Below are 498,476 nucleotides of genomic sequence, written 5' to 3' on the forward strand. Positions count from 1 at the left end.
AATTAGAAAATCAAATTAAATGCGCTCCTAAAACCCCACGACAACAAACAAAGAGAAGAGAAGAACTCAACGAAAAAGTTGCTTCAAAACCTTTATTAAAATAAACTGAACGATATAAAGAAAATATGGTTTGTATATAAACTTAACGAAACTTTTTTATTCAAAGCTTTTCTTCTTATAACTTTTCCAAGCTTTTTGGGGTTTTTGGGAGGTTGTTTAACTGAGCATGAGCACTTTTACTGTTAAAAAAAAATAGCATCTGTCAAAGAACTGTCATCGAGGGTTGTTTTGCTATTAAATAACAGAACTTCATTCATGAAATGAAGGCAAATAAGTTGACATGAGAGGGAACCCCCAAAACTAAAACTTCGAGAGGGTAGTTTTTTTTCTTCCCCCGATAAAAGCTTATTGGTAAAAAAAAACTTTACGAGAGAGAGCGTAAGCACACTCATATACTAACTGACCGGCAAAGATAATTTGACATTTTGTGTTGCCAAGTTTTTCTCTACAGTTATCTTTGAACTTTAGCTACGGTTGGACGTCTGTGTGTATGGTATTGTAGTTTGGTTAAGTTAAGAAGAAATTTTTTTTTTGAGAGACTGGAATTGTTATAGGTTTTCTTTTTTAAGTTAAAAAACGTCCATAGATAGAAAAGGTTTTTTTCAAATTGAAGATTAATTGAATTTTTGTAAAACTTAACGAAAGTTTTTTTTTATAGAAACGTGATTTTTGTGAAAATTCGATTTACATTGATGTAAATTTTTTTTTTGTTAGAGTGTCTCTTATCTTGTTAAGTGCATTGGAAAATATTGAAAAAAAAAGCAAAAAAAAAAAGAAATATCTAAAAAAGCTTATTGTGTGTATGGTGTTGTTGTTTCGATATTGCAAAACATCCCTCTCTGGAAAATACAACGATAGAAAGTCTGGCATCAATGTAGAATAGCTCCTCAATGAACAAGAAAGAGAGGGTGGACATAAGCAAATGTCAGATGAAAAAAAGGTTGTCGACCTAATATGCAGAATAAGCAGAAGCAGCAGCAGCCAGAGGAGCAGCAATTTAGCAGCAGTTTTTAGTCGATTACCCGACATCAGAGGGTGTGGAGAGTTTTCTAAAGTTTATTTTTGGATTCAGTATATTTTGGAAAATTTATTAATTCCAAATAAATTCAGGTAAGTTTTAACGATAAAAGAGAGTAAAGAAAAAAAGATACAAAGTGTGTGTATATTTTGATAAGGGATTTTGATTTACTTTATTTAAGCATGCTTTATATGGTAGCGATATTATGGGGACGGGAAGTGCAGAAAAATAAAGATATAATATCTTTGTGATAACAGCTGCTATAAACCCAGCACTTTGCGTCGGTTTGGGTTTATTCAATTTAATGTATTCAATTTATTTTCATTCAAGCAGAGCAGAGGTGTACGAGTATATTTATATTTTTTTTGTTCTTGTTTCGTATTTTTATTGAGGCTTAACAAAAAAATATTTATTTATGAAGAATTAAAAACAGGTTCTTTTGTTTGAATTTATATTAATTTATAATAAGAATTGCATATTTTAATGACGTTGGTAAATTACTTTTTTTTATTATATTTTATTTTTTATTTAATTCTTGGCGCGTAACGCCAAGTTCCGTGAAAGAGATTGGTCATAAAGTGATATTATATGTCTCGTGTGTATAAAAAGTCTTGAAAGTTAGATGGGTAAGGTAGGAGGTAGTCTCTAAAGATTATGTACATTTGTTCTCAAGGCCGACATGCTATTTAATTGCAATTCATAGATACAATAATAATAATAATTTAGAGTGACTTTATAATGTATGATGTTAATATTTCTTTTGTTGAGAAGATATTAATTTAATTTTATTAGATGAAGGTAGTTTTTTTGTATTCTTATTCGTTTGCAATTATGATGATGACGGTAGATATTTTTTGTACATTTATGCACATTAAATTGATGATGCAAATTTTTCTGAGAAAAATTGGTATCTTGTTTATCGTGATGAAGGTATAATACTTTTAGGATATTTATTTATGATTGTTTTTTGATTAATATAATGATTAACTATCAGTGTTAAGTCATTCTTTGTTTTGTCTTAGTCATTGGGTATTCGAAGCTTAAATCAAAGTGGTGGATTTTTTACATTTCCTGTTTTTAACACTCTTGAACCAATAATTTAAACCCCAGGTTGACTGTTGAGTCAGAAGTTATAGTTTTCTTAAAAATGCAAAATGGGATTTGGAAATCACTGATAATTATTTTTTTTGGAATTCAGTTTACGGAATGATAAGGCTTAATTTTTAGCTGAGGCGCCTTAAAACCGGAAAAAAAAAGTGGAAAACTGTTAGTAGGAAGGAACAAAAAATTTTGTTTTCATTTTTTTGTTTATACACATTTAAATATTGAAACTTTGATTTTGTTTTTAATGTAAAAACTTAAAAAATCTTAATTAAGGTAATAGCGAACTTCTTGCATAAAATATTCAAAATTTCAATGTGAATGTGTATCAAATACAAAGTTTGTTGGGGGTGGCGGAAGAAGCGTTGGAAGAGGAAATAGTTAAACTAATTTGTATTTGTATACCTAAGAATTCAAGGAATCATTAAATTTTGTAATGCCAGAACTATTTTGACTGTACTTATTTGGCACGTTAAATTTTTGAGGTCTTTAGAAAGTACCTATACTAAAAATAGTGAAACTTGCAAACATTTTTGCAACAATCCACATTTTATGGGTGTTTTTGTTAAAATATGTTTTTGTCAATTTTCGGAAAACATTCTGGGAATGATATTTGCCATTTTTATTTTAAACTTTTGATCTAGTAAAATTTGTATATACCTACATAAAATCTAGAATTCTTTCAATTGTATTATACATACGGTGACCATATTTCTGGAAGCGGAACCCGGGACAGATAAAAAATTCGTTGGATCGTATTGAAAATATTGATTTTTCAAAAAATTAAATTTTTTTAAATGAGTTTTCATAATTTTTCTTTATTTTGATATCAAGATTTCCTAAAGTATTTTATGGGAGCGTTTTTGTTGAAATCATTTAAGTCGTTTACGAAGTCAGAAATCAAGAAAATGGTTTTATAATAATGTCTGTTAATAACTTCTAAAAAAATATATTTTTTTAATCAAAATCGGGAGAGCTGTTTTTTAACATATTAATTTTATTTTAAATGATTTTGAAATTTTATGATCTTTAACACAACTTTTAACATGTTCTTTATTCGAAAACATTTTACCTAGTGTAGCAACTGACAAACAGAAGCTGGAACTTAATAATTGACGAACATTAAAAAAAAAACTAAATCCTACTCTAGATGCTAAACGAAAACTCTCATACAAAACCAGCACAAAATGTTGCTTTTCGTTGCACAGTACGCAGCTTACGTAACGAAATTCTTACCTGTGCTAGAATATATGTGTCACTCCCATTTATTTGTCCAGGCAATTCTTCTTGCAGCGAAAGTTTTTTGACTTTGGAGACTTAAAACAATTTTCGTTTTGCTTCAGCTGCGTACTATGCTTAATGCTTTATCCGAAAAATTAGAAAAATTTTAATTTCCAGCCACTGTTTTCTTGTTTTCCGTACAAAGTATTTAAAATATTGAATACAAAAATCAGAGAATGTCCAAATACGGGACAATCACGGGACAAATAACAAAATACGGGACGCTTATACGTCCCGGGTTTCTTAAATAAAAACCAGGGACAAGCTGGAGAAATACGGGACAGTCCCGGGTAAACCGGGACGGATGGTCACCGTAATTATACAAGGCTTTTCATTTGCAATAATATGATACTGCAAATTTAATGCTCATATGAGAATCTTATTGTGATTATTTTCTAACAACTTCTGGATACGAGTTTTATTTGACTTCCTGGATAGAATATTTAAAGATTTTCGGAATTCTTCTAGCTACGTAATAAATACTATACTTACGAGCTACAGTGATTTATATTTTCAAAAAAAAAAAAAAAAAATATTTCTTGCTTTTTTACCAGTACCGTCTTTCTAGGATATTTACCAGTGATATCTTTATTATTTTACCTATTGTTTAATGCAAACATTATAGAAAATGATAAATTAATTAAGTTAAAATTAAAAATGTCTGGCTGTTTTTTTTTACACTCTATGTGTCTAGTTTTATAATTTTTTTTTTTTTTTTATTTCAAAAAAAGCCAGAGTTAAACAAGATTTTAACCTTCTACACTTATTAAGTTTTTTTTTCAAAAAATCTCTCAATACTTGTTATATGTATGTAGGTATATATTATAACTACGACCATTTCCGACACTCGTAATATTAATTGCCTTATCTTTTGATGTTTTCTGCCAATGTTATTTACTTTATTTAAAAAAATAAAAGACTCTAGTTAAGGTTGTATGTTCAATAATCAGATAGAGATAAATAGAGAGTTGTGTTAAAACGTTAAGCTTTCATTTTCAATCATTGCATTTAATGACTTACCTTTTTTTGAGCACTTGAAAATATAGTTTTGAAACTTCAATAATTTGACAAAAAATGCGTATTAAAATTGTTTGTACTTTTGTAGACAAACTCGAGGGATTTCAAATTCATTTATGAAAAACTAAAATTTTCTCAAAAACGGCTTCTACGTTTTTTAAAAAGATAAATCTGCTTTTTTAGATCATTGTTAACAGCATACTTTCACTAGATTCGTTGCTTTGATTTTCAACCTTTTCTTAAACGACTGAACTGATATTAGTTAACTTTTTATATAAAAATATTCTAAATGGTTTAAAATACTTGAAATATGTATTATAATTCAGGCAAAAATGTTTTTTGGATTAAAAAAAAAGTTATTTTTTTTTGAAAAATCAATTTATTAGAAACAGGTTGTTCAATATTTTTCACAAATTTAAGTTTATGATTTTTATTAACTATAACTTGAAAATGGAGTAGCAAGATTTTTTTTATTTTTTTGTTTGTTGTAGAAAATATTATTTAATAACAAACGTCTCTAACGATTTTGATTTTCTTTTTCTAAAAATCCGTTCCGTTGATATTTTGTAAGTTTAAGAACTTTTTTCAGCCAGTCTATTAAATTATTATCTTTTACTGAAAATTTGTTTTAAAATAATAATACAGTGATAAAAATTGGTATTAACATTTCGTTTTCAATGAGAGTTATGGACACAAAGAGACCACAATCATATCATACATAGAAGAATGTTTTTCCTTATACATTGACAAAATACGAACTAATTTTGAAATTTCAATGAAGGTAGTCTTAAAAATAGAAAAAACGCAATTTCGTCCATTATAATACTAAAGCCCCCTATAATCGGTCTCTTTATTTTAATAATTTCATATATTAAAACAAAACTCTAATATGAGAGAATCTAATAAGTATGCTTAATGTTAATAATTCAACTTCAACTTCTAATTTACTTAATTTCTACATTTTTTAGCAAAATAACTTCCATTTCAAATTAACTAATTTCGTTTAATAGCCACTTAGGTATATTTTTGAACTTAAACAAGCCGTTTATCACTTTCTTTTATTTGTTTTATGTATTTGTATCTGTTTCTGTTTTCATTTCGTTTTTTTTCACCTAATTTGCAGGTCGGTCTCGTGCGAATTTCAAGTGAAATTAAACTATGTAATTTAATGTCTCATTTGTATAATTTCAATGACATTATCTACAAAACAAAAACCTAATTTGTATAATTTGTTTAATTTTTCTCATTCCACGATTCTTGTTTATTTTTCTTCACACTTTAATGTTGAAAGCTGTTTATGTTCTTATCAGCTTTTTTTCTTTTTCTGCTTGTTATTTTTGTTTTATTTTTTCTTATCAACAATAATTGTCGTCAGAGATGATAAAATTAGTGAGACACTGGGTAATTTTTTACACGCCAACAAAATATATTTGTTCATGACGTTTAAACATCTCAAAAAGCCGGCACCATATCTTCAAGGCTATCTACTCTTTTTCCAAATTCAAAAATATTATTGTAAACAATTTTGATTGCTTTTATTTATTCATTAACAACATTGAATTTAAGTTTAACAAGTTCACCTAAACCACATTCTACAACATCGCCACCGGCTAAAGCAGTTGATCCATCAGGTGTTCCTGTAAGTATCAAGTCATTGGGTTCTAATGTCATGTATTTTGAGACATGTTCGATTAGTTCAGGAATTTTGAATATCAAATCCTTAGTATTGCCCTGTTGACGGATTTCTCCATTCACTTTAAGCCAAAGATCCAAATCATGAGGATTTTTAACTGCTGATAAAGGAATCAGTGATGAAACAGGAGTTGATGTGTCAAATCCTTTTCCCAAAGTCCAGGGATGTCCATTTTGACGTGCAACTCCCTAATGAATGTAACTAGTGATTTCCTTTTAAAATATTATTTGAAATAAAAAATCCTTACCAATTCACACTGAGCAGTCAAATCCAAAGCCAAACAATAACCACCAACATAATTGAGGGCATCTTCTTTAGAAACATTTTTACAAGTTTTTTTAATGATGAATCCTAACTCAACTTCATGTGCTACTTTTGTGAATACCTTGGGAATCTTTTTAAAAAAATTAAATTCAAGCTGAGTTATCACTGAAATGAGAATAGATCTTCTTCATACTTACAACAATATTTTCACCTTCTGCCAGATAAGATGAAGTGGGTTTCAAGAACATCAAAGGTACTTTTGGAACAGGTACACCTCGAGCTTTAACTATGTCCCTTTATTAGCAAAATTGATTTTATTAAGAAGATAGTATGAAACAGATTTTAGATGAAAGTATACAATTAATTAAAAATCTTACATATAATTTAGAGCAGCTCCAAGTATTTTTTTGCCATCTTTGGCAAAATTCTTCAAATCAGCTGACGCTGAACTTGCCATAGTGGTTGCAAATGTACGTCTAATCATTTTTGTTTCACACTTATTAATCTAGCTATATCAATTGATAGTCGCTATGAGAATAGAGAATTATGCTGATAAAAGAAAGAAAAAAAAAATAATCTTTGAGCTATTTTTTGAAAATATTATTGAGTGATTTTAAATTAATTTCTATTCCACCAGAGATAATAACTACAGTAAGCGTCATAAAATAATAACATGAAATCAATTGCAATAGAGTAAGAAAATAACTAAAATAAAATTTCCTAAAAAAAAAATAAAATGAAGGACTGGGGTTACTTGCTCTTATGATAAAAGTAACTCTAATGTTAAACCTTTTTACTGAACAAAATTAGAGAAAATTTTAAATTATATATTTTTAAGGAATTTAAACACCGTTTTAAATGATCTTTTACAGAAAACCAAGTGCCATTTGATTGCTTGCATAAAAAGGAATTTTTAGAAAAAAAAATTGAAAATCGTTTGAGCGGTTTAAAAAAAAATGATTTTTTATATATAAAGTTTGAGCGGTTTAAAAAAAAAAATGATTTTTTATATATCAAAATTTTCTAACCTTTTTCAACAAAAAAAAAACAAGTTGGTATATGCCATTTTTAAGAAAATGTTATTCAACACATAAAAATGAAATTTCGAAAAAATTCATCAGCCCCATATCAAAATATTGATTTTTCAAAAAAAAAAAATTTTTTGAAATATTTTTTAAAAATCCAAAAATGTGATTTTTTCAAAAATTTTAAAAATTTGTATACAATAATTATCTAATTTGTAAATTTTAGTAGAAATCTGCTTTTTCGTTTACAAGAAATTCATAAATAAAACAAAAAAAAACATTTTAAGGCAGGTACCTACCGTTAATAACAATACAAAAAATATTTGTTTATATTCAAAGGAAGCTTTTATGTGTTACACTACACAAAAAAAAATCAATTTTAATCAAAATCGTTAGAGCCGTTTCACTTTTCTATTTCCGTTATATGACAGGTACCGTCAGTTTTGATCCTAAAAAAAATTCAATTTCTCCTCTAGGGAACCACCCGAAATTGTTAACTTCTGTTGTTTTTAACTTCGACAACTCCGTCTATGTTTTTTTTTCTAGAAAACTGTCTTAACGATTTTGTTAAGAAAATGAAACATCAGTTTCAAGACACGCTCTATTTTGTGTTTTTTTTTTTTTTTTCGAAAAGCATTATTAACGGTAGGTATCTGCAATAGAACCGTTTTTATTAAATCAGAATTTTTCTCAAACGACTAATTTAACTTTAACGATTTTTCTTAATACAAACAAAAAATACATTTATGAAAACAAAAATTTTTGGATTTAAAAAAAAGTATCAAATTTTTTAAAATTTGTTTATTTTTAAATTTGTTTTCCAAATAATAATTATTATATACACTAATTATTTATAAAAATTAAGTTTTTTAAAAACGACATTTGGCCTTAAGTTTAAGGTTGCTCAAATTTTAAAATATGTTAAATGTATAAAAATTGAAAAAACTAAAGAAATATTATATTCTCCCCTCAGAGAAAAAAAAATCATTTCCTTAATTGAGTTCCAAGAAAAGTATGCTACTTCACTTTTTCAACTTATATTAATTTTTAGAAATAAAATCGAAATCGTTTAAAAAAAATGGTTTACGTATAAAAATATTTTTCTTTAATAAAATGTAACGCCACTTTGCAATAGCTATTTATCAGCATCTAAACCAAATAAATAAATAAATCGTCAACTATCCAAAAACTTACACTTACTAAATTCTCGATCAAAGTTTTCCGATAAAATTTGAATGTGTACAAAATTTTGTATAGGAGGTAACGTTGAATTATAATTTAAAAAAAAAAACCAGATTTCTATAAAAATAATCTGTACCAAATTTAAAGCAAAAATTAACAAACGAACACACAATTTCTTTTTGGCGTCAAAAATCATTTATAAATGTCCATTTCGAAACGAAAAGTGATGAAATTTGGTACACTGAAGAATATAAGAGTGGAGAATACGAAAAAGCTGCCAACTTTCTTATGTTCAAAATGGCGGCCAGAATAACCCACCATCTACGCTATCTGCCAACATGGAAAACCATTATCATTTTAGTTCTTGTTTAGGTTCTGTAATGTATAATAGATGGCGTTGTAAGTAGATTGAGATTTTACTATTTCAAGGCCGAAACGAATAAACAAATTAATAACAACCGCGATAAGTCGATCCGTTTTCTAGATACCGATTGTAAAAAAATTACTCCATATAAAATGTACACAGTTAGTACAAAAATAATCGAATTTGTATAGGAACTTTAAACTTTTTTGATTTTCAAAGACCCGTAATTGATTTTTTTTTTCTAAAAAATTGCTACAACTCAGCACATTGATTTTTTAATGTTTCACATTAAAGTATTAAAATTAAAAATCCATTAATTTTACACACTAATTGATGTTACTAAACATTCTTTTGGCACAACTTTACAAAAAGATATAAATTCTTGTGTTGTAAAACGCTCTGCTTTAATTATTATTATTATTTTCCTCTTTTAAATTACCAGAACATAAGAATCTTTTCATCAAAACTCAAAATATCTTTGCTAAAAGATTTATCATTCTATAGAAGAGCGACCAAAAGATTTACAAAATATTAAAAATAATTATGGTAATTGAAATAATATTTGTTTCTCAAAAGCGAAATGCGAATATTTTACCATATTTCACACCCTTTCTTGTGTATAAAATTTTGCTTTATTATTCTCTTATTTTGTATATACAAAAGGGTTATTCATCTCAAACAAAGTCATTATAATTTTACTCTCTCGTATTTTATGTAGACAAAAATAAGAAAAATAATTTATGTATTTCTCGTAATAATCTTCTTCAAAGTGAAAACGAAAGTTTTTGCCCAGCAACAAAAATCGATTTATTTATTGTTTATCTTAGAACATACAAAAAAAATGAATTACAAATTCAATCGATGATGGTTTTTTATACTTTTTTTGTATGTGTATTTTTCTACTATTCAGTTATATAAGTTTATATCAAGATAAATATACACAAAAAATACAACAACAAAAAAAAGATAAATTCAATTAGGGTCGGTTTTGGCTAAGTTACGAATGGATTGCCTTCTTAGGGCGCTGTCAAGCTTAATGAACAAAATGCTTTTGATATTTTTTTACAAAATTTCAAAATCTTTCAGATAACAAGGTCAGGATATGTTAATTACGGGAGACGGACAGAATCCCGAAAACCCAAAATCCGAAAGCCCAAAATCCCGTTATTAAAATTGAAAAAAATTTGCCAAAATATGTTAATGCTTCAATTTTGAAACTTTTATTAAACAATAAAAAAAAATTAACAAAAAAATGAACAAAAAAAAATCAACATGATAAAAAAAAATGTTTAACAAAACATAAACAAAACAATATCTAGTAGGAAAAGAAATGAAAAATTTGCTCAAATTTTTCATTTTATAAAATTTTTAGGGATTCCGATTTCGGGTTTTATTTTCGAGATTTTGGGTTTTCGAGATTTTGGATTTTTGGGATTCTGGGTTTTGGGGATTTTAGGTTTTGGGGATTTTGAGTTTTCAGAATTTCGGGATTTCGATTTTCGGGATTTTGAACCCAATCCGTTAATTATTTGATTAAAAATAAAAGGCCCTTCTCAAGGCGCTATTTAACCTCAAACCATCCCTGCCATCAACCACCTGATTGAAAAGCAAACAAGTGAACACGTTTCTTTAAACAAATTTTGGCACATCTGTTGTCGTGTGTTAGCGTGGCTAACACCTCAAGATCATCGCACTTGTAAGTTCAGTTCGTTCTGTCCACCTTTGTTTCGCGTGACTGTTCTATGTAGGTATACCGATTGGTAGTGTGGCAGCAAATTTACATAATATTCTTTAGTCTATGCTAATTAGAAGACAAATATTGGCCAACCCAGTTTTTTTATAGCTAACAAAAAAAAAAAGCGTCTAATACCGTCGTCATAATGGAAGCATAGAATTTTAATTACACATTTTTGCCGCTTCTGTCGTACTCTCAGGAACAAAAAGATACAGATACAAAAATAAATGTATGTTAAGATTTTATGCAAACATTGCCCATGGCCCCCAATAAAATTCACAATTTGTGAGTGTTTTTTTTTTTAGTACCCATACCCCCCAAAATTAGAACATTCATTTTATTCAGTTTATGATGCCAAATGATACAGAATAACGAAAAGCAATTATTTCGTTGCTGATACAAGTATCTTATTTTTTTTTTTTTTTTTTGTTAAGATAAATATTTATTGTATATTTGATATCAATAAATGTATATCGAAATGTGATATGAAAGATAAATGAGTGGGAATCAATTTCTTCGAAGGCAGGCAAAACGTGTGCTATTGATGCTTTAAGTGGAAAAGTCAAAGCTTTTAAGAGAGGTAGAAATTTTTGTTTGGTGGTGATTTATGGATGATTGATGTTATTAATTACAATCACAGAGTGAAATAAAGACGTTTTCGATATTTTTTTGATGTTATAATATTTTTTTACGAACAGAGTATCTTTTATCTTACGTAAATTGAATTTCATGAAATCAATGAATTATTTATTAGGTATGTGAATGGTCTTTTTTTGCCAAGCACTATGCTCACTCACTCTTACCAGCTGATTGGAATTTGAATGAAAAATAAATTATAAAATTTCCTCAATATTTAGGCTATATTGTTAAATAAGGAGTCTTAAATAAACAATAATAATATGGATTTTTGTTTTAATTACCAAACACTTACGAAAACCACGAACTGATTTGTGTAAATTCAAGACAAAATAAAAAATCAAAAAAATTGAAAATGCAAAAATAAACAAAAAGAAGAGATAGTATTTTTACGCAACCGGCTCTAGCGACGGCGCACAAGAAAATAAACAAACAAAAAGAAATGTCAAAATGAAGATGAGAAAGAACGTGGTTGTACGTTTCTGGTTTGGTATATTGTTGAGTGCAGGGTTGTAAAAATATCCATGCAAAAAAAAAATTAAAAAATTTATAATATTACAAATTTAAAATTAAACAAAAATTGTATTTCGAGAAAATTTTTTGAATATTGCACGACTGGGGTCGCACGTACTTGCTCTTATGCTTAAAGTAACTCTAATCTTAAAGCTTTTTATTCAAGAAATTTAAAATTTGATATTTTGAAGAAATTTCATAAGTAGTATAAAAAAATTAAATCTGTTTTTATAATTAATTAAACACCGTTTAAATGATCTTTTACAAAAACTCAATAATGCCATTATATTTCTTGTATAAAAAGCAATTTTAGAAAAGAATGTTCGAAAATCGTTGGAGCCGTTTTTTAAAAAAATAATTTTTTATATGTATATAAAAATTTTCTAACATTAAAAAAAAAAATTGTATGCCATTTTGAAGAAATAATTAATTTACACATAAAAACGAAATTTAAAAATTTTTCGTCAACCCGTTTTCAAAAAATTGAATTTTCGAAAAAAAATTTTGAAATATTTTTTAAAACTCCAAAAGTGTGTTTTTTGAAAATTTTCTTAAATTTTAATATTACCTTTACCTAAACGCTCTTGCATAAAAATTTTCGTTGAAAGCGGGTTAGTCTTGTACAAGATATTCATAAATCAAAAAACCGTTCTATGACAGGTACCGTTAATAACGGTACAAAAAATATTTTTTTTATTTCAAAATTGGCTCTTATGTGTAATCACTTTACTCGTTTAGGCTGCAGCTACAGATAGAGAAAGACACACAGACAGACAGACAGAATTGCCGGACCCACTTTTTTGGCATTCTCCATCATCGTAATGTCACGTAAAATTGTTATCTCAAGTTCGATTTTTTTTACGAATCCTAAACTTGCCCTATAGACTATAGTACTTATATCGCAAGTAAAAAAGACACTTAAATGTTCAAGCAATTTATGTTGTAAATTATAAAATATTAATTTAATTTTTTAAGATGTGTATTTGTGTAAGAAAAAATATATTTATGTATTTGTTATATTATAGTTTTAAATATAACAAATACATGAATGTATAATAAAATGATTTAAATCTATAAACGAAGTAGAAGAAAAAATTAAAAAAAAGAACACCTTGTAACCCAAGATCGTAAATTTTAAAATTATAATAACGTCAATCGACTTGCCACTAACTATAATAAAACACCAATACCTTCATTATTTACTTAGTTATTTCAAAATTTACGGAGTAAAAAAATATGTTTAAATAATTTATTATAAATATAAAGAATTTGATCAATTGATTTTATATAATTTATTTTTGTAAAAAGATGCAAAAAATTCAAACAAAAAACTATCTAATATTTATTTTTAGGCAATTGGTTTTTCTGAATTTCGTTATTTTTACACTTTCAAAAAAAGCCGAACTTTCAATATTGACTGCCAATTAAAAACTATTGATGCCATTTATTAGAAATAAGGTGTACTATTTCGATAGAGCAATATTTAAAAATTATGTTTTTACAGGTTTTTTGGGATCTTTTTTGGTTTGTAACAGACATATCACATGGGGCTAGAAGGGGTTAATATTAAAGCATCAAATAAAAAATTCAAAATTTTAAGTAAATTTTCTTAAACTTAAACAAAACATTGAATTTTCAAAGTAACGTGAACAAAATCAGAGTTTTATTGTTGGTTCTTTTGACTTTAGAAATTATTTTTTTTTTGTGTAATAGCATTTATATAGTTAAGTTATCAAAAATAAAATTTTGAAAAAAAATATTTTTGCATTTAAAAAAAAAAAATTGTTTTTTGTTTTTTTTTTTTAAATCAAATTTTCGAAAACTAGGCGTTATTTTTTTTTTTTTTTTTTTAATTTTGGTTTCTTTCAGATGTTGATTGGCAAGTGGCTATAAAATGGCCAATACTTTTATTTAGAGAGAAGAGCATTTTACACAGGAAAGTTGGGGTTTTAATTTATTTTGGGTACAGTTCATACTGCATCAAAATTTAAAAAAAATGTATACCGTTTCTTTAGCAGTGACATTAATTTTGCTTGGTTAGGAACAAATGGTTTCTATTTTTAAATTAATTATTTTTTCGGGAGCTTACGCTACATTTAATTTTTTAACGTGAAAAGAGCTTAGCCTATTTTACCAATATTTTCAAAAGAATTCTTTTTGTACCTTCTTCAAATTAATTCCAATTTTCTAATTAAAGAAAAGTCCCATAGCAATTACTTATTAAATAGCTTTCAACATAATTCCCAATACCCAATCTTTTCAAATTAAAGATATTAAAAACCAAAAAATTGTAAGCTAATTAAAATTCTATTCAAACAAACACAAGAATGTACCTATACTTACAACCTTTGTTTATTTTTGTCTTCACACAGTAATTTTCGTTTTGCATGCAAAGTCCTATTCAGTCTTTAACTGTAGCGATAATTCAAAAAAAAACACGGAAACAGGTCAATTAGTTTGCTGTACAATAATATTCTATAAGCAAACGACACGGGAAAGTTGGTATATGTTTATATGTATTTTGAATGTTAAACAAAACACCCCCACAGGTGTGTAAAAAAGATACACTTAATATTATTTCCCCTGCTGTGCGAGGGAAGACATTGTGTAGAAACCACAAGTGAAGAAGAAAAAAAAAACTGTTGAAAACCAACCATGTACTTATGATGTCACATTAATTTTGAGTTACTGCACCAAAAATATTCTAAGCACATCCGCCAAGGGGTTTCATGGCTCAGGTGGTAGATGGTGGTTGGGTCTTGGGGGTGAACTCAGAAAAAAAAAACTGTTTAAGGTACTCCATTTCCTGAGGGTGGAAGAATGTTGGTCGTCGTTGCATGATGATAAAATTTTGTTTACAAACTTTTCTTTTCTGAATAGGAAAAACAGAGTCATTAATCACAACAACACGAGGCAGCAATGTTTGTTGTTGAATACTCTTTTGATTAAAGTTGATAGATTTTTTTGTTTATTTTAGAGCAAGGACCATTAGGCACTAGGCAGTAGGGACATTAAGACCGTTAATCAATTGTGAAATAAGGACTATCGCAAATGTTTCTTGTGTTGGAGCAAAAAAGCTGGCTCTAGATCAATACTTAAAGTTCAAGGAAAATATTCAATCAAGCCTCGTCCTCTCAAAAGAAAGCGACAAACTTTTTAAATAGTTTTGATTTGTTCATTAAAACCGATCGATATAATCATTATCTAAAAGCACATTGCTCAATTCCATGTTTCCATCTTATCTATACTCTATCATACTACCATCGACCGTCAAAGATGAAAAGAAAAAAAACTTAATTATCTCAAACAAAAAAGAAACAAGCAAAAATGTCATCTTTGTACGAAGGTAGTATACGGAGCTCCTCATCTCTGTCCTCAACCCAATTTAGCATCACAAATTAAGTCTTAATTGTTTGTTGGTTTACTGCTCTTGGACGTGCCTTTCTTTCGTTTTTTTCACATTGAAATTTAAGACTTTCATTGTTTTTTTTTTTCATTTCAAGAAACACACAAAAAAAAATAGAAGGGAAAAGTAAGAGTAATAAAAGTATACATTTTTTTCATACATTTTTTAAGTACCTTCTACCAAATGAACAATTCACTTTTTTTTTTGTATAAAAAACGTGTCCTTGTGCTTTGCGCACTTTCACAATTTACTTCACAAAAATGAAAATAAAATATTCTTTATGCACATAGATAAATACGTCGAAAAACTACCCTCTCATCTCTGGCTGCAGTGCTCTGTGCTGTCGTGACAGCATGTAATTATGGTTTTATTGTCACATAAAAGCCACTTTCTTCGGAATGAAAGTGCTTAGAATGACTTGCGGTAAGTGAGTAAAAAATGAAAAAAAAAAAAAATAAAGTGAATACTCATAGAAAAAAAAGTCACATAACAAATGATTGCACATGTCAATGTTTTTTAAAGGCCTTTTTTGTCTTTTCCCTGATGTGTCCTTGTTGTTGTGTATTTGTAGGTTGGTAGTGAAGTTAGGAGAAGATTTTTGGGGGTTTTTGTTTAATGTTGATGATGTATCGTCTTACAGCAATATGCCTCCTTAAGCTAATGAGTCATCATAATTATGATTAATGAGGTTGAAATGTGAAATGGAGATGTTGGCAAAATGTCACTTATTTGCCAAGTAATTAGTCACAAGATGTTGCCATTTATTAGGCAAAGTTTTAAGAAAAAAAAAAATTAAAAAGCAAACTAACCCACTTGGCTTAATATGTTCTTAAAACTTTAGTTAAAAGTTCATACAAAAAATTTAAGAGCGAACTTTAAGTGGGTATAACTAAAAGAAAGTCAAAATAAGTTGAAAATTATGTAGTAAATCTTATAACTGATAGCTCGTATCGAAAAAGTTGTCACGAAAGTTCGTGTATGAAATAATTTTACCTATTGAATTAGGGTTATTGTGTTTAACGACAAATAGGTACTTAATGCTAATTAAGAGCAAATGCCAACACATCTTTTTCCCGACTCCTCAGAAATTATTTCTCTTGGAAAATGATATGTTGATGGTTATTCCTGGAATGCATAATTTAAAAATTGTGTTAAAACCTTCAAAATGAAATTTACCATTTAAGTTTTGTTTATAAAGATCAAAATATATCTTTTTTGTTTGTTTTAAAAGTAGGACCTTATTTTTTGCAGGCAACGAGAAAAAAATTTTTTTTCAATTTAAGAATACCTACTTTTTCCAATTTTCCCCTTAGATTTATTTTTTTTTTCTGCGAAAAATTTCAATTCAAGAATACCTACTTTTTTCCAATTTTCCCCTTAGATTTATTTTTATTTCTGCGAAAAAGCCGCCAGGGTGCTCCACCTCCATTTTTTTTTTTTTTTTAAGTAAGAGTTCTGTTGCATTCCTAAACTTTTCTCAGTGTTTAATCTATTTGTTAAAAATCAGGGAGCTATAAGGTATCTAGTATTGAAAGTAAAATTTTAGTAGAAAATTAAAGTTATAATTTTTGAACAGCAACAACAACAACTTAAAGGTCCTACCAAGTCTACAACAGAAAATACACGAGACCAATTTAATTCTATTCTCAAAATTAAACTATACTGTTTCATCTTCAAATTCCCCAACATTATACTGCATCAAAAGTAAATGTTAACTCCACAAGATTCAACAAAATAAAACATTCACCTTTAATTCAGTTTCTTCCAGGATAATTTGATAATTTGTTCGTGTTCACCACATAAATTTAATTAAATCTTAACTCAAAAAAAAAAAAAAACCAACAAAAACCCTACGAAATGAAAATTTATGTTTCAAATGAAAACTTTTGGTGAAATTGTGTAAATTTTTCACTGATTAAACCAGGAGAGAGATCCTTTTTGATAACCTCCGCAGCAAATTGAAGTTAACCCTCATTTTTATAATACAAAAATTTCATAAAAATATCTTCCTTTAGCCCATTTGTGTCTCGACTTGTATCGTATACTTTCTGAAATAACATCCCTTAAAATACATAAATAAACTCACACATATTATAATCATCATCAAGGCATCACGTTGTCTGTACATTTAAATTTCACACATCAATAAATTTATCTCATCTCTCCATCCAACCCATTACAAGAATAGCGCAAAGTGGGTATATAAAGTAGAAAAAGAGTCTCTGACATGGATCTATCAATAAAAATCAACCCTCATCTTCTTAGTTTTTTTTTTTTTTCTTATGCGGGCCAAATTTCCATTGAAGTTATACACATCAATGAAGTATAAGAGATGGTAGAAGGAGCAGAATGGCGCCAGACAAATCTCTTATCTATGTCATAAGAGAATATATTTGAATGGGTGGAGAGGAGGCATCCAGTTGCTATTGCCAGACATTTCTAATTCTAATGCTACTTAAACTGTCATTTCATCCCTATGCGCTGGTTTTGATTGGGATGTTTTTGAATGTCTTCAAGATAAATTCCCTGTCTCTTTTGTCTTTCAAAAATTACATAATTGCCGCGTCAACACTCTTCTTCTTTTGTTTTTCTTTTGAGTGTGCGGGTGAAGTGAAAAGCAGCCAAGAAAGAAAAAAAAAGAAAAAAAAAGTGTTGCACATACGCCATAGTGAACGTGCTTGATATAAATTTACTTTAACAGTTTCGACTCATTTTTTGTTTGAAACCACGTAACCGGGTTTCTTTTGATGGACAAACAGTGGATCAATTTTCGTTAAATTGTAACTCTTTCAACTTTTTTTCCTCTAATTAACAAGAAGGCTTGAAAAAAACCTAAAAAAAGATTTATGAAAAGGCTTAGAAAAAGCCATTTTTAAGTCAATAAATGACCTAAAACAACTAGTTTTTGACCAAAATTAGTGTTTTACTACCCCACTGTGCGACTATTTGTCTGTCGGTGGAAATTTAATTCGTAAGTGTGTCCATCGAACAAAAAAACTATTTTGTCGTGCCGAAGCTCCAGTATATTGGTTTGGTTTGGGTTTTAGGTCATTGTACCACAATCGTGTAGTGTTGCGCTCCATGGCGCGCGTTTCTACTGTTTTTTTTTTCGAGGCATTTTCGCACAAAAAGTCGTGGGCTGAAGAAGGTAAAAAACACCGAAAAAAAAACAAACATGTCATTCTACATAGATTAAACACTATTAACTGACCAATGCACGGATGAACTTCCGGTCGGTGAACTCTTTTTTTTTTAATTTTTTTTTGTGTTTCGTCTGTGTGTTTTGCATGTTTTAGCAGCGTGGCGTGTCATTTTAACTCGAAGGCAATTGAACTCAAATTTGCGTTTTGGAAAGTGTGAGCGCAAATAAAAAAAAAAAAAATACTTGTGAACAAAGAAATAGCAAATAGAAAAAATTAAAAAAAGCAAAAGTCGAAATCAAACAGAACATGAAAATCACATTTACGTGCTTTGAAAAATGTCGTTTGGTATTTTTTTTTTTATAGGCCGTCATCGATGCATGTCATGCTGGGTGTCTGACTGGCTTAGAGAAGAACGTGTGTAGGTGGGCCTGTACAATTTATATGAAAGTTGAAATGATTGTTGGTGAAGTGATTAAACAATCAGAGAGCCACCCCGGAATGAATTTGCGCACACAGAAATTAGCTTAAAACCGGAGGAAGGTCTTTTATATCCTCTGTCATATTGATAAATGCTCCCGGGATGGTACATATAATCATTTTGTTGTCCATCAGAGCCAACAAACGCCAACGCAGCGGGATTCATTCAAATGGTCGTGTAGTATGTGAAAATGCGTGATTTCGAGATGAGGTTATCAGTTGCGGTGAAGGCCGTTTGCATTCACAAATCGGTTCCAATGTTAATGTCATCCATGTTGTGTTTGTGTGGATGTGGAATCGCAGATTAACAAATGGCATCATTTATGGAGAACACAGTGCAATGATTTGTTTTGGAAAATTATACGTTAGTTTTGATTTATGGGGATATTTCGTGCCCGAGATATCTACCATGGGCAATGATTATATTTAATTGTGAAATATTAGTTTTCCTTGCCATGAAAAATATACGTAATTTTAATAGGGATTTGTGTAGGTATGACTGCAACTATGCGTAATAATAATGCATATACATGGAAAGTAGATTTTCAGAAATCCTTGTGAGTTAAAGATAACAGATAATAGAGAAATTCTTTAGTAGGACTTCTGAAAACATCTTAAAAACGCCTATCTTTAGAAATTATATTGAAATTATTTTGTTTACTCAAACAATTTTAAATTCCCATAGTAAGCTTTGATAAGTTCAGTTGGAATGTGCTTCCAACAGAATGAAGAAATATTTTTCAAAAGTAGCTCCACTAAGTCAACGTTTACCCTATTCCATGAAGTTGATATACATGGTCTATCATTACTCTATATATAATATTCCGCTATCTATTAAAAAAAAAGGTAAAAATAAAAAACGATAAAAATCGATTAAAAACGGCCAAAAAACCTGTTTTTTAAAAACTTATTTTTCTCCGTATTCAGTCAAAACTCTTTTAACGATTCCAATTTTTTGCACATGTATGCGCATTTATCAGCCCTACATGTCCCATATAACTTGAGATTTTTTGAACGCTCCAAAAAACAAGCTAATAATCAAAAACTACCCAAAAATACCCCTAAAAAAAGTAGGTATTTTTTCAAAAATTCATATTTCGAAACGCAGAGTGTTGGAAAAAAATCCGTATGAGACGCCTAATTTTTTTTTCCTTCATCTTTCACCTGGCACCTTTAGAATTGTCAAAAAAATTTCCCCTGCCCATAATCAACATTTTGTCATACCCACAACACCTGATCAACGTTCAAACAAAACGTTATAGCGGAGTTCCCGAAACTGCGAAAGTGCGAGAGTGTAACGGTATAAAATGGCGTCACTTTTTTGTGGTGGCTACCATGGTTCATCGATTTATCACGTCAAAAAATCTACATCCCTACTTCTCTTTTTTAGGATCTACTTCTTTTTTAATTGAAAACATAAAATTTAGAGAAGAGAATTAGAGAAAGAGATTTAGCTTTGAATCTGGTAGAGGCATTGACAATTAAAGCTGTACTGAAATCTCAAAAGATAAATGGACGCCAATTCGAATTCAAGATATAAATAATATCTTCGAAATAATGAAAAAAATGTGTTTTTTAACAACAAGAATTTGACTTTAAATGGCTGCCATTTTGTATTTACTCACTTAAATACAATGAAATTACATACAACGATAGAAAATATTATAAGGAAGAAAATGTATGTTTATTTTTTGGTCTACGACAATCTGGAGCAAAGATATTAGCTTAGAAGTAAAATATCCCAAAAAATGCATTTTTGTGAATAACTCCGCTAAAAAGAATGATCAGGTGGTGAGAAATTGGGTTTAAGCATTTTAAATATACCCCTATCGATCCATGAAATAAAAACTGACAGTGCCTCTGTGCGCAAGGTAAGGCCCTTTTTCCGACGCTTTGACTGGAGTATTTGACTAATTTAAAAGAATTCCTGATCAAAAATTTGGAAGATTATGCTGAACTAACCATTTCAGATTTTACCCCACAGCAGCGTTGCAACTTGCAGATGAGAAAGTTTTTTTTTAAATGAACATAATAATAAAAAAAGTTAAAAAAAAAATTATTTTAAAATAAAATTTCGTAAATAAATGTTCTGAAAGTTTTTTTTTTAATATAAGTTCAAGTGACCTCAACTCCAAAAATTTATAAAGCGTTTTGGAGTTGAGGTCACTTGAACTTATATTGAATATATTCAATCACTCCATTTAAAATAAAAATAATTTTAATAATTTTGTATTATTTTTGTTATTTTTTTTCTTCGTTTTTTTTTTTATCTACTTCCGAAATTTTGCACCTTCACTTTTTCTTTCAAAGTTGCTTCGAAATTTTGAAACTAAAGTCCGAACCCTGATTTCATAGTACCTATTGCATTTTTGTAATGATGCCTTCGCTTTCTAGACGGTCAATTTCCATGCTCATTTTTTGCTGGAGCGCATAAGGTACCTTTCAGCAGCCCACTCTTCGAGATATATCTAATTTTTCTTTAAATTTATTTATTTTGCCCAAAGTAATATTAATTTGTCTTATTCACTGTGACTTGATTAATCAGTGGAAATTCAGCTTTAAAGAGATTTAGCATCATTTTTATTGGTATTTGCTTTTTTAGCTTCTATAAGGCAAAATTACCTTGCATATAAGTTTACACAAAATCTAGGGACATCCTTTGAAAAACACTTAACCACAATATATTACAATAAACGAGTTAACTTGCACACATGACCTAAAATGGTATATCAAAAACAAAACCATATCTAGGTTCTTACATTTCATTAGCTTAAAAATTGCAATAATTATAATAGTGAACATTAATTAGCACTTTGGTGCTCTCTTTTGAAAGACAACATTATAATAGAATCTATCTGACATCATAACTTGTGGGGAACGTTGCTATAGTGGCGTTCGCTCATAGTTGTATATGATCCAATCCAATCATCATCGTCGTAATCATTATAATATGGAGCATGTTGCAAATTAACCATTAAGTGACAGAGAAAATATAAAGCATACGCACCACAAAATACAAGCATATTGCTGCTTATTGTACCGTTCCGTGTGCCTCTGCAAAATATGTAACGCAACATTACCACAAACTAAGTACAAATTCTCACGTTAACCGAATATGAAATCCAAAGCCACAATCGGGTAACCTTCGAGTTAGTTCTTAGTTTTCACCTGACACTGCAGTGTGTGTGGTGAATATGATGGCGCTGATATTTATTTTTAATAAAGTTTGACTTGGCTTGAATATTGGCTACCTGTCTTTCTTTATTAGAAGTAATATGTTGTACGTGTGCTAGGCACTACTACCACACCTCTTCCTTGATTATTGCCAACATCTTGTGATACTTATCACTTGTGACAGTAATGCACATAGCACATCTTACATCCGGTAATTTTTCTTATTACTGTACTAATTCAAGGAAACATTCACGCATGAAGTGATGGCTGGTATTGTAATTTGATGCAATTTAATTGGAATAAACTCAAAGATTTGTCAAGTGGAAACTAAAAAAAAGTAAGCTCTTCAATACATTTTCAATACAAATAAATTTCAATAAAGTACAGTAGAGAATATTCAGAATTCTGGTTTGATAAGAAAAAAGTTATTAAAAGGTATTTGAAAAAAGTTGAAAGAAAATTATCATCCCAGCTAAAATTACAACTTTAACAAACTAAAATCATGTCATTATGATGTTGTGGTTTCTACGTACATAATAGATATTAGATATAACAGCTTCCGTCTAAATTATGCATTTATAGAAATTTGGATCTGGTGTTGAATCTTTGATACGCAAATGTTCATTTGAAACAGAGTACAATTTATGAAGGTTTAACATACACCGATCCAATTTCAGGTCAAATCGATAAAAGATGGGAAATATTTAAACGGTAACTTCCTTCTTTTTTATAAACTAAGAATCTTCTTTTTATACAAAAAATTATTTTTAAGAGGCTCACTCATTAATCTTAAAAAAGATCTTAAGGAGCTAATTTCTAGAAAATGGTGAATGGCACTCAGATAGACTAAGAACGAATTTCCCAATTCCAGTCTTGAGGAATTTTTTTTTCTCAAACTCGAAAATTTGACTAATTTGAATTAACTGTCATCAAAAAAAAACGTTTTTTACTCGTTCATACCGTATTTGTCCAACATACCTACTCGTGGAATTCATCGTCCCACTCGTACAACTCAAGCAAATTTTCGCAATTCATTTATTTTATTATAAAATTAGTACAAATTTTAATTGTTAAATACAAAATCAAAAGCTGTGACAAACGAATGACAAAAAAACTTAAGCGTTTCCTTAAGTAAAAAAGCCTCATCAGGCGTTCATTTAAGAAAAATTTCGACTCCAGTGATGGCTATGAATAAGGACTCGCTTAAACGAAAGCTTAAAATATTTCTCAACTTGAGCGACGACTATGAATTCCGCTTTCCGCCCTAAATCTTCGTATCGCTTGCTACCTAACTATCTATTAGCTTATTAATAGCTGAAATTCTGAAGATTAAAGAAGTTTAGTTAGGTATAGTTTAATGAAAACTTTATATCCTGTCCTAAAATGCTTTCAAGCAGTCTTCTCAAACTCTATCACAGCCCTCAACCGTTTCTTATGGAGATAGAAAAACAGTTCATTAATCTGTTTTGTGCCGTACCGGAACATAGGGGGATCCAGGGTGATTATAAAGCGGAAGAACGTGTTCAAATTGGAGCTAAAATGCCAATCTTGCTAAATAGGATAGAATTCAGGGATGGAAAATGACAATTTTTAATTGTACTGAAAATTTCATATGTGGTGTACTGAAATGGGTCCAAACCGGTATTGAAATATATTTTTCTGACGAGAAATTAATATAAAATTTAATCAAAATGTTTTATTTGTAAAAACTCTTAAATTTTCCATATACCTTTCATTATTTTCTACGTTAAAGAGGTATTTTTAATTATTTTCGGTTTAGATAAATATACTAAAAAAAAATGCAAAGTTGACAGGTTTTTAGATTTAGTTTTGAACTGAAAATTAGTTTTTAAAACTTAAATATTCGGCAATTACCACAACTCTATAAAAACATAAAGTGTTAATACATTTCCAACAGACAAACGTAGTCTCTTTGAATTTCATGAAATTTTATGTTAAACTTTACTTTACAAATTGTTTTCCTATTATGTACTTTTTTTTCTGCATTTATAACTTGCATCGAATTCGATACAAATGTATCTACATTTCCAAACTCAAAAATGGAGTTAGAAATTCTAAAGCGCTACTCACATTCTTCTTAAAGAAGAATATAAGGACGTATTAAGTACATAAAAGGTTTAAGTGGATGGTTCGATAGATTAAGAAAGAATACCTAGTATTTTCTTCTTTCATTTTCCGGCCCCAAGTATCTCCCACGTATGTCACGTATCTAGTGATCCGGCTGGGTGAATCTAGTGATTCACATATACTTTGTCTTTTTTTGCGGTACCCATTTCCACCTATATCCACCTATACGTACGGTGACCATCCGTCCCGGTTTACCCAGGACTGTCCCGTATTTTTACAGCTTGTCCCGGGTTTTTATTTAAGAAACCCGGGACGTGTAAGTGTCCCGTATTTTGTAGTTTGTCCCGTGATTGTCCCGTATTTGCAAATTCTCTGATTTTTTCATTCAAAATTTTAAAAACTTTGTACGAAAAACAAGATAAGCAGTGGTTGCAAATTTAAAGTTTTTCTAATTTGTTCGTATAAAAGCGTCAAGCCTAGTTTGCTGCCGAAGCAAAACGAAAATTTTTCTGAGTCTCCCAAAGTAAAAAAAAACTCTTTTGGAGCAAGAAAAATTACCTGCACCGTTAAGTATGAGTGACAAACGATTGAAAACTCTCCAATTATTCTTGCACAGGTAAGAATTTCGTTGGTTAAGCTACGTAATGTGCAATGAAAAGTAAAATTTTCTTTTAGGATTTCGTTGAGCTCGTTTTATAATTTTCAATTTGCCTCTAGACTAGGCTTTAGTTTTTAAAATTTGTCACCAATTATATTTAACTCCAGTTTTTATTTGCCAGGTTGAAAAGCTCCATCAGGGAAAGTTTTTTCGAATAAAGAACAGAAGAGTTAAGAACCCACGTTGTCTAGTAATTTCAGCTAAATTTCAAAAATTTTAAGGACATTTTAGAAGTTTATTTAAAGATTATACAATTTCAAATCATTTTAAATAAAATTAAAATGTTAAAAAATAGCTCTCCGATTTTGATTGAAAAAATATTTTTTTAGAAGTGATTAACAGTACTTATTAAGTATAAAAACGCTTCCTTTATTTTGTATATGACTTAAATGATTTCAACGAAAATGCTCCCATAAAATTATTTAAGAAATCTTTATATCAAAATGGAGCAAAAATTATGAAAACGCATTTTAAAAAAATTCAATTTTTATTTATTTTTATGTTTTTAAAGAATCAATATTTTCAAAACCATCCGAAAAATTTTGTATGTGTCCCGGGTTTTGCTTCTGGAAATATGGTCACCGTACCTATACGTCACCTTACCTTCAAGAAGGTAATCCAAGAAGCAAAGATCAGAGGTCTCAAAACGGTTCGGCTCCTCGGTATTGTCCTGTAGTGATTTCAAATTCTTCAATGACTCCAGCTGAACATTGTCTTTCAACCCCAATAACGTTCGCAAATCAAGCTTATTTTGGTGAAATCAGCCGAATCAGCAGGCGAGCTTCCTTTCCTCCTACTGATAGATCTTACTTCATTATGATACCTAAGAACTTAAATAAAGCAATTAACCTTTATTCAAACATAGACTCTTGTGACAGTTATTGTCATCCCCAATATTTCTTTTAAAAAAGTAATTTGTTTTTAATTTGAAAGCTTAATTACTACGTAAGGTCCACTGAGATCTAATTAACCTTGATCTTCAATCTTCTTGAGCTACTAATTTTAGTCCCTTAATTAAATAGTCTTTTCTTCAATCTGTCCACAAAATATCAAAAAAAAAGAAAAAAAAACAGATTGTCAATCAAAAAAAAAAAACCTACCTAACTTTGCTTTAACATGAAGTAATGGTGATATATTTTAACCCCAATCAAAGGTTGACATCATCTTCACATCATCTTCATTTCGTTCCTCTACTCGTATATATTCCAAATTAATTAAAACTCTGCCTCAGACTTATAAATACGACTACATGATATTCGCACTCTTGTGCGTTCGCCCTAGATCTCTCTCAACGACGACGAAGTCAATTGGCAAAATGTTATTAACCACGCATTTAATGTCCATCATATCAATTGCTTCTCGTCACAATATGACACAAGCTCATCACTAGTTGTTGATTTTTTGCTGTCATCATCATGATGATGAGCATGGAAATATCAAACAACAACAAGATGAACAAAATTGATTCTAGAACGCCCACTCTCTTTCACGCATTAAACGCATCATGATGATGATCACGATTTACACGACGACACGACGAGAAAATAATAATAATAACCATCAAGCTCAGTAAAATTAACAATTAACTGAAGTTTTGCTGTAGGCTGGTTCTTCTTAATTTTATAGCCCCTTTTTCTGTCTCATATTTTATATGGTTTTGTGGGGGCCCTCGAGAAAGAAAGTGTGTTTTGTGCCAAAACCCAATAAATCTGGCAATTTCATCTAATTAATTGATTTTATTACACAAAACCACCTACACCCCAAACACCGGTGTGGTGCGATACACCATATGGATCCGAATTCGATTGAATTGAAATAAAGGTGCAGATATTTATTCAACTAACATAGAATACTTTTGGGTTCAAGTTTGTTACCTACTATACCTACATTACACGTGCCTTGAATTTTAGGATACAATTCTCAAATGTTTTAGTATTTGCTTTGGATGATTGTGCCCTAAGAGGAAATTAAAAGGGTGTCCAAAATTCTGTATTAGTATTCCTTTTTCAAATATCAGTTTTTTTCAAAAGCCTAGAAGTATGCATGCAATTTTCAAAGTTTATCTCAATTAAAAATTGAATAAAAAAGAGCATGCCATAATAACAGATCTTAATTAAGATTTCTTTTTATAAAACATTCGTATTTCATAATCGATTTGGCGAAGAAAAACGGAAACAAATTCTTTAAACACCTAAAAATATGCAATTTTCAAAAAGGTACATCAAATTAAACATTAATAATGTGGCATAACTCGAAAATGACTTGCAAATGGACTGAATTGAAGACTTCTTCTTAAGAAACTCATAGAAAATAAAAAATTCTGCGACACGCCTTAAAGTATGCAATTTTCTTTTCAATTTATTATATTCGCTTGTGTTTGTATTAGCATAGCCTTAAAACCGATCCAAATAAAGATCTCCTGTTGTTAAAATATTCGTAATTTATAATTGATTTGTCATAAAAAAATAAAAAAAAATTCCTTAAGCATGTAAAAATATGCAGTTTTTAAATTTAACATACAACAAAAAATTAATTTTCAAAAAAGACTTTTAAATTGACCTGACTGAAGACTTCTTTTTGGAAAAACTTTAATGAATTTTAGTTGATTTGTCATAGAAAACAAAAAAATTTCTTCAACAATCCTAAAAATATGCAATTTCAACGTTATACTCATATTGAAACGAATTAAAAGAAGCATGGCATGAAAATTGCGCCAATATAAGGATCTTCTTTCGTAAGAAAATTCGTAATTTATAAAAGATTTGGCATGGGAAAAAAAAATGTTTCCCAACACACCGAAAAATATGCAATTTTGGAAGTTGTATTCAAATGAAACTTAATAATAAGTAACAAGATGTGAAAATCAATCAAAATGGAGATCTCCTTTTGTTAGAAAATTCGTATCGATTTGGCGTAGAAAAAGATAACAAATTCTTAAAACGCCTAAAAATATGCAATTTTACATCAAATAAAACATTTATAAAGTGGCAAAACTCCAAAAGTGACTTTAAAATGACTTCTTTCTAGAAAAAAACTTATAAAAAACTAAAATTTCTTCGATACGCCTTAAAGTATGCAATTTTCTTATCAACTTAATGTAAATTCACTTGAATTTGCAGTAGAATGATATAAAATAGATCTAAATGATGATCTTATTTGTAAGATAGTACGTATTTAAGAATCGATTTGCTGTTGAAACTGAAAAATAAATATATGCTATTTTTAAAGTTTTACATTACATAAAACTTTAATTACAAGGACCATGACTTGAAAAAGACTTGAAAATTGACCTAACTGAAGACATCTTCTTGGATAAACTCGTAGAAAGTAAAAAATTTCTTCGATACGCCTAAAAGTATGTAATATTTTTTTTCCAATTTATTATATTCGATTGTATTTCCAGTTGACTTGGTGTTCCTGAAATGATACACCTTGTAGCCACTTTGAACTCCCAAAAATTCTAAAAAACCTATAGATTAATTTTCCAAAAATACAACACAAAGACTTACACAAAATTGAACTCGCAAAAAAGGTTTACGGCTTTAGGATTGAAATTAAATCTATGTAATAAACATGTTTACAGCTTACTTAAGAGCCAACAGAGAGTATTGTTTGAACTTGGACTCTGTTGTATAAGTTTTATTGTTGCGTTTTTGGATGATTATCCGCCTTCTGTTCTCGTTTTGGGAATGTAAACTTCGTCCCCAGAAAATATAACAAACTTCACATAATGTGTGTATTAGACCTCCTAAGGCAGCTAGAGGAGACGCCATCATTGAATTGGAATAATACTATGGTGTGGCCCCTCTCTCTCTACTTGCCTTCACACACATTTCCTGGAGGATCCTTGTTCTTTTTCTTCATAAAATATTCAATGAAAAACTCTTGAAGACTCACACAAATTTTTTTTTTTTGTTGTGCTTGAATGAAGTACCATGTAGAGTAGAGACTCTATATAGGAGTCGAATAGAAAGAGAGAGAAAAAAAAGCCCTTAAGTTTAGTATTCAATTTTATTTTTTTTTTTGTCGTTGTTGTTGTTTCAAGAGGATACCTATACTCTTTAAGTGTAGGAGTACCTATATTTTTTTTGTGAGTATGTACTCAAGGATATAGCCAAGTTTTTTTTTTTTGTTCTTAGTGAAAAATAGGGAGGTTATATTATCTTCACCTTTTATTAAAGGTTTCCTTGTTTTATAAATTTTGTATTGTTTGTTTAAATTGAGTTTTGCAAAAGTTGTTAGCTTAACTAAATTAACAAACAATATGGAGCGGTGGAATTGATACTAATTCTATTTTCGGTGAAAGAATAACAAAGGTTTCACGTAATGTTGTTGTGTGGTTTAATGGAAAACTCTCATGAATCATGAATAAAATTCAGTATTTTTATCTTGTCTTGAAATAACTATGGTCTAGTTATTAATAATGTTATATATTTAACCCATTTGTGAAAATTCGTCTATGTTTGTGTTCTCATAACTTTTTAACTACTTATCACAATTTTATAAATTTAGTACCGTTGGAAATGTCTTGCTTGTCTACTGATTATAGGCTATTTCAGACTACTTAATAGTTATTTCATGACTCTTAACACCAGAGTTAAGAGTCATGAAATAACTAGGTTTTCGTTACATAATTAAACCTACACTACACTGTAACTTGATTAACAAAAAGAACACAAAATAAAAGAATATAAAACGTTACATTTTATCAAGTCTTTCTTCATTTTATTTTAAAAAAAACCTTATAAGTTTTTACAAAATTTAAGTCTAAATAACATTTTTAGATTTTTGTTGACTTTTTTGTTTTAAAATAGTCTTCAATTTCCAAAAAAGTTTTACCTTTTGTTTCTGGAATAAACCAATAAACAAAGAATATCGTTAAAACCGCAATACCACCATAAAAAGCAAAAACATTTCCAGTTCCAATCCAATCAATCATCGAAGGGAATATTTTAATTGAAGAAAATGCTATTAAATCTGCAACACCAACAGTAAATCCACAAAATGCACCTCGAACTTTTTGTGGAAAGATTTCGGGCATAATTAAAAACGGAATTGTCCATAGACCTGCTGATGCCACAACAAAAGTGACAATGACTACAGCTGAAAGAGTTGGTATTTGCAGCCATGTAAACCAACTTGATCCGGCTAGAACGAATAAACAAAGGCTTGTGGTAGCAGCTGAAAACATACTAACTTGACGACGACCCCAATTTTCTAATTGCCAAGTTATTACAACAGAAGTTACAATGAATCGAGCTATTCCAACATAAATAGCACATAAGAAAGGATCTATTAGAACTCCAGCTTTTGTTATAATTTGAACTGCATAGACGACGACAACAAAAGTTCCTGAAAACTGTTGACAAACGAAGAAGAATATAGCAATCAGGAGTGGTTTGTAGACTTCAGGAAGACAAAATGATTTGAAAAATAAGGATTTTTCTTTCTTAGCTTTGAGTGGGACTTCGACTCTGAGCAGAGTAAATTCATCTTCTACTTCCTGGTGGGTTTCACCTGGAAAACAATTTATTTTGATCCGAAATTTTACAAGAAACTTGAAGAATTCGTGAAATTACCCTCATCAAGACCCCTAAAATATGATAAAGATGCTTTAGCTTCATCAACTCGTCCCTTTGATAAAAGCCAACTGGGAGTTTCCTTAACCGGGATCAATATAACCAAACAGATAAATTGATAAATCAACATTACGATTCCAACCATTCGCCAATCCTCCTAAAAGTATATATCAAAATTTTTCAAGAAACTATTTGAAGATTTCAAAAAGTTACCCTAACAAAATAACCGACAATATAGACTAATAGAACACCAGCAGCTATTGCCATAGATGTAGCATTTGTTAATCTAGCTCGAAGTTTTGGTAAACACACTTCTGCTCCGTAAACTGCAGCTGGTGAACTACCACTTCCAGCAGCGACTCCCGACAATAATCTGGAAGCCATTAGCTGTAGAAAAACATAACTTGGATCATCGTAGGTCGCTGTTGACATTAAAATCCACGCTAAGACTCCGAATATATTAACCAGGCAGACTGAAACTTTTCTTCCGAATTTATCCACTAAGAAGACACCCGAAAAACAGCCTATTGGACATGCAATAACACTGGCTGAAGCTGCAATTAAAAATGAAAATCATTAGATTTTATTTGTTTTAAAAATAAGTTGTTTTATCTCTTACCATACCAAGAAGCTTGTGATTTGTTTAAATGAACTGGTTCGACTGGATTTGTTAGCTGATCGAGAGTAACAGCTGGAAGGGCTAAGGTAGTTCCATTAATCAACATTCCAAGATTCATCAAGAGAACCATTAGTTCCTGGAAACACAATTTTTTTTTTTGAAGTTTGAATTCTCTTTTAAATTCAATTCAGTTCTTACTTGTCTCAAAACAGCCTTTCGCTGATCACCCAGTGGAATAGGTTTGCTAGATTTCGTTGGTTCAGAAGCATTTTGTGACAAGTCATAAGACCGTGAATTCATTTTTGTTTTGTTGTCCAAGCTTAGGAATATTTTCGTTCAGAAACTGTATGATTAATTAAAATTACTAAAAACGTAAGATTTATAAAATAAACTTTTAATAAAAAAAATTATTAAATTCGCTTGAAAAACCTTCCAAAGAAAGTATAACTTCAAAAATTGGAATATCAGCATTCGATAGTTAAGTTTAGTTCTGCTGAGTTGAGTCTTATTGACGAATTGTATTTTCAAAACTCCAAGGTGTACAACATAATTTGGTTATAAATTGCTTCATTTTGGGAAATTTAGTAATAAGTCCCACAAAGCCAAAGATTCGTTAAGAACTTACCTATATGAAATAGGAACAAATTAAAAATTAGCTTTTTGGTGGATGTGTGTTTTTTGAGTGAAAGAAACCAAAATACCTCCAAATATAATTTTGGTTCAAAATCTCTACATTTCCCTTGCCTCAAAAAAAAAAAAAAAAACATTTATTCAAAATAATTCATTTTGGAACTGATTACAGAATTTAGTACCTCGTCAAAAAAAAAAATACCACACAAAATTATTTCATGAAGTCTCTATTTTCTTGCTTTCTATCTTAAATTTACCGTTATAACCTAAACGAGTGGACCGATTGACTTCAAACCTGGTATGTAGCATTTTTTGGAGACTTCCAGAGGGGTTTTTGGAATTAATTTTTTTGGACCCAAAATTACGGTACCGATTTTAGTAAAGTTGAAATTGCTCAAAAACGGTCTCAACGATTTTGTTTAAAAAATTCAGATGTAAGCCTATCTTTTAATGATAATCTTTTTTGAAAATCATTATTAACGGTACCTGCCATAGAACCGTTTTATTTTTTAAATCCGATATTCTCCGAAAAGGCTCATTCGATTTGAACGAAAATTTTTGTGAAGAAGCAATTATAGAACTCAAATTTAAGCCATAAATAATTTTTCGATTTTAAAAAAAAATTTGAAATTTTTTTTTTTGAAAAATAAAATTTTCGAAAACGGGACATTGTATTTTTTTGAAATTTTGTTTTTAGATGTTGATTAATGATCTCTACAAAAAGGCATACCAATTTTATTTTAAAACTTTTTTTCCAATAAATTATTTATACAAAATTAGTTTTTTAAAAAACGGCTCTAAATATTTTGAAATTTTTTTTTCTAAAAATGCATCTTAATATATCAATCAAAACTGCATACCTACTTGTTTTGGAGGGCAATTTAATTTTAGATTTTATTTATTTAAGCAACCGAGAAGAACTCAATTAAAACTTTATTCGTCATATAAGGAACCATGACTTGAGTTTCTGAAGTAGCTGAGGTCAAAAACGCCACAAAACAACCAAACATGCAAGAAAACTGTTACTACCTTTTCCCTCTTTATATTTGATGGAATGTAAATTTAGAGCCATAAATAACTTGCTTTAAAAAAAAAATGAGATCGTCTAGATATTGTAAAACGGGGAGTCTTGAGACTGAAACTTTCAGAACTTGAACCTAATAATAAAGACATCTGCAGGAGGCACAAACCACAAGGATATTACTAAATTTTAAAAATACCTAGATAGGTATCTACATAATTACATAATAATATATTTTTTTAACTAAACACTGGCTTAGATTCTTGGTGTCTGTGGTATATGAAACATTTTTACCAATATTCACCGGGATACCATTTATCTCAGTTGTTTTGGTAATAGTTGATTATTACTTTTTTTTTTTTTTAAATCTTACACTTGAGATAATTTTCTAGATTGTTTAAATTCTTAATTCTTGTAACTAACTAAACTTTTGCACTATTTAAAGATTAAAAAATAAGCAAAATTCATGAAAGGTGTTATGGAACCTTTCTTATTTAGGTTCACAAAACTCAACCCCTAGACCCCTGTTATATTTAAACAAAAAACAAACGCTCTCACGCTAAATCGGCAATAACTTTTCTTAGAGGTTTAAACATGTTTAAAAATTAAATGCCAATGAAAGCAAACACAAATTGGGTTTTACCAAGAAATATAACTTTTTTTTTTGTTCTTTGGATAAACTTTTTATTTTTTTTTATAAGTACCTACAAATTTTGATGCATTTCGAAGGAAAGGGAATTAAAAAAAAAACTCAAGAAAATGAAAAATAATCAAGCGCAGCTTAAGGTACAGGAAAAAAGTATTAATTCACAAATAATAATGTGATAACTTCGGGGTTAAATAAATGTAGTTATACTTGGAATTTTTAATTAGGTAAAGTATACATAAACTAAGAATCGCACTAAAGAAAAGTGCTGCATTAAAAAGAAAATCAGAAGTTTACACTTTTTAATTCATTCAGTTCTTTTGTTTTCAAAAATTTACTATGAACTATCACATAAAGATTAGGTATCTCAATCTCAATATACTGATAGTTAAATGGAAAGGGATTACTAAACTAACGTTTGTTAGTTGTTAAAACAAAATAAAAAAAAAAGGAATGCAAAAATCCTAGACACATATAAAAACCAACGGTTTTGAAGTCGATTAAAAAAAATTCTTAGTGCACAAACAAACCTTATTGAAAGAACCACGACACCTCACTGAAAATGAAATTGATGATTGATTTTTAATAGATGAATTTTATAAAAAAAAAGAAATCCTATATAGATCATAAAGTATACAAAATCAAGCGTTACCTATTTAAAGTCAATAAATGCCATATTTTTCTATTTGCATAATTATATTTTAGCATTTCAATTTAAAAATTTAGTATCAGTTCAGTGTGGCCTAGACGTGTTTTACCAAAAATATATTTAAAATTAAGCAAAAAAGACAAAAGGAAAACAATAACCTACAGAGCGAAGCTGTGAATGCTCGAGCACAAGTGTTTTAAGTAAATAATTTGGTATGGGTTTAGGTATCTTACAATCAGCAAAGTGTGCCATCTACTCTACAGTATTTTAATTAAAAAAAAGTGTGACTATTAAATCAAATAGAATTAAAAAACTTATGGCCTAATTTACTTATTTCTCTTAGCTATTTATTTTAATTAGCTTTTTATTGAACAACATAGTCGTTTCAAAATCTTATCTAGCTTATTTAAATTAAACACTTTTTTTTATAATATTTTTTTTCTTATCATTGATTTAAACTTTTCGTTTCTCAGTTGCAATGATACCATCTGGTATAACAGCTGTACATTTCCTTGTTTACTTTCTCAAAAAATAATTTGTTTTGCTTAAAATAAATTATAAACATTGTTAATTAAAAAAATATAAAAAGTTTAATTTAACTTTTAAGTTTCTATAATATTTACATCTATACATAAATTTCTTAAATTCTATTTTATTTCTTTGTTCGAAAACAATCTTCAATTTCCAGAAAAGTTTTTCCTTTTGTTTCCGGAATAAACCAATATACAAAAAATATCGTTAAAACCGCAATACAACCATAAAAAGCAAAAACATTTCCCGTTCCCATCCAATCGACCATCGAAGGGAATATTTTAATTGATGAAAATGCTATTAAATCTGCAACACCAACAGTAAATCCACAAAATGCACCTCGAACTTTTTGTGGAAAGATTTCGGGCAAAATTAAAAATGGAATTGTCCATAACCCTGCTGAAGCAACAACAAAACTAACGATGGCTACTGCTGAAAGAGTTGGTATATGCAACCAAGTAAACCAGCTTGATCCAGCTAATACCAATAAACAAAGACCTGTGGTAGCAGCTGAGAAAATACTAACTTGACGACGACCCCAATTTTCCAATTGCCAAGTTATTACAACAGAAGTGACAATAAATCGAGCTATTCCAACATAAATAGCACACAAGAAAGGATCTATTAGAACTCCAGCTTTTGTTATAATTTGAACTGCATAGACAACGACAACGAAAGTTCCTGAAAATTGTTGACAAACGAAGAAAATCACTGCAATCAGGAGTGGTTTGTAGACTTCAGGAAGACAAAACGATTTGAAAAATGATACTTTCTCTTTATCGGCATTTTGTGGAACGGCCACTCTGAGCAATGTGAACTCATTTTCTACTTCCACATGGGTTTCACCTGTAATATATTAAATTCTGATCAGACAAGCTAATAGGGAACTATTAGAATTTAGAACTTACCAACACCAAGTCCTCTGAAGTATGATAAAGATGCCTTAGCTTCATCAATTCGTCCCTTTGATAAAAGCCAACTGGGAGTTTCTTTGACGGGAATCAATAAAATCAAGCAGACAAACTGATAAGCCAACATTACCATTCCTAGTAAACGCCAATCCTCCTAAAAAAATATATCAAAATCTTACAAGAAACTGATTTATGATTCCACAACTCACCCTAATAAAATAGCCAACAATATAAATTAATAGAACTCCAGCAGAAATGGCCATAGATGTAACATTTGTTAATCTAGCTCGAAGCTTAGGTGAACTTATTTCTGCTCCATAAACAGAAGCAGGTGAACTACCACTTCCAGCAGCGATTCCAGATAATAATCGGGATGCCATTAGTTGCAGAAAAACATAACTTGGATCATCGTAGAACGCTGTTGACATTAAAATCCATGAGAAGATTCCTAATATGTTAACCAAGCAAACTGATGCTTTTCTTCCAAACTTATCAACTAAGAAGACTCCTGCAAAACAGCCTATTGGACATGCAACAGTGCTAGCTGAAGCTGGAAAGAAAAAAAATCATTGAGTTTTATTATCTCTTAAAATAAGTTGTTTTAACTCTTACCATACCATGAAGCTTGTGATTTGTCCAAGTGAATGACTTCGGCAGGATTTGTTAGATGATCAAGGGTAACAGATGGTAGCGCCAGTGTAGTGCCATTAATAAGCATTCCAAGATTCATCAAAAGAACCATAAGTTCCTATTTAGATTATATATTTTTGAGTCTAGCTTATAAACGAAGGTTTCATATCGATACTTACTTGTCTCAGAACAGCTTTTCGTTGGTCACCTAGTGGAATGGTTTGGATGGTTTTAGGTGTGTCAGGAACATTTTGAGGCATTTCATAAGTCTCATCAGTCATTTTTTTAATTTTTTCTGGTCACTGTAATGAGGTAGATAAAAAAGAAAAAAAAATCGAATTTATTTATTTTCAATAATTTAGTTTATTTACAAAGTTATAAAAACTATTTTCTTTAAAGTATCACAATTTTTTGTGATCGAGGATCACAATTTTTTGCTTAAAGCGGAGGACCTTCCCATTAAGATAAAGAGCTCATATTTGGTAAGTATATTCTAGAGGTGTCTAGCAATCGAGTTTTCGAAGTACAAAATCAAAAAAATTAATTTCCATTTTTTTGACCCACCCTAATAGCTATGTAATATTTAGCATTAATACTTCATACTCAAATAACCGTCCCGGTTTACCCGGAACTGTCCCGTATTTCTATAGATTGCCCCAGGTTTATTTTTTAGAAACCCGGGACGTATAATTAAGTGTTCCGTTTTTTGTAATTTGTCCCGTGATTGTCCTGTATTTCTACATTCTCTGATAAGGAAAACGAGAAAACAGTGCTTGGAAGATAAAAGTTTTTTCTAATTTTTCGAGTAAAAGCATTACTTTTTAAAAAAATTTCGTCAAGAAAGAAACCAAATAAATTTCCAAACTTTAAAAGTTGAATAAAGTATTACATAATTTCAAAATCATTTAAAATAAAATTTAAATGTTAAAAACAACAGCTTTTACAATTTTGGAAAAAAAAAAACAATTTTTTAGAAGTTATTAGAAGTAGTAGTATTATAAAACCGTTTTCTTGATTTCTGACTTTCTCGTAAACAATTTAAACAATGTCAATGAAAATGCTCTCATAAAATCGTTTAGAAATCAAAATTAGAAAAAAATTATGAAAACTCATCTTATTTTTTTTTTTTTTTGAAAAACCAAAAATGATCTAACTAATTTTGTATTTGTTCCGGGTTTCGCTCCTAGAAATATGGTCACCGCATCTATAGGGCAAGGATATTGTTTCCGGTTGGAACAAAAAATTGAGGTTTTAATCAAACCCAACATTACGATGATCGAGAATTCAGAAAAAGTGGGTCTTGCAATTCCGTCCGTTCGTCTGTACGTCCATCTGTACACATTTCGACAGCCTAAACGGGTGGATGGACTTTCTTCAAATTTGATTTTTATAGAATTTTGAAAGTTGGTTTTTTTGTTTTTGTTTTTTATTATCTCGCTTAAAAAGTGTACCTCCCATACAAATTTTTCAAGTTATAGCACATTATTCAAAAAGGGTTCTAACAATTTTGAATAAATTTTGCAGACGTAATAAGCATTTGCAGTAAAACTGCATTTTTAATTTTTCTCAAAAAAGTGTGTAAAGTTTTAAATTTTTTGAACGAATGGTTTGGCTGGAATTTAAAATTGATCGAACAAGGTCCAAGAAACCCCATGTTATTCCCATAAGAAACTTCAACCGCTTGGCGGCACAGGTTAGAATTAAGTTAGAGACTTTAAACTTGGAAAATATTTTTTTTAGTTTATTTCCATACATATAAGATCCTAGGAGCATAGAAATTCTTATTATTTTAAAATAATGAACACCCTATTGTGCACCTTGCAATTCACATCATGAAAAGCCACATTTTCTATTTACGAAAAAATAGCATAGATTCCGCAGTTTTGGTCAAATTCAATAAAAAAATACGCCAATTTGTGCCTTAATGTATATTCTTTCAGAATATAACCTTACTCTATTTTTTTGTTTGTTTTATTTTGCAAAAAAAAATTGGGTAAAGTTGAAAAAATTTGGAAAAAAATCACTTTTTCAAGATTTGTGGGATAAAAACCTACACTTAATTTGTTTAAACAATAGACTTATATACATCATTCAAAAGGTCTGGAAATCCTCTTTCCAAAAACATATAACATATTGAGAGTTGTTAGAAAAATGACTGAAATATTGATAGATTACATCGTAAGGTCTGTAAAAATATTTTTTTGTAAATAAAAAAAAAAAAATGGAGGCTTCCAAAAATATAACAAAAATATTTGTATGCATTATTCGACCATACGAACAGCCTACACTATGTTATTTCTCGGGTGTATTTTCAGTGTCTCACCGTGTTATTTATGAAATGTTCAATAACCAATTCTGTAAAGTATGTAACTTTCAAAATAGTGTAGGAAAATCGAAATTTATTTTATTAAAATTAAATGAAGAAACTTTCGAAAAAATGAAGCGTATTTATTTTTTGACAACCTTATAAATAGTTCGCTAAAATTGTAGAAAAATAAAAGTAAAACGAAACAGTAAAACATTCTCATCTGAAATTGTTCTGTTGTGTTCCGGGTAGCGGGATCGTATAACACTTATTGTTATTACTGTAAATATCTATTTTATTTTTGTTCTATGACCACGACTATCGAATGAATCTCACATAACAATTTCAGATGAGAATATTTTCTTATTTCATAATTGTATTAATATTAATATCATTTTTATGTTTCAAAGTATCTTAATATGCACTTTGGTCATACCTAATTTCATCAGCAAACAAACAAAATAGTAAAAAAAATATTCATCTGATTTAACTTAATTGAACTTAAAACATGGGTTTGAATGCAACGCACGTTTATTTTTTTTTTTTTGTAAACTATGTATCGTAACTAAATTGAAACAAAAAAAAGTTTATAAGCAACAAAACGCACAATAAACGCGTACAAGAAAGGAAAACTTTAAACAAATATAAACAATATGCGTTCGTTTTCTTTTGACCTATTCGTCGTGATCCTGAATTTACACTAAGAATATTTAGATATATTTTATACTGCAGAATAACTTTGAAATGTGATACTTAAAACCGCAACTGAACTTCACTGGATGAAAAAAATGCTGATTGATTTTTATTAGTTCAATATCATACAATACAATACAAAAATTTAATATAGGGCGCGAAGAGAATAAAAGCAATCAATCATTTTATTTATACATATATACAAACGATCAATGAATGCTTACACTCAAACAAAACAATTGGCAACAAATCATGCATTTTAATATTTATTTTTTGTCTAGACTTTTAATACTTTAAATAAAATATTTAAAATACCAAAAAACAATACAAAAACACTAGAAAAAATATTTTAATTTTGATATAGGGCACATAGAAAAAAATATTTAAATATATTTTGAAATTGAAAAAAAAAAAAACAAAGTCTTTGAATATTTTCTTATAACCATTTTAATTTTAACAAGCGACTTAAGAACCTATTAAATCAACAATAAGCCTTATTTTACAGATTTGTGCAGTTAAAATGATCCATGTAGAACGTTTTTTTGTAAATTTATAATTGAACGACGAATTGTCTCAGTGTTTTTTCCGTTTGTTTGCTTAATTATGTAAAAGAAAATCTAGAAATTATATTGCTTTGTCTCACTAGCATCGTTTGGAGACCATAAACATCACAGTTTAAGCAAATCAATCTAAGCCAGGCATATTCTGCTATTCAATTAACGTGAAAATCTTAAATAACTTTTTCTTTTCTTTGTACTGATATCCGAGTATTTTCTGTTCCTCTTCGGAAATTTAATATTTACCCGTAAAAATATTGCATATCTAGAGGCGAATGACTTACTCCTAAAAGAAGCGTATTCCTCTTTTCTGTCAGTCCCCTTTGTTCAAAGTACCCTGTTATCATGTCCATTAAAGCAGAATTTGATATTTTGGGGCTTCCAGTACACAGTTTGATTTACATAAAAATGTTCTCATGTAATTGGCCTTCTTCAATGAATAAAATATCTTAAGTATTCTTCATTCATCTCCTTCATAAATATTAACGGTAAGTGTGTGAAAGAATCCTTCTTCATCACCATTTCGTTGTAATATGAATTTTCGTGCCATTTTGTCATTTATAATAATGATCATTGGCATCATTTATTGGAATTTTCCTAATTCAGTTAACACACGCTCTCAATTAGTAAATAAATTAACCTTCTAAAGAATCTTAATAGAGTGAAAATCAATACACACCATAAGAGCTCATCATACACATTCCTTTTAAATCAAAAAAAGGCTAATTGAATATCCGCATAAAATGAGATGAGAAGGTTAAGGATATCAAGATGTGTATATTGAGTACAATTCAATTTAACTTCAAAAGAAAACATAATTTTAATTTCAGGTACAGACACTATCTCGTGACCTCGAACTTTTCAGCTTATAAATTGCCTTTGTGCGACAAAACACAAATTGGCAATCGACCAAAAAGATTAACATTTGTCCTTTATAAATTGCATACCTTTAGGCTATTTATTTGTGTTTTGTCTTATTTTCTTGGCTAACCGCTTTTTAATATCTTCCACCGGAATATAAAAAAAAATTAAAAAGACTTGGCTCTCATAAGTCTTTGTTTGACATTTTTCATAAAAATATAAAACCTCTCTACCCAAAGGATTAAACAAAAACAGAGAAAAACCAGGACCACATTTTAATCCACCAAACTCTCTTTTTTATATGAGTAAATCCTTCCAAGAATTTTTACCAAAAACAAAGAGTTTGTTTTAAAATTTATTTGAGGTTAGTTAACTCTCACTAACATGAACTTAATGCAACAAGTTTAACTTAATTAGTATCGTCCTTTCATTGTTGTCGTCCTTTTAGTATACGTATACACATAGAAACTGAAGAATCGATTCTTTTCTTTGTGCTTTTATTATTAAGTTTGTCTTGGGTGTGGTTCGTTTGAAAACATTATTTGGGTCAGCAAAAAAGAAAAAAAAAACAACAACAAAAATTAAATTGGAAAGGAACACATTTATTATGACTTTTGTCAAGTCCTTTTTTTTGGCATAATGCCAAAAAGAGACTTCTGTTAAACACGTTTTAATGCGATTATGGGCGAGTGAACTAGAAGTTATTTTTTGTGTTTGCCAGTTTTGGGTGATTAAATGAATTAGGGAATAAATATTATAATTGTGAATGTAGAATAGGAAAAATGGGCGTAGACTGCTCTTGAAAATTTCTACAAATTTCTGTGTAAAAGGTCAACAGAGAGGCTAGAAATTTTGTATAGGTCATAATGGGCATGTTATTAAAGCAACAGCTGTTGTATTTTGTTGTGAAATGTTGAAGAATTTATATGAATGGAGGACAAAATAAAGGATTATTTTATACTTTAAAAATTTGAGAAATGTCCAGCACTTAAAGTGAACTCTTTCTGCCAAGACTTAAAAAATAATAAAACTGGGTAGGTTCTTCATTTCATTAACTGTCAATAAAGTCCAATAACGTTAATACCTACTAAGAAAGGTGCTTTGAAAAAAAAAAATCATGTGTGCAATTCACACTTGGTAGAAGTGAAACCTTAAAAAATCATTTTTCTTCAAAAAAAAATCGAAAAAATCTACCTTTTTTTATTCCATCACCTTTAAATCCATATCTTTTATATGACAACCTAATAAATTAAAAAAAAATAATAAATTTTAAATCATCGGAAAGCTTATTATTTCACCTTTTATTTGACTTTTCAATCATGTTTCTACCATGCCTACAAAAAAAGTAAGAATTTTTTAAAGTCAACCATCTCGAAATTTAAAACTGAGATTACGGAACTTCCTACACTGGTGGCTGGTCATCGGCAACAGATCTCCACAGGTGTTTTGAGGTATTATTAATTTTCTTTCAATTTAAGATTGTGTAACTTTTAGAGCACCTACCGTTACGTGTGATATATCAAATAAAAGGTTATGTTATCAGCATGCGTATTAAAGTTAAATCAAATTTGTATGTGCACTAGATCACAAGATAAAATGTGTGTAGAAAAAGAACATCTTTGTACCGTTATTTCAGAATTTTGAATATGAAATTAATTGAAATTTTGTGCAATTATAGTTTATTTAATTACCTATCTACAGTGCAAATTTCATTCATCTATCTATTAAAACAAAAATGTTATAACAAGTTGAAGTCGTGTCGCGTTTTCGTTTCATCTTGTTTCAAATCACTACGATACTAAAGAAGTTTTCACTTCAAAAAAGAAGTTTTTGTTATTTTTCTTTTGACATTTACAGAATTTTAAAATCCAGAATTTTGGAATACGGCAAATATGCATTTAATTTTTTTTTATACAATAATTTTAGAGTAATAAAAGGAAGCGTATTACTGTACTTCGAAACTCTGTCAAATGCTGGTGATAAAACATACACTTACAAAGTTATAAGTCCAACCAAAATCAAAATTTTGAGTTCAAAAATTAATTTTTCAAAATAAAACTAACTTGTTTTAACGGGTTTAAGAATTATTCTAAGTGTTAGCCTCGTTTTTTTTTCTTTAAATTCTAAATCATTTTTTTTGGAATCTGCGCCGCCTAAAAGGGGGAAATAACACCCCTCTCATTGTATATTTTTTTTTTGTTTCGAGCCAACCAACACGTTTTAACTTTTTCAAATGTTATAGAAATTAATTAGTGCAGTGCATTTATGATGTTCATGGGCGACGCAGCAGTTTGTACGACATCCAAATTTTTTTGCACTCGTGAAATTCACCTTTTGGCCACCATCTTGGATTTTAGTTTTTACTTAATATCTCGACTTCTGTTCATTTTATGTAAAAGTTGGTTACACAAAAACGTTACCAATTAAATGTTGCGTCTTTTATTCTTTTATGTTAAGAACACTTTTTCGATATTCTGAATATTGAAAAAGTTACGAGCCAAAATATTAAAACAAAAAAAACAGAAAAGAACATTTTGAAGTTTTGAGTACTATAAATCAAAACTATGAACTATACTGGAGGATGACCGTGCTAAACGGACTTGAAATACGAATTCAGCGGGTCGAAATACATATCGGTAGGTAGGTTTGGTCCAAAGTACATGCCACTTATATTTTTTGTCCCGGTGTTTTCGATAGCTCTTACCGTTAGAACGCTTTATGTGAAAAATCGATATTTTTGACATTTAAGCTTGAATAATGATAAAATCGTTTACAATTTGGTTCTCTCGGGTATGTAAGTAAATTTTATGGCAAAAAAGGATAATAATAATAATTTGTAAACAGTTTTTTTATGGGCTATTTATCACAAAAAGATTTATTTATCTCGCACTTACCTACCTATTGTGTTTTTTCATTTTCAAAAATGGTTTAATTGAACACATTATGCATTAGAAACTTTATTTACTTCCACAATATAGTTATTTTTAACTGTTTTTTTTAACTATTTTTCACTATTCTTTCTTCAAAAATAGTTATTTTCACAGTTTGAATGACTTTTATAAAATGATTTCGCAATTCTTACATTCTTACAAAAGAAACTATTTATTTCTCTGAGTGTAATCATTCCAATTAATTGAAAGGTTGGGTTTTTTAAACATTATTATGCTGGTCGCTTCTGATCTGATTCTGTGAACAAAAGAAAGAGTGAAAAGCTTTAAGTTTTACTTATTCACTGCACTAGAATCAATTTACATTGGAAACAACAAAATATAAATATTCAAACTTTATTTCAATTACAAGATTCAAGAAATACCAAACTTATCAATTTTTCTCGTATTTTTCATAAATATGGATCCAATAAAGACTAACAATAAAGTGATTATGGTCATGAGAGTGAAGAAGAGTTTATTAACACTCAATATTGGGTTTAAAACCTTATTTCATTTGACTTAATGTCATGATAGAAAATACTATAATGACAAATATCACTAAAATACGTACATACTTTACAATTTTTGTATGTATCACTCTTAAGTGTTCACCACCTACCTCATGCTCTATTACTCTGCTTATAGAGCATGAGTTAGGTAGTCTAATAAATCTAAAATATTATTCATTCAAAATTCCATTCCTTAAGCATCTTAACTACTTAAAAGCTACTTAACTATCACACTGAAGAAGTTAAAAAAAAAAAATATGATCCTACTGAATTCCTTGAGATAAACTTCCAACCTCCTCAAGTACATTACCTACATTCAAAATTCATTGAAAATGGGTTCTATGAAGAAAACTCAAGCAGACACACATTTTACCGATGTCACGTTCTTATTTCATCATCCAAGAAAACTGTAAGAAAATATATATTTTTCCTTGTGGCATTCCTATTGCAATACAAAAATGCTTTTAAGCCGTATTTCAAAACATAAAATATAACTTAACCTCGTTTTTTATTATCATCTAAAGAACTTCCAAGTTAAACTATATAAAAATAAAATGTACAAATAGGGTCGAGTGTTAAAATACACGTACTTGTTTTTATCACTCAAGGTTATATGTGGGAGCTTCTATAGGATTGTGGGAAAAAGGATATAAAGGTAATGTTTACTTATTTAAACTTGAAAATACATAAATGGGTTTCAAGAAGTTTTTAGCTAGATATAAAAATAGAACATAATACAGATGTCACTAGAATAAAACTATGCTTTTATTATTCGCAGATAGGCTTTTTGTAGCCATCTACTTTTTGAAATAAAATTGGGTTCAGGGAAAAATACGAAATACGTCTTTTATGCATTTTTTTGTGTTTAATATTTTAGAACAAATAAAATAAGAATTTGTTTTAAATCTAATAGGTATATAAAAATCTCATGTCGCAGTGTTTGTTACCAAACTCCTCCGAAACAGCTGGACTGATTTTAATGAAATTTTGTACGCATATCGGTTAGGTCTGAGAATCGGCCAACATCTATTTTTCATACCTCTAAATTGTTAGGGTGGTCCAGCCATATTTTTTATATCTTCTTGGAACGATCTTTTCGAAATATTTTGTGTATGTCGGGAAGTCTGAGAATCGGCCATTCGACCAACATGATTTTTCATATGGTAAAATGGTTAGGGTGGTCCAACCAAAAAAATTTCTGTATTATGAAATTTTGTACGTATAAGGGGTCTAAAAAGTCTCAAAATTGGACAACATTTATTTTATACCACTAAATAGTTAGGGTGGTCCAAACAAAACAAAATTTTATGTATTTTTGGAACGATTTTTATGAAATTTTGTGGGTTCATCGGGTAAGTCTAAGAATCGGCCAACATATATTTTCATACCATAAATGGTTAGCGTGGTCCACTCCAAATTTTTTTTAACGATTTTTTCAAGTCCTGGCCTTATATTGTTTTCAAGGGGTTCAAAAAAGTTAGTTTTCCAAATCATATGAATACTTTAAATTTGAAATAAATACAGAATCTTTAAGTCTACAAATAGTAGGAGATCCCGCCATAGGACGACCTACCCTCATCGTTATACCAGTTGAGAGTTATATTTTCTGAAAGCTAGTGTCTAAGGTAATAAATTGCACATGGGTTGCCTAGCGATATCCTGTCAAGGCATAGGGTTGCCAGGCCTTAAAGTTCATTTTTGCAAATTTTTGAAAATGCGACTCTGCTTATATGGCAAGCCTAAGAGTTATAAAAAAAATATAATGTCATAGGAAATTTAACTTAAAAATTTTAATTTTCAGGATTTTTTAAAATTTGAAGTTTGAGTAGGGTAAACAAAGGTAAATTTAGAAAAAGGGCAAAAATCTATTTTCTGAACAAAACGTGATAGAAATAAAATTGAAATTGGAATCGATAGATATTATAAATTATGAAAGCCACACACACAAATAAAAAATGTAAAAAATCTACAACGCGAGATATAGTCTTTTTAGAGTCATGATACTCCAATTCGATATTTGAGAAATAATTCACCAAAAATCAGAATGAAAGATTTTTTAAATAATTTTTATGTGATAAGTTAAGAGAAATAAAATAACTTGACACGTGCCTGTCAAATTTTCAATTTAACTTACCGTTTTTGCGAGGGGATTTTTTGAAAAGGTGCTTATTTTCGTATTTCAACATATTAAAGGAAAAAATCCCGTCATGGGACGACCTATCCACCTCATTATACCATTTGAAAGCTATATTTTCCTAAGGGTAGTGTCTAAAGAAACAGTTTGCACATGGGTTGCCTAGCGATATCCTGTCAAGGCATAGGGTTGCCAGGCCTTAAAGTTTATTTTTCATTATTTTTGAATACGCCACCCTGCTTATACCCAAAGCCAAAGAGTTGTAAAAAAAATATTATGTCACAGGAAATTTAATTTGAAAATTTTAATTTTCAGGATTTTTTAAAATTTGAAGTTTGAGTAGGGTAAACAAAGGCGAATTTAGAAAAAGGGCAAAAATCTATTATCTAAACAAAACATGATAAAAATAAAATTGAAATTGGAATCGATAGATATTATAAATATATGAAAGCCACACATAAAAATAAAAAATGTAAAAAATCTACAACGCAAGATATAGTCTTTTTAGAGTCATGATACTCCAATTCGATATTTGAGAAATAATTCACCAAAAATCAGAATGAAAGATTTTTTAAATAATTTTTATGTGATAAGTTAGGAAAAATAAAATAACTTGACACGTGTCTGTCAAATTTTTAATTTAACTTACCGTTTTTGCGAGGGGATTTTTTGAAAAGGTGCTTATTTTCATATTTCAACATATTAAAGGAAAAAATCCCGTCATGGGACGACCTATCCACCTCATTATACCAGTTGAAAGCTATATTTTCCTAAAAGTAGTGTCTAAAGAAACAGTTTGCACATGGGTTGCCTGGCGACATCCTGTCAAGGCATAGGGTTGCCACGCTTTAAAGTTCATATTTTGAGTTTTTTTGACAACGCCACCCTGCTTATATGGTAAGTGTTAGAGGTGTAAAAAAAATTTATGTCAGAGAAAATTAAATTTAAAAATTTGAATATTCAGGATTTTTAGAAATTTGACATTTAAGAAGGGGAAACTGAGGTAAATTTAAAGAAAGGTCGAAAAGCTATATCCTTAACAAAGAGTGGTAGAAAAAAGATTGATACTGGAATCGATAGATATTGTTAAATTATATAAGTCACACATACAAACCAAAAATGTAAAAAATCTGCTACTCGAGATATGGACGTTTAAAAGTCAAAACCGTGAAATTTGATGTTTGAGAAATAATTCACCAAAAATCAGCACGAAAGGTATTTGAAATAATGTTTATGTTATTAGAGAGCATAAATAAAATAACTTGACACGTATCTGCCAAATTTTTGATTTGACTTAGTTTTTGGTTCCTGTGTATTTTTGAAGAATAACACCGAAACAGTGAATTGAATTGTAAAAATCTGTAATTCTTCAAAAATACACAGGAACCAAAAACTAAGTCGAATCAAAAATTTGGCAGATACGTGTCAAGTTATTTTATTTATGCTCTCTAATAACATAAACATTATTTCAAATACCTTTCGTGCAGATTTTTGGTGAATTATTTCTCAAATATCGAATTGGAGTATCATGACATTAAAAAGACTATATCTCGAGTTGTAGATTTTTTACATTTTTTTGTTGTATATGTGGCTTTTATATTTTTATAATATCTATCGAATTCAATTTCAATTTTATTTCTATCACGTTTTGTTTAGAAAATAGATTTTTGCATTTTTTCTAAATTCGCCTTTGTTTACCCTACTCAAACTTCAAATTTTAAAAAATCCTGAAAATTAAAATTTTCAAATTAAATTTCCTGTGACATAATATTTTTTTTACAACTCTTTGGCTTTGGGTATAAGCAGGGTGGCGTATTCAAAAATAATGAAAAATAAACTTTAAGGCCTGGCAACCCTATGCCTTGACAGGATATCGCTAGGCAACCCATGTGCAAACTGTTTCTTTAGACACTACCCTTAGGAAAATATAGCTTTCAACTGGTATAATGAGGTGGATAGGTCGTCCCATGACGGGATTTTTTCCTTTACTATGTTGAAATACGCAAATAAGCACCTTTTCAAAAAATCCCCTCGCAAAAACGGTAAGTTAAATTAAAAATTTGACAGACACGTGTCAAGTTATTTTATTTTTCTTAACTTATCACATACAAATTATTTAAAAAATCTTTCATTCTGATTTTTGGTGAATTATTTCTCAAATATCGAATTGGAGTATCATGACTCTAAAAAGACTATATCTCGCGTTGTAGATTTTTTACATTTTTTTATTTGTATGTGTGGCTTTCATATATTTATAATATCTATCGATTCCAATTTCAATTTTATTTTTATCACGTTTTGTTTAGATAATAGATTTTTGCCCTTTTTCTAAATTTACCTTTGTTTACCCTACTCAAACTTCAAATTTTAAAAAATCCTGAAAATTAAAATTTTCAAATTAAATTTCCTATGACATTATATTTTTTTTATAACTCTTAGGCTTGCCATTTAAGCAGGATTGCATTTTCAAAAATTTGCAAAAATGAACTTTAAGGCCTGGCAACCCTATGTCTTGACAGGATATCGCTTGGCAACCCATGTGCAATTTATTTCCTAAGACACTAGCTTTCAGAAAATATAACTCTCAACTGGTATAACGATGAGGGTAGGTCGTCCTATGGCCGGATCTTAGACTAAAACATCAATCTCGATAATACGATCAATAGAACTAAAAAAAAACACATTCTTTGATGTTGTGACCCGATTTTTTTTTTTGGAAAAAATTGACACACTCCATAATTGGAAGTAAATAGCAAAAGAGGCGTAACGAATTCCGCCGGGTCAGCTAGTTTAAATATAAAAGTTCTCTATTATAATTATAAATAATCTTAATTTTTGAATATTAAAAATAATTTCAAATTTTTTTTTCTTTTTTTTACAGAAACACAAATCGAAATGGAATAACAACTGCCTGAGGAATTAAATTCTTAAAACTGAAAACTAATCCATGCTGCATTTATAGTAATTTATTCAAGGGAACAAAAAAAAAAAAAAAAGAATTCCCTGTGTCAAAATGTTTTTACCTGTCAAACCAAACATGTGAGTTGCAATCAAATCGTTTACTCTTTTTTTTTTTTTTGTTTCTTATAAAAGTAAAATAGGTATCCTTTTGGGGAATCAATTTAATAACTGAATTATTTGTAACCAATTTAAAATTTATTGAAGACCAACTTTTATTGGCTTGTAATTGGCTTTTATGTCAAAAAGGTAGATATTTATTACTTTTATGGGTGCAAAGGGATCTTGTATGGTTTTTTAATTGGTTTGAGTTTTCATAAATGTTTTCCCTTGATTTATTTCAATTTAACTTTAAAACTTTGAGTGTATAAAATTCACAGAAAACCGTTCATTTAAATTTTGAATAACACTTTCTCCGTAATGCTTGAAAATTGCAATCAAAACAAAGACTTCTTAATCAATTGTGTTGTTCAGAGATGAGCACAATAAACGTTTTTAGTTCAATTAGATATTTTTGTTAGTTTTTTATTTTACTGTTAAATTTACCTTCACATCAATAAATGATTCTAATAACTTTTTAAGCCACAAAAATTATAAATTGTGACAAAAAAAAAATTTATCAAAGAATTCACTTGATAGTAAAACTGAAGAAGGAGAGATTTTTTGTACAAGATTTTAACGAACCTCTCCTCCATGTGTATCACTGATCACTTGTGGCTGTAATGAGAATTAAGATCGATCATAGCACAACTTATTAATAACAAAGAGTGTACACATTTTTTTTTTTCAGGTTACTATTCTACAGTTACAAGTTATATGCTTACAATTTTGTTTCTCACATTTTTATATTAAGAAAACATCATTACAATTTTTTATGGCTTGCAATCAAGACTTTTAAAATATTCTTAAAATGTAGCAACCTGTCTATCAAAACTAAAACAATTTACGTAAATTGAATAATTCAAATTTTTATTTCCTATTTAATGTTAAGAAAATTAATTAGTTAAATTTTATATTCATAATTATTATAATAGGAATGTTTTGACACGTGCGACTGATGGGAACAAATTAATAATTGTATTTTTTTTTTATTAATGCAACATAAATATACAGGGTGTCCGAAAAGTCAACGTCGAAACGAAAACGGTAGATAGGTTAGGTGCGGTGACAGTTATCAGAAAAATAATTAAAAAAATTGCAGCCATATATTTTGTGAGTTATGGGCATTCGAAAAAAAAAATCGAAAAAATGGTCACCCTGTGACGGTTTTTCATGTGCCGTGACTACAAATCTTAATTTTTCTCATTTTTTTCTTTTATTACGGAACCTTGAATAACTCTGCTACCAAATATTACTTGTTTGCCCAACTAAGTACTAAAAAAATTTTACATGACTCTAATTCAATGAACTGTAGTGTAAAAAAAAATGCACTACGATGTTTCGGCAAGTTAAAAGTTGGTGTGTTCAATTCTCTTTTCAAAATGGTATAACATTGTTGAGAATATTGAATAAATAACCGAGAATTTTTTTCAAAAACGGCTGTAACGATTTCGATAAAAAATTTCGTGTATAATGTTACAGACAAGACCCAACTTTTGAATTAAAAAAAATATTTTTTGGAAGGTTACTAACGGTACCTGCCATAGAACCGTTTTTTTTTTTTTTTTGGTTTCAAAATATCTCTTACAAGACAAATTCGATTTCAACGAAAATGTTTATACAAAATTAATATTTAAGAAAATTTTCAAAAAACACATTTTTGGATTTAAAAAAAATACGAATGGATTTCAAAATTTTTTTTTTGAAAAATCAATTTTTTGAAAACAGGTTTTTGAAATGTTTAGAAATTTTGTTTTTAAGTGTAGATTATTTATTTCTTCAAAATGGCACACCTTTCAACTTTTTTTTGAAAAATATTAAAAAATTTGTATATATAAAAAATTATTTTTTTTTAAAAAAAAAAGCTCTATAACGATTTTCAAAATTTTTTTTCTAAAAATTTCTTTCCATACAAGTAATCAGACGGCGTTTTGTGATCAAAATCTTTAAAACGGTGTTTTATTATTTATAAAAATAGATTTTATGTATGTATTTTTTTACATTATAAGAAATATGCTTTAATAAAATCAAATTATTACTTTCCCTAGTTTTTTTCATAAAAATTGTTAAAATAAGATCTACTTTTACCATAAGAGCAAGTACGTTCGACCTCAGTCGCGCATTTTATTTTAATAGGTAACCTCAGAAATATTGAGAAAATAATCTCAAAAACAATTCTTAGTTTTATTAAGGAAAAATAGTTGGACTTTGATAAAATTTTTTGAAAATTTTTGCTTTTATGTTTTAAGGAAGTTTACAGTCTATTTATTTATTTTTCGAAGTTTTTGATGAGATTCTGAATTTTTGTGCTGCTTTGTAATTTTCTTTTAAATTGATGACGCTGGTATTTTTACAATAGCGAAAGGTAACGAAACCGACGCACGCCGGCAGACAGTTTTACAAATTTTTTTTTAACAATTTAAGCCAAAATTTTATAAAAATTCAACTTTTTTTTGTCTAAGACAACAATAAAAACCAAAACTTTTGTTGATGACATTTTTCTCAAAATTTTTAAATTTAATTAAAAAAGGATCCGTACAAAATTCCGTTCATATTGATTAAAAATACTCTAAGGGAGCCATTGTTATCACTCACTTTAAACTATGTAAAACTCAAACAAACCCAATATTATTGTTAGAAAAAATGTTTTTTTTTAAATGATTTTTAAGCTTTAAAAATTATTTTTTTTTGTTTACCTCAATTATTTCATAAAATGGGGAGAAATATCAATTCCATAATATTTTTTGACGAGAAAAAAAATAATAGTGTTCACATTTTCACTTAAAAAAGAAAATAATACAATTTTTATCAAAATTCACTTGATAACAAAACTTTGTGTCTGTATCACTGATCACTTGGGATAGTAGTGAGAATTTAGATCGATCACATAATTACTCATTACAATAGGTACATAAAATTAAATATATACTACAACTTGTTGTTTTTTTTAACATATTTATCTTAAGAACACATTATGCAAATTATGACATGCAATAGAGACATCGTCTTTGCATCATTAAAATGTTATCTCCAACTAACTATAATATTTTCTGATGGATTGTTTTTATGCAATTAATAACTTAATGCGTAGCAATCTTTTTCCTATAACTAAAGTATGATTAGATAACATAAACTGAATACAAATTCAACTTTAAATTCATATTTAATGTAAAATAAAAACAATAATAATAAAAATTCATAATTAATGGAAATGACTTGCCACACGTGGGAATATAGTGAAAAGTTGTTCAATCAATAAATAATAATAACTATGTTGATCCTTAGCCTTCGACTTCCATTTCACTTGTCATTCATTTTTATATGATCTTTTAAAAGATAATGCATCATGTCTTTAACGGGTTCAATGCATTTTCATTTCCTAGCATCCAAGCTTCTATGAGACTAAACATTTATTGCTAAATATCATTCATTCAGAAAATGACCATAAATGGTTTAATTAAATGGTAAACGGTAGACATAATTTCAGTAACCTTTAAAGTTTATCCATCAGAAAAATGTTCCGCATTCGCCACAGTGACCCATTTAGGTAAAATAAAAGGCTGTAACATTTACAATGTTCAGCCAATTTTAATGATTGACATATTAATCGGTAGGAAAAATTACAAAGTGGTTCTTTTCAAGAACAAGAAAAGTTAATGTTTTGTAAACAAATGATATAAAGTTTAACTTTAATAATACCTAGCTAAATATTAGCCTTCAAATTGAAAATTTTACTAACTATTAACTACATTTCAAAGTTAAGACCTACAAAAAAATGTCTGAGAAAGCGTGATTCTAAACTGTTCAAAACAGTAGAAGTAAAATATTTTTTTAAAACAAAAACTTAAAGACTATAAAAAAAGTGGATACATTTTTTTTAAAGCTTCAAATACGCGTTTTACATTTACATTTTATAAAAAAGCAAACATTTTTTTTTTTTTTTGAATAATTGTTAGTAAAAAAGAACAACTTTCAATTTTTTTAGAGAAATTTTATTAAAGTCAATAAAAATTTAAAGGTTGTTTCTAAATTTTTATATAAAGCCTTTTTAGTCACAAATAAGAAAATCTTTTAACAAGAGAACGTCTTAATATGATTTTTAAGCATTAAAAAAAAATAGGCCCAAATGTTTGCTTTATTTAAATTGACCCTACTAGACGGAGAGACGACCGCAGGTAAGAATGTTATATATTCTCCAACGTTTTCAAAATAAAATCCACAACTGTCACCCTAAAAACATTCATGTTTTGTTTTGGGAATGTGTTTTGGCTTATAAAAAATTAGAAAATAGTAAATTGAACTTTCTTTAAAACTTAAAACGGTATTTTATGCAGAAAACAATGCACCACATATTCATTTCATTAGCCGTGTTTCATTGGTACTCAGTATTTTACTGAGTAAACATTTTATGGTGTAAACAACAACAAATGAATAATTTTATTTATTATTAAAAAATTATTTATTGTTGAAGAATCAAAAATGTATAAGTTTGGAAAAAATTTTTCTCTATAAACCAACAAATAAAAAATGTTTGTTTATCCTTACCAATAATTAAAATTTTGTAAAATTTTATTGAGCTAAGTATACTGAGTTCCCAAAAAAAAAACACGGCTATTGTTTGTTGCCGAGAAACCTGAGGCGAAACCCGATTTTCTTCAAATTGTTGGTGTTTCCTTGAGTTACTTTTTTTTTGCTTTAAAAAAAAAACTTGCCGGATTTTTGAAAAATTCTACCCATAGGTACAGGTACATACATAATAAAGATACTTTTTGCTTAGAATAAAATATTTCTGGAGTCTATATAACTGGCCTTTCCTTGAGATAATCGATACAAATAATAACCCTCTGTTGGCAAACGGGTGCGAATTTGGCTTGACAAAATTTTGAAATTAAAAAGCGTGTTCTCAAAACATTAGCATTATTATGGTGACAGTATATTTTTTTTAAAGAATTTTTAATATAATATTCGAATTCTGCGGAAAATTCAAAGTCAATTTCATATGCATATTCGCTATAAAATATTGAAACCGAAAAAAGTTGTATAGCAGAGTTGTAGAGAATTTCAAGATGAATAATATTTTATCGGAAGGTTTTTTCATAATTTTGATAAAAAGTCCTCAAAACTTTAAAATTGTCATTTTTTTCCGTTTTTTTTACTTATATGGCTTGTAACTTTTTTAATATTCAGAGTATCGAAAAAGTGTTCTTGACATAAAAGACGCGAAATTTGATTGCCTACGTTTTCTGTATATACAACTTTTATGTAGGTTAAATAGAAATCGAGATATTTAACAAAAAATTAAATCCAAGATGGCGGCCGAAAGGTGAATTTCGCGAGTGCGAAAAATCAGGGTAATGATATTCAGCCAATGCTCTATCGAATGAGCAAAAAAAATTTGGGATGGTACAAACTGCTGGGTCAAATTATAAATGCACTGGACTATATAGCGACATGAAAAAGTACAAGCCAAATTCGCACCCTTATGCCTTTCACGCAGGGTGTGCCTACAGAAGGTTAATTATAAAATGTTTTAGATCTTGTTATTAGTTCTTTACTACAGCATAATGCGTACATAAATTAGCACTAGAGATGTGTTTATTCGTTTTCAAGATGAAAATTATAAAAAATTTTTTTTAAACTGTATCGTAGGTATTGTATATTGTAAGAAACGCGACTAGAAAATTTTTTTGAAAATCTTTTCTGCAACATTTGAGGTCATAAGAAGTACAATACCTAATATTAATAATACTAATCCGAAGTCAATATTTATGCTCGTTTTTGAGCTTCACGAAAAAAAGGTGTCAAGAACGCACTATATTCCGCTATTTTTAATTTTTTTCTAGAGACCTCGAAATGTTGTGATATGTCGAAAATTGTATCCTTGAAAAGACAAAAACACTAAAAAAGTCTCAAGTTCCCCGTTAGTGTTTTAAACACGCATAAGAAGAATGTATTAACGCTTTGAAACATGCAAACAAAGAGATCAGCAAAATATCAAAACCATGTGTCACCATTGTGGTACCAGTCGCTTCAAAATATCCTGACGTGTTCAAATCTTTCTATACAAAAGTTCAAGTTTAAAACAATCAGACCTTTTTTTTTCTTCCATCAAGTTGGGCTGGCATAAGCTTGAACTCAAAATATTCTGTATAAACCTTAATCGTCTGCCATCCACTTCAAAAATATTTACATAAATCCTTGTTAAAAACGAAAACAAAAAAAAAATACTGAAAACTTATTCCATATAGGTCACATTTCCATACTAAACGCAAACACAATTTAAACATGTTATATCTCCAAAACATGAAGACCATAAATTTTATCTTTGTATAAAAAAATGAAATGCCAAATATTTAGCATATTGTTTTCACAATTCTTTTTCAAATAAAAACAACATTTTTTTAATCTCTCACCATCGCCACCATCATTTGAACATGTGTTTCTATTTCACAAACATCAAAAGATTGGTGTAGTCCTTGAAATTTTGTTTTAGCCTTACGTGTTGTTTTGTTTATTTTTTTTAATGTCATTTCCAAAAAAGAATGTCCTTTTTGGAATGGCTCATTTTGTTTATAGGTACAAAAAAAAACATAATCTACCCTCTTTATGACAAAGCTGCTTTTTTTATGAAAATTCTTTCGTCCCAAATTGGATGACTTTGTTTCAAACAAAAATCTAATTTTTGTGTGTTTAATTTTAAGGATACTTAAAAACTGCAATTTAAGTTCCTTTTGATGCCAAGGATTTTACAGATTTAAAGAAAAAAAAAAATAAAGTCTCCTCTTTGTCGGGAACATAAAAATTCAAAATTAAAATGTATGTAGTTCACATTTTTTATTTCCTGGAAATATCCTTGCTCGTGAATGGAAAGACAGAAGCGCCTAGGATAAACTTGTTAACATCTCATGACTTCTTCTTTTTAGAATATTTTTACAACTCTTGAATTCCCTTGTGATTCCTGTTTCCGCAATCAAATCGATCCACACAACATGGGAATTTTAGAAAGAAGAAGGGAAAATAACATAAAAAATACAAAAGGCAACTAAAAGTAAACTCGTCCACCTTCCCTCCCCAGGACTCAATCGATATTCTGCGTTTATTTGTCGTGTATTTTTTCGTTTATTCGTTTATTGTCGTTCCTTAGCGTGCCACCCGCTGCTGCTGCCATCACCACCGCCATAGGCACTTTTGGTAGGATGATGTCATATATTAAACCAACGACAAACATAAAATTTATCTACCAACCCTCTGGAATCCTTTGTACGAAAAATCGATAATAAACCTTGAATTTTTGTTAAAGTTCCGGTTAAAGTATTGAATTACCAAAAGAAAAGAACACACATTTACTCAAGTTTTTTACGAACTTGGAAACTATAAAAGCTCACATTAGGACATTTTCAATAAAAGATAAAAAGAATTTCGGGTTGAGGGGTATTAACGGGCATAGGGACCATTTCAACCCCTTAAGCAAATATATATGTACCTATGTATTTTCTATATTTGGTCATTCGGATGATGGGGGTTTGGTGACCATTTTGTCCATTCGCATGGATAAATTTTGTCGGTCTTTTGATCAATTTTGGTATTTTTTTTTTTTTTTGTTTGAAGGATGAGGAAAAAACATCAAACTAACTATGAAGGTCTATATCTGAAAAATGATACCCTTGAGGGTAGATTGGGTTTGATTCGATTTGAATTTTTGTTTTATTTTGTTTTCCTTTATGTTGTACCATCCTTTTCCCTATAGACGACCCGATAACTCTATGAATAGATTGATGTTTATTCTTTTGTTGTCCTTTTTTATTTTTTGTTTAAACTAGAACCACCGAAAGTGGTAGTGGCAACACAGAAGATGTAACCACTACAAGCAACAATTCAACACAAACACCGAGCGATTTAAGCCCACCGGGACCAAATGAGGAAGTACTGCCACAGGCACATCACCAAAATCCTGGACACTGTATTGCATCCTTTTCGGCCATCAATCAAATGCGAAACAATGCACAGGTGAGTACTTTGTTTTTTTTTTTTTCGTCTGATTTGTAGATATGTCGGTGTTACACATCAATGTCATGCAGGCAGATCACGTATTGGTACTTTAGTGATATATGATGTCTATATGGAAAGTGTAAGAGAAAGGATATGAATGCTAATTGAAATGAAATTTCATTTTGATGTTGTCTGAAAGGGTTTACTAAATTTTAGGTGCATTGAGGGAGACTAATAATTTTAATAAGCTTTTCTGTACCTTCAAAGATTACCAATTTGTCAATGAATTTCCATTTGACGTGTTTAACAGTCACCGGTGGGAACATTTCATAATATTTTTGCCCATTTTCCTGGATTTTCTAATCAATATTTTGTAGGTATCTTTCAATTAATTTTTATAAAATAGACTAAACGAGATTATTTTCCTGTGACGAATGAGTAAAATAATAACAAATAGTTTTGAAGTAGAAATAATTTTTACAGAAACTCTATAATTCCCTTTTTTTGTCTTTAAATCTTTTAGTTTTTTTTAAACAAAATGTTCTAAGCTACTATAGAACATTGTTGTCACGGGTGATACATTTATGTATTCCTTTGCAACAAAATTGTCTTGTAAGGCCAATTTAATACAAACCAAAAAGAGATTTAATGCTAATTACTATATAAAGTTTTTTTGTCAAAAGCTCGCAGTCTAACTATGTTCATGGTTGGGATTCTCAAATTAACGATGAGATTACGTTTGGAATAGTGATGGATATAATTTACAAACAACATCAGAGTGTATGGTAAAGAATGGATGAACTTATGTGAAATGGATGAAATCTACGCTTATTACTGTTTTAAAACAAAATAGCAAAAAAAACTATATCCCAGTTCTTAAAACATTAGTTTTTTCTTTCAGTGTATTTTTGATTTCATCATTTAACGTATTCATTTACTACAACCGCGAAATAAATGAATTTCAACAATTTCTTTTTTTCTTTTATGAATTTCATTCAGCAGTTAAAATTTTTCCTGGATATTTCACCTTTTTTAAAAAACTAAATTTGAAAATTGAAACTGTTTTTCAATGCAAAATATCGAACAAGACATGGTATACAAAAATATCGGGGAACGCAAAAATAGCATGAGTTGTGTGAAAAAGAGATAAATACACAAATCTGTTTCTATATTGATCCAATTCCTTTTATTTTGAAATCATGATCCATAATGATCCATAAATAATAAATAAATAATCATCTCATAATAAATCGCAGCTATATTAACAGTAAACTTCTCCTTCCATTGCCTTGCAAACAAAAATAGCGTTCCCAAGTTCCAAATATATCCGCCATTAAGAATAAGTTTGAAAATAATGTTTTTTTTTATTTTGCGAAGCTGCTTCTGCAGAAAAAAATTCCTAAATTTTCAAAGAAGGAACTTAATTTTTAAGATCAAAAATAGTCTACCTCTCAAGGCTTAAAACGTCAATTATACCAATAGCATCTTTAATTTATAGCAAACAAAAAACATCTATAAAATTGAGTAATTTGCATGCGCATTTGATTTTGTCCCAAAAAAAAAAGCAGATAACTTCCAGATATATTCCGCGGTTCCCTCTGACCCGATTCCTAACCGTGGAAATGGAAATTCATTGACTCCTAATCGTGGCACATCTTATTTTTTACGCAAGCATGCACTTCACTTTTCCACATTTACGACAACATTCATTTTTCTGTATTCGTTTTTTCACTGAAGAAAGTTCTCATTCGATATTTGAACACTCAAAAGAGGGAATAGGAGTCTTCAGATCTATCTACATTAGGGCTGTAAAAGTAACGACAAAATGAGTACCCGCATGTATACGTTACTTTTGATACTAGTACCCGCATCAATAATATCGTTACTCGTTACTTTCGTATGTTTCGCATTTTTCGCATATTTCGTATGTTTCGGGTGTTTCGCATGTTTCGTTACTTTCGTTACTTTCGCATGCTTCGTGTTTTTCGTACATTTCGTATATTCCATGTCTTTCATACGTTTGGTATGTTTGGTATTTTAAGTATGTTTCGTACATTGGTATAAGGGTGTAAAAATTTTTTTTTTTGAAAAAAACCAAAAACAATTTCTATAATCTAAGCTACATTTTAAGGTCATAAACATTAAAATTAGTTGCGGCATTCTCATGTAATAAGAGTTTAAAGGTAGCTATATTGAATTTTTTTCGTTTTTTTTTTTAATCAAACGTGGAAACTTTTTTGATTTTTTTCCAAATTTTTAGACAAAACTTGAGTAATTTTTTGTTTATATTCTTTCAGTAATCTTATCACAATTCTTTAGAGACCTTTATTTCAAAAGTGCAACGCGCAGATCTCGAAATATTAACACTTCAATACAACCATGTCGAACAATTTTTCATTTATTTTTTCTATTGAGAGTGATTTTCAAACCTCGTTTTCTCTGCTTTTTTTTGTGTTGAAAATTTTGCACCAATAATAAACTAATTTTTCGAAAAACCAAAAAACTTTTGTACATTCTTAAGCTAAATATCAACTATTAACACAAAGGCCATAAACAGATTGGTTGCGTCGTGGTGATGAAGTGATGATACCGATATCGAACCGATACGAGATGCGATAAATGCTGTTCAATTCAGAATGTTCTACCGAGGGGAACCGCAAACGAATACGTAAAAAGCGTACTCAGTTTTAGGGAAAATTGCGGAACGCAAATTATCCTCATTCCCGAACACGCCCATGTTTCGTTTCCTCCCGGTCCAAACTTAAAAATTGTCATTGCAGCCAACCTAAAATAAAAAACCATTCAATCATTTCATTCAGTAAAATTCATTCCATATTCTCATTCAAAGTTGTCGTCACTCATGTCAGACACCACCTCACCACACACAAGCAAGAAAGTAGTACCTACTTGAAATAAAAAAAAAAAAAAAAAACAAAAACTTAAAACCACGAATAAAACCAAAATTGTAATTATTTGTTTGAATCAAACTAAAGAATAAAATAAATTAAACAAATCAAACAAAGGAAAAGAAAAATTCTTTTTATTAATTACAAAAGGAGAAAACAGAATACAAGTACGGCTACGCCCCAACAGATGCAGTGTACCATTTTGTTTTTGTTTCACATTTCGTATACCTATCCAAATTGGTATTCTAATTGGAATGTATCTACACTACACTCAAACACACTTTCACATATCTCACTCCCACATGTCCATAAAAAACAGGTACGAAAGAGAAAGAAACAGAATTCTTATTTACCCGTTTTGATATACATACACAAAAACAGAACAACAAAATGGTAAAATACATAAATGATGATACCGAACCGATACGAGATGCGAAATAATGCGCACACGACAAATGCAGTGTACCATTTTGTTTTCGTTTCGCATTTCGTATATCCAATCCAAATTGGTATTGGAATTGGAGTATCGTCGTTACTAGTATGTTCCGTATTTTTCGTATGTTTCGCACGTTTCGCACGTTTCGTATGTTTCGCATGTTTCGTTACTTGTTCAGTACTAGTAACGAAACATACGAGTAACGAAATTATTTGGGCAGTAACGTTTCGTTACTCGTTACTGAAGTGAATACCCGCATTTAAGTAACGAATACATACGGTTTCCTACAGCTCTAATCTACATTAGCCAGAAAAATCATATTGCAGAAAGTCGTTAATTCCTTTGGGAAAGATTTTGGCGTCATTTTCACGTCAAAACTCAAAGCATTGACCGATTTAATTGAACGTGTGATCCTTATTTAAAGTCTTAATAAGCTAGTGTCAACATTATACCAAAAAACCTTCAAAAATTCTGGGGTCGAATCGTCGCATACGTTAACGAGTAACTCGTGAACGAAATCTTTCATTTGGCATGATGTCATACGTACAGCAAACGACTTCTTATTCAACTGAACGGAATGTCATTCGTTTGATTTGAAGCTTTTGAACAAATTGTTAACGGGGGTTCAAAAAGTAAAGAAAATATAAGTATATCTTATTTTAATATTATTTAAACTGTTTGAAATCACGAAAACATACATTGGGGCATAAATTAACAATATAAAATTTCTAAAAATAATTCCTCAAATTAGAATTATATGGAAAAAAATTCGATTTTAAAACTAAAACATCGTGATTAGCAAAAAAAATAATAAAACTCTTAAAATCTATACAAAAAAAATAAAAAAAAAATTCTTGCCGATGACGTGGGTTCGGCAAGAATTTTTTTTATTTTTACGCTCCCATATCTTTAGAAGGCAACTTCGCTTCTTGAGTCAGGCGCCTCAGACCGCTCGGCCATCCTCACATAGGGGTCGACTAAGTCAAATTTGTCATACAATTATACTTTAGCCTATGCAGTTGTAGATTCTATCAAAAATTACGTTCTGTTTGCTAACGTATGCTGTCGTCCCAATCGCTGTGCTCTTTCGTACACTTCAGGTTAGGTCAACGGATGCGACGATTTGGCCCCTGGATTTAACAACTCCACGAAAACAAAATAGCTTCTTTGATACAATAAATATTGATTTTTTACTATTTTAGTACGCATACGCCACAGTGACCAACATTTTTTTACAAACAAAACATATCGGCCCTTTTTGGGAAACACCATCGATATGTTTTGTTTGTTTAATAATTTTGGTCACTGTGGCGTATACGTAATACAAAAATAATTTTGATGAATTCTTTTCTCCGTGTATATTATTAAATGATAATATTGAAAAAAAAACTTCCTTCAAATTAATGACTTCATGACGCATTAAAACATAACCTAAGATAAATAAAAACTTTGAAATTCCTCACATTTGCCAAAAAATTAAATTTGAAAAAAAAAAAATTGTAGCTGTAATACAAATAATGTAAAATTTTGTTTTATATATTTTTCAAGCCAACTTAATACCAAGCTTATAGGCATACAAAAAAGAATTTCTTTGGTAATACCAGGCATTAAAATTTGTATTAATTGATCATTAAACTTATTCACTTTGTCTCTATATCCTTCGTCGTAAACCTTCATCAAAGTTATTTTTAATTTTGTTTCTAACTCACAAAAAGCCTTCCGTGACAACTTTGTGTTAATTGATTCTAAGTAGATTGACCTTTTTTTCAGGTTCAGAAAATTCTTCCTTCCAATATAAAAAAAAATATATATTTTCGTGTGTCCTTGAAATTGTCGAAAACATTGTCAAACTCAATCAATAACCCTTAATTGTTCTCGCGTGTGTGCACAAGTATTTATATGAAAAAAAAATTAATATTAATGATTTGGAGTTAATTATGAGTCCCAAAATTGTTAAAGAAATGCCATATGTTGAAATAGCAGACAAATATCCTAACAAAATTCCTCTGGCATGCAAGTTAATTTCAATACAAATCGATTTTTCCTTCTTTTTATTCAAAATAAGCGATATTTTTAATTCTTCTAGCTTATATTTGAGAACAATAGACTTCTAGAGCTTATATGCATCTAAAAGGGAAATAAATTTCCATCTAAAAACTAATACGAGTCATTATCAACTTGTGTGTTTCAACCCAAGTAATATTTACAATGCACTTTGACTTATTCCACATCACAACTGAACCGAGAACAATATGAAAACTTTCTTTTTTTGTTATCATTTCCTACCCGGCAGCATTATAAGCTCAAGCTACATAAAATACTTGCTCCCAAGTCATTTTTGTTTATTATTATTTTTTTTTCTGCACACTTTTTCATAATTAAAATGCAAAATATTCATAACTGGGCAGACACATCCCCACAATGTGCAAGGATTCTAAAAAAAATATGAATGAAAAAGAAATGTTATATTAATACCTTCCGTTGAGTCCTTTGGGTTTAATATGTGCCTGTGTGCATCCGCCACCTACTGCGTTCAGTTGAAAGATAAAAATCTATGGAGTCTGTTGCACGTTTTTCATGCAACAAAAAAAAATGAAAGAGATGTTTGCCACAGGACAACAATGGTTTTCAGATGAACAGATTGTTTTTTATCTTTATTTTTACAATCCTTTTTGGTAAGCCACACAGCCATGAGCTTTATCGTTTTCATTTCGTTTAGTTTCTTTTTTTTATTCTTCCTTCTTTATCACGGAACAAAAGGACGAGACGTGTTATTATCTTCGTCCAATAAACCTCAAAACCAAGCGGTATATTCCTTTTGATATGATTGAAGCCCATCACTCATGAAATCTACTACTTGTGTACACACAATTTCTATGCATAATTGAAGGACATGTGCGGAGATGAAATGCGGATGGATATTTATCGATCTTTTTTATATAGATAGAATCCTTTTTCCAGACACAGACCATACTCTTTTTCTTCTTTTTTATTTAAACATTTCTGATTCATTGCACTCACAAGGCGTTTTGAAAAAAGAGAAATGAGGCAAAATGTTAACGTTAACTGATGTTTTTCAAGAAAGAAAAAAAGTATTGAAAGGGGAAAGTGTTAAAAATGTATTAGTGTTGGGAAGAATTGTTAATTTTACACCCGAGAGAAAAATACCAGACATGGATATTATAGACAAAGCCGGAATTTCCGAGAGCAATTTTTTAATACTGTTGAGAAAAAAACAATGGAAAAATAAAACAAGTATTGAAAAACATAGCTTGGCACTTTAGATGTCATTAACTTTTCAGTTGAAACTTGAGTGAGAGTGACGGATCTTCATTACTTTACATATAGATGAAGTATTCATAGAATGAAATGTATTTCAATCCGATTGAGAGTATGTGTATAATTTCTTTTTTATGTGAGTTCCAATGTATCAAGAAGTGCCAGTGTATCAAGAAGTGAAGAGCTCTTTTGTACAGGAAAAGTTGGAATAAAAAATATAAATAACGAAGCCACTTTAATTGAAAGAGTTCAATTGAGACTGGAGGGAAACTTGAGAGAAAAAATTGCTTACGTTTTTTGCTCCTTTACATATACTGTAGAAAATGTGTTGCATAATTAACAGGATCAAATGATTTCAGAATATTTCTTTTCTTGTTTTCATGTGTAAAGTAAATGGAACTACATTAATTCTGAAATATACCTATACATTGCATTTCTTTTTCGGCTCCGCCTTCGGGCTTCGGTAAGAAAAATACTCCCAAAATATTGGAAACTTTACTTTCCCTACCGGTTCACATAGGAGTATTTGCAGTAAAAACCTGGTCATAAGTCGATTTTCTGAAAATCAAAATTGACACCAAAAAGTTTGGCAAAGTGGGTGCAAAATAAACATGTGTCAATATGCTGCACTCATTTTTTTGTTTTTCGATCGTGTCTTGTTAAAAACTGAGTTCAAAGTTAACTGTTACATCCACCTCATTTTTATTTGAATGCGAAGTATTTTGGTAAGTGTTATTCTATATGCGATATCGAAGTGTTGTGATAGAAATCTAAAAAAATTTAAATGGAGAATTTTTCTTCAATTATTTATTAACGATATTAATAAAGTTTTGAAAATGTTAGATGGTTTTTTCTTTTTTAATTCGGGCTTAGAACTAGTATCTAAAAACTTGATATTTTTGGTAAGTTATTATTTGAACTTTAATGATTTTGTTTTAGTATACCCCGTTATTCTGCGATGAATTGAAACTTATGAGGTAGTTTATATATTCTTTAACACAATGCAACAAAAATTGGGTGCTCTTAGGTGCTCTTTAGAGAATCGAGGGTCAATTAGTTTTTCACTTTCTGATAGAAAATACGCCTTACTTTATGCAACGTTTTTTATTTTTAAATTAAATTTACTAATGTTATTAGTGTGTGGGTGATCTTAATTAAGGTTGGGGAAGAGAGAAAAGAAACTGAGAATTGCGTATTAGGGATGAGGAAAAAAATTTGAGAAAAATAATGTCGACAGGCGGAGTACAGGCCATTAATCAATTTTTTTAGTTTTTGGTAAAAAAATAAAAATAACAAAAACTAGGTTTATATTGTATTTTCTTGTGGGAATACTCATTTTAAACAGAAATAATAACAAAAATCACAAAAAATAATTATGGCCAGATTTTTGATGACAATAGTCCTATGTGCGGTTGTTGGAAATATATATTAGAAAGGTTGCATGGGTTCCCAAACTGATCCGATCTAAGACTTTTTTATTCTCGTATTGATTTTCAGTCCCACGATTTCTGCTTCCCTCTCCACCCTTGAAGTCATTTTATAAAGTTCTATAATAATCCTGTAAGATATTTTTTTAAATCATATGTTAATTTACTCCTAATTCCTCCTGTCAAGGCTGCAAGCAGTACATATCTTATTATCACCAATAACAACAAAATTGGTGTCAGTATGCAGCCCTGTGTGTCTCCACTTTGAACTTCGAATTCATCTGACAATATTCCTTCATGGTTGCTTTTTTAATAGAATTTCTATCTGGGTTACCCCTCTCCATGAAAGCAAGCCGACTTTCTGCCTTCTAGGAGTCAATGAACAGCAGGTGATGATATTTGGTTATATTCAACAAACTGCTCAATTATGATCCTCAAGGTGTTTATGTGATCAATGCAGAATAAGCTCCAGCGCGAAACCTTACTTGTACACTATCCAGAGCAATTTTTTTTTTTCATAAAAACGCAATGAAATTCACTTTGATTTTAACAGAATTTAAACGGTTTCCATATTTTTCATAAGAAATCTTATTTTTCACGAGTATAAATTCCACTGGCCAACAATTTTCAACTAATTAAAATTTTCCAGAAATATTTATATCATATTGTATGGATTTGGGTTCAGTAAGCTCAAAAATCATATTGGTTTCTAGCAGCTCTAGTTTTTGAAATAATTGGGGGAGTGTTCATGATAATTTGTAAGTTTTCCTTGTTTTGGGTGTTTATTAAAATTTTCCAGAAAAATTTATATTAAACATAATGTATTTGTGGTCAGTAAATCTAAAAATCACATTCATTTATTTTTAGGAGCTCTATTTTTGAAATATTTTACTTTTTCACATTTTGGGGGTGATTTCGTACTGTATTTCAACATTTTGCAGAATTTTTTTTATCGAACCTAATGCATTAGGATTCACTCAGTGTAAAAATTACACTGGTTTCTTTCTATTTTTCTCTATTTTTTAGATACATATTTTCATTTTTCACGTTTTGGGGGCAATTTTATACTATTTTTTTTAGTTTTTCTTATCACAAGCGTTTTTAAAGTTTTTCTTGAAAAATTTATTTCGAATGTAATGTAGCTATTTCGATTCAGTACCTAAGTAAAATAAAAATAAAAAAAAAATTTTTTAATAAAAAAAAATTAACAAAAAAAATTTTATGAATTTGTGTTATTTTTCATATATGAATAATTTAAAAACTAGAGCTGATAAAAAAAAATAAAGTTGTTTTCGGAATCATCACCATCTATTTAGTAAAAAATGATAAAAAACGGTCTAGAAAATGTTTGTGTGTTGGACAGTGTTCTTGATTCTAAGTTGCTTATTTTAATTTAAATTCATTAAAGTTATACCTTTAAATTTTAACGTTTTTTTTTTTTATTTTGACTCCAAGAAAATTTATTTCCAATTTTTTTTTATAAAATTTATCAAACATATCCAAAAAATAACTAATTTTTAACTGAAGATATTAAGGAAATAAAATATATAATCAATTAACTTTTAATTGTATTTACACGTAAAAGATATACTATTTCCTTATTGAATTTGTTCACTCGGGCGTATGCGTACTATTTTGAAGAATAATATAATTTATGATTGTGTAGCATATATATTCATGCTTTAGCTTTGAAGGCTTTTAAATATCCGGTCAGCCGGATGGTTTTCAATAAATCGCATAGTCATTTGCGCCCGTTCATATTTTTTAAAAAGATTTACCATCCTTCTCAAATAAGAACGAATTCTATTAGTTCTTAAACACAATGAAGTTCTGAATTTTCTCAAAGTTTCTTCCTTTTTGCCAGAATAATGAAAACCATCATATCAAATTCTAAATGGTTTAAGCACGGGGTGCGCTTGCGGTAGGTTCAAAACCTCTTCTATTACAATTAATGCATTTGTCTAATCCGAAAGTAATTTTTCGACTATAAGAAAACTATATCGATTGCAGTACTTAACAAAAGCAATTCTATCCACGTTTTGAGAATTTTCTATATACGATGTTTAAGCCGTTTAATAAGAATTAGAAGCCATTAGTGTAATTTTTCCAGTTGACCAGTACTTTTACACCCTCTCTAAAGAAATCTCCAAAGAACAATGTTTAAACTTTTAAACTTTGTCAGTAAAGAAAATACTTGAAATTTTTCCAACGTGGTACAAAGTAATTCAGAATTAATGCCGAGTTACTTGAGTAGTTTTACTCTTTTAAATTATTAAAGGTTCAAAATCGCCTACGCTTGACTGAAACTAGTGACATTGTATAAATTTCACCCCCATAATACTACCATTTAGAAGAAGAAATAAAGTATATACACATTTTTGTTGAAATGATTCAAATCCATTCCTTTGGATGAAATTTAATATTCCAGAATACAGAATACATTCTCTCTCACTTAAAGGGCTTCAATGTGACGTTGAACTCAAAATTTACCCTTTTACGGTCCCGGATGAGTGCAAAATCCATCCGCAAAACTATAATACTATTCACACATGCCTAAGTTTCATCCCTTTTTGTGCCACAAATTCCGATAAGTACACTTAACTTTTATTTCATCTTTTTTTTTTTTTTTTATTTTTGCTGCCATCTAACCCACACAGCTTTGTGATGTCACTCTGGAAGTTGGTGGTGAGACCATACACGCTCATAAAGTTGTACTGGCGTCAGTTAGCCCGTATTTTTATGCCATGTTCAATGGTAAGAACAGCTCTAGGGATTTTATATTATATGGAACGAAGTAAGACTAATTTTTTTTTTCTTTCTTTTCTTGCTATGTTGTGTGTGCTGTGCTGTGTTTTTTCTCTAGATGATATGCTGGAACGAAATCAGGGTAACGTGACACTTCATGATGTTGACGTCACCGCACTTAGACAACTAATTGACTACACATACACTGGTGAGATAACAATAACGGAGGACAATGTACAAGTACTGCTTCCAGCTTCGAGCCTTCTACAAATCCAATCGGTCCGCGAGGCATGCTGCAAATTTTTACTCCGTCAGCTTCATCCTTCCAATTGTTTGGGCATACGAAGTTTTGCTGGTAAGTTATCTTCAGAATATTTTATTTTTTTATTTTTCAGAGTTTAAAGTGTGAAAACTTTCAAAGTTGTTTTTTTGTTAAGAAAAAACTCTCAACAGGGTGTTTATAGAAAATTTTTAGCGCTGGCTAAAATTTGAATACAAATTTAAAAAACAATTTATTATCTACTATCTAGAACACTTCTTTACATTTTCTGATAAAATCAAAAAACAATCATACCATTTGTTCATTCTTAAGAATAATCTTAAATTACTTTTACAAGAAAAATATCTTTTTTTGACGAATTTGAACTAAAAAAAGCGTGTTCGTACTATGTACACGCGATTGAAGTTAGACTTCTCACTCACACCAATTCATTCTAATAGAAACTCAAGAAAAGAAACACATATAACTTCCCACATGCAACTAGACACACACAACTTGTCATATGCAACTTGCTATATTCAACTTCCCACATGCAACTTGCCACATGCGACTTGGTACATGCAACTTGCCACATGCAACTTGTCACATGCGACTTGGCACATATAACTAGTCATATTTAACTTCCCACATGCAACTTGCCACATGCAAATTGATACATGCAACATGCCACATGCAACATACCACATGCAACTTGCCACATTTAACTTACCACATGCGACTTGCCACATGTGACTTGCCACATGCATTTCCACATGTTGCATGCTGAATCCAACATGCCTCGTGTTAAGTTCTAAAGTACTGCCAACTCTAAAGGTGAAACGATAGCCAATCAATCTTAGAGATGGCGATTGTGTCATCACTGTTTTAAAATGGCGATATGTTGCTTATTGTAAGCACGATAATCCCTTTGATACTTATGTCAAAAAGTTAATTTTTGCTCCAACACGCCACCGCAAAGAAGTATAACTTCAAAAATTATGTTAAATTTTTAAACAGTAAAGTAAAACTTTACTTAGGCATTTATTTTAACCCTCTGTAGGCACACTGCGAATTTGGTTTATACTTTTTCATGTCGCTAGAACTTTTTTCGGTCTCACTATCTTATAGAGAATCATATATGAAATTGATGTAGAATATTCCGAGGAATTCGAATATTGTATTCACAATTCAAAAAAATGTATTTTCACCCTTATAAAGACACTTTTTTGTGACCACTTTTAATTTTTGTCCTGCCAAATTCGCACCCGTGTGCCGACAGAGGGTTAATACCACCACGGATCGTTTTTCAAGTTAAATGAAACATACCGTTCGAGCATACGAAGAATCTCACACTCCCCTGGTTTGTATGATTTTTCCAATCGTTTTTTGAGCGAACGCCACAAGTCTCGTGAGAGCCTGATTTGATATTATTAAAATTTATTTTTCTGGAAACAGTCACATGAATGGAATATTGATAGAAAGAATCCTTTCTAAAAGGACAGATAGAGTATTTTAATTCTAACTATTAGATTTGGTCTTTCAAAAAAAAAAGTTAAAAAATCTTACGGTCTCAATATTGTCTTTGTAAAAAGAAATCTTTTTTCATGTAATAAGCTCTCTTTTCATAAGAAAAATTTGTATTTATAAGATTTTGAAAAAGGTCGACTTTTGCAAAATCAGCAATCACTACATGATGCAAGCACGGTTGCCACTTCAAAATAAAAATTGTGACCAAGATTGTGAATAAAAATGACCAAACACAACTAAAAATGACCAAAATATTTTTTTGAATTTTTCAGTCCGTGGTGATTTTATGCTTTTTCAGGACAAGTTGTTGCCAAAAAAGAAACTGGGAAAACTTTTTATTAAAACTTAAACTTCTAACATTCCTGTTTCTTAAAATCATTAGATAAAATTGACTGTTTTAAATTAGAAGTTTCTCAGCTTTGTTTCCCATAAAAACATCTTCAATATATTGAAACAAAATTATCTATTCTTCTGGACGAAGAAGTAACATTTTGGATATATTTATTTTTATATCCTTTAACATGAGGACATGAAAATTGAAAGTGCATAGTTATAAAGCCATATCGTGGCTTTCACGTGAACAAGATTCCACCCGGAAAAATTAATTTCACTTTTGCCTTATTCTGAGTTCTGGGCGAAAAGTTGTTCACGTTTGGAAAATTCCACGTATTTTGAATTTTGTTTGCGGTATACGCAAGATAGTCAAGAGCTCGTTTCTCACTTAAATTTTTCTGGCACACAAGAAACTAGTCGAACAAAAAAATTTCGGGTGGAAAAATTTTCAGAGATCCTCAGAAGATCAATAAAAAAAAAAAAACAATTAGAGTAAGATTTGTAGTTACCGGTTAAAAGACCATTTACTGAAGAAAAAAGAAACATATGATATTTTTTTTGCTAGGTTCACATTCAGGAAAGAAAATATAATTATTCTAACTGCATATTTTTTTTTCTACATGTAAATTTAAATTTTTTTTTTGAGAGTCCAAATCAAAGCTTCTTTGTTCGTGGAAAGTACCAACTTTGATAAGCCATATATTTTGAGAGGGGTTAGATGGGAAAAAAGTGTTTTTATTTAAAGAAAGAAAACAATTATATCTTTTAAAAAAAAGTAAGTTTTTTCTGCAGAAACTTGCGCTTTCTCTTGCAACAAGTGTTTGTTTACGAGTATTTTTTACATAATGTGCTCAGCTAGGGAGCTTTTTGATGTTTTTTTTTCCAACCCAACAGCCCGATTGCGTGGTGTTTTGCAGTTAATGAAGTCAAAAATAAATATGCAATCAAATTTAAAGACTGAAAATCAAGACATCTTAGCAAAACACTTGTTTTTTTATTTTTTTCCCGAATTCCCATACATACAAGTTCCTGGATTGAATCATGTATACAAAAGTAGGCGTGGCAGGGGGCGAATAGGGTCGACACTATTTTGTATTTTTGAACTCGCCTAGATAATCAAATTTCTTCAATTTTATTCAAATTGTGCAAGCCGTTTTCTAGATATAAATATGCACACTCAGAAGTGGGCGTGGCAGGGGGCGTGGAAATTTCGCTAAAGTTTGTAAAATGTGTTGTTATTACATTTAAAAACAATTTTTTTTCCAAACTCAACTTATTTTTAAAAATTTGATTTTTTTCCAACATCTCCATACAACCAACGCACTGTGTGGCGGGCTGATACTCTGTTCATTTCTTTCGCGTTGCCGCGCGCCGCCGATGGCAGCCGGACTCGCGGCGTGGTGCAACACCCGGCCGCTGCGCAATCGCGCTCCGCGTCGTATAAGTAAACAATCTTCAGCTTACACGACAGTTCAAATCATTAACTTTCATTTATCTTTTAAAATTTATCGATATAATATTTAATTTACATAATTTATCCATTCAAAAGATTACATTTTTTTATTTTTTTTTTTTTTGTGTATGGATTTGGATTTTCATGGAAAAAAAATTAAACCTTTTTTTTAATCTTGAATCCTAAGTCAACGTTTTAAACGTGTTTCCGTTCTTCGTTAGGACCCTTAATTTATGAAAAATTCGAAGATAGAAATAATTTTTTTTTTATGCTGCGTCATAATTTCTTTTTGTTGTTATTGTTTTTGAGAATATCAACAAATTCAATATCAAAAATCTGGTAGTTCGACCCCTGTTTTTATCAAAAAAAAATTACATGCAAATATAATTTTTTTAAATTACCTTTTCTAGTCTTGAATGCAGTCAAATGAATATTTAGAAAAAAATTTGCAATCATTTTACGAAAAATGATTAGTTATTGCCAAATTCGAAGTCTAAGTTTCAATAAGTCAAAATTGCATTCAAAGAACATTGCAATCTTTTACAACTCTGGCAAATATAAATACAAAATTATAATTTTTAATCACTTAAAGGTTATATCTTTTATATTCTTAGTAAAGAGTTTCTAAATTGGAGGTGATAGCAATTTAAGATTAAGTTTTTAAGATTAAGTTTTAAAAAACTTATTTTAAGCAACTTTATACGAAAAAAAATCAACTCAAAGCAGTTTTGACTATGACATATGTAATTAAAACCTAGATTTAAGCACTTTTAGTTTTTAAGTTCATTTAATACATCTTGCAATGAGGCCAAGTCTGTTATTTAAATTAGAATTGCACAGCAAATTCATAATGAAACACCCTGTTTGATGCGTATTAAAGTCATCAAGTAAGAGCAATTGAATTAAACCGCATTGCCCAACCATGCCCACAAAATAGTGTTTCTCTGTTAACCGAACACAATAAAGCTAACTATACATCATATTTTCTTACTGTTTTTTCAACTCCCCTTTTATACCACATGCGATTGCACTTGTATATGCAACCCCAATAAAGAAAAGCTAGAGCTATTCAAAAGACACAGAGGGGATGAATGATGCCTTGCACAATTTATTGGGGTAGAAGAATTCATTCATCATATCTTTTGCTCGTATATTTTTGTATTTGTATTTGCTATACCCTAGTTAAACTACTAGTTGAAGTGGTTTTCGCCACTTTTCTGTTTATACATTTTTATTTGTTCATGTTTTTTTTTAGCTTTAAATGTCTAAAGAAAGTTTTATGATCCCCCAAAAACTATATAAACCCCATTCACCCCATTTTTGTGTGGTGATGAAGTGATGATGAACAATGTCTCACTGAAAGTCTCTAGAATCTAGATGTATAGTAAATAAAGTGGGTACTGGAGATTTCTCCTAAAAAACAAAACACTTCTTTTTTGTTTAGATTTTTATGGATTTTTGGCATCAGTTGTTGTTCCTATTTCAAAGGATTTGAATAGGTTATAGAACTTGGGGTCGTTGAGGTTCGACGATCTGATTTTATTATTTGAAAGAGAAAAAGTTAACATCATACCGATTTACAATTGAATACACAAATACAAAACTTTCATTCAAAGTTTGGTTTATTTTTGGGGCCAGTAACGACGATTGTGGGGACAATAATTTATTACAGTCTTATAGGATTTGTCTCTGCATCGTTGGCAAAAGATTTTATTTTGCAAAAAGCGATTTCTTTGTGCCAAATGGGATGTTATTTTTTGTTGTTGTTATTGTTCTTTTTTTAAGAACGTAGGTAAACAAATAGTTTTCTAGGTTAATATGTTTCTGTTCCCCATTTTTCCAGGTTTTTTGTATTTTTTTTTTTTTTTCCTGAATTTGATCCTATTAGAGGCAAGTACTTTAAAGGTATACCTCTATGGATTGAACAAACACATTTAGCAAATTACCTACAGAAAATAACCAGGGTACTTTGGGAATTTAGAAAAAAAGTATGCCATCTACTTTGTCAGGGGAATTATATTATACTATGAAATTAGAGTTATGGGTGAGATTAGAGTGTTTTCGTTCTTTTTTTACGTAGGTAATATAAACTGCAAAGCTAAAAAAGTAGAATTTAGAAATGTGAACACAAGGATTAAGTACCTACTCCAGTTTTTATTTTTTTTTCAAAGGTGGGAACTAGTTCAAGAAATAATAAAGGGGCTTTAAATTAAATGAGATTGGGATCTCCGAGAGTCCTTATGTTATTTAGAGTTGATATTTAGGAGCATCTTCATAAGCTATTAAGATGTGCATCTAACGTTTGCTTGGTTATGAGGATTTTTGAACTAATCAAGATGGTGAAAATTCAATGATGTCTTAGAACTCCAGGTACCTAAATAACTTGGATTATTAAGCTTCCAAGTCAAGATAGGGACTACCTTGTGTTTGACAGTACCTTACTGTAAGACAACATTCATTCAGCAATTCAGCTTGGCAATGGCATTTTGAAAATTTCATGAAGTACTAAGATATTTTGAAATCTTAGCCTCTTAAGATGACAAGCTAGCTATTTTAAATTTGGGGGTCGATGTGCTCCTTTTTATTTAAGGGAATATTTTTAAGAAAGAGTGATTAGTTAAAATATGCCGTTTTTGCGCTTTAGTGAGTTTCTTGGAACATTATGTCAATATGACTAAGTTTTGGGTTATTTGGTTCAAATCTGGAAAAAAATAAATTTGTCAATTTTTGAAAGCAAATATTTTAAAAACTAAGACAAAATTCAGAAATCGGCCCGTAGTGATTGAAGCCCGAATTATTACCTTTAAAATGATATACATATTACATGTGTACATTTTTTAATTTTTATTTTTGGTCGGTTTCTTTAAGATGAACATTCACATGAAAATAAGATGAAGTTCACATTTAATTTGGTTTTGGTTGTAAGCAGCCGATATTACATAGCATTGGCAGCCAGCAGCAACTCATCACCGCGGTCAAAAATTATGTTTAATTTTTTTTTTTTACTTGCTCTATAGGGCAAGTATTGGTTTCGTGTAGAAAAAAAAAATCGAGGTTTTAATCAAAACCAACATTACGATTATGGAGAAGATCAAAAAAGTGGTTTTCGTCATGCCGTCCGTCGGTCTGTGCGTCTGTGCGTCTGTACGTCCATCGGTACATCGATCTAGGGCCTAAACGGGTGGATGGATTTGCTTGAAACTTGGTACAGATGATTTTTACATAATTCCCTAGACCAGTTTTTTTTTTTATTTTTTTAATATCTCCATTTTAACGTATACCGAGGTATTGCAAATTTCTCGAAAACGGCTCTAACGATTTCGATCAAATTTGGTGTGGGGAATACTCTTATTGATTCTAACAAAACTGCGTTTTTAGTTTCTCTAAAAAAATGCGGAGAACGGAAATATGGCGTTGCCGTTTTTCAAAAATTGACATATTTTTCAAGTTCATATATTTCATCAAAGCATTAGTTATTTTATTTAAAATTTACAGAGATCATTAAGTATAAAATGTTAAAAAAAAATATTTAAACATTTTTGAAAAAAAAAAATTTTTTAATTTAATTTTTAAACTTTCGATTTTTTTTTTGATTTTTTTTTCCTACAAAATCTTAAATTTCCAATAGATATTTAAGATAAAGATACTGTGAACTACAAGAGCAAGTACGTGCGACCCAGTCGTGCATTTTATTTTTTATTTGACTAAAAACTACTAAGTCATTCAATAATGATAAACAAAGGTCCAAAATATTGCAAAATTTTATACAGAATCAACTAAACGAAATAATTTGTTTCACGGCCAATCGGGAGGTAAGCACTAAGTGGGTTTAACTGTACCAAGTAAATGAAAAATTTTCTTTCCAAATAACTTTTTAGTCATTTGGTACCTATTTGATGTGAAAAATGTGGCCAAATATTTTTTGCCACGTTTTAGACCAACAAAATACCGCACTATTTACCGCAAACATCTAGAAGGCTTGAACACTAAGAATTCAGCTTCAGCTGACTTGAATCGAAATTGTAATTTTGATAATCATTCAGCTATTCAGCGCAGCGAAAACTGAAAAAAAAACTCTTCGTCAAAGGTAAAGCAGCAACTCGTCACCGGCTGGCATCTTCAAGACGTAATCACGAAACATTCAGCTTAGTTTACTTGAAAATTAAAATAAACATTCAGCTATTCAGCGCAGAACTCTTCCGGGCCACGCTATTTATGACAGAACTCCTTTAACGATGGCATTTTATTAAGAGAAGATGGAAGTTTTTGAAGTTATACTTCTTATGGGAGGGTGGGTATGAAAATTTACTTTTTGACAAGAATGTCAAAGGGATTATGACGCGATCACCCTGGGTAGCAGGGCTGTCGTTTCACCTTTAGAGTACGCAGTACTTTAGTATTTAAAAATGCAGTACGCCACAGTACGGCAAACATAAAACACACAACACGTAGCAAGTTACATGTTTCATGTGGCAAGTTGCATGTGGCAAGTTGTATGTGGCAAGTTGCATGTGGCAAGTTGCATGTGGCAAGTTGTATGTGGCAAGTTGCGTGTGGCAAGTTGCCAGGGTTGCAAAAAGCTAACATTTCAGCTCAGCTCACAGCTCAGCTCAAATTTGAGCTAGGTACCATAGCTTAGCTCATTTGAGCTGAGCTGAAAGTGAGCTGAGCTGAAAGTGAGCGCCCCAACTTCCAACGCCTATATCTCGGAATTTTGAAAAAAATGAAAAAAATTTTTTTGATGCCAAAAGGTAGCGGGGACTCTAACCTACATTTGGGTACAACTTCCATCCCTGTAGGTACACGCGTTCTCAAACCAGGAGAACTTAAAGGTAAAAAAAAAGTTAAGCCCGATTCTGAAAAAATAGGCATGATGTGGCGGTTTAACATGCAAAGCGATTTTTTAAAAATCTGACAATGTGCAAAGCGTAGGCCCATGACACAAGCTATCATTTGGCATCACTCCCAAAAATTGCTCTCAAGCGGCTTAGCTTCCAGGAGCGTTCAAAGATTCGGGGATTTTTCGAAAAAAAAATTTACCCCAACTTTCAAACACGATTTTCTCGGAATTTTGAAAAAAATCGAAAAACCGGATTATACCACTTTCGGGTAGCTGAGAATATAAGCTTTCATATGGCACCACTCCCCTGTCTCTAGATCAAAGCCTTCCAACGCCTATATCTCGGAATTTTGAAAAAAATGAAAAAAATTTTTTTGATGCCAAAAGGTAGCGGGGACTCTAACCTACATTTGGGTACAACTTCCATCCCTGTAGGTACACGCGTTCTCAAACCAGGAGAACTTAAAGGTAAAAAAAAAGTTAAGCCCGATTCTGAAAAAAAAGGCATAATGTGGCGGTTTAACATGGAAGGCGATTTTTTAAAAATCTGATAATGTGCAAAGCGTAGGCCCATGACACAAGCTATCATTTGGCACCACTCCCAAAAATTGCTCTCAAGCGGTTTAGCTTCCAGGAGCGTTCAAAGATTCGGGGATTTTTCGAAAAAAAAATTTACCCCAACTTTCAAACGCGATTTTCTCGGAATTTTGAAAAAAGTCGTAAAACCGGATTGTACCTGATTTTTTTTATGATTATAAAAGAAATATTTTACTAAAAAAATAGAAATATATTTACTATTAACCCTAGAAAGATAATCTACGTCTGTAAGACGTATGGTGTGTAAAGAACTGTTTTATCTAATTCAATTCAAATTTCTGGGTTTTTGTTAAATTGATTTCATTTATTATATCACTTCTTTAAAATAATCTAAGTAATGAGTTAAATAAATATGACAAAAAGTGTTAACATAAGACCAAAAATTTTTTAGAATCATACGTCTCTGAGACGTATATTATGATTATCTTTCTAGGGTTAAAAAAACCAAGAGAAAGATCACGAAAAATTATCTGTTTTATTTATAAAAATATCCATGTGTTAAAATAATTCCATTAATAACTAGAACTAAACATCTTGAGCTATGGTGTTTTATAAAAGTTTAAAATATCTTCATATTTCATTATACTTTCCAAATAAAAATCAATGTATCCTCTCACCCATCACAGCTCAGCTCAGCTCACTTTACTTTAGCTCACCCAACAGCTCAGCTCAACCATCAGCTCAGCTGAGTTTCAGCTCAGCTCAAATGAGCTGAGCTATGATACATAGCTCAAAAGTCAGCTAGCTCAAAATTTGAGCTGAGCTGTGAGCTCAGCTCACTTTTGAGCTTTGTAGCAACTCTGCAAGTTCCATATTGCTACTACTAGTGCTGAAGCACACACAATTCTCATAAAATAACCATATCGCACATTTTATGCTCAATTCATTTAGTTTCGTTAAGCGTATACCGTACGTTCTGAACCGCACAACATGTGTAAATTTCACAGAATAAATTGAAAACTACATGGACGCAAGGAGGATGAAAGAATTAATTTATTGTTCACTTGATAAAAATGTAAAAAAACGATGTGTGGATTAATTAATTTAATAATAGAAATTAAAAATATCAAATGAAATTCATTTACATATACTGAATGAGAAGTATAACTTCAGTCGCGTGTACATGTGTACACACACTCTTTTTTTTTGTTGAGCTACGCTGCGCTTATATAATTTTTTAAAATGTGTTATCATTCAACTATTCAGCTTGGGAAAAAAAAACGCAAGCAAGCTATGAGGAATCCCAATCCTTGTGCAGTTTTGAACAATTTTGTATGCAAGAGGGTTAGGTTAGGTTAGAAATGACAAGTTTTTCGTTCAGAATTTGTAGTTTAAGAAGGCTAGTAAGCATCCTGGGTTATTAATTTACAAACGATAAATTTCATTAAGAGTCAAAGACCAAAACTCTTCTTCGATAGTTCACACTTTGCAAGCCCGATCCTTGAAAACTTCAACGAAATGCTAAAAAGTAATCAATTTATAGAACCGTGTCGGTGAAAACATCAAAGGGCTTTTACGATTACTTTTTTAGAAAACAAAAACGAAACCTATCAGTTAAAACCTCCCATAAAGGAAGCGCACACGTGATACTTTTAAAACTTATTGCATTTTCAAGGTGAAACACTCCTCAACATACCGGATTGGGGCTCAGCACGAATGAAGGTAATGCATTTCTTCACAGGTGTATAAGCGAAATTATACACCTTTACCTGGGTATAAGGGGTAGAAGTAAGATTCTATTGAAAAGTAATCTCAGGAACAAATAAACAAACTTGCACATTTCAATACACAATACGCGATCCCTTTCCTTCTGCTAACACAAAACCCTCTATTTCTATACCACATTTTGGTATTCAAAACCTGTACCTACCTCATATCGGATGTATACGGAGTACGGATACAATTCTAAACCACCACCCCCTTATTTATTAGTCAAGTTTAAGAATGCCATCGAGGTTATAGTCCTATGAATAACCAAATCCCCCTTTTATTTTTTTCATTTCAGATGCACATTCGTGCAAGGAGCTACACACTCGTTCGCATAAATTTGCCTTGCAGAATTTCCAACAGGTTGTCGGAACCGAGGAATTCCTTTTGCTACCCTTCGATGAGGTAAGCTTTTTTTCTCTTCTAGGAAAAAAAAAACAAAAAAAAAACGACACTTGACCCACTCTTTGGAATTTATGGCACATTCTGGTATTTCTCTTTTTAGGTCAGGGATTTAATATCAAACAATCAATTGAATATTTGTTCCGAGGAGAAGGTTTTCTTGGCCGTCCTCAATTGGGTTAAGCATGATTTGGCCGAGAGGCAAAAGCACGTAGCTGAATTAATGAGTCATGTTCGATTGCCATTAGTTGGTCGAGACTTTTTAATGACTTGCGTTGAATCGGAAACTTTGATCCGGGAAGATCCTCAATGCAAGGAACTTCTACTGGAAGCAATGAAATATCACTTGTTGCCAGAGCAGAGAAGTTTGATGAGCAGCCAGAGGACAAACGAAAGACGTCCGGATGGCATGAAACCGTATGTTTTCGCGGTGGGTGGTGGAAGTTTGTTTGCCATTCATAGTGAATGTGAGGTGTATAATCCTCGGTTAAATGCTTGGACTCCGATATCTCCAATGTTGTGGAGAAGATCACGTTCCGGAGTGACCTCACTTCATAAGTTACTGTATGTGGTTGGAGGTTATGATGGCGTTACAGACCTTTCTACGGCCGAATTCTACAATCCCCTAACGAACAAGTGGAACAATATCACTCCCATGGGAACAAAACGGTCTTGTCTAGGAATCTGCGCCTTTGACGGGCTTATTTACGTTTGCGGTGGCTACGATGGAGCCTCTTGTCTTAGCAGCATGGAACGTTATGACCCTCTAACAGGGGTCTGGAGCTCTTGTCCAGCTATGAGCACTCGCAGGAGATACTGCCGTCTCGCAGTTTTAGACAACTGCATATACTCCTTGGGAGGTTTTGATTCCACCAATTATCAATCAAGTGTAGAACGATTTGACCCAAGGATCGGTCGTTGGACCCCAGTGCCGAATATGACATCCCGAAGAAGTAGCTGCGGAGTGGCTGCATTTGATGGACATTTGTATTGTGTTGGTGGAAATGATGGAACAATGTGTATGGCAAGTGGCGAAAGATTGAATTTGAGAAGAAATGCTTGGGAACCGATCGCAGCTATGCATTCAAGAAGGTATAAGTTCTTATTACTTCTTTAGAGGTCTTAATTATATTTTCTTTCATTTTTTAGATCTACTCATGAAGTTGTTGACGTTGATGGCTGCCTTTATGCCTTAGGAGGAAACGATGGCTCCTCATCACTGAATTCTGTCGAGAAATACGACATTCGACTGAATAAATGGACAATTGTCAATTCAATGGTTACACGTCGCAGTTCAGTTGGGGCATCTGTACTCGATTGTTTCCATTTGGAACGTGGTCTTGTTCAAACTACCAACTTATGACCCATGTCATCGATAGCTGAAACATTTGCTGCCGCTGCTGCTGCTTCAGTTGCAGCTAATGGAAGTACTTCGTCGACCAGTAGTAATAGTGCGAATAGTAGTAGCAATAGTGGTAATTTTAATTTAAGCACATCAGCGCCAAGTGGTCCTTCTTCGGCCGGAAAACCATCGACAGCTTAATTTAATAATAATTATAATGTAAAAAAAAAACAAGTTGGAAAAAAATGTGTTACGGTGTGGAAAATAGGAAATAGAAAATGTGGGTATATTGAATCAAACAAAAATGGAAGAAGGGTCAGGAAACTCTTTGGGAGGTTTGAAAAGATCCATGCACTATTAGGTATTGTCCTATGGGTCTTAAACTTTATGCCAGAAGTTTGGAAAAAAAATTTCGTCACTTCAAAACATGTCAAATCGTCCCGTAACGTCAAATCGAAAAAGGTTAAAAAAAAATTTGTGTGGATTGAGGTTGATCATAATTTTTCTGGACGAAAACTTAATAGGTTTAAGACGAAAACTGAGTGATTTGACATTTTTGAAACTGAAGGCTGAGAGTGCAAGTTTTTTTTGGAATAAGTAACGTTCTTTCATAATTTGTTGGTTTTCACAGACCCACAGTAACAGTAAGTTTTTATCTTTACCTTGAGATTGTTCATCACACTTTTATATTCGCATAATGCACCGAATTCATTCCTTTAACCTAAAAAAAAAATTAATAAATCACATTCCAAAAATTAAAAATCTAAGTGGATTTTCTAGTCAAGGCGCAGCTTGCTGTTCACTATGTGCTTTAGACCAGTTTATAACAATTAAAAGAACGGAGAAAGGAATTTAAGTATTTTTTTTTCTACTCCTAACGTATGTATTAGGATTGCCGCTTGACATCCTTTTATAAAAATAAAATAATCAAAAATACGATTTTATAGACCTGTTGAACAAATAGTTTATACGAGTGGGGCACTATAGTGAACAGATTGCTTATATTCTGGTATTTGTCGAATATTTTGAGAGTTTCTTGTTCGTTGAAATTGGTCAAAACTAATTATTCATTAACTGGAAACCTTAAATGGATTTGGCGAGCACAGAATATAGAACTCTAGGGAAAAATAAATTTTATGAGTCTTTTAAGCTTTGGCGTTCTTAGCAAAAAAAAATATTCGACAAAAAAAATAAAGTATTATTACACATTTAACATTAAAACAAAATCATAAATAAAAGGAAAAATTTAAGAAGAGAAATCATCGAATTTTTAAAACATTAAAAAAATATTTAGGCATTCTCGAAAAAAAATTATTATAGGAATCACATTAATATCAAATCGAAATCAAAGTGCTCGACTTTGTTTTTAATATTTTTTTTTTTTTTTTTTTGGTTTTATATAGTTTTTTAAATGATTGTTTATCGGTCGCACTATAAGAATCCTATTTAGAATATTAAAAACCTATACTATACCATCACTGCCAAATATGATGCATTTCAATTATAAATACCGCAGTGGTAAGCAAATGACCAAACCACATTTAGGTTAAAGACTTCTTTAAATTTACAACTACATATACTGCAATAAATAATAAATTAATTGCATACAGTTTTTTCCATTTAAGTAATCTTTGAATGGCAGTTATATTTTTGTTGTTGTACAATTTTCAAGTAAATAATAATTATAATAAATAATAATGATTATAATCATCACTGTCGTTTTTTTTTTTTTTATTTTTTGATAATATAAAAAAGGTATTATGAATAAATAAAATATTAATTGCAAATAAAATTATAATAAAACCATTTATTAATAATAGGTAGTTATGAATACAGAAATAAATTGATTTAATTGGATGGAACAAAAAAAAAATTATTTAAAACTTTATTAAAATATAAATTTTTAAGTAAAGAATAAAAAAGAAAATAAATATTATTGAGTTATCAGAACTACGAGTAAGAATACACATAAATATATTAATAACATACATTATATTAAAATAATTTATCTAAATGAATTTTGTTTAAGTGTCTTTTTGTATTAAAAAAAAAAAAAACAAATTAAAAAAAAAAGAAAATAAGTTTGGTGAATCATTTTTGTATTACAAGTTCTTTACATACATTTATGTAACGAATCGAATAAAAAAATTGTGTTACAGTGAAATAAAAATCGTAAAATATAAATAAATTATATAATTGAGTGAAATAAATGAGATGAAAGTCAAAAAAATAAGTTTTTATTCTTATTTATTTAATATTATGGGCCAAAAAGGAATATTCAATTATGTCGAATTGATAAGAATTGTAAGTAGAATAATTGAGTACAAAAACTTTTTTTTAACACCCTGATTAGGCTAGATAAGACTTTTTTCTTTCAATAAACAAGTTAAAGCTTTAAAATTGATGTTCAGTATTAATTTCACATTAAACAAATTGTTTAAGGGTTTCACTTTTTAGAAAAATTATTGGTATATACTTGTTAAACATTATCAATTTACCAGAAAAAAACAAGATTTTACCATATTTTTTTTTTTATTCTCTCGATAAATAAAATACTCAATTTTTTTTATTTGTCTGTACCGTAAATATTGTGATAGACAAATAAAACTGACTTAATTCATTTTTGGATTTTAAAGATTGACTTTGGATCAAGCGTTAAAACAATAAATTGCACGAATGAGTCGCCCTCACTTGTTTGATAAAAGAAGCTTAGAACATTAAAAATATTTACGTAAAAATTCATGAAAGGTTATTTTAATTTAAATCGACAGAATACAAAAAATAAATTACGCATACGCCATAGAGACCAGCAATAGTGTTAGGCTATTAATGAAGAACAGTCGATGAAGCCAATTATGTCTTAGCGCTTATACTCATTGTATCTTGTATGGAAATGACGCCCTGGCCCCGTAAAGCAGTTCTTTAAGCTGTTGTGACGTAAAAGCATCACGTTTGCACCAGAAATATTTTTGATGCAAATTTTTGATGTGTAAGTGAATTCAGCCTACATCTTTTCAAATAGGATTACATATATATCGACAAAGTATAACAGATTTTTTTTGTACTTCAGCATCACATGCTTTGTTGTGATTAATTTATTGCACTAAAGATGTAAAAAATTTAACGACTAATAGAAAAATCAAAGAAAATTAAAAAAAGGCACAAAAGAAAATTGTTCAAAATAGCAGTCGGTTGAAATTGGCGTTGTATCTTGTATTGTTGTTTTCATCTACACAATTCTATCCGCTGTTTGCATAGCAATCACTCCAAAGTCTCTCAAAGGATTATCATTTTTGTTTGCTTTCAATGCTACATGAGATTTTGTTGTAGCCACCGCATGTGCATGTGTTTTGGGTGCAGGAGCAAACCTTCCCATTTCACCTGAAAAACAAACACCATTTAGTACACATGACCTTAAATATTGCTTGCTTTTCATCGAATGAAATGGAATGATTTAGCCCCCGATTTCAAGGATTTTTTCTATAAAAAATAAAACGAACTTGTTTTAACTTTTGTTTAAATTTTATCGCCGCTTTATTTAAAAAAAATGTTTTTCACAAAATTGAAATGCTTGCGCTAAGGGAAAATTTTCATTTTAGAAAAAAAACACACATCTTGTACTTAACTGCGCGAAATAAGAAAAAATGCATGCTTGCTCAGTACAAGAAAGTATACTTTTCCAAAATGAAAGAAATAGTCCCCGCAAGAATAATTTTACATGGTAAAAACTAAAACTAGTGCTCAGAGGATAATGCATTCCACATACAATTCGTGAAAAACTAAACAAATTTTTTTTATACATATTTTTTTAAAAAATGCAACCAAAATAACGGCTTAATAATAATAAAAAATAAAAAAAAAAAGATTAAGGAAAGCATAAAATGTCCTTTTTGGGTTTTGTTGGTTTGTTTTTCTTAAAAGCTAATTTAACATAATTTTCTTTTAGAAATCCATTCTCACGAATTCGGTTTTTTTTAGGTTAAAGCTTTCCAAAATTAAATACAAAAACGAAAAACAAAAATCATTGTTTTAATTTTATTCCAGTTCGATGGCTAAAATTCAAAAAATTGATTAAAAATAAAATTAACAAAATGGGAAGAAGAGAAGAACAAGAAGAATAAAAAAATTACTTTAAACTTTGTTCGATGATTTTAATTTTTAAGAAGAGATGGTTATTTAGTTTTGTTTATTGATTCGCGTTATGGAAAGCTTTAGAAAAGGAGTGGAGTTGTTGTAGAAAATTTATTTACTTTTGTAAACTTTTTCAGTCATGTCATCGAAGCTGGGATCTTGGATGTCGAGCATAAGGCTGTTGGCTGAGAGGTAGACCTTGTTTTGTGATGCGGCAATCTACAAAAAAAAAGAAATAAATAATACTTCTTTATTTTATTGAATTTAATTTAATTTAATCTTACGGTTCTTGCTATGCTTTGAGCTCCACGGATTTTCCTCAATTTCAAATAAGCTGGATTCTGTTTGACAGCAAGACCCAACATCTTAGCGGCCTCGGCTTCTCCCTCAGCTTGAACGATCTTCTGTTGTTTCTCTTGTTTGGCACGTTCAACAAAGAACACAGCTCGCTGAGCTTCTTGTTGGGCGACTTGTTTGGCTTCAACGGCAGCTGTGTATTCCTTGCCGAAACTCAATTCGGTGAGAGAAACGTCATCAAGGATGATATTGAAATCGCGAGCACGTTCAACGAGCTCCTTGCGAATCAAAAGGGAAACCTAGGATTGAAAAAAAAAATAAACAATTTAAATATCATTTCAAAATTAAAATTTTGAGGGAATGAATTTTGGAAGATAAAAAAATGTTTATAGGGAGCCTCAGAACTTTGACTTGAAAAAAAGGAAAAGAAATTTTTTTTCGAAATAAACATAGGGCCTTATTATGACTCGTGAGACGAACGATTTGGCAAACACTCATGTCATTGTATTCCGATTGGAAAACTGCGGCGTTTGCCTGTAAGCAGTGAAAATGAAGAAAACGAAGATATTTTGAAAACCTCGAGTCGATAATTAAAGACCCAGAAACTTAAATGTTTCTAACTATTAGCAAGTCAAAAATGGAGCCATAATTTAATGTTTTCTAACAAACCTATTAGTTTTTGGGAAAATTATTTTATTTGATATTTTTAATGCTTATCCAAGTGAAACATTAGAGAAAAAGATAACAAACTAAAAATATTGGATTAGAATAATACTATCAAGCAATGCGAAAGAAATTCATAGTAACCATTTGGGTAATGTGTGCGTTCCCAGAATTATTATGCAGATATATTTTGATACTTTTATTTTTACATATCTTCTGTACTTATATAAAAATGCGTCTACAAATATAAATTTCAAAAAATTGAAGCGGCACACCTTCATACTGTTGTTTAAAATTTAATTTCTTTTAATTTCGATGACTTTAAGAAGCACCGATGTCTTTATTTTGTTGGACATTTCAAATGCTCAATTGTGTTTTAGTGAATAAAAATGTGAAATTTTAAACAAAACTTTATTTCAGAAGCGATCCCTGAAAATTGACGGAATCAAATACAGGGTTTGTTTTAGTAACTACTACATATATATATAAAGGGTGTCTTTTAAAATTTTCGAAAATTTTGATTTTAAGACGTATACTTACCTATACAGTCGTCGGCATAATTATTTTGACTAATTTACAATTTTCGATCTAATAAAAATAATTTCTAACGGTTAAACTTTATTTAGGTAAAGTTAATGGTTATTTATTAAGTATGTTATGGTGAATCTCATGGTGGTCAAAGTAAGTCATATGAGTGAAATTTGGCTTTCAGACAGCTTTTTTTTTATTAGAAGTGCTATTTTTTGAGCGGCATAAGTATTTTGACCAGCATTCTTTTTCAATTTTGGTAAGGTAAAGTAATACCTTTTGCTTATTTTAAGCATGTATTCAACTGCTGAACATGTTTAGGCTCAGATTCTGAAAAAAAAATTGGACAAATTTCGCAAATAAACATTGAAATTAGGGCATTTATTGTTACAAGTTAAAATTCCCGTTACCTGTTAAACAAATCAATGGAGAACTGATTTGTTTGCGTCAAATTATGTCTTGGCTAATAAAGAAACACAAGATTACGAGTACTGAGTAGAATCAGCCATGAATCTGTACAAAACAAAAAATTAGAGAGAAAAAAGACAAGTTTTTTTTTGTGGAATTCACTTTGAATCCCAGATTGAACCCTTATATCATGGAGCTGGAAATGAAATCCCTAGGGAAGAATTCCTCATCAGAAAGCAAAGATTCCCAGGAGACTTAGAAAACACAATTTTGGGACTTATCCAGCAAGAAAAGCACTAGTTAACCTCTTGAAAGCATGTTGAAAACTATGAAATTCGCAAAAAAGCACGTTGGTAAGCCTAATTTTTTCTGGATCAAGGTTTAATGAACCGATTAAAGTTTTTTTGCACTCCATAAATCACCAGGAGTGAATTTTGTTTGGATGCGGTCTAGAAAACTTTGTTCAAGAAAAAAAAAATCTTACCAACGAGTTTTTTTGCGAATTTCATAGTTTTCAACATGCTTTCAAGAGGTTAACTAGTGCTTTTCTTGCTGGATAAGTCCCAAAATTGTGTTTTCTAAGTCTCCTGGGAATCTTTGCTTTCTGATGAGGAATTCTTCCCTAGGGATTTCATTTCCAGCTCCATGATATAAGGGTTCAATCTGGGATTCAAAGTGAATTCCACAAAAAAAAACTTGTCTTTTTTCTCTCTAATTTTTTGTTTTGTACAGATTCATGGCTGATTCTACTCAGTACTCGTAATCTTGTGTTTCTTTATTAGCCAAGACATAATTTGACGCAAACAAATCAGTTCTCCATTGATTTGTTTAACAGGTAACGGGAATTTTAACTTGTAACAATAAATGCCCTAATTTCAATGTTTATTTGCGAAATTTGTCCAATTTTTTTTTCAGAATCTGAGCCTAAACATGTTCAGCAGTTGAATACATGCTTAAAATAAGCAAAAGGTATTACTTTACCTTACCAAAATTGAAAAAGAATGCTGGTCAAAATACTTATGCCGCTCAAAAAATAGCACTTCTAATAAAAAAAAAGCTGTCTGAAAGCCAAATTTCACTCATATGACTTACTTTGACCACCATGAGATTCACCATAACATACTTAATAAATAACCATTAACTTTACTTAAATAAAGTTTAACCGTTAGAAATTATTTTTATTAGATCGAGAATTGTAAATTAGTCAAAATAATTATGCCGACGACTGTATATAAGAAAGTTATACAAGTTGGGAAAAGAAATGTAAAATATTAATTCTGGCTGTCTTTTTGGCCGCTAGACCTGCCTACTTAGTAGTATAGTGCTGAAGCGATTCTATGTGTTGATTCTGACCAATCTCTAAAGTTCACCTCACAGATTTTCAAAGATACCCCGACGCCATGTAAGTACTAAACAAAATTCCGCGGCAGATTCTCAAACTGTGAAACGATTACGGTCTATTTGATTTTCATTTTAAAAATCACGGAATGACTACCCTGATACGAACTCAAAATTAGTTTTTTTCTTTCACAAAATGAGACCCCAAACAGTCCAAGAATTTCATAAAAAACACTTGCTCCACAATACAAGACTTGTCCTAACTGCTATAGGTACTTCTATTTCATGAAAGGTCATTTATGATTTATCCAAGACCATTAAGACCTTCTCTTTTACGAGAGACTAATCAAAAACCACGAAAAAATCGAAATCCGCTTGTCAAATTGTATGTAGACACTCCTTTTCTCCTCCACAGTCACAACTTGTGAGAGTCACAAAAAGAATTTATTTAAGCTGTTGAGTTGTGACCTGCTCTATAAGAGATCACAGTTTTGAGAATTTTTGTGACTGGGTAAGAATCGGGGTGTGACACCTTTCATAAAAAAGTGAAAAGTTCTGGAGTAATTGAAGGTAATTTTCTCTTCATTTATTCTAAAAGACTTGTCTTTTTTTTTTCTTTTTTTTTTAGGAAATTATTCTTTAAGTAATACGCGTATAAGAAGAAAAACAATTTTTTTGAACTCTTTTGTTAAAAATTCTCATGTTTGCCGTGAAAATTTTTGTTGGACAACTTCAGGTTCGTGTTCTACACCCCAAACTTTTTTAAGTTTTCCTATCCTTAGGGGAAAAAAAATAATAGCCGTGTTTTATTTGTACTCAGTATTTTACTGAGTTAACTTTTTATGTTGTAAACAACAACAATTGATTTCTTATTTTATTTTTGGAAATTTGGAACCGGCGCACAGTGGTTCCCTCATGGAAAAAACCCAAAAAAGTGAAACAATTTTCTCAATTTTTTTGATTTGGTTTTTCGATTAACAATATATTTAAATACAGAATGCAATCAATTTTAATTTTTTGCATAGCCCTGGTCCCGAGTATACTTAGCTCAAACTAGATTCTTTAAGATTTTCGAAATTTCGTTCTTTTTTTCTGCAACTTTTGACGATTTTTTTTTAAAGAATAGAGCTTTTGTTTTTAAAAAAAAGTATGTAATGTTGTTAATGGTATATTTGTCCTTAAGTCTACATTTACCGTTTGTTGAATTTGCTTTTGAATCAGAAAAACCAGAATATTATATAAAGACACCTCAAGAGCGAGTAGTTTTTACTCTTTGTCAGCCTATAAAAAAAAAGCTCCACGATGCTCCACGTTCATTTTAGTATTAATTTAAAGCTTATGATATATACTATTTATGGTGTTAAAACAAATGACCCATTTTGACCCATTCTCCCATAAGAGCTTCTTGAGTGTAGCAATGCGTGTCACTCAAACAGCACTTGAAATCGGTATTATCGTTTCTAATTTAACGGCTTTTTTGATAAAATAAATTTTTTTACATTATAAGAGGTCTATGTAGTCATCACTGATAAGCCAAATAATAAAGAAAAATCAAAAATTTTCCAAAAAAGGAAAAATATCCAAAAACGATATGAATTTTTTTTTCAAAATTTAACTTTTTTTTGAAAAATTGTAATTTTCTTTGATTTATCTAAAATTTAAACGGTGTTTAATAATAAAATGTTCAAATAAACTCAAAAGAATTTGATTTTGCTCATAATCACCCATAGTTATAAAACAGCGGCACATTTTCTAAAAACCCATAAAAAGGCCTTTTTTGATAGCTTTTCTAAAATGATCTCAAATGCAAGAAAACATTTAACAAATTAAACTTAATTTATTTGTAGAGAATTAAGTGAAATTTTCAAATGTATCCTTAAATTCTCTTTAAATAGATCCGTTGTTGAGATATTGATAGTCGAAGTCAAAAGTATGGTTTTTGGTGTGATGACTGATATTGCAATCTAAATCGTAAATCGTAGAAGTTTGAAACAAAAAGAATCTTAAGGCCAAATAGTTCTTTTTTTAGAGAAAAGTAAAAACAAAAAAAAATTGGAAAATTTTGGTATTTGAATAATTCCTTGGATTTAGCTATTTTACCATTAGAAATAAAATATTTAGTTTAAAAATAGAGGAATGTAGCTTTCAATGCTTTTTGTTTTGTCATGATACTATAATTTTTATACTATCTATCGAAAATCACTAAAAAAATCACAATTTTTTTTTTGTTCCCTTAATTTTTTGGGCTAGTTTAGTAAGTATAAATTTAAGGTGCTATAATACTTATGAAACTTTTTAATTTTTTGCTTTCTGAAAAACCTTCTCTGTATTCAGTTTTAATTTGCCTTAAAGTGTAAGAGACATTTACATTTTTAAGAAAAAAAAAGAACAAAAAAAGGAAATAAAAAGAATAAATATATTTATCAATACAACTTTTAAAAAAATGAGTAATTTTAAAGCACGACACACAATTTTTTAACCACGATGAGAACTCGTTTCATTTAATTTATATACCAAATTTCAATCAAATCAGTCCACCCGTTCGGTTTTTATAGGTTTTTTCCACTTACTCCATAGAAGGGAACCACTGTGCGGCGGTCCACAGTCTGAAGATAATTTAAAATAAACAAGAAAAAAAGTTAGTTGAACCTATTTTAATTTAAGCGTTGGGCGTTGGTTCGAGAAAATGTACTAATGAAAAAAAGTGACTATTTAAAACTGCGCGATGCGAAAAAAATTAATTAAAGGGATTACGTTCGAAAAATGTAATAAGCTAATTCTATTTCTATTTCTTTCATTAGAAAATGTGGTTTATTTTCTAAGATAAGTAAATTTTTTAAATATACCATAAACCCCCATGCAATCTTGGATATTGAAAAATATTGAAATCTAGTTAAATTATTTTTTTAATAATATAGGAATTTTGTCTATATATTGGCAGCCTTAACTAAACTAAAACTAAATCTTTAGATTTAATAACAAAGCTATCCACCCAAGATTTACGACCAGAATATTGCTCTTTTAAGTGAAGAACATTTATCTTACGTTTTATATTTTTTTAAAAAGTATATTTTACAATATACCACGTCGCTTCAGAAGCAAAGTGTCTTTTTTTTAAATTTAACGATTTTAAGTTAAGTATATAGAAGAAATCACAAACGAATGAGCTAATGTTCTTTTGCATTTTTTGCATGTAAGGTACCTACCATCCCTGTTAATTAAAATAATTACTATCACAAGAATAGTAATTATTTTTATGCTAAACGACATAACGTCGGTGAAACCAGAAAAGTGTGTAACTCCAAATTTTGTGAAAATTAGATTTGAATGCCATCTGTTAGACAAACCTAATATCTACCGTTCCTTAAACTCAGAATCCCCTTAAAGTTCATAGTTTTTATTTTATTAGCAAATTAGAAAATGAAAACTCATACAAATGCCTTCAAAACGATTTTGTTTTTTTGCTCTTCTACAAAATTTGCTAAAATGGAGTTACACAGTTTTCTGGTTTCACCGACGTTAAGTCCCACTATTTTTTTTTTTTTTTTAAATGATTATACCATTTTAGGGGTAATAACACTTTGTAAGCACGAAATTGAGTGTCATTTTCATCATCGTATAAAACAAAGGAGAAACGTTATTTTCTTTTGGAGTTTGTTAAGTTTGTATAAGTATATCAAAAGGTAACAGAATAGGCTATTTGAAAATTTTTGATGATGTGAAATTTTGTAAATGGCGGCGTAGTTCAGGATGATTGCAAAATCCTGTGCTCCCATCGGGCGACCAACTAAATCCTACAGTTTTTAACCGATTGGGCGGAAATTTTGTGTGAAGCTTAACAATACAAAAATTTTCAAATTAGCATATTCTGTTACCTTTTGTTATACGTAAACAAACTTAACAAACTCCAAAAGAAAATAATGTTTCTCATTTGTTTTATACACTGAAGAAAATGGTGAAACGATTTCGTGTCTACAAAGTTTTATTACCCCTTAATAGAGGACCAAACATTAAATTTTGTTTGTTCTACGACTTTTAGCTCCTCGCATAAACTCTAGACAAAAATAGTTTTTTTGAGAATAAAAAAGTTTCAAATCGATTTTCTGAAAAAACTCTAAATTTTGAGATGGGACACTTTGCTTCTGATGCGACGACATATTTAATGAATTAATTTATTAACATACCTGAGCACGCTGTGTAATCAATTGGGAAGCATTGAACTTGGCCACAACACTCTTCAAAACTTCATTGCAAATTGATGGCAAAACTTTCTCATCATAGTCCAAACCCAATTGACGATGCATAACTGGGAGACGTAATGAATCTGGACGCGAAAGCACACGCAGAGAGATGTTAATCATCTGCAAATCCTTTGATCCCGTGGGTGATGAAATCTTCCTGGGCCTAGAGCGGATGTCATAAATAATTGGATATTGGAACCATGGAATTCTGAAATGCAAGCCCTCGGAGTAAATATCGGATTGAATTCCACCCAAACGACTGAAAATGATTGCACGATGACCACCATCAACTAGAAATTTAATCAAAGAAAACAAGGTTCATATCACGACACAAAAAAAGTCAAGAAAAGTTGTGTTATGCAACAAAGTAGGAACCGGCATGGAGTTATTTATTGATTTTTAAGTTTCCTTGTAACTTTGTAATTCTTAGGAAAGTAATATTTTGAAGAGTTATGTAAAATGTGTGTACTCTTTGAATTTCATCATAAAAAGAAAGAAAAAAAACGTAATTTCAAGATTCTTTCATAAAATTCCATCATGCAGTGAATTTTTGAGGTTATGTCACACTTGGAAGATTTTTCTTTGAAAAATACCTGTGTAAAGCGATTGGGAGACCCCATAAGCAGCAGCTCCAAGAGCTGCAATAACCTTCAAGCCTGTTGTCAGTCCAGGTGGTCCTCCTTTGCCAAATTTTCCAGCTAAATCATTCAATTTGCTCTGTGCCATGTTGGTGGTGAGGTTTTTTGTGTTTTCTTTCACGAATCAACTAAAAATGTTAGAAGTTGTATTATTTTGATAGTTTTAATTTATATTTTTCTTACAGATGGTGAATAAATGCAATTATTTTTTTATGAAATGATAAAATAATTAAATTTTATCGCGAAAGAATTCTTTAAAAAAAATTAAAGAAACGATGAACACCGCACGGGACTTTAACCTTCTTTCTTTTTCTAATTTGAAAGATGGAAAAGTTGCGAATGACATTCAGCGATGTGTGATGGTGTTTATGGAGAAATTGGGCTTTTTACTGATTTCAGCGACATCTAGGTGGTAAACTTAAGCCTATGATTACATCAATCATTTTTAAGATGCGATTAATTTTATATTTTTTTTTTACTTTTGTTCCTGAAAATTTAAATGGGTTCCATTAGCTGCGTTTAATTAGTAATCGGTATATAGTTTCTAATAAACTTAACAACTAACACAACAGCTTCTGCAAATTGAAATCTCGCAGGTATAACTTTTTATAAGGGTTATATACTGCTTGTATTGAGCTTGCTTCAGAATTTAACTGCTTATAGAAGTTCGAACTTGTTTAACAACTTCTTATAAGTTGTTTAAATACTGTTAAAGAAACATAACCAAAGAAAGCTTGTCTTTCGGATAACCTTCGGTTAATGAGCTTATAGAAGCTCTATAGAAATTATCAAGTTTTGTATTTGTTTTTTGGTTTTGAAATTGAATAATTTAGCTCGGACATTTTTTGTTTTTGAGTGAATAAAATCTAACTCGGACATATGCATGCTAATTAAAGTGACGAAGTTTTTGATTTTGTAAATGAATATTCTAAACTGGCCGAGTCGACAGTGGTAAAAAAAATGGTATACCTACTTTAAAAATTATTATTAATAGATTTAGGTACTAAAACTAATGGAATGTTCAGATTAATAAATAAAATTCAGGATATAAAATCAAATCAAAACCGAATGAAACAGAAAATTCTTTTTTTGTTGTTTTTTTATAATTTCGATAAGACTTGTATTAAATAGTTATACAAGCTTTTCCGAAGGTATCTATCAAATCTCAAAGCTTCATTAAAGCTTCTTATAGACCTTATAAAGACTTTGTTATAAATCGTCCGATTTGTACAACGTTCTCCTTTTTCCATAGCCAACAACCTTACTAAACTTCAAAAGAAGCTAAAATGTAGCTTCTGTATAATACCTTAACCGAAGCTGAAATGTTAGTTAGGTGTCTTAACCGACTCTGCTTAAGAGTATCGCTGGATATTGTGAGGCCCCGTGTTGGTATCGACTGGACAAAACATTGACGGACAAAATATGGACGAAAGCCATTTGGAAGTATCGTGGTGGCTGTGGTTGTCCAAAATAAGTTCCCTAGCGGAATCTTTCGCGGAAGCATATGGTACTCACAATCCATTTGATGGAGGCTCTCTGGAAGCAAGAGGTGTAGATAGACCTAGGTTCTCAGCAAAGGCTCCGGACATGCGCCAACATGTTGCAATTTGCTACTCAGATATTCGGCCTTAGCAAGGCATCCGTTGGAGCGGAAAATTTTACGATTCATGCTTTTTGGTGTGCTTCAAAAGGGTAACAACTCTCCAATTCGTATGACATCGGACAATTCCGACGGATACCTCGCTAGGGCCGACTTCAACAGAAATATCTATGTTAGGGCTGTGGTCAAGCCCTGAGTTGATCATGCATGTAAGATTCCCTGAGATAGGCCCTAAACGGCAGAAGCTCAAGTAATGCTTATTTGCAACCTATAAAATGCTCTTTTCAAACAATTGGCAAAATAGCCTTCCCAAGAAGTCGAAGTTGTATTATATTTCTTTTCTGCTCAGAGGCTTTTCAACTTTGACAGGTATGAAGCCTTCATGTTAGTACAAATGCTATACCCAAACAAGAGTATCCGCCCATGTTACTTATTTCAAATCGCAGTGATAGTAATCGCATTACCGTCTTTATAAGCCTGTCATACGAAGAAACCCGTATAAGATGTTCACCAAGTTATTCAACTTAGTGGAAGAATTCTTCCACCTGCCAAGATTATCATACATCCCTATTTTAAATAAATACTCTCAATTAAACAATTCCCAGACTAAGGTTCCTTTTTGTCTTGAGTTTCCTCGATTTTTTGTTACTAGTTGCAAAAAAGTGAAAAAGGAACAAAAGTTTCGGCAGTTTTTCTAGTGGGTGCCCTTCTCCTGAAAATATTTTCATTCAGAATAGAGCTTAGAAATTAGAGATAATCCGCTTTTTAAATATCAATTTAAGTATGTAACGTTTTTAAGAGTGTATATAACAATTAATATTGTATTTGTATAATTTTATATAAAAATATTGCATAAACTTAAGAAATTATAAGAGTAAATAACATAAAGGACTATATTACTACATTCTAAACAACTACATTCCTGCTTAAATATGTTAACAATAAATCTTGTAATAAACTAATTTCTGCTGACAACTAGACATCAGCAATATTACCCTCATTGCGACCATAATTTGTATCTTTGAGATAATAAACAGTTTGTTCATTTAAAAGGGACATAACTGTCGACTTCATATTCAATAATGAAGCCAATTTGTACTTCAATGCGATCGATTGCACATGTTCCACCAATGCACATAAATTCTCTTCCATTTGTCGGTTGGTTGGGTTACCCACGGAATACAGTTGGAATCTAAATAAGAGTCTATTAAGTCAAAATCACAAGGATAGATACAATCTTAAATTTACCCCTTCACAACATTTTCAATTATTGAATCGCTGATATGCATTTGATTCTGGAACTCAGTTAGATAGGCTTTTCGTTCTAGAACCACATATTGGAATAGAATAGCTTCAGCCCAGTTTATCTCGAGAGAATAAGCTCGACTCAGGATCATAGCTTGTGGAACCCTATAAGCAAACAAAAATCCATAAATTCTAAAAAAATTTAATCTCTTTACTTAATCTACCTGAGTTCCGAGTAAACAAGCTCCTTAAGGTCATCTCTTGACTGCACAGCCAAAACTGAAACACATTTTCCAGTCGCCAGTCCTTTGTTCACCAAATCAATTTGCATGGCAACCAACTCTGCCATGGCAACACTCTTTTGAGCTGGCAGCAATTTATTGTCCATCAGGTAGCTCTCCGTTGCGTGGGTAAAGTAATCCAATGCCTGATTCAAAAGTCCACACAAATCCTGGGTGCAATTTAACTTTGGTATGGGTGATGCATGTTGTGATGATATTTTAAGTTGTTCCGGAGAAATCTCCCCCGGTTGAGAGAAACTCGAAACAATTGCAATTGCATCTCGTCCCTCAACCTCCCACATCTCGGCCAATTCTTTGTACATGGAAAAATGCAAACCGGCCAATTTCAAATAGTCCTTATTATCCGGACAATACTCTCTCAGGTAAGTAAGAATTGCCTGTCGCAAACTAACGGCTTTATACTCCTCAAACTGTCCCAACAACGATTCAAATTGGTCGTTCTTAATCAACGAATCAAAACAATAGAACATTTCTCGATATCTAGCCAAACCAATAAGCATTCTCACAATCAATGACCATGATTTGGCAGTTGTTAATATAGTATTTAGAGCTTTTGCTCTATTTAAGACATTTGCAATACCTTCCATTGAACATTCATGCACAAAACATTGATGGGCTTTGATAAGCAACTCAACATAAATAAGATTTTGTTTCTTGTGGGATAGTACTTGAGTTGTTCCTGGAGCAGCATTTGGCAGGCCATAGAGTCGAATGATTTCGGAGAGTTTTTGAAAAACATCAGTTTCCTCGTATTCTTTGCCATCTTGGAATTTTCGATAAGTTTTCAGTGCATCGCAATATTCGAGCAGACTGTTGCCGAGAAGTGTAGTACTGGGACAGAGTTCGAGAAATAAATGGAATTCTTTTTCAAGATTAAAACCCCATAAAACACTGTTTTTCAATTGATTGTTGCTCTTTGATTGTTGATCAACTTCGAAGATGTAAAAACGTGGACGGATTACTGCGGTAGCGATTTCAAAGGAAAGGTGTTCGGCAATCTAAAAAAAAAAACAGAAAATATTGATATTATACGAAAATAATTTTTTTTGTCCTCGAAATAGAAGCTCAAGTGGAAGAGCATCGAAGTTAATGATTAAAATGTGAAAAGGCATCAAATTCAAAAGCATAGAATCTTAACAAAAAACACCAATAGTTTTAAGCTTCGATATGTAATCTTCTCAATATGTTCAGTTTCAAAATAACTTATTACATAATCTATGAGGTTAATGAATGCGAATAAAATTAATAAAGGCCGATTGGTTTCATTCCTCGTTCGGCGATCGAAAAAGTTTAATGAACTACTATTAACTTTTTCAATAGAAGAAAAAGTTCCACATACGCCATAGTGACTGCCTAAAACAATAAAATTCGTTGACGTTTGAACTTTGTGAATGGTAAAATGGAGAAATATGGCACTGATTTTTGGATGGTGAAATAAAGTCAGTTTAGATTTCGGTGTTTTTACCTAACTTATTAATAGTTTAACTCTCAGAAATTCATGTTTCAAATTTAACTTATTTTGAGCGGTGAATTGAGCATTGTTTGAACAACTTTGGTGTCGGAGAAATGAAAGACTGTCGGATTGTCGGACACCTACACAGATTCCATAGCGTTTTTAAGTTTTAACTGACTCCTTCATATTGACTCTATCGGGTCTGATCTACAATACTACTCGAGGAAATAACCGAAAATAACATGCCGAACTTTTTCTTTTTTTTCGGCAATTTTAACCTAGAGAAAAAAAGCATGAAGTTTTTTAACACTAAACGAGTCGACGAGAGTCGACGAAATGGTTTATAGTGAACTGTGGGAATTTTTTACAATCATTTCGATATATGCATGTAGTTTAAATAAACGATGAAAAGAAGAAGGATTAAGTGACTGCCCCAGAGGTAGCTAAAAAAATATTTGAAAGTGCGGATCTGAAACGAACTCTGTGTTCGAGGTTCTAAGTAAGTATGAACTTCAAGAATTCAGGCTCAACCGAGGAAGACAATTTAAAATTTATAAGTCTATTCGATATTTTGTCAAGAGCCTTACTAGGTTTGTTTAGTGGATATAAGGTCGACTAAGGTTTTGATGTTCTTTTAAGATTCGATAGATTAATTATCAAGTACAGTTAAATGCTTTCTTTTGTACTAAATTTAGGAACTTACACTCGACATCGATTAAAATTCAGAAGACAGCGAGGGAAACATATTTATTGCCTCATTGAGCCACAACTAGACAACACATTAAAACACATAAAAGTCATCTTTCAGTCAAGAATTATTAAGAATCCATATAAGTCTATAGACTGTGAAATATTCTATCAAATATCAATACCTTTTGTCTGCCAGTTTTTAAATGGAAGCATAGCAAATAGCCATTCAAGAATACTGAAAATCTAGAGACTTTAACGACTGAAATTAAAAAAAAAACACGCTTAGTATATTTTTTAAATGATAGCTTAGAAAGCCATTAAAAGATTTCCGCGTAATCAGAAAAGACTTTGGGCTCTAGAGACATTCTAAAAACAACTGACCTATTAATACGGGGATGAACAAGCTGACCACTTGGGCAGAGACTTTTCTTTCTTTCATGTCATTAAGTTTCAACATGCTTTGCAGTCGTGAAGAACAGCTTAGCAAGAGAAAAAGCAAGAGTTTACTCTTAATCTAACAGATTCTTTCTTCTTTCCACTACACGAATGTGGAAACTACACTAAGCTCAGTTACATATTCAAAAACATTTCTTACCTCCATCGGTGTCATTTGTGTTGATGTAAAAATATCCGATACCACCAACAACTTATGCAAGCATTCTTCCTTCGTTGCTTTCTTCAACAAGTATGCTTGATCCTTCGTTCGCAACACATCAATGTACTCCTTATCCAAATACATTGCCGCTCGATAAGTCATCACAATCCGTTTGCCCAAATTCACTCCGAATTTCAATTTTGATGCAATACCCTGAATGGCATTGAGAGTTTCTTGTTTCTCTTTCGGAGGAATTTCCTCAAATTCCAATAATTCCATAGTCGAACTACTATCTGACAAATCACCCATTTTATAAGGAGATGAAGCGCCTGAAAGAAAACAAGACTTTTATATCAAAGAGAAGGCAAAAAGGAGTGACTTGAACTTACCACCTGGTTTCAGATTCCCCAAAGTTCGCTTATTAAATTTCGAAAACGAACTCTTTTCGATCTCACTCAACATCTGACGTTCTTCATGCGACAAATTCCTCAAGGTAGTCAAACCCTCGGCCAAAGCCATGCAGAAAACAATAAAATGCAAATCAATCGGTCGATATTCAAACAAAGCTTGCAATCGCAAAGCCTCTACAATATCTCCATCATCCAGAAGCTTATTCAACAACAAAGCTAGCCTGAGTTTCATTTTCTCAGTGAGTTCTGTCTTTAGACTTGTTGTTAGATCTTCAATGCCAGCCAATTCTTTCAACTCAAGAAATGACTTATACAAGACACAGCGTTCCTTTAACATGATCTCCTCAAAATACTCAGAATAGTAGATATCCAATTTATCAACATCTTCTTCGGGGATTTCTAAGTAGCAGAGAACCATATCATACTCAATTTGATCTCGATCAAATGACTCATTTGGAAATAGGTGATTGCTCTTAATCACATCCAGAGCTCGCTTCAACAACATATACTTCTTCGGACAGAACTGATTGATCCGGCCAGCTGAGAAGAGACAAAAAGTCACCAAAATCTCAGGCGGAAGACTATGATCGACAATTTCCTGTTCATATCGATCAAAGTCAAGAATCTCCGAATCTAGAGATTCCACTTCTGATATCCACTTGGCATAAACGATATTGCTGATGGGGAGACTCAACAAAGAGGACAACTTAATTGCCTCATCGTATCGATTAGTCTCGAGAAGAATTCCAAGAACTTCATTATATTCCACATTATCTTCGTCGAGAAGATTCAAAAAATTAATTTCAATCGATGGAATAGCCCGAATAACTGTAAAGGCTTCTTTGAGAAGACAAAAGTCTACAATTCCACTGATGTCACTAATTCCTGAGTGGCAAATAAGTGTAAGGAATTTTTCCTGATAGAATCTCGAACTGAAATTTTCTTTCAAATGAAGCATCAAAAGCCGTGTTATTTGGAACATTATTTGATCTTTTTTAGGATTCTCACAAAGTGGAAGTTCCAGGTCATCATTACTCCATGCTAGAAGGAACAATCGAAGTTCATTAACGACGTCATCGGTGAAGTTATGTTGATTTGTTTCATGGAGGAATGTTGTGAAATGAGAAAATGGAGACTCCTGTAAAAGAGAGAACACATTAGTTGGGGGAGGATCTAGCTTATAGAACTACCTTATAGAAGATATCAAAGCTTTGATAAAGCATCTGGACATAACCATCACAGACGCAATGCTCAATCAAGGCCCAAACAGTTCGATTTATCCCATAGGAAAGAGTATTTATATTTGATATGGTTTTATCCCAAAAATCAGTCGAAATTGTCAACCAAATCAACCAATTCCAATCGAGATTCTGTGACGACACAGTTGCCGAGAGGAGAGCAAGAATCGGCAAGTTATAGCTTACAGAATTTTTCATCAAATTCACCGATGTCGAATAGGAATGACTATCTAGGATAATCTCGAGAAATTTATTCAAATCCGAGAATATTCTCTCCTCAGGAATTGAATTCGAACTCACGAGGATTATAGCAAAAATATCTAAAGAATCATTTTCATGAAGAAAACGAATCTGATTGGATGCCTTGAAAAGAGCATTGGGATCATTTTGTGAACTCATTGAAGATGTCATTGTTTCAGCTGATGTTGTCGATGGCTGAAAAAGAGAAAATCGATTAGGAGGTGATTCCTGGAATTAAGGTAGACTTACTAAATTTTCATATTTAACCGTTCTCGACTTCTGTCTGGAAACACTTGGTCGTCTTTTAGGTTTCTCTGTTCCGGGTTCAAATGAAAGTGCCCGAATTATATGCTCACCGATTTCTTTACATCGAAATAGTCTTGCAATTTTCTTCACCTGCTCCAAAGGAATATCAAAAAACTGAATAAGGACTAAAACTTTCCACCAGTCATTCGCCCGACAGTACTTCTCAATAATGACTTCCGGCCATTTCTTATACTGATTACACTCTGCAATCCTCATCAAAGCCTGATATTCACTCAAAGGAAACACATCCAATTCCTGAGCTAAACGTTGTTCACAATTCACAATGAGATCTCCAAATCCAAAAAACTGATTTCCATTCTCTTCCTGTCCATCAGACATTCGGGTCAGTTTTATGAAACTCCTCAAATTTTGTGTGTCAAATCCAAGCATTTCACTAAATGCCACACAATGTGCCACCAAATCAGTATTTGTCGAACTTTGCAAAGCCAATTCAGCTACAGTTTCGGTGGAAGTAAATAGTTGGGCTTTTGTGATCTGGGAATAGCTTTTCAGGTGCTCAATAAAGAAAAAATACGCCGCATAACTGCTTCTTTGTTGTTTCAGATAATGAAGAAAATTAAGTTGATATTTCCGTGAGAATTTCTCACAAAGAAGAGGATTTGAAAATGATGCAACCTCTTCAACTCCCGAGTCATTACAAATCTCTTGGAAATCAAGATTTTTAAAACGTTTCAAAAAATCATAAGGCGATGGAAGTGTTGGCGAGGTGGTCTCCAATCGTTTGGCCAAAGTTTGAAGATATGTCATCTGATTTGAATGAAGGAATGCATTGAGAGATGATACGCTATTTGCGTCATTCATAAGGAATTCAACCAACGACAAAGATGAATCATCAAATTCAAGGTTTTTACTATCTAAATAAGCTCGGACAGAGTAGGTAATTTGTTGAAATCCAGCTCTAGATTTAATATCGTGATATTTCAATGAGAGAATCATATCAAGAAACTCTTTATCTTTCGCAGTTGATTCTCTTATCTCTTCCAATTCTCTAGTAGAAACAAATTCTCTCAGAAGAACTGGATAAAGACTTGGATTGGACATAATAAATTGACCAATAGCAAGTTTATCAATGATTTCTTTATTAGTTTTAAAGCTTTCCGAGGAGCAAATTCTTCTCAGAGCCAAAGGAACATCAAATTTTTCATCAGTAAAGATGAATCCTTTCCGAGCAAAGTGATTCCTTAATGTGTCCGGTGGGTTTTTTAGTTTGTTGAGTGCGAATTCATACATTTCAACTTCAACAGGCCACTTGGAAAAGCAGTCATCTTCTTCGGAATGTGTTTCAGTGGCAAAACACCATTGAATTAATTCCAAGAAATGTTGGCCCTCAACAAAACAATCCCATAAATCTTGTTTTTTAATTCGACTCAAGATATTCGCGTTCCTAGTTACAATATACAATTTGGCCATAAGTTTTCTTTGAGTCGATTCAGATAGATGAAGAAAATTCTCCAAACTCATTCGTTTTGGACTCTCTTTGTTAGCTTGCTCTAGCAAGTCAGGGCAGTTCTTTATTTGAATTGCAATGCAATGATAAAAATAAAGTTCTCTCATATCTTCTTCAAAATTTACAGGATCCTTTTTCTTTAAATGTTCAACAATTGCTTCCTTGACTTCTTCATTTGTACATTCGAAGCCGAATTCAAGGAAGACACATTTGACATTGCGTTGGACATGTTTTAGAACATTCTCTGCTTTGCAGACAAGTTTCTCACCGAGTAATCTTGCCACATAAGAATCGACAACATCGTGAAAATATTGTTTACATTCTTGGAGTGGGATTTGTTTTTTCGAAGCTAAATAATCAATACAAAGTTGAATATGCTCACCTTTGGTAGCGACTTCTTTGATTAAGGTTACTTCGGGAATGTGTGACCATGATTTGTAGATTTTTTCGCGAGTGTACGAAGCCATTTGGGAAAAGTTGATCAAATCGATTCCAAAATCAAACAAACAAAGACAACTTTTCTTTCCTTCGGGAATTGATAACAAAATGTTCTTTTATTAGCTAATACAATTGGATTTCATCACGTCGTCATCCAGACGCGTTAATAAATGACTGACTATTGCTAGCAGAGCACTTTTCTATCAGTGCTGCATTTATGTTTTGTTTTGTTGTATTGAAGTAATAATTGATTAAGGATGATCATTAATTAAGAGCTAATGAGTGGAGATAAGGTTTTTTCTTACAATTTAATCTATAATGGGTTCGTTTTATGATGGTGATTGGAAGTGATAAAGCAAACAAAAGACAAAAAAAAAATAGTAGACACAACTTGAGATCGAAAGTGGAAAAGTATTTTTTTTGTATGGATTTTTTTTTTGTTTTGAAAAAGGGTGAAATGTCAAAATTTTGACAGATTTGATGGGGAAATGTCAAAAACATAAGGGAGACAGTGGAGGGTTGGAAAAGTGAACAGTTTTGAATTTATTAAAAGGTACGTTCGCACTTGTAGTTTTCTATAAAAAAAATGTTCACGAATGTGTTTTCTATGGCATTCGATGATTATTCTACTTTTACATAGAGAAATTTTTATGGATTAAAGGCTTGGCCACACCGGAGGGTACGCGGTAGAGGTACAGGTAACGGTACGGGTATTTGTATGGAAAAAATTCCAAACTGACACATCAATTTTTGGGTGTGGAATTTTTTTAATACAAATATCGTTGCCACTACCCGTACCGCTACCGCGTACCCTCCGGTGTGGCCAAGCCTTAAAAGTCTTAAAAAAGGTTCAGAAGAACCTAATCATACAATTTGCGAGTCAAAATCGTCAGGTTTAAGAACTTGCTATATCAACTTTAGATATAAGGCCTGAAGCGAAACGAAACTTTCCATACGAAATTTCGTTAACGAAATCTTGAAGCCTAGTACGCAGATCGGGAAAAATTTTATTTCTCATACAAATTTTTTCTCGGAACAAATTTTGTCTTGAATATTTTTCCAAGCAGTACGCAGTTCACGCGCAAAATTTAAATATTTGGAGCCGCTGTAAAGAAAAAGTCTCCACTTAATTTTGCGCGGACAAATAATGTTCGAAGCATTATTTTGCCGGCAAAAATTGTGACAAGGAAAAAAAATAAAACAAAATTGAAAAAAATTCAAACAAAATTAAGGTGGACTCTTTAATAAAATACTTGGAAAGTGAAGACGAAGCAAATACAACTCAGAATCAAATCAAAAACAAAAACAAAAATTAATTTAATTTGAAAGAAGAAAAAACTTAGGGTAAACTCTTAGAGGGTATAATATATGGAGTGCTTGTTCCTATACCTAATACATTGTAACGCCATATGCATGGATAGGGGTCGCGGCCTTCGTTTTTCAGTGCGAGTCCGGTTCCGCAGCTGTAAATAAACACGCTTGTTGATGACAGCCATCAAATGAAAATAAAATGGAGGCATGCACTCATCGAAAAACTGAAAGAAACTAGAGCCCTCTGTAAAAGTTTCACGGAACTAACAGCACAAACACTCCATATATTATATCCTCTAAGGGTAAACTGCCCTATTGTTGCCACTCTTTATGTGATTGGCACCTTGAGTTAAAAAACCATTTACAGCTACTATTTTTTTTTTTTTTTTTTAATTCACTATTCCCACCTTTTTTGGCATATTCTTAGCAAACGAGATATTGATAATTACAAAAAAAAAGTATTAATAATAGTTTTATGCTATACGGAAAAAACTGCGAACTAAAGTTGGTGCGACATTCGCTTAAGGTGCCAATGATTGGGCAGTTTACCCTAGGTAATTTCTCCAACTTCAAAATTTTGCGCAGGATTAAAAAATGTTTTGTAGAGATTAAAATTGTAGAGATAAAATTTGTCTTTTCCCGATCTGCGTATACTAGGCTTGAACGAAAAATTTCGTTTAGCTTTACGTTTTTCAGTACGCAGCTCTAGCTAAAAATTAGAGAGTTTTCATTCATTTTGTCACTTATTTTTAATTATTGTTCTTGTGAATTTTTCTTGATTCCAAGAGAAATGTTGACGTTTTTTTCAGCTTAAATTCTGTTTTTTTCTTGATTTTAAATTAATTTGGATTATTTTTATTTTGACTTTTTTTCGTTAGTGTTTTCGTTGTCGACTTTGAAGACTTGAACATTTTTCGTGACATGGCGACATGGTGACATGGTGACTTAGTGACATGGCGACATAGCGATATAGCGACATGGCGAAAAAGCGACATGGCGACATAGCGAAATGGTGAAATAACAACATGGCGAAATAGCGACAAAGTGACATGGCGACAAAGCGACATGGCGACAAAGCGACATGGCGACAAAGCCACATCGCGACATGGTGACATTGCGACATAGCGATATAGCGACATGGCGACATAGCGACATGGCGACATAGCGACATGGCGACATAGCGACATGGTGACAAAGCGACATGGCGACATAGCGACATAGCAACATGGTGACATAGTGACATGGTGACATAGCGACATGGGGACATGGCGATATAGCGATATAGCGACATGGTGACCTAGTGACATGGCAACAAAGCGTCATGGCGACATAGCGACATCGCTACATGGTGACATGGCGACATAGCAACATATCGATAAAGCGAGATAGCGACATGGCGACAAAGCGACATGGCGACATAGCGACATGGCAACATAGCGACATTCAGCTCTATTTCCGGAAGTGAACTTCTCCCCCTATTGACTTTTCGAAGGTTAATATGAAAATCGACTGAATATTAGGTACCCTCTCTCATTCCATATGGCAGAACGGAAAAGAAACAGTTCGTTCCGACTTCAAAGTTGATCGAATTTTCTTAGCTACCAGTTAAAGCTCTTCGTTGTTTACTGACATAAGCTCACTGACCTAGAGTAGTCTTATACCCATTCCAATGCAAAGACAAACAATCTTCCCATCCACTCATTAAACACTTCGGTGATATTGACTCTTCGATACTACTCCACACAAGAAGCACCTTAAACACAAAGCAAACTTCTTTTTTTATACAAAGTGGTTCAATGATTAACCAACCATATATGCGAAAATGCCAAACCAAAAAGCAAAAATAATCTCCCGAGTTCGCGTATTTGTCAAAATAATGCTAAGATGATTTGTAAATATTAACACACTGATGGAACTGGTGCGGCAAGTTTGTTGCAAGTTGATGTGTTGTGATGGTGTTCCCTCTTTCTTAGTCATCGTTTGGTGTGCATTTGAAATTAAATCGTTGGTTATTTGTTTTTGTTTTTATATTTTATTTGGGCGTACGCCAAGGTTGTATGATTCCAGCAGCTCGCATCTCTTCTGCATCTCTGTGAAGTATATGGAACCGGCTTTGGAATCACCATGGATCATGTGTTTCCGGGTCCTGGATGGTGGTGTGTTTATGCCTTCTTTTATGGTGACTCAGGGTTTAGTTATTTAAAACTAACAAAACAAAAATAAATAAACAATAAGAAATGTTGACCGAGTTTTTGGGAGAAGATATATTTGTTTTCTTCCTCAAAGAGGGCAAAGTATCGAGGGTTCCACTTTGTTGTGTGTGCCATAAGGCGCCATAAATTTGAAATTGATCTGCCTTAATGTGTTTCGTGTTGAATAAAGTTTTTTGTTTATATTTTATCAATTTAAAAATTTGAGTAGTAAGATAGATGATAAAAATATATTTGCAATTTGAATAACACCACAGAGGTGAAAGGACTTTTGTGGAGAATTTTTTATTGCAGTTCGAAGACTATGGGAAATAAAGTCATCAATCACTTTGAACTATAAAACCAAGTTTTAATTGGTTAGATGAATCATTAAATCAATAAATGAAAGCATTTGCATGTTAATGTTAACTTAAGTATTTTTCAATTATCTGTGTACAGAGGTATCTTGTGGTTTATCAAGTTGAGATTGACTTGCTTTAATGTTCCTACAAAAAAATCTTAAGGACTTTGTGTGAAAAGCCAAACTTCTGTCTGTACTATAAGTTAGGCGCGTCCCGAGTAAAAATGGAATTCCACCGCACCACAGCAGCACCATGATCAAAAATTCTATTCTCGTACTTATACAAATGTTTAAGTCGTCTTCAAAGTTATTTTTACTTAAGCAACAAATTGTTAGTTTGTACTAACATAACTTGGTGGTGGACTTCTAATTGAAAGTGCTCTGGATACTCGGGTCCAATCTTCTCTCGTCGGTAGATTTTTTCTCAATAATGCAAAATTGTGTATCATGGTGCAGAGAATTTTTCATACAAAATGAAATGGTGCGGACGTGATGCAGTCGTGGTGTAGCGGTGGTGCGCAGAAATTTTCCGCCAAACGGCAGTGGTGCAGCTGTGCTGCGGCGGCCAAGATTTTTTTTTATTTTTTTCTTTAAAAATTCAATTTCTATTTTTACTGGGGTAGTGTTAGATCAGGGCGTGGCGCAGCAATTTACCTACATCCAGTGCCGGTTTAAGCACTACCGGCGCCCCTGGGCAAGATTGCAAGTCTCGCCTCTAAAAAAAATTTATCTAAAAACAATTTTTTAAAATCACGAAAAAAAGCAATAGCAGATTATGTCTTACCTCTTTTATTAAAAATGTGCAGTGTATTAACTTAAAAAGGTTAACTTAAAAAAAAATTAATTATTCATGTCATTTAGGCTCAATTGACAAGACTACCTTTATCTCTGACTTTTTTGTTTAAACACATTTAAAGATTAGGTACAGTTGGTTATATTTGAACAATATTTTTTCAAAAACTTTTTCAACTAGGTACATTAATGTCGTTTTCGATTGGAATCACTCAATGATTCACTCATTCTGAAATCCAATAAAAAACTTTGAATCGCTTCCACCCAATTCTAAAATTTAATATCTGTATTGGTGAAAAATCAAATATTTTGTTTTTGTTTTTTCACTAGGAGAATAAAAAACTTGCAGCACGCTTCTTAATGATTCCAGGCGCTTCCGGACTGCCAATCGAAAACAACATACCTTTATAAGTATAAGGTCTCTGGGTCGCTCCGAATTCGTTGTCAAGCGTTTTTTGTAGCTCCTTTTTCAACCAGAGTTATTTGCTCTGTGTTCGATATTCGCTGATGAAACTAAAGCTCTGAGGTGTTCGATGTAAAATGAAAACCCGAGAAACTCTGATTTTTTTCACAGTTATTTGAAATGACTTAGAGTGCCCTGGAGGGGGGAACAACGAATAGACCTATTTTTTTATTCTCAGTAGTTTTTATGAGAAATGGAGAAGCTGTCAATTTTTGGCATTTCTGGATTTTGGGTTTTCGGGATTTTGGGATTGTGGGTTTTCGGGATTTTGTGTTTTTGGGTTTTCGGAATTTAGCGTTTTCTGGATTTTGGGCTTTCTGGATTTTTAATTTCGGGACTCTGTCCGTCTCCCTTTTCTTTCCTTATTCATTATTATAGGGGCACCTTTGCAAAAATTAAATTGGTAGCAGGAATATTAGGATTGCTTTAGTCTTTCAAAAGAAATTGGGGCGCCTTGTTCTTCAAAGATGAACGAAGATTTTGGACACCATTGTCCTTCCGGAAGCCAAATAAATTAACCCAAAATTGGGGGGCGCCTTCATTCTTCAAAAAGTTTAGGACAAACAATACGAGCGCCGTTGAAAATGTAAAATAGAAACAAATTGGGGCGCCTTTGTGAATGTAAAAAAAAATAAAACATCGATTGGAAAGACTTCGTTATTTATATAACTTTTGTAAAAGTTCGGGGCGCCTAGGCGCCCCTCAATTCTTGCGCCCCTGGGCGACAGCCTAGGCTGCCCCCCCCCCCCTAAAACCGGCTCTGCCTACATCTTCACAGAACTGCTGATGCGAATTAGATGAGAAAAATATAAAGCTTGGTTAAAAACTGTTGTGTTATTTTTATAAGGACGTGGCCCATATTAAACGCCACACATTTCATTCAAAGAAACCATTTCTAACCTCATTCCCACAATGTCAAAAATCAATACGAGGATCTTTTCAATATGTTACCTACATTATTACGCTGAAGAAATCAACGATCATCTACTAACCCCTCATTAAGCTCTTTGAACGTACCATAGGTATCACTCGATACAATGGATAATTGTGGCATACAAAGAGCAACTGAATGACTCTTCAAATCGATGCACAATTGGCGATGCTAAACAAAAAAAACCTATTTCTATTAATTCCAAGGCTCCAGGAAGACATCCCTATCCCCCCATATCTTTCCTCACAGAGGAACCTATATGAACACATTTATTATGATTCCAATCATCAATTTTGGATTTCGTTGCTTTATTGGTTTGGCTTTCACTATAGTTGCTCCGTTAGACATGCTATGAATGCCTAATTGATAAATCGTCCATCGCTTGTGCTACCCACACGCTTTGTGAGTAATCTTAAAGCAGCAAAAATAACACGCAAAGACTTTTTGACGACTTTGAGCAAACCTCTTTGCTATGTTTATATAGAAGATATAAGAGACCTAGAGATAATTCTTAAGGTAAACACATATATGCGGTCCTTTGGACACACACATCCGTATGTGGTTATAAATTAAACATTTTGATGTGTCATCAGATATCCGATTGTCTCACCTGTTCTTCGATATACCATTTATAGTAAAAAATTACCTGCGTAAAAACCCTTTTGGCCAAAATAGAGAAAAGGATGCTGGTTGTTTGCTTAATATTATATTGCCTAATGCTTTACTCTTTTTAGTAACACGAATAGACGGACGATAATTGCTGATAAATCGAGTGGATAGTGGTGAAGTTTCACAAGTAAAAAAGACATCGTTTACAGGTTGTAAATTATTTTGAAACAAAGTAGTCAAGAACGAGTCTTTCGTAAGCTAATTAGTGCTGAAAACAAGAATCTAAGATAGTATACCATACCTACATAAAATAAGAAGACGAACTCTTTGATTAGAAAAACGTATGAAATTTTTTCTGATAAAATTGAGATTTGTGAGATAGGTACAAAAATTGCAGCAGAGTGCTTAAACACTCTTCATGAACTCTGCCCAAGAAACAAATTTTATATGTCCAACTGGTTCGCGTGTGTAAAACGATCATGAACATGAAAAAGCCCTTTTAACTTCATGGAAACACGTGCAAGTTTTGCAAGCAAATTTCAATACACTTAAATTTCAATTTTTACTTAACATTCACAATTTTGCTACTTGTAATAAACTTGCATGCTAATTTTAAAGCCAGGAGAAGAGTAATAAGACAAGCAAGGAATTTAATAGCTCTTAGCGTTCTAGCGTTGGAAAACTCAAACTTGCAAGCAAGTAAGAATGCAGATGCTACGTCACATAAATCTACAAATATAAGGTTCTTGCTGCGCAGGTTTCGGACTAGAAAAAAGATTTCTTCCATACTGTTTACGTTAGACTTTCACGACCCGATTTTTGGCAAGTGGCGATTGTTTATCTGTGACAAAAATCGGCTCGTGTGAATTTGACAGGCTACAGATAATTAGTCAGCTATTGAAAGCTAAAAGACTTAACAGTTTGACTGTCAACTATCAAATATCACCTTAGCCGATTCGACATCTGGTAAATTGGTAAATGTGTCAAAATTTTGTATGAGTTTGACAGTTCGTTTACCATCTATACCTTTTTAGCAGGTTTACCAAAAGTTAACATCGTTGTAATAGGTATCGTATATAGGACCTGAAAAATCCATTTAAAAAATTCGCGTTATGTGATAGCCTTATTTTATTGGATTCCTTTTTAAAACTATGCAACAAAAACAATAACAACAAGAATTGGATTGGGATATTATTTAAAGCATTTCATCAATACACACAAGAAAGCATGTGTAGGATGACAGTACTAGATTATAGTACCTAAGTAGGTATTACTTAACAAGTATAGTATTACATAACTTTAACTACCTTAAACGTAAGTTCGTTCAAGAAGAACACGATTTTTTCTTAAAATATGCCCATTTAATTGCACACTACCAAACCATATTTCAAACTAAGAAACTTTAATGAAACCGCTCAATCTTTTACAAGCCCTTTAACACCACAATAAAATTCAATCTTGAAAATGCATTTAAGATTAAACGCTGATTGATATCTCTCATAAAACTTAATCAAAAAACCGTATATTTATGCATTAGGTTTATCAATTAAAAAGCCAAATTATCTCCAAGATCGAAATGTTAAGCTCATTAAGAAGTCAACGATCGCCACACATATACCCGACCATTGGGTCACCCAATGATATAAGTCGGAGAGTTCTATGCAAGGTATTGCTTCTATAAAAGTGTCACTTTGGGAATTAAAATTGTTGCCCTATGTTATGCTACTATGTTGCAGTTTGAAAAGGGTACCACACGACATAGGTTAGGTATAACTTTTAAGCTTTGAATTGAGTAAATTAAAATTAAGTATCAACGCAGATTAAAAGTTTCAAAATCTCTAAAGTCTAAACCGAAATTCAATTTAAATTGCGGCACAATGCGCCTCGCGCCACTTGAGGTGGAGATAATTGCTTTTGACGTTAAGCTGTACACATAATGCCCTTTTGTCTATAAAACCTTTTGTCAGTAAATATAACAAGCTAAGGGCTTTCCCCATCTCGCATAAGCAATATACAAAAATAAACGAACCCGAAACCGAAAGTTACAATAAGGGAAATGAAAATTTCACACTTTGTCGTGGATAAATCTTTCATATCCCAAAAGATCTTTTTATGGTTTTTCTTTTATCAAGAAAAAAAAATTCGCATTCAACTTTAACAAAAACGAAGAAATAAAAAACAAATATAAGCAAACAAACACCTTACTCCAATTTCACTTTGTCTTGAAACGTGCATAAAGATTTCCTTGCTCCTGGTGCTTGTCCTTTGTACTTTAGACCAAACAAAAATGAAGAACACGATCGATGTAAATCTATACCTGCGGATAAGGCTGTTATTTTTTTGTGTGATTGTTGAATGTTGAAGAACAAATGTGCGGACAAAGGGCTGTAAAAACTTGAGCATTGCTTTAAATTAACTGCTAGCCATATCTTGACTCTATGAGTTTTGAGTTATTAAATCTTGTTCACTACAGAGTGCTCCCTCAAACTCCTGTAAATGAAACTAAAAATACACAAGAAAAAAAAGAACCCACGAAATAGAGAAGCCTCCCATTGAATCGGGGCAAAAAGATACCTTAATAAGAGCTAATTTCATTCAAAGCTCGCTGATGATGGTAATGCAATTCCGACGAATATACTTTCTTTTCGTGCAATCGTGCAAGCAATTTCTTCGACTGTTATGCGCGCGCTATTAGAGATGACAATGGGATGTATCACAGAGCATCAATTCATTTTCGTTTCTATTTTTTTTTTTTGGGAGAGATGCATAATTTGCCAAGATATCCAGGAATTAGAGCTCTCTTGATGTTGAGTTGTGATTTGTTGTAAATTAAATAGGTACACATTGTTAAGAGGCGCACGTCCGATCCGTTTGTGAAAAGAACTGCGGATAGTAACTATTCGTATCCGCTTCTTGCATGATGTATTCTATTTTAATTAAGTTTGTTGCAATCACAATTTTAAACACATAAATGTAGAGTTTTTAATAACAAGGAGACATTTTGGTTAGGTCAGTATTGAAAACTTTCCCAAACGATCGCGACTTTTCTTTTTAAGCCTCTCCAACGCCAATAGCGTTTTTGAAAAAAAAAAAAAATTATACCTGAACGTTGAAGTTCCGGTGTCGATCCTTTTTTGCTGTCGGTCGTCGTTGGTCGTTGGTTTTCGAGAGCTTTTATATGAAAAACATTTTCGAGCGAAATGGGAGATCTCATTTGCCACTAATATATGACAATTGAACGCAGAACTATCGTGCCTGCGAAAATACGTTAATTTTGGAAAAGTTTAAAGATCGTAAGAGCTATAATCTTACGAATACAAGAAAAAAACGACTCAAAAGACTTTGACATGTGACTTTGGTGAGTTATTTTGAATGCTCTGTAAAATAATAGTTTTTCCCTTATATAAAAAATGTATCTACGTCACTAATCACTCGTCACTAAGATGAATTCTTATGGAATTCCTGATAGTAATTAGATAAACTATATTGTTTGACAGTATAGTATTCCTAAAAATGACATTTCTGTAGAAATTTAGAACGTCATCTGGTAGTTATATTTTGTAAAATTTTAATGCTTTAGGTACCTATATCAATTCAATAAACTTCCATTCTTATAAATTAATTTAACAGATGCTTAAACCTTTAACAGTTTACCCATGCTTAATCAATTGGAAAACCATATGAGGAAACCCTTATTCACAGTGCTCAAGAAATTCAATATTTTTTCCATAAGTCTATTAATTATGACCTTGCAAGTAACTACCTTCCGTTAATACGAATCAACCACCTAGAAAGTCCTTGCTAATAAAGGTTTTATTACTCTGCATTTCAGCTGAAAGTAAAAAAAAAATAAAACATGCATTCACAATTTCAATTACGAATTGCACCGCGCACTGAAAACACTTTCGCACAGACAAAGCATTCAATATCAACATTCTTCGATCACCTTATATTCCTTCCTCAATTAAATTTTCAAATCATAAATCATTCCAACGACCATGGCGACAGGATACAGTGGGGCAAAAATGGTTTTTGAGTGTTTTTTTTTTTTCAACACTAACAAATGAATACTTATAGGATCTGTCTCACAGATTATTGACATATGTCAAAACCTAATTTCTTCTTCCAAACAACTGTAGATTTGTTTGTATGTGGCCATGTTCAGGACTAATTCAGAAACTATCCCACTTTTATCAAGTTTCAATACTTACAGTTGCAGTTTGTTTCTTCTCAGTTTGACACTTTTTATCACATAAATATGACAGTTGATGTTTGTTAATTCTCTGTGAAATAATAGACGTGTTCCATTTCCATAGCCAAAAACGTTGTTGAATGTAGTCATAAGTTCCTTAAAGGCTCAATAGAACTCACATATTCTAAACTTAAAAAAATTGTTCGAATTTATTTTTTTTATTGAATTCAGCCCCACTGTTGTCTGACAAAGCGATGGTGGCGATGCCAGTGTGGTCCCCAGTAGGAACCGCATTTTAATGCCATTTGCGTAGTATATGCCTGCATTATTTGATCGCTATTTAATTTCAATAAAAATCCATTCAAGTGAACTGCCTGCGATGTGTAATTGGGAAGGTCTCTGTGGTGTTTCTATCTCTCTCTCCCTCTCTTTCTCGTTCACACAAAATGCCATTTTCGAGGTAGGTCCAACCGAACCGGACGAAAACCAAGAAAAGTGTAGGTACCTACATGTAGTATTTGCAAATAATATCGCCTGCCATGTGTGTGGGCGACAATGGGTGCGTTCCGTGCAATATGTTCCATTTTAAAAGCATTTTTTTGTTCTGTAATTTTTATATACAAGCTTACTCAATATTATACCGATATAGAAAGGAGTATGTGTATTTGTTTTTAACAGTTAATATTGAGAGTGCAAAAGAAAAAGTTGAAGGACGTAAAAGGCCGTTCGGATTGAATTTCACTTCACTGCTCTGGTGTTTACGTTAAAACGGTGTTGGGTCGGTGTCCTTCTTAATTCTTTTGCAGCAAAGTGTATGTACGCAGTAGGTAAGGTAACTGTATCTGACAAAACAATGTTAAATGTTTACTTGTTATATTCTTGTTTTTACTTTTTTGTTGTTGTTGTGTTATTTTTGAAGTTTCATTGTGTGCCAGTCAATAAATTTATTCCTTTGCTGCCATATGTTGCATAAATTCCTGCAGTCCACTTTTATACGCCAGGAACAAGATCACTGGGTGTAACAAAATTTTACAAAATATGTTTAAAGTTAGTATTAAATTAAATGCGCATATGATATGAGGTAGCATGATAGGGCTCTTTTGAGATAGGATACAGTTTTGGTTTTAGTGAAGTGGAAGCAATTTGTTGGAATTTGAAAAGAATTTCTTTAAAAATTGCAGTAGGAGTGGATAATGGAAGAATTAAAATTTTGGGGAACTTGCTGAAATAACTAGCATTCATAAAAGAAATAAAAGTGACAGTTCCATCTGTCAACTCCACAATATAAAGCATTTTATCATCTCACCCTTCCAAATCATTTGGAAATTTCTATATGTCGCTTTCTCACTAGCACTTGATGGTGAGAAAGAGATAGCCAGAAGAAGCTGCCACATAGCTGTCAAAATTAGTTGGCGGGCTGAGGCCAACGATATTCAAAATTATGTAATATCTGACATGTCAAAATTAAATGCACCATGTCCGCTCGGCTTTTTGACCTTTGCACCATGTTCTAAAATGCCGCACCACCGCCGCACCATGATCAAAAATTATATTTTCGTATTTTAACAAATATTTAAGTCTTCTTGGAAGTTATTTTGACTTAAAGAACAAACTGCCAGTTCGTACAAACATGACTCGGTGGTTAAAGGCGTTGGATTGCTAGTTGAAAGTGATCTGCAGACTGGGGTTCGAATCTACCTCTCGTCAGTAGTTTTTTTTTTTTTTTAATTTTTAATCCAAAATTATTTATCATGGTGCAGCAAATTTTTCATACAAAATGAAATGGTCCGGTTGTGGTGGGGCAGTGGTTCAATTTCGTAGGTTTACATCATAGTAATTCGATTATTTAGGTAATGTACATAAGTAAATGTCATTTTGACATGTGTCAAAAAAGTAGATTTTCACTCTGCTACAAACGCCGAAAAGAAGTAGGTATAACTTCAATAATTTCTTTAATTTCCAAATGTGAGAGAGTACGGCTATTGGACCCCTATAAATCCGAAAGTTTTTTTTTTTCTAATTATCCCAATTAAATGCACATTCCCAAATTTGGCATTTAGAAGTTTGGAATGTTATTGTGAACACTCTCATTCTATTACATCCAAATTCGATTCGCCCTACATCCCTTTTTTAGATGCTCATTTATATGAAAATTGCTTGTGCAAGCCTTAAAATAGATAGAAAAAGATGCCTTTTTTCTATGGAAATCTAACTTTGTCGTAATACCTTGCTCCTCTGAATATTAATTTCGACTTGCTGTCACTATCACTAATAGTAAAACTACCACAAAGTGCAATAAAAACACAAAACATCAGTTTGACACATCATGTGTGTGCAAAATGTGCATATTCATAGAACACAAAACAAAAGTTGACTCACCACACAAGACAAAACACAACAAACTGCATATGACTATGAGTCTGAGAAATATTTTTGGAGTCGCCTTTTGGAGACCCATCAAGCTTTAATTGAGTAACCATGTGTGCACACCCCGCGTATTTCCTACGTGCGCCCAGTTCTTATAAAATTTTGATCATAATGTATATAGTACCTAGGAATAAACTTCTTCATGTTTTTTTTGTTTGTTTTGGACTCTAGCGTTGTTGTTGTTACTGTCACCCGTTTGTATAAGGAATATTGTGACATAAATTTCAATTATAGATTTTACCCAGATTTTGCTGGTGTTGCGGCGCAGTGAGGGGCATGGCACTCTCTCATAATAACAAGCAATTTTATTTCTATTTACTACATACAGATGGAGTACTTAATGGTATTTTCTGAGGATAGGTTTTTTGTGTAATTAATTGGATGACACGCGGCAGAGACATGGACTTTAATAATTTTTCTGTTTTGTTTTTTGTGTAGTTGGTTAAATTTAGTGTTTCGCGGAAATGTGAAGTCATTAATTGGCTGCGCGGGTCAGCTATAATGAAAAATTGTAGCAATATGCGCTTTGTAGATATTAACTATGACACTATGAGTATGAAATGACTTTTTTATGACTAATCTTTGTGATTTATGGGAAATATACCCATCTGTTAACTTGTAAAGAGAAATTGACAAAGGAATGCTTTTTAGTGTTTCAAAAACCAATTAAAAAAAATATTTGCTGGGGCTAAGAAATTTACATATTAAGCGCATCGTAAACCACTGGATAGTCAGAGAAAAGTTTTTATGTTTCGATAACTTAATTTATTTTCAAAAAGTTAGTTTTTAATTGTATTTTAAGGCAATTTAAAAGTATGAACGCTTAATGTCGAAGCAATCAAGTATTAGTCTGTGACTTACAGACAAATTTCCTCCCCTGGCCTACAGAAGAAGTCATTTTTGAATTTGAAATTCTTCTTTTTGGTTTTACTTTTTACCAAAACAATTATTATTTTACTATAGAAGAGAGCAGAGAACAAACTAATCCCAAGTATTTCAATTTTGTTATTACATTGACAACGGCAACACATTTTATAACAATCTTAAAAGTTAAAACTAAACGGTCACCATGGTGTATACGTACTTTTTTTAAAACAAATATTTGTTGGCTAAGAATTGCTTTTTTTTACTGAAGCAGTTAACTTTTGTATTATGTAGTGATCTATGGAATAAAAGTGTGCACTTTGCTGGTTTAAGAATATCTGATTTTTGAAGTTATACTTCTTATGGGAGGGTGGGTATGAAAATTTACTTTTTGACAAGAATGTCAAAGGGATTATGACGCGATCACCCTGGGTAGCAGGGCTGTCGTTTCACCTTTATAGTAGGCAGTACTTTAGTATTTAAAAATGCAGTACGCCGCAGTACGGCAAACATAAACCACACAACACGTTGCAAGTACATGTTTCATGTGGCAAGTTGCATGTGGCAAGTTGTGTGTGGCAAGTTGCGTGTGGCAAGCTGCATGTGGCAAGTTGCGTGTGGGAAGTTGCATATGGTAATTTCCATGTGGCAAGTTGCCAGGGTTGCAAAAAGCTCACATTTCAGCTCAGCTCAAATTTGAGCTAGGTACCATAGCTCAGCTCATTTGAGCTGAGCTGAAAGTGAGCTGAGCTGAAAGTGAGCTGAGCTGAAAGTGAGCGCCCCCAACTTCCAACGCCTATATCTCGGAATTTTGAAGAAAATGAAAAAAAATTTTTTGATGCCAAAAGGTAGCGGGGCTCTAACCTACATTTGGGTACAACTCCCATCCCTATAGGTCCACGCGTTCTCAAACCGGGAGAACTTAAAAGTAAAATAAAAAATAGGCACGATTCTGAAAAAATAGGCATGATGTGGCGGTTTAACATGCAAGGCGATTTTTTAAAAAATCTGACACTGTGCAAAGCGTAGGCCCATGACACAAGCTATCATTTGGCATCACTCCCAAAAATTGCTCTCAAGCGGTTTAGCTTCCAGGAGCGTTCAAAGATTGGGGGATTTTTCGAAAAAAATTTTACCCTTACTTTCAAACGCGATTTTCTCGGAATTTTGAAAAAAATCGAAAAACCGGATTATACCACTATCGGGTAGCTGAGAATATAAGCTTTCATATGGCACCACTCCCCTGTCTCTAGATCAAAGCGTTCCAACGCCTATATCGCGGAATTTTGAAGAAAATGAAAATAAAATTTTTGATGCCATAAGATAGCGGGGACTCTAACCTACATTTGGGTACAACTCCCATCCCTGTAGGTCCACGCGTTCTCAAACCGGGAGAACTTAAAAGTAAAAAAAAATAGGCATGATTCTGAAAAAATAGGCATGATGTGGTGGTTTAACATGGAAGGCGATTTTTTAAAAATCTGATAATGTGCAAAGCGTAGGCCCATGACACATGATTGGGGGATTTTTCGAAAAAAAATTTACCCCAACTTTCAAACGCGGTTTTCTCGGAATTTTGAAAAAAGTCGAAAAAACGGATTGTACCGGAATTTTTTTTTATGATAAAAAAAGAAATATTTTACTTAAAAAATAGAAATATATTTACTATTAAAAAACCAAGAAAAAAGATCACGAAAAATTATCTGTTTTATTTATAAAAATATCCATGTGTTAAAATAATTCCATTAATAACTAGAACCAAACATCTTAAGCTATGGTGTTTTATTGAAAACTACATGGACGCAAGGAGGATGAAAGAATAAATTTGTTGTTCACTTGATAAAAATGTAAAAAAAACTAAGTGTGGATTAATTATTTAATGATAGAAATTAAAAATATCAAATTCAATTCATTTACATATACTGAATGAGAAGTATAACTTCAGTCGCGTGTACATGTGTACACACACTCTTTTTTTTTTTTTTAAAGTAAACTATTACAGTAGTATTGTATTTTTTGTTTTGTTTTAATGAAAAAAAAACTCCAAATTAAATTACATAATTGAAAAAGAAAATCAAATATTGTGAATACCGCACTAAATCCGTTTTTAAGAGTGGTCTCAAAAAGTTTTAATTGAGTTGGGTTTAAAAATAAAACTAAAAACTTTTTCACGTACTTTCATACATTTTCATACTGGTTTAAAGACTGATTAAACTTTCGTCCGACAGAATGTTTGTAATCTGCGGGGACTCTTAGTTCAATACTACATATTTTATTTTTACTCCAACCATTTCTTGTTAGTTTAAAAGAAATACAAATTTGAAGCAAAAGTTCCTATTTTTATGTTTTACTAGGACAACGCAGTTTTTAAGTCACTATATAACAACAAAGCTCAGTTGCTTTAATTTTTTATAGAAACCCTTAGTTACAACACTTTTTGTAACAATTTTCAAAATTTAATCTTAAACGGTCACTGTGGTGTATGCGTAACTTTTTTTTAGTTTTTGTTGTAGAATATTTTTTCTATTGCTAAGCTTGAAACTTACCTAGTTGACTTTTGTGAACTATTTTTTGAGAATAAAATATTGTAAAGCGTTCAGTTGAAATATATCATGAAGTTTTCGTTGTGGAGTATTACTAATTGACAAAAGGTTAATCACAATAATAAAATTTCGTTAAACTAAAAATAACCTTAGTTTTTATGCAAATCATTATATAGATGGTTCATGTCCTTAAGGTTGCTTAACTTTTTAAATCTCCTCGATTTTTTTTCTTGCGGAGTACGAACAGAAACACTAGATATTAATTGATTGTCGAGCTATTGTTGTATTAACATCTTTGAAGAACGGTCTTGACATTGGAATATAAAATTAATATGCCTACAAAAGAAAGAAAAGTATTTTTAAAAAAGTACCAATCTTGACAAAAATTAGTTTAATTAAAAAATAAAATAAAAGATTCGTCTTCTATTCTTTGCGCTCTTACATTAAATGTTTATTTAAAACAAAAGTTAGTTTTCTGAAGGACTTGTTCTTTTAATCGGATTCAATAATGATAAATTGTAAACAAAAAGTCAAGCTAGCCGTCAAAAAAGACATTTACTGTCTCATTTGCATTTATATTAATATTTAAATTATTTATTGTCACGACATACCATTCAAGGTGGACTGAACTTGTTTGTTTTGAAACATTTAATCTACTTATAATACCTTTTATATCTTATTGTAAAACTTAAGTTAAAATTTTCTTTAATGGAGTTGCTTAAGCTCAATAAAAAAGAAGATAATAAAAATGAACCAAACTATCAATAAATGTATAAAAGTAATAATTATTGATTTTATAGATTCATATAAAATAGACACCCGCCCTTTGATCATCACTCAACTATATTTTAATACCACTTATAAAGCTGTTGATGTTTGAAGAAACAACTTAATTTCTAATGGAAATTATCAAATAAAAAAATATCAAAAGAAATGTTTATAACATCTGGTTAGTAAATTAAAAGTGCAAACTAAATTTCCAAAAATAAAAATATAGACACATTGCATATGTTACATGGTAGATGGTACCATGAATTGATTGAGCTAAGTAAAGATACTAAAAATAAAAATACCTACATCACGTGAAACTAAAAATCATAATCCTAGAATAGAATTTATTTTAAAATTTAATTTTGCAAAAGATGCTAATGGAAATAAGGAAATTTTTATTATTGCTTCAATGTTTAGCTCATAAACGTAGATGATGCTATTTATTTTTGTGCATGCATCACATTTTATGTCCCAGTCATAAAAATTGAAAGAATTTGTTTAATTTTAAACATTGCCACGAGTTCAAATAAACTGAAATGCTTTGATGAGTGTTTATGTTAAATCGAATAGATCGAATAATTCAATTGAACTTTTACTTGTCAGTTAAATATTTTTAAATCTGTTTTTATATGAGAAAAATTTCCTTGCTATTTTGCAATTGATGTCTAATTTAACTCCTATTGAGATAGACTTAAATGTAAGCATTACTCCAAGGCATTTGTAGCGGTGACAGCGGTGCACATATGCGTTTTTTTGTCAATTGATGAAGCAGTCCCAAGAATCAAACGCAAGTGCGTTGACGGTGCGGCAATCTACTGACAGGTGAGGCAGCAATTCGGCTATTACATAACTCACAATTAAATTGAGTATGCACATGCATACACCTTTGTGAGGTTATGCTGCGGCATTGCGTGTCGTTCATGTGTTAAAAAAAGAATTGTAGGTTCCCAAAAAAACCGCTTCGTCACTGCACGATTGATTACATCTATCAGTACATTGCCGCAGCGTCAGTGCTCTTGTATGTGATTCCTGTAGAATTTTCGACCGTCAAAAAAAAAGCTTGTTTGTAACGGGCCTAACTATAATTCTTTTCTCTCGCAAGAAAGACATGCGATGCCGCAGCGTCACCGCACAAGTATTTGCATACTCAATTTGATTGTCGGGAATGTAGGATTCAAATTGTTGCATCATAGTGTGTCGAAAAAAACGCATGTATACCAGGCCTAGCATGTTTGATATTTGGTCATAAAAGGCTGAGGTGGCTTATAGAATCCAGGATTTACTAAGAAAACAAATCAACACGTGGCAGAAAACAAACGCAAGACTCTCTTCATTTTTAGAAATTCAATAATAACTCCTGTTGGAAACTTTATTTTACTATATACAATGCTCAAGTAGCACAAAAGTCTAAGATACACCAAAATATTTGGTGTATTTTTTGCACTTTCGTGATATGCATTTTGAATATAAAAAATACACCATTTTCTCGTATAAAATAAACTCCGGTGGTTAAAAAAATATACCGATTTTGGTGTATAAATGGCACTAGCGGTATATTAAATGATCTGTTTTTGGTGAAAATTATCCCTTTGAAATTGAAAAATACACAATAAAACTATGGATAAAATACACCATTTAAATTATTCTGATTTAAAATTTGAACCAAAGTTTATTTTTTATCTCAAACAGTTTGATGAATTCTAATTCACACCATTTCTTATGAAATAAATGAAAATGAATTTTTATTCACTTTCATAATATTGCCAATGGTTAAATATGATTTTGTTTGCCGAATTTTAAAACGAAACACATTCTATCTACTATCTACCCCCTCTAAAAATCGAGCGCCTCAAAAATGTCAGTGAATTAATGATTTTTTTTTTTCGATTTTAAGAATCCATTTTTCAAAAATTATAATTTTTGTGTTGTTTTACATTTTTTTAAGAAAAGTTATTTTATAATGAATCGAAAAAACTAAGAATGCGGGACTATTAGGTCGATAAATATACTATTTTAATAAAATAATTAATCGCTGTCTTCTATTTTTAAATGGCGTCCATTGAAAAATATGGCGTCTCCCACATATGCTTTTTGGTGAATTTTATGTCCACAGGGTGTGCTTCCTACACCAAACAGAGTGTACAAAATAAACCGTTTTGGTTGATTTCAGAATCAAATGATTTTATGCACCATTAATGGTATATTATAAAAACAACTGAATATCGGTGTATTTTTTGCACGGAATCTCAAAAAAATGGTGAAATTTTGTACAGAAAAGACAGTGGTATAATTTTTATACCACTAATTTTGAGAAATACACCATATTTTTTCAATTTTCTCAATTTTATACCAAAATTAATGAATTTACACCAATTTATACACAAGTGTGCTACTTGAGTGGCTTTACAAGGAGCATGGGAAAAAGGAACAATTATACAAGACTTAATAGCCCACAACTTTCTGGATAGCGAAGATTATCACTCAGTCCAAAGCTATGAGGTAACAAACACAAAAAAAAAAAAAACAGACAATTGAATACCCCCTCCTTTTTGGAAGTTGGTAAAAAATCGGTTCAACTGCTTTTAAAACTTGTTGATGTTTATTGTTGGCAGCGTTGATCGGATGTTTAGACGGCACACCCTGGGTTGGGATGGATCGTTATTAAGTATTTTTAGTGTATATTTATTTAAGTTCCAATGTCAATCCGTTTCTTTAATTTAATAATAATAATTTAATAAAAAAAAGTCAAATATTAAGGTCCAATTTATTTGCATACAAAATTTAAAATTTCGTCTTTAAATGGCGACTTTAAATTTAATGGAGTGTGAATAAATTTGGGCCTAAAATACTTTTAAAAAATAAAACAATTTATTAGTTTTCAAATTTGCAAAGATATTTAAGATACTTGTAGCAATGTTACCATAATCATGTGTAATATTTCAACCGACCATTACACAATAGTTATGGTAATAATATAATCCACAAAAGTCAACTGGGTACTTCCTTAGTTTGGTAAAAGAAAAATATTTTTTCACCAAAAATAAAAATAGTACTCATACACCATAGTGACCCTTTAAGTTTAATTTTTTTAAATTGTTACAAAAAGTGTTTGGACTCAGGATGCAACCTGATTCATTTAATGTTCTTAAATGGAGCATTAAATGCTGTGTTGTCTATGCAAAACGTCAAAACAGTAACTGATGTTTCAAAGTAAAGAACTAATAGTTATGAAGTGTTGAATTAAAAGTATAAGGCAGAAAAAAATTGTATGTAGATATTTTAGGCTTCCAGAAATTGTGACAAAGTAAACTAAGCCAGAATCTGTTGTTCGAAAACTTGTTTTGCCTTACTACTAAAATAAAGCTAAATTTTTAAAGTTTGGCAGAAATGTTTGTATTCACTTCACGCATGTCTGGAATAAGAACCACTAACCAAAATGGCAAAAGCTTATGAAGAAAGTTAATATTTTCTGGTTCAATTTTCTATTTTAATTTTCAAAACAGAGAGTTTGAAGGAATAGTATACCTAAAAAAAATGAAATTAAAATGGTTTCAAAGGCAATTTTTTATATCTGGCAAGAAGACTTTCGTCTTGGAATAGGTAAGTGCAATTTAACGAGTTTTTTATTGTAAAAACATAAAGAACCGGAAAACTGCTTATAAATATCGGCGATTTAAGCATGATCATAAATTTGCAAAGTGTCTGTTTTCATTAGTTATCCACATATCAGATTCGGCTATTTATGAATTTAGGATTCTGAGTTTGAAATACAACAAACTCAGTTACTTTAAAAATAGTTTGTTCAATCTGTCACATAAGTGTCAATATTGAACCAAAATATTTAAGCTCAACAAACAAGCCCATGTTATTCTTAATTAATCTCATTGAAAGTCTTTTAATTCCGGCAACTTATCAAAAATACAATTAATGTTTATTTCTCATTACTATAACTTATATGTACCCACATGTCTAACGTAAATCCACCTTGAATTTTACAAAAATAATATTATTTTGCGTCATTTTATGTAATAAACGAAAATAAAAGTTAAAAAAAAAAAACCATTAAAGTTTGCGATCAAAATCAACTGTTTAAACAATAATAAATAATTGAGTACCTATTCAACTTCTCAGCCTATAACGGCCTTCAGATCTGCCTCTACAAACCAAAACATACATAATTTTAACATACAAACATATGAGTCAGTCATTAGGCACGCGTTCTTTAAATTTTAATTGCACCTTATATCTTAAAAGAACAAGTTACTTTTTTGCAAAACGACCGACAACGTACAAAATAAATTGTGTAGGTACAAGAAGAGATAGTATCTTTTTGATAGCTTCCCAAAGGCAAGCCAATATAACCGAGATAGGTATGTTCAGCTCATGCGTATAAACCATAAAAGGCGAATGAGTCATTAAAATTCAAATACACTATCGATCATGTATTGTGCAAAAATTAAATATTTTTAAAGACACCACCAAACGAATCTCACAAAGGTCATAAACTTTTTAAATTTATTAAATAAGAACAACATCAGGTCTACATAAACGTAATTACCATAAGAATAATAAAATAATGGTATTTGCATCTCTTAGCCTGGTTTTCTTTCTCTTGCTCATGCTGATTCTGTCAGCAAAATATCTAACTAAACATAAATTTTAGAAGAAAAAAAAAAAACAAACCGAGTTATTTGAATTTCTAAGTCAAGTCTATACCAAAGACCGTGGGAAATAATAAGATGATAAAATTATTATAACAACCATAACACAACATCAACACTATACAAGGTTAGCAAGCAAGAATGAAGATTAGAATTGAAGATAACAATTATATGTGTATCTTTATTTGATAGCGAAGAATGGGGATTTTAAGATAACCGTGGAAAGGTTATGTGTTTTGATTTGAAAGAAGACAATATTAATTGAGATCGTTTTTTTCTAAATTTTATTACAGGAGAAAGATATGTTCTTCATTATAAAGAACAGAAGCCGCTTTGCCTGTCAAATATTTCAAAACAATTAAACATAAATCCCTATAACCCGCAATCTCAAAAGTCCAATCTTTCTCACTTTATTACCTGTACAACCTGCACAACTCAACGATATGGTAGGAAGAAAAGATTAGTTTTATGGTCTTTTGGTTGGTCATTTAAATTATTTCAAACAGAAAAAGAGATCTTAAATTTTTATGGCAGATTCTCTCTTTATAGGAAAGTGAATTTGTTCTCACAAATACATTTACCTCTAACTGAATCTAAGTTAAGGAAACATAGCGATAGAAAACAGCAGTGCCAGATGCAACTTTAAGTGCATATTAACATAAAATGCAAGTTTCAGTATTTGACATGAGCTGAGCATCATAGAAATTTTCCTATAAAATTTATAGCTAAAGTTTATTTATATTTTTAGGTATTTTTTTGCCCATGATAAAAAAACCGCTTTCATTCGATTTTTTCAACTTAAAATAAATCCTTTTAACCATTTTTTTTTCAATAAACTTGTTTTTTTAGAAGTGTTGTTGATGGTATTTATATTGGAATACCAAAATAAAATGTACGAGGGCAAAAATACTTTTTAGTGCCTAAAAAGTTGTCCCTTTTGGTTGAATTTAATTTTTCTTGAAGAAAAGGTACAGATAAGTTGAAAAACTATATTGAGTTATAAAATTAACATTATTTACATTTTTTACAAGTTTGAAACCCAAATTTGGATTGAATTTTTTGCAAATCACGGTAACATTGTGATTTATCTTGGTAACGCAGTGGTGTTTTTAGAAAATTTAAAGTTTTAAAGCTGATTTTTGGTAACACAATGAAATAAACTATTAAGAATATTTAATTGATATTTAATTTTTTTGTGATTTAACTTCATAGGAGACTCAAATAGGAATATCAGAGTAAAACAGAAATTTGCAGTAAAGTAACGCAGTTGTTTGGTTTTGATCACTTTGTGTTTCAACTGCCATAAATACAGAAATATCATTAAAAACATCGGTGCAAATGTTATTTCATAATAGATTAAAGTATAACCATTCTATGTCAACTTAAATATATGAAAGTATATTGTTAAAAAATTTCATTTTTTTTTTTCGAAATTCACTGCCCTAATTAGCCATCAAAATGTATTTTGGCCCACGATTAAAATACTGAAAATTCAAAATTTTTAATTTTAAAATTTTTGCAAACGACGAAAAGTTATTTTATCAGGAAAGATTTAATTTGACGATTAATCTTTCTTTTAAAGTTTAACTTTGTACCTATTGCAAATAACTAAGGCAAAATAAAGGGTAAATCTCGGAATGAATGCTATTAGAAAAAATATTTTGCTAAAAATCTTCTTTTTTGTATTCTATAGCTTTAATCTACCTCAAAATAGTAGAAAAATATCATGCCCCACAAGTTACGGTTTTATAGGTTAAGCCGAGAGGTGAAACACTTACAAAATTGACAAATAAAGATTATGGTAATCTGATGTCTCTGAAAAGTAAAATCAGGACGCTCTTTCATAATAGACCAGACGAGCAGCGAGCCATTCACATTATGTTTCCAACTTTTTTAAAGTCAATCCGTATATCCACATGATAAGTGTAAGTAAATGAGACAAAAACAATTTAAGATATTTCGACTAAAACTTTAAAAATTCAACAACATGAAAAACTGTTTTTTTATTCGCTTGGGCCTAATATAGCAAGGTACCTACTATATAGTGAACGTTTGATATTTGTTTTGTTTAATGCTTGTAAAACAAGTAAAGGAAATTAAACTAAGATCGATTTCTATTTGCCTAAGTTTCATGAAGCCGTATATGATAGATAACAAAGTGACATTAGACGAAGCGATTACCCAAAACCGAAGAGGAATACAAAGCAACAAACAAGGGGCAGTCAAGTAGGGCTCTGTTAAACGAATTTGCCTAATTTGCGACAGCTTGAAGCCCAACTCATAGGTTATTAGGAAAGATTTTGTTACATTATTTGTATCAATTCACAAATTGAATACCTACATTAAATTCGAAACCAATTTTAACCTTTTGCAAATTAAATTCACCTCCTGAAAATTGAATGCTTGAACTAATCATTTCATTCACTTTAATGCTGCCATTTTCAAAAAAAAACCAGCTATTTTTGTAACCCCAATAAAGAAATTAAGCAATAAAAAATGTAGAATTAATTGAAAAAGATTTAGCGCTTGACTTGAAAAAGGTGAATTTGATTTGCAAAAGACTAAATTCGAATTTCGTATTTATTTTGTAAAAAGATAACATTTTTCTTTTGAATATCTTGAATTTTATTTCAAAATGATCAATATGATTTGGAAAAGAGTGAACATAATGTAAGAAATCTGTATAGGGTAAATTAGTACACGAAAAGTTTACCGCAAATATGTGAAATAAGGAAAACTTTTAAGTTTTAGAAAAAATAAGAGACATCATCCGTTTTTACAACAACTACGATAAGACTTTTATTAAACAGCTGTCAAAGTCTACCGAAGATTTCTGTTATAAGCTCAAAGCTACGTGAAAGCTTCTTATAAGATTAATGAAGACTTTGTTTAAAGGACGAAAACTCTCTATTTTTCCATACGCACATAAACTTTAGATATCGAAGTATTACCGAAGTTAACATTTACAGAACTTCTGTAATACCATTTAGAAGCTACTTAAGTTTGGACTCTCTAATATAAAGTATCGTTATCGAAAGACCACTTACATTATTGAAATCGTAATGAAGACTTCGAAGAACCGTTGCTCTTCAAAGTAAATTGCATCTGGCAGTGCTGTTGACCATTTACACCTTCTACCGAATGCAATCAAAGATAAAATACACCGAGTAGAAAAGTAACTTCGCCAACGTACACTTCTTCTAAGCAAAAACCTACCTACTCTTGTCTGAGCTCTCAGTACTCAGTACTCAGTCAGTACTCTCAGTCTTGTAATAATGAAATAATCGACAAAAAATGCAACCAGAACAAAATAAACAAAATGAACAAATAACAGAAAAACAAAAAAATAAATAAATTTTAAGAAGTAGAAGAAAACACAAAGAAAAATGGTAAAATAACAATAAAAATGAAAAGAAAACAAGAATCAGATACAACTATAATAATAAATAAACCGGTGTTATGTCCATTGTTTAATGACGTCTTCGGAAGTGAAGGAGGCGAGGTTGAAATGGAGGAGGGCTAAGACACAAAACGAAACGAAGCGGGCGGTTTGTGGTATAGTGTCGTTCGGTGTGGTTTGCCATTTTGCCAGTTGTTGTATCGAGAAGAAAAGAACCACCAGAGCCCTGAAATAGAAAGAACTTGGAACCTTGATTTCTGGTTAGGTTGGGATTGGGACTTGAGTGTATAGCTAGACCTATTCCACTGACCACGGAGTTTTATTCTCATTTCCATTATTGTTGTTCGTATATGGTTAAGAAATCAGACGACGACGACGACGGATCAGTTCGTGTCTTTTACGAATGAAACAGAAGAAGAAGAAGGTGAAGAAAAGTGTTAAACGAAGGTGATGTGGTAATGGTCACTCACAGAGACACAAAGACCTGAAGGACGAGATGATGAAATGGTATAAAGAAATAGAAGAATCATCCTATGGATGATAGGGTCCAAGGGGGTGCATACACTTACGTGATCCTTATCCCAGCCACAAAATCGTGGGTTAGCCACCAGAGTCGAGTGTTCTGCCTTTGCATGAAAATTTTGTTATTTCTCTCAAGTCCGTGTGCGGCTGAAGGAAGAACTAAAAGTGGCGTAGTTCTTATTTTCATATGATGATGATGATTACCAGGGAATTGCACTGAAGCTGTGTGTGGATGTTGTTGTGGAGACTTAGTCGTCTGAAGGCAGCGAGAGATCCCTTTTTTGGTTTAGGTAAGAACAGATCTGGTTTTTGTGGTTTTTTCTGCATCAGAAATGTATCTACAAACGAGAACGTTATGTATATCTATGTGGGTTGCAAGGAATAGAAAAATAGTGGGTTAGAGGTTGTTGTGCCTTCAACTTTAGTTTTTTTTTTTTTTTTTTACTTTTTTCGTATTTGAAAAAAAGTTTGCAATGGCCTGTAGGAGATTTTCAGCATTCAAAATATTCAAATAAAAGAAAAGAAGAAAAATTGTTACTAAAGCATTTGTCTCAACATTTTTAAATATAACTTGCAAGCTTTAGCCAAGTTTTTTTTCCAAAACTGAACAGTTCTAATGAAAATAGCTTAAAAGCTAAGGATTTGTTAGGCTCCCCTGAGGTTTATCATTACGTTCTATGAAGTACCTAACATCAAGAAAATACTTGATAAATTTTAAAGTAAATGAATATTACCAAAATCTGCAGCTTTTATATTGACTATGACTATCTATGACTCAAATCTACGACTCTAATCTGAAATTCACTGTTTTTTAATTTCGGTTGACTTAAATTTGTGACTCAAATAAATAATGCGAGACTCTAGATCTGATATTTAAAATCGATATATTGCGTTGGGCGCCACTTTTTTTTTTTTTATTCCAGTGAGCTAAAATCTAGGACTCAACCTTAATTTAAGTTTAAAATCCGAATCTCTAGATCTGATACTTAACTTCGATATTTGTGTTGGGCGCTACATTTTTTTAAAATTCCAGTAGATTCAAATCTGATACTTAATTTTTAATGAAGTTAAAAATTCGAATGTCTAGATTTTTGCGTTGGGTGCCATTTTTGTTTTGTTTTTTATTCCAGTACACCCAAATCTGATAATAAAGCTTAAACTAAGTTTAAACTGAAATTTTTAAATTTTATATATAACAGCGATATTTTCGTTGGGCGCCAATTTTTTTCAATTCCTATAGATTCAAGAAAAAACGTTTTGATGCACAGTGCTTTTTGAATGCTTCATATATGTATTCATTCCTCTGCTTTCCACAAAAGAGGGCTCAAAATAACTGCACAAATATGCTACCAAAAATTAATATTCAACATCGATACTTTATCGTTGGGCTCCACTTTTCTTATAATTTCGCAGATTTGAGTAGCAAATTCAATTAGCAGATTGGAGTCACATTTTAAGGCATTTTTAAAAGACTCGTCCTGCAAAAGATTTCTCAAACAAGTTCAAAATTCGGATCTAAAGATCTTAGATATTTTTAACATCGATATTTTCGTTGGGCGCCACTTTAATTTTTTTTTAATGTTATAATAATTCATTTGTGGTCATAAAAGATGCTTTCTACAAAAGAGGGCTTAAAATAACTCTACTAATATGCTACGAACTACTAATATTCAACATCGATATTTTTTCGTTGGGCGCCACTTTTTTTCACAATCTCGCAGATTTCAGTCGTATGGAGTAGCAGATTCAAGTTGCATTTTTAAGACAGATTCGAGACACAGTCTTTAACTGCAGATTAATCTGCTTATTTGCTTGCTTTGTATTAGAAACAAAAAGCAACAATAATTTTAAAATTAATTGGTACATCAGTATAAAGAAAAAACGAACTAATTGAGTGCTATTGACAGTTGATCGTATTGAAATTTTAATTTCCAACTACTTTAAAGACTCCTACTGCAAAATGTCCTAAAATAAGTTCAAAATTCGGATCTAAAAATCCGATTTTTAACATCGATATTTTTGTTGATTAAAACTAAGTGGGTGCATATTGCTTTTGCTTCCTCTGTTTTTTTTTTATTTCTGCTTAAAGTTATAATAATTCGTTTGTAGTTTTATCCCCTACTGTTTAATACCTCATAAAAGATGCTTTCCACAAAAGATGGCTTAAAATAACTCCACCAATCTGCTACCTTATGCCAATATTCAACATCGATATTTTTTTTGTTGGGCGCCACTTTTTTTTTTTTTGTTTTTTCTTAATACTTTCTGATCTTCTTTATCGCCAATTAAATCCAATGCTATAAATTTTCACTTGTATAAAGCTACCACATTTTATTCCTATAAGCTTCTTTAAATCTTTTTATTCAGCATTTCATTTAGTAGGTATAAGGCTAAAATTTTAATCTCAAGACAAAAAAAAAAAAATACTTAAAATATTCATGATGTTAGCCACTATATAACCAAACCACATCAAAAATCGAATGAAAAACCCACTCTCCGCCACCACAGAACTACTTACTCTATGAAAATTCAAGTCTTCCAAACTAACTAAAGACCATTACCACCATCATCATAATCATGGTCTTTTCGTCTAGTAGGAACCTATCTAAACCTATATGGATGGAGCACCAATCTTGCTGCTTGTTTGTGGCTAAGTGTATCGCGCGACTTGTGTACACCTCGTTGTTATGTTCTTTCTTTCTGTTTCTTCTTAATCTTTACGAACCTTCTACCTATCCTATGACTGTCTATTCTTCGACTTTAAAGCAAGCACCTTTCTTACGATTTACCTGTTTTTACCTTTAAACCATACAATATTTTTTCTTGTCTTGTCCTCTTCTCTACCTCCATTCTATGTCTTATTTTGTTTTTGCACTTCTTTAATGGATAATATTGAGTGTGTATTTGTGAGTCACCTTTTTTGAGTTTTTCTCTCAATTTTTTTTTTTCTTAAGATTGTATAGAAAACCTGTCAATGTATTGCCAAGAGAGTGCGAGAGAATTATGAACTTCTTTCAAGAAGAAGGGAAAAAAATCCAATCCAACAGATACATTCGTTCGATTAAAGACAAGAGTCCGTCCGCCGCGAGTACTTGCTTGAGTTCGTTTCGATATATTCTCTATTAAATGTGGTTTTTCATCTAAAAGTGTGCGCTCCCGCTACACACTAAAAAAAAGCGCACAAAAAAAAAACGGCAAAATCTCCTTTGATCACTCAACGAATATTTCTGCTGTACTCTCGCGGACAAGCAAGAAATCAACAAAAAAAAAAACGATCAATTCGCGTTTTTTTTTTTTTTATTTATTTTGTTTTTCTCATCGTAGATACTTTTAACGTAGTCTTCGTCGTCGAGTGTATCTGTGTGGATATAAAAGGTATCTGTATAAAAAAAATTTTAACGAAGAGGTCTTAAAAATTTTTCTCTCTGGCCAATATCAACAGTTGCGCGGACGCGAACAGCATAATAAGATCGTTATTTTTTCGGAACGGATCGCGCAAAAAACTTCAATCTTTTTTTAAACGAACAAAAAAATTGTATCTTTTTATTTAGAAATGTATCTTTTACTTGAAGATATTTAATAAATACACTGATTTATTAATAAATAACTTCCGTGTTTGATAAAAGATACTTATTCATCTTATAGATACATTTTTTCTATCTATTTCGATTTGGAAATAGTGGAAAAAGGTGGTTATTTTATATTATAAATTTTTCTTTAAGATAAGAAAGAAAAAAAAAAACTTGTTGTGTTTTCTATTTGTTGGAGGAGGAAAATATTTTTCTGTTATACAAAGCCCCCCCAAGTCTATAGAGCTCTTGGACTCTCAACTTTGCTCTGTGCTATAGCTGGAGAAAAACAACAATTCAATTGAAAATAAAAATAAGAAATATCTAATTCTTGAAGCAAAATTGAATATTGTGGTGCAGTTTTGTGTGTTGGTTTGGTGCAACTCGCAGAGGTCTTTTATTTATGTGGTGCGCGGCGGTGGATGGCGGTCCTCCTTTTGCTTTGAAATAGTTGTTGCGATTGCGAAGCTCCCCCTCGAGTGTTTATTAACGGTGCAGTGATTCGATAAAAATATATTATTCGTTTTACAATTCTGCTAGCTAGCTCACTATAAGTTACCTACTCTAGCCACCAGAAAAGAAACAACTTGTTTTCTTTGATATTTCTTTTTTTTTTTTGTATCTTTTAACACGTTTTTTTTGCTGAGATATTATACACAATTCCTGTTTATTTTATTTTTTTTTTATTAAAATAAATTTTCTGATAAATAAATTTATAATAAAAAAAAAAGAATTGATTAACCGAGGAGAAAAATAAAATAAAAAAACCAAGTCGATGTGTTTGGAATGTGAGAAAATTATGTAAATTAAATTGTGCACCGGGCTGGTTTTTTTTTCAATCTTATTTCGTTATATTTTGTATCTTCTACGACTATGATTTTGTATCTGTAACTTGTTTTCTTCTTCTATTTATACTGTGTCGCCCTGAATGAAGAATAATAATAATAATCAAATGCATCTCACGGAAATGGAATGCGTTGTCGTGCTCAAATAACGTGTCTTTTGAGAGTGTTTTCTATGGGTTTCTGTGATATCACAACTTCTGCTGAATAAAACAGAGTGATTAATATTCTATATTTGGTGCTAATTTTTTTGTTTTTTTGGATTTTAACTTTCTGGATTAAATAAAACACAATTTTTTTCGAAGTGAAAGGTATGTTTTTTTCAATGACTTATTTTTTTTAAGAAGATGACTTTGTTTTCAGATTGATATTATAAACTGACTGAGTCAATATCTACTCAGTATAAAATAAAAAGATAAGATTGTTATTTTTTGTATTTTTGTTGTCTCACTTTAGAAAGATAGGTAGCGCAAAAAAAAGCAGGTGATATTGTTGTTTTTATAATAATACATTTTCCACAGCTATGGCAATAAAAAAAACTGTAATAATCTTGTCATGTGTTTCAGGTATTCAAATAATGTTATTATTTTTTTTTTAAGTCTGTTTACATTTTTTTATTTTAATAACTCTGAGACAAGGTTCAATTTTGTGAGTTACTTCAGGGCAACGTATAAGGAATAATAAATGAGTTTGGTGTAAAAAAAATATGTATAAGCAATCAGTTTATTGTTGTTTTCTTTCAGTTGAATTGTTTACGTCAAAATACCTTATAATGGAAATCTTACAACACGTTATTTTTGAATTTATTGGTTTTTCACAATTTTTGAAAAAGAAAAAAATATTCTTTGTTATGAAAGGATTCATAAACAAAGTAGGTAAGGGACATTTATGAAACAGGTAGATACTTTAAGGTACTTTAAGTTGGCGTAAAGGGAATGCTAATATAGGTAACTATTTAAAGTTCCATGCATTGAACACGAATACACACATGGAAAGGTACGTTCAGGTACAAATTTGTGTGTGTTTACTTTTACTTTTTCCCTAAAACTGCATATAATATTGTTATCACTAAAACAGGTAGCCAGGTATGGACATAACTTAAGAAAAGAAATTACAAATTTTAGTGCTATCGATATTATTAGAACACAATAACCCCAATAGAACAAAACCTTTAAAATAAATGAGTAACAAGGTATCCAGTTTTGTAAGAATTTTGGGTTTTCCCAACCGAAATTTCAAAACGCTCTTTTTTATAGGTACATGGAATTATTTTTGGTGAGTTTTTGACAAAGTTACAGTTAGATTTTGGATTTTTGTAAACGATGTTTCATGAGGACCAGCCACTTGGTCAGAGTCTAAAGTTTTTCATTTTTTAAACGAATTTGTTTTTGAGTATGACGTAAAAGGCCAAAGTAGCAAATATCAAAATTATAGATTAAGCTTTATGCTTAAGTCTGTTTCAAACAAAAATATCAAAATATCTTCTTTCTAGCTATTATATTTTTCTGATAAGAAAAGAGGCTCAAAGATAGGTACACCTTCTAAAAGACAGTCAGTTTTTTACAATCCAGTTTTCTGATATTGGTTATCTAATTTGAAACGAACTTTGGTCTTAAGTAAACACAAGTCACCGAAGTTAGTGAAAACTTTTCGACTGATGCCTTATAGAGCTGTTTTATTTACTGTTAACCGTGAATGATAGCAAACAAAAATAGCAAGACATAAAAAAAACTCTTTTTATTTACTACCTGTACTAACTTAGTAAAAGTTTGTTTGTTTGAGACAGAAGTCTTAAGCGATTCCAGACAAGCTTACTAAAAGAATAGTAATGAACAAAATTCTTACCTACTCTGTAAAGAAAGAAAAAACAAAATTTTCTAATCGAATTCTCGTTTTAGAAGTTAGTAGAAGTGTGTAATTCCCTTCCATTTTACACTTTCAAATCTCACATTTAAGACCTTAGTTCAATGTTGAAAAATTAGTTTTTAATTTCCAAGCAATAGCTACAAATATACAAATTGGATCGACTTTTAATTTTGAAGCCAAAATTTCAGACTGACTTGACTACTTGTGCTAAAAAGCATTTAAAAAATAATCATCTTCGAAAATATTGACGATATTTGAAAAACAATAAGCAACATAATACACAATGGCTTGTATGCAATAAAAATGAGCTTAAGCTCTTATCTCACTGTTCACTGTACCTTTTCTCAAGATAGAACTCTAAAAATTGGACTGAAATGTGAAATAGAGCTTCAGCTCATTCTTTTCGCATATGAGCCAATAAGACACAAAGAATTGTCCAGCTTTGTTCGCATTCTGTATCATCAAATTTTCTCATCGAATACTTAAAGATTTTTTAAATTAATTATAAAAATAAGTGCTATCGCAACACTAGCTTTTCTATAAAAAAAAATTTAAAAGTACATAGGTAAACAGCTTTTGACCCTTATTGGGGGCACACTAAAAAAATTGCTTCTTTAATCATAAATGTGTAGGACCAGGTTTTCGTCCTTAAATGCTTATACTGTCCGAAGACCGCAGTAAACGTTGAACAGATAAATGAACAAAGGTATTAAACAAAAGAAAATTGAATCAACAACAAATATAAATGAAAAGACGTTTTGTTGTATTTTCAATAATATATACAAACAATTTTATTAATAAAATAATTGAGTAAATTAAATTACGATTCTGGTATCATCCGCATCAAAAATTTGTCAAAGGAGGCACGAAGCAATACCACAGTCCTCCTTGTCCCAACACAAATAGGTACAATATATATGAAGTGCTTTTAAAAAAGTTTGAAAGTTGAAACACAAAAATTTCAAAACAACAAATTTTTAAATTTATCAATTTTCAAATCAAAGTTAAATTTTCAGAAAACGTCTTAAACTATTTGTATGAAAATCGGGTTCGTTACGGAATTAAAGTGCTAATTAAGTGTTGTAAGAACATTAAAAATCCTCTTTATAAAAGCTTGTCCATGCAAATTTAACTACGTATTTTGTAAAATGTTACAAATATTAAGCTATTCATTTTGCATTTCTTTTTAAACTCAAAACATATGCAAATTGGTTGGAATTTGTCAAGTATTTTTTGTGAAAATCTTGGAAGACTTTTTGAGAGTAGTTAACTATACATTGATTAAACAAGTTCAATGTTACCTGAATGTCATTGCTTATCTTAAAACCTTTGAATATACTAAAAAAAACCTTTAAGTTTTTTTTCTTTAACAAAAACAAATTTTAAGATTAAAACAAACAAAAATGTATCCAAAACTTTAAGTTCTCTACCAAGGTACCTATTTCTTTTTTTATTTTGATCTTCTTCTTATCAGGAATGCCAACTGATATCAGTTTTTGGTAAAATGTTAATTTTTTGTTTTAATGTATGAACTTATGAAATATTAATTTTTTGCTTGTAATAAATAAATAAAAAACGGACATTTTTAAGTGAAAAAATAAACAAAAAATATTTTTTGTCAAAAAATTTATGATTAAAAGAATATTTTTGTATTGAAAAATATTTTCTTGAAACGAAATCGTTCACTCAAACTATTTAATTATTAAAAATAATTTGTACTTTCTGTTTTTTTTTAACAGTTCAAAAAATCAAAGTTTAGACTGAGTTCAATAAAATTATCGATATAAAATTATCGTAGCCTCTTTTTCGCAATTTTGATTTTTGTTTAAAAGCTAGCCAAAAATTTGAAAATATAGTATAACCAATAAGGAAATTTATCAATTGATATTTTTAACAAAATAAAACACAGTATTAAGCTGTACTTCTTACTAGATAAAGTGATTTGTATTACAGGTACAAGAAATAAAAATAACATGTACGAAATATATGAAAGTAAATAAACGAAAAATCAAAATTAAAATACAACATGTATCTTTTCTTTGATATAACAATGTATTCGTTACATTTCAAGTTATCTTTAAATTTGACAACTTGCACCTTATCAGGAATGTCGACTGATATCATCTTCTGATAACATTCTCTTTTGCTTGGAACTTGGTTGAAATTCCTGAAATTCCACAAGAAAGAGAGATAATTATAATTTGCATAATTGATGGGTTTTTATTGCTAAATTTTAGATTTGAAATTTCCGTTTAACTTTTCTACGTTATACCTCCTGTTTTGACAAAAAAATAAAATTTTAATTTAAAATTAGGTACATATGTATTTATTTGAGAGTAATCTTTTTTAAATGGAAAAGGAATAAAAAAAGGCAGCTAAATTCCTTTCCTAGCTTCTTTTTTTCTGGCTTCACAAAAAAACTAGAACAACTTTGAACAAAAATTGAGCCCAAAGTGCATTTCAGTTTTTTATTACCTACTTGTTGACACTGTCAATAACAACACCTCCATATCTTGAAAAAGTGTGAAAAGTAAATAAAATAATAAAAAAATTTCGACACCTTTCAAAACTGAAAGTAATTTCACTGATAAGGTCAGTAATCAGTCAAACATTCAACCTGCACTCCCAATCTGAAACATTTTTTTTCCTTTTCATTTAAAGAAATTATTGTAAAGTTAACTCACTGTTCTTTCTACAAAAATCCTCTTAAACTGTACCACATTTCTTTTATTTTCATGTCATATCTTATCTTATCGCTAAATCACACACTCTGACTTAAATAAACTCATTTGCACAAATTATTCTCTGATTAACAAACAGATAACAAAAAAACATGATGAAAACAAAATAAAATTGAAGAAAAAAAAATTCATTTCACGTTGAAGTAAATATTTATTACTTCTCTTCCATCGACCTTCACCTTTCAAAAATCAAACAAAATCTCTAACAGAAAACATTCCCAAGATGCTTACTGTTGGAATGTGTGAGATATAGTTGATTAGGTAGACGGTAGACCCATTCCCTGTCACATTTTACAAAAACACAAAAAGTGATCTGTTGACTTTCTTTAAAACTCAAAAATACCTACAAGTGTGTGTTTACCCTAATGACACATCAACTTTGGAATGGAATGTCAAAAACAAATACAAAAAAAAAAACTTCCGAAACGTCATTGTATAACCAAAACAACCATCATCACTTCCACGAATGATGGATATAACGCACTTGGCATGTCACGAAATCACTCTCGGCGGCTGCATCGAATATTGAAAATGCGGGCTTTTAATAGATGTTAAGCCCTGAGGGCTTTAATCTGTTTTAGTTTTGATCAGGAGCAATTAAAGTCTTGTTGTTGTTGTTGTTTATTGGTGCACTTATAGTCATCACTTTCACTCAGCAACAAGCAGCATCAAAAGCCAAAGGGTGTTTACTAACTTTTAATGAATATAACCTTTGCTTGTTGAGACATACAAAAATATTGCGTATGAAGATTTTTGGGTTATATCACAGAAAAAAGAAGGCTTGAGGCTTCTTCGGAAGCTTTTGGTTTTTTCTTTAAATCACTGTTAAAGATATGCTTCCGACTTTTATAGGTTATTTGATGTTCATTCAAATCTTATGTAATTTTTTGAAAAAGACGCGTTCGTCTCGTTACAATTTGGGTAATCAGACTTTATAGGCAAAATAATTGGCAAATCAGACTCCAGGCAGGATAATTGGGTTTATGTTGTAAAACGGAACGATTTATAAAGGATTAACGACTGCAAATTGATGATCGATTTTTTTCTGCTAATTTTTATCTCATCAACAATAATTGCGATTTTTTGTTAGGCTGTTTATTGGTAAGCCTTGTTTTCTGAAGTTTTTCAAAAAGTTAAGCGCCAGTGTCATTGTAATCAAGTGCCACTTAAAGTGGTCAATATTGAGTAATTAATTGCCACTTTCCCTATTAAATAGTAGAAACTGCTTTATTTTATCTTTGGACTAAAGTGGTTCTGGCGTTTTTTTTTTTCATTCATATTTTTCAAGGGCTTACAAAATATATACAAACCGATATTCCCATCAGAAACTTTGATAAAGTTGCGTGTGACTTTCTTAACGAAAAAATTCTTTGCAATAATTTACATACAATTCGCAAGATCTTCTTAACCTCAACTTTAAAGTTACCTTGTGTTGAATGATCCATTTAAAATATGTCGACCTAAGACCCCTAAGGGAACTATTAACATGTCCTTTTGTCTGAAAGGTTAAGTGGTACAACCGCAGGTATTTTTTTTTGTTATACCTACCTGTTTTATGCATATCTTAACCTAAAAAATCAACATAGAATGGTATACATTTATCATTGTTGTTGTAGTTGGGAAGCCGGTATAATCCTTTTAAGAAGGTTTTCCCCTGAACAGATAAACATGAGTTTCAAACAAAAAAAAATTTACTAATTAGTAATCTTCGGGTGAATTTTTACTTTCGGGACGAACTGTGTGTTATGATGATCTTTGACCGAGAAGATGTTAAAAGTGGGACAGGTAAATTTAGTGCCTTAAAAAAAATAGGAAACTGTGAGAAGTTATCTTTTGTTACTAAATTGCTTTTTTTGTTCATGTTTCTGGTGACCTCATATTTTAGATAAGGTGACGACAGTTAAAGTGAAGTTAATTCGATATTCGACCACTGAGGTGTTTTGTAAAAGAAAAGCAGTCGGAATGATTACATAGATGACAGATCTAATTGTCTGAGAGTTTTCATTTCCCTTTTATTTGATAACGGAATGAATCATAACCTTTTAGTACAAAAATAAGGACATGGGTATAAATGCAACTAAGAAAAAAGGTTGCATTTCCATTTTACAATAAAAAGTTACTTATACCCTCTTTTTAAGTAGTTGTCTTGCAATAAGTTGCGAGAAAGTTAATTCAACAAAAAAATCATTCCTCAGTCCTCTCAAAAAGTTATCAGAACTCTGTCGGTTTTTAAAAGATAGTACTGAGTCCCTGAGTATTGCATCATATTTCCATCTCGAAAATTTCGGTCACGTTTTTTCTAATCATGGCGAGCATTCCTCAGCGTAATTCTGATAAGGCTGATCAGTTTGGCATAAAGCTTTATTTACATTTTTGAACGCATATTTGATATCGATAAAAATGTCGTGTTCATGTATATATCGATAAATGAACACTTGAGCATTCTTCAAAATTTGTCGCAGGTTGGTAAAATTTTTGTTAAAAAAATTGTCGTTGTTTCTTTATTATTCCCTGTAATGCTAATCTCCCTATTTTTTTTGGACAAACGACAGAAATTTGAGTTTTTGGAAAAAAGTAATTTTTGGGGATTTTAGGGGAATTTGAATTTTTCAGTACAAATTTTGTTTTTTGAATATATCCTCAACGTAGGTTGGACAAACGAGGATTTTTGTTTGTATCCATTTCTCGTGGCGGACAAACGATTGCCGTTTGAATTTTTGAAAAAAAAGTAATTTTTGGGGACTTTCTAATTTTTAGTAGGTACACTGTGGTGTATGCGTATTTTTTTTTTTTTTTTTGAGGAATTTTGAACATTTGTTTTTTGAATATCTCCTAAATGAGGGTGAACAAACGATGATTTTTGGTTTGTATTAATTTCTCAAAGTGGAAAAACGATGGCCATTTGAATTTTTGAAACAAATATTTTTTCGGAGATTTTAGAAAAAATGATATTTTGTATGAGAGTTGCTATAAAAAAAAACGATAATTTTTGGCATACGTAAAGAAATCAATATGGGAAAAACGACAGCAGTTTGAGTTTTTGAAAAAAATTGATTTTTGGGGATTTTAGGGAATTTCAATTTTTCAGTGAAAAATTTGTTTTTGAATATCTCCTAAACGGAATGTTGAAGAACGATAAAATTTGATATGTAAATAGAACTCGAGGTGAACAAACGATTGCAGTTGGTTTTATACGTCTATCTCAAAATTTGAGCGTTTTAAACGATTTTTCATTTTTCAGACTTCCTATAAAAAACAAATTAGCTGTACAATTTTAAGGTCGCAGTTCTGGCTTCACGGAGCTTCAGACGGAAACCGGAGGAATTCAAATCAAGTAGACTCTGTCGGTGGAGAGCCTCGAAAGTGGAGAGAAGCGAAATTCTTTCACATAATCTTCGTACCAACTAAATTGTGGTCCAAGTAGATTTGGGTCGGTGCTCTTGGTTGATTGTAATACCATCGATCTTGAAACCAGTACCATCAGGAAACAGCCATCTAGAACCAAGTGTTTTTGGGGACACCATGTGGAGTTTACTTAAAGCCCATTTGAGCATAGTAAAAAAAATCTCTTGGGCTCCTTCTATTAAGAAAAAAATTAAAGAAATCTACTACTTTCAAGAGTCAAGCAAATCTAAAAAAAACGCAAATAAATCAGAAACGACAATATAGTACCTACTAGTATTAGAACAGTGTTGATTCTTTTTATACTGTTGGCAACACGAGTATTGCCAACATTTTTATGGCTTAATGACGATATTTATAAACTATAAAGATAAAATTTTATTTCTGTAGTTTATTTTCTTATATAAGTAAAATAGGTCATGAGGATCTATCTAATATATTATTATCAAAATGAAACCATCAGATAAATTTTCTATAAAAAATCAAATTTATTAGTTTATTGCTTCGCATAAAATCCAGGTAGCTAACACCTTCAAAGAAAAAAAAAATCAAATCTTTATGCCAAAATCAACAACAACAGATAAAAATTTACAAGCTCGTGGTAACAATTTTTTTAAGTTTCTAATTCAAGTTCGTGTTATTTTTGGTTTGTTTTAAAAGTGAAATTGAAAGATCAACTTTCAAATTGTCTTACAACTTCCTGAAGAAACTGATATATCTTTTTAATATACAAAAAAAAAGAAGATATTTGAACACCCTACTGGCAAACTATTTCCTCTTCTTTTTTTCTATTTTCTCTAATTTAACTTTAACGACAACCGATTACAAAAGTTTAAAGTCTCACTTTTACAAAAAAAAAAAAACGAAATTGAAAAGAATGACACTCTCCCGACAATTTGATGTCATATTACCATTCACAAGTTGTATGCAAAAAAAAAGTATAAAAAAATTCCCTCAATTAAGTTCTGTCCACGATCATCTACATATAACCTTTTGCCCCAAACCCACTTTACCTTGAAATGCCTCTGCTTAAAACGACACCACAGTGAAAACCTGAAGAAGACAGAAAAAAATGTCTTTGTGTGTCTAAAATGTCATCAAACATGACACAAAGCCAGAAAAAAAATATTCACAAATTGTCATTCAAATTGTGTTGATGATAATGATGATGATGCCTCTTAACAACACTTCTTTTACAATCCTCATGATAAAAATAATTTCCATCATCAAAAACATAATACGAGGTTTTTATTTAAAAAAAACTTACAAACAAACAGTACCAACAAAAGTCAGTAAGACCAAACGTCCATCTTGACAATCATCGTTTTTGTTGTTGGATTTTTGCTGAAATGTCACTTCCACACTATTGGCATGGGTCTTTCTGTCAAACGTTCGTCCATATTAAATTACTTGTTTATTTTTTTTTTTTTTTATAATGTTGGTATCTCTCAAGTTTTGTATAAAGTGTGTATCTTTCTATCTGCGATTTCAATGACAACCATACCATTCGTCAATTTTAATTGAATTTTAATTTTTTTACATTTTTTCACTTTTCTCTCTCAATGTCTCTTCAGTTTTCCTCTGTCCGATTGCGTCTCTCTTTGGTGCAAAACTAATTGCGTAAATTCCAAAGGTTAGTATAATACTCCTATAAAGATGGTGAAGAGTAAAATAAGAAGGATATGCTTGTTGGCGCCATTGAGGCATTAAGAGTATATGAATGTATATATTTGAAGCCTTGTAAGCTTATCAGCACCTCCTGTAGGCTGCAAATACCTCTTGGCAATATATATGTATCGACGACGACAGGAGACACGGGACACAAAATGTCATTGCGCGCGAAGGGTCTGTCTACACTTTCTTGCTTGCATAGGAAATGCGCCTTGTAGCGACGATTGTCGTCGTCTTCGTCGTCTTTATCGTTGCTAGCTGTTGTCAACTGAAATACCTAAGGCAAGTTTTTTTTAGAAAATTTGTTTAGTTTTTCTTGTCCGGTTTTCCAGTTTTTCCTCTTTCTTCTTCTAAAGAAAAGGAAGAAAATTTGCAAAGAACTTGAAACCTACTAAAAAACCGGAATTCTTCTTCTTGTTGCAACATAGGCAAATGCATATAAAACATCAAAATCAAACAGAACTAAAAAAATAAAAATATTTCAAACCAAACACACATTGCTGGCTGAATCCCCACTGGCAGGCAGGCTAGGCAACATAAAGTTGTTGGTGGTGGCGACAAGGATCGTGCGGTCGTCGCCTGGCTGGTTTCGGGACAAATACCTTCGGCATTGCCTAGGTTATAGAGTATAGAAGGCGAACAAGAGTCTTTCATAGATAGGTGCATACATACAATCCACATAGAGAATGAAACAAAAAAAAAAACACGATGGAAAACAGCATCGCTTTGGAGCGTATTTTAGCACCATCGCGCCATAGAGCAGACAGTCAGCCTTAGCATCCATCGAGTAAGCAAACAGCTTTGGGTTGTCGTCGTCATTATCTCGACGGAGCAAGACACGCGGATTGGGATAAGACGAGATTACGTTGGAGCCAATCAATTGGCTAAAAATACCTGACTACATCATGGCATGTGGTTAGACAAAAAAAAAAAAAAAAGAAAATCATCATCCAAAAGAAAACCCACAAACTTCAAGTCAAGACGACGACTACGATGACGGGTTGTAAGTTGCAAAAAAAAAAATATCACAAGAAAATGGTTATATTGGGATTTAGTTTGAGAGTTTATGATACGTACCCTATGCTGTTGTAATGAAAATCCTATTTTGACAGATGTCAAATTTTGTTTGTAGTAAAATCAGCACGATCTCTGGTGACTACAATATTAAGAAGTTCCAGCGTTTCTTTTCACTACTGATTTCACTTTTCAAATTTACGTCTTCTATACACTCGTGAAATAAGAAACGAATGCGTTCCACATTGTTTTGCCATTTATAAAAGGCAACCGTGATATATCGCTCGCTGAGAATAAAAGGGTTTTACTGTCGGAGAAACCAGAAAAGTGTGTTACTCCAAATTTTCTGATAATTAGATTTGAAATTAGAAAATGGAAACTCATACAAATGCCTTCAAAACGATGAGGTTTTAATGCTCTCCTATAAAATTTGCGAAATTTTTTGGTTTCACCGACGATATGTAGAAATGTTTAATGGAAATGCCTCCAGACATACAAGCCTCTAATTCTCAGCCAGCGATATGTATATTAAACTTGAAACCCTTATTCTCTCATCTCTCAGAGTTAAAATTGAATGCGTTCCATAAAGAGTTACGAGCCATCTCACTTATTGCTGAGGGAAACAAGCCTTAATTTAATAAATAATAATGTGTGCAATTCACACGTAGTAGAAGTGAAACCTTAAAAATCATTTTTCTTGCTTACGAAAAAATCGAAAAAAATCTACCTTCTTTTATTCCATAACCTTTAAATCCATTTTTTTTTATATTACAACCTATAATAAATTTTATAATATCTGAAATCTTATTGTTTTAGCTCAAAATCTTTATATCGATCATGTCTATACAATATCTACAAAAAGAGCTAGGATTTTTTGTTTTGAACCCAATAAGTGTTCATCAAAAATGCAACAAAATCAATCTTTTTTTCTCTTCTAACATCATTAAATCAATCCATTTTTTTAAAATGACAACCTATAATACATTTTATACCTATGGTTCCTATGAAAAGAAAGTAAGCCATATTCCATAGTTCCTAGATTTCGGAATACATAATTGAATAGGTTCCACAAATGTATGTAAACTTTTCAAGTTTGCGGCCGTATGTCCAAACTTGTTGTTTTGAACGAAAAAAGAAATTCGATTTTCGATTTTGTTACAGTTTCTGATAGAAGATAAATATACCTTTTCAACAATGTATAAAACATGTAACTCGGTTAAACCACTTAGAATTTATAAGCTGTCAAAGCTCGAAAATTCCATTTTTTTCGTCATTTGCCCAACTTCGGCATCAATTTAAAGTATATGTTTTCAAAACAACATGCTATTTAAAAAATATATTCATAAACTATATCTATTTCCCAATCAATTGAGTTATTTTTTATGAAAATCACTCCTAAATTGGCTTAGAAAAAAAAATTTTTCGATTTCAACCCAGATACAGAAATTCGAACTTTTAGGTACTCGTATAGAACAAAAATGTTGTTTCGGCACGTAGTAGGATAACCTTGGCGCCAGGATTATTTCAAAAACTATTGGTTATGTTATATTGATTTAAAAATTAGAATCAAATGTACAATTTTTCCTTTCGGAAATGGTATCATTTAGTACTGTAAGTGTTGCCGTTGTTTTTTAATAATTGTTTTTTATTTTGATAATTTTTTTTTACAAAACTGCCCCTCCCACCTAAACGGGGGGAGATAGACCCCCCTCCCAAAGAAAAAAATGTTTGTACTGAGCTCCTCTATAAAAACCCGTTATCAAATCCTGGCGCCAAGGTTATCCTACTACGTGCCGAAACGACATTTTTGTTCTATACCTAAAAAATGGAATTTTTGAACTTTGACAGCTTATAAATTCTAAGTGGTTTAACCGAGTTACATGTTTTATACATTGTTGAAAAGGTATATTTATCTTCTATCAGAAACTGTAACAAAATCGAAAATGGGTAAAAAATTGTCGAAGCTAGAATTTTTTCAATGGGTGAAGGTCCAAAAAACCCGTTTTTTGGACGTAACTTCAGATTTTGGGGGTGTTAGGGGATTTTCAAATACCGTTTCGTATTCAGTGCGACTAGCTCTACAAAACCTGATAGGTCTCCGCCCGCGTATATTTTGAGTGTTACACCGTGTAATGTTCCACAAATACCTAAAAAAATTGTAAGAAAAACAAACACGTTCCACAGATATTTCCTTACTGAATAGATTGTTTGAATGATATGTATTTTGCGGTATAGGAGCATGTATTTAAAATTAGGTTCCCCGAGAAAGGAAACTTATACACACGTTCCACATTTGTTCCACGACTGATTTTACTTCAAAACATGGTTTTGAAAGAATAACGTGTAGTAAAAATTTTTCGAAGTTCCACAAATTTCACTCGGAATCGGCTTTATAAATTATTATCTCCCACAAAAAAAAAAAAACAAAGAGAATTACGACAAAAATTATAACGTTCGATATTACGTTTTTATGTCGAAACGTTTAGAAAGAAATCAAAATGAACGCGTTCCACACTTTTTCCACGTCAAATTTTATATAGTGAAAAGACAAAATCGATACAAATTCAATTTACCCTATATCTAAATTAACAGAGTTTGAAAGAAATAAAAAATCGAATCAAAGAATAAAAAACAGAAAAACGTGAAATAAAAAGTCAAACTTAGAAGAAGAACTTCATGTCTTGTGTATGTCGTCGACATCTTCGACGTTGTCGTCTTCAAACTAAAAAAAAGTCGTCTTCCTCCACACATCCTCCTTGTTTCATTGGCACAGACCAGACCTGACCAGACCAGACATATATTCCAAGACAACGACAACGTCGTCGGACAACGAAAATGACGATTGCCTTCAGCACAACAGCCAGCAGCAGCAGCCGGCTGTGGTGAAGAGAGCTCTCATGTTCTGTATTTTTTAAAGAATTCTATGTTGTCCTCATGTCTTCGTCCCATGGTCGATCATCATCAGCACCATCCCATCATCATGGCCAAATCGAATGATAGAACTGGCCATCATCATCATCATGGTCATCATCAACAAGTCAGTCCAATCCACAGCACTCATCTCAATGGAGATAGATTTTTATGGAATAAGAAAAAGGGTAACCACGCGAATTGACTTTAGTTAGATAACAGTTCCTCACGAATCTTCATCATCATCATCATTGCCATCATCATTATCATCATGGATGAAGATGGGAAGAGTGGGCATCATCACGACAATATAAGAAGAAGAACTAAACTCTCCACTATACCTAAGCTATAAGCATCTTTGAAGGGTATTAAAACAGACACATAGGAACGGGACGACTACGACATAACCTGGAGGTTGGTGACGACTACGTAAAAAGACAATAAAAAAACAAAAAAACAACAACACTAACAACGAAAGAAGACAACGAATAGATAACCTCTATCGTCAGATGTATACATTTTTAAGACCTTACAACGTTTTTATTTCCAACTTAATGCCCGGTTTCAAACACTAGCTGTCATTTGGAGACTCTATATGGTCTTAGAAGCTAGACTCTTCTTCCTATAATACGAGTATAAGAAGTCTTAAAGAAGCATCTACACAGACATACTCGAAGAATCTTCAAACAAGAATGAGGTATTTTAACGGTATGAAGCGAAGATGCTGTTCTACTGTGTTGTTGCTTCTGGCAAAGTGATTGAAATAAATTACTGCCCCCTTATCTCTCTGTGGTACATAGAAAGATTCCCCCCCCAAAAAAGGGTAAGAGGAAGAACTTGCTGCACTCTTTGCGGGGAAGAAAAACTGTTATACTCTGTTTCGTATGTCTGCATGCAAATGTTGCAATTTACATTTCGTTCTTTTTTTGTTGTTGTGTCTGTCTGTCTGACTGACTGAGACTAGAGGACAACAATCTTATCTATTTCTTCTTGGAGACAAAGGTCTTTGATTGGTTATATTGGCAAGACTGAAAATTTTTGGTTGACCTCGTCGTGTGATGGTAATTTAAAAATAGGACAGACCTAAAGAAACGATGACACAGCAAAGATAACATGTTTTTTCTTCTTTTTTTTTCTTTAATTTGATGACCTTAGTTAGTTTCAATTCGGAAGAATTGGATAAACTGGGAATATATTTAATATACATAAATGATTAAATGACCTCCATAATGAAACCACATTATGACTTTGACTCAAGGACACTTGCAGTTAACATTTTCTGATTCGATTTACCATAATATCTATTCCTGTTTATAACAGGTTCAAAGTTTAGAAGTAGTAAAAACTAATGGTCATCTTCACTCCTTTTTGACACATTGACAGATTTTGGAAGCTCATGAGGCAACACTTTTTAACTTTGATAAATGATTGCACATGTCACAATATCTGTCAAATTTCAAGAGTTTGCTGGCATAATGGGGATCAATGATAAATAATGAAGAACAAAAAGAGGCAGAGGCCATTATGTCAAAATGAGCTAGATTTTTGATTCTAATAAAAAACCAATTCCAATTGAAAAACTGTTATACTCACTATCAGTCTTTATTTTGAAGCAAAATGGCACTGCTTCGTAAATTAATTTTTTGCAGGAGAATAACAGTTTAATAAAATAGTGTTATCTTTTTTTTTATAGCAATTGAAGTGTCACTGTGAGGTCATTTTGATCCTTGTTCAATTAAAATCAATAAAAGTGTTATACTTTGAAGGAAATAAAATATCCAGGAACTTTAGAAACTTAAGGTGAAATGGAAACGTTGTATTAGTGTCCACTGATATCAATACAACACACGAGACTGTGAATTCTTCACCAATTATAACACTTTTATTGACCTAATCTGAATTTGACTGTTTTACCAATACAATTTGGTATACCTTCCCATTCCAACACACAGTCTCAGTCTCATATGTCATAACATAGAGCAATTGAAATGGCTCGAACTTAAGTAAACGTCAGATTGGAAAAGAATTTCAACTCAACTCAGACTTACATGTTTGATCGACACGTTGGGTGTTACAAAAAAAAACGAATAATAGTTACAAAACAAAATTTATAATTGCATTGAAAGTGGGTTGGGTCTTAATGTTCGACAGCCTTCAAAAGCATTGTTGTGTTGACTCCTCTCCCACTTTACGAAACTGAACGAATGTTGTTTTTTTAGAATATAAGTGTTTTTTTTTTAAGTTTGTGTGGCAAATTACCTCAAAATATACAAACTGTCAGTTTCGTCAAAATGGTGGTTGCTGTTTGCTTAAAACTATGTATTTTTATTAATTTCATATAGTTTTCAATATTCGGTAATTTTGACATTTAAATATAACAGTTAAAATTTGTATAACATCTCTGCTATTTTGTGAATATTCAGTTACCTACATAGTAGATAGAAATACATTTTTCACAATCATTTTTTGATAGTTAAAAGAAATTCTGAAACATATAAAAACGTCAGCAGTCAATTCACAATGCAATTGAGTATTTTCTCTTATACCAACTGTCAAAATAATATTGAAAAAAAACCCACTCGTCGAAAATCTTAATCAAATTTGCATTTAACACAAAAACCTCATCTAAAAGCAAAACCATCGATCGCTACTGGTTGATATAATTATATGCATTTTGTTGTGTTATTTTATTTAGTTATCGATTCGATATAAAGATCCGACTTTATATTACCTTATGGCTCCAACTTTAGGAATGTATGCATTAGCAGCGCCAGCAGTGGCGGATAAAGATGAAACTAATATAGGAAATAACTGACAGCTAAAGGTTCATTCACAATTCAAATTGAATGTTATGTTATGGAAATTTGATTACCTACCACAATAACAACAACAATCTAAAGTCGCGCAACAGAACAAACATAAAACACACTCAACTCGCGCACAAACGACAAAAGCTGGCGGATTTGACAGCTGCAGATAGTAATGGCGGCTTGACGGCGGCAGCGGCAGTGGTTGCAGTAGTTGCAGCGGCAGATGAAATTAAAATTCACAATGACTAATGGTGTCGTTGTTCGCGCGCTTATTGTACATATATTCGCATGCATGATGCATATGCATATTATGCATGCATACATGCAATACTGCGCATGCTTTTGTTTTCTTCTTGTTCATATCCACCGGATTGTTATAGATGGTGGGAAACTCGCAGCGCGATCGACTTATATTACTGGCTTGAGAATTTCTAAGGTTACCGGGTCATTTTGAAGTCTCCCCCATTCACAATAGCAAGTATGTGGTTTTTGTTAGAAGAGAGACAGAGAGAACGCGTTTGAACTAGGTTTTCTTCAATGATCATCACTCAAGGCCTCTAAGGTTTTTTTTAAAGATTTTAACAATCGAAATGCAAGTCCACTCATAAATCATTGCACTGGGGTATTAGATTGGAGCATTCTTTGGTTTTGGGCATTATTACCCCCACACATAAACTATGTTGAAATGCGGTGTGGTGCGGTGTAATAGTGACTGGCTTTCACCTCATAAATATTTTAATCTGTGAAACGCGGACGGACAGCAGCAGCAATAGCAGCTGTTGTCCGCTTCTAGGTGCTCGCGCTGGCATTTGATGAACGAGAACGAGTATAATATGAAGAACGAACGAGGCTATAGTGCATAATCTAGCCAGCTTATTCTTAAGATTGATTCTTTCTTAAAAAGAAGCCTTCTCTCCTCAATGGCTGGTTTCATTGTATACACGTTACCTATATCTATCTACACGTCTCTCTTCGGATAGCCAGCCTTAGTGGGTCTTGCAATTCTCTGCTCTTTGGAATAACATTAACCTAAAATCTTATATTATGATGATGGAAGATGTTGGATTGCAGCTTGAAGCAAGTAGGTTTTTAAGCTTTAAGAAATAGAATGGAATTCCTTACTGATTGGTGCTAGCTAGCGATGTTGACCTTCGCACTGATGAAATGGAATTCTATCTATAAACTTTTCCTCGCTAGTTTAACTCTTCAAAAGTGACATACATAATTCAATTCGATCGACACAACACGTATCGATTTTCTATAAAAATCAAAGAAGAAAAAAAAAAACCAACAAAACCTACTTTGACAGGTTTCCTTCGATTCATATAAACCGTGCGGCCACATAAATATTTTTCTTTTTTATACAGAATACAACCAAATTTAATTTATGCAAATCTTTCAACCGGAATTCAGAAAAATCAGTTTCATTGTAAATATTATGTCTATTCGATAGAAACCATCAAGTATTGGAACACACCAAATGCGGGAATAGGAATGTAGATATAAGAAAAGTTGGACTTTTTGACATATGACGCCTACGATTGTGTCAAATAGATTTATTGCCAAATGGCAAAGTGTCAAGATTTTTTCAACTAGATGGAGCCAAAAATAATGACGGCATCCAGACAGCAACGCCGCCGTTCGTTGTATGTTGTAATTTTCTTTTGTTTACATTAATTTGTTTATCTTTTCTTTTGCGTTTATTAAACTTTTGCAACACACATAACTGCATGCATATTGCAATGTGTGGTGCGCAGTCACGGCAGTTTAATTTTTGATTTGACTTTTTGTTTGATGCCCCAGTAAAAGTTGTATATTTTTGTGATTAAACAAATTTTTTAGTGTAAACGCAACTTTAATAGAATTTATTTGTTTAGTTTGTAAAAAGAAACCAAAATAGATTTTTTGATGTCTTTCGTTAAGTTTTTTGTTTTTCGTTTACATTAATTTTTGAAGGATTTGGAAGAGAGATGTCATTCACATTTTCATACACAAATTTGACATTAATCTGTGTTGAAGCAAACGTCAGATGAAAAGAAAAACAAATTTTTTAGGTAGTGTAAACGCAACTTTAATAGAATTTATTTGTTTAGTTTGTAAAAAGAAACCAAAATAGATTTTTTGATGTGTTTCATTAAGTTTTTTGTTTTTTCGTTTACATTAATTTTTGACGGATTTGGAAGAGAGATGTCATTCACATTTTTATACACAAATTTGACATTAATCTGTGTTGAAGCAAACGTCAGATGAAATGCAAATGCAAATAAAAAGATTTTGCAATAAAAGTTGCATTCCCTTGAAAGTCCTAGATTACATCATATCAAATATATTTTGGATACAATTTTGTATTTGAGCTAAAATTTAGCTCGATCTTTTTGGTTGAGTAAAAAAGGACAGCGATATGCTTTCAGCAGATGATATTTATAGTCCAGTGCATTTATAATTTGGCCCAGCAGTTTGTACCATCCCCAAATTTTTTTTGCTCATTCGATAGAACATTGGCTGAATATCATTAGGTACACTGATTTTTCGCACTCGCGAAATTCACCTTTCGGCCGCCATCTTGGATTTAAGTTTTTGTTAAATATCTCGATTTCTCTTTAACCTACATAAAAGTTGTATATACAGAAAACGTAGGCAATCAAATTTCGCGTCTTATATGTCCAGAACACTTTTCGATATTCTGAATATTAAAAAAGTTACAAGCCATATAAGTAAAAAAAACAGAAAAAAATGACAATTTTAAAGTTTTGAGGACTTTTTATCAAAATTATGAAAAAAACCTTTAGATAAAAGATTATTCACATTGAATTTCTCTACAACTCTGCTATACAACTTTTTTTTGTATCGCTATAGATACAAAAGTTATTAATACTTTTTTTTTGTTAAAAAATGCCCTTTTTTGTTTGTGTTTTTTATCTTTACTTTTTTCTAAATTTTTTTTTTACAAAATCTTGAATTTTAAATGATAAGTGAGTATTTTATAGCTTTATGTTACCAGAGAAAATTCAGGACATGTAATTTGTTTATATTTAAGTCTCTTCATTTCATAAAATAGCGGTATTTTTTAACAAAAAAGTATAAATAACTTTTTTAATTACAGCGATACAAATAAAGTTGTATAGCAGAGTTGTAGAGAATTTCAAGGTGAATAATCTTTTATCCGAAGGTTTTTTCATAATTTTGAAAAAAAGTCCTCAAAACTTTAAAATTGTCATTTTTTCCGTTTTTTTTACTTATATGGCTTGTAACTTTTTTAATATTCAGAATATCGAAAAATTGTTCTTGGCATGACAGACGTAAAATTTGATTGCCTACGTTTTCTGTATATACAACTTTTATGTAGGATAAATAGAAATCGAGAAATTCAACAAAAACTAAAATCCAAGATGGCGGCTGAAAGGTGAATTTCACGAGTGCGAAAAATCAGAGTAATGATATTCAGCCAATGCTCTATCGAATGAGCAAACAAATTTGGGGGTGGTACAAACTGCTGGGTCGCCCATATATGAACATCATAAATGCACTGGACTATTAGTCTTTTGAGATGGAGCAATGGTGACCCACGTTGGGCGCCAATTTATAACTTTGTTACTTATTCCAAATAAATCGATGATTTTAGTGACCAAAATGAAATCAATTAGCCAAAGAAAAGCTTCCCCAAAGAAGGGGTAAGATTTAGGGTTAAGAACTCTTAGAATAAGCAACTCCAACGTCATCTGGAGTTGGCCTGAGGCATGCCACAATTCAAAAATGGAAAAAGTTGCCCTGATTTTCTGAACTATACACGGTGAATCCCGAAATTGGAAGCTTAAGGACGCCCATGAAGTTGGAGTAGACGCTTTCTATAAGAGCAACTTCGTGCGACGTAATCGACATAGTTCAATTTTCTTCTATAACATAAATTTCCAATCGAAACTATTGAGTCTTCAAAAAAAAAAAAAAAAACCATTGTGAACCCACTCACATAACAATTCGCTTAAAATAATTATCATTCTCGTCCAACAACACTGCGCTCTGAATTAATTTTCACCTCGTTAAGATATTTCTAGCTTTTATAAGTCGGCCTTAACATTTTTCTTCTTATTATTTTTATATATATTTTTTTTTTTTTTTTGAAAAAAAGTTGCACCACAAGTTCTGCAGATTAGATGTCACAACATAAATAGAATTAAAAATGAAAAAAGAAAAAATAATAATAATAATGTTAAGGAATGCAGTAGACCATCTTCTTGAACATGCGCACCACCATTTTTATACTCTTTCACCCGCCACACACCGTCTGGCGATTTAGAAAAATCTCATTCTAATCTTCACAGGGGGTTCCAAGTAACCAATATTATTAAGATTCTTGGGCTCCCGCTCCACTGAAAACTACTGTGGTATACGAGAGAACACAGAGAAGAGAGGGAAAAATTATGATTTTTCCGCCATGTTTGTCCTGTCTCTTTGGACATGACACAACGATGCTATGCCACAACCTGCTGGCACTGATTATTCCTTATAATTCGCGCAACAAGCCTTAGGCTTCTAATAGATGTCTGAGCTAAAATAGAAAAAATAAAAACAACCAACAAACCCATGCCAACTGATTGAGTCTTCTCGAAGATACCTTGATGTGTGGTTAGGTGGTTGTATGGGCTTACTGGTCTTACCAATGCGCCCGATATGGTAAGTTCAAGTCCGCATCAAAAGAAAAGATGATGTGATCATAGAGAGGTTGGGCATGACGACCATCATCATGATGATGATGATGAAGATGATGATGGAACTGTAGAAAAATAAACTTCGCATTTCTCAAATAGCTCCAACATAGTGGTTCTGGACTACCGTCTTCGGTTGCTGGTTGCTCTTGGCCGTCATAGGAGCTTCAATGTGACCTTGTACATCCTTCTGGATGCTGCCGCGCCGCCCAACCAACTCTATCGTAATTATTGTGTTTTCCCTCCTCCCATCAGAGCGTTATCTTCGTATGTACATCTCTCTGACAGAAGAGGCTGGCGCGCCAGTAAATTTGTCCAGTTCCTATACGTTGTTGGTTGTTGTGTTTCAGTCTTAGCTTAAGCTCCAGGTCTAGTCTTAAAATAATGATGATGGCCATGAAAATGCGGAACATATTTCTCTGGTTACGCGCACACTCTTACACACACAAACCAGTGACTAACCTAACCATACAACTCATCATATTCGTTTAAATCGTATTAAATGCGCTTCTTTTACTTCTTCTTCTTCTTCTATAGCCATTTCTTCTTATTTATTTCTTGATGATCATCTTACACCCCTCGCATCATATTGCTTCTTTTTTTTGTCGATTTTTATATTACACAAATCGGATTAAAGACTTTTGAGACAACTTGCAATCGGATGTATGGTATTTAACCACGTAAAGTACACACAAGAGTATTGAAATTAATTGTTATAGGCTCTGCTCGGAAGTGCTGAAAATTATGAGGTTAATTCTTGGACTTTATAAATGAAAATTAAAACGATTGTTTTTTTTTTGAAGAATCAGACTAAAAAAGGTCAAATTTTGGTAAAGAAAAGAGAGGATTAAAGTTAATTTTCAATTGAAAGCAATTTTCAATCGCTGGCCTTATTGCACCCTCAGAGTAACCCTAAAACTTTAAAATCATTGGATTAAATTTAAGCAAAAAAAAAGAGGTTATCTGTAAAGCCGGTTTACGGACGATGATTTAACGTGATAACATAGTCAAAAAACAGGTTTTGTGTTTTTCTTTAAAATTAGTCATTTGAAGCGTTTACTTATTTCAAACAATCATAATTTACAAGAAAAAGCTAAAAAAAATACCCATTTTTATTTTCTCATTATATTAATTTTTTTTATTTTAAAAGCTTACAAAAAAAATTATGCAATTTAAAAGCCAAGTATTTCTTCTTAAGAATAAAACTATTTTAAAATTTTTACAATGCGCAAAAAGTATAAAAATAATTTATTGAAATAAATCATTTTCATCAAAAAAAGCAAAAAAAAACATGAATTTTCTTTCTTTTCTTTTCTCACGTCATTAATTCCATTTTTTCCCAAACAACCTATAAAACCTTATTGTCTTAGCTCAAAATATATATATCGATCAGGTCTATGAGACATCTACAAAAAGGACTAGAATTTTTAGAACTCGATCAAATTTCATAAAAAAAAACAATAAAAGCATTTATTTTTATGTTCTCACGCTATGGTATCAATTTTTTTGTTTGACAACCTAAAAAAAATTTAAACCATGTAAAAGCTTATTATTTCACCTTTCATATGACGTATCAATCTCATTTCAAAAATGACTACAAGAGAAGTTAGAATTTTTTTAAAGTCAACCATGTCGAATTTTCAGACTGAGATTACGGTATTTCCCACACTGGTGGCTGTTCGGGGGGCAACAGATCTCCACTGATGTTTTGAGGTTTTTCGCAAGTTTCTTGATTTAACATTGTGTAGCTTGTAGTTAGTCTACCGTTATGAGTGGTAATTGTATCAGAATGTTCATAAAAGTTTAATAAAATTTCTATCTACTCTTAGTCAAAAGTTATAACCTGTTGAATTCAAAAATTTTATTTTACCGTTATCTCAAAATTGTGTTTACGAAAATGATTGAAACTTCGAACACATTTAGTCATGGTCTATCATTACTTCATATTTTTTTCCTGTATCCATTAAAGAAGAAAAGATAAAAATAAAAAAAAACGATGAAAATCGGTTAAAAACGGTCAAAAAACGTGTTTTTTAAAAACTTGTTTCTTCCTTTATTCAGTCAAAACTCACTAAACGATTCCAATTTTGCACATGTATGCATAAGACCTACATGCCCCATAAGTTTGAGATTTTTTGAACGCTCCAAAAAAAAGCTAAAAATCAAAAACTACCCAAAAATACCCTTAAAAAACAAGGTGTTTTTCAAAAATTCATATTTCGAAACGCCTAATTTTTTTCCTTATCTTTCACCTGGCACCTTTAGTTAGAATTGTCAAAAAAAAATTTTCCCTACCCAAAATCATCATTTTGTCATAGCCCCAACACGTGTACAACGTTCAAACAAAACGTTATAGCTTAGTTTCAAATTTTTTTAGAATTTTTTCTTAAAAAAAAAAATCAACTCTCTACAACTTCGCGTTTAGATTTTAGCTAAAATTTCATCTTTCCGTTTTACCCCTGTTTACCCTATTAAATGAAGGAATTTTTAAAAATCCTTCATTTGGATTAAGCTTTAGGTTAGTATCTTTCAAATAAGCTATAGATGATTTTTGTATCTCTAATAGTTTATTTTTAATTTTGAATTGAAATTTTTGCCGCGAGAGTGGAACGGGAGAAAATGGCGTCACTTTTTTGTGGTGGCTGCCATGGTTCATCGATTTATAAGACGTTATCACGTCAAAAATCGGTTCCTGATGATGCCAAAAATGCTAGTCAATAAGGTATTGAACGGACTGTTATAAAGTTGACTTTAGATTCAAGTTCAATTAAAAATTTTGATTGCCAATGAACTGATATAAAATATAAATCTCAATACCTGTCAATACTTGAAAAATACGCAATTCAGCATTAATGAACCTTTCTCTTGTTTGAATTTAAATCTCTAGACTTTGTGGAACATATTTCCCCCCATTCCAATGTAGATCACACTTAACTTTTTATACTGTGAATATGTCACACTCCAGTTTAGTATATTAGGGTCCTTTAAAATATTTTAAAGAACAACCATTTATCATTTTGGGTTGTCTTCTTCTTCTTCTTCTTCACCTTCCTTTCTTTTTCTTCTTTATGTTCATCTTCTGCTTCTTCTTCTGCGTCTGCTTCTTTTTCTTCTTCATCTTCTTTTTCTTTTTAATCTTCTTCCTTTTCATCTTCTTCTTTTTTTTATTTTTCTTCTTCTTCCTTATATCTTTCTTCTTCTTAATTTTTTCTGCATTTTCTTCGTTTTCTTCTGCATCTACATTTTTTGGCTCCTTCATCTTTTCGTCAACACTGTTTTTTACCTGTATTCTATTACCTTCCTTCTTTCGGTGTGGCCTACTTTAGAATTACAAATGGCGCCCAACGCAGAGACTAAATTCTACTTCTCTGTAATAAAACTATTGCTAATATTTTGATTTAGCAAAACTGTAGTAATCTTCTATTAGATCTTTTTCAATAACTGATTAAACCTCCGTGAAGTATCCTTGACTTCTAGAATTGGCGCCCAATGTGGGTATTAAAAATAATACAATCTATTCGAATCTTATGTACACGGCAAAAAAAAAAACTGATAAGCCGGATTTATAATAGAAACACGTAGAAAATATATATTTCCGTCCCTAAATAAGTGATTCGGAGTGTACACCACTATTTACGGTAGTGAAGAAACCTTGAACTGATCACATTTTAAATTTATAATCCGCAAATGGAATGGAATTAAAATAAAAAGTCTGTCCTATATCAATCTTTCATTTATGTCTAAAAACATTATACAACAACACAACAATAATAGAAACGGTATCAACTCACAAGAATTTATTAAAAGATAATTATCTCTGGCACCAGAGAGAAACACAGAAACAGCAGCCGGTATTATTAATTCCATTGCCTGGGGAAATCAATTTGAATAAATCGTGCGAGGGTACAAAAAAAACAAAATAAAAATAAAAAATATAATTTACATAATAACACAAGAAGTATAAAATTATATATTAAAAGTGTTTAGAGTTAGCTTTAAGGTGAATAGCCTTATTTTTATAATAACATGACAATTTCAATCTGATATTTTTGATGAAACAAAAAAAGAAATCTTATCCATGCCACTGAAATTTTTTAACAAAAATCAATAACTACCTACTTTTTTAGCCCATACAACTCTCTTGACCTAGGTGACGGTTGCATTACATGCCTAAAGCTGGCGCCACACCAAGAACTTAATTCAATGCATGTACAATGGTGTGTCTTGCATAACTAGCTCACGTGTTTTTGCTTGTGTGTCAAGCGGAATGCGTGACAGTGATTTGTTATAAGTTTAAAATTTTTATTTTTTTCTTTCTTCCAAGTCACTGAATCGACAACCGAACTAATTATTTCTTTTTCTCTATGTCTTTTCAGATACTTCCTCGCGTTCATTTATAATATTGCCAATAAGCATGGATACGTAACGTGTATACGACATTTTTTCTTCTAATTTGATTTATAAAGCCCAAACAAATGTGTAGCCTACTTTGTTTATAGTTTTTTGTTTTCTTTATTTCTATCCATTTTTGTTAATATGTTTTGTTGTTTATTTTAAATCGGATATATTTTAAGAAAGAAAAGAAGAAAAAAGAAATGGTGCAAAATAGAAATGTCAATCAATATGTCAAAAAATTATTGTGGTACTAAAATAATATCGGATAGTGCTTTTGTCGGTAGCTAAAGAAAAGAAAAGAAAATTGAGTTATATATAAAAAATTAAATTTTTGCCATGATTATGAGAAATAATAATCATCATCAAGAAGACCAACAACACCACCAACAACAACAACAGCAGGAACAACAAGAACTGCAGCAACAACAACAACAAGAGCAATATAAAGCACAACATAAATCTACACTTGCCATTATGTCAATGAAATCACAAACACAAAGTGTCAATTTAAAAAATAAAGAAAACTCAACCGCCATCATGCGGAAACAGTTTACACCGATTTCTGACATAAGCAGTGGTAGTTTTAGCTCTGCGTCAGTAGCTGGATCTATTCAGGTGAGTTGGAGTTATTGAAATGAAAGTTTTATATTAGATAAGGTATAATTTATGTTGTCAGATTGATTTAAAAAGCGGAAACATAGGAATTTGTTTTCGAGTTCGAAACTTTTAATTTTGACTTATAGACTTCTATTTTAAGATGGAAAGATGATATTTTGCCATAATTGTTCTTTCATGTTCAAAAATTTTACCTTAAATCACAAAACCAATAAGTACAGTACATATTTTTTTCTATTTCGAAAACTAGATGGCAGTTCATTGACTGCATTCCAGCTATGAAATTTTGTCTTTTGCGCTTTGACTTTCTATCGACTTTGAATTCTACACTTTGATTGTACAACTTATATGCGACGATTTTTTAATCCAACTCTATGCCCGGAAATAATCGCTTCTACGAATTTGGTCTGACAATCATATAAAAAAATTCATGGACCTTAACTAAATTTTTTAAAATCGAATAAGCTACTACTAATAAACACCATGAAATAATAGTCTTTGAGATTGCTAAGTCTGCTATTAGACTGTGTCTTTAAAGTTTTGAGAAAAATGTCATGTATTTCTTTCACATGTTAAATATCGAAATGAATCATGACTTTGGCTTTTGCCCAGTTTTTCTTCATAGTTTTTCGAATTCGAAAATCTAGATCATCATATACTCCTCTATAAAATAATGAAGTTTTGCTCATACTTTTCTTTTGAAGTTGTTAATTTAACCGCAGCTCATGAAGTCCAATAACACCGTAACTCATTGATCTTTGTCATGAATGACGTTAAGCTTGAGAGATGTTAAGTTTAGGCGATGGCAAATGCATAGAATCTGTTATTCTAGTTAGAGAGCTTTTACCCGAGATCAGCAAAACCACTGATAGGCATTCAGGAAAGCTAGCAACTGGGTTGCGAGCTGTAGCCTAGTAGTTAACAAGAGTAATACAGTATTTAAGCTTTTTAAAACTAAAATCCCTTGCTTCCCTCTACCTTAGCTTAGCTCCGTGAAGCCAAAACTGCGAACTGAAAACTTTTGAACCAAACTAGTCTAATTCAATCTTTATTCAATCGTTTTTGAACCACAATGAACCGAAATCCCCAAAAATTATTTTTTTCAAAAATTCCAACTTCTGATGTTGTTTGTCCAGTTCTTTACATATACCAAAAATCATCGTTTGTCAACCCTACTTTTATGATATTATATATGATTCATAAATAAAAAAATTTGCAATGACAAATTCATAATCACTTTTTATCAAAAAAAAAAAAAAAAACAAAACAGACTTCCATAGTTCTTCTTCTTCTTCCTTTTTCTCGGCGCTGTTATGATCTCGATGTCGAGGGGATCATAACCTTCCCACGTTACTGCTTCACACTAGTGATCCACCTGTGGGGTTCGCCGGGTTGACCTCAGAAATCGGCGGCAAGCCTCCCGGTTTTGTATTGTTCCGTTTCTGAGGCCAACTGAATGCTGGTGTTTTTGCATTTGCTTGTACCAGGAGTTTTTAGGCCTACCTTTCTTTTTATTTCGTGTTGGAACGTTATATGATATTGCTTTTTTGACGGGGTTCTCAGGATCTCTCCTTTGAACATGGCAATACCAACTGAGTCGGTCGTGTTCAATTTTTTGGGAGATGGTATTTTTAAGATGAAGGCTTCCTCGGATCTTCGTACTTCTAATTCTATCAAGCTTTGTTACTCCTGCTGTCATACGAAGCATTTTCATCTCAGCTGCCGTTAACTTACTCTCATACTTTTTGTACATTGTCCAACATTGTGAACCGTATGTGAGTGCTGGACGCACAACTGCGGTGTAGAGCCTTCCTTTCAGCTTAGGGGGCATTTTTCGATCACAGAAGATAGCAGAATTTTCCCGCCACTTCATCCACCCTACGCTTACGCGATGATTGATATCGTCATCACAAGTACCTTCGTTATTTATCATAGACCCCAGATATTTAAACTTTTCACACTTGGGAAGCACTACACCATTCAAATAAATGTCAGGAATAGGCCTGTGTGGATCAGAAAATGGGCAGCATAGGTATTCTGTCTTTTTCGCGCTTATGCGGTACCCACTACCTTCTAGAACATCCACCCATACATCAAGTGCTCGTTGCAGGGATATCGGGTCTTCACTTATGATGGCTCCATCATCAGCAAAGAATAACTGATGCACTTTTGGGTCCGTCACTTTGCCTTCGAGCAGGTAATCAAGAACGGTAATAAAGAGCAGAGGACTCAAGACGCTTCCCTGGTGTACACCTACTGTGATTTCGAATTCTTCGGTGACTCCAGCTGCACATCTTACTTTAGTAACTGCTCCATCATACATGTCCATAATTATCCGCACATAGGTTTCCGGAACTCCTCGTTGTCTGAGGGCCACCCATAGTTCTATGGCAATTTTTTTTCGGAATTTTGAGGAATTTTTTTCCGACTTCCAAAAAGGAAGAGGTATTCAATTCGTATGCACCTATTAAAAAAAAAAAAATACCTCCTCCTTTTTGGAAGCCGGTACAAAAATTCCTCAAAATTCCGAAAAAAAATTTCCAAACATTTAAGCACTTAAAATTAAGCCGAACTCATCCAAGCAAATTTTGTATGTTTCTAATTTGTATGTAATTTTTGCATATGAAAAAAAAAAGAACAAATTATGCAGCTCTAAGTAAGCTATATAGTCAAAATTTTTACTCTACGACCGTATAATTTTTGAATTAGTAAGCGAAAAAGTTCAGATGGTTTTACTATTCAGTTAGTGATTAAATTAGAGGAATATAAGAAAGTCACTGTGGTGTATGCGTAACTTTTGTGTAAGTCAAATTTGAACTTTCAAATTTGAACTTTTTCGGCAATACAATTTTGTAACTGCCTATAATAAATAAGTTGTAAGGGTAAGTACCATTGACTACTTGAACAAATAATTTGAACTAATCACACTAATTATTCACACTTTGCCAGATAGTTTTGTATGAAACATTTTTTTTTTGTTTTTCATTAGAAAATTTTAGTTGGTCGTTCATTTGACAAGAACTGTTTATTAAAGACATTGAAATTAATTTAACATTTTAAAGGTAAGCGTGGTTTTCGTGTGAAATCGAAAAAAAACTGAAAACTAACCAGTGTTGCCGTTTTCTCAGGAATTTTTTGGATTTAGTAGCATTTTTGGCTGAGGCATACTTTGATGCCAAGAAATCATGTTCACCAAAAATAAAAGACTTTTGAACGAATTTGTTCTATTCAAAAGGAAGTCTACCCTGTATAAAAGACTACATTCTGTTAAGTAGCTTATTTGAAGGTCGAGAGCTGCTTTGTAATGGTTTATAAAAGCTGTCCAAGAAGTAATTCGACTGGCTAAATCTAATAACCCTTGAGTTGATTCCATTGGAGGAATTCTTCCATTACTTAGTAGAAACACTTTTTCGTTTCATCGTAACAACAAGAAAGACTTTAAAAACGCTTTTTACTGTTAAGAAGGAGACTATGACTTTAATATTAAATCTGAGCAATGTTGTCGAAATCCGTCCCAAACTCATACTCCATATCGTAGGGTCAAACTTTCTTGCTCAAAAGAATCATGAAAGGTGCAACGAGCGTGTGGAAAATAAAATAGAAATTCATATTAAAGTTGATATATCTGTTTCAGCAAAAACTAGCTAGTTAAATTTTCTACCACAAAATATTCAGAAACTATTAATTTTTTTTCTAAAAATAAGAAGATCATTTGTTATCAGATATTGCTTATTTTTAATGATGAAGCTTTGAATAAAACAACTTGTGTTGTTCATTATGGTCAATGAACATAACTCCCCAACAATAAATAACAAAATAAAAATTTCTTAAAGCTTTCACCAAAAAATTTCTCTCTCAAACCAATTTGTAGTTTTTGTTATCTGTCCACTATGTAAGACTTATTCATTTCTAAAGGTCTAAAAATACATAAATCAATGACATTCGAAGAAAAACCAACTCAAGAAACTATATATACGAATATAATACACTTCTTCTTCTTCTTTTTCTCATCTAAGATAGTGAAGATGCAAGAAAATGATAAAAAAAAAGTCATGGCGCGCCGCCGCCGCGCCAAGTCACTGCCTCCATGAACTATCAAATGAACTGAAGCATAATACAATATCTGTACGACTGCGACTTTTTGGTCAATAATAATAGTCAACTCCAACTCGCTCGCTCTCGCAGTGGCAACAGACCTCGGAAAATTACCTTGAATCCCAACCACACACACATTTTTCATTGTTATTAAGTGGCAAGTCAAAATCAACGTCAGACCAATCCACTTCTATACTTCAGTTCAGTACATGTGGTTTTCAAGAGTTTGTGGTCGTTGTTGTATAACCATATTCGGGTTGAAGGCAGAACAACCAACTTAACTCTGGATGCTTAAGCTCTCTCAGTAAGATGTTAATGAAAAATAGGAAACCCCTCGAGATGAAGGAAGAGAGAACCCTTTTGCGCATGCGCGCAACCAACAAGACAATCAACAAAGGAACACCACAGAAATATAAATAAACAAGAACTCAAATTAAATACTTCAAGCCCCATAAAAATGCCCTTCACTCTGGGGCGTGCGTCGAGTCCGTCTGTCGTCGTATAGACGGGGTTGTGTCATCGGACTATGCGGCGATATGGTGAACACGTTCTACAAGTCGCGGTCTTTATGAGTCATTGCAGCCTTTATGCAGTTTTAATAGTAAATTGCAGTCCGTTCGTGGTTCTTAAGTATCTTTTTATCTACACGCCTGAACGCCCAGGCGAACATTCTCAACAAAAAAAAGTATAAGTAATTTTGAGTTAAACATTTTGACTTGCTGTCTAGCTGTGTGCTATGGCAGGTCTTTAGAATACGATACGACCTTATTGTTTAAGAAAAATTCCATTAAACTCACTCACCTGTGTCCAGTTTTTTTTTTTTTTTTCTTACTTTCGGTTGAAGGTAGAACAACTATACCAAGCCCTCGCCTTTAAAAGCTGCACCTTATGGGTTGGCTTTGTAACTTTACCAAGTCTTCCCAGGAACAACTTCAAAATCAAGGTGCTTCTCTGAAAATCTTAAAGGTCATGATGACTCTCCAAGTCAACTAAAAAAGCTATGTTCAAGTGTTCCCAAGAATGAGTGAAGGAAACAACCAAAAAGTGTCATTATACAACATCAACATTTTTAATTGTTTTGACTTTTTCGCCGGTCGTTTTAGTGTTTTTATTTCTCTCCCCCTCACTAACTTGTCTTGGTTCTGTTTGATTCTTGTTCTGGTTAAATTATGTAAACGGATATGTTTTTTTAGTGTTTAATTGCTGGCTGGCTACTGAAGTATGTAAAAGACTATTTTGAAGGGAGTTCTTGTTGTGTTTTGTTAAGAACTATTTTTAATGCGGCTATAAGAAATGGTGTATGATTTCATCTATTAATGGGGACATTAGGGAACATTATTACATTTGCGGTCGTAGACAAAAAATTATTGTCTGTGGTTATGGTTTTGAATGTTTTATCATTTTTAATAAGTTATACCATTTCTTTGCAATTAATAATTTTACGTGGAATTTTAAGGAATTTTAGTACCGGAAATTATTCTTTTAAGCAATAAAGAAAATTATTTTATTTGTTTACTTAATTTTATTAACATATTGCACGACTTAAAGTAAGAAATTATAATAAAAAAATAATTAATCTTATCAAGTAAATAACTTCCAATGAAATTCTTGATCTAAATTTAGTTATTTCTGGGTTTCTTTTCACAAAAAATTGCAAATTCTTATCCAAGTATTCTTACAGAATTTATTAATTCATTATTTCACAGAATTCTTTGTTTATGTGATAGATTAACTCTCAAAGTTTTAACACTGCCTGAAAGTAAGTTTCACAGTGGTTTGCATATCATTTGTTCTTTTACATTTGAGAGTAAAAATGCTGCGAATACTGTTTCTTAATTTGAACTTTTTTCCAATACCATTCGACTCTCAGAAACCTTGATGCTTATTCTTAAATAAAAAGACACCTTTACTTTAATCCTAGGACCAGGTTCAAAAGTTTAAGCTACCGAATAGCATTGTAAAAATGGAATTCCGCCAACTCAACACCGAATCACCGCTTTACCCTTTTTTGAGCGCCAAGCCACTGATGAATCACCGCCGCATAACATTTTAGGGTTGTTGTTTCATCTGCGGACACCACTGACGCGACGGTTGCTGCAAGTCTATTCTAGGGTCGAGCTATTTCTGAACCACCTCACCATGATCATAAAATTACTTGTTTCCTTAGTTACTGCAGAAACACAGCCTCAAATAGAGTGCGGCGGAATTTTCCGCTAAACGCTAAAAAGAGATTATTTCTTAAAAAGTCAGTGTCCATTTTATCAATACTTTATTAAACACGTCCTTATGATAAACTTTAAGGGATATATTGTGCAAATCTATTTAACTTTGCAGCACACAAAATTTCGAAAATTTATGCAAAAAAAAGATGACTTTCATTTTTTTTTTCAAAGAAACCAACCTTCTACTTGCCGTATTCTTTCCATATGCCTTAGATAAACTACTTTTTCGAAACACAATCCTCGACGAAAAACAAACAAAAAAACTATACAACATACAACATAATTCGATGCAGGTCCAAGAAGATAGATGATTCACCGAATGCGTTCGGCGAATTCTCAATGAAATGAAGGATGAAGATCTTCAAAAAAATGTTTCCTTTGGTTCGTTTGAGAGAACAAGAAAAAAAAAAACGAAATGTTACAATTTCAAAGAACAAAAAAACCTTCCAACCCCAAAAACTGGCTGATGTCATTTATTTAATTTTTTTTTGTTTTTCTTGTATCTTCGGTTTTGTTTGACCAACAAGTTTGGCCTAAGGGCACACTACACACATCGATCGGCCAAATCTGAGCACCCGCGCACTTCTGCGGATCACGCGAATTTTTTGAAAACGTTTTCTTTTGAATGGAATTTTAATTCAGTTTCGGTTTTGTTACCATTTTTTTTTTGTTTTCTTTGAACAACTCTTTGTTAGTTTGTTCTGAAAACAAACTAAATAAATTGCACGACTGGGGTCGCACGTACTTGCTCTTATGCTTAAAGTAACTATAATGTTAAAGCTTTTTATTCAAGAAATTTAAAATTCGATATTTTGAAGAAATTTCATAAGTAGTATAAAAAAATTAAATCTGTTTTTATAATTAATAAAACTCCGTTTTAAAATATCTTAAAAAAAAAAACAAATATGCCATTTTATTTCTCGTATAAAAAGGTATTTTTAGAAAAAAAATTTTGAAAATTGTAGGAGCCGTTTTTTAAAAAAATAATTTTTTATATATAAAATTTTTTTAACATTTTTCAAAAAAAAAGTTGGTATGCCATTTTGAAGAAATAATTAATTTACACATAAAAACTAAATTTCAAAATTTTTCATTGATCCGTTTTCAAAAAATTGATTTTTCAAAAAAAAATTTTGAAATATTTTTTAAAAAACCAAAAATGCGTTTTTTGAAAATTTTCTAAAATTTTAATATTATCTTTACTTACACACTTTTGTATAAAAATTTTCATTTAAATCGGGTTAATTTTGTACGAGATATTCAGAAACGAAAAAAACCGTTCTATGACAGGTACCGTTAATAACGGTACAAAAAATATTTTTTTTATTTAAAAAGTTGGCCCTTATGTGTAGTATTACACACAAAAATTTTAATCAAAATCGTTAGAGCCGTTTTTGAAAAAAATTAACTTTTCTATTTCCGTTATATGGCAGGTACCGTTAGTTTTGGTCATAAAAAAAAAATTTCAATTTCCCCTCTAGGGAATCACCAAAAACTGCTAACTACCAAGTTTGAAGAAAATCACTTCACTCGTTTAGGCTGCAGCTCCAGATAGAGACAGACGGACAGACAGACAGACAGACAGACAGACAGACAGAATTGCCGGACCCACTTTTTTGGCATTCTCCATCATCGTAATGTCATGTAAAATTGTTATCTCGAGTTCGATTTTTTTTACGAATCCTAAACTTGCCCTATAGTACCTATATCGCAAGTAAAAAGATAGATGGTACCATCACCATCAATCGAAGAAAACATGCGTGTTATAGTCAAAGCCAAAAGAGTGGTTTATGAAATGAAACACGAAAAACCGGTCAGCGAAAATAATGAAGTTTTTTTTGTTGTTGTCAGTCTTAACTTAAAGTTCTTTTTTTTTTAATATTGTGAAGAACAAATCGGAAAGAAGAGAGGAAATATATTCTTTTTATCCCATTAATTAGATGAATTTTCGTTTGAAGTTGTAGAGAGGTTGTTTGATTTCTTTAGTTTTTGAGAAAACGAGTTGCCATCTTTTATTTTATAAAAATACTGTTTAACAGAAAAAAAACTTTGAATTTGTGCCGTGCAATTGAACATACTCAAAGCGGATCAACAAAGTACTTTCGGTGTAAGCGGAAGTTTACATACCTTACATTGCTTACTGAATTCTCTCCTAAAACAAATCTATTGCTGAATCGAAACTACTTAAGCATTTAAGTTCTACATAAATCCGTATGTGACAGTTTACGCAGAGAAACAAGTAGGGAATACGATTTTATGTTTAACATAAATTATTTATGTTTCGATTCAGCAAATGGCCCTTAGCAAAATAAATTCAGTTCTTCAAATTTTTTTTTTAATTCTGTTTTAAATTCCCATCATATTGGCAATACCTAAATTTCATGATCACAGGAGGAGCAAGTTCAAGGACACACAAGTAAATCAGTACAGCCGACCGGTGCGCGATGAAGCAGGTATGTTACCGGTATACAAAACACAAAACGGCCCGCATACTATTAAAATTATTTTCTTATTTATTTATTTATTTATTTATGGTGTTCAAGATATCCAAGAAGATGTTAATAAAGTGAGAAAATAATTCTTTCGACAACTTGAATGTTTAAAAGTCAATTGATGGTAATATATTTATTTTTGAATTTTATTATAATTAACTGTGCTGAGAAGTTATGGTTTTAAGAGTGTATAGATACGAGTGGAGGCGGTATTCGATGGGTTGGGGTATTCTCACGCACGATTTATAGGTTTATTATTTCAGATGTACATATTCGTATGTATGATTAATGAGAAAAATAATATTTTGAGTAGATTTATTATTTATTATTGTGCTGAATTGATGCTGAATTATGTAAGCGTTATACTTGGAACAAAATGATTGTGGTCAATGTGTTTTTAGACAAATTAATTTTCGTAATTATGGACACGATTTTGTTTATTTGCATAAATTCGACTATTAAATGTTTATTGTTGAATTAACTTTGGAATGTCTTGAGTTTATTTTGTGTACAATAATTTATTCAGTGGGGCTACCAATTGGGGAATTTTTTCTTCGAATCCGACGTTAGGAGACATTTGAAAATGGAAAATCTTTTAAGAATTAATCATGTTCTTATTTTATGACTTGAACGGATAAAATAAAAAAACATAACTTAAATTTACAGAATTTGGAAATTATCAATTCTCAAACTATTCAATATAAGCTACAAAAACGTAGAACAAAGTAAAACACTTCTTGAATTAAGATAAAGAAAATTTGATGAATCAATATTGATCTATTCAGCAGGTTCCTCTAAAATGTAGGGCAATTGGTAACTTGTCCGAAACGATTGCAAACATTTTTTTTTCTGTCAAGTATATTCTTAGTCTTACGCTATATTGACATTAGCATTTATAGGTCCTTGAACTACTTTTTCGGACCCTTCAACATTAACCAGAAATAAGTTATTCTTAAGGCCCTGTGCAAACATGCGTTTTTTTGACACCATTTGGTTCTGCGGAAATCATACACAAGTTCGGTGAATCTGTGTCAATCTCCGCAGCTTCACCGCAAGACCAAAAGTTTGACGCAGCGCCTCCACACTTTTGTATGATACCTGTATAATCAAATGGCGGAAAAACGCATGAGTGCACCGGTTCCGGTTCTAATAGTACCACAGTTCCCAGACACGGAAACATTCCGCGAATGTTCCCACTCTTATTGGGTCTTCTTCAACGAGTCACTTAAATTCGATGTTATCCAAAAATATGCATCAATTGTTTATCAAAAAGTTTACCAAATAATATCCAAATTCGTAAGGCAATATAAGAAGAGAGGTTCCATTTGACAACTTAAAGCCTAAAACTTCCAAAAAATATACATGTTTATACATGGACATGTTTAACTTTGCCAGCCAGCTGACGAAATCAAAGCCGAATTTTTATGGTCCAAATTCTGCAACTGGACACCAGGCTTTTTTTATGATCCGTGTTTAATTAATCCTTAAAAGCACTTATTTGCAAATGTTTCATCCATTTAGTAACAAATGTCAGATTTTTCCTATTTGACAGCTGTCAAAATGGCACAAAAAAACCAGTTCATTGACATTAAATGCTATTTAATCATCATCAAAGATACTTTTCTCTCCATTTTCATAGTTGAACAACATATCTGCACAAAAAGCATTCCACAAATTGCAAACGTTCTTAATGTTAAAAGTGTGTAACCCAAGCCTCCTAACTCATCTAACATTAAACCGGGTGTCAAATGACCATCTATGCCGTTAAGAACTAAAAAATAAAAATACCATTTCTTTCAAGTTGAAAAATATTTAATACTGGGTTATTTGCAAGCGTTTTTATAGTCCACCTCTTTGGTAATTAGTTTGGTACTTCGACGTTACTCTGGAATCACTGTGCTAAATCCACAGACACACAGATATTCCTATAGCATTTTTGCATGTTCAGCTGCCATCTCTATCGCTTTCGGCGCATAATTATTATCGTGTACTTCTAATTGCGGATGTTACACTCTATCCCATCCCATTCCATCCCCTTTGTATGCACATATTTTTATATATGCTTTGAACTGTTTTCCATCCAGTTCGTTCGTCTCGTTGTACCTTCTTAGGATGGTGGAGAATCTATGGAATGTGATCTGGTTAGGTTGTTGGATTCCCCATCATCATAGTTTGTGTTCGTTCCCTCTCCCAGAGTGCATCAGCATCTGTATTTTTCTCTTTGATTTAGATTCTTATCTTTTCCTCCCAAGACATCTCTCACACTAGAAGGAAATTTACGGCCAATGCCATGCCATGCCAAAGGTATTCTATTTCACCTGGTTTGCACGATTGATGGTGCCGCTCACCCGGCTTTTTTTTTCAACTTGAGATACATCGTTTTTTTTATTTTGTGTTCTCTCCTTTTTTTGTACTTGCGCAAGTTTTCACAGAAATATGCAAAAAAAAATTGCATGGAATGCCTTCGGTTCACGGTATCGGTCAAATTGCTCGGCACTTTTTCAAAGGAATAAATAGCTCAACGAACAATAGCATCTCTCACCAGTCACCACACACTCAGCCATATTCTTGAGCAATTGCTAATGCGGCGAGTACGAGTACACCCTAAAAATTCTTCTTTTTCAGCAGTCTGGAAAGGTATTTCACTGACAGCTGCTAATTGTTCTGGCAATAATACTAAAAACGGAAGCTATACTTGCAACTCTACAACAATATTTCCATGGAAAACAAGTTCATGAGAAATATGCATTGGGATCATTGGGTTCTTTGAGAGTTATTGCGGTGTAGCTTTGGCTTGATTGGCGACATCCTTCTCGTCATAAATCCAATAGTCTTGGTCTTGTTCTTTGTGGTTGTCATTAATCTTTCATCATGTGGATGTCAATAATCTCTCGTTCTCGTTGCTGGCTTGAAAGTGTGGATCATATTTTATTACTTCTCATCAATATTTCATTTATTTTTTATGGTTTGGTATAAAAGATCTATAGGGATTGGCAGTTTGACTCGTGTTTGAGGTATATGTCTTGTCTACCAACTTACACCGTGGTGAATTTTATTCGCGAGCTAAAAAACCGCAAATTTTTACCTTTGGCTGAAATTTAAAACCGCAAATTGTTATTGCTAGGTCTTTATTGTAGATCTTGAACTTTTGGAATCTATAAAATGAAGTAAGTACTTGTTACTTTTAGTTTTTGATGATGATGACTTTGAAAAGTAAAAGTTGACAACAAGGATGAACAAAGTATATCAGGGTCTTTTTTTGAACTTGAAAAAATTTGTCCTTGTAACTTTCGTAAATTAAGGTGATTTATATATGTATTTAAAAAATAGGTTTCGAAACAGTTTTTGGCATGTCTTTCGGTATAAAATTTTGACCTTTTTCAAGTTTTCTATGCAGAAATGATACTTTTCCTTTTCGCCTTTAAAGTTAGAGATCAGAATTCCTGATCTTTAATTTAGACCAGTCTCGAACCAATTAAAGGCAAGTCAACTTTTTTTTTACCTTCTATAGTATAGATTCTATACTCTTTTATTTTATTTAACCTTCTTCCACTAAACTCTATAATAAATCAAAGCTAATGCATCTTTCTAAATACTTTTAAACATTCTCATCTCCTTATAGCCTTTTCATCTAAAGACGTCGTTTCTCACACAAAAAAAAAAAAAAAAACATGGTCAATTCATTCGGTCTGGACTGCGTGTGTGGTCTCATTATCCACCTGAACTTGAGCCCTTTCTCAGAGACTTGTTGGCATTCTATTCCAAGAACTATACATAAATAAAACAAGTCAAGAAAATTAAACAAACAAAAAAAAAAAAACAACAAACAAACAATCTTTGGTGGCTTGGTTTTGCTTGCATAGCGTATCCATAATAGTCTTAAAGAGTGTTGCTTTTCTACATAAAAATAGGTGAAGAAGTAGAGTTAGTTCACCTAACGTCATCGTCATCAACAACAACTATTGGGTTTGTTTTTCACGTTGAAAATGGTTTTCATAGTTTTCTTGAACTTTGTTGACTATGTTTAAATGGGAATCAATGTTTATTGTTAATAATGAATGAACACATAATAGGACAATATGATTGCAACATTGTGTCGGTTTCTTAAAAGAGTCATAGTTAGAGTGGATGCCCTTCGATATATTGATACATTGAAGAATGATGAAATATTTTAAGTGAACTATCAAAAAGTTTTATCAATCTGTCACTGAAAGATAAGAATGAAATGAATCAAAACAAATAAGAAATAGAAAGGAATTGTAAAAGAAAACAAATATTTGGCTTCATTCTTCTTCTGGTAAAGATTTTACCTTTACGAAAATTCTTTACTTTGGGAATCAACGGTTCGATTCAAAAATGCTCTCAACTTCTAAGAACTTTCATAGACCTTCCATTAATTGACAAAAGCAAAACAAAAAACTAAATTAAATTTACTTGTGTGAAAAGAAGTAGGTTCGTAATTTTAATGGGAGCGGGTCATAATTCTGCTTGTCAACATTCTGTACGACAAAATTCTGTAGGGTCAAAATACTGTAACACCATAATTCTGTACGTCATTATACTGTAAATACAAAATTCTGTACGTCAAAATACTGTATGAACAAAATACTGACTTGCAAAATTCTGTTTTGTAAAATTCTGTACGACAAAATACTGTATTTTCAATACAGTATTTTTAAAGAAATTTCCTTTGATAAAAAAACACTAAATAGTAGCTTTAAATATAATTATTGACAGTAAAGTTGTAATTTTATACAAACATAATTAATAAAGTAAAAAAGTATATCAATTCTAGGAACACAAATCAAAAATTTTCTTAAACATACAAAATACATTTTACAAAAAAAATGTCAAAATCAATATATAAATTTAATTTTTTTTCAAATCGTTTTAGGTATGCAACGTGGTTTAATTCAGATTGTTTTTTTTAAATAAGTGTAGTTTTGTTTTCTCTCTCTTTTTTCCGTAGCTCCTAATAAAGTACCTAGATTAATCAGCATTAATCAGATTATTAAGTTGATCTCTTAGAAATTCATAGTAAACCCTCTTTTAAATATATCTGTATTTCAAAATTCTGTAAAAATGCTGTACAAAATATCGTTTTGATAATGTAAAAAAGTGCGCGCTCACTTTTTTTACAGCATTTTTACAGAATTTTGATATACAGAATTTTGATGTACAGAATTTTGAAATACAGTATTTTGACCAACCAGAATTTTGCTATATAGAATTTTGACTTTCAGAATTTTGTTCGTACAGCATTTTGAACACACAGAATTTTGACATACAGTATTTTGGCATACAGTATTTTGAATACAGAATTTTGCAATATACAGAATTTCGACCCAAACCCAATTTTAATGCGTTATAACGATTGCACGAAATATTGGTTCAATTTGGTACCTAGAGGGTTGGGGTCGCAATTCTGTGTGTTGCAAAATTATGTATTCAAAATACTGTATGCCAAAATACTGTATGTCAAAATTCTGTATGTGCAAAATGCTGTAGGAACAAAATTCTGAAAGTCAAAATTCTGTATAGCAAAATTCTGGTTGGTCAAAATACTGTATTTCAAAATTCTGTACATCAAAATTCTGTAAATCAAAAAAAAGCATTTTTACAGAATTTTGATATACAGTATTTTGCCGTACAGAATTTTACAAAACAGAATTTTGCATGTCAGTATTTTGTTCATACAGTATTTTGACGTACAGAATTTTGTATTTACAGTATAATGACGTACAGAATTATGGTATTACAGCATTTTGACCCCACAGAATTTTGCCGTACAGAATTTTGACAAGCAGAATTATGACCCGCTCCCGTACCTAGACGAACTATATTCAAGTCAAAATTAATTTTATTAAAAATTAGTTTTTATAAAATATCTCGACTTCTGTTCATCCTAGGTAAAAGTTGGTTATACAAAACGTGGATAATTTAATTTTGCGTCTTTTATGTTAAACACACTTTTTCGATATTCTGAATATTAAAAAAGTTAAAAGCCAACAAAGTAAAAAGAACAAAAAAAAAACACAATTTTTAAGTTTTGAGCACTTTTTATCTAAATTATGAAAAAAACTTTTGAAAAAAGATTGTTCACCTTAAAATTTGGTGGTGGTACAAACTGGTGGGTCAAATTATAAATGCACTGGACTATTTACCGATGAAATAAGTCAAAGTCAGCAGTAGTGGAGGATTAGAAAATCTGTCGTGTTGTATCAATGTGCGAAACTATATCGATACCTATCAACTTTTTCTATCAACGCTAGTTGGCGATAGTAACCAGCCAATTTAATATGTTTATTCTGAATTAGCCTAGGAATTTAAATTGACTAAATAGCTTATTTGTGTTATTTTTAGCTCGGTATTTAACTTTACAAAAGAATATTCTCCCACCGGAAAACTAGGCTTAACAAATGTAAAAAATAAGCTTATTATACTTGTCGATGTTCTTGGGTCTCTATATAGTGACTAGAAAGAGTTCTGGTGAATCAAAAGCCGCTTAAATCTTATAATCTAATATCCTTTTCTACTAGGTCCTCATAAAGTAGATCCTTAACTAGTAGCTATAGAAAGTTTGATCGCCTTGGGCTCCTGATTAACGATCCTACATTTTTGAGAATTTTGACCCAGATTCTAAAAAATGTCTTATGCCTAGTAAAAGTGGTATTTTTTTCGGATCCTGCCTTTTATATCCAAATACAGGTTTGCAAGATTATATTTCCAAAAATTGTAAGATTTCTATACCATAAAATACAAAGGCTTTAGGCAATGAAGGGACTTATAAGTTGCTTTTAGAAACACCTTAATCCCCTAACTGAGACACTTAACCTTCAATCAACCATGACCTGCATATCAGTATCAGGCCTTGTACACTTTATTCTTTTATCTCACCGTTTAGAAGATATTTGAGGTCCAAAAAGTCGAGACAAATCTTTAAAAATTCGTTTTTTGTTCTTAATTTTGTAACAAATTGGAACAAATTTGTAACAAATTGGAAAACTATAATAAATCTAACGTTCAAGACATATTCTTGTAGGAAACCTAACATTTTGAAAGGCATTCGAAATCAAAGTTAAACAAAAATCATAAAAATATTTTTCACTTTTAAAAATTTTCTAATTCACTGGAAAGTCATTGCACTGTTTAACAAAATTAAACTTTTTTTTTGTTGCCGAAACAAAAATATACTTTTCTGAAGGTTTTCGGTGTGCTTAACTCGAATCCAAAGTAAAAAAAAAAAAATTAATCAGCTCCCGTTTTTGAAATATTACCGTTAGAGTATGCAGAACTTCGGACCTTATTATTTTATATAAGGAAAATTGTTTGAGCATTATTTAGTAACGGGTTTTATAAGAACTATTTATCACCTTTTTAAATCTGTTTAAATCTTCCCGATATCTTTTTTATTGCCCGAGATATCCTCAGTTGTTTGGTATTTTTATAAATTTTATAACGTCATTATCTCCTCTATGATATATATGAAGAAAAACCCACTTACTTAATTTTAAGATATCTCGGGCAATACAAAAGATATTGAAAAGATTTAAACAGGTATCGAAAGATGGAAAATAGTTCTTATAGAAACCGTTACTAAATATTCTCAAACGATTTTCCTTATACAAAAGAATAAGGTCCGAAGAAATCAAAAAATCGTTTTTTTTTGCATTTTCTAACGGTAATATCTCAAAAACGGGAGCTGATTAGTTGTTTCTGACTTTAGATTCGAGTTCAACACACTGAAAACCTTCAGAAAAGTATATTTTTGTTTCGGCACCAAAACCCTTGTAAACCTGTGTTATTATCAAATTAGCAATAAGTATTCTTGTAGGGGCTTAAACGTTCTACAAAAAATTGTACACTTGCACTCTTGCAAGTAGTGATTTGATATTGCAATTAAGGCTTAAATAAAAAATAATAATAGACAGAAAACCATAACCGGTTGCCAAGAAAAGTCTTTTTGAAAAAAAAAGGTTCTTCGTTCGATGAAAAGTGTTTCTACTTTCTATCTTTTCACAACAATTCATAATCTAGCAATAAAGTTTTGCATCCATCCTTTTTCAAAAAATATTATTTTCTTTAGTATTGCTCGTCATACTAAGGTCCCCTATTTAAATTGTTGATCAAACAATATGAACATCAAAATAAAAATTTCACCATAATAAAGCCTCTTCGGAATTTGTTGACTGTTTGGCTCGTTTTTGGTCTAATTTATTGTGTCTAAAGTTTTCTAATGTGTATTTTAAGGCCCAATTATTGTTCATTAAAAAGCGAAATGAAGACGAAAAGTAATAACATTTTTCTTCCTGAAGGTACTGTATTCTAATTTGCATAATTTTTCATGATTGAAGAGAAATTGATTTCCATTCGTCAATGAAAGTTTAATTAAGTTCAAGTTCTTTTTCGTAAAATTTTCATTGATTAACCACAAATTGGTTGTAAACACTTTTCTTCTAACCCCGAAGTAACACCTTTCACCTAAATTTCTAAACACTTTTTCCAAAAATTCAAATTCAAAATTAAAGATAATTGTTTTTGACATTAATTGGTTATAATTGTTGAACCAAATGTTAAACCACTTGATTGCTCTGGCTGACCCGTGTCAATCTGAAAGCCATGGGCACCACCACTTCTGACTTTCCAAACACTATGAAAGTAGGACATGAACTATATTTTGACGAAAAGTCATTTCCTACAGAAACAGTTACAGGTAACAATATACAAAAAAAAAACCCATAAGTCATCTTTCCATTCAATTCTCAAAACCTAATTGATCTGCTTCCAAAAAAAGAACCTTAGAATGCAAGTCAGGTGCCAGTGTGCCAGTCAGATCGGAAATCGATTAATCATTCAACTTTTTTTTTTTACCCAAAATTTGTATAACAAACAAGACGATGATCATCTTTCATCCCAGCGGTGGGTTAATGAACTAACAAAATTGGTTAGGTTTTCAAAAAAGTGTAAGAATAAAAGTTTACAAATATACTAGCTACGCAGTAGAACAGAAAAACGATTTTTTTCTTATTTGACAAACATGTTTACAGCACCTTGCGGCGACAAATTCCCCTTTTATCTCCATAAAAGCCAAAAGGCATACACAAACACCACAAAACACCTCAACGGTTGTGTGGATCTTCATCTACTCGTATCTTCACAGATAAATGGTTTGCGTTGTCTCATTTAAATTTATGGGATTATAATTTATCTAAAAAAAACCATTCTAGATTTTATATCGTTTTTAATTGTGTTCTTTTGTTATATCTACGAGATTGATTGTGTGCAAAGCGAAACAGTGAAGATAGAGATATAGAATATTTAAGCTCTGTTCTAGATATTTTTTTATTAGATACTTTTAAGATAACTTGAGAGTGAGATGAGCCCTTCGAAATTGTTTCTGACGTAAAGTCACAGTTTTTTTTATAAGCTTCAGCAAATATTGGAATCCGGTTATACTGGAAAATGTATAGTTCGTCTCATGAAATGATATTTTAAACCACTCGCGCATTTAATCATCTGGAAAGAGAACATTTATCAGCACCAGTTATCATTTGAGATGTATAATTTTTTTGCATATAAAATACCTATTTTCCATTATGGTTGCCAACGGAGGGGTATAGTTTGAACTATAATTTATGGTTTTGATATGAAAATTTCTTAATAGTGCGGCGGCTTAGCAACAAAATCGTGCACTTTGTGGTAGTACTCAATGTAAGAGTTATTTTGAGATATTGGGCCACCTTATATTCCATCCGGGATGGTAGATACAAGAGCTTTTCTGTGTTGCACCCGAATTGTTGCATATCATAGTATAGCTAATGAAACCTTTTTATTAATATAATATATGATTTCGAGGTAGTTTTTAACCCCCGATCGAATAAAATCAATACCAATATGCCTGGACCGTCATGTAAAAAGTTATTGCACTTTTTATAAATAGTGATTTACTTAAAGAACAAGAGCCAAAATATTACTAAGTACTCCTTGAAAAAAAGTGGTAGACTGATGAAATTTTGTATGCACGTTTACTATACCATAGAAAAAAATAATAAAATATGTCCATCAAAAAATTTCAGGTCAAAGGGTGTTTTTTTTTAACGAGAAAGAACACTTTTGAAATGGTACCATTGCACCAGATGGAAAATTTTTGCATTTTTTTGAACTGCATATAAATGTTATACAAAGTATGAGAATCAAAAATAATCAAAAAATAAATTATGTTTACCATAGAATATTGAATTTTCATGCAAAACTTAAATTGCTTGCTTTTATTTTTTATTAAATTTTCATACAAATTAATGTTTTGAAGGAGTGAGGTGCAAAAGTAAAAGTATGGAAAATAATTGTGCAGTTTGTGATAAAAAGATCAAATTAATAGGATTGTTAGTACAAAATGTAACCCTCATTTTAAGATATTGGGCCACTTAATATTTTACCTATGAGGATGTCCACGAGCCATCTAATAATCACGAATTTCACAAAATTTCATTTAAATTGCATTCTGTGCATCGTTATAAACATCCTCATAGGTAAAATATTAAGTGGCCCAATATCTTAAAATGAGGGTTACATTTTGTACTAACAATCCTATTAATTTGATCTTTTTATCACAAACTGCACAATTATTTTCCATACTTTTACTTTTGCACCTCACTCCTTCAAAACATTAATTTGTATGAAAATTTAATAAAAAATAAAAGCAAGCAATTTAAGTTTTGCATGAAAATTCAATATTCTATGGTAAACATAATTTATTTTTTGATTATTTTTGATTCTCATACTTTGTATAACATTTATATGCAGTTCAAAAAAATGCAAAAATTTTCCATCTGGTGCAATGGTACCATTTCAAAAGTGTTCTTTCTCGTTAAAAAAAAACACCCTTTGACCTGAAATTTTTTGATGGACATATTTTATTATTTTTTTCTATGGTATAGTAAACGTGCATACAAAATTTCATCAGTCTACCACTTTTTTTCAAGGAGTACTTAGTAATATTTTGGCTCTTGTTCTTTAAGTAAATCACTATTTATAAAAAGTGCAATAACTTTTTACATGACGGTCCAGGCATATTGGTATTGATTTTATTCGATCGGGGGTTAAAAACTACCTCGAAATCATATATTATATTAATAAAAAGGTTTCATTAGCTATACTATGATATGCAACAATTCGGGTGCAACACAGAAAAGCTCTTGTATCTACCCTCCCGGATGGAATATAAGGTGGCCCAATATCTCAAAATAACTCTTACATTGAGTACTACCAACGATATAAATTTCATGCTTTTATCACAAAGTGCACAATGGAGCTCTTTTTTAATGCTAAGCCGCCGCACTATAAGGACTTATTTTGATTTAAATAATGTAATCGTTAAAAATATAAACAATTAAGTAATTACTATAACGCTTTTGAACTATTTTTTTTATTAGCCAATAAAAAAAATGTTTTTCTATACGAATGCGTTTCACTTACTTTAATTTTATTTAGGTATAGAGAAGAAATAGAAATAGAAATAAAAAGAAAGGTAGGCCTAAAAACTCCTGGTACAAGCAAATGCAAAAACACCAGCATTCAGTTGGCCTCAGAAACGGAACAATACAAAACCGGGAGGCTTGCCGCCGATTTCTGAGGTCAACCCGGCGAACCCCACAGGCGGATCACTAGTGTGAAGCAGTAACGTGGGAAGGTTATGATCCCTTCGACATCGAGATCATAACAGCGCCGAGAAAAAGGAAGAAGAAGAAGAGAAGAAATAGCGAAATCTGTTTTCAGAAGTCTGGCGGAATCTAACCGGAAATTGAAAGTGAAAATATAGAAGTTGCTTCCTTTATGTCCAGAATAGCACATGCATGGAATAATTTGGAGTGTGTTTGAGAGTTTAATCCTAATATAGGGTAAAAGCGGGTGAGATGGCATACCTTTTATGTTTTTGTCATATTTTTCAAAGTAAACCACATTTCATATTTCTAACAATGCAAAAATGTTCTATATTCGATATCCAACGTATTATTTGGTTTACAGAATTTTATATTTTTAATTTATATTTTTAAATTAATATAGAAAAAAAGTTTAAAAAAAACCATCTCCCCCTATAGGGTGGGTGAGATGGCGCATGAGTTTGTTTTAGGTTTCTATTGCCAAATTCATTGCACAAATGGTTGAACGATGTGAAGGAGTCAAGCACCAATGCATGCTGTATAATAGATTGCAACTAGTCTCTTTTTTATAAAATTTGAACTTGGCTGAATTATTAAAAAAAAATATGTTGAGGGTGATATGGCACATGCTAAAACTATACTCAATTAAAAAATTCTAGTAGGGAATGCGCCATTTCACCCGCAAAAAACTGCGCCATCTCACCTTTTTGCGCATAACTCATATTCGTAAGCACCCATAAAAAGCAGATAGAACTAGAGCTGAGATTTCACACACAATGCATAACTTATACTCTCTTGTATGTATTGGTGTATCAAGGGCATCTAAGATCCCAACGACTCACAAAATATCGGAACAAAAAAAAAAGGGCGAAAAAAAAATTCGAAAAAAATCATCACATGATTTGCTTTGAAATTTTTTTTTATTTTTTGTATCACAGATAAAGAAACGATTACTGGCTACTTTGATTTAAAATATTTAAAGAAAGCTAAAAATAATTTTCGTACATTTTTAGAGCAATAAATGTAAAAGATATTTAAAGTGCGCCATCTCACCCGCCGCGCCATATCACCCGCTTTTACCCTACATAACTCTAACGGCACCAGTCTCGAATACTTTCGAATACTGTTAATTTTGAACCACAAACAAACTCAACGATATTGGAAGTCTTTTTGCTTTCTGGTTAAAATAGCCAGTGGTTTTGAGGACATGAGCATTTTTAGATTTTAGACTTATTTCTTCACGGTTATTACACATATTTATATTTTATTTTTTTCGGACTTACCGCGATTTTATTTTGTTATTCTAAACGAAATGAATCGATTAAATTATTTTCCCGACGTTTCGACCGGGCTACACTTGTCGTGGTCTCCTCACAAGACAAGAATCGAGAAAACAGAAAAAAGAAAAAAACAACAACCACCCACAAACCAACAGTCAACCCGTGACCACGACAAGTGTTACCCTGTCGAAACGTCTGGAAAATAATTTAATCGATTCATTTCGTTTAGAATAACAAAATAAAATCGCGGTAAGTCCGAAATAATTAAAATTTAAAGACATGAGCATTACTTTAAGATCCAACTTTCTTTCGATTTTATACTTAATTGGTTGTCTGTGAAGTCGGTTTACATGTAATAATTTTGAGTTATTCAAAATTTATTTTTAAGCTAAATCACTTTTTTTCAGTGCGCAAAATTTTCTTTTGAGTTAATTTAAACATTTTAAAGACATCGTTTAAAATCTAGATAAACAAAAAAAAAAAATAAAAAAACTTTCAAAAAAAAGGAAAAACATGCGAAATTGGTATGAAAATCTTTTTTTTTCAAAATTTAACGTTTTTTGTAAACTTTTAGTTTTTCCTTGGTAAATCTGGAAATTAAGTGATATTTATTATTTATTAATAAAATGTTCAAATAAACTCAAAGGAATTTTATTTTCTTCATTAAATGTGGTGTTTTATTTCATCACAAAAGTTCAAACCCTCAGAACAGAAAAACTGTTTGATAAATAAATCTGTTTCTTTCCAGATTTATTTAAAAAATTTTAAGCTTCAATAATAAAGTTTCATATTATTTTTATCACCCATGGTTTTAAAATAGTAAATTTTCTAAAAAAAAACACCTATTTTGATACCTTTTCTAAATTGATCTCAAATGTAAGAAAATATTTTTTTTAACAAAGTAGGTAAACTTAATTTCTTCTTAGAGAATCGATTCCTTGAATTTTCTGCAAAGTGATCCGTTATTGACGGTCAAAGTCAAGAGTATAATTTTTGGTTTGATGACTGATATTGCAGCCTAAAAAAAAAAATCGTAGAAATTTGAAACAAAAAGAATCTAGAAGCTTAATAAATAGCTTTTCTTAAAATAATAATCATTTTATCAGAAAAGAATTTCCCACTTTCTCAAAAGAAAAATAAAAACAAAAAACAAAAAAATTGGAAAATTTTGGTTTTTGAAGAGTTTTAATGATTTACCTATTTTACTATTTGAAATAAAATATTTGGTACTAAACTAATAAAATTAGAAGAATGTAGCTTTCAGTTGCTTTTTATTTTGTCATGATACGATAATTTTTTTACTGAGATACAAAAATCACGAATTTTTTTGTTCCTTTAATTTTTTGTTTATGACCTGTAAAACTTCTGAATTTAGAAATAAGACTGTAATACCTTTAATTTAACACCAATATCATCCTTTAACTAGATGAGATGCACTATTCACTCAACTGGACCCGTAAATCGGTGGTTTCTGTAATTACATTTATATTCGAAATTGATTTTTTTTAAAACTTGATGAGTAAAGCCGTTCGCCCCATTGGTACTCACCTATGTGCAATATTGCAACTTACTTAAAATTTCAACAAATCTGACTGAAACCAAATTTTCAATCCTACAGATCCGGGGCCCTTTAATATAATCCCAAAGTTACATTTGTAGTTATCTAAAGCTATTTACCTGTTTGGGTTTTTGATAAGAAACTCTTTAAAAGGGTGGGCCCAAAAGATAATAATTACGCCATTGAACTATTTAGATTACCTTGCTCGTGCAACGAATTTGCCTTTTAAAACTGGTCACTTAAGTATTGCATTAAATTCTACATGAAGTCTTAATTTTTAAGCTTTTAGCAGTCAAAATATCAAAAACAGGACACCCTTCATCAACTTATCTTTTTAACCTCATTAGTAAGTTCAAGACAGTTAATTTTTAATGTTTCTTAATTAAGCTACCTTCCTATCTTTTCTTTTAGTTTATTAACCTATTTCATCAGTCATCACCTTTGGCAACCATATTTCTGCATAGATTGCGCCCAAGCCTATATTTACCCACATGACAGGGCTATTGAAAATAGATACATACAACTTGCGTTGGAGAGCAGCCTTGGTCTGGCATGACTTGGCTTAACGTTCGCGCGCATTTATAATTGCTATTGATTGACATCGTGAACATGGGATATAGATTAAAAAATCATGTATCGGATTCCGCGTTCGAAATCCGAGACTAATAAACTAATTTGCCTTGTTTTTTCTTCCATCGCTATCCTATACCAACTGTTACTGTTATTTATTATACTCTTGTATAAGTACTAAATAGACATGAAGTTGAAGTGTCTTTTTATTCGCTTCTTTGTTCCTACAGGCTTTAAAAAAGATTACGTCGAACTGAATCGGATCGTATTTCTAAAAATAAAAACAATTTTGCACCAATTTGCAGCTGCTGCTCTTGGTGCCCGGGCCCGGGAAAAACAAATTTATTTCTACCATCGACATACTCCATCGCCATCGACATATCCTCCCCCGCTGACATAATATTACACTAGTAATTTTCGAGAACAAGTGATAAACTTTGTTTCTTTTGATATAAAGAATAAAGGTCCACACTCCCAGCCCTGCACCTTTATATATCTAGACTTTATATCCGTATCCGTTCTCTGGCGGGCCTAACCTATTCTTCGTATGCAAAATAAGAAAACGCATGTCATCTAGATACACAAAAGTATTTTTGTATAGTTTGCTAATAAACTCTCAAGACCGTGCAGCAATACTAACTTCCAGGCACGTCAAAACGTCCGTCGGTCGCCACTACCGCCACCACAACAACAACATGTGGTGTCCAGATGATGTTGGTTGGTTTGGTTTGGTGGCGTGTTGGCGGCTCGTTGATTTGATGTGATGATGTTTATACGTGATAAGTTTCTTCGGAATGGAATTTGCATTTTTTACTTTTTTTTCTTCATTTCTGAGTTGAGTTGAGGGCAGCAGCATTTGATTGCGTTTCTGGTTGCTCGAACACACAGATAATTGTTTAAAGTACTTTATGGATATCTTGAGTGCGCGCTTTCAATTAACATGCAGGATAGAGTAATAAAATCAAATGTTAAATGAGTGATATTCTCCCCCCCCCCCCCCCCCTCAAAGGGGGGTGATTTTCATTTTTCTAGAACTTGTTGAACACTATTATGGGTTTGGTCTCGCGGTTGGCCACCAACGATGATGATTGTGAACAACAAAATATGCAAATTAATTTCTTAACTATGCGTCATTCTCAGCTCGGTATGTTGTATATTTTATTGGTTTTTGCAAATAATTATATATTGACTCATAAATAGATTTTTTTAAATATTTCAACTGTCAAAGCATTTGGTAAATAAATGAGAATTGGTATTTTTGTACAATTATATTACGAGTTTGATGAAAAAAATCAATTTGAATAAATTAGGAATTTCGCTTGAGTTCGAAATTACTGGGAGTAAAATTACGTTCATATTTTCAAATTAGAACCATATTTAGTTTGGTTTTTAATTCAGGTAAGTAAATTTGAATCAGATGTCTGTAATCCAAAGTTGATTAGAAACTAGTTTCACGTAGGTTTCAACAAATTAGTTTTAATAAAATGCAGAGACTTTTTTGAAAAAGAATACCTACTTCGCAAGTTGAAAGACCAACAAAACAAAAAAAATGCTTTTTCGGTCTTCTGCACGAAATAAATAAAATTGTTTAGACTGTTCTTTAAAAAGTAAAAGATAATATTATAAATGTAGTATGTTTGTCTGAATTTTTGTCTAAAGGTTCAATGAAGCAAGCAAAAAACAATAGGAATTTTAACATAATAATCCCGCGACACGCAAGCTTTGTGCCTTAAGCACTTTTACTTTTTAAGTTTTATTAAAATAGAAATGACGGTAGTTCCTATTTAAGAAACGAATTCAGAAGTGTCAAAAGTAAACGATTTTAAGGTTAAACTTCTATGGAATTTTTATATAATTGTTTTGTGTTTTATTTTTTACTATTTTACTTTGCTATGAGGTCTTGAATGTTCACAAATATAGAAAAAAAAATATAAGAAGAGGTGAGGTATATGTGGGTTGGATGGTCGAACTGTTGACCCCAAGTAAATTTGCCGATTGAGGTAACTTGTTTCGATTTTAGTTTGATGAGAGATTATTTGAAACACTTACGTGTGGCAATGAAAGGAAGAATCTTTCATTTTCGTACTTAAGATACTAAATTGCTCGAAAATCAAAACTCTGATTTTTTGCATTAGCTAATTTTTTTTTCCGCCGCCATCTAAGATTTTTGGATCTGTTATTAATATCTTGGTTTCTGTTGGTTTAAGAAAAATTTTTGGATAGTAAATAGAAAGTTAAATTTTATATTTTTTATGTTATGTTTATTTTATCAACATTATATGTAAAGTTGAAAACTACAATTTTTTTAAGTTATTATGAAAACCTCGGTCTACTTTTATTTAGGCAAAATAATAGCTTTTTCTTCGTACAGCACATCTTCACTTCATTTATTGTTATGTTAAAAGAGTAGATAACACTAATCGAAGTCTAATTTGTTTCAGTTTTCGCTAAAACGGCAGTTGTTGACGCAGGTCACTGGGGTGTATGAGTAACTTTTATTCTATCGCTATTGCAAAAAAGTGGTTATTGTCATTAATATTTTCCTGACGGTTGAGCTATTTCAAAGTAAACAGAAATTTACCACATTTTCAAAAAAAAAAAAAAAAAAACAAACAGAAAATTAAAAAATACAATGTCTTAGAAAATACATATAGACAATATTTGGTAGAATGTCAAATAACATAAATATTGTGTAAAAAAACGTCTAAAACAAATTTACCATTTTAAGCGAAAAAAATTCATTTTTAATGATTCATCTGTTTAACGTTTTGAAAGTATCGATAATTTGTAAATAATACTACTATACCAAAAGCTTTTCCCTTTTGAAAGTTACTATATGCAAAGAATCGATATTCTCGACATTTCTTCGGCGTAAAGCAAAATCCACCTTTTACCGAAAATGAGTTAATGATGCAGTTTTACAAATTTGAGGGTGCTCTTCCCGAATAATAAAACCGTTTTTGTCAAAAAAAATTTCATTCCGCAGATAATATAATTTAATGGGACATAGAACAGTAAAAACAGGGAAGTAGCCTTTTGAAAATCAGCCCGTATATTCTTGATTGTTCTAAGTCCCATCATATTTTGTTCTAAGTCCACTTTTTATTTAAGGAAAAAACGTACTTGTATAGAAATTGTTCTATGTCCAATTTTGGGTTTTTAGTTTTGAAAAATATTTAAAAATTGTATGCACCTAATAATGAGGTAAACTTGTATGGTTTATTCAAGAGAAAAGAACAAACTTTATAAAAAACACAACTTCACTGGGAAACGCGCAGAAAATTGTAGCTTTAAACCAATTTGGAACTTAAAACTCGTCCCCTGTAAAATTTGCTTTTTGTGACTTAGAACAATTTTGCTTTACGTCGACAATTTGACTTTGAATAACTAAATATGACGCTGTTACGATGGAAAAATCATAATTTCAATTGAAACGATTGACTTGGAATTCTTCCACATTTTGACAATTTTGGTTTGCGCATTAAGATTTATGTGCAAAAGATTAGAATCGAAAAAAAACTAAAACAGTACATGCCAAAAAATCAATTAAATTAAAAAGAAAATTTAAAAATCATGTCTCGGTGCGAGTTAAAAAAAACACATGACAGCTTTTAAAATGAACACCGTCTAAGACATACAAAAATACAATTTGGCCGGGTTTTTCCTTATTGCGCAAGATTACTTTTTTACTTATTCAGATTAAAGTATTGTAAGTGCTTATGGACATTTTAAAGGCTATGATGAGTGGGTAAATGGGTTTTATTGAAAAATACACCAACTCATACCAATTCGACAGTTTTAACAGATTTGAAGTATAAGTAAACTAAAACCAAAATATAGAATTAACAAAGGTAATTTTTTTTTCTTTTATTAGCATAATCGTGAATGATAAAAAATTTAATGTTCAAAAACTAATACTAGTTCACAGTATACAAATTTAAATCTTTCCGGTTAACTTTTTGTGTTATTTTTCATTGATAGAAAACTTAGGTAAATTCTTTAATTATTTTAAGTTAGTAAACTTCACCTTCTTTCAATAAATAAATGCTTAACATATGATATTTATTGAAAACTAAGGTACGTCTATTTTTTTTAAATTACCTATAAAATCCTATTAAGTTCCTAGTTCAATAACTATAAGTTTAACTGATGTTCTTGAGTTTTAAATCGATTTCATGTAATATATCTGTATATGTATGTAGGTATGTACAGAAATATGAAAAATTAAGTTTTGTATTTCCTCTGAATTGTTTTACGATATATTTTGGAGGAAACAAACAAAAAAAACTAAAAGTGAAAATTCTTTAATCGATATAAATGTATGGTGCACAGCAGGACAACATAAAATTCTTTTAAGCAATTAAGCTTCATTAACTTTTTTTCAAAGGAAAATAAGTAAAAAAAAACGATCATGAAGGTTTCGTTTCGTTTCGCATTAATAAATATTTTATTTCTTTTATTTGTAATTTCCTGGAGATAAAAAGATAAATTTTACACCTGTCAAAACTTTAAAACTTGAAGTTTATGTGCAGATGTTTTTGTTTTTTTCTTCTGTGTTTTTATATCAGACATAAAGTGATTTTTAATTATACATTAAAAAAGAAAACATCAATGAATTTGCGTCAGACAAGAAGAGTTTATCTGTTTAAAAGAACTTACCTTCGAGGTAAAATTTTTAATGAAACGTAAAAATTTAATTTCATTCGTTAAAATGTAAAACAAGAAAAAAATAATGTAAACGAAATAAATAAATAAACAAACAGAACTCATTCGCTGTCAAAAACATTTAAAAGTGTTGCCAATTTAATTTTATTTTTCAATTGCATAATTTTTCTTTATAAAACTAATATTTGTTTATTTTTTTTTTCAGGTAAGGCAACTGCACCAAAAATGTATGTGACTTTAATATCGGTAACCAACTTCAATCACGTCAGCCTTAAAGAACTGTAGTAAGAATTTCATCTCAACACTCCTTTAAACTAACTTCTTAGCTTAAAAAGAATCAAAATCTGTCAAAATTGATTTCAGTTAACTGCACCCATTTGCATCAAAAGAGCTTTTTTTAATTGTCATTCCCGACAACCTTGATACTTCAAAATGAACAATTTCAAAAAAAAGCCTACTTCAAAAATGTCAAAATGTCACTAGTGATGGGACAATTTGAAAATAGTTTCCATCAAATTGCGCCATCTTCCAGATTGTTTCTCCTTGTTTTCTTTTCTTAATCGAACAAACCTAACCTACTTGCACAGCACAATGCAGTAGCTGTCAATTGCAATGAGCTGTCAATTCAAGTTTTTTACTTCTTATTTTTTAATCAAAATGACAAGTATAAACATCAGTTGTGACCTAAAAAACTAGAACCTTTTGTGCATTCTATCGGAAGAAGCTCATTTATAATGCAAAGTGAGTGTTTCGCTTTTTTAGATTGTGGGCTGTTTTGTGAGCGCACTCCCAAACCACTTCAAATGTCCACGATGTTGGCCTTAACCGAAACAAAAACAACACAAAAAAGCCCCCAAGTGTTGGCAAATTAAATTAAATTCAATGCACTTCTTCAATTTTTTTTTTTTGACATAATGCGGCAGCTCTTCCGTTTTGCAATAATTTTGATCGATGGAGAGACAATAATTTCCTGTCAGTTGACTCAATTACCTGCAATCTGACAGGTTCAAGATGATATTTTGGTGTGCAACATTGTAAAGAGCTTCAATGTCAGTAATGACAGAATAAGTTTCCCGTTAAGAAATACAAAAAAAAAAAGAAGACAAAAAACAATTTTTTAAATTTGGGCTAAGAGGGCGAAGTTCCTGTTTGATGTCCAAATTTGGACAGAAAAATACCTGTTGGCCATCAAGTGACTAAAAAATGAAACAAATAACAAGGACCGAAACTGGACTGTGAACATAAACAGTTCCTGATGATTAATCAAATTCGTGGTCAGTTCACAGTGGTTTCTGGTTACACACATGAGTTGAGTTTTAGTGCAATAGCAACCTTAAAAAAAAAAAATTAAATAAAATCCAGTTCACGCTGAGTTGCTCACATAGCTGTCTCTGTGTGATCACCTGAACTCGCTCGGTAATTTAATCATCGGTTTAAATGCATTTTACCTGTTTACAGTAAATGTGTCGAACAGTAGAAAATTATTTCAACATTTTGTTTCCTTTTTTATGTTTATTTTTTTTTTTTTTTTTGTTTAATTTTGTTGTTTTGTATTTTTGTATTTGAATGGAATGTGAATGTGGAGACAAAATTTAGTAAGACGCAAAACTTTTGCACTATATTGAAGCTTGTTTGGGTTAAGTTAGAGAGTCTTAAAAATGTATACGTTGCCTTAAGCGGCGGAGTGGATTTGATTGTCATTTTTTTTTTGTTAGCCAAATAACAATTGGTTGCAGTTTTTTTTCTTCCATTTTTTTGTCTGTTTTGGAATGAAGGAGAGTAATTTGAACTTATTCACGAATTTGGAGTTTACTAAATGTGCCCTTAAGCATGAACAAGCTGAAGCTGAGTGCTTTTTGTAATATGGAAACAGACATAATTGTGTGTTAGGAATTTGATTGTAATGCAATTTTTAATGTGAATTGTTAGTATGTATATTCTCTAACAGAATCAATTATTGAATTAGGCTGAGTACACATCGTGAACGATTTCATCGTTCTGTCAGAAGATGCTTTAATTTTTGCAAATGGCGTCTATGTCATTGAAACTGTGAATGCGCCTTAATGTTTCCAATACACAAATGACGTTTGAAATCGAAACTGGGCTACTATTTTGTGACAATTTTGACATTTAAACTGTCAAAATTTAAAATTCACGTATTAATGTCAAGGAAATAAGAAATTTTATGAGGTGCAACAATACTTTGAATGTAAATCATCTTTTTAATATTTTAATTTTCTTTTACTTGATTTCCTTGCACCCACTTGAAATATTATGGAAATTCTTTGAATATTTAATAAAAATGAAATCTTATATTTTATTTGATTTCGATTTATTTAAATTTTAAGTTCCACCAGCATCTCAGACGCTTGTCATTCGATCGTGTCATTTGATATGTTTGACAAATAAATTATGCATGCAAAATCAACAAACAAACAAATTCTAATATGATATTCATAATAAAACTAACTAGGTGACATATCGTGGGATGGTTCTGGTGTATATTATACAAATTAACATGATTTATTTGAAACGTTCTAGACAAAGGTTTGTCTATAATCCAGTTAAATTTATTCAGTTGTTCTAAGGCTCTGATGAGAACTTATGCAAAAAGTATAGTATTAAGGATGGTTAAATGAATTATAAATGTTGAGGGTGGCAAAATACAGTAGCTGTAACAGAGTAACAGATTTAATGAGGAAATTAATGCTTCCGAAAAGTGTAGGAGATTCTAGATTCTAAATATTCATCAGGAAGAAGTGTCATTTAGAATTATTGAGGATATCTTCTTTGTTTGAATAGAGAATAGAACCTATGATGAAACGTTATTATTTGACATAAATGCATTATGCAATGCAATCAAAGCCGAAGAACAAATTCGCAAACTAAGGATTGGTAAAAGGATTGGTTAATGTTCTTAAAGGTGGCATCAGGCTGCAACATATTGATATGCAAATGCAAACTCGAGTTCTTTTGTTATTTAAGTACGATGTAGTAATCTTTTAGTTCAACCGGATGTGAATTCTCTGGAACTTAAGCTTTTTTTTTAGACAAACTAACCTAACCAATGAGATTTGTCTCTACTCTCTTGGTATAACTTTAATGCCCTATCTTCTTCAACTTGTTCAAAAAAGTCTAAGCCCAGACAAAACTCGCATAGAACAGAAAAGTGGCAAAAAGCCAGGGGCGTACACACCATTGGGGCAAGTGGGGCGGTGCCCCGACACACTAGGTCCCCAAATAGAGACAGTGTAGAAAGTTCCGTACTAAAAGTAACGAAGCAAAAAGATAAGATATTTGACATGAATCACTTCGGGCACAAGAGAGACAAAGTATATTCTGTAGTGAGTGAGCCACATAAATGGCATTAAAAAAAAAATATTACCTCAGGGGGGCCCCAAAAAAATAAATTTTGTATTGTCTTAGGGCCCCCAAAAAAAGTAGGACGAATACGTACTTTTTATTTTTCTTATTTTCAAAATCAAAGGGGCCATCAAATATCAGAGGAGTCCCAAATTTAGTCTTGCCCCGGAGCCCCGGCAATTCAACGTACGCCTCTGCAAAGAGCTTTAAACATTAATTAAAGTAAAAGGTCAAAAGTCCCCAAAATTCCCATGTGTGGATAAAAAGAAATTCAAGTTTAAATGTCCAGAATTTTGGTTTTTCATATACCTATAACTTTGAAACGGAAGAAGCTATAAAAAAAATATTTGTGGATTTGGAGGTTTTGTAATTCATTAAAAAAAAGTTGAAACAATTTTTCTTCTACGAGCAATCGTTTAGAAGATATTGCGACTACAAAATGTCTCAAATTATTGAAAATTCGTTTTTTTCCATTTAAGTAGATTACATATGTGTTCCTCTACTTACTTGGTGTTGGTGACATGCATAAAATTCTTAGTGAAGCTTCATCTAAGTTGTTTCTGGTATATCATTTGTTGGGGCTTTGAACTTACTTCAGACATACTCAAACCATAGAGCAATCCGAAAATTCGATAAGGCTATAAATATTTTGAATAATTTCATTTCTCAAAAAAACTTGAATACCTAAGCGAAATATTACTATATTATATTCAAAAATACTATTAATTTTTTGCTATGTTAATAAAAACAAACCCAAATTCTATTCTAATTTATGTTAGGGGATAAGAGAATTTTTGCAAGACCATATGCACAACATAAAACATTTTTCGGAGATACAAAATCATAACAAAATTAGAAATTAAATATGAGTCAGCGACTTAAGTCAAGAAATCTTAAAGTGTACGTACTTCGTCACTTATCAAAAATAAATTAATCATCAAATCTTGATTTCAAAGAGCACTCTCAAAACCAATTCAATACGCACACAATTAAACCAAACTCTTCAGGCGTCCAAAATATCTAACGATTCAAAGTCAAGTGCTGATGTATTGTGCTTTTTTGTAAAAAAAATTCAAAGTTGAAAAACACGTTAGGGAATGCAAAATTCTTTTTCATCATAAAGCACCTTTACAATGAGTAAGTAAAGGGTGTTTTTTATTGACATATGGTTTTTTAACTAAGAAATTATTTCAATTTATTTATTTACTTGACTTATGTGTATATTATATTTTATATTTAAAACATGATTTTGTTCACTGTTGACATTTTTGTAAGAGCAAATCTACGAAATAACACAGACAATTTTCTTTTAAGTTACAACTTCAAGTAAGTTAGTAAAAACTCTCACGTCTCACAGCTTAAAATGAAACACCCTTTTTCTTTTTTTAATTTTTTTTTAAATTTTTTAGAACAATGAAAAAGTTCTACAAATATGTCTTCCGGGCTTCAAACAAAAAAATTAAAAATACTAAAAACTCAATTTATCACTCAAAATCTATTCAACGTACTTTTATCGAAAAACAACAATACCATGCTGAAAAAGCTTATGTTATTCTAATTTGATAGACATACAACTGAGAGACAGTTATAGAAAAGTAAATATAGTCAACTACTATCATAGACTGCCAAATTGTCAAGAACTTTTGCTGATGTGAATATTATATGAGGAAATACTTAAACGAGAACTTGAACTATAAGCTTAGCACTTCATCACGTTCAATATCGAAATTCTCGTAATGTTATATATGCTTCATGATATTCAAACATATATGTACGTTCATAGATTTTATTTCTTCCATTAATCATTTATGAAAGACACACAAAACATTCAAAGGAAATCAGGTCAAGAAGTCTTCGGTATTGGTCAATTTAAAGAATATTCTATATTTGATTGGTTTTGCCATATTGCTTTTGTTATAATTTACATCTTTGAAAGGAAATGTTCCATGACAATAATAATTTAATAATTGTTAGCAATGTCGATGACAGCAAAAAGAAGATAAATGAACAATAAAATAGGTATATTCAAATAGATACCCGAAGAAACTGATAAAATCAAAGAAATAGCCGCTTATTGGTTTGGTTTTGAACTATTTCTTTATATCAAACGAAGAATGCCAGAAGGCCCTGTAATCACACAGAGAAAAAATGACACAGTGATAACTTTGCTTCTGGTATATTTAACTATATATCTGTTATATTTAACTATATTATAATGAAATATACCAGAAATAAGGTTATCCCAGGTGTTATAAATTTTCTCCGTGCAGGCTCGTTAAAGAAAAGAAAAATGGTATAATTAAGAAGCAATCTTCTAATAGTTGAAAGGAGTTAATAAATTAATTTTTTTTTTAATAAAATAAGTTTAAATTAAAAACACTAAATTCAAAAAGAGACAATAAAATTTAAAGTCATAAGTTTTGCTGCATCTTTAGCTTCCGTAAAAAAAAACTTGTTCCACCAAACTAAAACATTTTCACTTTTAAAGCTTTTAATAATCAATTTTATTGCTTTTTTTATTTTTATAAAGAAAAAAAAAAAACACTTAATCAATTTCGATTTTGAATAATCAATATTTAAATATTTTATCAATACTTCCTCCGTAGAAAGTTATACCATAGCCATAACCAATAGTCTAGGGTCATCGTAATCTTTATTGGAAACAAAAAAAAAATCAAGTTAAAAATCTCACTCGTTCGGTCATTATATGCATTTTTAAGTCTCCGCCTTATCAAAGAATCATAAATTTCCTCAAAAGAAATGCAATATCATTTTTGTTTCTATTTAAAATGCTAATTTACACACATTTTTTTCAAGTTTGGGTTTTCATTTTTTGGATAAAAGTCATCAAATTATTTGGACTCTAACCCGAAGACACGAGTTGAATAATTAATTTCGAACAAGACAAAGTCGTAGACAGGAAGGTGATACCCAATTTTTTTTTTTATTTTCAACATTTGTCATGTTCAGTAAATTAAGATTCTTATACCAATTACAATCAGCAGCAATTTCTTGGTTTAGTTCTTAGTCAGTTTATAAAAGCTGCCTTATAGCAGTCTTATAGCATTCTTATACCATTTAAAATACTTTTAGTGAGAAAACCTTTTAGAAGAAACTTTGTAAATTGAAGATTTCTTTGAATTATCAAAATATAAAAAAAAAAATGGCTACGGCCTTGAACTATTGGACGTGTTTGTGGTTATGAACAAAAAAAAAAAAACGACGACTTCACTACGGTACTATTGTCTTAAGTTTATTTTCCAAACCAAAATTCACTTAAAAAAAAATGATCAACTTGTTGAAATCTTTTGTCTAGGTTTTTTTTGCTATTTAACATGTCAGATCGTTTGTGGGTCGTAAATTAAAGTTTGACAGTTCTGTTTCTAATTTTTAGAGGGATTTGAATTTTAATTGATAAATTGTCAGTGTTTTTATGTAAATTTTGAATTTTTATGGAGAAAATTTTGTGGTGGAAAATTTGGTGTAATAAATTATTCAAATCTCATCATAAGCTCTACGATGGGTGTAACATGCTTTAACACTATTGTGATGGTTTGTTTTCGAAAGAAAAACTTCATTAAAATTATTTATATACGTTTTATGGTATTTTTTATTATTTTATTGATAGTTTCAGCACACCATTTGGTGGCTTTAATTTCAATGTGAAGAGCTATAAATCAATGAAACTACACTTTTTTATTTAAAATTCACAGTTTTATTGGTAAATTTGTTCGTTTTTTTGAGAACAGATTATAATTTGTTATGTAACAAAACGTGTGTCAAATAATAATAATAACCAAATTTTCCACTGTATTCTTTGCTACACATAATGTTCATATATGACAAGTTTAGACCAATATTATTAAAAAAAAAAACAAAATTGAAAACAGAAAGAATGCAAAAATATAGGGACAGTAAGTCATTTATAAATAAAATAAAAATTAAAGGAACTAAATGGCTGCCTTGTGGCATTCCAGAATTCATAAAGAAATAATTTGATGGGCAGCCGTTAAAAAGCACTGAAAAATAAATTGCACGACTGGGGTGGCACGTACTTGCTCTTATGCTTAAAGTAACTATAATGTTAAAGCTTTTCATTCAAGAAATTTAAAATTTGATATTTTGAAGAAATTTCATAAGTAGTATAAAAAATTAAATCTGTTTTTATAATTAATTAAACTCCGTTTTAAATTATCTTAAAAAAAATAAAAAATATGCCATTTTATTTCTTGTATAAAAAGGTATTTTTAGAAAAAAATTTTCGAAAATTGTAGGAGCCGTTTTTTAAAAAAATAGTTTTTTATATATAAAATTTTTTTAACATTTTTCAAAAAAAAAGTTGGTATGCCATTTTGAAGAAATAATTAATTTACACATAAAAACTAAATTTCAAAATTTTTCATTGATCCGTTTTCAAAAAATTGATTTTTCAAAAAAAAATTTTGAAATATTTCTTAAAAAACCAAAAATGCGTTTTTTGAAAATTTTCTAAAATTTTAATATTATCTTTACTTACACACTTTTGTATAAAAATTTTCATTTAAATCGGGTTAATTTTGTACGAGATATTCAGAAACGAAAAAAAACGTTCTATGACAGGTACCGTTAATAACGGTACAAAAAATATTTTTTTTATTTAAAAAGTTGGCCCTTATGTGTAATACTACACACAAAAATTTTAATCAACATCGTTAGAGCCGTTTTTGAAAAAAATTACCTTTTCTATTTCCGTTATATGGCAGGTACCGTTAGTTTTGGTCATAAAAAAAAAATTTCAATTTCCCCTCTAGGGAACCACCAAAAACTGCTAACTACCAAGTTTGAAGAAAATCACTTCACTCGTTTAGGCTGCAGCTCCAGATAGAGACAGACACACAGACAGACAGACAGACAGACAGACAGACAGACAGAATTGCCGGACCCACTTTTTTGGCATTCTCCATCATCGTAATGTCATGTAAAATTGTTATCTCGAGTTCAATTTTTTTTACGAATCCCAAACTTGCCCTATAGTACCTATATCGCAAGTAAAAATCCTTATATACTGCTCAAGAATATAAGAAATTACTCTTTTCAACGTTATAATTCACATCCAGTTTAAAAATTCAACTAAAAGGTAGATCACATAATAAAATAAATAATAAAACGGCACTTTTTCATGACAATTATACTCTTGGCGATTTTGTTAATTCCTCGCCAGTGGCCAGTAGCCCTAAAAATAAAAATGGTTAGATGAAAAAGGCTGGGACTCGAGCCCAAACTTGTGGCACCATAGTCCATCGCACTAACCATTGCGGTATGTACTTAGTTGTTGGCTTGGAAGGTGAGTGAATGTGTTTGGAGAAAATACGCTAAACCATTTTAATAAAATAATTCCAACTACAGTTGTTTAGCGTCTCGTTATTCGATTTCTTATTTTCGACAGCTGCAACTTCATAGTTTTGGTTTGTATTAAGCAGCTATGAATTTCTATGAATGCTACATCGGAATCTTTCTTAAAAAAGACGCTTTTTCAAGTCAAGTTATTCAGGTATTTTTATTTCCTTTTCATCAACTCAAGACATTGAAAAATAAATCAAATTCAAATCACGTCCAACTTAAACACTCTTAAGCTCTTCTTCTGAACAAAAAAAAAAAACAATATGCTACCTTCAAAGCATCTTAAAGTAAAAAAAAAATCGAATCTATCAACTGAACAAGTACTTAGTGGAAAACACCTACATTTTGTTAAAGATTATTAAGTGACTCTAATATCCGGCACTTATTTAATACCTACAAGCTATCAAATGCACACTCCTCCTCCAAAATGATGGTCTTACTTATTTCTATAGAATTGAGTAGGTACAAATGGATTTTGTAAGCTATTGCCCTTGACCGTAGAAAAATATAAAGTAAAAAAGCCTGTACCAAGCCCAAACACACACAAAAAAAAAACACCAACTAAACCGTGGCAATAACATTTGATTTATAGTCTTTTAGTTGAGATTTAAAAGCGCAAAATAATGTTTTACCTTCTTCGTTCAAAAAGAGAGGACACAAAAAAATTATTACTTTCTGAGAAAATTCTGAAATTCTATTGCGCTCTACGGCTTATCCATTTGTTACAAAGTATAGTAACTAGCATTTAACCATCGTTATTATTAAAGTTATATAAGCTCTACTTTTATAGTCCTATTATATTCCTTAACGACCACGAAAAAACGAAAAACAAAAAAGAATAATAATTTTAACGACATCAAAGCAAAAAGATAAACCTGTTCGTTCACGGCCTTGTTCTCTAATAAACTTTTACAATGTAGCAAAATATTGTAACTCCTTCTAACAGGCTTGTTTTTCCTTCCTATGAGAAAATTTTCTTTTACACACATAGCCTTAAGGCGAAATTAGAAAAGACTAATAGGCTTTGACATTTTCGCCTTTTGCCTGAGATATACTTTCAATAAACCGAATTTGACGTTGTCGACCATGAGAGCGCCGAGTGGAGATATTTTTTCTGACTCTGACAGCAGCAACTTTTTTTTAACTATCGTTTGTGTATACTGTACGTTGTGACTTTGAAAATTGAAAAAAAAAAAAATTAATTAAAACAGGATCGTATCCTTTTTTTTTTTCTATCAACAAGCTAGACAGCCGCGGATAGTAGACAAGAGCCTCACAAAATATATAAAACAAACGTCTACAAGTTCAATTTATGACTTGCGATAAAGTATCCACTTTAAGATGAGAAAAAATTCCTTCACACACAAAAACCACAAGGTGTTCTCTTCCCTTTTACTCTCTGCTGCAGAATAATATGTGGATAGAGAGTGAGTTGAGCCTGTTTATCTGTACCCTTTTTGACCACAGAGAGAAGAATGTGTGTAGTCTTTTTTTGTTGTTGTTGTTTTGGTACTTTTTTGTACCTTTATGTACCCAGAAGATAAGAAGCAAAGTAAATAAGGTATTAACTCTGCCCTTACCATCATCTACAGTCTTCTACAGTTCGGTAGTTATCGCTTGTTTCTTTGACCATGCTCGCTGAAGGTCATTGCTAATTCATGCGATCTTTTTGAAAAGACTTTAAGTCTCTAGCTGAGTTTGATCAACTTACTTATACAAGGTTTTCGTTGGCAGAAAAAGTATATACATGTCATTATACCAGTTTATACCAATTGGGAAAAATAATCTGTTGTTGTTCCTGATTGTACCTATCAACTAAGCAGTGCTTAATGAATATACATTCAAATGTATTGATATTTTGATTGGTATAATTTGGTATAAAAGAGTTGCTTTTTATACCAGTAAAGCACTTACGTTACAGCAAGCTCTGTATAACCGTAAAGGATATACATTTTGATAAGTTTTTCAAATTGGAGTTAAAGCCTTACGTTTTATTTTATGAAAATTAAAAATGCTTTAGACCAATTTATAGTATGTCTGAGATTAGGAATACTTTAGACAAGTTTATATAACTAAGAAAATTTAAGCAATTTTATGTCTCTATCAGTTACATAAGTACAAATAGTTACATAAAGTGTCATAGCACACAGTTTTTAGTTGGCATTTGATTGGTATAAACTATTTTCGTTGCGTTAATAACTTTTGACACCAAGCTTTTGACGATTAAAGAAGATTAAGCGTGATTCCAGAGTGATTTTAAGCTTAGACAAATTTATACCAATTAAGAATAGAGGTGGTTTTGTTAAAATCAGATGGGCGCATACAGAGAATTGCTGGATATATTACAGCATTATATTTTTTGGTCAATTTAGACTTTTCTATTCAAATTTTGGCAAAGAAGTGGAGTTTATACGAGTTGAAAACAAATGTTTCATGACTATTACAGGAATGCGAATGATGATTTCAGGCTTTAAAACGCTTAGTCTAATTTATATCAGTGAGCTTTAGGAAAAAAAACGGAAATTTATTGGTATAAACTGATCTTTCTTTCAAAATTCTAGTTTTCTTTAACAAGGTGATTTTCTGTAATTTCCAAATTATAAGGGGCTTATACCAGTTAATAAAAGTGCATTAATGTTTATACCAACTAATTGCACAGCTTGATTTAAAGAGATTCAATTATAATCACATTTTGAATTTCTTTGATTGGTATAAACTGGTCTAATGTACTTTACGACGTAGGTACCTATGGATTTTTATATTAAATACAAGCTTCTCTTCGACAGTTTGAGCGTCATTTCAGAAATATGTAATTGGTATAAACTGGTCTAATCGATTAAGAGCTTACCTCAAAACCAATTAATCGAAGATACCTTTAACTTACAATTTCTATTGATTTCACCTCCTAAACCAATAAATACCCTTTAAAGGAAAGCAAACAAGAAGAAAAAACACAGAAAAAAAAAGAAAAAACGTATTCCATGCCCACATATCCCCAGCTTAGGGACATGAAATTGAAGATTACTGAAGAATTTTTATGTCTCCAACGTAAAGAATCTAAGAGTTGTCTGCAGGCGTGAGTGCTACAGGTTTTCTTATTTTTTATTTTTTTTTTTGCTTAGCCCCTCAACCCACATGTGTGATGTTTTTTGAAGCCGGCATATAATCGGCATTGGCTTCGGCCATAAAATGTATAGTGTGGTGGCCCAACAAAAAATAAAAACCACTAAACCACGATGTAAAAGTGTGAAACTCATAACACGTTTCGACAACACGGTCCCGAAACAAGCTGCAGGTTCAAAAGGCCAACAATGTATCTCTTCACGTGGCCATAATAGCCGTGATGGTGTGGTACGGAGTGTTTGGTGCACTATGCAGGTAAAAGATGCATTCCATTGTCTCTTCAAGTCGAGTCTCGACTTTGGCATCCATATATAACTTGTCTAGTTATTCGAAGTTCCAGGCAATTTATGATGCATTCCTCCTCGGGCGTTCTGAATTTGGACAGATGCATTAGGTGAGGGTAAGACCAGAAGTCATCTGACTGCTTTTTCTCTTCTTCGTTGTTGTTGCAATCGGTAGAACGTCCAAGAGATTCTATTATAAAAAAAAGATACAAATGCGTGCACACATCAGAAAGAATCAGCCTTGTTTTAAAAACCCCAGCCAAGTCAGCCAGCCCAGCCAGCATCCTGTCCTTGTGGTTAAATGAACTTTTTTGCTGGCTGACTGGCTGGTTGGATGCATGATGATGGTCTTCCCTCTCATGATAATGATGCACTTACAATGTTGTGCATGGTCAGAGCCACACCCAGAGTTTCAAGAATACACGATTTTTTTTTGTGCGTTTGGGTGTTTATTTTTTTTTTCTTCTGTTTTTAAGTCTGCGTCGGTCGATCGTCCCACGGAAATTCTTATTTCCAGAAAACTTGCGATAAAAAATCAAAGTTTATTGGGCGGCTTTGACACGTCGAGTCGAGACATCTCAGACATATTGGCTGTGTTCGAGTTTTTGGGTGTCCCTGTTCATGTCAGCCAGGCACTGGGTCAATATGTTTTTTTTTGTGTTGCTTTTTTTTGGGATTTTTGAAGGAAACGACTGAGAAAGTAATTAATGTCGAACATATATTTCAAAGTGAAAGGGAAATTTGGGCTTAAACGGTTCGTGCATTGGAATGTTCTTTTTTACTTTTAGTTGTGACTCTTGCAAGTTAAAATTTATTAACACCAGCAGGGGCCTTAATGCGGAATAATTTGTGCAGTAAATTGGATTTCTGTCAATTTTCTTTAAATGACATACGAGGATGTATTGTTGTAATGGAAGATTCGAGTGGGCATAATGAATGAAAATGAAATTGAATTTTGGAATTTGTAAGGGCTGGAGAAATTTGGAACTTTTTTCGTTGAAAAAAAAAAACTGTAGTTCGTATTGATAATAACAGTACCTATTATATTTTGACATTCGTATGTATTTTCACCAATTTGCATTTAAATTTGATTTTGGTAGGTATTAATCCTTAAGTTGCAATTGATACTTAATATAAGAAACCAACTAAAAACAAGCGAATTCTGTACTAAATTAAGCAGATTTAGATATCCACGGTTTTTTTTGCCGAAATGACTTCCATCTTTAATTAATGGAACAATCTTCTTAATTTCTTGAATGTGTAAACTTAAAAGAAATCCTCTTAATTTAAGTGGAAAATCATATTATTTTTATGTGGAAACATTTTATTTAAAAAAAAAAATACTGGCATCCACTGGGGATCGATCCTACAACTATTGAGTCACTAGGCAAGTGCTTTACCATCGAGCTATCTTTCTGTTTCAAAATGATAAACTGCGAATTTTTTTTTCGTTTATTAAATGAAAATTCATATTAAAATGATATTAAGTTCACCTTTGATTTAAGAGTTTAAGCGGATTCCACTTATTTTAAACGTAAATCGTATTGTTTTAAGAGAGTGATATTTGAGGTGAGCATCATCATCTTATTTTAAGATGCCCTTTTTTCTCCGTGTAGGAATGCCCATAAGTTTTACGTTAAGAATAGTTACAAAGATTTACTTTTTCAAAACAGTGCAAAAGCTAACCATACTTTTTTAAAGCCCTGTTTTCTTTTTAAAAAATACACTACATTAAACAAAATTAACTCCAACATACTTTCATTTGTTCACTGAAGGTAAACAATCATCAATACAGTTAACCAATACAATAATTATGTTGTTAAGTTAATGCAAACACCAATAATAATAAATTATTGTTAAAATTGTTAAGATTGTTAAGAAATTATCAATAAATGCTTTTCATTTACAACAATTGGTTAACTTTTGTAATAGCTAACAAAAAACATGCTGGTAGTTGGTAACAACAGAGTAACAACAACCACAAAATGCACCTTCTCAAGACTTGATCTTTTTCAAATCCATTAGAAAAAAACCAACTCAAATTCACTTGAAAGATTAATTCATTACACTCTAGCAGACGTAGACGTCTTATGCAATCTAACAAGCCTCACGCCTTGTGTCAAAGTGGGATTTAAATTCCACAAAAAAAGAAAACAAAAAATCAAAACTTGAATGAGAAAATAATGAAAACAAAAAATTGAAATAGATTTTCCCGTCCAAGTCCGAAGAGAGACATGGTAAATAGTGTATGTTGTTGGTGGTCATGTTAACTTATATTTTTTTTTTGTGGGAACACCAACAACGGGTGGTATACTATAGACTTGTCTGGGTGCTCCATTGTGACTTGGTTTGGTTTTTTCAAAACATGTTTCTTATATTCCTTAAGCATACAGTAACGCCCACCTTAATTGCTGTGCACCCTGCATGTGATGCCATACATTAAATTAATCTTTCGTTACGGTCCGAGTTAAGTGCGTTCACAAAAGTTAAAAAAAAAATATTGTAATAAGAAAAAAACCTTTAAGCGACACACTATACAGTAAAGCCAGCATTTAAAAGGTAATTATAGACAATGGTGCGAGTTAACTAGTGTAACTCGAGATAATCTATGTTTAAATAATATTTCCCACTTTTTTGGACTTTCACTACTTGTTGTTTCTTTCTATCAATCAAAATATATATGAGAATCATTTTTTACAAAAAGAGTCGCACAAAACAGAATTTTTGACTAAATAAGATAGGAAAGAAAACTAGAAAAAAAAAAACGAATTCTTCAAAGAACTACCACGTGAATTTTAATCATCTTTATAGTTGATTTAGTATTATCTGTGATATTACCATCGATGTCTTAATGCATAAAAGCTTGTTATATGTACAAAAAGCATTTAGTTTTATATTTTAGTCAACTTAATTTTTGGTATAAAATATTTTTAACAAGTGTGTAAGCATAGGCGGATCCAGGGGGGGGGGGGGGGCACGGGGGCACGTGCCCCCCCCCCAGAACTTAAAGTTCATACTTAAAGGAAATCAAACTATAAGAGTTTTAAAAATATATAAATAATAACAGAAAGAACTTGAGTGAAACTCTTATCTATTTCTGGCTGAAAATGCGAATTTTGTTGATTGTTGCATCCCTTTCCCATGAAAAGCTCCACCTCAAAAATTTGCACTTTTTTCGTTGTTTTTTTTTTTAACATTAGTGTTTTTAAAATAGCGGAACAAGTCACAAAATTGCATAAACTATATATTATAGAACTGCTGGATATGTAGAACAAACTTGCATTTCAGAAGTTTGCCCAAGTTTGCACCCCGAAAATAAAGACCCCTTGAAAAAAACTCCTCAAAAGCGACCCTTACTTATAGATTTTTATAAATGTTATTTTATTGAGAAAATTTCTCCAGGGATACCTCTAAAAATATGTAAAAAAATAGTGTTCCAAATTTCAAAAGAATCGGTGCAGTAGTTTTGAAGTTATGAGGAGCACCGGCGTTGAAAACATTAGTTGTGGGGATAACGATTTAAAGTTTTGAACTCTGGACTAAAAGACTAAAACGTTCCTAAGGGAAGTATTAAAATACTCATAACTTGGTCAATTTGGCTCCAAGAGACCCACAATTTGAACACAATATTCTTGAGGTATAAAACAATTTAACCCCTTGTAGCCCCATGTGACATTTCTGTAACAAACCGAAAAAGATTGCATAAAAGCTCTACAAACTATTTTTTTTTTCTTTTGAAGCTTCTAATATTATAATCTTTAAGTATTGCTTTATCGAAATAGTACTTCAAATTTCTAATAAATAGCACCAATAGTTTTTAATTGACAGTTAATGTTGAAAGTTGGGCTTTTTTGAAAATAAGCAAATTTGTGTAAAAACTACGAAATTCAGAAAGTGCCTAAAAATTAATAATAGATAGTTTTTTGCTTGAATTTTTGCATTTTTATATCAAAATAAATTATTTAAACTTTTTTTTACTCCCAAAATATCGAAATAACTAAGTAAATAATGACTTTATTGAATTTTTAAAAAATACGTGTTTTATTAAAGATAAAGGCCAATCGATTGACTTATTAATTTTTAAATTTACGACCTTGGGTTACAAAAGGTTAATGCAAATTAAAAAAAACAAAACTGGGTTTCCCGGCAAAAAAGTATGATTCAGTTTTTTTTGTTATTCTGAGGAACTTTTATATTTATTAGAATGAAGTCTTTAGTATTTGACTAAAAACTACTAGGTCATTAACTAATGGTATAATTATGTCCATAATATTGCAAAATTTTATACAAAATCAATTAAAAAACGTAAACATTTTTTTTTTCAAAATTTCATCTTTAAAACTTAATTTCTCAAAAACTATTTGGTGAAACAACTTAAGTCAAAAAATTAAATAAAGAATAGATTACTAACTTTAATATAGCACAGAATTGTACGTGCATTTTCTGATTTTTTATATTTTTTTTCTTCCGGCTAATCCAGGAGTAAGAGGGTTAGCACTTAAGTGGCTTTTACTGTAACAAGAAAATGAAAATTTTTCCTTCCGAATAACTTTTTGGTCATTTGGTACCTATTTTATGTGGGAAATGTGCCTAAATATTTTTGGCCAGGTTTTAGACCACTGTGGGTCGTTAAAATTTTCTGCTTGTTAGTCAGTCGTATGGTACTTCACTTTATTTCTAACTGGTATTGCTGTTTTTTTTTGCCAATCCGTCCCTTGTGCCCCCCCCCCCCAGAAAAAAATCCTGGATCCGCCCCTGTGTGTAAGCATTGGAAAAAAACACCCAAATGGTAGGTATACCTAAAACAGTTCCTTTTCAATTAATTGTCATTTTGACAAACAAATCAATTTCCATGAAATATTACTTTAGCTATGGTTTTGTGATTGGAATTGAAATATTTTTATCGATTAATGAATCATAGCTGAGATCAAGTAATGAATGCAATATATTGAAGTAAAGTAGCGGTGACTAAAGATCAATTACAATTTAGATTGTGATTCAGAATAACCGGCGGGCGCGGCGGTGGCAATTTGTATGTCTACTCATAATATGTGAATTATGATTTTTAAATGTAGTAAAATGCTTTACTTTCAACCAGGGTTATAAAAAATCATTTTATTTTTAATGCATTTGCTTTCCATTACAAATTAAAAAAAAAAAATATTTATTGTAAATAAAAAGAAACTGAAATAAAAAAGTATTTGCTCCAACTAAAAATATTTTGCATTAAAAAAATGTTATTGGAAATGATAAATATTTTGCATTAAAAAAAAATTTTTCGTCGTATTTCCAAGTTGGAAGGGAACCACCCATGAAACTTTAGAACAAATTTTCCGCATTAAAATGAGGTTACTACTGTCAATTGCAATGGATTTGCATTCCTCATGTCCCTGTTAGTTAGCAGAGAAAGGTCAGCAGAACATAAGTTTTGTTATTGCATATTTTAGTGCTAATTACAATACATAAGTACCTCAAAATTAAATTAAGTGCTCCACTACTTTTGGAAAAAATTAATGTTCTGCTAACTTGATTTAAAGTTAGCTGTTTAACTGTTTGTATAAAAATCGGGTTTATTATAATATTTAGGTACTAATTAAGTGCTCTACGAATCCAAAAAAAAATTTTCAAACAAATTTTTTTTTTCCAAAAATAATTTTTTTCTCTGATTTTCGAAAAAAAAATATTTTTTTTTTCAAATTATCTGAAATTTGAGTGATTTTCCATTAATTTTTTTTTTTTTTTTTTCATTTTCCATACAAATCCATGTTTTTTTTTTCATACAAATTCTTGTTCTGCTCTCTTGAATTTCGATTTTCTCAAAAAATGGAAAGTGAAATTTTTTTTAAATCTCGGAAAATGAAGCCAATTTGGACGAAAAATTTGATTTTTATAAAAAAAAAAAATCGAAATTCAAGTTAGCAGAACATCGATTTGTATGGAAAATGAATTGTTTTTTTAATGGAAAATCTAGAAAAATGGAGTACTCAACTTAAATTAGCCAAGCACTTAATTATTCAAGATAATATTTTTTTTTTTCGAAAATCAGAGAAAAAAAATTATTTAAATAAGGTTTCTACCTACTGTCAATAATGCAATGGCTAGTTGCATACCTCTCATTATAGGTTTAGCTCCTTTATCTTGTGCTTTTAGAAACTGTCACTAGGCCCTTGAGCCTAGATTGGAACAGATTAATTAGTAGATATTCTTTCGTTCGCTGCACTTCAAGAATGTGCAATGTTTTCATAGAAGAAAAATGTTTGTCCTATTTTCAACATCGTGGTTTGTGTTTTTATCATATGGTTTCAATGGCTGTCATTGAAAGATATAGGTTTCAAATTTATTTGCTCTCAAATAATGATTTTTGTATCCGTTATGTACTTAAAGGTCATTCTTCCCGCAATCTTAAAAAAACAAAAATCGCAATTTAAAATAAACTCAAAATTCATGTGTCCTACTTTGTTGTGAAACATAATCGCATTTATTGTTGACCAAAACGACAAAACGTCCACTGTCACGTGATAAGAAACTGAGATATGCGAAACGCATATAATCTGCCCGCAGGATGTTAACCCAGTTTATTTACAAACACACCACGCATCGTTCCATCTTTTTTGGTCTCAATAAAAATAAAACCATAAATAAAAATAAACAAATTCTCCGAAATTATGCTGAATTAGCCATTCAACTCAGGCGCATCTCAGTATTTACTTCGCAAGTAAAATTGAATACCTGGCGGTACCGGCAAAATCGTCTTTAAACTCGAGGATGACCATCATGCAAACATATTTCGCATAACAAGTTCTGGTTTAAATTTTTTGACAATGGGATGATGTCATGTAAGTAAATGCGGTTTCAATATAAACCTTTAACTGTTTCGAACGAGGCTTAAGGTTAACTCAACTTTTAAGTACAAATACAAGCATAACTAAACTAAGAAACCAGAAGACGTTTCGACATTAAGTCATTTTTCAAATTTTAACTGTTTCGATTCTTTTATTTTCATTGAAAGATATTTGGGGCTTAAAGCTGAACTGCAACGTCTTCTGACCACAAAAGAACCTTACAAAAAAGACAGAAACCTTCTGCATGCATGAGTTACAGAAGTTCTTAATTTAATCGGTTCTCTCGACACGAATTTGATTGAAAAATAAAAGAAAAAAAATCATATGTAACGGTACTTTTTGGTTCTTTTTAAACTCATTTCGATTATGTATTACGATTGCCTAACCATCAGCAGAGGTTCCAAGAATGAATTCAAAGTAATTATCTTTATGTATTGAGAGGTTTGGCCATGATCAATCATCATTCAGTTCACAGTAATGTCCGCAAGAAATTATAAATGTGTATGTGGTCGTTTGTAGGAATATCGGTCGGTGCAATCTGACAGAGAGTGACATGACCGGGGCGGCACGTCTTTGTTTAATTCAATTCAATTGAACTTAAGTACACTTTTTTGGTTGAACACTGAACATACAAGAGAACTCTCTGACACGTGTTCGGACAGTTGTTGGCTTTGTTTGGTTTTTCAATAATTTTTTTTTTTTACGTTTTTTACACATTGCAGCAGCAACACCCTGATTTTGGGTACCTACTCAATCTCAATCCCGCGTATATAGTGTCGAATATATATTTTGAGGCTTGGGGGAATATATTATTTAGGATTGTTTTTGTAACGCAAACCAATAATAATTAAGTGGTGATTTAAGCTTTGGAATGCATAATTGAACTATGGTTCTTGATTACTACAAGATCAAATGCGTTTTGAGTAATGAAGTCATGTTCTTCAATAGAAAATCACTTCAAGTTCTTATACGTAAATAATGTGACTAATAATTTTATCGCTTTCATTCATTTTTATTCAGTATTATTTTCCATTTTTATTGCACAATTCAAAAACTCTGTCAATGTCGTGTTCTAAATAAACAACAAAAGAGCTCCAACAAAAGTTTGAAGTTGCCAGTAAATTAGAGAATTTTAAATTAGAGATGTCATTTACAAAAAGAATTAATAAAACAGGTCCAATGTGGTTTCCTTGAGGAACTCCATAAAGCATTATTTTGCTTGGCAAACAATAACGAATTTTTCAAGTACAATTTGATCGAACCTTGTATTTCTCTAACTTAAAGAACTAAAGTGTACTCAGTCAAATGCTTCACTATGATTAAAGTATAAAACATGAAGAACGAAGAACCTATAAGGTATTTATAGTAAATAACAGAACAACCATTTAAAGAAATCGAAACCGTAAAACTGTAGAGTTCCTACATATTTAGAATAAATGTTAAAAATTTGTTCTACGGTAGGTACTGACTTTTTGAGGAATGATAAAAAATATTGAAGAATATTTTGCTTGTTTGAGTTATTACATATCATTTTTTTTACAAAATTGAATAAGAACGAAAACAACAAAATTACGGGAGGTACTGACATTGCAATACTGTTCTTTTTGTGCGAGCCAATTAACTTTTTTTGAGACTTTTGTAGCTATAATTAAATATTTTTAAATAATATTTTATAGAAATAAAAAGGACATAAAAGTCAATTAACTTTTGATATGAATTAAGAAAATCATAAAAAAATCAATGAAAATTTAATAATCTAGTGAAAGTAAACACTCAACCTCTCCAACTAGTTTGTAATAAACACCCAACTCTCAATATCTTTTCAATAACATCTTAAAAGTCATAACAAACAATATATACACCGTTTATAATGGCTATTAACTAACTCATCGTTTAAATTGCTCTTGCAGATAATTTTAACAACACGCCATCTTCGAATGCAAATATTTTTGTTTTTTTTTTCTTTAATTTATTCACTTTTCATTTCAATTTACTTTATTGGTTAATTATAATCATTTTTCTTTTAGTTTTTGCATCCACCCATTTTGGTTTCATAACTCCCCCATCTTACATTTGCACACGAGATCAATATAGTTTTGTCAAAAAAAAAAAAACATAATTCTGCAACATATTATTCATCATGCAACATGCCTTTCAATATAGTATATTTCTTTATGTTACTCATGCCAAAGTCATTAGAGATTCAATTTAGAGCAGAAAGAAAGCATTGTTTTGGAATTAATTGAAATAAAAACAGTAGTTTGACTTCGACTCCCATAATACTATACAATTTTTGGAGTCTGAAATCTTGAATAATTGAAGTTCCGAATTGTGAAGGTCTCGATTTAGAAGGGAAGAAAAAAATTAAACACACCGATAGCCAGAGGCTACGGTATGTTCATCAAACAATGTTGGTGGTCTCTTTTTCAATGAATTAGGAACTAACTTATACCACAAATTATTTTATAGGTTGTTGCTTTGTTTTTACTTGAGGATTTATTTTGTAATAAGTAAGGGAATATGGGGCTAGATGGCAAATCAATGGAAAGCTTTTCTCTATTAAATACAGTGAAAATTTATCACATTGACAATAGAATCATACTCGTATAGGTAGTTCGTGATACATTTCTTGTGATATTGTGATTCTTATCAGAACATAATGTTGGGAAAACTGAGTTTTTTTGTCGTCAAAAACTTACTAATCGCAACAATTCTTGATACTTACTGGAGTAATAAATGGTATTCAAGCAATCTGTGATATTAAAAGAAGCTCTCCATGATAGAAATCTGTGATACTTACCGGAGAAGGTCTTGATACTATTCGATACGTCTGTAAAAATCAACGAATTCTTAAAGTAGAAGGTATTAGTTAGAAGAAAAAAATCCGTGATACTTACCAAAGCAATCCAAGATACAGACTTTAGAATTCTGTGATATTTACTGGAGAAGTTCACTGGAGAATTTTCAAAGTAAAAGGTATCGGTTAGAAGACAATCCGTGACACTTAACAGAGCAACCTATGATACTAACTTTAGAAATCTGTGATACCCGAAGAAGATTGTGATAATTTGTGATACTTCTGGAAAAATCATCGAATTTTCAAAGTAGAAGGTATCGATAAGAAAAACAAACCGTGACCTTACCAGAGCAATCCATGATATTAACATTAGAAATCTGTGATACTTATCGAAGAAGTTCGTGGTACTTTGTGATACTTCAGGAAAAATTAACGGATTTTCAAAGTAGAAGGTATTAACAAGAAAAATAGTCTGTGATACTTACCTAAGCAATCCATGATACTTACCTTAGAAATCTGTTATTTTTACTAGAGAAGTTTATGATATTTTGTGATACTTCTGTTAAAACCAAAGGATTTTCAAAGAAGAGGGTATTCGTAAGAAGAACAATCTGTGGTACCTCCCGGAGCAATTCATGATAAGTCTCAGTCCAAAGCTTTAAATTAACCTGGAGAAATCCGTGATATCTAACAATAAAACAAGAGCCAATTTGTGAGGTCATAGATTTCATTTAAATTTTATTTGAATATAGTCTGTAGAACCATTTTAGCCGAGTTTCCCCTTAGTACCTTCAAACTATTCAATTTATTTCTTTTTTTTTTTGATGATCATTGTAATGATCATGTTGATTATTTGATCGACCTCGAAAGTTAATAGACTCTTTTGCGTCAAAATTAGATCAAAGCTATTACGTTACCGAAAAAGTAGTGTAATATTGAATAATTTTGATTACGAAACGGAAGAATTTTTTATGTTACGGAATTTTTTCTTCAAAGATATTTTTATTTGTGATTTTTTGTTCATAATGAATCAATCATCATCGAATAGGAAATTAGAAACTCCTCTCTTTAATAAGCAATTTATTTCACACGTGTGCCTGTCATTTTATTACTCCCCTCACATATCAAACCTACCTCGAAGGCAGAGAATCTTGATTTTGTGTGTATTTTTTTGTTATGTTTTAAAAATTGTTCAATCAAAAACCAATTAATCAACACTCATCTCATCTTCACGCATAGTGATATCATATTTCGAAGCTCACACACTCTCTTTAATTTACACAAAATAACAAGCAAGAAGTATTAATGTCAAAAATCAAATACCTCACCACAGTTAGGTGAAATTCAAAAGACATCGATCACAAGATTAAACATTCTCTTTCTTTCGTTTGACAAATGTGGAAGCATCAAAGACGTCATGATCTTTAGAATCTTCAAATTGATAGATCATTTACATGATAACTGACTGAATGACATTGACTATCACAAGTATGGTGGTCATTAACCCTTTTCACCATGGGCGTTTAAATAATATTCAACACAAAAAACATGACATTTAAAATTTGACACTTTGCTGTGTGTGGACATTGGACAATGCATACATGTTTCTGTCATTCTATTATCCAAAAAGACCAAAGACGATAAATATGCAATATAAAGAAAAAAAAAAGACTTCACATTAAAATACCAAAGTCATTTATTATAAACTAGTTGCGTCAGTTTTGTTGAATATCACGCAATTTCGCAATGTCTGTTGCAACGTCTTTAGCTAAAATGACAGCTGCAAACTAACGTGACTAACTAGCGCATCATCATCGAAGTTAAGTCTCTAAGTTAAAATGCAAATATTGTTAACTATTTTACATATATATTTTTTCCAAGAGATAGATAAGTTAATTGCATTCACTTGCCAGGGCAATCAACATTGCATTGAGTATATCTCTCAACTCGACTCAGGATTGCTTTGGTCATGTATACATGCGAGTGTCCGTCCATCACACCGCAACATAAGTCATCATTTAACGATAATTATGATGATTTCATCTAATCCAACTAGATACCGCCAACAACCACCACCATCACCAACGTCGTTCAGTCGCATTGCAATGGTCACGGATCGGTTCATTGAATGAATTCATCAGCAGAGCAACAGCATGTGGGGGAATTCTACTGCCCGGGACGGGATCGTTCAGAAGAGGTATTCAATTTTTGTGTAACAACACTTTGGAGGCGATCAGTGGCACGCGATAAAATCGCTTAGCGATTAGTTCGATTAAAATTAATTGTAGGTCTTGGCATGTTTTGATTTATTTGAATTGTTTTATAGATAGGTCGAACAACAATAATTATTGTGATCGTGATTCCGTGATCGAAGTCGCATACAACATGCAACAGATGGTGATTTTGTAAGATTGTGATGAAAAGTTCGAATTTATAGTTTTAATAAAAATAAAAATTAATAACATACCATTATTTATAGTGTTTTAAAATTTACAAAAGAAAATAGCATTTAAAATTTTTTTTTTTTTATAGTTCACACTCACTTTTGAATTGATCGTATAAAACCAAGAAGTTGTAAAATTACAGAATTTTATAACTGATTGATAAAGTTGTGTGTCTTATATGAGTTTAAACACTTACTCAGAGAGATATGGTGATTGTTGAACATTCCTCATCAATGAGCTTTCGGGGCACAGGTTTTCTTGCTGAGAGTTTTTTCGGCGTTTTATTTCCAAGTGTTCCTTTTCAGCAAACTCTTAAGACAGAGTTTCTCCGAGTAGGTTGACCACAATTTTCTCAAACTTATATTGGTTTGGGCTAGAATTATACACTGAGGGAAAAAACAACTTCAAATCAACGAAAACCACGTTGATTCAACTATTTTTCGGAATTAAAAAAAAAAAATTAAAAATCAAAGTAGAACATCGTTAGTTTAAAGTGGTTAACAGATACAAAACATACTTAAATCAAAGTTGTTTCAAAAAAACATCAATTTAAATGAAAAAAAAAGAAAAAATTGGCAGCCACTGGGGATTGAACCTACAACTCTTGGGTCTCTAGGCGAATGCTTTATCAACTTGCTATCTTACCGTTGAAAATTAGGTTAAAAATTAGAGTGATAAAATGCAATAAAAGCTAAAGTGCGATAAAAATTGAAAATTTTCTTACGTTGTTTCAAATTTAATTTAAAAATGTTTTATGTTAGTTTTTTCAACGTTAAATCAACGTTGACTATATTACATTTCACGTTGCGTTTTTTCCCTCAGTGTATGGTTAAACTGTTTGATTCCAAATCATCGTAGAAAAACCCGTGTTCGTTCCTGTAAAATATTAGTTCCTCATCGATTGTTGGCTTCCAATGCAGCTCTTGTAGGCTGGCAGAAAAAGCTAACAGGAGATTCATCCTGAGCTGCAAGCAAGTGCCACCTTAAAGAGTGAATTTAAGTCAATCAGACTTCAGCGTACTTCAAAACCCTTACCTTTTTAAGTTAAAAAATCTGTCGCAACTTGCTAAAATTAGTCTAGTTCCTGTGTGTTGTTACTACATTTTTGACCTTGATTTCAAGAAAGTTATGGAAGTTATTTTACCAGTTATATCACTGCAAGCTAAGAAGAAAGGTGGGCCTATAAGAACTACTGGTACAAGTAAGTGTGAAAACAACAGCATTCTGTAGACTTCAGAAATGATAAAACTGTCTGGCTTAGTTCCATGTTTGCTTTCAAAATAAAGTTCTTCTAGGAATCTTCTCCAGATTTTGACCTAGGGCCTATTTCACCATCTTACAAATTACAATTTACAAGTATCTACTTTTTCACAAAAAAATGTAAAATAATTGACGAATTCTCTTGCACCAATTTACCTAACCTACAAATTTCTTAAAAAAAGTATAGTATATTTTTGATTGGTGAATTGTATTTGGTGAAATAGACCACTGTTCATTGGAGCTAATTTGCAACAACTTTCCGAAGCTTTTAGAGCTTCGACATCGATGTTTACAAACTAATATTAATTTTTCCCTTCGACTTTTGGACATGAACTTTTTTACGCATTGTCGTAAACTTGGATGGTTGAGATTTTTGTTGAATAATAATAATAATAATAATAGTCATAGATTTCTTCCTTTACCCCTTCGTTTTATAGCCTATGAAGTTAGTATAAATCTTGTCGCTTCAAATCAATATTAATTGGTAGATTTAACAATGATGTAGTGTTTATGACAGTAACCATATAGGTAAACGGTCCAAAATTTTCCGATAGCTTTTACGTGACCTCATATGAAATGCAAATAGCTTTGAACATTAAAAATGAGCCTTCCAGTCGCCAAGTTAATAAGTGAACACTTAGATAGGCTCTCAAAATATTATCTTTGTCTGAACAAGTGACCAATTTTGACAATAACAGGGCCCTATTGCAACAACCACTTTGCACTTTGCATTTTGCAACTTTGCAAAAGAATACTTTCCTGCAAAGTAAAATTGCAAAGTGTTGCACCAAAAATTAAAAGTTCCCCACTTTGCACTTTGCAATTTTTGATGTTTTTTTTTTTGCAAAGCAAAATGTGCGGACGTTGCACCAACTAAAAATGGAACTTTGCGTAATTTGAAAATTTGCAAAGTAAAGCAATAAATAGTTTCAACTTTTTTTCGTTGTTAAAAAAGATTGAAATCTTCTTTTTTTACTTAACCTTCCGATAACAAAACACTTTTTGGATGTCCTAAAATTAAAATTAATTAAAATAGCACAAAATAGACTTCGAATCTGGTTTCAGCGACCCAAAAAACATATAATTAATATAGTCGCACTCCCAGATCAAAAACATTTTTTTTTTTTTGAGGTCACAGCCACTTTTTGAGGTAATCTTGAAATTCTGATCTGATGAGACAAAATGGACCTCAGATTTGGATTCAGCGACCCTAAAAACCTATGTATTCCACTAAAATATGACGCAGAACACAATATAGACAGTTACTATCCGTTATAAAAGGTTTGAGATAGTCATCGGAAAAAACCCGTTATCTTAAAAACTGTCCATTTTTTGATTTTCTGACCATATCGACTTTTGATCAAGATCTTCAAGAGAACAACATACTAAAATTTCAGACAATTTCACCGAGGGCCACTTCCCATACAAAATGTGCGGGGTCCTTTGTGGTTGGTGCAACAAAATTTGCAAAGAAGGAATTTTTGTTTTACTTTTCAAAAAAATAATTTTGTCTTTGCAAATTAGAATTTGGTGCAACAGAATTTGCAAAGTTAAAGTGCAAATTTGCAAAATGCAAAGTGCAAAGTGGTTGGTGCAATAGGGCCCAGGTCTTTAATTAAAATCTCTTTCAAATTGATTTAATATTGCTTCTCATATTTACATCAGTAGCCCTAATTCTTGAATTCATAAAACTATCAAATCTTGAAGTCCATTTTTTTTTTAAATTTTGTCTTACTTTCTCAGAATTTCTATGTGCAACTAAAATCCGATCATTACCTTCTTTTGAACTCATCTTCAAAAAAAAAAAAAAAAAATAACAAGTTTCGTTGAGACATTAAACGTAAACCCACATAAAAATCTTATGTATTCTTTTTTTTATGACAACTTTTGTGGTCCATAATTAAATTCATAATTAGCCAATTACAAGAATCGTTCGTTAATGAACTTGCATGTTCGGCACTTTGGCAGCATCATCAAAAAATTGTTTAAAAAAAGTGAAGAAAAAACCTTCAACTTTCTCATTTGGTGGTTTTATTATCATGCACTTCGTCTCATTGAACCGAAATCTTCTTTTACTGCTCTTTTGGTCGTCTTCATTTTCTTCTTGTTCTTATTATAGCTTGCCAATATATACTCTACTGACCCAAAAAACATCCCAATCCTGATCCAAGTTGAGTTGAGTGCATTGCATCGCGAAATCATTTCTGCGGTCGTTTGCACATCTCCTCGTCTTCGACAGAAAATAACAGCAGCACTCCAGATAATTCGCCACACGTCCATCGTTCTCTCTAACCGACAAAACTTTGACTTTTTAATCGAACAACCTCAAGATCATAGTCTGAGATACTCTTGGAGCTCTCTAGGTTCTCTTGTAAATAGGTACAGTCTTTTGTTTGAAAAGATATCAAGATTCCGAGGGTAAAACAAAATAAAAAATTAAAGAAAGAACAAGAAGATGAATTCCATTCCAATTGACCTAGTGGCCAGAGTATGGAGAAGCAAATGGGGTTGACACGCTCTACACGGCCAAATGCGGCCCAATGGCGGTGATAGCTCGCTCTAGAAGAGAGAGAGAGAAGTATGGACACGTCTCGGCTGTGTGACTGGAGTGACCACCATCGAGCAAGAAGACTGGGATTGGTTATCCGCCGGCAATGGTGGACTAGATCAATTGACAGCAATTATCATTGTGTGCTAGTTACGTTGCGCAAGCGCAGAGACCCCAGCAGAGTTCCCCTAAGAAGAACACACACACAACATCTGTCGCTTTGGATGCAACAACAACACACTCCAGTGGAGGAGCTACGGTAATCTTGAATAATGTGTCTCTAGCTGGGGGTAACCTTTTACTTATATAGTTTTAGGTAGGCGCAAGGCACGTTTCCGCATGCGCAGCAGTTTGTCTGGAACTCAATTGGACAGTACAATGGAGATTCAAGAATCGTGTGCAATCCTTTTTATTTTGTATACAAAAAAAAGTAGTGTTTGGCGCATGAAACAGAAATTGGACGCAGAAGTGTCGTAGTTAAATAGGAGATGTCAGTTCTGGGCAACTTAAGGCTATAGGATGAGATAATGGTGGCCTCATGAGTAAATCAAATTAAATTAGTCTTTGGTCGTTTGAAAGTGGTTCGCTATGTCGGTATACTCGCGTTGGAACGATATCGGTTTAATCTATAGACGTCTGCTGTTCGAAAGTGTTTGGCCGTTTTTTCGATAGCCCATTGAGAGCAATGGTATTTTGTGGTTAAATTATTCACACGACCAACGATGACGGAAGAAGAAGGCTCTATATCGTTTATTACGACGACGAAACAAAAAATAGAACCACTCACTTTAAGCATGCGATGTTACAGTTTGAGCAATTATTGCTCCAGGCTCTAGGTAATAGTATGGAGAGGTTACAATATCGGCTTTAGATTATAAGAGCCTTTCTAAAATTCCTTTAAGTCACTCACAATATACTAACTTCTCGGAAGGATTTATCTTTTCTTATGCATAGTTTTTTGAGAGGTTTTTGTGCAAGCATGCAATGAAATTAGAATCTGAAGGTGACCGATTGAACGGCTAGAGCGTGCAAATCATAAATTTTTTAACCTGGTTTTCAAACTATTTCCTGAAGATAATTTAAATTTAAAATTCAAATAAATCAACTTGATATGCATGATGGAAACATGCAAAGGGAAAGGTTATTATCACAATTTTGTAGCAAATAAAGTTTAAAACACGATATTATTGACTGCTAACGGCAATTCAAGGATATGTAGGATTATGTTTATGAAGACCTTTCTAAAATTTCAGATTATTCTTCTTTTCAGTTTTTTGTGTATAAAATGCAGTGGTAAGATGTTTGTTAATACCAAGTCAAACAATTCGCAATTTGCTTTATATTATTGCTCTTAAAACGGTTAAACTATGTCAAAAATCTCATACTTTCAACTTTGCGTTTAAATTGGTTTAAATTTGTTTTAGGGGAAGGTACTAAAAAATATTAAAGAACCCCATAATATTCAAAATTATGAAAATAAAAACTATACGCCTTAGGAATTTCGTTATTTTTTAAGAATTAAGTTCCTCAGTGAAAAAACTATTTCAAAATAATAAAAAAAAAATCCCCTAATTTTTTCAGAATTTTATTTTGACGCTAGATGACGCTCTAAGAGGGTTAAAAGTTTTTCTCTTTTAAAATAGGTGTATGTTGACTTATGAGGCCATTTTTCTAAATAAAGAATTTAAGTTAAAATGTTTGATGAGGTTCTTTTCTAAATTAAACACCGTTTTCAAAAGGGTATAAATCATTTTTCTGCGACCAGGGGTTAACCAAGGACAAGCATGTTTTTTGTGTTTTATTTTATTGTTCATGCTATTTCATAACGCTTATTTTAATAAAACATGATTGTTTAAATAAAGCCAAAATACTTTCATGCCCTGACTAATTGAAAAATGGTTTCTACCTTTTTGAAAACGGCGTTTAACGTAGACAAGAACCTCATCAAACATTTTTACTCAAAGGCTATATCTAAAAAAATGGCCTCATAAGTCAACATACACCTATTTTAAAAGAGAAAAACCTTTGACCCTCTAAGGGCGCCACCTAGCGTCAAAATAAAAATATGAAACATTTAGGGGATTAGTGTTCAGTATTTTGAAAAAGTTTATCCAATTAGGAGCTTGATGCTCGCAAAAAAAAAAAAAACTGAATTACAAACTCCCTAATACGCAAATCACAAGTATAACAAGTGAAATTTTTAATAAAGTTAATGAAAAAATATTCCATCGCTTTTTTAAATTATAATAAAGATATCTTCAACTTTACAGCAGATCAAAGTTACATTTTTTAAACAGCTAATTCTGACTCCTCCCAATGAATCACTGATATATCATCAAAATAATGAAGAACTTCCCGTTACCGTTTCAACATGTAATTTGCCAGAATTATGGGTATTGTTGTGCACTCCAGGCTCCAAGGGGCGTAGAATCCGCCCATTTTCGCAGCATTCCAATAATATTTTTGAGCTCTTCTGAATATGGTTGATTATCTTGAAATTTGTTAGAATTATGGGGTTATACAAAGGAAACACTTTACAACTTAAGATTTTCTACTCAGGTGTCATGAAATTCACTTTTATCAAAAATTTGTTAACTGATTCAAAAACTCCAATTTTTTGATCAACTACCAGAACAGATACCTGTCCTACTAAGATCATACCTCTTCAAGCATGGATAAGCTTCAAGAATTGCTCTTAAATACATAGAACACGAAGAGGAATTGAAAATCTCCATATCAATTAAATCAGATCAGATTTAAATTATTTTTTTGATATTCATAAAAATAGCAAATGCTTTTGCTTGAAAAACTGTAAAGTATGAACTTTTTCTAACCACTTTTTTAAGCATTTCAAAACTAGTTTGTACTTATTAAGTACAAGTATTTATTTTTTATGCATACGGTCCCATTAGGGCTACCAGATAAAGTATTGTTAATGTCGGGACAACAGAGCCCAACTCCGGAAGATTGAGTTTTTCTGTGTGAGTTTTTTTTGCCTTTTTTTTAAGGGGGGAAATCCCTCTGGACGACAGCTTTTTCAATAATTTTTTTTGGAAAACTGAAAGCATTTATTGATATTTGGGAAAGTATGTGATATTATTGACATTATAAAGTATTGATATAATTTTTTTGAAGTACAAAAAAAAACAAAATCGCGGCTCTACAGCTCTTTAAAGTTGACGCCTCGAGTTTGCGCCGTGCAATGCCCAGGTCCTGAAAATTATTTATAATCAAAAATATATATTTTTCCAATAAAATATATTTATACGCATTGCATGAACCTAAATTTAGTAAAAAAAAGTGTAAAATAAAAATTAGAGACCAAAAAAACACAATGTTTTTTTGTAAACAAATTGTTAAAAAAAATATTTATTGCAAAAATTTTATTGAACTTTTAGGTTCATGCAATGGCCAGTAAATTAATGAGTATTTTGCAACTTATTTCAAGTCGACAGCTTCATTAGTTTTTAAGTTACGTTGCACGGCGCGGAAATAAACGCGTTTTTAAGAAAAAAAAAAATCATGTGTGCAATTCACACGTGGTAGAAGTGAAACCTTAAAAAATCATTTTTCTTGCAAAAAAAAAAAATTGAAAAAATCTACCTATTTTTATTCTATCACCTTCAAATCCATGTTTTTTATATGACAACCTACATATATAAATCTTATATCATCTGAAAGCTTATTGTCTAAGTTGAAAATATATATATCGATCAGTTCTATGAGACATCTACAAAAAGAGCTAGAATTTTTTGAACTCGATCAATTTCCATCAAAAAAGGCAAAAAAACACGTATTTTTATCTTCTCACGCTATTAAATCCATTTTTTCCTTAACAACCTATACAAATTTTTACACCATCTGAAAGCTTATTGTCTAAGTTGAAAATATATATATCGATCAGTTCTATGAGACATCTACAAAAAGAGCTAGAATTTTTTAAACTCGATGAAATTTCATCTAAAAAGCAAAAAAAAAACATTTATTTTTATGTTCTCATGCTTTAAATCGATTTTTTTGTTTGACAACCTATACAAAATTTTATACCATGTGAAAGCTTATTGTTTCACCTTGTATAATGATGTATAAATCTTATTTCAAAGATGTCTACAAGAGAAGTTAGAATTTTTTAAAGTCAACCATGTCGAATTTCCAGACTGAGATTACGGTACTTCCTACACTGATAGCTGGTCATCGCCAACAGATCTCCACAGGTGTTTTGAGGTATTTTTAAATTTTTTTCAATTTAAGATTGTGTAATTTGTAGAGCACGTAACGTTATGTGTGATATATCAAATAAAAGGTTATGTTAGCAGCATGCGTATTAAAGTTAAATCAAATTTGTATGTGCACTAGATCAAAAGATATAACGTGTGTTGGAAAAGAACATCTTTTTACCGTTATCTCCGAATTTTGAATATGAAATTAATTGAAATTTTGTACAGTAATATATTATTTAATTACCTATCTACAGTACAAATTTCATTCATCTATCTATTAAACCAAAAAAGTTATAACAAGTTGAAGTCGTGTCGCGTTTTCGTTTCATTTTGTTTCAAATCACTACGATACTAAAGAAGTTTTCACTTCAAAAGCGTTTAAAGTTTTCGTTTTCGTACTGTGGTAGGTTCAATGGGCATGGGTTTCGGGACTATCTAGAGGCTTTTGAGGCTTAATTTAAGGCTTAGACTACTGAAAATAGTTTCTTCGGTTGATAAATGAATTTATAAGGCAAAAAAAAATTAATGCAAAAATAAAAATTTAAAGAGGGAATTGACACGTTTTTTTCGTGTACACAGAGGAATTCACTCTTTCGGAATTGGGCTCCAGTGCTTACAAGTCGGGATAGGAAAATAAAACACATTAAATCAAAATTTAAAAAGAATAAATAGAAAGAATTACATGCGTATTTCCATACTTTAACGGTTTTTTGAAGTCTTTTAAATAGTTCTACTTTTAATCAAAAGATTTCAGACCTCAAATATTTTGAGAAACCAAAGATTTGTGAAGGTTTTAAATTTCACTTTCTTTGATTCTACAAACACTCTAAAATATTAAAAAATCAATTCTTGCATAATTCTCCTGCTTCAAAAGAAACCAAACAAAAAAAAAAAACCAACAACTTCCACGAATTGTCCTCGAAAATAAAGTCCATCAAATCACATTTAAATCTTCATTACCCAAGACATCCATGTTGAAATTATGACAAATCCTTAAAAATTATATGATTTATGATCTGAAAATTCCATCTGGCAAATGATACCTTCTTACAAAAAACCGAAAATAAGAAAAATAATAAATGATACAAAAAAGTTAACCACAAAGTATGTAACATAACTTTTAACAAATTTGCGTTGTAATCCTTCTCATTACGGAAAATGAAAGCGAAAACTCCGGCAAATCTCAAGGCTGACTGAATGCATATATATTCGCATCGTCACAATCACTTTTCTTCACTGATTGCTGTTTATCGTCGCGTCATCACGTGAGAATATGGTTGCCACTTGAGATTTTTTGAAACTTTATTTTCATCCATAAATAGATAATCAAATGTGAGGTCTAAGTAATTTTGTAGGCAACTTATGGTCTTAAGGTATATTATCTGAATACGAAAAAATGATAGTCATTTTTAAAAATTCTTGTATCTGAGTGAAAATTTATTTTTTGACAGATGTCAAAATGACATTTCCTTACATTAACTAACCCATCCAATATTTGAGCCTAAATTTTTAATGGCGTTTTCACAAGAGATAAGGAAAACAATTTTGATTAAAGTGAATTTCTGTGAGTGGGAAGTATAACTTCATGGAAGTGGCAACCATTATTACACCAGGTCAGGATTGCATGTTGCACACAATCCCACGATTTGTCGCATAAACGTTTATTATTTTTTTTTTTGTTAACTCGCGCGCCGCCTCAGGCCTTCTTGCTGCCTGACACCAGATTAACACTTACTGAAGTTTTTCCGCTGACAGATTTTTCATAATTTCTGACAGAGAGCAGCTGTGCTCTTTTGAGCATTATGCTCGTTGTCATCATCCTCAGCCTCATCATCACCATCGTCATCGTCTTCGTCATGCTGATTGTTGTGTGTGGTTATGTTGTTATGGTCGTCGCATAACGCACGCACTCCGAACTCCACACAACAGAAACAAACTCCTCCAGAGAGTATCCATCCATCTGTCATATTAATCAAATTTATTGTGGCTGTTCTTTTTTGTTTTGCACTCGCGCTGATTTTATCTGTCAGATGGCCCGGCAAAAAAAAACAACTTTTTTTTACGTGTGCTGCCCTCTGTGATGTGAGAGAGTGCGGGTAGCATCATCTTGTTTCGTTTGTCGTGGGAACAGGCAATCATCTGTCAGAGTCACAGCGAGACATTAAAAATTGTAGTTCGTATAGCTTTGTCACAGGGAACTGGGAAATTACAGCAGTTTTATGTTGATTTTGTAATCGGTTTTGGCTAAAAGGATTTTTTGTATTCTTTTATCGATCATTGTTTGCCAAGGTTATGAGAATTTGATTGTTTTGTATATACCTCTCTTAAAGATGGACTTCAACTTCGAAAAGAGATAAGACACAGAAGAAGAAAACTGACAGCCAACTTTATTTTAATGGGTAATAATTAAGAGCACAGTATTCAAGCTAATTAGGGTATACGGTTTAGTTGGAAAAAAAGATTACATGATTCCAACAAATTAACACACAAATAATTTATGTTACGTGAGATTTACGTCGATACGTGTGTCGAATTTTGACGGTTTCATAATATTTTTATTTGACATTGAAAGGGTCACAGTCATAGTCGAATGAATGCTAACCAAATGCGTTAATTAGCACTTTATTGTTTTCAAATGAAGTAAGCTTTAAGTCTTTTCTTGTAAGAGTATATTTATCGATTATAGGAAGACGAAAGGAAAACCACAGGGTTAAAGAGTAGCACCCATATTGTTTAGTAGTTCAGTTTTTCTGATGTGTATGTTACGTCAGTTATCAAATGTAGGTTTGATCTGAATGTGTATTTTTTGTGAAAAGTTATGCAATACCCAATGAAGTGGATCATTAAAAGTTTGTTTAGGGATCAGAAGCTGTGATCTTCATCATGTAAGAAATGTGTTAAAAGTACATGGACATGAAACATGATGTACAAATAGTTACTCGATCATTGTGGTTATTGCTGAAGAAGCAATCTGTAACGATTGTTTGATTAATGTGTTTTTTTTTTTTTTTTAGATGTTAAAATGTTAATAGCATTGCACATTAAACGTCTTGCTAAACCACAAGTTGATGAAAATATTAAGAAATATTTATGGCATTGTAAAAAAAAGTTTCTAAGTCACAAGAGACCATTTAAAATTCGAAAAACCTTCCTGATAATCCCTCACATTGTTATCCTCAATGTCAATTAAAATCACAACAAAAACATTACTGTTAAAAAAAGAGCCAAGTTCTCCTATGTTGAAATTATGCTAGCACAAAAAGTACTGAAATGTAAAAGTGTACAAAGTTCTAAAGATTGGCTTTAAATTTGTATAAATAAAATTTTGGTTGTTCCCTTGGCAATTTAACTTTAAATTACCGATTTTTAAAGCTATTTGAAAAATTGCCAAGTAAACAACCAAAATTTTATTTATACCTACAAATTTAAAGCCAAGCTTTAGAACTTTGTACACTTTTACATTTCAGTACTTTTTGTGCTAGCATAATTTCAACATAGGAGAACTTGGCTCTTTTTTTAACAGTAATGTTTTTGTTGTGATTTCACTTCTTTTTGTAAGGTTTTGCTGTAGAAATTAAAATCTCTATAATTGATGAAAATTCAGATAAAATGGGCGGTTACCACGCCCCTTGTCTGAAATTCTCAAATTTTAAATTTTTTCTTTTGTAATAACTACCAGATCTACCATTTTACCAAGTTTCAAGATTCTACGATAATCAGAAGTGCTCTAAAATATTTGATATAAATTAAGCGAAAATGGGCGGTTACCACGCCCCCTGGCGAAAATTTTCAAATTTTAATAAACTTTTTATAAACTACCAGCTCTACCATTCTACTAAATTTCAAGATTCTACGATAATCAGAAGTGCTCTATAATAATTGATGAAAATTCGGCGAAAATGGGCGGTTACCACGCCCCCTGAATTGTAAATCTCAAATTTTCGATTTTTTCCTTTGTATACACCACAAGTCCTATCACCATGTAAAATTTCAAGTTTCTACGATAGCGGGAAGTTTTCCATAATTTTGATGATCTGTCAGTGATTAAGTGAGTCAATGAGTCAGTTACGGTTTTCGCGATTTTTGAAGTCCTATATCTCAGAAACTACCATCGTAAGAAGCTGAAATTTTGTGAGGAATTTTGGTTCGGCCAGCTCAACAAATGAAGCGAGTTTGAAATTTCTGGCATATTTGGTGTTGAAGTTAGGGGGGGGTCAAAAATGGCCTGAGTTGTTTCCTGTAAATAAGGGTGTAGTGCCAAAGTTGCTAGAGAACTTGGCTGGGCACTACCGTGCCCCTTGATATGATATTGTAATGTTTTATTAAGGTTCGCATAAAAACTTATAGGCTATTGATTATGTAGTTTAGAAAGGGTTCACGGGTTTTTATTGCAGGAATCGTTCAATGGGTTATTATAAGAGAAGATAAAACCGCGGAGTGCTATTAAATCAGAGGGTGGAAACTGAAGATAGGGGTGCAAAATCCCCCTTTTTGGTTTTTTCAATATACCTCGTAAACCAAGCAAAATTTTGATATATTGCACATAAAACTTTTTGTAGAGAATTAAATTTCCTATTGGAATAATGTTTTTTTTTTAAATTGAAAAAAAAAAAAATTCCATACCTAAATAGTCGAAACAATCATAAAAAAAAATATCAAAAAAATCGATTTTTTGAGTTTTTTTGCTTTTTTAGTTGTACATTTTTTTTGGGTTGAGATAGACATAAACATTGCTCTAAAGAAAAAAAGAAGATTGAATTTCCATCAAAATGCTGTACTCACTAAATTTTTTCATTGAAAATTAACCGAAGTATGGCCATTTTAATCTATCTTTTTTTTTGGAATTTTTAGTTTTACTCAAGTAAAACAGAAACATTTGAGGGGAAAGTACGATAACTTAAGCACCAAGAACTGATAATGAGATTTTGTAGAGAGGTTAAATACAATCATTGTTTACTATCCCTTTATAGCTGAATTTCGAAATTCGAGAATGTCTTCGAAGGTTCTCGTCTTTGCTTCTGGAAACTTCCTTTCCAGGAGGGGTGCTTCATACTTCCAGTGGGATATTTTCGATGTCCAGGGGTGCGTTCAGAAATTTAAAGGTATCTTTGTACACACTTATTACTAAAGATGCGTTCAGATGTTTATCTCAAAAGAAGTTCAGTAATTCATCTTTACAATATCGTGGGCACAACGCCAAAACCACGAATCTGCAAAATTGTAGTTTTGAGAAAAACGGCTTCAAAGTTTTGGAAATGCATGCAATCTTATGGGAACTCGTGCTACGGAAATTGATATTTTAGGCTTTTATTCAACAGATGGATGATTGGGGTCGAAGCAGTGGATAGAGGGACCGATAGCAAGTTAAATGACGCATTAAAGTGAAAATGTCCAAAAATGCAGATTCGCGGTTTTGGCTTTGTGCCGACGATATAAATATGACTGATTTAAAATGGAGTTGAAGAGGTTAGAAGCTTCACAGAATGTTTTTGAAAACGTTTTTAAGTCTAGTTTTCTAAGAGATTTCAAAAAACTTGTACAGACAAGTAAGTTAATGTTAACAGTCATCAAAAAATGGACAAAAACACACCTTCTGCTGGTACGTAGTTGTACCCATTTTCAAACTGGGTAACTTTTGAATTTAATTTATATGAAAATATCTAAGATAGGTAGGAACTTTAAGAAGATACAGAAGAATTCCATGCTCCTTCGGATTTTTAGCCCTTTCTCAGAGGACGGAACAGGAAAGTTGCAAATCAATTGCTAGTTTCCTGCATTTTTTGTTTGTGGTATACAATTCACACTCACTCACGCTATGGGTGATTGTTTTACATTTTTCATTGAGCCACATATGTCCCTAATTAATGCGGCATGTGCCTCTTAAACGGACAGATTCACAAAGACCCCGAATAACCAGAAAAAAACAAAAAACAGAAAACGCAATACTCGCTTAACGATTCACCCTCAATATTTACAAGAAAATCTGTGATACATACTGGTGTAATCTGTAGTACCTAATAAGCACAGATCCAACTGGAGCATTCATTAATGTTTTCGCAGAAATCCATAAACATTCAAGTTTTCGTGATTTTGAGAAATGAATTTTGTCATACTTCTCTGAGAAATGTATTCTATTTACTGAAAGATCTATGATATGATCACGATATAATTCAAAATGTTCCGTAATACTTATCAAAAAGTCTATCGTATTCACCGGATCTGTTCGTGAAACGTACATGAACTTTTTTGTGATACCTAGCTTAGCTATACATCATCAAAACGTGTTACATGCCTTAGCTTCATAATAATATTTTTCTTAGAAATCCGTGATATTTATTATCACAATCTGTGATATTTTGTGGTATTTGCTGAAGGATCCTTGCCTCTTACAGAAGCATTTCCTCATATTTAGCTGAAAGAATGTGTGATATTACTAGAACAATTATTTAGGTGTAATTTTGGACACTAAACTGAGCTGGAAGCTTAATATAGAAGAGCGGGTTAGAAAGGCGAGCATTGCTTTCTATGCCTGCAGTAAAACCTTTGGGAAAAAATGGGGTCTTAAATCAAAAATGATTCTATGGACTTATACAGCGGTTGTACGACCCATTCTTACCTACGGCGCCATTGTTTGGTGGCCTGCACTCAGTAAAGCTTATAATATCAACAAACTTAAGAAAATCCAGAGAACAGCAAGCGTAGGGACGACTGGAGCCCTCCGGTCGTGCCCCACGGAGGCTCTAAACGTTCTCTTGCACCTCTTACCCATAGACCTTCATATCAAATACCAGGTCTCTTGTAGCGTTTTAAGGCTAAAAGAAACAGGTAGTTGGAAGGCAAAATCTTTTGGTCACAGTGACACAACAAATTTAATACCATCGGATATGCTTCTGACACCCACGGACTACTGCACCCCTATTCTGAATACTGTAATGAATTGCAAGGTCAGCTTCCCGTCGAGATCAGACTGGGAAGAGGGCATTGTGACGAGAGGCTTCGACACCTGCATTTTCACTGATGGCTCAAAAATGGACTGTGGGGTCGGTTCGGGTGTCTACTATGAATCCCTCAATATCTCAAAATCCTTTCGACTACCAAACTTTGCCAGTGTATTCCAAGCGGAATTGCTGGCAATTAAAGAAGCTTGCAAATTACTTAGAGTACCTATATCCAAATCAAAACCAAAATATAGCTATACTAACAGATAGTCAGGCAGCTATAAAAGCAATTGCTTCGGTCACGACATCCTCCAAATTGGTTCAGCAGTGCAGAGAGGAACTCTCATTGCTGAGTGAAAGCCTCACAATCACTCTCATCTGGATCCCAGGTCACAGTGGTTTTGAAGGCAATGAAAAGGCGGATGAACTGGCCAGGCAAGGATCAGCCCTTCATGAGTCACTAGCAGAAATAGTTAACATTCCCATAGGAGTCATGAAGGGCGATATCTTCTTAAAATACCTAACAAAAGCTAACAATAGGTGGCACAACTTGACTAGCTGCGTCATATCCAGAAAAATCTGGCCCACCTATAATAAATCCAAAACATATGACCTAATCTCTAGACCCAGAAAAGATATTAGCAGAATCGTTGCGGTGTGCACAGGACATTGGCCGATAGGGGAACATGCAGCAAAGTTGGGTATACCGCACAATACCTACTGTCGCAGCTGCTTGGACCAGCAAGAAAAAGAAACGGTCTACCATTTCCTATGTCAATGTCCCGCCCTTGCTAGGAATAGAGCACTCTCTCTGGGGAGCGAATTCTTTAATGTCATAGATAACATCTCAGAATCAAAGATCAAAGACTTGATCTCGTTCCTAAATGCAACAAAGTGGATTTAGGACTGCCTAACACTTGTTTTTCCCTTTTTTAAAACCAATTAAAAAATGTATTTCAAATAAATCCAATTATCACTCACAGCCCGAGTCGAACATTTGGCACTATTTAAAACCTAAATATTAACTAAACATTCTTTGTTTAGGTTTAATAGGTCATAAATATCACTAGATTTCTAAAGGAAATAGCCTCTACTTAAGACCCCAAATAGTCGGTTATCGGAAAAAATCCCATTTTGGGTAGTTATTTAGGACCAAAAAAATTTCATTAAAGCCTGTTTAAAACCTAAATATTCTACGAAAACGCATTAAGTCCTATTTATTCTACTTATATTTCCAAAAATTCTATAGGCCCTTTTCTTCTCTCTAGGCTTACTTAATATTTGTTTTTAATAGTTTTCATTAAAAAAATGCTAATTATTGCGTTAAAGGGTCTTGCAGCTAGAATTCATCCGCGGCGGTGGTCCCAGACATAGTAAGAAAAATTCACAGGTCAGTTTTCATGCGTAATCAATAAAAAAAAGTATTAGTTGCAATACTGTGTCACTGTATTGTATCCTCATAAAACACTGAATGTTTAAAAAATAATAGCGGAAAGATTAATGTTTGTTAAATTAATTAACCAACAAGTCCAGCAATGTAAAAACAAATAAAATACCCGACATATTAGTTGTTATAAGAATCATTCCAATAATGTAAAATTTTAAATAGGTAAATAATATATATACGGTGATCATCCGTCCCGGTTTAGCCGGGACAGTCCCGTATTTCTATAGCTTGTCCCGGGTTTTTATTTAAGAAACCCGGGGCGTATAAATGTCCCGTATTTTAAAATTTGTCCCGTAATTGTTCTGTATTTCCACATTCTCTGATTTTTGTATTCAATATTTTAAATACGGAAAACAAGAAAACAGTGATTTTACTAATTTTTCGAATAAGCCATTCGTTTTTTAAATCTTTTCGTCAATTGTTTAGTTCTAGCTTGTGTTTGTCAGGTTGAAAAGTTACGTTAGAAAAACTTTTTTCGAATAAGGAACAACATAATTATGAAAGAAGAAAGAATTTAGCTAAATTTCAACAGTTTTAAGGACATAAAAATGTTGAATTAAATATTACAAAATAAAATTAAAATGTTAAAAAATAGCTCTCACTATTTTGATTAAAAAAATATTTTTTTTAGAATTTATTAACAGTTTATCTATTATAAAACCGATTTCTTCATTTCTGACATCCTCGCAAACAACTTAAATGATTTTAACGAAAATGTTCCCATAAAATAATTTAAGAAATCTTGATACAAAAATTAGGAACAATTTCATTTATTTATTTTTTTTTAAACCAATGTTTTCAAAACAATCCAACGAATTTTTCACCGTCACCGTAAATATATACCCTCTAATTTTATCAGAACTCTATTTATTTTTTATACAAAATTGGTAGAAATTCAGTGAGGTTTTTTTTTACAAAAAAAAAATTAGTTGCCATATTTCAACTATTCGTATATACCCGTTTTCGAGAAAATTGCAATAACTTGAAAAAACTGTAGGCATGAGAGGCACTTTCTAAAGGAGATATTACAAAAAAAAAAAAAAAATCGCAATTTACAGTACAAATTTCAAAAACTTCGTCCATTCGTTAAGTTAAGCTTCTTGTAGGCATTGATGAACGCACGAACGACACACGGACACAAACCGACCGACCGAAGACGCGAAGAACCAAAATCGTATGCATGCATATTCATGTTCGAAAATCATTTGATTTATAATTAGTAAAAGAATTTTGTTGTTACACTCATACGACTTCTTTTATTTTGTCCCGACCATTAGATTGAAAATCTTTTTTTTTTCACTTAAATATTAAATTTTATTTTCTTCCACTATCACTTCCACTTATTTTTTATTTTATTTTAAACAAATTTTTTTTTCACATTTTTCCTCGTTTTTTCAATAAATCATAACAAAATTTGAACCGACACCGATCCGCACACTCCGAATGACGAATGAATTGCACGCGGCAATGACCAAGGTTGTTTCTTGTCTGAACTTGTACTTTTAAAACTTAACTACTATTTGGAGTTTTGATAGCCTCACCCTAGATTTAAGAGTACAAATTGAGGAGTTAAACATTTTCGACACATGAAGAATATTTAGGACTTTAAAAGTGTTTGGTGTTTTAATAGTTCAAACCTAGCTTAAATAGTGTTAATAGTTTCTATCAAGCTTAAAGAGCTTTACAAGTACATATTAGGGTCTAAAAATTCTGGACACAAACAGAATATTTAGGATTAAACTAGTATTTTCAGTTTTAACATTCGTTATTTATCAGTCGTGTAGGCTTCTCAGGAGATACTGAGCCTAGTAAGTTTAAAAAGTCCATATTTAGGTTTATTTTAAAATGAAAAGTACTTGAATAGAATCTGTTAAGCATATTGAGTACTAAATTCGTACATAAAGTTCGACTCGGGAGGTTTCATAAGTTTTGGTATCAAAACGGCGCATCCGGCGCTAATTGGGTCAATCAAACATGGTTTGCCTTGACCGCCATCTCTACCTACCTACCTACCTAGAACAATTAAAGAAGAATCCGTGATACTCACTTCAACACTTTCTGAGCTGTTCAACAGAAGAATGTGTGATACTTACCGAAGTAATTCGTAATCTGATATCTGAAGAACAAAATATACTAACCTGAAAAGTCTGTCCTAAAAACCAAAGCATTTTGTGTTATTTATTAGTGCACTCAGTTACCTTATTAATAATAAAACTTCTGATAATCATCAAAGGAACTTGTGATATCTCCAAAAGATCCGTGATACTTTCTCAAGAGAACATATAAATACTATTTCGAGTAATCCATGATACTTACCGAAATTTAGAATAACTCGTAAAATGTACTCACCTACTTTCTTGACCTTTTTTGTGATACTTAATTACTTTTCTGAGAATTTTGTGAAAAGAATGAAAAATACTTGACGAAGTAATTTGAAATATTAAAATATTAACCGAAGAATCTCCGCAATTCTACTTGTAACTAGAGTTCCTCAGTCATATTCTCCGTAGAAATCTGTGATATTAATTAAACGATCTGTGATACTAATCTCGAGTTCATACAAAGTGGTCTGGCTCGTAATCTTACATGTAGCCCCAAAATAAAAATTGTGGTATCAGTAAGCATGATTGCGGTGATCCATTGATGATATGACACAGTCAATAATTGTGATAAACTAAGTGTGATATTTCGCTAAATGTGATATTTCTGAATACATTGATGATTAGTCACAATTTTGTTAATTTTTTTCGCTCCTATAAGTGTATTTTTGCTGGTTGAGGTAGTCGTTAACTAAAAATGGACCTTGTTAAAAAAGAGTTTTGGCTTACTCCTAGTATCTTCTAACACTGAGTACGTAATGAACAAAACTACACTTAAAATGTATTTCTATACATTAACAACTCACAAACCTTCATCATAACCAAAAAAGATTTATAACCCGGATAAAACAAACTTCATACAATATTTATTCATAAAACAGCCAATGTCTTCGTCAATACAATTTATATACACATGTTCTTTCAACTCAAAAATTATGGCCTATAAAAATACAAAAAAAAAACCCAACCCATAAACTAGAAGCTATACCAACTTTTATTATACTGCAACACCTCTCTTAACAAGGAAATATGAATTTTGTATGTTTTACTTAAAAAAAAAAAAAAAAATTCCAAACCTGCATGATTTGTCACACCCATATAAGAAAAAAAAGACCGAACCACACCGAACACTTTTCCCGTAATAAAGTTCAACCAACTAACCAACGACCTTGTTTGTTGCATTCCATTCATCTAGTCAGTCCATTGCCCATACACCATCCATCATCATCATCATCAACCAGCAACATCGCATAAAGCTTCGTTATTCGTTATTATTCGAACTGGACTTCGACTTGACTGACCAGAAACAGAAAACAGAGTTTTATGTGCCTTGACTTGACTTGAATCTTTTCTAAGACACACATGTGTCTATCCAGGAACACATCTATCTACACCTCATCGCGCACGCAGTGGCTTAGAAAGAGTCATGCTTGCGCACGCTGCTGCCCGGGCCCGCTGCTGGCCTGTGCGCATGCGCACATTCTACATACAATTTGTTTCAACTTGGTTAGTTAATCAAACATCAGAAATATACCAACAACAACAATTGCAAATTCGCATACTCTCGATCGTGTCTGGGGTCTGACAGCAGTGAGCTCTGGGAGATGGATCCAGAACCATATAGATGCATCTATTCAGCCACTGTTTAGCATGATTATGCGGAATTCCAAATCAGTTTTTCCCATTTCTACAGCTCATTACCCTTGGAAAAATCACTCTTCTCTGTGTGATGTTGAACAAATCATCATCATGATCTGAAGCATCAGGAGAATTGACCATCAACCAATTCAAACAAAAAACCCAGAAGAAGAAAAAACAAAACAAGAAGTCAGAAATGTTTCCCGTTTGGCATTTGGGGGATATAAAAACATAGAAACTATAAAAAACTATCTTTTGAACAGGAAAATGTATCTTTTTTTTTTTCAATGGAAAAAATGAAGAAGAGTTGTTGGAACATCATCACGAGAGCAGATAATAGCAGAAGAAACAATAAAAATTCGAAATGCCTAGTTCACGATTGCACGAACCAAACCAAGAGAGAAAGTGCCATATCTACTTTGTTACTATTTGCGAGGATTTTTTGAGTGTGTTTTTTTTTTTTAGATGATGATGCTTGGATCGGTTGATGGAAGATGATGAAAAAATTCTTTGTTACAAAACGGATGTAGCACCAACTAAATGTCGTAGCTTTATAGAAAAAAAAAAATACCTTGTAGAAGTAAACCTTATCTATATTATATTGGAATGCTTCTATATTCCTTCAATTTATAAAAATAGCAAATATTTTTGAGATTTTAAAGAATTTCCCTTAAGAAGGTTCCAAGATATCGTTATCGATATTATATATTAACAAGATACTTGCCTTTTCTTAAAACATACCAACACAGAAAAAAATAAGGCACTTAAAATAAAGACGATTTGAGCATCATTTTACTTAAAATTTATTTACTTAAAAAAATAAGATTTTTAGTAAAAAAAAAAACAAAAATAGTAACCAAAAAATATCACATGTCAAGCCTGCTTGAAGGAAGGTAACTAACTAATATAATTAAACAATTGAAAAGCTTTTAAATTTAAGATGTACATTCGTAAATTATCCAAATTATCAATATTTTATTTTAATTAGATTTAGTTAAACAAATTAAGTTTTTTTTTTTTTGGTTGTGAAACAAATAATAAATTTTTAAAAAAAGTTTGAACCTCAACTCTTTTATTTATTTTCTAGAAGTGAAAAAAAAATGTTGCTTTTATTTTAAGACTCCAATTGTGTACGAAATTGTTTTTTATTGTGTCTGTGGAAAGGGATGCCAATCTGACAAATGAAAACCAAAATATTTTTACTACACGTAATATCAAGTCAAGTACCTTTGAGGTATTTTCGGCGAAAAGTAGGAATTTTTACCTTTTTTTGAAATATTAATGAAAAAAAGTTCAAAAAAAAATAATGGGTATTTCCATTGTAACGGGTGTGACAAAGTTACATAATTTTTTGTTCCTGGGTTGTGTACTATTCACTAAATAAAGTACTTCATAGCTTCAACGTCTCAGACTCTTAAGATTAGATGTAACGGGTGTGACTTTAGAAAATCGATTCAGCCTGCTTTGGTGACTTTAAGAAGCTATATTGTAGATTTTTTAATGAAAATTCGTGGATATCGTATTCAATAGGTAGGACGTTTCCAGTAAGCATATATTTAATGCAGTTAATAAAAAATATGTGGTTTTATAGCAATTCAAAAATGTAACGGGTGTTACATATTTTTGTAACGGGTGTGACACTGTAACAAAAATGTATTTTTATAATATTATAAACATTAAAGAAAAATGAATAATATCAAAGGAGATGGCACATTTTTCTATGGAGCTTGGGCCCAGTGTGTTCACTAACGAAATTGGTATCAAATGAAAGGTGACGGTAAGCACATTACGTGGGTAAAATATTTCCAAATTCGTTAGTGGGGTTTTGGAGATATTTGAGTTTGAAGTTTCGGATTTCACAATCAAGATTTTAGCTAATTTTTCGAACAATTAATCGTAGAATGCGTAATAATGGGTGTACAGAAATAATATTGGTATCAAATAAAAGGTATTTCTCTTGTCTATAAATCTGTATCAAAAGTTTTTTTCTTTGTTAAAAAAAATAATACATATTAGGTATTTACTTCTCAAAAGGTGATTTTTTTAAGCGAGGCATTTGGCACATCGAAATATCAAAATATTCAGTGGTGACATGCACTTTTTTTTGTAATTTTTCGATAGCTTAATGTGTTACCTTTAATTCTATATATAAAATAGTTCTATAAAACATACAAAAACCTTATAATAAGCAAAATACACAAAAACGCGCTGAAATATGCCTATTAAATAATAAGAATAGAAACTATAGTTCAGTCAATGGGGAAAAATCTGGAAAAAGCTATGACGTGAGCTAAGTTTGAATGCAGTATTGAAGAGGGGTTTATCCCAAGTACAAATCTCAGATTGCGTATTGTTTGGTCTTGTGGGGCGACCGCCATTTTGAAAAACGCATTTGTCTCAATATCTCGAGAACGACTGGTCGGACAGAAAACTAGAGAGGACTTTTTAGATTGGAAATTAGTTAATCTTTCTTTTTCTAGTACATCATTTTTCTCTAGGAGTTATAATTTCAGAGTTACACTACCGAAAATTGTGTGTTTTTTGATATTTTAAATATTTTAAACAACCCTTAGAGTTAAGTGCGGAATTACTGAGAATGAGATACTTTGCGGTTCTGTTACTCTGAAAGTATAACTCCTAGAGAAAAATGATGTACTAGAAAAAGAAATATTAACTAATTTCCAATCTAAAAAGTCCTTTCTACGCATTCTACGATTAATTGATCGCAAAAATAGCTGAAATCTTGATTTTGAAATCCGAAACTTCAAACTCAAATATCTCCAAAACCCCACTAACGAATTTGAAAATATTTTACCCACGTAATGTGCTTACCGTCACCTTTCATTTGATACCCATTTCGTAAGTGAACACACTGGGCCCAAAAATGTGCCATCTCCTTTAAATATTTAAGCACTATTTACACAGTAAATACATTTTTAAGGTAAGAATCTCAGTATACATGACCTCCTTTTTGACCTATAGCCCACGAAATATTAAAATTTATTTTTTTCATTTTTTTCCTATTGGCGGTCAACTTCTGTGAAATTACCCAATAATAAACTTACCTATTTTATCTGACAGAAATCGGACTCCACAGCATTTTAAATGCTGAATCACTAGGCACACTGTTTTGATATATTTAATGTTTCAAGGAATTTGTTTGAACATTTTTGAAATGCCATACAAAAAATAGTCAAACAAATTAAATTAACAAATGGGAACTCTATTTAAATAATAAAAAAAAAAAACATATCAAAAAATCTTCTTTGAACAAAAGAGTACAATTTTGTATGCACTAAAAATTTTGATAATACTACACGGTTAAAAATTCTGTCGTATTTTTTAAGACAACCTTTGCAATTAGGCATTTTTCAATCCAAAAAAATTTTAGTTTTTTAAAATTTCATTGTTACTACACAGCTTTTTAATTAATTTGGTATTAATTTCAAATACAAAAGAATTAAAGTATTGAAATATAAGAAAATTTGAATTAAAAACTAATTCTTTTTCACCTAAATTATAACTTTATCTGGGTAAAAATTGAAATTAAATACTCGTCTTCTTTTTTTTATTACAAGAAAATTAAATTTAAATCAAACTGTATTAAAAACGTAAACAAAAATGGAAACAATTTAAAAAAAAATAAATTTGTTTTGGTTCAGAAGAATGCACGTGGTAACCTTTTATCTGACAAAAAAATCTGAATTTGCACTATTTTGAAGGCGCTTTGGGTTTGTTCTAAGTAAAATGTGTAAATTAATGAAAAAATTTGATCGACATTAAGATTTCACTTCACATAGGTAGCTAGTTTGTAAAAAAAAAAAATTAAAAGAGATAATATTTTATTATATTTAGGGCCAATTTATTGAGCCTCCATTAAATTTTTAAATTTGTCGTTTTAGTTAAAAGCTTTGTTAATCTATTGACGTCTTTAAGTTTCCATCATTAAAAATTCATTTAATTCACTCTGCTTTAGTTAAAGTCTTTACCTACTTTTAATATAAACTTTAAATTTAAAACTCCATTAAAAATATCCCAGGGATTTTTTTATTTTTTGAAAAATTAAACTGTCAAAAGCTACATTTTTGTCAAATAAAATATGTTTAAATTTGAAGATTTGAAGGATAAACAATATAAAAACTCAAAATTGATGGCCCTTAAGTATTTTGCAGCTAAAACGCCAGGTGAAGCAGTTAATATAGTATACATATGTGACAATTGCCCACGTACATGTTAACGAAAATTGACTACTTATAATAAGTGAATTTTCGTTTGTTTAACCCGCATACCTTCCCTTAATAGAGCCTCGACTCGCAGTTATTTAAAATAATATTACCATTATGGCATTATTTTGAATATAAACCAATTCTTAGTTAGCAACGGCTCGCATGATAATACCAATATAATCGGCAATAGATTCGCATATTTGCAAGTGCATAGAAGCATAAATTCATGAAGATTTACTCTATTGAACAGCTTTAGCTCCATTAAAATCACATCACAAAATTTAAAATAAAGTTTTAGAATAATTTGGGGTAGGTACTTTTACCAATTACAATTACCAAACGTTGGTCTTATGATATTGATTGAACACTTTTTCACCATCTCAATATTTCCATATTTATGCATATTTTATTTATTTTTAATTGTCAATTGACACTGAAACTTTTTTTAATAAAATAATAAATGAAATGACATTTGACGCTAATGGAGAGTGAATAAATAAAAACCCTGTCTAAAACCTCCATTTGCTCTAAAAATCCCTCTTAAAAGGTCGAATTTGGTGTTTTAACTAAAACGACTTTTAAATTTAATGATCAATTAGTTAATGATGCCAAACTTCAAAAAAGTCCTTAAAAGAGACTGAATTAAACGAATTTGGTTTTTAATTTTAAAATTCCATTTTTTAATGGCGATTTAAGTTTAATGGAGAGTCAATAAATTGGGCCTTAGAAAGAAATATTACTATAATAAACTGAAACTTTAAATTTGAGAAAGCGTCCTTGATTTTAAATCCAAAAAAAAAAAACTAAATTTCAGTAAATTTTGTATTTAAAATGTAATACAATCAAAGTATTAAAATTTAAATTTTTGGTGTTGCCTCATTTGGTCACCAAAATTTTTAACAGTGTACAAAGATATTAACAGTATTAGTTATGTGCTGATCTTTCTTTTAAAATAGGGTTGCCACATAGAAGTTCCCATTTGAAAAGTGGCAACTTTATTTTTCCATATATGTATAACTTTTTTTTATCAGTTAATTGAGTAAAAAAAAAATACTTTTTCAATTCCATATGACTCATTGTTATTGGCCAGATTACATTTGCCCTTTGTTATATTTTTTGTCAACAATACACAGTTCCTGTCGAAGCCCTTTCTAACTTTCCTTGTATGACATAAACTTCTGCCAACTATAAAAAAAACTCTCAAAAGTCATTTTTAAACCTTTCCTTTCTATTGACTGTTTTCTGTACAAATTCTGATCTCTCACGTCTTATTACTTCCTATTTTGTATCACTAGTCAAGTCACTAGTCAAGTCTTTTCATGTTAAAAGCCGCCTCATATTCCACGCATATGAAATTAATTTCCTGTGTAGGTAACTTAATTACCACGATACTCTCTTTTACACTTTGACTGATCACAATCTTAAAACTAAACTCATGACATAAGTTAATCCATATTTTACACGTATAACTCCTCTTGTCTAATATCTCTCCATGTTCCACCACAACAGGCTGACTAAGTACCAACTCATGCTTTGAAAATAAATCAAATTAAACTTTCAGTTGACTTCACATGAGTCTCTTCTATATATTGCACACGGAGATCTATAAAATCCGTCGTCAGTTGTCGGGAGTGTGCGCTGCTCAAGAGTCCGAAAATAAATCATGCAAACACGTGATCTAGCGATCATATCAAACTTTATGACGCCACAGGGCGTAAAGGTCACTCTTACCACTCCTCCGCATGCAAATCTATATCCTAGGTATAATCCTAATAAAACAAAATCCCGCCCCGGACAACATGGCGTCATCTATATTCCTCCGTTGGTGTCGGTGTTTAGTAGTAGCATAAAGTCGTCCAACTGGCGCTACGTGAGAGTGTGATTAGAAAATTAAGCGCTTAACTTTTTTTTCACTTCACTTCTAAATGCGGAAGTCTTGTAACATCTCTGCAGGCTCAAGTGATCTAGAGCAGATGGTTAGCTCATTAAACTCTCAACACACACAAACCATCAAAGATCTTTTGCTAAACGATGAAAAAAAAAAACACAAATTCCATGCATCTGCTATCGAAGATCAGTGATCTTCACTCCGGTCAGAGCGAACCTAATTGAAAGAGTTTGTATATACTCGTCAATTAAATCCATCTGCTTGATGAATCTTCAAGGCAAAATAGGTATAAAATGTCGGAACAATCAAATCCTCATCGATCACCAAAATGATCGTTTGTTTTTTTTTTTTTGGTATCGATCTTCAATTGAAGAGAGTTCATCGAACTTCTTTCACAACGCAACGAGTGACCTTTTCCGTGAGAGAGTGTCCCGATGCATGATGTCCATAAATGGCTTGATCACTGATCGAGTTTCGATCCAAACTTCAATTCGAATCGAAATCTACTACATTGAGATGTTACAACATTTATGCGAGATCACAATTAGCGCTGTGATGGTTGCATTTTACCGAGCGAAGAGAAGGAAGATGATGAAGATGATTTCTTCATTTTGCTAGATGTCGTTTGTATGATTTGATCATCATTGGTTTAGACCTCAAGAGAAAAATGATGATTGGGGTCCTCTTTTATGCTTTAGAAGAATCTATTTTTTTCCTCGACTCTAACATTCCATAATTTTTTTCATAAGTTTTTTTTTCTATAACGTCTTTTTTAACTTTTTTTGTGTTTTGTTTTTTGTTCTTTTTTAGGACGACAACATGAGTGATCAATGCAGCTTGACACAAGCTGGCTTAGAAGAATACAACAGCCGATCGTACTATGATCAAGCCGTCTTCCATCATCAGAAGCAATCATCGTATGCCCAATCGGAAGGCTATCACAGTTATGTGTCCAGCTCGGATTCAAGTTCAGCAACACCATTCTTGGATAGGTAAGTTTTTTTTTTCTTTTATCGCTGTTGGTTGTTTGTTCTTTTTTAATTTCCTTGTCTCTATCACAAAAAAAAAAAAAACTTGTTGAAACTACTACTTTTCTGCGATTTTGAAATATGTCGTTTGTATGGTATCGTTGCGATCCTATTTTGTGTGATCGTACGACAAGTGCATGTGTGTAAGGTATTTTTTCAAGTTGTTGTCGATCTCTAAGCCATACGACGGAAATGAAATCAATTAACAAGACAGCACACAACTTGTCGCATTGCGATCAGGCAATGTCTGCTGATGCCCGGATTTGGATTTTTTTAGACGATCAGGATCAAGGTGTGATCATGGTGATTATAAATTATTGATCAGTGGCTATATAGGTGGGACTGCTGGCAAACAGGGACTGGCTTTAGGTATAAATGTAGATTTTTTTTTGGATTTTGCCTCAAGCAAGTTTGAATTGGGTGCTGGCTGGTTTAATAAGCATAGGTAAAATATTTCGATTAACTCTATTTAATCGATTTGGGATTGGCGATATCGATTGTGAGACATATTTGACCAGTTAAGTTTTTGGATAAGTGGAGTAGGTAACTGAGTTAAATTGGTTCTATTTTTATTATCTTAACGATTGATTGGAATCGAGATTGGTATATTTTGTCAAACTTCATTAGCTTAAATGTTAGACTAGCCTACTTATTTCATCTGATTCAAGTTGTCAATTACTTTTCAGCTCTCAAATTCAAGGCAATTTGACAGTTTACACTATTAAGCAACACAATTTTTTATAATTGATATCTTGGTTATAACTTGTTCCCCTGAAAAGGATATTTATTACATGCAGTTTTATCACACTTTGAAGTCTCATAAGTTTATGCAGCTTTTTTACTTCTTTGAAGTTTCATTTCTTAGCTGTCTTAATTTTCACTTAACTTTATTAAGACTTTTTCGTTTTTATAAAGTCTCATCTCTCTTTGAAGTCTTCTTATAAAATTTGTCGAAAACTAAGGCATTTGATTAGCTCTCACATAGAATTTTACTAAAAACTGAAAAATTTTTTTATTTAACAAAATATTTTGTAGCTTGACTTCAATCTTATTTCAATACCGATAAAACTTACGTTTTGAAGCCTTCAAACTGGCTTAATTATGATGTTAACTTGACAATTTTTAAGACTATTTCTATTACTCTTGATTCTGAAATGTTGCAATTATGACCTTAACTTGTTTTATGATATCAGTAAATATAACATTAAGAGTCTTACAAAAAAAGTTAAAGAAATTTCTTTCGACTTATTTATTAAATTTTGGTTCTTGATGTTTTATTTGATAGTAAACTCAAATTCATACAACACATTAACTCAATTCATTTGAACTCAATCATTTTTATAAAAAGGCAAAAAAAAATCATATATTTTTATCTTCTCACGCTATTAAATCAATTTTTTTCTAAGAAAATCTATAACAAGTTTTATATCATGTGAAAGCTTATTATTTCACCTTTCATATGGCGCACGGTTGTCCAAAATGACTTATCTCGTTGCAAAAATCATAACTTTTGAACGGATTGAGTTAGCGGTACAATTTTTTTTTTTATTTGAAGGACATTTCTAGGGCTGTTATACCAATGAATTTCAATAAAATTATTTCACAGGGTGTTTCGGAATCATCGGCCAAAAACAGATTTTCTTTAAAAAAAAAGTTTAAATTAAAATTGGTATGCCATTTTGTAGAAATCACTAATCCACATTTAAAAACAAAATTTCAAAAAAATACAATGTCCCGTTTTCGAAAATTTTATTTTTCAAAAAAAAATTTTAAAATTTTTTTAAAAATCCAAAATTTATTTTTTTTTAAATTTTATTTTTGGCTTATATTTGAGTTATATAAGTGCTTCTTCACAAAAAGTTTCGTTGAAATCGAATAAGCCGTTTCGGAGAATATCGGATTTGAAAAAAAACGGTTTTATGGCAGGTACCGTAAAAAATCCATTCGGTTCCATGCATTAAGTCGAATAGGGTATGTGTACCAATCAATTGTTGATCCAAAATAAAAATATTTAGCTGCGCATGCTTGCGCACTGCCGAGATTTTGTACTTTGAAAAAAAATGAAGGCAGAAGGAACAGATTTTCTTTAAAAAAAATGTTTAAATTTAAATTGGTATGCCATTTTGTAGAAATCACTAATCCACATCTAAAAACAAAATTTCAAAAAAATACAATGTCCCGTTTTCGAAAATTTTATTTTTCAAAAAAAAATTTCAAAATTTTTTTAAAAATCCAAAAATTATTTTTTTTGAAATTTTATTTTTGGCCTATATTTAAATTATATAAGTGCTTCTTCAAAAAAAGTTTCGCTGAAATCGAATAAGCCGTTTCGGAGAATATCGGATTTAAAAAAAACCGTTCTATGGCAGGTACCGTTAATAATGATTTTCTAAAAAAATTTTTTTCATTAGAAGATAGACCTTGTTTTCAAACTTACATTTGAATTTTTTAAACAAAATCGTTGGAGCCGTTTTTGAGCAATTACAGCTTTACTGAAATTGGTGTATGACAAGTACCGTTATTTTTAGCCCAAAAAAATTAATTCCAAAAACCCCTCTGGAGGGTCTCCAAAAAATGCTACATACCAAATTTGAAGTCAATCGGTCCATCCGTTTAGGCTGTAGATCCTTATACAGACAGACAGACAGACGGACTTCCGGGACCAACTTTTTTGGCATTCTCTATAATCGTAATATCATGGAAAAGTGTAATCTGAACTTTTTTTAGATGTGAATTAGTGATTTCTACAAAATGGCATACCAATTTTAATTTAAATATTTTTTTTTTTAAGAAAATCGGTTTTCGGCCGATGATTCCTAAACACCCTGTAAAACAATTTTCTTGAAATTCATTGGTGTAACAGCCCTGGAAATTTCCTTCAAATTAAAAAAAAAATTGTACCGCTACCTCAATCCGTTCAAAAGTTATGATTTTTGCAACGAGATAAGTCATTTTGGACAACAGTGTGGCGTTTCAATCATATTTCTACGGTGTCTAGAAAAAAAGTAAGAATTTTTTAAAGCCAACCATGTCGAAATTTCAAACTGTGAATACGGTACTTCCCACACTGGTGGCTGGTTATGATCAACAGATCTCCACGTCCACAGGTATTTTGAGGTACATATTTCTAAAGTTTTTGAAGCTATACTTTTTGTGCGGCGTTGGGTATGAAAATTTACTTTTGGAAAAGAAATGTCAAACTGATTAGAATGTAGCGCTCATAATTGTAAAACAGTTTTGTTATGGTATAAACCCACTAATTGAATTTTTGTGAATGAGAAATATAACATCAATTTAACATTGTGTAGCTTGTACTTAATGTACCGTTATGGGTGATATATCAAATGAAAGGTAATATTATCAGCTTGCTCAATAAAGTATCTGCTCTAAATCAAAAGAAAGAACGTTTTAAAAAATAAATCTTTACTTTACCGTCATCTCAAAACTGTGAATACGAAATTGCTTGAAAAAAAAATGCATCAATATAGTCCTGCCTATTATCAATATTGTATAAATTTGTTGAAGAAAAAACAATTAAAAGTGGTCAAAAAAACTTGATACACAAACCTTGTTTTTTCTCGTTCTTCGGTCAAAAATCATTTTAGCTACCTATATGCTCTATAAGCTTCAGATTTTTTTAAAAATTGCTAAAAAAAAAACCCACCCAAAAATACCCAAAAAAAAAAAAAATCCGTTATAGACCCTAATTTTTTTTCGATTTTGAATTTTTTAGAATTTTTTAGAAAATAGCGATTTTTGTGCAATTTTGTTTTAGTCTAAGATCCCGCCATAGGACGACCTACCCTCATCGTTATACCAGTTGAGAGTTATATTTTCTGAAAGCTAGTGTCGAAGGAAATAAATTGCGCATGGGTTGCCTAGCGATATCCTGTCAAGGCATAGGGTTGCCAGGCCTTAAAGTTAATTTTTGCAAATTTTTGAATACGCGACCCTGCTTATATGGCAAGCCTAAGAGTTATAAAAAAAATATAATGTCATAGGAAATTTAATTTTAATTAAATTTTAATTTTCAGGATTTTTTAAAATTTGAAGTTTTAGTTGTGTTTTAGTTGTGTTTTAGGTGAATTTCTATTTCCTAAACAAAACGTGAAAGAAATAAAATTGAAATTGGAATCGATAGATATTATGAATATATGTAAGCCACACATATAAATAAAAAATGTAGAAAATCTACAACTCGAGATATAGTCTTTTTAGAGTCATGACACTAAAAAATCTGCTACTCGAGATATAGACGTTTAAAAGTCAAAACCGCGAAATTCGATGTTTGAGAAAAAATTCACCAAAAATCAGCACGAAAGGTATTTGAAACAATACTTATGTTATTAGAGAGAAAAAACGAAATAACTTGACAGGTATCTGCCAAATTTTTCATTTGACCAACTTTTTGGCGCCTGTGTATTTTAGAAGATTTTTACAAGTCCATTCACCGAAAGAGTAAGCTGAATTGTAAAATCTGTAATTCTTCTAAAATACACATCGAAAATACATTTTGAGTTGAAATTTTTGCCACACTGCTAAAAATTTCAGGTGGAACGGGAGAAAATGGCGTCACTTTTTCGTGGATGCTGCCATGGTTCATCGATTTATAAGGCGTTATCACGTCAAAAAGGCACTGGCTTGAACGTTTTACATTACTACAGTTTTGGCTCATTATTTTTTAAAATTATACAAATCGGTTTTTAAAGCTTGTAACAAAAATTTTAAAGACTCTAGTACTTCCAATAACTACGTCAGATTTTCAAACTGTTCGATTTACTCTTTTTATGTCCACCTTCACAAGTGTTTCCTTATTTATTTTCTTATTTCTATTTTCTTTTTTATATTTGCAGATTGCGTCAAGAAAGTGAACTGCTATCCCGTCAATCACATCACTGGTCACAAAATGACCTTTCGACAGGAGCAACTACAACTACAGCTCCAGTTACGGCGGCCATAACAACAAATGGCAATTTGAATGCCGGAACTATTGGCAGCGGCGGTGTCGGCGGCGTTGAACAACAACAGAACAGCCATCCCCTGTTACATCGCCACCATCACCATCATCATCATCACCATCATCACAATTCTGCAAACAATGCCAGCAATGGCAGCAATAGTGGCGGCGGCGGCAATAGTAACAGCAACAACGGTGGCACCACCAACAACAATAGCTCCGAAAGTCACTCGTCTACGGAAACGCTAAAGTGGCTTGGTTCAATGAGCGACGTTTCAGAGGCAAGTCATGCAACTGGCTATTCAGCGATTTCGGGATCAGGTAAGTTCACAAAAAAAATCTATATACACAAGAGGGCTTAGGTAAAAAAAAAAACCTTAAAACCAACAACCCCCAAAAAATTTGTCTTGTCCCAATGCAAAAAAACTAACAAAATTTTTGATCTCGAATGTTTCTTATTTTGTTTGAGGCTAAGGCCTGAGAGACTGAGGACAGTCTAAGACCATGGGAAGAAGTGGTGCGATTGTGGGCAAAAGGAGGAGGCGCGCACCACTAAACTGTGCTCTGATGTCGTGGGTCCATTTGAATTTTATTATTCGATTGTTTCGTAGCACGATTTGGAAATGTTTGTTTTCGTTTTTGGTTTTTATTTATTCTTCATTTAAGTAGGTACTGTTACTCTGGTATAACTGTTTTACTACAATGGGTGGTTTAGACAAAAATTATGCGCTCTGTGCATTGGGGTTTAAATGCTCTTACCATAGGAATTGACGGTATTGAAACTTTTTGGTCAAAATGTTGCAATACGGAAGATTTATGTTTTAATTGTATCGCGAAAAATTTTATGTTTATTTTTTTTCAAACTATTTTATATCTTATTGTATTTTTTTGTTACTGTTGTTGTAGTTTGTAATGTTAAATTTTCTGCTGCTATCAGGAGTTGTCGATCGATCTTGTTTATTGAAGGGCTGTAGCCGAATATCTATACACAAAAAGTTAAGTAATACTTTTTTGAGTGGAAAATACAATTTGTTTGGAATCTCTTCGCGATCGCAAACAATTTGTATAAGGTTTTTCTTCTTTATTTTTGCAATGATTTTGATCAGAAAAAATTGGTTTTAACAAATTGCATAGTGAGTACGAGTAGGTTAATACTGAGAAAATCAATCCATCATTATAATCTTGATGAAAAATCATGAATTGAAGTTTTGCAATATGCGATTAGTTTAGAGAAGCTCTGGAATCGGGGTAATCAATATTTAAGTTTACAAATTGCTTAAATGTTACAATTATTTGAATTTAAGTCGGTCAAATATTTTGTCATTAATCATAATCCTTCAATTGTAATAATAGGAAATTATGTTAGTAATATTACTATTATAGATATAATATACTATTATAGAAAACTAATTAATTGCTGTCTACTTTTTTTTAATGGCGGCCATTGAAAAATATGTCGCCTCCTACTTATGCATTCTGGTGAATTTTATGTCCACAGGGTGTGCTTTCTACACCAAAGAGAGTTTACAAAATGTACCGTTTTGGTTGATTTCAGAATCGAATAATTTTATACACCATTAATGGTATATTATAAAAACAACTGAATATCGGTGTATTTTTTGCACGGAATCTTAAAAAAATGTTGAAATTTTTTACAGAAAAGACAGTGGTATAATTTTTATACCACTAATTTTGAGAAATACACCATATTTTTTTCAATTTCCTCAATTTTACACCAAAATTAATGAATTTACACCAATTTATACACCAGTGTGCTACTTGAGAATGGTACTCTAAAGATAATATTGTTTGTCTATGGGCACGTTCAAAGACCTATCGGATAGGCTATCTGGGATACCCGTATCTGGAATATCTTTTTGAACAAAGAGGTATCCAGATAGCTTGCCCAAGCAGCTACTAAAAAAATATGTAAATATTGAGAAGAGGAAACTTTTTCTTTTGAGCAAATTACATTTTTTTTTATTGTTGAAAAGTACTTGCACAATCGCTTTGACTTTATTTCTTGCAATTTTTTTTATTTTGAATCTGAATAATAGCCCGAAAAGTAATCAAAATAAAAAAAAGCCAAATGTATATCAGCTGATCACTCGGATACCTGAGGTATACCAGAAATTCTGGGATACCTTCAGATTATTTTTTGACAGAAAATGGTTCGTTTCCTTGCTAATTTTTAACATTGTTTACAACAACAAAAAGCTATCCGATAGCTTTATGTTAGCTCTTTGAACGTGCCCTATTTAATTGTTTTATGTTTATAATGATTTGCAACAAAAATAAGTCTCTTCCGACTTTTTTGAAGTTATACTTCTTATGGGAGGGTGGGTATGAAAATTTACTTTTTGACAAGAATGTCAAAGGGATTATGACGCGATCACCCTGGGTAGCAGGGCTGTCGTTTCACCTTTAGAGTAGGCAGTACTTTAGTATTTAAAAATGCATTACGCCGCAGTACGGCAAACATAAAACACACAACAAGTTGCAAGTTACATGTTTTATGTGGCAAGTTGCATGTGGCAAGTTGTATGTGGCAAGTTGCGTGTGGCAAGTTGCATGTGGTAATTTCCATGTGGCAAGTTGCCAGGGTTGCAAAAAGCTCACATTTCAGCTCAGCTCACAGCTCAGCTCAAATTTGAGCTAGGTACCATAGCTTAGCTCATTTGAGCTGAGCTGAGCTGAAAGTGAGCGCCCCAACTTCCAACGCCTATATCTCGGAATTTTGAAGAAAATGAAAAAAATTTTTTGATGCCAAAAGGTAGCGGGGACTCTAACCTACATTTGGGTACAACTTTCATCCCTGTAGGTCCACGCGTTCTCAAACCGGGAGAACTTAAAAGTAAAAAAAAAATAGGCACGATTCTGAAAAAATAGGCATGATGTGGCGGTTTAACATGGAAGGCAATTTTTTAAAAATCTGACAATGTGCATAGCAAAGGCCCATGACACAAGCTATAATTTGGCATCACTCCCAAAAATTGCTCTCAAGCGGTTTAGCTTCCAGGAGCGTTCAAAGATTCGGGGATTTTTCGAAAAAAAAAATTTACCTCAACTTTCAAACGCGATTTTCTCGGAATTTTGAAAAAAATCGAAAAACCGGAGTATACCACTATCGGGTAGCTGAGAATATAAGCTTTCATATGGCACCACTCCCCTGCCTCTAGATCAAAGCGTTCAGCTCCCAGAAGTTTTTTCGCGCCCCCAACTTCCAACGCCTATATCGCGGAATTTTTAAGAAAATGAAAATAAAATTTTTGATGCCAAAAGGTAGCGGGGACTCTAACCTACATTTGGGTACAACTCCCATTCCTGTAGGTCCACGCGTTCTCAAACCGGGAGAACTTAAAAGTAAAAAAAAATAGGCACGATTCTGAAAAAATAGGCATGATGTGGCGGTTTAACATGGAAGGCGATTTTTTAAAAATCTGACAATGTGCAAAGGGTAGGCCCATGACATAAGCTATCATTTGGCATCACTCCCAAAAATTTGTCTCAAGCGGTTTAGCTTCCAGGAGCGTTCAAAGATTCGGGGATTTTTCGAAAAAAAAATTTACCCCAACTTTCAAACGCGATTTTCTCGGAATTTTGAAAAAAGTCGAAAAACCGGATTGTACCGAAATTTTTTTTATGATAAAAAAAGAAATATTTTTCTAAAAAAATAGAAATATATTTACTATTAAAAAAACAAAGAGAAAATATCACGAAAAATTATCTGTTTCATTTATAAAAATATCCATGTGTTAAAATAATTCCATTAATAACTAGAACCAAACATCTTAAGCTATGGTGTTTTATAAAAGTTTAAAATATCTTCATATTTTATTATAATTTCTAAATAAAAATCAATGTATCCTCTCACCCATCACAGCTATAAGATTACTTTACCTTAGCTCACCCAACAGCTCAGATCAGCTCACCCACAGCTCAGCTCACCCAACAGCTCAGCTCAACCATCAGCTCAGCTCACTTTCAGCTTAGCTCAAATGAGCTGAGCTATGGTACATAGCTCAAAAGTGAGCTAGCTCAAAATTTGAGCTGAGCTGCGAGCTGAGCTCAGCTCACTTTTGAGCTTTGTAGCAACCCTGCAAGTTGCATATTGCTACTACTAGTGCTGAAGCACACACAATCCTCATAAAATTACCATATAGCATATTTTATGCGCAATTTGTTTACTTTCGTTAAGCATATACCGTACGTTCTGAACCGCACAACATGAGTAAATTTCACAGATTAAATTGAAAACTACATGGATGCAAGGAGGATGAAAGAATTAATTTATTGTTCACTTGATAAAAATGTAAAAAACGAAGTGTGGATTAATTAATTTAATAATAGAAATTAAAAATATCAAATGAAATTCATTTATATATACTGAATGAGAAGTATAACTTCAGTCGCGTGTACATGTGTACACACACTCTTTTTTTTTAATAAATTTGCAATATTAATCAAATTAGGGTGATTTATGGCCTTTGGACATTTTTATTAAAAAAAATTAACATGCTAAATTATTGCCAAGTTTTGAGTTTAGTATAACTCACTTATGACCCGTATAAGAGTGTTTGGTTTACAAAACAATTTTCTCAAGATTTGGTGGTCAAAGTATATATAATCTATAAAATTATAGGCTATACCGCAAGAGGTCTGGATTCGAATCCCAATCGTCCAGAGTAATACCTGTTGCGAGGAATTAGTGAAGCCTGAAAGAGTATCATTTTCGTTTAAAAGTGAATCTCTGCTTTGCCATTCCTACTCGAAAATAAATTGAATTGGTTATTTTGAAAAGAAGATAAGTCCATTTTATAATTTCATCCAGGCGAAACAAAAACTGGATGGATCTCGTTTTCTAAAAACCAATCACCAGATTTGTTTTGACTTACTAATGAGTGGGGTATTTGAACTTGCAAGCAGCCTAATAGCTATTTGATATATACAGGGTGTCACATAAGTAATGGATCAAACGAAATAAATGCTGATAGGCCAACTTTAGGGCTCTCAGAATTTAATGCAATTAAACAGAAGTTTTGAATGCAAAAAACAGAAGTTTTCAGAGCAAAATAACAAACAAAAATTGAGGCTTTTGTTCAAAAGGAAATAAACAAACAACAGTCGAGAAAATGTGTTTATTTTTGTTTGTTATTTTTCTCTGAAAAACCCTGTTTTGTTGCTTTTAAATTGTAATATCTTCAGTTCTAACTTCAGCTTTGGAAACTTTTATACATTTTTGAAAACTGCAATAACATGGCAAATTTTAAAAATAATGAACTAGTGCCACACCATACAAATTTTTTTCAGGGTGTTGCTCTGAAATAAAAGAAAGAAATTGAGTTTTTATAAAACATGGAACTGTTAATTAATTTGCAGCAAAATGGCGTATGAAATAAAAAATATTTTGATTAACTAATTATTTCTTATAATTAGGCAATGTTTTAGTGAAAGAATTGTAAAAAACAAAAATCAATTATGAGCGGAGGAAGCAAAATACTGTTGCAAAATCGGGATTTTTCGAAATTTCACAAAAACTGCATTAAATCGAAAACCGTAAGGATTTGGGATGAACAAGTTACCTAATTCTGAGAGCCCTAAGGTTGGCCTATCAGCATATTTCGTTTGATCCATTACTTTTGGGACACCCTGTATATCAAGGAGCACGGTAGTGCCCAGCCAAGTTCTCTAGCAACTTTGGCACTACACCCTTATTTACAGGAAACAACTCAGGCCATTTTCGACCCCCCCCCCCTCCTCTAACTTCCACATCAAAGATGCTAGAAGATTTCAAAATTTCAGCCTCCTACGATGAGTAATTTCTGAGATATAGGGCTTTAAAAATCGCAAAAACCGTAACTGACTCACTGACTCACTGATCCACTGACTCACTGACAGATCATGAAAATTATGGAGAACTTCCCGATATCGTAGAAACTTGAAATTTTACACGGTGATAGGACTTGTGGGGTATACAAAGGAAAAAATCGAAAACTTGAGATTTTCAATTCAGGGGGCGTGGCATCCGCCCATTTCCGCTGAATTTTCATAAAATATTATAGAGCACTTCTGATTATCGTAGAACCTTGAAATTTGGTAGAATGTCGATAGATAAATGTCGATAGATAAATGTCTCTAGACAAATGTCTCAAGACAAATGTCTCTAGATAAATGTCGACAGATAAATGTCGATAGATAAATGTGGATAGATAAATGTGGATCGATAAATGTGGATAGATAAATGTGGATAAATAAATGTCGATAGATAAATGTCGATAGATAAATGTGGATAGATAAATGTCGATAGATAAATGTGGATCGATAAATGTGGATCGATAAATGTGGATAGATAAATGTGGATAAATAAATGTCGATAGATAAATGTCGATAGATAAATGTGGATAGATAAATGTCGATAGATAAATGTGGATCGATAAATGTGGATAGATAAATGTGGATAGATAAATAAATGTCGATAGATAAATGTCGATAGATAAATGTCTCTAATCGCTACATTTGTTGAGCTGGTCAAAACCAAACACCTCGCAAAATTTCAGCCTCCTACGATGAGTAGTTTATAAGATATAGAGGATAGATAAATGTGGATAGATAAATGTGGATCGATAAATTTCGATAGATAAATGTGGATCGATAAATGTGGATAGATAAATGTGGATAGATAAATGTGGATAGATAAATGTGGATAGATGTATGTGGATAGATAAATGTGGATAGATAAATGTCGATAGATAAATGTGGATCGATAAATGTCGATAGATAAATGTGGATCGATAAATGTCGATAGATAAATGTGGATAGATAAATGTGGATAGATAAATGTGGATCGATAAATGTCGATAGATAAATGTGGATCGATAAATGTCGATAGATAAATGTGGATAGATAAATGTGGATCGGTAAATGTGGATATATAAATGTGGATCGATAAATGTCGATAGATAAATGTGGATCGATAAATGTGGATAGATAAATGTGGATAGATAAATGTGGATAGATAAATGTGGATAGATAAATGTGGATAGATGTATGTGGATAGATAAATGTGGATAGATAAATGTCGATAGATAAATGTCGATAGATAAATGTGGATAGACAAATGTGGATAGATAAATGTGGATCGATAAATGTCGATAGATAAATGTGGATCGATAAATGTGGATCGATAAATGTCGATAGATAAATGTGGATAGATAAATGTCGATAGATAAATGTGGATAGATGTATGTGGATAGATAAATGTGGATAGATAAATGTGGATCGATAAATGTCGATAGATAAATGTCGATAGATAAATGTGGATAGACAAATGTGGATAGATAAATGTGGATCGATAAATGTGGATAGATAAATGTCGATAGATAAATGTCGATAGATAAATGTGGATAGACAAATGTGGATAGATAAATGTGGATCGATAAATGTCGATAGATATATGTGGATCGATAAATGTCGATAGATAAATGTGGATCGATAAATGTGGATAGATAAATGTGGATCGATAAATGTCGATAGATAAATGTGGATAGATAAATGTGGATCGATAAATGTCGATAGATAAATGTGGATAGATAAATGTGGATAGATAAATGTGGATCGATAAATGTCGATAGATAAATGTGGATCGATAATAAATGTGGATAGATAAATGTGGATCGATAAATGTCGATCGATAAATGTGGATCGATAAATGTCGATAGATAAATGTGGATCGATAAATGTGGATAGATAAATGTGGATAGATAGATAAATGTCGATAGATAAATGTCTCTAGACAAATGTCTCAAGACAAATGTCTCTAGATAAATGTCGACAGATAAATGTCGATAGATAAATGTGGATAGATAAATGTGGATCGATAAATGTGGATCGATAAATGTCGATAGATAAATGTGGATAGATAAATGTGGATAGATCAATGGATAGATAAATGGATAGATAAATGTCGATAGATAAATGTCGATAGATAAATGTCGATAGATAAATGTGGATAGACAAATGTGGATAGATAAATGTGGATCGATAAATATCGATAGATAAATGTGGATCGATAAATGTCGATAGATAAATGTGGATAGATAAATGTGGATCGGTAAATGTGGATATATAAATGTGGATCGATAAATGTCGATAGATAAATGTGGATCGATAAATGTGGATAGATAAATGTGGATCGATAAATGTCGATAGATAAATGTGGATCGATAAATGTCGATAGATAAATGTGGATCGATAAATGTCGATAGATAAATGTGGATAGATAAATGTGGATCGATAAATGTCGATAGATAAATGTGGATCGATAAATGTGGATCGATAAATGTGGATAGATAAATGTGGATAGATAAATGTGGATAGATAAATGTGGATAGATGTATGTGGATAGATAAATGTGGATAGATAAATGTCGATAGATAAATGTCGATAGATAAATGTGGATAGACAAATGTGGATAGATAAATGTGGATCGATAAATGTCGATAGATAAATGTGGATCGATAAATGTGGATCGATAAATGTCGATAGATAAATGTGGATAGATAAATGTCGATAGATAAATGTGGATAGATGTATGTGGATAGATAAATGTGGATAGATAAATGTGGATCGATAAATGTCGATAGATAAATGTCGATAGATAAATGTGGATAGACAAATGTGGATAGATAAATGTGGATCGATAAATGTGGATAGATAAATGTCGATAGATAAATGTCGATAGATAAATGTGGATAGACAAATGTGGATAGATAAATGTGGATCGATAAATGTCGATAGATATATGTGGATCGATAAATGTCGATAGATAAATGTGGATCGATAAATGTGGATAGATAAATGTGGATCGATAAATGTCGATAGATAAATGTGGATAGATAAATGTGGATCGATAAATGTCGATAGATAAATGTGGATCGATAAATGTGGATCGATAAATGTCGATAGATAAATGTGGATAGATAAATGTGGATAGATAAATGTGGATAGATAGATAAATGTCGATAGATAAATGTCTCTAGACAAATGTCTCAAGACAAATGTCTCTAGATAAATGTCGACAGATAAATGTCGATAGATAAATGTGGATAGATAAATGTGGATCGATAAATGTGGATCGATAAATGTCGATAGATAAATGTGGATAGATAAATGTGGATAGATTAATGGATAGATAAATGGATAGATAAATGTCGATAGATAAATGTCGATAGATAAATGTGGATAGACAAATGTGGATAGATAAATGTGGATCGATAAATATCGATAGATAAATGTGGATCGATAAATGTCGATAGATAAATGTGGATAGATAAATGTGGATCGGTAAATGTGGATATATAAATGTGGATCGATAAATGTCGATAGATAAATGTGGATCGATAAATGTGGATAGATAAATGTGGATCGATAAATGTCGATAGATAAATGTGGATCGATAAATGTCGATAGATAAATGTGGATCGATAAATGTCGATAGATAAATGTGGATAGATAAATGTGGATCGATAAATGTCGATAGATAAATGTGGATCGATAAATGTGGATCGATAAATGTCGATAGATAAATGTGGATCGATAAATGTCGATAGATAAATGTGGATCGATAAATGTCGATAGATAAATGTCGATAGATAAATGTGGATAGACAAATGTGGATTAGAGTGGACCAAAAAAATCATTTTTTCATTATTTTGATTTGCTCTACCGAAAACTTGTTTTCTCGACACAAAATAATGCTACCCTAATTTTTTCAGAATTTTTCGATGATGTTTAGGGGTTGCGCGCACCCCTTTTATAAAAAAAATAAGCTCTTTTAGTTTTTAATTTTTTTAAAGCTTAAATAATTTTTTAATCGAAAAGCTGTTTGAGGGAAAAGTATTGAGTATCAATAGATCTACTTACATCAATTTTTCTTTTTTCAAAAAAAAATATTTTTGACTGATTCCCAGGCGTTAGAAGTCGAAATTACTGGTAAATGCTGGGAAAAAAGCCTAAAAACTATGTTTTACTGTTGTTTATAACGGTTAAAATTATTTTTATCGTATTCCTCATCAAATTTACTTTAAAAACCGTGCTTTTATATTGCTAAATTCTTCTTAGATTGATAAAAGAAAAATAATTTTTAAAAAAGATCGTACCAAAACAAGTGAAGGAAAAATGGGGGAGGGTACTATATCTTGCGCGACGAGATTTGATAACAGTATTTTGTAGAGGAGTTAAATACGATCCTTTTTCATTATGGGAGGGGTGGTCTATCTGGCTCCGTTTAGGCGGGAATGGCAATTTCCTAAAAAATGACTTAAAATGATAAAAAATATATTAAAATACAATGGCAACACTTACAGTTATGAATGATAGCTTTTTCAAAAGCTGGAACTGTACACTTTATTCTAATTTTGAAGTAAAGTTATTTCAATCAATTGTTTTTGAAATAATCGATTAAAAAGTAAAAAATTGGGAAAAAAAAGTTTAAAAAACACATTAAATACTGTTTTTTGTCAATTGTGGATTACAATACAAAAAATGGCTGATAAAATAAAGTGTCACAATTGATTCCTTATCAAATACTAAAGTCCATAAGTTTTAATACTTGCTAGTTTTTGATAAAGTTGAAAAATAAAAAAAACTTCTTTTTTATCAGACCTACTCGAGATCGTCCTTCTGGTTCCACGAAATTTTATTTTGATAACTATCCATATTTTTTAATGATGTTGTTGTTGATGCAGCGCCTTATAATATTGAATATCGGATATGTTTTTTGATGGTGGCAAAAATATTAAAAACAGCCATAAAAATTATAATCTGATAAAAAGAATTTGTTTTATTTTTCAATTTTCTCAAAAACTAGCAAGTATTAAAACTTATGGACTTCAGTATTTGATAAGGAATCAATTGTGACACTTTATTTTATCAGCCATTTTTTGTATTGTAATCCACAATTGACAAAAAACAGTATTTAATGTGTTTTTTAAACTTTTTTTTCCCAATTTTTTACTTTTTAATCGATTATTTCAAAAACAATTGATTGAAATAACTTTACTTCAAAATTAGAATAAAGTGTACAGTTCCAGCTTTTGAAAAAGCTATCATTCATAACTGTAAGTGTTGCCATTGTATTTTAATATATTTTTTATCATTTTAAGTCATTTTTTAGGAAATTGCCATTCCCGCCTAAACGGAGCCAGATAGACCACCCCTCCCATAATGAAAAAGGATCGTATTTAACTCCTCTACAAAATACTGTTATCAAATCTCGTCGCGCAAGATATAGTACCCTCCCCCATTTTTCCTTCACTTGTTTTGGTACGATCTTTTTTAAAAATTATTTTTCTTTTATCAATCTAAGAAGAATTTAGCAATATAAAAGCACGGTTTTTAAAGTAAATTTGATGAGGAATACGATAAAAATAATTTTAACCGTTATAAACAACAGTAAAACATAGTTTTTAGGCTTTTTTCCCAGCATTTACCAGTAATTTCGACTTCTAACGCCTGGGAATCAGTCAAAAATATTTTTTTTTGAAAAAAGAAAAATTGATGTAAGTAGATCTATTGATACTCAATACTTTTCCCTCAAACAGCTTTTCGATTAAAAAATTATTTAAGCTTTAAAAAAATTAAAAACTAAAAGAGCTTATTTTTTTTATAAAAGGGGTGCGCGCAACCCCTAAACATCATCGAAAAACTCTGAAAAAATTAGGGTAGCATTATTTTGTGTCGAGAAAACAAGTTTTCGGTAGAGCAAATCAAAATAATGAAATATAATTTTTTTGGTCCACCCTAATGTGGATAGATAAATGTGGATCGATAAATGTGGATAGATAAATGTCGATAGATAAATGTCGATAGATAAATGTGGATAGACAAATGTGGATAGATAAATGTGGATCGATAAATGTCGATAGATAAATGTGGATCGATAAATGTGGATCGATAAATAAATGTGGATCGATAAATGTGGATAGATAAATGTGGATTGATAAATGTCGATAGATAAATGTGGATAGATAAATGTGGATCGATAAATGTCGATAGATAAATGTGGATAGATAAATGTGGATAGATAAATGTCGATAGATAAATGTGGATCGATAAATGTCGATAGATAAATGTGGATAGATAAATGTGGATCGATAAATGTGGATATATAAATGTGGATCGATAAATGTCGATAGATAAATGTGGATAGATAAATGTGGATCGATAAATGTCGATAGATAAATGTGGATCGATAAATGTCGATAGATAAATGTGGATAGATAAATGTGGATCGATAAATGTCGATAGATAAATGTGGATCGATAAATGTGGATAGATAAATGTGGATAGATAAATGTGGATCGATAAATGTCGATAGATAAATGTGGATCGATAAATGTCGATAGACAAATGTGGATAGATAAATGTGGATCGATAAATGTCGATAGATAAATGTGGATCGATAAATGTCGATAGATAAATGTGGATAGATAAATGTGGATAGATAAATGTGGATAGATAAATGTGGATCGATAAATGTCGATAGATAAATGTGGATCGATAAATGTCGATAGATAAATGTGGATAGATAAATGTGGATCGATAAATGTCGATAGATAAATGTGGATCGATAAATGTCGATAGATAAATGTGGATAGATAAATGTGGATCGATAAATGTCGATAGATAAATGTGGATCGATAAATGTGGATAGATAAATGTGGATAGATAAATGTGGATCGATAAATGTCGATAGATAAATGTGGATCGATAAATGTCGATAGATAAATGTGGATAGATAAATGTGGATCGGTAAATGTGGATATATAAATGTGGATCGATAAATGTCGATAGATAAATGTGGATCGATTAATGTGGATAGATAAATGTGGATCGATAAATGTCGATAGATAAATGTGGATCGATAAATGTCGATAGATAAATGTGGATAGATAAATGTGGATCGATAAATGTCGATAGATAAATGTGGATCGATAAATGTGGATCGATAAATGTCGATAGATAAATGTGGATAGATAAATGTGGATAGATAAATGTGGATAGATGTATGTGGATAGATAAATGTGGATAGATAAATGTGGATAGATAAATGTGGATAGATAAATGTCGATAGATAAATGTCGATAGATAAATGTGCATAGATAAATGTGCATAGATAAATGTCAATAGATAAATGTCGATAGATAAATGTCGGTAGATAAATGTTCAAATTCGTATCAATAAAATTTTGATTGTTCTCTTGACAATATTTCTTTTAATTACCGATTTTTAAAGTTATTTAAAAAATTGCCAAGTAAACAATCAAGATTTTATTGATTATGAATTTGAACCCAAACTTTAGAACTTGGTACACTTTTACATCTCAATACTTTTTGTGCCAGCATAATTTTAACATAGGAGAACTTGGCTCTTTTTTAACAGTAATGTTTTTGTTGTGATATTCTTTACAAAAAGGTTCTATTAATTTTTTATTTCACATGAACAGTTTTATCATTTATATTATGGAGATAAGTCCATTTTGTAAATTTTTTGATGCGAAATTAAAAATTGAAAGAACTTTTTTGTAAAGAATATGTATTTACCAAATTGCTTTAACGTCTTGTATTAATTAATTTACACACGAACACAAAAATGCTTTAAAGTTGTTAGTCGCTACGCCTTGCTCTTTCATGGGATGTCGTGCTACAAACTGATTTAATTTTTGTATTCTAATATGTAAAGGAGATGGCACATTTTTCTATGGAGCTTGGGCCCAGTGTGTTCACTAACGAAATTGGTATCAAATGAAAGGTGACGGTAAGCACATTAGGTGGGTAAAATATTTTCAAATTCGTTAGTGGGGTTTTGGAGATATTTGAGTTTGAAGTTTCGGATTTCACAATCAAGATTTCAGCTAATTTTTCGAACAATTAATCGTAGAATGCGTAATAATGGGTGTACAGAAATAATATTGGTATCAAATGAAAGGTATTTCTCTTGTCTATAAATCTGTATCAAAAGTTTTTTTCTTTGTTAAAAAAAATAATACATATTAGGTATTTACTTCTCAAAAGGTGATTTTTTTAAGCGAGGCATTTGGCACATCGAAATATCAAAATATTCAGTGGTGACATGCACTTTTTTTTGTAATTTTTCGATAGCTTAATGTGTTACCTTTAATTCTATATATAAAATAGTTCTATAAAACATACAAAAACCTTATAATAAGCAAAATACACAAAAACGCGCTGAAATAGGCCTATTAAATAATAAGAATAGAAACTATAGTTCAGTCAATGGGGAAAAATCTGGAAAAAGCTATGACGTCAGCTAAGTTTGAATGCAGTATTGAAGAGGGGTTTATCCCAAGTACAAATCTCAGATTGCGTATTGTTTGGTCTTGTGGGGCGACCGCCATTTTGAAAAACGCATTTGTCTCAATATCTCGAGAACGACTGGTCGGACAGAAAACTAGAAAGAACTTTTTAGATTAGAAATTAGTTAATCTTTCTTTTTCTAGTACATCATTTTTCTCTAGGAGTTATAATTTCAGAGTTACACTACCGAAAATTGTGTGTTTTTTGATATTTTAAATATTTTAAACAACCCTTAGAGTTAAGTGCGGAATTACTGAGAATGAGATACTTTGCGGTTCTGTTACTCTGAAAGTATAACTCCTAGAGAAAAATGATGTACTAGAAAAAGAAAGATTAACTAATTTCCAATCTAAAAAGTCCTTTCTACGCATTTTACGATTAATTGTTCGAAAAAATAGCTGAAATCTTGATTTTGAAATCCGAAGCTTCAAACTCAAATATCTCCAAAACCCCACTAACGAATTTGAAAATATTTTACCCACGTAATGTGCTTACCGTCACCTTTCATTTGATACCCATTTCGTTAGTGAACACACTGGGCCCAAAAATGTGCCATCTCCTTTTCAACCTAGGAGAGGCCTTGAAATAAAAAAATAAAACAGTATTTTACTATTCCTTAGGGCTAATAGTGAAGGTGAAAGGTTGAATTAAAACACATTCATTTCACAATTTGGCTAACAGTAGCAATATAGTTTTTTTTTTATAAGAGAAGAAAATATTACACATACACCACAGTGACTATTTCAATAAATGGATAGTGCCTTTTTAAAAGAAGATAAAAATCACTTTTCACTATTTTCTATACGTATGTAGTCTTATTCTCCATATATTCCAACGCTTAATTTTATCAGCAGAAGTTAAACGAAAACAGCAAATTGATGCCTCAAAACGGGCTCTGAAAACAAATCAAAACTGAAAATCGTATAAGGAATCGAAATTTTGCATTTTGTATTTTCGATTTTCTGAGGAATAACAAAACGTGCTTTTATCCTCTATATCTCCTGATATTATAAAAAAAAAATACTAAACAAGTTTCTCGTAACATTTTATAGAAGGTTTTTGCTTTAATGATATTTATTTTTCTTATTTTACTTTTTTTGAGAAAAACTAAAAATACAGTTTTATTGCAATTACTTTGAATATTACGTCTGCAAAGTGTAATGAAAATTGTAAAAATTGTTTTTGAGTAAAAAGCTATAACTTGAAAAATTTGCATGGGAGGTACACTTTCTAAGCGAGATATAAAAAAAAAAACAAAAAAAAAAAACAACTTTCATAATTCTATAAAAATCATCTGCACCAAATTTGAAGAAAAACCATCCACGCACACACGGCCAGACAGAATTGCGAGATCCACATTTCGGACTTCTCCATCATCTTAATGTTGGTTTTCATTAAAACCTCAATTTTTTTTTCGGCACGAAACCAATACTTGCCCTATAGAGCAAGTAAAAAAATATTAAGGCTCAGGTTCTACAAAACTACTTATATTTTGTCAACAAGGCAAGCGAAATAATAATCAAATATAAAATTGATGTATTTAAATAGGTAGAAACTAACCAGCAAATCATATTTTTAGAAAATATTCCTTATCAAAGTCTAAAACTTCTCAAACTATGAAAACGTACTTGCAACTTCTTATAATATCAAATTTCGCTACTTCACTGTTTCTCAAGAAATAGACCAATTTCATATCTCGTCACGATCTTAAATTCCACGTATAAATCTTATACTCAACAAAAAAATTTTTTCATTATTCCATCACAGAAGACCATAAGAAAAAAAAAACCTTTGAAATTCCTTGCTCTAAATTAGAATTACACAAATAATGCTTTGAGAACTAATCAGAAAACTCAACAACAATGGCCTAATCACTACCTCTCAGGTGCAATTACCTACTCTTGAGATTTATTTTAAAAAAGAATTACTTGCTGGCTGACAAAATACAAAATGAAAAAAAAACCTAAACTAAACCCACGACACAACGTCTGGGATTCTTGCAAAAAAAAAAAAAAAAAATAATGTCCAATCACTTTATTTTTTTTTTGTTAATTCTCTTGCTTGCTTCTATATGCATCCAGAGCCAATGAAGAAACTATTTCATGGATTATCCAATCTAAAAACCAAATTACCAAGCTCAACTTATATACTTGCCTCTCGCATGCAACAAAACACTGCTGCAACTGCAACTCGCTCTGCACCTTTTTGATCAGTGGATTGGAAAATTAAACGGCAGCCATGAACGGGCGGTGGCGGAATTAACGTTCAACAACTGATGTAAAGAGAGAAGCCGCCAAAGGCCAATTGGCAGCTTTTCGTTAAAAGATTTTTCTATCCGCAATTTTGTCTACATTGCAAAGAGTTCTTTTTTGCAGAAAAAGAGAGAGAGAGCGAGAGATGCAGGCTTGAAAATACCAAGCCTCTATCCGACCAAGTAGCTTGTCTCTCTAATTAAATTCGAATCCGTCAGATTAATCGATCTGAAGTGCTAATAGAAAAGAATTTTAATTGAAAGATACACTCTTGATTGTGGACCTCTGGTCGAGAGAGGAATAAAAGTGGTGGTTTTTGAGTTTCCTTGAGTTTTCTTAGAGATACAACTTATCCTATCTGGTTCATGTCTAAAAGAAATAAGGGCAAACAGAACGATCGTCAGGTTTTTTGTTTTATTACTTTTCAAAGTCCTTGAAAGTCAACCTGGGGGCTTAAACAAATTTTCGAAATTATTGTTCTCTTGTCCGAGATTTTGAATGGCAACTGGACAAGAACAATAATTGTTTTTCCAACTTCAAAACAACACATTCTCGTGTGGCAACTCATGCATGCACGATTAGAGGGCCATTTTAGCCGAAAAACTCAATGGCTAATTTAGAATGCAACTGTGGTTAAAGGTTCCTAAAGTGTTAACAAGATCAATCACATCGATCACGCACTCAGCCAAGCCGAACAACAAACAATTGCATGTGGCATAAAGCTTAGCAATGAAACACAAGATCTATTTGATATTTATTGAGATAATTACTTGGCTAGCAATTCTCAGGTCAAGCTAATACAATTTATACTTTGGAATTGGAATTGTAAATTTAGCTGCAAGCATTTTAGATTTTGGTGACTGGAGATCGGATATCGTCAACCTTGGAAGATACACAACAAAGTTGTTGTGATTTCTTATTTGCAGAAAAAAACTTCGATTAGAATTAAAATGGATTTTAATCTGAAAAACGATGTGTTTTGAATTATATAAATTACTGCATTTTTGATCGAAAATTTTAATATGACTCAGGGCAAAACAAGGCGTGTTCTAAATTCTTGATTATTTGCATTTAAAAATCTGGTATTTTTTCTTATATGTTTATTATTCTTCAGAAATAAAATCCTAGAATATAATATTACAGAATTTCAATTTATTCAATTCATGAAAAAAAAAGTCAATCAAGAGAGGGGGAGGTTTGATGCCTTGTTTCCACAGTTGCATAAGCTACAAATTGCATTGAAGTAAAACCTTTTTGATAATTTCGTCTTCGACGCAGTGTTTCTAATAAGCCATTGGAAAGCTTGATTGTTTTATAAAGAAAACTGATTTTGCGGGTTGACTAAACCAACATGTAGAGATGTTAAACTTCGTCTACTACTTCTTTTAAGCTTAAAAACAAAACACCTTCTGGATTTACATTTTTTTTATTTGTTTTTTCATAAGTATGACCATATAAAAAAAAAAAAAACTTTTCTCAAAAAAAAAATGTGGGTTTCAGTCCCTTTTTCGAAAAAAAATCGATAGAATGATGTTCAACTACTTATTTGTACTAATCCTATAACTAGACATCGTTATCTTTCTATTAAGCCATTGAAACCTAAAAAATTATTAAATGAAATATTTTTTACGAATTTTTAAATATATGTTACATGAGAGTAACGCTGGGTTTGAAAGAGTTAAGGGCTCTCAGAATTTGGTTACTTGTTTATCCCAAATCCATATGGTTTTCGATTAAATGCAGTTCTTTTAAAATTTCTAAAAATCCCCACTTTGCAACAGTATTTTCCTTTATCCGGACGAAAGTGATTTTTATTTTTTGCAATTCTTTCACTAACGCATTGCCTTATAACAAGAAACAATTAATTAGTCAAAATATTTTTTATTTCATACGCCATTTCGCTCCAAAAAAAAGTTTTATTAAATTTACTTAAGCATATTTCGTTTGATCCATTACTTCTGGGATACCCAGTAAAGTCCTATTTTTGAAATAAAAATACATAATTTTCTTTGAACCGTTATTAACGTTACATATCAGTACCGTTTTTTGTTATATGACTTTCTTGAATTTTAACGAAATGTTAAGCTTAATTTAAAAATTAAGACAGGTTTTCAAAAACATCACCTCGTCCATCTCCATTCAAAAACAGATGTTTTCTCCTGAAAAGCCTGATTTTTTATGGTTTTATGTTTATTAAAAGCAAAAATTATCGATTTTTATTAATAAAAGTCTAATTCTACGAAGCTTAAATCATATGGCTTAAACAACCTAAATCAAATCTCTTAACACAAAAATGTTGCATACGCTCGTGAATAGACTTTTTGAAGGTTTTCATTCCATCTTTATTATATTAAATTACAAAAAGAACGGAACCATAAGAATGTTTTGTGCTAAAAAGTTAGTAGGTATAAGCTTCCAAAACACTTGTTATCAATCAATGCAGTGGAATTGACACAAACATGAAATTGAAAAGAGTTTCAGGTTAGTTCTTTGGAGCTTTTGATTACACTGGTCAACAAAATATAACTTTTTTTTTCCAAAAGGGTAATTCATTATAAACAAATTTGTAACGGTGATTATAAGAACAGATATTTTTCTTTCAAAAACTGTTTAAATTTTCCCGATATCTCTTTTATTGCTCGAGATATCTTAAGTATCAGTTAATAAGCCAAAGAGAAACTAAACTTAATCTAAAGTTTAAGTCACTGGTCACAGAATTTATGCAACAAGAACCAAAATATACCCAAGGTTTTTGGGTTACTGAACTCGAATCCGCAATCAGAAAAATTCTATTAGCCTCCGTTCTTGAAATATTACCGTTATCTTGCATTTTATAACGGTAATATTTCAAGAACGAAGGCCAATAGAATTTTTCTGATTGCGGATTCGAGTTCAGCAACCCAAAAAACTTCAGAAAAGTATATTTTGGTTCTTGTGGCAAAAAAAGTTTAATTTGGTTGGCCTGAGTTGTTTCTGATTCAAAGACCGCTACTTAAATTTTAAATATCTCGGGCTGTAAAAGAGATATCGAAAATATTTAAACATTTTTTGAAAGAAAAAACCAGTTCTTATAGGTACCGTTACAAATTAATTCAAAATGAACTACCCCACATAAAAACATAGCCTCGAAAACAGCCAAAATGACGTTTTTTGACATTTTCTAACGGTAATATTTCAAAAACGGAGGCCAATAACAATTTTTTGATTCGAGTTCATCACATCAAAAACTACTAGAAAAGTATTTTTTGGTTGTTGTGGCAAAAACCTTGTTGACCAGTGTTATCGATCTCTTTGATTTTTAAACCTATTTGTGATAAATGATCTCTATTGTTACTTAGCATTTGCTTTTAATATGGTCTTTCTAGGTGTTCAACAAAACTTTTATATTTGTTATGATGTTTTAATCATTATCTCTTTAAACTCTAGGAAGCAAACGTCTTAAATACTCTTGTTGTTGTTTTATCTACCGGATTTCCCAATCAATTATCCTACTTAATTTGAAATCATCTAACACTTTTCTGTCCCACTTCTCTAATAACCTTACCCATCTCACGAAATCACTTAACCTTGAGCCACTTTAAGACAACATTCCAATTTTCTACTTTTTACAAACCAAAATCTAAACTGACACAAATAAAACCCCAATTAAATTATCTCTTTTTCTTCTCTTGCAGCATCTTCGTCACAACTAATAGTGCACAGTTCGCGTGTACTTACCCCAAAACGGCACCAAAGTGAAAGTGTCCTCTACATGCATAACGATCAACAGTTGAGTCCACCAATCTCAGCCAGTAATTCCCCCACAAGAATGCCAGCCATTAGCACAAGCCCGAATAGAAGTGGCGGTAGCAGTGGCAGCAATTCCGCCAGTACTGGTGCAATATATATGTCACACCATCCGCAACACTACATTCCCCAAACGTCGACCTCGTCATCGGCGCTGTCACTGTCACCATCAGCGAATAGTTCTTTGACAAAAGGTGCAGTGGCAGCCGCGGCAACAGCCATGTCCTCTTCCTCCCCAACTTTGCTCTTTCCCAATCATGCCGCTGAGCTGAATAAATCAAGTCTATCGGTGACAATATCGCAAGCTCCATCACCAAATGGTAGTGCGATTGGAATTGGAGCGACTACCAACGAACAACAACAAACTCTTCATCAGTCGCTGTTGTCAATTGCTCCATTGTCACCATCGCTGTCCTCCTCCGCCACCGCACCATTGCAAAAGTCCTCATCTGCATCTCCAACCTTATCTATGGCATCTCTTTCAGTGGCCGTCACGTCTTCCAGCAATCTTGCTGCATCCTCCTCGCCTTCATCGAGTTCCAGTTCCTTCTCCTCAAACACATCTTCCGCCATGACGACCACATCCAGTTCGTCATATCGCAACAACCACCGGCTCTTTCCTGTTTCCACATACACCGAACCTATTACTGGCCCACACCAGCAACCAAATGCACCAAAACAACAACAACAACAACACGTCCATCTGCAACACAGTCCTGCTGCTGCGCAGCTACCCACTACTCAGCAACTGCCACTTCATTATCCGCAATCCAAGTAAGTAGGATGTGACATATTACCAACTCTCTGGTTACAACTGTTTTTCCTTCCTCTTGTTTTATAGATTGAATTCGCCGCAACCCACAAGCTGGCAATCGGTGGCTGATCGAATCAACGACTTTGAGCGGCAGCAACAGCATTTGCATCATCACCACCATCATCAGGCCAATAACGCCGCAGCCGCCGCCATGCAAAAGTACACATTTATCGATCCCAGTAAGACGCATCGAGTTTCCAATCCGGCCTTGAAGGCGTTCCAAAAGAACGCTGTCCAATCGTACTTCGAGCGACAGCAGCAGCAATCCAAAGAAAACCTGAAGCACAGTGCCGCCAATGGTGGCAACAATCTCCTACGGCCGCATTCTCTGCAGCCAACTGGTTCTCCCAAGGAAGTGGCCAGTTCGGCTGGGGTGGTTAGGAACTCGTTGCCAAATAACGTTGGTACAGCGGTTGTACCATCGCGGTACTCCAACCACCACCAACTGTCGAATCAAATCAATAACGACATCTCGTTTCCTGATTGCGGCAGTTCGCCACCACCTCCGCCGCCACCGCGATCAAGATCGCTGATGCCAGTGCGGCGGTCTTCATCCGCCTCCGAGTATGCAGAGTTTCGAGATCAGTATCATCGGGCAGCGACACAGGAGAAACTGCAATCGCAGTCGGTTAAGAATGTCACCGAGCCGGAGAAGATATCGTTTAATGATTGTGGAATGCCTCCGCCTCCTCCACCGCCAAGAAGCAAAGCTTCTTTGACAGTTAGACGCACCTCATCCGCCTCGGAATATGCAGCGATGCGAGAGAAGGCAATGCAACATGTTGCCAATCAACAGCAATATATTCAGCGGCAACTATCCAGTCCCATGGGACTTCCTTCTGTTTTCCTTACCGATGAGTGGGTGCCCGAAAGGCCACCGAAGAATCCGAATTTACGCATCCCAAGTCCAGATTTACCGCCTCCACCGGCACTGGCAACGGTAGACGTTGACAGCAATCTGTCTAATCAAGATGAACCCTTGCCACCACCTCCGCCGGAGATACTGCGGCAACCGCCGCCAATGAATAAACCGCTTTCGCCAAATAGACGAAATAGTTTTGCTGGTTCACCGTCCCGCAAAGCATTCTTCAACGCATTGCCACCGCCACCTTCAATACCCAAGAAACCAACTAATATGGATCTTATGCATTCGAGACCTGCTTCCAGTATGGCTCAACAGTCAAACAAGGCTCACAAGATAATTTTAAATGAGAAATTAAGCTCTCCGATGGCGGGCGATCATAAATCTGTGATGGTAGCTAGAAAACGTCCTCATCATAATCCGGCTGTGATTCCAATTTCTCCGATTCATGAGAATGCAGGAATGAATTTTAATAATATTGGCAATTGTAGTCCACATCATAATAATCATAAATCACCGATAAGAAGTGATGGATTGAAGGCTTCACCGCCACCACCTCCATTGAAGCCGAGAATGCCGATTAGCAGTCAACCAATACAGCCAATTCCTATCAGCAGTAAAATAAGGTAAGATTTTGAGATATGGAAGGAAGCTAGTTTTTGGTTATTTTTTTTTTTGTAAGGCACAAGATATTATTGTTTAGTATTTAATTGTAGTAAGATCAAATTTTTGTATCAAAATTTTATAACAGCATTTTCTATAAATTGAAAAACAAGATCTTTTAAGGGTGTCAAAAATCTTTAATTTTTTGACAGATTCGTAATTTTTTTTACTGAAAACCGTAATCTTTTCGTAAAAGACTTTTAAAGTTACTTATTTACATGAGATAAGCTTTTAAAAGGCTAGGTTTTGCTTTTATTAAAACGTAAGAAACAATTTTTAAGGTGCCGGAATTCTATTTGGCCTGTCAGTGTCAGATTGTCTATCTGTGAGTCTCTTTTTCAGGCTTTTGGGCTGTAGCCTAATCTAAGTCAATATTTTTAAAAATTGAATGTTAAAGCTTCCAAGTGATTTTCTATTTCCTATTAAATTGAAATTTGATTTTTTGAGATCTGAAAATTCCATTATAGAATTTGAAACATTTGCTTCAAAATTATGTAAAAAAAACTTTGCATTTTTATGGAAAAATGCTATGGAAAACAAAAACCGCGTTTTTTTGGAACGATTTTTCAGTTAATGCCAGCATTGAGGTGCTGTTAAAAGGAACGTTTGCTTCTAAAATTCATACGAAAAAAAAAATAGAAAAAAAATTAAAAAAAATTTCAGCCTCCTTCTATGAGTAGTTTCTGAGATATAGGGCTTCAAAAATCGCAAACACCCTTACTGATTCACTGACTCACTGACAGATCATCAAAATTATGGAGAACTTCCCTATATCGTAGAAACTTGAAATTTTACACGGTGATAGGACTTGTGGTGATTTTCAATTCAGGGGGCGTGGCATACGCCCATTTCCGCTGAATTTTCATCAAATATTATAGAGCACTTCTGATTATCGTAGAATCTTGAAATTTAGTAGAATGGTAGAGCTGGTAGTTTATACAAAGGAAAAAATTTAAAATTTGAGAATTTCAGCCAGGGGGCGTGGCAACCGCCCATTTTCACTGAATTTTCATCAAATATAGAGATTTTCAATTCTACAGCCATACCTCGCAAAAAGTAGTGAAATCACAACAAAAACATTACTGTTAAAAAAGAGCCAAGTTCTCCTATGGGTAATTCCATGAAAAAGTGGACACGAATTTTGAACAAATTATGCAGTCTTTTTTACTTTTTTTATTAGCAAATTACTATTTACAAACGGCAACTCTTTATGCAAGTTGCAAGAAAAGATTCTTTGTTGTATTCCCTTATGGATAGACATAAAATTCAGGGATTTTAATAATCTTAAAGCATTTTTATAGCATAAGCTTCCCAACAACAGAAGAATTTCACATGAAAATGACGGAAAAACAAGCAAACTGAAAATATGATGAGTCTAATAGTGACGATGACAATATCCCCTCATGAGTGCTAAAATAAGTTAACATTTAAGCAAGCTTCGTTACACACTATTCGGTTAAAAAAAAATTTGAGTACTTTTGGAACCACAAATCGCAGGTAACATGAGTTACCAAAATAATGTAACGTGAGTTACCTAAATATTTTAAAATTTTTCCTCGAAATATTGAAAAAATGTTTGGTTTTGTCACTCATATTAAAAGCTTGTAATTTTGTATGTATGGAATCTTCATTGAAAACAAATTGAGATTCTTAATTTCACATAAAAACTTCATACTGTCGGACTCTTAAAATTCGTGTCCGATTTTTGTAACGTGAGTTACCATCAAACTTTTATTTTTCCCAAGCAAATGTTAAAATTAAAGACAATTTTTTTAGTTAATTATGAAAGTAATAGTTATGCTCCATTCATGGATAGTAATTTCGTATCAATTTACATTAAAATTGAAAAAAAAAAAAATTATTTATGTGTTGGAAATTTTTGTGAATGTAACGTGAGTTACCATGGAATTGCCCCTATGTTGAAATTATGCTGGCACAAAAAGTACTGAGATGTAAAAGTGTACCAAGTTCTAAAGTTTGGGTTCAAATTTGTATCAATAAAATTTTGATTGTTTACTTGGCAATTTTTGAAATAACTTTAAAAATCGGTAATTAAAAAAAAAAAATTGTCAAGAGAACAATCAAAATTTTATTGAAACGAATTTGAACCCAATCTTTAGAACTTGGTACACTTTTACATTTCAGTTCTTTTTGTGCCAGCATAATTTCAACATAGGAGAACTTGGCTCTTTTTTAACACAGTAATGTTTTTGTTGTGATCAAATTTACAACATTATTTATTTAATTGTCATTTTTACAACAATTCTTTTGGGTGTACCAACAACTCTCGGGAAAATTTAAACCTATCGACCTTACTCAAAATACATAGGTTATATTATTATTTTTTAGTGTTGAATTAATTTTTATAATTTTTAATTTGAATTTTAATTTTTTCAATTTATAATGATTGGGGTTAATTGATAAATTTGCAACGTTTTTAATCCTGTTCTAAAGGTCCTTGAAATACATCGATTCTTTAAGGAAAATATACGTTTATAAGGAATTAATAATAATATAAAATACACGATTGGGGTAACACGTACTTGGTCTATATGGTAAAAGTTACTCTAATGTTAAAGAAAAGATATTAAACAAAATTAGTTTATTGAACAAAATTAGTGAAAATTTGATATATTTGAGGAATTTCATGTAGTAAAAAAAAATCTGTTTTTATAAATGACAAAACACTGTTCAAAATGATTTTTTACACAAAACCAAGTATGCCATTTGATTTCTTGTATAAAAAAGAATTTTTAGAAAAAAAATTTCGAAAATTGTTAGAGCCGTTTTTTTTTTTAAATAATTTTTTATACATATACAAAAATTTTCTAACATTTTTCAAAAAAAAAAAAAAAATGGTACGCCATTTTGCAGAAATAATTAATTTTCACATAAAAATTAAATTTCAAAATTTTTCACCAGCCCGTATTCAAAAAATTGATTTAAAAAAAAAAAATTTGAAATATTTTTTAAAAAATCCAAAAATGTGTTCTTTGAAAATTTTCTAAAAATTTAGGTAATAGTAGTTTTTTAAGAAAACTGACAAAAAAAGCATTGTTTTGAAAAACTGCATTTTCGCCTAACCTATTTTTTAGGATATATCAAAATCTATTTTAAGTTGATGTTAGTCATCGCTCATCAACTTCCACCATTAAAAATACTTTTGTGTTTAAAAAATAATTTGTTTATTTTTTTCTTTTTCATTTGAAAGAATCTTTTTCTTGACAGATAAAACATTTTTTTTTTTTTTTTCAAATAAACTTAAAAGTTATAAGGAATTTGTAAGAAAATGGTTGCTATAAAAGTAGTCATTTTAAAAGTGGCAACAATAAGTTTTGTTAAACTTTATTCATAACATAACTTAACAACGAAATTTTACTCCTTTATCTTTTATTTTAAATGTAAGTTAATGTTCATATATGTAATTGAATACCTATTTGGAAAACTTCTCTATAAAATCTAAGCTATTCAAATTCTGTAGCCATCACTCAATCCAAATATGTATTCCGGGCAAGACATGACCTAATAAAATTTGCAACACCGATATCTCACACACGTCTTGCTGTATGCTGATGTTGAATATTTTTGTGCGGTGTCTTGTCCATAACCGCATTAGATTTTTTTCATTTGTTATGCTCTCATAATTTTTAAATTTTGACATTTTTATGCTAACCAAAAATTATGTCGTACACTTATAACATACCATTGAAAATTGATTTGACTTGCAATTGACCAAATACAGGTTACACACACAGCATGAAGTCACAGCCACTTGCAAATTTTGCCTGAAGGTATTATTTTGGCAAAGGAACGCACGTTTAGTTTATTTTTATAGAAAGGCAATTATTGTTTTGAAGCCAGTGTATAGAACCTAAATCAGAATCAAACATAGTTTAGCTGTCATGTAGGCGACCATTACCACCAAATAAACATAAATTGAACATTAGGCATGAATTTATGGTCAACTTGCTTTTCGAGGTCAAACAGAATCAATGAAGCATGAATTTTTGAGTGATCCTTCAGGCAAACTATTAACCAAATAAAAGTGAAATTTAATATTTTTTGACCTCGATATATTAAGTTCTAAGGTTCTTTATTAAATTTTTGATTTCAAGCCGAAAATAGCGACAACCGTTATGATTCGAGTTTTTGAAGTGAAAACTTCTTTAGTAGGTATGTATCGTAGTGATTTGAAATACGATGAAACGAAAAATACCTCAAAAAACCTGTGGAGATCTGTTTCCGATGACCAGCCACCAGTGTAGGAAGTACCGTAATCTCAGTTTGAAATTTTGACATGCTTGGCTTTAAAAAATTCCTACTTTTTTGTAGGCATTTTAGAAATATGATTGAAGCGTCATATAAAAGATGATATATTAAGCTTTCGGATGATATACAATTTATTATAAGTTGTAATTAAAAAAAAATGGATTTAATGATGTTAAAAGAAAAAAAAGATTGATTTCCTTTTTTGATGAAAACTGATTGAATTCAAAAAATTCTAGCTCTTTTTGTAGATGTTGTATAGACATGGTCGGTATAAATATTTAAAGTTGAAACAATAAGCTTTCAGATGATATAAAATTGACTATAAGTTGTCATATAAAAAAATAGATTTAATGGTGTTAGAAGAAAAAAAATAATTTTTTTTTTGTTTTATTTTCCATAAAAAATGATTGTTTTGAAAATATTATTTTTATACTTTCTGCGCATATTAGAAATGTACGTTCATAGGTTTTAATCTTTAGGAAATTGTAAAATAATAATTATTTACCTTTATTTCAATATGGTCATTACTGAAACCTACAATTATTAACCTCATTATCTTGAAGCCAGAATGTTTTAAGTTGTCACTTCTACCAGATGTGAAAAGCACTAATGTATTTTTTTTTTTTTTTTTACTTACGAGTACTCTGAATAAGTTTGTTCTCTTTTAAAAACAAATACCTCAAAAAAAAATTTTTGGAATGTTAAGATTTTTATAATAGAATTTTAAAGTCTTAAACGTTCCTCTCCTCATCGTACCGTAAGAACATTGTTCATTTGACCAAGTCGTGTTGTGGAATTTATGGCCTTTTAAGACCTTTATTCCACACAAAGGAGTCGAAGTCGAAGAACCTATTACACTTTTGCAAATGAACCGTTTTTGTGTTTGCTTAGAATGCTTTTGACTATTTCACAGTTCACTTGCCTCCTCATCGATTAATGTCAGCAGCCACAAGAAAGGTGCACTGAGCTGCCATTCACATAGAAGTCAAACAACAAAAGCCTTTTAGTTCTCTCTCAGAAAATCATGTTTCATAATCCAATTAGGCAAACAATAATAAAGTTTTTTTTTTGTATAACTTAACTACTGTATCCCCAAGATGATGGTTGGTTTGCATGGAATAAGCAAATTTGTATCGTTTTTATTTGTGAAGTGAAGTGGCGCACCAATTCAATCATCACAAATCTTTAAGACAGAAACATGAAAATGAAATCGAAACCGAAAATAAAGTCAAACTTCATGGTCACTGTCAGATCATAAGAGTAGGCAGTTGTTGTTTAAAAGGTGCACGAATATACCTTTTTAAATTGAGACTCTTTTTAAGAAGTTTAACAAAGAAGCTATGCGAGATTATTTCATCATTGGGTTAAAATTATATCTCTCTGTGATTATTGTTATCCATTGACATTTAATTCAATCAAAAATGTTTACAAAAAAAAAGTGAAATCATGATTGAGGATATACAAGAGCAGGTTAATTGAATTCTTCCGAAAAAGAATACGAAAAGAATTCAACATCAGATTGATCGAGGACAGAATGTTTATTGTTCGATTAAAGATTATTGACCCGTTGGCGTCATCGGTCGGCTGTTTTTTGAGATGATTTTTTGTTTTGTTTCGAGATTGGAATGTTTACAAATTGAAAACCTTGAAATTCACGTTTAATAAAAAATAATAATCAAACCTAAAGAATTTTTAATATTTTGCTTTATAATTAAGCTAAGTACAAAAGTGATTTAACAACAATTGATAGTTTTATTATTCGTTGTATTGTTTTTAAAGTAGGCGTGAAACAAATTGGCTTCAATTGATTTTGCAAAATTGATTAGATTTAAATTTAAATAAATTGTAGGTCAATCATCTAATAAAGTTCAATAGAGTGGTCAAAGTTCGATGAACAAAAACAAAATAAGGAACAGGAAGGTTTACTTAAAAAGAAAAACAAACTCTACTAATGGCTTTGCTATCAGATTATGTACACAGAGTCACTCACAAAATGATTGGGTCAATTTTTGTGTTTAGTTAAATGTGGAAAAAAATAAGATATATACAGGGAGATTCACCAGCCCTACTGTGCTTAAAAGCTAGAACGTGCGATTGGGTTGGAAAAAAAATCATATTAAATATACTTAACATGGAAATTTTTTTTAAATCAACGCAACGGTTACACTCATAATTACATGCTATACCTTTCTGTAAAGCACAGTAACTCTTTCTTTTATACTGTTTTTAAATAACATGCGCAAGTACAATTTTCAACAGTCACTGAGTGTTCATAAATGTCAGAAAAAAAAATAAAAAATGACACAGAATCAGTTTTGTTTAGTAAACAAAAAAAATATTTCCTTTTTCAGTTCTCGAAAATATTGTTTTTAATAACCCAGAAAATGTGTAAACCGTGTTATATTAGGGTGGCACATACCAAAATACATTATTTTTTTCTACTTTTAATAGGGGAAAAAATTATATTAAAAAATAATTGATGGAAAAACATGTTTTTAATTAGGGTGATCAAAAAATTTGTTTTGCGTTTGAAAAAAAAAATGAATTTAGTGCACAGAAAGTTTGTTAAGTGCGATTTTGCTAGTATTATTAAATTCATATCAAATTAATTAAATCGATATTGGTTGAATTCCAAGAGTAAATAATATAAAATATACCATTTTTCTGAGCTCCCTAATACCTTCCTAATTTTTCATTATACACCAGCCCGAAAAATTAAAGGAACACAAAAAATTCGTGAGCTTTTTAGTGATTTTCGATAGGCATTACCTCAGTTAAAAATGATCGTGTCATGACAAAACAAAAAGAATGTGAAAGGTACAGTCTTCCAATTTTGGAATTTTAGTACTAAATTTCTTTTTTTCAAATGGTAAAATAGGTAAATCATTGGAACTGTTCAAAAATCAATTTTCCAAAATTTTGTTTGTTTTTATTTTTTTCTTAAGAAAGTTTGAAATTTTTTTGTTTATTAACAATTCTCAAATGAGAATCCTGAGATGCTTTTTTTGTATTCTTATGTACAAAATGGACTTTAAATACTTAACTTTTTTAGTCGAGAGTATTTTGTTTAAAAAATTTTCAAAAAAGTTTAAAAAAATTGATACCATTTTAAAGACAATATTAATTAATCATTATAAACAAAAGTTCATTAGAAAATCGTCAATATATTTTTCAAATTTTACCCACTGTGAAATATGAAATACTGAAAACATTACAGAAATAGGATAACATATTTATGACAAATTATAAGAAATTATAAGCTTCGCTACTGATCCATTGTGTTATTTTTTAATAATCACCTTCGGATGGTTTCCGCCCAACAACAAAAAATAAATAAAACAACTCAAACTCACGATTGGTTACAGAAAAAAAAATAAAATAGCACACCTTAGGAAATAAATCACCTTCAACTCTCCGTATTATAATGGCAGAGAACTGAATGTGAACAATCTTGTGGACATGTTTTTAGCTTAATTAGAGGTTCAAAGGCGGCTAAGCTATCAAAAAAGTCAACCAAGTCACTGGTTAGTTTGCAAAGTCCTGCCCCAATCTCAAAATGCACTTTACTGAGAAATTTTCAAAAAATTCGTGTGACAATTAGATGAGGGCAAACAAAGATAGGTGTCCCGGGCCGATTTCACTTTGACCTGGCACGAGTACACGCCTTTTTTTACCTTCTTTGGTTTATAACCTATCACACAAGAGTTGGGGCAGTAGAAAAAATAAAATCCGCCGCTCTCCCACTTACATAATATTTTGTTCTTTTTTTTTCACTCTCTACTCTAAGTCCGCGCAATGACAGGCCAAAACCAAGTTGAGTGGTGCAGCATCCACTACAACATGAGTCCACGATTGCAGAGTTATCGCCAACCTCAAATCTATTGAACTATGATTTCTCTGCCACACGTCTGGCATGCTGCTTTTTAGATAGCTGGGGTGTGCGCGCGACACTTTTCTTTTATTTTTTTGCTTACTTATATTTTTAAGCTTGTTCTGTTTTTTTGCTTTGTACCTTGCAAAGCTGAATTGTTCCAGAATACAGCTTATGCACAAGTCGAGAGTCAAATACATTCGCTGTGCACCGCAAGTTTGTTTAAATGAGGTTTGGACAAAAAACAAAAAAAAAAAAAATAGTATAAAGGTGGAAGAAAAAGGCTTCATATACTTAGCGCACGCGGCGGATAAAATGCTTCGATTCAACAAAAGTTGTGCAATAAATCGTGCACCAGAGGTCTCACAACAGTGCCACATTACTTTGTACAATATTTTATTATGGTTTTTTCTTTATGTTTTTTTTCTTCTTTTTTTATTTTCTTGCAACTAAGCGGATGTTGGCGTTGATGCAAAATGCTGCATTTATTGGAAGTAGGTTGAAGACTTAGTGTCATATAGGAATATAAACTCTGTATAAGAGTATATGTACAAATTGAGTGCAATTAAAGGATTGTTGCAAAAGAACATTAGATTCTGCATAATGCAAATATCTTCTTATCATGCAACACGTGTGAAAAATAATGAAGCTCAGATATAAAATAAAAAACAAAAACAAATTAAGGTTGATGGTTCTATTGCAAAACATACGAATAAAATTTAAATAATGAATTTAATTCATTAATTTTATTAAATTAAAAAAAAAGTTACGTATACGCCACAGTGCACAATGCAAGTTCGTCTGTCTTTGTGTCCTACAGCCTAAACGGATGGACCGATTAACATCAAACTGGGTATGCAGCGTTTTTTGGCGACTCTCCACAAGGTTTTCAGGGACCAAAAATAACGGTACCTGTCGTATAATGATTTTAGATAAGTTTAATTTTCTCGGAAACGTCTCCAACGATTTTGTTAAAAAAAATCATAAATAGTTTTCTATAAAAAATTATATCTTTTAATAATTTTTTTTTTTTTTTTTCAAAAAATTATTGATGGAACCTGCCATGAAACTGTTAGGTATTTTATAAATTTGATTTTAAAATTTTTTTAAAATTTTTAAATAAATTTTGAATTTTTGAAAAATAAAATTTTCGAAAAGTGGGCATATTTTTTGAAATGTTGATTGGTTTTAAATGTTTATTAATAACACTGTTTAACAGCCAAAATGGACATTCAAATACGATGGATACCATTTTGTTGTCGTTGTTTTTCCCAGCATACTTAGTATACAGGCTATATCTTGAGTAATAAACGATCAATCTGAAGAGAAGAACCAGCACCTGAAATCTGAATAAATAAGCAAGAAACACTAGAAAATATTTTTGGGTAACTCCATATGTTTAAGTGCAATGTATTAAAACATTTTTATAAAAAATCGGGTTTTTAAGGCAAATTTTTAATAAAAAAAATTTCTTATTGAAAAATTTTGCATGTGTAGTGTAGTAAACTCTCTGGCAAATATAAGAAGATATTTTACTTCAAAACCTATGGATAATTTACAAAGATATGACCATTTTTGGAACGTTCAAAATGTTCCACTATTTTTGTTAATTTTTGAGTTTTTGTCTATAACTTGAATAGAAAGACGAATTTGAAAATTTTTATCAACCCATTTTGTGTAGATAATTAAATTTCCTGTCGATAGGTATCCTTTTTAAAAATTAAAATATTGTAAAAAACTTAAGGAAAACATACAAAAAATATGTCATCACTGAATATTTTGATATTTCGATGCCTTGCTAAAAAATCACATTTTGATTAATGAAAACATTTTTGATACAGATTTATACGCAAGAGATCAACTATATGAAAAAATAGCTGAAATCTTGATTTTAATTTTTTAATTTTTTTAATTTTGAAAATATTTTACCCACAAAATGAGCTTTACCTTATTTTTCATTTGATACCAATTCTCCTTTCGAAAAGCAGAGTAATTGAATTGCAGGATTTTTAAAAACAGATTTTCAATGCAATTCGAAAACATTTAAAAAGCAAACAATCATTTAACACTGGGATTTTCTTCCACACAATTGCTTAGTTTACAATGTGCACTACAAAGATTTTAAGAGCATTTTAGTTCATGATTTTAGAGTTATATTTCGATACAATTTGACAATGGTTCTGTCTTACTATAACACGAAAAAAAAAAACATTGTTAATAACATTAAGGCAGTGAAAGGTATTTTTCAAACTTTTTTCAATATACAAAATTTGTGCCCAATAATAGTTCTTCTATACCAAATTTTCCTTACTCTCGAGCACACGTTTAAATTTAAAAGGCCATCAAAGGTTTAGGAAGAAACAATACATTCCTTTAGATATCATTTGGATATACGATAACAATATTACATATTACATTTGATAAGAAACATTAATATTAAATAATTTTTAACTCTTAATTTTCCTTATCTTTTCCAGGTACGTGTCAAATCCAATTAAAAGTTATTATTTTATGGTAAGTCCTCAGTTAATCTTTAACCAATGAATTGGAAATTGTTTGCCTATTTCCTCAACTTAATCAAACATTATAACAATTCTCAACGATTTATATCTTAATAAACTCCTCAATGCCACTATAACTACCCAAAATTCACCGCCTTGACTTCAGAAAATTGAAAGACACCCGCTGTGTTTCTAATAAATTATCAAATTAAACCCACTCTCCGTTATTGGCAGTGCAATTTTAAATTTTTTTAAACATCAAATCCATTTTGGCCAACTACTGCCTGTATTTGGTAATTATTATATTATAACACTGCACCTTTATTTTTAACAATTTTTTTACCCACGACCAACTAACAAAATAAAAAAAACACCGCAAAATTTTAAGCTTTAATCCGAGAAAAACCAATTTCATGCGCTCTGCACAGAAATCCACAAATCAAAGAACCTCTAAGGTCATACACATTGTATAGAGCGGTAGGCTTTGGCGGGTGCTATTCCGCGGTTAATCGCTATTTGGCTTCAAAAACCTCTTGAATTGCTTATCACAAATTAAGAGCTTCACCATCTGGCCGCCGCCGCCGCACCGCCGCCACCATGCCGCAAAATTGATCGTTTAAGCAAACAATTGGCGATCACACGATGGCTGCTTGATGGCTTGGATGAATTTATTGATGCCACGCCAAACAAAGCCATTGTGTGTGCGGTTTAAATGGCGCTAATTCCTTTTTCCCAGAGACTTGTCAATATGACTCTTTTGGGCTTGAAAACAATGCCGCCACCGCCGAAGAAGTTATCCTTCTTTGCAATTCACCAAGAACACCTTTTAAGGACATATCAAACGATTTTATTAGACTCGCGAGAGTGTAAAATATTGCAGCATCAAAAATAACTTTCCCCTGGTTTATAAGTCTGATTGGCCTATTGTCGGTCAATTGGTTTCGATTAGCTTTGTTTCGTTTTACATTATAATTAAACCATCAAGTGCACAGTAGCAGGATCAGTAACAACCGGGAAATAACATCATAAAGCCTAAAAGTATGCTACATTGCAATGGAATTTATTGTCAATTAATTGGTATCAGTGCTTAGCAATCAGAAATCGTAAATTCATCAGAGATGCAGATTGGCGGCGGCGGCGAACCGAACGAACGAGAGAGCTAACAATTTAATTTAGCGAGGGAGCTTTTTGTATTATACTGGTTGCGGTTGATTGTTGTTCCCAGTTTCAAGTCCAGTTTTGCTATATAGTTGCAGTGTAAGTACGGTGGCCAACTTTAAGTTGGCCATGATACTTCTTCTTGATGGCTACGTGGTCAATAAAAATCATTGAGAGCGAATGGATTTATGCCGCCTTGGGGGAGAGGTTGATTAGTTATTGTTATTGCTTCTATAACAACAGGAGAAGTGGCAGTAGCAATATCATGGAATAGTAGTTTTTGTTGTTACTGGTTGTTCATCTGTTGTTATAAGTTGGTCGTGTCGCTTCGATTCGAAAAACACATTTTTTATGATTCTATCTTTGGCGAGAGAGAGCGAAAGTCAAGCGCTTGTTTTATCTTAATTAAAATGTATCTTGTGAAGTTTTTGATTTCATAGTTCTCTCTCACTTTATGTTATTGAAGCAATCAAGTATTAAATGAAGGAAGCATGTTTTTATTTTCTAAGAATTTAGAGGACACATTGAAGTTAATAAAAGTGCATAGATTGTAATTTATGATGAAGTATTTGATGACTGAAATTTCTCAGGCTTAAATTTTGTTTATAGGGGGCTAGATTTTGCGTTTCATATTTTAGTTTAAAATTTTAAGAGACAGTTAAAGGTCCTTCAAACGACAGATGACAATTGCGATAGCCAAAATTAAGGATTCAGATTTTACTCGGTAAATAGTCCAATGTGAAAAATAATTTTTAACATGTACCTACCTAACATCACCTCCACAAAGAATTTTAAGCTCTTCTCAAAAATTTAAATAGTTTTTTAAGGGATCCAATAAAGCTAGCTCTTAAGTTTATGCCTTAGACTGTAGCTTGAGAAATAACATTTATTCCTTATGTTATAACTTATAGGTAACACTCTCTGTGTAAAAGGAGATGGCACATTTTTATCTGGAGATTGGGCCCAGTGTGTTCACTAACGAAATTGGTATCAAATGAAAGGTGACGGTAAGCACATTACATGGGTAAATATTTTCAAATTCGTTAGTGGGGTTTTGGAGATATTTGAGTTTGAAGTTTTGGATTTCACAATCAAGATTTCAGCTAATTTTTCGAACAATTAATCGTAGAATGCGTAATAATGGGTGTACGGAAATAATATTGGTATCAAATGAAAGTTATTTCTGTTGTCTATAAATCTGTATCAAAAGTTTTTTTCTTTGTTAAAAAAAAATAATACATATTAGGTATTTACTTCTCAAAAGGTGATTTTTTTAAACGAGGCATTTAGCACATCGAAATATCAAAATATTCAGTGGTGACATGCACTTTTTTTTGTAATTTTTCGATAGCTTAATGTGTTACCTTTAATTCTATATATAAAATAGTTCTATAAAACATACAAAAACATAAAACACAAAAACGCGCTGAAATATGCCTATTAAATAATAAGAATAGAAACTATAGTTCAGTCAATGGGGAAAAATCTGGAAAAAGCTATGACGTCAGCTAAGTTTGAATGCAGTATTGAAGAGGGGTTTATCCCAAGTACAAATCTCAGATTTCGTATTGTTTTGTCTTGTGGGGCGATCGCCATTTTGAAAAACGCATTTGTCTCAATATCTCGAGAACGACTGGTCGGACAGAAAACTAGAAAGAACTTTTTAGATTGGAAATTAGTTAATCTTTCTTTTTCTAGTACATCATTTTTCATTAGGAGTTATAATTTCAGAGTTACACTACCGAAAATTGTGTGTTTTTTGGTATTTTCAATATTTTAAATATATTAAGAGTTAAGTGTGGAATTACTGAGAATGAGATACTTTGCGGTTCTGTTACTCTGAAAGTACAACTCCTAGAGAAAAATGATGTACTAGAAAAAGAAAGATTAACTAATTTCCAATCTAAAAAGTTTTTTCTACGCATTCTATGATTAATTGTTCGAAAAAATAGCTGAAATCTTGATTTTGAAATCCGAAACTTCAAACTCAAATATCTCCAAAACCGCACTAACGAATTTGAAAATTTTTTACCCACGTAATATGCTTACCGTCACCTTTCATTTGATACCCATTTCGTTAGTGAACACACTGGGCCCAAAAATGTGCCATCTCCTTTGCTTAACCAATATTATCATTTATAATTTCTTTGATTTTGTACCCTTTATCGTCAACTTATATTTGTTATTTCGTCAAAACGTTGAAACGGTCACTGTGGTGTATGAACAAAATTAACTACTTAAAAAAATCTTTAATGGCGGATCCAAAAAATTTCTCTTCAAATTAAACATTAAAGGTGTTAACACTACACACTAAAGTCATGTGATTTTTTTTCAGAAGAAGTTTTTGGAAAAAAAATTATATTTTTATAAAAATAAAGAAAAAGAACTTACATATATAGTGGAGTAACTAAAGCAAACTATTAGGGAACCCGTCCAAACAGCTCAGATTTCGATTATCTTTTTTTCAAACGTCGGTAATTAAAAATACTTTAACGTCTATAGGTTAAGAATTGCCTATGTTGGCGAATTTTTTTTTTTTATTAAATTTTTTAAATGGTAAAATTTTCTCACAAACTGTCTTCAAACACAAAAAAAAATATTTTGAACTCAACAGCAACACCTATGTATAATTTTTAAAAACACATTTTTATAAAGCCATCTGTAAAATTTAAATCCACTAAATTTTATGAAGAGTTTTTGAAAAAAGTTTTTGAAAAAACTCTGAATTTTGAAAAAAAAAAATGTTAATACAAAAATTTAAAATAATTTTTTTTTTCAAACTTTTTCGTAATAAAATATGAATTTATTTTTAAAAAGTTTTTGGCCATAGGTATTATTAGTTAAATTTTCAAAAGAAAAAATTAATTCATATTACTGTTTTGAAACAAAAATTAAAAGTTACTTCAATTTCAATGGATTTTTTGTTGTTCATAAAAACTGAATTTTGGTATCGAAATAATTGATTTTCTCGAAGACTTTGACAAATAAGACTTAAAATTTTTTAGCTATCTAACTTATAATATAGCTACAATAAAATTAATTCTACTTTAATAATAAGTACTGTTAAGTGAATAGTAAATAACTTCATATTTAAATGTTGAAATTAAAAAAAAAAAAAAGTAAGATAATTTTTTTTTTCAAAAACTTCTATTATAAAAAGTTCTTCAAAATGAAATACTTTTGAATTTTTTTCATAAATTGTAATAAATATTGATATTTCCTTTTATGAATTCAAATTAAAATTAATATGGCTAAACATTTTTTAAAATAAATGTATTTTATTGCGAAAAAATTTTAAAAGCGACATTTTAAAATTTTTTCTATAATTTTTTTTTTTTTTCAAAATTCTGAGTTTGTGGATCAGTTTTTCAAAAACTCTGCATTCATTTAACTTAATTTTAATTTTACAAATAGTAATAAGTTTCTAGCATTTTAAAAATGTATGTTTAAATATTGTAGGTGCTGCCGTTGTTTTCAAATAATATTTTTTGTGTTTGAAGTCAATTTGTGAGAAAATCCAGCATTAAATTAAAACACTGACTAGTATATTCTACATGACCTAATGTTAAATTAATGTAAGTTATCATATTGACGCTCTTAGAATATCTTTATTAAGCAAAAACAAAAACAGGAACTGCAAAATTTACGTCTCATAACATAAAATTTATTTCATATTTCTATTCAATTGTAATTGTTATGCCTTTGTTCGATTGCTCTTAAACCTCTGACTAAAATAACTCTTGGTTCATTGATCCATGATTAGAAAGCATCAAAATGTAATTTTTTTGAATTTAAAATAAAAGACATGTTAAAAAGAAGCTCTCGTTTAAAACAATAATCAAAACAAAGATTTAAATGAACAAACAGATACATCCTTGAATCAAAACTATGCTCCACGTCCTTTACTTTTTTCCTCAGAAAACTGATTTTTGAGCGAAGAGTTTTAAATTTATATTCAAAATTGCGAAAGTCCTAAAATTTGTCTATTTTATAAAAAAAAAACAAGTTTGGAATGAACAATTACACTTTAAATCATGTTGTTTAATTTTTTTTTAAATCAAAACATAATATTCTTCTTAATAGCTTTTTGAAATTCTACCTTAAAAATTAAGCCCAAGTATATATGTATATATATATATATATATTGTTTTAAATGCTAAGTTGTGTTTAACAATTTGTTTGTTATCTTATATATAAAAATGAGTTCGTTTAGTGTGTGTGGCCGATAAACTCGCGTTTGGCTGGTCCGATTTTGGTAATTTTTTTTTTGTTTGAAAGGTATTAATATGTAGATGGTTTGTATCAAAAAAAAATAATACCTTTTCTCGCATCTTTTTATAGTTGTCAATTTGTACGAGTAAAAAAACACTCTCGCTTTTTAAAAATTTTAACTAAGCTTATGTCGTTTTCGATTGGTTTCACTCGAGGATTCACTCGTTCTGAAATCCAATAAAACGGTTTGAAGCACTTCCACTCAATTCTGTTTTTTTGCGTTTGTGTAAAATTTTAAATGTCAAAAATTTGAATTAATTTTTTTTCTGGCAAACGAATGACATGGTATTAAAGTTGAAAAATTATAATTATGAGGACGACGACGAAGAAGATAATGATAATAAATAGTTTCAACGCTTTAATGCACATATTTCTATTTTTTTTATTAATTTCAATTTCAAAAAACAATTAATTGTTGAATTAAAAAAAAAAACACTGATTGAGTTTTTTTTTGACATTTGAAAATTCATGTATTAGTATTTCTTGAGTGGATTCTGATTTGAAATCGAGAAGAGAATTCTTCTTCTCAGAATCGTTCTAGCTGTCATTTTCATGCCAATAAAATGGTTTCAGAAGGCTTCTGAATGATTCCGGACGATTCCGGAGAGCCAATCGAAAACGACATTAGTTTGTAAAGCTTTCAAAATAATTAAAAAAGCCTGATTTTGAGTGAAACAAATAATTATTCGCCTTGTGACATTAAATCCACATATGGACTGCACAAATAAAATGTATATTCAATCTCTGATCTTCATTGAGGACACGTGTTTGATTATTGCGAGTAAAGCATTGGCGCAGTTAGGATTGGTTGTTCCAAATCGTGCAGACCAAGATGTATTTGATCAGAAATACTACGCGAAAGGCAATACAATTGTTTAATCAATTAAAAGTATTTGTGCAAACCAAAATGTGCCGATGTTAAAAGATCAACAAAAGTATGTGTATGACACCATTATGGAAGGTGTCATTAATCAGATTTATGGTTTGTATCTATTATATTATATATATTTCTCCTGTGCATTTGGTTGTGACCCTACTTCTAAACGACTAGACAGATTTTTCTGAAATTTTGTGTGAAATGTATGTGAAAAGGTCCATCAGACACAGGTTTTGTTTTATAATTGGACCCGGTAGGTGGCGCTATTTTCAAGTTATACACTGAGGGAAAAAACAACTTAAAATCAACGAAAACCACGTTGATTCAACTATTTATCGGAATGAACATCTTTACTTTAAAGTGGTTTGCCGTTATAAAACATCTTTAAACCAAAGTTGTTTCAACTTTGAAAAACGGCATCAATTTATTAAAAAAAAGAAAAAAATTGACAGCCACTGGGGATCGAACCTACAACTCTTGAATCTCCAGGCGAATGCTTTAGCAACGTGCTATCTCGCTGTTGAAAATAAGGGTGATAAAATGCAACAAAAGCTGAAGTCCGACAAAAATAAAAAAAAATTCTTACGTTGTTTCAATTTTAATTTAAAGATGTTTCATGTTAGTTTTTTCAACATTAAGTCAACGTTGAACGTATTCATTCGAGACAAGTTTTGTTTCATGATTGGACCCAGTAGTTGGCACTGTTGTCGTTTTAGGAAAATTGTATATTTTGAACGAACGACTGGACAGTCGTTAGTGGCGCTGTTGTCAAGTTCTAGGAAAATCGCATATTTTGAACGAACGACTGGACAGATTTTTGTGAAATTTTTTGTGTCTGATAAAATTCATTCGAAACATGTTTTGTTTCATAAATTGGACCCGGTAGGTGGCGTTGTTGCCGAAGTATGTATAGACAAATTTCTTATTTTTGGAGTCCGAAAGACTGTGTGATAAGGTCCATCCATGTTTTGTAAATTATAATTGTATTCGGTAGGTGACGCTTTTGTCAAATTATAGGCAAATCTCCTTCCATATTTGGAGTCCGAACGGCTGTATAGACTTTTATGTAATTTTTTCCGTTTGATAAGGTTCATTCGAGACAGGTTTTGATTTATAGTTAGACCTGGTACGTGGTGCTGCTGTCAAGTTATGAGCAAATTCAATATTTGGGTTCAAAGAGCTCATATTCAAGGCTTATAAAAACAAACATGATTTAACTCTTTAAAATGTTATTTCCTCAATTAAAATTGTTTACCACTAAACTATCTCACAGTTGAAAATTGGTATGATAAACTGAAACTTAAAATTTATTTAAGTTGTTTCAACTACCAATTTATTAATACAATTTCCGCATTAATTTAAAATGATTTAATCTTTTTAAGAAAATATTTTAATATTTAGACGTATGCATAGAATTAAGACGGAATCTTTTCATTTTAAGTCGTTTTCTTTACAATTTACAAAAAAAAGATCGCTATTTTTTGGATTTCCTAAATAGCCACAAAATATCAAATTTTAGTAGCGATTGCAAGTGATTGAGAGGAGTTCGAGACACATAAGATTTTGTTTTTAAAAACATTTTTTTACTATTTGACGCAAAAAAACCGTGCCAATACCAGAAAAAATAGTGGCATGCATACAACATACATATCCCCTGGAAAGCAAAATTATTATAACTCCATAGGACATAGCAGCATTTTGCTTTCCACTGAAGATTTATGTTGTTATACCTACCTTAATAATAATATTGTATAACTTGGTGCACACCCCAATTAAAATTATAATAGCTGTCAAACAAATGGTTTGCTTTTTTTAATACTTTATACAATTGTATGTTTGTGCTCCATATATCAATATGTGGCCCGATTTTTTTTTGTATTGGAAAAGGTTAACACATTACAAAGCAAAAAATTGGAAATAAATACTAGAAAAGTGCGGAACGAAGTCCGCCGGGTCAGCTAGTTTTGCATAAAATTAACTCATACTTCTATTCGAAAATGCCTTTTTTGTTTACTATCAATTATTAAAACCAAATAAGGTTTTGTTCTGCTCGGTATTACAAAAAAAACACACAAACGAAATCTCAATTTCCACTTTGAGGTACCTACTATTAACTTGAATTTTCTTCATGTAAATAATTTCAAATATAAAACGATAATTTTTCACATCGCCAAAAAGTATGCAATAAATATAACTCCATCACACATCAAGCAAAAGGCAATGAACATAATTTATTTCACAACATACTCTTGGGCAAACTTATAGCCATCAACCACTTTATCTCTATTTCATCAAAAATCTTCACATAAAAATTCATTCAAGACATTAATCTTACTCATCTATCTGATTGAGATCTTATACTGAGATGTTATGGTGCTTATGGTTATGCTCACTCACTCATTCATTCCATTCATCAGTCAAAATGTCACTACCAGAGCTCACCTCTCATGAGCTCATATAAAATTCCAAATAATTGTCCGTCACAAGATATTTTTTTTTGTAGTTGCTCAAAAGCAACTAAAGAAAAAGACCGATTTTAAAAGCTGTCATCATAATTTCAAAAGGGAATCGCTCACAGAAAAGGACAACTCTTTGGTTTAGTTGGTTGTTTGGTCTTTTTGGTCAGCAGAGCACAGTTCATAATTGTTTTACCGCACAGTCAACAACCATCGTGTTTCGTTTTGTTCGGTACTTTTTGGCGATGTGTAATAAAACTGCCAATTGCAACAATACTCTACAATCAATCAAGCCGACCCAAGCTTTTGTTACATTATTATACCTCAGGGACACATTTTTAAAGATTTATTCATTCGTGCCCGCACCACTGAATGAATGAATTGGCTAATTTATTTTTGTTTTTTTTTTTATTTATTTTGTACATTTTTGTTTTTGTATTTGAACGATCGACTGAAAACTCCAAAAATAGTCATAATCATGGAGAGGTTGTGCAATACAATATAAGAACCGTGACCATATGGTTTTTAGGCTTGTTTGTTTTGTTATTTTTTGTTTTCGGTACAAAAAAGGGTTTAATTCTTGAGGTCAGAGTTTTCTAACAAAAAACCCTTTGTCTTCTTAACGCCAACGAAATAATATTTGGTGTTCAACCATTTAACTTAAAAAAAAAACAATTTTTTTCACAAAATTAATAGGATCTTTAAATTGTCTTGAAATATTAGTTAGATATCATAAATTTAACCTATCACAAGTCTAAAGAAACTAATTTAACTCAAAAGAAATGAAAATATTGGAATTTTTTATTCACATCAACTGTCAGTGTTTCTGAGTAGTCTGTGACATATTCCACGATGGCCTGTGATACAGATTAATTTGTGATATATACACGAAAAATGTGTGATATAGGCTTGGGTGATCATGGAGAGCTACCTGAGTAAACTGATACAGGTTCAACTCATGTGAATTACTGTAGCCATCTGTGATATATACATATATTCCATGGAAACCTGTGATACACAACGGATTGATTGGAACGATCCTCAAAAGTTTTTTTTGAGTAATCGGTGATATTATATTCAGGAACAGCCCTTGAATCTTAACCTTTTCCTGATTATTCTGTGATATTTGCATGACAGCCCGTTATACAGATTAATCTGTCATACGTGCATGACAAATCTGTGATGTATTAGTTATACCTAAATTACTCTGTGATACATACAGTTTTAACTCATATAAATTATTGCAGTTATTTGTGATACCATACAGTCTTGTGATACATTTCGGATTTATCTGTGATATGTACTCCAAAAATCCATGATATATGTACATCAGAACGATCCTCTAAACTAACCTAATAGAGATTCATGATATTGACAAAAGTAATCCGTGATACATACCGTTATAGTCCATGATATTGGTATGTTAGGTATGTGTTTCTTGTACTCTCTAGATCTATTCGTGCTACTGACCAAAATAAGGCGTGCTGTACACTTTATTGACTTGTGATATCATACATAATTACCAGTCGATCTGTGATATTGCCACAGTGGTCCTAAATACTTTCTGTAATATCCAGTGATAAATTTACCAATGGTCTTTGATATATTCCGAAGTAGTTTGTGATCTCAGCAGCAATATTTATCTGTGATATATGATAGCAATCTGTGATACAAGGGCTTTCCGTAAGAATTATCTGAACGTAAGTCACGGTACATACCTGAAACAAAAAAAGAAACTTTGTCCACACTTTCATATACCTCTTTTCCTAGCCCTTTTTTTGAAAACCGCCTTGGGCCAAAGAAGTGTATGAATTTTCAAGAGTAACGCTTCAATAAATCTTCTTCAAAAGACTCATCTTTTATGTGTGTGATATTTATTGAAATGGAAAGACAGTAGCGCACGATCTTGAGGTGTTAGTATCTTTAGGCAGTCCACCGATCCCGCTGCTTCCGTAAATGAATTTGTTATTTTCGCCACGATTTTTGGTGGTTTTTTTATTTTATTTTATAATGAAAGTGGAAATCCTTGAAATTGTACTTGCTTCTAGATGATGCACTTTCTAAATCAATTGTATCCCGGTCGACCGACTACGATGGGATGGGAGTAAGTGTTGGGAACACTTTTGAATTTCACACGCGCATTAAAACCACTCATAAGTAACTTTTCTTGTGTTATTGTTTGTTGTGGCTGGAAAAAAGTGAGACCGCAAAAATTCCATTGGGAATCAATGAAAAAGCAAAAGAAGAGGAAGACAAAAGATCGTGACTTTTTGTTTGGTGATCTTGTCTGATGCAGATTTTGTGTTACCTTCGAAGTAATACCTCCAAACTACTTACACCACAACAACATGATTTTGATTAATACTGCGTAGTTGTTGGGATTAGCTACTTCCATTTTTTGCCAACCGCATTTGCTATATCTGATCGACATCGCCATTTCCACCGCCCGGTATATTACAGTGGAAAAAGTCAATGCTTCCATAAAAATCATTACGATCGATATTATAAACTTCTTGTTTGTTGTTGACTTTGGACTCTCATGCAAGATATCACAAAAATGGTATCAATTGTTGTTTCTTCGTGCTATATGCAAATAATAATAAAATTATTGTTGTTTTTTCTTTCTTTTTTGTTAAATTTTCTTTTGATGATTTTTATGGGATTGTCGTGTTTTTTTGAGTTTTGAAAAAAAAAAAAACAAATCCATTCGGTGGCGGCTTTTGCACCGATTTAAGATACTTAGTTTTTTTTTTTGAAGCAGGATGTGATCTTTTCAATGATATTGTGCTGTTTGTTTCTTGTTAGTAAATAGTGGAAGTATAAAGGAAGAAAGGAAGCTTGTAAGCCATAATGGACATTGGGCACGATATAATATTTTGAGTTTGAGGAAGTTGTTTTTTGGCGATTTAATGTTAAAAGTGTAGTGATATTTTTGTGTAGATTTTTCTCATGTTGTATTGTTTGATAGATATTTGATTTTTTTTATGAAAGAAATATTTTTTATAGGAGGCTTTAGAAACTTTCTCTGTTGTATGTTTAATAAAGGGCAATATTTTTTGTGGTTATGTAAAAGGCAGAGAATAACTACGAAAGTCATGAGATTTGTACTCCCTTACGGGAGTGCTAATTTAAATTTTATTTTATTTTATTACCTAATTAATTTTTTGTTTAAGTTAATTGTTGAAAAAGGCAATAACATAAACTTAATTTCAGCCTTGGACTTATGAACAGTTGTTAAAACACGAAATGTTCGCAAATTATCCAAATCTTAACTTATAATATGACAAAACAAGAATATATGGAAATTAAAAAATATGGGTCACTGAGGCGTATGAGTACTATTTTTTTTTTTTTTTAAGTTTTGTGAATAGTATTTTTTGGGTACTAAAATTTGTTTTCTTAAGTCTTATCAACTTTATATTTATATAGAATTAAATTCAAAATTTGACTGAATGCTAAAATAAAATTTATGTAGTCTTTATTAACTCAATTAGAATCTCTGCAAATATTATTTTACTGTGTTCTCGAAACCTTCTCTTACAATTTAACTGACTATAACGCCCTCTTTATCCGAAATAATATACAAAATGTATCTTGAAGGCTCTAACTCAAATACATACTATATCAACAACCCAACATATCAAATGTTGATCCCCAAGACCTGGAAAAATAATCCAGTCCAGGAAAAGTCCATGAAATATGAAATAGTTTTCAACTAGTCGTTAACAAGTTAAATACAAAAAAATAAGGGATATGATTCATTTTTAAACTTCGTTAGTTCTAAATTCTAATGTGTAAAATACATTTCTACATTCCATAATTTTTTCATAATTTTGTACGATAATAATTGTGAGTTAAATAAGTAAAAGTTTTTAAAAAATTAAAAATTACGGTTGGATCTTTTTTTTTTCAACTAAGAATAATTTTTCATTACAAAATTTGGATTTTTTTTAACATTTAAACATCTTTGATAGTATGTAAATATAATGTATAAATATAAATTTGTGTCTAGCTATGAATTATATAAGTATTCTAAAAATGCAGTTCAAAAATATATCTTTATTGAATTTTAAGACAATATTCACCAAATAAGGCTAGGGTAATGAGGTCAAGCTTAGAAAGAAAACTTTTCATTTAAAGAAAAATTTGTATTGTAAAGTAAAATTTCAGTTTACAACATGCAGAAAATTGCCATTATATGCTTCTGACATCACTACAATTGCAAAGTATCAGTAATAAAGAACTCTACCATCACTCACTAGGTACCGTGTTTTATACGTTTTTTTAAATGTTTTAGGCTACCACAAAATATGTGAGGAAAAAGTTACAAACAAACAAATTTAAAATTAAAGAAAACTAACAAAATTACAGTATAAAACAATATGGGTCACTATGGTGTATGCGCACTATTTTTTCACTTTTTTTTTTTTTTTTTGTTTCTTGGTTTAATTTCTAATCTTTACTTTAAATATATATACCTAGTATATTTACCTATTCTACTACGATTATTGAGTCTAACTGAATGATGAATTTAAATTAAATTTTGTTTTGAACTTCTCCAGAATTTACTTTTGTCTAAGAATATCTGAAACATTCGTTTGATGCACACATAATTTTTTTGTTAATATTGGTATAGCTTCACAATTATGAACAATTTATTTTTCATTAATATTTGCCTTAAATTATAATCTTTTGAATTAATAGCATGAAAAAAAATGGCAGAACAAAAAAATTAAACTTGTGTAGTTTAAATAAGGTACATATTTGATAAAAAGAATTATTTCGTTTATTAATGAAATTTTTGTACTTTCAAGACTCAAGAGGACAATATTGTGAAGAAACACTCAAGGCGATATTAAACTGTCATATTTATATGGCAAAAATGAAGTTCTTAAAACATTTTCATTAATAACACTGGTTAACAGAATTAAATTTCTTTTTTGCCGCAACAAAAACATACTTTTTTGAAGGTTTTCGGTGTGTTGAAGTCGAATCCGAAGTAAAAAAAAAAATTAATCACCTCCCGTTTTTGAAATATTACCGTTACAAAATGCAGTACTACGGACCTTATTCTATTATATAAGGAAAATTATTTGCGCATATTTAGTCTCGAGCAATACAAAAGATATTGAAAAGGTATCGAAAGAAGGAAAACAGTTCTTATAGAAACCGTTACTAGATATGCTCAAGCAATTTTCCTTATAAAAAAGAATAAGGTCCGAAGAACTCAAAAAAACTTTTTTTTGCATTTTCTAACGGTAATATCTCAAAAACGGGAGCTGATAAGTTATTTCTGACTTCGGATTTGAGTTCAACACACCGAAAACCTTCAAAAGCCAGTGTAATCATTTTTCTATCAAAAAATCAAAACCGACTTCCATGGATCAAAACTGGGTTTTGTGGTTTTTCTCATAGTTTATATAGCCAGTATTAAACCTAAAGGAAAACTAAGACGATCTCAATAGAAGAACTAAACTCTCATTCGAGAACGGGACAAAAAATACAAAGTTCCTATTTTTAATCTTTTGAAATCAGGTAATCAATGAACATTTTGGAACATTTCAGCGATTGACAAAAAATTGTCCATTTTTTGTAAGCGTACCTACTATTTTTGTAAAAAAAAATACCTAAAACAAGCAAGAACTCCACATTGCCCGAACTTTAAGAAACTATCGTTTATTCTAAAACGTAGAAAAATCAAGCAATAAGCAATTTCTGAATATTCTATATCAATAAAAAATAATTGATTCTTCCAAATAAATAGGTACTTTATTTTGGTTCAATTTGACACACAAAACAAAACTCTACACTCAATTCAATAATTTCACCTCACTCAAATTTATTAATTTAAACTCACTTTCGCTCTCATTATTGATATTAAAAACCCTCTACAGACTTTGATCTCGCTTGATATTTTACCTGTAAATCCACTCAAACAAACATCTGACGTTTACTTAACTCATTTGAATTCGCCGCAAAAGAAACAAAACTCACCGAACTGCTAACAACACCATCTGTAAAGTTCATCGATATCATAAAACTGGTCAATCTCTGGTGGTGTATATTTTCTTTCATATTCATCTTTTTATTTCGCCTTTGCCAGGTAAAAATCTCTCAAACTCAACACAAAAGAAAGACACATCAACCTTTCTTTCTTGTGTTATCTTCGCCTTTGTTTTGAATCTACAAATTCTATTCATTTAACAAAATAAACCTCACGAATGAACCAACTAAAAGAAAATTCATCCAATTTTTCTTTCTTCCATTATCCATTCATTTGCTTTCATTTATCCAAACTAAAACACGAAGGCGAATGAATCAAAATTCAAAAAGTATAGCCCATCAAACGAGTGGCAACTGTACGCGTGTCAGCACCGAGTTACGGCTAAATCCCGTGATAAAGGTCTTATATTTTCTCGTTGTTCGTTCGTTCGTTCTTTTTGCTAAGAAGAAAAGGTGTTTTTTTGTATACTTTTTCATTTTATTGGATGGTCTCATCTCATTACTCCCCCTATATTTATTTTTCGGAAGCATCTTTCTCTTATGTCTTTCGTGTCGTGTAATGATGATAATGATGATTTAAAAATTTATTGTTAATTGAAAGAAACAAAAAAGTAAAAACGTATCCTCATTAAAAAAATGAGAGTTTAAACAATTACACAAAACAAACGAAACGAAAAATTGGCAAAGTGATTTTGCTTACAATAAAAAATAATAATAATTTTTTACTTTTCATCAAAAAAAAAAACTTGAGGCTACACTCACACTTGTCGTATAGTAGTAATTTCTCTTTAGATATTTTCGCCGCATTTTCGTGTGTTGTTAATTTTTACGTTTACGTTATTCCTACCTGTTTTGTGTGTGATTTTTTTTTATTTTTTTATAAATTATGCACCTTGCTGCTGTTGTTGCTTCTGCTATTTCTTGTTGTTGTTGTTTTTGGATTTAAAAAAAACTTTCCCTTGTCTCGCACAGGTTAATGTGTCGTATGGTTATTTTTTTTGGTCTTTTTTGACAAAGAAAACAACAGAAAAAATAATAATAAAAAAATTCTGTTTATGTACCTCTGAGGTGAAAACAAAAGTGATTTCTTGTGAAAAGAATTAAAAAAAAAAAAGTGAATAAAAAATATCACAAAGAAAAATGTGTAAAAAAGTGTGAAAAATAATTAAAAAAGTTCACACACATTTTTTTTACACAAAAAAGTTTATGGTGAATTAAGTACAAATCAAATCGATCTGTCATAGTGACGTTTCGTTTCACACACATCGTAAATTCACCATCATTATTACCACCATCAACCATCATCAATTGGATTCAAAATGGTGTTTGGCGGAAAGTTTCGCATTAGAAGGTTTGTATTAAATTCGATTTATCACACAGCGAAAAGAGAAAAGAGACCATTTTATATTTATTTGACAGGTTTGGTTCTGTGTTTGGGAGAATTTATAGCCCCGCAGGTCCATATTTGGAGCCTGTGTGTGTGGTGATCTCAGTATAAAAATGTGCGGAGCTATAACTGTCACATTACTTGTAATGTTCCATTGTGAATATGCTCTTTTTATACGAACGATGCGAAGACTGTTGGTTTGGCTTCGAAAACAACAATCGATCGTAAAAAATCAATTTGCGTGCAATTATCCACTAATCACCGTTACACATTCTTCAATCTTTTGCCCTTTTTTGGTAGGCGGGTTCCGTTCGCAGAGTTTTTTGAGATCTCAAAGAGTTGAGTCAGAACAGAAAGCCTCTGCTGAGATTGTGCGAAAATTGTGCTACTGCTGAAAAAATGTCCTCTTGTTTTTTTGTTGTTGTTGTTGTTATTTGGTGTTATTGCTTCTCTGAGCTACTGATCTGTGTGATCTTGCTTCTCATCACTTCTTGCAAAGAGTCTTTTGTGATATTTGGGGTGAGGAGGGGGAGATTATTTTATTGGTTAACTGGTTACTGTTTTTTTTTTGCTTCTCTTTTTTTTTTTCTTTTGTTGTTTGCGGATTTTCCGTGACCCGGAGTAGAGGCATTGTAGTAGTGAAGTAGATGGCGATTTGTAATTTATAACGTTATTACAAATTAAAGCGTGGATTGGCAGTTGATTGTTGTTTTTTCTTTTACTCTTTTTTTCTATTTTAATTTGTTGCTTTTGTTAGGTTACAATATGTTGGTTTGAATTAATTGAGTTTAATGAATTGGATATTAGATGTCGAAGGCTAACAAGGTTTTGCAATAGAGTCAGTATGTTTGTTTTTTTGCTATTCGTGGCGACTGCTACTGCCGAAAGCCAATTACCGGGCATTTTTAAAATTATGCAAACAAAATAAAGTATAATGATATATTTGATAGAAATTGTGTGCAGTTTGACTCGCAATATTGGAATGGGAAAGGGTTTTTTTTTTCATTTTAATGAAAGAAATATTAAAGAATTTTAATTAAAAAAGATCGAACGACATTCTTTGATTCAAATAAAAGTGTTTAGGGTGTGGAGACTTGGGTGATAGTTGTTGTTACTAACCAATTGATTTTTATATCCTTAATTATGAATTTTAATTACTCTTTGAAATGTTTTAATTTAAACTGCTGGCTTTGAAAGTGAGGCACGAGACTATTTCATACAATTGATCTTTGAGCAATTAAAAAAAATTGCTTGATAAACTGATAAAATGTAGTTTGGTTTATTTTTATTATAGTAGAACGATCTTATAACACAAATGTTTTTTTTTTTATTTTCGTTATGCAAGTCTATTGATAAAAATGCCATAAATTCAAAATGCATACAAAAAAAAATGAAAAAATATTTTTTTTGTGTTGCTTTTTTTCAAATTCTTGATTCTTTAATTTTCTTGCAAAAATTCGATCGAATACAACAAAAAAACAACTAGATGAATTGAATCGAAACTTTGTAGGATTTTTGTTGGCATAGGTATTAAACTATAGAAGACACATAATCAACATTAATTAATTAATGCAAGAAATAAAAAAATATTCTTTTCAAAAATCAGTTCTTGATTTTTGTGGGAAATTTATTTAAGATTTCGAAATACTTTTTTTTCAAACAGCGGTTGTTAAGTTATTGATGTTTAAAGGTTAATCCTTTTCCGTTCAAAGTTCAATATCACAACGTCAAAGTGTTCGTATCGAACTTATAAAAAAAGAAAATTTAACCTGAAGAGAAAAAATTTCCCAAGTTTTTTAAACCTGAAAAACTGAACCGGCAAATTTCGGAAAAAAAGTCCAGTATTCAATACGATGTACCTTGGAAATTTTCTATTGTAAGATCTCAAAACTAGAAAGCTTAAGATTTAAAATTCTCTTTACAAAAATTTCCAATACGACAATTTTTTTAGAAATTAGGTAGCTTTAAAACTCTTTAAAAAATTGTGATTTTTTTGTAATTAATTTTTTAAACTAATTTTTCGAGATTCAAATTTTCTTGCAAAGTAGGTACACCCTTTTAAGAGGTTTTCATTTTAAGCTGACGTTTTGTTTTTTTTTAAACGAGATGTATTTGTTACACTTGAATGTCGTCGGACCCAATGGCTTCCAAAATACATTTTTCAGATTTAATGAATAAAATTCAAACAATAGTTTATAGATTTTTTTCTATTTCTTCATGAAAAAAGTTTTTTTTTTCGAAAATCATTATTAACGGCATTCTCCCAAACAATTAATTTAATTTCCAAAAAAATTTTATGAAAGAGCATTTCTACAGTTTTTATAAAAATTTAAAAAAATAAAAATCAAAAAAAATAAAAACTAAAAAATAATTTTTGAACTTTATAAAAATGTTTTTGTTTGTTTTTTTTTGGAAAACGGGACATTGAATTTTTGAAATTTAAGTTTAAGGTATTGTTTAATAAATTGCTGCAAAATGCCATACCAACTTTTTTAAGAGAAATTGTTTTCAAAAAATTATGTACAAAAAATTAGCTTAAATGATTTTGAAATTTTTTCTCTTTTTTAATTCTATAATTCATTTAAGACGTTGCTCTTTTCCTTTGAAAAATAAGTTTAATTTTATTCTTATTTATTCATTTATTCATAGTATGCATTTACCACATTTGTATAGAAATAGTTTTAAAGTCTAACCTACTTGAGATCTAAAAGCAAGTTCGTGAAATCAAATTTAGATTCCTTTATATATATCCTTATTACAGAAACACAATCTAGTTTTTAAATTTTCCTTTGTAAACCGATTTCATACGAGTTTTCTTTCAGACAAAAATTTCGATATCGTACAGTTTTTGTATATATAGTATCTATTGAAAATTTTGTGAATTAATGAAGACAAATTGGAAAACTTATTGTTTTCACACTTTTTGAAGTATTTTCACTGTCACTATTTTATTCAATTTTATAATTATAATTGTTATAATTTTCTACCAATTTATTTGGCGTGAGTTCTAACTTCTTGTATTCAAATATTGAATAAATGCTATGATTTTTTTTAACTTGGTTCAGTGAATTGATTTATATAATTGCGGAAACACGTTTCAATTGTTATCAATATTTGCTTAAAAATGTAAGATGTAAAACACAAAATTTGACCGCTTCGATGCTTTTGTAATGTGGGCATTTGTGCATGTTTAATGACTTATTGAAAACCCTATAAAAGTGTTAAGTACTACCTATTTATCATAAAATTCAAGGTAATGTATATTTCAATAAATCAAATTGTTTAAAGAACGCCCTTGGAAACCCACGAAACCTCAAAGTTTCATTCTTAAAAAAATGATATGTTCAAAGTTCCGCCAATATTAAAAGCAAAAAATTAACTTATAACAAGATACATTAAGGGCTCTTAATAAACAATGATAATTTATTTCGAAAGAACCTTTTGTTCTTAAAATGGACAAAAAGCCCTCTTTACAATTGCCTCTGTCTGACTTCATTTATTAACATAGAACTTGAACTACTCATAGATTATTTGCTTTCCAATTTACAAAAACTAGCAATTATTTTGTTTTTGTTACATTTTTCAATTGATTGAGTCTACTTTTTATAGTGTTTCTCTTTTGGCTCCAGTCTTAATTAAAATAAAATTGATTGGCCAGCCAGCATCACAATTTGAAAGTCACATTTAAATAGCCTTTATCTTGATGGTATTTATCCACGCAAACCACATCTAAACTCATCAGCTTCCTCTTAAAGTAATTTAAATAATAGAAACAAAAAAAAAACTGAAACAAATTTTAATTTAAAAGAATAAGGGCCAGACAAAAACCGATATAAGATGATAAAAAAACCTTGAAATCAAAGTTAGTTAAGGCAAAGCCATAAATTGTGCAATTAAATACTTTGTTTTCGTTATGGTAGCCGAATAATTTAGATCAAAAAAGACCGATTAATTTGATCTAATGATCTTTTACATGGCAGTTTGTTAATTTGAGAGAGAGGGATATTTTACAACACTGATATAGACCACGATCCAACAAGTGATTTGTTTTTCGTTGACAAATTACTGAAAATAAAACTTATGGTGTTGTATCTGATTTTGAGCATTTTAAATTGATTTATTTTGACATTTATTTTGGTCTGAAGTAATTGTTTGAAAAATTATGGGGGAAATCTTTTTGTTTGACATTAGAAGAAGAAAAAACAGAGATTTGTCAAACTATACAATCAAGATCGGATTGATGACAGTTTTCGGTATCAATTTGGAGTAGGTAAGTGATATTTTAAACTGTTTCTCGAGGTTGAATAAATTTGAAAAGAATTTTGGGAATTTGTAAATTTATTACAAAATTGAAGATAAAATGATGGTAGATCATTTAACAAATCAATTTAAAATTTCTCAATTTCAATTTATCTTCAATTTGAACCTTGGCATTTTATGGAAATTAGTTCTGCTTGAGTACCAAAAGCTCGTAAGGAGTGATAGCCAAAGTAAAAGGAAATGGTAACGGAGTTGCGAATAACAGAGTTACGCGCGACAGAGTTACGGCCGTCAAAGTTACGCGAAACCGAAGTTACGAAAAACTAGAGTTACGAATTCTAAAGTTATGTTAAGCTATGACATGTGATTTTTGGGTTGGCAACAATTGCAGGGAACGATAAGGAATTATGGAAACATAAATAAGAGAATATCGAACCGTAGGTGCAATATTAGTTGGACAAATAAGAAGTTAATTTCAATTATGTCCCCCAAACTTACATAAGTATTAGGGTGGGTCAAAAAAATCGAAATTCTTTTTTTTGGATTGGTACTCCGAAAAATCGATTGCTAGACCCCTCTAGAATATACACGCCAAAAATGAGCTCTTTATATTAATGGGAAGGTCCTCCGCTTTGCAATTTTCCATTTTTACATCAAGCTTCTACTAAAAAAAAATAATTTTTTTATTAATTGACTTTTTAGCAAATTTCTTTTCATATTCTTGTAGGAAATTGAACGCTCTACAAAAAAGGCCTTATACACTTTTTTCGTTTATCTAACCGTTGAATAGATATTTGAGGTTCAAAAATCGAGAAAATCTTTAAAAATTCGTTTTTTGTTCTTAATTTTGTAACAAATTGAAAAATTATAATGATCAAACGCGCAAGACATATTCTTGTTGGAAATTGATTGCTCCACAAAAAAGGTCTTATTAACTTTTTTCATTAATCTAAACATTCTAAAGATATTCGAGGTCAAAGTTAAAAAAAAATATAAAAACATTTTATATTTTTAAAAAAATTTCTAATTCACTGAAACTTTATTATTTTCAAATTAGCAAGATATATTCTTGTAGGGGCTTAAACGTTCTACAAAAAATTCTTTGGAATGAAATTGATTGCTTTAACCTTTTAGAAGATATTCGTATCCAAATCGCAATGCATACGGGTCATAAGAAAACTATTGAAATCAGTTAGCATTGGTTTGGATACGAATATCTTCTAAACGGTTAAAGCAATCAATTTCATTCCAAGGAATTTTTTGTAGAACGTTTAAGCCCCTACAAGAATATATCTTGCTAATTTGAAAATAATAAAGTTTCAGTGAATTAGAAATTTTTTAAAAATATAAAATGTTTTTATATTTTTTTTTAACTTTGACCTCGAATATCTTTAGAATGGTTAGATTAATGAAAAAAGTTAATAAGACCTTTTTTGTGGAGCAATCAATTTCCAACAAGAATATGTCTTGCGCGTTTGATCATTATAATTTTTCAATTTGTTACAAAATTAAGAACAAAAAACGAATTTTTAAAAATTTTCTCGATTTTTGGACCTCAAATATCTATTCAACGGTTAGATAAACGAAAAAAGTGTATAAGGCCTTTTTTGTAGAGCGTTCAATTTCCTACAAGAATATGAAAAGAAATTTGCTAAAAAGTCAATTAATAAAAAAATTATTTTTTTTTAGTAGAAGCTTGATGTAAAAATGGAAAATTGCAAAGCGGAGGACCTTCCCATTAATATAAAGAGCTCATATTTGGCGTGTATATTCTAGAGGGGTCTAGCAATCGATTTTTCGGAGTACCAAATCAAAAAAAAAAAAATCGATTTTTTTGACCCACCCTAATAAGTATACTTATGTTTTTTTTCCATTTCAACGTTTTTGCGATCTTCTCACAAAAACAAAACCATATATGTATATCTAAACCTATCCAATCAAAATTTTACAAGATTAAATAACACTCATTTTCACTTTACTCATTTAGTTCTGACCAATGAGAAAAATGTTAATCTCTTGTTTGTATTTCCATAATTCCATATCGTTCCTCGCAATTGTTGCCAACCCAAAAATCACATTTCATAGCTTAACATAACTTTAGAATTCGTAACTCTAGTTTTTCGTAACTTCGGTTTCGCGTAACTTTGACGCTCGTAACTCTGTCGCCCGTAACTCTGGTATTCGTAACTTCGTCGGTTTCCCAAGTAAAAGATATTTAATTTAGCGATTGTTGATGTTTCAAGACTTGAAGATCTTTTTAGCTTTTCGGTACAAGGAACTACATTATTTTTAAACAAATATTATGCCTTTTTGGGTAGATTGTCTAAACAAACTTTAGTTATTAACAGTTGTAAAAATATTGATCATTGAAACCTTCAACCAAGACTTTAAAAAAATGTGTGGAAAAATCGAAATACTTTTTTTTTTTTGTTTACTATTCTTTTCTTAGTGTTTTTTTTTTTTATTTTTACGCTCTGATAAATTAGTTTTCTAGAAAAATTATATCATTATTTCACTTGAATCAAAAATTTAAATATTTATTATTTTATGCGCGGTATAAGATTGTGGGCGAGAAAAAAAAATTATTATTCATTAACTCGTGTCGAGTACATACATATTCAAATATATATAAAAGTGAAATAAACTTTCAAGATTCTACTCTAATTTCAATATGAACAGCATTTTTTTCAGTTTCTACCTACAAGGTTGATTTAAAATAAACAATTACAAGCTGATATAAATTGAATAGGAAAATTTGTTATAGTTTTGCATACCTACACTACTTGTATAACAAATATACATATCATCGAACACTTGATTCAATAAACCTTCAATGGAAAATGTATAAACTTAAAATAAATTTTTATTTGATGATAGTTTTTTTTTTTTTCATTTTATATGAACAGAAAATTTTTGTTTGACCTTCTTCTTTTGGAATTTTAAACAAGACAATAACACTAGTACCTACTGTGAAAAAAACTAAATAAATAAATAAATACATCTTTATGTGCTTGTGCATATTTTAGAATTTTTATTTATTTTTGGAAAAACAACCGAATTTAAGTTTTATTTTAGGAAAACAGAATTTTTCTGTAAAATGCATTCATGAATGAATTGATTAAGTTGAACATATTTATTAAGAGAAACTTTCTTCAGAGCTTTAGAATGATTTTCATAGTAATTATAATTATATTTATTACAATTTAAAATTTAAATCCTTTATTTCACTTACATAACATTCGTAGGTTTTTGTAATAAAAGAATTGACATTTAAATGATTTATTTATCTTTATTATGTATGTATAAGAAAAAAATATTGTTATGTTACGGATGGGAAAATATTATTCCATTGTTGCTTATTCTCTGCAAGAAAAGCGTTTTTATGGTCAATTCAAATAAAATTAAAATAAATAAAATTTACTTAAAAAAAAAAGAATTATTATTATTTGCAGAGAATTTTTTCCAATCACTTTTTTCTTAAGTTTTCACAAGACTCACTTTTAAGCTAAGGAAGCTTAAAAATGCAAACAAGTTTTATATTGGTCACGAATAAGTTCCAATATCAATTAATTGATAATAATATTAATGGTTCCTATTTTAGGCGATTAATTTGCAGTCATAGGAATATGCATTTTTACACACTTTTTTAGATTAGAGAAGATAAAAATGAAGACAGGTTGTAAACTGGTTTCAAATGGGTTGCAAAGTCGTTTCGACTACGAATTGTTCTGTAATCGATTGCAAACTAGTAAATATGCATGGATTTTAACATCCGATTTTCTTGTATTGAAATTTAAAAGTATAAAACATTTTTAAAACTGCAAATATCTTCAGCACTCTAAAGAGCACACGAAAAATTTTTTAAAATTTTTGAAAAACAATGTAAAGCCAGTAAAAAAAAAGGTTTTTTTTTTACTGGGTATAACAATTGTTTAAAAAAATTAAAGAACTTTTGTTAATGATGAGATAGAAAAAAAATTTTCGTCAGTCAACTGTTGTACCAAAAAAGAATTTAATTTTTTCAACTTATTCAATAACAAAATGTTAAGAACTTATGTAAATGCTTACTAGGGCTCTTGATATTACCCGGGTAATACCCGTTTCAATAAATACCCGGGTACCCGGGTACCCGAATATGCGGGCATTACCCGAATGTGCGGGTACCCGGTTATTTTAAGTGGCGGGTACCCGAGAAACCGGGTAATGTGTTCTTAATAGCATAAAATGAGGGAAAATATCAGAGAAGTCTAGTTTAATTTATTTATGAGTAATTAGTCGTTCATAAGAAAAATTCGTTTTGAAAAATATGAGCCTTTAAAAAATTACCCAATAATTTTAAACAATAATTATTGTTACGTTTTTATAAAATTAATTCTCTATTTCTCAAAAGAACCATCACATCCTTGGTTCTTATCCCAAAAGCAAACTTTTTGCCAAGTTCATTAGTGTAACAATTTTTTTTTTATTTGTTGATTTTATGTATATTGTTTATATAAATTCTGTACTATACTACTGTTTTATATAAAAGTCTTAAAGTCTAAAAGAAATAAAGTTATGTTAAATTTATAATATTGTTTATGTTTTTTTTTAAACTTGACTATAGTCGAATCGATCGAATCCAACTATATACATTTATTGATTTTACAGCAAAGACTGAGAAATGTTCTTAAATCTGTTTCAATCACATTATTTATGCCTAGATACGAAAATATTGCGGCTACCCGAATATGACCGGGTACCCGTATTATAACGGGTACCTGAATTTATGGCCCCCGGGTAATACCCGGAAATGCAGGTACCCGGGTAGTTACCCGGGTATGCGGGTATCAAGAGCCCTAATGCTTACTGCAAAGTTTTTATTTAGCAGTTAAAATGCTGATTTGCAGATTTTTAAGCCAAAAATAAGTTACTAGTTTACTCTGACTGAAATAATCCAATTTTACAAATGACTATATTTTGTATTATGATTGTTTAGAATAAGCAATTTATCTCGTCAAAGGCAGTCACAGTCAATTTACCTTCAATTTACCATATCGTCACACCATCTATAGAAACATATGTCATCAAAAAAAAAAAAAATACAATAATGCAAATAATTTCTGGAAATTCCATTAAAAATAATAAAAAAAAAAAAACTGCATAACTATCAATTAATATTTATTTTTCGTCGCAATAACAAAACAAATTTTGTTTGGAAAAACCCCCAAAATGAAACAATAGGAAGCGTTAAAACTAAAGATCTTAATCTAAAATGGCTACAACAAAAGGAAAAAAATATACATACAACTTACAATTACATTTTTAATTAATTCCACAATCGATATTGTCGACGTATATCTTTTACCCCACAAAAATGAATAAAATGGGAAAAAAAGAGAAACATTGCGTGTTTAAATAATAAAATTAAGCACATGATTTTCATCAAAATAACAAAAACAAAAAAAAAGTTAAAACAAAAGAAAGGGCTACTCAACTCATATACAATACGACTTTTAGCGTGCTTCATATCCATTAGATCGCATTTCATTGCGGGTAAAATAACAATAAAAAATTCCTCTTATGAAGAAAGCTATAAGGAAACATTATTATTATTTGCAATTTCATGACAAAACAAATGAAATAGGTTTATGTCAAGGATACTTAACAGAGTAACAACACAAAAAAGGGGAATGGCCGCCCTATTCTTTGTATTTTGTGATTGTCTTTGATGTCTCTTGCACACTGACTTACTGTCAACTTGACAGTTTAAAGTCCAAAAAGTACTAAAAAAAAAAAAAAACAATCTGATTCACAATAAATGATTAAATTAACTTTTTATTTCGCATTTTATTTTTAAAAATAGATTATAAATGGTCTGCGTAATTGAGTCGATAAATCACTTTTAATTGTTATCGAATTATATTTATTGGTGTCATTCCATTCACACATTTAAAAAAAACTCAGGTAAAAAATGCACTAAAAAACAAACAAATATAAATAAATGATTGTGAATCATTTTTATGCATGTATTTGCCGCGATCTAAATTATGTTATCACATTTCAAGGTAAAACTTCAATAAAAAAAAAAGAAAATATTTTTTTTTTTTCATTTTTCAATTCATTGAAATTTTGCACTTGAAACAAAACCAACGCAGGCCACATTGAAATTGGGTTAGCGAATAAATAAATCGCCACATAAACATTTTTTTTCTTATTTTAATTCCATTTTTGAACGTGCCTAACCTTTGTACACACGTTAAGATTGTGAATAAAACTCTCCGCAGCTCAGTAACATGACATGCCGCCATACATTCACAGTGGTGCTCGTTGCTCGGTATCATGTAATGCGAAATAAAACCAAACGAATAAATTTGTTTGCAATCAAACAAATTATAGCTCTATTGTCTTGACATTTTTTCAGCCAATTAATAACACAACACGATTGGGACAGGAAAAAACAAACACAAAACAATATATACCATGAATTTACAATCTTATAACCTAACTGTCAAGGAATTTTTTTATATGGAGCGCATACATATATTTGACAGCCTGAAGTCGAAAGTGTAATTAAATGGAGAACAAGTGAAGTGACAAAGTGGTTTAATATTATAATAGCTTATAGGTATCTTATAGGTATCTTATAGGAGAGAACTGGATTTTATTTATTTTTTATAGAAACCCGATCTGTCTCAGAGTTAAATCAGAGTTAAAAGACGAGAGTAGGGACAACTACTATTGACTTTATACCTACTTTTTTAACTCGTTCTTTCAATTTTTATTGAAAGGAGTGAACTTATGGTTTTGTTGTTTCACTTTTTCAGTTGCTATTGTCACTTTAAACACGGAAGAACTTTATTATGGTATTTCATAAGAATCGAGCTGAAATTACCTATAATTTTGTATATTTTTAATGTCTTGCGTAGCTTAATTCGAAACGTTTATTTTTTATTTACGATTATGTGAGTCATTTTTTATGAACACAACGATTTTTCGGTGTTTTTTTCTTTCTTCTAAAAGTTCAATGATCTGATTGCAGGTTTTTGTGAAATTTTTATGTTTTTACTTTTACTTGCGTGTTTTTTCGCTTTTGTTTTCTTAATTTTATAAGAAGGTGAAATTCATGGTTATATTTTGGTTTGAGTGTCAAGAACATTTGTATAAGAAATGTTTTTTGAAATAATTAAAGGTTTCGATTTGTTTGGAATATGGTTGAAAGCTTGTGATGTTGTTTTGAGGTGAGTTCCTTTATGTATGGTTGTCAATTATTATCGATAACATTTAAAAATTGTTATCGATTTGAACATTAAAAAATAAATAAAGTTACGATTGTGAATTAACATTACTTTTGACAGTTTCAATTTAAGCTTAACACACAAGAATTTGTTTGTTTTAAGTGATTGTGATTTACAAAGATTGAATTCAGTATATTTAACTGTTTATTTGCTCCTATAAGCCAACATTATAGAAGTATTTTGAATTCTTTGAGTTCTTAACATTAATCGACTTTAAAAATAGAAATATTTTCACAATGATCCATTTTAGTCTACTAATTTTTAAAAAAAATGTGATACTTTCCATTTTATTGGACGTTCCCAGAAAATAATTTCGGGAACGTTTTCATCAACTCACTCAAATTTGCTTTATAGAAGCGTTCTAAAAGTCTAATCAACCATGTTTAAATTTGTAGAAGATTTATCATGGTGAAGGACAAATATAAGAAAAATATTTAAACAATTCATCAAATAGTACCTAACTACAAAATTGATTTGTTTATATCTACAATTTCTAAACATTGATCACTTTACCCATTTTTATTTAAAAATAAAAAAATAAAATAAAACAAAATCTAATCATTCTTTCAATAATCTCTTAATTCACATTTTATTTTTGCTAAAATCAATTAGTAGGTCTTTAAAATATTGCAAATAAAAATATTTATCATTAATTTTATGTGTTAAGTACATTCGATTAAAAATTTGACTTTGATCAAAGATTAATTACTTCAATGTCAAATTAGTATTATCTTTATACATACACTAAATTTCTTTTGTGATTAAACTTTAAAAGGTTAAGGTCATCTTATATTGTCTGAACAAACAGCAAAACTAATAAAATTCACCACAAAAAATATTACTAATTAATTTTTTTTGCCGACGCCAATAAACATTTAAATCTCAGTTTTATTATCTTCACCAAACAAACAAAAATGAAAATCAACAAAATAAAATAACTCACCTAACCAATCCACCTACTTAAAGTACTAATTTAATTCATTTCTTCCCATAAAAAATCAAATCAAATAAAAAAAAAAACAAGTTTACTTAAATCTCCAGTGGTGCTATTATAAATGCAATATAGAGTAAGTCTCCAAAATTGCAATTTCATTTCTCTCCAAAAAACTCAAATTCACACGATAAATTAAGAAAAAAAGAAATAACTAACGAATCTATGTTGTTGTGACCCAGAAACCTTCATTAGATGATTGAATTTTAATAACATTAGGAATTTAGCAAAAAAGGTAGACAACAAAAAATAACATCAAATCAACTGTCAAAGTGTTGTTCGCCATCGTTGAATTCACATCATCTGTTGTTTTGTGGTATTATTTTCTCCTGACGTTTATTAATATTTCAATTAATTTACGCAATAATTTAATTTAATTTAATTTAACTTTGTGAAGTGGAATTGCTAAAATGAGGTATTTTTTTCTTTATCTGTCATCATAACTAAACAAACATACCTTTCTCTACAAAATTGAACTTTCTTCCGGGGTAATTAGACTTTAATGATTATAACCCACTGAACTACACCCATCAGAGTCAAAATGATGACAAAAAAAATGAATTTCAAAATAAAAGTGACATTATTCATTGTGTGATAACAGTAATTTTTGGGACATCTACAACTGTCAGTTTGTGGGAAGTTATTTGTTAATTTAGCTTTGTTTGTGTAAACCTATACCCATAGCTGTCAAATTTGACAAAGACAAAAGAAAAAAACTGTCATCTTGTAGAACAGGGCATGTATGTTAAGTTGAATGATTTTTATAATACAGTTATTTCACTGATAGGCTTTTGCAAATTACTACGCAACCCTCTCTAATGGTGACTGAAATACAGTTAACATAGTAAAATGGCTTCAAGATATGAGACTATCAGTCAGTGTGTGTTGAAGTTGAATAATATACATGCAACAACAACAAAAAACTGTAACTTTACACATAACAAAGTAAAGTAAGTCGAAGAGGGATTATATCGACTTGGGGAAGTGCCTGCGCTATTTGGCTCGCGACACGCTCTGATGGATACTCGTACACATTTACTGACAGGTTAATGTACTCGTCAAACGTCAACGTCTTCATGGCGGCAGCACAGAGCACCAACAACGTAACATCGTCGACTAACAATGATTACCACGGTGACTGTGTGGTGGCGCGGTAGTCGGTTTTTGTAAACCACATGCGAACATCGCCATTTGCCACTTGAAATGGCCGAGTTCGAGTTCTTGTCGCAGAGACATATAATAGAGCTTTCCAGGTCCACCGTCCGTCCGTCTATCGTCCATCCATTGCGTTGTTTTATCGTTAGCCAGTGGCGGCTTCTATTGTTTTGAAAGCATGAGAGTTAATTGCTTCTATTTTTAGAGCCCCCAGCCGATAGGGGGCCATTCTTTGGTGCTAAACGTCTACCAAAGACTTATCTACCTCCTAGCCTAAGGAAAAACTGAAACTCACTGCACAAAGTTAATTATTGTGATATTTCTTTTGTATTGAATTGTGATGAAATTGAAGATCTGCGCTGAGAATGCTAGAAGGCAAGATTCTAACGCGCGTTTGGACAATGAGAAACGAAAGGCTGGCCGCCACAAAAAGGTTGATAATTAACCGTGATTGCACGTGTAAGGAATATTATTATTAGAAGTATTGAATTTTTTTTAGTAAGAAGACTTCTTACTTCTTATTTAGAATGCAAAGCATTGCGTGAATAATTACGAAATAAAAAAAAAAATAAAATTATATAAATCGAGAGCAATGCGTTTATCAATCATGTTTTTGAAATGAATATGAAAGCAAAAGGGTGGAGCTGGGAGGTAGGCTATTTATGCTCTAATTGAGAAACATGAAAGTTTTTTTTTTTTCTGTGTTCTTTCTTTGTTTTTAATTAGAAATCGATTTTTTTTTTTTTCATCATTCTTTAAATATTGGTGAGAGGTTTAATTAGGTTATCGAAGATGAAAGGCATGTAATTATTAGTTCTTGAATGAAAAGGGACTACAAATTCTGTAATGCACTTTAAAAATTTCTACAAGAGATGATTCAATACTGTTTTTTTTTTTTTTTATTTTTAATAAAATCATTGGAAAGGCATTATAACTTTATGATTTTTTAATAGGAATGTTTATGGGAAATTAGGTCGAGATTGAATCTTATGAAAGATATAAGTGCAGGTTAAGATAAAGTAGGAACCTATTTAATTTTATCATTTTTGATTTTATTTTATAAATGAGAGAATGGTAGCGATTCAATATGTTCGAATATGTTGGAAACAAATGAAAGAAATTGGGTAAAATAATGTATGCAAAAAATATAAACATAATTAATTCATAAGACTGGAACAATTTTCCTTGAAGCTGCCAACTAATCAATCACTGCATCAAAACTTTACTATTCTTATGCACGAACGGCACCATGCTTTGTTAAAAATAATTTAAATAGATCAAAATATATATTAAACCAATTTTTTAAGTGCAATTTTAAAGAAAGCATGAAAAGTACACTGTGGTGTATACGTAACTTTTTTTTATTTTTAATTGCGATTTGCTTAGTTTCTGTGAAGTTTACAAGTTTTAATGAAAGCATTTGTGCCTATGAGTGTAATATTTGAGTATTTATTTTGTTCACGGAGGTGTTACTTAAGTAGGTGGTGAAGTCCATAACTCTTATCACCGTAATTTCGCTGACTATACTCCCCGGTTGAGTAAAGTTACTTTTTTTTTATATTTTTGTACTTTTTTATATTTTGCTTCTCTATTTTGATTGAAAAAAAATATCTTCTGGTTTCAAATATGTAAATGAAGTTCACAGAAACTAATTGATTTAATGAAAAAATATATCAAGACGAGAGACACGAGTGCAATTTTTATGTAAAACTGTCTTCTACCAATCCATTTGCATTGAACTTTTTTTGTGATTGCTTATTACTTTAGTTCTTACTACTTCCCAAGTTGTTCACATTCTTTTTTGACTAGTTTTCAACTTCTTTTTAGCCAACTCACTTTTCTACCTCGAAAAAGGTGTTCTTCATTTTCCTTTTACTGTAAATTCCGAACGAAGTGTTGTTCGAAAATTTTTCCTTATAGTAAATAAATTTTTAGGATGAAATTAGAAACAATATCTACCTACTTCTTACTCGCAAAATTTATTCGAAATTCGGGCGAAGTATTTCGGATGAGATTTTCATTTTGTGTCTAGCTCAAATTGTAAATTACTAAAATGTTTAAATTGTTACGTAAAGAATAATTGGAAAATAATACGAAAAATTTGTTTTTGTTAACAAATAAATTCAATGAAGTTTTATTAGAACAACGTCTATTGGGTCAGCTAGTATAAAATATAATTTTTACTAATTTAGTACAAAGAAAGTACAAAAGTATTATGATACAAATTATGTAAATAGAACCACTCGAGAGATCATAACTCAAAAGACTAACACACCCACGTTAAATAGTTTTGGTAAAAGTTTTTTTTTTTTTGCAAAATATTCTTTTTTTTTTTTTGTTTTGGTTTATAACAATAAATTATTATTTATACCACGTATATTTTTTTTTTTCTATTTCTTTGTATTTTCTTATAAAAATCATCATTTGGCATAGTTGTTTTTTTCTAACTTTTTCTCTTCTTTTTCTTTCTTTTCAGGTAAGAATTTGTAAACCACCAACGCAGATTAAAAAAAAACTAGTTCATTTGCAAATATTTGGCAAGTCAATAAAACAACAACAACAAAAAAAAAAGTTAAAAATAAAAAAAAAGTTAAGTAGCATCTCTATTCCATTATCAATTGTGAATGCAAACAATAACAATACAAAAGCAGTCAAATGAAACCAATTTTGGCCAAAAAAAGGTGTGGAGCTTTTTTTCTTGATGACAGAAAACAAAAAAGAATATGAATCATCATGTTGACAGTGAGGGTCTTTTAATTAGATTCAGTCTTCTTAATTTTTTTAAACTTTTAATCAACTGTCAAATAAAACAAACTCCTGATAAGTGTCAAACAACTGTCAAAAGTGACAGCTCGGTAATTTTTGAAGAGTCTAGAAAAATGCTTTTATGTTTTACAAGTTCGTAGGCACATGCAAAATAAAAATTCGAAAAATAAATGTGTCTAACTAAGTGAATTGAAGTGTACATAATTCTTTAAGTTATATAAATATTTATGTGACTTTGAATTAAGAATAAACACCAATGAGAAAAAAAAAATTGCTCATTATTTTTGATGAGCAATTAACAGCTTTTAAGTATCTTGAGAAATAAAAACAAAACAACAAAACTACGACTTATAATAAATTAACAGCTTAGGTAATCATCAAGATGCCACTAAAAATATTAAATTACTAGGAATGTCGGTAATCAAACAGAGCTAGATTATTCGCTTCCAACACAATACAGTCTTTCTCTGTAGTATATATCACTAATCTTAGGTCATCTTCATGTAAATGCATTTATAACTATGAAACTTCTACTACATTTTCTATATGATTAATCTTCTGACACTGCGGGATGCATACAATTTGCATGAAAGTAGCTTCTGTTTTTCTGTATATATTTCTTGAACAAAATTTTTTAACTTGGGGGTCTTTGACAAAATCGTTATTTTTCATCAGTAGCCAAAAGAGTAATATTATTTTTAATTTAAGTTGATAATTCAGGGCTTTGTTAAGCCTTGAGTAACTATAGAAGAAGATAGATACAAAAAATGATGAAGATACATCGCATTGGTTGCTTAAAACATTTTATTAAAATGAAAACGAAGATAGTTTGTGTAGTTTTTTTGGTCGTGACTTTGAATGGGCGGCTAGATGAAGGCTTTCTTTTTATATTTTTTTCATATGAATCGTGATGCCAATTGGGTTACCTCATGCGGGCAATGCATCTATAATTTATTTTTGGGTTCCTCAGGCTTTTTTTTTTTAGTTTTTATTTTTTATGATTTTATTTTAAGTGTCATCCAGATTTATGAGTTTGAGCTTTCTTATACAGCTATAAGGCATATATTCATGCGCTGCGCATTTTTTAGAGGAAGTAAATAATTTTTATGGAAGCAACCAAAAAAGTGACATTGAAAAGTTGCTTCGGAAATAATAAAAAACACAACTATTGATCAAAAACAAAAAAGAAATTTTAAATGGAAAATTTTTGTACGATACCTTTCTCTGAATTAAGAAAGTTTTTTTTTTTGAATGCGCAACGAATGATTTGCTTACAAGTTGACTGAGTTTTTTGAAAAGATATGAGGTTTAAGTTTATAAATAATAGGTGTTTTAGATAATCTTGAATGTTATGATATGCGAGCGAACTTTTACAATGGATGATAGATTTCGTAATAATTGGAATAAATTAGAAGATAAAGTGATTCTGATTATTACAAAGTGGAAAATATATCGACAATAACCACTATAATGACGACATGTTGACAACGAGGAGGCAATCAATACGCTTTCAACGATACCTTCTGTGTCAAATTACAATAAGTATTTTAGAAGTTCTACCTTCTTTGATTTGCACTCGAAAACTAAAAAAAAGCGGATGTGCTATTCAAGTGAGCCAGAATAGGAGCACTTTTTTCAGAGTTGTTCCGCAAAAAATTGCAAAATTTAACTAACGGGTCATTGAAAATGAATGATTTCGCTCACAAAGAGAGTGCATAAGGGGACATACCAAAAAGTAAAATATTGATCATTTTGGTATTAAGAGACAGGAATTATATGCACTTATAACTAAAAAAAAAAGGTGTGCTATTCAAGTGAGCGGCACTGTATAAGGAAACAGATGAATGTACATTGTGCATGCATTTGTTATAACTTTGGGACAGTAGATAAATGCTATTTTTGTGATGCCTCTGGTGTTCAAACTTCAAAGCTAAACTGTTCAAACATTTGATTTTAGTTTGTTTGTTTGAAGATACCCGACAAAAATCTTTTAATTTTTAAATGAGATTTATATAAAATTTCAATAAGACAAAAAAATTCTGCCACAAATATTGCCCATATAAACACTTGGTAAAGACTTCGTCATACAAAAAGCGTTATGCCACATTTACATGAGTAAAAACTTGTCAGCAAATTTGACGTACAGCTGTCAAATGTCAGAAAAATTAATGAATTTATATTTAATAGAGAAGCTGAAAGAGAAAGAGAGGTTCAGTTTTGGAAAACACTGCTTTAATGGAAATGTTATAGCCCAGCTCAGTTTCATATGTTTATTTTACTCCATAAACACAATGGTAAACTGAAAAAGGGCCTGTCAAAAAATATTGGTCGTGTTCAACGAGTTCCAAATGTACAAAATTTCATAAAATCGGCTAAGCGAACGCAAATGATGACGACTGTTAAATGCAGAAAGAAGATAATTGCGTTGAAAAATCACAACATAATATCAAAATGTTGGGCCTAAGCACTTGTTAAGCAGGGTGACAGCTGATGATAAGTCCTCCTTGTCTTATTGCTAAAAATGAAGCAAGGTAGACGTGTTCATTCTTCAACTTCACCAACCGCTGATAAGTTCCCGTCAGGTGAATTTGTAAAACAGTCTTTCTCTTTCTTTTTAAGAAGAAATGCTCAAGAATGTTTTAAACCCTGCCTAAATGTCAGAATGGCGTTTTGATAAGCAAAGCAAAGTAGAAAAAACCAACCAATTTGACATAGCGTTATATTTTACGCACTGTTTTTTTGTAAGATATGATCTACCGAATAAAGACATCAGGCCAAAGATCAGCAAAATCTCTTTTTCCTGATTTTTCACGCGATGATTTTTTAGAGTGCGGAGAAGCTTTGTTACGAAAAATGAGCTTTGTTACGATGAATTGTGTATCGAAAATTGACTTGTGAAAATCCGGATTTTGGTTCACTGTCCAATTTCGGACTTACCTTCAAGTACAGAGGTTCTTTCTTTAATCGTACTACAAGAATGTGAAATGTATTACCCGCCTCAGTTTCTCCTTATAAGCCCCTTCCTTTTTTCCTAGGCTCGCACTGCTTTCATACATATTAAGGGTAGCCAAAACCTCTTTAGTGCGAGCAGATTATAAAAAAAAGTCTTCATGAAGTTAAGAGATTCCAAAGACAGATGAAATCAGTTCTTTAAGGTGGAAACACTTTTTAACGTTCAGGTGCTGAAAATTATTTAAGGTAATGTTTACACTTAAAACTTTTACTTTGACAGCTGAATGCGTCTTCTTTTTTTTTCTTAGGAGATCCTTTTTTGAGCATCCCTAGTTTCTTTTCAATTTTATTTACATCTCAAAGTCCAAATCTGGCGTTGCCACTTATTTATGCTCAGCCCTATGTTTTTTTTATTTTTTAGCCTCAAATATAGAATTGAATACCAAGTTATTCCCACGCTTCTACTTGCAATATATCAGCAAAAACTAAAAAAAACTGTGTGACAAAATATATGCACGGCTCTATTCCACAACTTTACATATAGGTATGTCTCCCTATTGAGTTCAAGGTGATGATATGGTGCGCCAAAGAGAAAGCTATATACAAAACAACAACTCTCCTAGCCAACTCGATCACAAATCCACCAGCAATTCATCTACATATGCCAAAAAGTCCACTTGCGCATGAAATATTTATTCCTATTCCACACAGACAAAGTCAGACATTGAATTTTGCGTAGAGATTTGCAAATTCTAGACCAAATTATCATAACAATAATACCTACGAGAGACACATTCTGGGCACAGTGAGTGCGCGTTCGTTAGTTTGAAAAATACATAATTTCTGACAGTTGTTGTGTTTTGTTTCAGCTTGTGGATAGGCCTTAAGGCATCAGACACCTGCAGCAGAAACACAGTAGTAGAAGAGTTTGTATCAGATCAGCGGTCCTTGGCTTGATTCTATTTTTTGAATTGGTTTTGCTGCTGCTGCTGCCCTTTTGGCTCGATGCGTTCGTCGTCGTTCTTCTGGGAACTTCTATGCGAAACACACTTGAAAGACAGTGCATGAGCATCTGTGTTATGCGCGCCTTTTTGTATAAGAGGCTCCCCCTTGTGGCGCATATGTGAATTCATTGGTTGGTAGCATGCGTTTGCATTAAATCACAATGGAATCAATTTAATGCCGCGAATGCCATTTCTGTTGCCTATAAATTCCAAAGCGTCGTCATGGACGCGCCGGCTACCCGCCTTCCCAAAGATCCACTATATGCTCGAGATCGAGATGTTGTAATGTGAATCGGAACCGAATAGAGTCAGTCAATCGCTGCTGGGGAGGGAATGTAAAACGAGCATAGTTCTTTGCCATTTCCAGCATCAGCTTGATGGAAGGAGTATATCTACCCATCTTGGCTACTATATGTATACCTACTGTGTGGCGGCATGAATGCGTTTAAATGCACTTTTATGGTTCTTTGGGATTCGATTACTTCTTCTTCTTCAAAAACCTAACATAGCTTAGCCAGTGGAGTTAAAGTGGATTTTTTTCGTTTTTGTTGTTGTTGGGGTTTGTATATATATTTTCTGGGATCGGTGCGATTTACAATGTGCGCACACAAGTTGATTGGCGGATGTTTGATCAGTTTTTCAATTTTTTTTCTTTCCCATTTGTAATGGAATTGATTTCGTATTCTATGGTTCCATTGGCACTCAAGAGCAATTAGGATGAAGAATTTATACATTTGATCAATTAGTTTTAGTGCAATCATTTTTTCCATAGAAAAATAGATTCAAGAAATCCATCATCATCGTCATCATTGGAATATCGATTTGATGATCTTAAGGTTCTTTGAATATTTTTGATTCAAGAATTTAATTAGACTAGTTCAGATTTCTGAAGATTCCTTATGTCAAAAAATTACTAAACGAATTCACATATTTTCCCAGCTTTCAGTTTTAAACTATGCTACCGAGAGGCTGGCATCTGCAATTTTTGACAGTTGACAATCGAAATGTGTCTGTCATTTTGCAATTATGTCATTTTGTTACTAAATGCGTTTTGTGCTTTAAGGACCGCCACACTAACTTAGTTCTAAACACCACATTTAGGTAGCTGCTCCTGCCGTTGTCACTTTTGACAGTTGACATTTGATAAATAGTGCACCAAAAAAAATACTTTTCGTAAATTCATTGTGACATCTATTCTATATTTCCGAAAAAGAATTGAAATTGAGAGTTTTAATCTGATGTTTTGACATTTGCAATTGTGACATTTATGGTTTTTGGTTTACATCTAAGATATTCGTAAAATGTAGACATGCGTTGAATTAAGGTGTGTTCATTATATATTTTTTGACACATAAATACCTTTAATATAATAAAACTCTGAGTTTTGCTCAATTTGAGCTATTTTGAGCAATCATCTTTATATCTTGTCACCTGTCATAATTTGATTGTTTTCTTTTGTGTGCGTTCATAACTTTTATTATAATGAATTTATTAAAAAGTTCTGTCACACAAATAACACGAGCTGACTACGTCTACATTCATCATCAAAAATATATTCTATTAATAGAAATCACGTCTTTGATCAGAATCAACTTAAAAGTCTCATAAAATCTTAATAAATTAGATATGTAGACATAATTCTATGATCTGCTTTTATGCATATTAATTCATTCTTAGCCAATATAACATTCCACAATACAACTCAAATCTGACACTAGCATAATTTACAATCTAACAATAAAAATGCATTCATATCTTTCATGGTGCCGCAGCGCCTCCGCCGCCGGACATTGCTGCTGTTACTCGTCACTGCTGACGTGATCATTAACATAATTAATCCTATGAACCAACTAATTAACGCATGTTGATCTAGATATCTGCAATAAAAATGCATTCTAACTTTGTTTTCTTTTTTGTTGACTTTTCATCACACACAATAGGCCAAATCGACTGACAGATGATTTGGTTTTATTATGTGCGGGTTTTTTATTTTGGCAAAATTTCAAAACATCAAACGAGAATAAAAAAAAAAACCATAGACCAACAACTATTTATTGTGTCTTAAAATTTACGCACATTACAGAGAATAGAAAAAAATAAATAAATCAAAGCGGATGTACCATGTAGGTAATAGAATGTCTGGGGTAGATATAATTTAAATGATTTATCTAATGAGTATCCGTTTTGGAGCAATAAATTAATTTTTATTTATTTGTTTTTAGTGGTTTATTAATTTTTTTATTATATTTTAAATAGAAAACAATTAAAATAAAATTCAAAAGAATTTCATGATAGTTAACAATAAACTCAATATTAACGGCAAAAACAGTATTTTTCAAGAAATTTCCTTTGATAAAAAAAAAACACATAATACTAGCTTTAAATATATAATTATTGACAATTGTAATTTTATACAAACATAATTTTTAAAGTAAAAAAGTAAATCAATTCTAGGAACACTAATCAAACTTTTCTTAAGTATACAAAATACATATCAATATAAATTTAATTTTTTTGCAATCCGTTTTAGGTATGCAACGTGGTTTAATTCAGATTGTTTTTTTTACATAAATGTAGAATTTTGTTTTCTCTCTCCCTTTTTCCGTAGCTCCTAATAAGGTACCTAGATTAATCAGCATTAGAAGCTTGCCTCTTTATTAAGTTGATCTTTTAGAAATTCATAGTAAAGCCTCTTTTAAATAAATCTGTATTTCAAAGTTGTTCAAAAATGCTGTAAAAAATATCGTTTTGATAATGTAAAAAAGTGCGCGCGCACTTTTTACTTGCTCTATAGGGCAAGTATTGGTTTCGTGACGAAAAAAAAATTTGAGGTTTTAATCAAAACCAACATTACGATGATGGAGAATTCCAAAAAAGTGGGTCTCGCAAATCCGTCCGTGCGTCTGTGCGTCTGTACGTCCATCTGTACACATTTCCACAGCCCTAACACGTGGATGGATTTTCTTCAAATTTGGTACAGACAACGGCGTATACAAGGGGGGGGTCACGGGGTCATGACCCCCCCCAAGAACTCAGAACTTAAAAAAGAATTTGTTATGTGATACTGAAATCTCTTGAGTAAGATTATTTTCAAAATGTTGAAGTTTTAGAACATGAACGAAAATTAAAAATAAAAAAAATTTTTGGTATTCAAACAAACTATTTTAGCATATTTTAGGGAAGTGGTCATATTTTTAGCGAACGCTATGCTGGATTAGGATTATTTTGATTCGTTCGATAATATTAGTTGAGCTGTAGAGTTTTGTATGGAAACAAAATCCGGATAAGTATTATATTCAAAGCTTTTTAAAAGAAATTGAATCTAGTAGGTATACAAAAATAATATCTTAAGGGCAAGACACTGCTTACCAGCAAATAAAAGAAGCAGCCATATCTTCTATTTTTTTTATATGATGAAGTGAATAAAATATGTTTTAAATAGGGAAGCTTTCTGCGGCCTTGCTGTGTGGATGTCAATTCTGTTGATAAAATTCGTCATCGGCAAAATGTTAAAGAAGGATATCATTCCTCAAATCTTTTTAGTTTTTTGCAATGTTCCAGTTCAATACATTCGTCTGATAAAATTTGGTGAATTTTGTTTGCTTACAGAATATAACAGTATTTTGTACATACTAAATTTGCTAGATCTGTTGCATTTTTTGAAACAACTATCGATTTGTTAATCATCAATGGCCAGCCAATTATAGAAGCAATGTAAGCAACCTTATCTAAGGCAATTTAAATATTATTATTAAATATCACTTAGGGCTAATTTTTTGAATAGTTAGATAAACCTAAGTTAGATAAGTTAGAGCTTATTCCTAGGAATAAAAGTTTTTTTTTATAGTGACATTTATTCTTCTGATAGTCTATCTGACGATTGAAAAAGCAGGGCTTAATCTAATAAATACAACTGAATGTTTTTTATATTGTAAACCGCTGATTAATACCTGAAAACGGACGAATTCCAAAATATCGCCAAAATTATTTTTTTTGTCTTTACTATTTTAATAGAGGTATTTTAAATTCCCATACAATTTTAAAATAAAATTTAAAAAAATTATATTTTCAAATGCAATTTTTTTTACAAAACTTTGCGATTTGCCTGAGGTTAGGAAGACTTTTAATTCAAAAGTTAAAACTGTTATTAAGTAAAAACGATTTTTATTTTAACTTTCTGGGCTAGCGGAAAACAATGAACAGTTGTTTTAAGGCAAATTATTCAATCGAAGTACTCGTACAGTACATTTTATTTTTAGGAGAGGATAGCCTCAATTGGTCAAAATTAAAGCCTAGTACGAAAAATCCCATACAAAAATGAAACAACGAAATGGTAAACCAAAAATTTCGTTCAACTTTTCGTTCTGTAGTACGCTGTTCGGCACAACGAAATTGAAAGTCTAAACTTCTTTTTCGCACACAAACAATTGCCGGGGACATTCATTGTGTGTGGAAAAATGACATTTTGAGTTTTTTTGTTGTTCATTTTGTCATTGCGTGTCTTTCTGCGATGCGTGTTTGCTTTTTTCTCATTTATGTTTTGCAATTTTTCGGTCCAGATTTCGCAAGCATTTCGTTGTCCTCGTGGAGACCGACGAAAAATTTCGTTTCACATCAGCAGCGTTCTAGGCTTTAAGGCTTAACGCTAAACTTAAACGAATCTCATACCGTTTTTGTTTGGTTATTTTTAGAACTACATTCGGAACTTTTCGATTCGAAATGCAAGACGCACAAATTTAAATGTTTAATAATTCAAAAAGACCATTTTCAGGTTCATGCCTGCTATCAAAACTTTTGAAAAAAAAAAAAAAATTGGCATGACCCCCCCCCCAAGAAGCAAACCTGTATACGCCCCTGGGTACAGATGATTTTTATGGAATTCTGAAAGTTGGTTTTTTTTTGTTTTTTTTTTATATCTCGTTTAGAACGTATACCTCCCATACAAAAAAATACGATATTGCGAATTTCTCGAAAACGGCTCTAACGATTTTGATTAAACTTTGTATACGTAATATTTAAAGCAGTGGCAATAAAACTCCATTTTTATTTTTTCTCAAAAAAGTCAAATAACAAAAAAAAAATTTTTTCATTTAACATAATTTTGCCCTAAATGTCGGCTCTTCCCCAATATCATTTTTTTTTTAATTTAGATCCAGCTTTTAAAATCTACAAGTAGACTAACATAAAAGTGCTTTGAGCTGCAAGAACAAGTACGTGCGACCCCAGTCGTGCATTTTATTTACATTATCAAAACGATATTTTTTACAGCATTTTTACAGAATTTTGAAGTACAGAATTTTGATGTACAGAATTTTGACATACAGTATTTTGGCATACAGTATTTTGAATACAAGTTTCCAAGTTTGGTTTTTTTTTTTTTGGTTTTTTTAATATCTCGCTTAGAACGTATACCTCCCATACAAAATTTTCGAGTTATTGCAATTTTCTCGTAAACGGCTCCAACGATTTTGATTAAATTTTACACACGTAATGCTGTATAAAGTTCTAACAAAACTGCGTTTTTAATTTTTCTCTAAAAATACGGTTAATGGAAATATGGTATGTTTCATTTTTTTAAATCACTCATGTCGGCTCTTCTTTTAAATCTTTAATTAGTTTTGCAATTTTCTCGAAAACGGCTCTAACGATTTTGATAAATTTTTGCATATATAATATTCGGCGCAGGGACATAAGTCCCCGGGTCATAAGTCCCGAATTTTTTTTTCGGGACTAATGTCCCATTTTACTGGGTCATAAGTCCCGAATCCAATTCGGGAATAATGTCCCACCTTACGGAGACATAAGTCCCGAAAAAAATTTTCGGGACTTATGTCCCACGTATTCTTTTTTTGCATAATTATATCTATAGAGACTATAAGAGACCACAGCTGACGAAATAATAGAACCGATATTGTTCTCACGATTTTTTTTCGTAGTACCAACTCCAATGTAAGGTACGGTTACAAGCTGTTGGAAAACAAAAGCAAATTTATTGGTTATTCGAAATTGCATCGTGACAAAATATGAACAAATGTATAAAGTGAAAGTTTAATAATTGAAATTTGTGATAACCGATATGAGTTCTTACAAGGGTGAAGCGGAAATAAAATTTTTCAGATTCGAATGTATTTAATTTGCTCAACCCAAACGCAAATATTCGCGCGAATTTTTATTTCCACACCTCAAAATGGATTCTCCCGTGGGCAAAATTTTTTTCCGCTTCGCGTTTGGGTTGTGCAAATTAAAGAGATTCGAATCTGAGAAAAAAAAATTTTCCGCTTCGCGTTTATCGTTTTATTGTGTTATAAGCATATCTTTGGAACAAACATTAAACTGGCAAAATATTGTCTTTGAAGTTTGAGTTCTATTTTTTTTCTTTGGCAAACTGAAGTAAGACAAATTTTATATAAAACTTATTCTTTGAAAAGTTGGAATGATATAAAAATCATAATAGTGTTATTTCGCTTTAATAAACAGAAGCGAGGCACATTTGTTTCTTTTTTTCTGAAAATAAATTGACGTGAAAGAGAAATAAAGCCAAATGTTGAAAAATGGCTTTATTTGTCTTTTGAAAATTATAATTATGCCAATTCTCGAAAGACTTCCTTATTTCAATTGGGCGTATTTCATGGCACCAAAAAATAATCTTATGAATTACTTAGTACCTATATGAACATTTATAGTAAAAATATGTATATAAAATAGTTTTTACTTTATTCGGGACTTATGTCCCATTTGCGCCTAACAAAATTCAGGACTTCTGTCTCAGTAGGGTGGGACAAAATTCCCGAATTGGATTCGGGACTTATGACCCAGTAAAGTTAGACATTAATCCCGAAAATAAAATTCGGGACTTGTGTCCCAGGGACTTATGTCCCTGCTCCATAATATTCAAAGCAATTGCATTAAAACAGCTTTTTTAACATAAATGTGTTTTGAACTGCAAGAGCAAGTACATGCGACCCCAGTCGTGCATTTTATTTCTTCTAAAAGTTATTTCTCGTAATAAAATCTTTCCTGTAATGAATTGTAGTGTGATAAGCTGTCCTTGATGACTTGTTCTAGTATATTTTTATTTCTATTAATAATATAGGGGAAAAAGGGTACACTTAAAAGTTCTTCACGTTGAAATTTTAAACATTTAAACGTAAGCTCTGCTATCTGACCCATCAAGGCTAAATTTATGTTCATGAGTATTAATACAACTCTTTCAAAATGAGCTCTGCTTGCTAAAATGATTGCGAGCAACAGAAAACCTTTTTTCCACCATTTTTTGTAATTTGCAATAGGCCAAAGAATATTTTCTTGTTTCATACTTTTAAGAGTTTGATATAACAGTAGGTTTAAGTTTTTGAGATTATTTTTTATTAAAGTTTTTCATTGAATATAATTACACCTATAATGGTGCATTTTTCTGTACGTGACAATTTATGACAATTTTATTTAATTTTGAAAATATGTACCATAAAAGCATTATTTAGTCATTTTTACACCGAATTTTGTAGATATGCTGATAAATAAAAACTCTTAAACATGCACACAATTTTGACTTTGCCTGTCTGTACGTTACGTTCCTATAATTTTGCTTTATATTCTTAAGGAGTAGAAAGTTATATATTTTCTGTGATCGTCGAAGACAAATGATAAGTTGAATTATGTATGAATTACTGCAAACGAAACACTTTGAAGTTATGAACAATATTCAAGTAGCTTTGTCTGTACGTGACGGAAGATGTGTCAATGACAATGCGAGAGAGTAAAATGCATCATATCCCAATCCCACTGTCCAATAAACAGCAATAATATGAAGTGTCATTAATTTCACAATAAAACGTAATTACGAATGCTTACTCCACTTAAAAAGTTAGGTATTTGAATTATCTGCTCTGATCTAGCCCTCAAGGGAATTGATATCGTTAATTAGGTTATTTTTAGATAAAAGTTAATTATATTTTTCTGTTTATCAGATGCATTACTTTTATTACTCATGAGCCCATCATCATTTGCATTACAAAATAATAACAAGATTTTTTTCCTTATCAATCATTACCCCCTCTTTGTTATCAGAACGTTTTGTTTATTTTACAAGATCTAATATAGTTTTAGATGCATGCCTTCTTCTTCAAACAAAACCTTTTCAAGTCTTATCTTGTTTTCATTTTTATTACCATATCTATCTTTTCTCATTATAAATTCCAAGAAATCTCTATCTTATCAATGACTCATCTTAAACCTCTTCAAGAACTTCAAAAGAAGAATAACTTAATTCAAATTAGTATTCTTATCATTTATCTTTTTTGGGCAAAGAAAACAAACTCGACTTGGTCAAGAATTGTCAATTATTTTATTTTTACTACTTCGTGATTTTTGAGTCTTCTTCATAATTTTATTTCCACAAGCAAAAAAAAAAAATTTTTCATACGCAGTCGTCTGAGATTCCGTTAGATAATATCGCAATATTGTCCATTTATCGTGGCTCTAATTTTATGTGACATGAAAAAATTCGTGATTATTTATGAAAAAAATAAAAAAAATCAATTTTTTGGCCAACAACCTTTGTTTGTGCTGATCTCATAATTGCCACCAATACGTGCTCGAAATAAACAATTTTTGTTAATATTTTTTCTTCTTGTTTCTTACCAACATGCCACTGAATTTTTTTTCTGAAATACTTTACTTCACATGTTAACCGTTATAAGTCTTACAATTACGTTACCAACAAATCGAATCGATATGATCGCGATGATTATAAACTGGGTACAACCCACAAAGGGCATAACAACTTTTTTTCATAAGTCCAGAGTCGCACCAATATAATTTTCCCAAATTTAGTATAACAGCTATATGTTTCCAACCCCCCCATTTTTGGATATTTTCGAATACAACAAGAAAGCAAGTTTACTTGGGAATGGCGATGGAATGGAACTTGCAAAAGATCGCAAAACAAAAATTATTTTGTTTTTTTGTCAAAAAAAATTAGCATATCTGTATGAAAGAATCAGAAAAGAAGTAAAAGCCTTTTGGCATTCTATGTGTACTTTTGGTCGTAAGAATGAACAAGAATTGGTTAGAACGCAAGAATCGAGGGTACACGCTATGAATACAAAATTAAGTTCGAAAGACTTAAAACTGAAACAAAAAATAAAAAGAAATAAAATATATCACGATATTTTTTTTTTGTGTTTGTTTGGTTGAAGATGGTGGGTGAGATTGAAGAAATCGCAAAAGATCCCTTATAGGAGTCTTATTCATGTTATTATAGTGTGTACGGATTTTGAATATGACACACATTGTAATGTTTTAAAGAAATTGTTGACCGAAAATGACTAATTTGGCCATAATAGCTGCGTTCCTTTGGAAATATTTATCTACTGCTTCGTACTTAAAGCTGCTTTGAACTACTTTTTGAGTATAGCAAAAGTAGTTCAAAGTAGTTTTAAGTACTAAGCAGTAGATAAATATTTCCAAAGGAACGCAGCTAATAACAAAATATGTTTGAATTTTCAAGAAATGGAGCTTTAAATCAAGTAGTATAACAGTTTTATGGATATAAACTGTTATACAAAAAAATTGAAAAACTTAAACCAAACTGATCTAAATTGACGATATCGAATGATCGCCATTTGTTATTTAAATTATTTTGGGTTTATAATTTCGTGATAAAGCATTTGCATTTGCTGTACCTACATACTCAAACAAAAAAAACAGTTTATGACGTTTGCCTCTAGAGGGCACCGTATTCAATTTTTATGTGGTAAATTTAGTCTATAACCAGCGGATAATTAAGACGCTTCCAAAAAAACATCATTTGTCTAATTACGATATGGAGTTTAGAAGTTATGATGGAACAGACGAACACACTTAAATTTTCAAATACGAACATACCCATCCTTTTGGTAGAAACAACCATTTTGAGTCAAAGATTTTCAAACAAGTTTCTCTGAGTAAAATTCTTAAAACAAAATTTTTCACATTAGAATCTCTTGGAAGTTTTGAAGAAAGACTTAAACCCAAATTGCATGACTTAATTGCATTTTAGTTTCAAATCAGTTGCCGCTCATATTGAATTAAGTTGATTTTATTGGACTTTATTGGATTTTAAAAATTCAGAAGGCCAGATAATTTATTGATTGATTATTCAGATAAAAAGCAAAAAAGAACAGTTGATAATTTGATAATATGTCAGTTTCAAATCAGTTGCATACTCTCTAAGAACTTTAATCTTTTCTGTTACAGCTGTAAACAGCGTATTTTTGGTCAAAGAGTGAAGAAAAAATAAAAAAAATTGTAGAGAAACTATCATTTTCTTTCGAATTCATTAAAGTTCGTTAATGAAAACTGGCATTAATAAGTTGCAAAATAGTTTAAAAATAGTTCATCATTTGATAATCTATATTTAAATATGTTATGTTTTAGTTTTGAACTTTTAGTCAAATTGTTCATTGAAATATCCCAATGTTTTAAACTAAATACACCTCTAACGTATTATAAATTTGTATTCTTTCAAATGGGTGTTGTATTTTGTTTTTTTGAAAAGCACGACAGCGCAGAAAGATCAGATTAGGTCGGTTTGAGAATAGAGATAAGAAAAGTTACTTTAATGTCTGCGAATTCATAAATTGTTTTCGACTTTGGCATTGATGACTTTTGTGCTGATTTTATGTAAAACCAGCTTTAAAGGACTGTTTCTGTTATAGAGGATGACGATATAACTGTCATTATTACAATGCATGGGTTAGAAAGTTTGAAAGTGATTAGGTAGGTATACCTACTTTGTTCTCACGGTAACAAAATTATAATTTCTTGTTTTAGACAATAAAGTTGTTGGAGTTATGTTTAGTTGTTTGGCAATAAAAAAGGTAAATTTAAGGAAATAATTTAAATATCAAATTTAAGTGAAATATTTATGTTTGTTTCGGTAGAAGGTAATAAATTTGTGTTTGACACTTCAAATGTCAAAAACAAACACCTACTAATTTAAAGGCATGTCTGAATTAATCATGTGAATTTGTTTGTTTACTTGACTGTTTTATTTATTTTTGCATTTATTGCTTTTGCACAGATGATAAATTAATTAAATTGAGGAAATTAAACTTTTTATCACAAGACGTGATAGAAGAGCGATTATTTGCTATTATTTGCATTCGATTAATTCGCACATTGATATTAATAGATTAGTTCTCTTAATTATATATTTTATCTTATACGTGCGAAAAGTCAATACAATGTTTGACATGTATATTATACATGTCAAATATAACCCATTTAAAAGGCGTAAATACTTGGGATACAACAAACGGTTTTTCAACAAGTTTGATTTTGCAGTTTGGAGAATACTGACTTTGTTTTGACATTTTCAAATTTCATGACTCAAACTTGCAGGTTGGTCCATTTAAACTTGTTCGCGTTCTATTTCACAAAAGTTTAGGTGGTTTCTTATAAATTTCTATTAAAAATTTGCTCAAAAATTGAGCAACTAGCTGTCAAATAAGGCAGATTTTATTGAGAGTATGAAAAAAAATCTGTTTGATTTTCATTTAAATGCTTAAGATTTCTTTATTAGGGACAGAACTACGCAGTGATTGTGAATAAATCCAACTTTAATTCACAATAGAATCCTAACCATACACGGCTTTATGTTTATGTACTGTAATTATTTTACTATATCATTCGGCGTCGACAATTTCAATACAATTGCCATAGAAGAAAAAAATTACATTCCCGTTCATTCCATTCTCCACTCCCTATAACCCATTGTTATCCCTATATGTGGATGCAAAAAGATAATAAAGATGCCTGTTTTTTTTTCTGCTGGAGCTGAAACAATGATATAAAGTGCATTTGCTTGGTTTTGTTTTGCTTATTGCTGCTGGCTGCCGCCACTGCAGAAAGTCGTTGCCAGCCACACCTTGCAAGAACACACAGAGTATTACTCGTATGAAGCCGCAAGAAATTCTTGCTTTGTTTAGGGATAAAATAAAGCGCATTGATGGCGATTATATAGCGACTGATGATGGCGACGACGCGACTCAACTCCTCTAATCAAGAAAAATCAATTTAATTTTTTGTTTTTGTTTATATCATCAAGGAAAATAAAGATACCCTGGTTGTTTTCCACTATACTTGTAATAACCAACCATCACTTAATGATCTTTTGAGTATGAAGAAAATAGTATAACCTCTATTTGGAGAAGCCGCACCCGTACCAATTGAATTAGATTAAAAATGCAATGATACTAATAAAATAAACCTATTAGCCATTGAAAGCGGGAAAACCTTTTGTGGAGTTGCAGTGGATCTTAAAACGTTTCGAAAGTTTTCATTTCTATTAATTCTACTTATTTCTGGAACACTCCTGATGGGCTTATTTCATAACTTTTGTGAGTGAGTTCCTGCCAAATTGAATTGTTCTGTGTATGCATAAGTAACCAAACAGAACTATTTGTCGTGTTCCGTAAATAAAAATGTAAAATGGCTGATCGATTTGGTTGTCAGTTGTTATCTGTCACTTTTCGACGTTTAGTTCACATTTTGACCACCTGTAGCGCATTTGAATTTTATCAATCGCCTTTATTCGTTGCTGTTGTTTGGGGACACACGATAAATAATTCTGGGGTCGAACTACGACACACGCTCGTTAACGAATGGTTGCTATGTGTCCCTATCGTTTTCTAATAATTAAATAGAGAGAGAAATAGTCAAAACGTTAACGTATGATCGTAATCGTATGCCGTAATTCGACCCCTGTTTGTCCACTTGTATATAAAAACTGTCAAAACTTAAATATGTGCAAGGTGCAACTAAAAATTAAATTCTTTGGTTTATAATGTGGTGTGCGTTTTGTTTTGGCTTCTGCATCAAATTTAATTACTTTTGCTCTTTATGTTACAAAGTAGGAAGCTTTCAATGAAACGCTGCCATTTTTGAAAGTTGATTCAAAACTAAGACTTTGAAGAGTTCCACTTTTAGTTTCAGATCACTTACAGTAACAGCTAAGAAAAAAACGAACAAACCTGGAAGAGGATGCGGTTTTTCAAAAAAAAAAAAAAAAAGGTCAAACCAGAAGAAGATATTAAGCTTGAAAAGATCATCAAAGATCCATCGATGATTGTTTTTGTTTTTATCTTTTCATCAATTTACCAACAAAACTGAGAAAAAAAAACAGCAATAAATCTTCTGATTTCATTGATTTATCAAACCCAGGTGCAGCACGAATCCGAATGGTAGTTTTGTAGTAAGCAAACAAAACCATCATCAGAGCAGAGATCACCTTTCGTTTCACCCAAACCATACCACAAACAGATCGATACATATAAATAAGCCAAGTTACCCATCAACGTTTGTGGTGTCATATAAATTCTTTTTCTGTTTCTCTGATTTTAAGCTGAAAACAAAATGCGACAAGTACTTGACCCAAATCTTCCATTTAAGGAAATTATACCCATAATAACAATACAATAATAATATTCCATTTTTGTGGGGTTTCTTTAAATAATTTTCTTTGGTGTCATTTTTATTGGTTTGACGTTTGAGAGTTTCTTATGAAAGTTCTTGCACTTTACGTGCTTCGTTTGGGTTTTTTGTTGTTTTCTTGTCTTTCTTTTGATGGAATGAAAAAAACCTAATAATGTAAGGGATTTATTTCATAGTTTTATTTTGAAGGAAAAAAGGTAAAATGTATGCTTGAATGACATTAGAATATATCCAATATTCTTTACATAATAATAGTTTTTTTTTGTAATCAGGTGTGTAAATTATTCATTTTCATTTGAGAACATTTTTATGACTTTTTTTCATGAAAAAAGCCTTGTTTTTTGACATAATAAATTATGACAGTTCAGGTATATAAAACAGAGAGTGAAAGTACAATACGATTAATATTTACAATCAAACATTTGTGTAGATCTGTTCGGTTTTGGTTTTCTTTTGTCAATGTTAAATTTGAAATTAAAATTATAATAATCAAATTAGTCGATATTTGATTATTATGATGATTTCTATAATAATTCACACACAACTTATCAAAGCTGTCAAAATGGCTATGAATATTTTATTTTATAAGCTTCTGAATTATTAGTTTGTTGTATTTTATTCTTATTGTAGTAGGCTTTAAAAGTGAAAATCTTATTTTTATTGCATAATTAATTTTTGATTTTTGGCGAAAAACAACTTTGAAAAAGAAGTCAAGTGATTGTTATGTCATTTCAAATTTATCAATGAAATGATTTGATGAATAGAATTATAGGAAATGTCTTAATGGGCTTGTATTTCCTAAATTATTAAAACCACATCTCTCTGTCAGACTTGGTTCAGATATCATGTTTTTTAAAAGCTTTTTCGTATATTTTTTTAATTCTGTTTGAGGTAAGTTAAGGTTTGAATGCATTCATTTATGCTCGTTTGATTAAAGAGAACCTAAAGGTATGAACAGAATGACAGTAGATCTATTTTGTTTTTATTGCAAAAATATTTCAATATTTCGCGAAATCGTGACAAAATTGCAACTATACTAATTTTTTCCATTTGACAATTTTCCTTTTTGTTTGAAATTTCATGGAATGAGTGCGTTCAGGCCAAAACAAAAAGTATAATCATATTATCCCTTTAGCAGATTAAGATGAGATATATTTAAAATCTTCATAATTTATAAGATATTCAACACACAAATTTGTACTAGATTTACCGCAAAAAAATGTACTAGATTTATCATAGAAATTTGAATGGAATGGAGAAAAGATCTAGCGTAAACCATCCAAAATAGATTTTCCGGGATTGTTGGTTTGATATTCAATGATATTTTTAAAAAATTATAGCAGGATTATATCATTTCCGGGTGAATCTTTAAAAAAAAAAAACACTCTAAGTCTAGATATCCAAACTCAAGATCGCTTCTCAATGTATAGAGTCAGCCTTAAAACAAATTCTCATTTAAACAAGGTTTCTCTTTTAATTTATAAATCAGTAAATTATCTCGTTTCCAACAAAAGTAATAGATTAAATATTGTTTTCTTTGTGATTATGTGAGTTCACAACAATAACTTTTCTCATGGTTTATCTGATGTCTAATAAATCAAAACTAATTATTATCTGTATTTCTTACAAAAAAGGCAAATTAAATCATATTTACTAATAATCCTGGTCGAAGGACCAGTTTTGTCGTTACAGTCGTTAAACCTACATTTGACATGCAAATGTCAAATTATATTTGATTTCTTCCATCCATATCATTAAATATTGGTTAAACTATTTCTTCCTTATGTCATTTGGTTTTTGCAAAATGTCATTTCTGATGATAATTATTATTTGCATTACATCTCTCATAACGAAAGGAAATCATTTTTTTGATATGTTGCACGGAATCGTATAATTATTTTATAATGAAAGTAGAGTGTTAATGACTTATGTCAGATTGCAAAAAAAAAATGTACCAGTTGAAAATATTATTAGAAATAGTACAAGTAACTCATTAACTGAAAAAAAAAGACATAAAACAATTTGTAAACAACAATTAAATTTCACCCAATCTCTGTATCCATTTGATTAAATGAAAAACGCGTCTTTTGCTAATTTCTTTTAAATAGATTTATTTACGTCACCTCTTGAAAAGAACGTTTTTTTTGACATATAAAACGTCGTCGTCGTCTTCTCTGCCTCAGCCAATTTACTGCTGATCTCATCTTCTTTCTCACGTCGTCGCCTAGCGTCTATGACATAGTCCACCTTATTTGTGCTGCTGCTGAGAGTTTTAATTGATGAATGTTTATAAAACTGATGTTATGGCTAATATTTATTTTTATTCGAGCAAATTATATACTCAACCTCACGCAAAAAAAAAAGATTTGCCGCCACTATTTATCTTAAAGAGAAGCAAAAAAAATAGATAAATAATAAAAATAATTTCCCTCGACTATGTGTCAGTTTTTGAAAATGCGCATTGTGCGCGCGCTCTTTTGACTGGCGCTCTAAACTTTTTTGCACATCCACCTAAACCTCAGGCTTGCGTGTGATTTCATCGTTTTCATTTCTTTCTTTATTATTGAATCGAGTGATGAGGATAACTTATTAGATCCGCACAGTTGTTGTTAATAAAAATCATTTTTTTTTTAATAAATAATAGTACAAGTGCGAAAGTATCGCTACGTGTAAATAGTTATATCTGTTCTCGTTTTTTTTTTTTCGTTAAACGATCGTCTGTCTGTCTGTTGTGTCTGTCAATATTGTTACGCGATAATAAAATTGTTGACTATCTGTGCGATGGCGTGTCTGTCGGTCGAGCAAGACGTGATGCCAGAAAATTAAACGTGGTGCACGCAGATGTTGACAGCTGAAGTTTTTCACCGCCTCAGCTTAGCATATTATACGTTGAGACGCAGACGACGGAGTATTCCAATCGACATTGGTCAGTTATGTCAAATTTGGATCTGTTTAATTGTTTCGACGAAGTGCGACGTAGATTGGGGTAGGTAATGAATGTGTGTGGGGTGTAAAGTATTTAAGCTCTATTCACAATAAGGAAATGAAAATTTTCAAGGATTTTCTACAATCTCTCATAAATATTATTAAATTCTTTGTTTACCCTCTAAATGACAGTTGAATAGAGCTTATGTAATGTTAAATGAAATTTTCTCACAATTCTTTTTGAAAAAAATCATTTATTTGGAGACTAACTAAACTTTTTGTCAAAGGGAAAATATAAAATAATTTATGGAGTGTTTGTCTTAAGACTTTGAAAAACCACAATAATAGAGTCTGCAAAAAAATAAAAAAAAGACTTTCACTTTAGTTTTTGTTTTTTGTTTTGATAGAAAAAACACTCATAAGCAAAAGTTATAATGCCAATTTATTAGACCGCATATTATACTACACTGTTCTATTTTAAGTTTCTTTCATTGTTCATCATCATTGATGATATTATATGAACGAAAATATATTTTGTATGGTAATTTATTGGTTTGGAATTCAATTAAGAGATGAGAAAAATATATTCAACAAATTTTAAATTACTGATGTCTCATGCTGTTTTAGATATTACTTTATTATATGACATTTCCTACATTTTCAAAAGACAGACATTATAACATTATTCAGTTCATATGCTAAATATATCTCAGCAATTAAATATTATTGATATTTAGTTCTCTTTGTTATAAACAAAATCTGGAACTCGCAAAAAAGATTGATTGTTTTTGTCTTTAAAACGAGTTAGAATCGCACTTTAGCTGAACACACCTAAACTTTTGACAGTTCGAGCAAAAATATTTTCAAAATGAACTTTTTTAAGATCTTGTTTAAATCTAGTACTAAAATCTACACTTGATCTTCTGTTTGAGTAGATTGGAATGTGAATCATGAGTTCTCTACCAACTTCAAAGCAACGGAGTTATTATGGCAGAACATTTGACAGTTGTGTTTTATGTATACCTTAATCAATCGCTAGATTGTCATTCGGTTAAGTCAGGCTTTCTTTGTATATTCAAAGAAATGCGTACTTCTTAAACTTTATTTGTTATATCTTAAATGTCAGCTGTCACTGTCATTTCAGAAATATGACATTTCGCTCAGGATAGATCTGTTTGATTAAGATTTTGACCCCCAACTTTGGAGATGGTAAACTACTCATGATTAATTGATCTAGTAAAAATATTAATAGATCAAGTGATGCTGTTCCGTTCGAAGAGCATCATTTTGTGTGATAAAGACCAAGACAAATTATGAAAATCAACACACAAAATAGTAACGAATTTCAATTCACATTCATCTTCAAAGGAGTTTACACTTTTAAAAAAATTTAAAAATATATTCAAACTCATAGCTGTCAACTTTTGAATTTTTCTGTCAAACATTAAACACTCTCAACAACTGTCAATGGCCTTAGAAAGTCACAAGAAAAAAAAACTGTGTGCTTACTCAAAGTGATGATTAAATTCAACAGAAAAAAAAATAAATTTTATAAGCTCTTATGACATATTATGTGTAGTTGTATGTAATGTATACTTCAACTTGTTTAAATAACATTTAAATTAACTGCAACCATATACAAAATAATTGACATGATCTGATTTAACAACTCTATACCCCGCTGTTAAAAAATCTATCTTTTGCATTGAGCATCACAGTTCAACCAGTTTTTTTTTTTTATTAATTTTCATCCAACATTGAAGTTGGCAATCCAGTTTTTCAAGCAACAATAATATACCATAAATAAAAAACAAAAAAAAACATTCAGGTAATCAATTAGTATGCTTGGCTTAAAGGATACAAAAAACCAACAAAACAAACCAAAAAAAAAAATATACGAAAGAAAATAGATCGTCAGGTCTTACGTAACCCAGTTTTTTGCTATAAGGTGCACTTTAGGCGCCACAGCTAACAACTCTGTGAATATATGAACAGACTACAGCTAGCGGAGTGTTGTGAGTTAATCAAAAGAGTTGATTTCCAAGTTCGATGAAATCAAACTTGTAGAGTAAATCGCGCAACACAACTAATATCTGCAAAAACAAAAAAAAACAAAAAACTATTGACTTTCGAAAATTAAATCTTAGAAACAAACAAACTGCAATTAAATATTATTGATATTTAGTTCTCTTTGTTATAAACAAAATCTGGAACTCGCAAAAAAGATTGATTGTTTTTGTCTTTAAAACGAGTTAGAATCGCACTTTAGCTGAACACACCTAAACTTTTGACAGTTCGAGCAAAAATATTTTCAAAATGAACTTTTTTAAGATCTTGTTTAAATCTAGTACTAAAATCTACACTTGATCTTCTGTTTGAGTAGATTGGAATGTGAATCATGAGTTCTCTACCAACTTCAAAGCAACGGAGTTATTATGGCAGAACATTTGACAGTTGTGTTTTATGTATACCTTAATCAATCGCTAGATTGTCATTCGGTTAAGTCAGGCTTTCTTTGTATATTCAAAGAAATGCGTACTTCTTAAACTTTATTTGTTATATCTTAAATGTCAGCTGTCACTGTCATTTCAGAAATATGACATTTCGCTCAGGATAGATCTGTTTGATTAAGATTTTGACCCCCAACTTTGGAGATGGTAAACTACTCATGATTAATTGATCTAGTAAAAATATTAATAGATCAAGTGATGCTGTTCCGTTCGAAGAGCATCATTTTGTGTGATAAAGACCAAGACAAATTATGAAAATCAACACACAAAATAGTAACGAATTTCAATTCACATTCATCTTCAAAGGAGTTTACACTTTTAAAAAAATTTAAAAATATATTCAAACTCATAGCTGTCAACTTTTGAATTTTTCTGTCAAACATTAAACACTCTCAACAACTGTCAATGGCCTTAGAAAGTCACAAGAAAAAAAAACTGTGTGCTTACTCAAAGTGATGATTAAATTCAACAGAAAAAAAAATAAATTTTATAAGCTCTTATGACATATTATGTGTAGTTGTATGTAATGTATACTTCAACTTGTTTAAATAACATTTAAATTAACTGCAACCATATACAAAATAATTGACATGATCTGATTTAACAACTCTATACCCCGCTGTTAAAAAATCTATCTTTTGCATTGAGCATCACAGTTCAACCAGTTTTTTTTTTTATTAATTTTCATCCAACATTGAAGTTGGCAATCCAGTTTTTCAAGCAACAATAATATACCATAAATAAAAAACAAAAAAAAACATTCAGGTAATCAATTAGTATGCTTGGCTTAAAGGATACAAAAAACCAACAAAACAAACCAAAAAAAAAAATATACGAAAGAAAATAGATCGTCAGGTCTTACGTAACCCAGTTTTTTGCTATAAGGTGCACTTTAGGCGCCACAGCTAACAACTCTGTGAATATATGAACAGACTACAGCTAGCGGAGTGTTGTGAGTTAATCAAAAGAGTTGATTTCCAAGTTCGATGAAATCAAACTTGTAGAGTAAATCGCGCAACACAACTAATATCTGCAAAAACAAAAAAAAACAAAAAACTATTGACTTTCGAAAATTAAATCTTAGAAACAAACAAACTGTATTTATTGTAGCAGATCAGACTATGGTACAGGTAAAGTCTAGGCTTAAACGTTCTAGCCCTAAGGCAATTGTTCCATCATGGAAAATTGCTTCACGCTACGGATATTGTAACTACCAACAACAACACCATCTTGCGGGAATAAAGTGCAAATTCACAATAGTCATGGTAGTAGTTTCCTTTTTGTTTACTTTTGGCAAAATTACATCAAGAAAATCTCGTTTAATTGCAATTTATTTACATACAAATTTTCCACCATTCCAACCCCGAGGACGATTTGATGTTTACTTTACAGTGCAAGTAAATTGCTGCTGGATGATCTTGACATGCAATTTTTGTTTAATGTTAATTTTTCCTTTACAACCAAACGAAGTATATATTTATCTTTTAAGTAAAAATTTTATTGCGAAAAATAATGTTCATCAATTTGTAATCAATAGTTTTTGAGGTCAAACCACGTAGTTTGTTGTGTGCTTCCGCATGAGCGCAGGTTTTTTTTTAATATTGCATGAATTGAGCAACACCTGTTTTCCATCAATATTGCTATGTTCTGTTCTGTGGTTAGGTCGAATTTAATTGTATAAACATTTTTTCACGTTTCCCTTGCAGGGTTCTCGTTTTTATTCAATTATTATTTCTCTCTTTATTTTATAATTTTAGTTGCATCTGTCATTTCAAAGGGTTATAACTTTGTATTTGTACTAAAATGTTATTAAAGAATTCTTTTGAAGTTTCAGAAGTCATGCGATTTTACCTGCCATGTAAACAGACGCTCTCTTGCTTATAAAAACTAGTTAAAGTTAAAAAGATTATTGTCAGGTACATTACGTGAGTTTTGCTGCTTCTGTATATTCATCTGGCAGTTTCAACGCAATGTTTCTTAATTTTAGTATATTCAGACCTTTATTTTGACTAGTAGATCTTGATTAGTAAATCTAGTACTAAAATCAACACATGATATTCTCCTCGAGTAGATAGGAATATGCTCATAATAGTCGTCCACCTCTAAAATAACTTGCCTAATATACTATTGATCAGTTGAAGAAAACAATAATCTAGTACTACAAACAACAAATGTTTGCATTTACACCTTAAAGATTTTATCAGATCTGTTTGCACACAAATTTATTTTCAATTTATTGATGTTACGTTACGTAAGGTTTGACATTTGATTCTGAAATATTTTTGCAGTGCTGCTTATAGGCATGGTATAAAAAGAGAAGGTACCTATGATCATTAGAAAAAAGTCTGTATCGAGAACTGTCAAAACTTAAGAATGGCTTCTTTTTTGACAGCTGCCCATTGAAATTGTTGTTGTAAACAAATTTGTCTTGGAAATTGTTGTTGCTTTTGACTTTGCCAAATTAAACGTCAAAAACTTATTACTCCATTTTGTAAAATGGCGACTCTAATGATCATACCTTGTCTTCTTATACCATGGCTTATAGGAATTAATGACAGCTAAAATTAACTCTCAAAGTATTGGCTAGTAAGTGCGACGTTCATTGATGTCAAATTAATTACTGCTTGATTTTGATGCTTGAAATTCTAATGGATTCAAAATTTAAATGCGGGCTGACTTGAGTTTGAAGGCGAACTCGCTTGCCAAAACTTTTAAGTGAGGACAGCAAATAATTCTTAATTTTTTCGTTTTCAACCAGTTTGAAGTGTCAAATTAAAAAGACAAGAGATTAAGATAATTCCTGATAAAACCTCGTACACTATACGTTTTCTCTTTCAATGCCAAATCAGACCTTCGCAATGTCTCAACTGTTTTACTACCAGAGCCCATATAAAAAAAAAAAATTAAAAATTCGCTAATCCCTTTCTTAAGCTATTGACATTGTAAATACTCCATCAAGCTTGACTTCCATCAAGTTTGCAAAGTATTAAATTTCTCTATGCCAAAGGCATCATATACTTGACAGCAAGGGTATCTGACACCTTTCACACATAATCCACAATACTACGATGAACTTCAGATAAATGACCTTTCTTCCTGTACATTGTAATTGTACGTTATATGTCCGGAACACATACGAGAGTGTATATAAACCCATACTTAGTATAAGCAAAATTGAAACTTAAGTCGCTTTATTGACAATGCTGTCATGTTCATGGATAATGCCCTTCTCGCTTGAGCGCTGCAACAGCAGCCAACGTGCAGATAGGTATACATATGTTCGCACAAAAACCATGTGCCGGCATCATGCATATGCACAGGTGAAACATTCAAAAATGTAAATGACAAGCCAAACACAATGACAGCAATAATTGTCAAAGCGTTAAATGCAAAAACCCATGCTTGCTCTTATACTACGTTGACTTTGACATTCCGCTAAGTTATGTGTTGTGTTGTTGAGTATACGTTTTGACGTTTAACTCCCCCTCAGAGTTAAAATGCTTATGCACGAGAGTATATATTTCTTCGTTGGGTCCATTGGGCGTGAAAAATGTCTCACCGAAAGGTATATATGTATATCTACACAAAGTGTACATAGGTATTGTTTTACTGCACATTTGCCTTTTGCTTTTTATCTATTCTCCAAGATCACGCAAAATGCATCAGAGTGGAACTTTTTTTTTCGAAAAGACACATACAAAACAAAATAATCGCACTCTTAAAACCACATGAAAGAACCGTTTCCGTCTATTTGGTTTGTTTTTTGTGTTTGAAAAAAAAACGGGCTTGTAAAGGGGGAGCAAAATAAATTACAAGCGTTTGTTTTGTTTTTGGGAGTGGTTTTCGCATTTAGTCTAAGTACTCCGATCTACAACATATACTAACAACAGTTAAGGCAGATCAAGGTTTAGCCGCTTTTTGAATGAATAGAAATAACCCAATGCATAATGTGTGTGGGAGAGGGCACGATAAGTGGCAGATTTGTTGATGCTGGGATTGCTTTGCTTATCCCCGTTTCCATACACAATATAGATCCGTTTATCCACAAAATTGCATATACTATTGTATTATTTTTGTGGTGCATCTAGCATCTAGATAGATACTTATGAGCGTCTCAAAATGGGCATTGTATTGTTAAGTCGAACAAACCTCGCCATCTTATGCTTGGACTAACATTTAATAAAATCATTCAGAATGGAGCGATAGATAGAGTGCGGATAGAGTTGAGGTATGCCTTACATATAGTTTTTGGTCCCACTCCTTGGAAACGCGGCCACGGCCTTTAACTATACAAAATTCATCAACATAAAACCATTCACTTGTTGCAAATAGTAATATTGTAGTTATAGCATGGGAATACTACCCACAAACTCTATTACATTTTAGTTCGTGTACGATAATTTTTTTCAAACCGAAAAAAAAAAAATTTACAAGAAATTAGTTTGCATTAAAGCTGTTTGCTTGGTTGGTTTGGTAATGTTTGGATGTTGGATTTTGGTAACTGCCGCCACTGCACTGTACTTTGTCGTCATTTAAATATGTGTATACATATCAATTTGGCACGTTTTTTCACTCTCATTTAAACTGGTTGAAATTGTGTTTTTTTTTTTGTAGAAGAGAGGGAGGTGTCTGGGTTAACATACTTTGCATGGATTATCTCTAAAAATGGTCCGAATACCAGTTTTTTTGCTTCATTAAAGAGTTGAAACAAAAAATCAAAAAAGGGAATTGTTATATTTAAGTGGCACGCGGATTTAGGTAATTGCAACATTTTAAGTGTAAGACAATGTTGCACCAAGATTTAAATTTTTTTTGTTAACTTGATTTTTTGTTTCAATGTTAGTAAGTGTTTTCATACATTCGCGGTGAATTGGAGCCGTGAAAAGTAAAAGGACCAACACTGTTTTTTTTTTTAATTTTGGTTTGGCAATTTGTAGGTAGGTACAAACCTTGTATTATTTAATCTAATATTTTCATCTAAGATATTTAAAAATTAACTTTTTACTTCTGACATGTCATCTGTCATCGAAAAGGCGGTTATCAGATCTTTAGGAAAAGTCGTTCTTATTAGTGTCCTGTAAAGTCAAATATGCATTTCGTTAAAAGTAACGTCAAAAATTAAAGAAACATTTTTCGTTATAACAAATGGATAGTATTGTATCCATAATAACTATAATAAAGAAAAACAAATAGATGCTAATGTAAAAAATGAACGAAGCATTTCATTCCATCCTGTAATTTTCGATAGGCAACGCACTTTAAAATCGAAAACAAAACTGAAAACGGAACCTATCCCAACTTACAATTTTGCTTCTATAAAGCTTAACAAAAGTAACCATAGCATCTGTAAGGCTTTATAGAAGCGGAATTCTAGGAACAATAGCATATTCTTTGAAGCTTTATAGAAGCAAAATTGTATTAACAAACAAAAACAGCATCCGCGAAGCCTTATAGAAGTAAAATTGTTAGACGGGATGTCTCTAATTCTGAAATTGCGATTCGTATAGGAGTGTTAAGAAGATGTTTTCCTATTGCATTCACACTCTCAAGCAGCTTGCTAGCTTACAAAAAGTAATATTTGCTAAATAAAGCACTTTTTGACAGCTGTCATTACAAACCTCAAACTGTTTAAAATTATTTTGATTCTAACTGACATTTGTTATCAAAATTTTATATCTTGCATTTTGCTACTTATTTACCTAACGTAGATATCAACAATTTAAACAAGAATTCGCAAAATGTACAACTTTATATTGGTTAAGTTTTTCGAGCATTATGTACGTAATCAAGTTTTAACTTCCATAAGCTTCTCTGTCACGTAATTAAACTATCTGTTGAATAAAAATACGCACGTTTCGTATATAATTTTTTTTTTTTTTGCATTCTCATTCACCAATCCACTAATTACAAATTAAAATGTTTTTGTTTATTGCGTAGTTTTTGTTTTTTTTTTTCTTAAAGAAACCAAACCAAATTGATTTCAGAGTCCACAGATAAGTTGAATGAATTATAAACTACTACGGAGCAAGATTTTTTTTTTTCTTCGCGTAAAATAACTTGCGGTGCGACATCCTGTCCATTCAAATGTACCTACATTATATATTCGTAATCCAATGCAATTTTCTTGTGTTACCACCTTAAACCATACTATGGATGGCTTGCGGTGTCTGTGTTGCCACTTTATTACGATGAATTCAATGATAATAACGAAGATGATGATGACGATGATGATGATGGTAATACTACGCCACACCATGTGAAAGGGGAAAGTGCTTACTACTTATTGAAGTTGCTTGCACCTCATAATATAATGGCGACGCAGCGCAGAGAGGAAACCCGACTTCAAGTCTTGATCTTCTTGTCTGTTATTTTGTCAAAACTATTTTTTTTATTCCGTCATTAATTGATGTTTGAAACCGGCAGCAGCCGAGGTATAAAAAGTATTATTATATTGTAACGTGCCAATACCACTTTTGCTGTTTGTTGCAATTATAACCGGTATATTAGTTGTAATAGATGTTGCGCATACAATATTCTGCATGTATAATAATCTGCCTGTCTATAGATTATTCGTTTAGTAATTGTTACCTTTTTTTTTTTATATATTATTTGTATGGTGGACGATTAAATAGTTACATGTTCCCATCATAAATTCGCATGATGCGCGCGCACCCTGGGGACAGATGACGACAACATCTTGAACAACAAAACATACATAACCCAAGAGACATTAAGCATGCGTATGAAAAATTTTAAGTTGCAGTATATATTTCATTCGACACCGGAAACATTGGTGGCGCTAGTTAAAGTATGTTTTTAAGCCTGCGGGTGGATAACGATAAATATGGTTCCTGTTTTGATATCCGGTATGAAGTTTCAGTAAATGACAATAGTAACGTAATTGATCAGTCTAATTGTCTAAATCCGAATCTTTTGACACTTCAGGAAAAAACCATCACAGACTGTCATTCGAATAATCTTTGTAACTCCTCGTAAGACCTACGCTATTAAAGTTTTTCGACAGAGATTATGAAGCTGCTTGAACTAATGGATTCTGCTGCTTGATGATAGATTCGAAAGGCTGTTTTTGTCATTTAAATCCAATAATAGTCATAGTGCACTTTTACAACCCAAATGACAATTATTTTTTGAAATAAGCGATGTTTCATTGGTAATATGTATAAGAACCCTGTAAATTTGGACATCCACATCGCAAGAAAAATCATGGGTACTTTGCTAAAATAACCCAATAATCAAAATTGCCAAACTAAAAACCTAATTAAGAAATATGATAAAAGTTTGCTAAAAAGCATTTTACGTTGTTGCGTTACGTTACACGTCTTTGCTAAATCCTTTGTTAATCCATTTGCTGTTTGTCATTCATCTCTTTCATACACTTAAGTGTCGATTCATTTAAAACATTTATTTTAAATGAAGAACTGTTATACTCAATTCATTTTAAACTGTCATTTTATGCAAAATGATATGCCATTTGTGTTTAGGTACAATTGCTTGTCTAACAGTATAACAGTATAATTTCGTATTTATTTATATAATATGAAATAAAATTTTGCGTAAAACATTGTGGCGTATAACAGTTCACAGTCATTGTAATAAATATTACCGTAATAAATCTAACAAAATGTCACACAACACATACTGCAGGGGATTACCTACCCAGTGCTCTGTAAAATAACTTAATCGAACTGAAACTTGAGTTCATTGTACTGCAGCTGATAACTTACCGAAAATTTGTATAGAAAAAAACAACCCACAAGTGTATAACAGTATAAAATTCATTGACTCCCCAATTTCCATTTGTACAAAATAGATAGCTCAAAGGCTTTTCAAAATTAAAAAAAAAATAAGGTGCTCCTGCAACTATTGGCTTCCATCGAAAATCGGAACAATCAGTAAATTTTCATCTTTTATCGCAACAATTTTGTACAAAAAAGTCATTAGGAACGCCAAATAATCTGCATGCAAATTTATTATAATCCAATGATTACTGTTATTATATTATTATAGTGCCTTCCTCTATCTCCCTCTTACTCACCCGCACATTTATAATTTTTTTGTTGTCTGCATTTTATGGTTAAACAACCATCAAGTCTACAAAATTAAGCCACCATTACACTATGTGCAATTGTAATAAGCCAACCGTGGAATTGGTCATTTTGTTGTATTTTTTTTTTTTTTTTTTTTAATTTTTTCTGCCAACAGGTTGTTAGATCACTATAACTTGTGGGAGTGAAATGTCACTTTGGCAAAGCAAAATTGTGCAACAGCAAAGTATATATAAAAATACATACATATTTGCACCTGGAGGCATTAATTAGTGGGAGCTAGCATCAACTTTTGAAAGTGAAAAAAAGATAGATAGTAATCGATCTAAAGATTGCATTTTAAGATAAGAATTGAATCGGAAACTGAGCGCTAAAAGTCACTAACGCATCCGCAGTACACTTTGCTGTGTAAACCTACTAAGCACACATAGGTATAACCTGTTAATGAGATCATGCACTTTAACTAAACCCAGAAAACTAAAATTTAGGGGCTTGGTTTTGCAGCTTTAGTTAGTAAATATATAAAAATCCTTCACCACGCTCTACTGAGCAACTTTATATACTCAAATGGCAATAGCATAAGCACTTTATTAATCTTTAAAACAATTTTATTTTTTTTTTCTTCGCAAAAACTTTAACTTCAAATCGTGTGCGGTTTAGAGTGTGTTGCAATTTGGCTTCAAACAACCATTGAAGCGAAAGTAAGCTTTACTATGAGTTTGACTTATACACTCGACTTGAAGAAAATGACGCAATTTTTCTTGAGTTCACTTATCGACTTAGCGTTTAGCGCAGTTGCTTAATCCCTAATGAGGTGAAAGATTTTCATGTGCAGATAATAATAATTAAGTCACAAGTTTGGTTATTTATTTTTGACCACAACTTCTGCCAAAGTTATAATCGTGATCAGTGACTTCTTTTATATAGAATGTTTGTGTGTTCTGCGGTAGTTTTCAAAACAAACTTAACTAGATCACTGATCTTGTGATCTATCTGCGCTAGTGATCAAGCAATATTCCTTAGAAAGACAGAAGGAACTCACTATTGCAATAAATTCTTTAGCACATTATCATAATTATCCCGATGAGGTCTAATTTAAACTAGTTATTATATGTTTCTAACAATCTATTGCTAACGATCTTAAGTCGTGAGAAGATTTTACTGCTGCAGTGGTTGCACTGCTTTAAAAGCGCCATCGGCGGATTCTACTTTGGTTCAAAGTGATCGCCGTTTATAAGCGATTTGCAAACATTTATGGCTGACAAATTCTAAACACGATTACTTGGCATTAGCTCCAGACAGCTTAATTAGATTTATTTTAAGAGATCTTCACTTCTGAAGACACTTTTGTAATTGTGTTTAAGAATTAATTTTTAACCACCATAACGGCCCATTGTGTTGTTGCCCTAAATTTTTTTACTAACCAATTGTTTTTGTGTATAATGTGAACAGACCATAATGGTAATTCGCTGTGTTCGTTTTTTATTTTGTTCTGTTTGATTTTTTTTTTTTTTTTCTTATTTTATCGTCTGTCAATGTGAAATTTCATAACAAAACCTGCCAACATCTTCTATTTAGCAGAGTTTATATGACAGTGATCGTCAATACGTTAAGTTTTTTTTTTTCTTTTCTTGTCACTTTTTTTTGTGATTTCTGTTGAGCAATCTTCAATTAGTCAATCAGAGCGAGAGTCAGTATAATAAGAGTGATCGAATTTAAGGCCACTAACTTTTAAATGATCATCATCATGGCTGTTGTAAAAATTGGTTGTCAGAAGCTAATTTTATCTTTTTGCCTCTCTCTCTCTTTATTTTTTTTTTGTGTTTCAAGTTAAAATGACATGAGCACGATCTTTGTATGGCGCTGTCATACGTTAAAATATGTGACAGCAGCTGTGCTTTAAAGGGAAGTCTGTTAATTTTGCTCACTGCCAATCAGTGATCAATCAATCAAAATTAATTTTTTTTTGTTCACACTTTTTTTTTATCAATTATGTTACTCGTACAAGCATGTGATGTAAAAATTGTGATGAAATCGATATTTTAAGGATTTTTATTTTTAGATTCATGTCAGTCGATTTATTAATAATCAACTTGAGATTGTAAGTTTGTAACTTTTTATAATTGTTTTACAAAAAATGTACTAGAAGGGAATAGGAAATACCGAAAGAATAAGATATGGTTTGGTGGTAATTGTGGAATGTGTTTCAAAAAGCATCCGTCCTTCAAGACTGTTTTTAAGGCAATAAAATCTCATTTTCCTCTATAAAGCCTTACAAAAACAACAGAACCACCTGTAAAGCTTTATAGAAGCAAAATTGTTAATCTAAATGTTATTATTCTAAGCTTATTTCTGAAATTGCTTCTAACCTTATTATTAAATTCATTCAAGTAATAAACAAATACGATTTTTATTATGCATAAGTGTAAACGTCCTTTGATACTTTTAATGCGTTCCACCGGACTCAAATTTCAACTGATAAGTGCTTCTGTTATTAACTGCCTCCACTCTATTTAAAAAGTAGTTCAAAATACTTCAATGAAGTACGTAGGTACTTCAAAGAATCAGAATGGAATGCAGTGGTTTTCCATTGTGGTCAGACAGTAAGGGTTTTTAAAAAATATACTTGTTTGACGTTTGTCACGTAAATTCTTTTTCTTGAATGAACGCATTCAGCACTATTTCCCAATTGATTGAAATTTGACAAAACAAAAAAAAACCTAGTTAACTGATGTACGTCTAGTACTGAAAACGTTCACATCACCATTAATGATTTCATCATTTTAATGAGAGTGCGGTTAGGTACGTTATTATTTTCCTTATTATAAACATGCCAATAAGTACACTTTTAATACTTGTTTTGTTTAGATAATATTCCATTGAAATGCATTTCCTTATAATCAATATTGTTAAGGTAATAAATAATTTGCAAATCCACCATAATAAAGATATTGAAATTGAATTGTTGTTTGTATTGAATTTAAAAAGGGGAATTTTTAATCGAACCTACCTTTTTCTGTTTTATGATTTATTATCGATTGTGAATGTGAATGCAGCTTATCAATATTTCTCCTTTTTTTGCAATAAAATCTCATTTTTATTAATAATATATCAGCTGACCTAATGGACAAACGACAAATGAAAGAAATCCTTATCGAAATTAATATAAAGTGGAAGATACTTATTGCATCTAAAGTTATGGTACTTCAAAATACACTTCTGATATAAGTGATAACAATTTTATCAATAAGAGTTGATTAAGACTTCTGTGGTTTTTTATTCTATTTTTCTTTAAAAAAAACTCAAAGATATTGATTTCAACCAACACACATTCTTGTCTATTTCCGTTCAGTTCAATCAAAGATAAAGGTTTTTTTGCAAAAATCTAGTACCAACGATAACGGTCTACGGAATTGTACAGCTGTTTTTCGTTTTAATGTGTGCCGGGTTCTTCACCAAGAAGTATTGTGAAATTAATAAATAATAATAATATGAAATAAAGATATACAAAATATACCTACGAGAAGTGAGAAAATATATATAATAGATAATGTCAGATCAGCGTTTGATAAAAAGTCTAAGTTGGTGCAAGATTAGATGGAAAAGAAAGCTGAGGTAATACTATTACCATTTTTTGATAAAAACGATATAGTGATACAAAAATGAATATGAATTTTAAACTCATAATTCTAAACTGTTAAAACGGCTCCAAGTAAAGTCATCATAATTTTGGATTACTTGTCAGTGAAAACGTAGCTTTAGATAGGACTTTTTAATTCAAACATGGTGAAAACAATGAAGAAATAGTGCAAACTATATAAAAAAAAAAAACTATCATATATGGTTTTAACGAACTAACAGAAGGTTACTTTGTTTCGTCCAGTTCTTTTCGGACTTGAGGCACAAAGAGGGTGACGGAAGTAATAAATTCATATAAAAAAAAACACAAAATAAAGTATATTTTATAACAAAGAATGGGTCTGTTCACTTAATCTATGTAATTATTAAATTATTTTGAAGAAATGGAAGTAAATTTTGTGCAGTTTTCGTTAAGTTTTAATATTTTGTTCAACCATAATTTTGCTCCATTGTGCCTTGCCAAGTACATACCTGGTAGACAGTTGATCGTATTTGAAACAAAATGGAAGCAAATACAATAAAAATCCTTTAGCACAGCGCAGTCAACGTTCGAAAACAAAACTGAACGAAACTAACCAATACATTACTGTGAATTCTTCTATGATTTGTTAATATCATACAACAATCTTCCATCTATTATTATAAGCCCCATTTCTTCGGAGGTGACAAAAAGCTCATGATGATCTAGTACAATCATTAGGTACTAGATCTAAACATCCTCTACTGCCCGAGTAAGTAGATGGGAAAATTGCATTGATTTCCTTTGGATGTGGGAGAATACTCATGAGTAGACGATTAGTAGAAATCTAGTACTAAAATTAACAGATGATCTTCTGCTCGAGTGCATAGTTTTCTACCACCTCGAAAGGAACGCGTGTTTTACTTCAATTAAAGTGCGAGAAAAAAAGGTTGGGCAGAAGGTGCATACACTGTCATCTTAAAATTGAGTTAATACTTGATAGAGATCCGTGCAAATGTCAAAACCTACAATGTAATTGTTTTTGTTTATTGCGCAATAATGATATCACTGATTCTGAGTTAACCTTATACCAAGAAAAAAACACCCAGGTGTTATTTTTTTCCTTTTTAATATTCCAATCATAAAAATTGTAACAATTTTTATTTCTTCCATAAAACAATAACTAACTGCTATATTTTATGGTTAAAACATTCACACTCTTTCAAATAGGTAAATGATTTTTTCCAATTCAGGAATAGACTTAACTAATGTCATTCTTCCATTTATGTGTAGCACCTTCTTTTTTTTCCTACAAATATTTCCAATTCAAATCACGTTTTCTCACCCTCACCTTATAGTCTGGTATAAAGTTGTTGCCTTTTATAATCGATCATGAATCAATTAAAATAACATCACATCACATTAACTTTGTGGTGCCAGAGAATATTATATTATGTGATGTGTGGATGGCACACGTAATATCAACACGGTTTTTACCGTTTTCATTTTATTTATATAAAAAGTACCTTCGAGGTAATTTCACAGGAATTGCAGAAAAGAAATTTCCCTTCCCTTTTGACTTGTCACATTTTATTCAAGTAGAACTTTTTTTGTTAATCTATTTTCTTGTACATGAATTGCATTTAAATTATTGTTAAATTTCCTAACTTATTTTTCTTTTTTTTTTTATTTTCAGGTAAGAAATCATTTATTGAAATTGACAGAAGATTAAAAATCTTACACCTACATAATAAAATGCATCTTAAATGAGTTAACTCAATGACAGTTGAACTATTCTGTGGGTAAATATTAACAAGTATTAATTGACGCCCTGGAACGTGAGAAAATTACAACTCTATAACATGATTCTGGTTCCCATCAAATAGGTTTTGATTGTTTATTTTATTTTTTTTTTTCAAACTCAATTTACATTAATTTAATTGTTCAATTTACACTGTTTATTGGATTTGAATTTGATGTGAGCATTTAATGATTATACTCTTTCGATTAAGGTATTCATTTTGGGAATTCAAATTTGTTTTTTGTTAAGGTGAATTCCTAATTGTTGGGAATTTGTTTTTTTTTATTCTATTACATTTTAAATTACAGGCATTGTTTGATTTTAGGATTGAATCGCTGATTTTTGTAATTTGTATGACTTTGAATTAATTAGTGTTAGTTTTTATTGGAAAGTCGAGAACATTAGAACCTGTTGTTTCGTTAGAAATTGCTAGTTATTACTAGAAAAAGTGACATTTGAGCAATACTTTTCCATTAACAGTTATGTTCCTATGAGCAAATGATAAGTAGATCTAGTACTACAATGAACTCATGATTTTCTGCTCGAGTAGATAGGAATGTGTAGTTTTTGTACTAGATTTCTACTCAAGAGTTGTCTACCACCTCCAAACTAAATTCAACCAAGTGAATTATTAGCCCTGTTCCCTTGGTAGTGGTTTGCTCATGAAAAGTAATCTAGTACTACCAACTACAAATTCCTATAGCCCGAACAGTGATCTTCTGTAGTGTAGATTGCAGTACTAAGGAAAGCAACTATTACTGAACGCTGAGTGCAGATGACACTATTTAGACATAAACATAGACATTTTTGACTTCTGAATATGTCAAAATTACCGTCTTGAAACTGAAAGGTTAATATAATACCGAGTTTTTAAAACCAATTTCATCATTTAAAAAAAAAACTAAGTAGTTGCAACCTGTTTACAAAAGAAAGTTATTTGCGTAATTGATTTGCTTAATAGAAAAACAAATGTCAGATTCTTCAAAGTAAAACATTTGATGTTTTCGAATATTAGTTCTAGTGACATTCTTTTATAAGTGAATTTTTAAATGGAAAGCAAAAGCACTTTCAACGAAATCAATGTTATTCCCATCTACTCTAGCAAAATAGCATGAGTTGATCTAGTAGTAAATGTACTAGATCATCTACTCATGAATAACTTACCACTTCAAATGAAACCTCTTTTGTGTTTTGTAATTATAATATTTTAATATTTCCCTATTTTATTAGATATTTTGAGCGATTGAACTATTTTTATTTGTTCATTTCTAACTACAATAAATTTTTTTTTTTATATTTCACACTTTTAATCAAACCAAAAATCAACTATCATTAACAATTAAAAAAAGTTACAACATTGTTTTAACTGATTAATAAAATCCGTAAATTAATCATAACTTCAAGTGCGTTCCCAGAATCACACCTGCTGAGATTATTTATCTCTCCAAATCATGGGCATCTTTTTTTTCTATTAAATGCATTACTTATATTTTTCTTAAAGCCTCAAACAATATAATTTATCTACCGCATATTCTCACATAAACATCACTATAGACTGGTCATCTCCAAATCAACATTGTGTTATTGCCTTAATCCAAGCAAAATAGCGTTAATTCCAATTCCCAGTGCTTCAAACCGTTGCGTCCCAACACGGTTTCAAATAGCTTAATTTGGATTGTGTGTGATATTAATCAGTGTGGCAGCGAATGTAGCTCTTTGCGATCTCAACTCCTTCTTAATCGTATTTTTTTTTTTTTTTTGTTTCTTCCATTTTCACATCACCTTGAGAGAAGCAACAAGCAAGCTATATGGCAATAGAATCAATCATCATGACATGTTGTTTCTATATGTGTTACTGGTTGTGTTGCGACTTATACGTAACGAACAGCAGCGCAATGTTTGTGTTGTGGATCGTGCTGAAGATCATGATCTTTGTCTCTCTATAAAACTGGCCCTCTGCGTAGGTGTGCCGTTACATTACCTACCAGCTAGCTTGCGCTGGACTTAAATAGAAAAGAACATGTGGCATGATGGCTTTAACCATCAATTACTCGTTAGTGAGTTGGATATAAAATTTAAACTGAATCTAGAACAAACGTATTCGTTGTTGTTCCTTTTGTTTGGTCTTGAAAATATAATTAGAGACGTCTCGATCAATGGACACTCTCTACTTGACCTAATTTTAAACATCGCGTGTATATTTTTTTTTAGCTATTTATGTTGAATCGTGATTGTCGTCGACTAATTAAGTAATTAGTATTCATGTCTAAGAATTATTTTCGGCGGTAGGTAAGTCCTAAGGTTCCGTCCTAATTAATTTCTAGCCTTCACCAAAAAAACAGAGAGAAAATTAGTATGCTAATTATAAGGCAAGGTTAAGGTTGAAATTATAGGTCATTCTGACAGATGAGCCATTTTCTACTTTGCGAAAATTATTAATGATTCTTTGTTTTGGTATAATATCCTCAAAAAATAACACGATTAGCAATAAAAAAGGTATTTCATGACTTCTGGGCTTTTTAAGACAAATCTTCTTTTTAATGATTTATTAATGTATTCTTCAGTAGCAAAAAGAGGAAACAGTTAGAATTACGATAGATCTTCAGATGACAATAGAATCTGCCGGAAGCTTAGAAGTACATAAATAAAAAAGTAGTAGATTTCAAGCGTTAAAATAACTGTAAGACTTTGAAAAGGATTTTTTAAATACGATGGCGAGTCGCTACTTATTATACATAAATATTAAGCTACTAATTTTAAAATTAAGTCACTTTCGTTCTAACTCGTCTAATTCACTTCAGTTTGTTAGTTCCGTTCCTTTAAAGGTGTAAAACTACTTCTAGTACTTCACTTGCGATTTTCAATTGAACGCACTTTCAATACAATCAATGCAATTTTCATCTATTTGGGTATAAGAGAATGAGTATTTTTAATAGTAATTGCACTAAATCATCTAGTTATGAGTAGCTTACCATCTCCAAAGGAAAGTGGCTATTATCAGAAAAGCATTTATCATTTATCATTTGTTTTTTTTTTTTTACAATAATTATTCCGTCATTTTAGTTCCACCTTTAAATGTTCGGTTTATTTTTCATTAGGTTTTGAAAATGGAACATGTCTAATGGCTAAACATTAAGCTTGTTCCATTTTCATGAAACGAACATTTTAGTGAGAGCTCATTTGAGTTCCTTTGAAGATAGTAAACTACTTGTGTAGATAAAATGATAATCTAGTTCTACCAATTACGTATGCTCTATTGCGTGAGAAGATGGAAATTGCATTAAAATCCTTACATATCTATTTAATTTAAAATCGGTTTTAAAATACTCATGAGTAGTCTACCACCTCCAAAGAAAAGTCATTATTCTTACACAAGCGAGTATGTTGTTTTGTTGACAGTACTAGATTATGGTATATTCATCAACTCATTAATGTGCGTAATGATGTTTCTTAATATTCACTTACGCATAAAATCTCTCACTGTTTAACTTAATGATTTTAAAACTCCAAACAATGAAAAATAATAGAGACTTACGCATTAATATACCTTGCTAAGATGTAACAAAAAATAGTGGGCTAACTTAATTCAACGCAAAGAGTAAATTAACTTCCCAAAAAAAAAAACTATCAAAATAAACTCAAACAATAGTATAATTGCATAAGAAAGAAAGTACTTTTATTTAAAATTCGCAACATGAATTTTAAAATTTCTCTTATGATGGTCATCACATCATCATCACCACAAAAATTCCCATCCGTACATACAAACAACAGAATACAACGAGACAAAAATATACCATTCGAATCTAAAGCGTTTTTGCAAATTTTTCTGTTTTCGATGAAGGTGTAATTAAACGCCTCCCTCTATAATAGTCATAGAGCACAAACCATCAGCAATAGCAATTACCAAAGATTACAGATGAGCTGAAGGCGTAAACTAAGAAAAAAAAACTTATAATTACCATCATTTTTATATACCACCCGATGGGGTTTATAACTGATTTATCTTTCATTAAAAAAAAAGATACCATGGTATTCTTCAAATGCGCTTCTGGCGCAAACTTTCAATTGCTCATAACGCCATAGTTTTTACTTAAGCTTTGGTTAAGGCCGAGGTTATACTTTGAATAGTTCACTTTGACAACCATAAAAAAAAATATGACTTGCAGCGTGCGTTCACACGATTTATGTTTAACTTCAAAGTTTTTTTGTGCAATAAAAATGACAAGTCAGTTAAAAGTCAGTTTAAACAGATCATAATGGCATTTTATTACTTTTTTTTAAGATTGCGCTTTAGGTAAATTGTTTTAAAGATAGTTTCGAATGATTTAAATTTAATCTTTTGTTGTTATTTTTTTTTTTCGAATGATTTAAATTTAATCTTTTACATTTTTGCAATGTTTCATGGTTAAAAAAGTTTAAAAAACTAGGCTAGGTCTCAGCAACAAAAATTGTCTTATATATTTCAACTGACAGCTCAATTGTACGATTGTACTTACTTTTCTTTCTGTTCTGTCAATTTTTTAGTAGCGATGGCCATGGTTTGCTGAGTCGTAGAAATTCTTATTTATAGACAAATTATAAAAAGGAACAAAGCAATAAGCAAAATTTATCGAAGACTACTCGAAACGCATGGCAAAATTTTATTCCTAGGATAGATTTGACGTTTTTGTGCCAAAAATTAGCTTGAAGTGATAACGTAGCCTTAAACGCAATTCTTGATGTTATACTTCTTTTCCAGGTGAAAATTCACTGTTTGACAAGGATGTCAAAGGAGTTTACTAGTAGCGCATTCTATAGTTCATATAATTGTATAACAGTTTTATTTCTTAAGGTGAGAACCTACTAAGCGAATTTTTTTGAGTGAGAAGTACAACATCAATCGCTAAGAATTCAGAATTAAGTTTTCTATTCTCCATAAACAGGTAAGAGTGGAATCCCCTCAATTTTGTTGATTTAATTTTTGATGAGGTCATTTATTTTAAACCGAAAAAAAAACTCTCCTTATCCACTTTTAAACTGTTTATCAACAAACAAGTTTTTTATTTTCTTTCTCTTTCTTATGAAATGCAATATAATATTTTAAGTTTTAGTGTAAGAAGAAAAACCACCTCTCCCTCTTTCCATTTCACAGAAAACTCTTTCAACAAGCTACATAAAATCGTACCTAATCGCATAAATGTCGTCATGTTCGTGATCATCGTGTGTAGATTCTGCAAGAGATAATTTTTGGCGACAAAAAACAGCAAAACCAATAACACGAGTCTACAAAAAAAAGTAAAAAACAAAATTCCAAAAAAAAACAAAAAACATCTACACTGCTTACATCTTCTGATCTTGAAAAATCATATGTTGAAAAAAAAAATAACAACAAACATCTACTACAAAAAAAGATGGAAAGTTGTCATCTTCGAAATTGTGTTCATATATCGATGAACATGCAACATGTGGTTTGTCTTGTGTGTAAACTATGTCTGCTCTCCACATTTGCGTTAATGGCGCTGCTGTGCTGCCGGCAACTCTATTATAAGTTGTCGATGTTGCACACACGTTTCTAGGAGAAGAAGTATCAAAAACTGGAAACATCAATGTGTATACAGATGATAAAAAAGTTGTTTGTTGTTAGATTTTGTTTTGGGGACTTGATAGGTAGTTGAGACTTTTTTTTTAAATTTTTTTTGTAGATCAGGTGTATTTTGGTGTCTTTGACCGGCTGATTCATATATTCCACCTGATTGCACCAGCGCACAACGCACCTTTTTTTTTTTGATTCGGTAAGCTTTGAAAACAAGGTGTATGGTCAGTTATACGAAGTGTATGAATATTGAATATGGTCAGCAAAAGTTGACATATGAATTGAACGGGGTGGCAACCAACGTACGGTTTGGTCGTGGCGATGTTGGAGATTTGAAGTTGTATAGTAGACTGTAATTTCGCTTGGTAATTTTTTCTTTTTTTTTTGTATTTTCTATTAAAAATTCACTTTATAGGTAGATTGTAATAATGCCAGTTGTCATCAGAAACAATAATTCATTAGAGCTTATGTACTTATTTGATCAGGTGAGAGGTAGTTTTTTTTTCTAATCCAATCTAATAAATAATGCAACTTCTATAATAGTAGTGTTTGACATTTGAAACAGCGTGTCGTTTAGACATTTGTTCATTGTATTATGTTAATTTTAATATACACCCATATTCGTTAGAGCAAGGGCATTATAATTTACAATTTGATATTATAAAGATTTATTAACCACAAATTTAATTGATCCAGAGTCATGAAGTATAAAATGCAGAAATAATAGAACACCAATATTAGCTACTCTTGATGACGATATTTTATAGTGAATGCTTGAAGTAATTAATGCAATTTGACTTAAATGGAAATTTGAGCTCGTTTAGAATAATTTTAGTTGTTAGTAATTGCCTATTTAATACAAAAATGGTGATGGATTTCAATGTTAGAGAATATTATTAAAACCGGAGTAGTTGAATATGAATACGCATGACGCATTGAAAATGTGACGTTTAGTCTTTGAAAGTTGTTTATTAATATTTGAATATTGATGAATGCATATTACTGTCTTTATTTGTCATTGATCAAAGGTCAGAATGTTTTTGTTTAGATGACATTTGATAGAACCTTACAATTAGCAAGAAGTCTTTTTTGAGTTTTTCATAAATAAATGACCCTAAAAGTGTTCTCTATTTTGGATATTTGACAGATGTCAGTTGTTGTCATACTAAAGGTGTAAATTGCGTTTAAATAACAATTAGTTTAGCGTTTTTGCGTTTTTTAAGAGTTTTATCTATTAAATTCAAGTTCTACTATTTATCAATGTAACGTATGTTTAAAAGTGCTGCATTGATTTAGAACTTTAAAGTGGCTCTTAACTGAAAACAAGCAATTTTCTGCCAAAAAAAGGGTTCTACCTATTTAAACGTGTTCCTAAGGAAGTAGTATACTAATGACTAGTAGATCTAGTACTCCCATCTTAACAAAACTACTTATGTATTTCCCTCGATCAGATTGGTGTGTATAGTTGGTAGAATGTACTAGATTATGGCTTTCATCTTATCATGTGTATAAATGCGGCAATTGTTTATACTTTTTAAAATAAGATCGATTATTTTGGAACTTCCAAATGAACACGTATAGAGTTCTGAGAATATAATAAGCACCGTACAATTATGGAGGTGGTAAGTTTCTCATGATCTAGTTTCTAGTACATTTACTACTGGGTTTATCCCAGTAGATAAGGACTGCATTGGTTTAGGAAAAGTCCCTTTGTAAAGTACTAAACAAAACCTTTGAACGTTTATTTTTCTAAACGTGAGATTTTTTAACAAAAATATTGCTTAATTATCACATTTTTTACTGCCATATAATCATTTAAGTGATGAAGACTGAAAGTTTGAATTATGACACCAAAATTTAAAAAAAAAATCTTTTCAATTCCAATCAAAATATATGTATACAATTACCTTTGTGATATAAATAGTTTTTTTATTCACTTTCATTAACATACCAATAATGTCATTCAATCCAACGAGGTCATTTGCATTTGGAATTTAGTTCATTCTCTCATTTTAATAATAATACCTACTCGTATATCAAATTAAGTGATTATAATTTACAAAAAAAAAAAAAAAACATAAATGAAAATCAATGAATGAATTTTCCCCCATTCTTACCACATAAATTTACCGCAAATTTAAATATCAAATAACATAAGGTTATGTTTAAAACAAAAAACAAAAAAAACATCGTTCATGTAAAAATGTGCAAAGTCGATAGAAATTCATTCACTTGGGGATTTATGGGGTTGTTGAAATACGAACGCATTTTTATGTTTTATTATGGTTTCATCAATAACAGTTTTCTAGATATTATGTTACATTTTTTTATGTTTTTTTTTTTTTATTTCATTATCAGTGATTTCAACATTGTTGCAAAAATAAAATGCATTGCAAGGAAATTCTTTGCTTACTAAAAGTGGATTATTAGAGTTCATACTGTTTTATTTGTGGTAATATAGCTTTTAAACAATTAACGATACATTTCTTATCTTTCGTTTATGAAAAAAAACGATGAAATCTTTACCTAGACGAGACTGATATTTGTTTATAAGAAAAAATTTTTAATAACTGCCCTTAATGTACCTAGTATAACAGTATAACAGTGTATAAATGTCAAATTAATGACTTGATTCTGCCAAGATTAATAAATTTAAAAAAAAAACGCAATTTAAGAATTAATGCGCATCGAAATGTGATCAAAGCCCTTAATTGCTACTTATTGACTTTCGTCAAATTTTCGTTATTTTAACCTTTCCATCTAATGCCTGTTTTCATTTGCTCATTTCGTACCAAATTAAACAAGAGCTACTAACAGCTTTCAATATCTGTAGTTAATTGCGATCATAGCGCTGTTTCCATTCAAAAACAAAATTGAACGAAGACTTGACTCTAATAATATTTTTTTTTGAGTTTTCGTTGAATTTTTGTTCTCAGTTTTTGGTATTTGGTTAGGTTATGATTCCACTCCAAAAACTTGCTGTTGACTCTTTGTCTGCGTAGGTAGTTCCATTTTATAGTTATATTTTCGTGTGACAACAATCACCAACAGCTCCAAACAAATATGTCTTTGCTCGTAATTTATTAAATAATCAAAATGTTATCTAATTTGAGCATACCAAATAAGTTTGCTTACTGTACAGAATTAGGTTAGTTAACCATCCAACCAATATCTAAAAATGCAAATGAATTAAGTCTAAACTAAACGGTACAATCAAAAGCTCTTTAATTTAATGACCAAAATAGTTCAGCAAAAAAAAATCCATAAAAGTTTGTTTCTCACCATTACTACGCTCATTCGTATATATAAAATTTATAAGAAAGAAAAATAGTTTCCCAGGCTAATTATGACTTCCTATCGTGGTCCCGCATTCATTGTTTTAAACCACCGAAATACAAGAAAACAACGTAAAACAAATGACTGATAGCTTAGATATGGTTATGTAGGTAAGCTAGGTACTTATATATCTCTTGTCTTTTGGAACCGCTATGTCTCTATACCAAACAATACAATTTATCTCTTTTGCCTTTGATTTCCGGCTAAGATGTTAGACTGTGCGCGCAATGACATTGGACAAAAAAAAACAAAACAGAGACATGCAAAAAAAGAAAAACATAGAAAAATACAACAACATTGAAGAACATGATGGTGGACGCTTGGACAAACTTGGATAGACTTAAAAGTGAAACAATCACCACACAAACCAACCGGATAGATTAAAAGATACATAGCGAAAACATAGATTACAAGAAGCAGATACGTATCCGCGAAAGTGGTGTATCTTGAACGTTTGTTTTTTTTTTTTTTTTTGTTTTCGTTTTCTTTCTACACAGCAACATACCACGCACACAATAGGTAGCGAGTTTTCCGCGAAACAATCTGAGGGTATTTAGAGATGGAGTGCCGCTCTGACATATCAAACATAACACATTATTTGCTAAAGACAGAGAGTGTAAAGGGGGCCTTATACGAATGTTACATGCTGACATATCAATTAGAAGTGTGCACACTCGAAGGGAAAACTATTTTAAATGTACGTGTGTTAACATGTTGATTTGGTTTTGTCTTCGCAGCTCTCCATCCATTCAGCTGCGAAATACACAGTCACGTTCGCATAAGCTAGCTACCTGCACGCAAAGAAATATTTATAAATTTTCTCTCCGTAAATAATGTGTTGAACATTATTTTCTATTATTAGTTTTCTTGCAAATATTTGGATGACATTTAACAATCGTGCAGTCTCTCTGAACGCACTCTTTCTTATAATTGCTTAATCATCAAAGCTGAACGGTAGAGCTACTGGTTTTATATGTCAAATTTAATAGGTTTGTGATAGTTGTTTTTTTTTACCCAATGTGTAGGTGCAATGTTGTTGCTTTTTTTTCTTGTAAAAATATTTTGATTTCAATCATTTTAAGATGACAGCTTTATCGTTTCCAATAATCACTTATATCTAAAAGCCGTTATTGACTGTTATACTTGATAGATGTCATTTTCAGTGTGATAAGCGTTCAATCAATTGACAGATGGGGTTTATCTAGTATAATTCTTTTCGATAGTGTTTCTAAGTATACAACTATTAAATTGAATTAGATCAGTTATACCCACCGTTTGACAGATGATTGATGCTCGTAACGCAAAGTAAAGAGTGCTGTCACTCATATCTGTTATAATATTAAGGAGCAACTGTAAAACTTTTACATATTATGACGCAAGGCAAAATGAGAATTAAAATGGTACACACATCATTTCATATGCAAATTTTTGCAAATCACGTAATGGGAGCAACCAAAAAGATGTAGAGTAGTTGTTAAGAACTTACTTTACCAAAAATAAATAACTTACGAATGGCATTTAAACAGCTCTCTTTCTTTCTTTTCTCCCATTGATGTTTTAGTGATCGTTTGCCGTTTATGACAATACTGACAGATATAAACTGACGGCTAAAACATATTAGAAGGTTTCACTAACCATAATGATTTGCAATACGTATTACGTAACGTTACTGCGTTAAGATCATACAGCTTACGACCTATCAAATCTAACCTATTGTCCACCTGAAACAATCATGCATAATTTGTATAAATGATAAGAAAGTAAATAAAGCCCCCGCATAAAATATATTACGAGTATAAAAGTGAATTTCATCAATTTGCCATTGTTTAACTGTTTATTTGCCAAACTAAAAATACCAAAGGTCGATTAAATTAGGCAAATAACATAGAAAGCCTCATTCACTATCGCTTTTAGTACGTATATAAACTCAAGAGAGTCACAGGAATAAACTTACGCCACGCCAATAGATGACGCAATTACCTTTTTTTTTTTTGCACAGCACTCTTTTGGTTTAGGTAGTTTATTTTATCGCTTCGGATGTTTAAATGTCAATTGGAGGATAAAGTTTCATCGATGATGGTTTGTGTGTGTGGCCTCCGAAATAAAAAACCATTGTTGTTTAGCTAATGCAAATTTAATGGATTTTCAAAATAAAAATAAGTTCAAACATTTGATTTTGGTATAATAAATATGAGTTTTGTTACCAATATATTGCAAAGGAGTATAAAGTTCGGAAAATGTATGGAACATTATTAGCCATGTTCCTTTGAGGGTTGTAATAGTCTCATGATTAGAAATCTAGTACAATACATATACATTCCTATCTTCTCGAGCAGAATATCATGTGTAGATTGTAGTACTAGATCGACTAATCATCTACCCATGAGAAGCCTGTTACCTTCAATGGAACGCGGCTATTATAACACTTTAAGGGCGGTATTCACCAATCATTCATATTTTCAATGGTTCACCAAGCAATAAAAGCACTCTATGTATAGGACTCCTAGAGAGATACGGCGATACGTATCCTTCTTATTTGCATATTCAAAATTGTTCCCTATTACCTCAAATGCACAGCAAAAGTCATCAAGAATTGACAGATTTAAGTACTGTCAAAAACTGTTATAAAATCTAAGATCTACAAGTCATCTACTCATGAGTAGTCCACCATCTACAAAGGAACGCGGCTTATGCATTTCAACTGTTATACGACCAAAACTATGTCACAACTCTGACAGTTCCGCATTATTCGAATTACAGTTCTTATTACTTCTGACTTAAAAACAAAGAAACAATTTATACACACAGGTAGTAGTCTCTATCCATCGTCTATTCATTCATACATCTCATTTTCTATGCATCTATCATGCAATTAATCTTTATTTGTGTCAAAACGTTTCTTTATTTATTGACATTCTCAATTGTTGTACAGAAAACATTCAATCTACGCAACCATACCATAAATCTTCTAAGCTTTGTTCAACCTTTGCTACGATTCAGTCGTAAATCTCATTAAGAATATACTTAACGTCTTCACTGTCGCACGAAGACTTATAGCAGGTGTTATACGAATTAACAAGAGCCACACTGACGCCGCCGTTAAGTTGACATACTCGTATCTACACAATGAGTTTCACTTTTTCTAATCTTCACTGCAGTTTCCACTTTATATACTCCCTGCCTCTTACTTTCGAATACTATCCACATCATACCTACTCCTCCTACGATTGCAAACACCGACCAGACCAGACACTTGCTTGTAATACATAAAACGGAAATGAGAAATGACACTTTGGATCATTTCGGAAATCGAATCTGCATTCATGCGCCACCATCATACTATCACCAGCAGTGGCCAAGAAGAATAATTTTGTGACATCGAATTGATTTCATTTTAACTCCATAAAACACGCCTAAACAAAAGTACCTACATATTTATGCTTATACTCAAAAAAGTGTTAACCGAAAAACAAGATGTTTTCTCCATGCTACATTATGTCTGGTCACAACAAAGTGAAAGAAACAGAAAGTAAATACAATACACTAACTGTTTTTTTACAAGTATATTAGGGCATTGAGTTCAAGCGCACAATATGCGTGTTTGCTGATTTGTGTTGTGTTGTTGATTGTGTGTGTTTTGGGCGCGTCTTTTTCCGCAAGTACAATATTTTGCATACAAATTGTGTATTCTGATCACGCCAACGAAAGCGAAGCTTGTCATTTATGATTCACAACAAAGCATAAAATATAAACTCTTCTTTTTCTTAAGAAGGGAAAATCATCAAAAGACATCAAAATGCAAAATACAAAAAAAAAGTATCGTTCAAGATTGATATTAAAGATTTATCTCTTTTTTGTTAACTGACCTCTTTTGATATATCTCCTACTGTTAACTGTTATACAGGTGCGTGAATTTAAAAAAAAAATGATCTCACACAGTAGAGGTAATCGCCATGTAAGTTCTTTCATAGCTGTCAGTTCTGTCAAATGTATGACCACAAATGACAAAACCGCAGTACAAAAAATGTACTAGATGTTTGATGTGAATTCTTTGTCTTTGGTTCTCACCCTAGAGATCACGCATATTGATTGAATTACAAAGTTTAAAAATAAGTTTAATTGGAGCTCAAAGATCCATAATTAGCCTCGCTAAAAAAGCCGACACGCCATAAACAGAGTGTGGTAAGCTGCGGCATCAACCTAACCTATAACAAGTTTTTTTTTGTATGTTTGGTATGTTTTTTCTGTGTTCATTTAAACGTTTAACTATTTAATGTAGAACAGAAAAATAGTTGATTTCTCAATAAACTAGTTGTTGTCTCACATAATAGTTGGTCATATATTTTATTTAGTTTATTTTTTGTTCAAATGAAAGCGAGATTTTTTTAAAACAAAAACTCTGGCTAATGCACTTTTATACTTTGATATGGAACACGCCATATATTTTAACTCTTGGTCATGAAAACTGGGTGGAATTTAATAATGTATCAGCTATTTAGCTGGTTTAGCTAAAAGCTTTAATCAATATAGTTGGATACTGGTTCATTTAGCCGGTTTTACTGCAGTGATTTTTCGTTTCACCGCTGGCTTTTGCTTTGATATAGCTACTGTTTGAAGTTTTTCAAATTGATACTATTGACTGACATTTTGGTTAATTGCTGGCTAAATTGTTTTTAAATGCTCATTAATTGTATTGACGTTTTTTTTTTGTATCTCTGGAAGTTTAATGTAAGGATGCTGAAGGCATAAATAGACGAGATGTCTGTACGTCTATATGATTTATCTTCAAAATGAAAGTGGTTCTTCGGATCTTTACGAGGCATTCCAGATGAAAAACCATTTTTTTTTTTTAAAGGAAAGGTTTGTTTGATTATTTTTAAATCTTACGACCGCTGCGCTGGACTTCATTGTTGTTAAAAACTTGGGTAAAATTGATTCCTACATATTGCTTATCATTTCTAGGTATTTGGACACTTCAAATATGTCAAAAACTAAATCTTCTTGTCATCGAAACCAACCCAGCATATTTTGCCATTTTAGGTATTTGTCGCCGCATACTACTAGTCTGCAATTATTTTAAAATAGTAAGCCACCATAAATGAAAGAACTTGTTCATTCTTTGCTAATTTTTATTGCAAGAGCATTTGACAGTTGTTGTCATAACTCGTATTACATTCAACTGTCAATTGAATCCTTTTAAAAACGTATCTAACTTTTTGAACTTTTGGTAGTAATTGTCAAAATTGACGGTAGAGCGTAATTGTGTATCAGCTTTAAGGCTGGAACACATTTGACACGAACGATTGCGTTCTTTCAAATGGAAAGAATGAGTGGAACGTAAAATCATATTTACGTTCGTTAAGTGCAAAAGAGAGCGGACTTCATGTAAGAAAAAAAAACTGAACGAAACTGGGCTATTATGGTTGCGCCATATGTTTTGCATGATTTCGGTTATTTTTATAGGGCGCCGCACGCACTATCATAGTTGGAACAATGCAGAATAAACACTTCATTGCATTTCATTACATAATTTGTTTACGTTACGTTACGTTGAGTTTGTCCTATAATGTGCACTAAGCAAGTAATTTAAGCTGCCGATTAGTAATTGAAAAATCCATGAACGCTACTGACTTGTAACACTTACTCAGTACTACATATAACTGTTCAATATTCAATATTTGTTGCTAATTGGTATAAACTCCTTCGTAACAAAAATATCCCATCAGTATCGCAAAATTTGTTTTTATTTTGAGTTTGCTTTTCATGTCTTCCGCTCATGAGTTGCAAATTCAAATAAATAATCAAAATCAACATAACCCAAACCACAAATTATCCCACGCGATCATCGTACAACACGTCTTTTGATAGCTTTCTTTCTTTTATAACTTCCTCTCTGCTGACATTCCATTCCATTTCCATAAAGCGTGAAAATTGTATCGGAAATTGTCTTTTTTCTTATAATACCGCAACTTATACTTCCGTTGATTTTCGAGTATTAGGGGGATGCTATAGTATACGAACTACAGATGAGATTTTTGGCCAGCAGACCATCACAGAGTTACAGTGTGGAGTGGAATCCAATCCAACGATCAGCAATCAGCATGCATTTTTTTTTTTTTGTTATATTGTAAGAGTAGCATAGCGTGCAGTGAAGTCATCTGTAGCTGCTTGTCTTCTTCGATGGTGGCGTCGCGTTTTTTCGTACAAAAACATTTTATTTGTTTTAATATAGGTAATGAAGCTTCATCTTAATGGTGTAGAGATTGTATTCGCGTTTCACGGAATTGTAATGCTTCCTCCCTCTCTGTCAATGATGGTATTGGTATGGTCTTGATGTTGAATAATGATAAAATTCCCAACTTTTTGTTTCTATTACAAAAAAATTCAGTCTGGCTATGTTAAAAATTTTGCAATCATAATTGAAATATTTCTGGGTTTGTTTTTTGAGATTGTGAAAGTAATAGTCTAATTATTATGGATGTGGGTTGTGGTTTGAAGAAATATGAATAACATCATCAATTTATTAACGAACACACCCTTTGCTTTTTTTGGAATAGATTACTTAGTCCCAACGGATTATTTTTTCCCAAAACTTCTAACGCGGGGTTCTTTGAAGACAGTAGATTGATAAGCACATGAAAACGATAATCTAGTACTACCAAGTACACATTCCCAACTAATGAGCAGAAGAGGATGTACGTACATACATATGTAGAGGGTAGTAGATCTATTTATCATCAACTCAAATGTAGTAGATCATCTACTCATGAATTGCATTGATAGTAGCTACGTTCCTTTGGAGGTGGTAGACAACTCATGAGTAGATTGTTAGTAGATCTAGTACCACAATAACATGGTAATGGTAGTACTAGATTTCAACTCATTTACAAGGCATAATTTCTGATCAAGGCATATTTCTTAGTACGTAAGTAAAGGGGCCTTCCAAAGCACTCGCATCCACGGAGTTTGTAGACAAAGAGTGAAAATGGAAGTTAGTTGCCAAAATTTCTTCTTATAACAGTTCACCACACTAGCCATATGACTCTGTCAAATGTTGTCAATAATGTCAAAATAATTACCAACAAGCTGTCACTCTAAACAGATTGACAGCTTACTAATTACCAAAAACCACTCCTTTTCCTTATTTTGTTTTTCATTTTTATTTTAGACAAGAGAAATAAACAGTTATAGTAACATTTTAAATGGCAGGAAAAGGGGTTTAGGTCATTTATCAAAACCTATTTTATGTAGAAAAAAACTTCTACTATGTTGACACTTTTGACACCACTTCTTCCATTATTTCGCCTCTCTTTTTTTTTTAACATCATCAAAAAAACCAGACCAAACAAATGGATCTTACGAAATCATAAAACAAAGCAGAATAAATATAAATGTCTTGCACAAAATGCTTTTGCAAAGACTCTTTTATATATATTATTTCCACGCGATCACGCTCAAGTCACCTATTTTTCTTTTGATTTAGCCTTTATGCTCCCCAAACAAAAGAAATGTGCAACCAGAGAATAAAAAAATATACAAAATGTTACTGCCAGCTAGCAATATCACGGATAACAAGATACAACAGAGCTTTAGTTTGAATTAGATGCAGAATTATATACCCCAGTTACATAAAAAAAAGGAGCTGGCTTATTGTGACTTTTATATTGCAAATGAAATACAAGTAGGCATCACATCAAAACTTTTGCATTCGGGTTATGTTTTACACCTTTTTTGTGTCATGTCTCATGTCTCATAGTCTGGTTAGATTGAAAATGATCGTGGAAAAATGTAATTTATGTTGGATATTATTGTTGTTTTTTATTTTTGCTTAACCACAGATCTTGGCTTAGTTCAGAAGTAGTTTAATGTCGATATATGATAATGATGTCCTAATGGAGACTTTCATTTGATCAAGAAGCTTGTATAGTATAGATGTATGATTGTGGTCAATAATCTGACAACTCTGTCAGTCTGATGGAAAAAAGCTTAACCGCAGAATACTAAGGGCTTTGACATTAGTAATAAAATACCTATTTACAAACCATCTCAAGGCTAATCAATGGTTGTTATTATAGGAGTAAATTTTCTCCCTTATACCACAATCGGTTTCGAGTTCGAAAAATCAAAATAATTCGAAATTGATCTTTTACAATAGTTAAAAGACCAAGGGAAAGCACTTTCTGTGTGGTGTGGTGAGTTAAGAAAGTCAACAGAGACGTCATTGTGTTATGCTTGCAAAAGGTGTTATAGGTGAAGTTTAAAGCTACTAGCACAATGTATGTAGGTATATAACGGTACATATTTGTAAGATGAAAATCCACGTTCTTAAAACCTCTCATCCGTAACTTCCATGACATTAGCTTGATGTTTGGTTTAAGACTACGATGTGCCAGAATGTTTTATGATACACCTGTGATCTGACGCCTCTGTGATGTGATGCAAATCTCTTCCTTATTGCAGAAGACTTAATTGACACACAGAGAGTCATAAAAAAAACAAATTCTAATTACATGCATAGAAAAATGTGTTAAACCAACATTAAGTAAACAACCACACTTATTCCACTGCCCTTTTGATCTGCCTCAAAGTCTTTTTAAGTTGATAGTGATCAGTTCTTTGTGTCATAGACTTAGAACTTTATACAAAGGTTTAACTTGGGTAATTTTTACTCGATGGTTTTTTTATCCCGCAATTTGCTGTAATTAAGAACGGTCCAAAGAACAAAACACACACACAATCGTTTGGGAGAAAAAAAAGAGTTAAAGATCAAGAATTAAAGTGAGATATACATAAATGAGCTAAATGAGTGCAATTTGTTGAAGCCAATGATCTTAAGGCGATAGTTACACTGGTAGAAAAACAAAAACAATTTGCTTTAAAAATGCTTTTAAATACCTACATAAAGTCTAAAGGTTATTGTTGGTTTAAAAAAATTAATTAACAGGTAATTTAGTTCACTGTCGATAGAATCGTAATGGGTACCAGGCAAAGTCACAAGAACCACAAGAAGTTTTTATAAAAGTATTTATTAGAATTTCTAGAATTTCTAATTAAGTAAAAGTAGATACTCGTTACTATCCAGCATGCATTTGAAGTTCGATTGATAGATAAGAAGTGTAGGGAAAGGGTGTTTTTTTCTGTAAATATTAAAAATCTGTTATAATTGTTATAACTGGTATAACTGTTTTATGATTTAAATGGTGATTAAAACTGTTATAATTGTTATAACTGGTATAACTGTTTTATGATTTAAATGGTGATTATAACTGTTATAATTGTTATAACTGGCATAAAATGGCTTGGTTTTAAGTAAGACAAGTAGGTTTTTCATTTGTGAATTTCATGGTTTTAAAGACGATTATAACTGTTACAGCTGTTATAATAGTTATAACTGTTATAAACTGATATATTTTTTAATTCAGAACATACAATAATTAGGACTTCGAATATCATTGAACTGACTTTGCTATAACTGTTATAACTGGTTATAAATTGTTATATTTTTAAATACAGAAATCAAAAAATAAATTATGACTTCGAAAATCATCGAACTAACCTTGTTTTTATATTTCTTTGCAGGTGTAACTCAAAAGCATCCTATCTGCCACGCCAATCATTAGAAAAACTTAGTTCAACCGATCCCGATCATGGCAGCTACAAACTCACACTTACTTCCAACGAAGATTGTGTCCCACAACACCACAGCCCAAACAATAACAACAACAACAGTAACAACACAAAATCAGACCTCATTAATGGCGGTAGTAAATGCAACAATCTGCCAGATGTCCTGCCAGTTGGTGTAAAGCTACAACCTTCCTCACCAACTTCAGCCACTGGTGCATCCCAGAGATATGGCTCAAATAATAGCCTTTCACCAACATCTCCAGGAACACCAAATTATCCACCGCCTCCTTATCCTAATATGAAGATGTTCATAACAAAGCCATCAATGCCGCCAAATAGTCGGCATTCCTCGCCAGTGACAGCTTACATCAATATGAATAGCTCACCGAATAATGTTGGCGGGAGCGGCAGTGGCAGTGGTGGTTTTAATCGATCTCAATCTTATGATGCCAGCAGTCCCAAATATATGTCACAGTCAACTATTGATTTAAAGAAAACTCAAATACTTGAGACACCAGAAGAACAGCAACCTAATAACTGCCATCACTCAGATAAGGTATTATCTCCAGCTCAGTCAGAGAGTAATATTAACTCGTTTACACCTCGCAAGGAATTCAAAGAGTTTCATCGATCTGAAGTTGTAAGAAAACTAAGTCTTGAGGAACGTGATCCCGGTGAAGGACGTATTGTCCGGGCCGAACTTGTCAATACAACTCTGTCAAACTCTGAACATAAGATTACCCGCAAAGATTCACTTCGAGAAAATATCGAAAAAATCACTCAACTGCAATCGAAGTTAATGTCAGCACATACCCACACAGCAGCTGCGGCCAAATCAGCCCAAAGTCCACCACCACCAATGCCTAGAACGGAACCGGTTGAGGTGCAAACTCAGACACCAGAACCACCACCACCAGAGTCTCCACAACCACCGGCTTTGCCTAGTACACCTTCGCCATGTGAAATTGCCATTATTTCGCAAATGGAACCCACCATTGATGGTTTGAAATTAATGCAACGAACTGAAGTGATTCTACGTGTAAACCCAGTTACCAATGAAGTTGGCTCTCAGACTGACGAATTACTTGAGTTGGATGCCAATCGTATCAAACTCAATGACAGTCGAGATGATGCTTTGCAGCGAACCACCTTACAACCCCGTCAGAAACACCCCATCGAAGTGGAATGTGATAGAATGTCTAAGGAACTAGCCGGTCTTTTGCCACAAAACGATAGACTGCTAGAGATCCTTCAACCACAGAGTTGCAAAACTCCCACAGATTATATTGGCATGCTTTATAATCCTGATGTCCCATTGAGACCGGCGAAGCGTGACGTTGGTACATCTACTCCCAGTGAAAGCAACAGCAGCTGTACACCAAAGTTTGAATTGGAATTTGCTGAAATCGAAGTTTCACTCACAAATGGTTCTAGTGAGACAAGCTGTGATCATCTTATTAAAAAGAAGGTACTGTTATAAACTCTCTAACTGTTATACTGTCATATACAACGGCTGTTTTAAGCGTTTAATGTTTGGTTTTAGGCGGGTATTCTTGCAGTGCTCATAAATGTCTCATTTTCGGAGCAAACGATCACAGCTTATTGAGCCCCTACCATAAGCCATAAACGCTGGAAGAATACCGGCCATAATATAACCAATTACCCATTTCTGATTTTCCTTTCATGAAATTATTTTATTGCCTACTTTTAGGAGGACCTCATTAATCAACTTACACGTAAGCTAGGAGTCCTTAATTTAGAACAAACGGCAATCGCTGAAGAGACAACGATCAATGATGAACTTGGTAGCAGTTTGGCTGCTAAAGTTGCAGACAAAATGCGTCCAATTGACGCTACAAAGTTCCGAACCTACATCGATGATGTTGGTCATATTACCAGTTTGCTACTAAGCCTGTCAGGTCGTTTAGCCAAAGCTGAGAATTCCCTAACCGCCCTAGATGAACAAAGCCCAGAAAGTGTAAGTAAAATTAATGTTATAACCTCTTGGGGGAGTTTCACAGTCAAACATAAACTTCTGCGTTGATTGTGAACCGGACCTTAATTTTCTCTTTTCTTTAAATTTTTTATATTTATTTTTTATTTCTTTCTTTCGCACAGAAAATTCTCATTCTTAAACGCGACCGACTCGTTGAACAGCTAGAAGAAGCCAAACGCCTTAAAGAAGACATCGATCGTCGAGGATCCAGTGTTGCCGGTGTTCTTGAAAAAAATCTAACCTCCGATGAATTTGCAGACTATGACTATTTTATCAATATGAAGGCAAAATTAATTGCCGATTCACGAGATATTGCGGATAAAATTGCATTTTCTAAAGAACATTTAAACGCATTAAATGATGCGCTTATCCAAAGTGATTGTTGAGCGCGCCAGTTAATTCTCTATTCGAGATACTGTGTGTGTGCCATAAATTAATTGGTTACCAACCATACCGCTGGTTAGCCTTCACGATGCAATTTCTCCGAGCTCTCAACATGATAAGTTGAGAGTAACGTGAGATCAGGAGCCATCTCTAAACAAAAATTAAGAAAAAAAAAAATACAACAACAAATCCCAGGGCCTTATTGTGTAAAAAATTAATTCTTTATAAGTTTTTTTTTCCTCTCCTATTTTATTATCCGTGATGGTGCTCTAAAGAAAGAAAAAGATAGAAACAGATAAACCCTAAAATATTTGTCAAAAAAAAAAAAAATACAACGAAACATTTTCTTTTCCAATGCCAATGTTGCAATATTTTTTAAACATTAAATAACAGATCCAAATCAATAATAACTAACGCAAAAGTTTAATTTAAAATTATTAATTGATTTTTGCATTTAAATGCTTAAAAATTTGCTCCAAATGTTTTTTTTTTTTTTGTTCTCATATAAATAGGAGAGAATGTGTGTACAGCTTAATGTTTGAAAACTTAACTACTTTACGTCTTAAATACCAACAAAATATAAAAAAAAAAATGTATTTACTATTATTTTTAAATGTTGTTTTTGTGATTTTACCATACGAACTTAGGTTAAGATAATTTTATTTTTTAGTGAAAAAAAAGAGGGTTCTGTTAAGGAGCACTTAATTATTAATAATTTTAAATAAAACGAAAAATGCTTAGTTATTATTATAAAAATAGTTTTATAGAACATCTTAAAAATATATTAATGTTTGTAGGTGTGTTTAGTTTTTTTGAATTGCGAACGAAAAAAATTCGAATTTAAGAAACTATATGCAAACTCTTATATGTTAATGTAATTGATCAAATTGCTATTTTTTAAAAATAAAATATTAAAAAAATTAATTAAAAATTTGGAATTGTTTCATTTTTATAACTTTAAATTATTAGTATATAATGGAATGATGTCAGCAAATTACCAATAAATCCTATATAAGATGCATATTTAGGTTTGGTTATATCAAATAAACTAACTGGTTTGTTTGTGCTTAATCAAATCTCCGATTGCTTTAAATTCTGACTTAACGATCATTTTTATTTTTTTTTTAATAGGGCAAGGCTGCTAAGGTTATATCTGCGAAAAAAGACGAGTCAGCTAAAAGCTAATATATTAATAATAATTAATAATTATTATTTTTGTCATAAACAGCAAAAACAAAAAATTTAATTGTGGGTCACTGTGGTGTATGCGTATTATTTTTTGACTATGAAAAATGTACCTAGTATTTAATATAGAACTGCCATGGCTGGTCAATTAATCTATTCAATTAATATTTTATTTTAAATTATCAAGAAAACCCATTAAATGCTTTTCACTGTCAAAAAGCTGGAATATCGGCAAAATTCTTTAATATTACCGATTTCAATCGGTTTGTGTTCGGGTAAACAAATGTTGAGCAGCGATATTGAGTAACACGTCCACATTTACACTACTTTGTGGATCAAGCGTGTTGATCATTACAAATCAACATAATGTGGACGTAGCTTAATGTTATACTTTGGACTTCATTGAATTTTGGAATTGAGCTTATGAATAAATTGTAGTATTTATTTTCAGTGATAACTGCGATAAGTCAAAAGTGTATTTTTGTATTGTGCTATTGCTTCTGTTTCATTTGGAAAACTGGAGAGATTATTCACCTCGATCAAATCAGGAACTCCCAAACCACCAAAGTTAGAAACAATTTAAGTTGCAAAGGCATTGCGCTGTTGTTGAAAGACCCTTTATAGGGTCCTGTGAGACCCGTGAGTCTCTTCGCATGATTCGAATGAAATTGAAGTTTTTATAGCACTCAGAAAAGAATAATTCAAATTCAATTTTATCTCTATTTTTATAAGAAAAAATGTAAAAATGTTTTTAAAATTACGAAAACATCTTTTTACATTATTTTAATCCATAAATGCTACTTGATTTCTTCTATACAATTTTTTTTATTTGAAAATTGTTGGAGTCGTTTTTTTTTAAATTAATTCTTTTAGCGCAATTTTCTAAAATAAAAAATTATTGATATGCGCCATTTTGAAGAAAATATTTGTTCAAATATTTCACAAAATTTAAAGAAAATTCATTAATACGTATTAAAAAAAATTGATTTCCAAAAAATAGAAAAAATTAAATATTTTAAGGAAATGTTTTTTTTTCTTAATTTTTATATACATTATGTATGATGTGTAGGGTAGAGTTGCCTATTTTCGGCCGTCTCCAGTTTCCGGCCACCTTTCGGAAAATCGTTATAATTAGGGATTTTGTAGGGTTTATTCCAAAATTTTGCTCTTATGCTGTTCTCTTATATGTTAGAAAAGCATACGAGTGAAAATTTGGAATAAACCCCTTTGAAATCACTAGTTATAACGACTTTCCGAAAGATGGCCGGTAACTGGAGACGGCCGCAAATAGGAAACTCTACCCTATATTCATACATTAAAGGTTACTAAAACTTTTTTATAAAAAAAATATTTCGTTGAAATCGGTTACATGGTTTAGGAAAAATCAGAAATCAAGAAAACGGTAAAATGACGGGTATCGTTAGTAACAGTTAAAAAATATTATTTTTATTTCAATAGGAGGAGCTTATGTGCCATGTACTCGTTCAACAAAAATCAAAACCGTTAAAGTCGTTTTGGAGAAAACATTTTTTTTTTTATTTGGGTCATATGAAAACTCTGGCCCTTATTGCGAGTGCCACTCAACTTTTGATGCGATTAAAGTCGATGGAATCAATTTTAGTTGAAAGCAAAATTGTAAACGAAAAAGATCGAGCGATTAAACAAAAACTATCGTTCACAAAAGAAATTCACAATACCAAAATACCTTTTTAGCTGATCGACTATCGACACAAGTCTTCTTTCACAATACCAAAATTCATTTCCGTTGATCGACTATCGACAAAAGTCGTCCGTCGATAGACAAACGACACTCGCAATAAGGGCCAATGCCTACCGCTAATTTTGATCCTAAACCAAATGTCGATTTCTCCCTTAAGAAATCTCCAAATCGTTTTAGTGGTTACTTCTGCAGTTCTAGGCAGACAGACAGAATTGCAAGGCCCACTTTTTCACATTCTAAATTATCTTAATCTCATGTCTGATTGTCATCTCGAGTTCGATTTCTTTACAAATCCCTTAAGTCCTTCGCAAGAAAAAAATCATATTTTCACCCATTCTTTCGATTATTTAACTCAACTTCCCGAAATTTCAATTTCCCTTCATGTTAAATGAATTCTTTTCAAAATTCAACGAATTTCCGTTAAAATAAAAGATTCGTAGGAAATAGATTTCACTTCCGCTTTACTACTGCCATCTATATTTTAGATTTCTACTCATAAGAGTTCTCTTCAATCAGCTGTTAACTGTCATTCGATTGAATAACATATCTCACCTTTTTTTAATTTTTGATTTCACGTGCAATATAACTTTTTGCTTCGCTTTTTCGCTAGCAAATTTATAATCAATTAAGAATAAAAGACTAGTTAGTAAAATATTACTGGTCTCATCAATTGCCGGTGGATCATATTTCCTAGGCACACGAATCGAACGACAACGTTTACAAACGAACTTTGACAAAGCTACCGAAGCAGATCCATATTTGTTTTGTAATAAAGATAGTCTTTGGAAAGATGTGAGTTCTAGATTAGTTAGCTAACACATACAACAACTGACAACTGTTCGGTTTATTATTTAGATACAATTAAAACCTGCCTTGCCTATTTTTGGAACTGTATCTGCCGCTGTCCCTGTTCCAGCTACTGAATCAAAAACCCTCTCCGCCGTACCCAGTCGAGTGTCACAGATTATGAAATATGGTTTCCCTGGACTCGATCATGTTCGTTCCTATTCTGATTATGTTCTATCTTATGACCGACGAAATCGAGTCGCTCATTGGGTATTCGAGCATCTTACTCAGGAATCAGTCCAGCCGAATGACGCTGTTGACCGTTCCAAGTGTGAGTTTCGGCCGGATGAGAGTATTCATCCGTTCTTTCGATCACAAAATACCGACTATAGAAAATCGGGTTTTGATAGAGGTCACTTAGCCGCAGCTGGGAATCATCGTATTCACCAGAAACATTGTGACGATACTTTTTTTCTCACAAATATGGCTCCACAAGTTGGACAAGGTTTCAATCGAGATTCTTGGAATCGATTAGAAACTTATGTTCGCAAACTGACAAAAACATATCCAAATGTATATGTTTGCACGGGGCCACTCTATTTGCCACATCGTGAAGATGATGGGAAAATGTATGTGAAATACCAAGTAATTGGAACTAATAACGTGGCTGTTCCAACACACTTTTATAAAGTCATTGTTGGTGAGACGGCTGATAATCATTTGGAAATGGAGGCGTATGTTATGCCGAATAAAGAGATTGCCAATGAAACGCCATTGCAAGTGTTTCAAGTGCCACCAGAGACGATAGAACGAGCAGCGGGTTTATTGTTTTTTGATACAATAAATCGGAAACAACTTTCGAAGATCAATGGAAAGAAAGTTTGATTCAATTTTTAAAAAAAGACAATAAAGTATATAGTTCAATTGATGTACCTTTTTTTAACAGGAGAAAGTGCAAAATATAGAAAGTGAGAATCTTGTATAGGAACTGAATTGTATAGCAAAAAGTAAAAATACAAATAATAAAGAAATTCAAGAAAAAACATCAGAAAATACGTTTTAAAGAAAAAACAAAATAAATTTAATTTCGAGATTTCGTTAACGAATTTTTGTATGCAAAATTTCTTTTCGTTTCAGCTGCGTACTAGGCTTAAAAGTGATATCGATTATGAACATTTTAACCAACTGTACTTTTCCCATCAGAATTTTATAAGCTCATACGAAGGGGGGTCACAAAGTTCACGAAAGGCGGAGAAAATTTACCATGGTTTTATTTTTTCTTGTTGTTTAATGTATTCTCTCTTTATCCCAGAGTTGTAAAAATATCAATAAGAAAATGCATTTGAAATTAAAAAAAAATATTTATTGCAAATAAAATAAAATTGCATTAAAAAAAATATTTATTGCAACTGAAAAAAATTTGCATTAAAAAAAAAAATTAGTATTGCGACTGAAAAATATTTGCACTAAAAAAATGTATTGAAAAAAAAATTTTGCATTACAAAAAAAAATCAGTTGCAATAACATTTTTTTTAAATGCAAAATATTTTTAGTTGCAGTACCTAAATATTTTTTTTCAATGCAAATATTTTTCAGTTGCAATAATAGTTTTTTTTTATGCAAATTGTTTTTATTTGCATTAATGTTTTCAATTTGTAATAGAAAGCAAATGCATTAAAAAAATGATTTTTTACAATCCTGCTTTAGCCTATTTTTAACATTGATCAACAAGTACCTAGTTTATTAATTGGGACTTGGCAACACGGCACCTGGTGGTCAGATACTGCAACCCGAAAGTGATATTGATTTTTTTTTTTTTTGATAGCCCGTGTATTTCCCATAAGAAAAAACAAAAACAGAGTTAGAAAAATTATTTTTTTATAAAATAACTTTATATGAATAATAATATGTTTTTAAATGTCAATAGTTAAATTAAATGTGTATATTTTGAAAACAAGTGTAACATACGTGTAAAGTCGGTGATATAATGTTTAATTTCGTGGTTCAAAAATGTAAACAAACAGCCCCTTTTACAAGGAAAAAGAAACAGGCATTTGTTTTTAAAAAAAAATTCCTTTTGATTTTAAAAATAAAAGCATACAATTCATGGCACAGGATAAATCGTAAGTTAATTTGTTAAATTAAAAAAGATTTAAGTGAAATAAGCCACAATTTCAAATGCTTGCATTTTAGACAAGACTTCAACGTTTCTGGCGATGAAGAGGATGAGGTGGATGGGGGCACTTTTTTTAAAGTTCAAATCCACCAAATAATGAGCTACTTCGAAAACGCCGTACGCCCTCTTCGTGAGGGTGAAAACATCCTAGACGCAGGATGGATCCATTCCTTGGGCACAACGAAAGAAAAAATAGTTGGCTATGTGTTCCAAGCGTCTCACGTCGGTGAACGGCCTCACGAAGTTTCCATTGAAAACATCAATGAAGAGAGCTCAAAATGGAAGTGCGGATGTTCGTGCAAAGCAGGGATTGGAGCGAAATGTAAACACATTGCCGCCTGTTTAATTTCAATCCAAAGGTAAGAGCAAGCCATATTCAATTTTATAAACCATATCATGTTTACTTTTTTTTATAGAAATCCCTATTTGCACGAACTAAGCTCAACAGAGCTGCAGCAGAAGTGGGGAAAAGTAGCACGGGATATGGTCGCAGGGCTTGGCGGAGTTGAAGTGGTGGATATGTGTCACGTGTTGAAAAAGGTGAACACATTTGACGATGTAGTCACCGATGACATGGCTAAAAAAATTCTGGCCATGGGGCATGAAGGTACGCTTACTTTTATTTAAATAGTTTAATTTTTAGTCATAAGCAGACCTTTTATTTAAAATTATTGTTCTTTTTAATTGTTCTATTCTAAAATTTAATTTCAAGCTTCTAACATTTATTTTAGACAATTAATTAATACATGAATACCTTTTTCTTTAGCTTTCCCAAATTCCGAATTCGGTCGGATGAAAAGGGCATATAGGTCTTCATCTTCCGCGAATGAACCCACTGTGGAAGAAGAAGACACTGGAATGGACGGTTTCTTCGAAATGATTTTCATGGAAAATGAAAACCTGAAAGCGTTTGAGTTCCAAATGAAAAATTGTATTAAAAACGAAACGTACAAAATACTTTTCGAAACAAAAATCCAAAAATCAAAGGAAGAAGCAATACAAATATGCAAAAAAACACTTAGTCAGTCATCTTTTGAATGGCTTCAAGAGAGGCGACTAAGAATAACAGGAAGCATTTCTTACCAACTCTTTACATACTCCAAAAATAAGAATCCGGATTGGCCAAAAAAAATAGCTTCAACTTATGCAAGCAGTTTTAAGGGAAATGAAGCCACAAGGTATGTTAAATAAGATCTTGTTGTGAACAAAACAGTAAGGAATAGTAAACTAGTAAACAAATTTTTATTTTTGGATTTATTCAAAACTAGAATCTCAAAACCATGTATGAAAATGGTATAGATAAACTTTTGTTGTACAAATTAAATTTATTTTATTTCATATAAAAAAAGAATTTGAATAGTATGTATTACCCTTTTTTGTTCAGTGCATTTATGTAGGTTTTGAATTCTTATTAAAATGTTCAAAAATGAAAAATCAAACGCTTTGAACTACATGGACATTCGAATCCAAGAATTCATATATTTGTGATGACTTTTAAATACAGCTTTGATTAAAAAAAAGATGTGTTATTAACTACGCAATATTGTCTTACAAACAAGTTACAGATATTCATTACTTTCATAAAAAAAATTGTTAAAATTATGGTAATTCGATAGTTGATTGATATATTGAAGGTTTTGAATGAACAACAAGTTGTGTGTCTTACCAACAAGTTCATAGGCTATAACTCCAACCTATGAACTTTGTGGTAACACACACAAGTTGTTATTGTTGTTGTTCATTCAAAACCTTATAAATTGATTTCACAGGCACCATCACTGATGATATGAAAAAGCCATACACAAACCCATTATTTTGATTTATGTATCCGATATTATACAATTTTCAAAGGATTTCAAAAATAAAAGTTTGGTATGACATTACCTACTTATTAACCCTTCAACAAAAATTCATTGGCTCCTTTTTCAAAAACTGATTTTTAAGAACAATGCGAATCAAAATGTATAAAAACACTTTTCTTTTACAGGTACGGCCAACTATCGGAAAAGGAAGCGAAAGAGGTGTATGGTAAAACTTATTTAATTTTCGACTGCGGCATATTTATACCGCCCACTCTTCCTTACCTGGCGTTCAGCCCTGATGGGATCTCCTACAATGGTGATGAGTGGAAATTGGTAGAAATTAAAAGTCCTATCAAAGGGAAATTAAAATCTGCCAAGGACCTTCTGCCGGAATTGAACTATTTAAAGCTTTATGACGGCGCTGTTTATAACTTGAAAGAGCGCCACGAGTACTATGGACAGATTCAACTGGGACTCTTCCTGCTAAACCTCCAGAGCTGTGATTTAGTAATATATAGTTCCTTTGAGAAAAAAAATATAGAAATTATCAATGTTAAAAAAAACTTAGATTTTATTGAAGAATATATATCAATATTAACAAGTGTTTATTTTGAACACATATTGCCAAAACTGTGATATACTGTGATAAGACTTTAATTGAATGTACACTCGACTGATTCAAAACAAAAATTATTTCTTTTTTGTTCATAGTTATATCTAAAATATTGTTGGAAATGAGGAACAAATAATACTGTAAGGGTTACAGCCCTTAATATTAATATTAAGTACTGCCGCATCACAAACTTCTATTTCCCATATGAATTACATGATTGTGTTTTTGAGTTTGGAATTTTATAACTTTTTAATGGTTTATCAATAAGGCTGGTCTAAATCATTTTCATGTATAAAATTAAACGATCTACAAAAAAGCTTTTATTAATTTTTTTCGATAAACTACCCCGTTTCGAAGTTCTTTAAAATATAAAATGTAATTTTTTCTTAATTTTTTTCAATTTTTTGACGAAATTATTTGGTTTTTCAAAAAATTTGGCAAACCTTTCGAATTTTTTGTATTCTATGTTGTTTTTTGGTTTCAAAAATACTTTTATTTAACTGTCAAACTCCTACTATTAAATTAGAATTTTTGTAGAAAGTTCAATTTTATACAAGAAAATGATTAAGTCCAGCCTTTTTGACGAACCATTCAAAAGTTATAAAATTCCAAGCTCAACAACACAATCTTTCTCATGTAAATCATTATGGGAAATAGAAGTTTGTGATGCGGCAGTACTTAATATTAATATTAAGGGCTGTAACTTTTACAGTATTATTTTTTCGTCATTTCCAACAATATTTTAGATATAACTATGAACAAAAAAGAAATAATTTTTGTTTTGAATGAGTCTAATGTACACTTTACATTATTTGAAACAAAACATGGTATTTAGTATTAAGTAACTTCATATCACTAAAAAGTAATTCGTATTAATATACAATATTTATTAATTATTATTTTTAATTTTTTTTTTATTTATGCCCCTTACGCAGCTGAAGCGAAACGAAATTTTCCATAAAAAAATTTCGTTTGCGAAATCTTAAACGAAATTAAATTTGTTTTGTTTTTGCTTTGAAACTTATTTTCTGATGTTTTTGTATTTTTTTTATTTGTATTTTTATTATTTTTACTTTGCTACAATACCCGATAGTATTTTTTCGTTAACATGTTCGCTGTTGACTTTGGATACTTTAAAATTTTTCGTTTCACTTCAGCTGCTTTACACTTCAGAAATTGAAATTATTTAGTATAATAATATATAAAGTTGAACTGACAATAACACAAGGCTGTAAAATAGAAAATATTTATTGAATTATATGCTATTTTTATAAAAGTTGAAAATTTGTTTTACCTTTTCTTATTCCATGGAGGGCTTAAAACTTTTCATCAGAAAGTATTGGCGAGCTCAAGTTTGAAATAGCACAAACAACTGTTACGATGTCATCAAAATATGGGAGCATCGATTCTGTCACTTTTTCAGACAGCATTTTGAATTGTTTGATTCTCGCAAAACGTCTCTCTACATGCACCCTTGCAGACGCGATAAGTCGATCTTTTTCAACATCATCTCTCGTTCTTTCAGGGTTCATGAATTGTGGACGTATCATTTCTATTCCGGCTTGAAATAGTTCGTTCCCAATCATGAACCCTTTGTCCACCATAACTGCATCACCTGGTTTCAATACCTTTATTAATCCGGTTAAATTAAAAACTGCTTTGTCAGACGTTCTTCCCGATACTGAAGGACTAATAAAGTTAACTAATCCTGATGGAGTAATTCCGACCATTACTTTCACAGTGTGTGTGCCTTTATAATGCGAGTAAGTGCAGCATTTGCAAGTCAGGCAACGGAATTGCACAGTTCTTATCTCTGTACAATCCAGCACAGTAACTACGTTTGAAAATTTTTCAAAACATTTGGGCATGCTTTTTTGATTCTCTTCAGTTGTTGGCCAATAAATGAACGGCTTTAAGGCCTTAGAAAGCAGTTGGATGTAGCTTGTAAAATATGTCTTTGCAGTTTTTGACGAAAGATTAAATAAAATTGATATGTGAGCATTGGTTGAGTTGTTTTTTAATCTGTACATACACAAAATTATTTTGTTTTTGACACACATTCCTCTTTTCTTTTCTCCTACTGAAGGTCGAACCAGTAAGCAAAACTGAACAAGTTTTTCAAGAAAATCAAGGGTTGGGATCCCAGTCATTGTATTCAGTTTTTCATCGGTATCAAGGGCGAATGGGAGCGAGTAAAAATGCAGGTCTTCTTTTTCACTCACCTGAGTACCTTTATCTGCAACTTCTACTTCACATTGAATCCCAATCGTATTGAATTCATTGATTTCATTATTTTGATTTATTATAACCGTTTCTGAGGTGTCTTTAGATAAACTGACTTCTTGAACTTTACTTCTTTCAACATTTAAACTATTTTGTCTAAAAGAATAGAAACGAATAAGAGTTATTTTTGTTTTAAATTAAGAATAGAATACTAGAAACCCCAAAATAATCTTCCTAATGCATTTGGGTTCATTTAAAATCACACTGGTTGCTTTCTAGGAGCTCTATTTTTTTTTTTTTAGATATTTTCATTTTTCACAATTTTAAATAATGTTGATAGTCGGTTTTGTAGACATTTTTAATCAAAATTTAAAATCAAAATTTAAAAAAAAATTAATCTCCATTTTGTATAAAATTTTTTAAACGAAGTATAGAGCATTTAAGTGAAATATGCTGAAACTCAATATGGACCTGCCTCTCACTGCCAAAGTACTTGAGCTAGAGAAAAGTTTAATACTAATTTGGAAACGATATTTTGTCATCCAAAAACGTGCATTGATAGATTTTTTCTTAAGTCTCTATAAAACGATCTGAGTCCCTTGAGCAATTCCAATTTTCAGTATAGAACATTTTACTGAAATATGCTGAAACTCAATATGGACCTGCCTCTCACTGCCAAAGTACTTGAGCTAGAGAAAAGTTTTATACCATTTTGGAAACGATATTTTGTCATTCTTGTCATCAAAATTCAACCTAACTTTTTTTATAGACGATTTAGATCCTTGGTTCTTATCCCAAAATCAAACTCTTTGCCATGTTTCATGAGTGTAACAATTTTTTTTTTTTAATGCCTGTACCTGTAGGTAATCGTCTTCCAAGGAGAGTACCTTGACATATGCAGAGTCTCATGATCAAGCCCTTGTAGGTGATAAGACAATTGCATTTTGTCTTATGGACACAGAAATATACACTCATATGTCTGTCATGAGTGAACCATCAATAAAAATTGCCCTAGGAATTGCACTATAAAATGATACGTTTAATCACGCAATCACACCTTAGAAGGTGAAGATTATTTAAATTTCATGGGAAATGAGTTTGATCATACAGAATGGTTGGATTTTCCACGAGTTAGTAATAACGACTCATATCACTATGCACGTGGACAGTGGAATTTAGTCGATGATAAGTTATTAACATACAAATGAATTTGATCGTGCCTTGAACTAAGTAAAAGATATAAATATCAGCAGATAAATATTAGCAGTGCCTGGCTACGTAAGTTGGAAACATGGAGGTGATTAAGATTATTGCGTTCAAAAGAGTTGGACTAGTATTCGTCTTTAATTTCCACCCAACAAGAAGTTTTAGCAGCTTTTCATTGTAAAGTATATGAAATTTATATCAAGTGTATTTAGATCGATTTGAACACTAAGAAATAATTTTATATTATCCCTTCTATGTAATGAAGCGTCCACAAGTCGCAATTTAACAAATATAGTTACCATAAATTAGATACATATATTGCGTTACGTACGCGACATTAAGTCCACAACATTTAAGCGTTTATTTTTACTTAAAACTTGATGAAAAGTTTGGCTAGGTGAATATCGATTTAGGAGTTAACTTCGCAAACACTTGTTAACTCTTGATAAAGAGTTTTCTGCCTCTAAAGAAGTTTTTCATTGCAATAAATCCCATCTATTGCTCTTTTTCCTAATTATAAAAAGTTACCATTCTTCATGGAATGCCCCTTTACCGGGATGGTACAAATTGGGCTGGTGCATATAAACATAAAGCTATACTTAGAACTTACCGAGAAAATTCATCATGTCTCTTCTTTAAACGTTCGAGTCTGTCTTGCTTGTTGTTTTCTATCTTCGTTATTATTATTGATTTTGGTAAATTTAAAGAAGGAAAAGCCGTATCCACAAGATAGGAATGTGACCTTTTCCCTCTTGGAAGCGATTTTAAAATTTGGCCTTCTTTGAAATGACTGCTGCAAATAACGAAGTTTTTTGGAAAAGGCTTTCCCATCTTTAAAATTTGCTTCCATTTGAGGAGTTCGTTGCGATTGGACAATACTTTTTTTGGTATTCGGTGCATCGAAATTCCGGGACTTCGATATTGATGGCATTGATTAACACCACAGATATGGAACTTTTGTTTTTGAGCGGCATTGCTTGCTGATTCCCTATAAATTATAGAAAACAAAAACTTAATATTGAACCAAATAAAAAAAAAAAAAGTGGATGAACATATCGAGCCCTTCCCAACAAATTATCGTGATTAGAAAAATCTTTATTTTCTTTTGATTATAGACAAATTAGAGACAATTTTGATCTGAATGTGTTTTAGAGCAATTGTTGATTAGATTAACACAAAAAAGTTAAATCATATTCGTTCTTTGTGTTGAAAAAATACAATTACATCTTGTCCACAATTAATTAGTAAATTTGGCGCTTACGATAATTCCGCAGAAAGGGCTCGATAAACTTACATTTTTAATCGTTGATTCTTTTGGTCTTGTTGTTAAAATGTGTAGACCTAGAAACGATTTCAAAGAGGTTTATTTATTTATAAATTGTGATTATAGTCAAAATATAACCCACCTAATCTTCTCAACAAAATTGCAATTTAGAAGCTGCTCGCTGCTAATGACAAGTCAATGTTTTGTGCTTTGTTGTTGTTCACTATTCACTTTTTCATGTTTTTCACCTGCAAAATTAAGCATTATATCATAGACTTTGCACTTATATTTCACTTTTTTTCAAAACTTACACATTTTATTTAATTATTGAAATTTTAAAACCTGTTGTTGTTCATATAATTTTATATTATAAAAAATTAATTTTTGTAACTCTCCTTTCGTTTTCTCTTATGGGAAATACATGGGCTGTCAAAAAAAAAAAAAATCTATATCATTTTCAGGTTCTTAGGTCTGAGTTGTAGATGGCGTGGAAAGCTATTTCCCAAGTCTCAAACCTAATATTTACCGTTCCTTAAACTCAGAATCCCCTTAAAGTTCATAGTTTTTATTTTATTAGCAAATTAGAAAATGAAAACTCATACAAATGACTTCAAAACGATTTTGTTTTTTTGCTCTCCTATAAAATGTTCTAAAATGGAGTTACACACTTTTCTGGTTTCACCGACGATATGTAGTTTTTTTTGCAAGATCTTCAAAATAGGCTGAAATTACTGAATTCACCTGTTCGTAGGCGGCCTTTTTTTTCTTCGTTTTTTTTCTTTCAGTTTCGGGAATAAAATACAATCAGAAGCACCAAATCTGTTTTATGGTGGATGATTCAATATACTAAACCCACATTTTTGAAAGGCGGTCCTTGCAAACTGACTCTTGAGAGTTGAAGCCTTGTCTTCCCAAAGCAAATCCACTTTTGAGCAGTTTCGTTTTCTTTTTTTGGGACCTCTTTTCAACCTATGCAGAAGTTTTGTGTAGTATCCACCTGTAATATTGACATCTTTTCCTAATAATCGATTAGCTAAATACGTTCCATATCCCAAAAACTTGTAACCATGACTTTTCAAAAGAGAATCATCCTCTATGGCCTCTCTGTCTTGTTTAAACAGATATTGCCACTAATACACCATTGTTTTTGTATGACAACAGTTCCGTAAGCAATTGACAACCCTCCAAACTAATCTGTTTGTTTTGTCACTGTTTATTTAAGATAAAAATCAATTTTATCCATAAATATATATTCACCCATATTACGGTTGGGGTTTGTCATAAAACGACAAGAAAACGGCTTGCTCTAGGAGTGCCAAATTTGTATTTAATTAAAAATTTAACATCGCAGTTTCTTAAACTATCCGTCCTTTTTCCCTATGACACGATAATTACTTTACTTAAGCCTCAACTTTGACTTCCAGAGCGAAATCGTTGTTGTGTGGGTTTTTGAAAACCGCCAACCGTAATAGGGGTGTATAGATGCTGGATTAATTTCAGAAGTTTTTAACCAAACTTGGTATGATTTTCTTAAATGAATGTCCAAACATTACGAGGTAAAACGTTCGGCCCTAGCGAGGTAGGTATCCGTCGGAGCCGAATTTTGTTCGATTTTATTCCTGTCCCTTATCCAGCAGATTTCAAAACTTTATAAAATTAAAAACGGCGAAAACGAACGGTTAGCCTTTTTCATATCTGCGGTACCACTCTGGCAAAATCTATTAAAGTAAAAAGATAATTTTTGTTTTTGCTTAATCGAAAATCCTCCAAAATGCTTTACCAATCGCCAAACTAAACGTAAGAGAAGTTTCATTTGAGAACGATTCACTTTAAGTTGTAGTATGTTATGGGAATTTCAAAATAAAACCAAAAATAACTTCAATTGTATTATTCACGTTTTAAAGTTGTGATTTTATTAATTCCGTTTTGTATTTTTTTTTTATATGTGAGTGTTTAAAATAATTATTAAAAAAGAAGACAAAAATAATTTGTGAGCTGATTTATAAAGGAGATGATGACAAATTTTTTAGCGTGTAGTGATTTTTTTTTTATTTTTCTTTTCCACCAAATTTACTTTAGTGAAAGTAAAACTAAACAAAAAAACACATTTATAAACGATGTTAATGAGTGAAAAAGAACACAAATGAGTTAACACAAAAAAGTGTATGAAGAGCGCAACTTAGTACTCATTATCTTGTTTGGTTCGCACATCGTCAATCTTCAAAATCATCTTCACCAATTGTGTGGCCAAAAGGATTTGTTGTTTCTTGGAATGCAGAGACTCAACAACATGATGATTCTTCATATCCGAATCACCTGTTAACATGCAGTCAACACCCAAGCTGGGTAATTTTTCGGCAACCTGGCGGGATTTCAACTCTGAGAGGGTCTCAATTGGATGCAGACCACTGTTTTCAGCCAAAGCCAATGGAATATTCTCCAATGCAATAGCAAATGAACGGAAGGCATATTGTTCGAGGGTTGAAAGTTGATCGGCTTCCTTGGCCACAGCCAATGAACAGCTGATTTCAGCTGCACCTCCTCCATAAACAACACGGGAATCCTAAAATAAATCAAAAATATATTAAAATCTTCATCTTAAAGGCTTTCACATTCAGTCTTACCTTGATCAATGAACGAACTACACAAATGGCATCGTGGATTGACCTCTTAGCTTCAGCAATGATCATTTCATTGCCACCCCGTAGGAAAATAGTAACTGCCTTTGAGTTCAGGCATTCCTCAATAACCAACATCTTATCCTTGGAAGTACCGAAAGACATTTCTCTGACAAGACCAGCCTTGCCGAGTTTCTCTGCGGATAGTTCTTCAAAACGAGGAACAATACGTCCCTTAGTAGCGATAGCAATCAATTCAATCTCAGGTCCACCGACCCAACGTACAGCTGGAAGATTGTGTTGCAAAAGCAAGTGATTGGCTTCATCATCGAAACCCCATTGGCAGATAGCCAAAGTTGCACCAGCATCTTTGACCTTCTTAACCATATCAGCGAACTTTTCAGCTTCATAAGCCCTCAATGCTTTGTAGTCTTCAGCTGAGGTGACATCCAACTTATGCTTGGTCTTTGGCTTTGGTGGTTCGAATGGACAGGTGAGGATGGCCAACTTGACATCCTTCAATACTTTAGGCATCTGAGCGTGGCTCATGGTCTTGTCGACGACAACACCTTTAACCAACATAGAGTCTTCCATGCGTCCACCAACCTTGGTCTCAATCTTGATCAATTCAAAGTTGACATCCTTTGCTTCGATGTCGGCCACATTGAGGACGGCATCAACAGCCATCTCAGCCATTTGACGATGGCACTTGTTGACAATCTTGCTGCCCAAAGTAGTCATTGCAATTTGGACCAGAGGTTCCTTGTTCTTGGGATCGATTGGGAAGGGTTCAGCAATTGAATCCAATTGCTTGACAGCACACTGTGCAGCCAATTCAAAACCATCAGCAATACGAATTGGATGAATGCCACGATCGATGAGGCTTTCGGCTTGTTCGAGCAAGGCTCCAGCCAAAACAACTACGCCAGTGGTTCCATCACCAATTTCATCATCTTGCGATTGACTCAATTGAACCATCAATTTACCAATCTCATGATCGACTTCCATCAATTTCAAGATGGTAGCACCGTCATTGGTGACTGTTACATCACCATCGGCACTGACCATGATCTTGTCCAGACCTTTGGGTCCCAGTGAGGTCTTCAGGGTCGATGCAATTTGGCGAGCAGCCAAAATGTGAGTCTGCAAAAAATAAAATATTTTGTATTAGTTCGATTGAGAAACTGGGCATAAGGACTAATATAAGGCAAGGAAAAACAAAAAATCGCCTCTAAGAAATCTGTTTTGCGGATTTGGTGTCGCGGAGGCTTAAGAAAAAAGAATTGAATCGATATCAAATTCAGACATTTGAGCATTATAAATGCGCATGCTTCTAATTTCGTCTTCAAACTTCTACGAGCTTTAAGGTAAAACTTGGGAAAATTCCAAGAAGGACGTTAAGACACTGCAAGCTGATTTCAAAAAGCCGGCACGACATAACTACAAGAAAAAGGCTCAATTTATTTAAGCAGCGAAAAAACTTGATATCCAAAAACGCACTTGGCGGTCTACAGGTGGTTTTGTAACCAAAATGATCATGTTGTAAACGACGCCGACGGACGAAATTCCTCTACGAGAATGTACTTTTTTCAAATGGGGAATTTTTTCAAATCAGAATAACTAAAATTATTATCGACTTGGAAAACTTTAGAAAGTATATCTACATCAGGAGTACTTTATAGAGAAATTCCAAACGTATTCAAAAAGGAGCCAATAGATTATGGTTCCAAAAGAAAAGCAAAAAGCACAACTTGGACAGCGTAAGTGAATTTAATGCTTTAGCTTTAACAGTCTTTACTACCCGCTATAGAGAATTCAATCATAGAAGATACTAAAGCAATGCTAAAAAACTGGAGAGACCAAACCTCTTAACTAGCTGCTAAATAGCGATGAAGATCTATTTCTAAACCAGGGGTCGAAGTACGGCATACGTTCGTTAACGTATGGTTGCTATGTGTCCCTATCGTTTTCTAATAATTAAATAGAGACAGAAATAATCAAAACGTTAACGTATGATCGTAATCGTGTACCGTAATTCCACCCCAGGTTAAGATAAGGTGACAGTCAGGAAAACGACTAGCATATTACACTAGTAAAATGTCCATTCTGATGCTGCAAGGAAATTAGATGTAGATTTTAATTTTATTTATACACTATGTCAGAGAAGTATATAATATACTTTTAGTTTCGTGATTGCTAGGTTACTAACGTTATCAAAGAAAGCAACCAAAGATTGCACTCTTTGTGGTGTCTAGAATATTTAATTCAATTTCTACTGATTCATCTTTGCAATAAGCGAGTTGAGCTGTTGGTAAAGTATTTAGAAAGAATTATGATAGGCTGAGCATTTATCCGCTTGGGATATGAAAACATATTTAAACCTGTTCTGAATTAAAACTCCCAGGAATGGTGTCGGGAGAAGGGCTCCCAATTAAACAGTTTAGGAAAATTTTGCGCTTTTTTGAAAAGGATAAAAATATATAACAAAAAAGAAATAATATTTTTGGAATTTTTCGATTCGGAGCCCTTCTTCCGAACACATTTCTCCGGGAATTTTCATTCAAAATAGGGTTGATTCAAATTGTCTTCATAAAAGGGAATTTGTAATTAATTTATAGTGAGATATTTGGTGGTTGGGAATTTTACTCATCTCAAGAATAAGGTCCAATTAAAATCTCAAGGATAAAGTCCAATTAAACGATACACTTTCTATTTTCTTGCTGGTCCAAACAACAATACGCAACAATACGGTTTTTAAATTAATTATTGAGCCCAAAATCAATTTATTAAAAAAAATGTTTTGTATATGTTTCATAACTGAAAACATATCTTCACTTCAGAACAAATCAAAATTAGTTTTAGAGTTTAAATTAGCTAATTAGTTAGTCTCCACCATTTTAGTTGATTAAGGCCCATTTGCTCATACTGATCATAAATTTGAATCATAGCTATTACTTTTTTATTTATGAATTCTAAAGCACTTAAGAAAAAGAAATTGAAATTGAAAGAAGGTAAATTCTATTACAAGTATTGAAAATACCAGGTAGATAAGCGGGGAAGGTAGTTAAGCGAAAGGTACTTAAAAGATGAGTTTTATATGAAAAAATCTTTAAAATGTTGGTTATAAAAAATCAAAGGTACCTACTTATGCGGGTTAGGCACTTTTAAACGTCTAAAATTAATGTATGGAGAACGAATAGCCCATAAACTCTATGAATATCGGAATGATTGGCTATAAAAAAAAGCCCTTTATGGGATCCACTACTGAAGTAGTAGCTGATCATAATTAGGATAGCAAAGTGAGCAAATGGATTTTCAGAAAAAATGGTACTTTTTCCAACAAAAAATATAGTCTTAAACGGAAACAGTTTTCCTATTGCCAGGAAAGGGACTGTTTTAATTTTTATTTATTTTGAATAAAAGCTTCGAGCTGTAAACATTTATTTCTTCTTTCAGAAGAAAATTACTTCCAGATGATGCATAACATTTTTGAAATTATTTCATTTTTCAATAATTTATTCTGCACATGTTTTCATCAGATTGTTCTAGACGTCTCTGTGGGGTGTATACAGTAGTGAATGGAAACAAAACGAAAATGACTCAGAGAAGAAGACATAACCTCAAACCGGTTGGTTGCAAACAAAAAAATTAAACAAATTCAAAAAAATACTAATTTTCACAGAATTTTAAATGGAAAATTAAATATTTCGGTTCTTGGAAGAGAATCCTAACAAAAGCTCTTCAAAATTATGTACTTTATTGTGTTATTAACTAATTTTAAGAGGAAATTAGGAACATCTGCTGGAAAATTTTGTTAAGTTTTTGTGTGGGTTTTGGCTATGGATGAATGGTCTTTTATGCATTATTCAGGTAAAGAAAAAAGAATACAAGATAGTAGATTAAAACCACTCCTTACCAAAAATAAAATTAAAATGGAAATACAAAGAAAATTAATTACCTTAATTGCATCGGTTCCAGTAATTCTCTTCTGGTTCTCTTGGTCACGCAAAATGATGAAAGGTCTGCCATATTCGTCGAAAGCGAATGTACCCGGAAAGCCACTCATTTTAAAAGTTGAAAAATCACAAAGGATTATTTAAATATTCACGGATTTTATTCACAGATTTTTTTGCAAAGCTATCGAACGAATTACCTCGGCAGAACACAAAAACTCAATCGAAAAATCACAAGACAGCAGCGATGGTAGTTTGTCAAATTTTTGACAGTTGCTGTCATTCATGAGGAACTAACCGATTGTAGCGCTGGGATATTTCAATAAAATTACGGATGTTCTGAGAAACATAAGGGATATTGTGGTGTATTCACAATAGTTTATTACATTTTAGTTATAATTTTTATTCTAAGGCCACTGCCACACCATAGCATTTTAAGTGTTTCTATGTTTCAACCTACGCTAAATTCAAGATTTAGCCAAGTACATTTAAAATAAATACACTAATAGCCTTTTCACACAAAGCCAAAAACGCGGTTTTTTGCGAAAAACTCCAAAAACGTATATCAAAAACACAAGTTTTTCCATACATTTTTCATAAACCACAAGTTTTCGTAAAACACAAGTTTTTGATTAAACTCGCCAAAAACCTGTAAATGAAAACAACGAAATAACCAAACAAACCTTTTGAAGAATTCAGCACAAATTCCCCAACTAGCACAACAGCTTCTATAAATTGAGATCTCGCAGGTACTACTTTTTATACAGCTTGTATTGAGCTTTCTTCAGAATTTAAATGTTTATAGAAGTTCGAACTTGTTTAACAACCTCTAATAAGTTGTTTAAATACTGTTAAAGAAACTTAAACGAAAAAAGCTTTTTTTTTCGGAAAAGCCTGCTTAGTGAATTTATAGAAGCCTTACAGAAATTACCAAGATTAGTATTTGATTTTTGTTTTTGATATTGAATAATCTAGCTCGGACACTTTTTGGTTTTGACATTGAATAATTTAGCTCAGACATTTTTTTTTTACATTTCTGCTATTTGAACTGATTAAGTTTTTGATTTCATTAATAAATTTACTAGGATGGCCGAGTGGGTTGAGTGGCGGACTACCACCAAGTAGGTACGAAGTTCGATTCCTGGGTGTGGCAAAAAAATCATAGGTATACTTTTAAAATTATTATCAACAGATATACTAAAAACTAATGGAATAATATAAATAATTTCAGGTCAAAAGATAAAATTCATGATTTAAAAGCAAATAAAAACCAGTTAAAAAAAATTCTTTTTTGTTTTTGTAGATGTTTTTTTAATTTCGATAAGACATGTATTCAAGAGCTATACAAGTTCTTCCGAAGCTATCTGTCAAATCTCAAAGCTTCGGTAGAGCTTCGGTAACGCTTCGTTTAAACTTCTTATAGAGGGTCAAACTTGTATAACGTTCTCCTTTTTCCATGCCCAAAAACCTTACTAAAGTTAAAAAGAAGCTGAAATGTAGCTTTTGTAATACCTTAACCAAAGCTGAAATGTTTGTTGGGTCAGCAGACAAAAAAAAAAGAATTGACAGGATAATTAGGCAGTTGTTTTACAAATCCAGTTTGTTGATTTTTGTAACTGGTAAGAAATATTTTTGTATTCATTAAAAAAATATTCTTTATAATTAGGTAATCAAATTTCTTTTCATTAATTATAGAAAATGGCAGAGCAGAAAAAAAAACAAAAAAAAAGATATCCAAACGGTCTTCTGGGAGTTGAGTTTTTCTATTTCATCAAAAATCTCTTCTCATCTTTCCTAATTTAGCTATCTGGATGCTACTTCAAGGTCGTTTTTTCCTTGTATTTGTTGACTCAAAGAGGAAGAAGCTTTGCAAAACTTTTATATATTCCTCTGTTTTGTGTTGATGAATTAAAATTATTTATTTAAATTGTCAGAGTTCCTTTTATTTGATCAATTTTGCGAGCTCAAGCTGATTTAAGGAACAAAAATTAAATCCCATCGAAAACTTGACATTTGGATGTCAAAATATTTTAAACGTCAAACAAAAACCTGTAAACTTGTAGTGTGAACGCTTTTCAGGTTTTTGAAAACTTTTTGCCATAAACCGCGTTTTTGGGTTTGGTGTGAAAAGGCTATAAGGTAGTATCTTCCGAACGTTGTCAAAATTTGTTTTTCAAAAATGGACACCAATCTGTCATATCAGACTTTAATTTTTTATATTTCAGTTGCAATAGACAGGAAACTTGTTTTTGTTTTAATGTATAAAATATCATTTGAAAAAATTATAAATTGAAAAATAACAAATTTTCTACGTGTTTCTTCTCGGAAAATGGTCAATAATTGTTAAAAAATTAGTTGTGTGCGTGGTTTTTCGGTTTTTGTGTGTTTTTCATTGGTAATTTAAAACAATTAAGAATTACCGTAGCAAAACAAGACAATTTGGCAGCCAATGTCAGTTTGGAGGATATTATCTTTTTATGTCCACTGGGTCTTCTTCAGGTAAACAAAAAAAATTTAAGTATTATATATGAATTGACAGTTGGGCCCTCAGGTTTCTTCATAATTAAATCAGAGAGCTCTGAATTATATTCTACTCAGAGTTCTGTTTTGATCGCTCAAAGATTTCCTCAGAGTTGAAAAAGAAAAACGCCAAATACCAAAAAAAATGACAAACAAAATTAATTTCGCAACAGTGAAATCAAACCCTTAATAAAAATTACACTGTGTTGCATTCACCATAACTATTGTGAATTTGTTCCCTTTTTTTCTGCAATCGACTTCATTTTATAATTTTCTGCAAAGCAATGCATACAAATTGCTGCAACTGCAGAACAGAAATCAATCAGCGTTTCACATAAAAAGACGTAAAATGAAAAAGTGTGTCTCTTTATAAATTTAATTTTTTCTTTTTAATTTACACAAAAAATTAGTAATTATATCAATTTAAAAATGAATTTACTTAAATAAATTAGTTTAAAATTAATAAGTGAATTGACAAAGAAGAAAAAACTTCATCATTAACTTGAAAAAACAACTCAAGGACATTGGCAAGTTCTAACGTGAAGCTACTCCCTGGTCCCTGGAAAAAAAAGGTATAACATGAATACATAAAATTTTGTATGTAAACCAAAATTGAATACATTTCTGAATAAAGAAAAAAACCTTGAAAATGCATTTAATATTTACTATGTATCTAAAATTCCCTAAAAATAATAGCAACTACATCGAGAATTTTTTTTTTTATCATCAGCAAAAAATTTAACCACAAACCTGCGTTTTTTTTTTCACACAAAAAAGAAAAGAAAAAACATCACAACAAAATGGCTGCAACTGCATTTGAAGAAGAAATTCTTGCCCTAAATCCCGAATACGATTTAGTTTTTAGTAAGAACAATAATGAAAATCCTTCTCGAACTGATTCACCCGATGCATTAGAACCACACACTCGTTGGGCTTCATCTCCCCATGCCATGAAAATCATATCCAAAATGAATGAAATTTTAAATACCAAACCACTTGGAGAATTGCCAACCCAACAAGATTGGGAAGACCATCAATCTTGTGAAGTTGAAACTATTAATTTAATGCGTAAATTAGGTCTCGAACAAAGTATCGATCGGCCGCCAGATGAAAAACGTACAATTGCTACTGTCCCCGTGAGTGACGATGTGATTTTCATGAAAAATGGTAGAAAAAAGATGTCAATTTTTATGTCTGATTCTTATTTCGAATTGAAACCAAGATCAGAAGCTTCATTTGATTTGGATGAAGATGCTACCACACCCGAAGAATCTACTACATCTGATTTCTCGGATGAAATTAATATCTACCAACCGATATTTGAGTCAACTCAGGAAACTGAGAGTACAACTTTGTCTGATGATTTTGAGGAACAATATCGCTCCAGAGTTGCCTATCAGCATTTAGACTCTGGAGTGAGTTCAGATTCGGGAAAACGCAAATCACTTGAAAGTGAATTCCCTAGTCTCAAACCACCTCATCACCAGAAGAATAATCGCATATCATACACAAAGGTTGGTAGTAAAAAATTGAATGACTCTGGATCTAGTAATACTAGCAATCAGAGTAGCAGCAGTAGCAATAGCAGCTATCGAAAATCAAGAAGTAATAATAACAGTTGGCGTAGTTTAAATGGAAGTTTCTCTGATGTAAGAGATGAAAATAATTGGCGTTTGAATGTTACCAAAACCAAAGAACCTGAGAAGAAGAAAATAGATAAAAAACCTGAGGAGAAAAAGATTCTCAATCAAACTATAACTCTAAAGCCAGACACATCAAATCATGATGTTGTTAGCAATTGTGGAAGGGCTCTTTACAAGCCAAAGGATTTGTTTATGAAGAAGAAAGCCATGATGATACAACAGGTGCTTGCTGAATATCAATCTTGATTTTAAATATTTATTTTTCTTTCTTACAAAAAAACACATTGCACAGACACAGTTTTTTTTTCTGTTGTTTGTAAAAAGAAAAATTAAAATTAAATAAATATTTTGGGATTTATTAGAATGAAATAAAGAATGATGAATAGACAACCCATTTGACAAATTGTTGCTAATGGTTCAATTTATGAATTTCGAGCAATAAATTGTCATGTGAGAAGTCCTCAGAGGTTTCAAAAAAAAAAAAAAAAAATAATAATAAAATTACTTAAAAATTTTGAACTTGTGTCTGTGCTAAATAAAAATTGTCTATATTTTTGATACTATTTTTTTAATCAATTAAAAAAAAAAAAAAACAAAATAGTTTTAGAAATTTTTAGATTTAAGTCAAAAGACAAAACTAAATTTTATATTAAGTGTTTTGGCTATTTACAAAAAAAAATCCTATAAATTTTATTTCATAGAATAATAATATTGAAACATGTCACTTTGTAGGTTGATATCTGTGCCCATAATTATAAAAGTGGACTAAGTCACTTTTTGCATTGTTTGAAGAAAAACTTACTTAATATTTTAGTATAACGATTTTAGTTGTTTTTCTTTTTTGAAACCGCTGAAGAAGTAATATAGAAGTTTATTTACTGCAATTTCGCTTTCAAATTAACTTTACCCCTAACATAAAAACTCTTTTTATGCTAGATTTAATGTTTTTTTTTAGGAGTGACTTAGTCCACTTTCATAACTAAGGGCACATCTATGTATATGTGTTAAGGAGGTTCTTATATTGCTTTTTGTCGAAATTCTACATAAATTCAATTAATTCTAAATAGCGAAAAAAAAAATTCTCTAATTTTTACAAATTTTTATTTCAACTGCCTAGTCTCCAGGTATAATCCGGAAAACCCCATATAAAATTAGAAAATTGTCTAAAAAAGTCAAGGAAAATGACGTTTATGAAAATTTTACGTTGAATCCGGGAAAGGAAGGTAGTTAGATAAAAAATTAAAAAAATCAATAGACTTCAGTTTTTTTTTATTTTTAATAATACAAGGTGGTTTACCCCATCGAATGCTTTGGCAAAGTCCGTATAGGTACATATATAACGTCGGCGTTGGTTTGAAACTAATTTTTATGATTTACTAAAAATATTGGTGATATTGCTGTTTATAGTGGGCACTGTTTTGTGATCAAGGTGCATAAACATTGACCAGAACTTATTTTATTGAAGATCCGTTGATTGTTTTTTTTTTTTTATATGACTGTCTTTTTTGTTGAATGAAAATCTGCATATGCTAATATCTTCGCATTTGCTAATGTGTTTGCAACATTACTCGTTAAAAGATGCCTAGCATCTGCAAGAGTTAATCAGCTTGAAACTAATGCATCTACTTTAAATAGTCAACATAAGACCGTCAAAACCGATATTAACGAAATCAACAGTCAACACCTCTCTATCGTACGTGTTTGACTAGATGTATGGACTGTCAAACTTTACATAAGGCTTCATGCTTTCATGATTTTCATTGAATTTTTTCCATAATTCTTCTAGGGCTTGGAGTTTTCTGACTTTATATGCCGCGGTCTTGCGGTTAGCACAGTCTTTACCAATATTGGTTTTTAACTTGACGAGCTCCTCAAAGACCGCCTGCTGTCGGGCCACAATCATGTAAATAAACGCCTCCTCCATTGTAGAGTTACTCAATTGGATAGTCTGTTATGGGATCACGCGCTTTTTTCGTTAGTCACTACATTTTCCTTAACCAGATTAAGAGCATCAATAAAACGCTGTAAATTTTCTGGTGAGCCATCGAATTCACGGATTATTTTTGAAGCGAAATTTAAAAGGGAGTCGTCATTTTGTCCTCTATAATATTGTCTTCTTTTTTTTCGTCTGAATTATCGTCCTCTTCAATACTAATAAGTTCCCAATCTAGCCCTGTTATGTTAATATCTACTTTAGTACTTATATCTCTGGGTATTTTGATATTTTTGTTTCAAATCTGTAAAATGCTCTTTGTAAATAGTCACGAAAATAATAATGTAAGTTGTATGTTGTGTTGTGTTAGACATTAATCTATTATGTCTCACACTCCACAATAATTTAATTTCATTTCATGTTACGTAATCTTTCATACGTAACGAATATTAATAAAAAGGGTTTGCCGTAAAGGCAGGGGATGTGAACCCGACAAGTGGGTTCTTCTCCCTTTTAAAGCAATTTCCCTAATTTCCCTATCGTTTCCCTATGGTCCAGTTGTTAGGCACACTGGGGGCCAGTTATGGTAGAGGCAACTAAGGCCCACTTCCTGAAAGAGAGAAAATAAAAGATTGATTATTTTGTTTCTAAACTGTTCTTACATTTATTGTTTGATTGAGTAAGGTTTCTCCCTGTGTAGTTATTTAGACTGCGAATAGATCAGAGGTTCCTCTCCTAGTGTCGTTAACAAGACTGACTGCGTAATCTCTTAATTAATTCTACACTATTTATACTACTTCATTTTAACATTACACACTAATACTTATAAGACTAAAATATACAGTATAAAGTATTACCCAATTACAAAACTAAGATTGCTTACATCGCAATCTTGGGTAATACTTTATTTTATTGCTAATTAAATTGAAATACAAAGAATTACCCAATTACAAAATTAATATTGCATACATTGCAATTTTGGGCAATTCTTTGCTTATTATTTATTAACCTATATTTAAATTATACCTACTTAATTTCTTTTACCTTACTTTGCGTCATCCGCAATTTGAGCCATCAACACTCAATTTCCAATATGACCCATCAGCAGTTTTCTTTTGTTTATTTTAATTGTGACGATCCAGTTTGTTTTGTCACCGGATCGTCGACCTGCCGTCGCTTCAACTTATTATTGAAGTTGGATCATTGGTCAGGTGTTTACAATTGTTGTTATCCCAATTAATTTGAGTCGTTTGTTTTGTTTGCAAAGCGAATTACTCTTGGTGCCGGATTGTCTTCAAAGCTGGTTTGCTTGAATATTTGTAAAGAAACGAAAAGAACAATAAACAACACACACAATGAATGACTTCAAAGCTGGTTTGCTTGAATATTTGTAACAAAACGAAAAGAACAATAAACAACACAGTAAAAATTTTTTCTTTATAACACTTTTATTAATGATTGCTAAGTTAATGACAATTGTTTGAGACGGCGCGGCTGCTTGTCGACGACTGACTGCTTGAAAAGAAAATTAGAGTTCTCCAACCGCTTGCTAACCAATCCAATCCCAAATGTATGTTGCCTTTAACAACTTATATGCTGTCAATAGTTTAGATATGATATGGATAAAAAATGCTGCACAGCAAATTCCGCCTACAATTATAAGAATTTTTACTGGTGGTGGCATTGTATACCGAAGCTTGTATTTAGAAAAAGTGTGAAGCTTGCAAATTGCTTCAGTTATTTATGCGAATTTAATCTAGGACGATTAATGCAAAATGAAATTTAAATCAGAAAGAATGTACAAAGTGTGACATTCTATGTTTTAAATTAGAACTAAGAAAAATGAGTATGTAGATAGCAAGCAATTGGAGGATTCTGATGAATAATGATTTTAAGAACAAAACATTTCTGATGAATAATGATTTTAAGAACAAAACATTTCTGATGAATAATGATTGAATAATAAAAATTACAAATGCTTTGATTTAAAAGTTTTAGTGATGATTAATCAAATTAAGTTACATAGAAGAAAGAAAATATTAATTTTTTACTAAAACAAAGACTTAACAGTGCCCTTGAATTCTTGAATTATGAATGAATTAAATTATTGTGGAGGGTTATGGTTAGTGTGAGACATAATAGATTAATGTCTAACACAACACGGGTGACCTTATTTTCATCAAATAACACATCATTTATACATACAAATTACAATTCAAATCACTTTAAAATATACGAATGGATGCCAATAGACCTTTGTTTTTTTTTATTTTTAATAATACAAGGTGGTTTACCCTATCGAATGCTTTGGCAAAGTCCGTATACATATATAACGTCGGCGTTGGTTTGAAACTTATTTTTATGATTTACTAAAAATATTGGTGATATTGCTATTTATAGTCGGCACTGTTTTGTGCTGAAATGCTGATCAGGGTGCATAAACATTGACCAGAACTTATTTTATTGAAGATCCGTTGATTGTTTTTTTTTTTTTATATGACTGTCTTTTTTGTTGAATGAAAATCTGCATATGCTAATATCTTCGCATTTGCTAATGTGTTCATTACTCGTTAAAAGATGCCTAGCATTAATCCCACGCATCTCTGCGCCAGTGGCAAGAACTGCAGCACAGAAGAAATATATGTTTGGGCAGGCAACCGATGAATAAGCAGATTTTACCACTAAACTAAGTTCAACTTGATATGGGAAATATGAATCATTTTTATCATACTCCTCTCCATCCTTATATAATCGGAAAACCTCTTTTTCGAGTTCTTCTGTAAATACCCATCTCATGAGATCTCCTGGGGTGGCCATTATGTTTGCAACATTACTCGTTAAAAAATGCATAGCAATAATCCCACGCATCTCTGCGCCAATGGCAAGAACTGCAGCATAGAAGAAATATATGCTTGGGCAGGCAACCGATGAATAAGCAGATTTTACCACTAAACCAAGTTCAACTTGATACGGGAAATATGAATCATTTTTATCATACTCCTCTCCATCCTTATATAATCGGAAAACCTCTTTTCGAGTTCTTCTGTAAATACCCATCTCATGAGATCTCCTGGGGTGGCCATCCCCAAATGGATTTGAGTTTGAACGAAAATTAATAAAGATGCACTGTTGCCGCCAAATCATAGATGTACATTTGAACCAAATATTATGTAACATACTTCAGTCTTGATTTAGCTACCAACCGCTACGGTCATCTCATTTATTATAATAAAGCTCTTAGTACAAATAATCATTGTTACTCTCTTCATTTCTTTCTTACAGTCCACTTATACTCCGCTCGAACATTGTGGCGCCAAATGTTGCCGCCAAATCATAGATGTACATTTGAACCAAATATTATGTAACATACTTCAGTCTTGATTTAGCTACCAACCGCTACGGTCATCTCATTTATTATAATAAAGCTCTTAGTACAAATAATCATTGTTACTCTCTTCATTTCTTTCTTACAGTCCACTTATACTCGGCTCGAATATTGGTCCTTCGAGCCGGATTGATAGCTCCTGGAAAGCCCCGTCGGTGAATAATCGAGCCCAGGGCCATGATTTTTCACTATTGTTGCTGCCTATAGAAGCCACAAATTGTAGTATTGATAAGATCATGTTCTCATGTCTGGTTATAGACATATATTTGAGAATAACACTGATGGCAGAGTCAGTTTTGCTGGCTGCCTTGGACAGCCAGCCTAAACATCCTAAGCCCACCTGTGACAGAGCCAACAGTCCAGCGGATCTAAAGATCGATTCAACAAGGTCCTTCCTCTCACTAGGGGGATTTATATGCGAATAAATAACCCAAGTTAGTGTCTTAATACTCCCCGGTTGGAATCGATAATACATGGACTGGAACTTATCCATCATGCCATCGTGTGGTGGAATAGTAATAGGAAATTCGTGCTTATACGAGAATAAATTATTGACTCTCACGTTTGTATATTTTACTATATGAACGGAGACAGAATTCTTCTCCTTTACACAAACTCTCAACATTTGTAGACAAATGTATCCCACGTAAACCATTGCTGAATAAACATCTGAAGGGTATGTACCGTCAACGGGAGATTTACACAACATATCCCAGAGGGTATCATACCACTTATTGGCATTGTCCACAGTTACAGAGATTGAAGAAAGACTTGCCCCTGATTGAAGTCCGGAAGCACTTGATTGTTGGTTATCACCAGGTACTGGAGTGCCTTGACAAGTGGATTGCCATATCTTGTCTTTGCTTTTGTCCACTGATCCAGGACAAGTCAAGCTTGAGGTGATCTCATCAGAGAAAAAGTAAGCGTTAATTAAGTACTCATCGGCAGATAACGGAATAGATGCTAGAAGCCCCATTATAGTATCTTCGACTGATGACGGGAGAGCATTATACAGGGTGTCCCACAGTCACCGCCCCAAATGAAAACCATGGATTCCTGAGGTCATTTGAAGTCGAAAAACTTAAGAGGTAATTTTCTCGTTTTCGTCCCGTTTTCGAGTTACCACGGTTTTTATGATTTTTGCTCTCTTGTCCTTTAACTGGCCTTATCTTTGCCAAACTAAGTTTGATTTGAAAGATTTTTTTTACAACCAATCAAGAATTTATTACAGTTTAAGTTTGTCTCAAATTTTTTTTTCTGCGGACAACCGTTTTTCCACAATTTTGCATCAAACACAATTTTCTTCGTTTTTTAAGTTGTTTTTTACACTTTCATATCATTTAAGTCAAAAAAACACGTTAATGAGTATTAATTTTTTGTCCTTTTTCTTAAAGCCCAGTTTGTTTTCATAAAAAAAATAAGTTTTATTTCATAAAAAAGGCTACTGAAAGTAATTAAAAAAAAAAATAAACGAACTGAGTGAATTAAAAAAAAAATAATTTTTAAATAAAAAATTGATTTAAATGAATTAAAAACTTTTTTTGAGCTATTGTGATTAAGAAAAGACTAAATAGATAAAGCTCAGAAAAAAATTTAATTTATTTAAATCAATTTTTTATTTAAAAATTATTTTTTTTTAATTCACTCAGTTTGTTTATTTTTTTTTTAATTACTTTCAGTAGCCTTTTTTATGAAATAAAATTTATTTTTTTTATGAAAATAAACTGGGCTTTAAGAAAAATGACAAAAAATTAATACTCATTAACGTGTTTTTTTGACTTAAATGATATGAAAGTGTAAAAAACAACTTAAAAAACGAAGAAAATTGTGTTTGATGCAAAATTGTGGAAAAACGGTTGTCCGCAGAAAAAAAAGTTTTGAGACAAACTTAAACTGTAATAAATTCTTGATTGGTTGTAAAAAAAATCTTTCAAATCAAACTTAGTTTGGCAAAGATAAGGCCAGTTAAAGGACAAGAGAGCAAAAATCATAAAAACCGTGGTAACTCGAAAACGGGACGAAAACGAGAAAATTACCTCTTAAGTTTTTCGACTTCAAATGACCTCAGGAATCCATGGTTTTCATTTGGGGCGGTGACTGTGGGACACCCTGTATACATACCAGTTAAGAAATGCCTTTGCATAAATAATCATTGTTACTCTCTTCATTTCTTTCTTACAGTCCACTTATACTCCGCTCGAACATTGTGGCGCCAAATGTTGCCGCCAAATCATAGATGTACATTTGAACCAAATATTATGTAACATACTTCAGTCTTGATTTAGCTACCAACCGCTACGGTCATCTCATTTATTATAATAAAGCTCTTAGTACAAATAATCATTGTTACTCTCTTCATTTCTTTCTTACAGTCCACTTATACTCCGCTCGAACATTGGTCCTTTTTCGCCACATGTAGAACATTCGTTTAATAAAAAATAAAATTCTAAATTCAATAACTGTCTACTGTCCCATTTAATCCATCCCCTTTGTGTGTGTGAAAGAGCTCGTGTCGCAAAAAACTAAACGGCATTTATGTATATTGTACATACCTTTTTTTTTTTGTATATTTGACCGTAGCGCGTGGCTTTCTTTAATACGGCACATTATTATCGAGACCCGTTGCTTTTTCTTTGTTAAATTTCTTACAAATAATTCGCGTTTGATATTTTTTGAATTTTAATTGACATTAAGAAGCAGTTCTTAATATCACCATGAGCAACGCAGCTAGTTTAACGAAGCGAGATACGGCTCGCAATTCCATCAGGCGCTATATGGTGAGCAGTAAAAAAGCCGAGTCATTTGATGCAGCTGAGATCGATGTCTATCTCGGACTCCTCGCCGAGCAGTGGGATAAATTCCAAGCAGCCCAACAAGAAGTGGAACTTTCGTGTGGAGCAGAAACTATTGCAGAGCAAGAGTCTGAACGTGAACAAGGCGAGACATGGTATCGAGAAGCTCTTACAAATTTCACACGTGCACGCAACAAAATCAAAAACGATCCTCCCGGCACCAGCAAGGAGGTAGTTACAGTTGATAAATTGCTGCACGCTGCTCGAACAGACATTCGTTTACCTCCAATGAAATTACCATGCTTTGATGGGAATTCGAAAGAATGGAAACCCTTTGAAGATGCATTTACCGCATTCATCCATGGTGAGTCGTCGATTTCCAGCGTCCAAAAATTACACTTTTTGTTGAGCAGCCTTCAAGGTCCAGCTCTACAAGTTGTTAAAGGTTTTCGCATCACGAGCAACAACTATGACGAGGTTTGGGAACTATTGAAAAAGCGCTACGACTCTACGAGAATCATTGTCGATTCGCATTTTCAAGCGCTTTTCTCTCAAAAAAATAAATACAGAGTCTTCTGCTGCCATAAGATGTCTCTTAGATGAAACTCAAGAGCATTTCCGTTCTCTCAAGGCTATTGGGAGACCTGTCGATAATTGGGATGACTGGCTACTTCATCTAACTATCAGCAAGCTTGATATCGAGACGCATAGGCAGTGGGAGCTGACTCAGACTGGAAATAAAGTTGCGAACTTTAACGAACTTGTGACATTTTTGGAAAACAGATGTCGTTCATTAGATGCCATCATCTGCCACCAGCAAACATCCAGCAGCAAGAACCAAACAAGTCAACAAGTGAAAGGTAAAAAATCAAGTTCACTTCATTGCGCGACACCTGCGACAGCTGTAGCACCTTGCAAGAAAATTCAAGGACGTCGTTTTCGTCGTCAGGTTCAAAACCACGTGTGCCCATATTGCTCAGGTAAGCACTTTATCTTTACTTGTGACAAGTTTCGTTCTACAGAAGTTCCAAGACGAATCTCATTTGCGAACGACAACAATTTATGCTCCAATTGCTTGGGATCTGGTCATAACCAAACCAATTGTCAAAGTAAATACACGTGTCGAGTCTGTAACGCCCATCATCACACGCTTTTACATTGCGAGTCACCATCAGACTCCAGTGTATCGCAAACCACATCTACCCCCAGCTTCACGCCAGCATATGCTTCTCATTCTAAGCATTATGTACTTCTTGGTACCGCAATGGTACAGGTTATGGACAAGTCTAATAGGCCTCAGCCAGCCAGGCTCCTTTTCGACAATGGATCACACGCTTCCTTCATTAGCGAAAGTTGTGTACAGCGACTTCACCTAAGGCGTACATCAGTGACTACAGCAATTGAAGGAATTGGCGCTACAGACGCCGGGTCCTCGAAAGGCGAAGTCGAACTTACCTTAACCTCACTTGATCAAAAGTTTTCAACAACAATTAATGCTCAAATTTTGAACAAAATAACGAGCCATCTACCGCCGGTTCCAGTTCATAACTACAATTGGCCACATATCAGTGGACTCGCACTAGCAGATCCATGCTTCAACATACCTGCAGCCATCGATTTATTAATTGGATCTGATGAGCTAAGCCAATTTCTATGCACCGGATTGATCAAAGGCCCAGTTGGCACACCAATTGCTCAGAACTCCACACTTGGGTGGGTATTAATGGGCAAAGTGTCGGACTCAACTCCAATGCCAGCTCCAGTGCCAACATATACCGCTTCTTCTCTGTGCCTATTCACCAATGCTGCTTTAACAAAAGCAGTGTCTAGACTTTGGGAAATAGAGTCGTTGCCTGAAGTAAAACACCTTACCATCGAGGAGAGCTTGTGTGAGCAGTTCTATGAGGAAACACATTACCGTCAGACGGATGGCCGCTTCGTCGTCCAGCTTCCTTTTAAGCCTGACTGTCCTTTAGGAAGCTCCCGCAATTCAGCCGTTCGCGCATTACTTCGCATGGAAAAACAATTTGCCAAGAACAAAGACCTCTACGTAAATTATAAAAAATTTATACACGAGTTTTTGGAATTGGGCCACATGGAAGAAGCTGGCCAGGAACCAGCAGCTGAAAGTCATTACTACTTGCCACACCGAGCGGTCGTCAAAGAAACAAGCACCACTACCAAGCTTAGGGTGGTGTTTAATGCATCTTGCCGCACCAGTTCGGGATTTTCGCTCAACGACACACAGATGATAGGTCCACAACTACAGCCAGACCTATTTTCAACTCTTCTTCGACTTCGTACACATCGCTTTGCTATGAGTGCTGATGTGGAAAAGATGTACCGCCAGGTAAGAGTAAATCAGCAACACGTCGACTTCCAGAGAATCGTATGGAGAGATTCACCATCCGAAGATATTAAAGATTACAAACTTTTGACAGTTACTTATGGGGTTTCGTCCGCTTCTCATTTGGCGGTTAAATCTCTTCAAAAAGCTGCGACTATCACAAGCCCAAACTCCTTAGTAACTCAAGTTATCTTACGTGATTTTTATATGGATGACCTCCTTACTGGTTGCTATGAGGAAGACGATCTCCAGCGTTTGCAGTTAGACATATCCAACGTGTTAAGCGAAAGTGGGTTCCATCTCCGGAAGTGGGCGTCTAATTCACCAACCGTCATAAACTCTATTCCGATTGATCAACGTGAGGTCATGCAATCCTTGAAATTTGATGAAACAGATGGCGTCCGGACACTGGGCCTTCAGTGGGTCCCTTCACTCGACCATCTTTCATTTGCTGTCCAGGTCAATGAAATACCAAATACAATCCTAACTAAACGAATTCTACTTTCAGATTCTTGTAAGTTGTTTGACCCCTTGGGTTTGCTGTCTCCATCAACCATAATTCCAAAGATGATCTTTCAAAGTCTTTGGAGACCTAAGGTGGATTGGGACGAGACTGTGCCACACGACATCAAACGCAAATGGTTGCATTACAGGGACCATATCACCTGCCTCGCAGCAATCAAAGTGCCGAGGTGGGTTGGTACAGGGATCCCCGAGGCTACAACTGATTTACACGGCTTTGCGGATGCTTCTCAATCAGCTTATGCCGCAGCCGTTTACGTGCGCACAGTAGCTCCTAACGGAAGTATCTCCGTATCTCTACTGACCGCAAAAACAAGAGTCGCCCCCTTGAAGACCACAACTTTATCGCTGCCACGCCTAGAGTTGTGTGGAGCATTTCTTTTGGCACAGCTGATGAAACACGTAAAAGTCTGTCTGTCACCGCACGTACGCAAAGTTTATGGATGGACCGATTCCACCGTCGCGCTTGCCTGGATCCGTCAAGAACCTGGCAAGTGGACGACCTTTGTTGCAAATCGTGTGTCGGAGATTCAGCAGATCGTTCCGGCTGAAAACTGGTTTCACGTTCAATCATCGCAAAACCCAGCAGACTGTGCTACTCGAGGTGTCTTTCCACATCAACTATCTGAACATCCTCTCTGGTGGAGCGGGCCTACTTGGCTCCGCGAAGATGAATCTGCTTGGCCTGCGCAACATATTTTCACAACAAAATTAGACCAACGATCAGAATCAGCTAATCTCGTCACTGCACCGCCACCAATCTGGGATCTCATCAACCAGTATTCATCTCTACGAAAGTTAAAACGCATCACCGGTTATATTCTCCGATACATTGCCCAGATTCGTCGTCATGTTAAGCTCCGCAAAGAAGAAGAAGAAAGAAAACGTCTTCAGCTTCTAGGGCTAAGCAATGCTGTTGAGACCAGTGAAGACGAAACTTCAACCCCTCCTCATAAATCAAGTCGACATCTTCACCTTTCTGAGCTAAGCAGTGCTCTAGATTTTTGGATACACCAAACCCAGAAGCATTTCTTCCCAGACGAGATTCACAGACTGCAATCCAATAAGCCTGTGGGTAAGTGTAGTAAACTTCTAAAATTGCATCCATTTCTAGACCAAAATCACCTCATTCGAGTTGGAGGAAGGTTGTCCAACTCGCGTCTTACAACAGACAAAAAATATCCATTGGTACTTCCGGCAAATTCGAGACTTGCTTTGCTTCTTTGCGAAGACATTCATTCATCTACGCTTCACGCTGGCCCGCAAACTATGCTTGCTACTCTACAAAGCCGATACTGGGTCATCAGGGCACGACAACTTGTACGCAAGGTTTATAAATCGTGCATCAAATGCAGCAGATATACTGCCGTCGTTCAGCAGCAACTAATGGGCGATTTGCCATGGCCACGAGTTCAAATTTGCCGACCGTTTTTGCGCAGTGCCGTAGACTTCGCTGGACCTGTGCAGCTACGTTTTTCGAAAGGACGAGGTTCTAGAGCTGTGAAAGGGTATATTTCCATCTTTGTGTGTATGTCCACTGGTGCCATGCACCTAGAACTAGCAAGCGACCTTTCATCAGCAACGTTTATCGCTGTATTTAAAAGATTCGTATCCCGAAGAGGCCATTGCAAGGAATTATTCAGCGACAATGGCACAAATTTCGTCGGGGCTGAAAAGGAGCTTAAGATGTTTCTCTCACTCGCAATGAAAGACGAACACCTGGCGAAGCATCTCAGCGACGACGGCACAGTCTGGCATTTCAATCCGCCTTCCGCTCCCCACATGGGTGGATATTGGGAGACCGCAGTAAAACGTGTCAAGTTCCATCTTCGTCGCACCTTGGGAGATACTTTGCTAACCTACGAAGAGTTCACAACACTGCTAACAGAAATCGAAGCTTGCGTTAATTCGAGGCCTCTATGTGCTACAACATCTGATGTCGACGATTTGTCCGCTCTGACACCGGGCCACTTTCTCATTGGCGAACCGTTGAAAACAATACCGGAACCCAATGTAAATGAATTCAAGGGAAATCTGATGAGTAGATGGCAAATTATCTCAAGTTTACGACAGCACTTCTGGAAAAGGTGGAGTTTGGAGTATTTAGTCCAGCTTCAACAACGGGCAAAATGGAATCGTCCGAGTATTAAATTCAATGTTGGAGATTTGGTGTTACTGCGTGATGAGAAGTTGCCACCAACAAAGTGGAAGCTAGGCAGAATTATTCGTTTACACCCCGGACATGACGATCTAGTGCGAGTCGTCACTATAAAGACAGCAGATGGAGTACTTATGCGACCAGTAGTCAAAGTTTCACCTCTATTATCTTTCATCGATGACAAGCCTAACAATTGAGTTTTGAGAAAATAAAATGTATTCTCTCAAGGTGGGCAGAATGTTGCCGCCAAATCATAGATGTACATTTGAACCAAATATTATGTAACATACTTCAGTCTTGATTTAGCTACCAACCGCTACGGTCATCTCATTTATTATAATAAAGCTCTTAGTACAAATAATCATTGTTACTCTCTTCATTTCTTTCTTACAGTCCACTTATACTCGGCTCGAATATGCACAATCCTTATGTCTAGCAAGTTGGGATCCACATCTAACAAGTGAATATTTTCCGAAAATAATGCAAGAGATAATCAGCTTGAAACTAATGCATCTACTTTAAAAAGTCAACATAATACTGTCAAAACCGATATTAACGAAATCAACAGTCAACACCTCTCTATCGTACGTGTTTGACTACATGTATGGACTGTCAAACTTTACATGAGGCTTGATGCTTTCATGATTATCATTGAATTCTTTCCATAATTCTTCTAGGGCTTGGAGTTTTCTGATTTTATATGCCGCGGTCTTGCGGTCAGCACCGATGAGCCATCGAATTCACAGATTATTTTTGAAGCGAAATTTATAAAGTCTATGGGAGTCGTCATTTTGTCCTCTATAATATTGTCTTCTTTTTTTTTCGTCTGAATTATCGTCTTCTTCAATACTAATAAGTTCCCAATCTAGCCCTGTTATGTTAATATCTACTTTAGTACTTATATCTCTGGGTATTTTGATATTTTTGTTTCAAATCTGTAAAATGCTCTTTGTAAATAGTCACGAAAATAATAATGTAAGTTGTATGTTGGCTAGTCCTTGACTTGATATAGTCTTTATATATTTGGCAGCCACGGTAATTGGCTGGGTGCTCCTTTTTACAATTTACGCATAGAGCCTTTGACTCCTGAGTCGGTTTTACTGGGCAATTGCCCGGTAGGTGATTTTGTATACATTTAACGCATTTGAAGTTTCTGTCACAATTTTTGGCCAGGTGGCCAAAACCCTGGAACCGCCTACATTGCAATACCCCGATGTTACCTCTGGGGTTTTCCCAGTAGATCTTCGTATTGAGTATATAGTTAATTTTTATTATATCGTTAGAAGGGATACCCTTTGAAAGCCATACCAGGAAAAGATTTGTATTAAACCCTATGCTCCTTGATCTCTCCGTAGAAAAGACCGACACCTTTTCAACGGTCCCCGGGAGGACGCCCTCTAAATAATTTAAGATATCTGATTCATTAAAATCAGATGTCAAGCCTCTAAGGATTAAATTTACTGTTTTGTTTTCTTTTAACGTATAGGAAAAACCTTGAATATCGCCACTCTCCCTTATCTTGTCCATCAGCTCTTGGTGGACTTTGGGATTGTCTACATATAATTTGGATGTACCATTTTTGCTGTTTTTAAAATAAAATTTAAAATCACCTGTTAGTGTTTTCTAAAATAATAGCTGGGCAAAACTTACTTGTTTTAATTTTATGATGGCTGGAACCTCCTTCTGTATTGTCCTGCGATAATCTTTCTTTGTTTTGTGTGGTGATGGTGGTGGTAGAGTTGTCGGTGTTGTCTATGGTGGCGGTGGCGGCGGTTATGGCGGTGGTGGCGGGGGCGATGGTGGCGGTGGAGGTAGCAGTGGCGTTATATATCTTACTGCTATCCACCAGATTCTCCACGGATTCGACTTTTGTTTGCGTTGAGATTTTTGAGTAACGTCTCTTGGTAGACGTGGACGTACTCTTTAGAAATTGTAGATCGCCCAGCGTTGCGAATCAGTTTCTGTTATCGACAGCTTCTCTGGCTGCGACAATTGTAGTTGGAGATTTAGCACTCCTTGCCTCTTTCCAGCTTTCTTGGAGTTCTTCTAGTAAATCCATTGTAGGGGTTTAGTTGATTTTTCTGTATTTTATCCAAATTCGTATTTTTATCTTGAAGACTTCATCAGGTTTTTCTTGCTTCTAACACTCAACATCGTATACAATTGGTATTAGAACTGGCTTTACAGGATATTATAACATAATTGTAGCGTTTAACAACAATAATGAATGGTTGGATATTCTCACCCATTTTGTTGAGGAAGGCAATATGGTCTAAACGAATGAATTCTGCGAGTCCTTGATGGTATGTCGTTTTACGTGTTTTCGACTATCTGTGTCTTCTCTTATAACTTTTTGGAAAGGTACAAAGTATCCATGCAGAGCCCAAAGTCAGCAATTATTTTAGCAAGATGATGGTGACGGGAACAACGTGGTGGCTGTTGTTGATTTTGCTGTACATATTTTATCCAAATCCGTATTTTTAACTTGGAGACTTTATCGGGTTTTTCTTGCTTCTAACATTCAAGATCGTATACAATTGGTATTAGAACTAGGTTTACAGGATATTATAACATAATTGTAGCGGTTTAGTTGTAACGAAATAGACTCTCGCCCCTCTGCACTCCTCGTAGACCACCCTTACAACCTCATATGTACAGGTACATGAGGCTGGTCCGGGCAGCAAGAGGCAGAGGGGTGTCCAGTACTCCGGCCCCCGTTCGGCATGCTGGCAACCGGCCGTTGCTCGTCGGATGGGGGTGAGTTCTTGGAGCCGAAGTATTGGACTGTTGTTACGAACTGTCCTCATGCCGATATATGCTGGAAATAAAATGAGGTGGGAACCCGATGTTAAAAGTTTTAGGGGAGCGGTGACTCCAGTAGGGCCGAGGGTCTAGATGTTGTTGGCCCTCGGAGGATTTTCCCACCCATGTATCTTTTAGATACCACCATGGCTACCACGACCTCCAGTATTGTGTGGTAGCCCCTAATCCCGAACCAACTTGTCCCTAAAATCCCCTAATCATCCAGCTTACCTCTGCTTCTGACCCAACTTTTAATTAGACACCATATTGAGCTTCTCAAAAAGGAAAAAAAATTTTCAAGGGTTAACTGTTTAACCATAAAAACTCTAGTTTTCAACTAATTAAATACATTTATTAAATGGCTTATATACTAAACAATTTCATAAGGTATTATATCCAAATCCGTATTTTTAACTTGAAAATTTCATCAGGTTTTTCTTGCTTCTAACATTCAACATCGTATACAATTGGTATTAGAACTAGGTTTACAGGATATTATAACATAATTGTAGCGTTTAACAACAATAATGAATGGTTGGATATTCTCACAAATTTTATTGAGGAAGGCAATATGGTCTTCTACAGCTTGAATTTTCTTGCCTATACAAACGAATGAATTCTGCGAGTCCTTGATGGTATGTCGTATTACGTGTTTTCGACTATCTTTGTCTTTTCTTATAACTTTTTGGAAAGGTACAAAGTACAAAGTATGCATGAAGAGTCAGAAATTATTTTAGCAAGATGATAGTGGCGGGAACAACGTGGTTGCTGTAAGATGGTTGTGGCTGTAAGATGGTCGTGGCTGGAAGGAACCTGGTGGTGGCAATTATAGATTTGTAGCAAATGACTACAACGACAGCGGAGGCAGACAAGCTTGGTGGAAAAGCCTTAGCAAAAACCACGATTCCAGTTCTTTATTCTTTCCAAAAACTAACGTCTTTCCGAATACAAATTATCGTTCCGCTTTGGACTAAAACTTTCAAAATTTGTACAAAGACTAAAAACAAAATTCGTTTCTCTCCAAAAAGAAGGAGAGAAAAATATAAAACATAGAACGAGAGCACACAGTACCTCTGTTCGGTTAAAAAAACATCGAACAATACAATTTTATACAATTGGTATTAGAACTGGTTTAACGGGATATTATTACATAATTGTAGCGGTTTAGTTGATTTTGCTGTATTTTATCCAAATCCGTATTTTTATCTTGAAGACTTCATCAGGTTTTTTTTGCTTCTAACATTCAAGATCGTATACAACTGTTATTAGAACTGGGTTTACAGGATATTATAACATAATTGTAGCGGTTTAGTTGATTTTGCTGTATTATATCTAAATCCGTATTTTTATCTTGAAAACTTCATCAGGTTTTTTTTGCTTCTAACATTCGACATCGTATACAATTGGTATAAGAACTGGGTTTACAGTTAACATAACATAATTGTAGCGGTTTAGTTGATTTTGCTTGATGGTATGTCGTATTACGTGTTTTCGACTATCTTTGTCTTCTCTTATAACTTTTTGGAAAGGTACAAAGTATCCATGCCGAGCCCAAAGTCAGCAATTATTTTAGCAAGATGATGGTGACGGGAACAACGTGGTGGCTGTTGTTGATTTTGCTGTACATATTTTATTCAAATCCGTATTTTTAACTTAAAGACTTTTTCAGGTTTTTCTTGCTCCTAACATTCAAGATCGTATACAATTGGTATAAGAACTGGGTTTACAGTTAATATTACATAATTGTAGCGGTTTAGTTGATTTTGCTTGATGGTATGTCGTATTACGTGTTTTCGACCATCTTTGTCTTTTCTTATAACTTTTTGGAAAGGTACAAAGTATCCATGCAGAGCCCAAAGTCAGCAATTATTTTAGCAAGATGATGCTGACGGGAACAACGTGGTGGCTGTTGTTGATTTTGCTGTACATTTATTTTATCCAAATCCGTATTTTTATCTTGAAGACTTCATCCGATTTTTCTTGTAGCAAATGACTACAACGACATCGGAGGCAGACAAGGCAGCGTGGTGGAAAAGCCTTTGCAAAAACCACGATTCCAGTTCTTTATTATTTCCAAAAACTAACGTCTTTCCGAATACAAATTATCGTTCCGCCTTGGACTAAAACGTTCAAAATTTGTGCAAAGACTAAAAACAAAATTCGTTTCTCTCCAAAAAGAAGGAGAGAAAAATATAAAACATAGAACGAGAGCACACAGTAGCTCTGTTCGGTTAAAAAAACATCGAACAATACAATTATATACAATTGGTATTAGAACTGGGTTAACAGGATATTATTACATAATTGTAGCTGTTTAGTTGATTTTGGTGTATTATATCTAAATCCGTATTTTTATCTTGAAAACTTCATCAGGTTTTTTTTGCTTCTAACATTCAACATCGTATACAATTGGTATTAGAACTGGGTTTACAGGATATTATAACATAATTGTAGCGGTTTAGTTGATTTTGCTGTATTATATCCAAATCCGTTTTTTTATCTTGAAGACATCATCAGGTTTTTCTTGCTTCTAACAGTCAAGATCGTATACAATTGATATTAGAACTGGGTTTACAGGATATTATAAGATAATTGTAGCTTTTTAGTTGATTTTGCTTGATGGTATGTCGTATTACGTGTTTTCGACCATCTTTGTCTTTTCTTATAACTTTTTGGAATTGTACAAAGTATCCATGCAGAGCCCAAAGTCAGCAATTATTTTAGCAAGATGATGCTGACGGAAACAACGTGGTGGCTGTTGTTGATTTTGCCGTACATATTTTATTCAAATCCGTATTTTTAACTTAAAGACTTTATCAGGTTTTTCTTGCTCCTAACATTCAAGATCGTATACAATTGGTATAAGAACTGGGTTTACAGTTAACATAACATAATTGTAGCGGTTTAGTTGATTTTGCTTGATGGTATGGCGTATTACGTGTTTTCGACCATCTTTGTCTTTTCTTATAACTTTTTGGAAAGGTACAAAGTATCCATGCAGAGCCCAAAGTCAGCAATTATTTTAGCAAGATGATGCTGACGGGAACAACGTGGTGGCTGTTGTTGATTTTGCTGTACATTAATTTTATCCAAATCCGTATTTTTATCTTGAAGACTTCATCCGATTTTTCTTGTAGCAAATGACTACAACGACATCGGAGGCAGACAAGGCAGCGTGGTGGAAAAGCCTTTGCAAAAACCACGATTCCAGTTCTTTATTCTTTCCAAAAACTAACATCTTTCCGAATACAAATTATCGTTCCGCCTTGGACTAAAACGTTCAAAATTTGTACAAAGACTAAAAACAAAATTCGTTTCTCTCCAAAAAGAAGGAGAGAAAAATATAAAACATAGAACGAGAGCACACAGTAGCTTTGTTCGGTTAAAAAAACATCGAACTATACAATTATATACAATTGGTATTAGAACTGGGTTAACAGGATATTATAACATAATTGTAGCGGTTTAGTTGATTTTGCTGTACATATTTTATCCAAATCCGTATTTTTAACATGAAGACTTCTTCAGGTTTTTGCACTAATTCTTAGAAGAACTTTTTTGATAATGGTAAATATTAATGTAATTTAAATATAAATACATATATTTTGATATAATTTTTTATAATTCCAATGATTATACGTGTAAACGGTTTCAATGGTGCACGATGATGAGGAATTTGTCCGTTATCCAATTTGAGGTCTCCATAGTGATATTTGATTCCAAGAACATCGTGGAAGGAAATGTGCTTCCTTGCCGGCGTTGCTTTCTTTCCTTTTTGTTTTTTTTTTTTTATCACTATCACTTCCACCGCTTGCGTATTCGGTATTACTAAAACTTCTCTTTTTAAGGATACTTATTTTTTTCTTCTAATTTTTTAGATTTTTTTTTCACTATTTTTTCTCCTTTCTTGGAGGATAAATTTTGTGTGGATCAGAATCGAAACACATTATATCCACGGGTATGTAATTTATTTTTAATTACGGCAGTACTCTAGTATTCTTTACAATGTTCGTACTTTGTTTTCCGAACTTAACACTTGTAAAGAATTTCACTATTCACAATCTTTCATAACTTTTTATTTTCTGAAAATTTTTAATTGTGAATTTTACTTCACTTTCACTCATGAGACGATAGTTCTGTGTTCGATTCCATTGTTGAAAGCTTTGTTAGTTTTATAAAATCACAATTGGAAAATACAAACATTTATGCACATAAAGGAACTCATAGGTTTGATTTGTGGAACAGTTATAGTTTGATTCGATTAAATAAACATGAAATGATGTTGCCATTGTCTTGATTTAATAGATTTTCTCCGGTTAGAATGAAAAAACTTTCTAAAGCATCTTCGTTATATGACATACAGCGATTTTATTTTATTTAATAAATAAAATTTTGTTGATACCACCAGTGTCAAGTGCTTCCACGAAAGAATCGATGCCTAGTCTTCATCTCCCAGTTTAAATCAGACTCGCCGATTCACCCGAGCAAATCGTTATGTATTGGTCTGTGGGTCACAAATGTCCTTGAGTTGACATGATATGTCATGCCAATGTGTTCAAAATATAAATGCGTTTTGCCTTCGATCGCCCTGTCGAGCTCGTAAGGCATAAGTCGCCGAATGCCACAAACTTCCAGAGAACTATTTTTATAAAAAATATCTGTCCCTTTATATTTGTGGATTCTTTGCATCGGATGTCTGAAAAAGCATTCCATTTCAGACATGTACATCAATTTGAAATGAGTTAGCACTTTTAAAAACATTGCACATGACTATAACTTTAACTACCATTTAATAAAAACCTTAATAATAATAACTAAAATATAATCTTACTACTCATAACTAAACTACCATCCATACATATGTTTAGGGAGGAGGTCATTCAATTTCTTTTTTTTGCATATGTGGCGGACAAAAATACTTTAATATTTTAAATCAATTTATTTAATAGAAGATGTGATCATGTGATCTTGTGATCGATTACTCTAGAACTGTTTCTTGTTCGAAGCCAAGCTACAGCTGCAACCTGATTGGCCATTTTCAGGCGGCCTCTATCGACTCTCGATAGAGACGCAGCGTTGCCAGAACCATATATATTCCATCCTTAGGTACTATACAAGACAGTATAGAAATTAAAACATTTGTGCAGACTTTGAAAATTTTGAATTCTTTTATGTCTAAAGCCTATTTAACGTGTAATTGTTGTTGCATTATTAGTTTTCTTCACGTATTTTATATTTGTACTTTGTCTTCTCATTGTGTTCCAATATCGTATACAATTAGTATTTAAACTGGGTTTATAGGATATCATCACATAATTGTAGCGCTTTAGTTGATTTTGATATATTTTATCAAAATCAGTTTTTTTAACATGAAGATTTCATCAGGTTTTTGAACTGATTCTTAAAGGCCAGTTATAACTGAGCAAAACTGTTTTTTTGTGCACTGCAATTAGTGCTACACACAATTAGATATCACAAGTTCAAAACAGAATTCTACTCTGCACAGAAGAAAATGTTTTTTGTATATACATAACTTTATCCAGAACGAATGAAACAAAAGGTTTATTTATCTTAAGATTATTAAAATTCATTTTTTTGTTTTTCTAAAGTGTATTTTTCCATACAACCTATTATATCATCTTTGAAGTAATTTTCGCAATTGTTTATCAAATATTGCACAGTGAATGGATGTAATTTTTTGTCTTCAATAGAAACGATGGTTCTTGTTGAATGTTAATTTCACTGACCATTAAAGTTTCCAATGGAAACTTTCCGATGAACAAAAATTCCACGAATCATTTCGAGATTGCTAGTCTCTTGTGCCCATTGCAATGTCGATACATTTTTGATGAGTCAACATATTCGTACTACTGCAATAATTTTTCGATACAATGCAATGGGCTGAGTAATTTCAACCTCGTTGATGCTTCGCGACCTAATGTAAGGCATTATGGTTGTTGTAGTTGATAGTTTTCAGATGTCTAACCGATGATTGTTTTAGTCGATAGTTGTTTTTTCTCTACCCACAGTTTTTTGTGAGTTTAGAATTTTGGCCTTTGGCCCCTTCACAGTCCTTATATTATGTCCAGACAAGACAAGTAATATTGATTCTTGGTTTTTTATTCGCTAACACATTCACATTATAGTTTTCTCCCAATTCGACTTCGATGTCATCTTTAAGCTTTTCAACTGATTTTTCACTAGAACGTGCAACAATTATATCACCACTGTTTTTAATTCCAGAAATTTGAGCACCACTACTTGAGGGATTTATATTAGATTTAATTACACTTTTTGTAATGTCAGCACTATGAGTGATATTTGGCTCTACCATCATAGATGCACTTTAATACATTTGATTATATATTTTTGATTGTTTTTTTTTTGTTTTTGTGAAGCGTAGAAAATTTTCGGTGCGAATGGAATTCGTAATATGGCCGAATATAAACTCGTTTATGGTTCGCTCACTGTAGTTGTAGTTGATAGTTTTTCAGATGTAACTGATGATTGTTGTAGCTGGATGATTCTTGTAGTTGATAGTTTTTCAGATGTCTAACTGATGATTGTTGTAACTGGAGGATTCTTGTAGTTGATAGTTTTTCAGATGTCTACTCGATGATTGTTGTAGCTGGATGATTCTAGTAGTTAATAGTTTTTCAGATGTCTAACCGATGATTGTTGTAGCTGCTGACTTCGAAGTATTTTTAAGCAGGGACCAAGTGTTGTTAGCAGCTTCCATCCTTTGTATTCTAGCGTAACAATCTTGTTTAGTCTACATAACGCCAAATTTGTTGATTCCCTTTGTTTTTGATAGGCTTGACATTGCGGTATCTAGTTTATGATATTGTTTTGCCAGCTCATCAATTTTGAATTGTTCTCCGTTCATCGTTTTTTCCATTCTACTCACTACTTGTTTTCTAACTAGGTACATACCTAACGATTTACAAAATGTTGTTTACACCGACGACATAATTTTTTGATAAAGGATTATATAATTTTCACTAAGCGTCATTTCGTGCTTATAAAAATGTATTTTTTTTTTGCCAAAAACCTTTAAACCTGTAATATTGTATTTTTTGTATCCTTAATGTGAGAAAGATGACGGTATATATCGGAATCCCAGGTATTTTTTTTTATCTCCTTGAACAGGGTTTCCTTAAATTCCTCCATTTCTTTTTTTTTTTACTAAGAAATAACAAAATTTTTATTGAATGCAATAAATATTAATTTTAGATAGAGTGGTAATCCTTACAAATTATTCAGCCTTTATATTGTAAAACGTTGCACAATATGATTGGGCAACAACACCAATACTTGTGAACCCATTTCAGGTCACTTTGGTGGACGCTATGTGATAACTTCGTACCTCAGATCAGAAAATAATTCATCTTGTTCTGATCGGTGTCGATCTTTTATACGATTTTCAGAAGAGCTTTTGTATGATTGGAAAAGCTTTTTAAAAACATATGTTTTTTTTTATTGTGCAAAGTCTGAATGCTGGATAACGCTTGGAGCATAAATATTGACTTATATTCCTTAGCAATTAGACGTGGTCCGGCGAGTAGCCTGTTAAACCTTAACCCAAAAGCGAGTAGCGGTTTTCTAGTCGTGGTAGGATGTTCCACATCTGCAATAAAAATTTAAAAGAAACTCAGCACCGAAATCGAAATCTTACTTCGGAAGAAAACAACGAAGCCCTACTTATTATAAACCAGAGATACCAGGGGTGTTACCACAATAAGGTACAATGAAATAAAACAAAACAAAAATTATACTTGCTGTTATGTACCCAGCTACCTCTCCACTCTGTTATGTATGTTTTTGTTTTATTTGTTTGTATGTACACGTTCCCTCCTCTTTTATCCTTTACGAAACACAATTCAATTTCTTATTTAGACAATTGATATTCAAATTTAATTATACACCTAATAAAAAAGAAAACGCAATTAATTCTTTATGAAAATTAAAATAAGAAATAAAACACAATCACGATACAAAAGCCAAACCCCACAACAACAAAAAAACACAAATCCTTCCACCAGTTCCACACACGTTGGGTGCCAATTGTTACACTACGCCTAGCACAGCCAGTCCCATATCATCAGCGTATTCATAATTTTGTATGCTGAGTATAGTTTGTAAGCAATGTGCACCAAAATCCCATTCCAGCAATGTATACTGTGATTTTTATGGGTACCATTTTGCAGACTGTGCAACTTTGATATCTAAATTGAGTTTATATTTGATTTTGTAACTGCTAGTGAAGCTAGCGATAACAAATTCTTCGTTATCGTAATTATTCAATGGTCATACTTCAACGAGTTGATTATTAGACATTTACATGGGCTGCTTCTTAGAAGTATCTAAATTCAACATTTTCAGAAATGGCTTCCGCTTTCTTGCCGAAATTTTCTACATCTCTTTTTAGTTGTAAACTTTTTGCTTGTAATTTCTTAGTAGACATTGTATTACAAATTGATACTAAATATAATAAAATGTAATGAAAATTTGACTCACTTAGAAAGCGGCTTGTGATGAATACCTCTCTCTAATATCACACTAAAAACACACACTTTGGTTTAAATCCTTCAACATCCACTTTTAATAATTATATTTTTGCTATTTAACCTTTAAGGCTCGAAGGACCAATGTTTTCAGCGAAAGCCTTTATATTTATTTTTAAACTTTTCGTTTGTAAAAATCTTTAATCTTAAAAAAAAAAAACAACTAGATGTTTTCAGTTTCATGGTGTATTTGGAACTAAACTTTAAAATCTTAAACCTAATTACAATTATTGTATCTTTTTCTTATTCAAATTCTCTGATTTAAGCTGACAATGCTGACATAGCATTTTTAGAGTTCATGTTATCGTACATGATTAAAAAGAAGTTAAACTTATGAGGGATGTAGACGGCATCGAAATTCAATACAATGTTATTTTTTGGATGCTGAAGGCAAGCGTATGATTTGTTTATAATTTGAAAAAGATACATTAAATCTATTATGCTTATGTTGCATTTATGACAAAGACAAACAATTTTATTTACATTTGGTCTTTGATCTTGATGTTTATATTTTATCACTACAAATTGAATTAAAGTTGATTTTTGATATGGCATGACAATTTTGTATTATGATTTACTTTCTTTGTGTTAAGAATTTGAATATTTTACATAATACATAATATGAATAGCTTAATTACATAATGCATAATATCTATTTATCTTAATATTAATACATAGAGGAGTAGATATGGTGCCATAACTCGTGCAAGAGAAACGATTTATGATGGTTTTCATGTGGACGGTCGAGTATTCGTCCTTCGCACAGGGAACCACCATAAAAAATGTTCTAAGAGTAAAACAAAAGAAAACAAATACTTGGGTATGTTCATTTGTTCATGCATGTTCTCGGTACACGCTTGATGACCATCCCTTGCATATGTCTTTACTATTAAGTATATTCTAAAGGACGCTCTGAAGAGTACTTCGCAGTCGAAGATACCAAACCGGAATGTGAAAATTTTGAAACTATTGGTGCGTTTTATACTCGTTTAAGAGAGCTTTTGCGAAGATTCTAAAAGCTTTACATTGAGTGTTTTCTTTTAACTTGAATTTTTGAGTGTTTTTGATTTGAGTTTTTTCTTCTTTGAGTATTTTTTATTTGTGATTTAAGTGTTGACACTTAATTATATTATATAAAACTAATGTAATAAAAGTAAAAAATAATGTTGAATGATGTAATTAATGTTGATTGTTACACACTTGTTTAATTCCTTCTTAGGATTATTTAGATATTGCTTCAAATTTTTGATACTTATTAGTCCGATTAATAAAATGGTTTTACAAGTACAAGACACAGGAATTCTTAATTTACGATGTTGAATTATAATTCACATCTACGTTGGAAATAGGTAAATAATACTTCATGTCTTTAACTCCCTCCTTTGTGAGTCATATTTAATGTTATCTTTCTCCAAATCGTTTATAATAGTTGTGTAATATGGACCATCCGTCCAATACCGATTTTTTAGTCTGTGTGAACCATCAATTACACGTCACAATGTATGTAATGAAGTAAACCTGGCAGATAAAGATTATATCATATATTTTTTATTTATTTAAATAAAATTTAGATAAATAAAACTAAACAAAAACAATTAAGGAACAACGGACAAGTAAAACACAAATAATTGTATATATGTTGTAAGGATTTTCTAGTCGTGGTGGATGTTCCAAATCCTTGTGATAAAAATTAACAAGAAACTCATAGTATATGGGTTGTAAGAGTTTTCTAGTCGTGGTAGGTTGTTCCAAATCTGCAATAAAAATTAAAAAGAAACTCATGAGCACCGAAATCGAAATCTTACTTCGGAAGATCTCATTTTATTACTAGAAAAAAAAAAAAAACAAACAAATTATTCTTCCTCTATCCCAACTGCTCTATCAAGACAGTGTTGGGTCTTGTTTTGACTAGTTCCTTGATCCCGAACTAACCCAGGGTGTATGTCTTGCATTGGCATCGCATATTATCTGCACAAAGTGCTTTAACGGCTTCACTGAGCAACTTGACATCCTCTTTTGACGCTTGTTTTCCATGTAATCCTATACTTAAACTTAGCGGCAAGGGATTCTTATACTTTAATAAGACTGGCTCTACATTTAATGTTTTTATGCTTTTAGGTCGAAATGGGTTTGGAGCTGCGATTTTCTGCTAAAAAAAAAAGTATAAGTAGCAAACACTTTTCTTGATAAATTATAAGAATTCTTTTATTTTTCTAAATCTAAAGAGGTTGTTATTGGAGCTCATCGTTGGTTGAGGAGCGAATGATTATAGTGTTGGGTATGTTACAGGACCAAGTAGTCTATAAAAAAGCGTCAATAGGTATTTGGAAATTGGGATGATTGGCTAAGATCCAGTTATACAGACAACTTCTCGACATAGGTAAAAGACCTTCATAGCTGCCTTTAGCTAGAGCACGTCCCAGACCTAAACATTTTTTCATTTCTTCTAATGTGTCTGATTTGATATTGAGAATGTTTTGAGGAGTGCCAAAAGTAACTGTTACATAGTCCTTTTTCCAAGGTATTCTTATCAAAGGAGGTCGTGACTTGTCCGGTCTAGGTGGTAACATTAGAGTTGTGGATAATTCAGTCTTATTTGCAATGGTGTTTACCAATTTCTGAGTGGTATCTGTAACCATTTTTACTGAAGTGTTAAGACGTGCAATGGTGCTTAGCACGGTCTTCTGAATTGTCTCTGTATTTTGTACAGAAGTTTCAACTGACTGTCTGCTGAAGTCAAGTACTTTTTGTTGTCCTGAGACTAGCTCAGTTAATTTTGATAAGGTCTCATCCATTAAGTTCTTGGTCTGATGATGTGAGGAATCTCACATAAGACATTTTGTCAGCCAGAGCATCAATAGCTTTTGCATGGGATTCAATGAGTTCCCCTGACACTGACTGATTCAGACTCTTTTAAGACAGGGCCTGGTAATCCGGGTTGGGGTGGATTGGTCGTATGATCAGACATATGGATGCAGATGGTAATAGTTATGAGAATAATTAAAATAGTCAAAAAGATGATCATAAACCTTATGAATGTCAAGTTGTATTTGAGTACTTTCTAGTATTACACGGAATAAGTTAAAGGTTGAATGAGTCTTTAAGGAAAAATCATGTTTTTAGAATAGATAGTATTATTATCTTAATAATAATCTTAATAAATATCTTAACTTTGTTTAATCACAACCGACTTCTTCGGGCATAAGATATCAACTGACACAAACTATAAATGTTCTTGCCACACTAGGCGATGAAAAGAAACAAACTTTTTCACCACACTTTCGGTGATGTGGGTTGACTTCTAGTTTCCTTAACGACAAACAAAAGAAATCTCCTAATTCTGGTGCTTGTTTTTTATTTGTTATTTGGGAGTGTGCCAAAACAATATACAGAATGTGCGTTTAGAACCAAAATAAATAGTTATTTTTGCCTCTCTTTTTTTAGAAACGAGACGGCTACAATCCGCTGTAGTTTTGGGCCTCAACCAACAACCTGCGCCATCCAGCTCAAAATAAGTGGTTATTTATGTTTCTCCTTACGAGAATCGTAACGTCCTTTTTTGACCCTTGCTTTTTACGTATAATACCACACTATTCTTTAAAGGAGTGAAGAGACTATCTTTTACTTAGTCTCACTTAGGCATTTAATGGCTAAAATTATATTAGATCGAGAAAATCATATTTGGAGGAAGGAGGTGATCATACACACCCTCTCAACCTCAATTTAACTTTGTATCCATCATGTGGACGCTCACAGGCCTCTGAAATAACCATAGTTGAATTAAATCCACACATTTTGACGGGTGTATTGTATCTTTTTGTCCCGTGGATCTCATTTTATGTACCTTCAGATAGTGGAGAAAGAATTTAAGTAAATTTCCACCAGAACAAAAAAACAAATTTCCAAATTTGTTTGTTTTGTTGACCTCCTCCTATCTGGGATACTTAATCGCTCTTTATATTAATCATATGTATTCTTTGCGATTCTTTATAAAGATACCGAATCTAAAAGAAAAAGGTCGAGACTACATTAAAGCCCATAAATAATGTAAATAAAACCAGACGACTATTCAAAACTTATAAAATTTATTTATTCAATTTGATCACTATTGTAGTTCACGCTCAGTACAAGAATGAATGTTTTTAATTAAGACAAAATACAAGCTCAACAGGAACTTTACTAACTGGTATCCGACCATATCCAAATTTGTGTCGATAAATACTCGACTTAAGTGGAATCAATGGAAGATGATTCAATGCTAGAAAATACCTTGGTTTCTAATCATCTCCAGTTTCTTTTTCAATGATCCGGTTTACTTTATCCTCCAAAGATTCAGCACACTTTTTTTAAGAATTTTCTTATTTGTTTGAGGCAATTAATTAAGTGAACGTGCTACGATCCCTTAACACCTCCTTTCGTTGCACTACTTTTTACAAAAGAAATACACATGGATCAGGAAGACGCTCATTTCCATATCCACGAGTTATTGGATAAGCGATATCTCTCGTCAAATCCACCGAAGAAATACAAAATAAAAAATGCACGACCAAGCACTCTATGATTAAATTATAAAAAAGTATTTAAAATAAAATTCACCTCTATTGTTAAAAATTGTTTAATAATCTACTTTTTCTAAACTTCAACTTTAGTAAGAAAAATTTTTCACGCTACTGAATGCAATTTCGTAATTTTAAGGCCACATTGTCCATCAAGTTTGGATACGAAAACTTGTTGGACTTGTTGTCACCAAATTCGGTCTTATTTTGACTCGTTCCTTAATATCGAACTACCTCAGAGTGTATGTCTTGCATTGGCATCGCATATTATCTGCACAAAGTGCTTTAAGGGCTTCACTGAGCAACTTGACATCCTCTTGACCCTTGTTTTCCATGTAATCCCATACTTAAACTTTAACAGGTATGCAGGTGCATACCTTAATATTCGGCTATGAAGGACCATGATAAATAAAGGGGATATGGATTCTTATACTCGATCAAGACTGGCTCTAGATTTTGGAGGGTTTCTGATTTCAGGCCGTAAGGAGGTTATTTAACAACTTGCCCGATTATAGTCGCCTATTAAAAGAACAAAAAAAAAATATTAGTAGATGACACTTTTCTTTTTAAATAATAACTTTATTTTAACACAACCGACTTCTCCGGGAATCAGATATCGACAGACACTGACAATTAAGAATGAACTCGCCACACTCGGCGGGGAAAAGAAAGGAATTTGTATTTGTTCGCCACACTTTTGATGGGCTCACTCCGAGTTTCCTTAACGGCTTAAAGCAAAAGGAATCCCCTAATCCAGGTGCTTTTTTTTATTCATTGTTTGGAGTGTGCCAAAACAACGAATGTTTGATATTTCCTTCAAAGGTCCACTTCGGAATTTTCGAGAGACGTGCCTTTTTTTTATTCCACACTAAACCTAACTTACTTATAAATATATTTAATTGCGTAGTTAAATATTCGGCTACGAATGACCATAATTAATGGAGCGCAATGGACACTTTTATACTTTTAACAATAAAATAAAACATATTATTTTATTTTAACTTGATTTTCACGTCCTCTTTATTCAAAGATGTGAATAAGTTCGGCTCTGGAGTGTGCCAAAACAACGAATATTTGATATTTCCTTCAAAGGTTCACTTCAGAATTTGCATTTAAAAATTACAATAAGTGATTATTAGGTGTCTCTCTTTCCGAGATACGTGGACGTCCTTTTAAACCCTTGTTTTCCTCGTAATCCCAAAGAACTGGGAGAGCCAACTCTTTCAAAAATTAATTTAACAAAATAAAATCGTAAATATACCCTATTCAATTCTTTCATGAAAGAAGACTGGAAACTTAAATCATCAATAAATGACATTTTATAGGTTTAAGCAGTTCATCCGGTGATCCTTACTTACTTGCTTTTTTTTGACATTGTATTTTGATTAAAATCACTCATGGCTTCAAAATAAATAAAACTATGGAAGAAAAAAAATAGTAAGATACCAAAACTCAATGATTAATAATTATAATATTACATATTTCACCTCTATTGTTGAAAACTGTTTAAAACACACAATTCATATATCCCAGATTGGGTATATATGCCCTAATCACTAAACGATATCTGAGATGAACTTTTCTTCTCAACTCGTTTGATGGGCTTTTAAAAAGTGACCATGACAACAAAGTTTTTACTTTTTTTTTCACGAACTGATTTTAAGTTTATAATGAATAAAAAAAAACTTCTTATTAAACCGACTTCGCCATTTATATTAGGTACAGCAGATACTAGTAGTTTGCTCACTAATTGATAATTTGGATCCAACGGAGAATGTGTTATAAATGTCGAACGATAGAACGAGAACGGCCATTCCGTTTTCGGCTTTTTGCAGATCTTTGAAAAATCGTATACATCTAATTTCACGACTTGGTATCCATGTTCTCCTGGCGATGTTAAAGTATACGATTTCCCTTGAGTTTGTTCTGCAAATAGACTGACAAATTGAACCAATCTTCCAGTATATGTAAGTGCACGAAGGATCTCCCTCGATGGTACAAGGCCAATTAAACTTTGCCCTGTACGTCACAACACTTCCAACTTCACCAAATCACTTTTTATTCCTAAGGGGAATAGAAAAAAAAAAAGAAATCAAAGTAAATGCTTAATATATTAAGTTAAATTAAATAAACCACTTCCCTAACAACACTAGACAGGCTCCTCGTTGGGCGCCAATTTTTTTTTTCTACTTCACTAAACGATATTTGAGATTAACTTTTCTTCTCAACTCGTTTGATGGGCTTTTAAAAAGTGACCATAACAAACAACACAGTTTTTATTTTTTTTCACGAACTGATTTTAAGATTACAATGAATACAAAAAAAACTTAATAAACTGACTGTGCCAGTTATATTAGGCACAGCAAACACTACTAATTTCATCACTAATTGATAATTGGGATCCAACGGAGAATGTGTTTTGAATGTCGAACGATAGAACGACCATTCTGTTTTCAACCTCTTGCAGATCTTTGAAAAATCGTATACCTACATTAATTTCCCGACTCGGTATCCATGTTCTCCTGGCGATGTTATAGTATACGATTTCCCTTAAGTCTTTCTACAAATAGATTGACAAATTTACCCAGTGTTGTAACGTGTATTTCCAAACCTAAATCATGGTGGACAAAAAAACAAATTTCCAAATTTGTTTGTTTTGTTGACCTCCTCCTATCTGGGATACTTAATCGCTCTTTATATTAATCATATGTATTCTTTGCGATTCTTTATAAAGATACCGAATCTAAAAGAAAAAGGTCGAGACTACATTAAAGCCCATAAATAATGTAAATAAAACCAGACGACTATTCAAAACTTATAAAATTTATTTATTCAATTTGATCACTATTGTAGTTCACGCTCAGTACAAAAATGAATGTTTTTAATTAAGACAAAATACAAGCTCAACAGGAACTTTACTAACTGGTATCCGACCATATCCAAATTTTGTGTCGATAAATACTCGACTTAAGTGGAATCAATGGAAGATGATTCAATGCTAGAAAATACCTTGGTTTCTAATCATCTCCAGTTTCTTTTTCAATGATCCGGTTTACTTTATCCTCCAAAGATTCAGCACACTTTTTTTAAGAATTTTCTTATTTGTTTGAGGCAATTAATTAAGTGAACGTGCTACGATCCCTTAACACCTCCTTTCGTTGCACTACTTTTTACAAAAGAAATACACATGGATCAGGAAGACGCTCATTTCCATATCCACGAGTTATTGGATAAGCGATATCTCTCGTCAAATCCACCGAAGAAATACAAAATAAAAAATGCACGACCAAGCACTCTATGATTAAATTATAAAAAAGTATTTAAAATAAAATTCACCTCTATTGTTAAAAATTGTTTAATAATCTACTTTTTCTAAACTTCAACTTTAGTAAGAAAAATTTTTCACGCTACTGAATGCAATTTCGTAATTTTAAGGCCACATTGTCCATCAAGTTTGGATACGAAAACTTGTTGGACTTGTTGTCACCAAATTCGGTCTTATTTTGACTCGTTCCTTAATATCGAACTACCTCAGAGTGTATGTCTTGCATTGGCATCGCATATTATCTGCACAAAGTGCTTTAAGGGCTTCACTGAGCAACTTGACATCCTCTTGACCCTTGTTTTCCATGTAATCCCATACTTAAACTTTAACAGGTATGCAGGTGCATACCTTAATATTCGGCTATGAAGGACCATGATAAATAAAGGGGATATGGATTCTTATACTCGATCAAGACTGGCTCTAGATTTTGGAGGGTTTCTGATTTCAGGCCGTAAGGAGGTTATTTAACAACTTGCCCGATTATAGTCGCCTATTAAAAGAACAAAAAAAAAATATTAGTAGATGACACTTTTCTTTTTAAATAATAACTTTATTTTAACACAACCGACTTCTCCGGGAATCAGATATCGACAGACACTGACAATTAAGAATGAACTCGCCACACTCGGCGGGGAAAAGAAAGGAATTTGTATTTGTTCGCCACACTTTTGATGGGCTCACTCCGAGTTTCCTTAACGGCTTAAAGCAAAAGGAATCCCCTAATCCAGGTGCTTTTTTTTATTCATTGTTTGGAGTGTGCCAAAACAACGAATGTTTGATATTTCCTTCAAAGGTCCACTTCGGAATTTTCGAGAGACGTGCCTTTTTTTTATTCCACACTAAACCTAACTTACTTATAAATATATTTAATTGCGTAGTTAAATATTCGGCTACGAATGACCATAATTAATGGAGCGCAATGGACACTTTTATACTTTTAACAATAAAATAAAACATATTATTTTATTTTAACTTGATTTTCACGTCCTCTTTATTCAAAGATGTGAATAAGTTCGGCTCTGGAGTGTGCCAAAACAACGAATATTTGATATTTCCTTCAAAGGTTCACTTCAGAATTTGCATTTAAAAATTACAATAAGTGATTATTAGGTGTCTCTCTTTCCGAGATACGTGGACGTCCTTTTAAACCCTTGTTTTCCTCGTAATCCCAAAGAACTGGGAGAGCCAACTCTTTCAAAAATTAATTTAACAAAATAAAATCGTAAATATACCCTATTCAATTCTTTCATGAAAGAAGACTGGAAACTTAAATCATCAATAAATGACATTTTATAGGTTTAAGCAGTTCATCCGGTGATCCTTACTTACTTGCTTTTTTTTGACATTGTATTTTGATTAAAATCACTCATGGCTTCAAAATAAATAAAACTATGGAAGAAAAAAAATAGTAAGATACCAAAACTCAATGATTAATAATTATAATATTACATATTTCACCTCTATTGTTGAAAACTGTTTAAAACACACAATTCATATATCCCAGATTGGGTATATATGCCCTAATCACTAAACGATATCTGAGATGAACTTTTCTTCTCAACTCGTTTGATGGGCTTTTAAAAAGTGACCATGACAACAAAGTTTTTACTTTTTTTTTCACGAACTGATTTTAAGTTTATAATGAATAAAAAAAAACTTCTTATTAAACCGACTTCGCCATTTATATTAGGTACAGCAGATACTAGTAGTTTGCTCACTAATTGATAATTTGGATCCAACGGAGAATGTGTTATAAATGTCGAACGATAGAACGAGAACGGCCATTCCGTTTTCGGCTTTTTGCAGATCTTTGAAAAATCGTATACATCTAATTTCACGACTTGGTATCCATGTTCTCCTGGCGATGTTAAAGTATACGATTTCCCTTGAGTTTGTTCTGCAAATAGACTGACAAATTGAACCAATCTTCCAGTATATGTAAGTGCACGAAGGATCTCCCTCGATGGTACAAGGCCAATTAAACTTTGCCCTGTACGTCACAACACTTCCAACTTCACCAAATCACTTTTTATTCCTAAGGGGAATAGAAAAAAAAAAAGAAATCAAAGTAAATGCTTAATATATTAAGTTAAATTAAATAAACCACTTCCCTAACAACACTAGACAGGCTCCTCGTTGGGCGCCAATTTTTTTTTTCTACTTCACTAAACGATATTTGAGATTAACTTTTCTTCTCAACTCGTTTGATGGGCTTTTAAAAAGTGACCATAACAAACAACACAGTTTTTATTTTTTTTCACGAACTGATTTTAAGATTACAATGAATACAAAAAAAACTTAATAAACTGACTGTGCCAGTTATATTAGGCACAGCAAACACTACTAATTTCATCACTAATTGATAATTGGGATCCAACGGAGAATGTGTTTTGAATGTCGAACGATAGAACGACCATTCTGTTTTCAACCTCTTGCAGATCTTTGAAAAATCGTATACCTACATTAATTTCCCGACTCGGTATCCATGTTCTCCTGGCGATGTTATAGTATACGATTTCCCTTAAGTCTTTCTACAAATAGATTGACAAATTTACCCAGTGTTGTAACGTGTATTTCCAAACCTAAATCATGGTGGACAAAAAAACAAATTTCCAAATTTGTTTGTTTTGTTGACCTCCTCCTATCTGGGATACTTAATCGCTCTTTATATTAATCATATGTATTCTTTGCGATTCTTTATAAAGATACCGAATCTAAAAGAAAAAGGTCGAGACTACATTAAAGCCCATAAATAATGTAAATAAAACCAGACGACTATTCAAAACTTATAAAATTTATTTATTCAATTTGATCACTATTGTAGTTCACGCTCAGTACAAAAATGAATGTTTTTAATTAAGACAAAATACAAGCTCAACAGGAACTTTACTAACTGGTATCCGACCATATCCAAATTTTGTGTCGATAAATACTCGACTTAAGTGGAATCAATGGAAGATGATTCAATGCTAGAAAATACCTTGGTTTCTAATCATCTCCAGTTTCTTTTTCAATGATCCGGTTTACTTTATCCTCCAAAGATTCAGCACACTTTTTTTAAGAATTTTCTTATTTGTTTGAGGCAATTAATTAAGTGAACGTGCTACGATCCCTTAACACCTCCTTTCGTTGCACTACTTTTTACAAAAGAAATACACATGGATCAGGAAGACGCTCATTTCCATATCCACGAGTTATTGGATAAGCGATATCTCTCGTCAAATCCACCGAAGAAATACAAAATAAAAAATGCACGACCAAGCACTCTATGATTAAATTATAAAAAAGTATTTAAAATAAAATTCACCTCTATTGTTAAAAATTGTTTAATAATCTACTTTTTCTAAACTTCAACTTTAGTAAGAAAAATTTTTCACGCTACTGAATGCAATTTCGTAATTTTAAGGCCACATTGTCCATCAAGTTTGGATACGAAAACTTGTTGGACTTGTTGTCACCAAATTCGGTCTTATTTTGACTCGTTCCTTAATATCGAACTACCTCAGAGTGTATGTCTTGCATTGGCATCGCATATTATCTGCACAAAGTGCTTTAAGGGCTTCACTGAGCAACTTGACATCCTCTTGACCCTTGTTTTCCATGTAATCCCATACTTAAACTTTAACAGGTATGCAGGTGCATACCTTAATATTCGGCTATGAAGGACCATGATAAATAAAGGGGATATGGATTCTTATACTCGATCAAGACTGGCTCTAGATTTTGGAGGGTTTCTGATTTCAGGCCGTAAGGAGGTTATTTAACAACTTGCCCGATTATAGTCGCCTATTAAAAGAACAAAAAAAAAATATTAGTAGATGACACTTTTCTTTTTAAATAATAACTTTATTTTAACACAACCGACTTCTCCGGGAATCAGATATCGACAGACACTGACAATTAAGAATGAACTCGCCACACTCGGCGGGGAAAAGAAAGGAATTTGTATTTGTTCGCCACACTTTTGATGGGCTCACTCCGAGTTTCCTTAACGGCTTAAAGCAAAAGGAATCCCCTAATCCAGGTGCTTTTTTTTATTCATTGTTTGGAGTGTGCCAAAACAACGAATGTTTGATATTTCCTTCAAAGGTCCACTTCGGAATTTTCGAGAGACGTGCCTTTTTTTTATTCCACACTAAACCTAACTTACTTATAAATATATTTAATTGCGTAGTTAAATATTCGGCTACGAATGACCATAATTAATGGAGCGCAATGGACACTTTTATACTTTTAACAATAAAATAAAACATATTATTTTATTTTAACTTGATTTTCACGTCCTCTTTATTCAAAGATGTGAATAAGTTCGGCTCTGGAGTGTGCCAAAACAACGAATATTTGATATTTCCTTCAAAGGTTCACTTCAGAATTTGCATTTAAAAATTACAATAAGTGATTATTAGGTGTCTCTCTTTCCGAGATACGTGGACGTCCTTTTAAACCCTTGTTTTCCTCGTAATCCCAAAGAACTGGGAGAGCCAACTCTTTCAAAAATTAATTTAACAAAATAAAATCGTAAATATACCCTATTCAATTCTTTCATGAAAGAAGACTGGAAACTTAAATCATCAATAAATGACATTTTATAGGTTTAAGCAGTTCATCCGGTGATCCTTACTTACTTGCTTTTTTTTGACATTGTATTTTGATTAAAATCACTCATGGCTTCAAAATAAATAAAACTATGGAAGAAAAAAAATAGTAAGATACCAAAACTCAATGATTAATAATTATAATATTACATATTTCACCTCTATTGTTGAAAACTGTTTAAAACACACAATTCATATATCCCAGATTGGGTATATATGCCCTAATCACTAAACGATATCTGAGATGAACTTTTCTTCTCAACTCGTTTGATGGGCTTTTAAAAAGTGACCATGACAACAAAGTTTTTACTTTTTTTTTCACGAACTGATTTTAAGTTTATAATGAATAAAAAAAAACTTCTTATTAAACCGACTTCGCTATTTATATTAGGCACAGCAGATACTAGTAGTTTGCTCACTAATTGATAATTTGGATCCAACGGAGAATGTGTTATAAATGTCGAACGATAGAACGAGAACGGCCATTCCGTTTTCGGCTTTTTGCAGATCTTTGAAAAATCGTATACATCTAATTTCACGACTTGGTATCCATGTTCTCCTGGCGATGTTAAAGTATACGATTTCCCTTGAGTTTGTTCTGCAAATAGACTGACAAATTGAACCAATCTTCCAGTATATGTAAGTGCACGAAGGATCTCCCTCGATGGTACAAGGCCAATTAAACTTTGCCCTGTACGTCACAACACTTCCAACTTCACCAAATCACTTTTTATTCCTAATAGCCCAGGGAAATTAGTAATTTAAATCGCATTTTTCGCGGGACAAAATTTTTTTCATGGAATGTGTTCGGGTGGTTGTCCTTATCATAAAAGTCAATTTGTTGGGAAAATTGGAGGTTGGGAACAGCCGCCATCTTGGAAAAGAGATTGGTAGCGTTTTTATTGAATAGCTCCATTGTTATTCATTTTAACAGAAAATGACAAAGGTAGGACTTATTAACAATAAAATTATCTAAACAATGATATACAAAACAATTCCGTGAGTTGATTAAATAAAATTTTATAGTTGGTCAAAGTGCGGGTTTGTTTCGCAAGGTTGGGACAAAATGACATTTTTTCATATATCTGACGAACTTTTGATTTGTTTGGATAATTCTTCAAGAATGAATTATAGTACTTATAATTACCTATAAAATGAGCCCACAATCGTTATTGTAACCATCGTATTGTAGAAGTAATCTAACTCCGAAACTCTCCATGTACTAGTCAAAAGTGAGAAAAAAGCTAGTTTTTTGCTAGTAGGCCGAGAAAATTTTGGGAGTAGAGGTATAACCAAAATATAAGTACGCAGTTTTGTTGCCATACTCGTGTTAATGTCGATTTCAAAGGTCAGACAACTCTAATTTTGGGCTTTATACGGTTTTTGGGGGGTTAAATAACGTAAGGTTTCTAGTTAACGTGAATGGGCTAAATTTATACTATTTGAAATTATAAATATACAAGCTGATTCCCTATTATTTTTCCTAAATCTAGACACCCCAATCTTGAGGATGTGACCAATAGAACTCAAGATATAAGCCGTTTATACGATTATGTTTTAGAGGCTTTTTTGTTTCGATTTTTGTTTGTTTATTTGAATTGAAAAGCCTGATATGGTTAGTTAAAAAACCTTACATCGTGAGTTCTATTAACCCCATAGCCGAGATTAAGGTGTCCAGATTTAGGAAAAATAATAGAGCATCAGCTTGTATATTTATAATTTCAAATAGTATAAATTTAGCCCATTCACGTTAACTGGAAAACTTACGTTATTTAACCCCCCAAAAACCGTATAAAGCCCAAAATTAGAGTTGTCAGACCTTTGAAATCGACATTAACACGAGTATGGCAGCAAAACTGCGTACTTATATTTTGGTTATACCTCTACTCCTAAAATTTTCTCGGCCTACTAGCAAAAAACTAGCTTTTTTCTCACTTTTGACTAGTACATGGAGAGTTTCGGAGTTAGATTACTTCTACAATACGATGGTTACAATAACGATTGTGGGCTCATTTTATAGGTAATTATAAGTAATATAATTCATTCTTGAAGAATTATCCAAACAAATCAAAAGTTCGTCAGATATATGAAAAAATGTCATTTTGTCCCAACCTTGCGAAACAAACCCGCACTTTGACCAACTATAAAATTTTATTTAATCAACTCACGGAATTGTTTTGTATATCATTGTTTAGATAATTTTATTGTTAATAAGTCCTACCTTTGTCATTTTCTGTTAAAATGAATAACAATGGAGCTATTCAATAAAAACGCTACCAATCTCTTTTCCAAGATGGCGGCTGTTCCCAACCTCCAATTTTCCCAACAAATTGACTTTTATGATAAGGACAACCACCCGAACACATTCCATGAAAAAAATTTTGTCCCGCGAAAAATGCGATTTCATGCCCATATTTTGACTAATTGCCCTGAGCTATAAGGGGAATAGAAAAAAAAAGAACTCAAAGTAAATGCTTAATATATTAAGTTAAATTAAATAAACCACTTCCCTAACAACACTAGACAGGCTCCTCGTTGGGCGCCAATTTTTTTTTTTCTACTTCACTAAACGATATTTGAGATTAACTTTTCTTCTCAACTCGTTTGATGGGCTTTTAAAAAGTGACCATAACAAACAACACAGTTTTTATTTTTTTTCACGAACTGATTTTAAGATTACAATGAATACAAAAAAAACTTATTAAACTGACTGTGCCAGTTATATTAGGCACAGCAAACACTACTAATTTCATCACTAATTGATAATTGGGATCCAACGGAGAATGTGTTTTGAATGTCGAACGATAGAACGACCATTCTGTTTTCAACCTCTTGCAGATCTTTGAAAAATCGTATACCTACATTAATTTCCCGACTCGGTATCCATGTTCTCCTGGCGATGTTATAGTATACGATTTCCCTTAAGACTTTCTACAAATAGATTGACAAATTTACCCAGTGTTGAAACGTGTATTTCCAAACCTAAATCAAGGTGGACAAAAAAACAAATTTCCAAATTTGTTTGTTTTGTTGATCTCCTCATATCTGGGATACTTAATCGCTCTTAATATTAATCATATGTATTCTTTGCGATTCCTTATAAAGATACCAAATCTAAAAGAAAAAGGTCGAGACTACATTAAAGCCCATAAATAATGTAAATAAAACCAGACGACTATTCAAAACTTATAAAATTTATTTATTCAATTTGATCACTATTGTAGTTCACGCTTAGTACAAGAATGAATGTTTTTAATTAAGACAAAATACAAGCTCAACAGGAACTTTACTAACTGGTATCCGACCATATCCAAATTTGTGTCGATAAATACTCGACTTAAGTGGAATCAATGGAAGATGATTCAATGCTAGAAAATACCTTGGTTTCTAATCATCTCCAGTTTCTTTTTCAATGATCCGGTTTACTTTATCCTCCAAAGATTCAGCACACTTTTTTAAGAATTTTCTTATTTGTTTGAGCGTTTGAGGCAATTAATTAAGTGAACGTGCTACGATCCCTTAACACCTCCTTTCGTTGCACTACTTTTTACAAAAGAAATACACATGGATCAGGAAGACGCTCATTTCCATATCCACGAGTTATTGGATAAGCGATATCTCTCGTCAAATCCACCGAAGAAATACAAAATAAAAAATGCACGACCAAGCACTCTATGATTAAATTATAAAAAAGTATTTAAAATAAAATTCACCTCTATTGTTAAAAATTGTTTAATAATCTACTTTTTCTAAACTTCAACTTTAGTAAGAAAAATTTTTCACGCTACTGAATGCAATTTCGTAATTTTAAGGCCACATTGTCCATCAAGTTTGGATACGAAAACTTGTTGGACTTGTTGTCACCAAATTCGGTCTTATTTTGACTCGTTCCTTAATATCGAACTACCTCAGAGTGTATGTCTTGCATTGGCATCGCATATTATCTGCACAAAGTGCTTTAAGGGCTTCACTGAGCAACTTGACATCCTCTTGACCCTTGTTTTCCATGTAATCCCATACTTAAACTTTAACAGGTATGCAGGTGCATACCTTAATATTCGGCTATGAAGGACCATGATAAATAAAGGGGATATGGATTCTTATACTCGATCAAGACTGGCTCTAGATATTGGAGGGTTTCTGATTTCAGGCCGTAAGGAGGTTATTTAACAACTTGCCCGATTATAGTCGCCTATTAAAAGAACAAAAAAAAAAAATATTAGTAGATGACACTTTTCTTTTTAAATAATAACTTTATTTTAACACAACCGACTTCTTCGGGAATCAGATATCGACAGGGGAAAAGAAAGGAATTTGTCTTTGTTCGCCACACTTTTGATGGGCTCACTCCGAGTTTCCTTAACGGCTTAAAGCAAAAGGAATCCCCTAATCGAGGTGCTTTTTTTTATTCATTGTTTGGAGTGTGCCAAAACAACGAATGTTTGATATTTCCTTCAAAGGTACACTTCAGAATTTCCGAGAGACGTGTCTCGTTTGTATACCACACTAAACCTAACTTACATATAAATATATTTAATTCCAGTTTCCTTAACGGCTTAAAGCAAAATGAATCCACTAATCCAGGTGCTTTTTTTAATTCATTGTTTGGAGTGTGCCAAAACAACGAATGTTTGATATTTCCTTCAAAGGTACACTTCAGAATTTGCGAGAGACGTGTCTCTTTTGATTTCCACACTAAACCTAACTTACATATAAATATATTTAATTCCAGTTTCCTTAACGGCTTAAAGCAAAAGGAATCCACTAATCCAGGTGCTTTTTTTAATTCATTGTTTGGAGTGTGCCAAAACAACGAATGTTTGATATTTCCTTCAAAGGTACACTCCAGAATTTCCGAGAGACGTGTCTCTTTTTGTATTCCACACTAAACCTAACTTACATATAAATATATTTAATTGCGTAGTTTAATATTCGACTACGAAGGACCATAATTAATGGAGCGCTATGGACACTTTTATACTTTTAATTTAACAATAAAATAAAACATTGTTGTTTTATTTGACTTGCACGTCCTTTTTATTCAAAGATGTGAATAAGACTGGCTCTGGAGTGTGCCAAAACAACGAATGTTTGATATTTCCTTCAAAGGTACACTTCGGAATTTTCGAGAGACGTGCCTTTTATTTATTCCACACTAAACCTAACTTACATATAAATATATTTAATTGCGTAGTTAAATATTCGGCTACGAATGACCATAATTAATGGAGCGCAATGGACACTTTTATACTTTTAACAATAAAATAAAACATATTATTTTATTTTAACTTGATTTTCACGTCCTCTTTATTCAAAGATGTGAATAAGTTCAGCTCTGGAGTGTGCCAAAACAACGAATATTTGATATTTCCTTCAAAGGTTCACTTCAGAATTTGCATTTAAAAATTACAATAAGTGATTATTAGGTGTCTCTCTTTCCGAGATACGTGGACGTCCTTTTAAACCCTTGTTTTCCTCGTAATCCACAAGAACTGGGAGAGCCAACTCTTTCAAAAATTAATTTAACAAAATAAAATCGTAAATATACCCTATTCAATTCTTTCATGAAAGAAGACTGGAAACTTAAATCATCAATAAATGACATTTTATAGGTTTAAGCAGATCATCCGGTGATCCTTACTTACTTACTTTTTTTTTGACATAGTATTTTGATTAAAATCACTCATGGCTTCAAAATTAATAAAACTATGGAAGAAAAAAAATAGTAAGATACCAAAACTCAATGATTAACAATTATAATATTATATATTTCACGTCTATTGTTGAAAACTGTTTAAAACTTTTACACTTCTTAACCACAACTTCACCATATAAAGTTTTGCATTCTACACACTACACTTCTTAACCACAACTTCACCATATATTTTTTGCATTCTACTAAATGCAATTTCTTATTAGTTCCTTTGTTATTACTTATTCATATATGTATCCCAGATTGGGTATATATGCCTCAATCACTAAACGATATCTGAGATGAACTTTTCTTCTCAACTCGTTTGATGGGCTTTTAAAAAGTGACCATGACAACAAAGTTTTTACTTTTTTTTCACGAACTGATTTTAAGTTTATAATGAATAAAAAAAAACTTCTTATTAAACCGACTTCGCCATTTATATTAGGCACAGCAGATACTAGTAGTTTGCTCAATAATTCATAATTGGGATCCAACGGAGAATGTGTTATGAATGTCGAACTATAGAACTAGAACGGCCATTCCGTTTTCAACCTCTTGCAGATCTTTGAAAAATCGTATACCAACATTAATTTCCCGACTCGGTATCCATGTTCTCCTGGCGATGTAGTATACGATTTCCCTTGAGTCTTTCTACAAATAGATTGACAAATTTACCCAGTGTTGTAACGTGTATTTCCAACTTGGAACAACTTGTCGAGCAAATCTTCTAGTAATTTTGTTTTCGAAGCACTGGAAGAAAGAACATCTTCAGGAATTATTGGAGTATGTGTTATCGTGCATGACGTGTAAATGGTTTCCATGGTGCGCGATGATGTGGATTTTCTACAAATTTGTCTGTTATCTAATTGAGGTCTCCATGGTGATATTCGATTCCAAGAACATCGCGAACCACTCGCTCACTAAACTCCTTAGAGAATAATTGCTTAGTTTTTTCCTTTGAGGCAATTACTATTTTCCGAGCATAAAGAAGGGATTCCGTAAACATATATAAAATTTTCTTCGCTTCGAACATTTGTTTCCTTAAAGGAGAGAGAGGTCAAAATCTCTAATGTCGAAATGGAATGCATCACAAATTCCTTCCTCCAAAATTATCTGCAGAAGTGACAATATGGGTCATAATCTCTTGACTACAGGTCGTTGGCCCCCTCATTTGATATGTTTATATCCTTCGTATCCTCCGTTGCTTTCCTTTTCTTTTAGTTTTTTTTCCATCACTATCACTTCGTTCAATGCTTGCGTAATCGGTACAACTAAACCTTCGTCGTACTCGTCATCAAAAGAATTTGATTTTACTCGGTGCCCAACTAAATAAAACACCACAATTTTCAACGTGAGAAAATTATATATAAAAAAAACAGTTTTACCGTTTTGTTTCACGTAAACCGAATCCATGTGGGCTTGAGTATTCCCACAAGCAAGGAGAGTCTCTAAATGTTTGGTGAAGGTACTGTGTGCCGAAACAGCTGTTACGCCCTAAAATAAAATAACACCAATGTCCAAAGACCAAAACAAAGAAGAAAACTGAAAGAAAAAAAGTGAAATTTGTTTGATTGCACGGCTTTGTCGATGTTCTCCAAACCAGGAGAGTCTTGACTTATGCTTTAAATCGTTCGGCTGATGGTGGGAGTTGATCTGGCTGAGATCAACCATCCTTCTTGAAGCCATTTTAACTATGAACACAGGGTGTTTTTTTCACAGGGTGAACAAAATTAATGGAAACACTATTTTTAAAGTATCCATCAATAGTTAATAGATGGCGCTTGAGAGTTGGAACGACATAAAATGTACCATCCATTAACCGACACATCAAAAACGGCATTGATCATTGCCCAAAATTTAAAAAAAAAATCCTTGATCCCCCGCTTAGGGGAAAAAACCATTTTTTATACTCCCGACTAACTTGGGAGTTAAGAACAAACACCAGATTTTTATTTTTAAAACTAAAACCTTTATTAGAACTTTTACTTAATTTAGTTTAGAGGACTTAATTTATTTTAATACAGATTTTTGATTTATTTAATTTCTTTTTTCACTGCCGTCACACATTTTACAATACATTCCTTTGGCAACGGCACAATTTAGCAGCTGAGCCATTAAACATTAAAATAATCATTTGTAATGTCTTTTATTAAGTCATAAGACCGATTGTATAGCCGATTCGTACAATCACTGCATCAATTTTATTGTGATTTAAAAAGTAGCTCAAGTTGTGGAACGTATTGTAAAGCAAACAAAACCTTTGATTTTGAAATAATAATTTATAATGTCTTTTTTTTTAGTCATAAGACCAATTGTATAGCCGATTTTTACAAACGCTGCATCAATTTTATTGGGTTTTAAAAAGTAGCTCAAATTGTGGAACGTATCGTATAGCAAACACAACCTTTGATTTGAGCTTATCTTTACAGAAAAAGTAAGAGCCAGGAGGAACGGCTATTATTCAAAAAGAACACAAGAACGACGAGAGCCAGAATGAACGGCTATGCTTCAAGTTTAAAAGTGATTTTATTGAATATATCAAATATTTCCTCACACACTAAGAACTTAAACCTATTCATACATTCACTCAAACATACACATAATATTTAATGTTCAATTTGAACTCAGACATTTGACAGCATACTTGACATGTCATCAAATTAATAGCCAATATGCATGCCCCATACCATATGTAAACAAAATATATCCAATGCACTACACAGAATATAGTGCATTGAACCTTATTAAGTAGATACACTGACCAGAGTGGAAGTAATCTGGAACGTCAGTGCATTCAAAATACTACGTCTGGCATTAGGTTGAGCATCTGCACCCATGTGGATCTAAAAGGTCCACAGAAACGTGGTCTTTATTTATGGCACGGTTCGGAACATCACAAGCGCATAGTAAGCTTCTAACAGAAGAGCCTATTTCAAGAAACCGCGATTTTTTTATATACATTTATTTCTATTGGCTACAGCATTGCCTAATGCATATAATTTTAGTACTGTTTTTTTAATACTTTTTGTACTTCCGTTCAGGCGTGTCAGGTTTACACCCAACGGATCCTATATCAAAAATAGATATACTTAAAATATATAGTTCATTCCATTACTATACCTACATAAATGTGGAAAATTTGTAATTTTACATGAATTAATACTATACATCCATTATATATATAACCACTATTTGCTCCATGTTTTGCATACTCACGATATTGACCACAACCAACTGTTCAGATTTATCGAATCATCTATACACTCCATTAATGGAAATGAGCAATATCTGTTAAAATTACCATTTTGTCCAAAATTTAAACAAAAATGAACAAAAATAAAAAAAAAATTTTTACCAGCATAGAAGGTGATAATATAAAAAAAGTATTTTTTTAAATAATTTTTTTGTTAATAATATAAAGATCTGTAAAATATTCAGAAATCTTATCTTCATTATTATCAAATTGAAAATTTAATAAATCATCTAATATTTCCATTGATTCACTTATTGAATTACCAATTGGAGCATTAAAAATTAAATTTGGTGGTTCTATAGATTTTAAATATATATGTATATAATTCTTGAAATGTTAAATTACAATACAAGATTGCAATTAATAATATTTATATAATAATTTACAAAAAAAAAAATTAATTAATGTTGAATTTATATCCCAAAACCTTAATTCCGATGATAACCACATCGATGTATTTAAAATGTGATGCGTAGAAGCTGTAGGTTGTTGTTTTAGAAAATTTATCACTTATAAATAAAAACCACAAAGTTATTAATTTTTATACGTATCAACTTTATTAGTAGTGCTGTTGATGCCGTTCGGTACAAGAATGAATCTTTTTTTTTTTTTAAACCCGACAAAATACATAAGGACAAGATACACAAGAATAAGATACATAAGTTTATTTCATTTCATCCCCTATTCTTGCAGTTGCCAGCAATACACATACATGCACATGCGTAGCTTATTTTTAAAAGCTTTAACCCACACTCATTCACGTGTGAATGTCTACTAGCTAAAGTTCTCATTCACACGTCTACAGTTGTGCATGTACATTAGGGTGTCCCTTATATTGCAAATGGCTGAATTTAAATACGCATACGGGCTCAAAAGTTTCGCAATAAATAAAAAAAAATATTCCCAAAATTTCAAGTCCCTATCTCAATGCTAAGTGGACGCGACTTAATTTTTAATATTTCCATACAAAATATCGATAAATTACAGGTAGTTTTGAAGTGGTTTACTCAAAAATTCGGTAAAACTGTAAAAGTTGATAGAAAATTTTGAAAATTTGCAAATATCTTCAGCACTATAAGGAGTGTACGAAAAAATTGCTGAGTCAGTAAAAAGTAGGTAACCGTTAATATCACTGTTCTTATGATATTTGCGGTTATGTTTTACTTACTAAGCATTGTTTACAAAAGAAAAATATTTTTAAATATTTTTTTCGTACACTCCTTATAGTGCTGAAGATATTTGCAAATTTTCAAAATTTTCTATTAACTTTTACAGTTTTACCGAATTTTTGAGTAAACCACTTCAAAACTACCTGTAATTTATCGATATTTTGTATGGAAATATTAAAAATTAAGTCGCGTCCACTTAGCATTGAGATAGGGACTTGAAACTTTGGGAATATTTTTTTTTATTTATTGCGAAACTTTTGAGCCCGTATGCGTATTTAAATTCAGCCATTTGCAAAATAAGGGACACCCTAATGTACATAAATAGTTTACACACTTTGTCTGCCTTTCCTCTTTTTTATGTTGTTCGTCGCAGACACTAACAATTTCATCACCAATTGATAGTTGGGATCCACCATTCCGTTTTCGGCTTCTTGCAGATCTTTGAAAAATCGTAAACATCTAATCTTACGACTTGGAATCCATGTTCTCCGGGCAATGTTATAGTATAAAATTTCCCTTAAGTCTTTCTGCAAATAGATTGACAAATTGACCCAATGATGTAACATGTATTACCAACTTGGAATAACTCGTCGAGCGAATTTTCGAGTAATTTTGTTTTCGAGGCACTGCACTGGAAGACAGAACATCTGCAGGAATTGTTGCAGTTGGTGCAATTGTGGATGACGTGTAAGTGATTTCCATGGTGCGCGATTATAAGGATGGCTCCTCCAAATTTTCTACAAATGGTTCCGTAATCCGTAATAATTGGAAGTCTCCAGAGTTATATTCGGTTCCAAGTACATCTTTAGAGAACAATTGCATAAGTCTTTCTTTTGGGCAATGACTATTTTCTGAGCGTAAAGAGGGGATTTCGTCAACATATATAATATTTTCTTCGCTTCGAAATCTCTTATGTGGAAATGGAATGCGTCATAAATTCCTTCGTCCAAATTATCTACAGAAGTGACAATATTGGTCATAATTTCCTGACTGGATTTTGTTGGCCCCCTCATTTATATCCTTCGTTTCCTCTGTTGGTTTCCTTTTCTTTTTTTTTTTCTATCACTATCACTTTCTCCACTGCTTGGGTATTCACTCTTGAATAAGAGTCCTTCTCTCGACCAGACTCCAGATGAAAAATAATGACTGATCTTTTGAAATATTCTGAGTACTTTTTTTCTTTTGGTCTAAAATGTCTACTATTTCCGTCCGGTTCGAAGATGGTTACATAGCTGATTACCCAGCAAAAGTTTTTATTTCTTCTCGAACCGTGAAGATCTTCGTTTCTAATATACCACGGCGCATTTTTTAATGTTGTTGCCCTATCTCCTGTAATAATCTAGGGGGATATAGGCTTCCTCAAGTCGAATATGGATGATGGCTAGATAGAGCCGATCTTATACCACAACAATAATAATAATAGAGCTAGAACTAAAGACTTATGCTTCGTATTGATAAGTGAGTTTTATTAAAGAAAACGTAGCCTATTTATATAAAATATTTCCTTACACACTGAACAAATTTTAATCCTTTAAAATAAAACTCACTCTTTTTTAAAAATGGCAATATTTATTGCGTCCGATTCATAAGATTAAAAAGTTGGAACTGAAATATTTTAAATATAAAAACGGATTGAGGAAAAGATAAATTCACCAAACTGCATCAAGTTAAATAATATATATGTATGTTGTATTTGTTATAAATGTATGTATACAAAAATGTAGGCTTTGATTTTGATACAAGGTTTACCAATGTGAACAGCTAGGCGGTCGGACTCCAAGAGAACGATGCTTGCATGGAATCTAATTAACAAAAGAGAATGCAAGATTAACTTGAGTGAAAATGAATTAACTGTGTAGCATCAGATTTTATTGAAACGAATGATTTAAATAATTTTAATTGATGATATTTTGTTGAATGCTGATTAATCCTGAACAAGCGTTTTTTACGTCTTAGAAACTTCTGTAGATCTCGTGTTGGTATTTATTGTAATTCATCCATCCAAAACCAACCCAAGTTACTTCAACCGTGAAAGCAACGTCAAATTTACCTCTTTTACTTCTTATCACAACCTTTTGGTGAATTTCACTTTTTTTCAATGGTTACACCCTATCTTAGCTCTTTATTTCCACTCTTGATTTATCTTTTTTAATAAACTTTCAAAAACATACCTTCGTTTTATGACTTGATGTCTTTTATTTTATAACCTTCGTTTAAAACGATCTTAGTAATTTATTTTCAAAAGTTTGTAATCTATTTAAAATTTCTATCGCGGGTATAACCCCAGATTTGAATACCTAATGTCCTGACAGGCTTAAGTACCTGCTTGTAAACTAATAATTTGTTTTCGATACTAAGCCTTGAATGTTTTTCGAGCAACCAGCCTTGAATGTTTTTCGAGCAACCAGTACATTTCTCTTAATTTAATATTTAATCGGAAAGTGGTGTTGACATACATAATGTAACTTGTCCGACTCACCTTCTTTTTGAAATCTGGAATTAAATTTTGCTCGCTCAAAGATTACAATGTGCCTCACAACAACAAAAAAAATCCTCGAATGCTTGTAGCACCGCTCTATTGTCCTGACTAGCTGTTGCTTTTAAACGAAATGACAAAAATATATCATCTCCTGCATTACCCATCACATACATTAATGTGTTAATTTGATCCTCTTGGGATTTTGCGGATAACCCGGTAATTTGGTTGGAACGGTGGCTTGTCGACAAGTGAACTATATTGTAAAAAGACAGAATCCTCCAATTGCTTGTTATCCGATCCAATCCCATATGTAAGTTGCTTTTAGCAACCTATAAGCTGTCCACAGTTTTGATATAATGTGGATGAAAAATGCTGCACACCACATTCCTCCAAAAATAAGTTGTGTGGTCTGCTCCGGAGAAGTTTCTTGGTGTACTCGCTTATTGTTTACTTTGCTTTCCATAAAGGAAAAAGTAGAGAGTTGTGGTTATGTTACAACCGCAAAGCACAACCAATATAAGTCTATGATATGTAAGCGTCTATTTCTTAAAATAAAAGCGATTCATGCAAGCGAAACTACACGACAGCAAATAAAAGAAAAGCATTAAAATCATTAAATACAAGAACTTATTCTTATGAAATCTTTATTCAGACTATCTTAAATTCTAACATAACTTTTTAATGAATAATGAGCTATGCTGTGAAAAACCTTTTACAAAAATAACAATGCATAATAATACAGCAAGCATAACCAATGAAGTAACTGTTTAAGATCGTACGATCTTTCAGTTATGTTTAAAGAGAATACATAATAAACCAATTATATGTTGAAAACGAGTAATAATAAAAAGCTTTCTTTTCGGAGTCAATGCAGATGTATGATCGTAAAGAGTTGCCATGTAAATTATGGATTTACACACACGTCTTGTCAAAAAAATATATTTTTTCATGGCTTTGGAGCCTTTATTAATTATAATTGAATTAACGTTCATACGACCGGAGCCTTAGAACATTTCTTAAAAACTAATTTGTACCATTCATAATGTTAGCTATTGAAGCTTAGGAAGCGTATCAAATGTGTGGGCGAAGCGATTGATGCCCAAGTGAATGAAGTTACTTTTGCTGAATTGCAAAAGGTGTCATGTTGCAGTTGCAACATAGAAAGAATATGATGAGTTGCTTTTGCAACGAAGTATTCTTTACGTGGGTGTATCCGAAAGATACAGTATCTGCAAGATACAAAGAAAAGAATCCAAATAGAAATATATGGATTAATAATCGCATAGATTGCGATTGAATTTATACATAATATGGGTGGCATAACTTGTATGTAGTTTAAGTATTTTATATTTTATATCAATGTAGGAACTAGGGCTTCCTACAAAGTCTTTTCCTTTTAAATAAAACACTAGCTCAATCCTTTTTTTCTTTTTAAATACGTTATAATTATCGTTTAATTAAAGACTTATAATGGTTGCGGCTTGAGATTTACTATGCGACTTTTTGAAATGCGAGTATGCGATTAACTGACTTACTTTTCTAATGAAAATCAATGAGGAAAGGAATTTAGGAAAATGAGTGGGAAGGGGAGTGTATTCTATTTTGTTCGTTCGTTTGTTTGGTTCTATGTCTTGTTTGTCTTCGTTTGTTTTATCGTCACCGGGTGTTCCCGCAAATAGGCTGCCCCTACATGAATGTTAATCGCTTTCTATTAAAAAACAACGCAAACTGAATATAGAAAATTAAAAACGCAAATCTTTTAAAATAATCGAATGTCTTTTTTAATGAAATGTCTTTTCTTTTTGAGATCGAGATTGCAACTGCCGGAATGGCAGGCAAATAATGTGATACATACTTAATATGTATTAATACATAGATGATGATTTAAAAACTAATACTACTACAAAACATAGAAACCAAAAAAACAATGAAAAAAGTGTTGGTAGATTGGTTATTTTTCTACACTTTCAATATTTTTGGTAACTTTTTATCTTCATTGCTCGCACATAATTCGTCCCTTATTCCTTTAAATAATTCACTTTTCTCGACAGCAACTTGAAAACGATGAAAGGCTCTCTGTCTCCATATGTAATTTCTCAATTTCTTCATACCGTTGTAAGACAGAATCAAGCTCTTTATTAAACGATCCTTGCATTCGTAAACGTTGAAGATCATCTCTACGAAGAATTAATTCTTCAATATCTTATCCTTTAGATGCTACAATAAAAAACTCACCTCGTACGGATACAGAAGAAGCTCTTTGAAGCAGATGTTCTCCTTTAAACCACACGATCTTATTGTATTCATTCAATCTTATAAAATGCGTCATAATTCTTCTAGCAAGTTCAGTATACAAGGAACGATACTGACTCATTTGAGCGCACTAGTCTTAACTACTGCAGTTGCCAATTGTCAATGTTATTAACATGGTTTTCTTAGAAATAGAGGTCATTATTTTTACAAGAAGTTTTTAATCCACATAAATAAACAGTTCTCAACCTACAAAGTGTCTAAAATGTTTCAATTATTCAAACAACTACCTACTACAAAATTAAACTCATAGATGTCTTAATTTGCCAAAACATTTGATTTTTATAAAATTGAATTAAAACCAGAACCTACAAAAAAAAACATAAAAAAAAAACAAAAAACAAATGTGAACAAAAGTAATAATTCTTTGCTTTACAGAAATATTTTTAAGAATCCAAAATTTTTGATGCAAAAAATTTTAAATATTTTCATCAATCAAAAAGAACAAACTCCTATCAACATTTCATCATTAAATGGGTATTTTTTTTCTTTGAATAATAAGAATATGTATTAATTAATTTGTAAATAAAAAAAAAACCTTAGTTTTACTGCAACTGTATATTGAGTGGCCAATCTTAGGTCTCTCTAGAAATTATAATATATTGATTGTTACTAAAAAAAGACATAGTTTAAACAAATATTTATGTTTATTTTTTTTATACAAAGAGTTACTTTTTTAATTTTTAAAACAAAACAAATTTACTTTAATTTAAGTTTTGAATTAATATTGAATTCCAAAGAACTAATACAAAAAATGGAAATTTATATATTGCAATTCTTTTATAAAAATATAATTATTTTTGCACAAATTACCATCTCAATATCCCTAATTAATTTTTTAAGAAATGTTGTATGCCATTAAAAAATTAAAAAAAAAAAACATCTAAATACAGCAAAAATTTGTTCAATAAATCTTGTAAATTAGAGTTTAACTCTTATCAATCTTAATACAAAAACCATGCCTAGATGTTGACTAAACTACTTTAATGTAAAAAAATTGTCTATAATAAAAAAAGCAAACTTAATTTTATAATGAACATAATATTGATGTAACTTAAAGTTATAGATAAACAGATAAATATGTTGTTATAAACAATTATCTGACTAAAGACTGTAAGGTTTCAGTTAAAGCTATTATTCTAGTTCATCATTGAAAATTAATTGAAATTTAACATTTCTTTTTTTAATTTTGGCGCGAAAGAATGTTTAAAAATTTATTAATTATATTTAGCCCTGATTTTTCAATCATCAGATAGACTATCAAACGAATAATGTCAAAATAAAAAAAAGATATTCCTAGGAATAAGCGCTAATTGAGGTTTATCTGACTATTGAAAAATTGGCCCTTAAAAGTGGAATAAATCACATTTTGCATTCTTTTAAAAATTTATTAATGTAATTAATCGGATTTTTTGTTTAAAAATATAAAAATGGGATAATTAAGGGCCCGGGATTAGGAAAAAAAAAAAAAAACAATATGAAATTGAATATTTTTTCCTGTGGGTCGTTTATAGCGATCAGGAAAACTTATGTCAGTTGACACATACAAAATCTACACACTCTCCTTTTTTCCTGATTCAAAAAAACACGAAAAAGTTTTTCGTATGGAGTGGAACAGGAAAAGTTTGAAACACTTCAGGGGAACGATTTGTTTCATTTTGTTTCAAAAGTCAATCAGCTTGCACGAAAAATGAATTTTCATCAGGAAAACTAATAAATACAGTTTTTGCAAAAAATAATAGTTTCATTGTAAATTTTATTTTCAATAAAAATTCTTTGAGTCATTTATAATCGATTGGTAAAGCATTTGTGTTTCAAATGGAATGAAAACATCACAAAATATCTATTTGAAAATTTTTACTGATTCAGTTTTCTGATCGCCATAACCAGCCACAAAGGCATGCAATGGCAAAATGAACAACAAAAACAAACAAACAATTCATATATTTTCCGTACACAATAAATGTACCAATATTTTCTTTGCGAAAAAAGAAATGCGGAGACTTCAAAACGAAATGCCTTTTTTATTATTTTTTCTTTCCTACATTTTTGCATGGGAATTTTTGTTTCGCATCAGCAGCGTACTAGATACTGGGCGTTACTTTTCTTTGCAAAGCAATTTTATTCTAACCGACTATCTCTCATTCATTTGGATTGTCAGTTTGTTTTTTTTTTTTTACCATTAATATAATGTACGAGCTTACAAATTGTTGCGTTTTCCACTTATCCATTTTGTATTTCTAATTTTCGAAATATTTTTTTTTGTTTTATGAATAATTTAAACAATAAATTAATTTAAACATTATTTTTTCTTTCTTTTTCTTTTAACTATTAAAATATTCTTTCTCAAAGTGTATCCAAATTTATAATAAACTAAAAATTCATTTAAGATTTTCAATGATAGCTATAACTGGTCCCTTAAAAATATTTTTGAAATGAAATTATTTTATTTTTATATATGTATAATGAAAAATAAATTTAGGCATATTTTTGTATAAATATAAAAAATAAATGTGAATTTATTTATTTATGAGAAAAAGAGGCAATATTTATAAAATTTATGATTTCCAATAAAAAAAAATACAAAAAAAAAAGTTTTGTGCTTTTTAATTTGCATAATTTTAAAGAATTTTAAAAGAAAATAAATAAAATAGTAAGTATGAACTTCGAAAAGTAATTAATAGTTGTTGATAAAATATTTAAAAAAAAATATTATTTTCAGATTTTGATGTTCTAATTTGATCTCGAAAATAATTTTTATTATTTTGTCAGCGATAGAAATTGTGTAAAGTGGTCACCGTAATAATTGATAGATGAACTGCTTAGCTTAGATGAGAATAATAATTTGTATCGGTGAGAGTTTAAAGATTGTCAATTGATACTCCTTAAAGTGAAATAAAATTCCCCCCTTTCTTTTCGGAACAATTTTTTATGGATCGATAAAAGTTCTTTTGAGCCCATGAATCAATTAAAACAAAATCCTGCAATTGTAATCTAAAACCTGTTTTTTTTTAAGGTTTGTATAAAAACTTCTTTTGATCTCAAAAATTATCATTTTATTATTTTGCTCAAACTAGTTTATGTTTTAGCTTAAGAATCAGAGGTCACTGTGGCGTATGCGTAACATTTTTTTCTATAAAAATACACTGGCCACGTTCAAGTGTTTAAAACTATGGAGTAAGTTTTTTGAAATTACAGGATACTTAAACACAAAGCTATGCCGATTAGCAATTCAATGACTTGGCAGGACTTAAGTCTAGTACATACTTGTGAAGTGATGCAAGTCGTGAATCTACATTTTTTTTTGTTCATCCGTGAACGTTCCTATGAACTTTCGTGGATAAAAAAAATGCAAATGCACGTGCAAAGGCACGTATGTTATTCTTTTTCATTGTGAGCGTGTTCATGAGTTAATTAAACTTGAATTGTGTAACAGCCCTAACATCTCAGAGACGAAAAAAGTTAATTTTCAGCCCTATTCTGCTATTCGTTTCACGTGAATCGAAAGATTTCTTTCCTTTATCACGTCAAACTGGTTTTGAAAAACCTCTTACATTCATAAGCAAAAACTTAGCTTCCGTCTGTTTTAGAAATTCTAGAAAAAAAAAAAATATCTTGAGTTTAATTTTAACGCTTCTTATTTTAGACTTGCCCGTGAATCGAATAGCAGAATAGGTCCGTTTATGTGTAACTAATGGCATGACTATAATTTACAAATACAATATAATTTTTTATAATCTATAACTTTTTTATTATTATTAAATATTTCCAAGTCAACAGGTTAACAAAAATATAATAAAAAAAAAACAAAAATGAAAAATTATTAAGAAGAGCATTTAACGATGCTTTGTCAAGTAATTTTCCTTCAGATTCTCTTCCAATTTCTTCGGATCAGTTAATGGCATTCGACAGACTTTATCATGACATATATACACCGTAGGCTTTCCATTGACCATTTTGAATTTATCCTGTGTCTTTTGACTACTCGCTGTCGGATTTTCCGGATCAACATGCACAATAATCATTCCAGGAATGTAAAACCTTTGCAAGACTTCGACAAATTGTTTAGTTATTTCTGTATCAGGCCCAACAACTGCTACCAAATCGAGACCTAATTCATTGAGTAGCAAACCTGACATCATTTTTGGAAGAACATAACCAAATGGATCAGTTGCAGAGAAATAATCAAAGAGTTTGTTAGCTTTTTGTCGGTAATTGTCATCATCGAAATAGTAGGAGAGGAGAACGAGATTCGTAGCTGAGACACTATTACCACATGGTTCTGCTCCATCGCTATCTGTAAAATAAAGACGAAAAGGGCATAAGAAGAGGTAATTTTGAATGTGGTAAGGTCAATTAACCTTCCTTAAGTCTCACAACAACATTTGGCGAGTGTGCATGCGAATAGAAATACCCTCCATCTTTATCATCCCAAAACAGAGTATCCTGAATATCCTGCAACTCCTTAGCCCAATCAAGGACTTCCGAATTCAACGAAGCCTTATAGTAGTCAAGTAGACCTTTGATGAGAAAGGCATAATCATCAAGGAACCCATCGATTCTCTGTGATCTAGAAAATATGAACAAAAAAATCAATTGAAGGATTCCCAAAGTGCGTCATAAATTCTTACAAAATCTCAGCCAATTCAGCTCCATCTCCATAACACGACCGCAAAAGAACCTTCCGCTCCTTGTCAAACAGAGAATTTCTTGCAAATTTATACAACTCCCCTGCAGCCTTCATGTATTCTTCTCTTTTGTCACTGTTGCAATTGGCTAATTTAGACAAACCAGACAGAATCAATCCATTCCACGAAGTAATAATCTTCGTGTCCAAATGAGGACGTGGTCGTTTGTCCCTAATCTCATGAAGAATTCCATTTGTAGTCTTCAGTATTTCCTTCAGTTGTTCTGGAGACAACTGAAACTTATCACAAGTTTCTTCTGGAGATTCTCTAACAATCAATATATTCTTTGCCAACAAATGACCATGTGGATCACTGGATGGCTCCACATTGCCTTCCTTACGAACGTCATAATGATGACAATAGATCTTAACGACCTCATCCTCACTCATCATGTATTTGTCTCCATTTTCTGCAATAGCATCACGAATCTCTGACCAAGTCCATGCATAAAAAGCCCCTTCGACTTTAACCTTATCCCCAGCTGTTGGCAAAGAATCTGCATCTTCTCCTGAAAAGAATCCCCCAGTTGGATGCCGCAGATCCTTCATAATATAACGAAAAATCCCATCGGCAAAATCAAGAAATGCCTTATCTTTAGTCAACATGAAAGCATTCGAATAGGAAGACATCAATTGCCCCTGATCGTAGAGCATTTTCTCAAAATGTGGAACATGCCATTTCCGGTCCACTGAATACCGTGCAAATCCACCAAATACATGATCGTGAATACCTCCATTCCCGATCTTCTTCAATGACTTGGTTGCCATATCAAGAATATCCTCATCCTTGCTAACAATATAAGCATGGAAAAGGAAATTCAATCGAGAGACTTCGGGAAATTTGGGATGATCCCCAAATCCACCGAATTGACTATCGAACTTGTATTTAAAGATTCGCACAGCTTCGTGGAGCTTCGCTTCGGCACTGCCTGGCTCGAAACCAGCATCGCTTGGTTTCTGAGTCAAAGTGCTTCGAATACCTTCGATAACCTTGAGACCAGTTGCCGCCAGCTCCTTCTGATCTGTCTTCCATTTGGCGGCAATGGTTTCAAGAACAGTGGTAAACCCAGGCATTCCCCACCTCGACTTGGGTGGGAAATACGTTCCGGCTGTAATTGGAGCCAGATCTGGGGTCAACCAAACTGACATTGGCCAACCGCCACTTCCATTCATCATTACGACAAAATTCATATAGATTTTGTCGATATCCGGTCGCTCCTCCCGATCGACTTTGATATTGATAAAGTTCTCATTCATTATTTTGGCCACTTCGGGATTTTCAAAGGATTCATGTTCCATTACATGACACCAGTGACAAGTGGAGTAGCCGACTGAGAGGAAGATTAACTTCTTCTCGTCTTTGGCTCTTTGAATGGCCTCGTCACCCCACGGATACCAGTCGACGGGGTTGTGGGCATGTTGCAGGAGATAGGGGGACTTTTCTTGGGCCAACCGGTTTGTGTGTTCGGGTAGACTAGCTGCCATCTGGCGACTAATTATCAATGTTTGATAGAGATAGTGGGAAGGTGATCTAAGAGAAGAAGAAGTTGTCATCTAGGAAAGAAGACTTACAAGTGCATTTTGTCCACTTACCTTGCAAGATTATATAATCTTGGAGTTTTGTTAAAGGACACGAAACTGTATGAACGTGAATTGAATGATATAAGACGACTGCTGGTTCGATAGATATTTTGCAACATAGCACAAAAAGACCAACAAAAGTCAAGAATTTGTTGAGCCTTGAACTTTTTTTCTATCGTTCCAACAACACAGCAGGTGCTTCTTTTAACTTGGTTTTGGAGAATTTAACAAAAGTTCTTTTATTTTAAGAAAAACACTTGATAAAGGAAAATGTTACATGTAATCAATAGAGTATATTTTTCTTTTAGGACGAAGGATTTGTTGTTTTTTTTTAATTCTTTATTCTTTATTTTTTTCTGGTGAAAGTTTTTGGTTGAATGGATTTACGATGCAAATTTGTTTTTGTTGATGTTTGACAGAAGAAATACAGCTGTTTTGTTTGATAACAAAAATGGCGGTGTATGTTGCATAAAACTCAGATGCAGATGGCAGTAAAATTGTTAGAAAGCGAAAAATGGAAAAAATGTCATATTTGATTTTGAAGAAGTTGTTACAAATTTGAATTTGTGCATTATCATGCGGAAAAAAATCAATAAAAAATAGTTTTTATTGAAGCTGTACAAGTTAAATTGTTTCTTGGGTATGTCTCATGAGGCATCCCAACTAGCACAACAGCTTCTATAAATTGAGATCTCGCAGGATCTACTTTTTATACAGCTTGTATTGAGCTTGCTTCAGAATTTAATTTCTTATAGAAGTTTGAACTTGTTTAACAACTTCTAATAAGTTGTTTAAATATTGTTAAAGAAACTTAAACGAAAAAAGCTTGTTTTCGGAAAAGCCTGCTTAATGAATTTATAGAAGATTTACAGAAATTACCAAGTTAAGTATTTGGTTTTTGGTTTTGATATTGAATAATCTAGCTGGGACACTTTTTGGTTTTGACATTGAATAATTTAGCTCAGACATTTTTTTTTACATTTCTGCTATTTGAACTGATTAAGTTTTTGATTTCATTAATTAATATACGAGGATGGCCGAGTGCGTAGAGTGGTGGACTGCCACCAAGCAGATACGAAGTTCGATTCCTGGGTGTGGTAAAAAAATTATATACTTTTAAAATTATTATTAATAGATATACTAATAACTAATGGAATAATAATATAATTTCAGATTAAAAGATAAAATTCATGATTTAAATCAAATAAAAACCATTTAAAAAAGAATTATTTTTTGTTTTTGTAGTAGTTTTTTTTATTTCGATAAGACATGTATTAAAGAGCTATACAAGCTCTTCCGAAGCTATCTGTCAAATCTCAAAGCTTCTGTAGAGCTTCGGTAAAGCTTCGTTTAAACTTCTTATAGAGGGTCAAACTTGTATAACGTTCTCCTTTTTCCATGCCCAACAACCCTACTAAAGTTTAAAAGAAGCTAAAATGTAGCTTTTGTAATACCTTAACCGAAGCTGAAATGTTAGTTGGGATGTCTCCCATGAGACATATCTCTCATGAGACATATGTCTCATGAGACATCCCAAGTAACAATTTAACTTGCATAAGGTTCAATGCAAACTATTTATTGACTTGTTAAAGAAGAAGGACAAGTATTATGCAAATGATTTTGGCGCACATTACCGAATTTCTCCAAGACCTTCCTCCGCAGGCAATCCACAAGCTAATCCCAACTAGCACAACAGCGTCTATAAATTGAAATCTCACAGGATCTACTTTCTATACAGCTTGTATTGAGCTTGCTTCTGAATTTAACTGCTTATAGAAGTTCGGACTTGTTTAAAAACTTCTAATAAGTTGATTAAATACTGTTAAAGAAACTTAAACGAAAAAACTTGTTTTTCGGATAAGCCTGTTTGATGAATTTATAGAAGCTTTACAGAAATTACCAAGTTTTGTATTTGATTTTTGGTTTTGATATTAAATAATTTAGCTCGGACACTTTTTGGTTTTGACATTGAATAATTTAGCTCGGACATTTTTTTGCTATTTGAACTGATTAAGTTTTTGATTTCATTAATGAATATACTAGGATGGCCGAGTGGGTAGAGTGATAGACTACCACCAAGCAGATACGAAGTTCGATTCCTGGGTGTGGTAAAAAAATTATATACTTTTAAAATTATTATTAATAGATATACTAAAAACTAATGTAATGTTATATATAATATCAGATCAAAAGATAAAATTTATGTCTTAAAACCAGTTAAAAAAGAATTCTTTTTTGTTTTTGTAGCTGTTTTTTTTTTTAATTTCGATAAGACATGTATTAAAGAGCTATACAAGCTCTTCCAAAGCTATCTGTCAAACCTCAAAGCTTCTGTAGAGCTTCGGTAAAGCTTCGTTTAAGATCCTTATAGAGGGTCAAACTTGTATAACGTTCTCCTTTTTTCATGCCCAACAACCTTACTAAAGGTTAAAATTAAAAGAAGCTGAAATGTAGCTTTTTTAATACCTTAACCGAAGCTGAAATGTTAGTTGGGATAGCTTGTGACGAAGAAAGTAAAACGACCTTATGCAGGCCTTTTTACAAAACAACTAAACATTTTAACAAGGCTATATAGCTTCGCTAAGGAAACTATCATTTGCATTGGATGTTATAATAAGGCCTTATAGAGGTTGTTGTAAGATGTTGAATTTATGAATAAAAAAAAGAAGATTTTATTGAATTTTCTTTTAATTTTTTTGTATTTTGTTTATCTTCTTTTCGACCATTGCAATGCATTTTCTGTTGTTCTGAAATGGGAAGAATTTTATTTTAATTGATTAAGATTAAGATTTGGGTGAGAGGTGGGAATAATTCTCCTTATCACTGCGGCCTCTGATGGGCCTATTGTGATTTCCTCTTTTTAAAGTTCAAGTAGAAATCCTGAGTTTAGAAAACTTAGTATGTTTTTGGGTGAACTAGCGGCAATGTTTTCCGCTTCGAGATAATACCCTCCGAGGTGACGTCGACGTGTATTGATTAAGCAATTACAGTGACACAGTATGTGTTCTGCTGTTTCTTCGTCTTCGTTACACATTCTGCAGGTATCGTCTTGTGTAATGCCCATGGTCTTGAGGTGTTTTTTTTTACTGAGCAGTGGCCAGTAAGGAAGCCTGTGGTTATGCGAATCTGACTCCTGGTGAGTGTGAGGAGTTGTTTCGTTCTGGCGTGGGAGATGTTTGGTATAAATTTTTTGGCTTGTCTGTTACCTTCCGTATGCGTCCAGTAATGATTAGCCATATCTCTTAGCCATTTATTTATGTAATGTTTTGCAGTACTTGTTGGTATGCCACAGAATGGTCTTGGCATCATGAAAGGAGATGCGGAACCTTTTCTGGCTAGTGTGTCTGCTATTTCATTCCCAACGTGACCGCTGTGACCAGGTATCCAAATGAGTTGAACTCTGTTTGTACTGGCAAGCTGGTGTAGAAGTTGTATACAGTCCCATACCAGCTTTGAGGTGACTTCATTGCTCCTAAGAGCTAGGAGTGCGACCTTGCTGTCAGAGAGAATATAAATTCTTTTGTTTATTACAGCTCTGTTTAAGTTTTCTCTGAGGCAGAGTTCAATTGCGAATATCTCTGCTTGGAATACGGAATTGAAGCTGTCCATTCTCTGGTGCAGATAAGTTTTGGTGTTCATTCCGAATACTCCGGCCCCAACACCTTCATTTGTTTTGGAGCCATCTGTGTACCATACATGAGACTCGCTATTGAAGATGGGTCTGTTATGTTCCCATTCATGTCGTGAGGGGAATGTGACCTTATAATTTTGGGTGAAGTTATATCTTGGGAGACAATTGTCTACTAGCGATATTTTAAGTAATTCTTGCCTATTTAATTCAGTGAGAATATCAGAGTGAATTATCTTGGAATTAGAGTTATCTTCTGCGATGAGCCTGTAGTCGTTGACCATGGCTTCTTTCTTTAGTAGGAGATGGAGTGGTGGTAGATCTGTGAAAACTTCTAACGCTGCTGTGGGGGCTGTTCTCATTGCTCCTGTAATATTTATACAAGCTAGTCTTTGTAGTTTATTGAGCTTGGCTTGTACTGTTTTTTGTTTTGTTTTATGCCACCAGACCGGTGCAGCGTATGTTATAATTGGTCTGGCAATGGCTGTATAGAGCCAGCGAGAGATTTTGGGGTTGGCACCCCAGTTTTTACCAGTTAGACATTTGCTGGTCCATAAGGCAGTCCTGGCTTTGTCAATGGTTTTCTGTATATGAGAGTTCCAGTTGAGTTTTTCGTTTAGGGTAACCCCTAGATATTTAACTTCCTTTGAGAATTCTATCGCTTCACCGAATAGGGTAGGCTTTATAAGTTTGTGTTTGTTTCTTTTTCTGGTGAAGGCGACTATGGTACTTTTTTTAGGGTTGACGTTAAGTCCAACTTTTAGGCACCAGTTTGCGACAAGATTGAGTGCTCTTTGTAGAAGATTCGAGATCGTGTCTTCGAATTTATCTTTAATGAGAATCACAATGTCGTCAGCATAGCCCTGAACATAAAATCCTGCATTGCTGAGTATGACAATCAGTTCATGAACTACAATGGACCACAGAAGTGGGGAGAGAACCTCGCCTTGAGGGCATCCTTTTGCAGCTGTGATTCTGATCTTGTCATTGCCCAGTGTGGCATTAATTTTCCTGTGACTAAGCATATGTTGAATCCATCTGCATGTGGTAGTATCTACCCCTGTGCTGAGGATGCAGCGTTGTATTTGTGCATAATCAGTGTTATCAAAAGCACCCTCAATGTCTAGAAAGCAACCAATCGCAGTCTCTTTGTCGTTAAGGGATTTATCAATCCGCGTTGTTAAGTCCTTATTTTAATTGAAAAAGAACACATTTTTTAATTTCACAAATGGCCCGACCAGGAATCGATCCCACGTACCTCCGCTTACTAGCGCAGCACTCTACCAGTGGTCCACGCTCGAACATTAAAGATGAGTGGAAAAAAGGAAGCTACTTGATACCTCACATTGAAATGCAATGTTTTTTTTTTCGAATGTACTAGAAAAATTGCATACCTACTTTTAAGAAAAAAACATTGCATACTTAAAAGATAAAAGCATTGCATACTTAAAACAACTTCTTGGAACAGGGCTTATAGAGGCCTTCTGTTATTTGAAAATACGAGGCTTCCTTAGAACCTTTCAGAAAGGTCTTAAGAAGGCCTTTTTTAACTAAAATTTGAAAGGTTTCCTCTAAACACTTCTAGGTAGTCTTAAGCAGACCTCCTTTCTTTCCAAAATGGTTGATTTGCGTAATTAAGCCTTAAACGAAACCTATGCAAACTACAGCTTGTCGAATCGAAGAAATTGGACCTTATGCAAGTAAAATTGTTACTTGGGACACATCTTCGGGACACGCTCGGGACATGCTCGGGACATGCTCGGGACATGCTCGGGATATGTTCGAGACATCTTCGGGACATCTTCGGGACATGCTCGGGACATGCTCGGGACATCTTCGGGACATGCTCGGGACATGCTCGGGACACGCTCGGGACATGCTCGGGACATGCTCGGGATATGTTCGGGACACGCTCGGGACATGCTCGGGATATGTTCGGGACATCTTCGGGACATCTTCGGGACATGCTCGGGACATGCTCCGGACATCTTCGGGACACCTTCGGGATACGATGGGGACAAGCTCGGGACATGCTTGGGACATGCACGGGACATGCTCGCGACATGCTCGGGACATTCTTGGGACAAGCTGGGGACAAGCTCGGTACATGATCGGGACATGCTGGGCACATGCTGGGGAAATCTTTGGGACATGCTCGGGACATGCTTTGGACATCTTCGGGACATGCTCGGGACATGATCGAGAAACCGTTGTGTCATTTCTGATTGTTTACTCAATTTCTTAACGAATATTAATCTTGACTTTTCGTTAAATTGTATTCACCAAACAAGACAGTTAAAGTCTTAGACTTACCTCAGTTATACTCTTCATAAACAAAAAAAACTTTAAACCTTCAGAATTTTATATGAATTACATTTTATTCAAGCATATTTTCCATATTAATTAATCATGAGTCATAAAATTTAAACAAAGGTCTCCCAAACTGTGAGGCACCATTTATGAATTTATAAAATAATATTTATTACAAAATTTTAAATTTTTTTCATTTCGTTTTTACATTCAAATAATTATAATTTAATCATGAACAAAATGTTTTATCTTAAATATTTATTTAAAAAAAAATATTGAATTTTTGTTTGTGTCTATTACTATGCAATGAATTATTCTTAACTAAATCTTAAATAATTATTTAAACATTTTATATATCACTTATGGAAAATGTCGTCCGAGTTTCTAACAAGTTTCTTTATTACAGTCAACAAAATTACTAAACTCTGTCGCATTTGGTGGTCCCTCACTGTATAAATAGGTAACAGGCCATAATCGGGCGGCAGTGAAATCGCTTAAACTTTGCAATCCCCCAGGACGCGGTGGACGCTGAAATGATGTACTAGATTTCTTTTTATCTTTATGTGGTGGTATTGTGATGCCTGAATGTGTGTGAGGTGATGTGGTTGTCTTGTTGCCAGGATAATACCGATCACTACATTTTCTCCATTGATCTGGTTCATCTCCTACAAAACACCTAAAAATATGCAATGAAAAAAAATAAGTTGAAAGATTGAAAAAGTCAGGGGGTTGAAATTTTGTTTTACCAAGGGTAATCAAACCCCTGAGAATATCCACAGGGGTGGTCAGCCTTGCAGCAATAATCCCATGATCCAATTTCACCAGTTTCAATTTCGCAAGAATAAAAACCAGTAACTAAGTTCTTTTCGCAAGGACTGCTAACACGACAGGGCTTACCGGATACAGTGTAATGGCGCCATGATACATCCCCTTTGTGTTTTAAATTTTTAAAAAAGGGCTTAAATATTGTTTTTTTTATTTAAATTGAGATTTTGTTTAACTCTAAAATAGTTGGGTACTATAGTGAGCCGTTTTGTAGGGCTTTAATTTTATTTATAAGGGAGAAGCAGAAGAAAGAGGAGTATTCAGTGATTGTTTATGTACATCAGTATTCTGAGAATTGATATACTTATTTGCTTGCTATGTACATAATATTTTTCCATTTTTTTTAGCTTAAATTTATTTTCTTAGACCTCATGCCAATTTGTGTTAAATGTCAAAAAATTACGCTTTTAACACAATTGACATGCGACCTCAAACCTGTACATACAAACTTAATTCAGTGCTGCCAAATATCAGTATTTTATTTGTTTCAGATAGCCATTATCAAAATGAAGGAATGCACATTTAAGCTTAACTGTCAAAATTGAAGTAAAGCAGACAGTATGTATTTTTCTCAAACGTCAAACTCTCTACTTTTATAAATCTGATTTATGACAGTTTTGCTTTGAAAAAAGTTCAACGAAAAGATATGAACATGTCTATTTATGGTATGCTTACATTTTAATAATTTTTAATTTGACAGATTTAAGTTGAGATTCTATTTTATTGGAGTTATTAGGTACTTGACAGCAAGGAATTCAGTCTTAAAGAAATCTATATAAAAATGTATCAGAAATAATCATAATGTAAAAAAGCACTAAACTTAATACTAAATTATTGTACAAAACAATAGTCTTAAAATACTGCCTTGTTTCCCGAATATAGGATATGATGCTAAGGATGCAATAATAAATTTGTGTGTGTTTTTTGATTTCAAACTTTACTGTACATTTTTTTTTGTTTGTTTGATTGTTTTATGTGCAACATCTGAGAACTTTAATTTTACCCGGTTCTCGGAATATATCCATTCGTCGATCATTATTAACTCGAGTTCCACCAATTGTATTCACTTTATCTCGGCATGTCCAATCGAATGGATTCCATGCGAATAGCCAGTAATCTCGATCGGGTGTATGAGTGTAATGAATGTTTAGTTTTAGTTCTGTTTGATCCAAATCTGACATTTCACAATTGAATGTTGTTGCTTGAGAACTAATAATTAAAATGATGAATATAAAAAAAGTTAAAATTAACTCTTTTAACTCTTACCCAAAACTAAAAGAATAACATTTAAATGATGTATTCTCTCTATAACGAATACATTCTTTTTTACATTCCACTTCTGATGCAACTGATATAATTTTTTTAATGGCTGTAGATAAAAGTTTAGCTGGTGATCCATATCCAAGATAACATACTGCTAAAAAAAACATATAATAGAAAAATAACTATCTTTAACTTTTCTTCTCACATTTTTTGTGCTTTTCATCAACAATTGGCTGAATTTCACAACCATGTCCATAACTAGCACGTTCGAATACATCAAAACCAGGATCAAGTATTAAATGACGTTGTTTATCCATATCACGTACTGGCCAATCACTTAATTGACAGTTATCAATGACACCACTGTGACCTCGTGGACCATATCGGAATGCAAATGCCCGACATGTGAATTTTATAGATTTTATGCATTCAAGTTCACATTCGCCAATTGATCGAACGGTTAGGGAATCACGAACTATTGACTTAAAGAAGCGAGTTGCATCGATTGCACGGAAGAAACATTCTGAAATAAAATCATAATAGAAAAAAAGTAAGCTTAAAAGTTATTTTGGTGACTTTTGTGAATGATATTAAATTGAGTAATTTTTATGATACGACATCCCTGGTTCCATTCGAATAACTGACAGCACTGGAGCTGTCAAAAACTTATAAATTTTTTTATTTGACAGTTCTCAATTTTCGAATGCCGCGTTCAATAGATGGAAACCGAATTTTATATTATTCTTTAAGATGCTCTTTCCGGTTATTTGTTATAAAAAATGAGTAATAGAAATATCCTCAAATCTTTATAACACACCGGATAGTGGATTTCAAAAAATTATAACAGTTTTCCATCCCTTTCTAGACAAGGACAAATAACATAAAAGATGATGTATTGAGATGTGTACCCGCGCAATATTCTATCTCACTTTTCTCAAAAGAAAAAAGATGAACTGATTATAACAGTGCTTCAATTGAAGTCAACATTAGGTGTGTTTTTTATTACCACCTGTCTTAACTGGACAAAAAGAACACAGTCGGGGCTAAGCAATTTACATGTTAAATACAACAACACTTTAGCCCCTTGGCTTAACTTTTTCAACAGATTTAAATCTGTGCTACCAAATCAAATTGTTCGTAAATTGTTTAGAATTTGTTTAAAAACATCAAAACTAATGTTTGGAATGACAATTATTATTTTAAATATTTATTTAATAGTAAGTTAAACTTTTTTTTTCAAAAACACACAAGAACACCCAAAAGCGAAAAATATAACAACTTTATATTTTATTCGGAACATTTAATATGCAGTGCTGCCAATTTTTCTCGCTAACCCCCGAGGCGTTTTTTTTGTCCAGTTAAGCCCGGTGGTAATAAAAAACACACCTATTTTTTTATGAATCCAGTGTTTTATAGAGATCAGTGATAATATCTGGGAGTTGAAAGTTCCCCATATCTGGATTCCTGTCAGTATAATGAAAGTGTGGATTTGTCATACTCGGAAATATAACAGTTTCAACTTTGGAATTATTTACAAAAAAAAGGAAGCTCGTGATAGGGAGAAATGATTACCTATGTTATTAACTGTTATACAGAATGTATGATTATAGAGTGCCACATTAATCTACATTTAAAAAAAGACATAGGCAAAATAAATTATATTGTTATACTAGCATAACAATTGAAAGTTGTGGAAAACCCGGCACAATGAAGATTTCCCACTAGATAATTAGAAGCCAGAACAGAACACAAACTTAGAACTATATCAAAAAAGTTCCTATAAGTCTTGTATACGATTTCTTTAAGGAATTTTTGCTTATTTGACACTTCTAACTGGGTGAAAATGTAAGCAAAGTCAGTAAGTCATACATTTCGTCATTTTGGATCGGGACAATTGAGTAAATCGTTTACTTACGTGCATTTCTGGGGTCCGATAAAGCTGTTGTATCACTTCGTGTTGGTGGATGCCGACAACTATCTAGATCATCTGACATTGAATAAATGTCATAATCTCGATCTGGTTCAATATCTACATAGTAATCTAAATGATTCACAGGTCGATCACAGAGCATACAGTTATCACGGCCAGCTTGTGTGTACCTAGAAAAATATAATCGAATCATAAGTAGCGTCTTAAATTATTATTTATACCTAAATAAAAAAAAATGTAAAAGAGTCAAGTAATTGAAATATGTCAATATGAAAGTTGTATAATAGTTATGACATAACTACAGCTTCAGAATATCATTGTTATACGTGAATTGTCCAGCTGTTGACATGTTTCTAGTTATAAATTTTTTTCAAAATGACTTACCGATAACTGTATGTTTGACAGATGAAGCCATTTTGATTCGAACACAATCGCTCACACTCGGTTATCGTTGGAACTGTCACAGCATGTTTAATAGCAGTCTTATGCAATCGAAAACCTTCACTTGTTTTTGCCGAACATTCTTTAAAAGAAAACTAAGTTATTTGAATGATATCTAAAATAGGTTTTCAAGGCCTTACCATCAGGTCCAGGTCTCCGTGTCCACTGATATTTATAATCATGCCTATCCGATCCCGAATCTCCTCTAGGTGGTCCTCCATACCTTGAACCGGGATAGCTCCAAGCAGAGTTATGTTCTCTTGGTGGTTCCCTACTTCCACCCAATTCAAAGTAGTTAAATCCACTATGATGATCTTTTTGTCTGTGATCTTCCTTGATTCCCCAATAACTTGAATGTTTGGTATTAGTTGAATGACCACCATAACTACCACCGTAAGATCCCCAGTCTGATTCTACTCCAATCTGGTATGGGACAAATTTTGGTGGAGGTTTCTTATAGCTCAAATCATCATGATCCAAATAACCACCATGGGATGACGGTGGTGGTGATTCGTGGTGTGGTCGATAAGGTGAAAAATCCGGTCCAGGCCGGTATGGTGGTCTAAAACGATCAGATCCTCGTGTGTGATCTGCTGGCGGGGGATAATCTTCATAACTTGATCCACTACCATGTCCAGATGGTATCGCCTCCCAACGACTTGGTCGGCTTGGTCGATGTGGCCTATATCTGTCATCCGGCCGTACACCGTCATATCGATCGATTATATCACCGCCATAACTGCTTGGCGCTGATGGTTCATAGTAACCATGTGAGGAAAACTCAAAACTGTGATAATCATCATGGTGGGATGATTCATATGCATGTGATGAAGATGATGATGGAGGATGTTGAGGTGGTGGTGGTCGATATCTGTCAACTGATGTGTCACTCGGTCGATTATAATGATCTCCACCATAACCACTGCTTCCACTACTACTCGGTGGAATGTAATGCTCTTCGGAATAAGGTTTTTCATATCCACTCGGTTTAAAGTATGTCGAATGACCATCCGATGGTGGAATCGGACAATCTCGGCAAGGATTCTTCCGACAACTCGACGGTGCATTGCGATCTCTCTCATAGTAATCATAATCGGGATGTCTTAGCAAATTTGAATCTCTTTGGTGTGGGCTGGAATACAAATCCATTTGGGCCAAAGGCACCTCAATCAACTCACAATCACCCTGACCATGACCAGAAGGATCCAAGCGATAGTTGAAACCTTCACACATAAATCGTTTTTCATGGCCACACTCTCGCATACAATCTTCGACTCGTTCACACGCTATGGTTCGTCTCACCCAATGCGGAGCAACGCGCTTTCCAGCGAGCACACGTCGAAAACAAGCTGCAATTAGACAATGCGGGGACAAAAGGTCACCCCCACCGAACAAAATGTTAAAGTTAAATAAAATTATTTACATACACCATAAACCACCAAGCAAAAGCTATGAAAATGATAAAAAGCATCAAAAGAGGCATTGCACTAGACCTTGAAGGCCATCGTCAAAAATAAGTGTGCTTCTAACAAAAATTTGTGTTTAATTTTCTTGACTGATTGCCCTATAACTACTCCTACAAAGGCACATGACCGATTATAATGATGACTTAATGGATTTGTTAAGGTGAATTACACAAAAATGCAAGTGGAGTACATACACAAGTATATAAATTATTTAATGTGTTGGAATTTCGTTGGTACGTTTGCAAGTTTTCTAAATACGTATAACAGATATCCTTGAATTTGACAAAATTTCTGTCTTAATTCTCAGATTGAAATTATTCACCTCGACACATAATAAGATGAGTTTTCTTCTTTCTTAAAATAGCTGCGTTCCTTTGGAAATATTTATCTACTTTTTAGTACTTAAAGCTGCTTTGAACTACTTTTTCAGTATAGCAAAGTAGATCAAAGTAGTTTTAAGTACTAAAAAGTAGATAAATATTTCCAAAGGAACGCAGCTAATATTGTGACCGTGTGAATTGTATTTCCACCTAATTTGTTATAACTCTGAGGCCGTGTGTGAATTTGGGTAAATATTTAGCCAAGGATACATTATTGACATTTAGGTGTTGAATTTAAAACTTATCTTTGGTGAAATGAAGCTATGTAAATTGAGATACATTTTTGGCACAATATTTGAGAATTGGTAAAGTTGTGGAAGAAACTAGCTCCGCGTGGTTGTGAGAAATGTCAACAGACGTCAAGATATCCGACATTTTGTTTTTTTTTTTTGTTTGTTTTCTCAGACTGCGTAGGTAAGAACGGATGCATGTTATTTTTAGAAATTCAAAAATTAAACAATATTATTTTCAAACGCTGAAGGCTAGGAGGTGCTCACATCGTTTATCTACCTTAAGAACTCAATTGATTCATGGCGAAATTCTTCTTTGCTATTATTTTTTCTTATTTTTTAGCGTGAGCAAAGAAATTATTTTTAAGGTTTATTTTAATTTTACTAAACACAAAAAAAAAAATGTCATTCATTACCTAAAATTATCTTTAAGACTTCAAATTAAATGAATCATCTTCTTTGATAAGCAAACTATAAGCAAACTACATAGTACATACATATAAGACCAATGTTGAGCAAGGCAAATTTCTAGACTTTAAAAATAAAGATCAATATCTTATGACAAGGCGGTTAAGAAAAACTGATAGTGAATTTCATGGTTGAAAGGTGAAATACTTTAAACAGTAGTACCTACCTATCTTTGCTGAAAGCTAAAGTATCCATCAAACAAGATAAGATTGTTTTGTTGTTGTTGTTATTTTTTTTCTAACAAGCGGATTACATAGACCGTGTCGAGATTTCATGTAAAATGTTGTTAAATCTGTGCCAAGTGTCATTATTAATGTTGTTTGGTTGCACGAGTTATTAAAAACGCATTTTGTTTTATAGCTTCCCATGAAGAAGCTTCTTGGTTCTTTACATACAGCTAATAAATTTATGTTAGTACTAAAAACTGTTAAGGGGGAAGAAGAAATAATAATTCTTCTTGTTCGATGGTAAAATTAAAAGTCTGAAGTGCGACAACCTTTTGCTTGGAAAATTTACTTTTAAGGTTTTAATGGAGGTCAAAAGAATTCATGCAGACAAATTTTTCAGTTGAAGCTTTTTTCAAACAAATTGACCAATTTAAAGGTAAAACCAAACACGGAACTACACATAAATTTTGTTTGTTTTAAAGAAGTATAATGGCTTCGGTTTTTAATTGTAGTTTTAATTTATTGTGTGATGGGTAAATAAGGAAGAGGTTTTTTCGTTCTATTCTTCTTTTTTTATAAGAATGAGGAAATGTTTGAAAACTTAACCGCTCACGGTGGAAAATTTTAACTTCAAGATTGAATAAGAGAATGTAATTTTGAATCAATGAAACCTAGAATACCATAAAAACATACATGTTCAAATACCAAATAGAGGATGGGTGCCCAGTATGGTTTGAACTATTCTGAGACCCACATTAAGAGGCTAAAACTATTCAAAATAAAATTCTGAAGCTAATGCTAGATTTGCTCTGGTTTTATTCCACTGGGCGGCTTCACAATACTACTACAATAAAACGTCAGAACACCACTTTTAATGGGGAAACCGACGAAGTTACGAATACCAGAGTTACGGGCGACAGAGTTACGAGCGTCAAAGTTACGCGAAACCGAAGTTACGAAAAACTATAGTTACGAATTCTAAAGCTATGTTAAGCTATGACATGTGATTTTTGGGTTGGCAACAATTGCGATGAACGATATGGAATTGTGGAAATACAAACAAGAGATTAACATTTTTCTCATTGGTCAGAACTAAATGAGTAAAGCGAAAATGGGTGTTATTTAATCTTGTAAAATTTTGATTGGATATGTCATCCTTATTGCAATTGTCAGGTATTAATATATGATAAATACTGAAATTCGTTGTATTTTTAAACTCAATTATTAAATTTTAATATACATCAACTATAGTTAACAATAGCAATTGGGGTGACAGTCTTCTAACTAACCAAAAAAAAAACATAAAATTCTGATAGTTGGGCAGGTACATAAATATGACACAAAAGACCTGCCCATATGGCAAATATATACATAGGTATATCAGAATTCTGTTTATTAGGTGGGGTTTTTGTTTGATTTTTAACTTATCCTGTGTCAAGTAAATAAACAAGGAATGGGGTTGTTTTTTGCATAAAAAGATTAAACCACACCCATTTTCGTTAAAATCTATTAAAATAATCAATGAGAATCGATATTCTCTTATTTATGTTTCCATAATTCCATATCGTTCCTCGCAATTGTTGCAAACCCAAAAATCACATGTCATAGCTTAACATAACTTTAGAATTCGTAACTCTAGTTTTTCGTAACTTCGGTTTCGCGTAACTTTGACGGCCGTAACTCTGTTGCGCGTAACTCTGTTATTCGTAACTCCGTTACCATTTCCTTTTAAGGAATTCGTAACTGTAGTTTTTCGTAACTTCGGTTTCGCGTAACTTTGACGGCCGTAACTCTGTTGCGCGTAACTCTGTTATTCGTAACTCCGTTAACATTTCCTTTTAAGGACGTCTTCACTGTCGTAATTTTACTATTAGTTTGATACAGGCGAATAACTGTAAGAACATTTCTAGTTCGTACTGTACTTTTAGACTAGACTAACTTTCCATATTCATAATGTTTGATCAAATTTTTAAGTCTGCTAAACTTATTTATAATTTAAAAAATTTATAGCTTATTTAAGCACATTTATAATCAATATACTTATTAAAAGTAGACCAGGCAACAGGGATATCTAATTTATTTTAACTGTTATTTTACACATATTCGTTTTATAGAAAACATATTCGTTGCCATTTGATTTGGTAATAAGAGTGAACCGATGAACTCGGTGTAGAAACGAATACCCTATGACTCCAAATAATTCTTTTAATTTTTGAAAATACTTTTACTGGAAAAAAATGTCTTCCAAATTTATATTAGAATATAATTAACACCCACATCGCTTCCTACAAAGTTGAGCTGCATTAAGAATCTACTTAAGAATCTTTTATTCCAGAGTTTGTATTATGAATACAAAAAAAGGCTGTTTTAAAAAAAATAATTCAATTTTTTTAATACGTCCTTTTTTGTATTCATAATACAAACAAAATATTTCAAACTCTTTCACTTTCATTGCATGATAACATTCAGAAACATTTAGATGAAACACTCAAAGTATGAACTAGATAAATCCACTTGAAGATTGATTAAATAATAGGAGGATCATATTCATGAGAGCAATATACATAAATATCTGGTTAAGTTAAACAAATAAATTATTGAAGAATATTGAAAATTGAAGCAAGGGTCCTAAACAGTTTCCTTGTGGGATACTAGAAATTTTATTAGTCACCATATTGTTTCTTCTTACAGTTTTTTTTTAAACTCTTTCAAATAAGGGTGAAAGGATAAAAGTACATTGTCAAGTTGAAATGAGTTTAAGTTACAAGGTTTAGATTTGCTTTCAATACAGTTAGCAAATATTAGGGTGTACTAAATTGTAGGAGCAGTAAAATATAAAAATTTAGAACTCCAATTCTGGTAAATGTCTTCCCTTAGTCAATCTAAGATTTTTATTCACACTTTCAATTTTTAACAAACACACCTTTTGCATCTTCAACAATGATGATTGTACTTCCAAATGAAGAGGAGACAAGATGCTTCTGCATGCAAAAATACACAAACAATAAAAGTTCCACATTGATTTTCATAACTTTTTTGTATCGAATTTTCAAAGGCAAAAGGACACAGGTATCTTAAGTTAACCACAGGTAGGTATCTAAGGAACACAAGATAACATTAACACACTTTGTCGAACTTCAAACGACAAAATTTGAATTTGTTACATAAAATCCTTTGCTTATAGCCGCGTATCTACACGAATGTACTTTGTATCCATTCAGTGGAACAAACCGTTGTTGTTGTGGCTGTCGGTTTAACGCACGCGTGCGACTAACTCCAAAGAATCTCAAACACCGAATGAAGTTAACCAAAAATTTTAGCGAAAAACTATTTGACTAGCATCAAAAGCTTTTTTGCAACACTTCGTCGATACCAATCTTTTCTCATAAAAACGCGGTGCTACTTGTTATAATCAAAATATTCTCCAACCAACTGAACACGCTGTGATTTGGTATCATGGTTTTATATTAGATTCAGAAAGTTAAGGGAATATTTCTATGCGCGGGAAAAATCTATTCAATTCGGGTGAATTCCTATCTCAATGACTAAAGCGTTAGTAGAAAAAAAAAAAATAAAATAACCAAAAAAGATTCATTCGCTCATCACTAGATTCTATATTGATCCACCATAAAAACCGAGAGAGGGCTCTGCCTTCCAAATAAAAATGGAAGTGGAAAATGCGTGTTACGGTGGTAGTTTCAACTCTCAAACATCAGATTTGACCGATCAGAATAACTCTATGCTTCGTTATTGTGTGGAGCCATGATGACATGTATAAAACTCTTCATTTGGTCGCTGCACCCAACCATAATGACAGCGAATTTGTAAAGCTTACGTCAAATCACTCTCGATTTCGATGAGTTTGAGTGAATTATGTTCACCTTAGTTATTTCAACTGTTTTTTTTTTTTTGCTGACTGTTGGCTGACAAATTAAACGTCAATTAAACAAATCTATTTAGGGCACGTCTGCATCAGGGTGGAGCATATTGATTGTCAGACAGACAAAATTGCGTTATCTATGGGATTTTTGCAAGATCAAGATTTAACAAACATGTTCTATTGAAAAATGATAAACAGTTTTGCTGGTTAAGGGTTTTGGTTTGACAGTTAGATCCCGAAACATGGTTAACGCAAAAGGCTTTGCAACTCACAAAAGAGAGTATATTCTTAATATCATCGACAACAATAAGCTCAAGAAAAATTCCAACATTTTAGACAATTGGTCTTCGAACAAGGCTATTCGAGGGTGACCACACCACAACGAGCCTATCTATTCAGAGAAGAAATCTAAAAGAATCTCTCATTGGACCGCTCAAGAACGATAGATAGTATTTGATTTCTTTATTGCTAAGGCCGTTTGTGGCGGCTTTTTGTTTGGGAGCTAAGCGCTTGGAAAACCAACAATTATGCTTTTTTTTTGCATTTTATTGATGACGATGAAGGTTCACCACAGCAGAGTGTTGAATAGGAATCTTCAAACAAATTTTAAAGATTCATTGACGGGGGAGAGTTTAGAGAAGGTCTGAGAGTTTTTGGTTTTGCAAAGAATGAAGTTTTAATTTTTTGATTAGTGTTTTTTTTTTCTTGTTTTTTCATGGTTGTTTTATCAGGTGGTTAAGTTGTGTTCTTGTCTTGTTATATTGTGGTGTAGTTAAGAGATGATAAAAAGATATCGAATGTGTATGGAAAAGACAGGAAGCTGTCAGAGATTAATGAGGCAAGAGTGTGGGCAAAGTTGTTGTTATGATTTGATTTGTTTTGTATTTTTTTTTTATTTATGAAGACAATTTCTATAATCTGATTATAATATTTTGTAAACAATTTGTTTATATTATATTTTGAACTTATTTTTGGTATTTAAAATAGTTTAATAGTTAAAATGAACGGCATTTTAAAATTTTGAAGAATTTAGTTAAGATTTTTTTAACATTTTAAAATTATTTCTTCTTATAAAAAGTAAAAGAAAAAGGCTTAAAGGTTTTACATAAAAACAACTTCTCATTTTCTTCTGATATTTATTTTAAAAAATATGTTGTCCAATTTCTTTTAATACAATTTTGAAACTTTGGGGTTAAAGTTGTGGAGCCACAAAATAAAATTTTGTATTTACAGTTCACTCACTTGTATCAATCTCCAATTGTAGATTGTGGAGAAGGTATAAGCTAAACAAGTTGTTTTTCTTTTTTTAATTAATTGGTTTTATGAATAAAAGGAGTGAAGTCCGTCTTTTTGAAGTAGTGTGTTCACTTTTAAGACAAACAAAAATAATTTGTTTATGTTCGCTGCAAATTTGTGTGGTACACTAGGGCGTATGTGTACTTTTTTTTTAAATCTTGATTACCTACGATGTGCATAAAAATAATAAATAATAAAAAAAAAACACGGTTTAGCTTACAACCAGTGACTGGATTAGTTCTGTAATGAATTCCTTCTTCAAAATACGAATTAATAAATTTTTGAAGTTCAAAATAAATAACTCTGAAGAGATAATAGTCTTAAAGGCTTGGGAATTAAATCCTCAAATATCCCAAATAATCAAAACGGTAGGCACTTGAATGCCATCTGAGTTTCGAGGGTCGGTAGTTTGAAGTTGTAGTTAATTTTTACCGATTTCCAAAAAGGAGGTGGTATTCAAATTTTTTTTTATGTTTGTTACCTCATAACTTTTAACTTAGTGAACCAATGTTGATAATTCTTTTTGTATTGGAAAGCTGGTGCCTGCAGTGTGGTCCAATTTCAATTTTCTTCCAGTTATGGCTATAGAAACTATGAGAAAAAAACCATAAAACCCAGTTTTGATCTATGGAAGTTTGTTTTGTTTTTTGATAAAAATGATTATTTATTGCAAAAAACGGTGCGAAGTTGTTAAATTTCCTAAAATTTTGATATTTAAAATAGCATATTTGTTTTTTGATGGATGAAAAAAAAACTGATTAAAAAATATCTTGCATTGGACTAAGAAATGCTTTACTTTAGCTTGGCAAGCGTATATGCACAGAGGAAAAAGACCTAAGATTAAATCGGACAAATCTTCTTAATTTCTTGAATGCACACACTTAAAAAAAAAATCCATTTAATTTAATATTTTTATGTGGAAACATTTTAATTAAAAAAAAAAAAAAACTGGTAGCCATCAGGGATAGAACCTATTGGCTCACTAGGCGATTGACTTACCATCAGCCGATCTCATTATTGAAAATGAGTATAATAAATTGCAATTAGAGTTAAAGTCTGACTGTAGTTTTTAAATATTTGTTTTTTGTTGGATTTTTAAGATGAAAATTCAGATTAGAATGAAATGAAGTTCAAGTTAAATTTTACAGAATTTAAGCAGATTCCACTTATTTTAAGCGGACGTCGTATTGTTTTAGGGAGAGCATCATCTTATTTAAAGGTGCCCTTTTTTCTCCATGTGTGATAAAAAAAAAACAGAAATATCTGATTTTTTATGCAGAATTTTGAAAAGCAGAATTTTGAAACTCATGAAAAAAAAAACAGAATTTTCGTTAAAAATACAAAATTTTTAAAACTCGAATTTTGACCCGCTCCCATTTTATTATAACATCGGAAAGTATGATTTCACTTTAAATTTCTTTGCCTGGTCTATATTATGTTAGAAAATTTCGCAAAAAACATTTGTTTTATTCAAAAACATTTTTAACCCTTTGTCGGCACAGAGGTGTGTCTACAGAGGGTTAAGGCGAAAGTGCAAACAATTAAAAATAAATTGCACGACTGGGGTCGCACGTACTTGCTCTTAGAGTTAAAGTTGCTTAAATTTTTAAGACTTTTTATATGTATAGAAATTTGGAAAAAAAAAAATTCGTTTTTTTAAAAAAAATAAAATAAAATCTGAAATTAAATTGCCCTCCAAAACAAGTATGCAGTTTTGATTGATATATTAACATGCATTTTTAGACAAAAAATTTTCAAAATCGTTAGAGCCGTTTTTTAAAAAACTAATTTTTTATAAATAATTTTTTGGAAAAAAAGTTTTAAAATAAAATTGGTATGCCATTTTGTAGAAATCACTAATCAACATCTAAAAACAAAATTTCAAAAAAATTCAATGTCCCGTTTTCGAAAATTTGATTTTTCAAAAAAAAATTTTCAAAATTTTTTTAAAAATCCAAAAATTATTTTTTTCAAAATTTTATTTTTGGCTTATATTTAAATTATATAAATGCTTCTTCACAAAAAGTTTCGTTGAAATCGAACAAGAAGTTTCCGAAATAATCGGATTTGAAAAAAACGGTTCTATGGCAGGTACCGTTAATAACACCGGCACACAAAAAAAAAAAGTGTCATGAACCAGAAACCAGACCTATCTTTCTATATGTTTTTGGGCACGCTGAATCCGAATTTGAAGTCCGTTTGGCCCCATCACCCTCCAGTTTTGAGCTGTGAGTGCATTTTGTTTGAATTTTTATGACTTTTTTGGAGTTTTTTTGCATTTTTCTCAAAACTGAAGGGTGACCGGGCAAAACGGACTTGAAAATCGGATTCAGCGGTCCCAAAAACATATAGAAAGATAGGTCTGCTTCCTGGTACATGAAACTTTTTTTTTTGTGTGCCGGGTATGACAGCGACATGTCGCGACAGTGCTAGCACACAAAAAAAAAAGTTGTATGAACCAGAAACCAGTTTTGAGAAAAGTGTAAAAAAGACCCCAAAAACTACCTTTTTTTGAGTTTTTTGCATATTACACAAAACTGGAGGGTGACAGGGCCAAACGGACTTGAAATTCGGATTCAGCGGGTCCAAAAACATATAGAAAGATAGGTCTGGTTTCTGGTTCATGACACTTTTTTTTTTGTGTGCCGGTGTAATGATTTTCAAAAAAATTTTTTTTCATTGGAAGATAGACCTTAGCTTAAAACTAACAAAATCGTTGGAGCCGTTTTCGAGATATTTCAGTTTTACTAAAATCGGTATATGACAAGTACCGTTATTTTTTGTCCAAAAAAATTAATTCCAAAAATCCCTCTGGAGAATCGCCAAATAACACTACATACCAAGTTTGACATTAATCGGTCCATCCGTTTAGGCTGTAGCTCCTTATACAGACAGACAGACAGACTGACAGACTGACAGACAGACGGACTTAAGGGACCCACTTTTTTGGCAAGATAATAACAAATTCAAAAATTTGCCAGGAATCCTTTTCCCAATCAACAATTGGGAAAAAAGTTTCAAGCAGCAAAACAATCTCTTAACAATAAGCGAACTTGAGTTAAGCAAAATAAGCTTGACTAAATAATCACCAAATAATAATGGCGACAGTATCATCTGATCCAGAGGTCTTTTATGTCGTTAACTCTTCAACATAATGTCACCAACTCCACGTTTGCAAAAAAAAGTAGGGGCCAGTCTCTACTACCAATCTTTTATTTTGATCTTTTGTAGTTTTATTTTACTTGAAAAAAAAAAAAAACGATGTTAGTCCAATGACATAATTACTAACTTTTACTAAATGTGACTTACACACGCTAGCAATTTAAAGATAACGAAATTTAACTAGGTAGTAGGTGGTTAATATATCATTTCCTTCTTCCTCAAATAATAAATTAGTGATTGTTGCAAATAGAAAGAGAAAAGATCGATTGAAAGTACAATAAATCGCATCAGTTTCTGTTGTCTTTAATATTAAGAAAAATATCTTGGTGACTTTGAGCATTTTAAATAGTCTTTTACTATAGAAAACTCTGGTTTTACTGGTATGATGAATCTTCTAATTTGAACTCCTTTAATTTTTAAAGTAAGGAACTTAAAAAATAGCGAACTATTTCCAATATTTAAAAGGAGCAACTAAATAAAAAATCACACAATTGCATAATTTCCTTCTTCTAGATCTTATTTAAAATCTGGTTACTAAATTTGTTGATCACTTGTGAAATAAGAGTGTTAATGTGATTCTAATGTCAGCAGCTATACCTACTTACCTAACTACTAGACTGACTTTGACTAATAACTCTATAACCATAAACCATGACAGAAGACTTAACTGCCCTAAAAGGTCATTCAAACACCAAATAGTTGCGCCAGACAATTTAGTGCAGTTTGTTGGAATGAAAAAAAAAAAAAAAACTGCATTGTACTAACAACACAATATTAGAATCTTATCTATACCAACTCCAACTACACCACCAAAAAATTTGCATAAAGTTCTTATAGATTTTGAAACTAAAGTAGATAGCGGTGTTGGGTACTTTACTACATATCCCAAATGAAAAACGAATCTGACGGATGAAGTGCATTGGGTAACTCGCAGAAGACGGAAACACGTATTGTATGGAGATTTTGTTTTTTTGTTCTTTTTCCTTTCTTAATCTTGGCCTATGATTATGGATACAAAACAAAAATGTTGAAATAATGTTTAGGAAAATTAATGGTTGTATTAGGATATGATTCAGAAATAATTTTTGCTGGTAGATGGCGCAGTGGAGATAGTAAAGTGTGTGTGTGAATAAGAATTTTAATTTAAAAATATTAGTTGCAAGGGAAGTCACAAGCTGTTGAAATAATAATGAACAATTATAATCAACAATGTAAAATAATAGGGTTCAATAAAAAAAAAGTTACTCATACGCCACAGTGACCGTATAAGTTAACTACGGCATTTCTAAGTTACATTCAGTTAAAATATAGCAAAACCTAATTAAAATATTGAAATGCAAAAACTCAAACGGATAAGTCTGCAAAGCTTTTGCCATTGGTTGGTATAACCTACATGGTATTGAGCTTGGAGAAAATAAAGAACAACACAAATTTATTAAGCAAAACAATAAATTTGTGCACATTCTGTGTTAGGTTATGTCATTATCGTCACACATGACTGTCATCCGTGGCAATGAAACTTCACAAACATCAACATTACCATTCAAACCTTATAACTCGACACGACACCATATAGACGACACGAAACAATAACTATACAAAAACACTGACAACAAAAACTGCAAATTTTTTTTTTATAATATTTCCCTTTGAAATGAAGACCTCATTTAACTGATCATTTTAATTAAGTTCCTTATTTGCAAAAAAAAAAAGATTTACTGATAAATGATGAACACAAACAAATAAAAAAGAAAGAAACTACTCCCCTTGACATCGCAGAAGATTGTTTTGTGAAGTCACTTTATACGTTTCTAGTTTATGCTTTGAGAACTTCTTGATTTATATTCTTATACTATAAAGAAAGACATCATGATTATTTGTATTGTGTTTTGAAGTTAATGACTTTTAAGTTGAATAAAAAGGTGACTAAGAATGATGTTTGGAGAGTTTATAATCATCATCATATCCTACTATAAATTTTAGAGATTTTTTTTTAAGTCCAGACATAATATTGACAGCTATCTAACATTTGTGTAGACTCTTTGCTAAACTGCAACGACCGCCATTATAATTTGGCTTTGCTCTAATTAGCCGATGACACTTCTTATGCACACTTTTTTTTAAAGTCAATGATCGCAGTCTGTGAGGTTGGGTTGCATGTAGTCTCAAATTTGGCTTACTTGAACTCAGATTTTTATTTCGACTATTTGGTTAAATTGCAAGCCTTTTGTTAGTAAAAGTTTAACCCTAGATTCGCATTGTTACTATTTTATTTTGTTTTTCGTAATTTTTGAATATTCAGTTCGTGTTCTAATTTTTATGATATGCGTATATCATATGGAGCTCCTTGAAGCCAGAACAGCGACTTCAACATTTTTTAAACAGGCTAATTTAATTCCACAGTTTGTCAATGCTTCTTTACCCTCCAAAAAAAAATTGATTTTATAAGAATTCTGAAAAATAATCCAAAATGTTTAAATCCAGGCTGAGACGCATTGCAATAGTCTTTTTTTTACCTCGAGTACACACCAAAAATCATTGAGTTCTACCTTCCGTTTAGGAAATATTCGAAAAACAATATTTTCATAACATACCCTAAAATTAAAAAAAAAGTATAGTTTTTCTAGGATAGTTTTTTGTTTTTAATTCAAAATGCCATAGTTTTTCAACCCCTCCTTTAGGAATACCTTCACTTTTTACAAAAATCATATATATTTTCCTTTTTTTCTTCCATAAAAATCTTAGTTTAGCTTCAAAACAGATAGTTTACATTTAGAGCGGTCTAAATTGGAGTCGATGTGCGATCAACTTGAGCTAACTGAGTGCCAGAACAAACTTCTTTTGAACAGTTCCCTTACCTAGTTCATAAAAAGCGCAAGCGCCTTAGTAGCCAGAACACCAAATTTTTCGACTACCATACAAAAAGGGGAAACCAAATCAACACAGCCAAGTCGGTACTTGTCTGAGACCGATAACCAACAGCCCACACGGAGAAAAATAGACCACATAAAATAGAACAAAAAGAATAAAAAAAACACGATCATACCGGGAATCGAACTGAAGACTTGAACTCATTAATCGCACACATTACCACTTGAACCAACCTGCTATACAAATATTGATAACGATTTTTGTTCTAGTTCCAACTTGAAAAATAAATGAACTTTTCACTCAAATTTAAAGATTTTCTTTATAGGTAACAATAATAAGAAATCTCTATGGAAAAAAACCTTCTTAATAGTTGATTTAAATAAGATTTCTTTATAAAACAGGTCGATAAGGCAATCGTGAAGTACATCCAGATTCGAAAAAATGGGATATAATTCCAACTGACAAGCCCGATCTAAACCTTCCTATAACTTTACAACCGGAAAGTAACAACCCGAAGATAATAAAGTAAACCACAGGCCCGTAGCAAGGGGCCTCCTGAGATTGAGCGAATGAAATTGAGTTTTTAAAATCAACCATTTGACTGGTCTGCAAAACCTTGGTTCGTAACGTTAAAGTTCGAAGCCCTTTCAAACCGCAGTTTGTGCTTTAATTTTAAAATACCTTTGGCAAGAAGGCTCAATTTTACGAAGAAAAGGTTTTTATATTTTTTGGACTTGCTTTCTATTTTTTTTTTTTTTTTTTTTTTTTGAGAAAGCCACTCCCGAAACAAAATTATGACTACGGCAATGTTGAACAAAGTTTTAAAATTTAAGTTATTTTTATTAATGATATTTGTAATTCCTAACTATTGTTTATAGTGTAAGGCCTACTATATGTGAAAACAATGAAACTATCTATAGATACTTGTTATAATAAAATAGTTATAAGATAATTATCTAAAAACAAATTTTATATGGAAAATTTTCAAAATATTTTTTACATTCGCAACCTAGATTGAAGGATTTTGTTCTTAATTAATAGTTACATTTTTTTTCTTGAAAATCTGAAAGTAAATTATTATCAGAGGCCTCAATAATATTAACCCACGATTAATGCACAAATTTGAACGTTTTTGAGGAAAGTTACGATTTTTTTTTTTGTTTATTTCCGTAAATTTTTCATGTTTGAAAAAAATATCATTTCATAATTATAAAATTTCGAATGACAATTTTCAAGATCAATGAACGGTGAGCAGAATTTAATTTCTATTATTCATTGATCGGCGAAAGAATTTTGAGTAATATAAATGAAAACTTTCAAACGCTACACCTTCTTTAAAAATTTTTGGATCTGTTGAAATACTTTTTACTGTTTAAACATACATATGTATCTGCAATTATTAAAACTTCAATCTTCAGAATAGAAAAAGAATGGGCAACTTTAAAGAACATTATATCAACTATTGTTGATTGGGTCACCGTGGTGTATACGTAATATTTTTTTCTATGAACAATTTAATTTAATATCTTAATTAAGCATATTTTAACTGTTATTTAAAACTTGGTCATTAGTTAATCAGTTATAAATGCTACGTTGTTTTCCCAGTCAAGATTATGACAATCATCGATCGATATTGATATATTTGTTATTTTCTGTGTTTGTAAGTCTCACAAAAATGTTAAGCCAACTTAAATAACCAGACTATATGCTGGTGGTGATAGAATAAACAACTACCAGCCAATAAATAAAATGCAAGCAAAATCCCCGCATAAAATGTGGGAACCAATCGCAAAATCTAATCGCTAGTAAACACGATTGGTCTTTTTTTGTTGAAGTTTTTTTTTTATGGTGGTAAACTATTTTGACTTGGGAGCTTCCGCTGATCATTAAATGGTTAATAATACTACTAACTACAATTTATTTATTGTTCAAAATGACCTATTGAGCATTATAATTGGGTCAGACTGAGCTAATATCATTCGAAATGCAGTAAATTAGTTGGTTAAATAATGTTGTCTAGGTTGGAAGGTAGGTGTGTCGCCAATATTTGAGTGTGTGATGGTTTTTTTTTATTTTGATGATATCAACAAAAATTAATAAATACAAAATTTCATTAAATTTATTTAAATGTAAACATAAAAAATAGATGTAATTAATGATACAGAAATGTAAATGGTTTATTTTTAGCGAGACACATAGAATATTTTAGTTTGGTAATAAATCGTGTTATTGAACTTTTTAGTTGATATATTCGAAGAATGATTATGATTTGGCGAAGTTGACCTCGTCGTTAATTTATGCAATATTTGTGATTTGCGAAAAATAAGTTGACCATTTGTAATAATCATTAATTTATGATATTAAGTGCACAGAAGCATGAAAGCAATTCGTCAGATTTTTGCAGAAATTCTGACCCATCATTTTTAAATAGATATTCTGAGAGAAAAATTATGCATATTAATTTGTATTAAATAAGCAAAGCATGAAGAGAACATTAATAATATTTTTTGTATCTTAAAGTAATTTTGGCAGGTTTAAGGTGGATTTTGTTTTTTATGAAACGATCTTAGTTTTGATTTTCATAATAAAATCCTTGGCATCATTCCTTTAAAAGTAAACTATTGTACCCAAACGTTCTTACGATATGTATATTGCATTTAATATTATTTAAGAATCTTACCTTTTGATGGATTGCTAGGATACGGACTTGCCTGACCCACTGAAAAAAAAATGTATTTCTATAAATTTTTTTATTTCCTGATTAAAATCAAATATTCATAAAATTCTTAAGCAAAAAAAAAAAAAAAAAAATAAAAGTGCAAAACATCACTGCCCCATAAAATTTAAATAACCTCGTTAAGAAGGGTCACTCATTCTTCCTATCCTTTTTGCTTTTAAATTACAAAAAACATCCAACTTCATTTATTTTCCACTTCCATTTAAAAATTCTATTCAACAAAAAGCTTACATTTTTAAATTAAATTAATAAAATACCTATTATGTAGGTAATTGAATTATTTTGAAAAATTTTCCCAATTTGATTGTTAAATTAAATTCATCTTAAGGTTGATATATCTTTCTGACCTTGAAAAATGAGGGACAACAAAGGTGCAACGAAAGTGCACGGCATATCTTTAAGAATTTTTTTTTTGTTTTTCACATTCAATCGAGAGTGTATGAAAACAAACTCTTGACGTAGGATAGAAGGACTCATTCGTTACCATTTAAACGAAGGACCCTTATGTAAAAAAAAAATACAAATACATTCATACATACTAAGTTATCAGACCTTAGGACCAAACATATTAAATTAACTAGTTGATTTAATATTTCAACAATATAAAAGATATTATCAATGTTTTTTTATTTAATTTCACTTGGTCACTGTGGCGTATACGTAACATTTCATTAAATAAATAAAATCTAAACTACAATTAGTAAAAAAGGTATGTATGTAAAATCAGGACAGGAACATGCTTTAGTAGTAACATATACTCTTTTATCATGGAGTAATGTTTTCATCAATTAAAAACACAACATTCTTAAAGCTAAAAAAAAGTAACTCGTGAATAATACGCCAAAAGAAGTATAACTTCAAAAATGTTTTATGACCTACGCATTAATCAAAGCAGCAGTCTGCATAATTATCTAAATTTTTTTAAGATTCTTCAACTACAATGGAAAATTACTTGACTAAGCATCACAAATAAATGAAATTAAAGGGTTTCATTATCGGATTGGCAACGGTGAAATAACTAGACTTGGTGGTAGTATCTCAAGTTTCTGATATTGGTCAATAATTTATTAAACCGATTTTACAAAAGGCAGTTAAGTCTAGCTGCAAGCATGGAAACATACACAATTTTTGAAAATCTGAAAGTTAGTTAACTTCTATTTTAATTTAATTTATTTTGGAATCAGAAAGAATTTTCATCTGCATAACTTCTATGGATCCGTTTTTGAAATATTACCGTTAGAAAATGCAGTACTTCGGGCCTTATCTTTTATATAAGGAAAATTGTTTGAACATAGTTTATAACGGTTTCTTAAAGAACTATTTTCCATCTTTCAAGACCTGTTTAAATCTTTCCGATATCTTTTTTACTGTCCGAGATATTATTGCAGTGCCAAAAGCGTTTGGGTACTTTTACACAATTTTTCTTTCTCTGAGAGAATTTCATCCCCACTCCTTAAAATTTGACAGGTTTCATATTTTTGTGCAAAAAGAACCCAAACAGACCTACTAATAGAAATACAGTACCAAAGCAAAGTGTTATAAAATAAAAAGAGTAATTTTCGAGAAAATTTAAATAACTCACTAAAGCTACATACAATAAGATAAAACGAAATAAATAGTATTTATAAATATTTAAGATTAAAGGTAAAATCAATAGTGCCTATCATTTTGTTAAGGAAAATATATCATCCATTTTGAAATTTTGGAACCAAGATATTAATTGGTCGGCAAAACAGTGATTTAGGCATGATTTAAAAATCTTCTATCTACTTAACTTCTAAATGCATTTAGAAGGCTTCTGCCATTAAGATCTTACCGATCACTAAACAGACTGATGAAGTAACATATAGAAAAGTTTAATTTTTTTTTAAAGATCTTTTTCTAAGATATAGGTAGGCTATGAGAATCCTAAGGAGTGGAGAGCATTAACCCTCTGACGGCACACGGGTGCGAATTTGGCAGGACAAAAATGAAAAGTGTGTTTATAAGGGTGAAAATACATTTTTTTGGAATTGTGAATACAGTATTCGAAATCCTCGGAAAATTCTACGTCAATTTCATATATTATTCTCTATAAAATAGTGAGACCGAAAAAAGTCTAGCGCCATGAAAAAGTATAAACCAAATTCGCAAAAAAGAGGTGTGCCTACAGAGGGTAAAATATAATATTTTTTTAATTTTCAAGATAATATTGCCTGTTTAGAAAGAGACTGATAGCTGTTACCTTTTATAACTATACCTGTTCGAAAGTGCTCGTGTATTTAGAATGGTTATTATTATTATTATATGAATCTTTGATTTTTTGAAAATCATAAAATTTTCCCTTACTTTTTCTATTTCCTTGTCCATAGTCATCAGGGTTAAAAAACGTCGCTATCATTTTATCATCATTGTATCCTTGACCAGAAGAATGGTTTTGAACTACTGTGATGCCATTAGATTGAGTTTGTTGTCCTTGCGAAACATATCCATATCCTGGTCTAGGAGTATCTTTTTTAGGTGGCCTAACTGGTCCACTAGGTTGTCCATAACCTCCATTACTTTGCGTTGATTGTTGTGTACTTCCATAAGCCGGATCAGGTCTATTAGTATAATCAAGACCGTTGCTAGGTTTGATTGTATCAGAACTCGTAGTTCCCACTGAACCACCGCCATTTCCTGGCCTTGGTAAAAAATATGAAGAAGTTGTCTGATCATTGTCAGGTCTTGTGCCACCAGGCTGCATTGGTCTTGTGTAACCCGAGTCACTTGATTGCATTGGTCTTGTGTAGCTGGTATCACTGGATGAAATTGGCCTTGAGTAACTTGAATCACTTGACGGAACTGGTCTTGTGTACCCGGATTCACTTGGAGGTACCGGCTTATTGTCTGGAAGATGAGAGAAAACGGTTGAGCCCTGAGTTGTCGGACGAGAACCGGTATCATATTTGACCGGTTTCCCATAACTGTAACCATTGCCATAGCCCAAGCCAAATATTGGCCGAGGATGATCATGATGCTGTTGATCATCTGCACTTGGATAGCTTGGTTTATATCGATCTGCCAGATTCGGAGAATTTTGTGCATATCCTCCAGGATAATAAACTTCCTGATTCGGAGATGGATAATTCTGCTCGTATAGCATTGGATACTGATACAATGGATAAACGTCATGTGAGAAATATATTCGATCACCATTTCCTCCTCCTGCTGTGGTCCATTTGTCTCCATTTTGGTCGCCATAACTGTTCGAAGGACCTTTTGTAGAATGATATCCCGAATTGTCCACAGGAGGTGGGAAATTTGTACTGTAAATATCAGTTGGACTTGGAGGAGGTGGATAACGATCACTATCAATGTGAATTGTACCATCTGGCGTTGATGGTGATGAGTTGACAATTAAAATTGGTGATCCTGCAACTGTAGACGGTCTACTTGGACCATGATCCTGTTGCTGATTATATGGATCTGCTTGCATTGGTATTGTATTATCATGCAAATCGAAACAGTTTGTCTTTCGTGAATAAAGATCAAAATCAGGATCGAAAATTGTTCCGGGTGGGCGTGATCCAGTCGAATCGATTTTCTCCGATGACAGCTGACAGGTGCCATTTCCACGTCGATGGACACTACAATGAAAGTAAAAAGACTTTAGTATTTTTAAATGAAAATGCAAATATGTATAAATCATGACCAACCCAAAGGAAATCGCCTGACAATTATCGCCGGCTCTGATGCACATCTCTTTGCATGACATCAATGAGTTTGTGTCTTCGGTGCGAAAGGTCTTCTCGAATGGCAGCATTGCTTCCAATGCGATTCGCTCGAAACAATCTGAAATTGAAATTAAATCGAAATTAATTTGGTAGAATTTGTTGGTTAATATATAAGAAATCAATCGGTTGGTCAATGATTGTGTTTTGTTTGTTTAAAGTGATTCATGATGTAATAAAAGGTGAAGTGCCGGTAGTATTTGAAGAAAGTCGTGAAGTTGTTACATAATGAAGGTATGTCTGTCTGGAGTTAATTGAATTAAACACAGCAAACAAAGAAGAAAGAGGTAACAGATAAACGCATGCGATGTTAAGGAGATTTCTGGGTGAATTTTAAATATTTATGGCATGGCTGTTAACCAAAAACAAAATAGCTAAGGAACATAATAATTATGCTAGATAAAGAGGACTTTTTTTTAATTTTTGGAAGATAAGGTTTATTTAGAAACTGAGAAAACTATTAAAATGCCTGAATCTCAAAATGATTGGATCTTAAATTTCAAAGTTCATTTTAAATGGTGTTTTGCGGATAAGTAATTTCACATCCAAGACCTTTTTAAGAAGAATATTTTTGATTTCAACCAAAATTTTACAGAATTTTAAAGTAATTAGCACAAATTTTAAACGATAATGCTAAGCCGTTTTAGTTTTTTATCAATTTACTAAGTTAAAAATCAGTCTGATTACTAAAATTGTAATTTTCGTTTCGATGATTTTTTTTTTATTTCATTTTTATGTGTTGAACATTTTTTTCTGAAAAAATGGTAAACCAAATATTTTTTGTTGGAAAATGTTGAAAAGTTTTTATGCATAAAAAATTATTAAAAAAAAAAAAAACAGTTTTTTTCCTTAAAATTACTTTTAATTCAAGAAATTTTGCGAAAAAATCATTTATAAAAGCAATTATGAAAACAGATTTATATAAAAAGAATATCAAATTGAAATTAAAATTAAAAAAAAGGAAACCATTTAAATTTATTTGTGCACAGTTTCAGGGTAACAGTTAGCTGAAAAAATAAAAAAATGCTTTATTTTTTACCCTTTTTCTCATAAAAAATCTGAATTTGTACTAATTTAATTAACTGAAACTTAATATTTAAAAGAACATCCCTGTTTTTCAATGCAAAAATATGAAATTTCAATAAATCTTGTATTAGACTTAGAAATGTAAAACATTTTAAATTGGTAGGAGTCTCCAAAAATATTTAACAGTCCAGATGGTTGAAAGGTATACCTAACCTTCAGATACGAATAGAATTAACTTGCTTTTTTCAATTCTCAAAACCATAATCTGTTATGGAAGTACTTTTGAATTTAAATGATGTCTTGAGTTAGTGTCTTAAAATAACTTATGTACATGTTCGTGTCGTATTAATCTTTAAAAAGTTTAACTATCTATTAAACTTGTTCATTTCATATGAAAAAAAAAAAACATTCTCTGAAATAACTTTATGTAGTCAAATCTAATCACACATTTTAACTTTTTATGTATGCTGGTATCTATGCAAATAAGTTAAGCCCTTTTTCCAGTACGACCTTGATACATTTCTAAGACCAATCCCATTGGGGTTAATTTATTTGTCAAAGTGACATTGAAATCAATGTTATTGTCCACTGTGTTGCCTTTTGGTTAGAGTAAATATAAGGGTCAACATGGTATACGAGCAACAAAACATTCAAACGCGTATCGTTATGGAGTCATGCACAAAAACAGAGCAAAATAAACCATCAGCATCTCATTTACACTATCCTACACGCATATGTAAAAGAATTAGTATTGTACCTTAATATGAAATTGAAAATTCAGAGGCGGATCATTTCTATCAAAAATAAATAGAATCACATCGTACCTACCTACCGTATTAACCAAAATTTTTGAGTGCTTATGTTCCGTTTATGAAAAGTGACTTATATCAATGAATAAGTGTCGATACGTGTTGTAAGTCTGCATCTCATGCTTTGCTATGCATTGATGATTTTCTTAAAATATAATTAAATTACTTTTTCAAGTTTTATGCATGTTTAATTGTTTAATTCAGACCACCATAGAACTTTCCCTGCGCGGGATATAGACTTATTGGCGACATTGAGCTTGCAGACATGAAACCGTGGAAATCTCTAAGAAAATACACTGCACAAAATATTATGGCAAAAAAGACGATGTAATCGCAGCCGTGAACTTAACTTAGACTAGCGATAAAATTACGATGTTCCGTCGTAAAAATTTTTTTTGCAATAAAAAATAAAAAAATGTACATGTTAAATATAAAAAATGAAAATGAGCATTTTTACATCTTCATTTACATGCTCTATGATGTAATTTTTGTTATAATAATTTTCGGGTTCCTGACACGTCACTTAGCACTAAGCTAACCTACAGGGGCGGATCCAGGATTTTTTTCTGGGGGGGGGGGGGGGGGGGGAGCACAAGGGACGGATTGGCAAAAAAAAAACAGCAATAACAGTTAGAAATAAAGTGAAGTACCATACGACTGACTAACAAGCAGAAAATTTTAACGACCCACAGTGGTCTAAAACCTGGCCAAAAATATTTAGGCACATTTCCCACATAAAATAGGTACCAAATGACCAAAAAGTTATTCGGAAGGAAAAATTTTCATTTTCTTGTTACAGTAAAAGCCACTTAAGTGCTAACCCTCTTACTCCTGGATTAGCCGGAAGAAAAAAAATATAAAAAATCAGAAAATGCACGTACAATTCTGTGCTATATTAAAGTTAGTAATCTATTCTTTATTTAATTTTTTGACTTAAGTTGTTTCACCAAATAGTTTTTGAGAAATTAAGTTTTAAAGATGAAATTTTGAAAAAAAAAAATGTTTACGTTTTTTAATTGATTTTGTATAAAATTTTGCAATATTATGGACATAATTATACCATTAGTTAATGACCTAGTAGTTTTTAGTCAAATACTAAAGACTTCATTCTAATAAATATAAAAGTTCCTCAGAATAACAAAAAAAACTGAATCATACTTTTTTGCCGGGAAACCCAGTTTTTTTTTTTTTTAATTTGCATTAACCTTTTGTAACCCAAGGTCGTAAATTTAAAAATTAATAAGTCAATCGATTGGCCTTTATCTTTAATAAAACACGTATTTTTTAAAAATTCAATAAAGTCATTATTTACTTAGTTATTTCGATATTTTAGGAGTAAAAAAAAAGTTTAAATAATTTATTTTTATATAAAAATGCAAAAATTCAAGCAAAAAACTATCTAATATTAATTTTTAGGCACTTTCCTAAAATCCAAAAATAAAACCCCGTGGGGTTTACTAACAAAAACTATTTTTTTTCTGAATTTCGTAGTTTTTACACAAATTTGCTTATTTTCAAAAAAAGCCCAACTTTCAACATTAACTGTCAATTAAAAACTATTGGTGCTATTTATTAGAAATTTAAAGTACTATTTTGATAAAGCAATACTTAAAGATTATAATATTAGAAGCTTCAAAAGAAAAAAAAAATAGTTTGTAGAGCTTTTATGCAATCTTTTTCGGTTTGTTACAGAAATGTCACATGGGGCTACAAGGGGTTAAATTGTTTTATACCTCAAGAATATTGTGTTCAAATTGTGGGTCTCTTGGAGCCAAATTGACCAAGTTATGAGTATTTTAATACTTCCCTTAGGAACGTTTTAGTCTTTTAGTCCAGAGTTCAAAACTTTAAATCGTTATCCCCACAACTAATGTTTTCAACGCCGGTGCTCCTCATAACTTCAAAACTACTGCACCGATTCTTTTGAAATTTGGAACACTATTTTTTTTTACATATTTTTAGAGGTATCCCTGTAGAAATTTTCTCAATAAAATAACATTTATAAAAATCTATAAGTAAGGGTCGCTTTTGAGGAGTTTTTTTCAAGGGGTCTTTATTTTCGGGGTGCAAACTTGGGCAAACTTCTGAAATGCAAGTTTGTTCTACATATCTAGCAGTTCTATAATATATAGTTTATGCAATTTTGTGACTTGTTCCGCTATTTTAAAAACACTAATGTTAAAAAAAAAACAACGAAAAAAGTGCAAATTTTTGAGGTGGAGCTTTTCATGGGGAAGGGATGCAACAGTCAACAACATTCGCATTTTCAGCCAGAAATAGACAAGAGTTTCACTCAAGTTCTTTCTGTTATTATTCATATATTTTTAAAACTCTTATAGTTTGATTTCCTTTAAGTATGAACTTTAAGTTCTGGGGGGGGCACGTGCCCCCGTGCCCCCCCCCCACCCCTGGATCCGCCTATGCTAACCTACTCACCTTTCCTCTTCAAATTACGAATTTCTTTTCATCATTTTCACTAATTTACTGAGAACTTCTTTGCGTGTCGTGCTCTTATGAAGATGTCAATTCGTCATTTAACAAATTTTTTATTACACTATTTAAATTTTACAATAAATTATAAAATTTTTTTACAATAAAACCCGACTAAGAGAATAGTAGACACCTCGATTAGAATGCTAGTATGTAATTTTTGCCATACTATTTGTTCAGTGTATGCCTACGCACACACAGATTTCAAAGCTACTTAGCCAATCTTTCAATAGGAGGCGCTGTAGTCAAGTTCCAAGTACTGGGTGTCGTCTGATTATGATTATCTTTTTGAAAATAGATGTGCGTATGTTTGGAAGCACTTTTAAGTTAGTATAACGAGTTAGTGTATCATTCACTGCAGGGATAATGTTGAATAATAACTAATGTTCAAAATTAGAAATCGATTTTTGAAAGAGTAGGTTTTGAAAATTTAAAGATGATAACAGATTATAATTCCTTAAAAAATAAAATAAAAAATAAAATCCACAACTGAGCCATATGGACTTTCTTTTATGTTAAAAGAAGCTTTAAAGATTTTTAAAAATTCGTATAAGAATATTTTTGATTAAGCAAACTTGAAAATAATAAACATTGTTTTTTTTTAAATTAACAAATATGTCCTTAAGGCCCAATTTATTCATACTACAATAAATTTAAAGTCGCCATTCAAATGAGGAAATGTCAAAATTTGTGTGTGATTTGAGAGTTTTCTTATTTTTTGTTGGGGACATTAAATCGTTAGAACCGTTTAAAAAAATTATTCTTTTATTGTTTTAAGTGCACTTTTCTTAAGTTGAAAAGTGAATGAAGTGTAACATTGCTCCCCAAGGAAACATCAGAATTTATTTGATCGTTTGACAAACTGTTGATTTATTATTAAACCAAGCAAAGTACTCCTGTTTTACGATAAGCCAATAAAAGGAAACTATTTTTATAGGAATAAATTCATCAATCCATTTTATGGTTATTGATTTTGATTAAGAGTTTTAGAAAATTTTATCGTTCATCTTTGGACTTGATCTGATTATTGATACCTCCTTTTAAAAGTCAAATCAATGATGTACAAAAATATTTCTAATTTCAAAAACATGCAGCAATCGATAGTTGTTTAAAGTTTTTAAAATAGTGAGGCGGCTTAGCATTAAAAAAGAGTTCAATCGTGCACTTTGTGATAAAAGCATGAAATTAACATCGTTGGTAGTACTCAATTTAAGAGTTATTTTGAGATATTGGGCCACCTTGTATTCCATTCGGAAGGGTAGATACAAGACTTTTTCTGTGTTGCACTCGATTTGTTGCATATCGTAGTATAGGCAATGAAATATTGTATTAATATGATACATGATTTCGAGGTATTTTCTAACGCCCGATCGATTAAAATCAGTACCAAAATGTCTCGACCATCATGTAAAAAGTTATTGGACTCTTTATGAATTGTCTTTTACTCAAAGAGCAAGAGTCAAAATATTATCAAATACTCCTTGAAAAAAAGTGGTAGGTTGATAAAATTTCGTGTGGACGTTTCATATACCATAGAAAAAAATAATAAAATATGTTCATCAAAAAATTTCAGGTCAAAGGGTGTTTTTTTTAGCGAGAAAGAACACTTTTGATATGGTACCATTGCAGCACATGGAACATTTTTGCATTTTTTTGAACCGCATATATATTTTATACATCGTATGAGAATCAAAAATAATCAAAAAATGAATTATATTTACCATGGAATGTTGAATTTTCATGCAAAACTTAAATAGCTTGCTTTTATTTTTTATTAAATTTTCGTACAAATTAATATTTTGAAGGAGTGAGGTGCAAAAGTAAAAGTATGAAAAATAATTGTGCAGTTTGTGATAAAAGGATCAAATTAATAGGATTGTTAGTACAATATGTAACCCTCATTTTAAGATATTGGGCCTTTTAATATATGTCAAAAAAAAAAAAAAAAAAAAAATCAATGATATACAAAAATATTTCTAATTTTAAAAACATGCAGCAATCGATAGTTGTTTAAAGTTTTTAAAACTATTAAGTAGGTAGGTAGGTACCCTTTTTCTTAATGAAAATTTGTTAATAATAGTTTTGAAAGAAGTTCCAACATACAAAATACATTCAATTGTGGCTATCAAATCCTAATGGGAGGCCACGAATATAATAAATGCGGCACTGTTCACATGCGTGATCTACGACAACATCACACAAATAACAAAAAAAAAAGTTCCAACCTACAATGATTTTTATGACCCATTCTTTTGTTAGCAGAATAAAACAACAACCCAAAACAACAAACTTTCTGCAAACGGTTTCTGTTGAACTCTTAATCACATTAATGCGAAATCTCTTTCAACTCACTTAAAAGGGATTTTTAAATTAAAACGATGTATATCATCAGAAAAAGAAACATTAAAGTTTATTTCTTCAACTAATCTAGACCATTAAGTTTGAAAATTCTACCAACAAACAACAGTCTGCAAACGAATATATCCAAGTTAATAATTAATTTTATTCTAAAAATTCGCTCAACTGTAGCAATGTTCGTATATAGTGACTAACTTCCTTTCTCCGTCATCTCTTTATAGCTGAATTTGAAATTCAAAACCAAGTTTTAGGTTGAAAAAAAAAAAAAAAAAAAAATAATAAAAAATTCAACAGTGAATAAAATTTTTGCTAATAAATCTGCACACTCTTTTGTTTACATTCGCGAAATTTCCATTCCATCGTTAACTACCCTAAAAGTTCTAAGCTTAATATGACCTCAGTTGGGTATAGAAAAAATAGGTGTCAAGTTTACAAATTATTTATGACAAAGTGCTTCTGTCAACAAATGAACTTAATCGAATTTTTGTACTTACCATTTCGGGCGTTGACCAATTCATTATCCACACTTAGGGCTCTTACATTGGCTAACACAAATGTCACAAGAACTAAAGCACAGTTCATGATTTAAATTATGAGGTGAAACTTTACGTTTTTGACCTCAAATAAACTTAAAATTAACCACTTCCACTCTGTAAGAAACAATTTTTTCCTTTGAATTTTTGGCAATAAATCTCAAGACCGTCTAATCATAACATCTCATTAACTTTGATTGATAAAATAATAGCTTCTGTTTTTAAATTTCACTTAGATTTATGATTTACACTTCCTGCCTGGACTGATTCTGAATTCTCAAGACCGATTTATCAAGTCCATCAAACGACACTTGAATAATAAAAAAAAAAAACAGACAAATTTAAAATTTGCGGAAATGATTCCATCAACTTTGCCAGATGAAAGTTGAATGTAACACTTTTATTTCTACGACACGCGCTTAAGCCCTCTGGGTGTAGAAGAAGTCGCACAGACGTTGTCGTAGAAATTTGCGAGCCAAATTTCATGTAGCCACCTATCCCGCCAAAAATAAAACAAAAACAGATCCAATGACCTATTCTTAAATCAAAGAAGACAGAAAAACAGAAAAAATATCACTTTTAATGTAACAAAATGACGGAACTTTGTCTTAATTATACTTTTTTGGAGTCTTAATAATGACGCAAAAAATTATGATCATAAGCAAAACTATTTTGTTGTGATGATTAATTAATTTCTTGTCCGGATTCATAAGCTTTACTTTAAGAGATAAAGTTGTCAAAAATCTTAAAACATGGGTTTTTGGCTAATTGCTTGCGAGCATTTTGGTATAATTTTATTAATAAGCCAAGTGGAAATTAAAATTTAAGAACATGATAAATAGTCTTAAAAGATATAAACACTTCTTGTTTGAGTCATAAGAATTAGCTTCTTAATTCTTTCATTTATAAACAAATTATGATGCTTACGAATAGGTAGGTGAGGTACTTTGGGTCTGCATATTCATGTTTAAAAAATTAATAAAACTTCTAATGAGCTTGAATACATGCTTGTAGTCTTACAATAGTGACATCACACGAGGGAAATTAGCTATATTGATGTTTCTTTTGTTTACAAATTTTTAATTTATTTCCTTTTTTTCATTTATTCTATTTTTTGAGTCATCTGCGAACTATACAAGTTGATTTTTGTTTGAATTTAATTTGTGTGGTTAATGATCTCGACTTAAGATGGGATTTCCAGTTATTGACTGTAGACTTTAATAACGGTACAAAAATTTAAATAATTAAAAATTAATTACTAATCCGTTGTTAAACCATACCTATGAACAGAAAAAAGTATTTATATAAAAAAAATTGCCAACTTGATAGCTATGAAGTTAAAAGTTAAGACTTAAATTAAGAAAAAAAAAAAAAAAAAAACAGAAAATGAGACCAGATATTTTTCTTCAATTATTTAAAATAGAATTATTTTGCAAGAAATATCTTATCTTACAAATCTTTTAAAGATCAATTAAAAATTGCTTTCGTCAGACTGTAACTATTTTTAAATTGAAAGATTGAAATCTTGGATATAAATATCAAGTCTTTGGAGAAGAGCTGAGGAAATCTGTATTCCTTGATTTGCTTTTCCTGAAGATATTGGAAAGACTTTAACTGGCAGAACCAGCAGTTTATGATTAAAAACCACAGACAAAAATGACAAAAAAAAATGCTATGTAGGTACACAAGGAATAGCCCGACAAGCTTGTTACATCGCCTTTTAAAAATTTAATCACGTACCGATAACTGATTTGCAAATTGTATCACCAATTTGCAAATAAAATGTTCATTCCGTTGCAAATCAAATTCACCTTCTACTTATTCATGAATTTATTCATACAAATGTATTAATTTTTGTTTTATATAAAAAAAAAATAAAAAATCATGTGTTCATTCACACGTGGTAGAAGTGAAACCTTAAAAAATCATTTTTTTTTTTGAAAAAAAAAAATTCAAACCATTAAAAAGCTTACAAAAATTTTCGCAAAAATGCGCAAAAAGTATAAAAATAATTTATTGAAAACAATCATTTTCATCAAAAAAAAGCGAAAAAACACGTAATTTTATCTTCTCACGCTATTAAATGCATTTTTTCCCTAACAACCATCTGAAAGCTTATTGTAAGAGCTCAAAATATATATATCGATCAGGTCTATAAGACATCTACAAAAAGAGCTAGAATTTTTTGAACTCGATCAATTTCCATCAAAAAAGCGAAAAACACGTATTTTTATCTTCTCACGCTATTAAATCCATTTTTTTCCCTAAGAACCTATAAAAAATTTTATACCATGTGAAAGCTTATTGTTTCACCTTGTATAATGATGCATAAATCTTATTTCACAGATGTCTACAAGAGAAGTTAGAATTTTTTAAAGTCAACCATGTCGAATTTCCAGACTGAGACACTGGTAGTCATCGCCAACAGATCTCCACAGGTGTTTTGAGGTATTTTTAAATTTTTTTCAATTTAAGATTGTGTAACATGTAGAGCACGTAACGTTATGTGTGATATATCAAATAAAAGTTCATGTTATCAGCATGCGTATTAAAGTTAAATCAAATTTGTATGTGCACTAGATCAAAAGATATAACGTGTGTTGGAAAAGAACATCTTTTAACCGTTATCTCCGAATTTTGAATATGAAATTAATTGAAATTTTGTACAATTATAATTTATTTATCTACCTATCTACAGTTCAAATTTCATTCACCTATCTATTAAAACAAAAAAGTTAGAACAAGTTGAAGTCGTGTCGCGTTTTCGTTTCATCTTGTTTCAAATCACTACGATACTAAAGAAGTTTTCACTTCAAAAATGATGATTTGTCATTTTCTCTAAAACTTGAAACTGTTTTTTGAGAGCTTATTTTTTAAATAAAATTCAAGATACTAAATATAAAAGCTCCGCAGAATCTTGAGATCTTTTCATAGTATCACCTGGACTAGGATCTTCAGGCTTATGTAGGGTTAAAAGATATATTTTGACGAAACTATTAATCGGGATGAAAAATCCCGGACTTTCCCGGAAAAATAAGAATTAAAAAACGAGTACAAATCTAGGACAAAACGAAGGAATAATTAAAAAAAAAAAAAAAACAAACCAAACAATCTTATTCATTTATATTTTTTCACAAAACATATAAAAACCTTGAGATAAAATTTGGCATTTTCTCACTGCACGACAGAAGGTAAAAAATTGTTATTGTATAAACCAAAATAAATACGCCTCGCTTTAAATGAACTCCATATTATGGTTTTTGAATATGCAATAGTTAAATTAAGAGTAGGATACAAGTAGTGAGATAGTTAAAGGGGACTGAAAAGAGTACAATCCCGGACAATTAATAATAACAATCTCGAACACAGTAAAAAAAAGAGCACATATCCGAAAAAACCTGGACGTAAAGCAATCCTAGACTTAGGGAAAATGACAGAGCACTTAAATCTATATTTAAAGTAGTAGAGTTCGTATGAATTGATTCATAAGTTCAAGTATTTTATTATCAGAAGGTGAATTTGATTTGCAAAAGGGTGAATTTGGCTAGCAGAGGAATTTATTAATTTTTCAAAAATGGTACAAAAGGGTCAATATGTCCTGACTAAACTTCGGGTCTCAGAAAAATGTTTCATATCTTTTTGAAAACGCTATTTAATGCAGACAAGAACATCATAAGACTTTTTTTTCCTTAAAACCTTTATCTATAAAAATTACCTCATAAGTCAACATTATATCTACCTTTTTCAAAATTTAATTATCTTTGGGCGACATCTAGCGTTAAAACAAAAATTCGAAAAATTAGAAGATTTTTTCTTAGTTTTTCCACTAAAAAATCACTTAAGTAACGAACGTTTTTCGTGTTTAGGTTGTTACCCAAATAGTCGTTCTTAAAATAGCGCTTTGTTTGTCAAACTTCTACTGATTTTAAAAATTTTTCTTTTATTTCAACAGGAATTTATAACCAATTTAACCTTGTCTCGTAACTATTTCCTGTTCCTGAAATTTTTCTATTGTTATAACAAGGCTTAAAAAAACTACTTTGGTTTTAGCATTAATTTTTAAGACTTTATCTATTTTATAATTGAAAAAAAAATTGTTTTTTTTTTTTTTTAATTAGACCAAATCCGTGTTTCAATCTGTTTAAGTGAACAGACAGTAAGCAATTAAAATGCAACGATTTTAAATCATCGAGGGGAAATTATTCAAATTTGTAACGTTTTTTTTAGATAAAATATTATGAATCACAATATTCTCAAACTCAAATAATAATTGTTACTTTTTTTGAAATTATAATCCACGTGCAAATAATATTCACTATGCAATTATATTTTTTTATCAATATACTCCAGTATTTTATCAATCAAAGCAAATGAGACATTAACACATTTTGTTTAAACAATCGCAAACAAAAAAATAGTAACAACTGGCTAATTTTGTTTTGATGTCACAGAATGTTTTTTTTATTATTTAAACATGCAATGGAAAAACTATTGCATTTTACTCTTATTTATAACTAACAAAAAGTAAAATACAATTACTACTTTTTTTTTTTTAAATCTTCACTGTACCGTGTCAACCCGTCCGTACTCACTTAGCAATCGACACTGAATAAAGTCAACACAACACCAAAAACTCTGATTTAGTTGTTCATCAGAGATTCTGATTTGGTTTCGGATGTGAGTCTGGATGAGCAACACCTTTTATTGTGTTACACCTGTCGCAAAGCGGTTAAGTATTGGTTTGATGAAAATAAAAAAAAAAATGGAGGCTTAAATTTTGTCAAGACTTGGAAGAAACATTAGAAAATATAATATATGTAGGTATTGTTAGGAGATCACTAGTAACGCCATCTAGCGACTAGTATTAGTAAAACCTAAACATTTTGTAACTGTAACACGAATCGATGTTAAAAACTCAGTATTTTCAGTTCATTATCGACAGTATAGTACAGCATTTTATAAAGGGTGTTTTTTTTTTTAAGAAATTATGAAATTCGGAATTAGTACCACAAAGACTAGGAAATAATGTTGCACCAATGAAAATTGCTTCATTTATAAGAAGAAAAGAATCTAAGCAGTCTATACAAATATTTAAGGTGAAAGGGTGTTTTTTTTTTGGAAAATAAGAAAAATCCGGGATAGGTACGATAAAATCAATGGTTTAAAAGGTAGGAAGGTACCCTTACGAAATTTATTAAAAATATTGTCTTTCGCATGGGAACTGCGAATAAAATAAGTCTATACATTTATTTCATGTGAAAGGGTGTTTTTTTTAGGTAGGTATAGAGAAAATGTGGGTATATTGGAAAAAGTAAGTAATAATAGTGGTACCCTATTGTAATTCAGCAATTATGTTAATTTTGAGATTAGACACAAGAATCTAAAGTGTCTATAAGTATATCATGGAAAGGGTGTTTTTTTTGGGTGAAAAAGAAAATGATGGGCCATCCTAATGAAATTTGGTAATAACGTTGTATTTGGGATAGAAAGCAAGAATAAAGACTTTAAAACAAAAATAAGGCGAAAGGGTGTTTTTTTTTCGAAGAGACACTAAAATCTGTAATTGGTTCCCCAAAAAGCCAATAAATTCGTGTAAAACGTCAAAGAAGAAGAAACGTTCAATTTGTCATTGAAACCAAAAATGAAATGAATTATTATCTTTTTAGGACCAATAACAGATTTTACTGTCTCTTCGAAAAAAACACCCTATCACCTAAATTTTTGTATATACCTACACTTTTTTTGACTTTTTGCCAAGTTTCATGAGTGTAACAATTTTTTTTTAAATTTGTTGATTTTATGTAAGTACTACTTTACCTGTATTAGTAAATCTTCGAGCAAGTACTTGCGACACCCTCATTGAACTTCTTCCTATGATTGTTGGTCGCTTAGTTATTTGTGAGCATTTATTTCGCTTGTTTGGAGAATTTAGATATTCTAGGGTTTTGATGCGGACACGTTTAAGTTCATCACCTAGAATGTCATCCTCTGACAATTGAATCGAGCTTGTGTTGGAGTCATGGATCTGGAAAAGCAAACAAAGTGATGGATGGAAAGTGCTGGCCATAGTTCTCTCACCTGGAATGTTTCGAGAAAATACTCATGTTGACATTCTAGAATGACACTATTATAGAGTAGGTAGGTGTATGGAGTTGGAGTATGAATGATGTACACCTAAAAGAGAGTATAACCTCTGGAATTAATAGTGGTGGGAGTTTGCAGTTTTATTTTGCCTTTTTGTTTCCCATTTTTATTCCAGAAATTCATCAGCGCTCTGTCAAGCATTTAACACCAACTTAAGTGAGAAGTTAGTAGAGTCATAGGGTTGAGTGAATTTGCGCACGCCAACACCGCCGCGCCGCTTTCAAGCGCGCCGCATGTCTAGGAATCATGATCTACTTTTAAGCAAAGCTAATGAACTTCCTTTGAAGGTATAGAATTATAGTACTGAGTTTAGGTGATACAGGTGGTAATGGAATCGGTATTCTTGTAATGAGAAGGGATTTGCACTTGTTAAGAATTGTTAGTAAAGTTGGCTGGTAAAACTGTTGAAGTGAAGAATCCTTATAACATAATATTTAACAGTGCTTGTACAAGTAAGTCTTTGACTAACATTTTGAATCATTTTGAACAAAATATAGCCAATTAAAAAAAAAATTGAATCATCAAAATTCCGTTTACATAGAAAACTAGCGTTTCGAGAAACAGAATTCACTATTTTATTAAATTGTTGGATTCTCGCGTTGTCAAAAAACCCGCAAGCTATTAAGCAGCGTCCGCATTATGTTGAAAAACAATGTATTTTTTAAATGTTGACCCTCTGCAACTCTTTGAAATTCTCAGTTAAGTGAGGAAGTGTCATTGATGATGTTGACTTTCAGTTAGGTAATTGTAACTTTTTAATTCAACTGATATTTCTGTGGAAGCTCTTGAAAATAATAACTCATCGCATAATGTCCTTTATCTTTGCCCACTTTGGCTAGGCACACACATGCGATTTTAGTCGCGCGATTATTCAGTCGCAAAAATGGATCACAAGGATTTCAATGACTGTGAACACACATGCTTCTCGCGATTAAAAATTTGAAAATTGTGTCTACAGTCATTGAAATTCTTGTCATCTAATTTGCGACTGAATAATCGCGCGATCAAAATCGCATGTATGCGCCTAGCCTTAATCGGGTTGTGTTCAGGTCCGAAAAAGTTGAGCTGATGCAAATATTTCCACTTCGTTGATTAAGAGTGTTGATCATCATTCATCACAAATCAATATAATATGTGCGCTGCTTTAAGTGGGCAACTTTTAAAATGGCTTACTAGCAGACGCAATAACATTACGCAACTAAACGAAAAAGAAAGTCAAACGATATCGTCAAACGATTATCGTAATTCGTTATCGCATTTGAACGATTACAAAGTAGTAACAACGATAATTGTTTTGAAAAATATTGCTTTTGAGTCCATCAGATCAAAAAATGGTGGCCTCTGATCTACGAATGAAGAAAAAGTTTTAAAAATTCAATTGACTCATACCAGGCCTACAAGCCTGACCTGACTGGAAGGAAAGCTCAATAATAGAGGAACACAAAATATTGTTGTACACCAACTACTTACCAAAACGAGGTTTTCGGACTCTCCTCGGTAATAGGAGTTAAAATAAATAAAAGTATAACTATGGTGAAGGTGATTGCTTGATTACAACGATTTGCATTAGGGAAAAATTTCACTATTTGAGACTTGTCATCGTACAAGGAATATAAATACATAAATGTAAGATTTCTATAACAAACTTATGCGAACTGCTCAATCAATGAAAGCTTTCCAAGAACGACTACGATACCTTTTTAAAGCTTTAAATGCCGAAATTGGAAAACAGGATATCCAACCAAAATATTGGATTTACTTGTTCCTTTTAATGGTTCATTTGCACAATGAACCATAATAAACTTCGAACTAATTTCAGTTTAGTATATCCTTAGATCAGCAAGTTCTTCTTTGATTAGTAGCTGTAGTATTGTTAGAAGTTGATAAAAGTGCTTGTCGGTTCAAGCTACATAAGTTGATGAAGTATAGAAAAAACAGCTCTGGGTTTCAATTTGTCAAGTAGCAGCGGTATCGGTATAGCTCCTTCAAGTACCTGCTCAGGTATTAAAATTCTTCAAGTTCATTGAACATAAAGTGACTAAAAGGGTCCGATGAACTTAGCGGTAACACACACAAGTTGTTGTTATTCATTAAAAACCTTCGTTGTGAGAATAGTATTTTTGCTACCTCACATTAGGTTAGTTATTTGGAGTGTGAATTTCATGTAGTCATTTGTTCCTGGGGATGTTCTTAAATTTGGAGTAGGAATTTTGTTGGTTAGTTTTCCGAAACATTCGAACTCTCGTGCAGGTATATAATAACATTTTGTTAACCACGTTGGAATTACTTTGATTGATGGTATTCCGGTTGAAAATTTTCTCAAAAACGGACTATGTTTAAGAATATGCCAATATATATGAATAGTCCTGTCTGGATGTTTTAAACTCTTTTTCGCATAATTTAGGACATTTTCGTAACAAGCAACTACAATTAAGTACTGAATTTCACTATCCCTCATAAAAAATTATAGGAGGTTATGAAAATCGAAAAGAGTCATAAGTGACCAAAATTGTGAATATTTTTTCATCTAAACTTCAGCTGTCTCTTACAAAAAAGAAATACAAATTTTTCATTCTTAAAACATTGTCGTTGTGGATAGAAACATTTTGCGCTTTAGTGATTTTAATTTGACGATGAGATATTTAATGTTCTTGCATGACGGAATAAACCGACTTACCAATTATTATTATTATTATATTCAGCAATGTAGATTGCTTATGTATGAAGGTACTTCACTCTTACAACTTTTCTATTCTCGAAGAACTACAAGAAAACCGTTCATCAGAGATAATGACCCCCTCACAATAGAACACTCTCTCGAGATTCGAGAATGTTATTTGGTTAGAATAAAAATACGAATATCGTCGCCCGAGAGTTGTTTTGTCGTAAACGCCAAAATGGACTTTTTTAAACTGGATATGTAGTAATAGGTTTTATAACGTTCTCTTTTCATTTCTGTTATCAGATTTGTCCTATCGTTTACCGTTACTGAGATAATTAGTGTGCATTTTGTCGTATATCCACAAAATAAGCATTGGATTAGCGTTGGTTTGTCGTAAGCGCCAACTTTTGGCGTTTACGACAAAAATTCTATGTATTTTTCAGCTTTTTTTTCTTCAGTATTGGTTTGTCGTACGTCGTACAAAACCGATACGGTAGAAAATTTCGAAAGAAATTTTAAAATTGTTTTTTCTTACATGTTTGTATATATCCGAAATAGAATGTAAACAGATATAATATACCTACTAGAAAAGTATTTATTGAAAATAAGGACTTCATGTGCTATAGGGACAACGACTTTAAAAACTATGGGCTGCATTAAGCTCTGCGCTACTTGAGGTTTTGCTTTATTCCTAGAGGTGCAAGGAAGAAAAAAGTGCATTTCAGAGACATCTCAAATGTTGTGTTTAATTAATGGTTCTTGTCGTTTGTTCCTGCCGCAAGTATCTTGACCTCATCCTCGGTCGCAAGAACCGATCTGACACAATATGGAAGTGGGTGTGGCTCATAAATATGTACACTTGTTGATCTTCTATCAAAAACACAAGATCAACAAGTCGACCGTCGGTCGCGGGCGCCACTTCGTTCAAGCGCGCTGTCTTGAAAGAAGTGAAAAAAGGTTGCGGTTTTATTGTTTTATTTTTGTATACTTATTGATCTTGTCGCTTCGTTCACGAGCGCTGTCTTCAACGAAGTGAAGTGAAAAAAAGGTCGCTGTTTTATTGTTTTATTGCTCTTGTATCGATCACACAAGATCAACAAGTCGACTGTAGTCATGGGCGCCTCGCCGTGGCGCCTCTTTGTTCACGCGCGCTGTCGTGAACGAAGCGAAAAAGGGTTGCTGTGAGTTTTGTTATTGCACCCGCTCGCAAAAACACCTGCTGGTCGAAAATTATTTTTTTAAGGCGCCATTGTTCTTCGCGAAAAAAAGGTCGCTGTTTTATTGTTTTATTGCTGTACACTTATTGATCTTGTATCGAGCACAAAAGAACAACAAGTCGACCGTCGGTCGCGGGCGGCGCTTCGTTCTAGCGCGCTGTCTTGAAGTGAAAAAAGGTCGCGGTTTTATTGTTTTATTTGTTGTTTCTTTCATGTTTCATAGTCATAGAATGGCTTTTAGTTTTTGTTAAAAAAAAATTTTTTTAATTTTTTTTTTCCATGTTTATGGTCATATTTATTGTTTTATTCTTTGTTTTTAATCTATTTATTTTACTACTATGTAATAAGAAACTATTTTTTAAATGTTTAATTAATAAATAAAAACGAACTGTGAAATTTGAAAATTTACTTTTTTATTTGTCTTGGTATTGGAATGTCGTACGTGCGCCTACTTTGTCGTACGTGTATGGGATGGAAAAAAAGTTGATTTTGGTGGCGTTTACGACAAACTGATTTTGGGTAAAAACCCCGATAATTTGAAAGCCAAACTAGATGTGACAATTTTGACAACATAAATATAAAGAAGATATCGCACAAAATATTCTATTAAAAATTGAAAAAAATCTATCGGCCAGTTTTTTTTTTATAGAAGCTCAAACCTTAAAATGCGATTTCCCAAAATTCCAAAATTGGCGTATACGACAAAACAATTCTCAGGCGACGATATGTATCTACTATGTACTTAAGAATGAATGAAAATTGTAACGAAATTACACTAACCTCAAAAAGTAGTTACTTTGGATTTGAAAGCAATTACCAATTTGAAGATTTTGACCTTTTGGAGATATCTGATATGTAGGTATTTTAATGTTTGGTACGGTTGACTGAAGTACAAGGCTTTTTGTTGATTCAGACGCATTATGTAGACATACAAATGCAAGAGACAATTACAAATAAAAATAATAATTAATGCAAATATTTGACCTTGTGTACAAGAAGTTTCCTTCAAGAATAATAATTATTTTCGCATCAACTTTTTCGATGCAATATTGTCAAGAACATTTGAAATTTTTGTGTTTTTTTTAAGACAGTGTCTAATTGCAGATCAATTATGATGTATGAATAATCAAGAACAATGGTATTTCAATTTAATGAATGAAGTTTA

The 498,476-nt window shown here is 31.7% G+C and overlaps 14 protein-coding genes and 1 long non-coding RNA gene across 19 annotated transcripts; 6 read left to right on the plus strand and 9 right to left on the minus strand.

Moving 5' to 3' along the window:
• Positions 1–507: 507 nt before the first annotated feature.
• Positions 508–80,551, plus strand: LOC129907498 (kelch-like protein 17). Its single transcript, XM_055983767.1, has 8 exons — positions 508–1,170; positions 48,922–49,079; positions 56,918–57,104; positions 67,792–67,888; positions 67,998–68,234; positions 78,894–79,000; positions 79,101–80,089; positions 80,147–80,551. Exons 2-8 carry the CDS (start codon positions 49,054–49,056, stop codon positions 80,358–80,360), a joined length of 1,857 nt encoding a protein of 618 aa, XP_055839742.1. The 5' UTR covers positions 508–1,170; positions 48,922–49,053; the 3' UTR covers positions 80,361–80,551.
• On the minus strand, positions 5,988–6,983 carry LOC129907510 (uncharacterized). Its single transcript, XM_055983788.1, has 4 exons — positions 6,812–6,983; positions 6,632–6,728; positions 6,418–6,564; positions 5,988–6,358 (listed from the first exon to the last, which is right to left on the minus strand). Exons 1-4 carry the CDS (start codon positions 6,916–6,918, stop codon positions 6,017–6,019), a joined length of 693 nt encoding a protein of 230 aa, XP_055839763.1. The 5' UTR covers positions 6,919–6,983; the 3' UTR covers positions 5,988–6,016.
• On the minus strand, positions 27,975–31,640 carry LOC129912230 (facilitated trehalose transporter Tret1-like). The gene is made up of 6 exons (XM_055990384.1): positions 31,232–31,640; positions 31,034–31,169; positions 30,628–30,968; positions 30,415–30,571; positions 29,675–30,352; positions 27,975–28,033 (listed from the first exon to the last, which is right to left on the minus strand). The coding sequence occupies exons 1-6, from the start codon at positions 31,331–31,333 to the stop codon at positions 27,975–27,977; spliced, it is 1,473 nt and encodes a 490-aa protein (XP_055846359.1). The 5' UTR covers positions 31,334–31,640.
• On the minus strand, positions 34,609–49,715 carry LOC129912240 (facilitated trehalose transporter Tret1-like). The gene is made up of 6 exons (XM_055990394.1): positions 49,545–49,715; positions 36,231–36,353; positions 36,028–36,169; positions 35,631–35,971; positions 35,419–35,575; positions 34,609–35,356 (listed from the first exon to the last, which is right to left on the minus strand). Exons 2-6 carry the CDS (start codon positions 36,330–36,332, stop codon positions 34,632–34,634), a joined length of 1,467 nt encoding a protein of 488 aa, XP_055846369.1. The 5' UTR covers positions 36,333–36,353; positions 49,545–49,715; the 3' UTR covers positions 34,609–34,631.
• Positions 80,552–83,434: 2,883 nt separating the features above from the next.
• LOC129907506 (prohibitin-2) lies at positions 83,435–92,912 on the minus strand. Of its 2 annotated transcripts, none has more exons than XM_055983784.1 (6): positions 92,767–92,912; positions 92,539–92,711; positions 91,889–92,235; positions 84,755–85,066; positions 84,590–84,689; positions 83,435–83,720 (listed from the first exon to the last, which is right to left on the minus strand). In XM_055983784.1, the coding sequence occupies exons 2-6, from the start codon at positions 92,669–92,671 to the stop codon at positions 83,569–83,571; spliced, it is 1,044 nt and encodes a 347-aa protein (XP_055839759.1). In that variant the 5' UTR covers positions 92,672–92,711; positions 92,767–92,912; the 3' UTR covers positions 83,435–83,568. The 2 variants fall into 2 exon arrangements, with proteins under 2 accessions (XP_055839759.1, XP_055839760.1); XM_055983785.1 differs by lacking the exon at positions 83,435–83,720 and adding an exon at positions 84,357–84,391.
• A 2,062-nt stretch (positions 92,913–94,974) lies between these two features.
• Positions 94,975–102,963, minus strand: LOC129907514 (spatacsin). The gene is made up of 7 exons (XM_055983792.1): positions 100,606–102,963; positions 100,069–100,551; positions 98,858–100,016; positions 98,469–98,797; positions 95,653–96,728; positions 95,432–95,593; positions 94,975–95,375 (listed from the first exon to the last, which is right to left on the minus strand). The coding sequence occupies exons 1-7, from the start codon at positions 102,595–102,597 to the stop codon at positions 95,159–95,161; spliced, it is 5,418 nt and encodes a 1,805-aa protein (XP_055839767.1). The 5' UTR covers positions 102,598–102,963; the 3' UTR covers positions 94,975–95,158.
• A 29,361-nt stretch (positions 102,964–132,324) lies between these two features.
• On the plus strand, positions 132,325–367,739 carry LOC129907496 (protein Shroom). Its single transcript, XM_055983765.1, has 9 exons — positions 132,325–133,326; positions 158,509–159,142; positions 238,991–239,172; positions 244,062–244,486; positions 264,467–265,352; positions 265,420–266,880; positions 364,977–366,492; positions 366,736–367,002; positions 367,143–367,739. Exons 2-9 carry the CDS (start codon positions 158,864–158,866, stop codon positions 367,404–367,406), a joined length of 5,280 nt encoding a protein of 1,759 aa, XP_055839740.1. The 5' UTR covers positions 132,325–133,326; positions 158,509–158,863; the 3' UTR covers positions 367,407–367,739.
• LOC129907517 (uncharacterized) lies at positions 292,665–310,490 on the plus strand. The gene is made up of 3 exons (XR_008771049.1): positions 292,665–292,777; positions 293,297–293,675; positions 309,868–310,490. It is a non-coding gene; the product is annotated as an uncharacterized LOC129907517 (long non-coding RNA).
• A 3,194-nt stretch (positions 367,740–370,933) lies between the features above and the next one.
• On the plus strand, positions 370,934–371,980 carry LOC129905080 (endonuclease G, mitochondrial; the record flags this gene model as incomplete). The annotated part of the gene is made up of 2 exons (XM_055980455.1): positions 370,934–371,101; positions 371,165–371,980. Coding segments are annotated over 2 exons (984 nt in total), but the record flags the coding sequence as incomplete, so codon positions are not given.
• Positions 371,981–372,856: 876 nt separating this feature from the next.
• Positions 372,857–376,061, plus strand: LOC129905999 (uncharacterized). The gene is made up of 5 exons (XM_055981621.1): positions 372,857–373,218; positions 373,289–373,630; positions 373,688–373,878; positions 374,038–374,449; positions 375,259–376,061. The coding sequence occupies exons 1-5, from the start codon at positions 373,202–373,204 to the stop codon at positions 375,707–375,709; spliced, it is 1,413 nt and encodes a 470-aa protein (XP_055837596.1). The 5' UTR covers positions 372,857–373,201; the 3' UTR covers positions 375,710–376,061.
• Positions 376,062–376,591: 530 nt separating this feature from the next.
• LOC129905998 (uncharacterized) lies at positions 376,592–380,838 on the minus strand. The gene is made up of 6 exons (XM_055981620.1): positions 380,691–380,838; positions 380,522–380,627; positions 380,410–380,456; positions 379,726–380,103; positions 376,981–378,065; positions 376,592–376,915 (listed from the first exon to the last, which is right to left on the minus strand). Coding segments are annotated over exons 3-5 (1,443 nt in total). The 5' UTR covers positions 380,412–380,456; positions 380,522–380,627; positions 380,691–380,838; the 3' UTR covers positions 376,592–376,915; positions 376,981–377,002.
• A 1,423-nt stretch (positions 380,839–382,261) lies between these two features.
• LOC129905860 (T-complex protein 1 subunit epsilon) lies at positions 382,262–387,222 on the minus strand. The gene is made up of 3 exons (XM_055981482.1): positions 386,956–387,222; positions 383,004–384,140; positions 382,262–382,942 (listed from the first exon to the last, which is right to left on the minus strand). Exons 1-3 carry the CDS (start codon positions 387,061–387,063, stop codon positions 382,559–382,561), a joined length of 1,629 nt encoding a protein of 542 aa, XP_055837457.1. The 5' UTR covers positions 387,064–387,222; the 3' UTR covers positions 382,262–382,558.
• Positions 387,223–389,784: 2,562 nt separating this feature from the next.
• LOC129907312 (uncharacterized) lies at positions 389,785–444,409 on the plus strand. 3 transcript variants are annotated; one of them, XM_055983434.1, is made up of 3 exons: positions 389,785–390,039; positions 390,199–391,335; positions 443,377–444,409. In XM_055983434.1, exons 2-3 carry the CDS (start codon positions 390,271–390,273, stop codon positions 443,386–443,388), a joined length of 1,077 nt encoding a protein of 358 aa, XP_055839409.1. In that variant the 5' UTR covers positions 389,785–390,039; positions 390,199–390,270; the 3' UTR covers positions 443,389–444,409. The 3 variants fall into 3 exon arrangements, with proteins under 3 accessions (XP_055839409.1, XP_055839408.1, XP_055839407.1); XM_055983433.1 differs by lacking the exon at positions 443,377–444,409 and having other exon boundaries at positions 389,785–390,042; positions 390,201–391,599; XM_055983432.1 differs by lacking the exon at positions 443,377–444,409 and having other exon boundaries at positions 390,199–391,599.
• Positions 444,410–446,725: 2,316 nt separating this feature from the next.
• LOC129905772 (uncharacterized protein B0495.5) lies at positions 446,726–449,686 on the minus strand. The gene is made up of 4 exons (XM_055981341.1): positions 449,279–449,686; positions 447,630–449,216; positions 447,360–447,568; positions 446,726–447,295 (listed from the first exon to the last, which is right to left on the minus strand). Exons 1-4 carry the CDS (start codon positions 449,383–449,385, stop codon positions 446,835–446,837), a joined length of 2,364 nt encoding a protein of 787 aa, XP_055837316.1. The 5' UTR covers positions 449,386–449,686; the 3' UTR covers positions 446,726–446,834.
• Positions 449,687–455,490: 5,804 nt separating this feature from the next.
• Positions 455,491–491,886, minus strand: LOC129906058 (uncharacterized). Of its 2 annotated transcripts, none has more exons than XM_055981691.1 (13): positions 491,858–491,886; positions 487,250–487,405; positions 479,998–480,133; positions 478,649–479,928; positions 476,264–476,302; positions 459,804–461,012; positions 459,607–459,745; positions 459,208–459,392; positions 457,498–457,815; positions 457,296–457,443; positions 457,033–457,238; positions 455,951–456,134; positions 455,491–455,880 (listed from the first exon to the last, which is right to left on the minus strand). In XM_055981691.1, the coding sequence occupies exons 2-13, from the start codon at positions 487,335–487,337 to the stop codon at positions 455,589–455,591; spliced, it is 4,224 nt and encodes a 1,407-aa protein (XP_055837666.1). In that variant the 5' UTR covers positions 487,338–487,405; positions 491,858–491,886; the 3' UTR covers positions 455,491–455,588. The 2 variants fall into 2 exon arrangements, with proteins under 2 accessions (XP_055837666.1, XP_055837665.1); XM_055981690.1 differs by having other exon boundaries at positions 457,296–457,446.
• Positions 491,887–498,476: the final 6,590 nt, after the last annotated feature.

This window comes from Episyrphus balteatus, chromosome 1, assembly GCF_945859705.1.
Source record: "Episyrphus balteatus chromosome 1, idEpiBalt1.1, whole genome shotgun sequence".
Taxonomy (NCBI): domain Eukaryota; kingdom Metazoa; phylum Arthropoda; class Insecta; order Diptera; family Syrphidae; genus Episyrphus; species Episyrphus balteatus.

Coding starts and splice junctions, on each gene's coding strand:
- LOC129907510 (XM_055983788.1), bottom strand. CDS start 6,918: ATGATTAGACGTACATTTGCAACCACTATGGCAAGTTCAGCGTCAGCT. Junction 6,729..6,811: donor GGAGCTGCTCTAAATTATAT/GTAAGATTTTTA, acceptor TTGCTAATAAAG/GGACATAGTTAAAGCTCGAG. Junction 6,565..6,631: donor CAGAAGGTGAAAATATTGTT/GTAAGTATGAAG, acceptor TTTTTTAAAAAG/ATTCCCAAGGTATTCACAAA.
- LOC129907312 (XM_055983433.1), top strand. CDS start 390,271: ATGGCTGCAACTGCATTTGAAGAAGAAATTCTTGCCCTAAATCCCGAA.
- LOC129907514 (XM_055983792.1), bottom strand. CDS start 102,597: ATGGCTTCGTACACTCGCGAAAAAATCTACAAATCATGGTCACACATT. Junction 100,552..100,605: donor CGGTTAAATATGAAAATTTA/GTAAGTCTACCT, acceptor TCTCTTTTTCAG/CCATCGACAACATCAGCTGA. Junction 95,594..95,652: donor CTTGTTTACTCGGAACTCAG/GTAGATTAAGTA, acceptor GTTTGCTTATAG/GGTTCCACAAGCTATGATCC.
- LOC129907498 (XM_055983767.1), top strand. CDS start 49,054: ATGTTTTTACCTGTCAAACCAAACAT. Junction 57,105..67,791: donor AAATGCGAAACAATGCACAG/GTGAGTACTTTG, acceptor TAACCCACACAG/CTTTGTGATGTCACTCTGGA. Junction 68,235..78,893: donor GGGCATACGAAGTTTTGCTG/GTAAGTTATCTT, acceptor TTTTCATTTCAG/ATGCACATTCGTGCAAGGAG.
- LOC129905998 (XM_055981620.1), bottom strand. Junction 378,066..379,725: donor AGACATGATGAATTTTCTCG/GTAAGTTCTAAG, acceptor CTATTCTTTTAG/ACAAAATAGTTTAAATGTTG.
- LOC129907496 (XM_055983765.1), top strand. CDS start 158,864: ATGATTATGAGAAATAATAATCATCATCAAGAAGACCAACAACACCAC. Junction 266,881..364,976: donor CCTATCAGCAGTAAAATAAG/GTAAGATTTTGA, acceptor ATTTCTTTGCAG/GTGTAACTCAAAAGCATCCT. Junction 366,493..366,735: donor ATCATCTTATTAAAAAGAAG/GTACTGTTATAA, acceptor GCCTACTTTTAG/GAGGACCTCATTAATCAACT.
- LOC129912240 (XM_055990394.1), bottom strand. CDS start 36,332: ATGACTGATGAGACTTATGAAATGCCTCAAAATGTTCCTGACACACCT. Junction 35,972..36,027: donor AGCTTCATGGTATGGTAAGA/GTTAAAACAACT, acceptor TTTTCTTTCCAG/CTTCAGCTAGCACTGTTGCA. Junction 35,357..35,418: donor CTTCAGAGGACTTGGTGTTG/GTAAGTTCTAAA, acceptor AATATATTACAG/GTGAAACCCATGTGGAAGTA.
- LOC129912230 (XM_055990384.1), bottom strand. CDS start 31,333: ATGAATTCACGGTCTTATGACTTGTCACAAAATGCTTCTGAACCAACG. Junction 30,572..30,627: donor TTGTCGGTTATTTTGTTAGG/GTAACTTTTTGA, acceptor ATATACTTTTAG/GAGGATTGGCGAATGGTTGG. Junction 30,353..30,414: donor TTTTAGGGGTCTTGATGAGG/GTAATTTCACGA, acceptor ATTGTTTTCCAG/GTGAAACCCACCAGGAAGTA.
- LOC129906058 (XM_055981690.1), bottom strand. CDS start 487,337: ATGAACTGTGCTTTAGTTCTTGTGACATTTGTGTTAGCCAATGTAAGA. Junction 480,134..487,249: donor ATTGGTCAACGCCCGAAATG/GTAAGTACAAAA, acceptor TTTCAATTTCAG/ATTGTTTCGAGCGAATCGCA. Junction 457,239..457,295: donor TGTTATTCTTTTAGTTTTGG/GTAAGAGTTAAA, acceptor TTTAATTATTAG/TTCTCAAGCAACAACATTCA.
- LOC129905860 (XM_055981482.1), bottom strand. CDS start 387,063: ATGAGTGGCTTTCCGGGTACATTCGCTTTCGACGAATATGGCAGACCT. Junction 384,141..386,955: donor CTGGAACCGATGCAATTAAG/GTAATTAATTTT, acceptor TATTTTTTGCAG/ACTCACATTTTGGCTGCTCG. Junction 382,943..383,003: donor TAGTTCGTTCATTGATCAAG/GTAAGACTGAAT, acceptor GATTTATTTTAG/GATTCCCGTGTTGTTTATGG.
- LOC129905772 (XM_055981341.1), bottom strand. CDS start 449,385: ATGTTGCAAAATATCTATCGAACCAGCAGTCGTCTTATATCATTCAAT. Junction 449,217..449,278: donor AGATTATATAATCTTGCAAG/GTAAGTGGACAA, acceptor TTCTTCTCTTAG/ATCACCTTCCCACTATCTCT. Junction 447,569..447,629: donor GCTGAATTGGCTGAGATTTT/GTAAGAATTTAT, acceptor CATATTTTCTAG/ATCACAGAGAATCGATGGGT.
- LOC129907506 (XM_055983784.1), bottom strand. CDS start 92,671: ATGGCACAGAGCAAATTGAATGATTTAGCTGGAAAATTTGGCAAAGGA. Junction 92,236..92,538: donor CTCCCAATCGCTTTACACAG/GTATTTTTCAAA, acceptor TTAAATTTCTAG/TTGATGGTGGTCATCGTGCA. Junction 84,690..84,754: donor CTCAAAGCATAGCAAGAACC/GTAAGATTAAAT, acceptor TTTTTTTTGTAG/ATTGCCGCATCACAAAACAA.
- LOC129905999 (XM_055981621.1), top strand. Junction 373,631..373,687: donor TGTTTAATTTCAATCCAAAG/GTAAGAGCAAGC, acceptor TTTTTTTTATAG/AAATCCCTATTTGCACGAAC. Junction 374,450..375,258: donor AAGGGAAATGAAGCCACAAG/GTATGTTAAATA, acceptor TTTCTTTTACAG/GTACGGCCAACTATCGGAAA.